The sequence below is a fragment of the Phalacrocorax carbo genome, chromosome Z (genome assembly GCF_963921805.1).
Source record: "Phalacrocorax carbo chromosome Z, bPhaCar2.1, whole genome shotgun sequence".
Lineage (NCBI taxonomy): Eukaryota > Metazoa > Chordata > Aves > Suliformes > Phalacrocoracidae > Phalacrocorax > Phalacrocorax carbo.
This window is the reverse complement of record NC_087548.1, coordinates 14,644,651-15,181,134: the sequence shown is the minus strand read 5'-3', so window position 1 is coordinate 15,181,134 and position 536,484 is coordinate 14,644,651. Positions and strand designations below refer to the sequence as shown.

The window sequence follows — 536,484 nt, the reverse complement described above, 5'->3', positions numbered from 1 at the left end:
CTGTTTTTCATAAAATCATAAAATACATGTTCCAGTATTTAAAGAGTGGCTACAAAGAAGTTGGAGGCTGCCTTCTTACAAGGAGTCACACGGAAAAGACGAGGGGTAATGGCTACAAGTTACTCCTGGGGAGATTCTGACTAGGGTGCAAGAGGAAAATTTTTCACAATGAGAACAATCAGCCATTGAATAATCTCCCCAGAGAAATGGTGGATCCCTCAACACTGGACACTTTTAAGATTCAGCTGGACAGGGTGCTGGGCCAGCTTGTCTAGACCGTGCTTTTGCTGAGAAAGGTTGGACCAGATGATCCTTGAGGTCCCTTCCAACCTGGGATTCTGTGATTCTGTGAAATTCTCTGGAAAAAATTTTGGAGCAAGATGTATTGGTCAAGGAAGGCTCAATTTTTTTTCTTTTCCAGGATTATATGCAGATAAATGATTTTAGCATTGTAAATAGTTGAAATTTAGTAAGGACCAGAGTTTCACTGTCATATGACCATATGTGCAATAGCAAGAAAACATTATCGAAGATATGAGGTCTGGTTAAGATTTTTACAGTTATAATGGTTAAAAATGTTGGCACACTAATGTTTTTTTAACCGTAAAAGAAATATAATGTGAAAATTGAGTTAAAGGCTGAAACATTATAATTTGCAAACACCTCAGGCACGGCTTCAAATTGTGGAGTATTTCTTTAAAAGGTGGGAAACACATAGCATGACTAGATAATGGTAAACACTTTCAACATCCCAAATGCCCTGGTTGCATTATGTATCTGTTTTTAAGGTGCCTGTATTTTACAGTAAGTTGTTGCAAAAAGAATAATGCTTATTCATTTGAATGCTGTTCAAAAATGCCAATTATTAACAGTGTAAAAAAGCTTCACATTAATTTGATCAGTGTATATATATTTTTAAACTGTAGTTAGTTGAATGAATTTTCAAATGTAATCATAAGGTAAAAGACGTGGTCAAATTCATGATATCTTTGGAAATCTAATTAATTTAAAATGTTGCTTTACTGCAGTTTGTCTTAAGTCTTTACCACTTGTAAGTTTTCTTATGTGCTTATTGCAAAGTTATGTTGAAAACTGAAAGAGACCATGTTTCTATCATAAATTCTTTATCATGCTTAAAAGACTGACATCCCTTAAAGCAGCTAGGAATGAGTTATTCTGGAAACTAAAGTTTAATGAATGAGTTGTTCTACTAATTTTTAAAAATAGTCTTTGTTTTCTTAAGTAATTGTTTCTGGGAATCTAACTACCTCCTGTGATTTAGTACATCATGCGTTCTGACAGTAGTGGTATTTGTAATATATTGATACGCTGAATTGTTACTATGAAGGAGAAAAAATACTCTATTTGTATAGAAATATATTAATAAATTGGCAGACATAAAATAATCGTCAGTTCTGTTCTTAGGTGAATACACTGAAAACAACAGCTGTGCCCACATGTATTCAAGCTCACAGAATTTCCAGATTAGCTCTAAGAGGGCTTTTAGTTTGGGTAGTTTGTGTATTGTAAAAGCTTAATCGAAATCTTGTGGTTGTATCAGGGGCTGGAAGTTAGGAAAACAAGACTCTCTTTATTCAGATTGTTCTTTAGCAACTTTATGTTAGCACCTGTTTAATTTGGATCTACTTAGAAATGCTATCCTGAATTCAGCCTTATATAAAAGACATTGTATATGTTCTTGGACATCCATCCACATAGATATCAAGTTCTTAGACTTGGTATTTCTATTTTTAAAATTTGTATCTCATTTAATTGCCCAAAAGTTTATTTGTAAAAATTTTGGGGTGAAACAAGGTTCACTTTCTTTGTTTAAAACTCTTTAAAATGTCACCCCAAAGGGATCTTATTCAGTGCTAATAGAAAAATTATGGAAGGAGCACTTATTTTTCTGAATGCTTGTGAAGTATCCTTACCTCATCCCTGCTGACTTCAGAGAGTTGGACTGAGCCTTCTTGGGACCTGTTTTTTCCCCTCCCAGAAATCAGTGGAATGGCTGCAAATATAATTTTCAGTGGAAACTTGGTCAGGATTTCATATACAAAAGCTAACTAGTCCATGGTGTAAGCCCTCTGTACAGTTTTCTTTGGGGTACAGTAACGTCAGGAGTTGACTGTATAAATAATATGGCTGCGGGATTTCAGTTGCTAACGTAGAAATTCTGAGCTCATTGAGGTGGGAATCCACTGACCTTTTTTTGATGTTGTAGTGGAGTAATGGAGTGACTAGTGGCTGCTTTTTGAAAGCATGGGAATTAGAGCTCTGAAAATATCTCAAGAGTTCTCTGGATTGCACTTGGAGATCCCTGGTATCACATGCTCTTAAAACTTAAACCCTGCATGCTGGGTGTTTAATGAGTTGATAACTGAAGGCAGGTTTCATCCACAGTGTTCATTGCTGACCAACAGCTACTCTTGGTCTAATTACATGAAATTTGCAGGCCAATTAGTCTGGAGTGTGTTTTGAAAAGTAATTATGAGTTCATATGACGGCATCTGGAAGACTTTCAACAAAGAAATACATAGTACCACTGTAAAAAACATTGTAGAAATAAGGGATACGCCTGCACAGCATTTGCTGTGTACTTGAGCTAGTTTTAAACTAGTTTGGTTACTGCTAGTACAACTAATGCAGACCTTGGCTGGGGGCTGAGTGCCTAAGGATATACCCCACTCCAGAGAGGTGGTCGATGCCCCATCCCTAGAAACATCCAAAGCCAGGCGGGTTGGGGCTCTGAGCGACCTGATATAGTTGAAGATGTCCCTGCTCACTGCAGGGGGGTTGGACCAGATGACCTCTAAAGGCCCCTTCCAACCTAAACCATTCTGTGGTTCTGTAGCGATTCCCAGCTGGATTGCAGCAACTCTTGATGAGTTCTTTGCTACTGTAGTAGTCCTAGTCCTAACAGTACTATAGCTAAAAAAAGTTAAAACTAGCTTTGATATGTTTAAGCAGTGACTGTATGTACTGTAGGCTAAGGGTGTTCTTGCATCATATTTGATGCTCCAGGTTAGGTGTTTTAAAACATAACTGCCTTGCAAACTGTACTTTTGGGAACTGATTGGTGGCATATTTATTCTGTCAGTGCGTAATCATATTTATTTGCAGCTAAAGAACATGTTATTTCTTTTATTTCACGTTCTGAATTGCTGAGCAGTTAGGGTACACTTCCATTTCATTATCATTTCTGCAGTTTCCTCTTCATCTGTGAACACCAAAAAACGCCCAAAACACAAAAAAAATTCACCCAAGTTAAGTACAAATGTTTAAATATTCTCATGTCAAAGATTTAAACAAGTGAAAATTGTCCGTGCAAGTTGTAGTGAACTTCAAAAAGCAGGATTGAAAACAGTAGCTCCTTTAATACTGTGTCAGTGGTGGATTTCTTAAAAAGTATGTATAGCAAAAAGCTCTAGGCAAACTTACTACTCCTACTGGATTTCTAGTTCTGTTTTTTCAGGCATTTAAAAATATACACATTCTGGTACCCATATTGGGAAATGAGTCCTCTGCCTTCCGCTTAAGAAAGGTGCATTGCTAATAGCAGTGAAGTGAGGGAGTCTTTTTATGAGGGAAGGTAAAGGATACGCAGCTTCTGGTCTGTGCCAGTAGTGATACTTGGGGCAAACTATGATTCATTTTATTAGTTAGGTACAATAACATGTTAAGAAGCAACAAACATTATACTACTGTAACTTATACTAATGGAAAGATCATGGTATATAATCTGCCTTTATTTTGCAATCAAGCACTTATAAAATGGTCATTAACAGTATTAATGGGTATGGTAGAAAGCTGCTATCTTTTCAGTATTTATTCATGCTATTTTGAAACATAACCATGACAATGATTTTTACATATACAGTATTAGAAGTGATTACTGTGATATTCTCTAATGATGACAATTTGTATTTTATTAGATTTATCTTGGAATACTGTAAATGTTATTTGAAAATTACAGTATTTTATTCCAGTTTTCAATATTGCTGTAATCACTTGCAATCTGAGGGGCATTTACAATACCAAATGGAGATCACTTTATGAGGGAAAACTTTTTATGAGGCTTCTGAAAGAAATCTGGCCTATTCATTAGAGACAAGTATGTGTATCTTAATTATTAACAAAAACACTATTTAGGGTATATATTCTCTCCTAGCTTTTGACTTTTTCATTAAAATTCAGAGAACGGTTATTTTTTTCAGAGTGACTTATTTGTGAATCTTTTTGACTTTCTGAAGCTTTTACATTCCTTTTCCCTAATGGGCTCTGCAGGAATATGTACTGCTTCATGGCAGTTCTCTAATGCTAGCTGTGCCTCAAAATAAGTAGTCTAGTCTGAAGCTGTGACACTCCTACACCATTTGGTTATGTTAACAGAAACTCAGCATTCCTAGCAAAAAAGCATCTTGAACTAGATCCCTTTCCAATACATTAATTGCTGTCATGGAGTATGTTGCATTATGTTTGTTATCTTCTGTTTCAGTCATATGGTGAGCCCACTCAGGTTTGTTCTTTGTTTCTGTTAAAATGCACTGGAATGTATTCCTCAGCATGCTTTTGTGTGCCTGTCTGTGTTTCAGCTGTAATTGACAGGCAGTAACAGTATGCGTCTTCAGTTATCTTTTCAGGATAGTGTTGTTATATTTGGCATATTCCTGTGAATTACAGTAGTTTCAGAGTGATAGCTTAGCTATCACTGTAGAAATTAATTATTTTCTATAGAAGTTCCTTATATTTGTGTAGAGGTCTCTGGAAGATAAGGGAATTAATTTGTAAGTATGGATTAGTAGTAGAAGCTCTTCATTCTCCAGTGTTCATCAAGATAGGCTGTAGGAGTGCTGCTTATGGATAGACTATCTTCTTTTGCCTTATGATACAAGTATGTATGCATAATACCTTGTTTTGAAATTCACTGAGTTACAAATTTTTCTCTGTAGTGTTCTAAATTATTGTTGTACTGGATATATTTTTGAAATGTGTGTTAAAATATTTAGTCAAAGAGTTAAGTTGGCATGAAATAAATAATTTCTGCAATACATTTTCCCTGGTGTATTTTAGATATTCATACTTCTCTGAATTGTTTTTGATAGTGATCTTTTAGAGAAATTTGACCTATTTCTTTTTTCCAGATAGCAATTAAGTTTACTTTAGAAGGCAATCCAACCTTGTTTTGGCCATCTTTTTACATCTTCTTTCAAGCAGATTGAAAAGGGAAATTGAGAAAAAGCTTGCATACCTGGAGGTGGTGTTGTGAGAGTTCGGGGATGAGACTTGGACCCACACTTCGGGCTGGTGCCTTTACTGACAGCTCACCCCAACCTCGGAAGCACAAGCAGCTTCTGCAGATGCAGGGTGATGGAGAAGTATAGCCAGGCCAGCTGAAGTTGTAAGCTTCCTGCAGCGCCTGTGAGGATCCTGTGTATTCCTGGGGCTGACCAGGCACTCGGTATTTTTGGGGCATAAAATGGGTTGGAAGGTGGGGCTCCTACACCTCTCCCTCCTTTCCATAAGCGAACTAGGACATGATTCCTCCTAGATGTCCCCAGCCATTGGTGAAAATAGAGGCAAGAGACTGTTTCCACTACAGCTGTGAGGAGACAAGCAAAATGAAGGAGTTCACACTCATCTTTTTTTTCACTGCTTGTATAGTTACCACTTTTGTCTTCCCTACCTAAGAAAAAAAAAAGTCAAATATTAGGTGAAGGAAGAGGAGAGGTTTCTTTTAAATGTAAATATTTTATTGTCTCTATACAGCTACAATGGTAGAATATGTTTTTAGGTGTCTTTTTTCATTCTGATAAAGTGGCATTTTTCTTGAGAGGTTCAGCAGTATCTCATTGTTTTAAATCAAACAGCCATGCCCTGGAGCAAGTAATAATTAATCTTTCTAGCATATCAGAATATTTATAACAACTAAGGCTGGTTGATTCCTGTATCTGATTATTTGTTGTCTCCTATAGTTAATCTACATCTGCTGTTTTAAGTGAGTTTCAGGAAACATTTTGCACGCTCAAGAGCAGTCTGTGCCATCACTGCAGTAGGAATGTTGTGTCACTGCTAGTAAAGATGTCTTCTGTCACACCCCTCTGGGACTGTCACCCTTCCCTGATCTGCTGCACTGCCAACTGTCTTTTCTGGATCTCTTTGTTAGGCATTTTTAATATGTGTATGTTCAGGATAATGTAGTAAATGAACGATGCATGCAGATGTTAAGAAGGATTAGTAACAGGAAGTTCAGTGGACCAAACTGAGCCATCTGTCATCATCCAGTGAATGGCATTTTCTCTGTTCGTGGGAGAAGAGGTAGGAGTAACAGAATGATCTTCTGTGTGTTTTTAATTTTTTTCCAGAGACAGTTTGGATGTGGAAATGAATCACTCTCAGCATAGTTAACTAGCCACACTCTTCTTCCAGACTTACTGTGTTAAGTAGCTACTATAAGCCTAGCACTAGCACTGTATAGTTTGGAGAATAGGAGTTGTCCTGTATTAAATACTAACTTTCCATTATTCATCATCAGATTTTCATTTGCTCAGAGAGCAATATAAATTGTTTAATTGTCAGCAGTTGCTAATGAAACTACCTTGCATGCTCAGTGAATTTTAAGTCTTCTGAAATAGCATTTGACTGACTGAATTTTCAGGGTTGTGAATTAACCTTGCTCTGTGCTTCTCACTTCACCTCTGCCTTCACCGTGCCATGGTGTGCCTGCCACAGTGTGTTGCTTGTTTGTCCTAGTGTCTGCTATGCATACTGTGATAAAGATCTTAACCCTTTCTCTTCATAAGCGCTCTATCTTTTGCATCATCTTGTTATGCGTTGATTCATTACACACCGTTGCCTTCAGGATTTTTTGAGAGCTTTATCAAGAGGCCAAAATTGGTTGGGGCCCAACTTGGACAGAAGACCCTATTTTTCTTCCCATCTCAGGGAATGTGACCTGAGCTGCAAAGAAAGATTCAGCTTACAATAGAGTTCAGGTATTGGGGTGGTTTATGAATGTGTTATGCACAAACACAAGAAAAGCTTTCAAGTTCCTTCCACAGAAACAGCTTATCTGGTTAAAGGTGTGTGTTTTGAGTTGCTCAGTCAACATCAAAGCAAAGGCGTAACTGAGGCAGTGCCTAGACATGCTCTATGGGCATCTGCTAAGCCTTAGAAATCCAAGTGAACACTTAGAGTTAAACAATTCACTATTAAACAAAATTGTTTCCAAAGTTTAGGAAAGGTCACCTATTCTGAGTAAACTTCACAAAGGCCAGATCCTGGTGGGAATTCTTGTGTGTTCTGTGTTCCTCTTGTCCCCCAGGGGCTCCTTCCGTAAGCACTACTACTCCTGTAAAACCATCACGGTTTTTATTTTTGAAGATTTTGCAGCTTTTAAATCTATGGGAACTGAGAAGAAGATGCAAAAGTGACATGTTTCAATGAAGCAATAGCTTTCAAGCCCAGGATTCACAGACAACTAGCAAGTCTATTGCAAGAGCCTGGCACTCATGGCAGCCAGTGTGACACAGCATCATCTCCTTCAGAGTGCACATAGGTGGCTTCCGTGTGTCGCACAGCGTGTGGAAAGGAATGAGGCAAAGTGAACCCAGGGCAGAGAGAGACGGGACAAAGGAAGTGGGTTGAGAGGCAAAGCAAAGCGTGGGAGAGTATTTGAGTGGTGGTAACAAGGAAGGTGTGAGCTCTGCCTTCTCCTGGGCTAAATTTACACCTTTTGCTGCTCTCAGCCTCACCTCAAATTTTCTGTAGGAAATCTGATAGCAACATGCTGATGGCTGGCCCCCAAGGTCTAAGAATATGTAGCTTTGACTGCAGAGCAACGATAAAAGCCTGTGTTGGGCTCAGTGCTGTGCAAACACCCTGTAGCTTGTGCCTCTCCTGTTTCAGGTATCTAATCTGAGCACAGCTCATGGATTGAAGTTAAGAGTACCCTGACAGGGAAAAGGAAGTGAGTTGGAGAGATTGAGAGAGTGAGCAAGCATGGTGCAACTCAGAGCACCAAAACAAAATACTCATCCTGTGTTACTGCCTCTCAGGGACAGTTCAGTGTTGGGTTGGGAAGACAGAGAGAGTTGGAGTCAGGCTTTCCAGAATAATGCTTAGAACATCTTCACAAATCAGCCGAAACTTGTCAGCTCTGAGTGATACACATTGTTGAGAAATAAACATTGTAGAGACTGTGGCTGCAGTTCTGAATGCTGATGTGTTGTGAAGCAATGGCCAAGCCGGTGCAGAGCAACAGGACTGGGATCTGCAGGCTTGGGAGCAGGTGGGTAGGCAGGGTCTGTCCCAGGTATCCACAGAGGTGGGACCCCCCTGCTAAAGGTGGCAACAGCAGGAATTTTAGTGAGTATGCCCCTCTTGTCAGTTCTGAGTGATTTGGAACAAAATTAGAGCTAGAAATAAATAAAACCTTAAAAACACTTCCAGAAAATAGGATGGACTTGCTTCCTGTTTAAGCAGACATCTGTTGAAATGTTGCAGCAATATAATTCAGTCACTGTTTACCAGGAAGAGTAATTACTATCAAACCTTAGGATTTACAAGCTTGATTCAGCTCTGGTTGAAATGAAGATGACCTTTGTCACTAGCAATGCCAGACTGTGTCTTACGTGATTGTGTCTCTGGGAACCGTGTCACAGATGGAGTGAGAGTGCACTTCACTTATGAGAGGAGCAACAATATTGATATAAAACAGTGAGTTAGCAAAGTTAAACAATAAATGTGACAGTGGTTTAACAGGATTTGATGGCAAAGTACACTTGATTATTTACTGCAGAGAGGACAGGGTCAGACAAAAACTGTCAGGGAGACCCTTCTGTTGAGTCATGAGGTTCAGAAAGGATGCCGTTGCTTTTTAAACTCCTCCTCAAAGAGGAGTCTAGGTGTGGCTGGATGCAATCCTAGTCCCAGACTTGGTGAAAGGTTTATGCCTAAAGGATTACATAGGCAATCAATCCTTTATATCACTTAGCTAAGATTTCAGAGTTTAGCATACTATTATCACAATAATAAAAAAGTTGCAGCAAGGAATCTCCCAACCTCGAGAGTAACCTTTAGAGACATCCCTACTCAAGGGGAGGTCCTGGCACGCAGCCCGCTGCTTTGCAGAGGAACTCAATGGGCCCTGGGCTGTCCAATATTTATAGAGTAAGATGGTTGACTAACAGTCATATTTGCATACCAGCAAGATGTGTGGCTCACTGCTCCAGACAGCCCTTCGCTCCTGGGTTGCCATCTGTCCCCAAAGTCCAGCATAAGCTTGATGCAGCCATCACAGCCCTGGCTGGTGGTTCTTATTTTTGCAGGGGGGGAAAGAAGAGGCACACCACTGCAAACCATTACTGAGATTGTCTGAATGCACTACTATATTTGAATAAAGAACAAATATGAAACCAGTCTTTAGATCAGCTATATATTCTGGCTATTGGAGTCCATAGCTAGTTGATCCTCCTGAGGGATCCAAGCTGCAATGTTCACAGTGTGGCAAATTTGAGCTTATCAATCATATGGCAATGTGACACTTCCATTTACTTTGGGATAGATAGGCCAAATCACAAGAACACGTTCAGCAGCAAGGCTGAGAGTAGCTGGCCTAATGTCACAATGGAAAAAAAGGAGCTTTTGAGTTTTGCTATGAAGTGTTTTAGCATTTGCAAAGAACAATAAAACATGACACTCTGTGAAACAATTCTTTCGTTCTAACAGTAGTAATGTTGGATTCCAGCAGTTATTTCTTTGGATGCTTACACTCTTAAGATTTTTTTTTTTTCATCTCTCTATTACTTTAAAATCAAGAACTCCAGAAATCTCTGCTATCTGCCACCTTGGCTTCTGGCACACAGTCAGGAAGGACAGGGTAGCAACTATTACCCCATGTAGATGGAGATTCTAGGTAGAAGTCAGATTTGTGTTAGATTTGATTTTTCCTTATTTGCAGCTATTTTCAAGTTTGGTCTGTTCTCGACTTCCTGGTAATTAGTGATCAGACAGACACAAAATTCTTCTTCACATGGCTCCAAAAGTCCACAGGTAAGTGGGGATGAAACACCAAGCCACAAGGCATAGGACTGTCCAACCCGGTTTGTGGCCTGCTAGCAGTAGGGAAGTCTGCTACAGAGCACACCTTAATTTTTCTACAGCAGAGCCAGAAAGATTGAAAGCATCAACAATGTTATGTGAAACTTCTCCTTCAAGGAACTGAGGTCTTTGAGTATAATACTGGTATGCCAGTTGATTCATAAAACTCAGGTAAGTGCTGAACATCTGTTTGTATGGGAAGAAAAGCAAGACTTTTTTACTGGGTGCTATTGGTTTTGAGAATTTTAATTGCTACTTCCTCATCAAATCTATAAATTATGAATTCTTTAATGGTTTACAAGTTAACAAATTTGGTTAACTTTTCAATTAATCATGTTGAAAAGAATAACAGTGTATTAAAAGACGTATACACTAATACTTCTGGATTAAAAAAATATCCGTGATGCTTGTTGCCACCAACATCCATACTTGTGAGATTAACTTAGTTTTGGAGTGTGTCTGCTTGAACAGGTACGTGTACCTTGTTTCAGCAGCCTTCTAGTCAGCTACATGTGTGAAAGTCCCACTCAAAAGGTGCTGCTTCCGATCCCACACCGCAGCACACTCTTCTGGACTGTTTGCTGCTTTGTGTGTCATGACAGGAAACCATGGGTTGCTTTTTAAGAGGCCAGAGTTAAGATAAGCATAGTGGTGCCTGAAATAGCCTGAGCATTCAAGTGAGGCAAAGTCATGCCTCCCAAGGAAGCATGGATAGTCTTGAAAAATTCTAGACAACAGATTATGCTGGTAGGCAAAATCTATTTGTCTATCTATGTATGTAGCTTGCTAGCTGTCCACAGCCACTACTTAATGAGAAGCTTGTTCTTCATCATAGTTCCAAACTCATCAAATCCCTGAACTCTGAGATCCTTTCATGTTCCTTGACAATGAAGAGCCTGTCCCCAGAGTTGTCTCCCAGGTTTTACACTGACTCTGTAACAAGATTTGCATAAGACTAGAGCAGAATTAATCGAGAGGATCCCCACCCCCACCTCCTGTTACCCTGCAACAGTGAAGGACTGGACGGAGCTCTTGGCATGGGCAGAAGTAGTTCAGTGTTTGTTCCGGTTTAGATCCAAGTTGTGACACTTCAGAAGAGCTATATGTCAGGAACCCCTAACTCAACACCTCTCTTTCCAGGGAACTTCTCTACTGGGAAAGTTCCTGGGCTAGAGAGTTGATGAATTTAAGTGCTTTGTAAAGTTTGCAAAAGAAACCTCATACCACCCAAGAGTTCTTCCAGTGCACTCCCTGACTTCTGAGTTAAATATTAAGATAGGCAACAGATGCCTTACCCATGCCACCCAAAGAAGATTTCTGACACTGGTGAGTAGGGATGTCCCAGCCAAAAACCCAAAACCTTGAGAGAAAATGTCACAGCACCTGAATAAGAGATGCATTGCATTTTGTTTTTCCTTTTGTTTCCACATGCATCACTTTGGGTAACAGGCCTATGTTGAAGTGTTGGTGATAGAAAATTACATTGATGTAAATTTCATGCCTAGAAATGTTTTGTATTTTATTCAAAGCACAAGATCCACCAGGGAAATCCCTGGACTTGAAACTGCAGGACTTAGTTCTATAAGTTTATCTGAAGTCTGTTTTATCTTGCACCATTAGCTTTGCCTAGGAATAATGCAGTAAAGAACTGTACCCTCATGTGGAAGGGAAAGAGAACTTCCACTGAATGACTTTTGCAGCCTTACATACTGCCTTTAATTCAGACTCTGTTTCTTTTTCCTTTGGACTCTTTGGGTGCTAAAGTTGTCCTTTTCTTCAAAACTGAGGAATGAGTAACACTTGCTTTTTCACAACTCTGGGGCAAAAGGAGGCAAGAAGTTCACAGTTTATTCTGATTTGCATGCCAGTTGTGAAAATGACAGTCAGAGAACAGCTAGAGGTCAGGCACCAAACCTCTCAGAAAGATCCACTGGCCGCAGGTAAGTTTCTGTGTTCTTATCCTGCCAGTTTTCCCACTTTGTCCCTAACTAAGAAATGGGGACTGATTTGTGCCATGAGATGACAAATCCTCCAAGATAAGCTCAGAGTCCCAAACATTCCAAGGGTCCAGGGCCATCTGTTTTTGTTTTGCCTAGAGGAGGTCTGGTTCCTTATAGGCAACCAGGCAATGGGGTGATAGAGCAGTTAGGAATGTTTACTTCACATTTGTGTCAAAATGTTGGTGGAGCAGTCTCAGGACTCTTTTCCCACCTTATTTCTTGATGCTGTGTGCCAAGTTGGCGATGGCTGTACAGGGCTGTGCCAGATCAGGCAGTGTGGCAGTGAGTGACACCAGGCAACGTCAGACGAAGAGCTGGACTTGCACACAGAAGGTGCTGCTCAGCAGAGCCTCTTACAGTCAAGGAACCTGCGATGGGTAACACACCATGGACTGCAGGGTAGCACTGCAGCCTCTGTCCTTGGCAGAGGCAACTGATGGTGGACTAAAGCACTGTTATTAGAGCTTACATAATATTTAAAATAGTGGTATAATTAGGATTCACATTATTCTCATAATATTCTTTTCTGGGAAATGTTTTCTTACTTTTTGGTACTATGTGAGCTGGGGGTTTTTTTGGGGGTGGGGGGTGGGGGTGGGGGTTTGTTTTGTTTTGTTTTTGTTTGGCATCATCAGGACAACCATCTTTTGTGACATCCGGGTCGTATGACTGTTTGTACAAAAACTTGTGAGGTTTCATCCATCGAAAGATAATGACTTCCTCCTGTAGATAACAAACATGCCAGATTATGCAATTTCTGGGTAGATAACATTAACAAATTCTTTTTAGCACTATCTGGCCTCAAATGCAGGAATGATGTATCAGAAACATGGCAGTATTTGTAGTCTGGTTGCTTGTTCATATGGCTGAGCGACATTTTTCACTAGCATAAAACAATTTGAGACAATTTGACCAACTTGGTTTTAAAAAGGACAAGTCTTCAGGCAGAAAAACTAGTTTACAAACCTTCAAATGCTGACTCGTGCCTGTACCCTAGCCTTGGTGCTGTGTAAATGACTACTTACTGGTTCCTGCTAGTGGTTTGTACTGTGGCATGGTCCCCATCAACATCAGTGTCTGTAGTGGAGCTACACAGTGAGACACAGAGCATAAACGTTAGCAAGTGTAAATGGTCATGGCCCAGGTGACTAACTTCAGGGAGAAGTATGGATACTGGATGCTTCATCTCTATTGTATCAGGTGCAACCGCTTGTGTTGGATGCAGTTCTAAAATCAGCAGGAACTTTGCTAGGGAGTGAAATTATGTCTTGACTAGTGGAGAAGGTCTCAAAAAAAGACAGTGTCTGTAACAGGTTGTAATTTGGCCTGTGGAGCTAAATAAATTTTGGCCATTGTGTTGGCCTACTTCTCTGCATTTCTCTGTTATATGTCCTCTACAGCATGTGCCCGCAAAACTGTGCCACCATACAATGCTCCTTGGTCTCTTCCTACACAAGCCATGTAGATCTCTACTGCACTGTGCGAGGTGGGTCGTAAAGGATTGCCTGGGAGCTCTGGCCTCCTGGTGGCACTCCCATCTAACCTGCAGCTCAACAAGAGCACCTGGGTTATGGAAGCAAAGCTTGTGTGCATTTTGAGGGAGGTTAACATTGATATTTTTTTTCTTGGGAGTTTTTAAACTAGAGGGCAGACAGGAGAACAAAGCTTGCTGGTGGGTAGGAAAGAGCATGTCACAGCTGGGGCATATTTCCTCACAAGCTGGACAGGAGGATCTTTGCTGGAAGATCTGAATAACTGATGCTGAATCTGCTGGTCATAACCAACACATGCTTTCACTTCTATTTAAAATTGTTCTTGATTATATGCTAGACAGGGCTCAAGGGTCAAGTAAGCGACATACACAAAGACAAAGACAACATCACCATGTAGCCCATAAACAGAAAGACATCACCTGACTTAATGTCCCAGCTAAGAAAAAAACCACTATCCCATTACAAGGCAAATACTCAGAAAGGGGCAAAGCAATCTCACTGCTGGACAGACCTCAACTCTGTGGATGTGAAAGTAACCACAGAGAATATAACATTAAAACTTCCTATTAGTGCAGTTTGCAGCTGGCAATGTGCATAACATACCTTGGAAAGAGCAGGAGTGATGTTACAAAGTGTTTTTTGGCCCCTTGCTAGGAGCTGAATTTGAAGAAGCCCCCATGCTCATCTTTCCTCCCTTCTGTTATGCTCAAGGTCTTGTTTATGGGCAAAATGAAAGAAAGTGTTTACTTTACATGGAAGTAAAGCCAAGAATTTATTGCTAATTGAAATCTGAAGAGTGTAGTTCAAATCTAAATATTAGGGAAAGTAAAGAATAAGAATAATGCAGCTAAAATACTTCAATACAGGAAAAAGTATCAATAATAATACAATTAAAATTATAACACAAACCTCCTAGTTTCTCTCAATTTTCTGGGGTTTATGTTGTTCCTTTCTGTTGTTACTCTCGGCCTTAAAGTCAGTACGTTCAGCCCGCAGAATAACTTAACTCTGTAAATCTTCAGCTTCTGGTGTCCTTTGTTTGGAATATTATTATGCTGATTCTCTAGGATCTACCTGAGGTCATTTGTCTGTGTTTCCTAACATGCATTTACACTTTTCTCTTTTTTCACTGTTCTGCTGCTCCATGTTGCAGCTGAATTTACTCTGTGTAGTGTATTTCACATACGTTAGGGGCTATTTCTTTGTTCCCTTTGCTACCACTAAATCCAGTTTTGTCCAGCTCCAGGGCTGCAGTTCTCTAACTGACCATTGATGAGGAGCTGTGGGGGCTCCAATGCCAAGCCTGTGCCCCAGCTTTTATAATTTCATGCCTGTACTGCTCTGTGCTGCATCCTGTGTCTCCATTGCTCCAGGCGTCTGCAGTTATACCAATATTTCTCAACCCTGTATTGTGTTAGTCCTAAACATCTCGTTATACATTGATTTACTACTTCTTACTGCTATCTATATAAAACTGCACCATAAAAAGATCATAGAATGGTTTGGGTTGGAAGGGACCTTAAATATCATCTAGTTCCAACCCTCCTGCCATGGGCAGGGTCACCTTCCGTTAGGTCAGATTGCTCAAAGCCCCACCCAAACTGGCCTTGAACACTTCCAGGGATGGAGCATCCACAATTTCTCTGAGCAACTGCTTCCAGTGTCTCAGCACCCTCATAGTAAAAAGTATCTTCCTTATGTCTAATGCTAATCTACCTTCTTTCTCTTTCAAGCCTTGTCCTATCACTACATGCCCTTGTGAAAATCTCTCTCCAGCTTTCTTGTAGGCCCCCTTCAGCTACTGGAATGTTGCAATAAGGTGTCCCTGTAGCCTTCTCTTCTCCAGGCTGAACAACCCCAACTCTGTCAGACTCCCTTCATAGGAGAGGTACTCCAACCCCCTGATCATCTTCATGGCCTCTGGACCCGCTCCAACAGCTCCATGTCCTTCTGATGCTGGGGGCCCCAGAGCTGGACGCAGCACTGCAGGTGGGGTCTCATGAGAGCAGAGTAGAGGGGCAGAATCACCTCCCTCGGCCTGCTGGCCGCACTGCTTTTGAATCACCCCAGGATACAGTTGGCTCTCTGGGCTGCAAGCGCACATTGTTGGCTCATGTCCAGCTTTTCACCCACCAGTACCCCCAAGTCCTTCTCTGCAGGGCTGCTCTCAATCCCTTCATCCCCCAGCCTGTATTGATATCAGGGGTTGCCCCAAGCCATGTGCAGGACCTTGCAGCTAGCCTTGTTGAACCTTATGAGGTTTACACAGGCCCATCTCTCAGGCCTTTTGAGGTCCCTCTGGATGGCATCCCTTCCCTCCAGTGAGTTGACCACGCCACACAGCTTGGTGCATCAGCAAACTTGCTGAGGGTGCACTCAGTCCCCCTGTCAATGTCATCAACAAAGATGTCAAACAGCGCTGGTCCCAGTACTGACCCCTGTGGAATGCCACTTATCCCTGGTCTTCACCTGGACATCAAGCCATTGACTACAACTCTTTGCATGCAACCATCCAGCCAATTCCTTATCCACCAAGTAGCCCATCCATCAAATCCATGTCTCTCCAACTTAGAGACCAGAGTGCTGTACAGGACAGTGTCAAATGCTTTGCACAAGTCCAGGTAGATGACATCAGTTGCTTTTCCCTTATCCACCAACGCTGTAACCCCATCATACAAGGCCACCAGATTTGTCAGGCACGATTTGGCCTTAGTGAAGCCACGTTGGTTGCCACCCGTCACCTCCTTATTTTCCATGTGCCTTAGCATAGTTTCCAGGAGCTGAGATAAACTGATAAACAAGATAAACAAATTTAAAACAAATTACTATAGGCAGCTGGGCGGTTAGAGAAATTGCTGTTACAGGAAGAAACAAAAGAGAGCTACAGGTACATCAAGAAAAGTTCAGACAAAGCAAGCCTGGCAAGCCCTCATCCTGAAACTCTGCAAACCTACTACAAAGCTGGTGGCCTGTTGATAGCCATGCAATGCCACGTAACGGGGCTACACTGCTGCACTTCCCAGCATTTCTTGCCTGCCTTTCAGGGAATAAGGCATGCTATTGTGTTGAGTCCTTCTTTAAGTTATTATGATGGAGTGTATCTTCTGCAAGTCCATACCTCTCTAGTTGCACGCTCACTGATGAAAGAGGTTATGCAGATTTTTGAAGGTTTAGAGACCAGGAACTGCTCATGGGTTTTTTTTAACCTCCCATATCATCCTATGCCAAATTAAGCTTCCAGTGCACAAACACGTATTTCAGGACCTTTCTCCTACCACTAGTACTATGCTGCCAAACTGAATTATTTGTGTCAAAGGCATGAGAAAATCTTGCTTGTAAGACAATTCTCTTGGATTTTTTTCATTTCAGTGGTTTGTAATACACAGGAGGTAGTTAGCAGATAGAACTTGTTTTACATGCACTCCTTCATGTGAATTCTTTTGAATAAAAGGACTTTTAAAGCAAGATCTGTTGGCTGAAGCCTTTTGTGCCATCATAACAGAAAGAGACAGAACAGTATAGCAAGTTAACTCTAACATGATTTCCAGAACTGCCATGTGGAAGAAAGGAACCTGTGTGATTAAGACAGTGTGCAGCCACTGAAAGGAATTCTTTGTATTTTGTTCCATGTTAAGAAGCATGAAAAAAGCCCAGAATTAAAAAATACGGTAGATGTTTCGTTTCGGTTTTAATTTTGCATATCAAAAGCTAAAGGGGAGGGAGGAGTGTCTTTGTGTTTCATTGTTTCAGTGATGGTTGGCTGGCAATGTGCAGTAACATCCATGCCAGAGCCAAAGCACTTAGGGTTTATCAGAACCGAACATTATGATTTACCCAATGCTGTGCTGCAGAAAGCTTTTTCACCAGAAATTTCTAATGTGTTTGTGCCTTAATTTACAGTGAAAAGCAAACACAGGATTGGCTTTGAAAGAGGAAGTCCATTATATGCTTCTCCTTCTCACCTGCCAGGAGACTTGCTCCCCACCTTCACCTCAAAGTGAGAGTCATAAGGATGTGATCTTTGCTAAAATGGAAATAAGCTCTGAGTTCCAAGGGGTGCAGCATCTGAGCCTGTTATTTAAGTCTCACTGATATCTGAAAAGCACTAGTTTTGCTGCCAAACCCCAGAGAAAGTGAGATTTGGCGGTTTCTCCTAGTCAGCATTTAATAAACCACTGAAGTTCACAAGCTGTACCTGGAGTCTCCTACGTCAGTGGTCTGCTTCCTCCACTAATGAAGAGCATGCCCAGACTGGATGCTGGAGGATGACACTGGAAAAAAACAATCCAAAAGTCAAACTATAGGGAGCCAGAAGATAGTGGAGAAGGAATCTGTCTTCATCTTTATCCCATATATGAGCCCTGTGAGAACTGTGGGCTCAGATCAGGACTCCTGGCTGTGATGGCAGAGCCCCAGTATCTCTGCTAAGTGTTATGAAAGTATGTGAGAGCCTCACTCTCTTGGAAGCTTTGAGGGAAATGGACACTAAAGTCCCTTGGACTTGCTTGGAGGGTGTCAAAGGCACCTACGCATGTCCATTGTTTAGGAAGGGGATGCATGCACTTATTTAAGAGATACACTTTCCCAGGGACCTAAAATTTAGACTTGTGAAGGTGCATCAGGTGTTAAGCAGATTTAATTCCACCAAGACTAAAAGGTAGCATTGTCAGAAAGCCACGTCTGATTATATAGCCTGGAATTACAAACCTGTAAATCTGGCTCCTACACCAGGTAAACAGGAAGAAACTAGTAAAGGAGGAATATGCTTAGATTTTTAATTGCTTCTGTTCTTGTGCACGTGCATCTGTGCTATGCAGGCACACGAGTTGGTTGCCAGCAGCGTTGCTTTCTGCTGGAAAGTGTTATGGCAACCCCACGCCTGTACGTCTCCCCAGGCTTTGGTCACAAGTCCCAGCAAACGTGGGTTAAAGCCCTCATCACAAGATTGGCAAGCCTGTTGGCAGAGACACTCTTGCCAGACTTTACCAACCACATTACCTCTTGCCTCCCAGTCCTCATCCGTCAGTGAGGATGCCCCAAAATCTGAATGGCTGCTTGCAACACCAGATGTGACCTGCGGGATATGCCAACTCAGTGCACGTGGCATTTGTTACGCTGAGGTTTTCACAAAGGCCAAAAATCTTAATAGGTTCAAAGAGGGGCTAGAGAAACTCATGGATAATAGCTCTATAGGTGTGACTTCCAGCTCAGGAAGCTGGGAAATGGCTGGTTGCTAGCGGGTGGATGGGGAAGGAGAAGTCTAGAGGCATGCCTAGTGCTTATACCCCAACAGTGGTTGCTGGCCACTGTCGGAATTAAGAGATTGGTCCAGCAGACCTTTGGGCTGACCCAGACAAACTGGTTTTTAACTTCAAATGTCCTTATGATGCTGTAATTCTAGAACAGAGGTAGCTAGAGGGTGATTTCATTGCCTAAATGCCAGCATCTGGTACCACTGAGTGTTCTGCCAACCCTTCAGCTCCTCTCCCAGGAGAGTTCATGTAAGTCCTCTATGCATATATGTAGCTCTATGCAGATACCTTAGGTGTCCTTGGTGGCTAAAATGGCCCAAGTACATATGGATGGGCTCTCATGGTTTCTGGGACCAGGTCAAAATTGTGGGAGGAGCTCTTTGGACTGTGGTACTTTTGAAGTAGTTGAATGGTCGGATTCTGGTGGTGACAAGGCATAGGGTTTTGGGCAGCATTGGGAGGGGGTAAATGCCAGTACTTGGTATTAACCTGTTTTGAGATCTGGCCCTGGGTCTTTAGTCTGCTGACTCATCCCTGTATGAATCTGGTTTTTGTAGCCAGAGAAACAAGATCTTTGTTGAGGCAACAGCAGCTCCTATGCCAAAGTGGTACCACCTCAGGACTCAACATGTGCAGAGGAGCCTGACAATAGCTAATCCTTCTGGGTGACAAAAGTCACTTCTGAAGTAAGCAGGCCATGGGGAGAAGGGACATCACTAAGCTTTCTAGACTGACAGTGTATCACCAGTGTGTTGATGAGAAGAGCAAACAAGAAGGTGGCTGTTGGGGTAGGTAGGCCTGTTCTGAATTGTGCTGCCATGTCAAGCATGCATGCCCTGGTAGGGAAAAGCTTCTGACTCACATGCCACCAGCAAGCCTCTGGAGATGGGAAACAAAACAGTCCCTGGTAATTTGAAAGAGAATAACAACGAAAAACACATCCTATCTGTCGTTATTTTAGAAATGGTACCACGCAGACTGAAGTAATAGCTGCAGTCAGGTAGGTTCCAGGGGCTGACAAGTGAACCAGTCCTCTCACTGGCAGCTAACACGGCTTCTGCTCCCTCCACCGTCCAGCTACTCCTGCAGGCAATGCTTTGCCTATGTCCAAGAAGAAAAAGCCTCTGCCCTCTCCTGTACAACTACCGGCATTACTTCCTTAGAACCTTTTCCCCTCTTATTAAATTGTGCCTGCATGATCCAATATATCTGTAAAAATCCACATTTCAGAGGACCGGAACATCAAAATATGATCAGGACTTCACCTCTTGGCATGTGCCTGTGCCAAGAACGGAGACGTCACAAACACTTTTCTTTCCCCCAGCCTGTTCCACCACTTTGTTATGATAGTCTTCAGAAGGCCTCTTTCAAGAGCAGCTAACCGAAATCTTCTCCTTTCTGGTTTTGACTCCCTTCTGTTTGCCCTCTTCACTGAGGACACACTGTTCTGGTTTTTGTTGCAGCAAGCTGCAGACAGCTTTTGTGTTCTTCCTTACCTCCTCATCTCTGCAGTGATCCAGCACAGCTATTCAGCCTCAAAAAGTATTTGATACTACTAAATGCTGGGTCCATTTAACTGTTTTCTTCTCTGGAGGAAAGAGAGAGAGAGGATGTGAGTATAGAAGTTTCTCATGCGTGTCAGACCTCCATGACATTGTTTGACTGCGGCTGACAGTAGCCCATCAATATTTTTGAAAAATTTGAGAGAATAAAAATTTTTTTAAAACCCTACATTAAATTTTTCCACTTTGCATAAAATCTTTTAAACTCAAAGTTTTATTATTTCAAGGTTCAGGATAAAAGTAATTGATTTTTGGTAAACATTTGTTGCTGAACTTCTTAAAAAGGTGAAGTATCTAGTGTTTTCATTTTTCATTCTCCAATTGAAAATGGATTTGTGGTAGATTTTCAGGAAAAAAATATTTCAAAATAACTACATCTTTTTCTGGAATGCTTCCGATCTCAAATCACTGTAAAAAACTTATCAAGTGACACATGCCTTTAACAGCAAACATAGTGTTAAAAAAACTAAATCTGTGATTCTGCAGAGTGAGGGAAAAAGGTAAGGTAAGGCAAGGAAAAGGTAAGGAATCCTGAAGGTGCGTAGCGAAGCAGAGCGATCCATTGGGCAGGTGATGCCGGCACTGTGCACTTTCTGGGCTGGAAAAGCTCCTTGGCCCAGAGGGATGAGCGGAGGGTCACTGCTGTGGGGTCAGACCCATGTGGAGAGACCATGCCGCATCTCTGTTATGAGCAGGACAGGGGACTGTCCCCAGCAGGCAGGCGGGATGTGACCACCCACCTTGGAAGGAGTTCAGTAACATGGGCATGGTTTGCCCTATGCTAGCTGGTCTCAGCTCCAGAGAACAATAATGACCATGATTGATTTCAGCTGGATTACTACAAACCACAGAGGGAGAGAACATTTTTTGATGTAAAAGCATTTTATTAGCATTGGGAGTTGAATTTATTTGGATTATAGCTTGATTTAAAATGGGAATACTTTTCCCTTGACAATATTACTTACTATGGGTGTTTCTTTTTTTGGTGTATGTGAAACATTATCAAGTTCAATGGCAGGAAAGCCCCCACACGTTTATCCTGTAAAATTAGTCTTCTTTGATGTATAGTGTTCTGATACTTCATGCTTTTATATATATATTTTTTAAACCTGCTAATTTAATTGTATTGAAAGTTAAACACCATGCTGATTGCCCTACCAGTTGTGAGTGGTCGTGTTCATACCTGCACTTGTCACTGCTGGAGAACTTCTCAACAGTCATGGTCATATGTTGCACATTAAGAAACCAGTGCATGTAAACCATGACAAAATATCCAGTGGCATCTCTCTTTTCTTTGAGGCACTGTGTATTTCTTATACCCTCCCTCCTGCCTGAACTCACAAGAAATCCAAACTTTTAGAAACTGAAATAGATGAGATCCCCATCTCTGTCATGAGTGTATAGAACATGTTAAATCTCATAGACTTTTTTTTCTTTGTAGATTCACTCCAGTGCTGAACAACAAACTGAACAGACAGTTTAGGCTGTTCAGACTGAGCAAAAGCAAAGATCAAATAGGTATGTATTCAGAGCTAGTTAGAAAATGAGGAGGAAAAATTCCAGAGTTCTGTTGAACTCTCTATCTCCTTTCTGATAAATCCGGAATTCACTGAGCTCTGCTTACAGCTTTGTGCACAGTAACAGAGCAGGTACAATCAAATAAACTTAATCACAGCCTGATGCAACCTGAGACAGCAGAAAGAACATTAATAATTGTTTAGATTTATAACTCATTAACCAGCTCAGACCTGGCACAGTCTGTTTTTCAGAGGAGGTTGCTAAAGGTGGACTGAACAGCCACATGTGTAGGTGTTAAATTAACTTATTCTTTTGCTTTCATAAGTCTGTCTTGGTGTTCTGATCTACAAGCACCCCTCCAAAAGTCAATGCAAAATCTGCACCTGAAGAATTGCTTTACTCAGATGGATGCTGAATTTCAAGGAGCAGGTTGTTTCTTAGTGATAATTGTTCCTCCATTTTCAGTGTCTCTGTTTTGCTTTTGCAGTGTGTGCTGGCAGCCGGCAGGGGCTGCTTCTCCTGCGCCTACAGCCTAGGTCATATTCGGAGCCCCTTGTCTCTTCTGTATTCCCAGAAGGTCTCCAGGGATCAATTCACAAAACAAAGACAGCAGATGGGGGCATGTTACATTGTCACAAAGTCAATATTTTTGAATGACTGGATGATTAGATAAGCATTGTTTCCTGCTTGTGCATTAATGTACAATCAGTTGCCAAATGGGAGATATAAACCATATACGAAGCCTTGCACAAGCTACTGTTCAGTACCAGGAAGTACCTGTCGATGAAAGATAAGCACCCCGCCAGGATGCAAATGTTATTACTCTAGTAATTGCCTAAAATAATTTTCTGCTCTTGTCAGGAAATGATGCACTTATTCATTCTTGCTCGGTGTTCATCTGTGGGCAGAACTGGGCTCTTGCCATTTCCCATGCGCTCCCATGTCGACTTGTACAGGCTGCCATTTCTGTCAGCCCTGATGCTGTGCTTTCAGCCTGCTGCTGCCAAAGAGTGCCAGGGAGCATAACACAGGCTACATTTTACCCCTAAGGAGGCTGTCAATACACCCATTCCTCCTCCACGTGTTATATGATGTCAGTGATAAAATTTGTGACCTTCTGCAGTCAGGGTTGTTAATAGCTGTGTCCAGATGGGGAGCAATTTTTCCTCATCATAGGGGTGTTTAACCTTTTCAGTTCTCTCCTTGCTGCAAATGAACTCAATCACAGCATCTCCCCAGAGGTTTTCACCACCAGCAGGTCTTCAAAATGGCAATTAATCAGCAGGAAAAAAAAAAAAAAAAAAAGCAGCAACTTGTTTTTTGTGAAACACCATTGACAGGCTTTTACTTATTTTCTCCTACTGTATTTTGAGTAAACGATTGAACCAGCAAGTTTTTTCAACCCTATCAGCTGCAGAGCAGAGAAACATCTTATCAAAACACAGTGATGCCCAACGCTGGCTATGCTGCACGCTCCTGTAGGCATCCCCAGGCATCTTGATAAGGCGCAGCACAAGGTGCCTCCCTCTCTCCCACCCAACCCTTGTGGACTGAGACAAGAAGGAAGGCATTGATTTAAAAAAAGGTTAAAAAGACTCTTGCAATGCAGTGCAATTGCCTAGGGAAGAAGTGTAATTGCAGGTTGGGCCAGCCACAGCCACCAGTGTCACCTTGGAGACCGGCTGGTAAACTCCAGGCCTCCCAAAGAAGGGGGGGAGCAAGGCAGGCGGGAGTGTAAACAAGTAAAACGAGATGGACAAGGAAACTCTGCAGTTAGCTGGAGGCCCTGCATCCCCTCCACCTCCTGCCTGAGCTGTGTGAGAGCCCTGGAAAGAGGACGGAAGTGGGGCACGACACCATTCCAGCCCCACGACACCTCCCAGGTCCTCACCCTGGGTGCAGGATAGCATTGCAGGTAAAGGATTTTTCTGTCTTGCTTGCTAGTTCTCATTGAGCTTCTCTGGTCAGTTGAACTTGTGGTTCAGCCAAGAGTAGTTTTTTTAATATACATATAGAATTATACTTATTTTTTAAGTATATATATACAAACAAAATAGCAAGAGCAGTAATGCACCACCTGGCAGAAGACGGGAGCTGGATGATGCTGGCAATGGTGGAGAGGGAGAGGGGAGGCTGCTACAGAGGGGTCGGGGGCAAGGAAGCCAGATTTATGAGAAGGTGTTTAGATAGTTGCCAAATACACAGTTGCTGAACAGCTTAAAGATCTTCTGGAAAAAGCCAACCCAAAATTTCAGGTTTTGTATTTGTTAAAAGAGATGCAATCATTTCTGTTCAGCCTGCGTAACACAACATTGCCCATAGAAACAAACAATGGGGTATTGTGATTGCTCATAGCCCAGGCTGTTACACAAAACAAAACTTTCTAGCGTTCAGAATTAAATTATCCAGCCCCTTTTTCATTTCACCGTGGAAGACATTTGATGATCTTGGAAGAGATATAAAATTAAAAACATATAATATTATGGTTATGACCTTTTCTTGTTTTAGTGATAGTTATTAATACATAACACATTTGTAAGGTATAAAGACAACTGTTACATTCAGCAAATCCTGACTGTATCTTTAATTAGTTCACTTTATCCAAAAAGGCGCAAAAGCAAAATGAAAGGAGAGAGTGTGTGAATTACTGTGATTCCTCCATCTTTGCTCTGATTCTGAATCTGTTTTCTTACAATGCAGTATAGTCTTTTAACAGCCTAGGAAGGGTTTATCTCCTGCTTAAACCAGGAGCCAACAGAAATAGAGAAGTGGTAGATGTGTTACTATGGGCCAGGCTTGCATGTTATAGGGTTTATATTTACCTGGTTTTCTGTATTTATTGCATGTATAGAAAGGATTCTCAAACACATACTGCTGTGTGGCACAGGAAGCCAGGTCATGTTTAAGAGGCTTTAGTGTAATATGTAAGTGCAATCACTTCACAGACAGATTTTAATTGCTGAGTTGTATATAACAACATGGCATTGGTGATTTTGTTATTGAACATTACAGAGAATGGAGATTTACAAAAAGAAATATTTACTGTGGTTTTAACTGTGATACATGTAGAAAAAAATGAGAATATCTCTGTCTATGGCATCAGTGAGATTATTGGAGTCCTCTGTCCCACTTCAGAAGGAACACTGGAAAAAACTGGAAAAGTTCAGTAACAACAGCAGCATTATATAACATCTGGAAACTCATTTTGTAGCAAGAGTCCTGAGCTCTGTCTATATACTTAACCAAGAAGGGTTTAAAAGGGACTTTCAAGTGTTTGCATCTGGACAAATTTTTAATAAGTAGCTCTTTAAACTAGTAACAGAAAGTGAAAGAAGCATCTAATGATGGGGGAAATCAGACTAGAAACAAATATCTTTTAAAAGGAAAATCGTTCAATGCTGGAACAATTTAGCCTAGAGATAATGAGTTCTCAGCTAGAATGCTTGTAGGTGTAGAAGCAAACTTTGAACTTACTGCAGAGATAAGAGGATTGGCCAGTTTCAGTGGCTTTTATTGAGGTACGGGAGATCATAATAGATATCATATCAGATGGTCCCTCCCTAGCCTCAATTCATGAATCTTGCTGCAATGACTATTTGATGTGCTTGGCAGTGTACTGGAAATGCCTCCACTGATCCCAAGGCAAAGAGCTACTACTTTCTTTGCATAGTGTGTGTTTGTAGATTTTTGCGGTACGCAGTGGAGATGAATTGCGTCATCATTGGTCTCAGTATTTGTAGATCTATATAAATATATAACATAGTATAGAGGCATACTGCACAGTGCTATGCACGTGTTATGTACTTTATATAAATGCATATACATTATGTATACATAAGCTATAATACATAATTAAATACAGTAAATAAAGTTTGCACTGTGTTTATGTAGACTCACTGTATTTTATATTCTTGCCAGCTAAACATTTCCCCTTAAGGACAGGTCATTGTTTGCAGAAAACATTTTTGACTGCTGATCTCACACAGTTGTAAGGTCTTTATTCTGGTCACTCTTAATGAGTTCCTAGAAGATCTTTGTTCATTTTGGCTGAAGCAAAACCTGAAATTGTCTCTTTCCTGCAATGCTAGACTTCTGCAATAAGCTAATACTGAAACCATTTAGGGGGAACAAAAACATCTTTTTTTTCTGTTTCTCCAAGTCCAGCTGGTGTTGTCTGAAGGTGTTGCAAAAGTCAGTACATGTGACATTACCAACTGCAGTAGCCAATGCTCTGTAGACAGGGGTGGAGTAGTTAAGATGAAACAGTTCAATTCCTTGTTTCTCAGAAGTTTTCTCTGACCATTTCAATTCACACTTCTGCATGTTCAATGACAACAAGATTGGAAGTGCAACGTACACTGATGATACCTCACACAGGACCACCCATCTTCGTCTCCCCATCCCAGCGCACCAAGTGCCCTCTAAGTGAAGACCTCTGCTGTAACTCAGCCCAGTCCTGTGATGTTTTAAAGGCTGGAAAATATTTTGGGGGCCTTTATGATCTTCAGACCCAGCAGCCAGGCTAGGGAGCAGCATTTCTGTCCCTGAGCATGTGCCAAGAGGCCAGGACTCAACGTGCCCCTAAAATGTCAGTATGGGCATGGCCAGCCCTGGTGCTCTTAGCACTAGGCACAAATAATCCCTGTGGGAGAAGGAGCAACTCTGCCAGCCTGGGTGTGCTGCTCTTGGTAGTGCTGTTGCAGTGCTGCAAGCCCATGGGCCAGTTTTCCCATTTTGTTGTTCTGCTCTCTTCCTCTGAGGGAAGCTGGAAGGCTTATGTGGCTGTTGGCAGACACCTGAAATCTTGGGGTGCTAAATGCCGTGCAAGTTTAAGGTGTTAATCTGTTCTGCAGTTGTGTTAAAATAGCACAAGGTGTCATCTGTAGGCAAGGTCAGCTCTTGGGGTGATTGACATTGTACAGATGAGCAATGGAAGAAAGCTCTGCTCTGGAGAACTAGGGTGAGAGAGGAACAAAAGCAAACATAAGGAAAAGGTCCTTACCCAGGACAATTTTTGCTCTAACAGCTCTACTTGTGGGCAAATGCTACCTGCAATCCTGGCCAGGCTGAGGTGGCTCAGCAGGGCTGCTAGGGATGTGGGGGCAGCAGTGCTCTCTTGGCTGCATCCACAGTTTTCACTGTGTTCTTACACTGGAGGCTGCAAATTCTTACCCACCCTTTCATATTTATGTCTGGGTTAATCACAGGGTGGTTGGCTGAGCTCTTCTTTCAGGGTTGGTGGCCCATATTGGCAATTTCCCCTTCTGATAGAAGGATATAAAGAAAAGGAAATAGAGGGTCAAAATGAGTCCTCATGAGAGACTTGCCAACACCTTGTAAGTCAGGATTTTGGGATGGTTCATATACTAAGGCAGGTTTCAGCACTCTGCCTTGTGTATGTGAATCCATGCCCCATGAGTGCTTTGGTCTTCCAGATGCCGGGCACAGCAAGGCATGACCGAGAGATGGCAATCCAGGCCAAAAGAAATCTGTCCAAAACCACTGACCCTGTAGAAAGACTTCGCCTGCAGTGTTTAGCACGTGGATCTGCAGGCATCAAAGGACTTAGCAGGTAAGTCTAAGAAGCCAAATCCATTATTCAGCCTAATAGTTTTAGCTGCAAGAGGTTCATGATCTAAGCAGGGACCAAAACTCGGGTTTCCTGGTTCTGATGCAAATGCCACAACCCACAGAGCCTGGGCTTGGGGATGTTGTGTTTTGAGAGGCAGGACTGACTTGCTTGCCTATTAAAGGACTGAGGACTGTGAGTGTCTCAGAGCAAGGTGCTTTCTTGAGACCCAGAACAACGCCTTCCATGGAGAAAGGGGGAACATAAAACCTATCTCTCTCTTTGGTATTTTCTATAATGAAATATCCCAATAGTGGAGATTTTGTGCTTCCTTTCCTTTGGGGCATGATTCCTCTGTGTGTAACAGTCTATTAGCTGTCTAGTTCATGGGAAGCATCTAAACTTCTGCAGCCACCCTGATTGTGCGGGTCACCTCTCCCCTAGGAAAGGGGAGCTGCATCACACCCTGAAACCTCTCCCAGGCCCCATAAATCACAGAGGGATCCTAGGTGACCAGCTGGAACTTTATCTACATGCCCAGCTTTTAGATGGCACAATGTGTAACAAATAGCAAGACTCCTTCAGTTGAGGCAGTCTTCATTTCATTTAAATTCAGCTGTGTAAAATTCACGCACTCAATCTAAGCAAGACTTCTCTGCTGTTAATAAGTGTGGGGGCTTTCTGTTTTTTGGGGATTTTTTTCCTCCCTGTTTCATGTTTGGTTTTTTTTTTTCTCAGAAGACTGTACAAGGGGGTAATGTTACCTCAGTAAGGTGTCCCTGTGCTCTGGCACTGTGCTAATCTGCTGCGGCATTCTCCAAGTTTTCCTATGCATTCTCCTCAAATTGCACATTTTCCACAGAGTATTTCGTATTATGGATGATGACAACAGCAGGACCCTTGATTTCAAAGAGTTTGTGAAAGGATTAAATGATTATGCTATGATGATAGACAAGGAAGAAGCACAAGAGATTTTCCGGATATTTGATAAAGATGGCAGTGGAACAATTGATTTTGATGAATTTCTTGTTACACTGAGAGTAAGTTTGGGATTTTATGTTATTACTGCATTAAATGGAGAAAAAACCTTGATTTGTCATTAGCTGAGCATGAAACACAGCACTATTGTTCATCTTAGTAATTAACAAAGTCTACAGTTCTATTTAAAAAGTCAGTAACTCTTGAGAAGCTAAAATATTCTATTTCCATCTAAATATGCTAAAGGAGAAAAATCACTCTGAACACCTCTGTGGATGAGAGGGCTCAGAAGCCAACACACCTCTGCAATTTACAGTCAAGGAATAAGGCTCCTTGCAAATCGAGTAGGATAGAATAGTTGGGAGTAAATGCGTGTGATTTTTTTAATAAATTGCTGCCTTCATTTAGGTACCTAAATTCCTATATTGCAGTCTGGGTGCCTATGTGGTTCAGCCCATTAATCTCACTTCTTTGTCTGTCATTTTATGAGGCATCTCCTTATAACATGAACTAATCCTGTGGTGGCTTTCTCTAGTCAACCACGGTGTGACTGAATTTGGTTGGAGCCTCTTTGCTCTGCTGAAATCTAAACAATTAAGACAGAAAATAATCAGTGCTTAAAGTGATTAGTAATGTCTTCTTAGAAATATTTTAAATGGTTATAATAGAAAAGTGTTCTAGGTAACATTTTCTCTCTTACTGTTCGTTCATTTACTATCATATTGTTAGACGCTGAATAGTCCCAGTCACATCCTTGTTTGGTAATCTATTGCCCTTCCTAGCTCATGGACAGTTTAGACTGTCAGAAGTTTATTATTATTATTATTGTTGTTTATTATTAACAGCAGCTACTTGAATTTGGATCTGGGCAAGTAGTCAGCAGAAATAAAATTATTCTGTTAATATTTATTTACAGCCTCCCATGTCAAATGCAAGAAAAGAGATCATCATGCAGGCATTTAGGAAGTTAGATAAGACTGGAGATGGTGTCATAACAATTGAAGACTTAAGGGGGGTGTATAATGCAAAGCATCATCCCAAATACCAAAATGGAGACTGGACAGAAGATCAAGTTTTTAGGGCCTTTCTGGATAATTTTGATTCACCCTATGACAAAGATGGTAAGGTAAGTGAAACACTTAATATCAAGCCATGAAATCACCATCTGACTCAACATTTGACTTCAATTATTACCTGTGAGAGTGATTACAGTACGAAACATGCATTTGTGTTACATTTATGGGGGACCGTAAAATGGATGCATCACCTCTGTGTAGGCCTGTTGGCGCAGTTTACTAACACCTTCAGAGGCAAAGGGGCTCTGCAGGAGGTGGAAGGATAGATGTGAGATTGCATTTACAGGCTTGGAGCTTCAATGCTCTACTTTCATAGGTTACTCTATGTTTATCTTCAGACTAACCCAATTGCTGATTTTCAAGATCTGCATAAATTGGAGGATTTTTCACTTAGGAGAAAAAATACCAGGATCCTCTTCAAAAGCAGGTTCCGTAATATGTGAAATACTTTACTGTTAGTATTTCTCCAGTGTGTGTAATTACTGAGACATCAGTCCATAATAAAGATAGATTTATCCACAGAGAGTTGGAAGGAGGGCGGGGACTGGGCAAGCTGCCGCCAGCCATGTGCCCTGAGGACCCACTAGCTGTGGCAGGGCTAGGAGCCCTTCCTGCCTTCTACCTCAGTTCTCCAGTGCAGGTGCAAAGCCTGGGCACCTTCTGTGATGGACTTCTTATGCATCCACATTGTAATCATCTCCAAGCCAAGCATGCTTTTTTTTTTCCCCTTGTGATGTGTCTGCGTACTTCTTTGGTCTGAACTTACACATCTGACCAACTCAGAGCAATTGTGGATCTCCGTTGTTCACATGGTGATATTCTCAGTCTAAGCTGTTCATAATAACAATCTAGATAAGGTTTCATCAATGCTTTGTGGAATGTCTTTAACACGTCACACTTCTGAGGTGCACCTGGGTTTTCATGGCTGCACTACCCTGGTGACTCCTACCTGTCTAATGGCTGGCTACGACACCCAAATCCTCCATTAGCTTTGTTTCCAACAGGCAGGCTCTCAGTTTGTAGAGACATGATGGTTTTTATTTCCCTTGGGCATGACTTTGCACTTGGTAGAGCTGAACTTCATTCCTTTTTCTGTTGTGTCATCCTCAGAGGTACCAGTTGCATATAAAATGTTACTCTGAACACTCACCTCTTGTTCAGCAACCCTGACATTAGCCCATCTGATTGCAGTTTCTTCTCTGAACTGCCTGTGACTTTCCTGTGCCTGAATGAGAGATTACTAATGACACTGGTATGAGCTCAACACCTAAAATGTTTTTAACAGAAATGCCTGAAACCTAAGTATCTGCTAGAAAGGTCCTCTTCACTGTGAACTTGCCAGGTGCCTCTGAAATAGTGAGGGTCAGCCAAGCTTGCAATCAGTTCCTGATGGTCAGAGAGTCTACAGTGTTCGCTTCTCCCCATTGTCACATTTTACCTAGCTCTCAAATGCACAACACAGTAGGAACAAATATTTTTCTATGTAATGTTTATTCAAAAAATGACCTATATGGTTCAAGAGTTAAGGCATCACAAGAGATATGCACTGTTTGTGTCTGTTAATCTGATGGTTTTTTTTTAAATGGGCACTTCAAAACCAATTCAACCTCAAAATACTCATGGAAGATACTCAAAACTCTTAGGTATTCGAAAGAATGTTTGCTTCTTTAAGTGAGACCTGTTTAGAGCAATGATATCTTCTCTCTAGTGAATGGACATAAAGCTCCTAGCTGTCTCTGGGTTTCATCAGAAACCCCATCCACTTTTATTAATAATAATGCAAAAATACAGATTATAGCATCCCTGGAAAAAAATGCATTAACATATTTGTCTCTTGGGTAGCACTGATTTTAACTTCATTTCCTGGTAGAGTTAGTTTAACTCCTCATGTTTCATTTCCATCCAAGTGTTTCTGGAGGACAAGAGCTCTTACTTCTAGCAAAGAAGTGAACCTATGCAAATTTTCAGTGTCTTAATTCTTCTTGTTGGATTCTTTTTCACTAGCAACAACATGAAATAGCAGGTGTTAAGTTCCACTTAGAGTTCTTCTCAATGTTTGGTTATGACTTACAGCATTAAAAAAAAAAAAAAAAGTTTCATTTTCCTATTTTAAATCCTTCTGTCTCAGGTCACAACAGAAGAATTCATGAACTACTATGCAGGAGTCAGCGCTTCAATAGACACAGATGTCTATTTTATCATCATGATGAAGAACGCTTGGAAACTCTGATCATATGATTAAAGGAGCAAGACTTTACTTCCACCTTTTGTAGGTTCCCATGGTTAAGTGTATGCACAACACCATGCTCATTTTCCTTAATAGCAGCTTCCAGTAACTGTGCCAATTACAGTCAACCTGCAGAAATAATTCCCAGATGCTTCAGTAGGCTCAGCCTCAGGGGATCAGAGCTTAATCAGAGAGCAGATCTGGCATCCAGCCACTCCGCAGATCTGTCCCTTTTCTCCCCACAGCCCTGACATGTCTTACCTTTTCTGAGACGAGCTGCTGCTTTCTTCTCAGACATCCACAGTAGGTCCCTGTGGCTCCTGAATGTAATCCCTCCTCCGGTGTTAGATACAGCTCTGTTCAACAGAGGATACAAAAGGAGGAGACTGAAATACTCTGGAAGGGTGGTGATCTGGGGCAGACTGTTATAATTGTGGGGAAGGCTGTCCCAGGATGGCCATATAGCCCTCTTGTCTGTAGCACTGCAGCATTCCTTGGCTTCTTGGGTCTTATCTGTGGGATGGAGCAACTGCTCAGCTCGCTGCTGGGAACATGTGAGTTCCCCATGCCTGGAGGCTCAAAATCAAGAAGGGGACACACAGACCAGAGTAAATGCAAAATGCACTTTGAAGCCCTGTTTTCTCCCCAGCTTACAACTCGGCATACAGGCATCTTTCCTGTGCATACTATGTTTCAAACCTCTGTGGGCCTGCTTATAGCTTTTTTCCCCTGCCTTTACTTATTTCTTTTGTACTGCGAGATCATCTCACTAATATTTTTCTTTAAAGGGCATACATATGTTACAGTATTTTCTTCCTAGTGTTCCAGGAACATTTACTGGTCTGGTAGCTGTTGTCTGTACACACCTACACTGAAAGTTACTTACTACTTTTTGTATTTATAGTTGTTTATGACCAAGCTATGACTTCAGGCAGCTTTCTGGGAACTCAAGAACTTGTAACTTTCTTGTCATCTTCTGTTTCTGATGCTGAAAAAAGGATGGGACCTACCCTCTGGGTCACAGAATTTTCATCAGTCATAAAAGGAGCCTTTACTTACTGTGATGCTACTGAAGTGCAAGCATACCTTATATGAAAAACAGATTTACTATCCAATAGAGGCTGTACATGTCCTGGCAGCTTGAGTAGAATCCATTTATTTCTTACGTATTAATTGGCTCCACAACAGGGTGTCAAGTAATCTGTCTTCTGTGTTTCAAATAAAAAGAAAGTAATGTGAATGGACTGTGGGAATCACAAAATGAAAAAACCTATTTCCTTCTAACATGCTATCTCATGTCTTCAGACCCACAGTGATCTGTTGTGTTGACATTTAATCAAGTGCAGTGGATCTGAGTAACTGCAATCAGTTTGTCTTTTCAGTGCTAATACTTTCCAATTTTACTTAACCCCAAATGCAATATACCTTTTCAGAAGGGTGGAGTGGTACTGGAAGGAACTATGCTTTTTTAAAACCAGCAGAAGCTTTGTCACTGGCCTGCAGGAACCGTAGCCAGAGACTGTGATGGCTGGGGAAATCTGAGTGCTCCAGGGGGAGATTTCTGCACTGAGCTTGACTAACAAGGTTTTGTGTGAGGATTTGAAGGACATGAGCCAGGAGAGCTCATACCCTCATGCTGGCAGGAGGTCTCATCACCCACCCTGCAGGTGAGAGCTACAGCAGATGCACCCCTGGTACCCTCATAGCAGCTCCAAGCTCCTTGGGTCTGTCTGTGTGTGGACCTCATCCCTTGCTGGATATGTTTCTCAGCATCAGGAGGACATTTTTCACAATGTAGTAATTTTGACATTTGTACCGAGCATGTTTCCAAGGGCTCATTTCAGATTCCTTCAAAGTTGGTGACAAAATTTCCTTTCACTTCTGTTGGAAAAGACTTGCTTCTGGAGCAATCTGAGTGAAAACTTGTAACTGCAGAAAAGGTATAGTGCTTACAGGAAAAATAAATAATCTGGGAAAAAATAATATGTGTTTTTTTCACTTGTAATCAGATCCTGTAGAACACAGATTGGAATTTGTGCTGTAAGAAATGTCATTTAATTAATATGTGTGCAAATTCATGGAACAAACACAGGCATTGCATTGACTGCTAAGTATGAAAATCTCTACTAGGAGATGTGCAGCCATAACGTACACTGGGCACACACACCTAAGATTCAGTGGAAGCACTTTGCAGAGGTTAAAGGCAAGTTAAAGGGATTTGAACCAGACATGAAGGAGTATCAGGGCTAACAGCAGTTGCCCAGAGCTGCCCTGCAGCACTTCACTGTCCCTGACTGCTGGGGCAGCTGCACTGTGATCCAGGAGAGCCAAAAGCAAAGCTCAAGCATCCATGCTCGGCTGCAGGCTACTGTGTGCTGGTTACAGACCTAGCAGATGCTGAGATAAATGGTGATGCATGCTGTCCTGCCAGTCTGTGGTTGCACAGTGCACACTGCAGATACAGGGAGATAGGTGGCAATGTACACGATCATATCTGGCACTAGCATCAAAATTGTCAGATCTTGGTCGGTGCTTCATGTTCAAAGCACTATTTCTTCTTTCTGATTGTGCGACAGATGCTAAACAGGATGGCATATACCATAGGAACATCTGAGTCTGCAGGGCTGTGGGCCAATACCAGAGGTAAAGGTTTCACCTGCATCTTGAGCTCCAGCCTGACTGGTAGCACAGCACCTTGTAAGGGCTGGGTTCTGCCCTTCCCGCCAGGCAGCGCCAGGAGCATGCTCCAAAAATGCTGGCAGAGCCCTGTGGTCCCTCATAGAGGGAAAAGCTCCCTTATACCTCCCCCAAACTGTACTCTGACCTCTATCTGAGCTATCAGAGCATCTCTGTGGCCCCCTCCTGAAAAAGCACAAGGCACGGGGGTGGAAAGGCAAGGGACAGCCTCTCCCTCCAGCATAGCCCCTGGGGAAAGGCAGCACTCCTGCGGCATCCTTTACTGCCTTTTGGTTTGGCCCCTCGTGTGCTTTTGTGGTTTCATGTTTTTGTTCCAGAGGGGAAACTTTTGGCTTGTTATGGTCCAGAACTGTTTTGCTCATGTTCTCTCCCACAGCATAAACTTCTGGTTCAAGCAACTGAGTTTTAATGCAAGCCCCACTCACTGACATATATTCTTGAAATTAGACCACAAGGTATATTCACTGATCTGAATAACTTTTTTGGTCTCCTGGCACAAAGCTGTCTTGGCAGAGGCAGATGGAAGCAGCTGAGGTTTTTGCAGATGAAACCACCTGCGCACATTGCTGTATGAAAGCCTACTTGCCTTTACGTAACAGCTTTTACACAGTACTTCCTCAAACCTCTGCAGTCGCATGGGCAGAGCAGAGCTTTGCCAGCCCAGAGCTGGGCTCGTGGGCCCCGCTGTCACCAGCTGGCAGTGGGAGCAGGCCTGGTCATTTCGGTTATTTTTGCCTCCCAGCTCCTGTCCTCCACACCGGGAGCAGCAGCAGCAGCACACTCAGCTTTCCCTGGTAAAACAGATAAAGCCAAAAGCAACCTGCTGCTGTCGGCAGCTGCCCACTTTCTATGACTTTTGCTATGATTATAGCCTGACCCATTTCTCTAGAATTCCTTTCTCATAGCCAGCTCAGGAGGAAGGGATGAGCAGAAAGCTTGTTTCCTAGTAGGTCGTACTTAACACCAAGTCCTTCAGTGGCTGAAAGCAACTTTGGTATTTGAAGCAGTCCCCAGCCATACTGGTTTACCCCAGCTGAGTTTGAAGTCCCTATAATTTCAAAGCAAGCATTAGTTTTGTCTCTAGCACCTCTTCAGCTCTCACACCAGCAGAGGCTGCAGGAGGTGGGAGCACTGTAGGATGCAAAAGCTTCAGCTTGGTCATTTGCAGCCGAGGCCAGGTATTGCAGCCCTGTCTTTGCCAAAACCCAGGCCCAGCCTCCCTCGCAGTTTACAGTGTTGCTGTTGATCCCAACAGGAGCTGCACCTGAAGAATTGGGATGGGATCCAGATTTTGTTGAATGTCTTGGGAAGTTGGATAATGAGAAAGAAGGGAAGTGCAATGTTTTGTGAAAGTTAAATTAAGCCTGGTTTTCTGTGGAAAAGCAGATTGTGGTAAAACATAATGATGATTGTTTATTTTCCAGAGATAAATCTGTTCTTTTTTCATTGAAAACATGATATTTTTGCCAAATCTGCAATTTATTTTTTTTTAACTTTCAAATGACACTTTAGCATTCAAAATTTACTGATTTTTTTTAGCTTAGGTACATTTTCTGGGAAAAAAATATAGCAGGTTGCTTTAGAGAAACTCTGTCTTTGTGGCATAGATTTATTCCTTTAGACATTTCCACCAACATACTTCTGCTTTGTTTAGCATTTTTTTTATTGCTTGACTAAGCTTTGGAGCTTTTCACATTCATTTGGTGATGGTGCTAATGTTAGACTGATCTAATTTCATTGTGACATCTAAGTTATGCAGTCTATATTTACCAATAAGTGGGATAACTTTAATTAATTTTTCAAGGACATAGCAACAGCTCTGTCTCCCAATGCAAGAAGCTCAATCCATTGACCTCAGTGTCATTGGACCAAATGCTTGCTGAAGCAACACATCCTCATGTCAGATCTAGGTCATGTCTGACCTAAAAATCAGACTTCTCTGGAAGATGCAAAACCATTATCTGCAAAATATGGGATGTGTTACATAAACATCTTGCTCTGGGACATAATATGTAGCTATCACACATTGTAAACACTGTTTTTCTCATTCTTAGGTTACAAAAGATGAGTTTTTGAACTACTACTCTGGAGTCAGTGCTTCTGTGGACAGTGATGCTTACTTCATTTTAATGATGAAGAAATCCTGGAAACTCTGATTTTTGCTTTCATTTGCCCCAACTTCTTTGGGACCAGAGACTATGAAGAAGTGAAACACTGTTTAGTTTGTTGTGGGTTTGATTTTTTTTCCAGTTCCCCTCTGAGTGATGTTTTCAGAGCTGCATGATTTGATGACACCGAGTGTTCCAGTGTGGGACTCTGACGTGTGGCTTCATGTTTCAACAGGTGGCGCTTAAAAGCCAAGGAATAGACAGCCTTACTCTAACCTAGAGCTGCCGAGTTAGCAAAGGGATGGGATGGTCGGTATAAATTAGCAATTGCATTTCCTGGCATCATCAGCTGTTTTCTTGTGTGTCTGTACATTAGATTTGTTTTGCCAATGTCCTGTTACACTCATATTGCTGACTTGGGAGGCTTCATGATCACAGTAATAAGGAACTATTTGAGCCTAAAATAATTCTTCACAGAGGTGGTAAGCTTCCTTCACATTACATTTTAGCTGGTTTTGAAGGATAGCTTCAAAAACCCACAGCCAAAGAGATAACTAGCTTGAGCCAAAAGCATATTTACTAAAAACCTGCTGCTGTTCTCCTCAGGGATGCAGCACTCCAGCACTGCTGTGTAAGTACAGGCCTTCAAGTCAATAACAACTTTTCCTCGGAAGCCTAGAAGGGGCTGAACTACTGCCCTACAGAAATAACCTGCCAGCATCACCATGTCCCTTGCTGCCAGAAGGGGTGGCTTCATGGTCAGCTTGTGCCTGCCTAACACTGCCCTGAATCCAGCCATGTGTCCCTGCGGCAGTGGTGTCCGGGCCACTCCTTCATTGGCCCAGATCTCACTGCTTTTAACCATCCCTTCTCCCTGGCAGGAACAGTTCCCCTGCCTGCCCACGCTTAGCTGGTCTTCTACCACCCCACTGACACACACAACATTTTTGTCTGTTTTATCAGCCTGTCTAATGAACATGCACAAGAGGAGCAGATTTGGTAAACAAACTAATAAATTCAGCAGGGGACAAGTATTGCCTTGGGAGGTAATTAACATTTTTCAGCATCATTAAAATTAGACTGTGACTCAGTGTTATAACCGACAAAAGACTTATTTTACTTCATGGGTTAGCATCTGTGTGCCTCTAGGAGATGTTTGCATAGTGCAAATGAGCTGCGCATAGATGAGGGGAGCAACGAAGACCGGAGAGTGGCTGTGATATACCACGAGCACAGAAGAGGCAGTGGAGCCTGATGGTCAGAGGGGTAGAGGAGCAGGCAGCTCCAGGCACAGAGTCATAAAGCAGCTACATAGAAACCAGGGTCACCAAGCTCTCTTTGCATGTGCAGCTGCGTGAGCACAGGAGGCAGAAAGTGAGGAGGAGGGAGGAGGAAGGTTATGCTGAAGTAAAGAAGGTACATGGAGTATGTGAAAGCTGAGATATACCCCTGTGCGGATGTTGAGTCAGATGGGGATTTGTGAACAGCTTTGGGGGAAATACTGTCATGTACAATAAGGAAACTACTTGGTCCTGACCTGCTGACATGTTGTTAAGACATAGCTGTGGCTGTATCTTCATATACGTACTACGCATCTAAAAGCTGGCTATTGACCAGAAGTGCTTGTGGTACTTCTTGCTTTGGTGCATCTTTGGATTTATTTCTTTCTGAAGGGAGGCTGGAAGTTTTTATATCTGTATACACCAATCAAATTTATGTTCATGGTTATAAAATTGCATATGATATTCGGGGATGGTGATACTAGAGCTCTCAGAGGAGCGTAGTGCTTGTGAAAGTTCAGCCTGGCAGAACTTGACTGAACACCACTAATGACCCAATTGTTGTCATTGACTTGGTAGCAGTTGGATGTGTTTCAATGAAGAGGTTTCATGGCTGTTTCTGGGAACCAGGGTCCTTTACAAACCTTAATGCTAATCTTTAATCCACCTCTATTTGGCTGTGGTCACCCCACTGTTCTCCTGGAAAGATACTTTTCTGGATAGGCTTCATCATATGCCCAGGTGCATGCCTGGAATAAGAGTAACCCCCCTGCCTGGCATGAGTTAGTCTATATCCTCCACAAAGAAGAGCTGAAGTGGGATGAATGTAATTAACAGAATGCTGCTCTGTTTTCTATCAGTTGCATATTTGTCAGCATTTAGCGGCGTATTAACAAAGTACCATCTCTGAGGACACAGCCTATACGGGACTTTGCCTTACTTATGCATACCTATGCTATTGCAAGCCTGAAGGCTTTTTTTCTTCCCTGGTGCTCATGGTGTGGACTCACAGCTGCACACAGGGTCTTGGGCAAATCTTCTGTATTGCCTGAGAGAGTACTAGCCATTGGCAGGGGATCAGCTTCACCCGATTGATTCCCAGAGCTGTTACCTCTCTGTATTCTGAGGCCTGGATGGCGATAGGCGTCAGGATGAACAAAGGCATGACCAGTCCAAAACAAAGGGACTGAAGTTGCAGAGAGGCTTCCCTGGCTGGCAAGGTGGTGGCAATGGAGAGAAGGTGATGACTGCTGTTATCCTACAGTGCGTTCAGGCCTCTGAGCTGTCTGGATTTATTTGGGTTTTATCCTGCCTAAAGCTAGGTAGGGCCCATGAAGTTATCCAAACTTCAGTGAGGACAGAGTAAGTCCTATCGTGATATATATATTAGAAGACTGAATGGCAGCAACATAAATAGGTCATGCAAATAACCACGTTCTTTTAATATAATAAAAACATTGTAAAACCAAGGTTACATGTTATATAATTAAATAAGACCTAGAAAATAGAATGAATGTTTAAACATTAGCAGCTATGCGAAAATATGAGTTCTACATAAGAAAAATATAACTATTTGAGTGATTAAAGTAAATGAACGTCACATTTCTGCTACTTTTCCTGTACTAAAAAGCAAACAAGATTCTACTACTTTTCCCTTATCAAAGAGCAGTATCCCTTTCTAGACAAATAGAAAGACTTTTTGCACATGGGTACCTTACTGCTTAAATAGTGCAAATAGATATTTGTGATGGACCTTTTAATCCTTAAAATGTATGTATGAGTTCGAAACAAGCATAGCATACAGTATTTTTCTGATGCGCTTTTGCTTCTTCCTCTATCCCCTTTTTATTTGTCACTGTGTTACTGGAAGAGGATCTCTTTCCAGCGCAGTCTGTCTGCATTGACAATCACACTGTGCAAGTCAGCACAGCATGAGCATTACCAGCAGCTGTTTTTAAAAAGAAATATAAGCATTATAAAGCAAATAAGTGTCCAGGGTTTTCATCTTTTTCTACTGCATTAACCAATGTTTCATTCAGTGAGAAACACCAATAAAAACTGTAAAACGCACTGGAATTCCTTGAGCCAGATACTCAGCCCCTTTACACGCAGGGGCCATAAGGTTGTCCCCATTTGAAGGTTTCCCTGGCATCAGGTGGAGGTGGAGAGGGTGGATATCTGTCTTGAGAGAGCTCTTTTCCTTCAGCAGGGTACATCAAATACAGCGAGATCTCAAAGACTATTACCAGTCAGAAAAAAAATTGAGCAGCTCTGAGTATGAGAGATGACACCTTTTAGCCTTAGATTCTAGGAATGTGAACACATTTCAGTAAAGTAGAATTTCAAACAGTTAGAGGAACTGAGACTGCACAGTGGGGTGAACCCCAGTCCCACAGCACAGCAAAGTGGCTTGGATTTCTCATGACCAAACTGCTTGGCAGTTATGGAACCATGTGGCTGCAACAGCTTTATCTGCAAGCGTGTGCTCCTCGATGCGCAGCATCCCAGATGGACTGTGAAGCAGCTCAGCCATCTCTGCGTAGCAGCGTGTAGGGCAAGTTGCAAGGTACTTTTAAAAAAAAATAAAATGTCTTCTAATCACTGGCAGGATCCATGATGTTCCATCCATTTTCCTAGAACAGATGTTGCATGAAAACATGGCCTGACCAAATTAAAAGAATTCTCAAGCAGCCACAGCCATTGGGAATAATGCTAATAAAAAAACATGGTCCGCTCAGCCTTTCTGTCCTGGAAAGTACTAACAGGCTGCACTAATGGTTGCATGACAGCTGCAGGGAAAGACAGCATCATGCATTTTACAGCCCAAATTCAGTTTATAGGAAGAGATGGGACTTCGCTTTTCATTTATTTTTGGTTTGTTTTCTTAGGTAAGCGTTGCTAGTACATGAAATACTGAAGATCTTTAATATATAGCACTAGCAGAATTACCTATGGATCCTAAAATTGGCTCCAGGGCAGATCTTTACCAACAGCAAAAGTAATGGCATGTAGAGTTTCACTTTGTTTTAATCTCTCTTTCTCTGTCTCTCTCAAAAAAAATCAGTCTGAGAAAACATTTTTTTAAAGTGAGTCCATGTGCCTTTTTTCCTGCGGGGTCAGCAAACTCCTTTTGAGGTGACCAAGCTCCTGAATCCCCAGGCAACTAATGCTTAATAGCAATTCTCATCCACTGGCATTCTGCAAACTCACGGACTTCCACTGATGGCAGAGGAGTTACTCTTGACTTATCACTGTTTAAAAGAGATTGGATTCTATTTAACTTCAATTTGTTTCTGTATTTCTTACTTAGGCATTAATAAGAGCTTAACTCTGCACCCAAGAGTTTGACAGAAGAGTTCATTAACTTCTACGAGACATGCTGTGATCTCCAGATAGGACTGCAGTGTCATTGTGCTGGATTAATCAGATCTGAAGATTAAAGTCAGGTTGAATTAAATTTAACTTCTGCTGCAGTGGAGATTGCTACCGGCATATTGAGAGCTGAGGTTAGGCGTTTTATCATTGAAATGTGGAGGAACCCACTTTCTTGCAGGTATAGCATTGCACTGTGAGCAGGGTGTGTTGCAGAGATGGGAACTCACGGGATGCAGGAAAAAAAACCCAAAAGCTTCAGTGTCCTGCTTGTGTTAGAGAAAAAAGCAGTACACTTTCATTCCTGTAAGGTTTACTGAATTTTGTAGAAGCTGGACATTGTGACATAGGCTTCCTCGTTGTTTGGTGACCTCATTTCACTGGTAGGCAGCATCTGGGATATGGTGTCACCATTTAGGGGCTCTGATCCCGGCTGGCCAGAGGGATCTGGTGGCGGAGTGGAGGAAACATTGAAGCCATCATCGCACAGGGGCACTCCATTGCTGTGGCACACCTCGTATGTGCTGGAGCCACAGTTTCCTTCAGTGGCTGCAGACTGGTGGGTACCCAGGAGTCTGTGTAGAGCTTCAGCTGGCCAGATTCCTCCGTAAGTCACAGACAGATTTAGGTTGCTTTTGTCTGTCATCACAGGGATCATCTTCAGGTCTGATCCGCTTCTAAATTTTCCTGGAAGGGTGGTCTCTGGAGTAGTTGATGGTTGCAGAAAATTTTCCAGTTCAGCTTTTGCTCGAATGCCATCCACTTTATGGATATGAACGTAACCAAAACTCTCTGGGTTAAAGCTTATATCAAAATTCTGCATGGCAAAAGGAACAGCACAGTTAACAGTTGGTATTAGTTTAAGAGAAAAGGTACTTTGATAATTAATTTGATTTTAGGAGGGTATTTATTATTTCTTTAATTCCGAAATCCAGAGCTGGCTGAACAATAGGTTAGCAAGAGTAAACCATCACGTGTCTTAAAATCCTTTTCCATATTAATCTGAATCAATCCAGTGGCGTCCTGCAGGCAGCACCACTGGGAGCTTTTTATGCTCTATGCAATGTGGTGGCAACTGGTCTTTCAGAGACTTTTCTGAGCTACGCATCTATTGCATGCCTGTCATTTCACAGGAATGAGTGTGCCAACCCAGGCAGTTCCTTTCAGTTTTACCTTCCTAATTTAGCAGTGAGGGAGGTAAAGTTTGCCATGACTTCCTGAAACATATTAGGAATCCCTGCACTGGGGAGCATGGGGGTGGGAGAGTTGTCTTAAATCTCTTATTAAATTAAGAACACTCTAATAATGTACCAACTGGAGACAACAGTGCTGATGAGTTTCTTAGTGAAAAAGTGCACTAGACACATAGTTTTAAGGCAGTGGGTTAATCCCACACCTTATGGTTTGTAACATTTATCGATCTGGCTTGTGTCTGGCATCATGTGCTGCATGGTGTATGAGCAACTCTGCTGCCTGTGCAAGGGTACATGGGCATCACCAGGGATGTTTGCAAAGGGTCCCCATCCAGCCCCATGGTCACAGTTTCATAGAATCATTGAAGTGTCTCATTTGGAAAAGACCTCTGGAGTCCAACTGGTCCAACCTTCTGCCAGAAGCAGGACCTGGATTGGGTTATCCTGAGCTCTATCAAGCCAAGCCTTGAACATCTCCAACAAGGGAGAACCTACCTCTTCTCTGGGCAACCTACACAATGTTCAATTATTCTCATGGAGAAAGATCTTTTTCTTCTAACCAGGTGAAGTTGGCCCTGAAGCAACACATGCCTGTTGCCTCTGGCCCTGTCACCATGCAACCTTGTGGTGAGAGCACCTCCACCATCTCTCTACCTACACTTCACATATTGGAAGGTTGTGATTAGTAGTCCCCACTCTGAGCTTCCTCTTTTCTATAAACGAAGTCAATTCCTTCAACCTTTCTTCATATAGCAAGTTCTCTAGCCCTCTGTAGTTACTTTGCACAAGTCAAAGCTCAGGCACTAGTTGAATTGTCTCTAATTTCCATACCCTTGACTCGCATCTGCCTCTGCAGATGTGGGCTTTCTTCAGTGGAATATAGAATATCTGAAAGATGTCCCAGTTCATGCAGCAAATGCATGTACTCTCTGTCCTGAGTGTTAGTTTTGTTCCCAATAGTCTACACTCAGGGGAAAACAACAGTAGAAGTACATACATTTTTTGGCTTCTTGCATAGTTGCTCCAGCGTTTTTTTATGATCAGGAAGGTTTGGCCACACAGCAGGCTTGATCCTGAAACAGCAACAGTAGACAAAAAGGTGTTCAACAGCAGCAGAAGAGGTACACGTTGAGATATCAGAGGTTCATATTGCATCATTTGTACTAATTCTCACAAAGCCTTAGGGCTGCCTTGCATTACCCAGAAAAATGACAGAGAAGTCTCAGAATAAAACAAAGACAGCAGGATTTATAAAGGTCACTGAATAGTCATTGTACTTCTGCATGCACAAAGCATCACAGTTAAAGGAAAACACCAAGTGTTGGGAAGGCAGCAAATTATGCTGGCGAAGAGCTTATTTGCATCTAGCTGTGTTAACAGGGTTTTGCATGGGGAAACCAATTTCTGCAAGTGAAAAAAGATGCTGTGGTTAAAGTGCAAATTCGCTGCTATTTGCCTCTGCATGTTTACATAAGTCAAAGAACTGCACATTATCCCACTCCTTGGCTGGCTATCTGTGCTTCAGATATCTGTATTGTAGCTTTGTCCCACAAGTCTCATTTTTATGCCTTGATTAGCAAAATTCTCATGTTGTGCTGCTGGAAGCCCTCATCTATGATGCACCTGGAGAATACTGCCTGACAGACATTCAGTGTTGCAGTGATATAAATATAGCTATAGATATATATGAATATATATTTTGTTTTGTATACGTGTCCATATACTTGCATATATATACACAAATGTATAAAACCCTCTTCTTTTTAGAAGGGAAATCTCTGTGTTCAGAAAGTCTCACCATCTAAAAGCCTGTTTTTTCAGCAGTTTTACATAGGCAGAACTTCTAGAAAATTTAAAGAACTGCAGGTGCTCAGCAACAGTAAAAAGCAAGAGTTAGAAATCTCAGGCCACATCTATACTTGCAAGTAAAACAGCACCAGGGAATATCCCCTGGCAGATAACTCCAGTGTCTAAATCATTTAATTATTAAAATTGTTCTTGGCATGGCTTGTCTGGGGTGAACTAGCACACTCCCAGACAATCCCCATGTGTAATTCAGGAGTTAGCACAGCCCAAGTGTTGTCCCCAAAACACAGCTCACATGCAGCCACCTCTTTGGATGTGAGTGGAGCTGGCTGTCATGGATGGGCTGTTCTGAATGCCACTGAACAGCCCTGGGCTTTCTGCCTTGCAAAGGGTTAATCTTCTATGGTTAAACTTGGGACTTTTACACTTCAAATTCTGGTTTCACCCGATTATCTACATATCTGTTCATTTTCTTAAATTTGTCAACCATCTATTCTATATAAGCATTTATATATTCATGTGTTAAAAGATTTATTTACAGCTATCTATCTACTGCTGGGTAGCCAATATATGAGAAAAAAACCCTATGCAGACAAAGGACTGCCTGTGTAATGAATGTATCTCCAGTCCCACTTCTGCTGTGACTGCTTTGGTGAGGGATGTAGAACCTGGTTTCACCACATGGCTGGCTAGATGTGGACCTGGCTGGGCTTGTGACTGATGCCATCCCGCTGTTGTTGCAGAGAGGTCTGCCCTGTTGCTTCTGAAAACACTTTAGAGCAAACACCCTGCTGACTCAGCCTATGAAAGGGAAAGAGGCAATCTCCCCAGTATACTGTTTCCACACCTCTTGGGACTTTACTAAAAGCCACAGGTTGCTTTTTTTTCTGGATCTTGCTTGAAGCTTTTAAGTCAAATTTACCTCCAGTGAGACACCAGCACTGTGTTTTGTGGTCACTTCAGCTCCCCAAAGGTCCCAGTGTTTCAAGCCCAAGACTGAAGCCTGCTCAAAGTGGCAGGTCATCTTCTGCCTGCCAACACCCTGTCTTGTGTTGCCCACTTCTACTCTTTGCTTGCCTTCAGCTTGATATAGATGTTCACAAATATACAGGGAAAGCAATAACACTGTCAGAACAGGATTGGCTTCCAACACTTTTTCTAATACAAAGAGATTTAGATTACCTGTTTTCCCAGAAAGTTACGATCAGGACAATCATGACAATGAATAGCATGAATCCCACGATGGAGACTATAATGACGACCATGCTGCTATCTAAAGAAAAACAAAGAACATCAACAAATGCACGTAGAGATCTCACTATTATGCTACCATAACTGTAATGTCTTTTCAGACAATAAATTAGGAATTGATGCTAAGCATTGCACTTTCCTATCATTGGACTGGTGCAGTGGTGCATTTGTCCTGCCTCCCTGAAGGAGGAAAGAGGTAGGCTGCCAGAGCATCAGCACTTGGCTGAGCTCCAAGCTGGGTTCCCAGGTTGGATTAAAGCAGCTTGAAGTCTGCTGTCGCTTCCAGAATGTTGAAACCACCACTTGCTGCCTCCTTACAGCGGCACTGAAGTGACTTTGAATACAAGTAATGCCAAGGTATCCCTGGGGACTGAAGGGACCCAATGGACCATAAGAATTATTCATGTTTGCAAGTGCAATGTTGAGATTTTTATCCCTTATTGTATTTGTGATTAAAGTGCCATGTTTGCACACAAATCCAGGGCCCTGGAATGGGCCATGTTTCACTGCTCTTTGTTCTTTTTCTAAAACACTCAGTGCGAACTGGACCTTCTCCCTGCATGCCAGCAGGCAGCAAGCAGGAGTAAGTCAGCCCTCACCTCCCTTTGCATCCCCCTCATGCCCTTACAGTAGCTCTTCATCTGATCTTATCACCCTTGAGTGAGATTTAACTTCACATAGAGAGTCAGCCCCAGGCCAGACCAATAAAGCATTCTTTCTGGGTCATCTCCTCTGGGGTGCCTGGTGCCTGCGAGTGCTGACCCTGCTGTGGCCAGAGGCTTTTCCCTCCCCACGATCTCATCACTGCTGCTGCCAAGACTGGCCAGGGAACCAAGGTCCCGGATCTGCTTTCTTTCAGGTGGACCAAAGTGCTTTCTGCCCTTACAGCTCTCTGCAGAATGTGGCTCCTTTGCGGTCCTGAAGCTCTTGGAAGTGCTCCATTCACTCCACGTGCCCTTAAAATAATCTCCATTGGGCTGTGAACGTACTTTCACTTCATATGATACATCATTTTTGAGGTTTTTCCCCAGTAGTTTTACCTGAAGGTATGGTGACTCTATTGTCTAAACACACACAAAAAAATCCAGTTATTTTTCTAGAAGACACAGGAACTGTATCTTTCAGTTTCAGCAAAATGTGTGAGATGCAGTGCATCTCTGAGGTACTGTGTTGTTTGGTCTGTGTCTCAGTCTAGTTTAACAGCAAGGTAGTCCAGACAGTATTGAGAAGAGAAACTAAAACCAGGTAAAAGTTCTTTGGAAAACAGCTGGAAGTATTACCTGTGCTTTGCTACTGCTGACACTGCAGTGGGAAATACACGCTTCCCTGGGAAGGCTCAGAAGAGAGAGGGGAAACAATACATTTGTGTAGTATAAAAGACAACTGAAAGGGGAGCTACAGGAAAGAAGCAGAAATCCCATAGTGCAGCTCTGGTGCTCTTCATTTCAAGGTATTTCATTGCCTAAATCCTTTTCTTTTTCTGGTTACAGTTCCTCTGTGTTCCCTCTGTAAAAATCAGGTATAGCCCAAGCTTTCAAACACTCCCATCTGAACCAGTGTTTGCATGGCTGTTCTTGTGACAGGGGACACAGAGGTCCCAGCAGCCAAACCAGATCCAGTTCACAGGCAGCTGCAGCCTGAAACATGGTCTGAGGGTGGGAGACCTGCAGGGCTGCGCCCTAAGCCTGGAGAGATCATTGAAAAAGGGACATGAAGAAACTGTCACTAAACAAGAAAAGGGGTCAAACGATTTACTGACTGATGAGCGCAGAAAATAAGAGCAAAGCCACCACAGCAAAGAGCAAGCCATCTGAACAATTAGGGTGGTTTGTTACATTATATCTTCTCTTCCCACTGTAAAGCCCAAAGAAATTAAACTTTGTAAGCCCAGAGAAGTGTCTAACAGACATGGGTGCTGTCAGTATGGAATTGTTTTGACTAGTGAGCTTTCCAAATGCCAAATATTGCACCTTTCCAAGTTTTCTTCTAGAGAACTGTAGAAATGCAGATTTAATTTTGTTTAATTTTAATTTAATTTTGGTTTTTGTTTAATTTTGGAAATTAGTGTAAACTCACATCACTTACCTTCCAAGTACCTTCTTCCTGCCGATAGGCTGTTTGGTGTATTAATTTGTCCTTTAAGTATTTCTTCCACGAGTGTGGTGTACTATAATGAATAAGATACTCATTTGCCTCTTTTTGGTATGTGATGTTTATATCAAATGGTACTTCAGGCTTAACTGCAAATGATAACAAACAAGGATATAGCAGGAGTAGAATAATGTTACTACAAAATAAACAGGTTTTGAAAAGGAGAAACACGACCACTTCAAGTTACACTCCCTGCAGAGAGACTTGAGCGAGGGCTGGCTGAGCTGGGTGACCCTCATGCTGAGCCCCAGCTCATCCTTACATCTTGGTCCTGAGAGGGGCTTGGTTTTGATGTGCTGGAGCAGCAGCACGACCAGCAGGGATAGTCCTTCCTAGGGATGTGACATTTAGTCTTCCAAAGCAATTCCTGAGCATGCTCACCCCTGCAGTGACACTGCTGGAAGACCTGAAATTCAGTTTCTCTAACCAGTGGTCTGAGATGGAGAGACCATGACAAAACCTGTTGCTGCTCTGAGAGGAAGTCACTGAGGAGCAAACTGGGTACAGGTACAACTGCCGGTGGCCATCAGGGTGGTGGGACACAGGAAGGGACAAAATACGACAGTGTTAGATATAGCATAGGGGGCTGTGGCTTCAGGCCCTTGCTATGAACCCACGCCTGACCTGGTCTGCAGGAGACTCTGTCAAATGACCATCTGTGCAAATATATCAAGTTCAAAATGAACTTGGATCCATTCAAGTTCAAGCCCTCAGGACTCTCCCCAAGCTGTGCCTGAGCTGGATGTTCCTGAGGTCTGCAGAGGCTTGTGTCTGTGCCACTAGGCTTCCAGAATGCACCATGTGAAGTACATCAGTCTCATTGGAACACAGAACCCACACCTCTCTCCTCTCAGGAAAATGCATGTAGCCAGAAATTATGTCCACTCCTTCTGCAGCCCCAAATACATAACACTTCCATGTAGAACCTGCAGTTTCTAGAGGAGAGACTACCAGAGATGGTCCAGGCTGATCCATAAACTGAGAGGTAATGTAAGGTTATTACAAAACTGTTGGACTGGGCAGAAATGTTTCATAGTAAAGGGATGTTGTAGTGCCTACTGCCAAAGGAAGGCAAAACAATCTGTCACCAGAGCAGAACAGAGTTGCCCTGCATGGGAGTCTCTGCAGCCCTTGAATGAGACCAGCTTCCATGAGGGATAATTCCTAATGACCCCTCTTCCCCTGGGTTCCCTGTTTCTTGGCTCAGGAATGTCACCAATGTGGCTTTGACGAGCCCATTCATGGGTTTTTGGTGTCCCTTCTGCGCTGTGGGATGGCTAAGCATGTCAGACAACAGGTTCCACTAAGAAGCAAGGTGTAAAAAAAGTGAGATCTTGCAACCTTGCTACCAAGCACACACTAGCTCTGGGGTGGTCAGTCCTGAAACTGCACAATCCCTTCTAAGAGATGAACAAAATGTCCCTGCTTTGCCCATGCACGTGGTTCAGTCTGGGCAGAATGTTACAATAAGCCAGAATTCAGCTGCACATTTTAAATGGAAGATAATAATGTTTGGCGTTGAAGCATGGGGAACACTACACTCTGCAAACACCCCATTCCAGGCTCCCTGCCCTGCTAGGACACTATTTTATACTGCCTCTTTGTCATCCAGGTTGACGCTTAGGCTTTGCACTGGGCTAGTTTTTCCCCCAGTAACCCCTAGATCTTAAAAACGTCCAAAATGTTAAGTGTCTTACCAATGTCAGTTACAATCAGACTCCTGCAGACCCTTCTCTTCGTCTCAGAGTTCATGCAAATGTCTTTATTTGAGAGTATATCAGTGAACTGTAAGAAATACCCATCTTCCTGTTTCTTCATATTGAAACACACATAATTGCTGTCTTCCTTGGTACTGTTGACCAAAGTGACACCATGTTAATTTCTTCTCAGTCTTAGTATAACATAGTAAGGGGTGAATCCTGTTTGCTCATTTCACGTTAACTGAAGTGAGACTCCATGTGAAATAAGAAAAAATGCTATGCAAATAAGGAGTTTAAAAGATTGGTAATGTTTTTTCATGTGGTCTTTGAGGACAATAATCAAGTGATGTGAGTCACAGTAAGAGTCCTGGAGCTCTCCAAGAAAAAAATGCAATTATTAAATTGGAGACATAAGTGCTAAAACCTTTGTATTTTTAGAAATTATCTCATGGCTGCTATTTTTAAATATAGGGGAATAGATTTGAGTGCTTACAGAAGATAAATTGCTTATTGACTGAAGTGCTAGCAAATACAGGGTCAGCATCAGCCAGGCCATGAAGGAGTCATATGGCACAGTTTCAGAGATGGAAATATATCTGTGTGTTCCTCCATCTGTGTGACTGCCATGTTTGAGGACTGTCATAAAATTTCAGTCAAAATCCAGAATAAATCCCATGCAAATAGAAAAATTCTAGTAAACTGGGTGGGAAAAAATAGTAATTATTAGAATAGCAAGAAAGGAAAAAAAATCCACTTCTTTTGCTGGCTTCTGCAGAACTTTCAGTTTCAGGAAAAACAGGCTAAGGGAAAAGCAGAAGTATGCTAAAGAACCAAAATCTGAGCTGCTTCAACTAGGTGCATCAGTTAAGAAAAAGGTGGAAAAGAGTTTCAAGGCCTTGATGAGAAGTGGAGATGATTGATGTGCTTGGAAACTGTTGGGTTTTCGTATACTCATCCTAGCAGTTTTTTGGCATGTCTGTGTGTGTGAAGACAATTGCTCAATTTCTGTCTTGACCTAGATAAAGGCATTTTCCCAGCAGTGGAAAATTAGCTTTCTTGGCAAAGAATTTTCTGTGGAAAGAATTTGCCTCTTCAAAAACATTTTTATTTTTCACTTGAAAAAGGCTAGGTTAGGTTTTTTTAAAATACCATTTAATTTAAAGGAAAAATTGCTCCCAGTTCATGCTGGGCTACATCCCTAATTACAGATGTTCCAGAGCAACAGAGGCAAGATCAGGACTATCTGAGACATTATAATGCCCTTTATGGACCCTCCCAGCTCATTTTTTTTTCTTATTAGGGAGTTATGTTCTGTTTCTGTTCTCTTCTTCTTTGCTGAATATAGTATTCAAACTTGGTAAAACTCTGAAACAGAATTTTGTCTGGATTTGCTGCCTTTATTTCCCAGTGTATGGCAACGTGACTCACTAGTGCTTGGCATTTTGCTTCCCAGAAATTTACCAAAGGATGGAATGACAGCACTTACCACAGGGACAGGGTATAGTTAGTGTTGTGAGGAGGCAGATCAGTAAAATTGCAGGTCAGGCTGCTATAGGAATCCTTAAATTCCAGCTGGCTGAAGCAGTCAATGTCAAAATTGTCTGGTTCGTCATCTCCAAAAGTTCCTAAGGAGAGATTCACAGGAAGTTACTGAAGCAAACCCATGCGCGTATTTGATTTGCAGCTCCACTGTATAGGAGATGGTTTCTTTATGTGGTTGCCTGAAATGAAAAGGATCAACCCACCTGTTTTGTCAGAAGCAAAGAAAGCTTGTTCAAAATTAAATTAAAAGACATTTGGACCTTTCAAGATTTCTCTCCCTGCATGCCAGTGAAGCCCACCCACTTACCATGCACGAAGGTACATTCTGCATCATCGGTCTGTGAACTATGAAAAGACAGTGTCACAGATGATTTGGTCAGATGAGACACCCTGTGTCTGTTCTTTTCTGTTAATCATGGGCAAAGAGGACACTGATGGTGACCTGGAAACCTCTTGAAAAATTCCTGGTGTCAAGTGCAAAACAGAGACAATATATTGTCTGCCCTACAGTTGAATTCCTCCTAAGTTTGACCCAGAGATAGGGGAATTACCTTTTTAAAAGCTAATGATAAACTTTATACCAAGATAAAAGCAGGACTACTCCATCTGAAAATCATCTCAAAACTCTCTCACACAGGTTTTCATATTAGGAACCACAAAATGCTGTTTGTTATCCTTGGGCATGCGGAGGGGAGCAAGACATGTTCATGATGCCTGTTGAAAAGCAGAATATTTAGGTTCAGGACCAAAACACTCTTGGAAATAAACAGAACAGAAACATTCACTACGGGATATACTCCACATGGTTACTGCCACAGGTGTCTGGGGCTCATGCTCAAGGCTAACATCTGCTCAAGAGCAAGGGCTAGTTTCAGTGGGAACTACTTGTATGGGAATTTCAGCTCAGGACAGCCTGAAACTAGCTCTGAAGTGGCAGGCCCACAGCTGAGAACGCATGTCCTTGCTGCACCTACATCAGGACAAGCAGCATTGCAGACAGCCGAGAGCACCCAAGCAGCATCCTCCTGCCCTGGCTCTGCCCCTGCCCATGCTGTCAAGGTCTGGCCTGTCAGCAGGTTCCTGAGAAGACTGGAAAATTATATGGGTGGTTTTAGGAAAGCAAGAGTATTTTGGTGTCATGAGGCAAGTAAGCCCCATTTTGATGTACTGCAAAATTTTCTGAAATGTCACAAATTTGGGCTTAGGAGGGAAAGCTCAGACTTTCTGCCAGAATGAGTGGCTTCCTGCAAATTTGCTTCGATGACTAATAAAACAATTGCGATTTGACTAAGATCGTATGTCTCAAGTCCTACACTTGGCAGGTATGAGGTCAATGAAGCAAAAACTGATGCTTCTGAGAGGAGTCCTCTCCAGCGGAAACTGCCAGTTCAGCCTCATTTTATGAAATCTCACCCACCATAGCTGAGCGGACAGGGAAAGGGTTATTGCCATGATCCCTTGAGTGAATCCTCAGGGCAGGAATGCCTCTGTCTCCTTTTACTGGAGGTTAAGAGTAGCTGTGATGATACACACCCTCTTCCTTGTGTCCAGGGACTATTCCTTGTCCCCTTGGTCCTCTGCTACGCACTCCTCAGACGTGTTCTTGCCAAGCGGGGCACCTGCCACAGCGAGAACAAGAACTTGGCTGCTCCAGGAATATCAGTGACTCACACTCACAAACAGTGTGGGGAAATGCCTGTGGAAACATTTCCAGTGGAAAATCCCTCCCAGAGAAAATGACGGTCATCTCTGATGTCACCCACCTGGGTGAACCGGATCACTGAGGAGTGACCAGCTACCTGGATTCTGTAATTCATACTCCTGCCAGTGATGTTGTGTGATCCCTGGCTAATCCTGCCAGCATACAGGGAGACCCAGACCTCATCTACTGTGGAAGCACATCTGAAGATTGAAAATGGTCATGGTTTGACAGCAGGGAGAAAGCAGGGGAGAGTTTTTTGATTGCTTTAAAAATGTAAGTAAAGACCATCACCCCACAGGGTCACTATCTGCTGTGTTTCCTCCTGACCTTGGAGCTGAGGTGCATCTGGAGTCAGGTTTTGAATAAGAAGAAATTCAGAAGTCAGTCAGGAATGCTGTAAAAATTGCAAAAGCAGTACAAGCAGGGGCTAGGATGGGGGCTGCTGCCACCAGCACCCATGGAGGGCAACAGGAGGGACAGCAGCATCTGCTGCTGCACTAGTCCAGAACCCAGAAGCAGATCTATCCCCCATGTTAAGATTTAATGGTCATTTGCTACTGTGAGCAACCAGCACTAAAAAGAAGCTATCGGTCTTCCCTTCTCACTGCACCTCTGCTGTGCTCTGTCCCAGCTCTCCCTGAAAGACAGTGAAATGCCATGTCTTCCACCAGCACTGCTGCTTTGAGGGAATAACCTGTGCAGCACATACATGGACAAAGCAGGTACTCTACAAAGCCATTTGACCATCACGTTCAAGAGAGACACACAGAGGCCAGTACAACCCTAGAACAAGCCCTGCAGCTGTTTCACACAGGTGAGAGTCTTGACCAATGCAGCCCTGAGCCCTCTGTACAGAAATGTGTATTACATAAAGCTACATATTTGTGAGTAAAAGCGTGTGCATACAGATATACATATATTCAAAATTCAGGGGATAACAAGTAAGCTGAAATGGATCTGCATAAAATGGAAAAAACCCATATTTTATATAGATGGATGCACCCAAAGCTCACAGGCAGACATATGTGACATTTTATGGCTCTCTGAGACTTTACCTGCAACTACCAGGAGACTGGCTTATTTATACTCATAGCTACCTCAAGACAACATTAAAACTTATGAATTAGGATAACCGATTATCCTTTATATAAGAGAGAGACTGCTTGGTGCCCTCCGTAGATGCAAACTACATATACTGGATTTTGCATAAACACACAAAACTAGTAATCATCATATTAATAAATGGCATATCAGAAAAAAAAATCTTTCAGCTGTCCACTACTGCTTTGCTGAAAAGTGACAGAAATTTTAATTAATTCTCTATCAGGCTGACAGCAGAATGAAAAGGAAGAAAAAGGTTTTGTCTTGCAGTTCAAACAGCTGTTTAATGTTTAACTGGCATAGTGGACCTTTCGTGCTGCACTAGGAGGAAAGCTGACTGGTAAAGCTGACTGTCCTTTGACACTAAACTTTCATTTATGTGGTTCCTTATTCATGGGCCATAGAACACATGATAAATAAAATGCATGAATGGTGTTAAGTAAGAAACTTGAAACACTTTTTCTGGTATGGTTCCTCCATGATCTGACAGCAATTTATTTATCTGACATAAGTAGGCATGTAGCCTCAGTTACACTTCTTCCCTAAACCTCAGAACCACCATGCACAAATGCGTTTGCTACACAAATGGTTTTGATGACACCAGCATGACTTACACTGCTAGGGACTCTTTACACAATTAAAAGTTTACAAGATTATAATTTTTCCCTTGAGAAGCCCAGACCAGACAGAGCCCTGAGCCTGGCTGTGCTGAAATCAAGGCAGGGCTTGAGATGGAATGATTCTAGTTGGAGAAAAACTGCTCTTGTAGCTACAGCCATGGCAGGGCCTTCACAGAAATGGTTGTACCTTGGGTTTGGACAACACCCAGCAGGATGGTTCAAATCACAGCAGGAATCTCATGAGCCTTTACCAAGAGAAGAATGTTAGCTATGGTCATGCTTCAGCTTTAAGCTCTGAAGCCGCCAGGACTAACAACAACATGTGAAACCAAAGGCACTGCTAAGCACCTGCATGATCAGTTACCAAAATTCCAAAGTCAGTGAACTGACTGCCTCCATGGACAGAGTAGTGTGAAATCTCTAGCACTGATCTGATTCAGGAGGAACTCATTTTAATCACAACAGTTTTGGTGTGGGATGGACAAACCATACAAGCCTGGGTAGGAGGACCACTGAAGCTAGCTGTCCTGCGCATGTGACCCCACAGCCTGCTGTTTCCTGCTCGCCTTGTCCATGCCCTCCTGTGCCTCCATGGCTGCCCCTTCTTAGCTCTGCTTGTAGCTCTCAGGGCTTTTGGGGATGCCCACAACCTCCACCAGGCTGAGGGACATCATCTGGGAGGTAGCCTACCACTCAGAAAGAAGAAGGAGATGAAGGCAAATTCTGCAGTGAGCGTTTCCCTCCTCTGCCCATAAAAAGGAGTGAGCTCGTACCTGCATTGGCTGGCAGCACTTTGCCAGGACATAGGGCAAGTCAGAATGACAAAGAGTGAAAGACAAACATCCATTATGGGTGATTTCACCCTGGATTGTTTAGTTCATTGGCCAAACCCACAAGACTCATAAAGAAATCATAAAGGCTGCTAATTGCTCAGTGGGGATTTTCTGAATCTGTTTGTCTTTAATCCTAAGCAAACTATGGTTTACTGGAAGTTAGTGACAAAACAAGGAAAGGTCCAGTCATATCTGCTTTTGGGAAGCCCTGAAGATTTCAGCAACACCAGTGATAAAGCACTAGCTCTGGCCATTCACCACCATATCTGCCTGACAAAGCTAGCTCTAAACAGCTGCAGGTTGTATAAATAAAAGGCAAATAACAAAAACAAGGTTGCTAGATGCAGTTCTGAGCCACCCACTGTTTTCTTCTAACTAAAAAACTTATCATGTATATCCTATTTATGTATGTATGTCCCTATGTACACACACATACATGTTACATGACACACAAGGGAAAATGAGATTCCCTATCTGTGAAAAAGCATAGCAAAACAGCCATTTTCTTCCTAAAAACCCCAAACTGTTTTGCTCCTAAACAGTGAAGCCCTAAAACTACCAGTACTGAGCCACTGCCCATGTCCTTCAGTCACAGTGCAACAAGCTCTGCCGCTGCTGTTTGTTTGATGTTAGACAATTAAAAGTTTAACAGATTTGGGACTGAATCTGTAAATCATATTTTTCAGTTCCCTTTTGAGAAAAGGGACAGCAGACTGAAACAGTGGTTTTATTGCTGCTCTTTACATTTTGATGCTCCTAAATAATTTTCACTTCTCTAAATGACATAATGAAATTTGCAATAAGCCTAAATTTAAACTGTTAAATTAATTTATAATTATTTACTGTGTAAGGGATGAATGGTCTTAGTGATGGGCTGTGAGAACCCCCTGGCTGAGCTGTTACTATGAGGGAGACTGGGACTATCACCCAGATATACCTGATGCAATTGCTTAAAGAGGAAAAGTTTGGCTTTTGAAGTGGAACAGTTTCGGCCAAGTTTGAGGTACATTGAAGTATTTCTTTTGGGAAAACTGCAAAGAGCAAGAGAAGCCAGAACTTCACCCCTCTCTGATGGCAGCTCAGAGTGACCATGGACTGCAAAAGAGCAAAGCAGTTCCCCGCTCCCAGCCATAGATCCTCATACGAACACTAGATACAATGAGAGAGGATTAACAGGTCTGATCCTGTATGGCCTCTGCATACAGGTATGGTCTCCCTCATTTCATACAAATTTGGATGTTACAAGGGCAGCAGAATTGGGAATTGAATAGGTATCCCCCAGCTCCACATCCACCGTAGGTACTGGCACTAAAACAAAGATACTGGAGGCTAAAACCCTAACACACTTAACCCAAAAGTTGCATTTTGGAGCTCTTAACTCAGGTTTTTCAAGATCATACATGAGTGGAAAGATGAAATGACTCACCATCACCATCTGCTGAGGTGCAACCACTTTCCCCAAAAGTGGTGTGAAGAAACAAGACGAAAATGCTCAACACTGTACTCATCTGTGTCATCCTGAGCATGCTGCATGTGTGCAGTATGTGTGTGTGCGAAACCTGTGCTCACTTACTTTATACTAAACGCAGAACAAACCCATTGCCTGATAAAGAGACCGCAGGCAAGGGGAAATGTAAACATGCCGACAAGGATGACTAGTGGCAGAAAGCAGGAAGCCAGCATGAAGATATTTGCAGAGCTTTTACTTTGAAATATGCTTCCCACTTCAAAACTAAGGACCTTCTGGATCAGGCCCATTGACCCACTAAGCCAAATCTGGTCAAGTCCAGTGAGTCAGGAGCACATTTCAGGGACAGTGCTCCTGGCTTGTGTAGTGGGATTTTTGCTGCTGATTTTCCTGAGAGCATGGTTTAGCCCTCTCATCCACTTTCCTCTCAATGAAGGTACACAGGTCCAAGGGAGAAAAATATTCCAGCTATGAAACACTGTGATTGCTGTTATTTATTCTTTAAGTGTTAGCATCAAAAGGACTGCAGCCAGCAGGTTGACAGAGATGATTGTCCCCCTCTACTCCACTATCAATGAGACCCCACCTGGAGTACAGCATCCAGTTCTGGAGTCCTCAGCACAAGCAAGACATGGACTTGTTGGAGCCGGCCCAGAGAAGGACCATAAAAATATTCAGAGGGATGGAACACCTCATCTACGAGGACAGGCTGAGAGAGTTGGGGTTGTTCAACCTGGAGAAGAGAAGGCTCCAGGAAGACCTTACTGTGGCCTTTCGATGTATAAAGGGCACTTATGAGAAAGATGGAGAGAGACGTTTTACCAGGGCCTGTAGTGACAGGACAAGGGGCAATAGTTTTAAACTGAAAGAGGGTAGATTAAGATTGGACATAGGGAAAGAAGTTTTTATGATGAGGGTGGTGAGACACTAGAACAGGTTGCGCAGGGAAACTGTGGATACCCCATCACTGGAAACATTCAAGGTGAGACTGGAAGGGGCTTTAAGCAACCTGACCTAGTGCAAGATGTCCCTGCCCACAGCAGGGGGGTTGGACTAGATGATCTTCAAAGCTCCCTTCCAACCCAAACTATTCTGTGATTCTATGAAGTCCCACATAAGGCAATGCTGACCCAGAAAAGCTGTGATTTAAAAAACTAATCCTGCAAAACCTAGCTCCTGAGAACAAAGTGGTACATCTCACATTTTTTCAGGCTTTGGACAAAGCAGACACAGAAAGCGGAAGATAAAGAGGTGTTAAATATTTCCTTCACACACTTTCTGTGGCTGTATACACCAACGCACAGTAGAGCGTAATGCACGGCCATGTACACGGCTGACTGATGTGGCTAACTACGAGTGAGCTGAAGACCTGAAAGAGAAGAGCAAGCTCTGGCACAGCCCCGGCTGCACAAAAAATGCTTTATGTTGGAGGCATAAAGGGAGCCAAGGGCAAAGTTGGTAACAATGCCCAAGCAAACAGAAAAATGATGACACTATAATAAGGAGACTTAATAGGGAAGCCACAGCAGCTTTTACATTTGCAAGGAAATAATTTAAACCACTCACCCAAATGATGAAATCTCATTCCTCGTATCTAGAAAAGTGTCCTTCTGCCAGTACATCAGGGAGTGTCCTCTGGTGTCACTTGCTGCCCTGAGCAGGGGCAATGGGTAGCCAAGGGTGTGCTTCTGGGCTCCTCTGGCCTGCTTTAATGGGAAGAAACAGCCTCCTTTCCCTGAATGCTTAGCAAGGCTGCCTGGAAATGGACAACTCCCATGCCTTTGTCAAGTCCCTCCTTGTAATAGGACCCTGAGGCTCCCCACCAAAGCATTCCATGAAGGTGCACTAAGACTAGGTAGATACAGAAAAATGGGTTTGGATTCATTGGTCGATATGTAGGTATTTACAGTGTATAGTCCTATGTCAGAATCTTTCTTGCTTTGCTCCCATCTAGCCAGCGGAGAGCATGATTCATCTCATCCTAACATAGACTTTCAAAAGATGAAGTCTAAACTCCTAAATACATTTACATCTCTTATTGAATCAAAAAAGAGCCCAAGGTGAGGCAGGAAGTGGATGTCTGCCTAGCAGACCTGTACGATACCTCACACCCACAAACAGGAGAGGGACCTGCCAGGCCACAGCAGCCACTCATACAAAGCAGAGCAGGAGCTGGACGTGGCGCCGGGGCCAAGGAGCCACTGAAGGCAGCAGCATCATGGCCTGACTGACCCTCGATCAAGCGCTTGACTTCACTTACGGAATTATTCAGGTCAAAGCCCTGTTCACATGACTTCCCTTCAAGAAGCAGCCTCTTTCAGTGGTCTGAGTCAGCTGGTCAGATTTTAGGAGTAGTTAGCACTCATCTCTCCCTTCTGAATTTCCTAGGCTTGACCCAAGCTATCGAAGCCAAATGAATCAATGAGATTGGGTCCTGGTGACTTCACATCCCTAAGGCCTAACCCTGGCTTGCTTTAGAAAGGTTTATTTAAGGATTTCAGCACCTGGCTTAATAATATTCAATATCATATTATTGTAGAAACCCTCAGGCTAATTTCTACCTCATTTTCAGCCAGAAATATAATTAAAGGAGGGCTCTCCTGTGCAAACTGATTGCTATCCGGAAATGACACCTTCTCACTTTAAATTTGTCTTGTTTATAATTGAGTGGGCTATCACTTTGATCTTTTTTTTTTGCTTTTTTCCTGTCTCAGCTGGAGCAAACTAAAAGAAAAAGACCTTTCAGACATAATATTTTGGTTGAACCTGAACAATCTTATTATCAGAGCTGTGCTGCTCAGGGGATTTCCATGTTGTCATAGCTGCATTTTGTCTGGGTGGGGAAATGAGGGACCACAATGAAAAGAAAAAAAAAACTTATAGAGAAAAACTCTGAACCAAAAGTACATTTTGTTTTACTTTTGGGTCTCTGCTTCAAAAGTTGTTTGATTTCTAAAAGATATTTGAGTCCATCAGTCTCAGCTTGTTGCCTTCATCTAATACCCTGGAGATAGGAAATCAAATTTGTGACAGTCTGAATCTTAGGGTGGCTGAAGAGTTGGTACCTAGGAAAGACTGAAAGAAGACTAGATTATTTCTCATTTGCAATAAATTTACACTGCTCCTGCCTCCTAATTCAGGTAACAAAGAAAAAAAAAAAACAAACCCCAAAAAACCCAAGGGTTTTGATGGTCCAGAAAAAATGTTCCTGTGCTTCATCAGTCTGCCAGCCCTCTTTGGGCCCTAGCACTCTGCTTTAGAGCTTCCGAGTCACCCTAGATGCTCTTATAATTTTGGCCATCATCAAAGTCCAGGTTACAACCCCTATGACTGGGGAAAGCAATTTTTTCAGTGCCCTGTGATTCACAAGTGTGTGCCATCCATGCAGCATATCAGCTCCTCAGCATGCCCTGCTGACCGCTCTACACAATCCAGTGCCGCCTTAGATTATTGCTTGTGTTGCAGCTATTGAAAATGGCTAACCAAGCAAGTAATCTACAAGTTAGCATTTCTATTTGTTTCTTATACTGTTTGTTTGCTTGTTTTTTACTCTCCTAAAGACTCAAAAGTCTGTTTTGATTCTCTTTTGACCCCCAAAAATGCAAAAGGCTTCTGCACATATGCTAGATTTAAGGTTGCTATCAGCACCTGCTTAGAAAGATGAAGTTAGTAGATCCTATCCTTCTACCAGCTACACTTTTCAAACATTTCAGCTCAGGGAGGTTACAGAGCATACGAGGGAGCCAAATTAAGTTGGTACTTCAGACATCCTAGTGTGCAGTACTGGAGACAGGTCATGTAGACACTGATGGTTGGAGGATACAGGCATCCTTGTGTTGTGAGGAGCTCAGCTGGTGTCTTGGTCAGACACCCATGGATAAACCCGTGGCCCAGCTTGGGACTAGGAGGGAACTTTTCTTATGTTGATCAGATTTGGCAGGAGCTCTTGGGCTTCTTGGACCACTCCTTGGCATGGGGGTTCCTCTGTTTCTTGGGCTATTAATAAATTATCTCATTATATCACAGAACGAGGGTGCCAGTCCCTCTGCCTGACCTGACCTGACCTGCTCTGTACTGGTCCTCAAAGATGTGGGGAGCTGGAGGACAGGATAACACAATTTCCCTTCCCTTCTGTGGACCATGGGTGCTGACTCAAGATGGCTTTTTAACACCTATTTAATCTGTGCATAACTTTAACATGTTTCTGAATCTCATTAAATTAAAACTTCAAGGAAAACTACCCTAAACACCCTTTAAAAAAAATCTTCCACAGGGTGTTTCTTTAGACTATTGCCAGAAAGACAAACTGGGGGATTCATGAAGCTCATAAACAGAATTTATGAAATTCAATAAACACTTAAAACTGAGATGTTAATACCCATATTTGTAAGTTACATATTGGTGCCTAAGACTAAAAAATATGGTTATTACCATGGTTATTATTACTTTTTACTGTTGTTGTTAGCAAAGAGTTTGGTAAAGTTAAAGCAAGTAATAAATCAGAATCTCCTTAGAACACATATTACATAAATACTTCAACAGACTTTGTACTTAGATATTCTGAGGGACAGAAATCTTCTGGCCAGCTTCAGCTGTGAAGAGGACTTCTGCATAAAAAAAAAGATACAGAATCTTCTTTTTGTTCCTTCCTGACATTTTTTATTCTGACCTGCTTTGAAAACTTCGTTCCATGTATCTTCTCCCTGGTGGAGACACCCCTTGTCATCTCCTCAGCTGAAGGACTTCATGTTAGCCTCAGGCTGCTCTAAGAAATGTTTTGCTGGCCCAAGAGTAGGAGCACGTAGGAGTCAGTATTGCTTAAGGCAACATTGCCATGGACAACATAACTTGAAGCCTTGGGTGGAGAGAGAGAGCAAGCACAAGAGTAGATGCTGCTGTTACTCAGCTAAGAAACCATCTGTAGTAAGAATCTTGGAAAGAATTAAACCCTGAGATTAAACAAAGTTACTGTGGAAGATATTGTACTTCCCTCATCACCATATTACTTTGGTCTGCAGAATATGGCAGCAATGCGGTGTGGAAGATACAGAGTTTATCACCACATTGTCCTGAAGAAAGGAGCCATGTGTGACAGAAAGCAGAAATTTTTAACTGTTTCTTTGAACTGTCCTTGTCTTTGACACTTAAAGTTACTGCTTTGAACTTCCTCCCCCAGGACAGTATTAACAAGGAGACCTGTTATACTGAGGGAAGAATATAGAAAAGTTAGAAAAACATTGCTGGGTGAAGGGTAAAGTAGGAGGGACTAGTGTGCACTTTGGTCAGGCATTCAAATAGTACGAGATCAGACTCCAAAACTACAGGACATGCTAGAAAAGGTGATGTTTTTCTTTTCCCCCTCAGTCACAAATACAACAGCAGCAGTAACAAGAATAGTCATAATAATGCTTCTGGGCTTATTTTATTTGCTTGCTAGTTTCTAAGTCTTTAGGGTGCTCAGGATAATATTTTCAGCTATTCTCTACAAACAACCAGTGTTAAAGCATGGTTAAAGAAATGAAGGCTTAGATAGTGTTCACATTATTTTTTTAGGTCTTAAAGAAACATGTAAACTACTGCAAGACATATTACTTATTTATGAGATCTAGCAGGACAACACCTGCCATAAGACCAGTGTACTTGCTCCACAACATTTTTCAAACAGTGCTTGGCCAAAACCCTGCCATTTTGGTGACAATGAAGCATTCTGTGAACGTATTTTAATTCTGTAAAATACTCCAATCTGACTCCTGCAACATTTAAATTAAATATGTTTGCATTGTCTTTTTAATGAATTTGGTTTTAGAATTTCCTTTAGTTTAAAAATTTGCATTACTAAAACCGGATTTGTTTTCAGTGAATACATTCACTAATTATCTGTCCACAACAGCTGTGGCTGCTTTTGCATATTTAATATTTAGCCATAGTGTTCCTGCATGTAGACCCTATTCCAGAAATAAAAGCCAAGAGGACGTAGGAGGCTCCATTCCAGTGTATGACTAGGCAATGACACAGACCTGGACTCTTTTGTAAGCCCCAGGCGAAAATCAAGCGTAGATCTCAGCAAACAGGACAAAGGGAAGGAGTGAACACAGGCAACGTGAAGACACATCCCTGTAAAATGGAACAGATGGACAAAAATACCTGAAATAGCTTTTGTAAATATTTATGTTTAATGTGCTTTAAATGTGGGGCTTCATCACCATCAGGTAAGCTGGAGGGAGGAAGGGAGGGTGTGCACCCAGCAGGCAGTGCTAGGCTGAGGGTAGCAGCACTCCCTTACTTCTGCCCTTCCCTGACACTCGGGCAGGCACAGGATCCCCATCTACCTGGACACGGTACTGAATGCAAGTATTGCCAGTACTTTTGGTAACAGCTTCTCCAGTTATGAAAGTGGACAAAAGCAGAAGCTGACAGGGAAAAAAGCTGCTGTCAAGTGCAGGTGGTGTGGCAAAGCTGGGGGGCTTGTGGCCTCAAGGGAGCTGCAGTAAGGTGGGATGGGAAGGGCCATGGCCACTGTGGTGAGTGACCTGCCATGGGGCTGTCCCTTCCAATGTTTGTCCCCCATGCCATTTCTGTTTGTTTTGTGCTGAACACTGGCCAGGTGGTCAGGTCCTCACCCCTGCACTCAGAGAGAGGGACAGGGCCTCAGGGAGAGGCAAGTCCTCCAGAGGTGGGCTTTTAGGAGGATGATGGTTTCCTAAACCAGGGTTTGTGCTGTTTAGATGGATGCAAAGTGGACTTGGGTGGCAGCTTGGATGGATCAGGCTGCTGAAGGCAACTTGGAATAACAGCATAGGTTCCCTTATCTTCTCCTTGCACATCTAAGTACGTATCAGTCTTCCAGTGGCTTAATGAGCTGCATTGAAAAGCCAGCTACAGCTATACAGACTGTCGGCCGTAGGGATAACAGAATTTATTGGTTAAAATTAGTGTGGTTGAATGTAGCTTCATCAGTAAGACTGAACTCATTAAAATATTTTTAAAGACTGGGTTTTGAAAATTCAGAATGCTTAAGTGGATGAGGACTAGATAAACATTAGATAACAAAAGGTCACAACAGAGAGTAATAATTTAAATATATTTCCACTTAAATAGTTTTTAAACTCTCTTTCCTGGTATGAAACCTACTTAGAAGTAAAGGAGCTGAGAACACACGGAAAATGAAAAGAAAATGCAACTGAAAAACCCATGTTGTGAACACACATTATCAAAGCTAACAAAAAGATATATAATCAATGTGATTTGTTTTGGCACAAATTTTATGCACTGAGATGTTTATCTCTTCAATTATATCTATGTCATATCAATTAAATAGGAGTAATGTTTAAGATATCATTAAATTGAGACTCTTCATGCCAGAAAATTACAGGAAAATATATGTGATCAACCTGAAAGATTATCCTCCATTGTAAATACAAATACAGGGATGAGGAAATCTCTCTAACAGGGAAAAATAATTACATGCTTTCTCCACATTCATTATGCCTGATTATCCAGGAGAAAAAGAAATAGGCAGATAAGGCACTGATTGCAGAGGGACATATGCAAGCTGTGATGGGACACCAGGTTGCAGGGCTGGCATACAGATTTGTCATCATGCTACGGTGACCATTTAAAAACCACCCAAAGACAGTTTCACATTTTTCACATTTGGAAGTGGAGAAACTCCATCAGATTTCAAATACTGTCCAGTGTAACACAAGACCCATTCTCCAGGCGTGCTCTCAGCCCAGCTACCAGCAACAGGCTCCACTTTTCCCTCCATGTCCTTCTGAAAGTCTCTTTCTTCTAATCTCTGTTAAGGCCTGCTGCTGTTTGCTTTCACTGTCTATATTCCTGCTGCAAAGTCCCTGTTTGCTGGTTCACTCCCATTCCTGCCATGCCTCCCTGCTCCTCATGCTCCAGGTTTCTTTTTGGCCATGCGTAGCTGCTCCTGGGCAGAGCTGCTCTTGCCTTCCGGCTCCCCCACAACCATCACTGCAAGGCAAACATGTGGTGCTTCGCCCTGCTCCTGCCAGGGCAGAGCACGAAGAACACTCTTCAGCCACAGAGATAAGAGATGAGCTACTGAGATAATGCAGACCTGCTGGCCACCTCCTTCACCCCAATGGACAGGTTCTTATCTGCTTCATATTTCTTGTTTCATTTTCAAATGGCTCCTTATCCATGCTGATCAAAGCAGTCTAAAACCCCAACTGAATACCTTTTTTCCTCTAGATGATTGAATTGGTCTGTGTCAATGATATAAAAAAAGAGAAAGGTGACATAGGACTGAAATCTAGAGTATGGTGTCTGCTCAATAAAAAGCTTCAGCTGTGCTGTCCAGCAGGCCTACAGAGTGCAGCAGAAGACTATTTGACCCATTATTATTATTATTATTATTATTATTTTTATTTTTATTATTATTATTATTATAATATTTTCTACATGGCAATTCTTTTTGAGGGATTGCTGTGCCAGTGTAGTGCCTAATGTGTAGCAATATGGGACTAACAAGCCTTTCCACCTCTTCTTTGCTACTCACTGAGGCATATCATCAAAAAGACCAAAGAAAGGGAATTTCATTTTAGCAATAAGTGGAAAATGTAGGAAAGAAGATAATCTGATTCAGTGAGAATTTCATCCTAGCTGAAGTGGAGAACTGGGTGAAGGTTACAGCCAAAAAAATTGCTCCCAAACATACTGAGCTTTCAATGTAATGTATAAACTGAATCCTCTGGCCCAGCAATATTCTCAGTTCAGACTCCAATGAAGATTAGAGGTACAGGCAACGCCTCCAATGCTATAAAGCTCTAATTATGAAACTGGATGCTATATAACATTGTTAGGGTACAGTTCTGATTCACCTTATTTATTGTAATGGGAGGTAAGCTTAGATGGACTCTGTCAGCACAGCTGGATAAACACCACGGTTCACTTCTAGATCCAGATGAGGTATCTCTAGCCCATGCTACACTGTGCGCTGTGAATGTAACTTGAGGTTTTATAAGTCAGAACAGACTGTCATGATGATGTGGTCTGCCCTGCAGCACAACACTGTCCAAAGACCATCACTTTCTCATCTCTTCATCCATTTTATTTGTGATGCCTGAGGTACTACATTTGGTCTTCTCAAGGTTTGAAGTAGAGGAGGAACTACTGCACCCCTGAAATTAGCTGTCCTTATCGTTCAAGTTGTACATGTTAATTTGCCTAAATCCAACTTCCAGTGAGCAGATCTTGTCTATGTTTGTTTACAAAAATGAATTATCAGAAATCCTTTCCCATGCAGATAATCGTAATCAAAGATGAAATTATCATTTTATCATGTTTTTGAACAAGCAAACCAAGCCTAGGGCTTTGAAATTCTTACTCAGTAAGACAGGTCTTCCACACACTAAATTTGTCTTCAGTTTTTTCCTGAAGTTCTCAGAACCAGGACAAAATAGCCTCAAAAAAAGTCTAATTAATCTGTGTGTGCAGGGATATTATCATCATTGCAGTTCTCCACATTCTTGTATTTATACATTCTGGATCAGAATTATTGTTTTAACTGCTGCATCTACTGGTATTGCCTGCTGAATTACGTGGCCACAATCTTACCTAACTTCATTTTGGATCCATTACATCCCTGAGCTCAGACCTTTATCCAATAAAAGTGTTGAGAGAGTGCAAACATTGACCAGACAAAAGCTAACTTGTGGGAATGTGAGGCTGCTGTTGAGAACTCCTATTTCAGTCAGGTCCACCTGGGACTCTGATTGCTTAATTTAACGGGGTTGTTATTTGTCTTGCTCACATGCCTTCCCTAGAAGCTGCAGTCAGCCTCCCAGCTTCTTGATCTGCCTAGCTGGGCTGCCCACCATGGGCTGAACCGATGTCATCACAGTTAAAAAGAGGCCAGTTTCATTGGGGAATACATTACCCAAAGTAATTTTTCCCAGTGTCAGCACTATCGTTTAAGAGGGGTGTTGCCTACATGGGGGAAGTAGAAGTACAAAAATGAAAGGAGGGGTGGAAATCTTACTGCATGGGGAGAGGTAGAAAGACAGTTTTTGGTGCCTGCAGGGCCAGCACAAGCAGGACAAGGTGAGCTGCAGTCAGAAGGCTCACCCCTCTTATGCTCTCCTGAATGACCAGCAGTGCTTGTGGAGAAGTTTGGCAGGATCTGTGCAATGTCAGCATCACATGAACAGGAGCCAGTGTCCCAGAAAGAAGGAGGACAAAAGGTCTTACTGGTTTTTGGGTCTCTGCACATGGGCACTGTGAAGAACATACTGCCCTGAAATTATGCTGTCTTGTAATTTAGGGGGTGACCTCACCTACAGTATTACAGGGCTTTTTCCTTGATATGTGTGCAGAGTAGGCCAAGAAGGATATTTTTGTTTGCTATTCACCTCACTGAACAGTATAAACTCCACTGGCAAGAGCTCTTTGCAGTCAGCAGGGGTGCATGCACTGCAGGAGGAGCCAGCCACCTGCAGCCCCTCAGAGGGGCTCCCTTCTTGCACTCTGTCTTGCACAGCATAAGCCAGCATTTCCTATCATTACATAAAGCTGATTCCTCTCCACTAAAATGTGTACAGGAAAGTTAGGTATATGCTGGCTTTTATTGTCTACCATGTGTATGGATTAACATTACATACTACTGTTGGACTTGTGGGGATGGCACTGAGTTTTGTACATAAGACACAATTTTTATCTTAGCTTCCACTACACTGTGGGTTATATGCAAGGAGAGTTGCTTTAAAAGTCAAGGAAAATGTTAAAGCGAAGTCAGAAATTAACCACAATCATATGAACTTGTGCCAAGGTCTTATACGAAAGTGAAGCAATGCTGGTGAAAAACAATAAACATGGATTGCTTGCAGGTTACAGAGGCTACCCAACCTTCCAGTGACCTTGGCCTGAGGTGGAGTTTGTAACAAAACATGAAAACAGGCATACCTCCCCTGGTTTCACTTTTCAAGGCAAACACTGTGAGCCCAGCCTCAGCGCCCACGGGAGCCATCGGCATAAAGGTGTTTGTGTTCACAACCAGAATGTTCTGTAAACCTGCACTGAATCACCTCAGCTTGGAAAAGAAAAAAGAAAAAAAGAAACAGGGAGGGAAACAAAAATTTGAATATCGAGCAGCCAAAGAGAGAAACCAAACCACAACAGACATCAGCTGCTGAGATGCACACTTGTTACAAGATTCAGCTAGGCAAGTCATCAGTAAGATGCTAAGTGCAAGTACAGCAGAAAACAAAAGAATGGCTCTGACTATGGACTTCTGGATGGGACAGTGATACTTTTAGTGTCCACTATTTCTCCCTGTGACCAAGTAGAAAGGGGACTTATGAAGCGCCTACTTCTTTTGTCAAGGAGACAGAGGTGAAAACCAGGGGAGAGTTGATGGGCTGGGACCTCTGCTGTCCACTTGCCACAACACAGCTGGCTAGAGGCACAAAGACAGCGTAGTGAGGGAAGCCATCTGCATCTGGGCATAGAAGAGCAGGTTTCTGCCCCTGCTAGGAGTAGGAAAGGCCAGGGACTGAAGTGAGACACAAGGGACACTGAGACAACAGGACTTTCCACCATCTATCATTGCTGCCTGGCCCAAGGCTAGCCAGAAAACCTGTGCATCTGAGTCTCTCACAGCTTGCAACCTGCTCTAGTAAAGTTATTACTATGCTATAAATGACACACTAAACTCACTAATGAGCAACATCAGCACACAAACTTTCCCCATGTCATCACATATGCCACCGCTCATTCCTAGAAACCGTGTTGTATGGCCAGTCCTTCACTTGGGCAAACTGAGTTCATCTTTAGCATTTGCATTTCCTTCCTTAAATGTTTCATTCCCTGAATGTTTCATTTCCCTTCAAGTCTCAGATCCAGTAGATTTTACTAAACTTTCCTCCACAGACTCAGCCACACTCAAAGGAAAGCCAGAAGTTTTAACTGCTGAATGCTATAACCACTGAGAAATAGGAGCATGTGGTGCGATCTTCTACAATCACAGATATGCTGCTTAGTGGTTCAAGGTCATTATGTTAATGTGTACAGTGTAACGAATAACTCCCTATGCAAACTTCATCACACTCATAACATCAGTGAAAATTTTTAGTGCTTGCTGATGCTCCACATATTTGCTTCTCATACCAGCAGCATTTTTTGCATGCCAAAACACCCAGTGTACGTGTATGTGAAGTAAACTGTGCAGGGACCAGTGAGTTGTATTGCAAATGGTACTCAAATGATAGCTTTGCAGTTCCACAGCTGTTATATTTAAATTTCTCAGCTTTCTGATTATTGTAGAGAAAAACATTTTGAAGTGGAGTCTTCCAGTTTAGTTCCCATTCTAGGAAAAGATTTCCAAAGTAATAAAGTAAAAGAGAGAGGAAAAAAATAATTTCAGTGGATTTGTGCTTCTCAGTCACTGGAAAGCTTTTGAAAATTCCATGATTAACCTTTTGTTACCTAATATTTGTCTTGATTTTCACAGCTGCTTGACACCCTACATTGATCTGTTAGAAGTTGGTCATTACCTCTAAATATTTGACTATATATTTCAGTAACTAAAAATGGATTTCTGCACCTGACTTTAAGGAACTGTTTTGGAAAGGACTGTCCATAGTTTCTTCTGCAGGATAGTATTTACAAGGCTGTTGCTCCAGAAAATCAGTCCCTTTGCCTAACTATGGGGCTGCATGAGAGAGTTTTATTGATTACTGTGGACTGTGATACAACAGTTACAGGAAGATGAATGTGTAACATTCTGGAAAATGCCCAGAACTGGGAGTGGCTTTATATTGACTCATTCAGGACTTAGACTATGTATGAGGAGCACTGATTTCCTTCTACGAAGAAGTCAGAAAAGGATTTGCAATAGATAGAAATGGACATTCTTTTGAAGTGCTAGTATTGCTAAGTACAGTTTTAAAGGCATACAGAAGCTGCAGTCATATCCCCTTCCCAGGGCAGGTTGGCTGCACAGGCACCCTGTCTGTTGCAGTTACTTTCAGCCCCACAGCAAAGAGGATGTAGACACCATCACAAACATACTTTGTAAAAGCGAAGTGGAATTAAGCTATTTAGAGCACACTGATTTGGGGCTATTGATAACAAAACCCACAAAACCTTCATTTTTAAGGTAAGTAAATACTAGCTTCATGTCACAGAGAGGAAACTCACTTTACAATGTGAACTATGAATCGTGCCAGCATCCCAATCTTTTAGCAGTCTTTTTTGTCCACTCATCCATCAAAATCAAATACCTGAAAATGATCAGAAATTTGGCAGAGGAATCGAACTCTGAACACTGTAGGTTAGGAAAGCAGATTGGAAAGAGCACCAACATTTTAACAGAACTGCATGGTTTGGAGTACTTTGTACTTCTGCTCTACTGGAGACTTAATGAAGGCAAACTCCTTAGCAGTAATTAGTAGCTGTATGCACTGGATGAATGAATGTACATTTCCAGTGAAGTCATGGTAGCCATCAAACTGACTTTGGCAAAGACAGGATTTTAACCAACTACAATGTTACATCATGAACGATTATTTTATACTTAAAGAGTAATAACAATACCTTTAATTTCTGCTCCTTTCTGAAACCACAGAAAGGCCATACCAAAATGTGACTTCTTAATCTTAAGAAATTTTGATTTGCACTTTTATGACAGCTTCATTTTATTTTCTCTAAAATTTTTCACTCATTTAAAACCATGATGTGAACTCTGGATTTAACTAAGTACCTGAGCACAGCATCAAGGGATGTAGGGTGGGAAATGCACCGTGAATCATATCAGGACACTAGCACGTTCCGTCTCTGCTACAAATATGCAGCTTTGGGACCTGTATAGGTATGATGAATCTGTCCCAGGCACCTTTGCTACCTAACAGTGGTTTATGCTGTCACAGAAGTGATATTTTAACAAACATATGCAGAATCTTGAAGTTCCCTGACAATTGGCTCATATGCACATACAAACAAGAAAATGCTGTTCAGATAGGAAGCTATCAAACAACAGTTTTCCTGTTTACATAGCAGAGCCAATACTTATAGCTTGAAAAGTTTGTTATAGCCTGAATACTATTAAAATGTTTTTACTAATATAAAAATTACCAAACACCTGCAACTTTCTGTTCCAAGGTAAGAATACATAGCTGATGAAGCAGAGGGTTCAACAATAGCTAGCAGCAGAGAAGATACCAGCACTGGGGACTATGAAGAGTTAGACCACTTTAACTGGTTTGAACTGGTTATTTAGTTGGGGAGAAAGACTCAGAACAGACATTTTGGAAAGAGAAGCAGATTTGATAACTGATCTTTTGTTGGTGATTAAGGTCCATAAATGTTGCTTCCTATGTTCAGAGGTAGTGGAACACAGCAGCGGGCAGGGAGCTTCCTGTGCCAGTGGCATTTTGTTGTAGATGTCAGTGAGGCAAAGATAGCTCCCAGCAGCTGTTCCATATAGCTTTCTACCTCTCTTCATGTATTATTAACAAATAGTTGTAGGAGTAAAATTAGTTTTATATAACCATTCAAAAATTGCTTTTTAGTTTAGTTGCTCCAAACATCTGTATTTGGATGTGAAGGTGACAATTATTATTAATGTATGAATCAGGATACCTGTTTCTCATTTCCCTACTGTTTTATGACTTCATGTAAACAGGAATGTTATAGTAATTTGCATTATCCATGCAAATTACTAAAAATGCATAGGACTGATAACTGAAAATTCTTAATAAAAAATTTGTATGAAGTTTATTAATTACAAGTACTTTGCCACACTTTGGATAAGTTTGTGAATGCCTGGCAAAGATGTAAGGGGCTAAGTTTTTTTTTTAATTATTTGAAAATAATAATTTCAATAACTATATATAGGGATGGACTTGCCAGCTCTGCTAATGATGTTGGTCATGTTATTTACTCTGAAAGCCTTTCATCTGCTTTAAAGCCACAAAAATCTAGTGCCTTCAAATCAGCTGCAAGTATTTACTACACCTGAAAAGACAGTGTATGACAGTTACTTCAGATGACACACTCCAGCTGATTATCTTAATTAAAACTCAGCTCTTATACCAGGTTTACCACCTTCAAAGAGATACAGAAATTTATGTTACCATGTTTTGTTCCATGTTTCCTTTTAAACTCATTACCTGATAGACTGTTTTGTTGTGTAAAAATAAACAAAAGGTACTTCTGAAAAAATATTGACCAATGTAGATTTTTTTATTTACCTTAAAGATGCACAAGTGGTTCATTTAGGTGTGGGTGCGACGTGACACTTTTGCCTGTGGTTTATGTGCTAGAACTGTTTTATCTAATGAGCCACTAGCATGCAGGCAGCCTACTGCTGATTGTACGTGTTGGGAATGAATGATTGTGGTCTGTATGTTTCTCATAGATCAGCACTCTACAGTTACTCAATTGCATAAGAGAAATCTCTGTCTTTTGAAGAAGTTTCACTTCTCACAGGTGAAAATGGAAAAACCTAATGCTTGGCAAGATGCAAAGTCTTCCCTTCCCTTCCCTTCCCTTCCCTCATAGTGTGGATGCAACCATTACAACCACTATGCTCTTGAGAGGTTAATCCTACACAGCTTGGATGACAGCCAGCCTGGGCTTAGCATCAGGGCAGGGTAGTCTTTGATCACTTTTTATTTAGCAATATAGACATAGCCTGGGCATCTTTCTACTGCCTGAGAGTAGGTCTCAGTGTCTGTTAAATATCTCAAGTGAGGTCCTTAATAATCTCCTTCTTTCTTCCTTTCTGTCACTCCCTGCTTTCTCTTCCACCTCCTTCAATGCAGTCTCTGGGATCTGTCAGCTTCTGCTTCTGTCCTTCCACCTCCTTTCTGTTTCAGTGATGCCCCTCAGGAGCACTACTGATTAGTTTTGTCCAAAATGCTAGATGAACCATAAAACAACTGAACAGCACACCTGAAGAGAAAAAAAAAAAATCAGAGCTTCCTACTACAATGTCTCCACCACTTTTAAAATAATATTTTTAACAGTAGAGGTTAGCTGGCCTAACTTCATGTCCATTCTAGTCCTCCAGAGTCAGTTACAGACCCTCTGAAGAGATAGATAGATACTTGCCCTTTCTGACTGCATGAAGGCAAGAATTAGTGCAGAAAAAAAAAAAGTTCTTAATTAATGCTATTGACTTTGCATTTAAAAACCACACAATATCATGTAAAAGAGGCTGAAGATGTCATCCAGCACTGAAACACACTGACAAAGGATGCCAAAAGGTATTTTCAGGTAGTAGGCAAAAACCTGACCTGATACTGAATTTCCTGAGGATATTTCAAATGTTTAACATGAGTTAAACTCAAATATATAAATTACTATATCTGAGTCACTGCTGCTACAGCAATTACTGAGACATTAATTTGTTTTGGCTGTCTGAAAAGTTTCCAAAGCCCTTCACTTTTACATAAGCATGAACATAAATTTAATGCAAGGACCTTTTAACCACAGTAGCGCATGATGGTCTAAATTGGGTCAGCTTGTATTTTTGTCTGTGTTAGAAGTGTAACCTACCCAGATCAAATTAGGTCAGCTCACAGCGTCCTGCTTATTGAAGTATGCCTCTAGAACAGGCGATACAAAATCTGTTGAAACATTAACTGAGAAGGCCAGAACAACTTCAGAGTACACCACCTTCTATTTCGGATCAGTGTACCTACATATGGCCCTTATAAATGGAAGTGAGGAAACATGCCGGCAGCTTACCTTCCCTTAGAGAGTGTAGTTAAGTATCTCCTCCTCCAATACCATTTGCCTATTTATTTCCATTGTATGTATGGTTGAATATAATTGCTTAATCATAATTGCTTAAGAACTTTCATGAGCCAGATGAAAAGCATCAAGGGAATTCTATTATATATTCTCTGCTTGCAGAGAAAATCCAGCAATATAAAACTCACGGTTTCTTAATCTTTAGTTTTACAAAAGTATTGCAGTTTTTCTAGGTGTTAATTTGTCATGTTCATGCACTGTTTGGCTGAAGAAAAGCAATATGATAAAATACATTGTGCTTTCCTTTTGGATATACAGCTTCTTCCCTCACTAATCCCTTAAACATGATGCTTTTGTTTCCCTAAATCACCTGTGTGTAAGCTACACTTATTGGGTATTGATGTTACACCATATGTTCCTTTCTTGATCAACATCTCTCTAGTAATACAATGCTACTAGAATAAGATTGATTTAGTATCTGCAGCTGCAGCTTAACTTCACTAATTCCCTACAAAGACTTTCAATGCTGACACATGTAAGTCTTTTAGCTTATAAATACATGAATGCACTATGAGATCGGTATTCTTAGCACTTCACTACAGACAACATGTGGCATTCCTTACATGAAGCCAAACTATTTAATGTGCAAAATCTTTTATGGCTGTAATAGAAATTAATAAAACTTTTAGCCAGCCTTCCCAAAAGCCTGCCTGGTGTCTGTTTTGTGTTTGCTACACCCATCTGAGCTAAAAGGCTTTTTGAGAGCAATAGTTTAACACAGCCAGCTCCATTAACACACCATCATAACAATGTTATCTTGAAAATCTCTAGTATAATATTTTTCAAAATACTATGCAGCTCCCGCTGAACAAATCTATTTCAACTTGATCTAGTGTAAGAACCTGCAAACCCATGTAACATGAGATTGAGTTTGCATTTCTCAGGAGCACGTGAGTAACTTAACTGTTCAGTTCTGGTATCAACACTCGTCGCAGATTAAAAAGGATAAATGAGTAATACTGATCTGAAAACCTGATTTACAACACCTAAGTCCATTTAACAGCTTTAACTCTGAGAGTGCTTAGAGCACCAATGTGCATATATAAAACTAAAACAGAAGTGAGCTCAGTGTTCTGTAACTAAGCCTCCAAGAGCATTGATGTGATCAAGAGCAGCTGTAATGCTCACCAGCAATGAATTAAACTGCTTTTGTACATTAAATAGTTTGCCTTCATGTAAGGAATGCTACATTTTCTATAGTGAAGTGCTAAGAATACCGATCTCATAGTGCATTCATGTATTTATAAGCTAAAAGACTTACATGTGTCAGCATTGAAAGTCTTTGTAGGGAATTAGTGACGTTAAGCTGCAGATACTAAATCAATCTTATTCTAGTAGCATTGTATTACTAGAGAGATGTTGATCAAGAAAGGAACATACGGTGTAATATAAACACCCAAAACAGCACACCTCCCAAATTCTCCCCAGGTTCAAGAATACCAAAGCTGCTGTCAATAGCACATTTTAAAGAAAACTGCATTCATATTCTGCAGTAATATGGGCTCACTAATTTTCTAAGGGGGTGTTAAGTTTTAAACCTTTGTAACTTTCTTTTTTTAATATTTGGCCTTTTCTACTTTAAAAACTTATCAGAAAGCTTTGTTAGTAATTTATTGAGAAGATAGAAGGTGGGAGAAGAGCTGTGAATATTAAAATAATACCTGATATATAGATAGGCTTAACATAAGCTAAATTGTAAAGTCTGACCAAATACTTGGAGCGTTTCATTCCATAAGGTGAACTCAGTAATACAGAGGAAAGTCCATAAAGACTTATGGGGGGAGACATCAGAAGCTGACTTTCTTTTTTCTCTATAAATAAAAGATTAAGAAAATATTTGGTCATTGTACATAGCTTCCAAAAGAACAAAGGGTTTTCAGCTTAGAACAAAAAGTGTAACAAAGTCCAGGCACTAGAGTGTGAAGTTAGAATTCAGAGGTGCACATTTTTAAAAATTAGAGTAATTGTTAGAATAAATTGGTGTCTGATGCTCCACACTCTCTTTCTCCTAATCTCTTGCAATCATATATGGACACTTTTCTAAAAACCATCAAGAAGTATTACTAGACTTTTTGTTGGGATCTTTAGGATGAAGTTTCTTGCAATCAAAGGTAAAATCTCTTGATGAAAACTTGGTTTAGTTTGAAATCAGTAACAAACAGTCCACTGATTTTAGTAGAGAACAAAAAATTCACCCTATGAATATAAATGCTCCAAAACAAACTGAGAGTAGGAAACAATCTTTGATTTTATCTGAGTATCAGCTCTTTTTTCTTTTTTTTTTTTTTTGAGTTTGTCCTCATTTTGTTCCTTACCTTACCGTTGTTTTTGTTGTTTGTATGTTCAGATGTGGGTAGTGGTAGAGAAGAGGAAACCTGTTTCTTACTTCTAATTCATCTGTTTCTGAGAAGTCACCCTAGTCCTTCCTTTGCTCAGCTTTGGATCTTTTAAGGAGTCTTGCATTTTAACCATTTGGGCTTACAATTAAGCATAAGAAGTAACATCAAGTAACAGAGTTATTTTTCTCTTTTTCCTTAGTACCAGATTGAAGAAAGATCAACTCAGACTAGGATAGTTTGCTTTGAGAAAAGCTACAGCTCTGCTGATTATAGAGTAGCCTATGTAATTCAGGTAATGAAAGGTGCAAATATGCCATGGGCTAAGCTTCAGAGAGCTCATCTAATTCAACAAATTTTAAAGGAAGTGGTGGGGGAGAAAAAAAGCCAAGTGGGCTGAGGTACTGAAAACATATTTATTTTAAAGTAAAAGCTAATTGTTGGTAAAAGCGTTAAGCGGAAAACCTGATGATATTAATGTTCATCTCAATTATTTTTTGAGAAAAAAAGCTTCTATGGACTCTCTGAGATCCCACTGACACAGAACAAAACCAAAACTACCTATTTCCTGCTCTGTTTGCCAATGGAAGAATGGAAAAGATAAGAGGTGTTTTTCAGAAAACTGACTTTTGTCTCCTGAGGATGTGCGCATGCTGCAGAATGTAGTATGAAGTTCAGGTGCTCTAAGTTTAGCCATGGCACTGCAATTACCAGCCTCTGTTGTGTTTTAGCAGGACTCCAGTACCTGAACTAGCCAATTAACTTACTTGCAGGCAGCTTTGACACCTCTATATTACATTTCACTTGACAGAGACATATCCTTATTGCAGAACCCTAACCACAAGACCATCCTTCTTCCCTTTTAAGCTTCCTCCCAGAAACAATGTGAATGACATGCCCAGTTTAAAAAAACTGCTGGTTTCATTGTGTCACTATTAATCATTAAGAGGCTAAAAAGGAAAACATGATGCTAAATCAATTGCAACATGTACTATCTGAACTACAGCTGCCATGGTACTGAAGAGTTTTGTTGTGTGTTTAATCTACCTCTGAGTACACAGGACCTTGAATTCCAGGTGATTCCAACACATCCAGTTTTTAAAATACTGGCAACATTTGATTTTTTGTATGTACTGTTATTTCTACTAACAAATGAAAAATGCCCAGTAAAAATGCTACACTGACATAATGAAATGTTATTTCTCTAGAAGTATCAACATTTTCACAGGACCAATTATGATCAAGCCCTGCTCCTAAACCTACCTTATGATAGCTATAATATCCATATAGTTCTGCAGTGGATCAGATTATGAGCTCAACAGTTACAATGATGTAAAAAAAAAAACCAACAAACCCAAAACCCAAACATAACCCAAACAAAAATCAATTTAAAAAACCCAACAACAACAAAAACCAAGCAGAGAATTGCTGGAAAGGCAGCACTTCACAGTTAACCAGGATGTAACTAAACTTCTTCAGATGAAAATGTACTCCTGCCTATAATTAGGCTAGAAAAAGTTTCATGTCCTCTATGTGTATATGTATGTACATATGTGTACTGGAAACAAAGGAAGATGAAGCACTGTTATGACTAAAAGAAGAGAGGAAAAACAAAGTTTTTGACTAAGCTGAACTTCAAGAAGTGGGCGTGGGCACATTCTTTGTTAGTGACAGGTACTGCTGCTACTTTTTAATTAACTAGTGTCATATTCATAGTGTAAGATAAGTACAGGTTTTTCTCAAAGTACAGACAACCACTTGTGTTAATGTAGTAGCGAGGCCATGAGCTAGAAGCTTGTCAAGCCTTGAGCTACTAAGTCAAAGCTCTGCTATTCTGAAGCGTAAGGATGTCTAAAGAGGTTGCTACTGAAGCCATGTGAGAAATCTTGAATGTAAAGTGACTACAGAAGACAAAGGAAATGAAATTCAAAACGTTTCAAAGAATCTTTAAATGAAGAATAGAATATTCAAAGGTCAGGAAATTCCCTCTACAATTACCTCTACAATATGAATGCCTCCAAACTAAATGAAGGTAGTGATGTTTTATTTCTACTTTGCTATAACTCTATTGAATCAATTTCTGTATATAAATTAATGATAAAGTGCATAATGCATTTAGGGCAAGCCAAGGGTGAAATCTAGCACACATTTAAAAGTGACAGTGGAAAATGTCATTTCTGCATAACAATGCTACCTGGAGACAGACAAAGCCATACCTTTTGATCTCAGAAATGAAAGGATTTTCACTTTTTCATTCCTCTCATCATGGTGCTCAAAAGATAAGCAAAGATACTGGATAGCGTCCTCGTCCATTTTCATCTTCAGGAGAACTAGTTATTAAGACCCATTTAGTTATCCTTGTGTTAACATCAATGAAGTCAAAGATTTTGCATTGTACAACTGAAAATAATAAATGTAAGATCATGCAATAATTCAGGAAGGAATCTCCAGAGGTCATCTATTTCAACCTCCTGCTTAAGCAGCATCAGCATGAGGTCAGAATGCTTTGCTCAGGGCTTTATGCAGTCAGGTCTTGAAAACCTCTAAGGACCAGATGGCACAGTCTGACTGGGTAACCTGTTCCACTGCTGGATTCTTCTCATGGGCAAAAAGGTTTCTCTTACATCTTCTCAGCATCAGACATGCTTCAAACAGTGCCCTTTGTCTCTTGTCCTCCTGCCATGCACCACAGTAAAGAACCTGACTCCATCTTTTTGATAACTGTGTCACAGGTATTGTAAACCTAGTGTTAGATTCCCCCAAATTCTGCTCTTGTCAGGCTGAACAAGCCCAGTTCCTTCACTGTCTCCTCTCTTGCAAGTGCTCAAGCCCCCAACCCTCTTGGTGGCCCTCCACTGAACACTCTGCCATTTGTCAATGTTTTTCTGGTATTGGGAGGCCTAAAACTGGACACACATTCTAGACTTAATTAGCGTTGATTGCTGGAGGATAATGACTTTTCTCAATCTACTACCTATGTTCCTATTAACACATGCCAAGATGTTGTCACCCTTTGCTGCTAGGGCACACTGCTGGCTCATGTTCAGCTTGCTGTTCACCAAGATCCCCAGGTCCCTTTCAGCAGAGCTGCTCCTCAGTGGAAAACACCCAGCATTTATCATTGTTAGATGTTACCCCTTCCAAAGGGGCAGCCTTTTACACCTGTCCTTCTTGAATTTGCAGGGATGTTCTGTGATGAGATGTCAAACTGCAGAATATTCATTACATGTAATCCTTAAAAAAAAAAATTTCTTTCCCTTTCACTGTCAAGGAAATTCTATAAAATCAGGAATGAAATGAAATTGCTCTTCTATTTACAAACAAGTATATTTGTTATAGAATCCGTTGGAGGTTAGAAAAGCAGTACCAAAGCAAGCAATCTGGTACTGATAAAGTGACAATATTAAATCTTTTGGAATTTTCTGATTGTTGTTTTAGTATCATAACAGCAACTAAGTTTGTGTAGTATGCTTGATTTTCAGATTGCATCTATCATTCTGTGCTTCTTTCAACAATTTGGAGAACTTCTCTTTAGCAGTCTTCATGCATTAAGAAAATTCAGCATAGCTAAGAGGCTTTTAACAAAACAGCTTGCTTCAGTTATGAAGAATACAAAAAGAAACCATGGCTGAACCTCATGCTCAGTGGAAATTTTGAGGTATGGACCACAGAGCAGATTGAGGAACTTTTCTTGCTATTATGGCAACAATGTGACATCACATAGCCACATTTCAAAGCAAAAAAAACAAACCAAAACAAAAAAAACAACCAACCAACCAAACAACTGTCTTTAAAACTGTTCTGGATACTTGTAAATTTTTGAATCTTCCTGTATCAGATGCTGCTTCCTGAGGGATGTGCCTGGACAGATGCTACTTAGGTAAAAGAATGGATCAGAGCCCTGAAACTGGCTAGTATGGAACCTGAATTTTTTACAGAATGAAATGTTGAGCTTGATTTATGCAGAGAGATTTAAGGTGAATCAAAAAAAGTGTAGGAGACATCCTAATTCAGCAGTACTTTTTTGCTTGTTGGGTTTTGAAAGAATGTTTTTGCATGGATCGAATACAAATAATTTTAATTATTGTAAGAATATTATTAATATAAACTCCCTTGCATCTTTTCTAAGGCAAACTATTCAAGGCATTTTCTATGCAGCATACACAAGAATACCTGAAATAAGAGAAGCTAAGGAGTAGAGGAAATATAATGTTAAAAGCACGCTGTGAAAACAGGACTAAATACATTGCATAATATTAACTGAAAGCCAAACTAATTTTTCAAGTTTTGTTTTTAATTATGTGTTGTAATATCAAAAGTGCAGTTATTTCTTGTTTCAGTTCCCAACACAGAATCGATTTAGAAGAATTATCTATTTTGATTTTACAACTCTGTGATGAGAAAATTGCCGCAACATTTAGCAAGTTGCCTCAATAGTTAATCTTCCCCGTTAAAAATCTGCATGCTTCTTTGAAGCCTAAGCTTCCAGACGTTGATTCTTGCTTGTCTTTGACTACCAGAATGAAGATGCCTTACATGGATTTTTGTAAACTGGTATATGAACCCCCATTAAGTTTTTCTTTAATAAGTAAGAAGATGGAGTTCCCTGAATTTTCTGGTACAAGACAGTATTTCCCATCATTCTTGTGGTTCTTCTCTGAACACTTTCCAGTTTTCAACATCCTGCTTGAAGTGTATATATGAAAACTGAACATGATATGACTCCACCACCAAACCTGAATGCAAGCATTCCCTCTTCATAAATACAAGGACCTCTTTCATATCATTAGGCAGGGAATTCCAAGTCTATTGAACAACTACTGTGATGCTCAGTTATGCTCGTGGTAACTGTTATTTAACAAAAATAAGTTGCTATTGTCAGGGCATACATTATTTTTAAGTTGTGCCTTTACTTTTACCATGGGGAAGTATGTACTTTTGACACTTCACCATGCAATCCAGCTTACTTTTTGTTGTTTGACATTAATCCACAATTTGCACTTATTTTCAAACTTTATCAGTAATAATTTTATGTTCCATCCTAGGACATAGGTAAAATACATAAACAGTGTACGACAAAGGAGTAACATTTCAAGAACCTTACCTCAATAGCAATTTATGATTTCCAGTAGCTGAAGTTCTCTTTTACCTCATTCAGATTTACGGACTGTAGGCAAGCCTTTTAGAAATTTATATCTTTTTATTTTCACATGGAGAACTCCAGTATGCAAAGTCAGAATTTAACACTTTGGAATTAAAGCTGGGTTTTATTAAAGAAACTACATATGGAATAAAAGCAAAAATTTAAATATTCAAAAACATGCAAAAGTCAGAGAACTGCATTGTATCTTTTTTTCTGTTCATGTAATATTTTCACATGAGAAGAAAAAGCCAAGGTCTGGTATGAATATATATATGTAATGTTTCAAGAATATTGGGGATGAAGTTTTGACGAAGTTGTATGTGCTATGTGAAGAAACAATTCTGGTAACAAAGCATATTAATTTGTATGCATCATAAAGTCTGTTGTCATAAGTTAAATGAGGATGTTGAGGTTTTAGCATGGTTTGCGGGGGCACAACAAAGTTACATCTGTTTCTAAGATAGTACTTAGCTACAATGTGCTGGTGTGGTTAGCACAAAATATGTAGAGTGAAGAGACACAACATTATTTGCCTGAAGTGATAAGCTTACTGGGTTCTATTCTAAGCTTCATATATCACATATAGATGCTTTGATCTGCTACTGCCAGACTACCAACTTTCCTTTCAAAATTTGACTCTCTTTAATCAACAAAGAAACAAACGTGCCATTATTGACATCAGCAAGTTCTAAGAATCTGACAAAATGATAATTATTTTATCACAACAGAAAGCAGCATGTGTTTTACAGGTAGGTCTGCTAGTCGTTGTCTAACTATAACTATTCCAGTTTCTCTTTTTTGTAGGCTGCTATTGCTATTTTGCTATATAATTGTTTTATACCTCATGCAGGCAATTTAGAAACCTCATTAGGAACATTAGCAAATATTATTAAAGTACTATACTATGTCATGCATACTTAGCTAAAAAGTAATAAAAATACATTAAAACTGTAGAAGTAGTCTGTGCAGATGGCACTTCTCAACAAAGGGCAAAGGTTTGTGGTTCCCTATGAGTTAGCTGACTTCAGTGGGACTATTTGTATTCTTAGAGAGCATCATATGTTTGAGTACTTTGCTGAATCAAACGAGGGAAAGGAAGCTTTAAATGTTTTGTGTAATTTTTACCAGGGTACTGCAAATACAGAAAAAAATAGCCCAGAATGACAGAGCAGTGTTCAGCTATGAGTAGGCATCTTGGAAGTATTTATTTAATAATTATGTTTCTAAGCTACTAAGACATGTAGAATGCAAAAGGTTTGCTAACATCTTGGGCAGCTGACAGATTGCAAATCAGGAGATATAGTAAGTTCAGACAACCACAGTTACCTACGTGCTATGTTCAGCCTTCAGAAAACTTGAAACTGTAGGAGAGAAGAATGAGTAGCACTGAAAAATGAGGATTTATTAGACAACTCCATGTTGAATTCCAGAGGAGTACACAAAGAGTGTTCTAAAATTTATGTTAAAAAGTTCAATGAAAAAGTAGTTCCTGACATCTTTAGCCATCGTTAGCCACAAGAGAATGGAAAAGCCAAATAAAGCTGCAAGGAAGCACAGACATCCTATTAACAAGAAAATTTCTACAAAAACTCTTCCAGAACAACTTCCAGGAAAGCCAGTAAGAGTCAGACTGCATATAGAAAAAGAAACAACCATTTCAGTAGTAAATAAGGAGAGTATTTCACCAAGACTCTGCTTACCAAGATGTGTAGTGTGATCAACACACTGGAGGGAAGGGATGCCATCCTGAGAGACCCTGACAGGCTCAGGAAGTCAGCCCATGTGAACCTAATGAAGTTCAACGAGGCCAAGTGCAAGGTCCTGCACATGGGTTGGGGCAATCCCAAGCACAAACACAGGCTGGGCAGATAATGGATTGAGAGCACCCCTGCAGAGAAGGACTTGTGGGTACTGGTGGACAAAAAGCTGTACAGGAGTCAATGATGTGTGCTTGCAGCCTAGAAATCCAACTGTATCCTGGGCTCCATCAAAAGAAGAATGGCCAGCAGGTTGAAGGAGGTGATTCTGCCCCTCTGCTCTGCTCCTGTGATATCCCACCTGGAGTGCTGTGTCCAGCTCTGGGGCTTCCAACACAAGAAGGACATGAAACTGTGGGAGTGGGTCTGGAGGAGGCCACAAAATGACCCGAGGGCTGGAGCACTTCTCCTATGAGGACAGGCTGAGAAAGCTGAGGTTGTTCAGCCTGGCTGCAGGGACACCTTATTGTGGCCTTTCAGTACTAAAGGGGGCCTGCAGGAAAGCTGGAGAGGGACTTTTTACAAGGGCATGTAGTGATAGGACAAGGGGTAAAGGCTGAAAATGGGTAGATTTAGATTAGATATAGGGAGGAAACTCTTCACTATGAGGGTGGGGAGACACTGGAACAGGTTGCCCAGCAAAGTTGTGGATGCCCCATCCCTGGAAGTATTCAAGGCCAGGTTGGATGGGGCTTTGAGCAACTTGGTCTAGTGGAAGGTGTCCCTGCTCATGGCAGGGGGGTTGGACTGGATATCTTTAAGGTCCCTTCAAACCTAAACCATTCTAGGGTTCTATGAGTCTATGATTAATCTGCTACAGAAGGCAACATCCTTTAGGTGTCATTGCATGCCACAGAGATTTTTAGACAAACACCTAGCATATATGAAAACCTGCAACATGGTCTGGAGTATATGGTGCCCTTGAATACACTGTGCTTATAAAAAAGGGACTTTTGGTTGATTACTGAAAACAGTTGTGTGGAACCCCACTGTAAATTCTATTGACTACCAAATGAATTAGCAGTGGAACCACAAATGGTGTAGCACCTACCTTACTGTTTCATTTGGGGCCTGCTTAGTGCAACATGACAGGAGGGAAGGTTACTGGGGAGCAGCACCCTGTGCCACCCACACCTGTGGGCTGTGTGGCGTGCTACACTGCAGAAACAGCCTGCTGATTTTTAGTGAGCGGTAGCAGATTTGAGCTGTAAAGGAAGGTTAGAAGTAGAAAGGTTGGATAACAAAAGTTCATCATCTCTGCTGTCAACAAGCACTGCATTTTCATGTACATGATGTCCTTTTGGCAGTTTATCCTGATCTTAAAGAAACCAGTGTTTTCATTTACTTATTTTATTAGCTATGAGTTGCAACAAGTTTTTAAAAAGTAATTGATTACATTTAATTCCTTAAAAATTAATGAATTAATAAATTATACACATATCAAAAGGTGACCAGATATCTTAGCTCTCTTACAAGAATTGGACATACTCTGTTCCTATAGCATTTATTAATGAACACACTGTCAGCTCTATTTAAGTTCAGGAACTGGTTTAATTTTATTCAGAAGTATTGCAAGATTACTTAATATGAACTAACCATAAATTTCCCTGCTTGGATTTTTTTATTTTTAATTTGAATAACAGAAAATGTGTAATTGCAATGGGATTTTTCTATTGCATCAATAAACAAACTTTTCCCATGGAAGGGAGGACTGGAGATCTAAGACATTTCTTACAAACTTAAAAAAAGAGATTTCTTAATGTTTGTGAACAAAAATTTTTCATACATTGATGTCTTTACATGTGGTGTTTTATCCATCAGTTGACTGTGCTTGTTCGAATCTTTGGAGAAAGATTTTAATATCCTATGAAAAGGAAAATGAAACATTAAAAGGCCATTTCATGTCACAGCTTGATCGACCTTAAAACTTGTAATAATAATGCCTATATTTCCATGGGGTGAGATATTGAACTACTGACTAGAAGATTATGATTAAAAACTAGCTTCAGTGGAGATACATTACCATAAATTGCACTTTCCCTAGGTTACCTAAGATGTCTTCGAAAACGGCGCTAAAAACAATGCTGTCATTCAGCTTAAGCACTATGTATGTTCAGTGCACTAATGAAAACATAAACATATAGTGACAACTGTAGAAATAACATCCTTCATGGCAAATTCTAAAAGAGTTCCTGATTTATCACTAATATCACTGAGATGATGTTTTCATGTTATCCACAAAACATCATTACCTTCAGTGGTTTTACAAAACTACAGTGTGTTAAAATGCAATTCTTACAGTAAGCAGAGATTTAAAGCATTGCTTAAATTTTTCAGTAAAGAGAGGAATTAAGACTGTTGTTTAAACCAGAAATATTATCTGGAATATACAGAAACAAATTCTTCAATAAAGTTTCTTTTTTTTAATATGTCATATTTCAGTCTGAACTTAAACAACACTTCAATGAAATGGAAATAAAAGAATATAAGTAACTAACATTTGGAGTAATACATAACTGCATTTAGTTAATTTTTTTGTGCAGTTCTGCATTCTTTATAACACGTTGTTTGATTTGTTAATTTTCAATAATTTTGTATTAACAAAAATTTCTCTATTTCCAATTTCATTGATACTATCCATGGTGTAAGTAGGATGAACAAGGAATTTTTTATTTAAAAAAAGAATGTGCTGGATGTTTAATACAAAGATAAATAGTAACTTAACTTTCTAACATTTTCTGCTATTGTCAGTAAACACATTTTTCCTTTAGGAGAATAATTAACTGTCCAAATTTTTATAAAATAAGTTAGTTTAAATTCAAATAAATACTCCAGTATGTATTTTGTGCATATTTTGAAGACACAGCCTTTTTCCAAAGCAGAAACTGCCTGTCTGTAATGATGCTTCACATGCCTTGCAAAATATCAGAAGCAATTCAGTGAATACAGAAGATCCATGTTAAAAGATAAATTTACCAGTCCTTTGTTTTAGAAGGTGGTACCAACATTTATCTTTGACTTTCAGAAATACTTCAGTTTAAAGAGGCCTTTTTCAGTACACTAAGTCAGAAAAAGGAGTTTCAATTCCGGTTTGACAAAAGTAAATGTTAGCAAATGGAAGCTTCAGCAAGTTCATTATCAGTATTTATCATTACCACACAAAGCAGATGAGGATCTCAGTACACTGTAGTGCTTCTGGAGTGATAGAATGTCAACTTTATTATAAGAGTTCTAAATATAAAGTACAAGTCTATGTTCCTGTAAAAAATAAGTTTGAGAATGCTACTGCTGATCGTCGTGTAGCAAATGATATATAGCGACATATCCAATGCTGTCACTGTGTTCATGTGTGTGGGAAGTGGAAATTTTATGCTCTAGCAATGCCACAGAAATATATGTTAAATATCAGTCTAAAAATAAGAATGGCATGATTGAAAATTATAGCATGATGCAGAAAAGAGAGTGACAGAACAGCATTTAAGAATATGTTAAGAATGAAAAGAAGCTTCCTCTGGACAGATTTTATTTATGTAACTACCAGTTTTGCAGAGGAAACCAAAACTAAACAACCTCAAAACACTGGAGAAATAGTAGTCCAACAGATTTACTATGTCTGTGTTTAATGAAGAAAACTTAATGTTTCTGTTACATGAATAGATGTCTTTATCATTTTTTAAAGTAAGAAACAATATGTTTCATGTATATTTGCATTTCCTAAGGGTTTTTTTTTATGGAATACATGATAAAAAGAAGCATAACAGAGGTCTTTTTTTTAAACTAGGCATTTAAACACTGAGTTAAATTTTCCTTCTCTTGCACACTGGGACATTTAAAACACCACATGAAAAAGGCTTCTCAAGTTTCATAAGTATTACCACTACTGCCTATGAGTAGATGGTGATTCAGCAGTGCTTTTTTTCTGTCAAAGCATTAAGTATTGACTATGAACTATGTGGTCCACCTCATAAGCCTTATTGAATATAATCTGTATGAGTTCTCCCTCGACAGTAAGCATTATTATGTTGTTAAAAGACACGTGGAGTTCTGAATGTTGAGTTGTGTAATATTAAATGGCTGTTGTGAGTATAAATAGATTTTGTAGTAATTGTTCAACATAATAAAACTTTTTTTGATAAAGACTTGTTAACTATACATTATTAGAAATCCTCTCTCAGTGGAACTCCATGTGAATAAATATCTGAGTAAAGTTACTTAAACGATTAAGAAAACCAATAACAGCAGTAATAATATGACAACTAATTTAGAATAAGCAAGCTTGATGCAAGGGCCTATGCTAAATGTATTCAAAACACAGACCCACAGAAATACAACATGATATCCCTATATTCAAAGCTAGAGATTTTTAAAAAGTATTCTTCAGGATTTGAAAGCAGGATAAAAATGTAACATAACATTATCAAATGCATAATAGTTCTATTATCAACAAACTGAATGCTAATTAACAAACTACCTTGTTATCCTCAGGAATTATAAAATTGTAGTCCACTCAAAATAACAGATTAATACAGGCATTAAGAATTGTAGAAGTAGACTATATGCCAGACTCTTTATTTAAATTTATCACAATCAAAATGCAGAGTTACTGAAACATGTGGTTGTTTCTGTATTACAGTATCTGACAGTCTCAGGATAGAAGGCAAAATTTGCAACAAAAAATAACACCAGGCCTGAAGAAGAATACTTAATAGATCAACCTTAACAGACAAACAAATGCAGTGGAAAAAGCAGAACTGCTTGCTTCTTCCATGTGAATCAGCTGGTCTAAGAAAAATATTCTGTCATTCATTATTAAATTTATTTAAAGAAAATTTCATTCAGAGTGTAGTGAATTGCATTCATAAACACACAGACTCACATATAGGTGTGGTCTAACTATTCTGAAGGAATAAATTTCATCTGATAAGTGAAAAAAAATGTGTTGATAATGGCAAACCACTTGAAAGTTCTAGTCAGGACCAGAAAAACTTCTAATCAGGACAGAAAAGACCAGATGAAAACGTAATAAAATTTCCAAGCTTATTCATTTGTTGGCATTTGTACTGAGGCTATAGAAAGGTCATCATCACATAGGACGTTGTCCACCCACTGATATATGAACTGAGAAAACAAACTCCCTTCAAAAGACAAGAATATATCTCACCTGGAGAAAATATTGTTATCAGATTAGTATTGGTTAAAACTGAACAGGTCATCAAGGAGCCAAAGGAATCAGGTGCCCTAACTCAAATTTTAAAAATTGTAAGTAGATATCCCATTTAGAGTTTTCAGCAAAACATTTTATTTTCCACTGTTTATGACTGCATGAGTAGAAACATTCTAACCTTAGAAACCACACCCTAACTTGCTATATTTATCTTGCAAAAGATCTCAAAATAACAGCACTGTGGTTGAATTTCATTTTTATAGAGATTTTTATAGTCTCAGGAGAATTTCTGAAAAAGTAATTGATGATAAAAATATTGTTTACTTACTTTGGAAATATTTTGGGAATAAAAAAAGTTCACCTCTTCAACAAATATAGTACTTTAAAGAACTGTGAGAGGAAAACTGTTCCTGAAGTATGTATGTTTTTGACCAGAATCCTAACCCATATAAAACAATGGCCACTGGGTCTCTATGCCTGTTTGCTGGCGAATGTAATAATTTGCTGTAAAACTGAGTAAGAACTTGTGGTCTTAGCTCTTGCCAGTTAGTCAGAATTTGAAAGTAAGACTGTGAAGTGTTGACTTCATGCATAAAACAGCAGTCTGTATTTACCAGTACAGTCAAGGAATATAATCTTCTAAGTATAGAAACCATAAAGCACTGCATTTGAGATACAGTCAGTATAAGCCCTTTAAGGAGGAAATTCTAAGTATTACAAACTGAAACTGAAGCCCTGCATCATCTAACTGTCAAGTCAGGAGATATTGGCATCAAATGAATCTGCCAGATAAGTAGAAATATGTATTACTTAAATGCAATTATACCAATATGCCTTTGGTAGACAAGCTGTGGAAACTTCTTTGGGTTAGAGCATGTGCACTGAAACCCTCAGCTGCTGCCAAGGTTCATATACAATTGTTTCTCACCTATACCTTTTCTCATAGACTGACAATTTTTATAACTGTACTGCCCTAATCACAACCTACCAGCGACAAATAACATAGGTGATTGACGGTAGCCAATAAATGTTAAATGTATACTACAATCTATTCCTTAAGCTATATAACATAGCTCCTCCTGAAAGTGGAACAGGAGGATGAGATATTTTGATAAAGAATAGATGCTGTGCTCTTGATATTCAGCTATCAGCTAGCGTGAAAGGTTTTAAGAAGTTGTTTCCTTCCCTGTAAATAGCAGAGTTATTCATCTGGCATTTCTCAGTTTACCCCTGGTTAAATGTGGCTTCAGGTTGCATCACATTTGGTCTTCTTGGGGAGCTTGCATTATGTTAAATGTTGCAAAGTCAGTGAGGAGTTTGTGTAAAGAACAGCTCTTGAGATGGATCATGTGTAGATCAGAAAGCTACTTTAAGAAATGCTTTGGTCTACAAGAAATTCAATGAAGTTGGAAAAAAACATTCAAATTAGGAAATGCAGTACTCAAATAAAAAGGGTCAGGAATAAGGAATGGGGAAGGGAGGAATGACCTAACATTCCATGGTGTCTATCTTTCCAAATTGGCTGAGACATTAACATAAGCAGGATAGATACAGTTGTGTTGTCTTTGTCTTACCTTTTCCTTTTGTATCTCTTCCTACTAGAGCAAATAAATTTTTCACCATTACTTTGACAGAGTAAATATATTCTTTTATTCTTATATCTTGTCTTTTACTAACAATGTTTATTAGTGACATAATAAATGCTGGGCATTTCACTTCTTACAAGTGATGAATATAATTGAGAAATAGCAAGTTATTCCTGGAGAATGATGTATCTTATTCAGATCTACAGTTCGTGGGACGCTATGTGCCCCTGGTGGTGATCATCTCGAACTTGTGAGAATTGTTTTATGTTTGATCCTTTCATTTTGTCTCACACTATTTTCTTACACCCATGTATCATGTATTTTTGCCATAGTTTGACATATTTAATAGGCTGATACTTTGGCGCAAACTTCCCTCATGTGCAACGGTTTTAATGCACATTTAAACATAGGTGCAGGTAACTGGGAAGCTCCAGAGTATGGCAGGGAAAAATGTTTGAACATGTAGTACCTCTGCATGACCTCTTCTGCAGCCTGGTTGGCCTGAAATGGAATGTGCTCTATCATATAACCCATAGTGTCTTGCAGTAAGATGGCATTTGGAAGATAATTCAACCAGACTCCTTCCTATGGGTGGGTGGAAAGGCAATGCCACATGTGACAAGGCAGTAGAAAACCTGCTGGCAACTATAGGCCAGCAAGACAGGTATAAAAAAATAGGTCAGCAGTGCAGTCTTTGATGGTCAGAGTTTTCTTGGAAAGCAAAACAACTGATCTAACCTACAACCTGCTATGCTGTATATGTGGTCTACTCTGCAAATTGGCAGTATCTAAATTAATTACATTTACACTTTTTGGATAATACAAATCTTAATATGTGTACTTACAAAATTCTTGGTCCCAGAAAGCAATACTTACAGGAAGTGTGTATTCCTGATATCTGTTGATCAAGTCTTTAATGAAAGGATGCTTCAAAAGGAGTGCAACTGGAATGGGTGTCAGATCTTCATTGCCTAATTCTTTGTATATTTTGATGAAATGCTTTAAGAAAAAATAATATGTGGTCAATTTATTAAGTGTTTAAAATTTTGTTTGGAAAAGCAAACATTACAGCAGGTATTTAACATATAATGCAAGGTACCGAACCTTTGAATCAACCAACCTACCTTATCATAGCTGCCCTCCTTCTCCAGATTACTATATCTATGATTATCTTCATCTCTACTTCCTCCAGTATGAAACACTTTGAGTAGTGTTGCCACTGAAATTATTCCTTCACCCATGTAACTCAAGAGTTCTTTTTCATCTTCTATTAAAGTTTTCTCATTTGGCACTATGTTGGTGTAAGGAAAAGCCTAAGAAAATAAAGCATAGGTGATAAATAGTTTGTCAGTAGGTCATCTGTTTCAGTTAGACATTCGTTAAGGATCAGTGGCTTATACTTCCAAACTTCAGTTCTTCCAAAACAAAAATCATCAACTCACACAAAATTATATACTAAATTACTGGATGAAGGAATAGATCCTGAGAGTCCAGAAATATGTTGGTGTTAGCAGAAATTCAGTAAACAGTTTTTTCCAGGAAAGTGGCCAACATTCCACTGAGAAATTAATATTCTTCAGAGCAACAAAACATAAAAATATTTAATAGTTACAAATTACAATACTCTACCAAGAACTTTGTGTTTCTATAAAGAGTAAACTTGGTAATTCTGGATGTTCATATGAAAAAAGCAGCATAAATTTTCTAGTCCAAATCAATGAGTCACTTTATTATGCAACAACTTTATTTTGGCTAACAGTTAGCATAGGCTCATCGGCTCTCCACAGAAAAAGATGAGAAAGGCTTTATGCAGAAAAATTAGAAGTTTACTATGAACAAGCAATGAAGTATCTTTGTGGTGATACTAGAGACAACAAAAGGAAAAAAAACAAACCCCACTGTAGAGATTTGTGAGCACAAATCTGAGAAAGGACCTCACATAGGTGAACAATGCTTTGATTAGGTTAGGCCACTGTGTAGACTAACCACTAACAACAGGAAATTGCATTTAATGGATGAAGCCACTGTATAGGCAAACCATTAGCAACAACAGGAAACTGCATTTAATTGAACATACCATTTCTTTCCTCATTAGCAGGGAGAGACTGCAGAGATTCAGTCACACTTGTGCTACATATCTTAGGCCTTAATACAAGTTCAGCACAGCAGGAGCAGAGTCATTGATACAGTCTTTTTAACACTGAACGGTGGAGATTACACAAACATCAGCACTTGGGTTTTTCTGTTTCCCGCCGTACTGTTTACATTTAGCTATAAGATCTACACAACCAATAACAAAATTACTGAGACCCAAAAGCTAAGCATTTTAAGGTAAAGGGTCTTTGCTATGAAGTTAGTAAAGGTAAAAAAAAAAGTCTCTAGAATATGTTTGTCTGATCTTCTACTATTAACATCATTAAAGTTTCAGATGTATTTCCGTAGGCTGCTCCTAACAAGAAGTCATTACAATCATCAGCATAGGACAAGAAAAAGAGAAGAGACAACTTAAATTAGGTGCTGCTGTATAAGTGCCTACTTATAAGCTGGCTATCTAAGGTGTATTACAAAACTTGAGATGAGCTGGATAGGTCTTTATATTCTACTGATGAATGTTTGATTGATAATATTTACTAGATTTCCAGTACCTGTAGTGAGAACTAGGATATTTAGATCACATGTAAAGAGCCACAGGTAAAAAAAGGTTTAGGTTCTTAATTTGGTGCTGAAAACCACTTTGGATGTCTGCAGGGATCTATATCTTTTTATTTTATGGAGCCTTACTCAGACATGACACGATACTAACTCCTAATTTACTTTTTGCCCCCTTGTGGTTGTTGAATGCCCTGCATGAAATGCTGGCCTTGCTGAAGCCAATGGTGAAAACTCATTCACTTCAGTGGAATAGGATTTTATTTGTTCTCTTTTTTTTTTCTGTATTCAACATAACTGTTAAACCGTACACATATGGAACACAAGGCATAAGAAGAAAGAAAAGATAATAATTATGTTCTATCAGCCCTGCAATTCTAAGCAGCAACCTACAAAAGAAGACTATAGAGTCAAAGAGAATCCATGCATGCAAGAAATTATTTTAGCATCTAATTCTTAGATATATCTAGGTTTCTAAGGAACTCCCTAAGATGAATTAGGCATCTAAACTGTCTGTATAATACATGGTCGGACATACTTCAGACATAGCAGATTCACAGAGCCAATATATTGAGTGGAAAACTAAGCATGTGGAAATTCTCGGGTTGGATGGGATATAACCCTTGCTCTTCAGAGATACGTTGTTAATTCTAGATTGAAGGGAAATGCTTCCCTTCCCCTGTGACTCACAGCCTTAAGAAGTCATTGACACATAGGTGATAAAGCCAGTGCAGTTACAACCTTACAGAAGTCCCAACCAAACAGATCAAACCAAGCAGAAAACAGTAAGGAGGAGAACAGGTTCTGTTTCTTTATGTCCAATTACAGGAGAGTTAGAACTTTCAACTGAAATATGGGAAACTAAGTTCAGATCTACTGTATCTAATTGGGAGCATTCTGTGGTCTTCTTCTTCCTATGAATTCCTCGGAATTATTTAATATGAAACTAATTATTAATCCTTCTGATTTACAGGTAAAACGAAACACTGGAAAATAGCAACAAAGGTGTATATACTTCCAAATACACCAAAGAAACATAGTGGAAAAGAAAGTAACACCAGCAATAATAGCAGGTTTTATAACTTTAGATAACAATACCATAAGTCACACTACAGTCTAATTCTTGGAGATTGATAGCTGGACTTAATTGTCCAAGATTCAGTCAAAGAATGTCCTCCATTCATCTGTAAAAGGACTAGTTACCAGTTAATATCTTAAACTTCCATTATTATCTGGCAAGCAAATTTCCAGGCTTTCGGAAGAATACTTGTAAGTATTCTTACCAGGCAGTGGAACTATTTGCAGAGTTCCCATGAAGTCAGTGGGACTACTTGTAAGTACTGGAGCTACCCAGGATAAGAAAATACATAGAGATCTAGCTAATTTATAATTTGCAAGCACCACTAATATTTGCTAATATTTTACTGTAATATTTTACTGTAATATTTTACCGCATATGGAAGGGAAGCTTCTTCCTGTCTATGAATATATGTTTTAGTAGCAATGCTAAGTGCTCTGTAAAGACCTTCAACTGGATCAGAGTGGGAAGCAAAATACAGCAGCATCTCCGTATAGTTGAGCAGAGCAGGATCTTTCCTGGTATCGGCAAATAAACTGAAGAAAAACTGTAAAAGGACAAAAATACCAAATTAATTTCTACAAGTGGAATTTAATCAAATACAAATCAAAGACTGTAGAGAAAAGGATGAAATAAAGTAATGACTGCTGATAAGTGATATTATCTTTAAAAATGTGTTTGAGGCTGTGTAAATCAAGATAAATCAGAAATGTGTCTGAGCCATTCAAGGAAACAAAAATTGTAGTATTTTCTTTTCTAGGTTGAGGACTTTCACAGAACCAGGAGAGATTAATAAAATTTTGTATCAAGACAAATACATCCAAAATATTTTCTTATAGTCAGATCACACTAATACCTCCCTCTTCTATGGAGACTTCCATGAGCATATATGCAGGGATCATTCTTTACAAAGCTGGTTATTGTGTAGCAAAGTTAATGTGGTTCCAAGGGGAACAGGTATAATTAAGTCTTTCTGAGTAGACTATGATTTAAAATACTGAAGGATAATTCCTAGATTTCTTTCTGCATTATTTATAACTCTGAGTTTTTAATGCATGGAAATTGTGTTCTGAAGCATCACCTGACCTCAAAAACCATTGAAACATTGCAGCAGTTATGGAAAAAAAGAGACTCAATAAACTTTTGAATGAGACCTCTTGCATTAGAATAGTGAGTGGTCTCTTCAAAATAGTTATGTTTCTAAAGTTACCTTTATGAGATGTCTTAGCCTGTTTAAAGGCAAAGGTTCTGTGCAACTTTTCGTTATGCTTAGATCTTCATTTCCATTAAACCATAAGCCAACCTGATTAAAAAAAAATATTTTTACACATTAATAGAAAGTGTTCTTTATGCTCTATAATTCTTCAACAGACAGATTACTTAAGAGCTTAATTCCTGGACTTAATAAAGCTGAATTTGTTATTAATATAGAACAATATCATAATAATTATGTAGCTGTTTGTACTTTGTAACAGATACTTTGGGAATTCATGAAAATGGAGCAAGATAGAAGTGACTCTATGCTCTTGAAAAAAGTGAAAATTAACCAGGTAATTGTAAACCTACACTGACCAAGAAGCAGAATAAGATGCAGAGTTTCTATGTGTGTTCTGGTTTCTTCTTTTTAGGGTATCTTTGCTACCCCATAGATTTTGTCTTCACTGTACTTTTGGAAGAAACTGTCCACACACTTCAGTATAATGAAGGACAGAGGCATGGTTCTTCCCATGCTTGCCTGCCTGCAACAAGACTAAGTGTCTTGTAATGCCTACAGAGCTATACCTAAAACTGGAAATCAGAGTGCCCGGAACCAATTCTCCAATGCTATGCCCAACACACAGGAAATATCAGCTAGTTTTTACCTTCTAAAACAGGATGGCCAGGAACAGACTGCCTACAGAAAAGCTCACTTGCTTGGAAGCAGCCATGTTAAACCATGCCAGATTGTGCAAACAACATCACAGTATGGACAAGTGAGTTCCATTAACTGGGGATGTTCCCTAGCATTATGTAGTTTGCTAGTACAGGTGCAGATAGAGGGCCCAGCTGGGGCACCTCAAATTCACAGTGGAAGGCTCTTCCTGTTACTTTCAACGAATATTGCTTGTCATTGTTTCTTGGTAAGGCAGTAAAATAAATAAAGTTTCATGACATTTTGAATGCATGTAAGTCACAGTATTAAACAGAGAAGAAAGTTTGTTTCCAGTTTTATTGAAAGATTTTAACATTTGAAAAAATCTGGATAGATTCCCTATGAGATTAATAGACTAATATGGAAGATTTCAAATAGTTGGAAATCTTGATGAATCTCAGTGGTTAATGAGAGATGCAACAGTCTTTCAGTGTAGGCATTAATTTAAAATATTTTTACAAAGCTATAAGTTTCATTAGCAACATCCTTTTCCATATTTCCGGTGAATTACTACATTCTTGATTGCTTAAAATATTGCGTTTTTATTATTATGTGTTTTCTTTACCAAGCAAGATAGTTATATAGGACAAAACAGGAAGTTCCAAGAGGTTTTCAGGAAGGAAAAGAAATTAGTAAAGCCAGTTTTCTGCTTTTTCGCCATGTGAGTTAGCTGGAAAAACTGAGCAAATTAATAACAAGAAAATAGATTTCATGTTGTCTTTGAGATCTTTGACAGAAATATATCAGATGGTTTGCTGTAGATGATATAATTATAATATTAATGATAACAATGGATGAACAATTATTTTACTAATTCTCTGCTATTGATCTTTCTTTAATTTTATGGACTGCACTTGACTCATTAATTCTCTATTGCACCATGTTCCACAAAACACGAATAATTTTTGAAGAAATGAAACAAGTATTGACCTCATAAAATTTGCCATAAATTGCTTCAAAAGGATACAACATATATTGCAATAAAACCAGTTCAGATGTTCCTCATCAATTCATTTGAAATTAGAGGACTAAATTTTACTTAAGTTTGAAATATTCTGCTCCTGTTCTTCTCACACCTCTATATGCAAAAATTCCAAACCACAGTACTGTCAGTGGCATGAACTGTAGGACCTCACATACAGCAGATATACAGGGTTTTCGTGAGGTTTTTAAGTGAATAAAGTTTTGGTCGTATTTTCAAGCATGGAATAGGAGTGACAGAGATTACAACTTTTACTTGCTATATGAATCAGTTGCAAAGCAAAATCTTGAAAGCAATGCAGACTGTTGAACTGAGTTGCTTTGGATAGTCTCTGAAGGTTCCCGTAACATTCTCTTCAGCACCTAAGTTATGTGCCTACCTACATAGTTCTCTTCTGAAAAAGGACCTTCAGCTGTGCAGTTACTTGTGTGTTTATGAACTTTTTAGTCTTTTTTAGTCTTTAACGAACTGTAGTTTCAGAGTCATCACTCACATGGAAGTATGGAAGAACCAACAGGGGGGAGGCCTATAAACAAATCAGTATACGCCATTGCATACTTATTATCATTGATTGCATGTAAGCCAGTTCCGATCCTGAAACAAGTAAATTAATTGCTCATTTAATATTATATTTGAACTGGGATCCTGTATTAAAAATGTACATTCACAATCTGCCTGTCTTGTAACTGTTAGCTTATTTTTAAATTCTCACACTTTAGCAAAAATTACCACATCAATAGACAAATAGATGTAGATAGACCTGCACATTTTGTGGGTTTTCTAGCTTTGCAGAATTTGTTTCTTTGCAAGTCTGGAGTGAGCAGGGGTTGGCAGGCACTCCTGGAAGTTTTAGATTAATTGAAGTACTTCTGAAACTGACATAGACTTTATTTAATTTTTGAAGAAAACTAATACTAAGTGGAAAACAAACTGCAATAATTGTTCTATGGCATTTATTTAAAACAGTTAAAAAATTATTTCAGTATCACCAAACAAATAGAAACCAACAACTGTAGAACTTTTTTGTATACATGCACACATATATATGTCTACTTATATAAACTATACATATATATGTATAGATAAGCATATATACATATATATGATATATATGGCTACTACACATTAAAAGAGTGAAACAGCAATCATCCTAAGTATGATTAAGAATCCAAAGTAAAAGAAAGTGAAAATTAATGAGCAGGATTTTGCTAAAAGAAGAAAAATGTATTCTTGATTTTCTTTCATGAAACTTGCTTCCTGAAAAACCTTGCTGGCCTATGTGACAGTTCAAATAGAAGTTGCCTTTAGAGAAAATAATAGATCAAAGAATTTTATAATTTTCTATGTGTTCAAGGTCTGAAAAACAATCTTAATTTACAAAATTTCCATACTGGAAGAATTCTAGAAATATTTAATTAAAGTAGAGCTGGTGGGCCTAAACTAAACTACTTATTTCTGCTTGGAGCAAGTTTTTTGTCTCATAGATACAGTGTCAAACAAGTTAATAGTGGTCAAAGTGCTTACAGAATAGTTTCTTTAGAACAGGGTTTTTACTTGAAATTAATTAATGGGAAAAGTAGGAAATGGAAGTAAAAAGTAAGACTAATTAGCCTGAGTTATGGAACTATGGATACGGCCTTCAAATTTAGGCCTTCAATTTTCAGGCCTTCAATTTCCTGAAGGCAATGTTCACTAGAAAGCACCCTCAAAAACCAAAACATTTAAAATTCAGACTGAATTTTGGATTGCGAATAAACCCGATAACACATCATTCTATTCTCAGAGTTTAACAAAAGAATATTATTCAAAAGAGAAAAAAAATATAACCTGCATATAATATTCCTCTGTAACAAAACCTGCTCCAGCTTCATCAACAGACTTGAAGTTATGTAGTGTTTCGAGAAGCTGCTTCACAGATGGCACTGGCCAAGGTTGTGCTGCTGCTAGCAAGAACCGGCGCCAGTCAGTAAGTTCTGAGTTCACTGTGAATGCAGATGCCAGATTTTGTAACTATAAAACAAAATAATAAATATCATCAGATATGTGTTCATAAACATACACTTCCTATATACCATGTATTCTTAGGTTCTTTTCCAGGTTAGGGTGGACAAGGTTCTGCAGTGAGATTTCAAAGATGTATAAAGGACACATATCACTAAAAAATCAGGCCACAGACCACTGTCTGTCACAGAAGCCATCCATCTAAATAAATACTCTGACTCCCTAAATAGGGTCTGTATCTAAACTGTGAGATAATGGCCCTTAGTACATGCTAACCCCTGAACCATGCTCTGTCTGGGAGAGCACTAAGAACTGAACTGACAATTCATCAGCACAAGGACAAAAATCTAGTAAATGCTTGGGCCTGTACCTTGGCCCTATTTTGCTTACTCTTACAGGTGTCCACCATGTGGCTTCTCTCTAATCCAGTATTATGTTAAGTTAGAAAAAAAAGTAGTAGTAGAAAACCAGCTTTGGAGATTGCTGCACGTGTCTTTTTATCACTGAAGATGCACGTTGATAGCAGAGTGGTATACAAAACACAAATAGGAGAATACATGTAAAATCTCCTGACACAGCATTGTGAATGCTGTATCTGATAGAGGGAACAAAATCGGCACAGTTAATTTTTGCACTACTCTTGTGGTGAGACCCTACTATGGAAGATTATCTTCTGCCCCACACCCAGATTTCCTCATCAAGGGAAGTGTCTGGTTTGCTCCAGACTGGAGTTCAAGAAAGCAATACATTTACAAGAATAGGGGTCTGGGGCAAGTCAGAGTGAGACAATTTGGCAATGTTGTAGATGTCATCTGTATTAACATTGGCAGGTACAGTACCGCTTGTTATGATTTCAAAACTTATTTGAAATTCTGTTAAGTCACACAATGATGAAATGGTGAGTTCATTAAGAATAGTTTCTGCAGAATAAAAATATACCTTAACTTATGTTTCATGCATTTCCTTTTGTATGTAAGTTCTTGCTTTCACCATATATTTAAAAGTCTTATTTTAAAACTGTGCTTTTAAGGAAAGGAAATTCTATTATTAAAATAAAAATAAAACTTATAAGCACTAAAAGTTCTCAGGGGATAAAGGACATGGGATACATGCACATGTGGTTTATTAATAAACAATATTTGACTCATAGTTTTCCCAATATAATTAATATCCTGTGCTAAGATTAGGCTTTTATATACTGATGATGACAGCTGTGCCTATTTTTCACTAAACTCCGTGGAAATCTACCACTCAGAAACTTTAAAATGGTTTACTCACACAGTTCATCTGTGTGAGGAGTATTTGAATAAAGCTGTTTCCCTCATGTAAAATCCAATTAAAATCTTAATGTGAATCATGGCTTACTGCCAGAAATTAGTATAAAAATGTGCTAAAACAAGTAAACCTTTTTATCCCTTAGGTTTACCAGCAATATCTAAAACTAAAATTAATCAGAGAATTCAGTGGTGGAAGATTTGGAAAGACTAAATCGTAATTTTGCATGTTCCTAAATCTGAAATCTGAAAATAAGCTTAAGATCATACATTCCAGCTGTTATTCTCCTGTCTGGGAATGAAGAACATAAACAGTCTTATTTTAACTCCTGGATATGAATTTTCAATGGTGTCTAAAGAACTGATATAATTTGAAAATTGTAAATAAATACCATGCTGACCAAACATTTTATATCTGGCATGGTGGCTTCCAGAATCTCTCTTCTTAAGGGAGAACAGATAATGCCCCATAGTGGTTATACTCTTTAAGTTTATTATAGTAAGGAAAATGCTGTACCTTCTACACAAACCAATACTTCAGTTGAAATGAAAATAGGGTTTAACTTACATCTGGAAGCGTTAAGTTCATCCATGCATCAGGAAGGCAATTTGTTCCAAGATTCAAATTAATCAAGTCAATAAAAATGTCAATAAATACTTTCTTTTGTATAAAACCTAATAAAAGAAAGTAAATATTTTTAAAATTATATTTAATATTTTAAATAGACTTCTTTTGTTAAAGGAAATCTATTTTTTTTATTTTAATGCCCATATGGGAAAATTCAAATCAAACATAAAATTTTCTCATTTAAAACAAATCATGTGTGACCTCTCTAATAGCAAAATATCAAATACTCCAGTACACTTCAATGCTTTTGATACTTGTCCTAATCTGTACTGTGATCAGTAACCCATCCTCACACAGTCTACACTGTTAATGAGCAGGTTACAAGTACCAATCATACATATATTCTGTGTATTGAACACATACCAACCTTTTATTTCACTGTGTTCTATTTTAATCAACCATGAATCTATCTCTGCTTTTGAAAGCAAGCATGTGTTAGAGAACAGGATGGAAAACACGGACCATTGTTAATTAAAGTTTGAGACAAAATTAAACTGCTTAAAATGCTTCTCGGAATCGGCTTATGGAAGTTATAAATAGCTCTGTCAATTTTATTTTGAAGAAATTATGAGATAAAAATAAATAAATGCATAAATAAGTGTTTGTTTTTTAAAATAGGCATGGATTTGCTTAAAAGCAAATAGAAACTTCAAACTTCATGCACAGTATTAAAACACAAAATTATGTATACCAAAATTTAACAGGCAGATAAGAGTCTTTTCTTTCAGAAATGGACTTTGCTGGCTCAGTGAGGATTCATTGCAAAGTAACAACAAAAAATGTAAAATAAGTTTCAAATTATCTACATTTTGAGAGACAAAGCTGATTTGGTAAGGTTATGATCACTTCCATAGTGTCAAAATAGTAAGTTTTCCGATTGCGTTTAAAAGCAAACACAATTGGTGAAATACCAGAAGGATTTAGTTTTCTTCCTTTTTACTGCCAAGCTTCTTGTCCTTTTAGAAAGCACAGCTCTGCACATTCTATGGCTAAGAAGATTTTTTTCTTTTAAATGCTACAGTGAAGTGGAATTTGTTAAGTTTATGAAGAATCATTTAAGTGGTAGGAATAGTAAGAATGTGTTTGAATATTAATTTCATAATGTCAGTATTCAAAATCATGGTGCCAATTTGAATTAATAGTGTGCAATCTCTGTAGACTTGTTTGCCTCCAATCAGAAAAAACAGGAGTAATACCTTCAGCATGTCTTAATACAGCAGTGAAATTCTATACGTATATAAGCTTGGAGAGAAGAGACAAAAAGTAGATTTGGGAAGCTTAAAGTCTGCAGGGACAGGAAGATGAAAGGGAAAAACACCTGGACTTGAAGCCTTATGTGCTACCATAGATTTCAGCATGAAAGCAAAATCTGGGAAGAAGCATTGGCAGACTGCTAACCGTGCTCAAAAACCTCTTTATGGTTTTTGAGTTATGTACCTTGAGAAAAACATATGTTAAAAATCATGTGAGTTAGGCTATTTACTGAAGCACCTTGGATTGCTGATTAAATAATTTTAAGGTAACCAAAAACTTGTATTTTGATGGAAACTTCAAGCCACAAGAATATGATGATTTCCATGACACACAATAATGCCTACATCACAGAATTATCATTACTGGGAGACTTTATAGAAGATTCAATAAACCACGTAACTTTTTAGTGGTTCTTGGGGAGAATAGGCCTTTGTCCACTACAGAGCCATTGAAAAATTGATATTGAAATAACAGGAAAAATTTTTACATCTTGTTTGCAGTTCCAAATTATCTAGTGCTTTACCATGAAAGGCCCAGCTATCATAATTTTTATTTCATGTTTTACTAAACATTTCCCTTTCCACATCCGATCCCTAGTACTCTGGCAATCTAACTTCTCTTCTGACATCACCTTATCTTTTAAACTGTTCAATTTCCACTATGATTTCCCTGTATGAAAATAAAAAATGCTCTTCCTTAATTTCCTGTGAGTTTCTGGCTTCCTAAAATGAAATTTAATTTTGGTTTTCGCACAAAATTCTGAAAGGATACTAACGTGCTCTTGCCACCTTTTGTGAGGCTGCATGACTTCAGAAATATACCTAAATATTTGAGGGGCAAGGAAATTAAAGAACTTGAATCAAGAGAAAATATCTGAAATGGGGTTAAAGGATTGGAGTCTAAAACAGTAACCACAATTTATATAACTTTGATTGGATTGTAGAATACACTAGAACGGAGCTTTCAGGCAAATTTGACAATAGTTGATGTAAGTCTATGGCAAACATGAATTACTGTGAGATATTTAACCACTGTCAGGTGGTCCACAGTGTCTACCCATTTTTCTTCCTCTGTGGTAATTGCGAAGCAGTAACCCTCTCTTTCATGCAGAGCTAAGTTACTTTCTATGTATTAATTATAAAATTGCTGATATGTTGTAGGGTAACTTCTTTTACTTTACTACCTCCCCCCGAAACATCTGATGGGGGACAATTCCAAAGTGTCTTCAGAAAGTTATAATAGTTCAAAAACTTCAAATGGAGTGTGACCTAGTTCCTCCTCATGACCTATCTAGGAGGAATACGGAAGTCTCAAAGAGAGACAGGAAATCCCTCATAAGCATATAAAAAAGATATCAAATAACTTTCCACAATGTATTTTTAGACATTCTGTCTGTATTTAATGTGTTTGTTTTGATATTACGGAGAATGTAACTGTTTTCGAATATCTGGTTATATTACAAGGCAAAAGGTGATTCATGAGTTTAATTCAGGGATTGGCAGTGCTTTGTAATGATGGAGAGATGCTCTGAGTGGGCAGCTACACAGATGGTGCTGAGAAAAGAATACCGGTGTCTGCAAATGATAGTCTACAAGTGGCAAAAGGAAATAATTCCCTCTGGGAAAGAATGGGAAAAAAACTCCCAGAATCCTTTGTCTGCCTAACAGGACTGGTTTCAAAACAGGTATACTCTTTACAAAATCTTTTTGTTAAGTGCAAATAAAAAAGTAACCAAAGCCAACAGGTTTTTGTTGAATGATGTAAGAGACTGAATAGAAAGTGACCTTATTAAACGTGTAGAAACACTTTTAATTAGAAGGGATAGCAAGCATTTTGGAAAAATAATCAGAATTCAAAAAGACTTTGAAAAACTGTAGAGATGGTTAAGATCAGTAAGTAAATTTCACTGGAAACAGATCAAAGTACTCTGAGGAAACAGACTGCACAAATTAATACACTTATTACATTGCAGATTAATCAGGAAAGGGCTTCAGTAACATTGGGGAACAGGATTAGAATTCAAAGTGAACTTTACAAATTGGAGATATAGACTAGGGTAAAAAGGACACTATCCAATAAGAATAAATGTCAAGTGCCATACTGGGTTGAAATAATGAACTGCATAAATGTCACAATGGGATCTTACTGCCAAAGTAAAATTTCTGTAGAAAAGGCTTTAGGTATTATGGCAGATTACAGTATAACCAGAAAGTACATGGGAAAACACTGGAAATAATCCTTGCATTATTTTCAGTTGGTAAGGCTTCTGCTGGAATACAATGTTGCTACATGCAAACCTAGAAGGATGTATGGAAACTAAAGAGTGCCCAGAAGAATGCAGCAGGAATAATCACAGGCTTAGAAAACATCTTGGGAGGCAAGGTTGAATGAATTCTGCTAACTTCATCTACGAAAGGAAGATTGAGAAAACATAGCAGTAGTTTACCAGTTAAAACCAAATGTTCCGAAGAGGATAGGGATAACACCCTCACCATAGCTGCAGTTAGGAAGAATGATAGGAAATAAAATGTATTTGCAGCAAAATCACACAATCACAGAACAGCAGGGGTTGGAAGGGACCTCTGGAGATCATCTTGTCCAACCCCCCTGCTTGAGCAGGCACACCCAGAGCAGGGGGCACAGGAACGCATCCAGGCAGGTTTTGAATGTCTCCAGGGAAGGGACTCCACAGCCTCCCTGGGCAGCCTGTTCCACTGCTCTGACACCCGCACAGGAAAGAAGTTTTTCGTCATGTTTAAGTGTTTAATTTTAATGTTTAAAATACTTCAATAGTAGTAAAACCCCATATAATCAGAAGGATACCAAAGCACTAAGGAAAACAAACCACACAGTCTACAGTGGACTATTTTAGAAGCTTATCAAGAAAGAACAAGGGGCAAATACTGGGTACAGATTGCCTGCCCAAACTTGATCCCATTTTTAGACATGGATGACTTCTTGATATCCCTTTCCAACTGCTTGTTACGATACCAAGATTTTGCTAGTATTTTTCCACGGGAAATGTATCCATTATCTTAAATCTAATACTAAAAATGGGATGCTGCCCCTGTGCATCATGGAGTGACTTCAGTGTTATAGATTCTAAACATACTTTTTTTCACGACTTTCTTTTTTGTCCTCTGCTGTTGGACATTCTGGGGACACACTTTCAAACTTCTTCTTATACCATCATAGTTAAAATCTTCCCATTTGAAAACTTCATGGAGAAAAGCTTGGTATTATGTGACTTAAGAGAAAATCCTTAGAATTAGCAATGCCACATATCTAATAAGGTGTCCTGCTTAATATATATCCTGTTGCTTATTGGGTAAAGTGTAACTAAACATTCTTGTTACCTGAGAAATCACAAATGATGGTTTTTCAATAACGGATCTTTTATTATCACCATATAACACACAGTACTGATCTCTTTTTCTGATCCCTACAGATTAAATATACTGAGTGGACTAATATCCCTTAATGAGGCATGCATTCAAAACCTACTTTATTTCTGACATACTGTTTAGACCTTGAAGTAGCACGAATATGTATGAAAGACACACACACAAGACTATATATATGGGTATGTGTATATATATATCTTCTGCAATTACTAGATGTGTTTTTGATTGAAAGTAGAAAGTTGATCTTGATTTAGAAAAGGGTTGATTTAAAGGTGAATGACCTCACATTCATTTCTCCCAGATCATTTCTATTTCATCTTCACTGTTGGAAGAACTAAGAAGGGTCATAAATTATTTCGCTTTAGCAATCTTCTGATACAAATCATTGTTTTTTCCTTGATGGTAGAAATATATTCTGCTGGTGTGATTTATCTTGATTGGAAATTATCAAGTAGAAAGCTGCATTTAAAACATGTAGAATTATGAAATTATGAAATCAGATACTTCTCTGAACAATTCTCATTCTCAGCTCCTAGATTAAAAATCAAGATATAGCATTCTTATTGCAACCTCCACAAACATTTTTACAGGAAAAAAAAAAGTGGTTCAAGCTGTGAAGTATACTAGTCATATCCTGGCTGTAAGAGTGTTTCCTAAGGAAAAACTCATTTGTGCAATTAATAATCAGCGATGGAAAATGGATCTGTTATGCCTCTGTAGGAAAGACTTCTGAAGGACAAATCTGACAAAAACCTGTGCAAGGTCATGTTAAACCCTATCCACAAGAGAGTAAAAAGTAGCAATACATACAGATATGGAGAGAAGGTATGACCCAAAATTCATAGGCTAGAGAGGTCAAGCAATCATTTGACAGAAATAATGCACTGATATTCCATATATTTATCAAAAGAAAACCAGAGGTTTCAGAATCAATGAAGCTTCTTGAACTACTAAAGTCTGATAATAAGATGACCGTTAATCCCAGTGACTATAATGTATCTTGATTTAGCTAAATGCAAAAAACAGTCAGATTGAAGTTATGAGTCATCTCTCTGTTCACATGTTGTCAAGGTAAGAATGTACTTCATTATTTTGGTTCATTGTCTTCAGGTCTATCAAAGTCAGGTATAAAAGGGCAAATGTAAACATCTCCTGGTGCTTCAGCAGTGAACAAAAAGAAAAAGCCATATTTTAACATTATAATACATTACGAACAAAATATAACTTTTACACCCATTAACCCTGCCAAATATTCTATTAAGTGTCCATGTTACAAGAAGATTGTGAAATAAAACCCAGCAACTTGATCTAGTCACTTCCACTCTCCAAATCAAACTCAGACATGTAATCTGGTCTTTCATTTGTCATCACATCAACTTCCTGTAGTCTTCTATTTCTCTGCCAAGAAGCATTCCACAGATTTATAGCTTTCTGGGGGTCAAATTTTTTGATATCAGGAGAATTCATCTGAATTATCATAAGATCTGTCACACTTTCAGACCTTAGTTTAGACAGTAAATGCATCATGGTGAGTTTCATTTGACTGAAGCCTCGCTCTGTTTCAGCTGAGCTTGCCGGCAGAGTTAGGATCAAATCTACCAGTGTCAGGATGTTAGGATACTTCTTTGAATAATCTGAGTTCACTGAATCCCATGTCAAGGTCTGGATGTTGTGAAATCTAAACAGCATGATGAGAAGTATAATTATAAGTATCACTAAATATATTTCCATAATGCTTTTGAGTAAATCAATAAACAGACACAAATGCACTTTTCTTATTACCTGTTATACAGCTCTAATTTCAGCATGCTCCATTCAGTTTCTACTTCACTACTTCTACTATTTTCACACTAGCAGCTTCTAGTACAACTTTATAATGTTTAGTCAAGACAGACACTTCCTTTTCACCAAATTCTACAACAGAGGCAACAAGAACCAAAATATTTTTATGCTTTCAAAAAATGTATAAGGTGCGCTTCAGATTGCCACTGACACAGTTGTATACCTTGTTTCATTTTGTCAGGCCATAATTTAAAACTTCCAATAGTAGTTGCTCTCAAAACATCTTCACTTGCATCACAAAAACAATCACGTAGCCTCTTCACCAAATTACTTAGTACTTTGGTTCGTATTGCAGAAATATTTCCATTTCCAACAAGCTGGTAACCGTGAAAGTGCTCAATGGTCTCCATAAGGCGTTCCTTTGGACCAGCTCTGAAAGATACAGAATACAAAACAATATATAATACTCTTTTTTTATGTAACCGTGGTTCAGTTGTTAGAAATTCCAGACCTTGTTTGATACATGTGGAGTGTTTCCAGCGTTGACTGCACGGTTGCAAATATGTCTGCAATGGAGGAGTTGTGATCCAGAGTAACACGTGACAGAATGTTGAGGACATTGATGACATCCAACAAGAAGTGAGCAAACTTGACTATCTCCATTCTCAAAAGAAGGTGTAAAAGGTCTTTAACTTTCTGCTGGGTTGAGGCTCCAGAATCTCTTTCAATCTGGTAATAAATATAGAAAAGAAAGCATCAGGTATGTGGACTAAAATTAGCCATAACAATTAATATCTCCTGAAGTTCATCTGAATTTTAAATCATTTACCTTACTCAGATGCAGAACAATTGCAGGATAACCTTTAAGGAGAATTTGTAGAGCTGTTTGTAGACGAGGAAGCCACTGGGAGCCTCCAATGCGAGAAGGAATAGCTGGGCGTAACTTAATGGCTTCATATGTTGCTTTGAGATTATTCTTATTTAGAGGTGAATTATGATAAAAGCAATATATATTTCTCAAGACTTCGCTTAACATGTTGAATAGCTGAATACTTTTCAGTGCCCCTTTGTAAGCCAGCTTTAGGCCATGAGCAGAAAAATGCACAGACTGTACACAAGGCTGAATTTCCTTTACAATTTTAGCCACCCCATTGTTTTCTCCTAACATGACATCTGTACCATCGCTTCCAAACCCAACTAATTTTCTTGACCAGTCTTGGCTTGCCAGACTGAGCTGAAGATTTATTTGTAATGTTTCCTCAATTACATTTTTTATAGTTGAAGCACCAGTTTTGTGAATAGGTTGAACCCCAACAATCTGGCAATGGACTTTTCCTTCATTTGCAAAGCGTACATAGACAACTGCAGCTGCTTTGAGTATACTGTCTGTGACTCCATCACTAATAACAGAAAAGAATTTACATTTCTCCAGTTTCTCCTTCAAATCTCTTCTTTCTACTTCAGCAAAAAAATGTATAAACATTTTTGCTGACTTTTCATTTCTAAATACAGACCCAATATCCACACCTTTCATATCATCTAGTTTGCACATCCAGTCAAGGTCTGTAAAGGGATGACCAAATTTAGCAATAGCATGGCATGTTCTAAAAATATTTTCTACTCTACCTAATGTTATGGAGTTCATGCTCTTCAACATCTGCTCAGCAGATGCTATATCTGGTGAAGCAGTACTGGCAGCTTCCACACAGGTAGCCCAGGCATGGGCTTCACTACTCTGGTGTGTATTTATAAATTCAAGTTTGAAGTCATCAGTGCCGGAACAAAAATTATGAATATTTTCCCCCAAATCCACACTATGTTTACGACATGGTGCACAAAACATTATTCCCCTTTCGTCATCATATTTTAGCCAAGGGTATTTTGTTAGCCATATTTTTGGAAACTGGCGATTCCTCTTTGATCTCTGTTGTTCCAAATCTTTCTTCTCTTTCCCTCTGTCACCAACTTCTCTCTTGCTAGAAGAATTACTCTTGCTTTTGAATTGCTTCAGTGCTCTTATAGCTATAATTTAAAAAGAAACAACTGAATATAAAATAGTTTTTATTTCACAAATTATCAATTGTGGTTTTTGTTTTTTTCCACCCACATTTATTTTGTTATTTTTGAACTAGACTGTGACTTGAAATAAAGATCCATAAAAGAGAACAAGGAAAATGAGATCTACTCTTAAATCACTTAGATGTTACCCAGGACCCATTTAAGAAATGATCAGTTTTGTCTACCAGAAGCTTGTCAGAGTATGCAACCAGTAAAGTCCAGCAGCATCAATACCACTTTTGAAACAGAGAAAAACAGAGGTAAAGAGTGGAATTCAGAATGGTTTTTCAGGCAAAATATCTCCAGAAGATACTACTGAAGTCACAAACCTCTTATGATGCCCATTACAACTGACATTAACAGAAAAGTTAACTTGGAGCAAGTCCATAAATACACAATCAAATACCTGTCACAGAATGCATAAGTTGTTCTACAGCATATGTAGATGACCTGACCGTTTAAAAATATTTATCTGCAGAATGATTTTATTACAGATTTGACACATAGGAACTATATAAGCTTCACATTTTGTTCCCAAAATGGAAACATTCTTAAAGCATTGAGATGGTTCTCAATATTATTTTCCCAAATTTTTCTCAAGATGGTAATTCTTGTATTTTGTAGGAGCAAATTCCAGGAGCTGACATTTTTGAAAGTTCTATATCTACAGCTCACGAATGCCCTATTTTTGGCAAGTTATTTAATGATTCTTTTAGTACACTGTTGCCATAAGGTCATGACTTTGAAATGAAAGCAGTCAAATAATGAAGACAAATTCCATGCAGAACTGCAGCAATAAAACTAGAAATCTATTAATTGGGAAATAGCAGAAGTAAAGCACTGAGGAAATTACCTAAGAACAGTCTGACTCCCCACCCTCCTTATCATGATGTGTACATCAAGAGTCAAAATTAATGATTACATTAAGTTAATCATAGAAAGAAATGCCATTTCTGGTGCTGGTCTTAAGAAACAGGGTCTTTATACCCTACTCTTCACTATTTTACAAGAAGGGGCAAATTTTCATATATGTGTTATACAATTTGTGAGAACTGTTTGTTCCCATTGTCATAAAAATGACAGTTTGTCTGCTCCATTCTATTCTGAGCATCCTCAAAGGTCATAATATTAAAAAATGTCAGGAACATGCAGTTTAAATACATTTCCATTATGAGTGATTCTTTTAAATTACTTTAAATCTGAGGTATCAGCTGTGGTCCACATGGACAGCAAAACCAACTAGACCACAGAAACTTTTTCTGACTTGTGCCCAAGTACAACACCCAGGACCAAAAAGAGAGGAGGAGAGGCATTCTTAACATACAGCCAAGATTAAAAACCTTCCCTAATATTAGGCAGCCACAAAACCGCAAGAAAAGGTGAAGAAGAGATGGGGGCAGGATTAATGGATCTGCAACTGCAGGAGTCAGAGGGTGGAAGGAACAAAGATGGTTATAAGACCTCTATAGTGCCTACTGTTTCTTGAGGTGCGTGGGCACCTGTCCTGGTGTAGAAATTTGCTGTTGATTAGAAAAATGGGGATCAGAGTAGATTCTGTGAGCCGATGTCAGGGATAAAATTCCTGGTAAGATGGACCTTCAATGTTACCAACATTTTTCAAGTTTTGAAGTTTTTTTTTATTTCAAAACACCAGGGTTTAAACTCTCAGAAACTCTCAGAAAAAATATGTTTGGGATATCGTGTTCTTATAAGTGAACACTGTATGTGCCTTTAGAAAGACAGCATATCCTACAGTGTGTGAGAACAGTAGATATATACCTAAGAGGCAGGAATCATCAGATCAGCTATATAACACAGCTAAACTATGATTATACTCATTACAAATCCTCCCTCTAGTATATTCTTAGCATGCTCACCTAAGGAAATGAAGGTTATGCAGTTGTGTTGCCTATATATTTCTACAACAATTTGTCTGTCTGCCAGTTCTCCCTCACTGCTAATTTTCGAATGGCCAGTTTGAACCAAGTTTGTCAGTAAGGTAGAGTTATGAAGGTCCTACAAATTTCTTTCAGATCTGTTCCAAGGTACAGGAGAAAGACCCTCAATAACACTCTCACCAAGGAAAAAGCAGGAAGATGACTAGCTTTTATCCACTCTGTGGCCAAGAGGTGTAAGTCAGCCTAAACTCAGTTCCAGACCACACACAGCATCCAGAGCATCTTGGCCATAGCTGTGCAAGCAAAACATGTAGGTAAGATCACATGAAAGAAAAACAATTTGGTTTTTTTTATTTTAAATGAGGTTAACACATGGAAAGGAACAGGAGATGGACTACTGGGAGGAAACTGGGAACATGGGAAAAAGTGGGATTTGTTACAGTGGTACTACAGAAAGAACACAGGACACAGAAGGAAGCCAGCCTGTACTACTTATGAAGCAACCTCTTTTTCATATAAAACTTTGTCATCAATGAAATCAAAAGAAAAACTAATGTAGAAAAAGCTACACAAGGTAGAATTGTTTTTCATTCAAGTCTATTTAAAAGTGAGTATCATTCACTGATACACAACGTGAATTGACAAGCATTTATATATGTTTCAATCAGCAATACAGAAATATAATAAACAAATGCAAAAAATTAATTAGTGAAGAAATTAAGATTACAACCACAAGTCAAACTGAAAACAGAAAAATAAGCATTCAGAAAGGAGCATTAAGAATGACAGCAGCATAACTGTACACTATATGTGTACCCTGTGAACCAGGACTGTGACATTTTAAAGGAACTTAAAAAATAGAGAGCAAACACCACTCCTCGGTTGTAAGGCACAGACATACAAAAATGACTATTTCTTAATCATAGACTAGTAAGCAGAATATTTTCATACAGGCACTGTATGAAAATATTTCCCTAAACTGAGAAACTGTAGTAAAGATTCAGGTTATATATTTACACAGGCAACAAAATATGAAGAGATTGTAAACCTATACTAAAGATGAGAATTCTGTTAACATTTTATTCCCTTTTAATAAAATTTTACCAAAATATTTAAACAGATTCCTATTCCCCTCCATTTTCACTAAGAAAAATGTTTCCATAGCAATTTCTGACTAGAAGTTTGGATTATGATCTATGCAAGTTATGTACCAGAGTCTGTAGCAATGCTATAAGGGATGAATAAGTGAAATAAACCCTGAGGCTGAATTATATTCATCTAACTTTAGCAGTCTAAAAGCTAGTAATATGAGATACTTCTATCCTTAGATGAAAAAGACTGGAGTCTCAAAAATATGATTAATTCCCTCCAAGATAATGAGATACTCATCACGCCCTGTAGGTGATTTTCACTGTAAATATTTACTTCATTTATTTACTAATTAATACTGATTCTGCTATGTTGTATGTCCAATCTTCACTAATTTGCAAGAATTTGGGTTTTAAATTTAGAATCACAAAGAGTAAGGTACACCTGTTGCTACACAGATGCAGTAAGTGGAGAGTTCCTCTGTCATGCTGACTGAAATCTTAATATTTGGATATATATATTTATATGCACAGAACATGCACAGACACATTAGATATGTTTCATAAAAGTAATTGGATACGCAGATTTTTAAATACCATAGGCAAACAGTCACAGATTTCTGAACTTAAATAACATACATGACTTAATAAGAAACATAACAGGAGGTATAAGTGAAACTAAGTCAGTAGAATGATAAAATTTTCCATTATCTGTAGGGAGACGTATTGTATCTATTTTAGACCTCTGATTAAGGGCTTCATATCCCCAAAGTTTAGGCATTTTCCATCTATATAGTTTGTCTAGTAAAAGATATTTCCTCTGTCTATAAACTTAACCTTTCTTATTTTCAAGTTCTGAAAAAAGCACACTGAAAAGACATATCTTCTTAGGAAAGGTAACTTAGAGATGATGAATTATTTTTATGCTCACATATGGTCTTCACTCTCTATTCACATCAAAGTCAGATTGTGAGGATTACTATTGTAAGCTCTTGAATTGTTTCTACAAAAGTGCTTGGGAAGAGAAAACATAATGTATAGACATTACTGAGGGTCAGCATATAATTCTGACTGTTCCACTCAACAAAATATTCTATTAAAAAGATAAAATTTCAGCTAAACTAGATGCATACTTTAATATGCCTATCTGTTCCAAATCTAGCAACACAGTAAAACTCAACTGACAAGTCTGCAATCTGAAAAGAAACAGCAATACAATTTGGTCATAGGCTGTCCTCTATGTTTTACTAGTTCACACCTTAGCAGATTATTTTATAGTTTTATAAATAAGCATTTTAAACATTTTTTGGACATTGGATATAGAAGTTTTTTAAACCTGACTGAATTTTATTTCTGATGAATAATAGTTCTATAAATCAAACCGGAATGGTTCATGAGGACCATGACTGTGATAAAACTAATAAAATTTAAAATTCCCTTGTGTAATTCAGTCATAAGATGGAGAACAAAAGTCCGGGATATAATCTATTTTGATCTGTCTGGTAATGCAAAACATTATGAAAATTGCATTCTCTGAAGCACCTTTAGAAAAAAATTGAGACATTCCAGATATGTGTTAATTGAATTGCCAATAGATGTGGTCATAGCAAGAATATAGTGATAAAGGGAATTAAAGGGGATGAGATTTAATAGATGGTTAGTTTAATTTTGTTGATAAGGACAGAACACATCCAAAGAGACTGTAGAAGAGAAAAGAAAAAAAAGTGAGTGTTAGTAGCTCCATTTAAGGCGTGCCACAGTTTTTCCTATAAAAAATCATGTTCCTGAGGCAAAATAATAAAGTACTGTTAACAAATTGATCAAAGGAGTTAGTGGAATTAACATATACTGCAAAGCCACCTTGAGTTTGGGGAATGGCACTTGGAATTATTTAAAAAAAATTTAAATATTTCCTTTTGAAATGAAAGACTGTATAAGTAAGTAGGAAGGTCCAGCATAGGCTGTATTTTTTTGTCCATTGGTGCTTACAACGTTGAGTAATGTGCTTCCATGGAGAACCAAGTGTGCAGGGTAGAACAAAGTTGTCTGTGATGAACCAGCAGTTCTTAAATACTTTAAATTCCTAGGAAACACAAAACTGTTTACAATTTTATAAGATTTCTTTTGTAAATACCAAACAATTTTTAAGTATATTGGCACTCCCACTTTTTGCTTTCATTTTGGCAATTTGTTAAACATATCTTGAAAAGACATCCTTTTGACATGTATAAAATAACCTGTGGGAAAACTGTTTACATGTTTATGTCTTCCAACGTAATTATTTCTCCTTTGCTTTGCTTGGATTTCTAGGTAAAATTCTTCTTCATGTAACCTCCATAATGCTATAGAAAATAAGCTTAATATTCCATTTGCATAACAACTTTAGGAATTTTGTTGTTACATAGTACAGAAGATTGGTAGATCTATTCTATTTAGACTTGCCCTATAGTCTATGCCTTGTGTGCTCGTTTGGTTGGATTTCCATTACAAATGCTCAGACTGCTCAGATGAGTAAGTATTAGAAGGCTAAGATGCTTGGCAAAAAATCCTGATGTGTTTAGAGGTTCTCCAAGACAGGGATTAGTTTGTTACTTTTTTGTATTTCCTTTATAGCTGCTGTCCAACAGTTTCACTGCCAGTGTGCTGGATGCTATGGTGTTTTTTCCCTTCTTTGTATGGTAAGAGATGAACTAGTAAGGAGGCATGTATTTTCTCTTGAGCCTTCTATTCAACAAGGGAAGATAGAAGGATGTGAAAAATTTCCCTGATGTTTCAGGAGAGCAAGGACTTGACTCTTCCTGTGGAGTCTCTGTAATGAAGGGCAGTGGTTGCCTTAGGAAATCTGGGATATGATTTACAGGGTCTTAAAGTATGTAAGAGAATGGAGGAAGTATTTTAAAGATGACTTGCACACCTTGTGCTTCCCATCCTAATTCAGATACCTGAAAAGGTAAAGATCTTGACTTAATAGTCACCACAGAGTAAAAGAACGGTGTTGCTTGTTCTTTGGGACCTTATTTTAAACAATAATTCCTTAGCATTGTCCCAGAGAACATGCAACAGCATTCTTTTACTGTCTGGTGACTATTAGGTCAAGATATTTACCTCTTTGGATAACTATGCAAGTCAGTTTGGGTCATTTTAGTGACTATATTATCAAAAGGACAATATTGTACAAAGATAAAGATTCCATTTTTCTTCCTGCTAGTTAGTACAAAGGTACAAGGAAAATAGTTGTTCTGTCTTAAACATGACAAGAATATTAGAGTTTGTATTAGCAAACATTTGTAAGTTTTAAATCTTAATGAATAAATTATTTAAAACCAAAAGAAAACCTTTTAAGTGGAATGACCAGTCAAACTGGTATCTGTGTTTCACCTCTATGGCACTAATGATTACAAACACACAGATTTTTAGATTCATATGGCATTATACATGCAATACTATCTGCTAAATTAAATTCCAAAGAAGAGTTTCCAATGCTTACGCACACCTCCACGCTCCCACACTATAGACAAGATGATATGCATCTAAGTGAAAACTGTAAACATCTTTGTGCCTAAAATGGGTCCATGCTCAAAAGGTAACTGGAATTTCTCCATAATTATATATGAAAAGCATTTCTGAATAAAGAATTAAATTCAACTTCTTTGTGCCTCTGCGGCCTTATTACCTTGGAAGAGTTGGATCCAAAATTATAAGTACATGTTTACACATTGTATTTCATGCTCTTAGTGACAATCATACTAGAATTATAATATGGAACACTGGTAGTAATGATACCCTCTTTCAAAATGTGTTTAACTACTTTCCATCTCAGTTTAAAACTGCCTTACCTAACTTATATTGTAACATATATAGAGCAGTGGGAAGTTTTGCAAGAAAGTCTTTTCAAGAATCCTAAGCCTAAGGTTCCCATAAATAGAGGACAGGCACACTATATATGCATGTACAAATGAAAAAAAATACACATCTGAGTTAACACTTGCAAATCACCCAAAACAAGTGGCACACACTGACTTAAAGAACATAATGGTTAATAATTTTAATAGAACCTGTATAACAGTTTCATGAAAATACTGAATTCTTTAAAAATGTGTTTTAAAATAATATCACTGCAGTGTTCACTGAGCTATGAATTTTTAAACAAGTTAAAGACTTGTACCTTTAAGCAAAGTAAGCATGATACGTACCACTTTTAAAAACATATCACAGAGACTACCTGTTAGAGGAATACTAAGTATGCGCTCTTGAGGATATAAAGCCCATAGGAAAGACATTACAAGCTTACAAGTGGTCTGGCATTTCACATTTTCAATATTCTGCACTATGACTTTACTTTTATATGTAGCAGGATCTTTAATTGTAGTATAATCTTTAACAATATAGGTAACTAACGTTTAGTAGCTTCCAGCAGTTACGTTAAATTTTAGGTAGGTAACTAATAGTCCTTTAGGACTGAAAAGGAAAAATTTTCTTACCTTTAGGTGCCACCTGTAGAAACTGTTTATGAAGTGCAGTAAGTTGTGAAATAGTTAGAGCACTGCTCCCAGAGGTCTCTATGTGTGGAGCGTGTGGTTTAGGAACACAGTCAGGAATCACTTTTATGTCACTGCTGATGAAGAAATCTGTTTCTTCTAAAGTAATTTCATATTGGATTTTGCTAGAACTCTCAATATGATGTCGTGCAACTTCAGTCAGCTTTTCAACACTGTGAAAGTGTAAATGCAGAAAACAATGAGTACTTTTAATACACAATATTAATAACTTAAGTTCAATTTTTAATGTGTTGACACTCAGAGAGCTTTCCTGAAGTAAGAATCACAATTCCTCTGTGTGAATTCTGTACTCAGAAAAACTATTATGAAGTGTACTCCTCCTCTGGCAACATGAAATCTTTTGACTGTGGTAAGAAATTTATATAAAGGCAGATCTAAGCCACAGAAGAAACCTGATGGAAAAATACGAAAGAATGAGACTTCCTTTATTCCATAAATTTTATAGGGGTGGAGTATACATGTTCCATCTGTAATCACTCTTCAGCCTATTTCAATGCCTTGTCTTCTGCTCTGCCCCTAAATCCCAGATGTACACAGCACTTTCTAGAGTCGCATTGTGGAGGGGCATATGAACTCCTGTTTCAAGTGTAACAAGTACAACCCTTACAGGGAAAGATATCAGCTGTCTGTAACATTCAGCTAGCCATAGATTTTGCCTGGACTGTCAGGTCAAAGGACATGATGTTTTGTAAATATTGTGTCTCTGGTAGTCCTTGTTGTCAGATGGGCAAATAAAATGGGCTGGAAGGCAGAGACTCAGCTTCTTGGAGCTATTGTCTGTTAAAGCCTTCACATCCCACATTCATGACTCTTGTCTTAGGCTTGCCCTGACATGGATCAGCTAGCACTGTCCCAGGTATGCTTCAGTTAGTAGAGGCCAGAAACATTTTCTAAAAGGCAAAGTGACCCCTTTCTGTTGGAGAGTAAAACCCTTTAACGACATGAACATAGGCCATTCTATGCCAGATGGCCTAAGTGTCACAGAGTGGTCCTAAGCACATTTTATTTACTAGGACAGAAAAACTGTGAAGAAGAACATTTTTTCTAATGGACCTTGAAATTATTTTGGGAAATATTATACATGGTGGTAGTAACAGTAGGTGGAGTTTTCCAGGATGTGTAAAGCACAGGAAAGAAAATAACCCCACAATCCAAAGTGACAGAAGCCACTGAAATAATATAGAGACTTCTACTAAATGGGATAACTGGTTGTCTGCTGGTGCTCATAAATCTGCTAAATCTGTAGTCTAGAAAAACAGCAGAACTGATAATTACCTCTACTGCTGTCAACACAACCTTCTAAGCACCCAATAAATGAGTTACTACCATTCAGTTATTTAAGATAAAATTAAATTCCAGTTCATGAAATGAAATTATAAGTTTCTACATATTTTTTCAAATTATTTGCTCCTATATAAACAACTATCTTTATTAGCATAGTTTAGTCCTTATCTAAAAATGGTTATACATTACCTAGACATTTCTGCCAAGAACCTGGATCCAAGCCACTTTTCCAGGTCTTTATAAGCCTCTTCTGTTTTCACTGTTAGCTCTTCAACAAATGCTAAAGCTTTTTCTTTTATGAGTTCTAGTCGAGATTTTGTGGCTATCTCTGTTCAAACAGTAATGCCATAATAATTAATATTTGCAAAATTTGAGGAAAATTCTCAGTCTTAAGCACATAAAGTTTAAAATGTTAACATTGTTTTAGGCAGCAAAATATTGATTTAATTCCTTGTATTTTTGAACAAGTTATTTTTCAGAATCATCCCTATTGCACCCTGTGTTGTACAAAAGCATGTCTTCTATAGGCATCAGAATTCACAAGGTAACAAATATCTTGATAAAACTAATATAGAGGTGCAAGAGATGTTTAAGTAGACAGTGACATTGACCTAAATTGACACTATACAGCAACAGACCTAGAAGCTTAATGATGCAAGTGTGAGAACACCGATATGGATAAATTTTAAAGAAGACACACCTAAACCATTATGTATGTTAATCACAATAAAAGTTTGCTTTTCTCTTTCTAACCTCCACCCCTTTAAAATTAAACTTACTGGTTTTGCTACAAGCTTCCTACATACGACTATTTTATACGCTAAAACTCAGGTTGCATTAGAAAAGAGTTTGATTAGTGAGTACTAAGGAAATAATTCACCTCTACCAAAATTGTGTAGAGTATTTACATGAAAGTTTCAAAAATATTGGGAATTTAATGATTTTTAGTTTTCAGAATGGGAAGAACTGTGAAAAAAAAGATCGGTCTCTCACTGACAGGCTAATACTTAAAAAAAAGGAGCTAAAAGGACAAGAAATGGGAACAAATCAGCAACGCAAAATAGTGAAAAGGATGCCAACTGGATGAAAAGACAGCTAAAGTAATGTATTGAGAGACACACGGAACAGGCACTGAAAGACATTCAAAACCTTACAAAGTAATAAGAAAGAGGACCAGTAGCTAGAGATTATTTTCAATCCTGAAAACAAATTCAATATTCACCTTTCTCTTCATATTTAACCTTCTGTAAACAATATTATATAATAATTGGTACTGTGACTTCAAAGTTAGAGGCTATAAAATTATTTACACTACAATCCTTATTCTATATGCTACTAAGTTTTCAAAATACTTAGGTTTGAGGTTGAAACTTTCTTTACCCAACCAATGTAGAAAGACGGACCCTGAAAAATATAAGGCATGTCCTTTTACTGTTATTTCTCAGACACACTAGAATGCAACTCAGCCAAAACCAGCACACACACTTTCTGTTTTGAGCAAAAAACTGCTAATGCTGAAAATTTTAAAAATAGAATGGATTTGGGTTTCACAGAAGGTTATTTTATTTCACAGCAAAGATATAAGAGTAAAGGTTCTAAGCAACTGAAAGTACGTTAAAGGATGGTTTGTGATTGTCCAGTCACCTTCCTTTTAAGTGAAAGTTCAGTTTAAGGCTGCCTTATTTGTGACTTCTCTGCATTTTCTTTGAGTAGCTGCTATCAGTATTTTACAAAGACAAGTGTACGACAATTTCTGTCTCCCTGCATTTTCAGAAGTAGGTACTGCAGAGTCCACTGATAAAGCTGTTCTCTTAACAGTAGCAGAGTAAAAGACAAGGCACATAGATGAAACGGAGAAACAGAATATGAAATCAACATTAAAAACTTAGCAACTGTCCACAACTAGTGACTAGTGACTTGCTAGTCTCTATGTATCTGTAAAATAAAAGCACAAGCATCTAGTTACTATAGCTGCAAATGAAACTATGATCCTCAAATATACCAGCTATGTGCCTGTGCAATTACGAAATATAGCCCAACATGTTTAGTGTTCCTTAGATTGTTGTCTTGGCTTTTTTGTTAAATATAAGATGAAAATGAAGGAACCTCAACAAAACAAAACACATCAATGAAAAATTAAATTTCATCTTCATTCTCTTAATATCTTCAAAGTTACTACGAAGGCTCTCCTTATTATCCCAGAATCTTATAATATTTATTCATAGACTGCTTTTGGATTAAACTGTGCTGAAAGTGGTAGGTGTACAAGCATTTGGTCTGGTGCGGACCTAAAGAAGCCTTATGAATTGTTGTTTTGTTCATTAACTGCTCTTGGCCCTCTACTTTCCGTAATAAATCCTATGCAAAAGGTAGCCTGCCAAGGAGTTAGCATACATGATGATGGGCTTGCCAACTGTTACTAAACAGAATCTCTAACAGCTAGGTTCTATCTTCCCTATAGTGCGAAAGAGGTCTTTTTCTCCTAGTCCAAACATGTCTTAAGAAAAAATTTCAACCCATTTCAGTTTGGGACTTCTGTTTCTCAGGCATCTATTTTTGGCTGAAATTGATCAGTTGGCTTTGAAGACATTGGGTAAGACAGACAAAGAGACAGAGTGACTGAACAATATGCAGTTTTTGGAAGGGTCTATCTGGAAAGGAGTTCGGAAGAATAAACAAAATCTGTGTCTTGCTGCTTGAATCCCATGTGGCTTGAGGAAGAGGGAACCAGAGAGAGGAGCATCAATGAAATATATAATTGCCAACAAATTGTTTCCCAGATCAAAACATTTCAAATGCTGAACTCAATTCAATTGAATACTGAGGAGTGGCTAACCACCTATGTGAAACTTATTCTTTCTTGATGAATACTTTCTTAGTCATGGAAAATGAAATTAAATGAAACAAAACAGAAGAGAACAAAAAGAAGAATAGAAACCACATTTCTATTTTAAATATATTTACCACAAAATCAATTATGACTACCACCCTAAAAAAAATTCCTGATTTCCCAGACACTCCTGTGTCTCCTCTCCTTTTTCTTATTTATCCATCCATTTTCCCCAGTTTCTGGCTAGTTTTGACTATTACATTACCTAAATAATGATCACCCCCCAATATAAGTAACCAAATAATAACATACCCTCATGTTTCAAGGCAGTGAAATATTCTTGCTTTATTTTAAGTGCCAGTTCTCGTTTCTTTAATTCTTCTGGGGTTGTAGGAATTGGACTGGCTTCAACTACAGATGCAGTAGAAGGTGGTCCTGCAGGAAAATAGACCTCTTTTGGTCTTTGGACTTTGCTGGTAAGTTAGAGTATCTGTACACAGGACTTCACAAGAGTAAAAATGGCACTTTCCACCTTACTTGATGTGACCATTTATACGAATACAAACACTCATGTGTTTTATGTCAACATGTTTATGTTCAGATTTCTTCATATGTGATTTACATCTGTAAGACATGCTAAGATTAACACGGCATAAAATTACTCCAGAATATAAAATTGTATTAAAATTGGTTAAATAATATCCTAAAATGTATTTCTGAATGGAAAATCATGAATGAGTATGTGTGCCTCTGTTGTGATCCTAGATGGTTAAAATTTATCACAACAAGCATATAAACAAACCTTTTTTGAATGATAGCTGTTTCTTTTGGAGCAAATTCAAGTTTAGCAAACTGCAGTAAAAATGCTGTGTTAGTACATATCATCAGTTACCACCAAAGCAGTGAAATGAACAATATTATTTTAAAAAAATCATAATATATCAGAAGAAAATAAAAAAGTTATGTTATTTCATGCCTTTCTAAACCATTCTGTTAACTACTTTTGCAGCCTGTTTTAACATACATATCTACGAACAGACATTGTAAAGGTATTTTATCATGGTTTTAAAGATTGTATGAAATTCTGAAGTCACAACACTTTGACTATTACTGAGAGATATTTGTAACTGCTTTGTCCTAGAAGAAAGGCAGATGAAGCTGTTATATATATAAAAAAAATCTGTTTGATATATAGGGTGAACATAAAGCAAATGGCCAATTCTAGAAGTGATAGAATTACATGTGATAAGTTGCATCACTCAGTTACTAGCCGACAGCTGTTTCCTAGGAAATTCTTCTGTTACAGGAACACTACAGCAACACTGTATGTGGCATGAATTCAAAGTTGATACTTGAGTTATAGATACATCAGTTGATACTTTATCTTCTACCATGAGGAATGCACAGCTGAGGTGCAGTTCTGCACTTTATAATTTTGTGATTTCAGGTAAGTCATCTAGTACTAGATCTGAACAAAAATTAATTTCCACATACACATACACAAACCCCAACCTAGCCACTTAGCATACAATAGGTGATAGCTGCTGATGTTTTACTGCAAAGCTTTTCTAGATATCTGAAAATCTGCTACTCTCTTGGCTGGATTGAGAGGGTAAGCACGCACCTAAGGCTCCCTGGGGCTCACAAATTAGGTACCCATGTGGCTAAGTATTTGCAGGGCTATAATTATACTGTTCTATGAGCAAAATCAACCAGAGAGAGAGCACTCAGTACAGTGCAAATAAAATGTCTGTCAAAGCAAAAAAGTCAGCTGTTTCATGAGTAATAACTCTGCAGTTACATCTTTCTCACTTGGAAATGGACTACCTGAATTTCAGACTACCCTCACAGCTGCAGAGCTTGAGTCCCTCTTTTGCTATACAAAAGATCTTTGCTTTACAAAAGAAAAAGGTTTAGGCTACTAGCCTTTCTTCCTGTTGGAGCTATGACATTTTGCAGAAAGAAGCAGAAGTTACTTGAACCACTACCTGCTCAAGGAAGTATTTATGAAAAAAAAAAATGTATAAACAGCATTGCACGCCAGGATTCCTTCCAGCAGACTGCCTGAATTACTAGGCTGAAGAGATACAGGTTTTTACGTCTATTTCTCTTTTGCAATAAAAATTTTGTATTCTCACCTGGTTGGACAGATTCTTGCCAGGACTATAACCAAGATCTTCCTCAAAGAGAGTCTGCTCTTTTTTAGGACTACATATGCCAGCAGATTTTATGTTCTTTCTTTACACCATATTACAGTTATACATAAAAATGATGAACCTTGATAGATCCATGCTACTATATACATAACAAATTCCTTCCAAAATATCTTGGGGTATCAGATAATTTATCAATTCTATTCCAGTACTTCTGTTTTAATATCTGAAATATTTCAACTTATGGCTGAAAAGTAGACAGAATTTAGGGGAACTGTATTTAGTTTGATAAACCAGTTCTAACTATTAAATTCCAAAACAGTACAGGGAGAAAAACTAATACTTACTTTCTAGGTTCTATTTAGAATATTTATTCCCACATAATAGTAACTGTGCTGGGTTTGGCTGGGATAGGGTTAATTTTCTCCATAGTAGGTAACATGGGGCTATGTTTTGGATTTGTGCTGGAAACAGTGTTGATAATACAGGGATGTTTTAGTTACTGCTGAGCAGGGCTTACACAGAGTTAAGGAGCCAGGAGGGAAGGGGACACGGCTGGGACAGCTGACCCCAACTGACCAAAGGGATATACCATACCATATGAAATCATGCTCAGCATATAAAGCTGGGGGAAGAAGAAGGAAAGGGGGGGGAACGTTCAGAGTGATAGCATTTGTCTTCTGAAGTATCTGTTACACATGATGGAGCTCTGCTTTCCTGGAGATGGCTGAGCACCTGCCTGCCCATGGGAAGTAGTGAATAAATTCCTTGTTTTGCTTTGCTTGTGTGCGCAGCTTTTGATTTTGCTTTACCTGTTAAACTAGTTTTATCTCAGCCCATGAGTTTTCTCATTTTTACCCTTCCAATTCTCTCCCCCGTCCCACTGTGGGGGAGTAGCTGACTCGGGCTAAACCATGACAGTCCTTCTTGGAGCCCAATGTGGGGTTCAAAGGGTTCAAGATAACAATGGATTTGACTGGAATATGCTAGATCAAATTTATAGCTGTTATTGCTGTTTAGCTATTAATCAGCAGGCTCCTGTGCTTGCCATGGGGCTTGCTCGCCTTACTGTATATTAGAGTCTAGTGCTCATTAGTGGCTGCTTTTTGCTTTTGATGCTTGCTGTACTGCTGTGCTGCTGATCATCTTACTTTGCTGTGCCTGGGAGCATTTTGATAACAGCAACAGCAATGCGTCTGGGCTGGCAAATGGCCAGGGCATCACTGCCGTCTCTGTGCTGCTGTGCTGCACAGGCTGGACTCCAGTGTGAACATGAGTCAAAGGGACTGTGACCTATGGACGAGTCCATGTGGTAGCAGGGCACCTCAAAGTGTCTGTGGCCATGGATAAGTCCACGCCAGAGCAGGTAAATCTCGAAGCGTCTGCGGCCTTGGTTATGTCTGTGTCGCAGCAGGTATGCTTCTGAAGGGAGTGTGGCCCAAGCATAAACCCATGTTGCAGCAGATACACCTTGAAGCATCAGTGGCTATGCATGTGGCCATGCTGGAGCGCCTCAGAGAATGGGGTCACAGATAAGCCCACAACAGAGCAGGTACACCCCTGGAGAGACTGCAGCCATGGGCAAGGCCATGTTGGAGCAATTGGGTGCACAAGAAGTTGGGAGGGGATACAGCCAGGACAGCTGACCCCAACTGACCCAAGGGATATTCCATACCATATGACTATTCTACCCTTCTGATTCTCTTCCCCATCCCATTGCAGGGGAGTAGGCAATTGTTGTTGGCCAAGGTTAAACCACAACAGATCTTTTTGACACTCAATGTAGGGCTCAAACCATGACAACAACAGATATGATTAAAGAAATGTAACTGCCATTCAAAAGCCTCTGCACTCCATTATCACTACCAGCTTTTCACATTTATATGTCATATTTGACATTTCAAAAGCCAAATTAAATGAAATTAAATGTCTTAGTTTAATCTTTTTTGTATTACTGACATATTTACATTTCAGTAATTTCAAGCACTGCTAAAACAAAGTCTGCATTTCAAATACCTTTCTTTTTAGAAGATGATTTGGGACAAAGCTTTTTGGCATCTTTGACATCTTTCCCAGTAGCTTTGCCTGACAGCGTCTGTGAAAATTTCAGATCTTCTTTCACTTCTAGCTGCTGATGTTCTTTTTCTTCCTCCATTTCTTTAGACTGTATTTCAGCTGTTACCTTGACACCATAGTCACACATAGTAAAGTACATAGTATCAACTCTGTGCAATTACTCTTTTAGATACCTTATACTTGCTGAAGCATACACACATAAATAAAACAAATTAGATATTTTAACTAATAAAATGGATTAAATTTTGATTATTTATCAAAAATAAAATTCTACAGCAAAAATGCAAGATAGAGAGATAGTAGTTTTAATTCTTGAAACCCATTACCTGTACTCTAGGAAAAAGTGAGAGATGTAAGAATCAACACTATGCAAAACAAGACTACAGTTTCACTGTAAGGGTGCAGAAATTCACTTATTTTTAAATTATCAAAGAGAAAAGAAAAAGCAAACCTAGAAACCAACCATTTGAAAAGCCACCTAATTTGCTTTTAGCTTTTGAAGTTGTGAAAGCTTTGTGCAAATGTTGCATCACAGGATAAATCTTGTCCCTTTTCTCATGATTCTATTGAGGGACATGGAGAGAGTTTATCATCAAGAAGTAGATATATAGAGTCAACATTCAAAGCATTTCCCTCTGTAATGAACTGAAAGGGTCAGTAATAAATACAGAGGTGCTGATAATACACAGATCCCAACATTTTCCTCATAGAAACACAAACATATTCAAAGGAAATATCAGTGGTAGAGAAAGGGCATGAAATTGACATACACAGCGGGAAAGCTGTATGCTTAGGCTGCCTGCTGAATAGGAGGCTTTGACTGTCCAAACCAGAAATGTTTAGAGTAAATTAAATTCCTTACCATATTTGATACTGCTGTTACTGCTGCTTGCCATGTATCAGTAATAGGATTTTCATCTTTCCTGGAAGTGGCCGCTCCATTTTCAGAATTCTCATCCTTAGCACTCTTCTGTAGAGTTCCCTTGATTTTTGGCTTGGTAATACTTAGTTCTGGTGAAGGCAGTTTCCATGAAACAAGAGGAATCCTCAAAAATAAAATACAAGGCATAATTCACACACATCCCTTTATAAAAAGTGTTAATTTATAATTACATTGGAGAATATGCTAAGAGAATGAGAATGCTATTTTCAAAATTTGCGACAGCAACAGAAAAGGGATGAACTTTCCTTATGACCAGAAGTCATGAAATGTGTGGATGACAAGAAATCTGTCTAGTTTAACACCAGAAGCTAAGGAATAGTAGTAGATGGGTAAAACTGTCAAATGACTGCATGATCTGCTTATATATTCCACAATGGCTACAAGCACAGCCTCATTACTCAGATGAACTGTAAGTATTTTAAAAAGCAGGAGTCATTACTGACAGCACTTCTGATAATGTGAAATTATTTGATGGTATCTCTTACCTTTTAATATGGCATTCAGTTCTATGCATCTTTGTAGGCTGCTCTGATTTATATTTGTCATTACATAACCCATTTAATTATGCTTGTTGGTGCAAATTTTAAAACTTAATGTTCTGTAATAATATTTAACTTAGTTTTATGAGGATTATGTAGAAACTATCAGCAACACGGGGAAGTAGGAAACATTTCTATAGCAGATTTCTATGACAACTTTTAGCATGTTTTATAATCCAGAGATGTATTAGTGAAAATTGTAAAGGTAAATCAGTAAAAAATCAGATATAAATTAAATGCAAAAGATGATTCAAGATTCATCATTTGACTATAATGAGTTAAAAATTCTTATTTCCCCATCCTTTCAAAAATACACATTTCTATTCCCACATACACCCACATAGTTTTCAGTGCATTGTATTTGTTGATATTTGTATAATTTAATAATGCATTTCTACCTTCTTGATTTGTTTTTATCTTCTTTCTGCTCTACATCATTAATATCTAACAAAGGGATTCTAGTAAAATCTTGACCATCACCCGTTGGGATTTTTCCTTCCATTGCCCTATAATAATCATGAAGAAGTCTTTTTGTATCTTGGAAACGATCCACTTCAACCTCAAGAAGAAAGGACAGAAAGATTACAATTCAAAAAAGGACAGAACAAGTTTCTGTTACATAACATGATAGCAGAAGTAATTCTAAATCCTAAGAGTTTGAGGGCGAGCAACAAATATAAACATTTGTTTGAAAATTTACAGCGAATTCAATGCATACTTCTACTTGCATCTATTATGTCTTCACACTGGTATTTCTATGGATTAATAAAAATCTTAGTTGTTAGAACAGGAGAAATTATTTACATTAAATACAGTTTCACGCATTAAATTTAATTACAATATATTATGATGTATATGCATTTCTACAGTAGGAAGTATACTAGTACCAAGAAATTATAGGGATCTTTTTGTTCAAAAGAAATAAAATCCTTAATAGCATAAAATAAAAAGGGTTAAGTGATGGAGAAAATTTTAAAAGCCTTACAGTTTTTCTGGACCAAAGAAAGCAACAGACTTTACACACCTATCTTGAAGATTTTTTTGTGTGAATCATCTTGGAAGAAATCAAGTAAGATTCAAAAAACATTTAACACCTGTCATGTTTTGATTTATTGATACAGTATGGTGTTAGTTTCTAACTGACAAAACAGTACTAAATATTCATGGGAAAATGCACAAAACCACATTCACAAAACGAAGGATAAAACCTTTGTGGTGTAAACCAGCACTTATCCATAAGTTAAGGAGAAAATATCTTCTAGTATAACAATGTGTACACAGAAAGGTGGAAAGAAATCTGATAAACGGCATTTATACATATCTATGTGTTTACACAGTACCAGAGCCACCTGGAGAATATATGTAACTTCCCACAGAAAAACCCACAGACAGAGAGCTCAAGACCAAAGAAGCCTATTTTTGTCTGCTTCTCATATAAAGCCATAACATAAAGATATAGTTATTATATTTTTAGTTCTGTAGTTTTAGCATTAATAATTTGTTTATTTTGGGGAGTATATACTAAGTACAGAAAGTAAAAATTGTTTCCTTTGCATTTTTTGTTAGGAAAAATAAAAGCTTATATGCATTTGTAATTTTAAATGGCTATCCTGCATATCCACCCAAGAGAGATCAAATTAGATTCACAGTGAATCTCCTCTGGACTTCATGTCCATGAAATTCTGCCAGAAGAGAATTAGGATTGCAAAGTTATACATGAATATAAAAGGAGAAAAATAAAAGAATGAAGATCAGCAATATTTCGTTGATTTCACTCCCTTATGCATATAATTCCAAAGAAATTTTTAAATACTCAGTCCTATAAATATCCTAATTACAGGATGAATGTGGTTTAGTTAGCCAGCAGTTATTTGACATTTTGACCTCTCTGTTTAGTCAGTGGCCTTAAGTCTTATTTGGGGCATTATTTTGGCTCTTTGAAAACAGAGTTAATAATTTCCTTACGATAGCAGCTGACTACTTCACAAACTTTACTTAAATTACCAAAACACCCGTATGAGATATGAGAATGGTTGCATATCTTATTAAACATATTAAAAATAACAGAGAATTAAAGAGAGGAAGCCCACCTTAAGCTGCTTAAGCTGCCCTAAGCCTGACTTTTCAGCCAAATTAGCATTACATGGCACGTGATTAAGGCACTGTTTTCATTGTCTTCTTTAAAGTTGCCAAAACTTTCACAGAATGGTCACTCAGTTTACAGAAAAGCCTCTCTAGTCTAGTCTAGTCTATTCCAGTCCAGTCCAGCCCTAAACCAAATTTATGTATCTAGAACAGCAGTCATAGGGAAATCTTACTTTACTTCAGGAACTGAAGTAGTCGATGGTCACGCTGAATTATTGAAAAGGCTTAATGTGGGAGAGGGGAGAGCCAATTAATGGAAAATGGGCTCTCGAAAACTTTAGTTAGGTGTGTGAAAGCTGAGTCATACCTGAATGGATTTTCTCAAGAGCAACAAATCACATCAAATTCTCAAAAACACTTCTTGCAATTTTTTTCAGTCTGTATGTAAAATTTCAAGCCACATTGGTGGAGTTACAACTGAAATAATTTTTGTGACATGGGAAATACAGGACACCTTAATAGCAAGTGGGTCTACAACAATAGCGAATTATGTAATTTTTAAATTAAACCCAGATGTCAATGTGATCACAAAAGGATAAACAGCTTTAACATTTCTGTTACAAAAGTCAGGTGACTCACTGGACTGATAAAATTGCAAAAAGTAGCACTATAAACTACAGATGGAAAGTTTGGGGAGGTTGGACAATAGTAATGTTTTAATCTCAAACTTTCTGCCTGCCAAACAGTTAAATGTATGGAATGCCATCTCCTTTTTGTCTCTTTCTAGATAAATTCAGAAGAGGCATGAACATTTGCTTATCTAATTCTCAATCCCTCAGTTATTTTGAGCCAACCATATGAAATGCCTCTGAGGCTTACTGTCCTCCAAATCTAATTCATTGTCCCCTTCCATTGGAGACTCTGTATTAGATCCATACCTGCATAAGTGAAAAGAAATGGTTCATTGCAATCCCCCTATGATCTGGTAACCAGCCATCATTCATGATATCCATACGTTCCTGCTCTGCTTCTTCCCTTCTGTTATCACAGATATCCCAGAGAAGATCTCTTAGGTCCTGAAAATCAAAATGAGAAATAACTATGAAAGAAAACTTAAATACCATTTTTATATTATTATTAAAAATTATATCTTTTTCCTTGCATAGGGCATCTTCCCATTTGGGGCTTTTTCTTATTGTTATAAATGTCAAAGCCTGGTCAACAAGTCATGTGCTTACAGAGAGCTGACAGAAATTAGCTTTACAAATGTGCCAGAAAGAAGAATACAAAAGTATGAGACGAATATGTAGGCTGCTTTGCTTTTGTCACGCAGAGACTACCTAAGCTAAAAAAAGGCGTGAGAATATGAATAGCTGAGCTCGCAACTGCACCAACAACTTTCCACTTCAGTGGTTTGCTAACTAATACACTTAGAAGAAGAGTACTCTAAGGGGATGTGCAATATGAAAAATTCTGAGAAAATTACGTCAGAGTTCAGGTATTCTTCCAATTTGGATAGCTCCATACCATTTTTCTTTAACATTGTTTACAACGAAGGGCTCTTCAACTAGTGACTATATCTAATAGAAGCACTATGTGGCTCACTGACAGCACTCAAGACTTACTATGCATACAACATGCACCCAAACCCTCTCTTCCCCATTGACATTGTGTGACAGATCTGTATGTAATAAGAGGCAATGGGAAGAGTGCTGTTAAATGCGGTGCTAAGGAAGGCTAAGATGAGCTGCCTCTCACGCTTCAAGCCATTCTACTCCACCTGACCTGTTTCAGCATAAAGAGAAAAGGTGTTGCCAACTACGTGCCCTGCAAAGCGGAGTTTAGGCTTCAGGTTATAGGTGATTCCATATTCACCAGGTCTTGGTCTCAGCCTAATATGCCAGGTCCTGTTTCTCTACTCTCGTCCAAAGACTACAGACAAATCCAGTTGTCCTCTGTTGTACAAAAGCCATAGAGAAGCAGACAAATAAATAGCCCTTGGGCTACCTGAAACATCAGCAATGGCATAGGTGGAAGGTAGCCAAGGTGAAGGCTATCAGATATTCATGGTTATCCACATTGTAGGATATACATGTAAGGATATGCTACTGAATAAAAAAGATATAAACATACAACTTCCCTGTTTTGCAGTGGTGGATTGACCTTGGTTGGCTGCCAGGTGTCCACCAAGCTGCTCTATCACTCCCCCTCCTCACAGGACAGGGGGAAAAAATACAATGGAAAAGCCTGTGAGTCAAGATAATGATGGGGGGATCACTCACCCATTACTGTCACATGCAAAACAGACTCGACTTAGGGAAATTAATTTAATTTATTGCCAATTAATAATAGAGCAGAATAGTGAGAAATAGAACAAAACTAAAAACACCTTCCTCCCACCCCTTCTTCTTCTCAGGCTCAACTTCTCCCCTGACTCTGCCATAGGGAGGATGGGGAATGGGGGGTTGCACTGAGCTCTTTATGCATTGTCTCTGCCACTTCTTCCTCCTCACATCTTCCCTTGCTCCAGAGTGGGATCTCTCTCATGGGATACAGTCCTTCATGAACTCCTCCAATGTGGGTCCTTCCCATGGGCTGTGGTTCTTCAAGAACTGCTCCAGTGTGGGTCCTTTCTATATGTGCAGTCCTTCAGGAACGTACAGCTCCAGTGTGGGTCCCCCATGAGCTACAGGTCCTGCCAGAACACCTGCTCCTGCGTGGGCTCCTCTCTGCTGGCTGCAGTTCCTGCCATGAGCCTGCTCTGGTGTGGATTCTTCACAGGCTGCTGCTCCCTTCAGGGCACATCCACCTGCTCCAGCATGGGGTCCTCCATGGGCTGCAGGAGAATCTCTATTCCAGCGCCTGGAACACCTCCTCCTCCTTCTTTACTGACCTTGGTGACTGCATAGTTGTTTCTCTCACATTTTCTCACTCCTCTCTCACATCTGCCATGCAGAGTTTTTTACCCTTTCTTAAATATGCTATCACACAGGCACCACCACCATTGCTGATTAGCTCAGCTTTGGTCAGCAGCAAGTCTATCTTGGAGCTGGCTAACAGTGGCTCTGTTTGACATGGGAGCAGCCCCATATCTTCCCAGAGAAGCCACCTCTGCAGATTCTCTGCTACCAAATCCTTGCCACATTAATCTAATACTACACAAACAAAACAAACTGGTGATTTGTAAAACTGATGTACAGCTCTTTCCAGTACCTTCCTGAGACATGTCAGGGGGAGCATTTTATTCTTTTTCCTCATGTTATTCAAGTCAAGTTTTGATTTACTGCAAGCAGTGGAGATAACTGGAGAGGGAGACAGTGAGGTATCTTCCTCTGGGAGAAGTTAAAAGCACATTTTATGTGTCTCTCTGCCACCGCTCTTCCTCTCTTAAAAGTGAAGCAGCTTCTCTCTCCTTTCCTTGTACTCAGGTGGGTGAAAAAGGGAAAAAAAATGGATGCAGGTGCTAAGTCCTCTCCTATCTGGAATAAAAGAAGTAGTGGGCCCAAGTGACTGACTGTGTTTGATGATAGCAATGGAGTGAGAGGAAGTTGAAATTGCTGAAGGACAGTGTAACAGAGATGGGCTGCTGAAGTGTATTTCATCCGCAGTGATTCTGAGTTTGGATCTGTAGGATACCAAAACCTTGGCTGCCCTTTGGGCTTTAGTTCTTCAAGAAGTTTTTTACACATCACAAAATGGGGTGGATTTTTACATTTTCCAGGTGATATCAGAGAAATTTGGTTTTCAGGTTTCACAGCTGGCAGCTTCCAGTGTGGATAGTGTTTCAGAAATGTCGATGTGAGGTGACAGAGTTGAGCAGTCTGGGAGAGCTGAAAATATTTGAGGAAAGACATTCCACAGATTATCAGTCTTAATTTCCTCTCTTTCTTCTTCTAGCATCAAGGAAGGATGGATGACAGAATTTTTATATTCAGGGCTTAAAAGCACAGAGGAATTATCATCTTCACATTTACCCACAGGTTTGGGATCCACAAAGACTAGAATGGGTCATTCAGAAACAGTAATTGTGGAAATTATATATTTACTCCAAACTGCCTTACTTACTGTGCTTAGCGTTATAGACAATGGACAAACAGGGACAATGTCAAACATGGATTTCTGTTACGAGTGAAAGGCCAAATACCTTAAATTTTTGCTCTCTAAAGTATAGGACAATGGGATTCCAGTTTTTTAATAATTACATTTAGCAGGAATTAGGAATATGGATGATGATTTTTAAGTTCTTTACTTCATTCTCTTGAAATAATGTTATAGAAAAGGAGGTCCAATGCTTTTCCCATCTCAGTGAATTCATCCATGATTCCACCAATGTTCCATTCAACTAACAATGTTGTCAGCATTTTTTCCGTTTTCTGGGGTCACTTCATGATATGATTTAAACTAAAAATCATATCTCTTCTGAAATGGGAATCTGGTAAATTCCAAGATAGCTCTACTTCCTGCCGATGTTAAATCTGGCTCTGAACTTGTTAGAACCTTTACTTTTATGAATTTTTGTGAAGAAGAACTCTCAGGACATGTATGACCTAGAAAAGATTACCTGAGTCAAAACATTTCAAAGAAATTCTCTGTATTCTGTATGAATCTTTTTTAGAAACATCTATTACCATATACCATTTATTGAAAAACTAAATCACTGCTAAGATTTGTTAGAATGTGAGTGTCCAAACTTGTGAGTAAAATCTCTGAAAACCACAAAAGATAAAGACAGAAATATTTATTTTACAATATGCCAGAATGCCACAGTATAACCTAAAAAAAGAAGAAAGACATAAGAAAGATATGGCCAAAACCCAGAAGAATAATTATGAAGAACACTTTATGTAAAAGAGGAAGTGAAATAGTTTAAGAGGAGCAGTAGTAAAGAAAAAATGTAAATAATAGTATCATTCATGTTACATCGAGCTTGTAAACAATGAAATAATACTTTAGGGTATATTATAACTTTTGCCATTTACTCACAGTAACTCTTTGGTGTAGTTCTGCTTTTGTTTCCTCATCTTCTCGCAGGTCATCAGCAACTGAATTAAAATCTGATTGCCACTGAGATACAAACTCCTGTTTATGGTCTGGACACTTCAGATAATCTTGGAATTTTTTTCTGTAAATGATGGTAAAAATAATTTTGGTGTTAAAATACATATAGAATACCACAGAGTAAATACAAAATACTACTAATAATGTAATAAGCTACTATTTCTACTCACCTAACGTCTGCTAAGTAACAAATCACAGAGTGCTGTTCATCCCTTAGACACCTAAGTATAGTTTTGATGGTATTCATATATGTACTTTCTACCATTTCCCAGTAAGGTACTAAAAAAGCAGGTATCTCCTGTGAATTTATTAAAAGCATGAAAATTAAATGTTACATTACTTAGTAACCCATTTAGATGAAGCATTAGCAAATATAAGAAAGATTATTTCATGAAATATTACTGATTTTTTTCAGTATGTATTTCTTTTGATTTACAACTATTTACAACTGATTATATACACTGCATCAACATTCAGTTTATCCTGTGCATTTATTTGGAAAAAAAGTGGCAGTACTCAAAATGAATAGGAAATTCCAGCAGAATAATCCAATCTCTGTGAGTTTGGATATACTTATAAAGCAAATGAAGATACTGAGTACTTAAGTATCAAAATTTGGTGGTACACAGCTGTTCAAGCTGGTAAAAATCTAAGCTGTCTAGTGTTACAAAAGTGACATTTGACTGACTCATGAAATTCAAAATAAAGCCCATGGCCACACAAAACCCAGCATATGTGAGCTCATTGCAGCATGAAGGCAAAACTGGTAAGTATTAGGAAAGGAATTACAGAACAAAATACAAGGCATCATTATCCACCCTTCAAATCTACATCTCAAATACTGCATGCTGTCCCAGATCCCCACCTCAAAAAATTTACAGTAGAACTAGAACAGATAGACAGAAGGGCAAGAATTATGACTGAACATATGAAGTGCTCCACATGAGGAGAGTTAAACAGATTACAAGTGTATTGGAGAAGGAAAGCAATATTGAGCAAAATGAAGATGTAATAGATGCCTGCACACCTTAAATACCTTCAGAGGGTGATTATAGAATTATTATTCATTGTATCTCACAATACAAGACCTAGGGTCATCAAATGACCTAAGCAAACAACAGGTTTAAAGCAAAGAGGCAGAAATATTTTTTCAGAATGAGCATAATTATACAGGCTTTATCATGGAGACCAAAAAGTAAATTTCTTCAAAAAAAGCAACTAGATATCATCGCAGAAGAAAAGTCTATTGAGACTAAAGCCACCTCAGGAAACCCCCGTGTTCACTGGAAACTATGAAGATGTCCTTGGGGGAAACATGTTAGAAAAAAGTATCCTAGGAGAAAGATCTGTGCACCCCAAGCTTACATTCTATCTACAAGACCCACAACAAGCCCTTCTCAGAGGCAGGAAACCTAGTAAGTCTATGCTAGTATTTCACAATATTTAAAAGTATTATTATTTTGGCATCCATGTGCTATTCTTCATCATCATGGTGAAGAATTTAGAAAAAAACAACGATCAAGATTTTAAAATGTATTTCCTTATTTTACAGATTTTAGTAGAAACTGTTATTTGTGCTTTTAGATATCTATAATATAGTACTAGTGAAAAATATTGAAAATAATGTGCAATGACACAAAAAGGTTTAGGTAGAATATACATAAAATACTGAGAAAATATATGCTTTGATATCTAAGACTTTTAATCACAAAAGAATGTACTTTGGGAAGTGGTTCATCTACATAAATCCATTCACGTGATCCTGGTTCAACTGGTGGTGGTGCCACAGGAATGGGAGGAAGCAGATCTTGATGTGTAACTGGTAGAAGGCTTTTTCCTGGTGAGATTTCTTGAGCAGACCCTTGTATATGAATGTACAATTAGTACCTTCAAATGTATTTTAAGTATCAATAAGCAGAATTAGACATCTATGCTACCCTGACATGTACAAAATAATGGAACAGATTAAAAATTTCATTACTTAGGTGTTATTCATTAAAAAATATATTCATCAAATCAGTGTTGCCATAGTTATTAAATCACTTTCCAGTTAAGCTTGTATTTTGCAGGACTGACACTTTTCTAAAACCATCACTGTGAAGGAAACAGGAAGATAATGAATTAGTATGTATCCATATGAAACGAATTCTTTACCAGGTAACCCAAGGCCATTGGTGTTGATACAATTCTGAGATACATTATAACTATCACAACTTCAAGGACTCTTGTTTAATTAAAGAATAGTTGTAAACACTTAGAAATTGCATGCTAGACTTGGGAAAGAGTGAATCAAGAAAAACAAAAGAAGAAGAAACAAACATATAAATTGAGCTAGATCTGGACTAATATGGAAAATATACCTTATTCCAAGTAAAAGCTGAGAAGTATGAAAGGTGATGGATGGGAAAAAAGAAAGAGACAGAAAAGATCCTTTGGTAGAGAAAGAAACAAATGAAAAACTAACCCTGCTAACCTACAGTATAGCAAAATAATCTTGAATGTATTTAGCAGCTTCAGAGCACGATTCAACCCTAGAATCTGAAGTGACCTCTGGGAAGATATCAGCATCTCCTCAGTGACCATAGAGGGATTCCAGGACTAGATTTTTTAAGTTAATATTAATCAACTGCTCAGAATCATGCACAGGAATTCTGGCCAGCTTTGCTGTGGATTTGAAAATATTGGAAGAAAATGAATAGTCTTGCATTAAACCACTGTTGTAAGAGTCTTATCTTTTTGTTTGAAAGAAGCTTAACATTTAAAGAATAGCTGTGTTTTGTTTTACTTGAAGTGTGACAAATCTACCTCTGAAAAACACTGTCTTGCTGGGTGCTTCAATAGAAAAACTGCTATCATTCTCCTGATTTAAGTTTATAAAAGGAGCAAAACTGTTGGCCACATAAAATATCTCAACTACTTCAGCTTCTGCTTAATATTTTGAGAACCAATCTCTGGATTTTGCTTTATCATGTCACTCTCAGAATGCTACTGATGTCTGACTAATTCTTATATATTCTCATAGCTGTGTTCTGCTTATATAAACCTGATAGTGAAGGCCAGCTTGGAGACTATCAACATAAATAGAAAATCAGACATTATTAATTGACCACAGGGATTATTTCTCCACAGGAAGTAAATAGTCCTTACAGTACTTCTGCAAGATAGCTGGATTCTAACCAGAAAATTTAAACTCCATTTGAATTAATGGGAATTTTGCCATTGATTCCAGCAGTGCTGTGAATTATATCAAGCACATAAAAAAAACAATTCCAAGCAGGTAGTCCTTTGAAAATGCTCCATCCAGTTTTCTGTCAGGTGTGGTATTTCCAAGAATTTTTCATGAAGTGGAAACCTTGTGCATATGCAGCAGTAGTGGTCTAAACTTTCACTGTTAAGACTGCTTTTCAAGCTAATACTTTTTTTAACTTTTTTTTTTTTTTTTTTTTTGGTCGTAGAAGACATATCAAGACTTTCTTGTAAAATTTATGAAGAAAACCCCTGGTTATTCAGAGGTCTACTAATCCTGGTTTACTTAATGCATCTTTTTCCCTTGATACTTCATCTTTAGTCCATTTCTATTTTTAAATTATTCTTTCCTTTTAAGTGATTAAGAGGAAAAATGGAATAAAGATGCACCAAAACTCATGTCAAAAAATGTCAAAACTACTCCAAGTTATGCATGTTTTTAAGCTGCTGCTGATAAATAATAGAATCATAGAATGTCCTGAGTTGGAAGGGACCCACATGAATCATCAAGTCCAACTCCTGTCCCTGAATAAGTGTGCTGGTTTTGGCTGGGACAGAGTTAATTTTCTTCACTGTAGCTGGTATGGTGTGTTTTAGATTTGGTATGAGAATAGTGCTGATGGCAAATTGAGGTTTTAGTTTTTGTTAAGTAGTGGCTAAGTGTCCCTAGGTAGTGCCTATACTAGTCAAGGACTTTTTCAGCTTCCCATTCTCTGCCAGGGGCACAGGATGTAGGAGGGGAGGGGGCACAGCCAAGGCATCTGATCCAAAACTGACCAAAGGAGTATTCCATATCATATGACATCATGCCCAGTATATAAAGCTGGGGGAAGAAGAAGGAAGAGGGGGACATTTGGAGTTATGGTGTTTCCCTTCCCAAGTCACCGTTACATGTGATGGAGCCCTGCTCTCCTGGAGATGGCTGAGCACCTGCCTGCCCATGGGAAGGAGTGAACGAATTCTTTGTTTTGTTTTGCTTGTGCGTACAGCTTTTGCTTCTCCTCTTCATTATATTATAATTGTTATTATTATTATTACTATTACTATTTTGCTTTACCTGTCTTTACCTCAACCCATGAGTTTTCTCACTTTTACCCTTCTGATTCTCACCCCCATCCCACCAGGCGGGGAGTGAGCGAGCAGCTGGGTAGGCCTTAGTTGCCAGCTGGGGCTAAACCATGACAATAGAACAACCCCAAAATTCACACCATGTCTCTGAGGGCGTTGTCCAAGTGCTTCTTGAATATTGTCAGTCTTGGTGCCGTGACTGCCTCCCTGGGCAGCCTGTTCCAGGGCTCCACCACCCTCTGGGGGAAGAACCTTTTCCTAATATCCAACCTAAACCTCCCCTGGCACATCTTCCTGCCATCCCCTTAGGTCCTATCATTGGTCACAAGCAAGAAGAGATCAGCACCTGCCCCTCCTCCTCCCCTTGTGAGGAAGCTGCAGACTGTGATGAGGTCTGCCCTCAGCCTCCTCTTCTCCAGGCTGAACAAACCAAGTGACTTTAGCCACTCTTCATACAGCTTCCCCTCTAAACTCTTCACCAACTTCGTGGCCCTCCTCTGGACACTCCCTGGTAGCGTTGTATCCTTAAGATACTGTGGTGCCCAGAACTGCACACAGTGCTCAAGGTGAGGCCGCATCAGTGCAGAACAGAGCAGGACAATCCCCTCCCTTGACCGGCTGCAATGCAGGGCTTGATGCACCCCAGGACACGGTTGGCCCTCTTGGCTGCCAGGGCACGCTGTTGGCTCATGTTCAACTTGCTGTCAGCCAGAACCCCCAGGTCCCTCTCCATGAGGCTGCTCTCCAGCCTCTCGTTCACCAGTCTGTCTGTACATCCAGGGTTGCTGGGCCCCAGGTGCAAAATACAGCACTTGCCCTTGTTAAACTTCATATGGTTGGTGATTGCCCAGCTCTGTAATTTGCCTAGATCTCTCTGCAGGGCCTCTCTGCCCTTGAGAGTCTCAACAGCTCCTCCTGGTTTTGTGTCATCAGCAAACTTAATTAGTATTCCTTCCAGACCTGCATGCAAGTCATTGATGAAGGCATTAAAGAGTACTGGTCCTAAGATGGATCCCTGTGGAACCCCACAGGTTGCCTGGCCACTAGCCTGATGTAACTCTTTATCATAAAACCTTTTAGCCCAACCCATTAGCCAATTGCTCACCCACTGCATTATGTGTTTATCCAGCTGTATGCTGGACATTTTGTCCAGGAGGATACTATGACAGACAGTATCAAAGTCTTTACTGAATTCCAAAAAGGTTCCCTTGGTCAACTAGGTGGGTAACCTTGTCATAGAAAGAAATTAATTTTGTTAAGCAAATTAATATATGCTGATAATAACAAATTAGTATTTCTTAGACCTTTATGCTATCCCATACAGTGAAGATGCTAGCTGTAATACTAGTAGCTGTAATAATAAACCCAGAAAGAAAGGACTGAATTTAGTAATCCTTTACTTCATGAAATATATATAAATCCAATTGACACTTTCTTTTAAATATTTTAAGACTTTTTCTCAAATGATCTTTACAATTTTCTGAAATTGGGCCATAACTTCTGAAAAGGTAAAAACACAACAGAAAAGTTTAAAGTTCTGGTGCAGTTGTCACCAACTCTCACTTCCCCAAAGTCTTGCAGGGGCAGTGAAAATGTGTGTTTCCATATAGTTTTATATATTAATTATTAGTACAAATTATAGAGAACAAAGTCTTTTCTTACTGAATTGTAAAACATAAGAACAGGAAAACTTACTTCTATTCTGGTTTTTTTCAATTTCTTCCATTATAATTTCCTTCACTGTTTCACACATGACACTTTCTTCTGTCTCTGCATTGACCTTCACTAGAACATTTTGATGGACTGAAAACCATTTCTCTAATTTTGGCCACGTGTCTAAAAAGCCTGAAAGTCTTCAAAAGTATTAAGGTATAAAATTAAAATCTAACTAATGGAAATAAAACATTTTCCCAAATTAAGAAGCAGAAGAAAAAGCAGACAATCTAACTCAATACTAAAACAATTCCAGGCAATATTTTTTGCAAAATAATACTCCATCCACATAAACCCCTTCATTTTCAACATAGGAATTTTTTTTAAAATCCTACTGTTAACTAGTCTTATATATTCCTTACTCTTTCTTGTAAGAGAAAAGCTAAACCTACTGTCTTGTATCACAAATAAAACATTAATAATAATGTAATAATCAGAAGTAGTTAATAGTATCAACTATTTAGAAACAAAACTTGTTCTTGATTTTGCTCTTTATGTAAAGTTAAACATTTAATGATTCAATAAAAAATAAAAAGCTAATTATTTCTTATAAATGTAAAAGTGGAAGATACCAGTTTAGCAAATCTCTAACTCAAATCAAACGCATTTCACTCAAGGGCTGTCACATGATGTATGACATACCTCAGATATATATATGCATAGATACATATATACACATGTATGTATGGTTCATGCAGTATATACCTGAAAAATAAATTCTTCTTGGAAGAATATCTTGGAAAAGCAAAACACGTGAATTCTTACCTTTTAGGATTTTTTTAATATTGTGCCAAAAATGAAAGTACTCTTCAGGCTCCATGCTAGATAAACTTCAAAGTAAATTCTTAACATTAGGCATGTCAGTACAATAATGAATTACGTATGAGATTCAGATTAATTACATACCTAAACATCTGGCTGAAGTAACTTTTTTGTATTTCATATAACATACCTATGTAGCACCTGGTCCCTGGCTAAGTCGATCTTCTCTTCTAGGATTTCAGCATCTGAATTCTGATTGTTGTTCTCCTGTTCAGTTTGAGATGGCTTTGATTTATCTGCTGTGTTGAAAACAGCATATATGAGCATATATTGAAAAGGCAATTATGCACGTAGTTATTTGCCCAAAGCAAAATAATTATTAAAAGAAAAATTTCAGTGTTTCTTGATCTTACATTTCTTCATTTAAAAATTGGGTACCAAACTTCCTAAAAGAAAAGAAAAATCAGAGAAAATCATAGAAATAGAAAATTAAGGTAGAAAGGACCTGAAGACAGTGTTTCTCCTGTTCTGCTGAAATGTATATCCATTATAGCACTAACATTTCCTGATGGATACTTTGCAATCATAGAAATCTCCAGTTTTAGAGAGGGAGCATTCCTGCCAGTGAGCTATTTCAGGCTTTTCTGTTCCAACAGTTAGAAGGTATTTTCCCAGTCTAATGTGAATCTTCCTTGAAGTAACTACTCCTTTTCACAACAATAGGCAGATACTCCATTGCATTGGAAGACACGGTATTCTCTTCCTCTGAGTCTTCTCTAAATTTAAAAAACCCTTTCACTGATTAGAAATAAGCCTTTTTTAAAAAATAGATTTCTGAATTTTTTATTGTTCTTCTGGCTCTTTCTATCATTATATTATATCTTATGAAATAAATTCTGTTTGGATTTCTGAGGTTATATCATGTATCATTACATTTTCAAAGTGTTTTGGCAACACAAGCTGTTTAAATTAATAAGAATTTCAAGCATCTCTACATTAATCTTCACCACATTGTTAGAAGAAGCATTAATGATTTTGCCTTATCTTCATTCCTACCTATACATAACAGATAAAGGTAACGGTGCTTTAATTCAAGCCATGTGCCATGTATGAGCTGCAGTAAAAACGGTAGGAATCTCCTTATAATTTGGATAATATGGGACATATTCATGAAAAGAACTTATATTTTGCCAAGGTGACTAAATGCAATTAAAAATGTGTGGTCTGGAAGTGAAACAGCCCTCAAGAAGCCTTTGATGTCTTTGCTGTTGTTGGCCAGAACTGACAATTTCTGACTATTTGTTTGCTAACTAACTGAAGACAAGGGCAGTAATGAATAGGGAATGAATGTCGGCACATACCTCTGTTTATCATTTTTCCTTCAACCCTTTCCAAATGTGTCTCGTGGAGAAAAATACTATTTACCTATACTTATTTGTTAGCGGCATATTTCTGCATCTGTTGTAACTTGTGTTTTTTCCAGCTGTTGTTTTATGTGAAATCTAACACCAGTGACTGTGCTATCTCAGCTCCAGCGAGAATTCAGTACAAAAACAAAGCATATACATATGTACTTGCACACTTCTAATTTGCCTTTGACTGAAACAAATAAAAGTATTTCAAATAATCTGGAAGGATTCAAGGTGATAATGCACAATTAATAAAACTAATAATGTGAGATGTAGCGAAATTGTGCAGTAATGCTGTTTTGCTCTAATAAGTACAATTTACAGGTATGTATGGTAAATAATGTTCGGGATTAAAGTGTCACATCTAGTCATGTACTTTTAGATAGGTAAAGTTAAATGGAGAATGAAGGTGTAAAGAATAGAAAAAATTTCTAATTTAATAATTGTCAAAGGAAAAGATAGATATTATATAACAGTGTTTTAAATTAAAATATGCAACTTGCTATTATGTTGCAAAGGACTCACAATCTAGTCATTTCAGTATTATAACAATCTTTACATTCCCCATACATCAGAATCTTCTTGTCATTTTACTTTTTTAAAAGTAGTTGGGAACTTACAATTCAAGTTAGCCACACGTTTCAGTACCACAGTGTCTGAAATATCCAATAATACAGAAATATCAAATGCAGGTGAAACAACAGGAGGCTTTTTAGGGGCTCTGGGATCTGTAACAAGTGAGAGCTTTCCAGGATTTGCATCTTCTGCTCCTGGATCAATCCCTGTATAGGCTTTTTCAAACAGCTTTGCCTGATTAATTGTCATTGGAAACCCATCCACAATCCACCCCTTCTCTGGTGGTGTTTGGCTAAAAGTAAATGAAGAACCAGAATTACACAATTAATTGATAGCATGAGCATAAAACCTAAAGAAGACCTTGCCCTAGCAGTCTTTCATCCTGAATTCAGGATATTAAATATCCTGATGAATACAGAATATGACAGACATAATTAAAACTTAAACTGTAAAACAATGGTTTTTAAATCAGAAGAATAACATCAACCCTAACTAAAAGTGAAAAAAGGCAAAACCAAAACTTTTTTTGCTGTTTTGATGAAAAAAGTTTTCAAAAACCCTCTCTATACAGACTATCATCAGAGGTGTAATTTCAGTATTTTCTCTACTAACTTTTGCACTGAAGTAACAAACAGGAAAGTACGTTCCATAACAAATATACCAATGGGAGAAATATAACTGAAATTATATTCACGTGGGAACTTAAGTGCTATTTGCACACCAGGGTAGTTGATATAATTTGCTGTCAAACAAAAGTAAACAAAAATAAGTAACCTTACTGCTGAAGAATGAGTATTTGGATTATGCATTTCACAAAATCTAAAAGGAAAAATACTAGCATGCACTGAATAGTTTCCAACTAATAAACAAAACAGACATTAGTTTATTTAACGACTATGTGATAGCCATGTATATTTTTGCTTACCTTCAGTAGCGTACAATAATGTCTGAATAATTTGGTGCTACACTCTACTCCTAGCATCGTAGTGATAGCATAAAATGAGCATTAACTAACTTCACTAATTAGCTCCACTTCCAAGTGTATGACTCTGGTGTTCAAATGCTTTGATAAAGAAAAATAGCTGAATCTGGACTACAAGCTGGATAATTACATTCTAAATAACTGAGGGGAAAAAAGTTATACATTTTCATACTTAATGGCTTCCAACAGGATTTCAATTAGTAATTCATCAGGAATACTTCTTCCATTCTTCAACAATTTCTGTGATGATGCGCCAAGCTGGGCACGTACAGATAGCTGTGGAAAAGTGCAGCGTAAGACAAATATGCTCAGAATGTTCACAACACTCAGTGTTAAAAAGAGTATAATTCTACTTTATATAGCATATATTATTTATTTCTTTGTTTAAATTGAATGTTTACTGTGTTAATTATTTATATTTAATATTTATTATCCATTAAGGAGAAATAGATTCAACTGATGTAAAAAAGGCCTAATTTAATTGAAATATCCAAGTGACTTCCCTTATCCACCCATGAAAATGCCAGAGAGGAAGAAGGTTGAGAAACAAAGGATATGAAAGCCAAGAAATAAAAACCTAAGTGTCCTGGTTCTAAGCTTATTTTGATTTTCACTATCATAAATAAACTTACAGTTTCCTACAGCAGCATTTTACTTCATTAGCTCTACAGGGATTCTTTTATATCTTAGCTTTCTAAGTATCTTTTGCAGAGAGCAATAAAATGAAAGAGACTATTGTAGAATTAAGTATTTTTGAACACAAGAAAAGAAACCTTGTGTCATGGTTTTAGCTGGGATAGAGTTAATTTTCTTCACTGCAGCTGGCACAGTGCTGTGCTGTGGACTTAGTATGAAAATAATGTGGTACCACACCAATGTTTTAGATGTTGTTGGGTAGTGCTTGTACTAGTCAAGGACTTTTCTAGCTTCCCATGCTCTACCAGGTACACAAGAAGCCGGGAGGGGATGCAGCTAAGAGAGTGGATTCAAACTGGCCAAAGGGATATTCCTTATCATCTAATGTCATGACCAGTATGTCAACTGGGAGGAGCTGGCTGGGGGAGGGAGGCAGCAGTCGCAGCTCAGGGACCGGCAGCATCGATCGGCGGGTGGTGAGTGGTTGTATTGTTTGTGGTTTTAGTTTTTTCCCTCTTTCCCTTTTCCTTTTTATTTTATTATAATTACTGTTATTATCATAATAATAATTATTATTATTTTATTTTAATTATTAAAGTGTTCTTTTCTCAACCCACAAGTTTTTCTTCTTTTGCTTTTGCTCTTCCGATTCTCTCCTCCATCCCACAGGGGTGGGGGGAGTGAGCGAGCAGCTGCGTGATGTTTAGTTGCCAACTGGGGCTGAACCACGACAGTTCTTTTTGGCTCTCAATGTGGGGCTTGAAGGGTTGAGATAATAACAGTTGCCGGTCACAGCCTAGACTCTGTTCCAATATTAGTTTATCCGATCTGCACCATGCTCTTGTATTTGCTGTGTCTGTTAAACATTGGTGTCGGGTTTTGTGGTCTGCTGTCCTCTGCAGTGATGTTTTGCCTGGGAGAGCTGTTTTTAAAACATTGGCCTTGAGTTTTATTTGGTATTTGAAGTTTATATTGAAGCCATTACTGTACATTGGGTACCACCTCATGGATAGAGTTAACAATTATAGCTCCTCCTTTCAGAGGTTTTTTATGGAGGAAATACAGCATATCAGCTTAGCTACAACTTTTCAGTATCTTGAACATCCTTGGATAGTTAAGATGTATCTGTTGATATTGCTTTGGCAGACCATTTCAGTTCTGTCTAAGGTTAATAAGCAATTTAAGAATATCATCCAGAGATCTGCCCCAAGGCTCAATAGCTATGCGTGGCAGGGTATGTGGGATAGTATGGGCAAATGCCCAAGACGATGGGCACCCCCAGTGTATTGGGACTTCACCCCTGAACAAGTGCAGAATCCTGAAAAATTAGTAGAATATTTGGAGGAAGTATGTTGTCACCCAGGCAATTCTAGAGAGATACAAATCACTGCAATGTGCTGGGGCCTGGCCATGCCTACCGAGTCCTGTTTAACAGTATTCAGTACCCCCAAGGGGAAGAGAAGGCCTCTGGATCTAAAAAAAGACAAGGACAAGGAAAGTGACAAGCACTGTGGCCACTCAAACCCCCTCAATAAAAGCTACGGCTACTCCAACCTCGGTGGCAAGTGTTGCAGCTGAACCAGAGGATCAAGCGGTGCCAGTATCAGTCACCCCTATACACAAGAAGAAATCCTGGAACAGAAAGTCAACCCATTTAGAAAGACATGATGGAAAAGCAGGGCTATCATGAGGAGAGGAGGAGGAAGAGGAAGAACTCATACAAGAAATCGAAAGTACCCGATCCCTGTCCTTGAGTGAGTTGCGGGATATGTGAAAAGATTTCAGCTGTCGTTCAGGTGAGCACATTGTCACCTGCCTGTTCCGATGCTGGGATAATGGGGCCAGCAGTCTGGAATTAGACAGAAAAGGAGCCAAACAACTTTCCGGGGAAGGAGGCATTGACAAAGCGATTGGAAAAGGAACACAAGCCCTCAGCCTCTGGAGGCGACTCCTGTCTGGAGTGAGAGAAAGGTACACCTTCATGAAAGATATTGTATATTGCCTAGGAAAATGGATGACCATGGAGAAAGGTATCCAGTACCTGAGGGAACTAGCTGTGCTTGAGGAAATTTATGGTGACCTGGACGATCAACAGTCATCCAAAGATCCAGACGAAGCCCAGTGCACATGACCCATGTGGCGGAAGTTTGTACAGAGTGCACCATTGACGCATGGGAACTCATTGGCAGTAGTGTCCTGGAAAGATGATGAGGCACCAACGGTGGCAGAGGTGATTGATAGACTCTGGGATTACAAAGCAAAACTCTCTTCCTCCATTGTCTTGGCTGTGGAAAAACTGTCCTAGGAAGTCCAGCAACTCAAAGAAGGTATGTCCTACTCCCCACTGGTACGGACCAGTATCTCAGCTGTTAGGAGTAAGTGTCCCTTTGCTCAAGAGAGATGATACACACCACGGGATACCCTATGGTTTTACCTGCATGACCACGGAGAGGACATAAGGAAGTGGGATGGAAAACCTACCTCGACCCTAGATGCATGGGTACATGAGCTGCAAGGAAAAACAATCACTCAGGGGGGTTCTTCCAGGAAAGCTGCTGCTCCAGTTTCCAATAAGCACTTCCCCAGACAGAGGAGTAGAAGGGCTGATTTTATTTCTGATCCTAATAGACACTTGTGATTCATATTTACATGAAGTGAGTAATGAATACTATGATCAGGAATAGAGGGGCCCTGCCTCCAGCCAGGTGGAGGAAAGGGATAACCAGGTTTACTGGACTGTGTGGATCCAATGGCCGGGAACATCAGCCCCACAGGATTATGAAGCTTTAGTGGATACCGGCGCACAGCGCACCTTAATGCCATCAAACTATACAGGGGCAGAACGCATCAGCATTGCTGGAGCAACTGGGGGATCCCAAGACCTAACTGTATTGGAGGCCAAAGTGAGCCTAACTGGGAATGAGTGGCAAAAGCATCAAATTGTCACTGGCCCAGAGGCTCTGTGCATCCTTGGCACAGACTACCTCAGGAGAGGGTATTTCAAGGACCCGAAAGGGTACAGGTGGGCTTTTGGTGTAGCTGCCTTGGAGACAGAGGAAATTAAACAGCTGTCTACCTTGCCTGGCCTCTCGAAGGACCCTTCTGTTGTGGGGTTGCTGAAGGACGAAGAACAATGGGTGCCGATCACCACCACAACAGTGCACCGGCGGCAATATCTCATCAACCGAGACTCCCTGATTCCCATCCATGAGCTCATTCATCGACTGGAGAGCCAAGGAGTCATCAGTAAGACCCACTCACCCTGTAACAGTCCTGTATGGCCACTGTGGAAGTCTGATGGAGAGTGGAGGCTAACAGTAGACTATCGTGGCCTGAATGAAGTCACTCCACTGTTGAGTGCTGCTGTGCCAGATATGCTAGAACTTCAATACGAACTGGAGTCCAAGGCAGCCAAGTGGTATGCCACCATTGACATTGCTAATGCATTCTTCTCAATCCCTCCAGCAGCAGAGTGCAGGCCACAGTTCACTTTCACTTGGAGGGGTGTCCAGTACACCTGGAATCGACTGCCCCAGGGGTAGAAACACAGTCCTACCGTTTGCCATGGACTGATTCAGACTGTACTGGAACAGGGAGAAGCTCCAGAACACCTTCAATACATTGATGACATCATCGTGTGGGGCAACACAGCAGCAGAAATTTTTGAGAAAGGAAAGAAAATAGTCCAAATCCTTCTGAAAGCTGGTTTTGCCATAAAACAAAGTACAGTTAAGGGACCCGCTGAAGAGATCCAGTTCTTAGGAATCAAATGGCAAGATGGATGTTGTCAGATCCCAATGGATGTGATCAACAAAATAGCAGCCATGTCTCCACCAACTAGCAAAGAGGAAACACAAGCTTTTTTGAGAGTTGTGGGGTTTTGGAGAATGCATATTCCAGATTATAGTCTGATTGTAAGCCCTCTCTATCAAGTGACCTGGAAGAAGAATGATTTCAAATGGGGCCCTGAGCAACAAAAGGCCTTTGAACAAATTAAACAGGAGCTCTTGGGCCAGTCTGGGCAGGACAAGATGTAAAGAATGTGCTCTACACCGCAGCCGGGGAGAATGGCCCTACCTGGAGCCTCTGGCAGAAAGTACCAGGGGAGACCCGAGGTCGACCCCTGGGGTTTTGGAGTTGTGGATACAGAGGGTCCGAAGCCCGCTATACTCCAACTAAAAAAGAGATATTGGCAGCATATGAAGGGGTTCGAGCTGCTTCGGAAGTGGTTGGTACTGAAGCACAGCTCCTCCTGGCACCCCGACCGCCGGTGCTGGGTTGGATGTTCAAAGGAAACGTCCCCTCTACAGACGATGCAACCAATGTTACATGGAGTAAATGGGTTGCACTGATCACCCAGTGGGCTCAAGTAGGAAACCCCAGTCGCCCAGGAATCTTGGAAGTGATCATGGACTGGCCAGAAGGCAAAGACTTTGGAATATTGCCAAACTGTTCTTATCTCAACCCACAAGTTTGGGGTTTTTTTTTGCTTTTGCTCTTCCAATTCTCTCCCCCATCCCACAAAGGTGGGGCAGTGAGCAAGCGGCTGCGTGGTGTTTAGTTGCCAACTGGGGCTGAACCATGACACCTTGCCATGGGATGAATGATATGCTTCACAGCAGCAAGATCAGAAATACATTTTTGCTAACTCAGAAATTACATGGAAAGTACCATATCCTATATAAATATGAGATTTCACAAGAAGATATAGAAATTCAACAATATGTACAACTCCAACCAACACACACAAGAATAGATTTTCATAATAAACTTTTTGTATTTCATATAGAAAATGCTTGCAGTGAGGTCAGTAAATTAATTCAGAATGATGAAAGGGTGTCACCACTTAAGTAATTTAACCATTTTAACAAATGCATGTTTAGAAAGTAGAAGCTAAAATTGCATTACAAACCTTGGATAGACCATCCTGACTGTTTTCTGTTTTAAATTCTTGCCCAGATGGATCCTTTCTGACAGGAAAATTGCCTAAAATAAGTACATTATAAAGTCTCACAATTCTAATACTATAATATTTATTACTATAGATAAATAATAAGTCTATGTCTCATTATTGTTCTTTGAACAAATCAATATAGAAGTTATACACAATTGTTAGAATCATAGGATCATTGATTATTTCAGGTTGGAAGCAACTTCTGGAGGTCACTTAGTTCAAGTTTAACCTTCTGCTCAAAGTGGCATAAGTTAAAAGGTCAGACCAGGTTGCTAGTAGTTTACCCAGTGTGATCATGAAAACCTCCAAGGCTGGAGACACACTACCTCGCCAGGCAGTTTATTTCAATGCTTGATGATTCTCATGGGGAAAATGCCTTCTCTCATGTCTAGTCAGAAGGAAAACAAGAAGGGCTTTTACAGGTATCTCCACAGCAAAAGGAAAGCTAGGGAAATGTGGGCCTGCTGAGAGAGACATGCAAAAGACTGAAGTATCCCAAGCCCCTGAGACTAGCAGGAAAGTCTGCAGCAAGAAAGATTTACCCTTGGTGAAGGAGGATCATCTTAGGAAACATTCAAATAAACTGGAAATACACAAGCCCATGGGACCTTAATGCATATATCCAGACATGCTGAGGAACCTGGCCGATGTCATTGCTAGGCCACTCTCAATAATCTTTGAAAGGTCCTCGTGATTAGGGAGATTCCTAGGACTAGAAAAATGCAACCGCCACTCCTTTCTTCAAGGAAACCATGAAGGGGGAACTGAGGATGTATAAGCCAGTCAGCCTTACCTCAGTCCCTAGGAACTGATGGAGCAAATAAGCACGGAAACCATTTCCAAGTATATTAAGAAAGACAACTGGGGAAACTGCAATCACCTAAATAAGCCCACTACCATTACCTAAAACCCGCCAATCCCCCCGAGTCTCAGGAAATGGGCCAGCAGCCAAAGACACAATATACAAAAACCACCACATACCACCCAAATGAACCATAAACAGCACTAAGGCCACAAAAGAAGCCCCCAAACTCAACAACCACCTGCACCCTACAACAGAAGCTAACACTAGCCCCACCACCCCATAATATGGAGAAGGATTAGACACAACTGCTAACCCCCCAAAACAAAGCACAACCCCCAGAAAAGCACAAAATAGGTCATAGCAATTCCTGCTTGGCCTTTCTCCAAGCTCTGTGGCCCAAAAAGCCGCCGTTGTAAGCCTCAACCACAGGAACCTCATAACAGACCCCCCCCACCCCCTGCCACAGCCCAAACCTCTCCTTATCTAAGTATTTATATAACTCTATGTATTATTGTACATTCATTTATATCCCCCATTGTACATTATATGAAGTTCTAGAGATTCATTTAATGCATGTTTTTCACACATCAGGATTTACTTGGGTATAAATTGTTTTCTTCCCTGGTTGCAGAAGGGAAAATCATGCCCAACTAACCTCATAACTTTCTACAATAAGGCAGCGGGCTCAGTGGTTGAGAGATCAGCATACAGTGTTTACATTGGCTTTTGACACTGACTTCCTTAACATTCTCATAGACAAACTCATGAAGTATGGACTAGATAAGCGGACAGTGAGACAGACTGAAAACTGGCTGAACTGCCAGGCTCAAGGGGTTGTGATCAGCAGTGTGAAGTGCAGCTGATGGTCAGTGATCAGTGGTGTAGTCCAAGCACTGATTCTGAGACCAATACTGTTTAACATCTCCATTAATGACTTGCACAATGACACAGAGTGCACCCTCAGCAAGTTTTCAGATGATACAAAACTAAAAGGAGTGGTTGATACCACAGATGGTTATGCTGCCCTTCAGAGGGACCTTGATGGGCTGGAGAAAAGGGCTGACAGGAAGCTCAGAAGTTCAGCAACCGGAAATCCTTCTGGTGAGGAAATCCCCATGCCTTCAGTATCAGCTGTGGGCCTGAAAGCAGCTTTGCAGATATGGGCCTGGAGACCCTGGAGGAGAACAAGTTGACCATGAGCCAGCAATGTGCCCTTGCAGCAAAGAAGACCAACAGCACCCTGGACCTCATTAAGAAGATATGGCACTGGTGAGACCACATCTGGAGTGCTGTGTCCAGTGCAAGAAAGACATGGATGTATTGGAGCAGGTCCAGACAAAGGCCCTGATGATTACCAAGGTCTGGGAGTATCTGATATATGAGCAGAGTCTGAAAGCTGGGACTGTTCAGCCTGGAGAATGAAGGCCTGAGGGGAATCTTATCAATGTGTAGAAATATCTGGGGTGGGGAGGGGAGTAAAGAAAACAGAGACAGACTCTTCTTAGTGGAGCAAAGTAAAATGTCAAAAGGCAACAAACTGAAACACAGGAAATTCCATCAAAACATACAAACATTAACTGTAAGGGTTACATAATATTGGAACATACTGCTCAGTGAGGTTGTGGAGTCTCCATCCTTAGAGATGTTCAGCATCAATCTGAACGTAGTCCTGAACAACCTGCAGTATGACCCTGCTTAGAGGAGGAGGACTGGACTAGATGATCTCCAGAGGTCCCTTCCACCCTCAAACATTCTGTGATTCTGAGTTTAGGTGGCTGAGCCCAGTGTCAGTTCCTTTGTTGATAAGATCTGATGTAAAGAAAGGTAAAGTGAGGGGACGTGAGGGCTTGCCCTTCCTTCCTTTGGAAGCTGCTTTTAAGCTGAAGCTCTCGTCCTGAACTGACTGTGCTACATTACAGCTGTGTAGCAGCCATGTCTGCACTCTGTATCCTGTCTCCTTGATTCTGACCCTGATCCACGTCTGCTGACTTGAGTTCCCAGCTTGACCTCAGACTTGCTTCATAGGCAGAATTGCTGCGTTATCACCAGAGGCTCACACTGATCAATGTCTCTGGTCCTGATAGCGACCCTGACTTCAGTCAATATTCTCACTCTTTGTCGGTGAATGTTGGTGCTTCCTGCTTTGCTATTGCCCTCATCACCTAGCTCACCTTCCTTCATGGAGCAGCCTGCACTTGCTTCTCCAAGACAGTAAGATTGGGTGGAAACAGGAAACAGGAAATAATGGAAACTACTGTGAAAACTCAGATGTCATGGATACTACCTCCAATGTACACAAGAAATGGGAACTGCCATTTAAATCTAATACAATAGGAATTAAAGTTAAATTTTATAAATATATACACACATATAATTAAAGTATATACACACCTTTAGCTCCATTGATAGGTGTTTCTGTTTGGAGTTTCTTTAGAACTTTCAGTGGTGATTCTGACAAGTTCTTCTGGACCTTGTATGAATTACAAAAGGAAATGTCTTAGAAAGGAAACTACATATTACAGGAAAAACAAGCCTGTCAATTCAAGCTGACTCTTGAAGTCTTGCAAGTCAAAACTTAGAATTAAGTTTGAAATTGCGTAAAAAATTGAAACAATATGCTTTATTCCTTATATATTTTATTCCAATCTCCCTGTGGGAACCAAACCCAAAATTAACAAAAATGCTTACTTCATTTTGTTCTCCAGAACCCTCTGCTTCTTGTGGAATCACATTGTGTTCACTTTCCATTTCATTTTTAAGAAAAGCTTGGATAGCCTCCTGAACCAGAGCATCAACAGATAGTACCTGAATATTGCAAGCTAATACACAAAAAAATTAGATAACTTTACAGTTTGAGTTGAGAATACATACAGAGAGACTATTACTGGCAATTAAATTAATTACTTTGGGCTTTTGATGTAAGTTGTTTCCACTGTCTCTTCACTGTAACCACCCCAGTATGCACCTACAATCATATAGCTATCTTGCTAGTGTCTTCTATAACAAACATCCCCAGAGAAGTCTCAATCAAATCCTCAATGCAGAACTGATACTATATTAACACTGCATTCAAGTTCAGGTGTTTTTAATCTTATTTTGGAAGATAAAGAATGAATGACTTGCAACCAATCTCTGAATAATATGGATGCATTTGAGGTTCAAGGATTAGTAATGCAAAGATTTGCCCATAAAATTTTCATTTTAGGAGTGGGATTTTAGTGCAAATAAACATTTTTAAAACTTCTAGGAAAAAAGAAATTCTCTACCTTTTTCAATATACTTTACACAGGTAGTTTTTCCACTTAAAACTTTTCCCAAAATGCATCCCTTGATAACAAATGGAGGAAATACACATGGTGAAGATTTGGGTTCTGGAGGATAGAAAATCTCCCTCAGTCTACGAAGCACATGACCCAATATGTTATTAAGAGGAGGTTTGTTTTCACTGTTCTCTTCAGCTGGGCACCATTCCCCTGTCATACTCTGTATAAATGACAAATTACCAAATAATTTGTAAATATGCCTTCTCCTTCATCTTTCCAGATATATGTATTCATAGACAAACACAATACATACAATCACCAAATCTGAATAGTACTAAATAATAAAATATTTTTAGACTAGGCACTTGTTAAAAGCTATAATTATTTCATAATCATCAAGCATTTATTGATATTCACTAATACCTAGTTGAAAGACGCAAGTGCTCCTACAACCATTTTCATAGATTCCTAGAATCATTTCTTTTGTTCCATAAACACCAAAAATCACTTCACCAATACCACAGGATGAATCAGTAGCAGATATTTGGAATAGAAGCCTAGTATCCTAACATTCAGCATTCTAAAAAATGGACAACATTATTGCCCAGTATCATTTACAAGTCTTCAAAAATTTTTATGGACAAAGATTTAATATATATTTTTATTTATATATATATATATATATTTGCCTAACACACAATCGATAGAGAGAAAAAAAAACAAAACAAACAGTCCAAAACAAACCCAAAACAAACAAAACACCTAATAATTCAAACAATTCTACGGGAAAGAAATACTGAGTAGAATACCAGTTCATCTACTCTGAGACCAATATAAATTTATCAGTGTTATGAGTTACCCGCATACAGCTTAAAGAGGTTTTGCTGGTAAAGATACTCTTAGTGGCAATCAAATTGGAAGAAAGATAAGAATGAAGGATGTAGTCAAAAGAATTGAACACAGAATTGTGCTTTTGCCACTCTAATATATACTCTACCGGTATTGGATCTTATAACACTATGAAAGTCCTGATGTGCAGTTTGTGCTATTAGAAGCTAAAAGAGAACATCTTAGTATGCAGGAAATCCTAGTCCTGTATTAATTATTTGATTGCAGGCTACCAAACAGCTGTTTGGAAGATATGTGGATTAATAATATTCCCAATTAGATTCTAGCTTGTCACCTCATTTGGGGTGCACAATAAAGGGTTGAGAGGCAAAGTCAAATGTTTCAGCAAGAGAAATTCCAACTAGGAAAAAAAATGAAGAAAAAAAATTTTCAAAGTGAAGGTGGTAAAGCACAAGAACAGGTTGCACAAAAAGTCTGTGGAATATCTATCCTTGGGAATACTTGGAAGCTGACCAGAGAAGCTGCTGAGCAACCTTATCCAATTCAGAAGTTGGCCCTGCTTTGAGCAAAGAGGCTCAACTAAATGACCTCCACACCCCTTTCAATCAAAGCAATTGTATCATTCTATAAACTAAATATTTAATAATCTTCAACAGAATCAACCAGTTTTGAAGTCTACTGAAAGATAATTATTTGAATTCATGTTCCAGGTAGAATATGCAACCTTTTCCTGAAGTTAATACCGTGAATGATATATTGCCACAACATATATTCTACTAACAGAACTTGATCAGTGTTGACTTTCAACAAATGTGCATTAGACAGACTAACAGAATGTAACTTATTATTACTCTAAATGAAAATATCACCTATTTTTAATCAGTAAAAACAAACAAAATCTTTTCGAGTTGCATAATATCCCTCTCTAATATATCTCAGAAAACATACTTCTTGAAATGTAATTAAAAAGACATGCTTAAAAAACCCAAATCCTTGTCTTATCTGAACCATTCTTCCTTAAACATATAAGTAGAGATAGAACAGTTGTTTAAAATTCTATCAGACTTGTAGGAAAAATGAATGCCATACAGAATGGGCTCCCCATTCAAAGTAGTCACCTTTCAGATTTCTTGCCCTTTTAACCAGAATATTGCTAGACTGTACCTCTCTTGAGCTAAAGTAGCTTACCTGTTAGAAATAAGTTTTCAGGTATCCAGGTAAGAGTTATATAACTCCTGGTGAACACTCCTGATCGAAACTGGAAATTATTTGATATTTTGAGCAGTGCCTACTGTTACAATTGTTTTAGCTGATTCCATTAATGTATTAAGTGATTGGCCACAACTGATGATGTGGTAGTTTCCAAATATTTTCAAGCTCAATCTAGTGTGGACTGTGCAACTGACTGATTGCACTGTGTTTTGTTTTTGTATTTTATCAAACATATTTGACACTTTTAGTCAGTATTCCTAAAGTAAGCTTAGTATTCTTGAGAGATGCCAAATTGCTTGTGCTGGGCTTTTTTCTCAAGGGTTAAGAAAATCAGCAAACTTTGCCAGAATGCCCTGTCAATACACTTTTATCTAGAAGCAATATTCTGAAGGTATTAGCTGTTCACTTAGGTTTTTGGAATATGTAAGTATGATTTGGTGCTAACAATTTCACATGTCATATGATACCAGCTTTTGATTAATACTGGTTCAGAAAGGCAGACGACTAACAACATCTGGAAAAAAAATGGTTATGTGAATGTGCATTTGAAAGAGACTGGTAGCAAAAAAGAGGCTTTAAAAGACTCATTAAATGTTTGTGACCTTCACTGCCCTTACATTTAGAGAAGACTACTGAGACATTGTAATATAAACAACAATATGACTGAAAAACTTAATTTTTCATTACTGCTCCCCACTGTTTCCTGCCTGTCTGTCCTGTATGTCCTCCCTGCGGGCCTTTTTTCACCTAAAGAAAGTGATCATGAAATTCATTACATGATTTTATATGGTCTGATCAAGGATCTTATATAGAGATAAATCAGAGAAATGTATGTTAAGATTGAAACCAAGGTAAATTGAGCTCTCAGGCATTCACCACAAAAACTCATAACTAACATTTATACTTGTTGCAAAAGAAAATGTACCAATTGTTTCAATATGTGGATAGAAGTACATACATACGGTAGTTACAATTTCTCAACAAGTCAAACACAGGTTATTTGCCATGATTTTGCCATATTCTAGTTAAACAGATTATTTGAGAAGGCTAAATATGTGGCAGTTTTTGGTTTTTTTTTCAAAGAAAAGTATCATTAATGTAATTTGGAAAAAAATTGTACAACACATTCCAGCAGGGAAACATTCATCCTTCATCTTTCACCTGTGAAATTACATTAACATATCAAAAAGCTGAAGAAAAGTTTTAAGGCACCCTGAAAAATAGTTACTTGTATTCTAACAGAAGGCTAACAAAAATGTCAGGCATTTTTAACAATTTTCACAAACATTAGCATCTTAAAATAAATAGATCATTCAAACCAATAAATATTGTTAGAAAGCTTTCACTCAAAATTGCTGAAATTGACTATCAGGTTTTGTAACAGATACAGCAATTTTACTTGCTTTTGCTGGCTCATGTCTGTTGCATTTTCAAATGTGGCAGCATTACCCACATTTTCAAATTCCAATTAGCTAAAAATTAATTGCATTGCAATTGTCATGTTGGTCATATGAACTCAAGAGAGAAATATAATCGTTATTATGTAGAAGAATGAAATTATAACAGTGTTTTAAAATTGCATGAGTTCTCCAGTGCTACTAATATAAAATATAGCCATATCTTTCATATAGAACCTCAGACAATGAAAATACATGTCAATATCTGATATCAGAAATAAGAAAACAAACAAAATGAAATATCACAAGAAAATGTTCATGGTTATGAAAAATCAAGGTGTATTATCTTCCATTGTCTCATCAGTTTGATTTACCTTGTATTCACCATAATCTTTTTCGTCTAACAGATTCATTTTATTCAGCTCTATAAGTTGTTCTGGGCTTGGTTCATTTGGCAATGGTTGAATTGAGGCTTGTTCATACATTGGTTTCCCATTAAAAAAGAATTCCTTCCAATCAAGCATCAGTTTTAATGGAATTCTGCTGCAGAAATAATAATTTAAAAAAAAGTAGAACGAGTTCCAAAACAAAAATTAACGGGGTTAGATATTTGAGAACAGTGGACCCAAATGTAAAAGAATCACAATCATGAAACAAGCATATGCTAAACTAGATATAGTTTGTAATACTTTAATTATTAGAGCTTTTTATAAGTGCTTCGTTACTTATATGACAGCCATAGGCACTTGTAGGCTTCATTATTTTCACAAATGTGTCATCGCACATTATTTGGCTAGCAGAGCTGTGTAGTTTTCCTATAGCTGTTTTTCCCTGCTCCAAAATATTCTTCTCTTTTGTGGGGTAAAGCTTCCTCTCACCAAAAATCTAAAGAATTTTTTCCTGGAACCTAAAATTAATTTATAATTATATGAGTAATTAAACTCTTTTTTTTCTTTTAGAAAGGAAAAATATTAATATGAAACATCATGACAGAATGCATATAGTAGCAAGATATATGCAAACAGGATGCTGACATACGTCACATTGGAATTCTATGGCTGTTAAAGCAACAATATAAATAACAGCTTAAAATTAACTGATGGTCAAAATGAAATTTTCTACTATTTCCTAAGGTTACATCAATTTTTACTGTCTTGGGTTTTTAGTAATGACTGTAGAGAGCTGAGTGTTACAGCTTTAAATAGACTCTGCAAGTGCTGTTCGAAAATAATTGAATACTTACTGTTTGTATTCTGCACAATGACATACACAGAAGGACAGATAAAGCATACCTTCAGTGGCAGTAAATGCAGATACAACCTTGATATACATACTTTGGAAAGATATTTCAAGTATCTGTACATATTGTGCACCACTCGGTACAAGCAAATGTGACACTAGCTTACACTGGAACCATGACTGTGTCAGACAATGAAATCATCAAATCACTACTAAACCGTGTCTAGGCTGACTATTTTATCATGTACTTACTGGACCTAAAGTTATGTAATTTCCATAAAACATAATCATATGTATTTCATATGGTTACAGCTTTATTATTTTAACATACAGTTATACTCAAAGGCAATGAAGATTTTCCATACTTTCTAATGCTGTAAGCCTTACCCCATAGTCTAATCACTGAATAGTAATAAAAGAACAACAGCAGCAACACCCCAACCTGTGGTTTTGGAAACAAACCTACAGCGCAGGCACTTGGAGGTTACTGCCTTTTTAGGACCTTCTCAGAAACTCTGTGCAATGAGGGCACATCAGAAGAGGGAATCAGAGCATGTAGGGCTTGGAAAATTTTGGACTGAGTTGCTATGTTTAGGACAGTCCAGCAGTTTGGTATAGGAAGTTCATTCTATTCTATTTATACTACACTTCAGCTAGTGTTCAGCAAGTGGTACAATCTAGAATGAGATGAACAACACTTAGTTTTTAACTTTTAAACCAAGGAATTTGTTCATATAAAGGGAAATCAGTAGTTCCACAAGCTGTAGAACTAGTGGATCTTGGTCTCCTAAGGCTTCAAGTTAGTTGAGTTTTCAAGAAATTATGCTAAGGCTTTACCATTAGTAAACCCCGTATTACACAACAGTGAATCCTCACACAAAAGTAATACCATAATCTCCCACCCAAAGTAATTGGAGCTGTTCTGTAAGATATCTGAGAGTCTCCGTGCTTAAACCAGTCTGAATAATGAAGCCTAACAGCTACCTACCAGCTGTTATTTTTGCCTAACAGATACCATACTCACTTGTTTGTCAGTAGATGATATTCTCCTACTTTTGTCGACAAATCAATTATTTGGTTGATCACTTCCCAACATATAGAATAATGCTTTTTATAACGTGCTTGAGCTCTTTCAATGGCAATTTTCTCATTACGTTCTCTTTCTTTGATAATTTCTTCTTCATTATCAATTTTTTCTTGTTTTGCAAGAGCCTAGAATTTATTTTTAAAGAGTGAATATGAGACAGCAAAGAAAATGAAAGCACAGAAGTGTGCAGTCCTGGAGAAGAAAATGAGCTTACTCATTTAAGTCAAGAAATGAAAACATCTAGATTCTCACCAGAGTTGGATAGCCAACCAGCAGAATAACACACAGACAAATCTAAACATTTTTATTCTTTCTATAAATTCCAGTTTGTTTGCTTTTTACTGCTAAAAAATAATGAAATAAAGGAGAAATATATTACTTCTTTCATGACAAACAAATTTAGAACATATTTAGTGCTTAGGGAGCACGGATACATGAAATGATGCTGTCTACTCCTCCTAAGGAACAACTATGCAGATGCATTGGTAAAGGCTTAGTTCCACTGAAACCCACAATGGAATACTCAGTTTAGAATATGTGATAAGTAATTTAAATTACAAGATTCTGATCTGCAAATAATTTCCTATTTTTGATGCTGTTCAATCTTTGAGAAAGATTTCTTATCATGGTAGAAATTTATCAGCAGCTCCTGTGATAGTGTGCTCTTTTTGGCCAAAAGCATGTTGTAATCAATACCTATAGCTGCTGATTACATAGGACTCCAGCTGCATTGGAGGATTTGGAGCTGCTTATCATTTTTGGCAGGAGCAAAATAAGATTTCTAACATCACATTATGTCCTACTATAAGCATAGCACTTGGCAGTTTGCCACAGGATTATGAGTCCTTTTAATTTATTAATCAACTCCAAGCTCCAAGGTAGAAATTAGCACTCATGAATGAAACTCCTCCAGCATTTGTCACAAAAGGATGTTAACAGATTATATCTAAAGGAAATTAAAAACACGATTCTTGAAAAAATTTTTTATTAATTGTCTTTGCCACTTTGCCTCTGCAAGATTATGTCTTTTAAATTCATCATAGGGTTGTTTTCCTACAAAGTTAAAATTAGTTTGGAAGAAAAGATCAAAATTAGACTTTAAATTGTTTGGCTTTATCCCTTTTTAACTTAGCTGTAACTTTGAACATAGAAGAATATATTCATCATTAAATCACCCTGTCCCTAGAAAAGTCCTAAGTTCTACCAGCTGGCAATACAAATTCCAGTTTATAATGAGAAGGCACTGTAACAGTCCTGCAGCACTTAAGCTAGCAAATAATCTTTTACCGCTTCTCTATCAAGAGCTTCCTGGAACTCTTTCAGTCGTCTTTCTTCATATTGTTTTTCCCTGAAAATTCTGTTTTGCCTTAACACCTCTTTTTCATGTCGAACATGCATGAGCTGAACAGCAATTCTCCGCTCCTGCTGAGATTGTCTCATTAGCCTGTAAATAAGTTGCTCCTCACGGTAAGCCTCCTGAAACATAAAAATTAATAATATTAAGCACAGATTATATATTATTTCATAGACAAGTCATCAGTGTCTCATATGAGAAATACAAATGGAATCATACAACAGCATTTACCTGCTCATTTGATACATAAATCCAGAATAACTGATAAGTACTATTTCTGTAAATTATGTAAGAATTGTAGAAGTATAGAAATAAATTCTAAACATGTCTTAACTGAGGTACTCAGTAAAAATACATTTGTTCAGATTAACTCAATTTTAACATGGATATTTCCTGCGTGCAAAGAAACAGCAGCATATTTCTAATAAATGCTTCTGCATATAAAGATACACCTTTTCCTCAAATCATTAACTCATCCCTGCTCTTCACCAGTCCTCATTCTCAGCCGTACTCTGCTGGATCCTTGATCAGTCTATTCTTCTACAGGTTTGAACTTTTTCCTTTTTTCTTGGGATTTGGGTAATCCCCAGGAGACTGGGAATATGAGGAAACGTTCAGAACAGAGGAAAATACAAGACTTCTAGGTAACCATTTCAGTGTTCTTACTGAGAAATGAACAGAATCCCCTACTTGGTACTCTAAGAACTCATTCTGAACCATTGCTTGAAGCATTGTAGATGTGCACAGACACTTTGAAGGCTGTGGACTGTTACTTTTCAAAGTACTTGTCAAAACATAATAGTATATTCTCACTACTACACTTCTGTGGGTTGTTCTTGGTATCTAAACTAATGCTTAACCTAACCTAAAGTTTTGCCTCACTGCTTTCACAGTTCAGAACTACTACTGAGTTCTAAGCAAAAGCATCAGCTTGTCTTTCAAACCCCATTGCCAAATGCCACTCCTACAGCAGATTTTAGAGGAAAATTCTAATTCCTTGGACATTTCTTTCAGATGCAGCAAAACTCCTGTGAAATGTATTCAAATTTAAGGACCTAAATTGGGAACTGATCTGAAGATTTAAAATTCATTTTTCTAAGAAAGGAGGAAGAGGTAAATCCAGTTAGTAGGAGTATGGAAAATGAACCAAAACAGAGTTATCAATTCTCTTTTCTTCTAATCTCATTCATTTTCCATCAGCTGTTTCTGACAGAGAGGACAGAACACATTACATAAATTCACCTATAAATGAAAAATCAAACTTTATTACATATTATTGTACTATTTATGAAAGAACTCTACAAAGTGCTTTAAATCTGTGCTACACAATACAATCGGGACATCTGTAATAGATTTCTAACACAAAGCTGCAAAACATGGCTATTTGAACTGCAGTAATAAGAGCAGCAGCTTTCTAATTAATTTAGACCTTCAATGTTGATGTTAGGAAGAAGCCAATGTTTTTCAAAAAAACTCTTCCCATATTTTTAAGTTCCTTTCTTTTTACAATTGCTGGCAATAAAGTACATTCCAGTTAAATACTGGTGACTGGAAAACACTAAGGTGATATAAAAATCCCTCAACATTTTGCTTATTTTAGCCACTGCATAATAGTTCTATTATGCAGGCAAAGGTGTGGTCATCCCAGGCTTTAATCCCAGAGTGCTTCACCCGTACACAATATTGTCTCTCTACAAAGGTTATCACAAAATGAGGATCTAATTTTGAATGTGTTCTGTTTTGTACTCTATTTGTAGTGTACTGTTTGTACGCTATTTTTCTACACACAGAATTATCATCATGCATGCAACTGAAATGGAAAACAATGCAATAGTAACAACTCTATATGTACTTTATATTTTCATATTCATGCTATGTGTCATTTGATATAGTTCAGGTGACAAAATTTTCCAATAGCACTGCCTAATGAGGAGTTAATCTGTCCTTTTGTTTCTTACATTCATGAAGCCAAGGCATTAAAAGAGATATGATGTCCTTTGCTGCCTCAGTTCTATCCACTGCTTCTTGGGACTTAGCATTTCATTAAGATTTCAAAGAACAGTAGAGGATGCACAGACTTTGCTTCCTATTACAAGTAAATATCATTCATTGTTTTCTTCAGTTGCAACTGCTTATCCTCAACCACAGATTAGTACAGCAATAAGTGCTCCACCAAAGGAATACAGATCTTTAAATCCTAAATCACAAGGGATTGAAGGAGCCACCCTAACAGAGTGGTCATTTGTGATACTCAAACCATCAACCCTATGGTGCAAATAGTTGGCCCAGTGAGAAATCAAAGCACCTCATCTAGGTGAATGCACTCTTCATATAAAGGAAATGGGAAGATGCTCCTTCAGAACACTTCAGAGCAGCGAAAAGAGACCATTTCTTGTTTAACTGAAGGGTAGAGAATGTCAATTTTCTAAGTGATCAGACATTTTGACATGCTGAGTTGCCTAAAAAAAGCCAGAAGGAACTTTCTGAGGAACAAGAATATAAGAAAAGACAACTAACTCAGAGCTACATGATAAATTAGGATTCAGAACACCAAACTCATAATTTCAAAAAGGATGCTTATTGGTTAGGGGAGTGAAGCATTGGTTGCTGTTTTTCATACAAACAGGAATGGACAAAGTACTAAAACATAAGGTTGAAAAGTTTTGAAACTTCTGGGCATGCTAGGAGACAAAATAAAAATGGTAGCACAATTTTTTGACGTAACAATTTACATCAACTTCTTCACAGAGGTCTGTAAAGTGTCTGAAGAAAACATAAATACTGTAAATGGGACATCTTAGTAATCATTTGAAAAATTACTACTGAGAAAGCATAATAGAGACTTTTTCAGTTTACCTACTTGAGACAACAGTGGCATCCAGTGGCCAAACATTAATGTGGTTATGTTTCATGTTGTTCATACACAATTACTGTATCACATTTTTCTATCTTTCTATTTCCTTATTTAATTTACATACAAATGAAACAATTCTGTCCTGTGCTGTAGTCATAAAATTTATGAACAAAACTTATGGCTTAGCATACATAGATCTATTTGGTTGACAAGCAATAATCTAGTAACTATTCATTCCCCCTCCCATTTTCATCTTCTCAATTCATGGCTGATGGTAACCTCTTCCTGACAACTTTTTAAATTCAGAGAGATAAAATCTGAACAGAGCATTTAAAAATGGGAAAAAGCCTGGCAGGTCAGCCAGAGAGCTGTGGTGAGTGGAGTTAAATCCAGTTGGTGGCCGATCACAAGCTGTGTTCCCAGGGCTCAGTATTGGGGACAGTTCTCTTTAAGATCCTTATCAATGATCTGGATGAGGTGATCGAGTGCACCCTCAGTCAGTTTGCAGGCAACACCAAATTGGACGGGAGTGTTGATCTGCTTGAGAGTATGAAGGCTCTGCAGAGGGATCTGGACAGGCTGGATCGATGGATTGAGGTCAACTGTATGAGGCCAAGTGCTGGCTCTTGCACTTGGGTCACAACAAGCCCATGCAGCACTACAGGGTTGGGCAAGAGCAGCTGGAAAGCTGCCCAGTGGAAAAGGACCTGGGGGTGTTGGTTGACAGCCAGCTGAACGTGAGCCAGCAGTGTGCCCAGGTGGCCGAGAAGCCCAACAGCATCCTGCCTTGTATCCGGAATTGTGTTGCCAACAGGAGTACCTGTACTCGGCACTGGTGAGGCCGCATATTGAATACTGTGTTTAGTTTTGGTCCCTCACTACGAGGGACATTGAGGTTCTGAGCATGTCCAGAGAAGGGCAACGAAGCTGGAAAAGGGTCTGGAGTCTTATGATGAGTGGCTGCGGGAACCGGGGTTGTTTAGTCTGGAGAAGAGCAGGCTGAGGGGAGACCTTATCACTCTCTACAACTACCTGAAAGGAGGTTATAGTGAGGTGGGTGTTGGTCTCTTCTCCCAAGCAACTGGCAATAGGGCAAGAGGAAATGGCCTCAAGCTGTGTCAGGGGAGGTTTGGATCGAATATTACGAAAAATTTCTTTACTGAAAGAGTGGTCAGGCATTGGAACCAGCTGCCCAGAGGGGTGGTGGTCGCCATCTCCGGAGGTCTTAAAAAACCATGTAAACATGACACTTCAGGGCATGGTTTAGTAGACATAGTAGTGTTGGGTTGACGGTTGGACTTGATGATCCTAGAGGACTTTTCCAACTTTAAAGATTCTATGATTCTATGAAATAATGAGTACTTATGAAAAATACTTTGTTGAAAGGGTGGAGATCAAGGATTCAGTTGGGATGAAGCTATGTTACTGTCAAACACTTTCAACTCCTGCCTATGAAAATCTGACTGGCATCACCCTGTGCTCCACACAGAGGAGCGTCATGTAATTGTAAAGCATTTCTTCTCCCAGGCTCCAACTTCTAGGTTGCCAAAACTCAGAAATTTCAACAAGATTCTTTTAGTAGACATTTATACGTATGGACATGAAACACACTAAAGCACTCTGAAGGGATGAAATTAATTTGACTTTAAATGATCCTGTGCCCTCCTTTCAAGCTTTATGCAGTGTAAGTAAAAATCTGACCCTAATATCTACAAGAAAGCTATAGAGTCAGCCTGCAAATCCTTTCTTGTGCAATGTCTAATGGAAGGAGAAAGCAATTTTCAAGTAGTTGGGTTTTTTTTAAAGAAAATATGTCACTTGGCATCACACTTCTCTTAAGTCAAGCAACATATAATTATATAATTTCATACTTTTGCTTTTCAGAGATGCCACACATCTGAAGTGCTATTACTACACAACAGCAGTGGTTACAGGCTCAGCTGTACTGGGTTCAACACATATGATCTAAGCTAACGACTCACAGTGCAATACTAACAAGAAAGATAACTAGAAATCAGAGAAACCCAGTAAGCTACAAGGTTCTGCTTTGATATAATCATTACGAAAGAAGATCTGTGAAGTCAGTAATCTAAGAGCTGCTTTCTGAATCAGGATGTCTGAGGAGGAATGTGAAAAGCCTTGTGCTTTATGGGAAAGGATTCAAATGGAAAAACCTGCAACATCCATTTTTAGACACAACACAGACATCCTCCAGAGACACACCTTCTATTCCATAATACATCAAAAATCAAAGCTCTAATCTGCAAAATAAGTGTTTTCTGTCTTCATATCAACCAGCACAACTATTTCAAAATTCATCCAGTCCAGATCAAAAATTTCACGACATATTTGTAAATACAGGTTTTCAGACAGGGAATGCCATGTTTGTTGTTCCTTAATATGTGTCTTCTTCAGAACCAGTATACATTTTGATAATTTAAAGTTCAATTTTGGGGAGGGGTTGGGAGGGTGGGAAATAGAAGGCAGGTCTTCAATGGATTTTTAGTAATCTTAGCTCTGCTGCCTTCATTTGATCCTTTATGATTTATAAGGATGAAGGTGGTGAGAAAGGATGGACAACCTTCCATATTTCTCAAGGAAAGACAAAGGTTGGCATAGAAGTTATTTTCAGAGATAAGTGTATATACCTCCCTTTATCCCCTCCAAATTTTATTCAACCCTCCTAAAAATACTTTTCTTTTATATTTGCAAGGAAATTTTTAGATTACTAATTGAGCATGGGTTATACACTTCAGCATACTTTTTCCTCACCTCTTCAGCTTCATGTGTTGTTAACTGTTCCATTAGCATTTTTCGTCGTCTCTTTTCTCTTTGTTCTCTAGCAATTGTATCTTCCTCTAACTGTTTTTGAATTTTCCTTATATATTCATCATCTGAATAAATATTTAACAGCTCTGTTGCTGTCTGTGCTGTAGTTTCTAGAGTTGTTTCTTGCAACTTCTGTGTTTGCAATGATTCCTGTATATTGCTGATTGAAAGGATTAAAAAGGTTACTGACTTTATAGGAATCATGGTTCTTAGAGGTGTTTTCATGCAGATCCCTATATAGTTACATGCAAGCCTGACAAATGCAGAATAACACTTTTTGTGGACGCTGTGGCTACTTCTTGATGCTTTTGCGCCCCACAATGACCACTAAGTCTAGAGGAGGGCTCAAGCACTGACTTGAGCCAACTGTCAATTTGCCAAGTTCTGCAGAAACAAGAAATTAGGATGGCTCACAGAATACCACAGAAAGATGGGTAACTCTTCAATATATCCATACACTCTGAGTGCAGTTTTTCAGAGTTATTAATCACAGGTTGTTCACACACAGAAGTATCCACAGCAGTATGCATGAGTGCCACCTCTTCTGAGTGTGGTATACATATCACTAAAGGTGACAGAATGACTACTACTTAAAATTATTCATAAATAAATCAATGTACAAACAAGCCTAAGGAGGAAGGTTACTCCTCTGTATTTTCTTTGAAATGTGTTACTGTGTATGTACATCCACAACCATTCTCATCTCTCTGCAAGTAACTGACCTTACTAACTCAATGACCAAATGAACAGAGAAAAAGAGATGCACTTTGTGTCCTTTGTTGCTGCATACATGGCAAAAAGGAGAGAAGGAAGCTTGAGCCATCTCTACTACAACTAAAGGTAAGGTAAAAACACTGTGACGGTGCTGGAGCTGGAATATTTGCTGTGCTGGTGGGACAATCACTCAAAGGACAATCATGGTGTAAACTAAACAAGCCATTACATTTTCATCAAGTATCTGTCTACACAGATAGTAGGCACCTGAGGTAGGGTCCTGTCTAATATTAACAATCTAATATCGTTAACAATCTAGTTACCTGTCAGTGACTTGGCTGTGTACTGCAGAGGCATTTCCTGCCACAGACTCCTCAAACTTTTTAATCTCCTTGTATGTGTCCTGAAGAAACAGCACAAAATTTAATGTTTTTCTTTTCTCTTCACAAAGCGTCATAAGCAATGTTCAACAGACTAAGTATTAGGCAATTTTTATGTTAAGTTAGTACAGTGGAAATATTTACACTGAAAATATTTTAAGCATCAGCTAGATCAAGAAAAATGGTAAGACTACTTCCTTCTTCTACCTTTCATTTCCTTCCTCCCTCCCCTGTTCCTAGCTATACCTATGTGCACCAGCCAGAAAATCCTATGATTTTGCAGCTGTTCATTCTGCAGGATAATTCTGATTTTACATAGGACTCTAGTAGTTTATATAATTCCCACTATTCAGGGGTATGAAACAAGATATTCAGGGCTATGATCTGCTTTAGATTTAGTAGCTTGAATTCATCCCTGACAGTTACTCAAGCAACTATGTTCCTACACTCTACATTTAAATGCATCTGTCACAGTTGCACACTTGTAAAAACTGGTAATATTTGTACTCCTGATAACAATACAATCCATGAACTGTAAGATTACAATCCAAGTACTCTTCAGCACTATATGATACAGATTTTTTTTTTATTGCTGCGTTGCCATCACCTCCTGAATCGATCTAAGACTATTGTCAGTTTCAGCTGTTACTAACATTTTTGATCGAGCAGACAGTTTTATAGTGTGTTACAGAAGAGTTCATACATTATGGTGCAAAATATCATGCAGAAATGAGAAGGAAACATTACAGCTTTTATTTCACATATTCTACTCAGTAGACTAGAAGCTAAAATACTGTCAGCAATTAAATCAGCATCTTCTTATGGTATTTATTTAACTTTCTCTCATATCCAACAGATTTTTACTAAGTAACAAATGCAGAATCTTGATCATATTAATATTTAGCCCAGTTTTCACTGGTTAGGTCTACTATAGCATTTTAGCAGTTACATCCGCAGCTTTTGAATGGTGCAAGTACAGTATTTGTACATGTAAATGCTCACAGATATCATATGTTTTGCAAGTTCATATAATTAACATTAAAAGAATATAGATGATAGTTACCTCTGCTTCTCTTTTCTTCTTTAAGAATTTTTTTGCTTCATTAGCTTTTATGGTGTGGCTTGGTGTTGGCTTTGGAATCTGTATAATGGCTGCATGAATCTTGGCCATTATTTCATTTTGTCTCCTTCTTCCCATGCGATGCTGAAGATTCAACATCTTTTGTTCAGACACTTGAGTTCAAACAAAATACACCATATGGCCCTAATACACTACCAATATATCTATGAAGTAAGTGTAATTAAGCTGTAAGGAAAAAAATCTTCCACGAAGAAAGTAGGAAAGTTTATCAGGCTCCAGGCTTGAGCAAATGACTTTTTCTTTCTTTCTTTCTTTTTATTTTTATTGCCATGAAAACAAAAAATTCCTTATCTGTTGTCCACAGTTAAATCTTGTCTTAAGAATATTCTCAGCTACTGTACTACTCATAAACCACCATTTTTAAATCCAGAAGTACATGCTGTAAAGTGCATTTTAAAGTAGTATTCTACATTCTGAATAATTTATCAGCTTAGGAATATTCTAATATATGTTCCTAATATTTGAGGATGAAGATACATTTTTAAGTGCCATTATCAAAAAATGGTACACCTATATATGCTATGTCTGCATTAGCAAATAGTATGGTGCAATAGAAACACATCTCTAAAGAACAGTTTGTGCTCAGTGCCTAATAGGCATTTAAGAGCTTGTATTAAATTCTAGCTCTAGTATGGTACCTGTTTCAGGTCAGAATTCAGCACAGGAACTGAGAATAGCAGTTTCCTGGTACAGTAACTGAGAATACTATTAGGTAATATTACTGCTGGGCAACGAATTTCAGATGATCAAGAAGTAACAAACATTTAAACTACACTAGTTAAAAGTACACTACAGATACATGTATTTAGAGGTAGAATTGAGTGGGGGAAAAAAGTTTTACAAAGGGTGAAAGATTGTTAAAAAGTAAATATGTAATATATCAAATAAGATATTGACTTTCTTTTAAATTTTTATTTTAAGTATTTTGGATATTGCTTGTATTTTCTTTTCTAGATATATGAAGGGACTTCTTTTTCATTCCTGTTCATGCAGCAGCAATAGAACAGCTAAATAACCACAGCAAGACCCTCTTCCTCTAATTAGCCACATAAAACACATCTCAAATTAGTCAACTTCGTTTTCATTTTGGTTCAACACACCTTGGATAGCTGGCCAGTTACTCTATATAAACTAAAGGCTTCACTTTGAATGAGTGTTCCCATATCTTAAGAAATTAGTTTCTCTTTTTTATGTTAGCAGAACAGCTACACAGAGCTACAAGGTGTTTTGAGGCCATACCCACTACAGGTCCCCTTCCCTGTGTCTTTTTGCTACTTTTGAACAATGCTTCATCTTTTCTTCACAAAAGAAGAATGTCACAAACCTCTTTTACAAGAACTCCTTAAACACATATGGTTGTGGAATCCACACTTTGTCTTCAAATGTGTAAATATTTTCCATGCAGGAAAAATACGCAAATACTTTCAATTTAACATTAAATTATTTTAAAATATTAATTAAATGTTAATGATTGCCATGCATACTCCTTTTCTTTGTTTTTGTATAAACATGACAGCATAGCACAGAATTAACAGGCGTTCACACTGTCATTAACTAACTCATTACATACATGACCTTAAGAAAAGATTTCTTCAGAAGTCTACAAAAAGTAAGTAGTCACCTTTTCCATGTCATGGGATCTTTGTTCCTCTCGGAGCTTCTGAACTTTCTGTTCTTCTGCAATACGTATACGAGCTATTTTATCTTCTATTGCTTTAGCTTTTATTTCAAAATTCTCTGAAATCTGGTGTAGCTGTAAATCAGCCTGACGTGGTGTTAAAGTTTTCAAACGCTAAAATTACACATCAAGCAATGAAGAGTCAGAAAAAGAAGAAACATATTTAAATATGATAATTTTGTAATAGTCATTTCACATTGTGCTTTCCTGTGTTAATGTACACAGAACAACATCTAAACATGGTTAAATATTTTTCAAAAAAACCGGACTAAATCCATGGAAAAGAACATGCAGATTTGAGCTTTTACAATGCCAAACTTTGTTTAGTTTAGAGAAAAGGAGGCTGAGGGGTGACCTCATCACACTCTCCACAGCTTCCTGAGGAGGGGAAGTGGAGAGGCAGGTGCTCTTCTCTTTTCCCTGGTATCCACTGATAGGATGTGTGGGAATGGTTCAAAGCTGCACCAGAGGAGATTTAGACTGGACATTAGGAAACATTTCTTTACCAAGAGAGTAGTCAAACTCTGGAATAGGCTTTCCGAGAGTGGTGGTCGATGCCCCAGGCCTGTCAGTATAAGATGCATTTGGACAATGCCCTTCATAACATATTTTAACTTTTGGTCAGCCCTGATGTGGTGGCAGTTGGACTAGTGGATCATTGTAGGTCCCTTCCAAATGAAACTAATCTATTCAGACTGAAATACAGAAAATTCAACTTAAAAATAAGGAAAAAAATACTGAAAGGGTGATAAACAATTTGCCCAGACAGGCTGTGAAGTCTCCATCTTTCGAAATATTCAAGACTCAACTGAACAAGGTCCTCAGCAATCTGCTATAGTTTGCTTTGCTTAGAGCAGGGGGAATGGATTAAGTGACCTTCAGAGGCCCCTTCCAACCTCAACTATTCTATGATTGAAATGCCATTCTGAACCTATCAACTGACAGGAGATACCCTCAGTTGCTTTACATTCTTTAAAATATCCCTCTGTAAGCGAAGGGATGTTTCTACTGTTTGGTACTATCCTTGCACTTGTTGGTAAACTTGCTGCTTGTAGACTATTTTTCAGGAAATGTGCCAGAAGAAAAAAGTGAAATTTCACCCAGATGAATTTGATTCACGGTATATAGCTTCATAGAGGTTGCTCATCCCGATAACAAATTATGGTCTGCACATGCTGAACATTACTGTTGAAGATAAGAAGTATGTCCTTAACAGAATCTACTACATTGATACTGACTTCCTCTTAGATACTTTCTTTACCCCCTTTTTTTTCCTTTTTCTATTACTCGGCAGATGCTTATGGCAGGCTGGAGTGTAGTATAAATATATGGAGAGGTGTGCAGCAGAAGGAACCAAACCACTGTGGGATGAAGCTTAACACAGTTATAAATAGGTTTCCTGGAGGGGAAATTAGTCTAAGTTGATACTCAGACCGCTATGCAGCCTGCAATCTGTACTCCTCAAATGAGTACAACAGCAGCTGCTGAACAACTACTAGCCTTTGTTGCTATACGGATTTTAAGTCTGGAGAAAGCTTAAAAACAGAGCAGGTAACACAGAATGAGCCAAAACACAGCAACACAAAACACAGATGATCAATGTAGTCATGGGTCACAGATAAACCATGTAATCCTACTGTCTATGTATAACACATAGCAAAGGACTGCTTCTTTTCCATAAAAGTATTGGGTTTTGAATAGGAGATTTTAAAAGTTGGGAGGGGAAGGATGCATCGTGCTTAAGAGGTACATGTAAATATGCTACCTTTTCCCCCTATATATTTATACAAAATAGGCATAGTTACCTCTTGATACAAAACACTTTCAAAAGACTTAAGCTTTGCAGTTGCTGCAGGTCTCATTGCTTCCATGGCTACTCCAGTGAGCTTTGCCTTTCTCTTTTTTTCTAAAGCAATATACAATTCATATAAAAGCTTTGTTGCAGCCCCACGCTGTCCTGTCATGACGTCTTGGGCCACATTCTCATTAAACTGTACCCCAAGGAGGTGAAGCGTGGGTTCCAGGCGCAAAAAATTGTTAAGTTTTGCATTTGCAACCCTATACGATTAAAAACAACAACAACAATCAGAACATAAACTTATTTTCAACTTCAACTTGCTGCAAAAAGGATGGTTGTGACGTTTCTCTCATACCAAGATAGGAGTGGAAAAAAAACACTGAGGATTTCCTTAAAGTAATGTGATACACACTTCGGCTTAGGCTTTATACTGCAGTTCATGTAACTGCATTGATCTACTAGGCATAACTTTTGGAAAAAATAGAGAACACATTGGGTTATATAATTCTCAATATATGCATACATGAAGTGTATGTGACAGCAAAAGCTTACCCCCAATTGCAGCTATTTTATACCATCCACAAAAAGTACAGAGTTAGAATGAAGTTTCTATATTAACTGTATCAATCCACTTGAGCTCTTACCAAGAAAAATATAGGAAATTGTAAAAAAAGTCTATATAATCTGGTAACCCTCAGAACACTTTGTCATATTTCTTCTCCAATAAAAAGAAATGGATTGGAGTAGTTCTGAAAACAATGACTACGGTCTCAATGAGCAATTTGCATTCAAATCTGAAATAGTGGATTGCAGACTAATGTTTCTCTTGATATGCAGATTCTCCTGTGGAAGCACTTAAGATCAATAAACATACAGGCCAAACCCCAATAACAATAAATTATCACTGTATCACAACTAACACATCAAATTTCATTCAACAAATCCATAACTTCAACCTGAGTCAGAACATCATGCTTTCTATACTACTCTGTCACTTAAGTTCACAATAGCTCCTTTGTGTGAACGAACAATCTTTTGAGGTCAGCTGAGCTACAGCATAATTCTACAAAAATGTCAAGTTTTAACTTAAGACCTTCTAGTAACACAGTATTCACCTTAATCCTAGATGAAACAGTCCAGGAGCTCATTGTCACTATAATAGTCCAAGCCTTGTTTCTTACACAATTATATATAACTGCAGCTTACAACTATTTAACATTTTTTTGCCATTGAGTCAAGGTTAACGTGAGGCCTATTGTCAGAAATCACCTCATGTGCATTGACAAGCTGTGGTGATATCACCTCTTAACTTGTTGTTCTGTAATCAGATCAGATGGAATTGCTTAATCTTGCCTCATAATACAGAAATATTGTAAATCTTATTCCAAGATAATTTTAAGAGTTCAGGGAAAATGACAGTATTTTATTTTTCAAATAGGGACAGCCAAACTGGATAGAGTTTTCCAGTAGTATTCCTTTTAAAAAAAGTTATATCACTTAATTATTATTCCCTTGCTTATATGTCCAAGAACTGTGCAACATAAACAGCTAAAATAGTTAAGTAGACCTTGACTAGTTAGTCACAATGACCCCACATTCTTTTCTGTCAGTGCCTTCTAGATTACAGTTGCCTATCCTAAAAAAGGAATCTACATTTCTCCCAAAAGCTGTGATTTTGCCTTGGGCCAGGCTAAAACATATTCAAGTGATACCAGGTTACTAAATGATCCATGAACAATATCCTTTTCCTTAATAGCACACTCCAAATTTTAAAAGTATTACATTATAGGTACTAAGATTAGGCAGGTACAGGTTCTTGCAAGATTTCAGGACCATACAATGACTATTACACAGTAAAAATTGATTTAATGTGCAGAAGAAACATCATTAAATTGAGAAAACATTGCCTCAGTTCTCAAAAGTTGTCAAAAGAATAATGTCAGTAATGTTTAGAAAAGAAAATAATGAAGAAAGATGAAAACATCAAATTATCTTTAGAAAGTCATGGAGTACCATGGTACAGAACATCACATGCAGTCCTCCTCCCTCTCATATGCCAGATACTCCCAGACCTTGGTGATCTCCATTACATCCATGTCTTTCTTGCACTGGAGTCCCAAAGTGGACACAGCACTCCAGATGTGGTCTCATCAGTGCCATATCTTCTTAATGTGGTCCAGGGTGCTGTTGGCCTTCTTTGATGCACATTGCTGGCTCATGGTCAACTTGTTCTCCTCCAGGACCTCCAGGCCTGTATCTGCAAAGCTGCTTTCAGGCCCCCAACAGACACTGAAGGCATGGGGATTTCCTCACCAGAAGGATTTCCCTCATAACAAAATCTGCATTAAGACCAGTGCCGAAAAGAAACAACAGTGAGTTATGGTCATTGGTGATTCCCTCCTGTGCAGAACAGAAGCACCCATTTGCAGACTGGACCGTCTTTTCAGGGAAGTTTGCAGCCTCCCTGGGGCCTGAATTAGGGATGTCAGCACAAGACTAGAGAGTTTAGTACAACCCTCAGACTATTCCTGCTCTTTCACATGGGTACAAATGATGTCACAACAAAAGGTCTAAGGTGAGTCAAAAGAGATTTCAGAGCCCTGGGAAGAATGCTAAAAAATTCAGAAGCACAAGTAGTGTTTTCCTCAATGTAAGTGCTGATTTTTTTTTCACTGGGTCCTGTGTCCCTAGGCTCATGTTTTCTTTAGCCTTCCTTTTGCTGTGGAGATACCTGTGAAAGCCTTTCCATTTGCCTTCCATGTCCCTCACCAGTTTTGATTCCTAATGTGCACTGGCTTTCCTACAGCCATCCCTGCACACTCAGACAGTGTCTCTGTGTTCCTCCTGGGCCACCTGGCCCTGCTGTCACATCTTGTATTCTTCCTTTTTATGCTTGAGTTTTGTCAGTAGCACCTTCTTCTCCCATTCATTCATTCCTGTTGCCTTTGTTCAGTTTTATTCACATTGAGATATATTATTCTTGGAGGAGATGATCCTTGGAAGAAAAAAAAAGACTTTAAAAAAAAAAAAAAATCAATCAGCTGCCTTGGACCCCTCTTCTGTCCAGGACCATTTTACGTAGGATGCTTCCAATAAGATCCCTGAACAAGCCGAAGTCTACTCTTCTGAAGTCTAGAGTTGTGATGCTGCTATTTAGCTTGTTCACTCCTCTCAAGATCATGAACTCTGCCATCTCATGGTCACTTCAGTCAATGCTGTGCCTGAGCTCCTTTCTTCATACATAGTAGGCCTGGTAGAACATCACCCCTCTTCAGCTCCTCAATGACATTTCTCAGGAAGTTATCACCAATGTACTTCAGTAACCTCCTGGATTGCTTGTGCCTGGTGGTGTTTCTCTTCCAGCAGATCCAGCTTGGTTGGTTTCCTATTCAGACCAAGGTCTGTGAAAATGATAATTCTTCCTGTTGTCCCAAGAAAACCTTATGCACTTCTTCCTGCCCAAGTGACCTATGGCAGCCAGTCACCACAGCATCACCCAGTTTGGTCTTTCCTCTAATCCTAACCCATAAGACCTTAACAGGTCATCACCCACCCCAAGGCAGAGCTCTGTGCATTTTCTCTGCCCTCTCACATAATGGGCAACATTCCTCCTCGCCTTCCCAGCCTGTCCATCCTAAAGGGCCTGTATCCAGCCATGGCAGCACTCCAGTTGTGTACACTATCCCACCACCTCTCTGTGGTGGGATTCAAATGTACCATAGACCTGCAACTGCACACAGGCCTCTAATTCCTCCTGTTTGTTCCCTGTGCTGCAGGCATTAGCATACAGGCATTTCAGAGAGGCAGCCAGTTGTACTGATTTACCAGAAAAAGACTGAATGCTTCTCCCATAATGCTGTCTCCTCAGCACTTCCTTAACTGCATACATACATTTGGGATCGATAGCCTTCTGTACTGTTTTGCCCCCCTTACTCTTATCACCCTCCTGCTCTTGATTGCCAGTCTCGGTCATCACTTCCTCACTTGTTTGAAAGTAATCATCTCCTTTCCCCCTCTATTCCTAATTTAAAGCTATCCTCACCAGGTTTGCCAGCCTGTTGCCAAATATGCTTTTGCCCACCTAGTCAGGGCGACCCCATCACTTCCTACCTGTGCTCCATCTTCAGAGAGGATCCCATGACCACAAAATACAAATCCCTGCTGTTGACCAGCAACTACACAACCACTTGTTGACCTGCAGAATCTATCTGCTCCACATCAAGCCCTTCCACCTCATCAGCAGAATGAGGAAAAAACCACCTGGGCCCCATGCCTTTGACTTGCCTGCAGAGCCACTCTTGATATGCTCCAGGTCTCTCTGGCAGTATCCGTGGTGACCACATAGAAGAGCAGCAATTTGACTTCGTGACTCGGATCCTCCATGTGCACACACCTCTGCAGGTAAAGCCACCACCTCCTCCTGCTCAAGGCTAATTAAAGACTCTGCGCATTCCCTACAGCCTGAAACACAGAGAATTGCCTCCTTTCTCTGGAGAACAATCTGAGTTGAGACCTCTGACATTCTGAATAGTTGCTCCAGTGGGTACTGAGGTTCATGCCCTGTCATGCATCACCACCTTTGCTGAACATGCATTACACTAAGTAGTTTCTAAACTCTTCTTGCACCTGCCAAAGTACCTCTTTACTAACTGCACCTTTCTAATCAGAAGAGTTGACAGAACTTGTTAGAAGCTGCTAGAGCTTGCTAGAAGTAAAAGCCTCCTGAAGCTATCCTTTCCCAGCAGCAGCAGGCAATCTAAAGTTCCTCAAAGAGTTACCAGGAATTCTCCAATGACGCTAGAAGTTCCTGAGAGACCTAGAAGCCCTAGAAGCAAAGCCACAAAACTGCTGTGTTTTTTGGCTGCTTTTTTTACCTGTGCTCAAGCTGCTCTCTACAAGTTGGTGGGACTTGGATAGGAAAGGGTATAAATAAATGAGAAGTGCAAAGAACATAAAATAGAGCTTCAGAGAACTTCAAGAGGATGTACAGCCTGGCATACTTGATATACCTGTACACCACGGTCTGCCAAAATGGAGCATAAGCCAAAGAATCCCATGAACTGCATCATCAACATACCAAGGCTCAAAGATCTGCACAAGATTTTTCAACTCCCTGTTTTTCCATTCTTCTTCATTGTGGATATTACATCAGTTTACTTGTAAACTTATGAATTCTTATATGATCTTCCACCAGGGCTTCTCTCAGAGCCTGAGAGTACATCTCCACCATTTTCATTTTAGTGGTGATATAATGGTCACTACCACACCACTCCTCTGGATTCCTGCCTCTACACAGCTCAGGGGGACAGTGTCAGTATCTCCATTCTTAGAGACATCCTTGAATGGCTTGTTGAACTTTTGGTCTAACCTGATACTATCGCAGTTACAATCAAAACACATTATTTTCTTGAAGCAGTATGAACAATCTCTCTTGAAATATGAAACTAATCCATGTGTCATATACAAGTAGCTTTTGACCTACTGATAAATTCTAGATGTCTTTCCCACTCTGCATTAGCAAACCTAACTGAAAAAGAAATATTTTGTCTAATTTCTATATGAGACATGTTATCCATATGTACTAACCTGCTCTGTGAAAATTGATTAAAGTCATCCTGAAGACCGTATTTGTGTAGAAGTTCTCCTAGGAGGTAGCCAGTAGAAAATTCTTCTGAAAAGGATCCTGGAACTAAGTTTGGGTTTTTGTTGTTTGTTTTAAAAAAATGAAAATAATGCATACATTAATGTTAATACAACTCATTATTATTTTTATAACAAAATTAAGTCCAAACTTTATTGAATAATTCAGAGGAATTTTAGGAGCTTGATCTAGCATTAACTAGTGTTCAAGTCACAAATCTGCTTTCAGTGTAGTTATTTTGCAACATAAGCTGTAGGAAATAATTTAATTCTCCTTTTCAATGTTAAAAAGTAAACATTGTCATAATTGTCATTAGGATTGTGGCAATATCTGTAAATGATAATTACTAAATTTGCTGTAAAAAATGCAAACAGAAACAAAGCTAGATCTAATATGCTTCTCTTCCATGGAAAGTTGCTCCCTCCTCATGGAACAAATGCTTCTCCAAAGCCATCACAACACCTGCCATTCAAAACAAAGCACTGCTTTGCAAACATATTAAAATATTTTTATCCTCTGGAGTCCTTATTAGCAGTTGAAGCTTGAGCTCCTCATGCCTCCTGAGAGCACTTGCCCCTCGAGGAAAATTAACTTCAAAAACTTTACTTAAGCTTAACCAAACTTCACCTCAAAAATCACTGTCTTGCACATGAAGATTAAAAACGTGCCTGGGGCGGTACCGGGACGCGGGGAAGCGAGGGAGGCTGGGGGCTCAGCGGAAGTTGGCCGTGGGGAACCCCCTAAATGCCTCAAGGGGACGAAGGCCTGACCCTGCGCCAGCCCCTTGCGCTGGCAGGGGAGCCAGCTGCCCCCCGGCCCCTCGAGCCCTCGGCCCCTCACATCGCACCGGGCACCCCACCAGAGCCCCCGGCCCCTCACACCGCACCGGGCACCCCCCGAGCCCCCGCCCTTTCCCATCGCACCGGCCTCCCCCCCCCCTCGCCGAGCCCCCGCCCTTTCCCATCGCACCGGCCTCCCCCCCCCTTCCCGAGCCCCCGCCCTTTCCCATCGCACCGGCCTCCCCCCCCCTCCCCGAGCCCCCGCCCTTTCCCACCGCACCGGCCTCCCCCCCCTCCCCAAGCCCCCGTCCCCTCTCACAGCACCGGGACGGGCCCCACTCACCCACGCTCCGGGAGAGCTTCACATCCTCGTTCAGCCACTCGCACAGAATCTCCGACATGACAGGCAACAGGCGGCCCCCGGCCCCCAGCCCTCACACAGCCTGGCACCGCGTCCCGTTGCCACGACGACCGGCCACGGCGCACGCGCACTGCGGGAGGGGAAGGCACGGCCGCCCGCCGCAGCCGCCACCACCCACCGCGAGTGCGGGCGGACTGGGGGGAGGCTGCGGGGGGGAAGCTGCGCATGCGCCTCAGGTGGGGCGGGGCCGCGGGTGTGGCCAGGGCGGGGAGACGAGGAGGAAGGTGAGGTCGCCTTGAGGAGGAGGAGGAGGAGGAGCGCGTGCCCGCCTCACCGGTGGGGTGGCGCGCGCCGGGCCGTTCTCTGGCCCAACCGCCCCTCCGGCGGAGCCGTCAGGCGTCGAGTGGGCGGGGCGTCCGTCCGTCCCCCTGTCCGTCCGTCCGTCCCCGTGTGGAGTGGGCTGAGGAGGGGGCGGCTGAGCACCCGGGGCTCGTGACTGGGTGCGGCAGGATCCCTCTAGTTCCGGGTGGGCGATGGCCCCCTGTCATTCAGTGGCCCGTTCGATCGTCCTCTGCCATTTCTCGTGAGGCCTGTCAGCGTCGGCGGGCGGCTGGCCCCTCAGCCGTGTCGCCTGCCTGCCCCGGCCGCCTCCCCTGGATCCCTGCCTGCGTGTCTAGCTGCGTGTTCAGTTTGTGTTCAAGTCAATACTTCCCCATTCCACCCCAACCTTAGGCTGCTTGTTCCTGAATTTGCTCTTTGTGCTAGTGCAGATGGTGTAGAGCAGGGCACTCTTAGGCTGAAAAAACAATCTGGCAGGAAAAAGAAAAAAAAAATTAATCTGGTGTAATTTTACCAAATCAGGTTACATAACAGCACAAATTACTATGTCTGCCCTGTATGAAAGAGGGAGGGAGAGCAAAAACTGCTGAAAAAAGCTCTGCCAGTTTAAATGTGCACTACACATTTACGAGGATGCTTTTCAGCACTAGTGTTTGTGTAAGAAGTCTCGGAAGCATTCCTGTGCCAATACAGCTGCCCGTGGCTCTGCTGTATGCCAGTGTGGAGATGCGAGTTTGGTTTGAAATAAAGCTCGCTGATGCTGTTTTTTGCTCTGCTTTTGTTTGTATTAGGTCATCTTCATTTTAGAATCGCACTGAAATATCATGTGTAGTTTTGGTGCCCCTGTTTTGAAGACTGTCTTACAAAAATGTGGACCGTAAAGGAGATAACTACATGTGGAAAATACAGTGTATGCCGTTGGAATTTAAATTGGCCGGTTTTTTTCTCTGGAAAAGATCTATGGTTGACTTAATTAAGTTTTCAGGTACCTTTCAGTGCAAAACAGAATCCTAAAGGATTAATCTAGAAATGACAGGAACGAGAAGATCTAGTTAATGACCGGCAGAGAACAAACTGAACCTAATTTTCAAAAGTGACAATGATTAACAGTTGAGATAGACAACTTAGAATATTATGCATTCTGTTCCTCTAGAAGTCTTCCGATTAAATCTCTGCTTTTACAGGGGCTGTGCTTTCAAAATAAATTCCTGAGTTTTGTAAGAGTAGATGTGTAACTGACCAGTCATTTCTACCTTGAGAAGGTCATTGTAGAATTAGGGGCACATGAATGAATCAAGTAACGGGAAACTTAAGGGAATTACTTTCAGGGCAGCTGTTTAAATTCATATGTATGTCCTTTTAAAGATTTAAAGTTTTGTGTATATGTTAAGTTATAAAAATACCCACATTTTAGGGGGAAAAAAAACTGATATTTTTTTTTCATGATAATGTTTGCAGTGAGAGTATCTACTGTCAGAGCATGTTTCTGATATGTCAGTGGAAAGAACAAATCTGTTCTAGCTTCCTCATGGAATTTTTTCCTCAGCTCCAGAAATCAATGCACACGTATTTATATTTATATATAGTTAAATTTTGCTGTAAGTAGTCATTAACAGAAGTATATGTTGCAAAATGCAAAAAATGCAAACCAGAACTGATTTATATAAAGTGTAGAACGTCTTTCCCTATTGCTTCTGATTTTGAAAAGCTGGTATGTCCTGTATATTTAACAATTTTTTATGGAATATATTCCTTCCAGTTCATTATCATATGCAATGGATATCTAAACAGCTAATGTTGTTTAAAAATAACATTGATTGTTCTGTCTGTTGAGAGGACATAATAAAATCTTAGTCAAATAAGCTGGAATTTTAGAGAAAGATGTTGAATTTATCTCATTTAAATTCAGTAGTGATTTGCTGTTTCATCTAAGTCTGTCTTAGCTCGTAAGAAATTAATGTAGCTTTCTTACAGAATTCTGAGTAGTGACGGAATAATGTAGTAATAAATCTTACTTTGTTCTTTCCCTGAATTTAAGAATTTGGAAAGATGTCTGTGTTCTGCGCTGTGAAAGCTAAGTCCAGAGAGTGTTTAAAGGAAAGTACTGTAAACAACAAGTAAGTTAACTGTTTCCCTAATTCTACCCTTGCTGAAAACACATTTTTAAAATAATAAGATTATTTATTCTGTGTTCTGTTAATTTCTTACTTCTCTGCTAGGAACACCAGTGGGACTGTTCTGGAAATTCCAAACTGATCTTCCTCAGGACACTGCACTTTGGATAATGTAGCTTTTAGGCAGGAATACTGGGCTATGAAATCCATCCGAATTTTTCACCTAAAACTCTGTATTTTAAACTTCAAGCATCTTCCTGTGGACTTCCTCTGAAAGAGGAGAGAATTGTCCATAGGTTGTATTTATAATGGTCAAAGGAATAGAAGATATCAAACAGCAATCTGTTGAGCACAGAAATTGAAGTGCCAGGGATTATCTGTTGTGTTTCATTCCTTTTGCCCTCCTGAAAGAAACTGCTTGTATGAAGAAAAAAAAAGCCTAGAGCTTTTGTGAGTATTAGTTTTGAATCACCTGGATGTAATAGTAGTATGCATGGAGAATAGAAGGGCAAAAAAAAAAGTTATTATCAATAAACTTAAGATTTAATCACAAAAGGGCAATCAAAATATTTTTAAAAGTTCAAGATTCTAAACTGAAGGGGGAGTTGATTAGGAGGAATGATTTCATCTTAATGCAACAAAGATTAAGCAAAGTCAGATGGAGAAGTGTCTGAATTTTTAAATTAAATTGCATTTGTATTGAAACTATGGAGACTGTAGTATCACTAAGCTGATACAGAGTAATTAAAGAACGTGTGGGTTCGGGAGTTTGCTTTTTGCACCAGAATTTTTTGCTGCATCACTAAGATTGTTTATAAGCTTACTTAAGTCTGATTTTTTTTGTGTGTGTGTACTTTTATGTTCTTTATTGTCTGCTTGTCTTGTCTCTTTCTTGCAAAGTTACAGAGAGGCTAAATAGCCTCCACTTCTGATAGGGCTTTTTTTTCCCACCTTTATCTCCCCGGTATGATTATTCATTTTACTTAACATTATTTATTCCATCTGGCAGGATAAAATTATCATGTCCTCTTTGAAATTTAGTTACAACTATACTCATCCTGCACATATACTTTCCTCCTGTCACCTCTGGATCCTTGTAAGTGTCAGTACTGAGGACGTAAGAGGATCAAGCCCTAAACAAAAAGCCACAATCTAGAGGTTTGAGCTCACCGCACGTTTCCAAAGCTGCTAGCTACATCTCTCGGTTCCATTGGCCATACTGACATTTAGAACACCACAACTCTGGAACTCTGTCCTGTCTCTTACCTTGGTTTTCTTTGTTGCCACAACAGCTATATTAATTCAGACCAGATGTTTGTCTGGTCCAGTTTCCTGTCTCTGACAATGATCAGTAACAAAATCTGGGGAAGAAGTTAGGGTAAAGCATATACTAAGACCTGTTAGCATATAGTAAGATGCTATAGTACAGAACATTCTCCCAGCCAACAGTGATTGTGGTGAAGGACTTTCTGCATCCACAATTAAATTTTCCTTCCATGAAAACATGCAGAGAGTTTTGAATCTGTGTAAATGTTTAACATTGACAGTGGTCTGTGGTAAGGACTTCCATAGCTTGACCAGGCTTTATATGAACAAATTATATTACCTTTTGTTATGTGAAGTACATTGTTTATTGTATTTTGAAGCTGCATTCTCTGCTCATTGCTTTCAGTGCTCTAGTAGTTCTGTTATTTTTAAATAAGAATATTAGACACCTGTCTTGCAGGTTGAACTGATATTTCAAGTGCTGTCTTGCTTCCACTGGCTGTATAATAGATGTATTTTATATATACATTTACCTGTCGGTCTTTATTCTCTCTCCTTCCCTGTTTTGGGCTTGAGGAATGGTGTCTCTGGAGAGGAACTGTGGTTCCTATGGCATATTCTGCTCTTTTTACTATATGCATGAATAATGCTAAGATTTGAGTGTGCTGTACAAATACTGTAAAAAAAAGTCCCCTGCTTTAAGCAGTTGTAGAACAAACACTTGGCAGTGCTAATGTGGCTACGTACAATATATATCCAAGAACTGCAGTTACTGCTTAAGTAGCCACTTTATATTTTGAACAAGTGTGTCACCTGTGTTCAAATACTGATGAGAACCTATGATGCAGTCTGGAAAATTCCAGGTACACTGTGTGCAGGAAAATATGGTAACTGGGTGGATTGTTTACTGTACTGCAAAGTGGATTATTAGTATGTAGGTTCAACTTCAATAAATCTTAGTAAATTACTGGGCAAGATTAACGCAAGAGAACTGCAGAGAAATTCTGACATTATGAAGAAGAAATGGCAAAATGCTTCCAATATGAGGAGCAAGTGTAGTGTTATGGCTGAGTGATGTTTTGTTTATTTTCCATATTGGTAACCAAGTAAGGAGGAACATAATGTAACCTATTGCACAGAACTGTAACTTGCTTGTTGTACTAAGACAATATGGTTCCTTTTAGTTCAATTATAGCAATTCCACATTTAAGCCAAGGTCTGAAGAATTTTTCAGCTTCAAGTGAGAATTCAGTATCACCAGTGTGATCTGTTTGTCAGAAATCACTACCCACTACAGTGGTAGTGGCATATAATGCTGAATAATGTTTGAAATATTGATGCTGTTTGATTTCATTTGTAAGAATACTTAGAGATTTAATAAGGGACTTTTTTTTTTTTAAGTGTATAGAGTTACTGCCTTTTGTTGAAAGTTCTTGAAGAGATTCTGTGGCTTTAAGATAGACAGTGTTTCTCAACCATTTCAAAAGCTTCGGAACACTTTATACAGAAAGTAGTAAAACAGTAAAAGCTGAACATAAGTGATGGAAATAAGGAGCCAAACTGCCTGACAGAATCAAAATTCACATAAGCAAAAGAAATGGAAGTGGAAGCTTACTAAAATGTCTCTAAATAATGAGTATGTACATGTCTTAAGGACACAGTAAATTACAGGGAAATTAAAGACTGGCATGTAGATAAAGTCTTAAGTGTATGAAACAAAGGAATGGAAATTAAAAACATTTCTGTTTTAAAGAAGTCACTGCAATTCCACTGAATCGATTACCTATTTTTGAGCACGTCATTCTTCTTAATAGTTTATTTTCCTTTTTATTACTGATTTCTTTAATACCTGTATGGTCAATTTTTTCCATCAGAAAGGTGGAGATTCCGGGATGCAGACTGTGATCCCTTAGTGGGATGCTAGGGGTAAAAAAAGTTTAGATACTGGAATTTGATAAAGATTCATAAAGGATATGACTGGCACAGATAGCTACCCAAGAAGAAGGTTCCATTAGGGATGGAACAAAGGGCATCGAGGTACACAAGTTGCCTTAGTTCCATCGCTTGAACAGAACCTTGAAATTCTGACTCACTAATTCTCTACCATAGGAAATTGAAAAACATACTGGCAAAGGATGTCTTCGGTCAAACCCATTAATTACCCACATCCACGTAAACATCTATGTCATAATACAGTTAGAAATTAACTTACGTATGTGAAGACTTTTCTTGTAGTCATTTTTAAATGCACAGAATGGTTATGCAGTTGGTGTAGATGAATGAAAGTTCTCTCCAGATAGGTGAGTTTTTGCCATGCACAGCTGAATTCAGTCTCTGGTGCAGTGTTTTTGTAAGATACAAATCACATTAATGAAACCAGACTTTCCCAGAAGCTACAAAATATATCATTTCATGGATGCATTACTTTTTATAAAATTGCCTGACATATTATTGAATAGTATTTGGAATACTCACAAGACTGCATCAGTTAGTATGGAAATGGAATTCAGGAGAAAAAAAGGAGAGTTTATGAACTTTGAAAGAAGGGTAAGGCAACTCAGGAGGACTACAAAGGTGTAGTTAGGTTATGCAGGTAGAAAATTAGAAGGGCCAAAGCCCAGCTAGAGCTTAATCTGGCTGCTGCCATAAAAGACAACACAAAATACTTCTATAAATACATTAGCAGCAAAATGAAGGCTAAGGAGAATCTGCAGCCTTTATTAGATGTGGAAGGAAACATAGTGACAAAGGAAGAGGAACAGGCTGAGGTGCTTAATGCCTTCTTTGCCTCAGCCTTTAACAGTAAGACCAGTTGTTCTCTGGGTACCCACCCAGCCCCCTGAGCTGGAAGACAGGGACGGGGAGCGGGATGGAGACACCATAATCCAAGGGGAAATGTTTAGCGACCTGCTACACTACTTAAGAAACACACAAGCCTCTGGGGCCCGATCGGATCCACCCAAGGGTACTGAGGGAGCTGGTGAAAATGCTCGCCAAGCCACTTTCCATCCTTTATCAGCAGTCCTGGCCAAGTGGGGAGGTCCCGGCTGACTAGAGGTTAGCAAATGTGACACCCATCTACAAGACAGGTCAGAAGGAGGGTCCAGAGGACTACAGGCCTGTCAGTCTAACCTCAGTACTGTGCAAGGTTATGGAGCAGATCATCCTGAGTGCCATCACATGGCATGTGCAGGGCAACCGGGAGATCAGGCCCAGACAGCATGGGTTTATGGAGGGCAGGTCCTGCTTGACTAACCTCATCTCCTTCTGTGTCGAGGCGACCCACTTAGTGGATGAGAGAAAGGCTGTGGATGTTGTTTACCTGGACTATAGTAAAGACTTTGACACTATTTCCCCCAGCATTCTCCCGGAGTAACTGGCTGCTCATGGCTTGGACATGTGCACTCTTTGCTGGGATAAAAACTGGCGGGATGGCTGAGCCCAGAGAGCTGTGGTGAGTGGAGTTAAACCCAGTTGGTGGCCGATCACAAGCTGTGTTCCCCAGGGCTCAGTGCTGGGGCCAGTTCTCTTTAAGATCCCTATCAATGATCTGGATGAGGGGATCAAGTGCACCCTCAGTCAGTTTGCAGGCGACACCAAGTTGAGCAGGAGTGTTGATCTGCTTGAGAGTACAAAGGCCCTACAGAGGGATCTGGACAGACTGGACTGATAGGTTGAGGCCAACCACGTAGGGTTCAACAAGACTCAGTGTTGGGTCCTGCACTTGGGTCACAACAAGCCCATGCAGCGCCACAGGCTTGGGGAAGAGTGGCTGGGGAAGCTGCCCTGCAGAAAAGGACCTGGGGGCACTGGCTGACAGCCGCTGAACGTGAGCCAGCAGTGTGCCCAGGTGGCCGTGAGGGCCAACAGCATCCTGCCTTGTATCCAGAATTGTGTTGCCAACAGGAGTAGGGAAGTGATTATGCCCCTGTACTTGGCACTGGTGAGGCTGCACCTTGAGTGCAGTGTTTAGTTTTGGGCCCCTCACTACAGCAAGGTCACTGAGTTGCTGGAGTGTATCCAAAGAAGGGCAACAAAGCTGGTGAAGGGTCTGGAGCGCAAGTCTTATGATGAGTGGCTGAAGGAACTGAGCTTGGAGAAAAGGAGGCTGAGGGGAGACCTTATCGCTCTCTACTGCTATGAGAAAGGAGGTTGTAGTGAGGTGCATGTCAGCCTCTTCTTGGAAATGGTCTCAAGGTGCACCAGGGGAGGTTTAGATCAGATATTAGGAAATATTACTTCACTGTAAAGGTTGTCAAAAATTGGACTAGGCTGCCTAAGGAAATAGTTGAATCGCTATCCATAGAGGTATTGAAAAGACATGTAGATGGGGTGCTTAGGGTCATGTTTTAGTGATTACCTGTTACTCTTAGGTTTACCGTTGGACTCAATGATTTTAAAGGCCTTTTACAACCTACTTGTTTCTGTGTGTTATGTGTATTTTATCTTCATCCTTTAATATATGGTAATTAACTGTGTACCATATTATGTTCTTTCACTGTACCATTTGTCTAGCATTATTAAAGAATGCATGCAATGTAACTAGAATCCTTTTGGTTATTATTGAAATGCAACAGCTTTTTCTTTCAGTAGGACAGCTATTGTGCACTAACAATTCTGTTCAATTATATTTTTTTTAGGTATAAAGTGAAGAATATTGTGTCTGTTCTGGGGTGGAGTGGGAATGCAAGCAAGCACAATGTAACTAAATGATCTGGAATTTGGCTAGCATCCTTGCAACTAATGCCAGCACTTAAAAGCCTTGGATACTTATTCTTTCTCATTATGTTGAATAAGAACATTGGTCAAGCATACAGTACATTGGAAGTGTTCTTGGTAGAACATTAGGCTTCCACAGTTGTTCTTTAACCCACTGCAGTTGTTAGGGTAAAACTGATGACGTAAATAGTCGAAAAAACATTAAAGTGATGTTAATGTAGCTAGACAAAGGAGAGACCATGGGCTAGCATGCCCAGTTGCTCCTTTTAAAAATAAAACAATGGTAAATCATGATATAATAACATGCTAGTACACATAATTTAATTTTATAAGAAGATATGTGTAGACTTTCTTTTCTGCAATAATGATTTATCTTACAAGTTGCACATTTTTCTCATCTTATGCCAGAATAAATTTGTTCTCGGGCTATTTCCCATAAGATTTTTTTTCCTTCTTCGACATCAGAGTTGCTGATAATAGCAGGGATAATGTTGTGCTTGTGCTTAATGGCTACCGAAATACAATTTTGTTTAACAATATCTTTGTCTTATTCATAAATAGTTTCTTTTTTGACCATATGCAGTCTGAATAGAAGACTTAAATGGGAATAAACAGTCTGCCTTAAAATAAGTGAAATTCTGTAAAGAAGTTTAATGTAGAATGCCTGAACACAGGCACTAATGAAAGATGAAAAAAGCCATCCAACTCTGCATGCTTTAAGATGTGGCACAAATAAGCACTTCAAACAAATGGCAGGAATTATAACTGTTAAAGACTTGTGTGGTGGAGCAATGACTGCCTTACTATTACTGATGGATCACTTCAAATCATATAACAATGCTCTATGGTCAAACCAATAGCAAGAATCTAAAATAGTGAGCTACTCTGCCTCTGATTTTCTCCAGCTGTCCTACTCTTTATTCCCATTTCCAGTTCTTTCTGCTCCATTGATTCTTATTCTCTCCCACAGTCAGAATTATTCTTACCCATATTTTTTCCATTTATTTCCTTCTTCATGTCTGATGATGTGTCTTCTTATATTCATCTACTGCCCTAATCCTTCTTTCCTATAAAGGTTCATGTGTGCATTTCATTTTCAAAGCAGTTTATACACATTTTGAATTATGTGTTTTGTCAGATTTTTACTGTAGCAACTCTGATCATTCTTTTGTCTCCTCATTCTCCAGAGTGATGGTAGAAGTTGTTGGAAATGCTTTTGAGCTTAAATGGCAAGAGCTTGTCCCTTTTGGCCATTTGAGTCATGTGTAGAGTAGTAGGCCAAAAAACCCTTCAGCTGTTCCTTTTGTAAAAGTACTTTGTAAGCTATTTGGCATATGGATGTTTGGCACATGCTTATCTGGATAGCTTAGTGTTTTTGCATATTACAGGTTTGAAATTCCTTTCCCAGAGGGAAGGTAGATGTCCTGCTCCACCCCAGAAAAATGTTATATGAATGAGATTTAAAATTAAAACCAAGCAAAATGATGGTTGGACTATCAGGTATGCACAAAACCACATGGTCAATATAGCAGCATTAAAAAAAAACTCACTGAGTTTGAAGTAGCATTAGTCTAGATATATACTAAGGTAGACCTGTCTTAAGTGTCAGTAAAGAGCTGGTATACCACATCACTATTTCTCTTTCTTCTTTTCACCGATGACTTCTGACAGTAAAGCTCATTCTGCCCTGTCTCTTGTTTTACCTCTCACCATACTGTTACTTCTCTCTTACAATACCAGATACAGATGCTCAGGCTGCACCATTCGAAACAGCTATTTCAACAGCAATTATAATAGCGGGTACTTACTGATATAAAATGCTTTCTTATACAAGTACTAGTAACTCACTGGTAGAGCATTTGAAATTCAGTAAAGGATTTGAAGTTTTAGTATAACCTTGAATGAAATTCTTGATGCTCGTAACAATTTAATAAATTATTTTCTCATTTCCATTTTTAAAATGAAAATTATCACATTTTCTGTGATAAGAATTCTCCTGCATGGTAGATAATAAAATATGTAAATGAAACTAACTTATTCCATCTTTTGGTCAGTTTACCATTGGATGGTAGCAGAAAATTCTTTCACTAAAGGTCATACCTGTTGCAGACACATAATCCATACATTCTGCACACATCAGAAGAATCTTACGGAGACAGAGAAGTCCTTGTCCTCCATTTAGAGAAAGGTGCCTTTCTAAGATATAGGTATAAATTTTCGGTTTCTTCATCATATTTGGAAGAACAAAAGGCCCAAGCCTTTAAAAGGCAAGTACAGCATATTTTTAATTAAGATATTTTAAATCAAATAAATTCTATGCTTTGGTTTGAATTTTTTTCTTTTTAAAAGATTAATGCATTATATTACATGAATAGGCCAGGTGAAGTGCAGAAAATTAGTTTTAATTTTGAAACAAGAAATAAGTGTACCTGACAGACTTTACTGCTTATATAGCATCAAATTAACTGCATTTATATGTATAGGCCATGCAAATAAAATTTAATATTTTGCTGCATAATATGATACATGGAGCCTAAGATTCATATAATTCTGTTTCTTGAATTATGCAGCTGCTTCCTGTGATCAGCTGCCTTCAGAAGCTCTCTTCAACAATCCCTTTCAAGGAATGTTTTTAACAGTTTGTTCCATGGTGAGAGAGGAACCCGATATGGAAAGCCCAGGAATGGCAAACATAACCAAAAAGCAAATAAATGAAATTTCAATTGTTATTGACTTTTTACATACCTAGGCATTCATGCAAACAAAATTGGACAGTGCAGCAGCTAAATTCCTATGAATTTTTGTTCAATTGTTTCAAGATTTGATCACCTTATCATTTGTGTCTAAAGGTAAGGAATCAAGTTTCCTTGCTTTGGCATGTTAACGTGGAAAACCCTTTATTTGTGGGAATGGATCTTGGTGATTGCAACCACCCAAAGCAACTCAGGAAGAAAATTAAAGGACATTTTAGGAAGTCAAACTCTATCCCATCTGTCTCATGGCACCAGCTTTACAGAAGCCTGTAAGAAAAATCATGTATATATTATATATGGGTGTGCAAGCACATGTGTGTATGCTTTAAAATATTTTTTTTAATATCCAATGATTTTGAAAGCTCTTTTGCAAACACAGTTCAGTGCTTCAAATCACTACAAAGGAAAAAAATAGCAATTGCTTTCTTACTGCTGCAATGTAGTTTCTTTCCCATAAAGTTACTTATCTGAATGAAAATAAAATAATTACATGGTTTTTTTCTGAATTCTAAATGTAATTAATGGAATTAATAATATTTTATTCCTTCATGACATGTTTTTGAAATTTGGATTATATAAGTAGAACTTCATCAAACATTTGTTTTTGAATTTATCATCCATCAACTGCTTTGTGCACAGAGAAGAAAATTAATATAGCAGTTTTTTATAGATATCTGTGGCTCACTTTTTGAAATAAAGCAAGTAACTTTGCTTTCCTTATGATAGTTTTTGATATTTAGCTAATTTATTTCTATTGTCCCCTTCACATGGGGACATGTGTTTCTGAGTTACTACTTACTTACAACCTTCTTGTAAGATTAAAAGTAGTTATTTCCATCCTGTGTATAACATGTCAGAGGTGTAGTTTTCAATAATTGTAACATTTTGGTTTTTTCAGCTTTGTGATTTTTTATACTCTATGTCTGTATTACGCAACAGAGACTTTTAAACATGGTTAGTCTTTTCCCTTCATCTTTGAGCTGAATATGATGATCCATTTTTATTTTACTGCTTGTTTTTTGTGTATAATGAAGTTATTCTCACTGGTGAAGAGGACTTAATTGTTGATCATTCATTTTCAGGGAGGATCACTGGCAGTGATCAGAGTATGCAGGCATGGTTCAGCCATGGTTCATAAGACAAGTCTAATGTGGAAATTTAACAAGCAGGAAAACCCCATGTTTTGCAAGGTAATAGTCTGCAAGAATTTCAGGACAAATGATGGAGCATAAATGATGTAATTATTAAATAATGGAGATGTAAAACTGTGTAAAAAGTTTGTAATTACCATTTGCTGTAGCAAGGGCTACTTAGTGGGGTGAATGTTACTTAAAGGAAAAACACTTTGGAAGTGAAAGGCATTTTGGTTTTAATCTAAATGTGTCTTCAGTCATCATCAGTAAAACACATGTTAGAAAAGTGACAGACAGTGATAATGCAGAGCAGAAATTCTCAGAGAATTCTGTAAATCTGTTGGTAGTTCACCTGCCCGCTCACTACCTAGCAGTCTGGGTTAAATGGGGAGGCAGTTTAGGTCACAACTTTTAAGCGTACCGTTAAGAAATATATGCTGACTTCTAATGGTGATCCATCTTTGACTTTTTTCAGAAATTAATTGTGTCACAAGGCATTGCTGCTTACCAGTTACCCTGATGAGAAAGTTACAGTTGCCCTCTTTATCACACTGTTACACAGAACCTGTCCTACTGGTGTCACGTCACAGAACTGACTCTGCACTAGTTTCATGTAGTTGAAAGACCTGTCTCAGTGTCTAAGGTAGTATTCAGAGTTAAAGCATAAAAAGGGAGAAATTGAGACAGGGCAAAATTCTAAATTATTTACTTTCTTCTTTTGCATGCATTGTCCTTGTATGTATCAAAAATTCTTATGACAGCTGTAGATACTATGCCATAATATTCCTATTGCAAAACTTATTTAACCTAATATTCTAGATACTCAGGCATAGTAAGTTTTCCATATATATATTATGTTTACATTCTTAACACTGTAATTGTGATTCTCTGGAATAGTGTTGGGGGAAAAAATGTAGTAACAGTTCAAACTCTGTTGTGTGAAATGTCAAAATTCCTAAAAATAAAAATAATAAGAGAAAATACTTCTCACTCCATTTCAGTCCCTAGCTGAATCTTATTAATATTTTTCCAACTTCTGCTTTCTGGAATGTTCCTTACTTCCTCCTCCATATTCAGCTGATTAGTATAATTTTTACTGACAGCTGTTTGGCCAGTTTGTGAGTACTCAGGAAGCATACTATCTTTAAATCTATCGGCTTTTGTTTTCTCCTGTGCAAGACCTGCTCATTGTCCTTCACACTTTTTTCTGCTATGCCTCTTCCTCCTATGTTGTCATATTTCTTCACTGATGAGAGGATTTTTTTCTGCTTTACTCAGTTCAGATTCCATTTCTTTTCATATTACATAATTCAGAAATACTAGAAGGCCTAAAATTCTTCTATATTTTAACCTATCTGTAGAACTCATTCTTTTTCCACAAAGTTTTCATATTATAATGACTTTTACATCAGGTCTTGGCAATGTAAGTAAAACTCCTGGTCTAAATATATTGGGTACCTCCACAAAAGAAAGAAAAGAATGAGTGAGTTTAAGAAAAATAATTTTGCCCTCGTGTTATGAAGTTCAGCAAGTTCTGTCAGCAGCTCTTTAACAATGTGATCATTTACAGCAGCCAGAAGAAAATAACATATTTACGCAGAAAAAACATGTGTAAGATTTAACTTTGTGACCCAAGAAGTTAAGCTTGAGGCCTTAAAATGTCATCCTTATCATAGGTGATCTTATGAAGTATTGCCATTACTGAGCAAGATGTAATTTAAAGCTTAAAAAGGCATGTATATCACAGTAAATAACAGTTGACCATGTTCTTTGCAAATATATAGTTTTGTTAAGACAAACAGAAATTTGCTAGCAAATGGTTTACTAAACCTGGATTCATCACAGGTTTCTCATAAACTACTCATGTATGACAAGCACTGTCTCTTTCATTATGTAGTATGAAACACATGCATGCTGTATTGCTACCACATTGAAAGCCTGGAAATATTTCAATACTTTTCAGCTAGCAAGTGTGTAAAGCAGTAAGATAAAATCATTAATAATAAGGTTCTGGATAGAGATTACACAACTGTTATTGAAACAATTGTCATTAAAACCCCAGTTTTTCTGGGTAGGACATGCTGTGTAGAATAAGAATGCCAATTTCTCAAAGAAAGCTAGCAATGACTAGGAAACTTGAGTGTGCAAAACATTAGAGGAAGAAGTTCTGGTTGATTTAAAAAAAATCAGTGTTCTGTCTAGAATCTTAAGTGTGAAGCTGAAGAACAAACTAATCAGTAGAACGGTAAAACAGATGAAGCAAAGGCCTGTTAGTTCAGAGTCTATTCATAAGTAATAAGAAAATAAGGTGTTCTGAGAGAGAAAAGAGAAGCAAAGTAATGAGTGGGGGCTATTAGCTGGGAAATGTTAGTATGTTTCCTTGCTCAAGCCGTAAAACTTTGGTAATCTATAAATCTAAGAAAAAGTATGATGGTGAGTAATTTTTGATGAAAAGATGGCTAAGTTTAACTTAAATATGTCCCAGTCACATGTAGAAGGTTAACTTGGTTGTGTTTTTTATGCCCCAGTAAGACATTTGCACATCCTGCTCTAGCTCCTGGCCAGAACAGGTCAGGCCAGAACATAGTAATTTTGTAATATAAGAGAAACATAGATTCATTTAGATTGGAAAAGACCTTTAAATTCAAGTCCAACCATTAACCTAGCACTGCCAAGTCCACCACTAAACCATCTTCCTAAGTCCCCATCTACATGTCTTTTCAATACCTCTAGGGATAGTAATTCAACTATTTCCTTAGGCAGCCTAGTCCAATTTTTGACAACCTTTACAGCCTCCCTTTCTCCAAGCTCAGTTCCTTCAGCCACTCATCATAAGACTTGCGCTCCAGACCCTTCACCAGCTTTGTTGCCCTTCTTTGGATACACTCCAGCAACTCAGTGACCTTGCTGTAGTGAGGGGCCCAAAACTAAACACTGCACTCAAGGTGCAGCCTCACCAGTGCCAAGTACAGGGGCATAATCACTTCCCTACTCCTGTTGGCAACACAATTCTGGATACAAGGCAGGATGCTGTTGGCCCTCACGGCCACCTGGGCACACTGCTGGCTCACGTTCAGCGGCTGTCAGCCAGTGCCCCCAGGTCCTTTTCTGCAGGGCAGCTCTCCAGCCACTCTTCCCCAAGCCTGTGGCGCTGCATGGGCTTGTTGTGACCCAAGTGCAGGACCCAACACTGAGTCTTGTTGAACCCTACGTGGTTGGCCTCAACCTATCAGTCCAGTCTGTCCAGATCCCTCTGTAGGGCCTTTGTACTCTCAAGCAGATCAACACTCCTGCTCAACTTGGTGTCGCCTGCAAACTGACTGAGGGTGCACTTGATCCCCTCATCCAGATCATTGATAGGGATCTTAAAGAGAACTGGCCCCAGTACTGAGCCCTGGGGAACACAGCTTGTGATCGGCCACCAACTGGGTTTAACTCCACTCACCACAGCTCTCTGGGCTCAGCCATCCCGCCAGTTTTTATCCCAGCAAAGAATACACATGTTCAAGCCATGAGCAGCCAGTTACTCCGGGAGAATGCTGGGGGAAATAGTGTAAAACTCACGTCATCATCTTCTATTTCCTAAGTTCAAGACAAAGCGTTCTGTTCAACCAGGCATGTCTTCTTCCCCTCTGGCTCATCTTTTGGGAATGGGGACTGCCTGCTATTGTGTCCTTAGGTTTCCTTGTTGAACAATGTCCAGCCTTCCTGGATTCCTTTTCCCTTCAGGGCTGCCTCCCAGGGGACTCTGTCAATCAGTCTCCTGAACAGGCCAAAGTCCAAGGTAACAGTTCTGCTAACCCTGCTCCTTCTCCAAGAATTGTAAATTCTATCATTTTGTGATCCCTGTGTCCACGACAACCTCCAACCATCATGTCACCCACAATTCCTTCTCTGTTCACAAACAACAGGTCCAGTGGGGCATCCTTCCCTTTTGGCTCCTTAACCTGTTGTGTCAGGGGGTTACCTTCCACACATACAGGAATCTCCTTGACTGTTTCCTCTCTGCTGTGTTGTATTTCCAGCAGACATCTGGTATGTTATAGTCCCTCAAGAAAAGAAGGGCTAACAATTGTGAGACTTCTGCCAGCCACTTAGGGAATATTTCCTCTTCCTTTTCATCCTGGTTGGATGGCCTATAACAGACTCCTAGCATGATATCTGCCTTGTTGGCCTTCTGCCCAATTCTTACCCATAAAACTCAACAATATCATCACCATCATTAAGCTCTAGACAATCAGAACACTCGGTAATGTACAAGGTTCTCCCTCTGCCTCTCATTCCTTGCCTATCCCTTCTGAAGAGTTTATATCCATCTATTGCAGCACTCCAGTTCTGAGTCATCCCACCTTGTTTTTGTGATGACAACTATCTCATAGTTTTGCCACTGCATGATGGCTTCCAACTCCATTGTTGAGATACAATGCAATCTACTTAAAGGATTTAGGATTATCTTTTCTTTTAATATATTGTCTAGGGTACTGTACCCATGGTTTTTTTTATTTGAAGATTTACTTTCAATCAAGTTTTAAACTTGGAAATTTTTTTCATACATATGAATGGTTATATTTCTGTTCTTACACAATTTACTATTTTTTATTTACAATTTTAAATTAGGTATAGTATGAAATTTTTTTTTTTTCTAATTTGGGGACTTGATTGTAATTTAATTCGCTTTATGGTAGATCCATTTTATGCTTATTTTTTAAAGAAAATAAAATCAAATTCTGGGACACAAGACACTAGTCCTTGCAGCAAAATGCTAGCCTGCTAAGTCATTAGGAACAAGTCTGACTTGACATTATGGTCAATATACTGGGTCTGATTTGTCACAGGTGTGGTCCACTGATATATAGGCAGACTATATGTTGGAATGGAGTAGAAAATTATACATTTTAATTTCTAGTTATTGCTAGTAATTACTGTTTATTGTGTCTCCATGACTCAATTTCATTTATGATAGCATTTAAATACAAGACATAATGATGCTGGAGAAAATGTAAGAAGTGAAGATTTAAAACACACTTTCTAGTTTGGGATTTTTCTTTCTTTCTTTCTTTCTTACTTTAACATTTGACTTTAAACATGTTTTATCTGTGGCAGCTCATCAGTTAGATAACTTGGGACTAATTCTCAGTGTGCTATCCACAGCCGGATACTGAGCTATCCACTTACTTTATTGCCCCTACAATGATATGGTGTAGTCTCTTATTTAACTGAGGGACAGTCTCTGGAAATCACCACAGTTTAAACTAGCAGATGTAGACCATATTTCTTGCTACCAAAACTGTGCTGCATTGCTAGTTTTAATGCTGCCCAGCAACCTTTTCCTTAGTCTTTAATATGTTTTCTAAGGTTTCATCAAAATTCTTTGTCTTTTCTACTAGATACAGTGAATGCCAAGTTTTTCTTAATTCAGGCATGTTTTCTGAATTTTTTATATTAAATTGGCTTACATCATTGAAAGTTAATCTGGTGTTACAGTCTTTTAAAGCAATATTCTGTAATTCTACATTAGTCTGGAAGATGTTTTTTGATAAATTAAACTAGAAGAGGAATTATCAGTCTAGTGCTCTCTTGTTCTGTCCCTTCTTGTGTATTATCTGTTTCTCATTTTGATCCCAGAGCAGTCAGTGTAAAGGAGGATTTTTTCATTAATGTATTACTGGTACTTCTGCTGTTAAATTAGTTATTGTATGTACTTTAGGTTCCTGAATTTCCTTTGAATGTTTTTAGATGAAGTGCTGAATTGTTATTATGAAGGGACTTGTTTTTACATATTCTCTGTATGGGTTTTTTGGTTGGTTGGTTAGGTTTTTTACATTTCTATCATGAAAAGTACATTGTTTCTTCAAGAATACGGGCTTTTTTGAACACGTAACTTTAAATTTCAGAAGCAGGTGATATGATTGTAAAGGAAATGTGTGTTTGCATTTGGTGAGGGTTTTTTAAACATTGATAGAATATGTATATAAATTTTTTCTTATATTATGTAACAGTTTATTGAATATATCTATTTTATGTGTATATGTATATATGTGTATGTAAACATACATACCCAATGTAAATACATGTAAAGTATTAGCCCTTCTATATGAAGCTATCTCTTTATAAATCTGTATCCTAGACTTGTTAGAAATTATTCATCATCATCACTAGCTAACTTAATGGCTTTTGCTTATTGCATAAGAAAAACATACCTCAAGATACATTTAAAAAAATTAAAAAGGGAGTGACATGATGTAAATTGGAATTGCTTTTCTTGGCCCTAGAAGAAGATCCTTACTTTATCTTCACTTTAACAGTAGTCACTGTCAAAACAGGAAAAACCAATGATATTGGAGAGAGAAAACTAATTTTGAACTGGCAAAAAAGTGTGTGCATTTTCCAACTTTATTTTTTTTAATAATATTGTACTGATATTAGGAAAGAAATAATGTCCTCTACTGTCTTTGAAATATTTTAACTTAAGTTAGTAAGCTGGTGTGACAAATTACTTGATACTGTGTAATTTAACTGTGTATGAGGAACAGTAACCTGTAAACCTGTGAACAGTAACAGTGTACCTCGTAACAATTGATGCTGTCTGCTGATTTGGGTTTTTTCTGAAGACAGGAACATGATTTTGAAATCAAGGGAAGTCTTGTTGCAGACACACCAATAAAAAATGAGCCTTTTCTAAATTCATAAAGAATAGTATACTTGTAAGACTATTGGGTTACCTTCTCATGAGCCTGAGGGGCAGAATTATTACTCCTTACACACTAACTATAGTGTATATTTTCTGCTATCCATGCCCACCCTCCCAGTCATTGCAAGGAATATTCCTGTTAGGCATACAAAGCCATGCAGTCCCAGAATGTAAAGATAAATAACTGGATACAGAAATACAAGTCAATACAAGGAATTTGTATTGGCTCTCCTCAGTCATACTTATCCACATGAACAAAGTAGATGGTGATGTTGATACTCTTTGTCAGGTCTAAACAGCTTTGAGTCAAGTTTTGTTTATAAAGCACTTGGTGGCCTATGATGTGAGTTGAAGTACAGATTCTGATCAGGATTAAGACTGGCTTTTCTATGACTGGTATATATAGAGAGCATCAATAGCCAGGTCTGAGTGTGTGAATAAAGTGCAGACCGGTAAGAGGAGTTTTGCTGCTGCCCTTCAGACCGTTCACTGTATGTGATGAGTCAGAATTTGTTCTCAGAATAGGCTGAGATTCAGTGCGCTGAAGAGTCATCTTTGCAATTGTGGAGTTAAAAACAAACTTGAAAATAGGAAAGCATCATGATGATGATCTCAATCCCTGAAGTATTTGATCTGGATCTTAAAGACCTGTCAAAATATGGGTACACTATGTCTTGAACAGCTGCCTCTGGAGTCTTACAAAACATGATGGAGTGTCATCTAGATGATGAACTGAATGTACCAAGAAAGAGTTGTTTTATAAACAATGAACGCCTGAAGAGATCTTTGTAAAACCAACAGTGATTTTGGTATATATGATGCACATTCTATGTAACACATACAGTTTATTTTGTGTAACCATAACTTTTTTCCTAAATTCAACTCCTTCATTTTGCCCTCTGTAAGACACTTATTGTTTGTCTTTTTTTCAGTCTGCTTGGAGTAACAATAGAACCAAAAATGGAACATGGAGCAACTGTATTACTTAACTAATCCTCTCCAGCAATTTTAGTACAAATTATTGATATGCTGATCACATCAGTAGTGATCTTTAGATAATGCCAATTGCTCTTCAGATATTAATTGGGCTAAAACTTTGTAGCAGTTAGAATGGACTCATGTTAGTTTAAATCCTTAATTGCATTTAATTATAGATTTGCTTATGAAACAGCTGCACCTTTTCCATCAGGTCTGTTAGTCTGCCATTTGAAAGGGTTAAGCTTCTCTGCATCTCTGCAAAGTATTTTTTAACTTAACTTGTCTTGGCTGTATTTTACATCTTACCTTCCAGCTGGCCTATTTTTTCCAGAGCTCTTTGTTCATCTAGTGCAGGATTTCATCTAACCTCATTAATGACATTACTCTTTTCATTACTTTTTGCAGTTACCCATTTGGCTTGCCTGTCTTGGCTCAAGATGGTGGAAATTAATTGTAACATCTCAAACAAGACAACACATAAATTTGCAAGCAGAATTCTTAAAAATGTTACAACAAATGAGTTAAATGAAGTTGAGTACAATTGAAACTTCTCTAACCAGTTGCTGATAAATACAATCTGGACAATATTTTGCAAGAATATTTATTGAGACTACTCAACATCAGCTTTTGAGAGCTTATAAAGTTGACTATAAGTACAGGATAAGCATAGAGAGCTAAAAAGGAAGCTTGAGTAAGAAAACAAGATTTTCACGGAAATTTACATTTACCTCCTCTTTTTTTTGTGGAGAAGTTACTGAGGACCAAACTGCAAGGCAGCAGGATTGCTTAAGATTTTGTTGTTGTTTGGCCATGAATGCAGTTAAGTTGTTCACCTACCAAATTAGTGAATAGGATTGGTTGGAAGTCGATATCATAAATTGTGGAAAGCACAATTACTGTGAAGTATAGTTGAGTGGATATGCTTCAAATATCTGTATAATTTTTCCAGAGGACTGATGATACTGTTTTATGGTTCAAAGAAGAGAAACTACTTTAGCTGTGCCCACAGCTGAATATTGAGTTGCAGCAAAGGTTTTCTGCACCAGCCAGAGTAACCAAGTTTTGCACGTGTAACAATGAAATCTTTGGTTATTTGTTGTCCATTGAATTCTGCTTAAGCTTGTATTTTCTGAGACAGGAATGAGAAAAGCTATGCATCTTTGTGTTTGCAGACAGTATGATTTGCATTAATAATTATGTCACAGATAAACCAAATAGTGCCAATTTGTCCAGTGCCGGTGAATTACACAGCAGATAGGTCATCATTACACTTCCAAGTGTATAACTGGGATAGAAATTTGGGTGACAGCTGTCAGAATGACACGGCTTAACTAATGTGATCAATTCTGAAGCAGACTGAGTCAAAATTTTCTTTCACAGGGGAATAGAAGCCCCAAGGTATGCTCTAGCCGGTTGAGAAAACAAATTATTAAAAACTTTTTGCAGCAGTCAGGAATGGCAAATACACTATTTTGTACCCTTCACAAAGAAGGGATCTGGGGAGCATCTTGTTCCTTTCTTATTCTTTGGGTTTTTCAATTAATGTATCCTTTTTGTTAACACTTTTCATCCCTCCTCTGATATAGTCAGTGCTAATTCCAGCAAAATGATCCCCATGACAGGGATGCCACCTCTTTGCGTACTTGTGGAAGTGCATTTTGGTTGACTTGGACATTGCTTCAAAATTTCGCAGTGCTGCAAAATTCAGGCGTGCTAAAAGCTTAACTTCTTCACTTCTTATATTAAATGAAGAAGAAAAACTATGAAAAGGACCTATACTGAAACTAGGTCGTACTAAAGTTAATGTACAAGGCAGGAGGTATCCTGCCACTTTATATTTAAAAAGTGAAAGTTAAGCCACTTTCCATTAGAAGCATAGCATTTCTGTCTTGCAGAAAAAGGTTCCATGCAACTGGGAAGATGATTTTATAGCCGAGAACAGAGGGAGTGAGGAGAGTACGATTGCATATGATGCTACATTCCTGGGCTTCCCAAACATTGGTACCACTTAACTAATAATCTCAAGATAACCTATTTCTATTTTAAGTTAACAGCACTGAAATTGCTATAAGGAATGGAATGGCATGGGATTTCTTTGTGGTTTAACTGCACCATTAATTCTGAGAAAGAAAAAGTGTACAAAATATTTAATACTGTTGAAACGTTCTCATTTCTTAATAAGAAATTGTAATAGATTTGCTGCATTATGTTGAAATGTGTTTATTGTACAAAGAATATTTTGTTGTAAATTGGTTGAATTATTTTAAGTTAGTAATGTTTTCTAAAACAATTCATTCCATCAAAACCAGAGATAATCACTAGTTCTGTAGCTCTTTATAGACTATATAAGTCTTTTTGTTATTTCTACACTTGCATCAAGAAGGATGCTGAAATTTACAATTTTTACATGACTTATGCCATCACTGAAGAGTTTGAGATTCTGCTGGCGCTGTTTTTAGAAGACTTACTTTACTGGAAGATAAGGTGAGGTCAAAAGACCAGATGTCTGTGTTTTCTTGTATGATGTGCTGGCCACATCTTAAAACTTCATTCTTTTAATGAAAAGGGCAAATCATGCAGTGTCTTTATAACTATGCAATGCAAAAACTATTTTCATGTAGGAAAAGTATAAACAAGGAATATAGAGAGAAGCAGGTAGTTAAACATGAATTACTACTGTAAGACAATTAAGAATAGTGGAAATTAGTTTCATGTCTTAACACATTGCTGTAATGAAAGCTAATTACAATACAGAAATTGAAATTGAAGCTGCAGTGATTAAAATCTTGTATGACAGATGCGTGGAGATGCTGACAATTTGAGTTGTTTCATTTTGCTATTAGACTTCTGGTAATTACCTGAACACACTTCACAAGGCATCCTTAAGTATAAGAAAAAGAAAGATCTATCACCATCACATTAAAAAATACATTCTGTAATGCTGAAAGCTACATCAGTTTTCAGGAAATGGAATCTTCTGTCTGATTTTAGTACCTGTATTACTGGTCCTTTTTTAACCTGTGCTTAACTCTGCTTTCAGATACTGGAGGCTTGAAGAATCCACAGAGTTTTTGAAACAAGAAGTGTGAAGTTTTTCTCCTGTCCAAGCTGCTGACTGTGTGACATGATGTAAGTCATTTAACCATTTTATCTCTATTTTTTCCTTTGTAAATTATGAAAATTTACTATTTTCTGTATTTTTAGGAATGCTTTGTTTTGATTAAATACTCTACCCATCATGATGAAAATTTTAGTATTATTTAAAAATTAAAGTTAATTTATACAGAAAATTTGTTTTGAAAAAATTATAAAATGAAACCTTACTTCATTACTTTTCCAACTACAACTATTAATTCGATTTCTAACATTTTCACAAGTGATGTCAGCTGACCTAAGCCTGATGTATGTGAGACTGCTTGTTACTTTTTTCACACTGTTACTTAATGGTTTCACAATGTTTTGAGCATTTAATAATATGCCCGTTTAACAAGTAAATGTTATTGGCTGCAGTTTTATAATCTTGTTATGTGCCTAATTGTGTTTTAAATCATTTAATTCTTTTGGAGCTGTTGAATTATGATTTCAGTGTTTAAGTCCTAATTATCTGGAAGGCTAGTGGGTCCAGCAAAAGGAGTGACCTAACAGAAAAGAAATCAACAGGTTCCGAGATACGAGACGCAGGTAGTATAGGGAAATACCAACTAGAGAGTTCTTAGGAGAAAAGAAACATTTGATTCTCTGTGTGAATCAGAAAAGACTGTCAAGTTTCAGTTCAGTGTCCATGTTAACAGAGTATTAACAGAGAAACTGCCTTGTGAGTAGAGTATTAGCATCTTTCAACTGATCTGTGTTATAATCCGATGAACACACATTCAGAATAAGTTAAGGAAATAGGTAATAGAATTTACTGAGGAATTTCTTGGTGAGATAGGATGGTAGAGCTCACTCTGCAGTAGAGAAGATGTAACTAAATTGTTTAAAGACAGTATGAGGGGAATGGATTGGAAATCCTGAATATCATATTTAAATCCAGGGAATTGTGTTTAAAAGTGGTGTTCATAGCTCAATGACTCCTTCAATTAGCTGACAAGATGTATATTACCACCATATGTGCTAAGAAAGCCATTCACTTAAGGTCCTGACTGTAATGATAGCAACTGTGATGAACATGGTATTTTATTTGTAACTTGGTTTTTAGCATTGTTTTCCATACGTTAACATTAGTATAAATATATTTTAACAAAGCTTGTATCTTCATTCTTACGTGACTATTATTGTAAGAACTTAGGGATTTGGGGTTCTTCTAGAGTGGGTGTAAACATGATCTACCATGTAAGAATCTTGTAGTTAAACATGAACTAACCCTGAGTATGTTTGTATTCTTTTCTGTAAATTGGTGTCTTTTCCTCTTTCTTATTCCTTCTTCTGTTGCAGAAAGCCTTATACCCATTTAACTTTGATTTTGCTTTTATTTTGACCGATGCATGCTAGCCTCCAAAAGGATTGAACTTGAAATATTTGTTGTTTGTTCACTAGTCATTCTTTTTAAAGAATTTTAAAAATCAGATTTCTCACATTGGTCATTATTATTTTTCAAGCATTTGTAGTTATTAACTTCTGTTTTCCAGCTGATGATTTTTAAGGTAGTTATGAAAATTTTGATCCTTTCCTAACTATAGATTTTTTTAATCTGATATGGATCTAATATATGTGATGCAAATATGACTGTGTTTTTAGTTATCTAAATTGTTGTTTCAGAATTTCTAGTAATTAACTCTGGGGCTTTCCTCTAGGCACATTTTTGTGTAATAAACATTAGCTGTCAGTCTAAATGTAGTTCTATTTCTTATAAAAGTCTCAATCCTAAATGGCACTTCTGCTTCTGCATCATTAAGGTTTGAGATGGCTAATTAATGGCTTGGTTGTGTATTAACATTTTTTAAATTTTGTGAAATATTTTAAACAGTGATTTCACAGAGTATTGATAATGCAAGGTGCTCATAGTCTTTACAGACTGAACACTCTTTTTAGCAGTACTTTAAACAGCCTGTCACTTTCTAAAAGCCACTTATTCTCTCCTCAATGTCTTACAACTGCAATATGCAAAGTTTGTGTGGTTCAATCACCTGTGTAAATGCTTTCTCAGAATTGAAATGAGCAAATAATTAATTCTTACTAGTTTTGCATAGGCAATATTTTATTCAAAAATGTTTTCACAATTTTACATAAAATTTTGGTTTTTAGAATTTTTCTAACTTATGAAACATGAGACTGAAGCACAAACAGTATTCACCAATGGCTCTTAGTCTGATTAACTGCGGTTATTTTCCTAGACCCACTATATCTTGCTTATCACTGTACTATCTTAACATCTTCAATAATTGGTATTGACTTTCTTACTGCATTCTTTCAAAGGGCCCAATTTTCATTATGAGGTATTTATTTATTATGTAGTCCATAGGAAAATAAGTCAGATTATACATTTTACATTTTCTTCCTAAAACAATAGAATTCGTAGTTTTTCTGGCTCCCAGAAATTGATAAATATGGGCAAGACAGATGGAGAATACTTTCTATTGGATGTTGGATGTTTAAAAAGAAAACAAAACAAAACAAAAGCCCCCACCCAAACCCTCAAACCCCACAATATTCTTTAAGCTTACAGCTCCACTGTTCCTGAAGGTGGAAAGTCATTGTCAAGGGAGCTTGTGTTCACAGTTGTGCTAACCAGATCTTTTCTGTCACACTTGAGGTATTTGGAAAGAAAAATGGAAAACTTAAATTTAACAGTATTCAATAGGAAAACAATTATATTAGTGGAGTGATGGATTCTGGGTGGCCTATGTTGCTAAGAAACAAACCCCTGCATTCTCAATTGATTAAATCCTTCTCTTCTAAGTGTTTTTTATGACGAGGTACATTGCAGTGCCTTATTCAGGCTTGGACATCTCAAATGCATCAACTATGAGGTCAAGTTATTATCTGCTTCTTCACTTACTTCAGTCTTGCTCCATCTGAACTAAAATCACTCAGACACCTCTCCATGAACATCTCTTATAAAGTTCCAGTTCAACAGGGAACAAGAGAAAACTCTTTCTGTTTCTCCAGACTCACTCCTCCTGTTCCTTGGCCTGATCCTCATAATCCATCTGTCATGTCGTACTGGAGCCCGGGTGCCATCTTCAGCTCATTCTTGTTCCACCAACATTAGTACTGAATTTGCCCGGTACAAGTTAGGTTAAAACATGTGGCACATAGTGCATTTCTGTTGAATTATCACACAAGAAAAGATTTTTAACAGCTTTTTGTTTTTATATTAAATGTGGGATGAGAGTTGGTATGTTGTCAGATATAAAGTCTGCCAATACAAAGTTACTGTCAGCATTGTTTGAATAAATTTAAAACAGTAAATTAATTTTGTCTGCCTAATGCATTGTAGTACTGCATAACTTTGATGTAGTGCAAGGAATTATCTGGCTAGGTATACTGTATAATTTTTTGCCTATACTTACTAAAGAGTATTTCTAGAATAGCACCTTCCTTATTCAGCCACAGAACTGATATGTTTTATTCTTGCTTCACAGTTTATCTTAATTATTGTGAAATCCTTTTTCTGAAGTTTGAAAAACATAGCCTTGCTCCGTGTGTATTTATCTAAAATACTGCTTCAGTGTGTAGTTTGTCACCATCTAATTTCTATATCCACCTTTAAACCCACTTCTAAACCTTTCACTTTGGACTTCCAATGCTCCCTCCCTCCCTGCCTCCCTCTCTCCATTTCTATGCCAGCTATTATCACCCACTTGTTAAATTTTCAAATGGTTTTTTTGCTTTCTCTCATGTTAGCTTTCCCACTTGATAGGAATTTGTGTAAGCATTCACTAATCCACTTATATCCCATGGCTTTTTATTATCACTTTTGCTGTGCTAGCTGCACAAAGTTCATAATGGTCAGATCATGGTTTTGCTGAAAATACAGCCTGTAATACTGATCACTGTATTCACTGCTTCCTTCTTCCCCACCTATTTCCACTTCTAGTCTTTCACTGTATTTTTGCTCTTGATTTATGTGAAACTGGAATTTTAATCCAAATATATAAATCTAACCATTCAGAATAAATCATGTAGCCAGAGAAGATCTGAAATTTATTAAGTCAATTGAAACTGGTAGAACATTAAAAACTACAGCCTGCAACATCTTGGGCTTATCAATTAGTGTTGTATGATGGTGCCTCGTCAGGCATGAACCATTATCTTTCTACCTTTCCATGTTTTTCTTAATATTTCATTTATTATTCCCAGTGTATATTTTCAGGTAACACAAATAACCTTATTGATAATTTGTCACACAGCCTCAGCTACTCTTTGCTGACCTTCACTTGATAGTCATTCTGAAATATTTTTAGGACAAATATCAGAGGCTCGGTAGCTCTACTGATTTACAGTAGCAATAATGCTCCTCCTCCTCTGAAAAAAAAAAATATTCCTGTGAAATCTTTGTATTCCAGGCTAATTTGGAATTCTCAACTTGTTTTATTAGAGATGATTCAATCATGACTTAGAACACTAATTTGGACATATGGCTTATGAAAAATGGAGGATTTCTGGCTTCTGCTTGCACAAATCAAGCATTTCTGGGTTTAAATTTTTATTTTGTTTCTCAATTTTAAATTTTATCAGACTCATTTTGTTCTGGGGTTACCAGATGGAACTAAACACCGTAGTCCACTATTATTGTTATTTCCAGTGCTTGAAAGAGGCTAGATTTCATATTTGTTCTAAATTCAGTAGAATTTGGTTGGTCCTGCTGTTCACAATGATAAGATATTGTTCCATTGACAGTTAAAAGCAGGATCACGACAACCTCACAAGCTCTGAGGTCAGAAGGTTTTTGCCACATTAGTTCTCATCTCCTTAGTTATGGAAAAGTTAGTAAGTTACACAGTGCTAGAGAATTTCCCCCCTTGCTGGAAGTCAGTTTTCAATACTTGGTTTTTATTTGCACAAGGGAGTAGAGTTTTGCCCAGGACATGGCTAAATATTTCCAAAGTTTGGGAGTTTGTACAGGCTGCAGGTCATTCCCCATTGGCAGTTTACTGGCAGACAACATGTTTTGGAAGATAGTAGGGTTTAATAGTATTGTTCTGTTCCAGGGCAGTTAGTCTGAGTGCCAGAGAGTGGTACTGGGCACAGTTATGAGTAGAGCTGTAACCTCTGAGTACCAAGTTTTATATCTTACTATGCTCAGACTCAGTGGAAGACAGATTTTTAGTGTTCTTGCATTTCACAGAGACAAAGTACATATATATTAGCTGATCACTGGAATCTTGTTCTTGGGGGATTCTGCTCTGTTTCTATGAAACTCAAGAATACATGCATCCTTAAAATTGCTAGTGTAATGGATTTGTGGAATTCATTAACCAAAACCACAAGTGAGGCAAGGTTACTGTGTTATGTAACTGATAAACACTGTAAGCATTTATAAATCAGATAACCTCTCTGAAACAGTTGAAAGGAACATCTCTGGGTGACTTTTCCCAATGGTTTAGCCATTTCAGCAGAGAAAGCCCATAAGTGATTTTAATACCAAGTCATTATAGTGATACTGTTAGGTGACAAATCTTTTGTTAGCATGGACAGGATAAACAGTTGACTACCTTGGCTAAGATGTGAGGTGATGCTTAAAAAATAGGGTAAGTTTTGCATGGTCTTGCATGATTCTCAACTTCAAAACTAGTTCACTGGGTATAATGTATGCCAGTCACTGTTTGAAAAAAAAAATAATCAAAAAGTAAAAAAAGGTAAATCATCTCCCTGCTTCCGATGTCATTAGTCATATTTCCACTTTCCAGATTATTACTGTATTTTTAAATATGTTTCCTAATTCTGCCTGCTGCCTTATAACACAAGCTGATGATTAATTCTTACTTGTGTATCGCATGCCAATGACATGCCTTAAATAAAGAATGCCCTTAGACTGTGTGCTCACCAAGAATTCTCATGGCTCCTGAGTTTCAGAAGTGTCCATCCCATAGAGGAAATGTTTTTGTAAGTAATAGCAAAGGGCTTAATATTAACAGAAGAAATAGAATGTAAGGAATATTTCACTGATTTTATTTTTAGTCTAAAATGACTTGTAGAAAATAGCATTGAATAATAGATTTTCAGCTGGGCCATACCCTAAACCTGGGCATCACATGTGGCTCTGGATGCTGTGGCAACTGCAGCTGTGTTGTCAAGGAAACAGCCTTGTGCTCAGTAGGCAAAACCAATGAGGATTAAGCAAGGCTATATTATAGCTAAGCCTCGGTGACCTTATCAGGGAGCAACAAGATCTGTCAGTTCTTCACTGTGCAGGTGTCCCTCAGGAGTGAGGGAGATATGCACAGGCAAAAACATATATGCAATATATCTGATTTAAATGTCAGACCTGGATTATTCAAACAAGTGAATGAATTTCCCAGTTAGATGGATTAAAAGACTCCATTTCTGTAAGTAAAACGTTTATATAAAATAAAATTAAATAATAGAGAAGAAAGTAATGTGATATGTTTTTCTTTAAGCTATGAAATGAAAAGATAACTGGAGTCTCATGAACTCTGGAAATCTTTTGGATTTTTGTTGTAGCTTTATAATCAGGCTAAAATTCACACACAATTGTGCCACTATAAAAATGTGTTAATTTCCCAATGGTAAGAAACAAAGTTTATAGAAGACTGAAATGCAGAGCAGTTGTCAACAGTTTCAAGCACAGTGTTCTTTAGTAAAAATTAATGCATGTGTCACTGAAGTACACATGTTATTTCATCCCAGTTTTTTATATCTAAAAGAATGAAAATCCAAATGCAACTGAAGTAAATAAGTGCAAGAAAAAATGCCTAATAGTTTTTTGCTGGGTGGGGAAGGAAGTTGAAAAAGTTTTGTAAATTGCTGTCCAAAGTTAATTGTTTTCTGCTTCCACTTTAAAATATTATTCCTTTTTATTTCTAAAGCAAAATAGAATGTTACACTTTAGTTGAAGCTTCATAATAAATAAGAATGAGTGAACAAGCAACTATATTTTACATGCTTTGGGAGAATCTCTGGAGTTTATTGTGCTTTTCTTTTTTACATTGTCACATAACATCAAAGGTGATTAAATGTCTTTCTTAATTAACCCTATGCTTTAATTGTTAATCTGGATTTATTTGTATTAACCGTTGTATTTTTTCTTATTTCAGTATCTCTTGTGGTATTACAGGTCCATTTAAATAAAAAAAAAACCCTGGGTTAGTTTATCTGCAGATAATGCCAGATGAACCTTTTTCAATAGTGAAACTGTCCAGTGTCTTGTACAGAGAAGGGAGCAACTGAAGCAAACTATGAAATGAGACACAGCTGATTATCATAGTGATTTTGCTTCCAACATTATCTTGTGATTTATTTTCTTTCTTAGCATTTATTTTTCCTACAGAGATTAATCTAAACTTGCCAAAGCCAATGGATTTTGTCAGATTTTGATTATTCTTTTCTTGCATCCCACTTCTGCATTTCTTTCTTTTTTGTATCTGATTATTTAAAATATCTGATTTTTTCCAGAGTTGCTGTTTTTACCATTTCAACTATGCTACAGAAAAATTCTGTGTATAAGATATTTCATATTAAAAAGAGAAATTCAGACATTTTGCAGCACACTTAAGGCCATTATAGAAAACCTGAAATAGACCTGATTTCATGGCTTCATTCCTGAGAGTCGCCACTCTCCTGATAAGATTTTTTATCAGAACATCAGAGGAAGAAATGAAACAAAGAGAACAGGGAAGACTTGGCCACTTCTGTGAGCTGAACATGATGTCAGTCTTCTTAACTACGTAAAATGCATAGTAGAAAAGTTAGAGGTGAGAGCATCTTTAATGCTTAAATATTTAAGAGCATAACAACATTAAGGTTGTTAGAAATCATGCAGCAGTTATCTTAAAAAAACTGTGACTTAATTCCTTGGGGAAAAGTCCACTGCAATCCAAATATGCACAGAGAGACAGAATATTAATATTCAAAATAAAAAGAATAGGAAATGTGTTGTGCTTCCCCAAAAGTTTCTCATTCCCATGCCTTCTTATTAATTTTTTACTTCCAATTTTCAAGTAGTTTTGTACTACTCTCATTTTTAGTCCCTTAGTATTACATGTGATTTAATCCTCTAGTCCTTCTGTTTATTCATTATGTGTCTAATAGTTATTTTGAAGGTCAGGTACAGAGCTGGATACTTTACCTAATTTGTTGTTTGTGTCTTGACCTTTTCCCTTCCTTATATTTTTTGTAATTTTGTACAAATAAATCTGTCTTTATTTTCTCTGGGTCCATCTTCTATCTGTAGCTTTACGGTCATTTTTCTTTGCTCTTCAATCACTAAAATCTATGCTTTTGTTAAATAGTCTGGCTTCTATAAGGAGTTTAATGTGAATTAAATTTATTTTTTAATATAAAGCTCACTAATATGAATTAGCCTGACCAGTTATCACTAATTTAGGGAACAAAAAGTAGAATACAACTTCTTTTTCTTTAAGCCAACTAACTGCTTTAACAGTGAGCCAGTAAATTACTGCAAGTTTTCTACTACCCTGCAACTTTCTGGGATAATCTGCAATCCTGAACAATAGGCAGAGCAGTAGCAGTCTCTCCAGTTAGGTTATTTGTGGACAAACAGGCAGATCAGCCTTTCCCTGCTTATGGAATGAGTTAGATGTATACAGGACATGCCACACCTCCTGTACATGTGCTGTGCATCTGATCTGTGTGTGCATAAGAAGTCTAAGATATTTCTAATGCTGTGGATTTAAAACAGGTCATCTGTGCATGTCCCAAAACCATGTGTCTAGTTGTTCCAACTTGTCTAGAGATATCTTTTCTTCCATGTGAAATGCTAGCAAATATAATTTTCTCATTCCATTTATATCATTGGCATAACTTTGGTCCATCCATTCTAAGTGCCTTGTACCAAGGAGATTTAACTTATTTGATCAAATTCAGACAAGAATTCAGAAGCAGTCATTGGAAACATATTACTGTGAATTCAGATTAATTCTGTAATATCAGTATGGAGAAAATCATAACTAGACCTACAGTACTCATGTCTAATTCTTCTTCATCTTTCATCTTACTTAGCTATTTACAGTGCTGTAAAATGGAAGAACAGTTTTATCAACTCAAAGTACTCACATTTGGCATATATTTAACATTGCCATCAAAACCCCAGAAAAAAAGAGGCTGTGGAAGACCTCCAGTGTTTAGGCCACTATTGCCAAAAGGCTGAACAGAGAACTGTAGTTTTAGCTAAAATAAAGAGAAGTGTACTATGTGTAAATCAAATTAATTTAGTCACATGTTCTTCTCAAATCTTTTACATGTACATTATATTCTCGTAGATTATGGCACATTAATTCCAGTGCTATTAAGAAATTATATATAGGAATAAACTGTGTTGTATTATTTTTGCACTGTATTGTAATATTTTGAATATTCTGATTTTGGTTCATAAAACATATACACAGATGTGTTCCTCAGATGCTTTATTTTTCTTAACTTACGTTTAGACTTCTGATCTTATTTACCAGAGTGGAGTAGAGGAGCAGAATCACCTCTCTTGACCTGCTGGCCATGCTCCTTTTGATGCAGACCAGGATACAGTTGGCTTTCTGGGCTGCAAGTGCACGTTGCCATCTCACGCCCAGCTTTTTGTCCACCAGTACCCCCAAGTCCTCCTCAGCAGGGCTGCTCCCAATCCTTTCATCCCCCAGACTGTATTGACACCAGAGGTTGCCCCAACCCGGGTGCAGGACCTTGCACTTTGCCCTGTTGAACCTCACGGGCTTCACATGTGCCCACTTCTCAAGCTTGTCCAGGTCCCTCTGGATGGCATTGCATCCCTCAAGCGTGTCAATGGAACTGCTCAGTTTGTTGTTGTCTGCAAACTTGCTGAGGGTGGACTTGATCCCACTGTCTGTGTCACTGATGACGATATGAACAGCACTGGCCCAATACGGACCCCTGAGGGACACCACTTGTCACTGGTCTCCATCTGGACAACGAGCCATTGACCGCTGCCCGCTGGACACAACCATCCAAATGAACAGTCCACCCATCAAATCCATATCTTCCAATTTAGAGAGAAGGATGTTGTGGGGGACTGTGTCAAAGGCATTACAGAAGTCCATATAGATGACATCTGTAGCTCTTCTCTTGTCCAGTGAGTACTCACTCCACCACAGAAGGCTGCTAGATTGGTAAGGCAAGACTTGCCCTTCATGAAGCCATGCATAGCTTTTAGGAGGAGCTGTTCCATGATCTTCCCAGGCACAAAGGCATGGCTGACAGGTCAGTAGTTCCCAGGGTGATCCTTTCTACCCTTTTTAAAAGTGGGTGCAATGTTTCCCTTTTTCCTGTCTCTGGAGCCTTCACCTGACTGCCATGACTTTTCAAATATGGAGAGTGGCCTGGCAGCTACAGCAGCCAGTTCCCTCAGGGTGCTGGGATGCGTCTCGGCAGGTTACATAGACTTGTGTGTGTTCGGGTTCCTCAGGTGGTCACGAACCTGACCTCTTGTACAATGGGACTTTGCTCCCCCAGCCCCTGCCTTGTGGTCCATCCACTTGAGAGGTGTGGGAAGAGAGGTTGCCAGTGAAGACTGAGGCAAAAAAGCTGTTGAGTACCTCTGCCTTCTCCTCATCTCTTGTTAACAGTTTATGAGTTGTGTCATCAGGGGACTACAGTTTCTTTGACTTTCCTTTTCTGGCTGACATACCTGTAGGAGCTCTTATTATCCTTTGTATCTCTTGTGAAGTTCAGCTCCAGCTGTGCCTTGGCCCTCCTGACCCCATCCCTACACAATAGGGCAGTGTCACTATACTCTTCCCAGGACACCTGTCCCTGCTTCCACTGCCTGTGCAGTCCCTTCTTGCCCATTAGTTTGACCAGCAAACTAAACTCATCCATGCCAATCTCTTCCCTTGCTTGCCTGATTTCTTTCACCTGGGGATCAAGAGCTCTTGCATTCCATGGAAAACATCCTTAAAGATCTGCCAGCTTTTTTCTGCTCCCTTTTCCCTGAGAGCAATTTCCCAGGGAGCCCTATTGACTAACTCATTGAACAGCTGGAATTTTGCTTTCTTAAAATTCAGGGTCCTGACTTTACTCTTCACCTGACCCATCTCCCTCAGGCCTGCAAACTCCACCAGTGCATGATCACTGCATCCCACACTGTCTCCAATCTTGACATCACCGATTAGCTCACTTGAGTTGGTGACCAATAGGCCAAGTATCGCATCCCCTCAGGTAGGTCTGTCTATTACCTGGCATAAGAAATTATCCTCAATGCATTCCAGGAGTCTCCTGGATTGCCTACAGCTTGTCATGCTGCTTTTCCATCAGATATTGGGGTCCAGATGTCACGACACAAGCAATACTTACTTGCCTTACTTCTACAACTTAAACAAATGCTTTTCCTAAAACTCCTTTCAAATATCAGACTTCAGTTTTGGCTAAGACTTTCACTGGTTAGGACAGGTACTAGGTCTGCAGGAATGACAGCTATCAGATATGTAGTTCCTGGTTTGCTGACAATGTGAGCTTCACATAAATGTTTAATATAATTCGGCATATCTACATGACTCTGCTGCATAACACTTCTTAACAAGGTTCTGTTCAAATAGCCCATCACCTCACTGGCATTTTGCAACTCCAGAAACAGGTATTGCAAGGTTTTTTAAAATAAATATTCTAATATTTTTAATAATAGTTTTCAACTCTGCTTGCCCATGCAGGGGTTTGAATGTGTCTGATTATTTTATTCCAGCTAAAAATTCCCTTTCATTGATGTCTACATTTTCCTCTCATTGGCATGTCTGCAGTAAGCTTACCCTATGCAGTACCCTAATGAAGGGAATTGGGTAGGACATTAATCCCATGTTGGGCTGCAAATCTTTGTCAATCCATGGGCAGAAATGTTAATAAGATTGGTTTTCAGGATCTGTAATTCTTTGGTAGCATAGAATAGAATAGTTCAGTTGGAAGGGACCTACAATGGTCATATAGTCCAACTTTTGATGGTACTCTAGAATGATTCCTGTTCTTATGACACTTCCACACCACCTGTGTCCCCAAGAAATCTCTTCATTGGGTTTTGGTGATTTTTTTCTTTAAGCAAGAACCATTTACTGATCATACTGATTTGCTTACCCTTTATAATTGGATTCTTTAGTGATAATTTGCAGTTCTCATGCAGTCTAATAATATATAACCTCTTTGTACTGAACATTATTTAAAATCAGAGCAAATTTTATTTTAACTGAAGAAATGAAATTAGAAAAACATCTGGTTTGTGGTCCTACTTTTAAATAACTCCATGGGTCTTGATTAAAACCTCTGCTATTAAGGGAAGAATGAGTATACCAGGATCACTGAGTATAGAATTTGCAGTTGTGTTTAATTTTGGCCCTTCAGTGTATTGACTTTCACTGCTTTTTTCTGAGAGTATTATTAGAAGATAGTTTAAATTTATTGGTCTGGACTGTTTTAACTGTTTTAAATTGGCATAAATCACTTTGAGTCAGTGCAACCAAACTGTTCTGTTGGGTTTAAAGGAAGAACTTAGGAAAAGCATGTCTATTTTGGGGAAATATTTAAATGGAAAATATTCTGCTTCCTCAGGTATGAAAAACAAATAAAATAACCTTTTGTTACAAATTTAGTATTTATTTTTGTGACTTCTTGTTAGCTTCTTCAAAGAATAATTCTGTATTCTTTGTCCAAGTATATTTATCATATTTTTCCCATTCTTTCGCTTGATTAAAAATTGTATTTTGAACTTTTCAATTTTTGTGACCTAGAATACTCTCCATTATGCAGTTTTGAAGTTTAATTGACTAAAGATGGCACTTAATTTTTTTAATCTTTTCTCAAGCATCCAGTAACAATACACAAGATCTTTGTGACAGTTCGTTTCCCGCCTGTATCTTATTTTATTTCTACTTTCTTTCATTCTTGTTTATCTTCCTAATCTCTCTTCACTTCCTTGTGTTCCTATGTTACTTGTGAAGCTGCCTAAGCTCCCTCTTTGAAATCTAGTGATGGGTGATATAATTAAAATCTTGGTATTAATGCAAAAAGGAAATACAATGCTATTAAACTGATTTTAATAGTTAAGTAAGATGCACAATATTAATTCAGTCTGAACCAAGAGGAAAAGCAATAGCTTTGAGAGAATGGGATAAGTAAATCTCAGGATGCCATTGATTCTGTGTGTTTCTTTTCTTATATGATTTGTTATTTTTCTAAGATAACTGCAAGAATAATTATTTTAATAAAATTGTCTGTTTTGTTGGCATTTGTTGTTCACTTATTTTTTTGTTGCTGTGGCCATTCTATTCTGCAGCTTTTCCCACAGAGAACTGAATTCATTTGCAGTGTTGTCAGACTGCAAAGGCATGGGAAACAGAACTAGTACTTAGCTTACATTCAGGGCATAAGGAAGGGAACCTAGACATGTACACTAGCAACCTGCTTTGGAAAACACTGGAATCAAGACAGTTTACACATCTACAGTAATAATTTAGTTGCTTTGGTGGCTTCACAGCTAGTGAGCGTTTTTAATTTTATTTTGGCAATTTGTGACAGTTGATTTTGTTATTCTGTTCCAAATCTTCTACTGTACATATATTTGAAACAGATTTACCAGTATTTCCCCTGCAAGGAAAACTACTTCTATTTTTTTCTGAAACCCTCTCGTGGTGCAACTGAAAAGCCTTCACGGCACTTCCAAGCAGATAAGATATAAAATTTCCTTTTTTAATTTCCTTTTGACAAGGCTACTCATTTAAAAATAATTTCCTTTTTTTGAAATTAAACAGTAACAGATTAGTGCCTTAATAATATCATTTTGTATCATGTCCTGTACTTAATGGAGGACTAACTCAAGAGTTATTTCTCCTCTTGTAGATGTCCTGATGGGATTCACTGAAATAATCCATTACAGTATTATAAACTTTTCAATTAACAATGCAGCCCTGTGGCATTTACCTGTTTTGCCTTATTATTTGCTTATTGCTTTCAGGTTTCCTGGTTTCCCACATTATCTCACAGTCCCTGTCATCATCCTAGCCCCACTGTTGTTATGATGGTCTTAAAAATCCGCTGCTTTCCTACTGAAGTGTGGAATCCCAATCCATACTGATCCTATTTTGCTTATCAATGCAATAAACTTGTTTATCAGATTTGATTCAGTTATTTTAGCGTTTTACACTACTCCTCTGTTAGATTGACAACAGTTTTTGCTATATTTTGTGTACTGAACTACAGCATTCCACTTACTATTTTTCTTCCACCATGTTCTCATATGTGTACAATGCAATTAAACTGACTTAAAACCAGTTATTCTGTTTCCCCCATTTTACTTCTTAATTTTTTTTGTGCTTGTGTGTTTTCATATATTTGATAGTATTTTTTGAGTTACCATACCTTGAATAAATGGGACTTTATTTTTAATTAATCAATAAACTGTGTTCTCTCATATCTACAAAACATACCAGGTAAATATTTTCTTTTACTCGTAACTTCTTTACTTGCCCTTGACATCCACCAGCATGATATAAACTGTGATATTCCTTTCTTAAAACTGAGTATGTCTAAGACAAAATTAGCCCATATTTGTTTGCTGCAAGACTAAAAAGAAAAGCAAATGCAAAAATTGGAGGGAAACAATTAGATCAGAATTGTAAAGTTTGAGTGGAGAGCCAGATATGTATGAATATGAAATGTTTATGAATTGACGTATGTTTTATGGGAGGAGGCTGCAAATCTCATCATGCATGGGGGGAACAAATTAATATTATTTTTGTAGGTCGACTAAGAAATTTAATTATGCAATAGATCATACATGTTTCTACATTTTTTTCCTGGTGTCTTGACACTTCTACACTTTCACAAAACTGAGGAGTCTATGAAAGAATTGAATTTCCAATATTTAATAATAAAAGGTCTGCACAAAAAGTTAGAGGGAAATGCAAGATTTTTTTTGTTAAATATTTATTAATTTCCTACTTTAATCCTCCTCTGATTTTCTAGATATAGTGGCAGCCATTTCCTCTGAAAGTGGGAGACTATTTGCATTAAATGACACAGTGATTTTCATGCTCAGTATTATTTAGCATGCTTGGCAGTACTTTAGATCTGAAGTAATGATGAACCATGCAGCCACTATTTTGTTATTTAAAACTCAGACTGTCTGGGAAAGGCAGCTTAGCTTTTAGGCTGGTGCTGGATGCATGAAACTCCCCTTTCCCATTGCATTAATGAGGAAAGTTTTGTTCTATATAGAACTCTTTGGCATGATTACAGCCCTCTGGAAATTATTTTGCTTTGTTTTCTTTATTCAGTGGAAATATAAGGGCATCAAGAGAAGGATTTTTGGTTGTGTTTGTTGGTCTGTTGCGTAACAAAAGAAAACATAAATAAAGGCATCTTGGCAGATAGAAAAAATTAAATTACATGAATTTTCATTATAAATAGATACCCAATTACAATGCAATAGCCCTTGCTTGTGTCAAAACCAGAATTTACGTAGTTACACATATTCAAAAAATCTATATGTCATTACCATAATGAAAAAGCCGTCATTTCTGTTCTAAAGCACTTTAGGGAACAAAATTAAGAGAGCCTGCCAGCACATTCAATTCATCCATCTTTCACATAAAAGTGTACCCTATGTTTAGTAAGGAAATTGTGATTTTTTTAAGTGTCCACATCCAGATTTCATAATAGAAAGTGAAAATTAGTGTTCTTGTCTAAAGCAAAATAATTTTAAGAATTTCTCAAAAACCAGAGCATTGTTCCAGCTACTCCTTAGAATTAAAACTGTAAACGTTTTTCCCCCCCCTTGGGTCCCACATCTGTTTCTTTTCACAGGTCCATGTCCTTGGCCTCACTGACAAAGAAAGTTAAACTGCAAGCTTTTAGCATTTTCTTCCACACATCAGTGAGATGATGTTAGGAATATTAAATGGACTAATATAGCTTAATGAGTATTTAATTTATAAAAGTTATCAGGTATGCCATTTTACAGTAAACAATTCAATAATATGAAATTTTTTTTTCTGTTAGTAAAAATCTTAAATACTATGATTAAAGGAAAAAATATTTTGATTGTTTTTACAGAATACAAAAGGAAGTGTTGGTGCATTGTGTGCCTGCTGTTAGGATTTGTTTTATTTGGTTACAGTTAGTAAATAATAGTAAACATGAACTTTCAGACTGCTTCTGCCCTCCATGCTCACTGAGCTGCTCCTTCTAAACCCGATTTTTCTGTTTCATCTTTTCCCAGCCTCCAAATCATAAAGAACAGGCCTGCCATTTCACCCTCAGGTACATTCCATATACCAGGTTGTGAACTTGATTAGAGAAGCCAAATAGAACAGAATATGACGGTTGCAAAAAATTATTAATAAAAATTGGCAGTAAAAATAAGATTGTTTTCAAATTGGTCATGTAGGGTAGGTGTTCTGTAGAGACACTCACAATATATTTCTCTTAGAGACTTTAATATTCATCCTAAGATCCCAGTGAGTATAATCAACAATCAAATGTGATGTAACAGGGAGACAGAAGGATAAATAATTTATTTTATCAGGCAATATTGCCTAACAGTGATTTCTTTAATTTTCATTTGAACTTCCTTTTTATCTTCTGTGTTCTTTGAAGGCTCCCTACATAAGCCATAAAAAGTGTGTTGGCCTTACTACTTCTATTTATTTCCTACTGCAATTTATACTGTTTTCATCCATCCTCAATCTTTCATTACTGTTTTATTGAAAGAAAGTGTAACCCCATGTCTTAATCAGACTTTAGGTCTATGTTCTAAGTTCATCAAGGTGAACAAGGTTCTCCCATTATTTTTATGCTAGTCCAGGGGAAGGGTGAAAACAGGCTGGGTATCATACTTGGACATGGGTGAAATCTTAAGTCTCCAAAGATATGCCCCTAGAGGGTGTTTGCAGTTGTCTGTGATGAAGAGGCTTAGTTACTATCTCTCTATGGGTTTTTTTCTGATTTTTTGCTCTTTGTCTCTCAGCTCCATCCTACTTATTACGGTGATTGCAATTCTTCCGACTAAGTGCGGATACTTAAAACAGCCTGCGTAGACTCTTCGTTCATAGTCAGTGAAGAAATAGGCACTTCTCAGAGATATTATCTCTGAGATTATTATTATCTCTGAGATATTATCCTTTATCTAAAACAGGTAAGATAAGGCACATTTTGTAGGAGCCTGTTTCTCTCTAATGACCATACAGGGACCCTTATATAGCTAAGCTACTAGGTCAGCTATAGGCATCTGGTTAGGAGAGATGAATCCTGATTTGTTGTTCTGAAAGTAGTATCTCTTAGGGAGCACACAATCTACTCAAAGGTCAGCTCAGCCAAACTCATTAAAGAGGGAGCATTACTTCTTTGTTCCAAGATAGGCAAGTTACAATAACCTTTTACTTGACATAGTTGACTGTGTTATGCTGTCCTCTAGTTGCCTGTAGTACTTTCAGGATTGCTTCATCCAACTACAGATCTCTCTAAATCTTCAGATTCACCTTTTTTATGTTTATTAAGCAGAAAACCTTTTGCCTTCATTTCTCTTTCCCCACAGATACTAATAGATCCTGAAACTTTGATACAGGATACAGTGTATTTCCTCTTTAAAATACACTAGTAAAACATGGTTATGTGGAATAGATGTATCCACATTAACAACTTCCAGGGCAGGATGGGAAATCTCCATTTGCTTCTCTTTCCCCAGTTCTGGCCACAGATGTCTGTTGCTTACCTTGCATGTCAATAGATCCAGCTCACTAAAGTATCAGCTAACTAGCCTCGGAAAAGCAGAACCAGCTTAATTCATTAAATCTTTAATCTTGAGATCATATGGATAATGTATCCTGGACAGTGAGGCAGGGTGGGGAAACTGCATTACTGAGGATGGGATGAAAGGAACTGAATCAAAAGCAAAAGGAGCAGGGAAAAAGTGAGGAAGCGAGACCTCTTCCTTTCAGCACTAACAAACTAAACTGCTCATTTTTTCCACTCATAAAGTGAGCTGTCATCTCCAGCTTTAATACAGCTGCACTTCAATAAATAGAGTAACTGACGTTCATTTTGCTGTAATTTACAGTTCCTTATTCTGCTGTCAGGTTGCATACCTGTGTGTTAGCTCACCTGGGTTCATACTTCAGGTTTGATTTTTGAGATTTGGTATTCATTCTAAAAGATTACATTACTATCCCCTGTTTTTAGGTAATTTAAATTAATTCTAATTAGGTCTCAATATCAAAGGACACTGACAATATATCTGGAATAATAATATGTATATAAATATTGATCTTTATCAATAGCGTGAACTTAATTCAGTAGTTTTCAGTTATGTCAATATAGTGAGAAATTAACTATAATTAAGAATTATCTCATACATTTGCTTTTATTCACCTCTTGGTAACTATTGCTGTAAACTGGCTAAAGAATCCTGTGAGAAATTAAAGAATAGATGTGGAAATATACACAAAACCTAACTATCCCTAGTAGGTTTAAATATATTTCAAGGAAAATACAAATTTTTCCTATTGAATAAAGCATAATATATGGTGATTTTATTCTACATATAGAATTTGTAGGTCTCAGGTAGAATCACTGTGCCTTAAGTTGCTGCAGTTACATGGACTTCTTAACCCCTGACCTATTTCTCAAAATTCTTGTTGAAATATTACAGATTTGCATAGATTAAGGAAACACGAGATAACGATTTTTTATGCTTAGTATTCATCTAGATAGGCTTATAGTACTTTGTTGAGCACTTTGGTTTAATTTATTTTCAGGTATTTCTTCCAAATTATTTGGCGCTTCCAGAAAAAGCAAATGTAGAAAATCTTTCCTCAATGATGCCAGCTTTTTGTGTATTTTACAGATAAGTAGGAGATATCAGACTCCAAGCTGATGAGTAAAACTACGAAAACTGTAAGAGATAACTAAAAATCAATGGAAATACTTTTCCTGTGATTATAATGACTTATAATGCATTTTGTTTCTGAAGGGATATGACTGTGAAACTGTTTCCATTGCTTTTTGGAGGATTTTTATGTTTGCATATTAAACTCTGTAAACGTCAACAAATTAATAAGTATTTCTGGTCACAACCATGGTAAAATAAAAACTGTTCTTTCCCACACACTGGTCAGTTGACATGGAAAATTCCTTCCTCAATGGAATCCTTAAATGATAAGGTATTCTTTTATATACTAGTCCAGTTGTTTCTTCTTTGGCCTGACTTCAGTAGCTTAACAGTAATTCAGAAATGTTTGTTTCCAGTGCAAAGAAATGTGTTTTTTTCTACATTTGGTGGAGATTACACAATTTGTATTTGGCTCTAGGTCTGTGCATAAGCTTTTGGTTGAGCAAGCTTTTTTAGTGCATCTGATTTGGTTAAAGTTGTACATTTGTAACTTCTGATTCCAGTTTCACTGCTGTGGTAGCAAAATAGAGAATACTATCAAGTTAGGTAGCAGTGACTACATGTAATAAAATATTTCTATACAATTTCCTTCAGGTATCAAAGACAACATAAGTCTTTTACTTCTGGTATTATCTCTGGGCCCTATTGAAGGTCATAGACATTGTGCAAATACAATGTGTTTTTTACAGTTACAAATTTTTAGACTAGCTGAGGCTTTGGTCTGAAAAAAAAAGAAAAAATAGTGTTCATTTTGCTATAGTCTTTTGTACTGTAATTTCTGGAATCAGTAGTGGTCTGGCTCTGAGACTCAAACAGGAAATTCGACTGCAATGTTACTAGTGAGGTAGAGCTGGTTCCAGTTGACTCTACTTCTTATCTACCCAGAAACTGCATGCAAGTTACTTAATTCATGGAGAACATATGTATTATAGCTAGTTGCAAGAGAAACATGATGAGTCAGTTAACCAGAACCAAAAAAAATAGGGATGGTGGGGGACTGCAGCAGAGGAGGGGACAAAAGAGGATAGTCCTTTCCTAGGAGTGAAAAGAAACTCCAAGGTGTAAGAGTCAGGTCTTTCTGCTTCATTTAAACTCTTTTGATTGATTTTTATTTTCCTTTTTTTTTCTGAAAATAAGTACACTTTGAGTTTGGAACTAAACAACACAAAGAAATGAATCTTTTAAAGATATATGTGGATACAGTGTCAATTTCTTTGCATAATCAGAAATACATACAACAGTATTAAAGAGGCGGTTGAGATATGCTGTGGCAGGATGTATTCCTGCTGAGAATCCTTTCTGCTCTCACATGTTTGTTGTGCAGAGACTGTAGTTATGAATGCAGAGAAGAGATTTTCCACTCTGTTTCTCTCATCATGGATTGCAGGGCTATTGTACATCCAACAGATAAAATGAGGATTTTAACATTACATCCTCCCAGTCTTTTCTGTCCCTGAGATTTTTCCTTGCAAGTCTTTCTTTTTTGCTCTTAGACCTTTCATCTATACCCATAGTTTTTATGGTCTCATACTTCCGGCTCAAGGTCTGACTGATTACTGGGAGATACTTTTATACTCCTATTAGCTGTACCAGCCGTTTGAGCCTGCCTGCTCAAAAGTTGAAAGGAACTCAATGAAAGTTCCTGTTTTGACAGAGGTTTTAGAAAACCTGGCCAAGCTGCACCTTCTCTGTCTTCATAGGAATGCTGAAACAGAAAAATATGACAAAACTTAAAATGAAATTGATATATAGTAGCCCAGGAGCCTCTCCACAAGCTTTTCCTTGCAGAAGCACATTCTCTGCAAAACAGGCTTTACAGAGAGCACTGACTTGTCTTCATCTTGTTTCTGGCATGACAGAAAGAAGAAAGTGCCAGAAAAGCTTGCCTGTTAGAGCGGCTGACTGTCTCTAATGCATAGCAGCTATGCTGGGTGGCAATTCCTGTACTTTGGACCCACTTACAGTGTTTGCAAGGAGTGAGATTGCCCAGTGGGCTCAAATAACAGAAGTTGTGAGGGGGGGTATATAGCAGCAGGAGAGGAAAAGAAGCAAGCTTGAAAAGTCTTCAGTGTACAGTCTGGCACATAAAGGGTATACATATTCTTACAAGCAAAGTTGTGCTCAGAGAAGTAAGGTCATCATATGGAAAGTTAAGTAGATAGGAAGGGACTCTAAGTTTAAGCTGAACACAAGAGTTCAACATTTCATTTTAATTAAATAATTTAATGATTGATTGGAATTAAAAACCAAGCTGCTGTGCATGTTGATGAGACCATGATTGCATGTATCATCGTGCTTTAGAGATGTTATCAGTAACTGCTAATGGTTTACTAATGTCTGAGAAAGGCTGGATGATAGTAGCTGTCTTCTTTTTCTTTTATGGATCAGGAACGTAACTCGATTTCCTTTTTCAAAAAAGCATTTCATCTAATCAATTTTGAATGACAACCATTGTATACAGAAAGTTCTGAAGTCAGAATTCATGTAAATTGGTGTTTCTGCGTCATTTCTTCCTAAATGAAGCGAGTTATTTTTGAAAGACATAGCATATTAACCACACAGAATTGCTTTACAGGCCCCATTAGATAGGGGTTTTGACATCAGGAAGAGCTGGAAGGTCACAGTGTTTCAATCCAAAAAGCTTACTTTAGTTCACTCAACCTTTGAACCCACCCATGGATGTCAAATCCATTGTCCAAACTGTCATTCTGGGGATTGGGTAGTTAAGCAGTCAGTGACCTAAAGACCGTCCATAACATAATGGGCAAAGTTTACTGGCTGTATATATAACTATGCAAAGCTCACCAGTGATGTGTAATCCCTGTTAATGAGATTTTACATCTGTTCTCTAAATACCCTGGCAGTCTGGAGAACTTGGAAATTATGTAACTCAGAACTACTCAGCTTTTCTTTGTTCTGAGTGTTCAGAGGTTGGTATTTTTGGTCACTTTCTGTATTTTTCCCAGTTCCTTGTTTGTTGTGTTTTCACTTAATTCAGCAGTTGTTTTACTTCTCTGAGCTGTTACGCTATTTTCTTTATCTCTTTCAATCTTGTTTAAGAAGACATAAATCACTGTGGCAGCTACTCATTGTCTTGTTACATTTTGGGTTCAGTTTAGGTTACTTTTACTAACTGCCAACTGCTTGGCCTACAACAGGAGAGGTGGCAAAATCAGCTTTTGCTTTGGACTAAATTATCTATAAGTAATTATCTTTTAGTGATAGTTGTTCACTAAGGTAGAAACTGTCATCTAACTTCCTCCAATTTCCATGTGCATATACAACTAATTTCTTGGTTTTGTTATTCTTTTTCTTTTGATAGTGCTGTATATTTAATGTGCAATATTATTCTTATTTTGGCTATATTAGAGTATCTGAATTTTAGGAACCATTGAACACCCTAATAAAAGTATAAAAATAGACTACAAATGAAGAAAGTATAATGAATAGCCAAAATCAGAACTTCCCTTTTTACTTCTTTATTTGGCATTTGGGTTGAATGTATCTCAGGATCTTGGATCTATAATCTTTCTACATGGTTTTCTATTTCAACAAGCTAAACCAGTTAAGAATTCTAATCCACAAACTGGATTAGACTTTGCATTAGTAATTTGAAAGGTATTTTTCTATTTCTGTGCTTTCCAGCTGAAATAAGAAGTTACTTTAATAAAATGTAAATCAGTCTCAGACAACTATTTAAATTCTGTTTGAACTGAGGGGAGAGGTGTTATCCATACAAAGATGGCTTTATTGAAAATTTTGGCTCTGCTGAAAAAGACTTTAACCTTTTAAGTAATCTTATTGAAGCCAAAGCCGCCTTGTATTTATCTTAATTAGTTAATACATGTTAAATCACACATTGTCTAGCATACATCAGCTAATATGTGGTGTTGGGATTCTTGAAATATCACCAGCTCACATAATTTCAAAAGGCAAGCAATATTTCTTTCAATTCCCTGACTTTCATTGCCTTGTCTCCTGTGATATAACCATTTCCAAGTGTAATTTGAAACTGCCTGTGATTTTACCTTTAATGTTAAGCTGGAAAAACTTCTAAATTATAAAGAGCTAGAACAAAATCCAATCCCAAATCTTTTGCCCTTTGCAAAATACCATAAAATTTAGCCCTTAGAGACACAATGATGTAGGTAAAGAAGTCCAGGTACAAATTATATCAACACTGCAGCTGTTAATAGGCTGACCAACACCTTTGCTTATATTATACATGTAGCATTTGCCACAGTCATTCCCATTATTTTATTTAATACCCTAACAGGGTGCATGCTTAATTAGTAGGCTATTCAGGAAAGTAAGTTTTTCTTAGAGAAATTAATCAGATTTTCTTTAAATAGCTATAAGTAATCAAGTATTTCCTAGAACATTGTTTTAGTGCTTGGAATTATTTTAAAGGAAACTGAGGATGGCTCAGCTCTTTTCAATATTTTGCCAACTTTACTGTTGAAAAACATATGTTTATAATCTATACGTCTGTGATACATTACTAAAATTAGATGGGATTAATCACAGTCTTGCTTTTCTTTATCCAATGAACAGTGTGGTATGTTCGTCAGACACAAAGAATTTTTAGGGGGTAATCAGGATGTAGTAGTAATAGATTAAGTGGACAGTAATCCTTAAATTGTAAATGAGATCAGAAGTACCATGATTCAGAGTTTTTCTTATGATGATACACAAGTATGTGCATGTTTGCATGCATACTGTATTCACTGTGTGCATCTTGAGCTTTGCGCAGCTCTTTCTGTAATCAGATTATTATTTCAATCGTATTAGAATACTTTGTACTCTGAGGGTATGCCCTTAATCCCATTCCTTTAGCATGCAGAAAATATGGCAAATAGCAGTAAGGAATATTAGGCTCAAGGAATAGTCCCTTCTTCCCCACCCCAACCTCTGCAGCTTTAGAACTGAAAAGATTTTGCCTGAGCTTACAGAGGGAAAAAAACAAGCCCAAACCCAAACCCATACATTTTTCTATGCTGCCGTCTTAATTGCTTAGCTCCTTTTCATCCCCCAGACTGTATTGACACCAGAGGTTGCCCCAACCCGGGTGCAGGACCTTGCACTTTGCCCTGTTGAACCTCACGGGCTTCACATGTGCCCACTTCTCAAGCTTGTCCAGGTCCCTCTGGATGGCATTGCGTCCCTCAAGCGTGTCAATGGAACTGCTCAGTTTGTTGTTGTCTGCAAACTTGCTGAGGGTGGACTTGATCCCACTGTCTGTGTCACTGATGAAGATATGAACAGCACTGGCCCAATACGGACCCCTGAGGGACACCACTTGTCACTGGTCTCCATCTGGACAACGAGCCATTGACCGCTGCCCGCTGGACACAACCATCCAAATGAACAGTCCACCCATCAAATCCATATCTTCCAATTTAGAGAGAAGGATGTTGTGGGGGACTGTGTCAAAGGCATTACAGAAGTCCATATAGATGACATCTGTAGCTCTTCTCTTGTCCAGTGAGTACTCACTCCACCACAGAAGGCTGCTAGATTGGTAAGGCAAGACTCACCAGTGGGGAACCCATACTGGCTTCTTTCGTAGACATACTTCAAGTACAATATCTGTAGTCTTCCTATGCATATTAAAAAGCTTCATCATTCCTTTCTGCAAGGCAGTCATTAGAGCTGCATCTTTTTTAGTAAATTAAATGTACCTAGTTGGCTTGGAGGCCAAGTGACATGAAATACTCTATGTCCATATTTTTAAATTGTCTTGCCCTCCGAAACACTGCAGTTGCATCCAGATTGCCTGCTGGGACTGGTCCCTTGTGCAAGCACCTGACTTTTATCCAGATCTGCAGTTGTTTGGGAGACTATTAGACGACTTGGACCAAATCTGTGTCAGGGACCATCCCAACAATTTAACTATATAGGCGATCAGGTTCCAATGCCCAGGAATGTTCGAAATAGTTTGATTCACAAGCACGGATGTAAGTACTACTATATGTAGTAGTTTCAGACTGTAAAATTCCAGTGACCTTGTTAGCATCTGAGTAATATGTAGTGTGGTTTTAAATCACACTAATGTGCACTTTTTGAATGCTGCTGCCATCTTTAATGAATTATCCAATAACTTCAGGTTCGAGGAAAAAAGCAATGCATGTATTCCATTTGCTACCTTCAACGTGGATCCGATTGAGTACTTCTACTGGGACATTTAGGAAAAAAATATGGCACCTATAATTTTTTATATATGCTCTTTTACATTTTAATGGTTATGAATTATTTTACCTATCCATTACGTTTTATTATACCTTAGTAAATATACTATGAAATTTTTTGTTTTCATCATCATGTCAGTAGTTGAGCACTGTGTCACAGTCTCTGCTGAATATTGACTGAGAAAATACGTCCTCTGAGCTTCAGCAGTACTTATTGTGGAAGATTTGTACATTAACAAAGTTAATATTAAGAAATGTTATAACTAATACCAGTCAGCATGTAGAGAAGGATAGATATTTCAATTCTACGCCAGTCATTTTGGCAGATCTGTACTGGAAAATAACTACATCTTTGGAAGTAGTAATTTTTCCAGTTCAGGAGCTGCAGGATTCCATCACAGCATCGGCAAACACTTTAAAAACAGGAAAGTGTAATTTAGTGGTGTAAGTTATGAATGTTTTAGACATGCAGAGACAGAAATCTCTGTGCTGAAGAGATAGTGTTGTAAGCAGGCAACATACAGTTAATTGAGAGGTTGACTGGGAGATATGGATCAGAGTCCTTTTCATGTTTTTGTTATTCTAGCTTTTTGCTGCTTATGGTTTTGAAACTACTTTTTCTTTAGGGTAATTCTCCTCCAACTGTATACATTCTTAAATAATGTGCTTTTATGTTTCTTTTTGACTAAAAATATTTTAAAACCATCTGGATTTTGCTGCATTGCTTACTTAGGCCTGCTCTTTTACCACAATGGAAACTTCTTGAGTTGTCTCTGATCCTTGCCTTCTTTGCTCTTTTGCATTTAGATAATTTCTTTTTAGCACCTACACCAATTTAATTTTAATTTATTTTTCTTTCATCCAGGGCTGTAGCCTCTGTCTTACAGCTTTCTGTTACACTGAGGTTCAGGGCATGAGAATGTTCTGTCACAAGCTACTGAAAGCTTTCAGTAAGTTGGATTTAGAATGAACAGAACTCATTAGTTCTTGCATGCTGAGGCTGCCTTCCTTTCTATTTCTTCAGAAAGTGTTTTATATCTCTTGGTGCATTCCAAACTAATGTGCTCCTGTTTCACTGTCATTCACGTGTAAAATTCTTGTTTCCTAAGAATGCTTTTCCAACTTTTATTTCAGATCATTTCCTCCAAATGTATATAGCTGATGGTTGCATTGTTTCCAGTGTCCACGCAAACACCACCACCTTTTTACCCTTCTTTGTCCTTCACAATGACCTACACTGTTTTATAGTAACACACATTAATTATCCTACTGATTCTCTGCTATATCAATTCATAACAGGCTGATTGTACTTTCAGTACTGACTATATGAATAGATCTAGGAGGGGCTTGGTGACGTTTGCTTGGACCCTTGGTCTGGAGTCTGTAATACAGTGTCAGATAAGTGTACTGAAAAGTACTGGATAGTTCTTAGAAGGGGACAAGAACATAGACAGTTATCATGATGAGGGCCTAGTAAACACAATTAACCTAGAAATATTAAGAAAACAAAACTAATGAGCCACTAGTAGAATCACCTGCTATCAATAGTGATAGTGAAGGATTTTGACTACTCAGGTATCTTTTGATGAAAGGAATACAGCAAAATAAAACAATCAGATTCCAAATTTGTAGACTTCAGCTCTGAAAATTAATTTGTAATATTTCACAGGAGGTAAAACAGGTATCGCCTTAAATACAGTATACTATTATACTAACCATATGCTCCTCCAATGCAGAGGGTATACACTGTAGAAAGCAACAGCCCTAATAAATCATAACTTCTTGTTTGACCTCAAATATAATAAGTAAGCACAAATAAAGCAGAAGCTAGGTGAAATGGCAACAGATGAGTAGAAGAGAATTGTATAAAGCAGGGACAAACTCAGACAAATGCAGAACACTTGCACTCAGAATAAAGGAAAATCCTGATTAATGAGAGAAGTTAGTGGCTGTATCTATACTGATATATAAAATGAGCCAGGGATAATTCTGTAGCCCTGGGAACATGTGGCACCACACATCCCATACCCATATCGTTAAAACTGTCTTTCCTCCAAAAAAGAACAGCCTTGTCCCATACTCCCCATACGGAACAGTAACTAGTCCATGCTACTTCCCAAATGCTCTGTGCACCTTCTGGAAGAGCGCCGATTTGAACAGGCTAAAACTGTAACAGGAGTGTGCTAACTGTTAAATACTATAGACAGATGCATACTAGTGCTTGAGCTTGTGCTATGATCTTATTTTGTTCACTATAGTAAATATTGCTGGTGAGTCCTTTTCACATTTTACTGTAGAATATAATTATTTTCCTTACAGAGATCCATATATACCTCCATATATACCCTCCAGAGAGCATTTTAATACAGCACATTTATCTTCCTGGGTTTAGTCCCTGTTTAAAGCCATTGAACAGGGATGAATCTTCCTCAATTTATTAACAGCATAAGCTCTTCATTTTCTTATAATTCAGGATTATCAGCTTTCCTAAGCATAAGGCATGAAATGAGATATGAATAAAGAGAGACAATTTGGCAAATGTGAAATATCTCTCTAGTACAGCAAAAGAAGAGAAAGACCAGAAGAATTTTAGTTTTCTAAAACATGGAAAGGCCAAAGATTTTAATTAGCTTTCACTGAAGAAGTCAAGTCTCAATGAGCTGCTGAATGCAGTTAATACCGAAAGGGAGAGTTAGTGGAATCTGTTGAATTTTGAAGGAGACAAATAGAACAATATAATCAAACTACTTACCTACAACCATCAAGATGGGAACAAGCAGATGAGTAACTCAACAGCTCTGTCATGAACAAATTATGTCAAAGCAGATTGATCTCTTTCTCTGAGAGAATAGCAGACCTCGTAGATAGACAAAAGGTAAATATTAGGCGTCTGGATTTTAATAAGTTTTTCAATGTTGTATCACATGACATTCTCATAAGCTAACAGGGAAACACGGTCAAGGTTAATTTATGTTAGGGTGAAAACAAAACTAGTTGGAAAATCAAACCAGAGGCAGTTATCAATGGTTCAGCATCAAAAGTCTGTATCAAGTGGGGTTCTATATGCATCTGTCCTGTATCCAGTACAGACAGGATTTTTATTGACATCCTTAAACATCAACTTAGCAAGTAAAAAAATGAAAGAAAATTGGTGTGGTGGAGCTGCAATGTCAGATAATCTAAAATAGCCTTTAAAAATTGAAATCATGTTACAAAAATGTAGGAGACAAGACAACAAGAAAGGATGGGAACTTATTAACTTAGGTAGCAAAAATTAAGGACACAGCAATAGGATGGGGAACAGCTAAATACTAATTCTGCAAAAATGAAAGCATCCATAGAATACAGCAGATCACACATTGAGTGTGAGCTAAACCTGGTGAATACTTTTTGATGTGTTTCATTTCAAGTATCTGAATATGAAATTTATTTGAACATTGGGACTATGCTTTGTTTGCAAAAGGAAGACTTTCTGTTTTGCCGTATGTTTCAGTTATTCTTTGCAGATAATTGTATTTCATCTGACTTAGACATATGGCTACTTCCTGTTGTACTCATTCATGAGAAGGGCAAGTATTATGTTGGATATAAAGGAGTACATTTCATAAGATATGTATTTTTCCTTCTACTCTTCAGCAATGGTGGCAACTAAATTGAAGTACTTAGTTCATTTTTCGGATAGAAGGGTTTCAGAGAATCTAAGGGAATGCAGAAAGCTTTCTCAGAAATCCAGAGAAACCTATGACAAGGGAAAAACTTGAAGTCTTTGATCTTGACAAGATAAGATAGGAGGACAAGAGTAGAGGGATATGATAACATTTTTCAAATACTTGAAAGCCACTGCAAAAAGAAACTGGTTAATCTGTTCTCTGTGGTACACAGAACAAACGTTAATTGTTCCAAAACACAGAACAGGTTATTCAGGTGAGAGATTAGGAAGACTTTCAGGTAAGAGTTTAGGAAAGGCTATGGAAAAGGCAGATTTTTTTTTTAAGATTTCTAGGTTTCTTGGCAGATTGTGGAAATCCATCACTGAATCATTAACAGTAGGTTACAAAACTGTCTTCCAGGAATGAGAAAGCACTTTGGTATTGGAGATAGAGCAGATGCTGTCTTAGGGCTGTTTTTGACCCTGTTCTGCAGTGATTCTTAGGGTAAAGTTCTACATTCTACAGCAGCACTGGCATAAGACCTTTCTACTTTTCAATATTGATGGTGTATAATCTTTTTATTCAGTCTTCATTTCCCTACATTAAATTACACTTTATTCAGTCATCCTTCATAGACTAAGAAAAGCTCCCCTAATTTTTTCCTGCTCATTTCAAGTCTGAGTGCATTGCCTCTCTTCTGTTTTGACAAAATTGACTGTGGAGCGAGACTGTGAACTGAATTGAGCAACTAACAACCTCTTATTTTGTGGAAGGTCTGATCAAATTTACAAGTTGTTTTCAGGTGGACCCGTTCCTCGATCCAGTTGACAATAGATCCTGCAAAATAAACAAACAAGTGTAACTAAAGAGGCATCAGAGGGGAAGAAACAAGCAGTGTAGGTTGTGATGAAGGGTGTTAAAATGAGCATTGTCAACATGAAAATGTACATGGATCAGTGAGGTCAGGGTCATAACAGGTCTCCTTCCAAGCCATTTGAAAAATTTTGTCTATATGTTTCCATATACTAGTTTTCATGTATCTGTCATTGCCATTCTGAGAAGGCATAGGTTATTTTTTGTTGTCCTAAGGATGTCGCAAACATCAATGCCTTTGAACCACACAATAACAATGGGATTGACATTCCAGCAGTGGGCAACTTTGAAGAATTAGCTGCTTATATTTTTTGAATAGAATAGAATAGAATAGAATAGAATAGAATAGAATAGAATAGAATAGAATAGAATAGAATAGAATAGAATAGAATAGAATAGAATAGAAAATAATTTCAGTTGGAATGAGCCTATAACGATCCTCTAGCCCAACTGCCTGAACAATTCAGGGCTGACCAAAAGTTAAAGCATGTTGTTAAGGGCACTGCCCAAATGTCCTCAAATACTGACAGGCTTGGGGCATTGACCACCTCTCTGGAAAGCCTGTTCCCATGTTTGGCAACCCCCTTGGTAAGGAAATGCTTCCTAATGTCCAGTCTAAACCTCCCCAGTGCAGCTTTGAACCATTCCCACACATTCTGTCACTGGATCCCAGGGACATGAGCTCAGCACCTCCCTCTCCACTTCCCCTCCTCAGGAAGCTGTAGAGAGCGTGATGAGGTCACCCCTCAGCCTCCTTTTCCCCAAACTAGACAAGCCCAAATTCCTCAGCCCCTCCTCATAGGCCATGTCCTCCAGCCCCTTCATCAGCTTTGTTGCCCTCTGGATGCATTCAGGGACCTTCACACCCTTCTTAAATTGTGGAGCCCAGAACTGCCCACAACACTCAAGGTGAGGCCACACCAACGCTGGATCACCTCTTCTGACCGGCTGGTTACGCTGTGTTTGGTGCACCCCAGGTTGCAGTTTGCCCTCTTGGCTGCCAGGGCACACTGCTGACTCACACTGAGCCTGCTCTGGACCAGCACCCCCAGATCCCTGTCTGCAGGGCTGCTCCCCAGCCACTCCTCTCCCAATATATACTTGTGCATGGCATTACTCCACCCGAGGTGCAAAATCTGGCATCGTGTAAAATGTCATTCCATTGGTGATTGCCCAATGCTCCAATCTATCTAGATTTCTCTGTCTTTATAAAGAAATGCATCTTTGCATCCTAATTGCTTCAGCAGCCATTAACTTCAGCTAGTCTCCCTCTGGATGAGAATAGTTTTTTATGTTTGAAAAAAATAGAAGGCATATATTCATATACTCACCTTAAGTGTTAGAATATTATTACGACTAATCTTCACTTCATTAAAATACCAGCCTAGAAATGGTCATCTGTCTGACTGAGATAAACTACAGTTATCTGTTAACAGTAACTGAAGCATATGGAGGGTGGGGGAAAGAAAAACAATCTATACTTACTGAATACAAAGCATGTTTTTGTAACAGAAATATAATCTTGATTCAGATATTTGAGATAAAACACTCCAAACAATATTGAGGACATTGGCCTTTTTTACCATTTCAAAGCTACAGCCTGCAAAGACAATGCAGATATATAACATAGAGATCAATCATACTGAAGTTTTAATTGCCATGAAACTAGGCCTAGTAAAACAGAACTGTCCTATGTTATCTTGATGGTAGATAAGGAAATAACATGCTTGGAGGCGTTGACTAGATATGTATCTTATTCCTTCATATTTTGAGAGATGAGTTGTTACAGCGTGATTCACATCTTATATTATACTTATGGCATATTTTTATTGTAATTAAATAAGCATTTTGTAATAAAATAAATTGATAGGTCATATTCTTAAACCCTGCTCACATATACTGCAATATTTCTATGTTTTAATCTCAGAGTACTATGGTACAATCAGCTACTTTTTGCAATTCTGATTAATAACTAGACAATATTTCTCCTCTTAGAACCACTTTCAGTAGCAGATTAATTTTTCCAGTTACATTCATTAGAGAATTCCAGAAAGAGATGTAATTCCTAAATGTAGCAAAATGCTTTGTTTTAAAATACAAATTTTGTTAATTCCAACTTTCTTTTTTATTAAGTGATAGCCAAACATAGAGCTGTAGATGGTGTTTGAGAGCCAGAACTTGTGGTAGAAAGAGGTGCTAGAAGAACTGAATCTTTAGAAATTAACCAAAAGGAGAAAATCCTACAAAGTCCAATGAAGACAAGAGTCCTAAAAAGCAATGGGATAAGAATAGAGTTGAATATGAGAACAGAGGTAAAAAAAATCTCCTTGCCAAAGAAGGACATATCAGAGCACAATAATCAGACAAGAAACAGAAATTGGAAATTTCGCCATGGAAATGAGACACTATTGATTAAGAATACTGCAGAATAAAACTTAGCACCAGCAAAGGTATTTAGGTGGAATAAGGGGAGTTATCATTGGAACTGGCCAGTAAAGGATAGCAAACATCAAAACTGAAAGCATCATCCTGAGCTCAAGTTAACAGGCCATGCAGAGAGATGGGGCCTATTAATTCAGACTCGGTTTCACCACACTGCTTTTTGCTCATGTGTGGTCCATCCACTTTCTAGGTCAGCTGGACATGTGATAGTCTGCATCTAGTATTGTAGACACGCCTTTGCTTGGTTGTCTGACTGTATGAGAAAAAACTACTTTGCTTTAATGATAGTGTTTCTCTTCCACACTTGGTTTAACACTGTTTCTCTTCTTTACTTGGGTTCTTTAACTAAAAGAGCCATCTGCCCTAGTGGCTTACTAGCATCTGCTTTGAAACAACTTTAAACTGCTTTTCTTTACAAAAATTAGAATTTTGGCAGCACATCTCTTTAAAGAAATTATATCTTTGTATTTCATTTCCTTGCTAAAGCTTTTTAGAAAGGATTCTCAGTTACATACAGGTATATACCTTATCTTAGAGGTTATCTGTTTTACAGCTCTAAAATTTCATGTCTTAAAACCTACTTTTCTTTACAGGTATTTTCTGTAATAATTTTGTGGAAAGGTACTGTACCAGTATTTGAATGAGAGCTTCCACCAATTATTTTCCTTGCAGAATGCTGAAGGACCAGACAGGCTATTACTTTGTTTTCACGTTTAGACAGAAGCATCAGCAACTAAAGCAAGTCGGCAGTTTCTTAAAAGAACAATATGAAGGGCATCCACACAAATTACTCTCTACCAAACGAAAGATAGGTGATTCAATACACGACGAACTTGGCTAAATCATGAGCTCTTCAATGATGGCAGAACCTGAAGACTGACCCAAGAAACAGAGTCATGTAAAAGCGAACTACATCAAATTACAAAGGCCGAATAGAAAATAAATAGCATATATATGTAGAGGTCAAATTCAACATATCAAGGTGCAGAATGATAAACAACTAGTGTTTTTTTTCTCTGCTTCATTTTCTAAGAGGGCAATATTTTTTCACTAAGTTATTTCTATTAACATGGATGCTATTTTTGAAAGTTGGGTTTTTTCTTGAAAACCACATGGGATGCATTAGAAGTATATAATAATTCTCATCTAGAACACGTCAAGGAAAGTCAAATTCTGATACTAACATCCTGAGGGAGAAATTTTTTTTCTTGTTTTTTTAAAGTATTTCCCCGTTAATAATGATCTGATGTGTTTCACAAATAAGTATTTTTACTGTAATAAAAATTAAATAGTATTAAACAGAATCCATGTAGAACAAAGCCTCTACATGGAACCTACTAAATTATTCTAAATGATGGACTGAAAAAAGGTATACTAAATACTCACTTTAGACAACTGGTGAAGGAAATGAAAAAACAATGAGTAGAATTTATGGGAGAAAATACAGCTTCTCTCAAAATTTCCAATAGACATTCTACATTCTTGCAGAAAAAAAGATACTGTATTTTAAAAAGCATATCCAGAAGAAAGGAGGACATGTATATGTCTTTGTATGGTTTTTAAATACTTAGAACAATGTACCTTCTATCACTTTGCTCTGTGCTTAATTGTGTAAAACTGAAATTTTTAGCCCATTCCACAGGTTGTTTCTTTGCTTTAAAAAGCAAGAAACAAATTGAGCATTCTCCAGAAGCTTGGTAGCTCCTAAATTTCTCCCACAAGGTGACTTGGCCTATACCTTAGATCTTCCATTTCAAAAGCATTTCCTGTCTCTAGTAGTGAAATACTACGTAGAACTGGAAAAGCAACATAATCTACCACAGAGAGGCATTTAAGAGTGAAACCTGAGACGCCAAACTATATTTGAAAACGAGAGTGTGTCCTACATAATTATAATTCTTCTGCCATTTTGACATTCATAGGAAGAAAATCTCTTCTCTTGTCTGTGCAGCAGACCTACTGAAATGGACACCAGGGTATTATACTGTTAGCTTTGCCATCCTGAAGTAAGAAGCTATGAAAAGAGTTTTAAAACACGAAACATTCTCAAGGAAAGAATCATTATAGGAGAGGAGAGGAGAGGAGAGGAGAGGAGAGGAGAGGAGAGGAGAGGAGAGGAGAGGAGAGGAGAGGAGAGGAGAGGAGAGGAGAGGAGAGGAGAGGAGAGGAGAGGAGAGGAGAGGAGAGGAGAGGAGAGGAGAGGAGAGGAGAGGAGAGGAGAGGAGAGGAGAGGAGAGGAGAGGAGAGGAGAGGAGAGGAGAGGAGAGGAGAGGAGGGGAGAGGAGAGGAGGGGAGGGGAGAGGAGAGGAGGGGAGAGGAGGGGAGGGGAGGGGAGGGGAGGGGAGGGGAGGGGAGGGGAGGGGAGGGGAGGGGAGGGGAGGGGAGGGGAGGGGAGGGAAGGGAAGGGAAGGGAAGGGAAGGGAAGGGAAGGGAAGGGAAGGGAAGGGAAGGGAAGGGAAGGGAAGGGAAGGGAAGGGAAGGGAAGGGAAGGGAAGGGAAGGGAAGGGAAGGGAAGGGAAGGGAAGGGAAGGGAAGGGAAGGGAAGGGAAGGGAAGGGAAGGGAAGGGAAGGGAAGGGAAGGGAAGGGAGGGGAGGGGAGGGGAGGGGGAGGGGAGGGGAGGGGGAGGGGAGGGGAGGGGAGGGGAGGGGAAGGGGAAGGGGAGGGGAGGGGAGGGGAGGGGAAGGGGAGGGGAGGGGAGGGGAGGGGAGGGGAAGGGGAGGGGAGGGGGGAGGGGAGGAGGGGAAGGGGGAAGGGGGAAGGGGGAAGGGGGAAAGGGGAGGGGGAAGGGAAAGGGATCTTGCTTTGTAACAATAAACTACAGTTCTAAAAACCTAAACTTTGTGCATAATAATAACACACAGTTTTGAACTATTTCCATAGAAATTCCATAGTATTTGTATGTATATTCTATGAGGTATTGAGCACCTAAACCCTCTTCAGGTCACTTGAGCTGGCCTTATATGCTACCAGTTACTGTCCCTCAGCACTTGGGGAGAGGTGCTCCTCATACCCATTGAGTGCAATACTGTCAGCTGGCTTCTTGCCTAAAATAGGACATTAGCTCCTGAAGCTCATCTACATCCAGACAGGGAGTGTGGCCATCTATCTATGCCCATTATCCTAATGTGTAGGTGCTTACCCTCTGCACATGGAGGAGTTCCCTCAGCACGTGGCTGTGCACACTTAAACACTTTTAGGAGTGTTTGTTCTGCAGAGGTGACTTTTTCTTCTGTTAGGAACATCTAATATCTATAGCTCAGGTGGCACTGGTAGACAGACAGTCTATTGCTCTTGCCCCTATTTCCAGAGCTAGTTTTACTTTCTGACAATCTAGTGGTGGTCTAATGTAAATACCTACATCAGTGACCTGGATGATGACCCATCAGCATTAGCAAATTTTAGAAGTTAGTAAATTAGGGGGTGAGGTCAGGCTGAGAGGACAATTGGCAGACATTCAACCCAGAGGATCAGATGCTCGAGGAGTGGACCAAAAGAAGGCTCATGCAGTTCTGCATTTAAGAGGGAGTATAACTGAAACCTGGCAAAAGTGAAACCTGGTGGGGTGTGTCCTGTGACTGGTATGCCATGATGGATGGCTACAGGCTCTTCAGGTGGGATAGGCAGGGCAGGCGAGGTGCTGGGGGTGGCACTGTAGATAGTGGAGGAGCTGGAATGCACGGAGCTTGCAGTTGGAGATGGCACAGTTGAAAGCTTCTGGGTAAGGATTAAGGGACAGACAAATAATTGGATGTTGTCCTGGGGGTCTACTATAGACCACCCAGCCCGGATGATGGCACTGATGAGTTATTCTGTAAGAAACAAAAGAATGCCTCTTAGTCATCTGTCCTTGTCCTTATGGGGGACTTCAACTTGCCAGATGTCAACTGGGAATACCACACAGCTGGTATGAACAGGTCCAGAAGATTCCTAAACCATCTGAATGATAACTTCTTGGTATAGATACAAAGGGAAACAACCAGGAAAAGTGCCTTGCTCAATTTGCTGCTTATTAACAGAGAGGGTCTCATGGTTGAAGTGGTGATTGGTGGCTGCCTAGGCCACAGCAACCATGAAGCAGTCAAATTTAAAATCTATGGTAACAGGAGGAAAACTGCCAGGAAGAACTCAACTCTGGATATGAGGAGAGCAGACTTCAGGTTGCTCAGGAACTGCTTGGTAAGGTCCCCTGGGGAAAAGCTTTTGCAGGTGTGGGGTTCCATCAGTGCTGGCCACTTTTTACCTACCACCTCCTAAGAGCACAGGAGCAGCCAATTCCAAAGCATAGGAAGTCAGGCAGGAGAGGCAGAAGGCCAGCTTGGCTGACCAGGGATCTTCTTCTAGAAATAAGGTGAAAAAAAGAAAGTATATGGCCAGTGGAAGCAAGGTCGGGCAACATGGGAGGACTGCAGGGATGGTGTTCGCCACTGTAGGGAGGAAATTTGTGTGGCCAAAGCTCAATTAGAGTTGAAGCTGTCCTGTACTGTGAGGGACAATAAAAAGGGCTTCTTAAAATATGTTAACAGCAAAAGGCAGGCCATAAATAACATTGGCCCCTTGCTTGATGAGCATGGTCACCTCACAGAGACATAGGCAAAGCAGAGACGTTTAATGGTTTCTTCACCTTGGTCTTCACTGATTGAGCCCTGGGCTAGAGAACCACAACTGTGGGAATGATAAACTCCCAATCAACTGTGAACTTGTGCAGGACTTGCAGCTCCAGCTGGATTCCTATAAGTTGATGGGGCCTGATGGTATTCATCTGAGGGTACTTAAAGAGCTGGTTGATGTCATAGCAAGACCTCTCTCAATGACTTTTCAATGTTCTTGGGAATCTGGAGAAGTCCCTGTTGACTGGAAGCTGGCAAACATCGTCCCAGTCTTCAAGAAGGGCAACAGAGATGACCCCAGTAACTACAGGCCTCTCATTCTCACTTCTGTGCCTGCACAAGTATGGAGAAGGTTATTCTGGGAGTTATTGAAAAACACCTAAAGACAACATAGTCATTGGTCCCAGACAGCACGGGTTCATAAGGGTAAAGTCCTGCTTAACAAACTTAATTTCTTTCCATGACAGGGTTACCCACCTAATTAACAAAGGGAAGCGCCAGTTGATATAATCTTTTTGGATTTCAGTTAAGCTTTTGGCAGCATCCTCCTAGACAAAATGTCCAGCATACAGCTGGATAGACACATAATGCAGCGGGTGAGCAATTGGCTGATGGGTTGGGCTAAAAGGTTTTATGATAAATAGAGTTACATCAGGCTAGTGGCCAGGCAACCTGTGGGGTTCCACAGGGATCCATCTTAGGACCAGTACTCTTTAATACCTTCATCAATGACTTACATGCAGGACTGGAAGGAATACTAATTAAGTTTGCTGATGACACAAAACCAGGAGGAGCTGTTGAGACTCTCAAGGGCAGAGAGACCCTGCAGAGAGATCTAGACAAATTACAGAGCTGGGCAATCACCAACCATATGAAGTTTAACAAGGGCAAGTGCTGTATTTTGCACCTGGGGCCCAGCAACCCTGGATGTACAGACAGACTGGTGAACGAGAGGCTGGAGAGCAGCCTCATGGAGAGGGACCTGGGGGTTCTGGCTGACAGCAAGTTGAACATGAGCCAACAGCGTGCCCTGGCAGCCAAGAGGGCCAACCGTGTCCTGGGGTGCATCAAGCCCTGCATTGCAGCCGGTCAAGGGAGGGGATTGTCCTGCTCTGCTCTGCACTGATGCGGCCTCACCTTGAGCACTGTGTGCAGTTCTGGGCACCACAGTATCTTAAGGATACAACGCTACCAGGGAGTGTCCAGAGGAGGGCCACGAAGTTGGTGAAGAGTTTAGAGGGGAAGCTGTATGAAGAGTGGCTAAAGTCACTTGGTTTGTTCAGCCTGGAGAAGAGGAGGCTGAGGGCAGACCTCATCACAGTCTGCAGCTTCCTCACAAGGGGAGGAGGAGGGGCAGGCGCTGATCTCTCCTCTCTGGTGACCCATGACAGGACCCGAAGGAATGGCAGGAAGATGTGCCAGGGGAGGTTTAGCTTGGATATTAGGAGAAAGTTCTTCCCCCAGAGGGTGGTGGAGCCCTGGAACAGGCTGCCCAGGGAGGCAGTCATGGAATGAAGCCTGACAATATTCAGGAACCGTTTGGCCAACACTTTCAAGCACATGGTGTGAATTTTGGAGTTGTCCTGTGTAGGGACAGGAGTTGGACTTGATGATCCTTGTGGGTCTCTTCCAACTCAGGACGTTCTGTGATTCTATGAGTAACCTCATGCACCAGTACAGGCTAGGAACCAGCTGGCAGGGTAGCAGCCCTGTTGAAAAGGACCTGAGATTTGCAATGGATGCCAGGTTGAATGTGAACCAACAGTGCGTTCTTACTGTGAAACAGGCAACTGTAGACTGCCCTGTTTTAGGGGGTGGGTAGCTGCATCTGTAGTGCTGTGCTCCCCAAACTGGAGCAGAGGGCCCCTAGGATGGTTAGTGGATTAGATTTTATAACGCACAGGCAGAGGCTGAGGGAACAGGGTTTGTTTTGCCTGAAGAAGAGAAAGTTAATGGAGGATCTAGATATATGCTTCAACTACTTGAAAGGCCAGACTCTTCTAAAAAGTATATAGTGTGAGAAGGCAGTGGTCAGATGTTGCAACAAAAGAAATTTGTATTGGACATAAGCAAAAATAGTCAGGGTGGTAAAACATTGGATTGGGTTAGCTAAAAGGGCTGTTCAAATCACCATCTTTGCAATTCTCAAAGGTGCCTCTCTTCAGTGACTCATGAGAAATTAGGGACATATCCCCTATCATTCCCCTCTAAGGTCAGAAGGTTGATTTTAGATTTTATTCATTAGAGAAGCCATACCTCAAATTGAGAAGAGTGTGCTTGGCCTTAATGGAGTATAGCAGTAATTTGATACGAAGAAATTGCTTTTGTTGCATTTACACTTTGTTTTCTGTGCATGACATTTTCTGTAATTTTGTGATGGTAGTTCCTTACTCTTTGCTAGGAACAATTCCGTGAGAAGCAACATAAGTAGACAAAATTAGCATTATTTTTTTTCTATTTGCTTCTAACTGAGAGTGATTCATAAATAATGTTACAAGGCTTTGTATTTTTAATGATTTTGCCCAGAATTTTTAAAGTATTTATAGAGGTTTTTTCAAATATGTAGTTCCATTGAAAAAGCCATTTATTGTTATGCACAAAGAGCAAGGCATGTACATTCAATAAAAATTCTTATTTTAGATTAAAGAAAGCAATAAAATATAAAAAACAGCTGCTGTCCCTGCAGATAGGCAGTCTTACTGGGATATTAAAGCTCAAGTACCAAGAAAGCAAACATAATTCATATCCAAGCTCTACTTGTCAGAGTGCTTTGAGTCTACATTATATTGTTTATTTGCCATATGTTTTATTTTTTATTTTGCTTTCCATGGAAGTCCTTCTGATTAGTGTGTTGTGTCCCATGAATAGCTTGAGCAAACTGTGTGAAGTTGCAGTTCTTCCAGGTCATCTACAGTCTCTTCAGGTCGTATTATTGTAAAGTTACATGTGTTGATTCCTTCTTTTCAGCCTGTGGTTTGTAAGAAATTGTCACAACCATTTTCATTGCTAGTTTTGTACTGCCTGCCTGTCTGTCTGCTCTTCATATAAATATGCAGAAAAAAGCTCAAAATTGAAGTAGGAATACCACAGTAATGAAACATTCTCCCTTTTTGAACTACTATGTTAGAACAGCAAAAGCACAAATTAGACATTATAATTATTTGGGGTTTTTTGTTAACAAACTATCACATTCAAAATGTGATTGAATCTTATGATGAAAAGTTAGTAATTACCAAGGAAAGAGTCAGCTATCAGAAGGGACAAGTTGTTTTTTCTTGCAGTTATGCCCAACATGCTGGGGGCGGGGGCGGGGGCGAAAAACCACAACAACAAAGAAAAGGATAGCTAAGAGTTATCCTCAGTAATTATATCAGTATTAATCTGATCAGCTAGAATGCTTTTAGTGTGCTGATTTCTTCTAACCAAAAAGTATGATTCTGCTCAAAAGGCAAATCAGTCCCCGCATATAATCCTTAATAACAAATTATTTTGGCTGACAATAATGAAGTGGAAAATTGGATAGCCTTGATACGAGGGAACTATTTCCAAATTTCCTATTTGGAGTCCAGGTATTTTTTTCACTGGTTTCTGAAAGATCAGGTGGTTAATGATGGCAGAGACATCTTCCTTCAGGCTCACTGAATGGAGGAGGTTTGAGAATGTCCATTTATGGGAAGAAAAGATGCAGCATACATCCTGTTGTCATTCTTGATTTAAACTCTGCTAAGTACTGTTAGGAGAACAGTCACACTGGATCAGATGAAAGGTCCATCTAGTTCACTATCTCTCCTCCAACTACGGCCAATAAATGTTTAGTTGGGAAAGAGAATAATCTCAAGCAAACATATATTTCTGTTTTATAAAGTAGCACCTTAATCATCCAACCTAAGGCAAAATATAGCTGCTTTCTTGTTAAGATAAAGAATACTCAATAAGCAATGACATACTGCTCACCAACATTTTTCTGCACAGTGATTATTCATATGTTAAGTAAGACAGCATTATAATTCTTAATGATCATATAACGTGATTTTGAATAGCAATATATTTTTTGAAGTGAGCATTGTTTGATATCATAATGGATTTAATACATTTATTGGAAATTATTAAGGGAGAGTTTTCTTATAATATAGATACATATCATCATATGATACATTATATCATATTATATGTCGTATATGATATGACTTGGAAAACTCCAAATATGAAAAGGCAAAATATTTTTCAGCTTTGTTGGAGAGTACAGCTGTCAGGCCCAGAAGTTAGAGCAGATACACAAGATTGTTCTGGAGCAAGGAACACTAATTCATTCAGGCGCACTTCAGAGAAGATCTTTGAGTAGCCATTCTACTGCAGTCAGGGTTGAATTTAAACATCACTCAGGAGGCACTGCTCTTGGCCATAGGGCTTACGGCCATCAGCAGAACAGCATGGACAAGTACATTAGGGCAAGCTCATAAATGAACAGATTACACAGTCAGAAGGAATCTCATCATCATTACATTGTTCTGCCTCCTACGTATGACATACTTTATTGATTTCACATAAACCTCCTCATCTACTTAAGCAATTTCTGATGGATTGGAATTTTGGATTGATTGACTGAGAAGTGGGGCAATACATAAAACATTTCTACAGTTCCTGCTCATAAGACAATCATAAATTAGAAATTAAGCATATTTGTGTTCAGTGTGTCTTAAAAAGCTGCATCTGCCCGACAATAATGGATAGGGCCATTCCTTACAGTATTTTAAGTGCGAATGAATTTAAGAGAGATTCTAAATAACTAGGACACAAGTCCTTTGAAAGCTTTTTATTACCACCTCTTCTTCTATTAATCTTTTCAGACACATAAGATTCTGTTGGTTACACTGTGTAATTAGATGTAATACATTCTGGTTTAGAAATATAAGTAGGCTTTTTGTAACAGTAAAAATATCCAATAGGAAATGACTCATTATACCATAGTGTGACTTTAGTTGTAGATCACAGAGATGAAAACAGTTAAACTCTGAAAGAGTTGCCTAGTCTGTCACTTACTAGCAGTAAGAGAGACCGTGTTATTAGGTAAATGCTACTTTGTGTTCACAGGGTCTTAGTTACATCTTACGTTGTTAACCCAGTATTTGTGTATGTGCATCTCACACCAGCCAAGCTGTTGTGATACAGAAATACTTTTGTTTATAATTTAATTAAAGAAAAAAAATCAGTCAGGATGAATTACGTCTTTATTTCATGATGTTCCCATGAGAAGAAAGCATATTTGTAGAAAACAGGTATGTTTTTCCCGTTTTCTGCATGATTAAATTAGAGAGAATGAGAGAAGTTTTGCACAGAAATATAAGAAATTATGAGCTGAAATACAGATAGTGGATGTGATCTCCACTTCTTCAACTGTGTTCCAGTTCTGTTTTAATAATAACCATAAACTATGTGCCAACTGCAAAGGAATGAGATACTCATTGAAGGCATCGATGAAAGCTACGGGTTTGTTGCAAGTCACAATTAAAAGAGATATAGGAACATTTCATTAATTTTTTTAGGAAGTAGTCAAGTGATCAGCGTGGCTTAATGAAGTAGGAAGCTGCTACATTGTACAATGATCCCATCCAAGAAAAAAGAACAATTTCATCTGTATCAACAAGTAAATTCAGCTGAATGTAGCACTGAATGTGAATTTACAGTGCTTTAAAAGGGAAGTGATAAAACGCTGAATTAGATAATGTTACACTTAGAATTCAGGCTGTATTAAAAATATATCAAATTATTTTGTATGTATATTGGACATCATGAGACATGGATGATTCCTGAAGAACAGGTGTCAGTGATGACAGGAATATTCCTTACATTTATGTAAATACCAAAGATGTGTTTAGAATTTCAAACCAAAAATAAACCTGTGGAAACAACTTATGTAAAACTAGAAGGACTGGTTAATTTGTTTGTTCATTGATTCATTCAGGCCTTATAAGATTTTCAATATCCTTCAGCATGGTGGGAGCTAGTTAAGTCTTCACATTATACCTCATTTAGTAGAAGCCCATTTTTCTCTAATATAGCAACAGAGATGAGGAGTTGCACTGGCTGCAGGCATGAGCAAGTGTGGTAGATGCACTATTTGGTCACTAGTTAAAGGACAACTTTCACACAGGATAAGAAGTGACTTACTTCTGGCAGAAGTCCTGCCTGCTACAGTCACATAGCAAGCTCACTCCAGAGAAGTGTCAGGTCCCACAGGACCACGAAGTCCTCCCTTCCTTTGCCCATGCCAGCTCCCACTGTGCCACTGCCAGTCACACCCACGCGATCTCCAGACTCCCTGCAACCTCCTGGATCCTGAAGCCTTGCCTGCTTGCCAGCACAGTCTATGCACACAGAGGTCATGCTCAGTGAGGTCCCACTTCGTGGCCATCCACTACAGGTTAATGCAAAGATCATCAGCATGTCTGAGGGGGAAAAAGACTGGGGATTTCTTTGGCGAGTGGCAGTCTCACACATCCCAGTACAGGAGTGCAAGAATAAGGTGCCCTAAGTGCAGAGTGCTGCAGACATCTGGGGAATGGTTACAGTGGCATGAGGCCCTGGCTGTTAAAATGATTCTGGTTTTGTTTGAGAGGTGAAAAAGAATATGTGGAAAAGACTCACAAATGTGAAGGCTGGAAATGTGGTATGTGTTATGAACAGATCTTGAAAGTAAACCAGCACCAGTGCTTTTGTCCATGACCAAAAATGCAGAAACAAGGACAGGCTGTATTTTTGATGACGGGGTGTATGCAGAATGTCCAGTACTTGCTGGCCTTGGGGTGCTTCTTGGTAAATGAGAAGGCACAGCTTCAGCTGCCAGCCTGTCATAGGCCATTCTCAGATAGCATGGGCTACAGCTCTGTCAAAATGGTAGCCACCATGGGCTAGGGACGTCCTTGCTGTACTTCTGTGGTGAACCTGCTGTGTGACAAGGAAAGGGACAGGACTTCTGAGGTACAGGGGTGAGTGAGCAGCTGTGGAACCAGCTGCTTTCATGTAAGTACCTTTTGTCCATCTCTAAAGAGACTCACATCAGAGAGTTTTGACTGCTGCTTCTTTAGAAAAGGTCATGGTAAAGAAAGAAGACAGCAGCAGAAGAAAATATCATTCTTTCTGTAGCTCTTGGCATTCTTATTTTATTCTTATACTCTTTCCTCTTCCTGATTGTTTTCCTCTGGGGTTTTGTTTGGTTGGTTGGTTTTTTTGGAGGGAGGTGGTGGTGGAGAAAAGGCAGCCACAGCCCCTATACAAACTGTTACTCTCTGAGAAAGGCTGGAGGTTTTTTGTAGATAAGGGCTGTGGGAAAGGGAAAGATGGACTGCAGTATCCTCCTGTATGCTTTTTCAGTCTCACTGCCTGACATGCTCCTTTTAGCATTTTCTCACTTGTAAAGCCGTTTCCTGAAATCTTATTGCATCCTTTGATTCATTCTTCTAACCTGTGTCTTCTTTCCTGCCTTCTTCCCAGTCCTACGTGCTTCCTGTTGTGACACTATTTTGCCCTTTTTGAGGGCAGTGAAATTCTGTTCTGCCTGAACGTCAGAATTCTGATGGAGGTCCAAGGCAGAATAACTTCACTGAGGTTGGTGAGGTTATTCTGATATAAATGTCCTTATAGTGAAGATAAAGTTAGGCTCCTGCGTTCTTAATTTGCTAAACCTTCCTTTCCATAAATGAGCTGTTGATGCCTGTAAAGACTGCTGTTTGGAATTTATTGGCTTATTTTAAGTTTCCAAGCCTACAAACTTTTCTAAATAAATCAGTCTTTGGAAATGAAATTGTTATGCTTCTAGAGCAGCCACAGAAGAATCTTCTCTGCTGACTGTAGGAGCAGCTTACAATCCTGACCTAAACTAAATTTCTAAAGTGGATGCACCAGTTACATGACATGAGATGAGTCAGGATGACAGTCCCTTTCAAAGACTGGCCAAGCTGTATTTTAGAAGTAGCTATGTCTTTTTTTACCCTACTGAAAATCTCCTCCATTTTTTTATACTCCGATGGTTAGTGTCCTATTAGTTTACTGCCTGATTTTATTTGTGTTCTGTTTCTACCTGTTGTTTTTGCTCCAACATTGTTCGTTAGCTTGAAGAACAGCTACTGGACTTTTCCAGTGCTTACTCTCTTTTGTATTCATAGACATACATTGTATTTATAGGGACATGTAAGTGCCTGTTCCATTTTCTGCCTCAACGTTTACTTTGTCACATTGAACCAGCCAAGTTCTGTCAGTCACTCTTTAATAGATAGGCTTTAGAGCCTTTACCTCATCTTGGTGACCCTTTGTTTCATCTGTCCTTATTTGAAAGAATCTTTCTTGAATGTGGGTGACCTGTGTTCTGTGCATATGCAATCTTACTGCTACCTTAAAAAATTCTCCTTAATCCAGTGCTCTTAGGATCACAGTTGTCTTTTCTTGGCAGTATTCCACCAGAGGCTGAATGTGCTTGTACAGACTTGTCTGACTGGCTAGTAGTGTAGCCACAGGCACACAGTGCTCATAAAAAGATGAAAAAACTAACTCAAAATCCTGGGGAGATATTTAGTCCTATCACACTGCACTGCCTGCTGCCACAGTTACCAAGGTCGCGTTACGCCAGCTAGCTATAAACTGGATAGCACAGATATAAATGTCTAAAGTTATCCTTGTTAGAGATCTCAATGATAGTCCTTAACTCTCATCCCTCATCTTGTCTTTCACTAAATCATTAGTGATATAGTTTTTGTTCTCTTTTCCCACCAACAAGATTCCAGGAGTATAAACCCTATTTTGGTTAGGGGAAAAATGTACATGCAGATGCTCCTCTTACAGAAATTGAGATAGTGATGCTGTGGAGAGACTTCTTGATTCACCTTCAATTTTAAAATCTCTTGCCTAGGTCTTATGTTTCTGTTTTCCACCGCCCTGTTTTGATCTCTCTCTGTTTGGCAGAGACAAGCAGATGCAGAAATAAAACAACCAGCCACAGCCTGCCACATCTTTTCTGGCTGGTGAAATACCTTTTAGGCTCTACCTTCTGTTCCTTTTCTCATTTCTGAGGTGATACAAATTTTCAAGCACATGCTCCCTAATTACCAGGAGCAGTTTCATCCCTTTCAACACAGGGAGTCACTAGTGGAAATTGCTCAGAGCTGGCTGAATGCTGTGAACCTGTGATCAATTTTAGGGCATAGTTTTATGATACAATCAACTGAGTTTTTACTGCCAGCTATGCGTTCTGTTCCCCTACTTCTAGCATTTGTTTGACCCCAGAGTGAGCCTATTCAGAAATTTACAATAGGAGGAAACAAAAGTAAAGGTCTTCCACTGGTTTAGCTCCCTAAACTGTCTTAACATGGAGCCAAACGGGTAACACAGCATACATGATGGATGGAAGGGACCAATGCAGGTGGAGGTGCAGAGTGAAACTGTTCCTTTCAGCAGTAGCTGGTAGTTAGCATAGCCCAAACCATACTGAAGAAACACACCTGAAGTCTTATAATCTCTGTGTGGATAGATCACAAGGTATGTGTTCCTTACTTGAAAATGTTTGCCTGTCTTGCCAAGAAACTGTTCATACAATTACTGATTGCTTGAAATAGTCTGCAGAATGTCCATTTGGTCACAAGATGTGAACAATTCTGACCTTGATTGGAGAGACTTAACCCTAATAACAACATCCACACCACAGAAATCTCTCTTCGTTATGAAAAAGAATGTTCTTGCTCAACCTTCTTGCTTAAAAGAATTTTCACTACACATGCATGCATTTTATTTTCTATTCAGTTCACTGGCGTGAATACAGACAAGATAAAAATGTGATTCAATGAAAGCATTAATAAGAATATGTAAAAATATTTTCAGTTAAATAGAGGTAGATGACTAGTGAATAATTGAGTATGTCAGTAGAATACAAAGCCCTATTGCATAATCTGAAACCATTTTCTAATCATGGGAAATTAGAAATTTAATTAGAAAATTAGAAAAAAAATTCCTTTTTTTTCTGTTTAGTCAGCTTTTTGATGTAAAACCAACACCTTTCATTCTGTTTCAAAAAGAAATTTTTTTTCTGATATTCTAGAATATAAAACATGGACTACTGGTCCACAAAAGTATTGTGGGTGCAATTTATGTTGAAGGGGTATTAGTTTTCCCTTAAAAAATATTCTAGGCAATAAACATTAAAAAGGAGCCACAACAACCTGTAGAGTATGTAGCTGATGCTTAAAAATATTCTTTTTCTGCTGATGCATTCCTACACTTAAGAGCACACCTCTCACCTTTAAAGCTGTCACACTCCAAACAGTGCTTGCACTGAAGAGAATCACTGTTTTGCCTCAAGCAAGGAACATAAGTGTTGCAAAACTGACTCCTCCTCTAATGGGGAGAGCATGTACGAGTACACAGAGTTGTATTTCTCCTAGAGCTGCCAGACTGAATATTTTGCAGTCAGAGCTGTAAACCTTACAGGCTTTTTCTTTGTTTATATTTCTACTTTAGGGTCTTTTTTCCTCTCTTTCTTTCTGGATTTTTTTTTAATATATGTGAAACTCTCTCAAATGCTGGATTTTCATGTCCTTGTTCAGGAAGACTTCATGAATTGACATGGGTCAACATACTTTTTGTTTCCAGGCAAAAGTAAGTACTGCAGTTAAACCTGTTCCTACTTTATGCTTACCTGACTGTAAATGTTTTCTGTGTCATTGTATACAGGACAGAATAGACTGTAGCTCTATTAGCAGAAATTTAAGACTTAAAAAAAAAAAAGTAAAATCAGTTCAACTTAATATGGTATGCTAAATATTGTGTGGCTCACATTCTGAAAAAGCCCCATTTTTACTTGTCAGTCAATGGTCTCTCTTTTAAAATACAGAAATAATCCAGACACAGAGATGCCACTCCTTCTATATGTTTTTTTTTTAATTACATTCAGGATTGCATTTATTTTTTAAAAGCATTTTTAATGCCCTTGGTAGTACTAATCTCATTATATTACCACTTTGTGTAATTTATGTTCACTAAATTCACCTTATTTTTGTAATTCATTAATGAAAATATGCTGGTTGAGGAAATAAACCTCTTGGAGTTCCCATTACTGCCATTATACCTTCCACTATCTAATGTTCCCTTGCTATTTTATGATTCTGTGATTCTATTTTATTCTTCTTGTGTTACCCTTTCCTGCATTTGTGTATACATTCAGTAGTTATCAGATCCCATTGTGTGTTATTATCTTCAAAATCCTTTGGTATTGGCATAAACTGACAGTCAAAGGCTGAAGGGAAACAGAGATCTCGGAGAGAAGGGAAAGAAAAGCTGGTAACTGAGCTGGGAAGAGTAAAGAAAACTGATTTGATCCTGAGAGCATCTTTTTAGCCAATTCTCCCTGCATTCTATTGAAACACTGTACCATCATAATCCATAATATTTTCACTATCCAACAGTCACCTGGGAATTCATTAATAGTCTGGGAATGAATACAGTTTCCTTTGCTATGAGTTCCCTCTAGAGAGCGCAGCAGCCTGCGAGACAGTATATGGCTTCTGTGTCCGTATTGCCAGCGTAAGCTTTCTGCTGCAGAAAGCCTATACTGCAGCTATCAGTCTTTTCTTCTTTTGAGAGTTGGCTTCCTATTATTGAGCTGAAGTAGACACTCCCTTCCCCAAGGCAGTCAGATAGATTGCCCAGGCAGTGAACAAGTTTAAGCAACAAGTAATGCTTGAATGTTTGTGTAATTAATGTAGCCATTTGCCATACGTACTTTTCATGGCACCGAGTGTCTATAGAAAGTCTGTGGTGTGAGTGCACATCAGTCTTCTGTGATGAAGTACAGACTACTTAAAGTCTGACACAAGGATTAATATAGACCCTCATTTGGTATGGAGCTTGCAGATCCTGAAGGAAAACAAATTCTAGATAAATGCAGTTAGTATAAAGGCAATGAGGAGCAAAAACTGATAGGTAATCCTAGCATTTTTTGTGTTGATAAACTGAACTGGAAACCTGCTAGACTAAATTTTTATGTGAAAAAAAGTGATGCTTTGACAGGGCAATGTTTTCCAGTGGACTGAGCTCAGAGAATAGTTCAGGTATCAGAATTTTAATCTGTATTTTTGAGAAGGTCTTTATAAATTTTTAAGCTATTTCCATTGGATTGTCATCTATTTTGTTTCCCAGCTAAAGATCCTTTTTTAATATGTCAAGTTTTCACAGCTCCAGCTGAATTAACACCTGTAGCAAATGAAGCTTTGCCATGAAAAACAGGGCACACAGGAACAAAGGTGGCTTTTGAAAGCACTGGCCTTCATTTAGAGATTGTGGAAGTTTGACATTTATACATTCCTGACTGCAGTGAAGCAAATGGAGTTCAGCCACTTCCTTCAGCTGCATCAGTATTTCAATCCAAAATTCTAGTCTCCCAGGCTTGTATTCTTCACTGAATTAGATACAAGTTAATTATGGACTCAAAAAAAACAATAGAAATACTTTATTCCTACTACCTCTAGGTTTTGTCCTGTTGAAGCTAATATTCTGGTACTTCCAGACACTCACTTTTCAACAACTTCAACTTGTTTTCTACATATTTTTGTACCCCCATACACACACAGAATTGTATAGGTTGGGAAAGACCTTTAAGATCATTGAGTCCAACTGTAAACCTAACAATACCAACTCACCACTAAACCATGTCCCTAAGCACCACATCTAAATGTCTTTTCAATAACTAAAAGGATGGTGGGTCAACCACTTCCTTGTGTAGCCTAGTCCAACCCTAACAACTGTTTTGGTGAAGAAATTTTTCCCAATATCTGATCTAAACTTCCCCTGATGCAGCTTGAGGCCATTTCCTCTTGTCCTATCGCTTGTTACTTGGGAGAAAAGACCAATACCCACCTCACCACAACCCCCTTTCTCGTAGTTGTAGAGAGCAATAAGGTCTCCCCTCAGACTCCATTTGTCCAGACTAAACAACCTCAGTTCCCACAGCAGCTCCTCGTAAGACTTGTTCTCCAGGCCCTTCACCAATTTCATTGTTCTTTGGACACGCTCCAGCACCTCGATGTCCTTGTAGTGAGGGGCCCAAAACTCAAAACAATATTTGTGGTGCAACCTAACCATCCTCGAGTACAGGGGCACAATCACTTTCCTACTCCTGTTGGCAACACTACTGCTGATTCAAGCCAGGATGCTGTGTTCAGCGGCTGTCAGCCAGTGCCCCCAGGTCCTTTTCTGCAGGGCAGCTTCCCCAGCCACTCTTCCCCAAGCCTGTGGTGCTGCATGGGCTTGTTGTGACCCAAGTGCAGGACCCAACACTGAGTCTTGTTGAACCCTACGTGGTTGGCCTCAACCTATCAGTCCAGTCTGTCCAGATCCCTCTGTAGGGCCTTTGTACTCTCAAGCAGATCAACACTCCTGCTCAACTTGGTGTCGCCTGCAAACTGACTGAGGGTGCACTTGATCCCCTCATCCAGATCATTGATAGGGATCTTAAAGAGAACTGGCCCCAGCACTGAGCCCTGGGGAACACAGCTTGTGATCGGCCACCAACTGGGTTTAACTCCACTCACCACAGCTCTCTGGGCTCAGCCATCCCGCCAGTTTTTATCCCAGCAAAGAGTGCACATGTCCAAGCCATGAGCAGCCAGTTACTCCGGGAGAATGCTGGGGGAAATAGTGTCAAAGTCTTTACTATAGTCCAGGTAAACAACATCCACAGCCTTTTTCTCATCCACTAAGTGGGTCGCCTCGTCACAGAAGGAGATGAGGTTAGTCAAGCAGGACCTGCCCTCCATAAACCCATGCTGTCTGGGCCTGATCTCCTGGTTGCCCTGCACATGCCATGTGATGGCACTCAGGATGATCTGCTCCATAACCTTGCACAGTACTGAGGTTAGACTGACAGGCCTGTAGTCCTCTGGACCCTCCTTCTGACCTGTCTTGTAGATGGGTGTCACATTTGCTAACCTCTAGTCAGCCGGGACCTCCCCACTTGGCCAGGACTGCTGATAAAGGATGGAAAGTGGCTTGGCGAGCATTTTCACCAGCTCCCTCAGTACCCTTGGGTGGATCCGATCGGGCCCCAGAGGCTTGTGTGTTTCTTAAGTAGTGTAGCAGGTCGCTAAACATTTCCCCTTGGATTATGGTGTCTCCATCCCGCTCCCCGTCCCTGTCTTCCAGCTCAGGGGGCTGGGTGGGTACCCAGAGAACAACTGGTCTTACTGTTAAAGGCTGAGGCAAAGAAGGCATTAAGCACCTCAGCCTGTTCCTCTTCCTTTGTCACTATGTTTCCTTCCACATCTAATAAAGGCTGGAGATTCTCCTTAGCCTTCATTTTGCTGCTAATGTATTTATAGAAGTATTTTGTGTTGTCTTTTATGGCAGCAGCCAGATTAAGCTCTAGCTGGGCTTTGGCCCTTCTAATTTTCTACCTGCATAACCTCACTACACCTTTGTAGTCCTCTGAGTTGCCTGACCCTTCTTAAAAGTTCATAAACTCTCCTTTTTATTTCTGAGTTCCAGCCAAATCTCTCTGTTCAGCCAGGCCAGTCTTCTTTCTCTCTGTCTTGTTGTTTGACATATGGGGACAGCCTGCCCTTGCACCTTTAAGACTTCCTTGAAGAATGTCCAGCCTTCCTGGACATTCCTGGTCCTTCAGGCCCTTCAGGGCTGCCTCCCAAGGGACCCTGTCAATCAGTCTCCTAAACAGGCCAAAGTCTGCCCTCCAGAAGTCATATATATATATATATATATGTATTAATACACTTTTTATCTTCAGGCAGGATTTTGTTAGGGTTTTGTCCCAAAGCCTTTCTACGCAATATCCTTCTGTCACAGATCTACTCCACCTTGAAAACCTTTATGCTGCATTCCAGAGAGGCTGTAGGACTTCACGAGGTTTGGGTTGGAAGGGACCTGTAGAGGCCATCTAGTGCAACCCCCCTGCAGTGAGCAGGGACATCTTCAACGAGATCAGGTTGCTCAGAGCCCCGTCCAACCTGACCCTGAATGTTTCTAGGAATGGGGCATTGACCACCTCTCTGGGGAACCTCTTCCATTGTCTCACTTCCCTCACCATATTTCTTCCTTGTATCTAGTCTAAATCTACCCTGATTTAGTTTAAAACCCTTACCCCTTGCCCTGTCACAACAGGCCCTGCTAAAAAGTCTGTCCCCATCTTTCCTATAGTCCCCCTTTAAGTACTGAAAGGCCGCAATAAGGTCTCCCCGCAGCCTTCTCTTCTCCAGACTGAACAACCCCAACTCTCTCAGTGTCTCTTCGTAGGAGAGGTGCGCCAGCCCTCAGATCATTTTTGTGGCCTCCTCTGGACCCGCTCCAACAGCTCCATGTCCTTCCTGTGCTGAGGGCTCCGGAGCTGGACGCAGTATTTGCATCTTTGCAGACAATCTGATTGGACTTCTATATAACTGATTTTCCAGTTCATTGCCAATACTGAAAACTATTTTTAAAGAAATTGAAATTATAATTTTTTTTCTAACTGTGTTTTGGCAAACTTAAAAGTCAAAACCTCAGGCTGAACAAAGCATTCAGTTAATGCTGTCCAATCTGAAAGAAAACTGTTAAAATTTAAAGCTTTTTTTTAAAGAAATAAAATTATGAATTATGAAACTGTCATTTCAAAAATGTAAGTTTTCTTCATAAAAATCTGTGCTGACTGATTTAAGTGTTTCAGAATATTGTTTAGTTTTTCCTTCTCTTCTGAAACACTTTATTAAAATTGATCTACATTATTTAAATGTTGCAACTCACTTTATGTTGTGTGTCTGGATAAAAGTTCTAACCAAAAATTTCACTCGGTGTAAATTAAATCTCTGCTTTTCATTTTCTAAGATTTTCTATCAGTTTTGGTATGGTCTGAACTAGTACAAACTTTATTCTAAGAATCTTCTGACTACTTTTCAAATTGTTGCTTGTCTGTTATGAGTAAGAAGGAATACCTTCTAATGATGCAAGTACACGGACTTTGTGAGACTGGCAGCTGTTGCACCTACCATCAAAATCTTACTCCCACTTTTTCAAGTGTGAATATTGATAAACACCAAAATGATCTAGTCATCTCATATTACTTGGAACATTGCACCCTACTTATTTTTGGTTTAGGGATTATAAACTGTTACTATCCTTGGGAATTCAGTAAATTGCATGGCAGTTTTCTAGAGCTGAACAGAAGTTTTTTTAAGTAATAATTCAGTTGATAGTGTATAGCAAGTAACTTCATATTCCCGGAAGAAGCCTGTGCTTAGTAGAATTCTGCACCGATAGTGATGTTTTCTACATGTGCTGTATTCTTCTGAAGTTTTGTCTTGCAGTAAAAAATTTTAATTTTTTGAGATCTGCAGTAGTTCAGACTTTGACCATCCTTTGCAGGACTGCAGATTCATTTTTGCAAACTGCTTTATTATGCATGTCTTGCCTTATTTCACTGAAAATTGTGAAATTGGCAGATAAGAAAAAAAAATATTTAACAAAAATCATCGCAAAGATACAAACAAGTGTAAATTTCAAAGCTCTAATTCATTTCCATAGTCCACGCTTCTTGTCTTATATCACGGGCTTTGGAAGGGACAGAGTATTCCAGAAGTCTTTGCAACCTGTGAGCTTTTCAGAATAGTACTTAGAAGCTTCTTCAGTATGTACACTCACAATCCAGATATTGTACCTGTGGAGAATGTGTGAGGTGCCTGTGAGGAGCTCTGGTGCCGTTGGATGAACTCTGCAGCACGCTCTGTGGGGCAGCTTGAATCCCTTAACACAGGAACCCTTACTCCCCTATCTGCAGCATGTACCTGCCAAGTTCAGCTGTGGCTCTGCCTGATGACCTTTTGTCTACCACATATAGCCCCGTACCTTGCAGCAGCATGTGATCAACCAAGCAGAGTCCGTTTAGACTCATTTTAGGGCAGGCTGACATAATGCACCAAAAAGGAGCTAGGGGATTGTTTACATTTCTAAGAAACCACTATATTATTTTTTTCCTCTTGAAGAACCAAGGACACTTCACTTTATTTTTGTTGTTTTCTCTTCCTGCCCCACTCTAGGTTGCCGAATTGAAAATATGAAAGATGAACATTTAAAATAAATGTTAAAAATACAGTTTTCTGAGAGATCTCTGCTGTTCAGGATTGCATTTAGGTGAGTCTTTTCACCCTTGTATATAGGTTAGATTATCATTATGATCCCTTTAGCTTTACAGTTAATGATCTTTGAAAAGATCTCATTCAGTGCGTTTGTTACATCTGATATAATTTGTTTTCCTTGTCCTGAGGTATTTTCTGATCTCCTGGATTTCAACCCCCTGACAGCTTGAGGTAACCAGAGTTTTTCAGCATGGCAAGTCTCTTAGCATGTTCATTGTTCCCCCAGGGTGAAGTCATTCCATATTAATAGTACTTCTAATTTGTCACATTTCCACTTCTGGTGAACTTGTGGTACATGACATTCCCTGTGAGCAAGTATGCACTGGTTCATGAAACCAGTCAATAAACTTAGCACTGAATTTCTGAACACTTTCAGACCTCTAACTGGAGTAAGAACAATCAGGAGCAATCATGATATAGAAATGAAAAATTTATAATTCAGGACAGAATAATCTGATGAATAGCATGTGTTGGTTGCTTCCATATGGTGTGACACTTCTTCCTTGCAAGAAACAACACATAGCCTTTGGAAAAGCAAATATGACTTGTAGCCAAATCTACATCTGCTCACAGCTTGATCCAAAAATTGGATTGCTGCTGTTGCTACTTCTTCACTCCTAAACATCAGCTGGGAAATCATCAGAGTTCAAGGAAGCCAATCCAAAGAGAGTAGACTTTTCCTTTAGAAGTTTGATTTTACTTAAGTAATGCATGATGCAAAGAGAAAATAAAGAACAATACACTTCAGTTATGATAGGGCAAAGTCATGCGCTATGGGGATATGAAAGAGAGGTAGATCATGATTGTGTGAATACAGGATAAAAATAGGAAAATTATCTAAAAATACACAAATAGAAGGTACATACTTTAAGTTAAGAGTAAAGATTAGGTTTTAAAACTTTAATAGAGAAATTACTTATTAAGATGGAATTTCTAACTAAACCAGGTTTAATTAAACTACTAAACTACCATGTCTGGGCATCTGAAGGTAGGGTCCTCATGTGGCCCCTTTGTTTTAAGTAATAGCATAAAGTATCTTTGTCTATATAAAGTAACTGATTATGATCATTTTGCCTTAATGTAAGGAAGATAAAAAATAGTTTGTTGGCTATCTGACATTCAAAATATTTCTTCTAATCTTCTCTCCAGGAAAAGCCCAACTTCACGTGTCTTGTATCATCTCTATATCCTTATCATATATCTGTTTAGCCTAAGTAATGCCAAATTAACCCAACCTGCCTGTAACAATTACTTATATGTTAAAATACTACTCATATGACAATCATCTCTCTAATGATTATTATATACTGTTTCCTAGAGTATCTTATGCCAAATACCTCACTTTATTCCTTGTTTGAGTGGTAGCAACATAGATCTCTATTGTGATTCAGAAAGACAAGGAGAGGGTGAAGAAAGGCTACAATCGAGGGAAATGTCATTAGTATCAGTTAAAGAACTTTGATACGAGATGGTGCAGACCTCATTCCCCCAACTTTTTCTGGAAGGTCTGCCCTTCAAAAGCCTAATGACCATTGTCCCCAGAAGCCCTTCCACCTTTTCCAGCCATATGACCCACTTAGCCCAGAAGTGTTTCAGTTCCCTCAGGCCTGGGATCTGTCCATTAGAGTTACCACTTTGTCAAGGTCATGGACACACCCCATGTGATCTCAGAACCTTCTGTAATTGCTGACAGCTGAAACTCTGCCTTTTTCTTTAACCCAGAAGTATGTCAAAGGCCCTCATATATACACATATATACACACACGTATGCATACATATATTTGTGTTTGTTTATAAAGATACACATGAGATTGTGCAAAGTGTGTAAATTTATGTTTATACATAGTTACACTTCTTTATAAATATATAAGGAATATATTTATAAAGTGTGTGGATAAATGTTTAATAAGAGATGAAATAGAGTAAAAATTTAATGTAAATAGAAAATTAAACAAAAGAAAAGTACACTTGAAGTGTGTGGGAGTGTGTCAGAGAGAGAGAGAGAGCAGGCAGGCATAAAAAATTTGGAAATGCATTGGGCAAAGGGCTAAGCCTGTGACACTACCCAAAAGACTTTCACCCAGCCCCAGCTCATCTGAAGAACAGACCAGACCTGTGAATCTGACCAAGATCCCTTCACCTACCTTCAATCCAACCAGGTCACCACACACTGGGTGATGTGGGGGGCAGTCCTTCGACATTGTCTTATGCTAGAAAATACAGGTAACATTGCTTACTAATGTAGAAAGTCAGAACAAAAAAAACAACTTCACAGGAACATGTGTGTAGGGACACATACACCCCAAAGGGTTTCCTAAAAAGACTGTGTGCATTGGAAAGAAGATGGTTGGGCTGGGATTTGAAAACAAAAATTTATTGGAGAGGGTGAGGGGCAACTTTTGCCTACATGAGAGTGTGCTAACAGCTACTTCTAATACCATGATAGGGACGGTGCTGCATGTGTTCCCTTATCCTTATGCTGACATGGATTTTATAGCATTTTTTGAAAATATAATTCTGGCTGATTACATAGAAGACAGAATTGTTCTGTTACCTGGTTTTGTTCCTGCTTAGGACCACAGGGTTAAAAAAAAATGACAATGCTTAAAAAAAAAAACAACAGCTTTGAAAGAAAAGTGACAATAAGAGACAGCTCACCATCACCCCAGTCATCAATTAATAAATAAAGTTTCATTGAACATGACCTAAATCAGTTGTCTGTTTTGTTTTCCTATGTGGATGTAGTAGCGGCATGTTACTAGACTGCAGCATCTGTTAAAAGATACTTATTATGCTCCTGGGTAAGCAGGAACCTTTAGGGGTATAAGTCCCATTTCTGAAACAGCCAGGAGTACTGTTGATCTGAAGAGAAACCAGGTGGCCACATGGCTTGTAAACCAAGACACTTACAACATATATAAGGCAATGAGAAAGTGCTTTAGAAGTAGCAGGTATTTGTGGCACATTCTAAACACAACAGTGTTAAGCTCATTTTAATGGTGACAAACATATTATCCAAATGTGCCTGGACTGTGTGTCTAGAAGACAGAATGGGTTCTGAAATAGCTGAGGCTTTTAAACTGTTTTTGCTGCCTCATTAATTACAGGACAAGCAGGGAATAGATGTTTTTAAACCAGCCTTTAGACAAGCTGATAAAGTAGAATAATCTTCACTACTTTGTTACTAATAATGAAGTAGAGGCCTCTGTCACAGATTGCTTCAATGTGATGCTAGAAACCGAGACATGGGGATGTTTTACAGCACGCAGTTAACATTTGCTACATCAATGTATTACTGGAGTTTGTAATAAAGAGCTATAACCACAGCTTCCACAGTACTGTAAGAGTCAGACCTGTGGATGTGAAACCTGTAAGCTTTGCAAGGATTTGGAAAACCGTGTCTGGGAATTGGTGTAAAATTAGATTAAATATGCCTCCACTCAGAAAGCAAGACCATGTGAGGATGTCTAGAACAAAAGAGAGATCTGACGACGGTCATGAGCAGATGTTCACAGAAAGTAGTTGAAACTGAAACTGTGAGAAAAGGTCAGATATCCATGTACTGCTTAATACACTACAGTCACCAAGCTACCAAGGGGATGTTTAATTCTGATGAACTTTAAAAAGTGAACACTGCTGAGGACAGAGTCTGCAAAATTGAAAAGTTTCTAGCAGTAAGAGGCAAGGAAGGAAGAAGCAGTTGTTTTTAAAGTCGTGTTGCTGGCCCTAGAAATTTAATGGCTGGATAAAAGCCCCTCAAATCCATCATGTTTAGCGGTTGGAGCTACAGTGGGAGAAAAAGAAGGATGGTAAACTGCAGTTTTTACATCATGCTCCCCAGCAATGCTTGCACCAGAATTTCCCCACAAAACACCAGTTTGAACTTTACCAAACAGCTACTCAAAGCCCATGGGAACTGTCAGGCCAGTGGGAGGTGGGGTTTGCAGAAATACAATACCCAGACAGCTGGAATAATATTAATAGTGCTGCTGGATAAGACATGGCATTATTCTTTGCATATGCATATTGCTGAAATGTATAAACACTTAACTAGTTTCAACAGCAGAATTTTAACTGTTGACTAGCCATAGGCCTGGTCTTCAATCCTGCAATTATGAAAACAAAGCTTAAAACAGGTGAAAACTCTTGTACTTTTTGTACAGCTGGGAAACTAGAAATTTTTCTGGAAGCTTCTCCTGGGGTTGTCAGTGACAGCTTCCCTTTTCAGCTGACATGCCTGGGAGGTTTATCTTGATCTACCTCTACACAAAACCTTGTTGAGTACCGGCTGGTTGGAGATTCATTGGTCCATTATCATGCTGTGTTCTTGCCAATGGTACTAGCAGTGAGATCATTACAGCAGTACAGTACAAGCTGCATTATGTGCCAGTGAATCAATCCTGTATCAATACAGGCAGCACTGAAATAACTACAAATGAAAACAAGTGCATCTTATTTCACAGTGCAAAGGAGGCTGTGAAGTTGCATCTGCTGCCCTGGAAGGTTCTGATATTTTAAGAAAGCATACTACTATGTAGTAACGAATAAGTAGTAAAGGGAGTAGTAAAAGAATTAAAAGGACCCCTCCTTGTACATGAATTATTAAGAACCCAGGTGGTGTATAAGGCATATTCTACAGCTTCTTTTCAAAAGCTATATAATTTTTAATGGAGTTTGGAAATTATTAAGCCACATGTTAAAAGCGTGACTGAAAACATGGCCAAAGATGTGATCAGATGTGTCTCACAGGCTGTTGTGGCCAAGCTGCAAACGCTGGCAAAGCAGGAGGTCTCAGGGGTTGTGGAGAGACACGTCACAGCCCTGAAGGGACAGCCTTCCTCAAACCCTTAAAAGGAAAATGGTGGGAAGTGCCAGGCTGCATGCCAGCCACAACAAGAAGTAAAAGAATAAGAAACCCTACTGAACAGTGGAAAAAGAAACAAAAAATCCAGAGGAAGACAGCCCATTCTACCACTAGAAAAGGAGATATATTTTAACAAGGCTGATTTTTGTTCATGGCTGCTCAGAAAAGCGTACCAAACCCAAACTGGATTCATTTGAATTGTCCCCATTGCAGACAAGCATCAAGAACTTGTTCATTGTGATGCCGTTACTTTCAGCTATAACAAAACTTGCCCCCCCCCCCACTTGAATCGGAAAAATTGTGTAGGTCTGAACAACTATGCTGATCTTTTCTGCAGAACTGTTGAAGAAAAGAGTGAGTCTGATTAATTACTTGTTAGCACCTACTTCCAGCTGGCTGGATGTTATGTTACGAGACATCCTCAGTCTGAGTTTGTAAGGCATACTCTGCTATGTAGGGTGTACATGATCTGGAAGTTGCCTTCAGGAGTTCATCTCCTGTCCTAACAGGAGACATGTTCACTGCTGCATCAGGTTCATGAGAGCCATTCATAGTAGAGAGGCCTTTTAGTAAGTATAATCCCCTGCCCTTGTCACACTGCACAATTTGACTTTGTTTCAGAAATTGCAACCCAACTGTCATTTGTCCAATGGATGTGGTCTTTTCAGGAAAACCCACTGGGAACATTTCTTAGTGCCCTTACACATATTCCTGTAAAGCTGAATTTTTGTTCTCATTTTCCAGTTTAGTAGGCAGTGTTCCCATATCAAGTAGCACAGCACTGAGTCCCAGAATCTAAACGAGTACAGGGGAAAAGGGAGGTGAAATCTTCTCTTTAGACAACAGAACACCCAGCCAGCAGTCTCTGTAGTCTGTTCCCAGTCAGTACCTCTGTGCTTCTGTTGTGTGAAGATTTTTAACTGTTGGATCTGCTTAGTCACAAGAAGGAAAAAAAATATAACAAAGATAATTTAAATTTAACAGATGCGATTTAGGGGCAGGAGTGTGAAGAATAGCTTTATGATCATTATGCAAATCTCTTTTAATCATCCATTCTTAGACAATTAAGACTGAGACACCTGTACCCTCTGTGTGTTGATCACTTGATTATAAACTGCTGGAAGAGACTGAAATGAATATATGAGAGAATATGGAGATAAGTAACAGCAACATAGGTTCCCAATGAAAAGAAAAAATCTTCTCAAAGCACTTCATTTTCCTTCTAAAGAAGGCTGACAAGTCTCAAGGACAGAAGAGCAGCAGTAATATCAAACATCTGCACTGTGGTCAGGCTTTCAATATAGTTTCATGAAATTTTCATAAATTAACTAGAAACACATAGTCTAGATGAAACTAATGTGCTGGATGCACAGGTTCTTGGAAAACCACTTACAAGTGGATATTGGTGGGTCACTGTCAGAGCAGAAGGACAGTTTGAAACCAACTGCACAAGACTTAAGTCGTTGGTGTGACAACAATCAGTATTTCATTAGTGACATGGATAACTTTATACCAAGTGTATTTACTAGATGACAGTGAAAGGAGAGGGGCTTCCAGTTCATTGAAGAAAAGAGAAAGGAGCTATTTTGATAGGTTGTCATGTTGTTTCTGATGTAAAAGAAGTTACTCAGTTACAAGACCAAGGTGCTGCTCTTAAACATGGATACTCAATTTCATAAATACATGAAAGAGGTAACAAGGATTCAAGAAGGTATTTTGTATAAATAATGGTTATAATGGTACATAAGAGGAACAGGAGTCAGTAATGTCATCCTGCTCTGCAAAAAGGAAATATCATGCCAGGATTTATAAATAGAGTCTGGTTTGAGGTGTGTAAAGTGATTATTTTACTCCATTCAGTATTTTCAAGGCCTCAGCTAAAATACTTTGTCATTCTGAACCACAGTGCTTCATGAAAGATAGTCAGAGAGTCTACAGGAGAGTAAAAAGAATATTTAGAGGTCTGGAGGATGTGGCATATGAGAAAATTAATCAAGACTGATAAATCTAAAGAAGAGAAGATATGGATGGTACATTTAAAGTGTTCAAAGTAGTGTTTCTTAGCTCAGCAGAGAGACAGGAGTAGTCTTGTTTTGTTGCTTTTAGACCACAAAAAAAAAAGTACTTGGAATAAGTTGCATCAAGGAAGACACAGATCAGATATTAATAACATTTTAATATTAAAGATAATAAAGTGGTAGCCTACATTGCCTAAGAAGATTGTGAAGTTCCCCTGATTGGTGAGCTTTAAGAACAGATTAAGCAAATCTCAGGAATAAAACTGGCATTGTTAATCCCTTTGTGGGGCGTTTAGGTCGTCTAGGTGACTTCTTAAGACCTCTTCTAGTCTATGATTTGTTGAGCAACTTTTATGCATTAAATTATTTGTTTTCACGCTCTTTGAAACAGGAACCATATCTTTCATATTTGTACAGCAAAGCAATCCAAGCCTAGAGACTGTAGTCATTATAGAAACTGTCTAGTAATAATGATAACTAACCAGCATGTTGTTTTGGAACATAACTCTGAAACTGTGAGTCACTGTGAAATCAGTGATGTGGTGGGTTATAGCCTTGGCTGGCTGCCAGGTGCCCACCAAGTTGCTCTATCACTCCATCCTCTCAGCTGGACAGAGAAGAGAAAATAGGACAAAAAGTCTCATGGGTTGGGATAAGGACAGGGAGATCCCTCAGCAATTACTATCACAGCAATTACTAACTCAGCAATTACTAACTCAGCTTGGGGAAATTAATTTTATTTGTTGCCTATTAACACCAGAGTAAGACAATGAGAAATAAGAACAAATCTGAAAAACACCCTTGTCCCCACCCCTCCCTTCTCCTCAGGCTCAACTTCACTCCCGATTTTAACACATCCTCCCCACATGCAGTGCAGAGGGATGGAGTTTGGAGGTTGTGGTCCCTGCTAATCCTTCCTCCTCACACTCTTCTCCTGCTCCAGCATGGGGTCCCTCCCATGGGAGACAGTCCTCCATGAACTTCTCTAACATGGGTCCTTCCCACGGACTACAGTTCTTCACAAACTGCTCCAGTGTGGGTCCCTCCCACAGGGTGCAGTCATTCAGGAACAGACTGCTCCAGCGTGGGTCTCCCGCGGGTTCACAAGTCCTGCCATCAAACCTGTGCCACCATGGGGTCCTCTCTCCACAGGTTCACAGGTCCTGCCAGGAGCCTGCTCCAGCATGGGCTTCCCATGGGGTCACAGCCTCCTTTGGGCATCCACCTTCTCCAGTGTGGGGTCCCCCACGGGCTGCAGGTGGATATCTGCTCCACCGCTAACCTCCATGGGCTGCAGGGGGATACCTGCCTCACCATGGTCTTCACCACAGGCTGCAGGGGAATCTCTGCTCTGGCACCTGGAGCATCTCCTCCTTCTTCACTGACCTTTGTGTCTGCAGAGTTGTTTCTTTCACACATTCTCAATCCTCTCTCCCAGCCGCTGTTGTGCAGCAGTTTTTACCTCTTCTTAAATATGTTTTCACAGAGGTGCTACCACTGATTGGCTCAGTTTTGGCCAGCGATGGGTCTGTCATGGAGCTGGCTGGCACTAGCTCTGTCAGACACGGGGGGAAGCTTCTAGCACCTTCTCAGAGAAATCACCCCTGTAGCCCCTCTGCTACCAAAACCTTGCCATGCAAACACAATACGGCCATATTTCAGAATTACCTAGCATAATTCAAATTATCTTGGCTAACTTGAACTTTATTGGAAAGTGTGGCAGTGACTGGTATAGGTAAAAATCATGTTTTGATATGATCTGTAATAGAAATCAGCCATGACAAGCTCTAATTTATCACTTTAGTATGTTTTTGTCAGTATAGTCACAAACCCAATTTAAGTCAAGAGTTATTGTTTTCCATATCATATTTGTGGATCCTTTAGAGTTTGTTTTCTCCCAGAGCACTGAGCAAGAGGTATTCAGATCAGAGGGCTCTTCGACTTCTTACTGTTTTTCTCCATTCATCAATTGCTATACAATAATAAAAAGTGTAGCGGATATTAATAGGGCCATGCTGCTAAGCCCCTTGATAAAGCCAAATACTCCCTAAATGAATGGTGTCCAATCTGTTGTGAAATGTCTTCATTAAAATGATTTTTTTCTGTCCTCTTTTAGACTCTATTTAACCAGTAAGAATATATTTGTGTTAACAGTATAGCATTTGTGTGCCACTGCCTGATGTTTATTGGCAGCTATAGTCTACAAGAGGTGATATGACAAGGTTAACAAATGCTTTATCCTTAAGAACTACAAAGAAAACACTTTACAAACCAAAGCATTTTAAAGAAGGCATTTCAAGTCCTCTGGTTCAATTAATAATTAGTAACTATATAAAGCGGAATAGTTCAGGCAGGCTGAGTTGAGATACAGAAGTTGAGACTTGTCCATAACCCAGTGGTGATGGCATTGGTTGGGGTTTGAGAGATTTTAATGGAATAAAAGAATGGGTTGGGTTGGAAGGGACCTTTAGAGGCCATCTAGTGCAACCCCCCTGCAGTGAGCAGGGACATCTTCAACGAGATCAGTTGAACGAGATCCCGTCCAACCTGACCTTGGATGTTTCTAGGGATGGGGCATTGACCACCTCTCTGGGGAACCTCTTCCAGTGTTTCACTACCCTCATTGTAAAAAATTTTTTACTTATATCCAGTCTAAATCTACCCTGTTTTAGTTTAAAGCCCTTACCCCTTGTCCTGTCACAACAGGCCTTGCTAAAGAGATTTCCCCCTTCTTTCCTATAGTCCCCCTTTAAGTACTGAAAGGCCGCAATAAGGTCTCCCCGCAGCCTTCTCTTCTCCAGACTGAACAACCCCAACTCTCTCAGTGTCTCTTCGTAGGAGAGGTGCGCCAGCCCTCAGATCATTTTTGTGGCCTCCTCTGGGCCCGCTCAAGAGCTCCATGTCCTTCTTGTGCTGAGGGCTCCGGAGCTGGACGCAGCACTGCAGGGGGGGGTCTCACCAGAGGGGAGTAGAGGGGCAGAATTACCTCCCTCAACCTGCTGGCCACGCTGCTTCTGATGCAGCCAAGGATACAGTTGGCCTCCTGGGCTGCAAGCGCACTTTGTTGGTTCATGTGCAGCTTTTCATCCACCAGTGCCCCAAGTCCTTCTTGGCAGGGCTGCCTTCAATCCCTTCATCCTTCAGCCTGTGTTGATAGTGGGGGTTGTCCCAACCCAGGTGCAGGACATTGCACTTGGCCTTCTTGAACCTCATGAGGTTCTCACAGGCCCATGTCTCCAGCTTGTCCAGGTCTCTTTGGATGACATCCCATCCTTCTGGCATGTCAATGGCACTGCTTAGTTTGGTGTCATCTGCAAACTTGCTGAGGGTGCACTTAATCCCACTGTCTATGTCATTGATGACCCTCACATCTGAGGGTCCCTGGACTTTTTAAGGGCCAGTCCTAATCTAATCATGTATAGTCTTGATGGAGGCCATGAGAGGGTATTATAAAGAAAGGTAAAGAACGGACATACTGAATTATCTGTGTCTGAATTAATTTCTTCAGGTACATCCTGTGGTAGACGGGGAGTGGTATAAGGAGGAAAATTTAACTAACTTAGGAAGGGAAGCTTGGTTTGCTGCTATATTGTAGAAAATGAACTGTGACAGGCTCTGTAAGTCTCAAGAAGGGCATGATTCCTGTGTAAGGTTGCTAGAAATGAGATAAACTACTGTTGGGTTCTAGAGATGCATTAAAATGATAGAGTATTAGGGAAGTAGGACAAGCACTGTGTGAACCTTTGTGAGGAACAGAGAAGAAAGTAGGAAAAGATGTTTTTTAAAATTGCATTCATGTAGGATTTAGGAACTGCTACAAAAGAAAGCAGTCCAGAAAGCCTGGGACATAGAAATGGACGTGGCTGGGAGATTTTATGCCTGATAGAAACAGGTCAGTCTAAGTCTTGGAGTATGGAAGCTAAGAGGCACCCCAGGTTTCTGAAAGTCTTTATTCTGGGAAAAGATTACTAATGCACAGTGAGAAGTGTTTTCATTTTTCTTACTGTTGTGGAAGGAAGGGATAGTACAAAAGGATTGTGTCAGGGCAATACAGCATTGTTGGAGGTGATTGTTTGAGAGAGAAATGTACCTCGATTGTGACCAAAGAAACAGGGACAAGTCATTCCAGGGGGCCTCATGTTCCAGTCTTCACATAGATAAAGTAAGGCACCATCAGAACAAGATGGAATTACTAATAAAAAGATGGAGACAACTATTTCATCAAAGCTAGGAGGTCTGTAGCTGAGGCACTCACTGTAGCAAGGAAATTTGCATTCAAATTCTGGATCTGAATCAAGGAACAGAAGGTCTTGAGCCTGTGTTTTCTATAACCTACTATTGTACTGTTTGAATATTTGGGAAAATGTATTTTCATTAACAGGACAAACTTGTAATGATCTTTGTTTTCCTCTTTCTTCAATGCTGAATCTATCAAAGAGCAATGAAAGCTCTGTTTCAAGATGCAGCCATGCCTAAGAATCTCACTTCTCCACATATGTTACTCTGCTCATCCTGTGTCAGAACTCAGGTTTGAGTTCCATTCCCCAGCATCCCAAGATCCAACCCTGAATGCTCCAGCACCAAATTCTTGAAACATGGTCCTTTGTGCTATTCAAACTGGCAGGTCAATGTGCAACAAAACACACCATTCACTGTCACTGCTGAGTAGATCCTGGAAACAAAGGAGTGGTTAACATGATTGCTGTTTTCTGGCTCCAGTAATATTTAATTAGCAAATTCAGACCAGAAGGAAGGCTCTAGAAGGAGAAGAAAAATAGCTTTTCTCCTCCTTTTTCCTGTTCCTGCAGTACAGGCTCAGCTGAGCAGCAGCACCCTGAACTGAGTTACCAGCTAATGCCAGAAACTAGGAATAGTGGAGGAAAGCATTATTCTGGAGTATAGGCACCAATCTCAGGTGGAAGGGTTGCCTGTCCCTTTTCAACTGAAAAATATGGTTTCTTTTGGATGCAAAAGATGGTGTTGGGTTGATTCAACATCAATGCCTAGTACTGGAGATTTAAGACACAGTATGATCACAAGCATAATAACTTTAGGATAAATGACTTTAAGGCACCTACCACTTTCTTTGTTGTGGTTTGGTCTGACATTTGGTGTCAAGTAAGAAAGAATATTAACCTTGAATATGTGTCAACTAAAGAGTATTTCCATTATGCATTACTTGTAATAGCAAAGATAAAGAAATTCCAGGTTTTATTTCCTACCGCTGTCCTCCAATGCACTATCACTCTGTCATGCCAATACAGTTGTTTGTTTAGTGATAGTATAAACTGAATCACTGAGATGACTCAGGCTTTAAGAAAAATTGTAGGTTATTTTTTAGTGCAAACTCTTTCTGTGATTGCCTCACAGACCCATAAGCAGCTGTATGAACCCAACTGAATAAGTAAGAAACTGCAGTACGAGAAAAGCAGTATAGTTAGGAAAGCTTCCTGAGATAGCTGTATTGGTAGACATCAGTGTGCTGTAGAATTACACCTATAGCATTTGGAAGAGGTCAGTGTAACTTACAGTCCTTGTATAAATGGTGTCTGAGCTGAGGACTGTGGCCTTCTTAGCTGGGGAACTGCTGCCTTTGTTCTGACCACTGAAAACAGATTAAGCTTGACCTAAACCTGAAATGTCAAGTTTCTTTATACAAGAAATCACAACTTTATATGTACTACACATCCAACACCAGGTAGATACAGTCTAGAGTGTATGGACTGGACTCCTTAAATAGGAGATAATTTTCACTGGATCTATAGGACTTTGTGTCCCCACACACACCCATTACCATTTTTTTCCACCAGACCTTAAAGCTTTCTTTTTCTGACTGTGGGAAGACTGGTAGTCACAGCTTAATCACCAATATCACATTCCCAAATTTTTTACTTCTCAGTCTTCTCAGATAGATCATTCTATCCCACCACATGGGGATCCTACTGCTACTTAGTTGTAACAAATATACTTGAGAAAATTGCTGTTTATGTATTTAGCTGATTTTAATCCTCTCAGGAAAGACAGTGTGTGCTCATTCCTACAAATGACAACTAACTTTTCCCAGCTCACAGAGGTGTGTGTGGCTGTTTTCTGTGCTTCTGGAGACAGGTAGCTGTGTCACAGGTCACCCGGGCTTGGAAGGTCTTCTTAAGTTGTGTGATGGACTCTTTTTACGACTCTTGCCTAGTAACTCCATGAAAGTCTAGGTATGTCATGATTTGTAGTGTGAGCTGTCTTCATTCAAACAGAAATGAGGGAAACTTGTTGCAGGTAATGAACAATACTCATGAGTTCCTGAAAAATGTCTTTACTGTATTTCCACTCTTGTGTTTTGCTTTTCAGCTAAATGCTGTTAACAGACTGCTTACTAGGTTCAACAGGTCAGTGACTATGTAGGGCCAGCCTTAATGGCTACAAAGAACCGCTAGGCATATTTTAATAATCCTTTGATGGCAGTAAGTAAAGAACTAGTTTTTCATTGGCTTTTACATTGTCACCTTGATGTTAACTTTTAGCTACATCCTCATACCTGAATCAAAACTCCACAGGGATTACTCTCAGTGTTTGCCTGAAGCTAAGGTACTTTAAACAGATTGGGTTTAAGTGTGACTGCATAAGAGTTTAAACCATCTCCACCTACTCTCTTGTTGTCTGAGTGATATTCTTCTGATTTGTTCAAGGAGTTAAGATAACCAAAAAACAGCTCTACAAAAATAAAAGTGATTGGATTTAGTTCCTTGAACTGATTCATTGCAGGTTCAGGTGAATACTGGAAATGATACTACAGAGAAGGTAGGAATATCCAGAGTTTTTTGGGCAGGACTGCTGAAATGAGTTCAAGTACAGAACTATACCATATAACTTAACTGCTCAGCATCACCCAAAAAGACTAGAAGAAAATTATACCTTACTACAAAATGTGAACTTTATTTTTTCGTAGGTTGACATCTGTAATTTATCAGTAGTTTGGAGAATCTCTCCAAATAGAGAGAGAACAATCTCTCTCTATTTATAGAAATCTATTTTCAAGATAGATGTCCATTAGACATGCAGACACCCATTTCTGTTTTACAGTTGGAGTAGCTCTGCATGTTAAAATCATAGAATCATAGAATCATTAAGGTTGGAAAAATCCCTTAAGATCATCAAGTCCAACCGCCAACCTATCACTGCCAAGTCCACCACTAAACCATATCCTCAAGCACCACGTCTACCCTTCTTTTAAATACCTCCAGGGATGGAGACTCAACCACCTCCCTGGGCAGCCCGTTCAATGTTTGACAACCCTTTCGGTGAAGAAGTTTTTCCTAATGTCCAACCTAAACTTCCCCTGGCGCAGCTGGAGGCCATTTCCTCTCGTCCTGTCACTTGTACTAGGAAGAAGAGACCAACTCCCACCTCGCTACAACCTCCTCTCAGGTAGTTGTAGAGAGAGATAAGGTCTCCCCTCAGCCTCCTCTTCTCCAGGCTAAACAACCCCAGCTCCCTCAGCTCTTCCCCGTAAGACTTGTTCTCTAGACTCTTCACCAACTTCATTGCCCTTCTCTGGACACACTCCAGCACCTCAGTGACCTTCTTGTACTGAGGGGCCCAAAACTGCACACAGTACTCGAGGTGCGGCCTCACCAGCGCCCAGTACAGGGGCACGATCACCTCCCTGCTCCTGCTGGCCACACTATTGCTGATACAAGCCAGGATGCCATTGGCCTTCTTGGCGGCCTGAGCACACTGCTGGCTCATGTTCAGCCTGCTGCCAGCCAACACCCCCAGGTCCTTTTCCTCCAGGCAGCTCTCCAGCCACTCCTCCCCAAGCCTGTAGTGCTGCATGGGGTTGTTGTGATCCAAGTGCAGGACCCGGCACTTGGCCTTGTTGAATCTCATACCATTGGCTCAGCCCAACAATCCAGCCTCTCCAGGTCCCTCTGTTAGGGCCTTTGTACCCTCCAGCAGATCGACACTTCCACCCAGCTTGGTGTCATCTGCAAACTTACTGAGGGTGCACTCAATCCCCTCATCCAGATCATCAATGAAGATATTGAACAGGACCGGCCCCAACACTGAGCCCTGGAGAACACCGCTCGTGACCGGCCACCAGCTGGGTGTGACTCCATTCACCACCACTCTCTGGGCTCGGCCGTCCAGCCAGTTTTTAACCCAGCACAGAGTGCACTCGTCCAAGCCGTGAGCAGCCAGCTTCTCCAGGAGAATGCTGTGGGAGACAGTGTCAAAGACCTTACTGAAGTCCAAGTAGACAACGTCTACAGCCTTCCCCTCATCCACTAAGCAGGTCACCTTATTATAGAGGGAGACCAGGTTAGTGAGGCAGGACCTCCCTTTCATAAACCCGTGCTGGCTGAGCCCGATCCCCTGGGTGTCCCGCATGTGCTGCTAAATGTCGTTCAAGATGATCTGCTCCATGACCTTTCCCGGCACCGAGGTCAGGCTGACAGGCCTGTAGTTCCCTGGATCCTCCTTCCAGACCTTCTTGTAGAGGGGCATCTCATTTGCTAGTTTCCAGTCATCTGGGACCTCCCCGCTTGACCAGGACTGCTGATAAATGATGGAGAGTGGCTTTGCAAGCCTCTCTGCCAGCTCCCTCAGTACCCTCGGGTGGATCCCATCCGGCCCCATGCACTTGTGAACATCCAGGTGAAGGAGCAGGTTGGTGACTGCCACCTCTTCAATAACTGGGACTTCATTCTGCATACTATCTCCATCTCCCAGCCCAGGGGCCTGACAACCCCGAGGATGACCAGTCTATTAAAGACTGAGGCAAAGAAAGCATTAAGTACCTCAGCTTTCTCCTCATCTTTCCTGGCAAGGTTACCTTCCGTATCCAACAAAGGAGGGAGATTCTCCCTGGCCCTCCTTTTGTCACTGATGCATTTATAAAAACATTTTGTGTTATTTTTAACAGCAGCGGCCAGTTTAAGTTCCAGCTGGGCCTTCACCTTCCTAATCTTTTCCCTGCATAACCTCACAACACCCTTGTAGTCGTCCTGAGTCACCTGCCCCTTCCTCCAAAGGTGGTAAGCTCTCCTTTTTTTCCTGAGTTCCAGCCAAAGCTCCCTATTCAGCCAAGCCGGTCTTCTCACCCGCCTGCTCGACTTATGGCACATGGGGACGGCCTGCTCCTGCGCCTTTGAGACTTCCTTCTTTAATAACACCCAGCCTTCCTGGACTCCTTTGCCCTTCAGGACTGCCTCCCAAGGGACTCTGTTAACCAGACGCCTTAACAATCCAAAGCCTGCCCTTCTGAAGTTCAGGGTAGCGGTTTTGCTGACCCTTTTCTTACTTCTCCAAGAATCGAGAACTCTATCATGTCATGGTCACTGAGCCCAAGACAGCCTCAACCACCACATCACCCACCAGGCCTTCTCTGTTCGCAAAGAGCAGGTCCAGCGGGGCACCTCCCCTGCTTGGCTCGCTTACCAGCTGCGTCAGGAAGTTATCTCCCACACACTCCGGGAACCTCCCAGACTGCTTTCTCTCTGCTGCGTTGTCTTTCCAGCAGATATCTGGTAAGTTGAAGTCTCCCACAAGAACAAGGGCTAGAGATTGTGAGACTTCAGCCAACTGCTTGTAGAGTACTTCATCTGTCTCCTCAACCTGGTTGGGTGGTCCATAACAGACTCCCACCAGGATATCTGCCTTATTGGCCTTCCCCCTGACCCTTACCCATAAGCACTCAACCTTACCATTACCGTTGTTGAGTTCTAGACAGTAAAAACATTCTCTAACATACAAGGCTACCCTTCCACCTCTCCTTCCTTGCCTGTCCCTTCTAAAGCGCTTGTAGCCATCCATTGCAGTGCTCCAGTTGTGTGAGTCATCCCACCATGTTTCTGTGATGGCGACCACATCATAGTTTCCCTGACGCACGATGGCTTCCAGATCCTCCTGTTTATTTCCCTATGCCTTATTTCAGTTTATATATCATACCATGCTTTAGGTATTTTCCTCTGTTCTAATCTGTTTAAGGAAAAAGCTAATATTATAGTGAGTTTTATGAGAATAATTTCAGACTGGTATAACTAGAATGATTGCCTCTCCCTTGCTGAAAATGTCCGGTCTGTTTCCTAACTAATAATCTCAATCCTGTTATGCTGCCAGAATGAAATAAACACCCTTATTGTTTAATCAGCCTCTTGAATGTTGAGCAGTCAGTGTCCAATAACTGATGACTGGCAGCTCATTAACTCCCATATAAACTGCCTCATGGGAAAAATTGAAGCAATTAAATCAATGAATTAATGAGTTTGTTACCATCTATTCATTTTTTTCAGCTGCGTAATTTTAACAGAGTTAGTTAAATTTATTTGCTTTTCTTTACTAATCCAGGTCACAGCCTGCTAGCGTAGGTACTAGTGAGGGTTAAGCTGAAGCAAGAAACCTTTTTGTAAATCAGTGCCATGTAAAAACAGTTTAGTCAGGTTTGATATAGCACTAGTCATTAAACACTGCCTTCAGTCTCCTTGCTTCTGCTGCTTTCCCCATGGGCAGCCTCCCACATTTAGCTTGGTGGGAGGCTAATTTTCTATCCAGCCTGAAACTCAGGTCCAGGAGTCCTTGTCTGCAGAATGGGTTGTTAGCACAATCCTGCTAAGCTACAGAGTAGCTTAAGAGTTAGCTCTTTACTGCTCTAGCCCAAAGGCTTCATGAGCACTTCCTGGTACGTGGGATACAAACACAATGCAAAGCAGCAACATGTGTGTCACTGCAGCTGCTGGCTTGCCAAGTGCAGCATTCCACGTGGGGCAGATGATGTGCATGCCCTTCTCCACCCTTTGTTTCCCATTGCCTTGGTCCCCAGCTGTGCTGAAGAGATTTGCCTCAAGAAATTGGTAAAATTTTTCTTTAAAATATCTACTAATGCAAATGTCTGGAGCATTTTACAAAGCAGGTATCTTACCATGTAAAACATAAACTGAAATCAAATTACATGACTTGCACTGAAGCTGTCTTCTGTGTTGCCTAAAATAGACCACTGAAGTTAAAAATACATAGGGGAGATTCTGTGTTAATTTTACACTCACGCAAAGACTCTGTTTCTTTGCTTAGCTTGTTGGAGAATTCCACAGGCAAGGCACATGATAGAGTAAACCACAGCATGGCACCAAACTATGAAGATTGCAGGTGCACAGAAAGTGCAGTTTGTTCAAAGATACAGTTAAAGCTGAACATAGAGATCCCCTGGAGACATACCAAAATAATACTGATTTACAGGTATGCTTTCTGCTAGAAAACTATTAACTAATGTAATCTTCAGTTGATGTCTAAATCTTAAAAAGAGCCTGACCCTATTACAACTGACCAGAAGTCAACAAGGATGAATTTGGTCAGAAGAATGTATATTTAAACAACTACCTTGTTCTTTAAAAAAATATAGCATGGTGACTCCTAAAGGCCAACTCTAAGGGTTGATCTTGTTGTGCTAGTTCTTTAGAAAAAACAAAATTAAAAATAATTCTATCCTGAAGATTTTTGTTTCGTCTTAGAATCACAGAATCATAGAACGGATTAGGTTGGAAGGGACTTTTAGAGGTCATCTAGTCCAACCCCCCTGCAGTGAGCAGGGACATCTTCAACTACATCAGGTTGCTTACAATTTTTCACCAAATATTTTCACAAGAAAAGACTGCTTTACTTCTGAATGTCAATATATTTCAGATATTTTTAATAGAAAAAGGGCTTTTCACACACTTTTTAAAAGGGCCCAGTACTATTTCATCTTGTCCCTGTCCTTCAGTGTTTTACTTTGTTTCAAATATGTGTTGATGTTTGTAGGTAAGAATTATGTCCTCTAATCCTCTCAGCTCCCACAGAAAATGGACACGGTCTAGCAGGAAGAAGGTATTAGGTATAGATGTAGTTCTGTTGAGTTCAGTGTAAGAACACAGACAAGCCAAATATTCTGTTGGCAGAATTGGGCTTTGCTGGATCAGAATAGGCCACAGGATCTAACACAGAACAGCTGAAATTTAGATTACATCAGTTGGTTCTGAATTTGATTTTGTTAACCACAGCAAATCCAAAAGTGGAAAAGAACCCTAAAGCTGGAGCTCTAGGGACCACTTTCAATCCCCAAGCAAGACTTCTTTGTAAGGGTTCTTGAAGGTCTGAGTTACATTAATGATGTGACGTTCAGGAAAATATTTTCTTTGAAAAACATCTTAATTTTCTCCTCAGAGTTCTGTTCAAAACAGTAAGTGCTTCAAAAAATGATTAAAATACACACTAAATCTCCATGTTAATAGTGTTTCTTTAGAGGTGTTTCCAGAAGACCTCTGGAGAAAGCAATACTATATTTGCTTCTGCTTGATTAATTCTTGATGATGAAAGAAATAATGAAATCACTCCTGAGTAAAGTGGCCAGCAATTGCCATGGAGGTAAATAGGATGAGAGGAATGTAATCATGTACGGCAGTTTGGGTCACACAATAGCTTAGAGCTAGGCATACAGTGCGTTAAGCATAGTTAGGTACAAAACAGTAGATAGCAAGTAGTGAGTAAGGCAGATAATTTTTACAGACTGGAGCCTGTATCACTAATTCTGAGAACTGCTGAGGCTTCATGGAGTATGAGCAACTCGAGTATTGTCACTTTAATGCTGTAGGCTAACATGAGATCTCAACAAGCTAGCCTCCAAAACAGGACAATTTTGCTTACAATCTCTCTATGCACCATTACAAAATGCATTCTCATGTACTCAGTATGTTCATACATTTTATGAATGCTGCAGAAATAGAAGGGTGCAGAGATCTGCAGTATTTATGGGGGAGTTGAAGTTGGTGTCTTAGTGTGAGGAGAATGTAAGGGACTCAGTCTGGTTATTCAGAAAGAATAGCTGACTTAATTTTTAGGTAATCGTATAAAAAGAAAAATTATTAAAAGCCTTTTCATCTGGGGTTATAGTCATTGGAAAAGATCACCAGAAGCTACAACCAGAAAACTTAAAATTTAACGATATCCTTTCAGTTCTGAGCATGATTCTCCCCATCCCCACCCCCAAGGTAAGTTATCAGGGTTAATGTCCAAATAAGGACTTTATGGTAGGCATCCATATGGAGAAGTGAAGCATAAGCTGAGAACTGACACACATATTTTTTGTGTCGATTGACAGGGGAAAAGCCACAACGCTGCACTTCAGCCAGGAGATTTGGAGTCAAAGAAGGTTTCTGAAATCAGTGGAGGCTGCTTGAGAACAGAGCCTGGTAAGATCACACTGTTCCTTCTGCCCTTTTTCTGGATGATACATATTATCTTGAATTACTTGGTTAAAAGAATGAAATGTATTAGCCTCAGATGCTCAAACGGTACTAGATGTTCTTAGTTTTCCTTTTGTCCCTGAACTCTGTGTTTCCAAACATCTTGGGAATTACTCTAGTAACAAGAAGTAGGCTATGCTAGAGCTGGGACAGAGCCCCACTGCAAGTATCCCATTAGAAACTTAAGACATGGGCAAACTGCTGCTGATGTAAAATTCCTATTAGTCTAGGTTTATAGAGTATTTCTGTATCATGTTATTACCAAAAATGTATATAAACTTTAAATTTCAGTTTTAAAGGCAACATTACTCAAAGAAAAGTAATTCCAATTATTTAATTTAATGAATTCTATTTTATTTTATTTTATTTAATAATGTACCTGCCCCACAGTTTAAGTAATGGAATAAACAACTTACATGTTAGAAAATATCCACTAGGTTTTGTGTTTAATGAAAAGAGACACAGAGTTGAAAGGAAAGGCTTTGGAGGATACACTTGCAAAAACACTTCAGACTTTGTTAAGAAGGACATTTAGGATCAAGTCCACTTAAAAAGAATATTTGCAGGTCAATTTTATTTAATATAATGAAACACCCTGTGGCTTTGACCTAGATCTGTTATTTCACTCTTCAGGTTTTTTTCTTTCAACTAGATAGAGTGCTACGTCTATGTATGTAGGTAATTTCTTTTCAAGTATTTTCCTCGGGTTTATGGAACGAAGGTGGACAAGCAAACCCTGGAAGGCTATCTGAGGACTTTGTATTTCTTTAGAAACTAGTATCACCAGAAAAAAAAAGGTTATTTTTTTTACAATAATTTGTTCTTCAAAGAGATGTGTTTGTTTGCTTGCCATTTTCATTTTCATGTGAATGTGTGTAACTGTGTTTTTTTTGTAAGAATTTTATTCCTTGACTAGAAGAAGTAAACCTATATAGATTGAAACCCTATATATGAGAAATAAAATATTTCATTTAAAAAAAAAAAAAAGCACTTGCTTTTAAAATTGCGGAATACTTTTGGAGCAGTTGAAATGATGAATTGACAAACATCTGGGCTAAAGCCAATCTTTGTAAGACAATACCAGAATATGATTTTAAAGATCTGAGAACCACAAAAACAAGGGTGTTTTAGAAACAGTGACAGAAAGCCAGGCTGCTAATACAAAACATACTACCTACGGATCTGAGAACAGTGCCCCAAATTGCTAACACACAGCAACACACAGCGTCGGGTTTCAGCATTGTTCTTAATTTCATAAACTCATACAGATTTCAGTAAATATTTAACTTTTCTCCGGCATTGATTTGTACAGTTATAAATCACTTGGTATTTTTGTTTTTTCAAGGATTCACACAAAATTTCTATTTAGAAATGATTTGTTGAGTTCCCAAGTCATCTCCTAATGTCGGGGAATGGAGAATCTCCATGACATAGCTGTGTGGAAGCAGTATAAGAAAGCAGAGTATGTAATTATAAAGTCTGTTCATTCTTGGATATTACGAGATGATGACTCAAGAATGTTGTGTATAAAGAATCTATATTAAAAGGCAGGTTGGGAGAAAAAGATGCAGGCAGCTATGCACTGCTCAGACTAGAAAATATGCAGAACTTTAGAACAGTTCTTTTAAGGTAAAGACAAATACAGAAACAAAGAGGAAGTAGAATGAAATGCTGAAGAGTTTGAGCTAGACTAATCGGGTACCTGGCTGTGTAGAAGTGCAGTAAATCTCATCTAACTTCAGTAAAGCATAGCTTTTGTTGACACATAAGAAACTATGGGATTGAAAATTTGGATTTAGAAAAGGATTTGTAGGGCTGTACCTCAGTAGATAATAACGCTAGCAGTGAAAGGAAAGTTCTTCTGTAGAAGAGGCTTAGTTTTGAAATTCCTTAGGGTGAGTGTTGGATCTGAATCTTTAATACTTGTTTTAATCACTTGGACACAAAATCTAGGAATATAGTGACATTTCCTGGTTATGCGAAGTGCACTCTCAGTATCAAAATGCTATATGGGAAGAACTAGGTGACCCTGAGAACTACAGTAATGTAAACAGGACGAAATTCAGTAGTACAAAGTGCAAGTCCAGTGGAATGGAATGCAAGGACTGAGAGTGGACTAATAACAAAAATTACTGTTTCAGCCAGAAGCTCATTAGTTGGAAGCAAAGGCAAATTATTTTGGCAAGTACAATGCTAGGAGGTTTGGGCTGCCTTAGCTGAATTAGAGGACTGTTAATGATGTTATGTAGAGATCTAGTGAACACATCAAAATAATTTGTGACGGTCTACTCATTCATATTCAAGAAATATGAATTAAAATTGGAGCAGATTCAAATAAAGGCTCTATTTTTACTATTCTAGTAGCCTTTCTTACAAGAAAATACCTAAAAAAAAATCCATTTACCTAGCAAAAAATCCAAGAAGGAATAAAATAATAGAATCATAGAATGGGTTGGGTTGGAAGGGACCCTTAAAGATCAACAAGTTCCAATCCCCACTACCATAGGCAGGGACATCAAAGCCTCATCCAGCTGTCTGCTCTCTGAGGAGCAATATTGTATTATAGAATCATGGAATGTTTTGTGTTAGAAGGGACCTGTAGAGGCCATCTAGTCCAAGCCCCCTGCAGTGATCAGGGACATCTTCCACTAGATAAGGTTGCTCAGAGCCCTGCCCTGCCTGCCCTTGGATTTTTCTAGGATCATTCCATAACATGTTGTACAAGAATGCCAAGGGGACGCTGTAACACTGAGGACAGCAAGGAAATGAAAATGCAAAACCCTTCAAATTGTCTGAGCCGCAAGAACAAATAGATGTAAAATAGAGAATAAACTTTAGTGGGAAATTGGAAGATGAATCCTTTCCATTAAAACAATTAAAGGCTGGATCACTTCCCAGTAAAACCAGTCACAGCCAAAGGAATAGCTACTTTTAAAATGTGTCTTGATTCATTCATTAACAGGTTTATGCAATACGGTTATTCATAATAGCAGGTGGCTTTGCTGAATCAGGTGGTTTCTTCCAGTCTTTGCTCCCAGTTGTTGCCTCTGTGAGGGTGAATCTGTAGAGAAGGCTGTGGATGACACATCACTGATATACTACAGATCTACCTTGACCCAAAAATTATTTTTTGAAGACTGAACCATGATACTAGTGTCAGCTCTTTGGAATTGTCTGGTTCAGCTATTATTTCGATTGCCTGCAGCACATTATTTTCATTGCAGGTCTAGGCAGGGGTCAGAGCTGGTTCATTTATGCAGGGGCATTAGATTTGCTCACTGTAGAGCTTTTGACATATCGGTGAAGAATATGAAAGGCTTAATTATGCATTTGTGAAGCTAAGGTGCTGCCTGTGCTAGGAAGGAAGTGTTTCATGGCATCTGGAGAGGCCGTGATCCCCTCAAGCACTGGGGTTACGATGGTTGGGCAGCACTGGCAGGACAGGTCTAGCCAGTGTTCCCACAGCTTACTTGACTGTCTTTCCCAACACTGAGCTTATTAAAAAAGGTTTTGTTGACCTCTTGCTTAGGTTAGTACTTTTAGCATTATTATACTACTAATAGTAGATTAGTACAGGTTACCACATTAGTGAGTGGGGAGATAGCCTTGAACTTGTGCTTTTCTTTCTGAGTGCATAACACCTACAAAAGGTTTTGGGAGCCTTGCTTAGGGAATATACATGTTTAACTGCCAAACTAAATAGAGGCCTATGAAGGGCAAGTGCTATATGTGTTTCTGTAGTCCAGCTCTGTGCAACGGAGATAAGCTTTTCACATAGTTTTCTTAGTTTCTTACTCCATTTTTTTTTATCAGGCATCCAATAACATTCCTGACTGTGTCCAGCACCATGGAAACCTGCAAGGTGCACTCGAGTGGGAGTACTCATTACATAAACACTTCTGGTGCTTATGCACTTCCCACAGAACTTTTGGAGCCCTTGTGTAACAGTTTTCTTCAATAAAGGAAACTGTATAAGCATTAATCATCAAAATATAGCAAGATCCTGTAGTTTGATGGGTCAAGCAGCTTGCCTGGGTTCTGCAGAGTGCAGTTTGACATTTTTTGGCGTTGGCAAGTTCAGGAGGGTTGGGCTGGGTGAATGCATTGGGTTTGGCTGGGATGGAGTTAACTTGCCCTATAGCAGCCCTAATAGTGCTGTCCTTTGTATTTGTAACTAGAAGGTTGTTGATAACAGAACAGTGTTTTGGCTACTGCTGAGCAGTCCTTGCACAGCATCAAGGCTGTCTCTCCAACATCCCCCTTCCAAAGACCAGTAGGAGTGGGCATAGCCAAAACAGTTGAACCAAGCTGACCAAAGGGATGTTCCATACCATATGATGCCTGCTCAGCAATAAAAGCTAAGAGAAAGGAGGAGAGGAGGGGGCAGTAATTATTAAGGCATTTGTCTTCTGTACAACCTCTATGCATACTGACGTCCGGCTTCCCAGGAGGTGGCTGAACATCGCCTGTTGATGGGTAGTAGATAATTGATCTTTTTGTTTTCCTTTGCTTCTGTGTGCAGCCTTTGCTTTTTCTTTACCAAACTACCAAAGCTATCAGCTTATTTATCTAGAAAGCCTGGTGTGAACATATACATTTATGCATACTGCTCAAGGACCTGAACTATTCTCTCTACTCTCTTTTGTCTCCTTTCATAAAGTCTTAGAGAAATGTAGAATAGCACAATTTGATTATACAGTGATCAGTCATGCAACTGGTTATAACTTTTTAGGACTGGCCTTGACGCTACAGCTGCAAGCTAGAGAAGCTTCTGCTACAGAAGGTAGCAAATGCTTCTGTAAAAGCGGAGGTCCTGTTCACCCACTTCTCCCTCTGCTCCTTTATTCTTATCTACCAGTGAGCACTACCTCCTTTGCACTGTCTTTGGTGCTCAGTGGACCTCTTATGAAGCTGATTTCTCTTGCTAACCTGACAGAATTTTTTCTTCAAGGTAGTTTTTTGTCAGTTTGGAGCTCAGCTGGCACATGGAAGTAGGAGCACATGTCCAGCAGTGAGGAGGGCAAGGGAAGTGAGACCTCCCCATTTAACTGATCTACTCAGCCACATTGTGAAAATGCCCCAGCTGCAGTCTCAAACATGATATGCTGCTCAGCAAGAAACTAGGTAGAGACAGAAGTCTATGGTGGTGTCAGAGGTATGTGTATTCATAATTTGTGTAAGCACTCAGCCCTGCAGTGCCCAAATAAGCCTAGTGACAGTAGCCAGGTTCAGCCATGAGCCCCTATGGCCAGAGAAGTCCAGAGACATAAGGCAGGTTGGGTATCCAGCCAGGAGCTCAAGGTTAAGGCTCCGAGTCAGCGTCCCAATCAGCGGGGCGCCTGGCCCAGCACAGTCATGGCTGCAACACTGCATAGCTCAGGTGGGGGCCAAGTATGAGGCCCTCAGCCTAAATGCCACTGCAGGGCAAAATGAGGGATTGCACCCACTCAAGATTCTCAGCAGAGCTTTCTGGAAGAGATGTCTTCAGAGCTAGACCCTTGCACCATTACTGAAGCTGACCCTGAGCCCAGGCAACCAAACCCCCAGCCTGGGGTATGGTAGAACAGGTGTGCTCAGAGCTCTGGCAGCTTTATAAAAGCATTTATTAGTTCAGAGCTAGAGCTGCAGTGAACTAATAAATGCTTTGGTTGGGGGAGGGAGGGAGTGTGCAAAACTTTTTCTCTTCCGGTGCCTACAGTATCTGATTTTTATGTTCTCCATACTGTAGATAGAGAATCAAATAGTACAATAACTCTAAATACAATTTGCTTTCTCCAGAAACAAGAAAATGGTGTGTTTGGAGAAGGATAGACATTTTCTTACAGTAGGAAGTCTTGTGCTCTGCTTTGTATCAGCTATGAATGGGAAAGCTAGATTATAGGATGCTGGATCTTCCCTTTCACATATTTGTTAACTAGCCGTAAACAGACACAACAGAATTTATAGCAGTTCATCGTTCTAATTCAGACTCAAAAAGCCTTTAAAAAATCACATATATAAAACAAGAAAATAGATATCTTTAATAAATTCTGGTTCTGTCCTTTACTCAGCATATACAGGACAATGACATGGTTAATGAATAATGACTAATTCATTATGACATTTAAAGAAAAATCTTGTCTAAAACCAGCTTACATTTAAAATGTTCTGGTCTTACAAGAAAAATATACTTGTCATCATAATACAGTGGAATTACTCTCTCAAGTAAATTAAAATAATATACTTGGTTTTTTGAAATGTCTTTGGGTGATCAGAGCTCTCTGCCAACTTAATTTTACAGACCATTTTCTTACATTTATTTTGCTTTAACATATTAAAACAGTATTTGGTCCTAATTAAAGAACAGTTTTTAAATCCTGCTGTCATCACTTAGTCAATAATTATGTGGCTGCCCATCAGCAGTTTTGACCTAGTCTTACAGACTGTCACAGATGTAATTCTTCCCTCATGCTGCCTGCTGCCCTGAGTCCAGTAAGATGTTTTGCAGAACAACGTTCTGTTCCAGTATCCTGCAAGTCAGTCAAGGCTAGATTATGATGGGAGAATAGAAATGTTGTACTTGAGTCATTCTTAGGAGTCTACATGTGTAGGTGATTAATATTTTTTCACTACAGTTAGGAAACACTTGATGTTTCTGTTACATGAGAATAAAATCACAACATGTCTATAAGGAAGGAATATTCTGGAGGTTTCACAATTTTTTAAAAGTTTGTAAAATATGTGTCTCTTTTAAAGGTATATTTAAGGAGAAATAATAGGTAAATGTGTGTAGTTCGAAGGAATTCCCTTTTCTTTATATTCTGCTGTACAAACTGGGATCTTCTTGCCTTAGTCACTCAGTTCTGTTTTAAGATTATAACACCTGCTAGATTAGTAGTTGCTGCTTTAACTTGATCAGACAGTTAAAATGAAATTATAACAGAGATCCACTTTTCTGTTATGCTTCTAAAGATGAAAACATATTTATCTCTTCAAAATCACTGTCCTGTGCATGAGATTTGAATGTATGGGCAAAAGTATCATTTGATATTCTGAGTTTTGTAAGACTTCTGTTTATGCAAAACTTAAATTTACAAGACCTCCTGAGCGTGGTGAAGATGCCTGCCCTGATTTCCATAGGAAAACCTCTAATTAGAGGTACGCTAACCTGTGTTTTTCTACAGTCTTCTCTCTGTTCCTATTATCCCTCATGTAAATAACAGAATTTTTTTATCGTTGTCTTTCATTGTCTAACTCAACTCACTCCAGTCTACAGGGATGAAATAACTTGTTTTCACTGTGAAGTACAAAATCTTTGATTTTGCTTTTTTCAGTTAGGATAGAAAACTTCAAAGTCTGAAAAACCTTTCATAATCTTGATAAACTCTTTCAGACAAAGCTAATTTCTGTGAGAATCTGGAACAGCACGATCAAGATCAGATTTATTCTGTATTACAGTAGTAGCAACGAGGACCCTTTCTAAAGAAAAAAAAAAAAAAGACCCTCTCTAAAGCAATTGCAAACCTACTGATTGCTGCCATCCTCTAAATTCACAATCAGATTTGACATGAGCTTATCAGCAGCAACCCTTGCCCCGTCTGCAACTGTTACTCTTTTCTGTGTGTAAGCATGAGGTGTTCCAGTTTCCAGTTTTATTGTGTCAGGAAAAAAGGGTGATACATAAAGGACTGCTAAACAATGATCTGAGAAGGATTATATGACTTTAGGAATACTTCATAGATTTAGCCAGTGAAGTGCAATTATTACAGATTGGGCTTTAAGAATTTATTTTAAGTGTGCATTCATCAATCTTTACAGAAAATGTGAGAAGAATAAACCTGAAGACAATTAAGTGTCTTCTGAAATTAATATTTTCCAACCTTTTAGTAATGCACTTCCAGGATTCTGTGAGAGTGACATAGTTGTATATTCAAGTCTGGGGGGAAAAAATAATTTTAAAAGAGCACTAAATAAAAATAATAATTTTGATTAAGAAATGGGGAGGGTGTACTTGTCAGGTGGTGTTCTCACTCGAACAGTCTCAGGTCCTGGGGGCGTATCTGAAAACAGCTGAGGCCTTCCCTGGCTCCCAGGGAATGATGGAGCTTAGAGAAAGCAAGTGTGTAAATGGACTTTTTAGGATGGGGCAATCCGAGAGATAATGAATGCATTGCTGTAAAGAAGCTGTCTAGTAACAGCTTACCAGAACCATCACTTTTAGAGGATGCAGATGCTGTCTGAGTATCTAAGAGGAAGATCTGAAGCCATGGAAAGACTTATTTACCTAGAAATCGTGGTCTTCTCCTGTGCTTGAGCACACAGTTTTTGTTAACCCGATAACACAGTTTTTGGTTTTGTTTTTGTTTGGTTAACGCTCTTTTGGTTTTGTTAACCCAGGCTGCTATTTACCAGTTTTACCAGTTTAAATATATTTGCATCATTTTGATACATATTCTTTTTGGAGGAATGCCTTGATAACTGCATTTGCTATTTGCTATCCCAGTAGCTCAGGATTTTAATTTGTTGATTAAATCCTTCTTTATGAAAAAAATCTTTTTAGTGATCACTACTGCACATCTTTGCACAATGTTACGCCTAGGTTGATTACTCCAGAAAGTAAATTAGGCACCAATTCCCCTAAGGAGATCATCATTCCACTGGGCCTAGAACCTGATCCTTTTATTTGGTAACAAATATGTTGGTTCCAAACTCCCCAGGCCAGGACTTACATATGCCTCTCTCTGCTGCCTGACCTCCCAGTGCTGATGCTGATGGTTATGCTGATCATTTGGGATCAAAGCTGTTTAGAGGTGCTTAGGCACCTCCAGAGTTCATCAGCTATGTCCAAACAGGATGGGGACCTTTAGGCATGTCATGGTTTAACCCCAGCCAGCAACTCAGCACCATGCAGCCACTCACTCACTCCCCTGCAGTGGGAAGGGGGAGGGAATCAGAAGGGTAAAAGTGAGGAAACTCCTGGGTTGAAATAAAGACAGTTTACCAGGTAAAGCAAAAAGCTGGTCTAGAAATCTTGCATTACTGCTAGCAAGGTCCACCTAGCACTTGCCTCCCTTGTACAAGATGTGCCTGATAATCTCAGGACATAAGCCTGTTATATCGGGTGCCCTACTTACTCTCTTAAATGTCCACATTTGATTTTGTTGTGTCAGCTTGCTGTCAACAAGCCGATATATGTGAAATGGGAAATGATCAGATGCAGGCTGGCTGAATGCAAGGTCAGGCGGTTTACATATTTCTGTGGCTCTGAGACAGTATTGCTCAGCAATGCAAAAATCGCTCCCTGTCCATTTCACAGAGGACACACCAGAACTGTGGAATGATGGCAACACTAGCATCTGTGGCTAGACCACATGATTCTTCAGGTGTTGGATTATTAGTAATGGGATACTAATTTCAAGATGTGGAAGGCCCTTCTGGGCCTTATTTCATGAATCCATAATTAGCTCTTCTGCCTTTTCAGAGCTGTTCCTTTGTGTCCATACTGATCCAGAAGTGGGTAGGCGTCATTTGGCCGCATCGTAGTCATTAAAGGTTTAGGGCTACCTTACCATTGGCAAGCTCTGTTCCTGTAAATGTTCCTGTAGCAAACATGCTCAAGACCATCCACTAACTGTTCATGGCTTTGGTCACTGCTGTCCTGACATCACTGCTGGTTTCCGCGGAGGCAACATGAACAGCTGGGCCAGAGGTTTTGTTGAGAAATAGATACCTATAGCTGCTCTCTGGAGAAGTCCTGATAACATTGCATTGTACTCTGGTAACTTACAAGCTACTCTAAGCAATTCATGTTCACCTTTACTTTATTCTTTGTGAAACATTGTGATTCACATATTTCAGGACTTCAGAGTCTCTCTGTAAGCTGTGATGTGAATTTGTTCCCATGCAGAGATTTACAGTCAATACATGAATGTTCTGACCTTGATTCTTACTACTCATGCTTAGCTCTGCTGTCATATGATATGTTCCCCTATTCTGATGACAAGCTTCTTATCAGATATTTAGTGGGTGGGCTGTCAGGTGGTTTAAGGCCTACTAGTATTGTCCATAAAATTGACAGTCGTGGTTTAGCCCCAGTCAGCAGCCAAGCACCACGCAGCCACTCGCTCACTCCCCCCTGGTGGGATGGGGGAGAGAATTGGAAGAGTAAAAGTGAGGAAACTCGTACGTTGAGATAAAGACAGTTCAACAGGTAAAGCAAAAGCCATGCACACCAGCAAAGCAAACCAAGGATTTCATTCACCAGTTCCCATGGGCAGGCAGGTGCTCAGGTGTGTCCAGGAAAGCAGGGCTCCATCATGCGTAGCGGTTACTTGGGAAGACAAAATGCCGTTACTCCAAATGTCCCCCCTTTTCATCTTCTTCCCCCAGCTTTATATGCTGATGTTATATGGTATGAGATATCCCTTTGGTCAGTTGGGGTCAGCTGTCCCTGCTGTGTCCCCTCCCAGCTCCTTGCACACTCAGCAGAGCATGGGGAGCTGAAAAAGTCCTTGACTAGTGTAAGCACTACTTAACAACTACTAAACATAGCCCCATATGGGCTACTATGAAGAAAATTAACTTTATCCCAGCTGAAACCAGGACATCTACTTAATGCAATACTGGATAAAACTATTGGAAGGCAGCTGAATACTTTGCAGTCCATGAAAGGAGAGTAAAGAGCAATGGCCATCGCTGTTTGTGTCTCCAGGTCCACATCTAAGCTGTTGCCAATCCTGAAACCGACTATGGTTACAAAGGCAGGATTCTATGAGGAAAAGATCTTGCTTAAGTTTCGCAGCACCGTGACTATTGTTGCCTTTTCTTTTACCTAGTCTTGAGACTCTAAATCTACTCCCTTGACCCCTTGCAAACTCTTCTTTCATCTTCCTCCTCATCCCCATATTTTCTTAGCCACAGACAGCAAACAGGTTGAGGCAGCCAGCCAGAACAGACTTTGCTGCCCTCACATCAGTTAGTGGATATATTGGGTGTAGGCCTCAAGGTGTTGGCACTGGGGGGCTGCAGGGGTTGCCTCTGTGAGAAGAGGTCAGGGGCTGCCCCGTGCCATATGCAGCTGGCTCCAGCTGGCTCCAAAATGGACCCTCCATAGAACACAACTAAGCCCACCAGCAAAGCTGGTGGCACCTCTGTGAAAGCATATCTAACAAAGGGCAAAATGATGCATGGCAATGTGAGGAGTGAGGGGAAAAAAAGTGAGAAACAACAGTGTGAGCACCAGGGTTGGAGAAGAAGGGAGGAGGTGCTCCAGGCATCAGAGCAGGTATTCTCTTGCAGCTCACGGAAGAGACCATGGTGGGGCAGATACCCACACTACAGCCAATGGAGAACCCCATGCTGGAGCAGGTTGCTATTTCCTGAAGGAGTTGCAGCCTGTGGAGGAGCCAAGACAGGAGCAGGTTCTCCTGACAGGAACTGTGGCACTTGGAGGAGCAAATTTTTTCCTGAAGGACTGCAGCCTGTGGAGGGGACCCACACTGGAGCAGTTCTTGAGGGACTGCAGCCCAAGGGAAAGGCCCATGCTGGAATAGGGGAGTAGTACAGGGGGAAAGCGTGAGGAGGAAGGAATGGCAGTGGTGAACAAGTGCATACTGACTATAATCCCCCACTCCCCAGTACCCCCTGGGCTGCTTTGGTGGTGGGGAGTAGAGGAGTCAGGAATGAAGGATTGAAGTTGAGCCTGGGAAAAAGGGGTGTGGGTAAAAGGTATAGTTTTCATTTTGTCTTTGCTTTTTCTCACCATCCAAATCTATTTAATTGGCAATAAATTAAATTAATTTTCCCCACGTTGAATCTGTTTTGCCTGAGGTGGTAATTGGTAGATGATATCCCTTATCTCAAACTACAAGGTTTTTTCGTCCTATTTTGCCTCCTGTCTTCTTGTAGAGGGAAGTAAGAGTGGCTGGGTGGACATTTGGCAGCTGACCAAGATCTACCCACCACAGTAAAAAAAAAAAAAAAAAGGCTTTTTCCTGGGTTTTATTTTATTTCAGCCTTCTTATGATAAGCAAGAGGATTTCCTTGGATTTGACACTCATGCTTAGATAGCCTTAATTTGTGTAGGAGCTCAGAAAATGCTTTTCCCAAGGTGCAGTTTAATGGGACACACAGGACCTTTGGCTGTACCTGAATGAGATTTTGCCTCCAATAGATGATGCCAGCAGGGGTTTTCCTCTTTTTTTCTTTTTTCCTATAAGTCTTTTTTATTGCTGTCCAGACTTTTCCTGCTTGCAGGTTGCTTTTCTGTCAAGGGCAAATGAGCCGCTTCCCAACAATGGCATCCATATTTCCATTTTTCCAGTTCTTATGTTGTGTAACCCAGTTCTGCTGCCCTGTACTTTCTTCCTCTGCTATTTCTAGCATATAAAATTGGTGCTGCCCTATCTTCTATAGGACACTGCAGGCCTGCCTTTAATTCAGCTCATGATGCACTCACCCAAAGCCAGGACTCCCTTTGCCAGCCAATATGATAACAGTGTTTGAGTGAAGAGATTACACCAGCAGCCTGGAATGCCTTACAAGAACAGATGGCATGATATCACAGGGTCCTGGCCTCGTATCTGAAATAATTCTTTGGAAAAAGCATGGGGCAAGGCTGCCAGTCCTGGATGATCTAATCAGCCTCCACCATTTGGCCAGAGCATCTCTGACAGCCTTGCATGTGTCTGCTTGCTGGCATGCATGGCTTTCCTTAGCAGCTTAAAGCATATTCAGCAAGCATTTCTGTAAGAGCATGACTAGGCATAGCATTGAGCTTCTGTCCTGATTCAGGACTGTGCCCCATCCTTTGTGGCATCCTTAGGTACTCCTTCTACAGCCATGATCTACTGCACTGCCTTGGGATCTTTGTCCACTGTATTAGGTGATAATGAAACAGACTCACGGGGGCTCTGCTCCTTTTTGCGGTTGCCTAAATTTTGTCAGACAGATCCTCCCAGACGGAAGGGGATCTCTTTGTAAGTGGGCCAACTAACAGGCTGGGTGGAGGCCAGTAAGCTCAATAACATTGATATTCCCTGCCAGAAGGAGGAAGGGGTGTCCCAGCTGGATGGATTTAGCTGGTAATCTTATCTCACAGTTTCTGAACTGTAAACCTAGATGAGTTGATGGATGAAGGAAGATTTTGCTGGAACAATGGTGTATCATGGTAAAAGGATACCAACAGCTGAGTGAATAGAATTTTTGCCACTACCCTTTGAGGAGATATCTACAGTGTACGTTGAAGGCTCTTTTTATTCTTGTCCATCATGTTATGGTGATTAATTCATACATAGTTACAGGCTCTGTAGTTCTCCCTAAAGCGAGGACAAGAGCTCTTCTTCCCTATTCCTCTTCCAATTGTCCCTGTCCTCAGATTTGTGATAGTCATAGTTCCTCTACTTTTGTCTTGCAGCCATGTCCAGTACATTTGTGGCAAATAGGCAGTGATGTCCATGTAGTAGGTGGCATTTTCAAAAACTTTATCCTATCTGAACAAACATAAGTAAGGAAGGTGCTATACTCCACCCGGATTCATGTTACCTTTGCCTCCAGCCCTGAAAAAATGTATTGTAGTACATTCTCCAGTGTGCAGGAAGATGCTGTGGTAAGAATATTAAGCATTGGGCACTCAAGAGGTTTCACTGGTGCTCTCAGGGAGTGCCTTGAATGTGCAGAAACTTGTCTCTCTTCTGAATGTGACTGCCAGAAACCCTCTGGTACTTCAGATGTAGAAAAAGACTGGGCATCCTCCATTGCTTACAGAATTTCCTCTCTTGCTGGCAGTACAAAATGTTCCCTTTTTACATAATTATGAAACTCTCTTGTGTTTATACATAAGCAAAGAATTATATCCTTTTTGACAATGAGCAGTGGGCCTATCCACTCTATAGATTGGTTGACTGATCTTTTCTTCTTTTTTTCTTAAATCAAAACTTTATCCAGTCCCTCTGTAAGCTTCCATTTTAGCCTGACAAACTTAGGTCATTAATCTTTCTGCTGTGGTCTGGAAAACATCCCCAGACTTGTTCCCAAATATTTTGTTCACTCTCTTATCCAAAATGTGCACCCTGCTGGTGAACCTAAAATTTTAACCCAATCATGGGTTCTATTTTTTTACAGTGCCATTATAAACTGCATGTTTTCCAGATCACTTGCAAACTCATTGGATAATAGCTTCACTAAATCACTAAATTTACCAATAGGACTTCTCTCAATTTGTTTAACAAATTTGTCCATCACCACCACTACAACCACAAAAACACATAGTGATTTTGTTTTCATATTCGTTTGTGTATCTGCAGGGAGTAGGAGAGGCAATTAGCTTGTATTGGAGGACCAACACTACTTTTAATGAAGGCAAATGTATTTGCTGAGGTCAGCTGGAGCAAGGTCATAGCCCCCATTTTGAAAATCTCTCAACCCTTCATTCAGACACTAACTGTTTTGCTATGCACAACATGGGGTTTACAAGATTTCTGCATGCCATGGTGTGGGCCATAAACATTTACTTCTTAGAAGCCAGAAGTAAAAAGTCCAGGTTGTTTTTCCATGATGTAAAAGCATGTTCTTCTGGCAACTGGACCCTGAGAAATGCTGATATTTTGTTAAAGAAGGAAGACTCTTTTTTAAAAAAAATACTTAACTCTTATTTGTGCTCGTTATTATTTTGATTTACTTCCCTGGACCTTCAGAACAATGGAAAGTATTTTAGAATGCTTTAAGATATCCTCATCTCCTCCATCACAGCACCTCTGCTTCATTAATGGCTTTTAGAAAGCTCTATGTTCCAAGTAATGTGTAAATGATATATGACATGCTAGTCCATCTTTTTGGTTGCTGTAGCAACTTCACACTAAACTACACATTGGTCAGTAGTCCAGGCCAGCAACTGTCTTGTTTCTAAACCATGGTTTACACATTATGAAGACTATTAGAAACAAAAGCTAAAATGGATAATTCGCTATATAAGCAGTTCCAGCAGAATAATATGCATGAGAAAACATTACATTGATTGGGTTTAGAACTGAATCTGTATATTAAGCTTCATATATAAATGTTTCAAATTTCCCTCACCTCCTCCTTGTCTGTGCAAGTACATATGCCATTTTTTATATGCATGAAATGAGGAAAAAAAAACCCCCGTGTTTCAAAGGTAAGTAAAAACTGAGAACTAGAAGTTCTTTGTGATGACCTAGGTACCTCTGTCCCCTATCTGCGATACTCAGTCATATGATGTTGCTGTATTTGCCATGGTCTTTTTGGTTTTGTATATGATATGATAACACAGATTTTAGGAAAATCAAGTAAAGAGGTTATATCTGAAAAACAGCTATCAAAACATCCTTCCCATAAGAAATAACATAAGCTATTAAGAAGCCCTAGTCAGGAAATTGAAAATTAAATTTGAAAATTTAAAGAAGTCCTAGATAAGGGATAAAGTGTTTTAAATTCTGGTATGAGCAAAAAAGAAACGCATCTTATATGTAATGCTGTGAATTTATTTTTATTATGATAGAAAAGTCTAATCAAAGAATTCTTACTAGCCCAGATCTAGTTGTTACAGAAAAAGAAAATAAAGAATACAATTTCAGAAAAAATCTCAAAAATAATAATACTATGAAGATTGTTGTGCACACAATTCCTAGCACCTACATCTGTTTCTCTGCTCATCCTTTCGTTGCCTCTGCCTGCTAAGGTCAACAATGCTAGTCGGCCTCGAGCAGAAAGGAAGGGGGATGCAGAAAACCACCAGTGCCCCAAGTCTTTCACTGAGAGGAGTGAAATGTTGATGCTGGGGTTACTTGCTCTTCTTCACTAGGAGGAATATGATATTGGTGTTCTTGGTTTCTTCATCCACTTAAGGATACACTTTGAGCCATTTTTATGTATTTGTTAATGTTCTGCACCTTGGTGTTTATTCATTGTTTTGCCAGCATACATTACATCCAAATTTACTCAACCTGGTGCATTTTACGTATTTTAGATATTGTTCTTCATTACCTTCATTTTGCTCAGCTCAGTGTAGGCATTCTTTAACTGGCAATTGGTGAGTTGTTTATAGCCCTTGGGTTTCTAGTGTCAACTCGTCCCCCTTTTCTTGTCGACCCATGCCTGAATTCTGCACTGCCTCATTCTCAAGGCTTCTGCTATCAGACCAGCCTTGTATTCCTCTACACTGTAGCCTCTACACTGATACACTGTATCATTATGCCATTATTTAATATTTCATCATATCAGAATAACCTTGTGTTACTATCATATATAAAAGTTACGGTTATAACGAACGAAAAAGAGAAGCAAAAGTAAAATAAATCAGAAAAATTATTGTTACACCTAAACAAGCCCCCCAGAAGGGTGCAGACAGGCCAAGAAAATTCAAACTAAGCCTGACAAGCCTTGGTCCTGTGGACTTGCAAAGCAAGTCTGCAGTCTGCAGCCTGTGCCTAGGAATGGCAACAGTGTGTTTACAGAGCCACAAAGCTACAGTAGGAGCCAGCTATAGCTCTAGAGAAAAAAGGAATTAAGTTTGAGATACAGTCTGATCCTGGACCACAGTATGACAACTGTCCAGGGCTGTGATTTAAAGTACTAGGGAAATGGGAAGTTTCACATTAAATCAATATCTGGAAAATGAAATACTGATAATTTAAACTGACACTAATTTTTCAGTTTGCTTGTCAAGTAAATGCAAGATAGCTGTGGCAATATTCAAAGTATTGCCATTCTTAAAAGGAAAGAATTAAAGCTGCTGTTCAGTCGGTAAAGCTTTACATAAATAATCCCTCCATAGTTAACTTCTGTGAATTACAGTTCATCAGAATGAGAAAGAGGTTGATGATTTGACCATAAAATAGAGAAATTTATTAGCTTGAAAAGTTGCTTGAAATTCCACACTAATTAACAAATACTTAGAGTTATACTTTCAAGAATGACCCTGAATTTGTTGATACAGGGTGCAGCCTTCACATGGTTTGTTTCTGAGTAATCGTTCTCTTTTCTTGCATCACATTTTTTCTTTTGTTTGAAAATGTGCCCCTACTTACTATGCTAGAATTATTCCAATTAAAGTTGGCACAAGTGGCAGTGAGATTGGGGGATATTCTTGGTCTTCTGTCAAACACTGATTTTGTTTTTCTTTAATCATGCAAGTTTTCCATGCATTCCATTTCATGGAAAGCCTGCTAAGTGTTGTGGTGTTTTTATATTTTGCCTAATGAAGCAGAAAGCTACTGGCTGGAAGTCAGATGTACTATGTGTATCTTCAGCTAATGTTAACTTCAGTGAGATTTCTCTGTATATATTTGTCTGAATGTGGACAATGCAGAGTGAAAGAAGAGGTTAAAGTGTATTTGGGGTTGGTACAGCAGGTAAAATAACTCATTATTTAACTTAGAGGACTGCTTGCCATATTTTTATTACTGGTTATTGTTAGAGATAATGGCTCAGACGAGCTTTTGTCTAACCAGTTGGAGAAAGTGCAGTGATTTACAGAAGAAAAAAGTATGTGAATTTTTTTTCCCCACATAGTATTCTTAAGAGACTGATTAAAACCAGAGTAAGTTCAGTCTTGCAGATTCTTTACACGTTAATTACAAAGTTTAGTTGACTTAATTGCCTATGCTTACCAACCACTGGTGTCATTTCTGTATCCTACTTCTCCCAGTGGAAAAATCATGAGCTAGCATTCACAGACACTGAAAATATTGAACTAAAAAATGAGAAATAAATCAAACCAATGCTCTGCGCTATAAAAGGGAAAAATGAATACATCAAAGTCTTTTCTTTTGGCATTTGTTTTATTTTCTATTTCAAGCTGGCTGTCTTCTCAGGATTTATGGAATATTTTAGTACTGAATTTGGTGTTCAGCATTAGAAGTGGATCCTGGCAATGTTATGGAAGGAATATTTCTGTAATTAATAAGAATTTTATCTTGGGTCTGAAGAAATTGAAATTACATGTTCACTGTATATATTCCTAGTAAATTCTTTTTCCAATTTCATCTTAAGTTGCCCTTTTTTATTATCAGTAACACTGATTTTGACATCGAGAGTTACTGTAGACAGCTTTGCAAGTTATATAAGTGGTCTTACAGGCAACTCGAGCTCCTTGCAATGTCACTCTTAGAGTATGTCTGAGCTCCATTTGGTGCAGCCACTATTCTGGTGTAGCAACTCTTCAAAGCCAACACTTCTTTTGTCAGAATCACTTGTAATATTTAGCTTAATTGAAAAGAGAGTGGGCAAGAAGGACAATCTGTATTCTTAATACAGAACTAGGAAATAAATGGTATTCACTGTTTAAATGTACTATTAATAAATAACTGTTGTTTTCTTGGAAAAACAGGTGTTAGACGAATAGTAAGACGTTTTAAGGATGTGCGTATTTCAACCAAGCAATATCATAGTGATACATTTCCTCCTTCAAATCTTCATCTTAATCTAAGATCAGATATGCTGATCTTGCATCACACCAATTTAATTATAAGTATTTTAGATAGGATCCATATTTTTCCTGGTAATCTCATTATAAAGTATCAGTATAATCAAGCAGAATAAAAGAGGATAACTATTTAAATTATGATTTGGAATGTTGCAGCATTATCTCGGGCCAATTCATTTGCCCTAGGCAAGATAATAATGCATTTTCACTAGATTTCATAATCAATATGCTACTGAAATTAAAAATAAGATCCAGCAAGTAGGAGATGATTGCAAGCTTGCAAAAGGTACTCAGAAGAAGCAGGTATAAGTTACAGTGCAAAGTACTGTATGTGTCTAGTAGGGTGTGTTACCTTCAGATATGAAAATCTTCTGAACTACCTGCCATAAGATTTCCAGATATCTATAGGTGCCTAGTGTGGCACTTAGGCAAAATCAAAGCATATACATCCATCATTTGCAAAATCTGTCAGATGCTGGTATTTCGAGTCCGAAAGTTCCTTAGGTGTTTAAGCTTAGGCATCTGTATGTGTGCCATTGGTGTATCTAGAAAGACGGGCTCTATTCAGCATGCTGAAAACATGCCTAATTCATACCAACAGTACAGCTTCTCTTTGCCCAGTTATAAAATACATTATTTATTTAGGAGTGCTCCTGACCCAAATCAATTTCTTATCATATCCTCAAAGTTTGCAGATCAAACCTTGGGTCCTGTAATAGAGCACAATTCTTGTTCCCCACATACCAGACTCTTCGGGCTTTTCCAGTGGCAGCCCCAGCTGCCTCCCTAGACTGTCTTTGGACATCTCTTCTTTCTGGGCAGCGTTAAGAACAGCTGCAGGATGAGCTTGATCCGTATCTGTATCCATCTGCTGAGTCTCTGTTGCCCTGCCTTTGCTGCATCGCTTCCTCTACTATGCGCAACCTGTAATACAGTGGAACAATATTAACACTTGGGATCTAAAGTCCACAGAACTTTTGGACAAGAGGAAATTTATTATGCAGACCCAAACCTAATCAATATCTCTTCCTCTTCAAGAGTGTGAGATTTGCTTTGTCAGCCAACAAAAGCTCTTTCTTTAATTGGTATTTAATAAATGGTTGTTATTTTAATTGAAGCTCAGTTACATATCCTGTATCAGTAGGTCCTAGTTCATCTCATATTTATAACCTTGTTTAAATAAAAGCAAGGTTAACAGAATGCTGATGGAGATTTTCCAAGGATTTTAGGAAGATAAGGCATCCAATGACTCAAGTATTTTGTCTCTAATAATGCCTCCTTTATTTTTAAGTAACTTTTTTTCTCTTGGCAGCTTGCTCACGCCTTTTGTTCTTTTCTGTAGGCCAGCTGTCCATATAGAAAACAAAAATGGTTGAAAGTTGGTATGTCATGATAATGAAATGTTATTGCAATCTCATTTGTTCATAGGTATTTTATGTGGTATCATGTTCACCTGTTTGGTGAACGTCTAGATTCAGAGCTGAAAGAGTTCCTGCATTAAAACATATTCCTCTGCAATAAAATAGTCTTCAGTGATTTTCTGAGAAAAAATAGGTGTAGCTGAATGGATCAATGCATTTCTGACTGAGTCACAGATTGTAGCATAAAACTTAGAGGAAATCTTTTGGAAATTAAAAAAAGACCCAACAATTACTACCCATAATAATACATTCCACTTTTATGACAGAACATTTTTCAGCCCTGCGCAGCAGTCTTTTCTGTTTGGGAAAGGTTGAAGGTTTGCACTTACAGCACAGAATTCTCTGCTGCTGAGATTCACTTTTTCATGGCATTTTTATGCTATGATCAGTCTCAGTTCTAAGTTTCAAGTATACTTTTATCTACATCTGCTTTCTAGCAGACTTTCCCAACTTTCTTGCTAGTTTTCCTCATAGCTTCCTTAATTTGATCTGCAGTTTTGTTTCAGCTTTGTGTTTGTCTACAATGGTCTTTCTCAGCCAATAGGGCATTAGAATCACCAAGACAACCTGGTAGTTTCTTCTCGTTCTTACCTTGTTGATTTGCATTATCCTGTTACAGAGCAGAGGTGCTTGCTTTACTCTGAAGGAGCTCAGACTGGTGAAAGCACATGGCCAAATGTTTTGTGACTGAGCAGGGTTCTGGTGCTTTTGTAGAGTCACAGCAGTAAAACAAAATACTTTCTCTGTTACCTCATGGCTGCAGAATTTTTTGTAAATGTGCTTTACAAAACATAAATCTAAGGGCTTCTTTTCCTGGGTGTGTAAATCATTAACAGAACAGTATGTGTGGTCAGTGGTCAGCTTACGTTTTAAGTAAATAGTGCTTATTTTAATCTAGGGCACGTGGTTACAGCAAAGCATAAAACTGGTAAACGTTCAAATTCAGCAATATCTCATCTCTAGCTGCAAAAGTCACATCTGGAATTTTATATTTTATATGTACAGTAATTTTTCAAAATACGAATACTCCTTTTCCTTATAGACAAGTCTAGCTACTGAAAAGCAGCTCATGTATAGAATCTGCTTAAACTAATCTTTTCCTGCTTCACCCTCTTCTCCTGGAGTCCGTGCACTAGGGACCTTTATTTCCTTAAAGAGAATTTAAGCAGTTTGTCCTTCACCCTTGAAGACTATACAGTCTTGCTGCAGTTACTCATACAACCCCTCCCTTACCTGTGGCTCCATGCTCCCTGTCTTTTGTGCTACCATTTGTCAAGGTTATTGTTCTGTGACTATTTCTATCAAATGCATTTAGATTAATGCAAACTTTGTTTTGCCTCTTTCCTTTCTCAGTACAAAAATATTTGAGGGACAAGTTAATACTTGATCTGGCTGGGACAGGCAGTGAAAGCTTGATCTTATAATCTGAGTTTTGTGATATTCAGGTTTACTTCTTTCACAGAGGATTTTATGGAAGAATCAGTCTCCCTGTTCTTGGCTTCCAAGAATACTTTTATTGCTACTTATTACTTCTAGAAAGTATTCCAAACTCCTTCCTAATTAATTTGTGATTTTCTGCTTGATCCTTTTAGCTTGTCAAGCATTAGCCATAGAAATTTTAATCTGAAATTTGAAAAATAGCATGTAAAAATGCAACGTTATGCAAATTATTTTTATCAGTAGCTTGTTTAATAATATTATGTAGTGCAAAAATTGTTCGCATTAGTTCATTTTAATCCTTAAAAATCATGTGACTATACATCATCTTAAAAATAGACTGGGAAAAAAGGTAGTAAAGCAAATTTTTTTTTAAAGAAAGGTTATGCTTTTACTTCATCATTTCTGGTTTTTTTTATGCAGGAAGCAACATACAATATTTGCTATGCAAGCTTTGATGATGAAATAACATTCCAAGTTTTATTTTCAACTCTATTCAATATATTTCACTCACTGTGCCCTCATAGAAAATTGAAATAACAGTAATTTCTGTACAGTTTATGAAGTGTGACAGAAATTATTAAGCTATTATGAAATTTGGCACGGAAATTATAACTTGTTCTAAGTATTTTTTTTAATTGGAATTACCTTAGTGGAGTTGAAATCAGCTGTTTACTATAAGGGATGTACAATGTCTCAACTTACTTATATAAATAGTTCCTTATTTTCCTGAATAAGGGGAAGAACCTGAAAAATTATACCAGCTGATGCTACAAGCTTTTCTAGAGTCTTTTCAGAAAACGTAGAGTACACAAATGCAACCAGAGAATGGAAAAATCAAATATATAGACACTGGCATTCAAACATGGAGCAGGTAGATGTGTCAAGACAGGAATCCAAAGGACCTACAAGGAGTAAAAGGAATGATTTACATGAAGTTTGAGCTTGTTAAGCTGTGGGACAAACCCTATAGCTAGCTAAGGTGAAACAGTCCTGGGACAAAATGTTGTGAATTATACTAAAGGGTCTGATATTTTCTTTTAGTTCTATTCTTTTCATGCCATCTGAGTACAGAAGATGTGTTTAGACTTCCTGTGCGAAACTGAAATAGTTTTTGTTTGCTTTTGCATCTGTTCAAAAAAAGGGTCTGTTCCACCTGTTGGGATGCTTTGGAGGTCAACAGTTTTCCCAGGAACATACAGCTGGAGGGCTTGATTTTATAGAAGCATAGAATTATTAAGGATGGAAAAGACCTCTAGTACCATCAAGTCTAACCGTCAATGCAACACCACCATGTCTCCTAAACCATGCCCGCAAGTGCCACATCTACCTGTTTATTGAACACCCCCAGGGATGGAGACTCCACCACCTCCCTGGGCAGCCCGTTCAATGTTTGACAACCCTTTCGGTGAAGAAGTTTTTCCTAATACCCAACCTAAACTTCTCCTGGCGCAGCTTGAGGCCATTTCCTTTCATCCTATCACCAGTTACTTGGGAGAAGACACCAACACGTGTCTCACTACAACCTCCTTTCTCATAGTCGTAGAGCATGATAAGGTCTCCCGTCAGCCTCCATTTGGCCAGACTAAACAACCTCAGTTCCCACAGCAGCTCCTTGTAAGACTTGTTCTCCAGACACTTCACGAGCTTCGTTGCTCTTATTTGGACACACTCCAGCAACTCAATGTCCTTCTTGTAGTGAGGGGCCCAAAACTCAAAACAATATTCAAGGTGTAGCCTCACCAGTGCCAAGTACAGGGGCACAATCACTGCCCTGCTCCTGCTGGCCACACTATTGCTGATACAAGGCAGGATGCTGTTGGCCCTCACGGCCACCTGGGCACACTGCTGGCTCATGTTCAGCCAGCTGTCAACCAGTGCCCCCAGGTCCTTTTCTGCAGGGCAGCTCTCCAGCCACTCTTCCCCAAGCCTGTGGTGCTGCATGGGCTTGTTGTGACCCAAGTGCAGGACCCAACACTGAGTCTTGTTGAACCCTACGTGGTTGGCCTCAACCTATCAGTCCAGTCTGTCCAGATCCCTCTGTAGGGCCTTCGTACTCTCAAGCAGATCAACACTCCTGCTCAACTTGGTGTCGCCTGCAAACTGACTGAGGGTGCACTTGATCCCCTCATCCAGATCATCAAAAAAGGTATTAAACAAGAATGTCCCCAACACTGAGCCCTGGGGACCACAGCTTGTGATCGGCCACCAACTGGATTTAGCTCCGTTCACTACAACTTTCTGGGCTCGGCCATCCAGCCAGTTTTTTACCCAATGAAGAGTACACCTGTCCAAGCCATAAGCCACGAGGCAACCAAAGCTGGCTGTATTGGTTCAGGACAGACAGAGGTGAAGAATGCAAATGTCCAGTGTGCTGGGACCCAGCTCAGCAGTCAGTTGAAGGGAGGACTCAGCCAGCACCAAGACACCCACTTTGTACAGAATATTTTGAATTGTTACATAGGGACTGCTGTGTGAGTGTGCAAGGTGCCAGGGATTATCTTTCAGTTGCATTGAACAGACTGTCTTACAAACCAGAAAAGACTAAGTCTGATTTAGATTACTTATTTGTTCAAGTGAGATTCTAATCTCACCAATTTTAGCTTCAGGAGAGTTTTCTGTTTCATTTGAATTAGCTCTGGCATCATAATGGTTTCTTTATTAAGACAATGAGGAAACACTAATAATTTGCATTTGGTTTTAATTTCAGATGTTTATACACAAAAAAGGGATTTATCTTCAAATCAGTTTAATAACTGAACGTACTACTGGAGCCTTGCTGCACTATCATAGTAGAATCTTTCTGAGTCCATTTCCATGCTGTTTCCACACAAACAATATGGGTTTACTTAAAATAAAGGTGTTACATTTCCTGTGATCTAGAACATGTTCTGAGTCATAGTGCAACTTATGTAGTTTTTCTCAAGTATTGACAAGCTACTTATATTGTATATGCATGTTGCATGAGAAAAAGGGCATTGCAATCCCCCTTATAAGTAAAAGAATCCATCAACATCAGCAAAACTTTCAAGATTTATACCACATTAACACAAGCAAAAAAAAAAATTAAAAAGTGGGAAATCATACAAGAATCTCAAAACCTTATTGTATTTTCTGTTGCTAAGTAAAGGCAAGATACTGCCTTTTCTCTACACATAAACTTTATTGTATCCCTCCTTGAGGAAGTAGCTTCTGTCTCCGGTCATGGTAAAGGGAATAGTGTATGTGGTCCCAGGGCCATGGTTAGGTATCTTGAGCCTTAGGATCTTAGGGACGAAGAACAATTAACTGATAGTTAATGATATAACTTCATTCACTTTCAACAGTTTTAAACCTAAACATTTGCTGTCTAGTGATCTTATTTAACAGGCAAACACTCTTTCTCTAATAAGCTCTGTTCTCCCAGTGCCAGTCAGCATAGTGAAATGCTAATGCTACCCAACAAATTGCCTTTTATTCTGCAGCTGTAAGTTTAAATGAGCACCTGCAGAATATATCTGTGGGGAAGGGGACAGTGGTGTTAAAAGGGATGGACTAGACCTGGGCGCATGCAGCTGTTACAAAAATAACAATGAAAATAAATTCCCACCTATACTAATCTTTTTCATCTGAACAACAGGCAGCTGCATCAAGCTAAGCTCTTTCTAATCTTGCCAATTTCAAGAAGTACTTTTTCCATAAGTATGAAATGTTCTTGAACCATTTCTTTCACACACGAAGTTTGAATAGGTTTTGTTTTAGCAGTGAGTTGGCATTTTTTTGTGCCTGCTTATTCTTGTGTAGTTTTTGGAGTGTTCACCCCAAACTGGCTAGAAGGCTGATAAATTGTACCAGTCAAAATGTAAAAGCCTTTTCTGAGCCTATAATGAAATCCCTCATTTCAAGACTATTCAATTAGCAGCCATTTGTCCTGAGGGTATGAGAGCCCACAGGCTGGTTCACATTCTTTGCTGAACACCTGGTACTGTTTACCCTACCTCCCTGTTGAGATCACCTAGTTTATTTGCAGCAAAGTAGGTTTCTAACTGCATCCATGCACAAAAGATAGGAATAGAGGGATGATCTAAATGCACAGTGTAACAAGGCTAATAGTTAAGTGTCAAAATATGACTTGGTAATTGTTTCACATTTTTAACATTTTGATGGGGTTTTAGATCTGTTCATTGTCACAGTTGACAGTTCTATGGGAGCTGATGAGGTTTCTTTTATTCTATATAACTCATTCCAGAAAAATTAATCAAAATTATTGTTTCAAGTTGAGAATGCTATGAAGAAACAGCAGTAGCTCACTAGGGTTCATTTTCACAATCTATTTGAACTTTGTTTTCTTTTGTAAAAATATATGTTTGTATTAAGTTACTGCTGACATATCCTTTTTTATGTAGGTCTGGTGCATTTTTCTGTTTCCTTGATTGTTGGTACTTACCCAATGTGACTGAAAGAACTGCAGTTTTTGTTTTACACTGTCTTTGCTTATAAGAGAGAGAAAGGGCTACAGGCATCATAGAATGAATATGCAGTTACTGCATCAGAGGGTCAGCCTAAAATTCAAATAAGTGCTCCAAGAGAGTCAAAGTTCTGGTGCACAACCAGAGAATGACAATAGGGCAGTAGAGCTATAAACAGAAAGGAAAATATGGGCCTTCATTTTCTTGATGGCAGTATTCCAGTACCTGCAGGGAAGTTATTGGGAAGATGAGGGCAGGCTTTTGCAGCAGTGCGTGGCAGGAGGACAAAAGACGACAAGCATGTATTGAAACAAGAGAGGTTCTAACCGAATATAGGGTAGTATTTGTTCACCCTAAGGACAGTGAAGCAGTGGAACATGTTGCCCCAGAGAGGTCATGCAGTATCCATCCTTGGAGATTTTCCAGCTATGAATGGATAAACGCTGGGCAACCCGGTCGGGTCTCCTAGGTGACTGCTTTCAGCAGAGGATGGATTAGAGGTCCCCCAAGTTCCCTTCCAACCTCAATTATTCTTTGATTCTTTGGTTCTGTGCTGTTCTATTTAACCTTAATAGGTTCCATGAAATTTAGGTGACCCTGCTGGGTCTTCCTACTTCTTTTGTTTTCCATTTTTAGTGTGTTTCTTACAATCTGCTTCCATACAGACACATTGTCTCTTTCTGTGTGCAGCATTTCCAAATCTAATGATTCCTGTATACATGTCCCACACAGTTACTTCTACTTTTCAAATTCTTCACTATCAATGCCCCCAGTAAGAAGTAAAACTTCAGTAGCTTGTACTTAACTGGTCTTTTTAGTCTTGGCAATAAGATTTACCTGCCATATCTAGTTCAGTGTAATTAACACATGCAGAGGAATAGGTGGACACAGTGGTTCCTAACCATAAACCTTGTGGATTAGTTTAATACATACTAGGTAGCTCCAAATGTTCACAGCATTTCATGAAGTTCTAAACAAACACGTTGTATTTGGTTTTCCACTTTTCTAACTTAAACAGCAGTTGTACGTCTAGAGTTAAGGTCAACTAGCTTTTTTTGGCTTTCTTACTTGTACTCAGGCAAATACCATTGATTTGTTCTTCAAGACTGTTTTTAGAACATTTCTTTTGAATAGAAAGTTAAATAAATATATGCCTCTGTATGTCTAATTTGACAGACAGATAGTTAGCTAATTTCGGTCTCCAAAGATGGTGACTCCACAAGCTCTTCTATGCAAACTTTCACTATTTAATATGTAGCTTGTGAAATATCGATTGAATTGCTGAGTAACTGATTTCTCTCTTTAAAAAATTGCAAAAGACAAGTTGCTTTGTCCCTTTCCCCTACAACTGTCTTTTCTTCTTCCTCATCCTCCCCTCCCTTCTGCATGCATACGTGTACAGACACACCAACAACAGGAGAAAGAAGGTTTCCTTTTATCTCTGTCTTCCATAATTCTCCTGACTACTATAGCATGTTTTCTCTCTTGTTTCTCTGCAGGGGTCTACTTTTGATGCTCTTTCATTCTTCCTCCACATCTTACTCTGCATCTCATCTGAATCGACAACTCCATCTATCTTCTCTGTGGTGATAACCCACGAAGCTACATCTCCAAACCTTTCCTTTTGCTTTTGTCCAAACAAAAATATTGGCCTTTGTCTCTGACATATCTTTGCATTTGTCACCAGCAAAGCAAGCTAGACAGGTCTTGAAGATGCTTCCTGATGAGTCACACAAATCCTTTGTTTCTCAAGTTCTTCCTTAACTACTATAGGAGACTAACCACCCTGCCAGTTAAGCAGCAAATCACTTTTCACATCTGTGTGCAGTTCCAGGCTGTCTTGCACATTCCTTTGTGTTGCTATTTTAAAATATTGTGTTTCCTGCCCACCAGATCTCTTCATGTATTTTGCATTAAGCAGCCACCGTACAATAAACAGAAAATTTGGGCAAGGAGCAAGCAAACCTCATTCTTTCCAGCTAAGAACCCTAAACACTAAGCTATAGTCACATTTTGTCCTTGTTATGTTTTCTGTCCCTGTAATTCTTGCATTCAGAGCCAGGATGGAAACAAGAGGGGTAAAGAACAATTCTAGCCCATATTACTCTGTGCCATAAGAAATAAGAGATTTGGGACTGAATTTCCAGATGAGATGATAATTTAACTTATGCCTCCTTGTTTCTAGTCAAACGATCAAACAGGTGTATTTTTATCAAAGTAAGGTAATAATTTGTAGTCCACGTTTTTTAAAAGCCTATGCCCTGTTTGCTCAGGTGGCAACCTGTAAGAGAACTGCATGCTTAGAGTGAACAGAAACACTGTACAGACTTACCACAAAAATAAAACTAAAATTGCTCTAAAATTACAAAATAATCATTGGAAATTTTGATATGTGAACCTGCTCCTTGTTTACTAAGGAAGTAAGGCTAAATGATCTCACAATCTATAGGCCCATTACTTCCAAAATTGTGTTATGCTTTTGCCCAGCATTAATCATGGAATCACAGAATCACAGAATGGCAGAGGTTGGAAGGAACCTCTTCAGATCATCTCGTCCAACTCCCCTGCTTCAGCAGGCACACCTACAGCAGGGGGCACAGGAACATGTCCAGGTGGGTTTTGAATGTCTTCAGGGAAGGAGACTCCACAACCTCTCTGGTCAGCCTGTTCCACGGCTCTGTCATGCTCACAGGAAAGTTTTTTCTCATGTTTAGCTGCAACTGCCTATGTTCCAATTTGTGCCCCCTGTCCTGCCATTGGGCACCAGTGAAAACAGACTGGCCCCATCCTCCTGGCACCCACCCTTTAGATATTTATAGGCATTGATAAGATCCCCACTCAGTCTTCTCTTCTCCAGGCTGAACAAACCCAGGTCTCTCAGCCTTTCCTCATAAGGGAGATGCTGCAGTCCCCTGATCATCTTGGCAGCTCTCTGCTGGAGTTGCTCCAGCAGTTCCGTGTCCTTCTTGAACTGGGGGGCCCAAAACAGGACACAGTACTCCAAATGTGGCCTCATTAGGGCAGAGTAGAGAGGGAGGATAACCTCCCTCGACCTGATGGCCACAATCCTTTTAATGCACCCAAGGACGCTGTTGGCCTTCTTGCCCACAAGGGCACGGTGCTGGCTCATGGTCACCTTGTTGTCCACCAGCACTCCGAGGTCCTTCTCAGCAGAGCCACTTTCCAGCAGGTCAGACCCCAACCTGTGCTGGTGCATGGGGTTGTTCCTCCCCAGATGCCGGACCTTGCACTTGCTTTTGATGAATTTCATGAGGTTGCCCTGGGCCCAGCTCTCCAGCCCGTCCAGGTCTCACTGGATGGCAGCACAGCCTTCTGGTGTATCAGCCACTCCTCCCAGCTTGGTATCATCAGTGAACTTGCTGAGGCTACACTGTCCCTTTGCGCAGGTCATTGAGGAATATAATCATATTTAAAAGAGGGTCAAATTACCAAAAATAGTAGAAACATACAATCTTTCTGAAAATTTTCAAATGAATGGAGAAGAGAGTCCCTAATTTGTGTTGCTTCTCATGTGGAAGGAAGACTGTGCAGAATTTACTTCACGTTGTTTTCCATTTGGCAAAAGCCCATTAGAGCATCAACATACACATGCTGGCCATTTAAGCCAACACCTGTAGAAGCCACCCCATTGGCATAACTTTATCTCCAGTCCAGCCATAGCCTTTCAGTCTCTTGGCCAATGGAGTATCACAGAGGATGTCAGAAAGGAGTAAGCTGGTATTACAGTGACAAGTTGAAATAAATTCTTAGAAAATCAGGCCTTATTAGTTCCACTGCTCATGGAAAAAGATGGGTTTTTTCTAGGCTGGTCTCAGCTTTAATCATGTGTTATTGCTGTTTTAGAACTTAACTCTGTTGTTGACTCGGTATTGCAAAACTGTTCCTGAAAGAGCTTTTGTTCTCACAGATCATAGACTTGCTATATTCAAGGGCACAAAGTGTTAGCAGTGGCCACGAAATGTTTGATGCAGCTGAGGGTATAAGGGATAAGCAATGTCTCTAAGCCACTCATCGCACTCTGGCACCGTCAATGTAGGTCAATACCACTATGTACAATGGAACTATTTGAAAATAATTTTGTTTCATATAAGCTGTCTGTGATTCAAACCTCATCTCTTGGCTTGAGAAGAAGGATGGTTGTCCTGGTTTCAGCTGGGATAATTTTCTTCCTAGTATCTGGTACAGTGCTGTGTTTTGGATTTAGGATGAGAATAATGTTATTAACACAATGTTTTTAGTTGTTGCTGAGCAGTGCTTATGCTGAAAAAAAGTCAAGGCCATTTCAGCTTCCCATGCTCTGCCAGGTGCACAAGAAGCTGGGAGGGAGCACAGTCGGGACAGCTGACCCACACTGGCCAAAGGGACATTCCATACCACATGACATATATAAACTGGGGGGAGTTGGCCGGGAGGCAGCAATCGCGGCTTGGGAACTGGCTGGGCCTCGGTCAGTGGGTGGTGAGCAATGGCATTGCACATCACTTGTTTTGTATATTCTTTTATCATCATCATCATTACTAGTAGTAATAGTAGTAGTAGTAGTAGTAGTAGTAGTAGTAGTAGTAGTAGTATCATCATTATTATTTTCTCTTCCTTTGCTGTCCTATTAAACTGTCTTTATTTCAACCCACAGGTTTTACTTTTTTTTTTTTCCAATTATCTCCCCTATCCCACTGCAGCAAGGAGGGTGAGTGAGCAGCTGTGTGGTACTTAGTTGTTGTCTGGGATTAAACCATGACAATGGTTCATCAATTACTAAAAAAATCGGGACAACTATTCCCTTCCTCTCTGCTACCATAGCCATAGCTGGCACAGATCCCTTCTCCTCAATTCACAATGTCCTTAGTCAGGTACTCCACCCAGACTTCATAACCTAGTACTACTTTCACCATATAAGTAGGGGGCTTTGGTGGGTCTTAATGTCAGACATACTTGTATAAGTCAAGCTGCAGGAAAAACAAAGACCTGCATATTTTGTAGATGCTAAAAAGAACAAAGACTCATGTTCCTCAGTAATGATAAGTGTGCCATCACTCTGAGGTTTTTGTAAAGTGATAATCATTAAAATGGTCTGGGATATAATTTCAGTGCAATCACTGAAAATGTCACTGAAATAGAAATGCCAGGCATATAATTCTTGTGAGGGACTAGCAACCTGAGTGCTAATGGAGGGAGAGAAAAAAATATCAAGAAGTGACAAAGCTTTTATTTTCCATGCAGTTAGCCAAACACAAACAGATGAACTTTTTGAAGAACGGCAGTTCGTTCCCAGGTTGAGAAATTGTATGACTTATTTAATGATTTGGCTGTAATGTCAAAAATAAAGTGGTTTGTAAAGGAATTCGGTCATTGGCTGTTGCTTCTGTTCTGAACAGAGTTCCTCTAAAAAGGAGTCAGATTTTGACTAATGGAAAACTATCATATAAAAGAAAATAAAAAGATTCAGGATTAAAACCAGAATTTCCTGAATCTCAGTGCCAGTTCTTATACATATTCACCAGTGGAAAATGAGCATAGCGGAGCCCTAACACGAAGTTCTTCTCAGAGATGGCCTTATAATCTCTCTCTTTCTCAAAGAACAGAAATGGTTGTATATTTTAGCTTTGTTTTCCAAGTGTTTTTCTGAAGGGTTAGGCAGTCTTCAGTTTAAAGCACCTGGACTGCTGTGTCCAGTTCAGGGCTCCCTAGTAGAAAAAAGACATGGGTGCACTGGAGTGAATCCAGCAAAGGATCATTAAGACAATTAATGGACTGGAGCATCTGTCCTACAAGGAAAGGCTGAGAGATTTGGGACTGTTCAGCCAGAAGAAGAGAAGGCTCAGGGGAATCTCATCAATGCGTGTAAAATGGGGAAGTAGAGGAGATGGAGCCAGCCTTTTCTCAGTGGCATCAAGGGAAAGGACAAGAAGCAGTGAGCATAAACTGAAGTATAGGAAAGTTGTGGTTTAACCCGGTGGGCCTGTAAACCCCACACAGCCGTTTGCTCACTCCCCTTTACAGTGGGATGGGGGAGAGAATCAGAAAAAAAGTTAAAACTCATGGGTTGAGTTAAAGACAATTTAATAGGATAGAAAAGGAAGGAAAATAATAATGATAAAAGAATATACAAAACAAGTGATGCACAATGCAATTGCTTACCACCTGCGATCGATGCCCAGCCAGCTCCCCAGCAGCTGTCCTGCCCCACCCCAAGCCAACTCCCCCAGGATTTTTTGTTCAGCATGATGTCATACAGTATGGAATATCCCTTTGGGTAGTTGGGGTCAGCTGTCCTGGCTGTGTCCCCTCCCAGCCGCTTGTGCACCTCCAGCCTCCTCACTGACAGGGCAGCATGAGAAGCTGGAAAGTCCTTGACACAGTGTAAGCACTGCTTGGCAACAACTAAAGCATCAGTGAGTTATCAACATTATTCTCATCCTGAATCCAAAACACAGCACTATACCAGCTACTAGGAAGAAAATTAACTCTATCCCAGCTAAAACCAGGACAGCATCCACCCCTTCTTCTATACTATCTATGTCATACCCAGGTCCCACACTTTCCAATACATCTCAACTCATCACCACCACTCTTCCTGCCTTTTGATACATACACACAGATATCATTCCCTTAGTCTATGGGCCATCCCTCGAATATGTCTGCTGAGTTCATTTAATCCATGACTTTGGGCTCCATGTGTCATAACAGTCCTTCAGAGCTGGAGAGATGGTGTGTGGTGTTGGACTGTTGAACAGTGAAGCTAGTTCTGGTTCCATCACCAATGTGCTTGCCTGGTTCTATCACCACTGCATTTTGCTTGGTTTCATCAAAATTTATTCTTCATGTATCTGGGTAAGTATTACTGTGATACCATTGATATGGCACATAGCAACCATAGTAGTGACAATATACAGTATTATATAGAAATTAACATCATACAATTCAAATAATTGTCTATTCTCACCCAAAATCGAATCCCCTTGATGTACACAATAGAATTCCCCATCAAGTGCACCCACATCCTTAAGCAAAAGCAATCCCATGAATGGGTTTGCCTTTGCCTGAGGCAGGAATAACCCAGACTGTCTTCCCCAGCATATTTATCCCCTTCTACAGCACATAAATATTTTGACTGGACAGGGCCATCTGAATTGGCAGATCCCGTAGTGTTGACTAACCAGGTGGCTTTTGCTAAACGTTTATCGAAGTGTTTAAAAGTCCCACCCCTGCAATGCTCTCAGTGTAGCGGGTTTCTGGGAGTGTGGTACAGTCAATTTGCCATGCCTCCCCGTATTTGTATTTCAGCCATCGTCCCCCATGCCACAGAGGCTTTACCCGCTTCGCTTGCTTGATTGTAGCACATGTTTCACATTTGTGGATAACCTGTGCAATAACATCCATGGTCAAGTCCACCCCTCGATCACGAGCCCACCTCTATGTTGCATCACTCCCTTGATGGCCTGAGGTGTCAGTGGCCCACCGAGCTAGAAATAGTTCACTCTTTTGCTGCCAGTCCAGATCCGCCTGAGCCACTTCAATCTCAGCAGCCTGATCCACCTGCTGGTTTTTTCCATGTTCTTCAGTGGCCCAACTCTTGGGGACATGAGCATCCACATGACGTACCTTTACAACCAGGTTCTCTACCCGGGCAGCAGTATCTTGCCACAATGCGGCAGCCCAGATGGGTTTGCCTCTGCGCTGCCAGTTGTTCTGCTTCCACTGCTGTAACCACCCCCACAGGGCATTTGCCACCACCCAGGAGTCAGTATAGAGACAGAGCACTGGCCACTTTTCCCATTCAGCAACGTCTAAGGCCAGCTGGATGGCCTTTACCTCTGCACACTGGCTCGATTCACCTTCTCCTTCAGCTGTTTCTACTATTTGTCTTGTAGGAGTCCATACAGCAGCCTTCCATCTCTGGTGCTCTCCCACAAGGCGACAGGACCCATCAGTGAACAGGGCATACTGCTTCTCATCTTCTGGCAGTTTGTTATACAGTGGGGCTTCTTCAGCACGGGTCACCTCCTCCTCTGGTGATATTCCAAAATCTTTGCTTTCTGGCCAGTCCATTATCACTTCCAAGACTTCTGGGCAACTGGGGTTTCCTCCTCGAACCCATTTACTCCACATAGCATCGGTTGCATGGTGTGTAGAGGGGATGTTTCCTTTGAACATCCAGCCCAGCACCGGCAGTCGGGGTGCCAGGAGGAGCTGTGCTTCAGTACCAACCACTTCTGAAGCAGCTCGAACCCCTTCATATGCTGCCAATATCTCTTTTTCAGCTGGGGTATAGTGGGCTTCGGACCCTCTGTATCCCCGACTCCAAAACCCCAGGGGCCGACCTCGGGCCTCCCCTGGTACTTTCTGCCAGAGGCTCCAGGTAGGGCCATTCTCCCCGGCTGCGGTGTAGAGCACATTTTTTACATCTTGTCCTGCCTGGACTGGCCCAAGGGCTACTGCATGGTCTATCTCCTGTTTAATCTGTTCAAAGGCCTGTTGTTGCTCAGGGCCCCATTTGAAATCATTCCTCTTCCAGGTCACTTGATAGAGAGGGCTTACAATCAGACTATAATCTGGAATAGGCATTCTCCAAAAACCCACAACTCACTTCGGCCTCCAGTACAGTTAGTTCTTGGGATCCCCCTGTCATTCCAGCAGTACAGATGGGTTCTGCCCCTGTATAGCTTGATGGCATTAGGGTGCAGAAGACTGAGAAATCGCAAAAAGTAAGTTCAGATCAGTCAGTCTCTCAAAGGAGTATAGAGATTCATACATACTGCATATTAAAGAGCTAAGGGCATGTGCTTGATAGCTGAGCCTTGTGAAATTACACTTGGTAATAACACCAAAAACTAGATCTGTCTGGCCTGTGAAATTCTCATGAGAGTGAGTGAGTTTTAATAGGTGAAATTATCAGAGGTGGAGCAGGCAAAGTAAATTTAGTATTAACAATATGAAGATCCCTCACATGGAAAAATAGGATAACAAATGATTCCTGAAACACCGGTGGTCTTATTAGCTTTTTCCTCAGTACAAGAGCCTTGCCTTTGCAACCTAGAGGATTCTCAGATTGCTTTCTTCTGGCATCTGCTATTTGCAGTTGTCCCATGAATACATCATTGACATATAACAGAGCTTTAATACTACATTCAAAGAAAATATTCACATATATCTAGTCTCACAAATGTATCTGCTCAGAATGTGATCCTGTAAACAGAATCACAGCATTTGTTTACATTTTTTAATATTGTAAGTTATTTGAAGGTCAAGGTGATTCAAGATTGAGTATTAAAATTAAAAGGAGTAAGCATAAGCTAATAAAAAATAAGCTAAGAATAAATGGTCATATGTTGTATAGCAACATGGTTGTTATTGTGCAGTTGTTACTTTGGAGATTTTCTGTTTGTGTACACTGTTGTATACACATAATTGTGAAACTAGTCCAGGTATACACAGGTATAAAATGTAAGCACTTTTGCTTAAATCAGAGTTCTTAAGACCTAAAAAAGAGCCCGTGACCTTTCCCTTTCATATCCTTCTACATATAAGTCACTGTTTTCAAGTACTAGTTTCACTTTTCAAAGAATTATTTTTGTTTAAGCAGTTAAAGAGTTGAGCAATTAAATTAGAGTTGGAAACTGAAATAGTGGAGCAGAGTTTGAAATGCAATGCATCAACAACTTGTAGAACCAGTGTTCTTTTGCACCACTGGAGGAGGAATGTACCAGAAATCTCTATTAAAAAGCCTGACTTCTTGGATTTCATATCAAAGACAAAATTGGCTGCAAGAAATGGCTAAACATTACTGTTTAGTATTGTTTCTTCCAACAACTTCCAACAACTGAGGGATTGCCTATCTCTTACCTGTATAGGATAACACAGCATTCTGACTGCACTTACAGCTTCTGTTGAAGGGCAGTAACAGATCCATACACAAGGTTAGTAGTTGTGTGTTTAGACCTGTACACCTGTGACTCTCAGTCTGTGTGCTTCTGGATGCCTGTTCAGAGTAGCTCACACTATAGTCCAGACTGGAGAAATTAGGTTTGCATTAGCATGCTGCTTCCTTTGCAGTAGGCAGGTGAAGCAGTTTAGGAAAATTGCAAAGGTTGTGAACTGAGTGTGTCTTTAGTGTATGTTATTCAGCAGCATTTAACTATGAAGAAGAATTGCTCTTATTATTGAACAGCTAGTAATTTTTGTACCAGTCAGTGTACTTCACAGATGGTAGCTATGTAAACAAAAAGTAAGACAGCGAATGTTTAAATGTAGCTAGGGCCCTGAAAATGATGTAAAAAGGAGTTTGAGGAAATCTGAGAAAAAAAAAAAAGCAGAGAAACAGTACTGATAGCCCAATGGACTTCTATGACTCACTTGGTCTACTTATTTCTAAAATGTATGTTTACATCTTAAGATTTCAAAATGCCTCAATTACCTGTCCATATTGTCTGCAAGTAATTTGCCCCCTTAAGGTCCTTGAGGCCCTGCTATTTATGCTGTCTTGAAAAACCACTTCGAGGCAACCCTCAAAAGGTGTTCTTCATCCAGAGAGCAACATTGCAAGCTGAGTCCCCTACACGCTTTGAGCTGCACCTGGGACAAAACTCTAGGGAGGAGGAAGGAAAGGTGCCTCTTTTACCCTCTTTTGTGGCTGATTCTTAGATCCCTGATAGTTTCTGTACGCTTAAGCTGCTTCACAGCTGCATTGTTCTGTACGCTGGTCATAGCCACCCAAGACTGTAATATTGGCAGTCTTATCAGAGGTGTAACCATCTTTTTCTCATGCACTCTGAAGGATGCACAAATTTCAAGTGGAAGAAGACCTTAAGGGAGACAATGATCTGACTGTTCTGGCTCAAGGTTCCCACTGTGCTCCATTAAACAGTCTGAAATGGATGTGGAATTCTGGTGCCAGTTCTATTAAACAGTGTCGGATCATATATTCAATTAAATCAAAAAAGTAATGTAAAACATGGTTGTGTTATTCTTCAATGATTTTTCAATTTAAATTATATAAAATATGCTGCTACCTAGGGCATGCAGCCAAGGTGATGCAGGCATATGACCATAAAATGCATCACTGAAAAGGCAACTTGAAAAGAGGCAGGTAACAATAATGACTGAAGGTGTGGATCCAAGTTTCAATAAAAATGACTTTTATATCAATGGAAAAGGTCAGGCTTTATGTAAGCAAGGATTTAAAAGCCTGTGTTGTTATTACCTAAAGTAAAACCCACAGTTACGGCATTTTTCCACCTGCCATTTCATAAATGTCAGCATAAGGTTTTTATTTCAGGGACTGTAGAAGAAATATTGTAGATTAAATGCAAAATTAATGTTTTTACCATTTGAAATATGATTAGGGAAATGGGTGCCTACAGAAAATTACTAATTAAAGTTGAGTGCCATGGGATATAAAACAAAATGGGTTTATGTCAATGATAGAGATTGGTAGTTGACTTCTAGTGATCTAAATTCCCATGCTTAAAATTATTTCAGCTTTTAGGAAAATTTACTAGTTTGCTGCAATTTACCATGAAGTCCACCATACAGAAGGCATGCATGAAGGTTCCTGATGTTTACGGCTTTTCTTTGACTCCTTGTAAATATCAAATATTTCTAAAAGAAACGTCACTGACATTTCAGATTTATTATCTTCATTATCTTCATTTTTTTCCTTTTTTTTTTTTTTGTCATTTTTGTGAGATAGCCTTTGTCCAATTAAAACATGTAGATCTGACATTTCAGATGCTTAGGCATAAAAAGTCATCTTTGTCTACCCGCAGTTATTGAAACTTCTGATTTTTCATCAGCGTTTTCTTTCAGGTGAAAATCAGATGGTTTTGCTTGCAAGCCGTTCTGAATTGACCACTCCAACACCCCTCTTTCATACCTTCCCCTTTGGCCCCTAAACTGGACGGAAATTTGATAACCTTGAAGCAGTGTGCCATTTCAAAGGCAGAGGACTCCAGTGTTGACTCCATTGTCCCAAGATGAAGTCATCACCCAGTATAATAAGGTTTATAAAAATTGATAATTTTTGTACACAGCCTAGGTCCCATCTGAGACTGAGTGCAGAGAAGGAAAAATTTCACAGCCACAGAAGCTATACAGTAAACAGTGAATCAAGACATTTACTGAAACAACAGGTGTAGCCAGATGCATCGACACATGCTATAACCAAAAGTCCTTAATTTCATTCTGCATCTTTTTTCACCAAATAACAGGAACATATTGAAGAAAAGTGTTAAAATAGATTTTGCTCTAGTACAGAACTTATTTTTTATTCTTTGAAATCTTTTCTCCTCCAAATTCTGTTTAGTAGTTATTTTTTCATTATTTAACCAAGAGGTGTCCAAACTCCACATAGGAGCAGGGTGAACTGAAACATTCATGTTAAATCTAATTGGACATATTTGGTGTTACACAGAGGTAAGGGAGAGGCATTCTTATGTCCTTAGTTTGTTAAAACTAAACAATATCTATAGTCCAAAACCTAATACCCTATATTTAGTAATCTTTATTCATGAAGGCATTTGTTTGCCTTTGAGGCATAATGACGATTTCTCTCTTTGCAAAATGAATCTCTTCAAGTAGTTCCTTCACACATTTTATTTACTCTGTCAGAAATGCAAATATTACCTGTTAGAAACACATTCATTGGTAAGAGACACAATACTGTTCTTGCAGTTTCTAAGGAACAGAGCAAGTGAGTTAATGGATGAGTGGGTTAATGAATGAATACATTAATAAATTTACCTTTAACCTCCAGAGACTGCAGTGTAAGTCTTTATTCTGTAAACAAGTACATTAAAGTCTCACAGTCTGCAACCTCAGGGTCATTTCCTTATACTGCAAAACAAATGAAAAATACGAAACACAGTCCACCATGACTGAGAATCTCCAAGGAATAGTAGCCTGTGATGAAGAAGGGGAGTAAATCAGGTTAGTGCTACACTCATTCAGTTTATGTATTCATTGTGAAGAAATTAGAAGGGAAATTCATACTCCTGATCAAAGGGTGAATTCAGATCCTTCAGAATGCATATTGCAGCTTTTAGGAGCTTCAGTATTCCTCCACTGCAAAACTGTAATTAAATAAATTTATTTTTTGCTGGAAGATAAGCATCTATGTGGAACTTAACAGGGTTGTGATACAGCAGTATTGATACTGTTACTGGTTTGGCATGAAGAAAGCTCAGAGTCGTTTTAACATTTGACTTTCTGTAATTAGATGCTCCTCATAAGGAAGCTGTGGGTTTTTTATTGACATTAGAGATTAATGCCACCTATATAAACACTTGTAGAAAATAATCTGTTTATAAAATGCGTTCAATACTAGTCTATTCAGGAATTCAATACCAGAGGAGATGTACAAAATCCCACCAAGATTAGAGCTATGCGGGATAAAGATACTTCTGTGCATACCCACGTACTTCTGTATTAAAGGGAGTATTAACGCTTTAGGTTAGAGGTGCCAGAAGATTAATTATTTTAAGCTCAGGGAAGAGAAGGTTGAAGGTTAAATATTGTTTTATTCCTATTATTGTTAGCAATTTCTCTCAAATAATTCTGAGAAAATATTTTCCCCTCAGTTTTAGATTACCAGGATAACATTGTTTCACTCCTTTAGCTAACCAGTGTGAAGCTGCATCTGCATATGGCATTAGTGGTAGCCTTTAGCATGCAACCATAAAGCTCTTTTATCAACAGGTTTGAAGCTCAGGGAATATCTTTGAGAAAGGTTCATGTTCACAAATAATAGGACATTGAGTGTTTATACCAGTTTGATCACAGTAGTAATTTTTGGAAATTGTGTTCTTTTACAGAGTAAATCTACAGTCAGTTAAGCAATTCAAGTGTAGATGTACATGTACTCAGAAGAAAAAAAAAAACAAACACAAAGAAACTGCTACTTTTACAACCTCATACTGAGGACCTCCTGAAAAAGAAAACACTGAAACAGGAAACAATTATTTGTCCAATAGCTTGCTCCCACTGACATTATTAGTGAGCATATTTGTGAAGGAACAAGAACATTTATTCCTCTGCAGCCAGGTTCTTTCTGTTACAGTCATAAAGCTTTGAAGAGACACTCCTGACAGAGACTCAGCCACAATGGACTGTCTCCGTGACAGGGAATAAAGAAACTGTGCTAGAGCTAATGTCACAGCTTTCTTCAGCATTACCCCACTGATGCTTGCAGGCACTAGGATCCAGAAGATGCCTCTCGTCCAGCCAACCCTGTGCTCACCAGGAAAAGGCTACTTGGGGATTGCATCCAGTGGATGGAGCTTTGAAACTCAAAGGGGATACTGTAATGCATTCAAAATGAGAACTTTACCCTACCTTTTACTGCCCAGTGCCAACAGATTATTTGTTCTATCCCCCTTCTGTGTCCTTCCTCATTGTCTTTTCCCTCAGGTTCACTCCTTAAACCTCTCACAGTTCTCTCCATTACTGTGTTCCCTTCACTATTTTCAAAGTCCTGTTCCTTTGCTTCCTGTAATTATAGTCATTTTGGTCTCTTTCAATAAAATTCCTCATCTCTACACCAGCATCTTCCCCCAGAAATGTCAAAACAGCAACACATACTGTGCCATTGCATTGTTCATTGAAATTCTGTGTCTAATTAAAGATTATCAGAACTTTTTCATCACAACATGTTTTCATTGGCAAAAAAAAAAGTTATAAAATTGCAATTATTTGCTTATATTTCAGAAAATGTTCTACTCAAAAAATTCAAAACGAAATGCTTTATGTGGATGCCTGGTGATATTCATTTTGGAATTCTGAAAATTTGCATGCATTGGCTTTGGTTGAAAAAGAATTTGTGACATTCTGAAAAGACGTTCTGAAGTGTATTTTCTGAAACTGGTTCTTCGTAGGCAGTTTCCACTTTATGGGATATTTTGAAAATATTCTGCGATGAAAATAATCTTTAGTTTCAAACAAAAAATATTAAAGTTTTGACCTGCTTGTTATATTCCTTTCCTCCACTCTGTATTACTGATTGGTTATTTACATTTTCAGTTCTTAGGAGCAGAAACCCTTCTTTGTACAGTACCTAAGACAGTGGGATTCTATTACTCAGGACTATCATAATAAATGTTATTTGAATAATGATTATTTGATATAGAAATACTTGGGTGAGGTCATTGTCCTGGCTGATGCAGGAGATAATGTCAATTCTATCGTGATCATTTCCAGTCACTGATACTACAAGCCAGTGCTTATGACACTATTGTAGCTTTGATAAAAAACATGTTTCATGTCAGTCAGATTATTCAGTCAGTCATCCCTACATATCATGCAGGAATGTGTCATCAGTTCATGATATCACTTCCTGATGAAAGCAGTCATGAAAGCAGAATAAAATTTGCCAATAGGATGGAACTGTAACTTTTGGTGTAGCACGAAGTAATAGAAATCAGAGAAAGTAGAGGAAAATTTATTTTTATTTACTGATCATAACCATACATTTTCCTTTAGAACTAAACTTAATTTTATATGTGGAACAATTGCATAATTTTTAAAATGTCTTTGTGAAATGATCTAGATCTACAAGGCAGCTTGTATTTTGTGAGAGTTCATCTCTTTAGCCAATCTTGAGTCAAACTGAGTTCCCAGCATGCACACTGACAACTAGATTTCTGTTCTTTCTCAAACAGGGAGCACTTTTTGAGCTTGATCTTTAACCTACGTTTCACCTTATGTCATAGTTGAGTAACTTTGCTGCAAGCATTATTTCTGCCATATTCAGTTGTATGTTACCCATGCCATTTTATAAATGCACATAAAAAAAGAAACTGTTTATCACCCTCAATTAAATCTGATCCTCTGTATCAGCATGCTGTCTAGCTACGAAAAAACTTCATGGTATTTTTATTGTTCTCATTAGCTTTAATGAAATGGAGCAAAACAAAATACCTTGGTAACTGCGTAATAAGGCTTCTCACCTGGTCTTCAGGTGATACAGACCATTCTTAATGTTAGCTGTGAAAATATTCTACTTTGTTTAAAATTGTTTAAAGAGAGAAGAATTTGCACAAAATATTATGAAGTTAGTAATTTCAAAGCTAGTAATTTAATATATAAATCATTTTTCTTGCTCTGGCAGATAATTTGCCCATTGAAGCTCATCTAAATTATTTCTTCACAGCATAGTGTATTCAGATGGGATTGACAAAGAACAGTTAGTTAAACATAGTGGCTTTTTTTTGGTAAAAGATTTAACTCTGGTCTATTAGGGGCAGCTGAATCAAGTAGCCCCGTAGATGTGAGGCTGCTGTAGGTCCATATCCACAGGTTCTGCCAGTAGCAAAGCTGGGCAGCTGCCTCTGATGGGTGGGCACACAGACAAAATAAACACCCATAGAGGCCACACACATCAACAAATGTGTAATATATACATGTACATGTATATGTGTGTATTTGCACAAAAAAAAAAAAAAAAGGTTGCTCTAGAAGCTGGTCTTGGATGCTCAGTTGACCCAGTAGCTGGCCCCAGATCCTCTGGTCTTCCCAGTTGTGGGGGAGTTGCACATGAGCCTGGAGGTTTACAGCCCCACTCCTTACTGGCTAATCCAGCTGAAAGTTCACTAACATCCAAATGTACCCACTCAAACCAGAGAACACCCAGACTACAAGGATCAGGCACACACCTCAGTCAAACAAGCCACCAGTTTACACTTAACTAACCCCTTTATTCCCCTTTTCACCTGATTTTCCCATGCTTGTTTCTCCCCAGTCCACTTTCATTCCTTCCTTTCCTCCCCAAATTCTTTCCCCCTTGCATCCCTTAGCAAGTGCTATACCTTCAGGCTGTGAAGCATATGGGGAAGGGAATTTGTTTGGTTGGCTCTTCCTGGTGAGTTCCACATGAGGGACAATGGTCTGACTTGCTTTGGTAGTCTCAGGTATAGTTGATTTTCACTGATTAGGCTGCTAGGGTTCCTCCCCTGACCCCATCAATTTTTATCTGATTCTGTCACGGCCTTTGTGCAGGTGGTGATTAGCCTTAAATTGCATAGCCTAGCACAGCTTACTGGTAAATCTAAACTGCATCCTAAATTGCTACAAAATTTTGTGCTTTTATTGAAAGAGATAAAAGAAAGAGTGTATAGTAACATGGTATTTTAACATAGTTGCTATTGCTCTTGATGTTTAAATGTATTGACTTAGAGTGTCAATATCTGAATCAGCTAATACAGAGAGTGATGGTTTTTTGTTCTTATGTTTTAGGAATAAAGTAGTGATACTTCCAATAATATGATAACCCTATATTTTTTTTTTCTCTTGCAGATTATCAAGTGATCTGACGTCCATGAAAGAGAGGAACAGAAATCTTCCTTGAACACATGAATTCTTTAGGTAGGAAACCAGACTTTATGTTTTATGACTTGCTATATATAAAGATTTTAAATTACTATAGCAAGACAACGACTGTGGAATTGGGCTTTGTAGTTGATAGAGATGAACTCATATTTCAAGAGCAACTTTCAAGTTCTAATGTAAATTCTAACTTTCAAACTCTAAACTCTTTCTTTTTACAGCTTATGCTTTTCTTGTGTGTGAAAGACTGCTGTAAAAATAATAATCCTGAAATTATGGATAAACCTACAGACCACCAGGGAAGAAAACAGAGTATTCAGGAGCCATGAGACTGGTAGAGGAAGATTGCTACTGTTAGCTAAATCATGTTTTGTTGGGAAAACAAAAGCTGTAGAGGTGGTATTCAGAAAAGAAAAGAAAAAAAACTAGTAGCAAAGGATCAGTTTTTAGCTTTTTTTTAATTTCTAGAATGGGTCTGAGGAAAGTACTTCATCGTTCTCTGTCTTGGTTCCCCATCTGTAAAGTAGGGATAATGGTGCTTTCTTCTTGTTGTCTTGGCTTTTCTTGTCAGTTTAGATGTTGTGAGTTTTAAAAAGAGTTCCAGGCTCAATTCTCTAAAATAGATAGGAGTTAAGTGCATAAATACTTTGATGGAGAACTAAGTGTCTGAACTATTTTCAAGAATCTGGGGTTTCATTATTTTTCTTTTTCAAAAATTACTTAAGTCTTTCAGACTGAGGAGTACATCTCCATGGGTGAGAGAATGATTTTCCATTCATCATCACATGTTGACTGCTAATCAAAGGAAGGACTACAAAGGGTCATTAGGGGAAGGATTGTTTAAGAGATAATTTTAGGTAAACTATATTGAAAACTATATAGGATTTTCAGGTGGAATCTAAAGGAAAATGTAGATGCTTCCAGTTTATGCAACATAGAAATATGAAGTCCTTGCTCCCCATAAATTAACTGGATATCTAGGTTCCCTTATGTAGCCAACAGCAGGAGCTAAGCATGCTCACAAAGCACTCCACAAAACCTACATACGACAAGTAGCCACCTGGAGTCAGTCACAAGAAATTCAGATTAGAGACATGTCTGAACTCCCTATCTTCTCTGGAGCCAATACATCTCCATAAAGGCTGTACCGGGTACCTGAGGGATTCAGAATTTGGAGACTTCCAACTAGGGCTCATTCAGAGAGGGAAAGCAGAGCTCTGGACAGAGTGCACACCCACAGCTTTTAATTTGAAGTATAATCCCACCCATCACTGTAATTCAGAAACACATCCAGTGATAATGATGCCCAAGTCTCGGCTAAGGACATGTATCAGTGTTGGCGTTTGAGAATTCTGCATGGGAAGGCAGATGTGTGTAATGTCCACAGTATAGTTGAATGTATGGCCAGTAGGATTCTGGATGGTCTAACAGACTGTCACATTCTTGCTTTAATCTGTTCTTTATTTGGCCTTGGTTTCATATGGCCTTTAAAATGGTAATGAACTGAAGTGTTCTGAGACTTGTTAAACTGCCTTCCCCCAGGCCTGGAAAACAAATATTATTTATCTTCATAACTAGTTGGAATGTGAATTTTGTTCAGTATAGATTGGTAAAGTACTTTTGGCTTTAGATTTCTTTAGCAGCACAAGCAAAGCTTGTGATGGACATAATGTCATTGCCAGTGGATGCTATATGATTGTTCCCTCTCCTGCATGCCTGAAAACATTACAGATAGAAATTTTTTCCACCTGTGTAGAACTGAGTCTGAGTAAAGATTTCTCTGTCAATCTCAAGAAATTTTTCCATTAGCATAGCCAAGAAAGAGTTAGAAAAGAATGTTAAAAACTAGAATTCAGTTAGGACAAGGACATTTTTCTCTCAACACTGATTCACATCACCTGATTTCAGTATTGGTATTTAACTTTCATCTTCACCTAGTAGCATTGTAAGCACAGTTTTCAATGCTACAGTTCCATAATATTATTAATTGCAGAGTAGGATTATTTTACCAGAATATCTAGCACTTCTGTGCATTCTAAAGCCCCAGTAGTCATTTCCATCGAGGCTCACTGTTTTCTGGGTGCCATGTGCAGCTGTTGGATACTATATAACAGCTGTGTTAAAAGGGAGAAATTCAACTATAATGTCAGAATGGAATAACTTTGTTGGAGTTAAACCAAAACCTTCAAAAAGAGGCATATGATCTTTCAATTATCAGTTACTCAACCCTTGGTTTTGCATGACGTTCTGGCAAATCAATGTCCACTGTGTCCCTTATGAAAGAATGCATTCAGTCCTAAAAGTGAGGCATTCCCTCACAGCATCTTCAGTAATGCTAGTTACCCTTTCATAAAGTTCAAGTCATAGATAGGGGAGATGCACTTTTGATATAGTTATGACAAAGTGGGCATTATTTTTTCTATTAAAGCAAGTATTTTTAAAAAACAAGATGTTTCTGCAGAAGCCTTATAAATGATGTTTGAACTACAAATGCCAAATACCAAGCAACCATGGAAACATAGGCACTGGAACAAATGAAATATGTTAATAAGCCTGGACTCTCCTGGCCACTGCTATGCTGCTGCTTACATTCCTTCAGAAAGCAATACAGGTATCAGAATGAAGCTTTTCTAAGATGCTTTTAAGCATGCTCTTCTAATAAACCGAGGTTCTGATAATTCTTTAGTAGAAAATACTTCAAAAGCATTAAATTCTGAACGTAAAATAGGACATCCAGCCATCTCGTACTTCTGCACAGGTTTCTAACTGTCAATAATTCAAGTGATTTAACCTGAATTAAAACACTGGCCCAGAAAAGCGTATATTGGATCATGAAGTCAAGCCATCAGCTATTGCAAACAGCAGGCCATATATATTTCATAATAGATCAGACTACCTGAGAAAACTAAACAGGTTTTCTGTGTATGGAAGACTAATCCAGAAACTCACAGCTGTGATAGTAACAATTTTCTTTAGTTTTTGGAGCTAATTATGGCCATCTATTCTTGTTCCAACATTTGCTAGACACATTCTTATTTTCCTTCTTTTGATGCCAATCTCGTGCTATGTTTATAGAAGACAACCATCCTTGTGTGAAGTAGAAAGCCAATTCTTTAAATCACCATTGTGAGACAGCGTCTGTGACCCCAGCTCATGTTTTCTAGCTGTGTTCTCAATAGGTTAACCTGTTTGATTTTTTTTCTTTTTCACAAGTATGGGTGACCAAAATTGTACAGAGTTTATTCTGTGGCACGAATAGGTCCATATTCCTCCCCTGTATCTCTCCTGTTCATTTTCACAGCCACATTACAGAAGTGGTTCACCATCTTCTCATTTTAAAAAAAACCAAATGTTCCCAAGGAAAAATACTTGGGTTTAAGTGCATTAATTTCATTCTATTTCTAATAATTTAGTTCCTTAGGTCTTCAGTATGCAAAATTATCCCATTTTCCTTGCAGAGTGCTGTAATACAGCTCTTTCTTGATGATGCCTCTCTTGTCATCCTGACAAATTTCAATCTTTTACTCACTGTAATCAGTTTCTCTTATCTGTCAGTTCTTCACACAGAAAGATATGTCTGTAAAAGTAAAAAAAAAAAATCATTGTAACAGTTCCCTATAGGGAAACACAGTATAAGTCTCATTTTGAAAGTGGTGTATTTTCCAAATGTCCCAACTATTTTTAGAAATAACAAAATGTTTTAAGTGGTATCATCTGCACATGAAATAGTTACTGTTTATAGTTCATTATTTCATGTGCCTTGTTCTTGCATAAGCTCAATGGTCTGTGCTCTGCATTATATAACACCAAGTTTTCAGCTCATTTATGAAGTTAAACACTAACGTTTGTGCCTGCTGTTTGTTTACAGTTATAAAATTTGTATGTGCTTACACAAAACTGGAATTCATGTTCAAATGGTTTTCTCTCCACTGACTGTATACGCACAGATTGCTCTAAGTGAGTTTAAAACTAACCCAGATGCGATTTTGCAGCCTGTAGCTCAGTTACTTGCGTGAAACGTGCCTGGATATTCAGAAGTGGTATATGGAAATGTAGCCAACTGTTTTTCTTCTCCACATTGTCCACAGTAAACATGTTTTAGACTCAGTTAAATTAACCGATACTTCATTTGCCTTTGTGTTTGAAAAACATTTATATGCTGATTGATTATAGTTTCTTGATACAGAAAAAAGAATTGCATAATGAAAACTGAGTCATCTGATAAACCATAAAAAATTTTTCCTCAGCAGACAGACAGATTGTTCCCACGCTGTGCTACACAGATTGGGTTTCAAAAATACCAATACCTGCCAGATGTGTTTGGTAGGAGTGGAAAGCTGAGGTGAGGAGTTTCCTATTTAGATAGTAAATTGTTCTACTTTCTTTTCGAAGAGCGAGGTTGGCTACCAAGAATCTAGTAGCTGACTCCAGTCACCATCTCCAAGGAAGAATCATATCGGTGGGAGAAGCATGAGGTTTGCTTTAAGTATTTTACCTTTTCTTCAGGCTAAGCAAACAGATGTAGCAGTAACAGGGACTTCTCATCACCCTGAGCTGTAACCTGAATTCTGAGGACATCTAGTGGTACCAGCCCACTGCAAAGACCGGGTCTTCACAGCTAGTGGCTTCCCAATTGCACCTCTGTATTTCAGCCAAGTCCTGCAACACTTCCTCTGGCCTTTACAGGCAGAAGGAAAAGGGATAATTGCATCCCATCTTGCATTTTCAGCTGGTAAATTAACTGTGAAGTTATGCTGCTTTTTCCTTGGTTTCTTTTCTCTGATCTTGGCATTTCCACTTTACTGAAAAATCAAATGCAGTAAAAACAATTAGTTGCATGCACAGAAAAAGCAGCATTTTTCAGCTCAAGTGATCCTGAATTCAGCATTGCCATTACCAAATATTCAGAAGTCATGAGATTGGCTCAAAAATCATAAACTCCTGAATAAATTTTGGATATTTTCTATTTGCCTTCTATTACAAGGACTCTCAGAGTTCAAATATTTTCAAATACAATTTGTTTGATTTTGATCAAGCCAGGTGATACATAGTTAATGTTAATCATTGTTACTGACTATTGCATGATGGCCTGTTTTTTCAGTGAGCTCTTGATCTGATATTTCCTCCTGAGAAGAAGCAGACATGATGAAGCAGAAATTGACATCAACAGTTCAAATTATTTTGCTACTCGCTCTGACAGCAGTGGGTCTGACTGGTAAGTACACCACTTCCTGAAACACTTGTTTTTCCTTAAAACACTTTCTTCGGTCGGCGAGGCATGGGGCGGCAGCAACGGTACGTCCTGCGACTGGGCGCTAGATTGGGGTAGACAAGGGGGTTTCCTGTGCCAGGGAACCCGATAACGAGCCCGGTGGGGCCCTCGCGCCAAAACCAACCGGCTGCTCTCGCGAGCGCGGCAGACGGGGCTTGAGCGTTGCTGGGGCAACGGCAGGAGATTTAAACGGGCCCCATGGGAGCGCGAGCGACCAGGCGCGTGGTGACCCGGCCGGGCAGGCAGGGCGTGGCGCGCCAGGCAGGGCGCGGCGCGGCGCGGCAGTTCGCGCAGGCAGGGCGAGCAGGCAGCGGGCGAGCTCTCCTCGTGGTCTGCGCTCTCCCGGAACAGACTTAGCCGTGGTCTCTGCTCGGACGAGAGCCATCGCCAGGAGGTATGTGGCGATGCAGACAGAACTCCCGCTAAAGCATGCAGCCACCCAGGTCTCTGGCTGCGGGGAGTGCCAAAGCCTTGCTCCAGTCATGGAGGGCTCCCGAGACAGGACCTGTGTGAGGTGCGAGCAGGTGGAGGATCTGCTCAGCATGGTGGCAGAGCTGAAAGAAGTTGCAAGACTAAGGAGTATCAGGGAATGCGAGAGGGAGATAGGCTGGTGGAGCCATTCCCTACCATCCCAGAGACGAACGCACCAGATAGAAGCATCAAGAGAAGGAGTGGCTTCCCTGCCCTTGTGCCGCCAGGCAGAGGGAGGGGACCCAAGAGACGGAAGATGGATGCAGATCCCTGCTCGGTGCAGTAAGCGAATCCTTTCCCGGCTGACTTCGCCCCCCTGCCCCAGGTGCCCTTACACAATAGGTATGAGGCTCTCGAACCCCAGAGCCAGGAGGATGAAGATACAGACAGTGATCCACCCAAGGGGCTGACTAGGGGGAACCAGTCAGCCCCACGCATTACAACGGCCACTGGTAAGAAAAAAAGAAGGGGAATTGTCGTAGGGGACTCTCTTCTGAGGGGAACAGAGAGCCTGCTATGCCAACCAGACCCATCCCATAGGGAGGTCTGCTGCTTCCCTGGGGCAAGGATAAGAGCATTACCAGGAAGCACCCTAGGCTAGTAAAAGGATCTGATTATTATCTGCTAGTGGTTGTTCAGGTCAGCAGTGATGAGGTAGCTGAGAGAGGTGCAAAAACAGTCAAAAGGGACTTCAGAGAGCTGGGGCGATTGCTTGAAGGGTCACGAGCACAGGTAGAGTTTTCCTCTGTTCCATTGGTAGCTGGGAGACATATGGAAAGGAACAGGAATTCCCATCTCATTAACACGTGGCTCAGAGGCTGGTGCCAGCGGTGGAATTCTGGGTTTATTGATCAAGGGGCAGTTTACATGGCACCAGGCCTGCTGGAGACAGATGGGGTTCACCTGTCGCAAATGGGGAAAAGGATTCTGGCTCAGGAGTCAGCCGGCCTCACTGAGAGAGCATTAAACTAGAGAGGAAGGGGGAAGGGGATAAAACCAGGCTTGCTAGGAATGAGCCTAGGGGTGGCATGCCTGTGTTGGAGAAGAGACCCATAGATCAACTGAAGTGCATTTATACCAACACATGCAGCATGGGCAATCAACAGGAGGAGCTGGAAGCCACTGCGTGCTAGGGAAACTATGATGTGGTCACCATCACAGAAACATGGTGGGATGACTCGCACAACTGGAGCACTGCAATGGATGGCTACAAGCGCTTTAGAAGGGACAGGCAAGGAAGGAGAGGTGGAGGGGTAGCCTTGTATGTTAGAGTGTCTCCCACAGCATTCTCCTGGAGAAGCTGGCTGCTCACGGCTTGGACGAGTGCACTCTGCACTGGGTTAAAAACTGGCTGGACAGCTGAGCCCAGAGAGTGGTGGTGAATGGAGTCGCACCCAGCTGGTGGCCGGTCACGAGCGGTGTTCCCCAGGGCTCAGTGTTGGGGCCAGTCCTGTTCAATATCTTCATTGATGATCTGGATGAGGGGATTGAGTGCACCCTCAGTAAGTTTGCAGATGACACCAAGCTGGGTGGAAATGTTGATCTGCTGGAGGGTACAAAGGCCCTACAGAGGGACCTGGAGAGGCTGGATTGTTGGGCTGAGCCAATGGTGTGAGATTCAACAAGGCCAAGTGCCGGGTCCTGCACTTTGATCACAATAACCCCATGCAGCACTACAGGCTTGGGGAGGAGTGGCTGGAGAGCTGCCTGGAGGAAAAGGACCTGGGGGTGTTGGCTGGCAGCAGGCTGAACATGAGCCAGCAGTGTGCCCAGGTGGCCAAGAAGGCCAATGGCATCCCGGCTTGTATCAGCAATAGTGTGGCCAGCAGGAGCAGGGAGGTGGTCGTGCCCCTGTACTGGGCGCTGGTGAGGCCGCACCTCGAGTACTGTGTGCAGTTTTGGGCCCCTCAGTACAAGAAGGTCACTGAGGTGCTGGAGCGTGTCCAGAGGAGGGCAATGAAGTTGGTGAAGGGTCTAGAAAACAAGTCTTACGAGGAGCAGCTGAGGGAGCTGGGGTTGTTTAGTCTGGAGAAGAGGAGGCTGAGGGGAGACCTTATCTCTCTCTACAACTACCTGAGAGGAGGTTGTAGCGAGGTGGGAGTTGGTCTCTTCTCCCTAGTACAAGCGATAGGACGAGAGGAAATGGCCTCCAGCTGCGCCAGGGGAAGTTTAGGTTGGATATTAGGAAAAACTTCTTCACCGAAAGGGTTGGCAAACATTGAACGGGCTGCCCAGGGAGGTGGTTGAGTCTCCATCCCTGGAGGTATTTAAAAGAAGGGTAGACGTGGTGCTTGAGGATATGGTTTAGTGGTGGACTTGGCAGTGATAGGTTAGCGGTTGGACTTGATGATCTTAAGGGAATTTTCCAACCTTAATGATTCTGTGATTCTTTAGAGAAGTCTGAGGCTTTACCTGATCTATCCTGACCGCCACTGGAGCCTGTACGTATTTACATTACTTTCTTCTACGGTTTTGTATGGAGATTTTGAAAATGGCTTGAGTCTTCTTTTCTTTTTATAGTATTTATTTAATGGTTATATGGTGGTGATGATAAAAGACACTCAATGCATCCCTACACTCCATGCTTGTCACCTTCTTGGGGATTGGCATCATATGAATAGTAACACCATTAGAGATAATGGTATAGGACGTCAGTGAAAGAGATGTAAGCTTAGGTTGAAAAGCCACATGCTTTTCATGTCAAAATGTATGTAAATTTATGGTCTATGTTCTTGATAGAAGTTAATGACAAGTATAGAATCACAGAATACCAGGTTGGAAGGGACCACAAAGATCATCTCGTCCAAGCTTTCTTGGTCTAGACAAGACTGCCCAGCACCCTGTCCAGCTGAATCTTAAGTGTCCAATGTTGGGGAAGTAGTCTTAGCAGGAAATATTCTGAAATGTATTGGGATTGTAAAGGAATATTCAAACAATTAATACATTCATGTTGCCAATACACAAAATACTCCATCCAGCCCATTGATTCCTTCTTTTTATTACTTGTCCTACCTATAATTTACCCCAAATATGTGCAAATAGTGGAATTTTGGTTCTGTTGCAAAGTTGAAGGTGAAATTTAATTTTAAGATTAAGATAAAAATTTTTGATATTTTAGGAACAAACAAAAAGTCATATGTTTATTTCCAAGCTTTTGAATTTAATTTGGAGATAACTGTACACATTTAAGTTTGGGTAAACATGACATTTTCATTTGAGAAAGAGAAGTAAACTAGTTTTAGGAACTATTTTAGAAGTTTGAGGTAAAATACATTTATGTTTCTGAAAGTTTTGACAAGCAGATTTATTTGCTAAATTCATTCCATATTTTCAAATCATTTTATTGTCTTCAAAAAAGCATTTCTTTATAAATTTAATCATTCAATAATAACAACAAAAACCATTGTCCAACTCTAATATAACTAGCTGTTATATTTCTGTACTTCCCTAGGTCAATCATACCCGAGAAAACCTAAGATAATAAGATGTCGTTCTGTAGAAAAGGAAACCTTTTCTTGTTGGTGGAAGCCTGGCTCAGATGGAGGACTTCTTACCAATTACACCCTGTTCTACAGCAAGGACAGGTAACAAACGTTGCATATGTATTCTGTAAGTGATCAAGTGATGATTATGACAGAATGAGGGAATGATAACATTGATTTATAATGGTGTTCTTATTAACCCGTGTTAAACCTCAGATAGCCAAAAAGGGCTACGTGAGATGAATAGCTTTCCCTTGTTGGAAGAAAGCATGAATACTACCAGTCTTAAACCTTCAGCCTGTCCCTACTGAAACTCATCTGACCTAAAATCACACTGGTCTAAAGACATGCTAGGAAGGGTGCTGTTTGTCCATCTTATCAGGACACACACAGCTTTTAGCACTCCCTTCAGCTTCTCTGAGGAGGGGAGCATCAAGGCACCATGGGGACTGCCCCAGGGCAGCAGGGTAGAACACACTGCCCCAGCCAGGGAGCAGGGCAGGCTCGGGGCAACCCAGCCCTGGGCACTGGGCACCTCATTGGGTACAGGGGCAGGCTGAGGCTGGGCTGGGCCAGGATGCCAGCCTGCAGGTCAGGGCTGGCTTGGCAGCTGGAGAAGGGCTGTGTAGAGCTGAAGACCAGCCCTGCTGCAATGGGCTGAAATGGGGACCTGGGCCCCAGGCAGTGCATGGGGAGGCCCTGGGGAGGCTGGGCAGGGGCACTGAGGGCTGGTGGTGCCCTTGGGGCCCTGCTGAGGAGCATTTCCATTATCCTGCACAGCAAATCCCCATCTGGAGAAAATCTGTATAGAGTCTTTGCTTCCCCTTCTGGATTTGTAGCCAACCTCATCGTTCCCAAAACGGATTAAAATCAGATGTGGGTATCGCATCTCAGAAGTTACTGTTTTGGTAAAGTCTGTGGCTCCCTCATCCTCTTTAGGAATAAAATGAGTATATGTTTAGCAACTTTGCTTAACCTGTGCTGCTTTGTATAACTGTCCTTTTTCTCTGAAAACAAGAGCTCTCAGAGCAGGGGCAAGTAAGCAGGGAGTCTCAGAGGTTAAATGTCTTTGAATGAATCCAGTGAGGTTCAGAATAGATAAAGTAAAGCCTCAGAGTTCCCTCCTTCAATTAAATAAACTCCAAATCATTTGTTATTAATTGATCAGGAAAGATGCAGCCTTTAATGAAGTTACCACACTCAACAATGATCTGTTGGCTTTTATTTTATGAAAGTTCAAATGTTTCAAAATGAACATTTTAAGTCATACCTATCACAGTCCAGAACAGTCCTGCTTAGGGATGGATAGGAGTGCTTCTCTGTTTCATTAAATCAGCTGAACACCAGGCACAGCCAAGCACACCAGATCTGGGCCATGGTTGCCTTTCTTAGCATATTGTCTCTCAGGTCAGTCCCCTTACTCCCATCTCTTATTTGTGAACTGGGACAAAACTGCCTGGGAACTAAGAGACCTTGTTATTAGCAGTGCATAGAGCATAAGAATGGGACTAAAGTGCATCCTTGAACCATCTTAGCTGGTGCTCTGGGTTTGTGCAGATCTTCACACCTGAGATAGGCTTTGAATACATCACCCCGTTCAGCTTTAATTGAGTACAAAACAGTTCCTCTCCTAAAAAAGCCAAAGACTGATATAAATGTAATAGGTAAAAGATCATGAATTAATCGAATATTTTTTGTTGAGACCATTGTGATCACGATCATTTCAAAAAGCAGATAAATTAACATGTTGCTGAAAACAAAATAATCAATAAAGCACTCCTCTGTCATAGGGCCTGTGAGGTTACTTTCCAGGGGAAATATGTACAGAACGTATTTACAAACTTTACTTCATTAGTCAAAGTGCATGTGTTTAATTTTCCTTTTAACTTGTTTTTAAACATTTTTAAAAATTGCCTTGTGCTGTCTCTGGAAATTTCTCTTTTCATTCTTTTGTCAACATATTCCTATGTATAAAAAAGGGGATGAAAGCGTTCATCCTGAACAACTGCAGTAAAAGTAGCAATGAAGCATTTATGGTAATAGCATTTGACACTCACCAACATGTTTCCCAGAGGTTGGATTATATATAGGTTTAAAGTTAAACATTTCAAATTTCTTTGCTAAACCTAGACCATTACTACCATATTATCTACTGTTTCATTTCCTAAACTTCTAACTTTTTAAATCATTTTATTTCAGTGAAGAAAAAATCTATGAATGTCCAGACTATCGAACATCAGGTCCCAATTCCTGCTACTTTGATAAAAACCACACTAATCCTTGGACAACATATAATATCACTGTAATGGCAACAAATGCGATTGGAAGTAACAGCTCAGATCCTCAGTATGTGGATGTGACCTCCATAGGTAAAAAGAATGAAATAGAAATTAATAGAATAGAATGAAATGGAAAACAAACTAGTTTGAGATGTATGTGGCTTTTTAATCCTAGAATAACTAGTGGTGGAAGATCTCTTTCCTCATGATGTGAAAGTTGCTATGGAGGAGTGCTTATCTACAGATGACCTAAAATACACATCTTTAATTCAAGTGAAAACTGCATTTTACTTAATTTATAAGTAACTACATATTTTATTGTCATTTTAACTTTGGCTGAAAAATTGGCTCCAGCTTCTTATCTCCAGTATTTCAGTTAGACTCAATCACTGTTTTGTAGGTTCCTAGCACTGCAGGGTACAAAACTTTCAAATTTGGTTAAGCTACCTACATTTTTCAAATGTAAACATTCTTCTGGCTACTGGCATTGCAGTCCGGGGCAGGTAAAAATAACTGCGTAAGCACTCTGTGGGCTTTTTTAGCATTTTACATTCCTAATTCCATTCTGCTTTCTTCATACACATTATCTACACTTTCTAATGATAAATGTACGTAGTCTTTTTAGCTATGAAATAGCTGACATTTTAATTTTGCAAGAGTGGCCTAATGAAATTATGATTTCTATTTACTTAGCCTGACAAAATCAGAGTAAAATTTAAGATTTGCTGATACTGTGGTAAATCAGTAGCCAGTTAAACACTATTAGGGAGAAAGGAAAGAAAGGTTATTGTACTATTACCTTAAAGAAGTGCTGAATGATCTGAAATTAATGTGATGAAATACAAAACCACAAAGGAGGTGCCTTTTCTGACAGAAAATTAAATCATTAATGGCAAACTTTTCATTTATACAGTTCAGCCAGATGCTCCTGTGAACCTCTCTCTAGAAACAAAAACATCTGCTAGCATAAGGTACCTTTGGGCAAAATGGTCTCCACCTCCATTAGCTGATGTCAGCTCTAATTCACATGTATATCACTATGAGCTACGACTAAAACCTGAGGAAAAGAAAGAGTGGGAGGTAATGGAAAAAATGTATTTCTTGTATAAATGCTCTTTTCAGTGAGTCCTTTTGTCTGAATTTAACTGGTATTATAAACATTTTAGCATTTTAGTTTTGGTAAGGATTGAAAATTAATGTAACCAAATCTGATTAAAGAAAGAAAAATACAGTAGTGGTTTGGAGAGACAGTGAAATTCAAGGTATTTGTGTAACTGTCCTAATGCCATATAATAAGAAAACCTATTTGGTCCACTAATATAATATTTAATTGTAATTTTCTTCAATGTGTCTGTTCCCAAGTATCACAGTAAGAGACTGTGCAGTTCATATAGTTTAAACCAAATCAGGATCAAGGCAATTTATTGATTCATTAGGATGTAATTAACAAGCAATCAGTTAACCGTGCAGTCAAGATCAGTATCAGCAATATGACAGGTAAATCACAATACTGGGCACTTAAGAATGTTAGTAGACCCATACAAATTTATAAATACACTTTCATAACTAGTCCCAGAAATATGCTATATACAGAAATTCCCCTCTCCCAGGAAGGGTGGGTTACAAGCACACCCCACCCTTCTGGGAGTATAAATCCCCCTATTTACATCCACTTCTGTAAGGGACATGGATGCTTTAACTTGATGTGAACCCATGTCCTTTCTTAGTCTACTAAGACACACGTCAGTGAGAAAGAACCTATGCAGTCACATGCATACCCCAGGTGTGGGTTCCTCCCTGCTGCAGGCTACACTGCCCACAGTGCAGCTAGTCACAGCATTGGAGAGGGAGGCTGCTCTCTCTGGCCCAGGTATAGGTCATGATGCTAGCAGAGCAACTTCTGATAGCATCAAACTAACTTTCCAGTCTACCCCAACAATTACAAGTGCTTCTTTAATACTGCTTTCAAGCTGACCCTTTTTGTTTCAGAAGCCTCTTAGTTATTCCCTAATTACTATATAATTGGGCTGAGAGTCATCATCATCATCCTCTTCAACATCATCAGTTGGGGGCAACCACCCTCTCAGAAAGTTTTGGGGTGTCCTAACTCACACACACTATTTCCATTGATATTTCCAACTGTTGCCATTTTGCAAGGAGTGGGCCACAGTACTCCCACAGCTGAGGTACCAGGGTAAAATATCATTCTTAAAGTCATAATCAGATGGCCTCAGTGCTGCCTAAATTGTTGAAGCCTTAATGAAGGAGAAAGCTATGTGTCTTTCAAGACACATAGTGTTCTGAAGAGAGATTTAAAGGGCCTGAGGAAGGTACTTGATAATAAGCACTAAAACTAGCCACTAAGAAGCATTACACAGAGAGTTTATCTGTGAGCTGGACTACCTATAGTGTTCCTTGCACTGTGGATCTGATGGAATACCAACTTATAGGAAGTCTACAATTAAATATGTTCTCGAGTATCAGAATCTCAGTGTCACTGAAGTGAGTTTTTCTTTGCTTTGTAGTACACATCTTTAAAATACCCAACTGAAACACTTGCCTTTCAGAAGTCAGTGATACAAGCCTACTCCTTTATGGTTTATTTGTTAATGTGGCCCATTTCTTTATTATTTTTCCAGTCTATTTTCTTTTCCAGACAATATCTGTTGGAGTGCAGACACAGTACAAAGTGATCAGGTTACAAGCTGGGGTAAAGTATGCTGTTCAGGTCCGTTGCATGTTAAACCTTGGAGAATGGAGTGAGTGGAGCTCTGAAAGACTCATTCAGATCCCTAATGGTGAGTGGATGATTGCTTTCTTTTAACTGTTATTAAATTCTAGTGGGTTCAGCATTGTGAAAGATGCCTAATTGGCAGCTGTGAAAAACGCGGTTCCTTACACAGATACTGCATGGAACTGGAGGAACACCTTAGTGCATCTTACTGTACTTTGTGCATAATTGCATATTTAGTCTTGTTGATCCTCTCCTGAAACTGGCTATGACACACAGTCTTGGATTTACTAGGAAGGCACTTCTGATGCAGGTGTCCCTAAATAATTTATTGTTTTTTTCCATCTATTTAAAAATCATGTTGATTGCATCTGTAGCTATAGATATCAGGTAATAGTACTTGTGTAAGAATTATTCAGTTGTTCATCAGTAACCGGACTGAAAGCACTGCCACGTCTAACAGAGCCTAACACTTGCAGCTACTCTCACATGGAAATAATTATCTGTGTTCTATTGCATTTGAGTGGACACATTAAATATGCATGACATCTTATCTTGTCAGACGCTTTAGCCAGGTTGTCTCAAGTCATCTTCTTCTGTCACTAATAATATTATTCATTATTTGACATGGAGATTACTGAAGTACTGTTAAGAGAAAAAATCTTTTTTAATGTCCCATTTTCAGATCTGCCTTAGGCAATTAGAAATTTGGAAAATCAATGTCCCTACCCTAAATAGTAGAAAATATTTATTATTGATGTAATAGGACCATACTTTGCCACAAATAATAAATGCAAAAGTTTCAATCACATCAGGGTTTTGACTAGCATCATCCTTTTCAAAATTTAAGCATTTTCCTCTGCCTGACTCTAAGTACTTTGCTTGAGTCTATAAAAATATCATTAGAAATCCAAATAATTATAAATTGCTTGGCAGCAATCAGGCAAGTAGCCTGAGTACAGAGCATAACATCACTTTACAAGAAAATATGAGAGCTGCTTCTTTATATCTTTGGGGTCAGCTCAGCATAGGTACTTCAGAAGAGAATTACTGGCAAGGACATAAATAAATGGGCAAACACATTCTTAATTTTTTTCCTGTAAAAGCCAAAAGAAATGACAGATATTTTTTAAACAGTCAGAGGCATCTTAAAACATATTTTTGAAGAAAAAATGCAGAAAATAGATTAGATGGCAAAGTGTATATTAAATAATTTTAGAGAACCTGCTACAATAGTATTTGAGCACGCCTTAACAGATCTAGGGGCAGAGAAGAGCCACAGCCAGGGAACTGAAACATAGCTCCTCAGCATAGCTGCAGTGGGAAAGGATTTTCAATCCAGGTCAAAGCAGCTGGCTGCTGCCCTAACCACTGAACCGTCCTTCCTTTCCTATGCTAATATGAAGCAAAACTTTCTTTCCTTGTAGAAAAAAAAAAAGTATTTTCCTATGCTCTGCTTGACATTGCTTTAAGAATTCAGGGTTGACCTACTGCATTAAACTTACTAATTAGTCCATTTCTTTATCTCTCACAGGAGAGTCACCTCCTGAAAAGCCTACAATAATAAAATGTCGTTCTCCAGAAAAGGAAACATTTACTTGTTGGTGGAAACCTGGTTCAGATGGAGGACATCCTACTAACTACACTTTGCTTTACAGCAAAGAAGGGTAATAAACTATGTATAATTATTCATTGTCTTATTGGAAGGACCTGGAAAATCAGCCCTGATTGGTTTTGCATTTGGGAGATGTCATTTTCCATAGCACATGGCTTTGTCCAGTGTCATATTCTGGAATAGCACTAGCAGCAACATGTTTAAGGTTGAAATAGGATGTCTTTATAATGTCAGGTTTTCACATTTCTGTGAATTCTTCTGCATTGAAAGTTGCCATGGCACAGCAACTGCATAATAGCGTGTAATACAAATGCACAGTCCTGTAGCTCTTTGGCCAAACAGCCCCAGAAATAAAGCTTTCCAAAATTACCAGATACTAAAACTTTCATCTTCTGATAATACTTCCTTTGCACAAGTATTCATAGGCCATGAATGCCTTCTGGCTTGTGCAGTAATCTTGGTCCTGAAACTTAGATCAAGTGCTAAACTTTCATTTTAAAGGAGTAGTCAATATCTTGTTTGGGTCCTGTGAAATATTTTTGGTTCACATGGAACTGCTCAGCCTTGCACTGGCCTAAGTGGATGCTAAACTCTGTCCTTGTCAGCTGAGAGCCAGGTTTTAGTGGAGAAAGACAGATACTGGTCCAGCCAGCCAGCGTGTTATCCTGAAAAGTGGGTTCATTAGCCTGGTGTGCAAAATGTGAAACTACACACAGAGTGGAGGTATTTTATTAATTTCATTTTTGCGCAAAGATTGGTGCTAGGTGGTAACCCACAAAGCTAGCACACCACGCCAACAAACTACAAGGCATTTATACAGTTAAATGTGTCAGTGATAGCTAATATTCACATGCCTCAGCTAATAATTAGTTAATTTCTTTCTCATTTCACCTTAAAGATACAGCTCCCTTTAAATTTACTATGCATGCTCAGAGAGTAAGGGGCTTATTTGAGTAGAGGCTTTTCTGGCCTATGGGTGTGATGTATTTACTCAGTGTTTAATGGGTGTGTTAGAACACTTCAGCAATCGCTTTTGGCTCTCTGGAACCTGTAAGGGCTATGCAGTGGACAATGGCATTCAGACAAGTAAGAGCTGTGCTCTACTAGCCCACTGCTGCATCTACAACAGCCTAAGTTCTTACCATGGTTTAACTCCAGCTGGTAACTCAGCCCCACGCATCTGCTCGCTCACTCCCCTCAGTGGGATGGGGGAAAGAATCAGAAGAGTAAAAGTGGGGAAACTCATGGGGTGAGATAAAGACAGTTTAACAGGTAAAGCAAAACACAAACACAGAAACAAAGCAAAACAAGGAATTAATTCACTACTTCCCATGGGCAGGCAGGTGCTCAGCCACCTCCAGGAAAGCAGGGCTCCATCATGTGTAAACCATTACTGGGGAAGACAAATGCTATCACTCCAAATGTCCCCTCTTTTTGTCTTCTTCCCTCAGCTCTGTATGCTGAGCATGATGTCATATGGTATGGAATGTCCCTTTGGTCAGTTGGGGTCAGCTGTCTCAGCTGCGTCCCCTCCCCTCCCGGCTTCTTGTGCACCCCCAGCCACTTGATGGTGGGGTGGGGTGAGGGGCAGAAGAGGCCTTGACTCTGTGTAAGCACTGCTCAGCAATAACTATTACTGTATTATCAGCACTGTTTCCAGCACAAATTCAAAACACAGCCCCATACTAGCTACTATGAAGAAAATTAACTCTATCCCAGTCAAAACCAGCACAATTCTTCAGGCTTTGTAGTCTTTATTTTGGGGGGAAATCATGTACTATGGTCTCTGGAATTGTGCAATTGCTCTTTAGTCTGAAAGCAGTTTCCTGTTTTTCTTTATATTGCCAGGCATGAAAAATTTCATCCATCCCTAAATAATGCTAAACATATAGTAATCAAGTGTTGTTTTAGTCTGTGTAACTAACCTAATCACTGTGATTCTTTCATTTCAGAGAAGAAAAAGTTTATGAATGTCCAGATTACAGAACTTCAGGCCCCAATTCATGCTACTTCAATAAAAAACACACCTCTTTCTGGACCATATACAATATTACTGTGAGGGCAACTAATGAAATGGGAAGTACCATCTCTGATCCTCATTATGTGGATGTGACTTACATAGGTAAGAGATTGTCCTGGTTTTGGCTGGGATAGATTTAATTTTCTTCCTAGTAGCTGGTATAGTGCTGTGTTTTGGATTCAAGACGAGAATAATGTTGATAACACGCTGATGTTTTAGCTGTTGCTGAGCAGTGCTTACGCTTTGTGAAGGACTTTCCAGCTTCTCACACTTCCCTGCCAGTGAGGAGGCTGGAGGTGCACAAGCAGCTGGGAGGGGACACAGCCAGGACAGCTGACCCAAAATGGCCAAAGGGTTATTACATACCGTATTATGTCATGCTGAACAAAATCCTGGGGGAGGTTAGCTGGGGAGGCAGAACCACTGCTGGGGAGCTGGCTGGGCATTGGTCACCAGGCTGTGAGCAATTACATTGTGCATCACTTGTTTTGTATGTTGTTTTATTGTTGTTATTATTATTTCCTTCCTTTTCTCTCCTATTAAATAGTCATCTCAATCCACGAGTCTTAACTTTTTTCTGATTCTCTCACAAATCCCACTGTGGGGGGAGTGAGGGAATTGCTGTGTGGTGTTTAGCTGCCTGCCGGGTTAAACCATGACAGAGATAAAAAGTATTTTCTGTGGAACCAACTAATTCAAAATTATGGGTTTTGATCCAAGAATTTTAATTCCAGCTCTTCTCATATATAGTATCATACACAAGGTAAAAACCTGTAAGACAAGTAAGATCTTATATGGTGTAATAATAAATCAATATTCATCCATTCACCATTTTATTTTCAAAGGAAGCCTAAAAATGCTAAAAGCTTTAAAACTGCATTCAGGTAGCCATTTATTGGTTTCCCATATTTCTTTCAGTCAAGCCCTAAGAAACATCATCTAGTTAAAATCTTCTTCCAGTCTACCAGCAACTCAAACCAAATTGCTCTTTTAACTAATAATACCTAAATTTGCTTACCTAAAAGCAGTTTCCAGACCCAAGAGAAGCTGTATTAGTGCTTTTTTTTTATAGCAGTGTACTAATAATCTCTTTTCTCTGACTTTTTCCACAGAGTGACTGTGGACAAGTATTTAGTTTGGTTTTTTTTCTAAGGGAATGGAACATTATCACTGATAACCATTTTGTTATCAGAGATCTGGCTGCCAGGAGACTGGCAACTGGAAAGGTGTTGCTGGAGAAAAGGCTTTACATTTTACCTCCATGCCCTGACTAACTTACTTGATGAAGATTTGCATCAGAGAGTGGTAAAATATGTGCACAATATGCAGAAGCTCTACCTCTGAACTGAGGAAGCTGCAAGCCTGGCTCTAGCAGAAGCCTGCATTCCATTTTGTTTTATTTCTGAGATACAGACAGGGCTTTAATATTACTGGTTCACTTTTTAAAAACATCCTTATGTATGCATATAGGGATTATGCTGTTGTGTTTTCTGAATATAAAAGGTGGCAGGTGGAGGGGGGAACAAGTTTCATCAGCTACATCTGTGTTTTTAGCATGCCTAAATATATATGCCAACTTTGGTAAGATTTTGATAAAACAACTTTCATAACAAAGCATTGAAGATATTAACTTTGAAATGCAGTTGTGGGGAAAAGCAGCAAATGATAATGTAAGAAAAAATTATTTCTGGTGATAATTGATTAAGGTAAACCTCAACATGAACTCAACTTATTTACTGTTATTCAGTTTTTTCTTCAGATACATAAATCCATGCTTGCTTTACCAGGAAACTCTTGATCCCTGTATTCCAGCATCAGTTCCAAATTACTAGACACTACAAAGGTGGCAACTCACCACTCACACCATTTTACATTTCTTCCTAAGATGAAAGGAAAAATCGTTTAGACTCTTATTGTCAGTTCTTTTATTTTAACAGTACAGCCAGATCCTCCTGTGAATGTAACTCTGGAATTAAAAAAGCCAATAAATAGAAAACCATATCTGGTCTTAACATGGTCTCCACCACCACTGGCAGATGTCAGGTCTGGATGGCTTACCCTTGAATATGAGTTGCGACTAAAGCCTGAAGAAGGAGAGGAGTGGGAGGTAAAGGCATTGCAAGTTTTTACTAGGTGATGTTTTCTGATCAATTAGATTTTTTTAACCAGGTCCCTTGCCTGAAGTAATGAAGCAGGCACACTGAATAGTTATAATTTTTCAAAAGTGCTTGTGCGATCTACAAATTCCTACTGAGAATACTGGTGTGTCAGATGCTGTTATGTGACAGCAGGTGATAAAGTACTTATTTTTAATTGTGGCCATTATATAGTAATCATATTGGCATTACAGTTTAAATTGTTTGTTCTCATTTAGTCAGTTTTCTTTTGTGATAATTTGTTTTTAACCGCAAGCACTTTTGGGGTAACAGAAAGCTCAGTGACATTATGTAAAATCATTTAAGTTTGTACAAATAGACATTAGGTGGTTGTTGTCATGACCACATAATAATTGTGTACAGCCACAATCTGCAACTCAAACATCCGGTCTATGAATTAAAGCCCCCATTTATTGTTATTTGGCTGCATCCCCTTCTTTTCTGCTGCAACGCTTCCCAGCCATCTCTGTATCTCCTACTTCCTTACCCCTGTCACTGCACTTTCCAGCCCCCTGGCCATTGCAAGATCCACTTCTTACTACCATGTGCAGTTCCACCAAATCCACATTCCTTCTTTTCTCTCTGTATTTTCTTCTCCCATCTCTGTTTCTTGACTCCTTCTCCTACTTTAATCATTGCAGTTCCTGCCATTACTACAGCTCCCCCCATCTGCCATTTGCTCATAATGTGTCTTTTTAATAGTTTAATTTGCCCAGTATATCAGAGCCAGATCTCATTCCCACTGAATTATGTTAGAAAGCTGAACAATAGAAATAAAAGAAATGTACCGTTATTCCATACCTGCATAACAATTATTAGGAAGTTATCCAGATTTTTTTCTATATTCCCAATGTGGTTATCAAGCCATAAACCTAGCTGTGATTTTCATAGAAAAATATCTTGATTTTTTAATGCATTTTATGATTTTTGTTTAATTTCCAGACTATTTTTGTTGGTCAGCAAACACAATATAAAATGTTTAGCTTAAATCCCGGAAAGAAATATATTGTACAGATTCACTGCAAACCAGACCACCATGGATCATGGAGTGAGTGGAGCTCAGAAAAATATATTCAGATCCCTACTGGTGAGTGGCCAGGCATTCCTTCAGTAATTGTTATTACATGGAAGTTCATGTAAAACTTTTGTTAGCTGTTTGTGGCACCCATCCAGATTGACATCCCACAGTTTCCCTAGGTAAGAACATCATTGCTAAGGTAACTGAACTTTCAACGTCCCTGCACCATATCCAGTTAACTTTCACCTTCATTACTTTTTGGAGTTAAGAAAGCTAATCTGTTTCTTTACTTTTTTAAACCACATCCTTTCTATTTATTGCCTCATTTGTTCTCATTATGGTAGTTTTTAATTAAAGGAGTACTGGTAACTGCATTAAAACTGCTACATAGACAACAGTAAAAATTCTACCTTACTCTCTATCGTGAATGAATTTGAAATAAATACCTGTCATGGTTTTAGCTGGGATAGAGTTAATTTTCTTCACTGCAGCTGGCACAGTGCTGTGCTGTGGACTTAGTATGACAACAATGTTGATAACACACAGATGTTTTAGTTGTTGCTAGGTAGTGCTTCTACTAGTCAAGGACTTTTCTAGCTTCCCATGCTCTGCCAGGTGCACAAGAAGCCGGGAGGGGACGGGACGCAGCTAAGAGAGCAGATTCAAACTGGCCAAAGAGATATTCCATAGCATGTAACATCCCGCCCAGTATCTTAACTGGGAGGAGCTGGCTGGGGGAGGGAGACAGCAGTCGCGGCTCGGGGACCGGCAGCATCGGTCGGCGGGTAGTGAGCAGTTGTATCGTTCGTGTTTCTGGTTTTTCCCTTTTTTTTTCCCTTTACTATATTACCATTACTGTTATAGTTATCATTATAATTTTATTCCAATTATTGAAGTGTTCTTATCTCAACCCACAGGTTTCTTTTTCTGCTTTTGCTCTTCCGATTCTCTCCCCCATCCCACAGGGGTGGGGGGAGTGAGCGAGCAGCTGCGTGGTGTTTAGTTGCCAACTGGGGCTGAACCACGACAGTTCTTTTTGGCTCCCAACGTGGGGCTTGAAGGGTTGAGATAATAACAGTTGCCGGTCACAGCCTAGACTCTGTTCCAATATTAGTTTATCCGATCTGCACCATGCTCTTGTATTTGCTGTGTCTGTTAAACATTGGTGTTGATTTTTGTGGTCTGCTGTGCTCTGCAGTGATTAGTGATGTTTTGCCTGGGAGACTTCTCTTTAAAACATTGGCCTTGAGTTTTATTTGGTATTTGAAGTTTATACTGAAGCCGTTACTGTATGTCGGGTACAACCTCATGGATAGAGTTAACAATTATAGGCTCTGCTCTGAGAGTTTTTTTATGGAGGAAATACAGCATAGCAGCTTAGCTACTATCTTCTATAATGCCTCCTCCTTCATTACAACAACTTTTCAGTATCTTGAACATCCTTGGATAGTTAAGATATATCTGTTGATATTGCTTTGGCAGACCATTTCTGTTCTGTCTAAGGTTAATAAGCAATTTAAGAATATCATCCAAAGATCTGCCCCAAGGCTCAATAGCTATGCGTGGCAGGGTATGTGGGGTAATATGGGCAAATGCCTAAGGCGATGGGCACCCCCAGTGTATTGGGAGTTCACCCCTGAACAAGTGCAGAATCCTGAAAAATTAGTAGAATATTTGGAGGAAGTATGTTGTCACCCAGGCAATTCTAGAGAGACACAAATCACTGCAATGTGCTGGGGCCTGGCCCATGCCTACCGAGTCCTGTTTAACAGTATTCAGTACCCCCAAGGGGAAGAGAAGGCCTCTGAATCTAAAACGACCAGCACAAGGACAGTTAGAAGCACTGCAGCCACTCAAACCCCCATGACAGACCCTGCGGCTACTCCAACCCCGGTGACAAGCCCTGCGGCCACTCAAACCACCACGACAGGCGCTGAGGCTACTTCAACCTCGGTGACAAGCCCTGTGACCACTCCAAACCCCACGACAGGTGCTGAGGCAACTCCAACCCCGGTGACAAGCCCTCCCACCACTCCAAACCCCACGACAGGCGCTGAGGCAACTCCAACCCCGGTGACAAGCCCTGCGGCCACTCAAACCACCACGACAGGCGCTGCGGCTACTCCAACCGTGGTGACAACCACTGCAGCCACTCAAACCACCTCAATGTGCGCTGCAGCTACTCCAACCCCGGTGACAACCACTGCAGCCACTCAAACCACCATGACAGGCGCTGCGGCTACTCCAACCCTGGTGACAAGCACTGCTGCCATTCAAACCACCATGACAGGCGCTGCGGCTACTCCAACACCGGTAACAACCACTGCAGCTACTCCAAACCCCACAACAGGTGCTGCGGCTACTCCAACACCAGTGACAAGCCCTGCCGCCACTCAAACCACCATGACAGGCGCTGCGGCTACTCCAACACCGGTAACAACCACTGCAGCTACTCCAACCCCCACAACAGGTGCTGCGGCTACTCCAACACCAGTGACAAGCCCTGCCGCCACTCAAACCACCACGACAGGGGCTGAGGCTACTCCAACCGCAGTGACAACCACTGCGGCCACTCCAAACACCACAACAAGCACTGCGGCCACTCCAACCCCAGTGACAACCACTGCAGCCACTCAAACTACCACAACAGGCGCTGCGGCTACTCCAACACCGGTGACAAGCCCTGCCACCACTCAAACCACCACGGCAGGGGCTGTGGCTACTCCAACCCCGGTGAGAAGCCCTGCAGCCACTCAAACCGACCAAACAGGCGCTGTGGCTACTCCAACACCGGTGACAAGCCCTCCGGCCATTCCAACCCCCATGACAGGTGCTGTGGCTACTCAAATCCCCACGACAGGTGCTGCGGCTACTCCAACCGCAGTGACAAGCACTGCGGCCGCTCAGACCACCACGACAGGCGCTGTGGCTGCTCAAACTCCGACCTTGGTGACAAGCCCTGCGGCTGCTCAAACTCCAACCTTGGTGACAAGCCCTGCGGCTGCTCCAAACCCATTGAGAAGCGTTGCAGCTGAATCAGATAACCAACCCCTGCCAATATCAGTTGCTCCTGTACACAGGAAGAAATCCTGGAAGAGAAAGTCAACTTGTTTAGAAACAGATGATAAAAAAGCATGGCCATCGCCAAGAGAGCTGTTGGAAAGCGATAACCGGGTTTATTGGACTGTGTTGATCCAATGGCCGGGAACATCAGCCCCACAGGAGTATGAAGCTTTAGTGGACACTGGTGCACAGTGCACCTTAATGCCATCAAACTATATAGGGTCAGAACACATCATGATTTTTGGAGTGACAGGGGGATACCAAGAGCTAACTATATTGGAGGCCGAAGTGAGCCTAAATGGGAATGAGTGGCAAAAGCATCAAATTGTCACTGGCCCAGGGGCTCCGTGCATCCTTGGCATAGACTATCTCAGGAGAGGGTATTTCAAGGACCCAAAAGGGTACAAGTGGGCTTTTGGTGTAGCTGCCTTGGAGACACAGGAAATTAAACAGCTGTCTATCTTGCCTGGTCTCTCGAAGGACCCTTCTGTTGTGGGGTTGCCGGAGGACAAAGAACAACAGGTGCCAATCACCACCACAACAGTGCACCGGCGGCGATATCGCACCAACCGAGACTCCCTGATTCGCATCCATGAGGTTACTCATCAACTGGAGAGCCAAGGAGTGATCAGCAAGACTCGCTCACCCTGTAACAGTCCTGTATGGCCAGTGCAGAAGTCTAATGGAGAGTGGAAACTAACAGTAGACTATCGTGGCCTGAACGAAGTCACTCTGCCACTGAGTGCTGCCGTGCCAGACATGCTAGAACTTCAATACGAACTGGAGTCCAAGGCAGCCAAGTGGTATGCCACCATTGACATTGCTAATGCATTCTTCTCAGTCTCTCTGGCAGCAGAGTGCAGGCCACAGTTTGCTTTCACTTGGAGGGGTGTCCAGTACACCTGGAATCGACTGTCCCAGGGGTGGAAACACAGTCCTACCATTTGCCATGGACTGATTCAGACTGTACTGGAACAGGGAGAAGCTCCAGAACACCTTCAAAACATCAATGACATTATCGTGTGGGGCAACACAGCAGAAGACATTTTTGAGAAAGGAGAGAAAATACTCCAAATCCTTGTGAAGGCCTGTTTTACCATAAAACAAAGTACAGTTAAGGGACCCGCTGAAGAGATCCAGTTCTTAGGAATCAAATGGCAAGATGGATGTTGTCAGATCCCAATGGATGTGATCAACAAAATAGCAGCCATGTCTCCACCAACTAGCAAAGAGGAAACACAAGCTTTTTTGAGAGTTGTGGGTTTTTGGAGAATGCCTATTCCAGATTATAGTCTGATTGTAAGCCCTCTCTATCAAGTGACCTGGAAGAGGAATGATTTCAAATGGGGCCCTGAGCAACAACAGGCCTTTGAACAGATTAAACAGGAGATAGACCATGCAGTAGCCCTTGGGCCAGTCCAGGCAGGACAAGATGTAAAAAATGTGCTCTACACCGCAGCCGGGGAGAATGGCCCTACCTGGAGCCTCTGGCAGAAAGTACCAGGGGAGGCCCGAGGTCGGCCCCTGGGGTTTTGGAGTCGGGGATACAGAGGGTCCGAAGCCCACTACACTCCAACTGAAAAAGAGATATTGGCAGCATATGAAGGGGTTCGAGCTGCTTCAGAAGTGGTCGGTACTGAAGCACAGCTCCTCCTGGCACCCCGACTGCCGGTGCTGGGATGGATGTTCAAAGGAAACATCCCTTCTACACACCATGCATCCAATGCTATGTGGAGTAAATGGGTTGCACTGATCACCCAGCGGGCTCGAGGAGGAAACCCCAGTTGCCCAGAAGTCTTGGAAGTGATCATGGACTGGCCAGAAGGCAAAGATTTTGGAATATCACCAGAGGAGGAGGTGACCCGTGCTGAAGAAGCCCCACTGTATAACAAACTGCCAGAAGATGAGAAGCAATATGCCCTGTTCACTAATGGGTCCTGTCGCCTTGTGGGAGAGCACCAGAGATGGAAGGCTGCTGTATGGACTCCTACAAGACAAATAGTAGAAACAGCTGAAGGAGAAGGTGAATCGAGCCAGTGTGCAGAGGTAAAGGCCATCCAGCTGGCCTTAGACGTTGCTGAATGGGAAAAGTGGCCAGTGCTCTGTCTCTATACTGACTCCTGGGTGGTGGCAAATGCCCTGTGGGGGTGGTTACAGCAGTGGAAGCAGAACAACTGGCAGCGCAGAGGCAAACCTATCTGGGCCGTTGGATTGTGGCAAGATACTGCTGCCCGGGTAGAGAACCTGGTTGTAAAGGTACGTCATGTGGATGCTCACGTCCCCAAGAGTTGGGCCACTGAAGAACATGGAAAAAACCAGCGGGTGGATCAGGCTGCTGAGATTGAAGTGGCTCAGGCGGATCTGGACTGGCAGCAAAAGAGTGAACTATTTCTAGCTCGGTGGGCCACTGACACCTCAGGCCATCAAGGGGGTGATGCAACATACAGATGGGCTTGTGATCAAGGGGTGGACTTGACCATGGACGCTATTGCACAGGCTATCTACGAATGTGAAACATGTGCTACAATCAAGCAAGCGAAGCGGGTAAAGCCTCTGTGGTATGGGGGACGATGGCTGAAATACAAATACGGGGAGGCATGGCAAATTGACTGTACCACACTCCCACAAACATGTCAAGGCAAGCGCCGTGTGCTTACAATGGTGGAAGCAACCACCAGCTGGCTGGAAACATACCCTGTCCCCCACGCCACTGCCCGGAACACTATCCTGGACCTGGAAAAACAAGTCCTGTGGCGACATGGCACCCCAGAGAGAATTGAGTCAGACAATGGGACACATTTCCAAAACAACCTCATAGCCACCTGGGCCAAAGAGCCTGATATTGATTGGGTGTATCACATCCCCTATCATTCACCAGCCTCTGGGAAAACCGAAAGATACAATGGACCATTAAAAACTATGCTAAGAGCAATGGGGGGTGGAACATTCAGGCACTGGGATACATATTTAGCAAAAGCCATGTGGTTAGTCAACACGAGGGGGTCTACCAATCGAGCTGGCCCTGCCCAGTCAGAAATCCTACATACTGTGGAAGGGAACAGAGTCCCTGTAGTGCACGGAGAAAATATGCTGGGCAAAACTGTCTGGGTTCTTCCTGCCTCAGGCAAAGGCAAACCCATTCGTGGGATTGCTTTTGCTCAAGGCCCTGGGTGCACTTGGTGGGTGATGTGAGAAGGTGGAGGAGTCTGGTATGTACATCAAGGGGATTTGATTTTGGTGAAAACAGCCAATGAACTGAATAGTATGCTTTTAATTGCTATATAATGTTGTATGTTATCACTACTATGTTGCTATATGCCAATATATCAATGGTATCATGGTGGGAATCTCTCAAATTAATGAAAAAAATTAACTTTAATTGAACCAAGAAAAGTACAGCAGTGATAGAACAAGGACTAACAGTGCAGCAGTGATGGAACAAGGACTGACTTCGGCATGCAGCAATCCAACACCACACACAGCACCTCTCTGAAAGACTCGTACAATAGATGGAACCCAAAGTCACAGACTAAATTAACTCAATGGACATTTCACAGACATTTTACAGGGTGGTCCATAGTCTAGGGGAATGATAAATGAAATCTGTATATTCTATTAAAGGATAAGAAAACAGGTAGGGGTGTTGTGTTAATAGTAGGAGTCTAAGGAGTGGCTAGGGGGAGATCCTACCATTGAGTCATGAGGTTCATACAGCACCCCCTTGCTTTATAAACTCCTTCTCAGAGGAGAGTCTAGGTGCGGCTAAGTCCAGTCTTAGTCTCAGACTTGGTCAACAGTTTGTTTTCTAATGATTGTAGATGTAACCACCCATCAGAGTATTTGTTGTTAGTAACTAATTTGGCAGCTGCCCAGGCTGGTCACATTCAATGAGAATGATCATGGCTATATTAATGTATAGTATGATTTATTAAAGCAACAGACACATAGGTTCTTTGGATTACCAGTGATAGAATTGCTGGTTACAAGACACAGACAAATACTAGGAAAATTAGTAACACTGCTAGGCTACAAGTGTGTTAAGCAAATACTAAGCAACTCTAATGTATTGGAGATTTAAAGTGAAGCTATAGAGAGATTTCTAAGTTTTCCTGGGGAAACACTTCATATAGCCAAGTGCTCAAATCTTACCCAAAGGCATCCCAATGGGGGTGGAAGAGAGGCTCAGCCTGTCAACTGGTCCCAGGAGTCAGTGTGGTACGCAATGGTCTCTTCCCCAACATCCCTTTTCTCTTAACCTAATTTATACTACTTTTTACCTTTCAGGTGGAGCTTGAGTGACTCTAGTCATACATACCTTTATTATGATTGGTGTAAAATTTCCTTGCTTTTCCCAGTAAGGGGTGGTTGCACCTTAGAGGCAGGTAGCTTTTAGGATGGAGGTGTGTTTTAGTATTATAATGGTAAAAAGGAAAGCATTTTATCAAAAGCATGACAGACTGTTGGCTCAGGGTAGCAAATGTGCAGTGTACCAGCTCCATGATACCACAAGTTCCCATTTAATACCGAGCCTAGCCAAGTGTGCAGTGTACCATCTCCATGGTCACAGAGCCTGGCCATGGTGTCTCCACACCATTCCACCCTCCAGACAAATCCTCTTAGAGTCAGTACACCAAGTTCTCCTGGCATTGCTGACATCTGAGGTTATAAGCCTAGGGAACTTCCATGTTCCATGGAATAGATTTCTCAACTGTCAGCTGCACCCTACCCTGCAAGCTTCTTCAATGCTGTACCTTTTCTAAAAACATAAGTTTAATTTCTAAGTCACCCCCAGCGATTATTCCACAAGTGTTTATTGAAATTTTATTGGATAGTATGGGACCTGAGCATGATGTAAATTATATGGAATAAGGGGTGGATACTGTCATGGTTTTAGCTGGGATAGAGTTAATTTTCTTCACTGCAGCTGGCACAGTGCTGTGCTGTGGACTTAGTATGAAAATAGTGTTGGTAACACACAGAAGTTTTAGTTGTTGCTAGGTAGTGCTTATACTGGTCGAGGACTTGTCTAGCTTCCCGTGCTCTGCCTGGTGCACAAGAAGCCGGGAGGGGACGGGACGCAGCTAAGAGAGCAGATTCAAACTGGCCAAAGGGTTATTCCATAGCATGTAACATCATGCCCAGTATGTTACCTGGGAGGAGCTGGCTGGGGGAGGGAGGTAGCAATTGCGGCTCAGGGACCGGCAGCATCGGTCAGAGGGTGGTAAGCGGTTGTATCATTTGTCTTTCTGGTTTTTCCCCTTTTTTTTTCTGGTTTTTCCCTTTCATGATATTATCATTATTGTTATTGTTATCATTATCATCTTATTCCAATTATTAAAGTGTTCTTATCTCAACCCACAGGTTTTTTTTTGTTTTTGCTCTTCCGATTCTCTCCCCCATCCCACGGGGTGGGGGGAGTGAGTGAGCAGCTGCGTGGTGTTTAGTTGCCAACTGGGGCTGAACCACGACAACACCTCAATGTACAAAGTGTTACAATAGAAATGCCTAAAAATATCTAATCCTAGATCATTTAACCCACCATTTAATTAATTGTATGATATGTATTATAATTAAATGACTAGCATATTGGCATAATTGGATTTGAACTCAAAAATTTGAACTGGCTGTGGCAAATTTTCACTTTTTATACATTTTTGTATAATTTTTAAAATACAACACAGTATGGTAAGTATTAGTAAAACCACTACAGGGTGAAGCATCTTGTTGAAGATTCCTGTTGCAGCTGGTGACCATCCAAATAAAGTGTCCCACCAGTGGTGGTCTCCATCCTTCTTCACTCTTTCTGAGACAGGGTGTCTCTCCGCTGCACCATGATGGGCAGTAATTAGAGTTCCTTTTCCATTGTTCTGAATTCTTTGCAGCAACTGGTTCAGATCATCATGTTGCAATAGTTTTCTCACCAATGTGAGATTGATTCCAATGGGGGTAGGTAACAAATCTTGATATGATATGTAGTTTGATTGTAGCAATTGGTAGGATGTGACAGGAGCTGAATAATTAATTATGTTAGTTAATTAATATTCTGTTAATAATAATAATTATATAATTATATATAATTATATATTATGTTTTTATATATTATAATTATATGATAATAATTATTATTATAATAATTAATTATGTTAGTTAATTAATATTAACATTATGTTAGTGAAGTTACAAACACAAATATTAGAGTGATTATGAGTATCTACAGTGGTGCTTCTACAAGTATAGAATCACAAAGGGTTCTCACACAAGTGCATCCTTTCCCAATACATATAAGTACAGTTTTAGGGGTTTAATCAGGTGGTATTTCAAAATGACAAATATTTTGATCAGTGTCAAGACAAATGTCTTGGGTTTGGTGGTGTTCCTCTCACAAATAAATCCTTGTTGCTCCTGCACAACATATGCGGTAACATCAAGGGTTACCCATTTGTCTTCTCTTAGTCAGGCCCTTGCTCGATGTTCCAATGTGTAGAGTGCGGCCCCATTGTGATTTAATCCTAGTGCAGTGATTGGGTATATGGTATATTGCATTGCACATTGTCAACACAAAAGCTGTGGATTTGCCATCAGTAGGGTTATAGGTGAAATTAACTGGATACCACTAGGACTGGAATTCTTTCTCAAATTTAGTTGCATTATCCCAAATTATCTTTCGAATTTCAGTGGGCAGGGTCCCTCCCTCACCTTCTCATACAACTGCAGCGACTATAGATTGTATCCACAGTTGAGCTTGGATACAACTAAGAGCTAGAGAAGCATTATTTTGGGTGGCACCAAGTGCATCCATATTCAGCTCATGGTCTTTCTCATTTACCTTTCCCCAGTGAGGCAATATATCTGATAAAAGCCATTTGTTATCTCCCAGAGCTGAAAGAGAAGATTGTAAAGGGTGCTTCCAGTCCCGTTCCTAAGGCACCAGTCACATCTCTCTTTGGTCGTTTTTGAGAGGTGGGGGTCCATCTGTGCAACCATGCTGACCATCCTGGGTAAGGTGTACCCAGGAATGGTGAGCAGGTAGGTTTAATTGCAGAGATATTGGTCTGCATTGCTAATTCCACCCGTTTGAGGGAGTACAAAGGATTAAACAGCACTTGTTGCTGACCTGTATTTTTAATTATGTAAGGGCCTGCATGGAAAATGAAAGGAGTTAGACTAATGGGAGGCTGAGTCAGTACACTTTCAGGCATTATGGGGGGCAGAGGTTCCTTGTCTTTTGCAACTGGTGCAATCATAAATTCAAAGAGCAATTCAGTGCCTCTGTGAGCCCAAAGACAGGTTTGGTATTTCATATAATTATAGATTTGGTAAAGGTAAAATTGTGCCAGCAATCTAAAGTTGGTTCACTTACTTTGTAACACTCAGTATCATAATTTTTCGGTTTCACTGTTCTAATTTCTGTCAGCCTATGATGAGTGGACCCATTAGTTGCTTGACAGCCAATTTGTATGGCTTGTCCTGGAATGGCTTGAAGCCTAGCCATCCGAAGAGAGTCATTCCAACTCCATTCATCCCTTGAATACACTACATTCCCATGTGTAACTACAATGTAGTTCCACTTGTGTCATGAGAACAGCTCGGCTCCATACATAACTACAGTAGCTAAGTTTACATTTTTCCTGATGGTTCCTGTGATCCCATTATATTTAATATGGGCTTGGGACCACGGCCATTCTGGATCTTCCTCGCTATACACCAAAGGAGTGGTATTAGGATCAAAATACAAATCAAAATGCATGCTAAATGTAGCAGCAATTCGAAGACATCTACTTCAAGTGGAGTCCTCTTTTCTCAGAGTTCCTGTGAACATATAAAAGGAAACAAACATGCTCAGTCATTATTCAACCGGCAGGGTTAAAAAGAAGGTGAAATCCACTGGGTGCTAATCCGGTGTACCTTTCCTGAGGAATCTTTGGCTTCCCATGCATGGGGAATTCTGGGGGTAGTTAGTACCATTGGTACTACACCAGTCTGAGCCATTTTCATCTGCACAGGTTGTCCAGTGTAGAATCCTATAGAATATTCTCCTGGTTTAGTATGAACCCTTGGAGTAATTGTATTAGGAGATGCACAAAAGGCTTTCATTTTGGGGCAGCCATCTCCACTCCATCGATTATTTGATTGATGGATGGTGTCATACAATCGCAAATGCTACCCAGATTTGTGAGTGTTTGCGAAATGCTTAACCAACCCATTGGTGCGTTCAACAATGCCGTTCACCTGTGGGTAGTAGGGGGTGTGAAATACCCACCAAATCCCTTCCTTTTAGCCCAGTTTTGTACCACTGCAGCTGTGTAGTGTGAGCCATTATCACTTTGAATCTCATCTGGCAAGGGAAGTGTGCTGAACTATCCCTTAAGGCCTTTTACTGTGTTTTCACCAGTGGCCGACGTAAGGTCAGCAGCTATGGTGAGACCAGATATAACCTCTACTCCCACCAGGATGTATCTTTTCCCACCTGAGGGTCGTAGTGGGCTGATGTAATCAATCTGCCAAGAGTGCCACAATGTTTTCTTGTCCCAAATGTGCAGGGAGGTGCCTTACTCGCATGGTCTTTGTTAAGTCGTAGCCGACATTGTGAATAGGCAATCACTACTTGTTCCCACGGCTTAACTGATACAGGCCATCCTCGGGCTATACCTTCCTGATATAAATCAGCCTGTCCAGTCTGGCCACACTTGACATGCAACCATTCGAGTTAGCGTTCCCATTCTTGATCGTCGTTCCCAACATCAATTTGTCCCAGCTGCGTAAGGCTGTCTACTTCTTTGTTAAACTGAGCGGGGAATAGAGCTTGGTTGATCATGTCCTTTTACCCAACAAATATGCAGCATTCTTTATTCTCCTATATTTAGCCATTGTTTCCAACTGTCAGTCTGCCAAACTGGGGCTTTATTTACTTGCAGGCTGTTGGCTGCCCAGTAGCCTACCTATTCGATGGCTCCTTTAAAAACAGCATATGAGTCAGTGTAGATACGGCTAGTGCCATGTTGTGCAGCTAGTAGTACTGCCCTAAGTTCCCCTACCTGTGCGCTACCTTCACCTGTTTTGATGAGTTTTTCTCCTGTTGCCACTTCCAGTACTACAGCTTTTTATTTCCGTTTACTGTTCTCCCTATGGGATGATGCATCCATGAACCATATTCCAGTAAGATCACTGTCTTCCTTCAGGGAAGGTGCTTCTTGAATCGGAGATGGTTTGTTTGGTGGAGACTGGAGTAAGAGGGTACCATCTATATCCTTTTGTAATTTAGATATTTTTATATTGCCCTCAGTAATTGGCATAATTTCATTAATGCCTTCTAGATAGGCATACCACTTATGAACCGTGGGCTTCTGGGTGATACCAGCAGGCAATATCATTCCTTTATGGACTATGTCCAAAAGACAAAAACGTTCCCATATAACCACATTCTGTTTTCTCCTTATTTGTTCTGTTTGTTTCACTGCTCCCACCAGGGAGAGCAAACCCTTTTCAAGATCCAAGTATCTCTTTTCGGTATCACTGAAGTTGTGACAGCTAAATTCCAATGGTCTTTCTGGTTCTTCTGGGCCCCTTTGCCATAGGTTGCAATGAGAACCATAGTCACCGAACCCGCATTCACCTAGGATAGGGTCAGTGCGGTGTATAAGACCAAGTTGCTGGAATAATCTCAATTCTTTTATTAGCAGCTCTAATGCACTTGTATGCTGTTCAGTCCATTCCCATGATTCTCCCTTTCTGAGCAAATTCTATAAGGGATGCACAATAATAGCAAAAGCAGGAATGTGTTTGTACCAATAACCTAAAGCTCCCCAAACTTTTCTGTAGTTCCTTCACACTACATGGTGTCTGTCCATGTTCTATTTTTCCCAGGGTATCCTGAGGAACAGAAGCAGCTCCTTCAATCCACCAGACCCCCAGAAACTTAACCTCCTGTGCAGGTCCCTGACACTTAGATGGAGGAAAGTCTAATCCCAAAGTTATCGATTTTTCTCATACGCTTTCTGCAGTACACCTGACTTCCTCTGAGTTTTCTCCTCCTATCAGAATGTCACTGATATATTGATATATTGTGACACTTGGTGGGCTGGAAATCTCTGTTAAAACCTTTTCCAAGGCATTGCAAGCAATGGCGGGGGAGTGTTTATATCCCTGTGGCAGCCTGTTAAAAGTATACTGTATCCCCTTCCAAGTAAAAGCCAATTGAGCATTATGATGTTCCTGGAGTGGGATCATAAAGAACATGTCCTTAACATCTAAAATCACCATCCATGGATGTGATGCTTCCTGGATTTGTGTTACTAACTCTGCAATGTTTGGTACAGCTGCCACTACAGGTGCAGTATTGGCGTTCAATTGTCTATAATTGATGTGAGTCTCCACTGTCCATTTGGCTTTTTTACAGGCCATACAAGAGAATTACAGGGAGAGTGCGTGCAAGCAATGATATCTCTTTTTTCCAGGTCTGTTACCACCCCGTCAATACCCAACTGCACAGCTGCTGCCAAAGGGTATTGTGAACATTAATGATTTTAGAGGGGGGCAAGGGTATAGATGTTTGTAAAAGACTCAATTTCACTACACCTGATTTCTTTTCATTTCTTGCGAAACTCCACACAGTTCCATCTGGGTGTTTCCACATCTGCCCATGGAGTATATCAAATCCTAGGACATTGGTATATGCAGCACCAACTAACGCCTCTACTCTGGTTAGCCTTTGTTCTCCTGGCAGCCAGAGTGAAACTTTCGTGGTAGCACATTCCTTTTCTACACCATTGATTACAGTGAATTTAACCCTGTGTCAGCGAGGTTTATGCCCAGGTTTTGTGCTGTTTCTTGTGTAATTACTGACATATGAGCGCCGGTATCAGTGCGAAAATTTACCAATATTTTTGGGGGTCCAGCAGGAATGGCAACGATAGGGTCGGAGTATTCAGTAGAGAGCCATTGAATCGCTAATACCTGCCAAGCAGGGTGGCTCACGGCCCTCCCTGGGGGTGGAAGTTTTTTTGCTGAGATCCCACCTCATCTGTTTGTCTCAGTGCAGGAGGAGTACTTTCCTTATGAGCTGGGGGTTTTGCAGCTAGGCAGCTCTCTCCAGCTAGGTTATTCTTTTTACTCAATACTTGGACCAATGTATGGAGATCCTCAACAGGCATGCCACGCAAGAGTGGTTGGTGTATCCCAAAACTAGAGTCTTGTGCTACAGCTTGGTCCACTCCCTATTGGGCTCAAATCTCCCACAGAATTTAGGGTTTGGAGTGTGGACATGGCGGACCTGCCAGGTGCGATCTGGGGGCTTTACACTAGGCAAACTAACCAAACCCAACCTATACATGTCTTGTAAAAATTAATTCCAGGTAGGTATGGGGCACGTTGACCTCGTCTATGACTGCAATCAGTATCTCTGCCATTATTTTGTATACAATCTTGGGCATTTGCCACATACATCTTAAGACAATCAGGGAGGCCTCAAATAAGAGAAGTCAATCATGACAGATCGATGGGGACTAACACTGGAGATTTTCTTTACTCATGTCTTTCATATATTGCATGTATGCAGGCTGCTTTCTGTACTGCTGCAGCTAGATCAGAATAGCCTGTGGCTCTAATCTCCAGTGGTTCCCCTCCCTCCCGAGGATCTATACCGCCTGCCCAGTATGCAGCTCGTGCAGTTAAGGAGTAATTATGGGTTCCTGGGGTGGTACTTTAAAATACTCCTGGTCCCTAAAAGCCTCCTGCTTCTTCCTCACTTAACATAATTCGGTCTCCTCCTTGGAGAGAAACTCGCCACACGTACTCAACTTCTGATTCTCCTGGCCGCCTTGAGAATTTCTCCTGTATTTTCAGTAACTCCACGGGTGACCACGGAATTGTTTGCATGGTAGTGCAGATTTTGTCATCGTCATCCACAGCAGTCTCAGTTTTAATCAAAGGCCTTAAGGAAGTAGACTGAGGCTCAGGATCAGCAATCCCCTTGACATCATCATTATTATTGTTAAAGCAAACATCACCATTCCAAATTCCAGGGTCTGCTCTATGCATTAATCTACGAATCTGCTTAACTGGAGCAGAAGGTGGAACTGTATTTATTAGCTGATTAACCCTTTCCAGTATTTGTTTAAGATGATGATTCTGACTCAGAAGTTGATTATTTTCATTCACAAGTTCATCAGCTCGGATTCCTAGTTTTTTGCCTGTCTCCCTCTCAAAGGCCAATGATGATGTCAGTCCTTCAATTTCTGATTTTAAAGCTGTATATTCCACATTTGAAATTTGTTGGGGGGCAGGGGATTCCTTTGCTTCTTTCTGAGTACAAGACAAACAGTCTCCTAACACCGCACAAATTACACCTTTACTGTTTACATTTTTCCAAGGAAGTTTATTTCCTGCACAGTGCCATTAATAAAAGTGTGTTTCTTATCATCTATTACAATGATTGTTATTGTTGAGATCCATCTATGCTAGTAAAGGCCTCTAGATTCAATGCCAAATTTGGCAGTTTAGACCAATTTTTAAAATAAAAGTAATTTGAAATTTTTTGTGCATGCTAACTATGCATATACTAGATGTGTGTCCTTAAATAATTGTTTGTTTCCTAGACTTTAGAGTAAAAGATCTGGTTGTGTGGATCGTCGTTGGTGTCTTGTCATCTCTTATATGCTTAATCATGAGCTGGACAATGGTTTTAAAAGGGTACAGGTATGTCACCGATTTCACAATTGCATGGAGTTGAAAATCTCGGCAAACTTTTCAAAAATAGAATTCTAACATTTGATTCCATTTCCTGTGGGTTTTGTATTCTCTTACGAACTCTAAGTTACAGGTATTTGACTTTAAATTTGCAACTGATAAAGAGGTATTTCTTTAGGGAAACCAAGCTAAATTCTCACTTAGTAACGATATGTCTCTATTAAATCTGACCATCTTGGTGAGCCAGGTAAGTATTCAGAAATCATATTTTGCAGCATCCCTGCTTCTGTAGAAGACATGCCTTTTGTTTTTACCCTAACTTCCTAAAGGAAACAAGGTTATATTATGAGATTGTCTTTCTGCCCACCTGTCTGTCAGTTCCCCAAGTAATGTATTAGAATGCTGGCTAATTTCAATCAAATCTGAAAGAGGGATGTTGCAAAGATTATCACTTTTGTACAAGTCTTGCAAAAAATACTGGCTGAATAGAAGAGACAGAAACTGTTGATGGAAAGGCCATTAGAAGTCATTCATCATAAATCCTGTTTAGTAGTAGTCAGCTGACTGTCAAGTATGTACATACAGGCCTGCTAGTCCTCCTGAACTGTGCCCCACATAGCTGTTTCTTTGCCAGTGATGAAGTTATAGTGATATTAGAGAACTGGAGGTTAAAGGGACAAAGGACAATAAAAGGTCATCAGCAGTGTTGCTTATCCACTTGAATAACTTTTGTGCTGTTCTCTTTCTTATAAATACATCTAAGGGTAACTTATGAACCATTACTGCATTTGTAAACTATCTGGCCTGAGAGGTAGGCAGGAAACAGAGGTCCAACAGAGAGGCATCAGATATGGGAGAAGTGTATAAAAAGTCAGACACATTCTGAGGAAATGGGAGAACAAATAGAGAGACAGGGCCTATACTTAAACACCTGTATGTTTGTTGTTTTTTCAGAATGATAGCCTTTATCCTACCGCCAGTTCCGGGACCGAAGATAAAAGGCATAGATACACACCTGTTAGAGGTGAGTACCACTGATAACAACAAAAGAATTAACCATTACTTACTTTTCGTAATTACATAGTTACAAACACAGTTACCATAATGAAGTATAAAACAGCTTCAATTAATGTAAACAATGTTAAAAATAAGTGACACTTTTCAGGCTGATTGTGTGGAGGGTATGTGTGAGACAGACCCTTGCCTTGCACTAGTACTAGGAGGGCTTTTGAAAACAGGGTTTGTGATGACAGCTGTTCCCTGGGACACCATAAGAGCCAGTGCCTCTGTGATCTTCCTAGCAGTTCTTATGGAAGTTGCTCTCCACGGTCTCTTGCCATGCTGAGGAGACAGGACATGGCTGCTCTTTCATTCTCCTCCATTTCTACCTTGTTAAACCCATGAGACCCATACCTGCCAGAAGTTCCCTAATCCTCCCATTTTAGAAATATGAATTCTGGGATAATGTCTCCCCACTGAAAGAACTCAAGAATTTTCTTCTGTTCTTCCACTATTTTCTGCAGCAGTAGAAATCCAGTTTAGGTCTAGTGATATAACTATTAAAGTATTTGTTTATTAAATATGTAGATTGTTCACAATTTTCTAGTCAGAAAAACCCTAAAGGTTAAGACTGAAAAAATGTATCTATTTATTATGTCCTTAGACAGGAAAATCTGAAGAATTATTGAGTGCTCTTGGTTGCCACGGTTTCCCTCCAACATCAGACTGTGAGGAACTACTGATAGAATATCTGGAGGTAGAGGACAGTGAGGATCAGCAGCTTATGCCAAGCCATGACAATGGTCATCCCAGTAAAAATGCAAAAATGATAACAAAGGAAACAGACAGTGACTCAGGCCGAGGGAGCTGCGATAGCCCTTCTCTGCTTCCTGAGAAGTGCAGGGAGTCCAGTGCCCTTCCATCAACAGTTCAAGCACAAGACGTAAGAGGTGTTCAAGAAAACAAAGAAGGACAAAGGAGCTGGGAAATTCAGCGTATAGCCTCAGAACAGAAAACACTCCTTTTTAACATCGAGAGTACAAAATCATCCACATGGCCTGCAGCTCAGTTACCTAATAATCAGCCTCCTATGTTTGCCTACCACAGTACTGTAGATGCAAATAAGATAACGATGACTACCACAAATGTGAACATTGCACCAGTTTTTATGGAAAATGAAGAAAAGCATCAGCCACAATATCCTTTCACTGAAACTGTCCACAATGACATGGAAAAGAGAAGAGAGATGCAGAATTTGCATTCTAAAACTGACCAAGCCACAGTACAGGTCAAACAAAATAGACCTAATGACAAGTCACCTTTTTTGAATCCTAAACTAATGGATTATGTAGAAGTTCACAAAGTCAGACAGGATGAGGAGCCAGCATTATTACTGAAACATAAAGAAAATAGTGGAAAGAACGAAAAATACACTGTTCCAGGAAGCAGCAAAGAATATACCAAGGTCTCAACAGTTGTGGACCATAATATTCTGGTATTAATGCCAGATTCACGCATCCAGCACACATTTGTGTCTCAAGAACCTGCAATGGAAATGTCTCAAAACCTTCAGCAAGGTCAAACTGAGAAAAATGTAAGCTACTGTCTGACAGTTCCAAGCGAGTGCAAAAGAGAGACGAGTGGATCAGAGTACATGGACCCATCTTCCTTTATGCCCTCCTTTAAATAACTAGTAGTTAGTACAGTACATACTTAGTAGTTATGTAGAGTAAAATAAAACCACACAGCAAGTAGTTCCTTTAAAAAGCCTAGCATCCTATGTGTGTTATACAGAGAATAAAATAAACTGTGGCTTGAGGTAATAATCATGGAAGGAAACCTTGGATCATTAACACATTTCTAACAAAGGGAAATGAGGAAATGGATATTATCTGCCATGAAAAATACATAGTAAACTAATTATTCAGCTCTGCAGATCTTCTATTAGTTGATTAAATCTGAGGGAATACCGCAGATTCAACAAAGATGTAAATTATTACAGGTCAGTCAGAACATCCTAGTGATCTGAGCAGTTCCTGAATCAGATAAATCATTGTACAACAGTATTCTGATCTACAACATATTTTCTTCTGAATGCATTGTGACACTAGATTGGATTTTCTTTATATTTTTTCTCAATCCTTAAGAAAAAAGGAGCTCTTATATATGACAAATCATATACAAAAGAGAATCTGTTCAACAAATTACAGTAAAATATTAAAGTCTAAATATGTATTTTCTCTTTTTCAATGTGACAGAAAACTTTGCAGCCCAATCATATCCTAGTCCAATCAAACCAAACATGCAAAAAATAGCAGGACAATGTTTGATACACTGCCTTACTGTATATAATATACAATTCTACTTTAGTACAAGCCCATATGTTTAACAATGTATTTTTAAAACCTATTTTTCTATTACCAAAGAGAAAGCAAAATAAAATATTTTTTAATTTCCCAATGCTATTTAGCAACTTTGGAACTTTTCTGTTTCCTTCTGCTGACACAGCAGTAACAAGTAAAGCTACCATTTCTATACAAAGCATAAAATTAAACTTTATACCAATTAAGAATATGAAGTAATTTTTAAACTATATTTCTAATATATTACAGATATATTCTATTTGAATTGTAAATTGATTCACATGTTTTTTATCACCTGTAATTATAAAATTTAAATAGAATCTAGGTTTTGACAGCAAAGCTTCTTTCCCACTGAATTTGCACTCTGATGCCAGTCATGAAAGGAATGGTGTTCTCCTGCGTTCTTAGACATTGCACTTTTCTTTGAGCCTGGAGGAAAGTTTGAAGTCAGATTTTTCATAATGAACTTAGCAACATTAATTTTGTGATCCAGCCTCCAAAGTCAAAGATGTGAAGCATAAAGGCTGAGTCAGAGCTCTGCTGAAATAGCAGCGGGAATGAGGAAAGGAGTCCATGTACTCCAGCTGGTCAGATGCCCACGAACAGTAGTGGGAACAGTGAGGATTCCTCATATCCCATTAAATCAAAGGCAGAATCGAAATGATACTGGAAAGGCTCTGAACTTACTGTGGTCCTTCCTTCTTGAAACGTAAGTTTAATTTACTCCAGGAGAGTACGACCAAGTGATGACTGATTAATACTGGATGAAGTGCTTAGCCAGTATCAGTAGCTTCAGGGGAAACTGGAAACATAAGATAAGGGAAATTGTACTGTATGAGTGAAGGAAAGTGTATTTACTATAGAATAGCTCTCTTCTGTGCTTGTACTTCCTGAACAGCTTCACATTTCTCCAGCTTTTCATGATTTTATGCACTGAGCCAGCCTTCCTGCAGTATCAGGTAAGCTGCTGCAGAGCTAGTCAAAAGAGACTTTCAGATTTTGAAGGTCCCAGAAGGCCACATCTAATTTGTCAAATCAGATTCTCACCTTCTACCTTCACGCCACAGAACTGCTCAAGTACAGATCAGTCGAGCTGTTCTAGCCCTTCCACTGGCAGGTCTTTAAAATGTGACTAATTATCTGTGTGTCTGTAAACATATGTGTTCGTGTACACTGTAACATTTACTTTAGGCATCAGATTTAGAGGCTCTGTTCTCTATACAGGCAATGTACTGCCCACTTCCAGAGGTTCATCAGAGCAGTCTGGAACTTAGACTCTTAACTCAGCCACTTATTTAACACTTGAAGACATGAAGTGGCTACTTCAGAGAGCAGCCAAACATAAAATTTTTGTTATAGTTAACAGGACAATTCTACTGTAGCATTTGTAGTATATCTTGCAAATTTTCTAGAGCTGCTAAAAGTATTGCAGAGAAACTATCAACTTATCAGTCAAAACTGGAATATTTTGCAGGGCAGTAAGTTGTGCATGTGCATGTATGTAAGCTGATAATGCTTTCTTTCTGATAGCGCTTCATTTATGCTTCAGTTTTCTGACTGAATATGAGGTGACCCAGATCAGAAACATTCTTTACACAGATAGCCATATCTGAGCCAAACTGGTGTTCTCTACCCCTAATGCCATTCATAAAGACATGCTGCTACAGCCCTTCTGTGATGCATCTGGTGATGCATAGAGGCTATAGAATCTTATCAAGCCACAGCCTAAAGATTTTCTTTATGTAATGGATTTCTTAGGGTGAAACACAGGTGACTACACAGGTGTTATACTCCAAAGGAAGCAGGGGATAAGGTGTCAGCAGCAGGTTGCTGCTGTCCTATTGGTTACTTTGGACCTGAGGCAAACAGACACAACTTTTAGCAGATTTTAAGTGTATGATTCATCCTGCCTAACTCTAAGTATCTATACGTATACCTCCAGTAATCCACACAGAAAGAACACTGAGTGGAAGAGTTTCTATACTTTGCCATAAATTGGTACTGAAGCTGCAAAGTAGCTGTGGCCTAAATTACATTGTGAGACATAGTTTCTCTCCCACCTTTGCTGATGAATGTCTCAATATGCCAAATCATCACGTCTTTCTGTGAAAAGGGAGGTTCAGCCAGAGTGGAAAAGGTGCATTTGCTCATTGCTCTGAAATAGTTAAGCTTTTTGAGGGATTTGCTAGCTAAATACAATTTGAACACAGTTTTCATAAACATGTTTCATTCTTTAAGCTGAACAAATTATTATTGATTATTTTTCCCTTGGATTTGCTTTTATTTTCCAAAAATCCTTGTTACTTCCAGGGTGGGAGCAACACCTGCTGAAATTGGCCTTTCACATCTGAAAGTACATTAAGAAGATAATAAATCAGTGTTCTGTAAAATCAGAATAACCTTCAGCTAAGTGTGTGGGCCTTTGGATATTCAGATATTTCATTCTTTCTGTTTGCAGCAGTATTTCTGCTTGCATCTCTTTAAGGAATACCTTTTTATCAGGAAATTGAGACATTGCAGCAGTTGCACACAGTCAATTGTTGTAAAATTATGACACACCAGTGGGGAATAACAGGCTCTTGACACCTATATACAGAGGGATGAAGGATGTAACAGAATTTACCCCAGGAACAGGGATTAGCCCTCTAGCTCTTGTACCACTAATGAAATTTCTCACTTGGAATAATTATTTGAAAAGTTTGAATGATGCTTTCAAGTCAAATTATGCATGTGTCACTTGAAGTGTGAATTAATTTTTAGCAGCATAAAAGCCCTAAAATGAAGCTCTTCAGAAGAAATTATTTTTATAAAATTCATAAAATTTAATACATAGATTTTTGACTAATTACCTTTCTTTTGGAGTCAGACTAATTTTATTAACAGGTTTTCTTCAGTATTGACAAAAATTACTCATTATCATAGATTTTCTAATTAGGTTTTTTCTTTAGCAAAGACATATTTGATGTACAATTTTAGCATTTCAGTATAATATTCCTGACTTTTAAAGATATACAGTTTACTGAAGTGGGACATGTGCTCCCAAAACTCACTGTCACATAAAATGCAGGCTTGAAGAATGGTCTTGATGATACTATGTAACTACAAAGATTATTTAATAAAAATGCAGTAAACTGACATTATATAATACTACTAAGAGGATATATGTGTTCATGGAACAAACTGTAAAACAAATATGTAATGATGATTTGTGTTAAAGCAGTGAATTCTGTGGTATATCTGTTTATGTGTCTGTGTTTAAATGGCTGGAAAATACAGAGTTGCTTTAAACGTCATTTAAGTATTTGAAGTGTAGTAACAGCAGGTGTTCAAAATGAATAAGCAGAATTTCTTTGTGATCTCTGAAGCACTGTGTGATGTATATTCACATCATATTCCACTGTATATGTGGAGTTCACATCATGTAGCCTGTAAATCTATTTCATATTTTCATTAACTGTAAACAATTTGAAGGTGTTGCACAAGGAAACCAAAGTCATCTAAGCCACTTGATGGATATTAGACATCTTCTACAAAGCCATAAAGACCAATGAAATGAAAATGTGACACGGCATCAGGCACCATATGCTCAAAGAATTGCTACCTCAGATTATTTTTTTGCTCTCTTTAAAAAGGCAGACAAAAGCATTTTACTTTGTGTCAAATTGTAAATCCTTCTATCAAGAGTAGAAAAATCTTACTAGTAATGTTCAAATTATGTTTGTCAACAGCTTGGCATGGAATCATCACTTGTGTTCTCTGGTAGTACTGGGATGGGATATTTGAGATGCGTAGCAAAATGACATGTTTTTAATATGAAAAAATAACAGAAAAATTTCCATCTTGTAGGGAAAACCATACTGATCAGTTGGCAGCCAAGCAACGGTCCCTTTCCTGGGCTGAAAAGTTTTTTGCTGCTGCCTATGTACTCAGCTCGCTAGGTTAGAATAAGCTGTGTTGTCAGAGATGCTCTCATTCTGGATCTCAGCAGTGGAACTAAGCATTTATCAACACTTATATTTAGAAAGACCTGAATAGATGAGTTCCCGAGAAGTAAATCTTCAAACTCTGTCCCTAAATGAGTGAAAATGGAGACTAGCCCGCATCTCAAATCCTCATAGTAAATTCAGAGTCCATTTCCTGTAGGCATGGAAAGATGGACTGAATTACATTAATTTGAACTTGTGGCCATGCCTTGAAAACCATTTTGAAACAAATAAGGGAATTTCTTCATCTTTCCTGTGTATGTCAAGCAGGAGATTAAAGATAAATGGAATACAGAAATACTTAATAAATGGGGATAGAAAGAGGGCTTAATGATGGGAAGAAGGACATGGCTGCTGAATGTGGCAGAATGGAACAGGAGTACCATCACTATAGGACGGCACATAGGTACACATAGATACAGATAGATAATCAGAGGAATCAGAGGGGGTAAAAAAGAATTTTGACTACAGCTGAGAAGAGAGTGAGGGAGAACAGAAAATGGAAGCAAAGGAATCTAATGTAAGAATAGATAGGAAAAAATTAGAACTAGTAGAACTGAGATGAGTGATAAATGAGTTTGTGAGAAAAAAAGGAAGAGAAGAAAACACTTTTATATCAAAAGTGGATTACGCATAGCTACCTGAGATAGTTCACAAAAGTAGTAAAGCCTTACTAAATGCTAAACAGTTGGCAAAATGATTAAATCGGCTATGGATGAGTTATTATACGCAAGCAGAAAAAGTCCTGTATGAGAAGTGGTCATTCACTCTCTGTCAGTTAAAGGATTTTGTTCCATGTGTCTGACATTGGTGCCAGCAAACAGAATACCTGAAGAGGCAGAGCCTTCATCTGATCTGTTGTTGCATTTCCTACATTCCTAAGTAAAATATCAAGAGAAATAAAGTGTACCACACTGTTTTTAAAAGCAACCTTCAATTTTTCAGACAGATCTACAGATGAGGTATATTTATCTGTTTACATTGTCTCACACATACAACTATCATTCTTAAGCGTTCTTCTATTTTTCATTTATTAAAGATAATGTAACGACCTAGAAGCTCCAAGAGAAAAAGGACTTTGTGGATACTAGGAAATGGTCTCTTGGCATTTCTGGGCATTATTTAGTTTGTACCTGTGACAATGTATCTGTTATCATTTTCCTTAATCAGAAAGTCCCTGTCTTGGTGATAAATTTGGAAAATTACCAAGTCAGGCTTAAAATACACCTCTCCCAATTAAGCTATGTTTTTAAGAAAAACTATTGTATCTATTGAAATTAATTTAAAAAAAAACACCTGGATTAGTCGTGTGGCCTCTTGCAGCACTGATATGCTAAAAGCCGGGATTATACTCGAGACATTGGTGCGTAGAGAAGTTAGATATAAGGAAGTCTTTTTTTCACATCTTCCGCTTTTATTTTTGGAAAGTTTTAATGTCCTGTTCTACTTTGTGATGCTGCTTGTCTTGGACCTTGTCTTTATTTGACTTTTTGGGGTTTTTTTTTACAATGCTGCTTCTGGGTCTGTTTTTGTAAGCTGCTGAGTACCTTCACCTCATTTTGACATCAGTAAAATAAGGGGGATTTCACTTCTTTTCCTACAAAGACTGCAATGGTCAGTTTTACAGACTGTAGCACTGAGTAGAATTTTTACAGGATGCTGGAAATCTTTGTAGAAGTCACTTATAGAAAATATCCCTGCAGTAGGACAGAAACTCATAGATGTCTATGAAAAGGCAGGTTTTTCTACATGTGGAATACATGCAGAAATGTAATGATGTCAAATAATATTTTTTAATATTCATAATGCTGTAACCACACTTAAGTATCATCCCTGTGTCCTTCATTCCAAAAGGAAGAGTAAACAAACTAGTGCTCACATATACTCAGGAAAAGCTCCTGGGCTGCTTTAGTGTTGTTTATTTTTCATCTTGGAAAGCAATTTTTTAAATCCGACTACAAATACCATTCATCATCCAGAATAACATAACTATCAGTTCCATGTATGCATTATATTGCTCAGAGATACTCAGCACTATCTGGGCTTCTGAAAACTTTATATTGTGCTTTGTATTTTTTTTAGTCATTGTGTAAAACATAGCAATACTGAGGGTGCTGCTCTGAAAAAGTATTGGCCAGGAAAAACATGTCAGCAGTTGTTAAATAATTGTATTTGTTCAAATTTCTGCCATGCTGTTAACTGCAGGTAGAAGTCTCTGGAACTTCCTTGCCTTTAACTGCACCAGCAGGTCTTTTAAAGAAACTTATTTTTAAATTAAATTGTATGTTTTGAATAATATGCACAATAAACAATATACTTGCCAGCAGAGATGATCCAATATTTAAAGCAAACTTATTTCCATTTGTATAAACCATTTCATTGTTAGCCTTGCAATACAAGTTAGGCATTTTTTTCCATTAATTTCAGAATTTGTATGCAATCTGGAACATCCAAGTTATCGTAGTGTCATTACTGTACCAACAGAATGACTTAAAGCACAATTATTCTATGAACCAGATCCAAATGTTTTGTAAATTTCCAAAATCTAAGAAATTTTAGAAAGTAGATTTCATATACAGTATGTACATTGGTTGCAGAATACTGGTATAAAAATAGTTGCTCAGGAATTCTTCATTGTTTCTAAGTGTATTTGAAGGAAAATGCTTTAAAATGTATTTTTAAAGTTCTTAATATCTAAAATACTGGCTTTAATAAAATCTGTTAGCGATTGCACTCATAAGATCAATATTGATACTAAAGTTTAGCTTTCTGATGGACTCTTCCATCTTTTGTCATTGTAAAATATCTTTGCAATGGTGTTCACATTTCAATTTAATAAAAGTTCTTGAATAAAATTCACAAAATCTTGCTTTCTTCATGGAATGTAACAAATCCACCATACAATATATAAAAAGGAAAAGCCAGACATCCAGCACAGTCTGTAGGATAGGTTCCCACTGTTCTGCGTGTAGAAGGACCCGTGACAGACGTGTTTAACCCTCTTTGCATGCACTGAGCAACTAAAACAGTTAACACAGATGGCTCATGCACCACGACACAACTTTTATACTCTGTGGCTCTTTTTGTTGGTGAAAATTATCTTTATCACTGAAATTCAGGGATTTCAAACTAGTAAAGTTTGAGAAAGGTTGAGCGTTTGGGAGTCCTAAGGTATGTAAGCACTGCCCTGGTTAGTGGAAGGTACAAATCTATGACCTGTTGCAGCAAGATCAGGCAGTTTTCCTGCAAAACTGGAGCTGCACCACATGGTAGGTGAAGGAAGTAGTCAGCCTCCTGCCTTAGGAACAGCCAAGGTCACCAACGTCGTTGGTGCCAGTGAAATACCTTTCACTGGCAATTGTGTCAGGTTACAGTGTATGACAATTACCACTAAGCAACACCATCAAAAATCATACTACTTTTAGTATTACGAGGAACTGGAAGGTAATGGAGGAAGGCAACAGAGAGCTTCCTGCTTTTCCCATCCTTGTAGGCTGTGCTAGGTTGTACTCTTCACCGATGAAGCAAAAAAAAATAGGAAGAAATGGCTGGTCGATTATCCCTCTAACATCTTCCACTTTCTCCTTACCACTCGGCTGCATTTACAGAGAACACCTCCTTCTGCCTTTCTTCCTGATGTGACGGTTTCGCCGGTCTGCCCCACGCCCGCGGGTGCCTCGGCTGAGCACAGCCTGCCCCGGCCAGCCCTGGGAGCCCCCTGAAGGGTGGCCAGCGCTCCCCCGAATTACCGCTGCTCTGTAAGGACAAAACACACACCCTCACGACCACTTCTTCAACTAACGCACAGAAAACCACTCTAGGTGGGACTGACTTAGGCACGGTGTGCCTCGACAGCCCCTCACGGCCGCTCCCGTGGGCGGGGCGAGGGGCGGCTTCGCGCCACCTCCCCCCGGCGCTGCCCCGATACCAGCCGAGATGGCGGGGGGGCTCAGCCGCCGGCTCGGGAGCGGTAAGGCGCCGTGAGGGGAGGTGGCTCGGCTCTGCCGCGGCCTGAACGGAGCGGCCTTCCGAGTCCCGGCGGGACGGGGGCAGCCCGGGGCGGGCACTCCCGCCCCGGGGCCGTGAGGGGCTGAGGTGTCTCGTCCCGCCGCGGGGGCTCGCTTCGGCGGGCTCTGCTGAGGCAGCTGCTGTGCGCCGAGCCCGGGGCCCCGCAGGCCTGGGATGGCCGCCTTGGAGGGGGCGGGGGAGGCCGGGGGGGGGGGCAGCCTGTCCCCCCACAGCCCGCGCCATGGGGACTGTTGGTTGCAGCGTTACGTTTGTACGCGGCGAGGAAAGAAGCGCTCTCAGAGTCGCTGTAGATCCCCTCGAAAGAGGTCCGGGGCAGAACGCCCCCAACTTCGAGTTTTTAATTAATATTTTTTGAATCTCGGCTCTTGTAGATGATGACTTCGTTAGTGCTCGTAAGTGGTTGTAAGGGAAGTGACAGTGTAGTTTATTTCAGGAGACTATTCTCTGTTCATTTACATTTTAATGTGTTTTGGTTGTTTAAAACCTTAGACACTTAAAAATAAATGTGTCGTTCTTAGCAGATAACATTAGGGATGTGGAAAGAGAATGTATTCAAATGATAACTTTTTCTGATAACTGCTGAACTACACCTCCAGCAAGCAAGGTGCGATGTTTTGTGGGTGTCGGGAGGAGGACAGAAGGTGCAGGGAGAGTTGTCGGGGCCCTGCGCAGCCTCACCTGGGGCCTCTGCCCATGCCATGTCTCACCTCAGCCCTGAGCCTTCAGTCCCCGCCGCCAGTCCAGCCTCTGGCCCTGCCTCCTGGACGGACCTTGGACCGATGTAGCCTTGTCTCTAACCCTGTCTCTGGCCTCATCTGCGGCTGCTCCTGGCTGGGCTCCCTGGGTGGACCCTGGACCCGATTCATCTCCTCCACCCATGTGGGGCATTGTCAGCGGACTCTGCCTTGCCCGCCTTGTTCGGGTCCGTTGGGACTGTACACCGGTCCCTGAGAGGGCCGCCTGCGCTGCGGTCACCCTGGGCTCCTGGCTCATGCCCTTGAAGAGGATTCCTGCTCTCGCAGTTCCAGATAAGAATTTGTATTAGAAACCGATTTTTTTTTTAAGTCTTCTGTCAAAATAAAAGTCCATGTGAAACTGAAAGCTGAGTTTCAGCTGATAAGAGAGAAGGGTGCTTTTTTTTTTTTTTTACATATATTTTGCCTTTACAAAGATATGCTACTTAATTACTTTTTCCCCCCAAGGAATTCTCTCAGACAAAAAAAAAAAAAAAACCCTTGCTTTGACCATAGCTTTGTAGTGTGTGAACAAGCTTCCTGACAAACTCTTTCAGATGTGTGCTTGGGTAAGTGTTTGATAATTCTCTTATTATCTTGTAGTTGCCTTTAGGCAGCAGAAATGGAAAAGCTCTGTCTCCACACAAGCAAAAATGCCTCCTTGTGATTTTGTACCTGAAAAATATGAAGTAAGTCATACATGTTACACTGAATTTAAGTGAGACTGCATTACTAGATCTGAGTGATAGGCTCATCTGCTGTAGCCAGTGTATTAAATATGATTATAAAATTTGCTTGTTTGGGCAAAACCCGATTATGTTACAACCAGGATATAACCTATAGATATACCTGTGTGACAATTCTATAACTTATGGCTAATTGTTGACTTGAAAAACCTTAAGGAAGAGGTAAGTGCAGAACAGCAGTCTTATTTCAAAAACTGCATTTCAGAGGTTTGTAGAACCCTCTATGTGCCAGAATTTGTTAAAATCTTAGTTCTGTGAGTAACTGCGGTACAGCTGTGTAATCTGTGTGATCTACTACAGCTCCGTTAGTATGGTTCTCTAGAAAGCATAAATGGATCCTGACTTTTTTTATTCCGCTCAGTCCTATCCATATGAACGTATGAAGAAGATCCGTGAACAAAATGTTTCTCCTTCACTGCGAATGTATTACAAGAAGCCCTTGCTGCTGCACCAAGGACATATGCAGTGGTTGTTTGATTATAAAGGACAAAGATACCTTGATCTCTTTGCTGGAATCGTCACTGTCAGTGTTGGTCACTGTCACCCGTAAGTTTGATTTATACTATAAAATCAGGAAGAGATACCAATGTTGGTTTGGTTCTTTGTTAATCTGTGGCACTGTGATATTAAAACCAGAATATAATTCACTAAATGGTCGTGTATGTCTTATATTAAGGTCAATTTCCACTAAATTTTTAATAGTTCGTTTTTCTATTTGTTTATCCCTCTGACAAATAGTACAGTGACTGCATTTTCAGAATTAGTTGCAGGTAGGTGTGTGCATGTATGTGTGCACATGTGTCCTGAATTGAGTCCCTTTGTCCCTTGTGCTACATGCAGGAAGGTGACTATGGCTACCCAGAAACAGCTTGCTCGCCTGTGGCATACCACTAATATCTACATGCACCCGTCAATCCAAGAGTACGCTGAAAAGCTGACTTCTCTTCTTCCAGATCCACTTAAGGTACTTTGCCTCTGACAGGAGCAGAGGCTGGTGAAAGGGGTGTCTGTTTATAAGAAATATTTAGTATAAAAATATTTATTAAATAAATGAGAGCCACAACACCTGTGGAGAAAACACCTGTACAGGGATGACAGACTGTCAGATAAATAGAGCATGATGACGGTCAAGGCCTTTTCTTTAGCCTCAGATGCAGACAATCATAATATCCCAAACTCCTGTTCTGTTTGTTCTCTCCTTCCAGTTGTCACTGGGAAGGGGCATTGCCAGCTTGAAAATTACTGAAGGAACCAAGATGTTGTTGACTATTCTTATACATTGCCAGCCTTAATTTGCTTGATCCTAGTGAAAATTAGCACTGAAAAGTATTTGGTAGTACTTTGCGTAGTGAGCTTTACTGACATTTAGATTTAAAAAATCACATAAATGTCATCTTTCATATTCCCAGAAAGAGTACAAAAATTATTGTGTTTGCTTTCAGGTAAAATAAACTGGTCATAAAATGAAATTAGGTTAGCAGAAGAGTGTGAAGCTATCGCAATCTTAAAAAAAAAAAAAAAAAAAGAAATATGTAAGTTATCTGCATAGTTTAAGCAGTGGAGTATCTCAGTCACTTCTGAAAATTAACTTTAACAGTGGTGACACTAGAATTTGAGCTGTTTTCAAATATCAGAACTTCTATTCAGGATATCCCTGTAATTCTCGTTTGCTCCTGATAAGCAAGCTCTGCTTACCTCTTCTATTCCACAGTTGTCTCTGTGTACATCACTCCTAGTAACTAACATGCAGGGACACCATACAGCCCTTTTTACCTATGTGAAGGTTATTTCTGTTCCGTCATGCTCACTTTGACCTAGACACTTTCATTTTTCTTTGAATCACTGTTTTATCTTAGGAAAACCTGAAGACTCCAACTCTTAAAGATTTTCTGCACTTCCCCTGGGTAGATCAGCTTGATCTCAGTTCTCATCTGTAGCATACGGGCAACGTTGAGTTTATTATGGTGAAGTCACCTTGTGGTAGTGATAGGTTATAGTTCATAATCTTACTAAGTGAAGTGGTCTGATATGGAACAAGAAGGTGGTGGTTGTGCTCTGTCCTGATCCTAAGCATTCTCCCATAGGTGGTTTATCTAACCAACAGTGGGTCAGAAGCCAACGATTTGGCTATGTTCATGGCAAGGCTATATACTCGGAACTTTGACATCATCTCTTTCAGGTAATGGTGAAAGATCTTTACAAAACTCATTTGTGTTTGTGATCAGTCTCTATGCCTAAACCAGGAAATAGAGAACTCTTTAACCCCAGATCTGCTGAGGAGAATGCTATAAAATTATTTTATTTGACAAAGAGGAGTAAACCAGGAGTTGATGATTTGATACAGTATATTAAGACTAGTTTGCATACAAAACACAACTTGCAACTTTTGCTTTTGTTTCTTGGAAAAGGGTCTAGTCTCTGGTTCAGGGTCTGTGTTGGTTGATCTTCGTTCAGGGTCAGCAATTGCTACTTTCTTCCCTCATTCCACCCCTGCAGTGCCCCGCTGCGTGGCCATACAAAGGTACCTCTGGAACAGCAGTGCAGTGAACCACCGCAGGGAGCTGCTCTGGCTGAAAGCTAACCTGGCAGAAGGGCTTTTTGGTTTGTTTGTTTGTTTGTCTTGCAGCCTTATTCTTCTGCCAGATCTATGAACCATAGTTCACTGCACAGGTACACAAACAGCTCTTCTGGCTTAACGACAGTGGTGGTGCAGGGGTGAGTGCTATGTAAGCACCAGTTTAAGCAGTTCTCTTTACCATGCATCCCAGGTGGCCTCAAGTATTAGGATAAAAGGCCTTGTTGTGAAGAGTTGTATTTTTCTGTTATTCTCTTCAGCAGAACATTGGGTACCCACCTAGCTTGTATATTCTTATTAATGAACTTTTGATTTATGTATAAAACTGGCAGCAAACCACCACATAGTTTAATGATTAGCAGCATCTGTTGGAGAGAGGAACAGTTCCCAAGATTCAAAGAACAGAGATATTTGCTCTTTAGGGCTCAGGTGCTACAGGAGAACTCACCAGGCACTGCCTGAATTGCTGTTGGTTCCAATCATCATTCTCTTCTTGCAAACATTACCTCACAATTGTAACATTTGAAATTTCAGGAAACCAATGCAGATGGGTGGTCATGGATCTTCCAAAACCAGAGTGAAAAAGGGCAATAGGGATCTTCTTGTTTTAAGTGTAACAATGTATATTTCCCGCAGCAACTTGTAGCTCAGAAGCATGCCTTCTCAGAATTGGTATCACTACAGCCTCTTCTTGGAAATGAGTGACGTCCATGTGCTTTGTTTGTTTGCACAGAGGAGCGTACCATGGAGGCAGCCCTTACGCACTAGGATTGACATCTATTGGTCTTTATAAGCATGGTGTTGCCAATGGCTTTGGCTGTTCAACAGTGAGATTTTTATTTTTTTTTAAATAATCTGGGTAACTAACAGTTTATTTGAATATTTCAATAACTGGTATGTTTTCTATCCTCAAAGTACTTTATGGTCACTAACTAAACTGCAGTGTAGCTGTTCCTGCTCTGTAAGCACAAGAGCCAGAGTTCCCTTTTATTCTGTTACTTATGCTAATTTGGAGTCGGGGCAGCCATAACATGAGTGGTCATCATTTACAATGCTTTAGTCGTGCTTTGTGCTTGCATGGAAGTCTATGTAACGTGCAAAATGATAATGCTCAGAACCACTTTTCTCAAGTTTGTTTTGGCAAATCTGTGCAAAGCTGCTTTCAGCTGGTCTGAAGTAGATCCTCCCCTGGAATGACAAAAACCTGTGTCCCTCATCTCAGTGGAACAGGAGACACAGTTGTTAAGGAGATCCACAGGAAATAAACGGCAATATGTTATCTCCCTGCCCTTGAGCAGGTGGGAATGACACTCTGTCTGCTAGAAGTTGTCATTGTTTACTCTGAGCTGTAGTGGTGATAGCTCAACCACAGCACTGGCTGTAGGAAGGCTCCTTTATAGCAGCCTCCCAACCTGGCTCAATAAATGAGTTGCCTGGAGTCATGAGGTGTTTCATTAGCAGTCAGGATGAGAAGGCTGGAGTTCCCAATTTCCAGCCTGTAATTACTCTACTAGATCTGGCTGCCTACATGTATTTTGCAGATTTTTATCATACTTCGGATTACTAAAGTACTACCGGGAACTTTAAAAATGTTACTATTACACTTAGATAACCAAAACTGCTGACTAACTTAAAGGACAAAACAAAGGAAATCATCAGTTGAGTGACTATTGCTGGAATAGTCTAAACTTCTTGCTTCCAAAACTCTGTTCTACCATTCCTCGAGGAGGAAGTTCAGTATTCTTGCACAAGTGTACTTCAGACGAGTTGCTTGAATTAAGTATGCCCTTTGACTGTAACAGACTTTTTTTAGTTTTTTTCATTAGTCATCCCCAACTATGATCAAAACATCTCTTAGGAAGGTGTCATCAAATCTGTAGCTATTTCTCTTATCCTTGACAGACAATGTTACCAGATGTTTTTCGTGGTCCGTGGGGAGGCAGCTATTGTAGAGATTCTCCAGTGCAAACTGTTCGAAAATGCAGCTGTTTGGAAGGTTGGTCAATGACAAAAAGTATTTGGCTTTTAGATTTGAGAACACTAGAGGGTTGTGGAAATAGGTTATATTTACCTCCTCAAGAAAGGTAGATCACTGGTTAGGATTTGCAAGGGCAATAAAAGAAAATATTGCAGAAAAGCTCAGGCACCTGCTTCCCACGGAGAAAAATTTTGGGCAGGCTGACACCTCGTGTTCTCAGATTTCTTCTTAAAATCCCAGCCTTTGTTTCCAGCATTTGTCACGATCAACTCTGGAAGGTGTGGAACTTGGTTTAGTGCTTCTGGAAGAACAGAAATGCGATTGGTGTTTTCTGTTGTTTCTGAAGTTTTGACAGCCCTCCAGCTTTTGTTATGGAATAATATGGATAGTAAGGACAACCTGAAGCCAGTGATATGCAAAAAGTCTTATAAGAGGCAAAACATTCCATACGCATCACAGTGGGAAAGTTCCTCTACTGCTCCCCTGTTAACAGCAATTACAATAACTTTTTGCCACTGTTTCAACAGGCACTCTTTAGTATTTTTATTGACTAACATAACAACATTTTCTTTTTAGCTCTGCCCTCCCTAGTGAATGGGGAGTGAATGCCCTCCCTAGTAAAACATTAGCTATACTAATTGTTCTGTTCTTTATTTCAGTGTAGACTGATATGAAGCTGTATTCTCCAGAATCCTCATACCTGCACTAACCTAACGATTCCTTATGTCTTATGCTGGTGTTATTAACCACTGAGAAAGTGTCTGCTTATTCCTTCTGCTGATGTAGGTGATTCACAAACACTTTCTCTAACCTACAGCTTTGTATACAGATTTGTATAGTGTGCAACATCTTATTGTCTGGCAGCTTTGCCTTGCTGTTTTGGAGTTGGCATTTCTTAGAGTATAAATGGTTTAAGAAAAAACAAGGGACTCTCCTCTTTAATGTTTAGCCTTTTATTGTGTATTTGAGAGGTGATACTTACCATGCAGTCAGATAATACTTGTTGCTTAGATGTGTAATTTCATGCTTTGAAGCTAGTTTTGTGTCATTTTAAGGAAAATCCCTTTAAACTATTTCCCCTATAAACAGGTGTATGTCATGCAAATGACCAGTACGTTGAACAGTTCAAAGATACTCTGAATACCTCGGTGCCAAAGACATTAGCTGGATTTATCGCTGAGCCAATTCAAGTAAGTAGCTTGCCATTTCTCAGGTGTAATAGCATAAATAGTGTGAAACACCCAAACCTGATATTCTTTAGCTACATCCTAAACATAGATTTCTTCTGATTTTTATTATTTTTAATGCCTTAAACACCTTAAATATTTAAAAGAATGGATGCAATGTCTTAAAATTTCAGCTTTTGTCACCGATTCAATGGAGCTGGAATTTTGCTCATGAAGAAATATGATTAAACATACGCACTTCTTCTGTATTTAAATAAGGAGTATGGAGCATGCCATTGTTCAGTTTCTAATATCTCCTTCCAAACTGCATGTTGCTTTTCTCTTTACTATTTCTGTAAACTTTAACGTAATCCCTCTTCCACTTTTTCCCGGCCACATTGTCCACGACATTTTTAGCAGCTGGCCAGCAAGTGGTGGCCACAAGATTCATTCTCTTGATGCTTCACCCAAGTTTCAGAACTGCTGTATATGTGGTTCTTAAATAGGAAGAATGGAGAATATAGTCTGGGAACAGTAGAGGGAAGAAAAAATACGTGCGAATTTGTGACCACAGAGGAAACGGGAGCTGTCCTCCTCTGATGCTGTTTTCTAAGCCTTTATATGCTTTAGTCTTAAGAAGCTGTTGCAGTTCAGGTGCAGAGTGGAATTTGCGACTCAAATGAAAAATGGCAAGGTGAGCAGAAATTGAGAAACAGGTTTTTTAAACAAATTAACCAAAGAAAGGACACGAATTCTTTGGTTAATTTTGTCATTGAACATAGTTTCTGGGTTTCTCAGTGTTTAGGCTTTCAAGGTACTTGTTTTGGCAGTTTATCTTTAATCGATCCTTACACTGATACAGTTTACAGTATGGAATCATAAACGTTTACACCAGCACAACTAACGGAAGAGCAAACTGCCCTTGGAATGGGAGTGGGTGACCTGAGCAGGAACTTTCTGGAGCAGTTTCATTGCTGAAGCCAGAAACTTGAGACAATTGTCTTGCTATTACCTGAGGGTTGCTGGCATTTTTTCCTTATTGTAGGATAGTCATACAGTGGAACTCCTGTTTCCTTGTCTGTTCCTGAAGACATTGTCTGTTTTGTCTTGGCAGGGTGTTAATGGAGCTGTTCAGTACCCAAGAAGTTTCTTAAAGGAAGCTTATCGGCTAGTACGGGAAAGAGGGGGCGTTTGCATTTCAGATGAAGTGAGTTTTTTTGGTTTGGTTTTTTTTTTTTTTTTTACAAAAAAGCTCTGGAGTTTGGGGTACCTCTGAAAGAGTCTTAAAGGAGTCCAAGTGAACACAAGCTGGAAGCCTGGAAATAATCTAAATGAAATGCTATATATTTTGTAGCTTAAATTTAACACACTGCATATTTCCCTCCCATTTTTTACTGTCTTTATTCTGCTATGTGGTATTCTGATTTTAGACACAGGTAATGTTTGTAGGAGACTTCAGTCCTTACCTTTTGAGAGCAGTACGTTTTTGCAAATAAGCAGCTAATAAATGCCAGATCTTTTGGCAGTGTTTTGGCATACATAAACTCTAGAAGGTAATACCTTCATCACTGTACCTCTGCAAATACATTTTATAAATAGAATTTGCTTAGCTAAAGCTATTTTGGAATAGTGGCAAATGCTTCAAAGTGATGGTGATACATATCTCGAGCATTCCAGTAGTTGAAATCAGCAATCATGGGCTGCAGTTTTGAAATGCAATAACCAGCCGTATTTCCTCTCCATTTTGAGATGGAAGCTGCAGCTTATTTGTGCATCTCACCATGCCTAAGATGTGGTGACATGTTCTCTCTTGTATATGCAAAAGAAAAACGCAGTTATTGTAGTAATAATAATAATAATAATATTTTATGCAAAGCCATATGAATAAGGATCCTAATACAAATTGACTCCAGATGTAGTTGCAGTTTAATGCAAATCCGTAACAGTAGACAAGAAAAAAAAACATATTGTACAACGTGGGAAGGTGATGGGGATTTCTCTTGATTTTTCTTTTGAAAGGTACAGACAGGATTTGGACGGACGGGGAGCCATTTCTGGGGATTTCAAACACATGATATAGTCCCGGACATTGTTACTTTGGCAAAAGGAATTGGAAATGGCTTTCCAATGGCAGCTGTTGTTACAACAAAAGGTATGTGTTCTGTTCTGCTAAGGATTAAATAGAAGAATTGCAAAATCCACTCTACAATAACTACTTACTGGAGAGATGTGTGTTCAAGCAGCTGAGCTTTATTAATAATCTTTGTCTCAAATCTTTTGACAAATTAATTGGATTCTTATTACTCACTTGTTTTACTAAGTTCTGTGCTATACCAGTGCAAAGCTTTATTTAAAAGGGGTTAGTTGTATAACTGAAGCAGGGATCTTCTTGTAAGTCAGTGGTAGAGCTGGTTGTAGATCCTGGAAATCCTCACTGAATTCACCAGTTTACTGATCAATGTACTCTGAGTACCTAAGGCAGCATGTTAGCCAGCTGCTTGATTCACACGAATGACTGGCTGAATCTAGTGAAGAAAATTTGTAGATGTCAGTTTAAGGGGACAACGGACAGCATATGTTAGAAGTGTGACTTCTTTTAAAAAGTCTGTTTTTCACATCTGCTAGACACTATAGTTTTGGGAAATGTTTTGCCCAGACTACTTGGTGGAAAAAGTTACATCTTCTTATTTTTTTGTCTCCTGTAGAATCAGTGCTGAAGCACAGCAGATTTAACAGTTAAGTTAAAGCAGATAAGTACTGTTACCAAACATAATGCAACAGTTAGAGTAATCAATGTTGTTCTTTTTCTTTTAGAGATTGCAAGTTCCTTGGCTCAAAACCTTCATTTTAACACATTTGGAGGAAGCCCTTTGGCTTGCGTAGTTGGAGCTGCAGTTCTTGATGTAGGGAGAATGTTTTATAAATTTACATATTCCACACTCTTTCATGTAGCAAAATAAGAAAAATATTTATGTTTATTCTAACTATAAAGTTATATGTGGGCAATTTTTTAAGTAACTGTATGAAATGCATAAACATACACATGTATTAAGCATACATGGCCAGTGTGCCCATGTGTAGGAAAAAACAGATTCCTGGTTAGTTCCATTGCAAAATTTTCATCCCTCTAGTAAGACTGAGTCCTCTAATTATGTTTTCAGAATCATCTGTCTCTGTCTCCTTTACGTTCTTTACCTTGTTGATAAAAATGTAGGAAAGCTCTTTCTCAAAAGCCTTAGCTAAGTCTTTCATAGGACCACACAAATGTTCAGCTAAAGCAAATTCATTCTCTAGCACACATGCTTAACAAAATTGTTTTAACTCCTCAGCTTTTACCTTATGCCTAAAAAGCCTTAATGACCAGAAAGTTTAAAATGTTTAAGGTCAGAACTCCTTGGGGGGGGGGGGAGGGGGAGGGGGGAAATCCCTCATGAAAAAAACAATAGGAAAATTTGCATTTGTTCATTTATTATCCAGCAAAAAAGCAGTCACTAGGCAACAGGTCACTATTTAATTTGTCTTGAACACATACAGACCATTTTTCCTCTAATCTCACCTCATTACAGCACTGTTTCTAGTCATGTTGTTTTTGTGAGTATTTTGGGTTTTTTAAAGCTATTTTATAAGATGGCTGATCATATACATAAAAACATGTTGCAAAAACAGTTTACAAAGAAGAAAGTCTGAACCCATGTTTAGGGTTTCTTTTGGCTCTGGGGTAACTTGGAGCATGGATCTGAAGTAAGTGCTAAGAGGTTGTAAAAGTCAGGAAGAATAAAATGGAGTTGAAATAAAAGAAAAAAAGAGAAAAAAAAAAAAGGAGAAGCACCCACTTCAACTTCTGTCATTGTATTTTTTGGTTTTGCATGTGAGTTTGCTTAATGCAAATTTTAAGTTCATAAAACAGTTTGTGCATGTCCGTGCTGATAGCTGGCTGCATGTCAGAACTTCTCAATTAAGGAGAGCAGAGTAAAGAACAAAAAAAAGATTGTCATTAGAAATCATGATGTTGATGAATCTAATTAAAACAAGTTGTTTCCTAAAAGGTTGCCTAGTACACATAGGTATGCCTTGTCAAATTATACTCTTCTCATGATACTGGAGAAAGAATTAAAATACTTCTGGTAGGGTTTTGAAAATAATCCAGCTGGCCAGGAATTTTTCAGTTATGATTACATGTAAGCATGAACTACTGGATCATGCTTATGGAATAATAAGTAAAATGTGAAAAATGACACAGCAACATCAAAATACTATGTTCATTTGTAATGTGATGCCATGAGAGGATTGTAAGAGAAGAAAAATACAAGGACTGTAGTAGTGAAGGGACATAGTCTGCAAGGAAGTGAGATAAACATAAACTTGTTATCAAGCTACAAGGGGATTAACTGACTGTGCAAAACTGTTGTATATAATTTTAACTAGGCTATTGAAGAAGATGGTCTACAAAAAAACAGTGAGGATGTGGGAACATACATGCTACTGGAGTTGGCTAAACTGCGGGATAAATTCGAGATTGTTGGAGATGTCCGTGGCAAGGGACTTATGATTGGAGTAGAAATGGTAACAGATAAGGTTAGTGATTTACTTTATTCCTTTTAATTTACAGTGTCATTGAAAGTTTTGTCACATTTCAGTTGAAAGAATAGGAAGATTTTCTATTCAAAAACAGCTAGTGAAGTGAGAAATCATTCCTCTGGCTAAAAATGAGCCAGAACATTCCAGCATTTCAAATATTTCACAAGCTTTGAGTAAACAGTGAAGTGGCTTGTGTACCTTAATGGCATAAACTCATCTTAGAAAGCAGATAATTTATGAATCTAATGTTTTCAGTCAGAGATGGGAGTGGCATTTATTGGAGAGACTGGAATATACATCTTTTTCATAGAACTAATTTAGGATATCTAAATGAAGTTTAATGTTCACTTTCCTTAGGACAGTCGCCACCCTCTTCCAGCTGAAGAAATCAATCAGATCTGGGAGGACTGTAAAGACATGGGGGTTTTGATTGGCAGAGGAGGACTTTACAGTCAGGTACTGAACCTCTGGTTATATAAAAAGCTTCTTTTCTACCCTCGTGAACTACACTGCATTTCCCTTAAGCTAAATTAACTTTAGTTTTGCAAATAAACTAGAAAGTGCATACTTCTAGGAACCAGCTCTGTTTAATTTTACATAATTTACAAGTTGGGCAGAAGCTGTTTGTTTCTTTTCAAGTATTCTGAACTAGCTCTAAGCTTGCAATTTTCCTTTAGAGGGGCAACCTCCCCTAGAAAAGCAATGTACTGTAATGTGTGTAAATTAGAAGAAATCAGTAATATTCAGGTCTGCTAAGTCTTTGCTACTGTTCAGGTTATCGCTTGACCTGTCGGCACAGACCAAGTTTGGTTTTGCTAGTTCTTTCTTTCTGGAGAGCTGGTAGGTAGCATTCCACCTGGATGGTGGTAACAACAATAATAGTCAATAGCAAGTTTAGCAGTGTAGCACAAAAGTGAAAATTGCACGTGAACGGGCATCAGGCCCCACCAGCTGTACCCAGGGCACTACGTCACCAGCTTCTTACCGCATACGAGTTAATAGTGGGGAACTGCCTCAGTGCTGGTGAGGTGAGTGAAGCCCTCTGACACAGAGGAAGCAGCTTCTGTATGAGATACATCATGGTTTAGCCCCAGTCAGCAACTCAGCACCACACAGCCACTCGCTCACTCCCCCATCCCACTGGGGTGGGGGAGAGAATGGGAAGGGCAAAAATAAGAAAACTCATGGGTGGAAATAAGAGCATTTTAATAATTAAAATAAAACAGTAACAGTAATAATAATATAATGAAAAGGAAAATAACAGGGGGTGGGGGGCAAAACCTTGGGAGAGGGGGAAAAAACAACTAAACAAGTGATGCAACCTCTCACTGACTGATGCTGCTGGATCTGAGCCGTGATTGCTGCCCCCCAAGCCAACTCCCCCCAGTTAATATACTGGACATGGTAATGACAGCACATGGTATGGAATATCCTTTTGGCCAGTTTGGATCAGCTGTCCTGGCTGTGCCGCCTCCTGGCTTCTTGTGCACCCGGCAGAGCATGAGAGGCTGGAAAAGTTCTTGACTAGTACGAGCACTCTCTAGCAACAACTAAAACATCAGCATGTTATCAACATTATTCAACTAAGTCCAAAACACAGCACTGTACAAGCTACAATGAAGAAAATTAACTCTATCCCAGCCAAAACCATGACAGATAGATAAAGGATGGCTAAAATAAATAGTATGCGGCATCTGTCACCTCATCAGTTCTTCCACAAGTCACAGACTAACAGCCTGCAGCTTAGAGTGTAAAAAAATGTGATTCTGTCTCACGAGAGTGCTGTTTATCTGTGAGTTTATCTGTTTATATGTTGGGTGCTGTGAGTGGGAAAGACCATTATTCCACTCTTGTTGCATAAAGTCCTGGGATGAAATGACAGAAAAATTTAAAGTTTAAGATTGTTATGGACATTAAATACTCTTGGAGTCATTATAATACAGAGCAAACAGCTGGATTTAAGAATCTAAGTTCTTGACAAGTTAAATTGTGCATATACCCCCTCCTGATCAACATGCATGCAAACTACAGCACCCTAACTGAAAGTTAGCATTTAGTGATTCTTTGATAATACATTCTCTCAGAAGCCTTAAAAAAGCCTGCAACAGCAACTCAGCTGACATGATACGAGAGGCTGCCACTCCCAATAGTTATTAATTTTCCCTGTGGCAAAGCTGCCAGAACAGAAAATACACTCAGATCTCTGTTCTTTCTTAGTACAAACCCATCTAAGGTTTTGTACTAGCTGTCTGGAATAACAGAGCTGTAGATATTATCTGCTCTGGTCAGGTCTCTTTTAGACGCAGTTGCTTTGTTGCTAGAGTGGAGTGGGGAGTTGGACGCAGTCAAGTCCAAAATTGCCCCACTTCAGGGTGCATTTATCAGAAGCCTCGGTTCTTGCTCTGATCTTCTCCTATAATATTCTTTTCCACACTTTTGGATAAATCATTCTGGGCAGAAGGTGAGTGCTGACCTAGATGGGCTGCTAGAAACTCTATTCTTTCCATACGATTTCAAAGATTGATTTTTTTCTTTCTCTCTTCTCAGACATTTAGGATTAAACCTCCTATGTGCATTACTAAAAAGGATGTCGACTTTGCTGTGGAAGTATTTCATTCTGCTTTACAGAGACACATGGAAAGAGCAGCTGCAAAATAAGTTGATTTGTTTCCTTACATTAGATACACACAGAACCCCTCCTACTTGCCACCCAGACTCTGCACTAATTACACTGGGTAGGAAAATCAGAGGCTAAAGATGAAATGCTTGTTCAGTATCATAAAAGCAGTCTGACAGATCCAGTGTCTAATAAGGAATATGCTCTAATCTGTTTTGTAGACATACAGTTCAGTTCTCCCATGGTGTTGTGTATTAGCTGCACACTTATTCTAGTATTAGCATAAATACACCCTGACTGGATTAATGTCTGTCTGCATCTTCATCTGATACCCAATTCATCTTTCATCTATGAACATCATAACAAAATTGGTAATTTTTAGAAAGAGGGTAGCAAATTAATAAAGTTGTTTTGGGGAAGTACATACTGTGTGGAGTTTGTAGCATCCGTAGTCCCCTTGGGGGTGGTTCTGGCACTGCCATGGAGTGCCTCCTGCTGCTCCAGCTGTGTCCCTTTGTACCACAGCATTGACAGATGGGTCTTAAATATGTTTTCACAGAAGCACCACATGCTCCTGAATGGCTGAGCGATGGTGTGCTGTGGGTCTGGTGCAGAGCTGGCTGGGACCAATGATCCCTGACTGCCTTCCACAGCAGTCACCACAGCTGCAACCCCACCCCTGCTACCAAACCTTGCCATTTATACACAAAACATACGAGCATTTGTAAAACACACAAGTGATAAAACCAAATACTTTATTTAAATAAGAAAAAAAATTAAGCCAAGAAGTAATACTGCAGGGTTAAGTCTGTGAGATTTTACTTGCATAAACCTAGTTAATCTCTGGCTGAGAAGGACCCTGAGCAGAACATAACTGGAGGTTTTGAACAGAGTTAAAACCCTTTCTCCTTATTAGAAGGATATACTGTAATTAAAGCATGAAAAAAACTGTGCCCACAGAGTTGAAAAGTTTCTGACTACAGTAATTATTTTTATCATGGAGCTCTAATATCAGTCTCCCCAAAATGTGCTTTTTCTTTTCCTCCTGCTGCTTTTGGGATTGCATGGCTCACCTATTAGTCACAGAGTGGTAGGGGTTGGAAGAGACCTCTGGAGATAATCTCATCCAACTCCCCTGCTTGAGCAGGCACACCCAGAGCAGGGGGCACAGGAACGCATCCAGGCAGGGTTTGAATGTCTCCAGGGAAGGGACTCCACAACCTCCCCGGGCAGCCTGTGCCACTGCTCTGGCACCCGCACAGGAATGGAGCTTCTTCTCATGTTTAACTGGAACTTCCTGTGTTCCAACTGGTGCCCATTGCCCCTGGTCCTGTTGTTGGGCACCACTGAGAAGGGTCCAGTCCCATTGCCCTGACACCCTCCTTTCAGGTATTTATAAGCATTGATAAGATCCCCCTCAGTCTTCTCATTTAGCAAAGATGCAAACTCTAGCTGGTGAAATAAGATGCCATGTTTCTTTGTTAAATAATAAGTTTTTTAGATGGTTTAGTTCATTACCTCCTTCAGTTTCCAACAGCCTGCAAGAGCTGCACATTTGTCATTTTACTTTCATTCTAATTTTAACATTTGAAAAAATTCCTTGACCCAGTAAAGGTACTGTGTCAACTTGTCACACAAAACAGCAGGATGCTTTCATTCCTCCACGAGTTGAAACTTTATAGAGGAACCTAGGGAACACAGTATCAGTGCTTCTGGAAAATTATACTCTAGGGGTCTCCTAAACAAAAAAACTACAGCCCTTGCTGAGCACTGCCTTCTCCAGCTGCATTGACAATTCCTGTGTAGAATCCACTTGCACTCCAAAATCAGGTGTTTTTAAAACTTTTTTTTTTAAGTGGTACTCAAGATCAGGTAGATTATGCGTTCAAACAGAGGTGCAATACCAATTCCCACAATGCTTTTCATTAAAAGTCAGAAGAAATTATGTCACTCATTTATTTCTCCCTTCACTTATTTCAGTAAGGCTTTTCCACAGCACTTTTGTCCAACATCTGGCATGCAGGTAGATGTACAAAACTAACAGGAATTGTCAAAACTGATTTGTCATTTTACTTTTGTCATTTTACTCTTTCCCTTCTGTCTCCTGTTTAATGTAATTAATTACTTTGAAACGGCCCTTGGGGATGGCAGAAAAGGCTGTGTTTTCCATGTCTTAGTGATTATTCATCTTTGATAGACTATCAAAGCAGCACAGGTCCCTCTACTGGCTACACTCACACTGAGCCAAGCCCTCTCAAAAGCAAAGTAGCAACACAAGTTTCAAAATAATAAATTATCTCCTCTGTGTAGGTACTATATCCATGCAAGTTTCAACAGGAATGCAAGGTGAGTAGCTTTGAATTACTATTTCCCCACCCGTAACGTCAAAGCTGTGGAGATGGTATGTCAAATCCAGTCATTAAAGAAAGGCTGATAAAACCAAAACAAAGCACAGGTCCGTTCACAAGATAATTTTCCTTTTGTTGCATCTTTTTTCCCAAAATTAGGACTTGCCTTCTCTATTTAACTCCAAACACAGGGAGTGTGTACCTTTCAGTTTTGGGAAGGTTTTCAACGTATGCTTCTGAAGACTGTCACCATAACAAAGTTCTATCTGTTTTTACGTTTCTCTCTTTTGCTTCTGGTGTTCACAGCTCCATTTACAACTGGTGCTTGTGTTGCTTTTGCGTGTCCTGTGGCTTTTAGGTGTTCAAACAGTTTATTCCGGGATGGAAACACACAGTTGCAAGTTACACAGTGGATGGGAACTTCATTCTGCAATGAGGGAAAACCCAAAATGCTTCATATTCATATGGAATATGTAATAAATGTAATCCACTGATTCGTTGCATGCAGTTTCTCTTAGGCAATGAAATGTAAATAAGCTGTTTGTTTCTATCACAGATATTCCATTACTGATTAAAATTTCAAGATGTTGTCTTTCTGATTTTTATGTATCTATATATATAAAATTGTTAAAGAGTACCAAGTAGGACCAAGGACAAGAACAGAAGCCTTGCAAATCTAATTCAAGATAAAGAATACTTTTGATCTCACATGAATAAGAAAAGCTATACACTTGCTACTTCAGGTTCTGAGATTTAGTGAATTTAATGTGTCTTCACTGTAGTTATTATAAGATTTTGCTCTTTCTGGGAAGCATCAATATTGGGAAAGCTACAAATGGTACTGCCTGTCACCTGCTTGACAACAGCAGCTGTCTTCAGGTGTTTGATTTATTTGGTTTGAACTGCCTTAGATAGAGAGCTTTAGCAACTCTCTTAGAACTGAAATTTAGTCCTGCTCTTCTCTGCAAGGACAAGAGCTGATGTTCCAGTCTCCTAGCTTATAATAAAATCACAGGGACAGAAATACCTGCATTGTAAAAAAATACACAGAAAACCGGAACAGAATTTGTGGACTGGAGGTGATCAAACCACCAACCAGCTTTTTAATAACATGACCACCAGCTTTTAAATAGCATAACTAATTTGACTTACCATTGTTGGCTGCTCTGAAGATGCCTTAGCAGACTTTTTTGCCTCCTTGGCTTTTTTCCCTTTAGGCTTAGTACTGCTGATAAACAAAGAGAAACCAAGATCAGGGCACAGGAACATAGAACATTTAAGAGCTTCCAATGGCTTTCAATCATCAATGTCTCTGCTGCTTCCCCCTGTTCTTCCTTCACACAACACAAATGCTTCCAGCAATAAAATAAAGCAATTTAATTTATACAATCAACTGTTGATCTTAAGATTCAGCTAGATGACAAATCTGCCATTGGTATGTGATGTGGCAGGGATCTGCAAACACCATCTCCAAAGCAGATCCTAACTCTCCTTGTTTGTATTGTATTTATTCAGCTCTGATTTGGTAGAGTAGCCCCCACTCTACACTAGTGAGTAAATCTAGGTGTGTGTGACAGTATCAGACATGACACAGTAACTGCAACATTGCACGTTAGCGCACCTTTTTGCTTCAGTTTTTGCTTCATCCACTTGGCCAACATCTTCTGTATTGCTTGTGTCCTCTGACACAGCAGATCTTTGGCCCTCATTCACCAGCTCCTCTGCTGAGCCACTGTCCTTGTCCACACAGGGCACCTCCTTTTGTTCAACTGTTTCTTCGTCAGCACTTTTATCAAAAGAGTCCTCATAAGTCTGTCCAAACAGAAGAAATGCAAGTTAACTACTTTAAGTTCATTAGTGATTACAGTATTATACATCATTTACCTCCTATCTGGGTGGGTGGGGAGAACACAAAGCCATGGACCCTCTTAATGTGTGTTTTCAGTGAGATTGTAACAGGTAAAACCTTAGTTCTGTTTTCAAAGTTGAAGATACCTATGATGAAGGGAAGAAACACCAATAAAACAGCATCTAAAACTATAGAACAGGAGAACGAAGGTAGCTTTTATTACACAGAGGCCTCATTCTGTTCTGGCTACCATATAACATTTTGAGATAGTGGATTTGCTTATAACTTTGCAAAACATCACTTATTTTAAGTTTTCTGTGCCAAACACCTGCATTAGGACACTAAAGGCAAAACAACTGAGCTGACTGAAGCCACATAGACACACTGTATTTTCCCCCCCTAACATGCGAAACGCTGGCAGCCTTTCCCATGTACCACAAGACAGAGTAGGCTCAATACACGCAGTCTGGCTAAAGATCAACTCCTGAGCACATCTGAGGCAAAACAGCTCTGCTCCCAGAAGCTGAATAGTGAATTTGACCTGACACTATATTAATGCAACTCCATCACCTCCAGTATCTTTTGCAGAGTCTCAGCTACCTGAAAAACCTTGGCTAATCTACCTACCTTCAGGAAAAGAAAACAAAAACCATAGCATTTCCTTGCACTCTGTAAAGCTTGGTAGAGGATGGAGGTTGTGTTTCCAAAGAATCCCTCTGCACAAGACTCCAGCTCAATCTGTGCAAGAGTGGCACCTACTGCCTGGACTGCAGAAGACCTCATGACCAAACTGCTGGGAGAGAGACACAGTGCCTATATGCAACCTACAGAGTGAGAACAAGACCTGAATTCAAACTGAGGAGGCAAGAGCTGAACTGGAGTCTGATGGCCTGCATGGAAACAAGGAAGTCAAGCCAATGCTGACTTGGACTATGCAATAGCAGCCAAGCAGAAGCAAGAAAAATTCTGAAGTCTCAGGGAAGATTCTTGAGGATGGGAGATAATGACAGTATGGGAGAGGGTGAACACATAATAGGAGACTAGAGTTAGGGTTAGGCTTGGGGAAGACACAAGACCGTCTTGGGAAAGGAGAAGAGGCAGGACCTGGTACAGACAGCTCACTGGGACAAGGCTAGAATTGGGGCACAAAGCGGAGAAGAGGTAAGACTTGAAAAGGATCAAGCTTGAAGAAGGCGGACAGAAGAGTTTGCTCACTATGGCACTCCTTCCATTCAAGCCTGAAACATCTTACAGTTCTGTCATACCACGCACAGACTCAGGTCCTGGAGTACAACAGGTTGGTGTTACTCATGTTTACAATTCAAGTGAAAGGTGGAATGGATGTGTCTGTTCCAACAACTACAATGTCAGCAGGGTACCAATAAAGTACAAACAAACTTTTTTTCCTCACCCCAAGTTAGAGATTAACAAACAATACATTATACCACCTCTAGCAACCAAAGAAGAAAATGACGATCAAACAATCAAGCTGCTAATGCACTAAGGCCATTGCTGGTCTGTCTGATCAAGTCCACGCATTCTCCCTATCTGCCCGTTGCCATCTGTTTTCCTTACACTTCAGACTGTAGCCTATTTAGAGCCAGCACCACACTTCTTAGAATCATACACACAGAACCAAATGAGGTCTATGAGATTATTATCACAAAATATGATCATAAGTGTAATAAAAATTACTTTGAAGTCAAAGAAGAATTAAAAATATCTGAAAACAGTCTTCAAGTTCTGTAGAGTTTCAAGTATTTTTGGGGACAAAAAAAAGTTAAGAGATAACAAAACTGAGTTGTAAAGTTCCCTGCATATCATATGACTACACACCATCATTGCTTTCTGTTTCTTCCTCTGCTTCTTCGAGAGTCTGTAAAGATAAGGATTTAAAATTACCTCTTTCAAATAAAAAAAAAACAACCAAAACCAAGTACAACTTTTCAAAAGGTACTAAGCTATATTTTTGCTTATCTTCTTAACATGATATTAGAGAGACAGCAGCCACAAAAAGAAAATTATTCATGCCTGAAATGAAAACAGCAGTTCTCTTAAACTATTCAATGCATTTTTTAAAACATTTATTGTGCTCAGACTGAAGATACTAGTGAGATAGTTAGTATTATGGTTTGGCCACTCAAAAAATGAAGTTGTGCAACTTACTTCGTCAATTCTGATTTTAAGCAAGCCCATTTTCTATGTATGTCAGCATTCAACTGACAGAAAGTACCAAGTCAATAAACACTGGCCCTGTGCATGTTCCCGTTTGAAAAAAAAAAACATCACTACTTTTCCTTAATGTATAACTAAGAAGCAGAGAAAATGCAGGACTACCACCCTACAACATTTGAATCCAGTCATACTAAGGCATGAATTTTACTGGAACTCTGATGCTAAGAAATATTTTAAATTGCACAACACTGAGTTCCAACACACTATATATCATCAGAAGCTCCCTTTGAGGACCTCCAAGACACACTAAATCAATAGTCACAATAAAATTAAAACAAATTCAAAGTACTTCTGCTTGGGGATGTCTTCTGTTTCTTCCCCCTCTTTAGTATGTATTCCATTGGCATCATCCAAAGACACAGGAAATTTCCCTTCTTCTTCTTCCAGTTGCTGACGTAACAGTGCTACCATCTCCCGATGCTTCTTTGATCTTTCATGATTCTTCATGCTGTGAAGACCAGCAATTGTTACTGCAGGTAGCTCTGAACAAACACTGCTACACTTACATAAAATTAAAACAGGCCCATTATCCATCACTACTAAGTATGGAAAATTCTGCCGTGACAATGTCTTTATCAGAAAGACAACACTGACTGTTCTGTGAAGTTAAAAAGACTTTAAAATGCATTTTTAAAGAAGTTAAAAACCCAACACCCAACCCCAAATCCCCAACCACAAGCACTTACGCTTTCTCAGTTTTTAATGATTTGTCACAAGCAGGGCAGTACAGACCATCCACAAATTCAGCTTCTTCAGTCTCATCATCCAGTTTGTCTGAAGAGATCAGTGGGGATCAGAGAGACAAAGTTAGACGAGCGATTTTTGAGTAAGCTGCTCTTAAAGCCCCAGCTAACAGTCATAACACTGACATTCAACTTTAGTATGATTGACATGCAGACAGATCAAGACCATTTCACCAAATCATACATTAGCACAAATTAACAGCTGTAGCTTGATGTCTTCTCATGTTCAATGAAAAACACCGGACAGGACCAGACTCTAGCCTGGGATGCCTCAGCTGGAGGTAACCAGTTGCACCAGAGTCAGAACTGTGAATATGGGGCTTTAAGTGCAGTAAGGCAATACTCAGGCAGACGACTCACTATAGATCACCCCCCCACACCCCATACCTTCCATACCTTTTGTCTCCTGTTCTTCTAATTCACCTTCATCATCTGACCCATCTCCAAATTCCTTTTCATATTGTGCCTCCATCTCTTGCAACTCTCTCTCCAGATCTGACATAGTTATCCAGCTCTGCTCTTTGTACTGCTCAGCAAGCCTTCAAGCAGAATAATACGGTAACTTCTACACTGCGTCCATGAGATGGGAATTACAGAAAGAGTATTATTTAAAAGTTAACTTATTCTTCTCTGGTATTTTAGAGGGACAGCCCTGAATATATTATGATGGAGCAAACAGTTATCTGTAGGGCCAGGAAACCCGAGCAGTCAGTTTGTGGTGCAGCACAGGTATGCCCATTGACAAGTAAAGAGGTATTAATAGAGATGGGTCCTGCCTGAATTTCAGGCAGGAAATGCTATGCAGCATGGTCAATATCAAGCTGACAGCAGGAAAGTCAGCTCAACCCTCAAAGCAGTACAGCTGCTTTTACCTGCTGCAAGTTCCAAACTCACAAACAGTACCGGACCACAAAAGCCACAAGCACGTTACTCCTTGGCTTTGTGCTGTGGGCACGTACCAGCTCAGTTTAACAAATCTAGGTGTGGCCCAAGTTATCAATCAGTGCACCACAGTACAGCTGAATTTTGCTCCAGCTGGCTCCTGGACTCAGAATTACCAAGTCATTTGTCAATAAATGCATAACTCTGCTTCATTCTCTGTTTAGGGAAAAAAGATATATAAGCAACAAAAATAATTTGTACATAATATATTCCATATATATTTTAATATTTATGATAGAATTTCAATCAATATGCAATTATTTTGCAGGTGCACTCTTATTTAGAACTTAAGCTCCTTCTTCCCATTGCAGGCAAAAAACTCACCTAGCTGGAACAATAAATTGTGCTTCTTCTTAATTTTAGGAAAAATAAAAGCATCAAAAAATGCATTTAGTTCAATGAAAGGGTCCTTTCTGAATAGTTAAAAGGAAAAGCAAAACTAAGTTCATTTTTACCCCTTTCTTTTTAGCAGGTACAGTTCCAGGGCAGACGAAGGTGATCTGCATCCAGGTTGTCATAGTCCTGTTCTCCCTCATTCCAAAACATACATTCTTTTTTCTTTAAAGGAACAATGATAACTATTAAATCTTACTTCCCCAGGCAAGTAAAAGCACACTGGATTCTGTGCTACTACAGCCAGTCACCTGCAGCATACAGCTAACTATTTCCTGGTTATCTTATATCTCCACGTGCCAGTACAATGTAGAAACACTCAAGTTTTAAAAAGCTCAGACTTAAGACCAAAGCTAACACATAAAATTTTCCAAGATGTTTAAAAGAGCAAGTGAGGCTACTATTAGAATCTAACTCTATATGGTATCCTCATGGATAGTTTCTCCAAGTTTAAAAGAAAAGATATGTTCCACATTTACATACTTTGCTTGTTTGAGCTGCTGCTGTCTCCGAAATTCCTCTGCTTTCCTAGTTTTTTCTGCATTTTGTTCTTCTACAAGTTTTCTGTGAGCCTGTACTCTTTTATCCCTTTTACGAATAAAGGCTACTAGTTGACGGACCAGTTCATTCCTCTCTTTCCTTGCTTTATCTCTCGTTTTCTTGTTCTCTTTTTCCATAGCTCGTTTCTCCCAGCGGTTTGAGGCTTGTCGTGTGTCATATTCTTCTTTCCAAGCAAAGCTTTTCTGAGTACAGAAACTCTGCCAATATGCATAGAAAGGGTGCACTACCTGTAGAAAAGAAAAGAAATGTAATAATTGTTAACTTCGGGGGGGGGAATGACAAAAAATATACCAAGTAGTTCAGGACTTTTGCAGCTGTTTTGTGTCTTCTACACAGGCCACAGTTTTCTCTGAGTAAAAATGAGTAACAGGAAGGTTTAAAGAAACCTCTAGCATTATCCTTAAAATTTCAAACCACCATGTCAAATCAACAACCTTGTCTAAACTATTCCAAACTGCAACTTCTAAAAAATACCCCCTTGCAGGATTGGATCACAGTGACAGTAGTGCCCAGTTACTGAGCTGTGCTGTACTCTTCCTGTCAAACTGAAAAGCACAATCAGAATCAGATATGCTGTCTGCCAGCAGGCATATGCACGTATTGCCTAAGAACCACCATACTAAATTACACCAAAGGTCAGCCATAGACATTCAACAGCAGCCAATGACCAGCACAAGAGCAGTGATAAAACAAACACATGTACATAATGCTATCTCTTCCCTGTATATTCTTTCTTCTTGCAGGCCAAGACAGAAATCAATAGAGCTTCATGGGTTTTTCTTTCATGGATTTGTTTAATATTTCTTTTATTAACGCATGTAAATTAGCACAGAGCCGTGACTTGCACAGTTTAACAATAGGGTATGTGAAGATGCACTAACTCCTGTTTTGTTATCAAATTACTCGACTGCAGGTTAAAATGACATCCTCTAGCTCTCACATTAAAAGAAACAGTAAATTATCTTTTCTTATTCTCCTTGCTTTTGCTATTCATGAGTAAATGCTGGATTAATAAAATGGCACAATAATTACTATTTTATTCTATTTTTCTATTCCTCTCCAAATAATTATTAACCTTCTGCATTTTGTATATGCAGGAAACAAGATATGCCTGAACCCCCACATTACTTGCCCCATTAAGCTGCCTTTTTGGTACTTCTACACACACTACTGTGTATATTTTGGAATACCTCATAGAAGTATCTAACCCAACAGTCTAATATCTCTTCTTCTGGGATGTCGTCTTCTCCTTCTGTCATTGGTATTCACATCTATGGACTATAACTATCAACACCTCAACATTAATTTGTAATGCCCTATCTACATTCAAAGGTTCATAGCTGTGACCTCTGGCAGGTAAGTCACTACATTTTTTCTCTATCACAAAAACCCAGCTGCTTCTCAGCACAAGAAGGACATGGAGCTGTTGGAGCGGGTCCAGAGGAGGACACAAAAATGATCTGAGGGCTGGAGCACCTCTCCTACGACGACAGGCTGAGAGAGTTGGGGTTGTTCAGCCTGGAGAAGAGAAGGCTGCGGGGAGACCTTATTGAGGCCTTCAGTACTTAAAGGGGATGATAGGAAAGATGGGGACAGACCTTTTAGCAAGGCCTGTTGTGACACGGCAAGGGGTAAGGGTTTTAAACTAAAGGAAGGTAAATTTAGACTGGATATAAGGAAAAAATTTTTTACTGTGAGGGTGGTGAAACACTGGAATGGGTTGCCCAGAGAAGTCATAGATGCCCCATCCCTAGAGGCATTCAAGGTCAGGCTGGATGGGGCTCTGAGCAACCTAATGTAGCTGAAGATGTCCCTGCTCACTGCAGGGGGTTGGACTAGATGACCTCCAAAGGTCCTTCCAACCTAAACCATTCTATGAATCTATAATAACCAATAAATATTCATATTTAATCCAAAAACCTGAGATTAACCTCCCTATCTCAGATTTCTGCTTCAGAAGGCGTTATCTTACATGCAAAAGAATGCAGGGCCATCAACTGATGACAGTGATCGTCCTCCCCTTCACTAGCTGTATGGGCCAAGACTTTCCTCCTCCTCAGCAGCTACCTGAAATACCAGCCCATCTCTGACATTCTCCAGAAGTCCATACAGCAGCTCTTGCTGAACTCCCAGGTGGATTTGTTGCCTGCTACTTATACTTGGAGCCAATCGCTTTTGTTTCTGCATCTCATTGACCTACAAGTCTTCTCTTCCCATGAAGTCTTGTGAAGTCTCAGACTTAAGAATATCTTCCCTGGCTGCCTGGCGTTGATCGAGCTGCCTCTCCAGCTTCTTGTGAATTAACTCACTAGACTGAGCCAGACAGCGTTAACATCACAGATTTTGAAGCCTCTGCCGAGTTTTTGTAGCTCCCTTCTAACACTCTTTTCCCTTTTCCCACAATATTGCCACTGAGTAAAGAAGTGGGCACTGCAATGCTGGAATCCTCTGACGGCGTAATCTCTTTGTCTGAATATAAGGTAACAGTGATAATAACTTTAACTGAGGCTATTTCCCAGTCACGATGAAACACTGGAGTTAATCAGAAGTTAAGCCCAGCTACCCCCAACCTCCCAGAATCTGAGGTCAGTTCGAAAGCAAGGGGGTTCAGCCCCAGTCAGCAACTAAATAATTAAATATAATTTCAGTTTAATGATTAAAATAAAATAATAATAATAATGAATGTGATAGTAACAATAAAGATAATATAATAAAAAGGAAAAGGAAAAAGGATAAAAAACAAAAGTACAAACAATATAACCGCTCACCACCCGCTGACCAACACTGCCGGTCCCCGAGCCACGATTGCTGCCTGTCTCCCCCAGCCAGCTCCCCCCAGTTAACATACTGGGCGGGATGTTACATGCCATGGAATATCCCTCTGGCCAGTTTGAATCTGCTCTCTTAGCTGCGTCCCATCCCCTCCCAGCTTCTTGTGCACCCTGCAGAGCATGGGAAGCTAGAAAAGTCCTTGACTAGTATAAGCACTACCTAGCAACAACTAAAACATCGGTGTGTTATCAACACTGTTTTCATACTCCACAGCACAGCACTGTGCCAGCTGCAGTGAAGAAAATTAACTCTATCCCAGCTAAAACCATGACACACTGACAAATTGTTCAACCCAACAGTAGATCATGTCATTCCCATAAAATACTAAAATAAAATTATTCCCATAAAATAATAAAATAAAAAAGGTGAGCATTCTGCTTCCAGAACACCACGAACAAGGCAGATGTCAGAGCATGCTGGTGCTAGAATTCCAGCCATTTTTGCAGTTATTAATTGACAGCACAAAAGCTATTTTAGGTCTATAATCCTACCTATCCCATGGCCTCAAAACAAGCAGTTTCCAAAAGATGTTTCAAGATAACTCTATTAAAAGATGGATTTTAGCAGTTTCAGAGACACTAAATATTCTCTCTCTGGGAAAGATTCCCATTTGTTAAGCCACCCTGTAATTTTAACTGACATTCAAACAACTATTCTGACACTTTTTAGTTTGATTTGTAACTTTGTCTCCAACTCCAGCCAAGTTTTGTGCCACTGAAGTTACTCAATTTTAAGGTATGTATCGGTTTAAATTTCAAAAATAATTAGTCATACAGTGCAATTCTACTAGAAGTGACAGGGAGAAGTAGCAGACTAGGAGGAACACTTGAGTATGCTGATAATGTGCAGTTATCCCCTGGGGAAAGTGCTATTACTTCTACTATTTAATTTCAACACAGGAATACTGGTAACCTTAAAAAAAAAATTTAAGTCTGATAGAACACAACAAATAGTTGGCAAGAAGTGGAGTGTCCCCCACACATTTTCTTTTCTTGCTTCCCACAGGAAAGCATGCAGTATTTTGGAAACTAAATCTTATTCAGAATAACTGTAGATAACAACAGTGTTAAAGTGGGAGCTCATGCTGCAGCTCGGCCACCACATCTCCCATTTCATAAAGGCTGTGTTATGCAGTAAGCGCTACGCAGTCTTCCTAAATGAGGCAAGACACTACATGTTATTTTAAAAAAAATATTACCTCAATATCCCTTTATGGCATGTAAGTTGTATTAAAACACTGGTAAATCAGGAGACAAAGAAAACATCTGTTCATTTTATAGGCCTTAAGTTTCATTGGCATAACTGATGGTTAGCCCTGTGAAGTGTTTGTCTGACAACTTACCTGAAAGCCTAGCTAATAATATGGTCCAACAGGAAATACCAATTTTAATTCACCTAAATATTATGAATCAGAACACAAGCACTTCCTTCATAGAAATGGTCTACAGTAGTAGAAAAGACAACAGATACATGGTTTTGTGTTCACCTCAGGGATCAGCAGGAGCCTTTCCTTTGATTTCTGTGTGCGACAAATTAATGACTTAACTGTGTTTCTTTACACTTGCCCTTACCGTATCATAGTCACTTTGAGAATATCCAAACGTAGGGAATTCTTCAGCATGTTCCTCGGTCATATATTCCATCTCTTCTTTTGCAATCTTTTCAAAAACTTGTCGATATACTGTAAAGAATCCCTGAAATTAAAAAAAAAAAAATTACTCATATTGCATGGCTCAATAATAGATGTACTAATGTTCAGTTACAGTAGTGTATTTTAGAGAAATATTACAATTCTGCAAGAGCAACTCAAGATAAGGGCAAAGGTCTTGTAAGCGCTTGCTCCGGATCGCAAGACCCTTCTGTTTAACAAAGTTCCCATTCTATTGCATTCCTTTTGTTTCCTTCTCCTTTGTGTAGCCTCTGTCTCTCCCACACATCAAGCACCTGTATTCAAACCTAAACAAAAAAAAAAGTTCCAGAATGCTGGGGATGTTGATAAGTTTCTGGTTACAGAGGATCAAGTTTTAAGGAAGTTCCAAATATAAAATTCACTATTAAGTATCCTATCTCTTTTTAAATGAAGGCGTTACTAACTAGCTCACTCCTAGTACAGTAACACAAAGACAGACAAATATTTTCTCTGGCAGAGGTTTTTCTAATCACCTGGAGCTTTTTAAATCATGATATCTTAAAATCCAACAGAAAATTCAATTACAGGAAGCACACTTGCCCCAACAACTGTTGTTACATTGCCTTTTTTGTTTGTTTGTTCGAAGCATTCTTGCTTGGTAAAGATATTTCTGAATAAACAGATGGTATTGCAAAGCATTGGAATGCTTCACTATATAATGTAAATAATACACACACAATCTGTAGTTGTATGGTATAGTTGGAAATCATGATTAGTAATTGTTGGACAATAAGCAGGAATTAAAGCTTCCCTAAGCATCCAGCGTAAGTTTTGTCTTAGAAAGATATGTGTAAGCATTATTATTACCTGTGCTCAACAATTCCACACGTAGCTTTTCAACATGAAGCAAATGCCAACACTCTTGAAATTTACATTGATTCATTAAAGATTAATTAATTCATTACCTTTTCATCATTTCCATATCCAGAGTAACAGCTAACAGTGAAGTAGTGCAGCAGATCTAAACTATCATCTTGATAGTCCCCATCAACTCCGCCTTTCAGCAGAGCTTCCCGGTGAGTATCATACCTAGCGAAAAATCACAGTATCAAGGATGTAAAGACACAGAATGTTCTCCAGTGCTGGTAAGCTAACACAGTACACATATCACTTCAATGCACAGCTTAGCCCAGTGTCTGGGATTCATGTCTCATATCCAAGGCCTTCAGAGAGAAAAAAAGATGGGCTCAATAAGTGTTCTCTCTTGACCTTTAGTCTACTTACGACTACTTTATCTACAATATATATAGAGCAGCAATTTCTTAACAGGCAGCTAGCAAACATATTTGAGCAAGTTGCTTCAATGAGCCTTCAGAAATGGGTAGGACATTATTTAAATCATTCAATACACACACATAACCCCCCCAGTCATACATTAACATATGAAAATTGAAAAATGGTACTTTCCTTTCAAGGAGGACAAAGAGTACTAGCGTTTTTGGCCGCGTAATCTGGTAGAATCTTCAACCCATTTGAAAACGAAGCTACATAGAACTTTTAAAGTAGCAATTGCTTAAAAAGAGGTGTGTGCGCCTGTATTCAAATTAGGACTGTTACAGAAACACGACGCTGTATGCCATTAAGGCTCACCATCCGCAGCAACCAACAGCTTACTAAAAACACCTATGTGCGCTCAGTGCGGTGCCGGCTCTTCCCCGCCACGGCAGGGAGGACCGTGACTGGAGGGATACCTGTACTAAGGTGCAAGCTGCCTCCCACCCTGGGAAGAAGGGCCAGAGACCGATGCCGGCGTGCGCCCAGGGCACCCCTCAGCCAGCGCCCGGCCCCGCGCCACCTGCCGAAGCACGGCGAGGAAGGTGTGGGTGCGCGGCTGTGCCTCCTCTGCACGTCGCACGGCTCCCAGCCCTCTCCGAGCCTGAAGCCAAGCGGCTGCTGTTGCCACAGAGGCCCGCGCTAACTCGCAGCGAGGCCCAGGGAGAAGCAAATTCAAAGCCCCAGCTGAGACGGAATTAAAGAAAGTCTCCTCCGGGCCGCTGCCAGATCAACACCGCTCACCAGGCTCTTTCCTGGGGGTCACTGAGGACGTCATATGCTGCCTGGATTAATTTGAACTGCTCTGCCGCTTCCTCGGCGTTCTCTAGGTTTTTATCTATAAAACAATTTAATGGAATTGTAAAGGATGCAACGCGCGACGGCGGTGCCCGCCACGACCGCTTCAGACACCCGAGCCGGGCGCGCTGCCTCAGGGCACCGCCGCGCCGCCCGCCCGCCCGCCCGCCCGCCGCCTCCCGGCCCCGCTCCCCGCAGGCCCCGCCGCGGACCCGGGGCACCGGCACCGCCGGCCCAAGGCCGGCCGCGGCTGCCTGGGAGGAAACAGGGCTTCTCCCCCGACACCAGGCCACCCCACCCCGCACCCCACCCCACCCCGCGTCCCCTTCGGGGCCGGGCGGGCGAGGCGGGCCGGGCCCTCTCCTCAGGCCTGCGGCCGGCCCGGCGGGAGGGCATGGCGGCCGTACCCGGGTGCCAGCGCAGCGCCAGCCGGCGGTACGCCCGCTTCAGCTCTTCCTCGGCGGCGTCACGCTTCACCCCCAGCACCTCGTAGTGGCACTTCATGGCGGCGGGTTGGACTGCTCCGTGCGGGGTGAAGCGCCGGCAGGGCGGTGGGCGGAGGCGGGGCGGGGCGGGACCGGCCGGGGCGGTGTAGCCATCGGGAGCTCGGGCCGCCACCGCCCCGCCCCGCGGCGGGAGGAGCCAGGCGGGAGGCGGGCGGGTCCCGCCTGGGCCGGGGCGGGCCGGGCCGGGGGACAGGTGGCCGTCCCCAAACGTACCGCCGGGTGATGGTCATGCAGTCACCCGGCGTCAAATAACGAAATGCTTAACTTTTTTTTTTTTTTTTTTGGCGCCTCTGCTCTTCAGCGACCTCTGGTTCGACCCAGGCCATCTTTTTCTCTAGAGCAGACCTGCGTCAGGCAGCACTGCACGAACTGGGTTTTTGCATTAGAGAAGGAGATCTGGGGCTTTGGGCTGGTGGCAAGTTGGATACAAGCGCTGTGCCCTGGCAGCCGAAAGGTCCAGCCATGCCCTGGGGTGCATTGAGCACGGCACAGCTAGCCAGGCGAGGGGGTGACTGTCCCACTCTACACAGCACTGCTGCGGCCCCACCTCGAGCACTGTGTGCAGTTCTGGGCGCCTCAGTGTCAGGAGGGCATCAAACCATTCGAGTGTGCCCAGAGGAGGGTGACCAAGGTGGCGAAAGGCCTCGAGGGCAAGACTGAGGCAGAGCGGCTGAGGTCACTTGGCTCGTTCAGCTTGGAGGAGAGAAGGCGAGGGGTGCCCTCGTCACAGCCTGCACCTTCCTCGGAGGGGAAGGTGCTGGTCTCCTCTCTCTGGGGACCAGCGACAGGACGTGAAGGAGGTGGAGTGAAGCTGCATCAGGGGAAGTTCAGGTTGGACATTAGGGAAAGGTTCTTCACTGAGAGGGTGGTCAGTCCCTGGAGCAGGGTCCCAGGGAGGTGGCCAGGGCACCAAGCTGTCAGAGTTCAAGGAGTGTCTGGATGACATTCTTTGTCATAGGGATTACTTTAAGGCGGCCCCGTGAGGTGCAGGGAGCTGGACTCGATGATCCTGATGGGTCACTTCCAACTCAAGATATTTTGTGATTCTATGTCTTAGACTACACAAACTAAGCAGATCCCTGTATTCACCAGTCTTTCCAATCAGACCATGCACAGGCAGGCTACCTTGTTACAAGGTAACACTGACTTTCTCTTGCCCTACCAAGCTGGATAAAATTTAAGCTAAACAGGTCAGCATCTTCTCTAGTAGCCCGTACGGGGCTATGTTTTGGATTTGTGCTGAGAAGAATGTTGATAACACAGGGATGTTTTAGCTGTTGCTGAGCAGGGCTTACACAGTCAAGGCCTTTTCTGCCTCTCACCCCACCCCACCAGTAAGCAGGATTGGGGTGCACAAGGAGCTGGGAGGGGACACGGCTGGGACAGCTGACCCCAACTGACCGAAGGGATATCCTATGCCATATGGCGTCATGCTCAGTATATAAAGCTGGGGGAAGAAGAAGGAAGAGAGGGTGTTCGGACTGATGTGTAACAGTTATTTGGGAAGACAAACACCGTGATGGAGCCCTGCTTTCCTGGAGACAGCTGAACGCCTGCCTGCCCATGGGAAGGAGTGAATGGATTCCTTGTTTTGCTTTGCCTGTGTGCACAGCTTTTGCTTTACCTGTTAAACTGTCTTTATCTCAACCCACGAATTCTCTTTTACTCTTCCAGTCCTCTTCCTCATCCCACTGTGGGGAGCGAGCAAGCGGCTGGGTGGAGCTGAGTTGCTGGCTGGGGTTAAACCACAACAGTCCAGGAACCACCACAGGCAAAAGTAGCAGCTTTTTTACTATTAATAAAAAAGAGCAGTTAAGAGGCCATAACTCTTTGCATTCCCAAGGGATTATGAGGTGAAAAAATCAACACCTCCCCCCAACAGACAATTCCTATAAAGTTAAAAGTTACAAAGTTAAATTAATTATAGTAACCCTTTAAACATTAAAACTTTTAAAAGGATTTTCTACTGGTGTTCGACTAGGAAAGCTGATTTTTGAATTGCAATTTGTGATGACCATCAGTGACTACCCAGTTCTTTTACTCCTTTTTACATGTTACAGTGAGCTGTCTCCCTGAGGTATTGAAGCGTAAGAGACCAGTTCTCAAAAGCAGGAATATTTGGAGTGTCTTATTCCCCCTTCTGTGCTGCCATGAGTTTTTCAAAACTCACAATCCTCTCAAAGAGAGGAAGACAATAAAAGAGTGCAAACTCAATTCTAACAAAGAAATTGGTATTTTGTTTACTGAAGTCCAGTTAGTTTTGCCTGGAAGAAGTATTTACAATGTTATGTCAATATAGCTAGTTTCATCACTTGTAACATTTATGCTGATGTTTCAGTTCTGAAAAGCTTCTTTTGCTTCTTCCTCTGAATTTTGCGTGGCTTCTTTTTGTCTTTAACAATTGGCTTTGACTCTGGTTTCACGAGCTGTATTTCCACTGGCTTTTCTTCCACTGGAGTTTCAAAGACCACTTCAGTGGGATCTTCTTCCATAAGCATCTTACTCCCTTTTTTCTTAATCTTTTGTACTTCCTTCACTTGCTGTTTCTCTCTAAACTTAGCTGCCACTGACAATCTTAGCAGCCGTCGATGCTATAAAAATAATTTAAATTACATCAGGTTTCAAATAAGCAAGATGGAAGAAATCAGGTATTGAAGAAACAGATGGTAATTTCTCTGCTTAATTGTAAGAATTTTCAGTGTAATGCCATCTTTTCAGTGACATGAATTTTGCATTCATTCCATTTTTACAGAATTACTCTGTTCTCAAACTGTGATCAGTCAGGGCACTCTTTTCTACAAAGGGTCCCAGGGAAAGGCATATGTGATTCTCCCGCACAGACAGACTGTGAGATCGGTTTTCAGATTAGTTGCTAAATGAAAGAGAAGGCAAAGACAAACCTGCTTACCATATTAGGGGACCGGTAATGGGGATTTTCATACAGAGTTGGTCCCCCAAAACTACCTTGGAAGATTTTTATCAGGTTCAGGACAAAACGAGGCCCAATTTCTACTAGAGATGCATCTTCTTCTATTATCTGCAATAGAAAGAATACTCTCTTCATTTCTTACGGATTGAATCAGAGTATATGACCTTGTAGGCACCTTGCATACAGCGATGCACAACTGAATTTAAATCCAAGATGTGATGCCACCGAAGGTGATAAGCTAGACTTGTACAAACACAATTCTATATTTAAAGCAGCTCTTTTAGGTTCAGGCAAGCACTAAAAAGGTTTTAGGTGTTTGTGAATTCCTCCTTCAGAAAATAAGCTCCAGCACACTTTGGGTCAAAGCAGCAAGATTAGAAGGCAAGCAAAGCTTAGGCTTTGGCTAGTACTTCCCATTACCGAGACAACCCTCACAGAATCACAACTAACAGAACACAAGCTAAAGTACACAGAACATCAACCAGCTCCCTCCAGGGACACAGGAGAAAATAAGTCATTTTAGGACACTGAAATTACTTTGCGCAAGCTCTAGATGTTGGTATATTCTTATAATAATGGTTTTTCTCATTGTAATTAATGGATTTGATATGAAATTACTCCACTGAGATCCTCTTGAAGAGCTGGAAGAGACCACTAACCTGGTAATTCCGAAACCAGATCCTCTCATCTGTAACGGTGAAGGTGAAAACATGATCTACAAAAGGCTGGCTTTTGGGGTGATACTGTGGTGTACTAAATATCTGTAATAAAAGGCAGTACTTCTAAATGTCTGTTGTTTAAGGGGACAAACATAAATGGCATTAATTTATAATTAATTTTAATTTACTAAGATCCTGATCCCAGGTCACATTTCAAAACTCAAAGCTTAAGAACAAGTCTCCCAGTGGTTTTAAGCACACGACCCTAATCCTTTGAAGATTTTTTTGCAGTTTCAGAAGCGTACAACTACTACTTTAAAAAAACTAAAAGATTTTAAATATGTTGCCAAAAAACATTTCCAATGTGGAAAAAACACTGGATAGCAGAACTACAGACTGACCTGAATAAACAATTCTTTTAGCAGGGCATAGTGTGGCTCCTTATCAAATGTCTACGAAGAAAAAACACAATTTCATATACAAAGCTAAATGCAATAGTCGTGCAAAGAAAACAGAAGCACAGTCATGAAATAAAACCTTTACTTACTGGATCAAAGGACAAAAGGGGCCGTGAGCCCCTTAGGCAGTTTCCTGTCATCTTCAATTCAGCCAGTGTGTGAACTACAGTGATTTAAAAAAAAGATTATTTTAGTACTTAGAGAAAACTGTACAGGCAAGAATGTAAATGTCCAAACACAGCAATGTCAAGCAACTTACCGTTCTGCACTAGGAATTTAGCTGATGGTCCCTGTGGTGTATTTGAAAGCCTGCACAGGACAGGTAGTGGGGAAAAAAAAAAAGAAAGAATGTTAGCAGCAGCCAGAAGGTATACTGGATTTCCACAGTACACTCCAACCAGTTATTTCTGTAGTGAAGTAATTTCAGATGACTTTATAGCATTACTGAGTTCCTTTAACATACTTTTAAATACTCACTTTGTAAACAATTTTGTAAAATGCTTCTGTTAACAGCCTACAGAAGCTGATCATGCACTACCCAGAGAAATGCAGGATTAGTACAAATTTAACTAAGCAACACCATAACACTACTTCATGCATCTTCATTATTACAGTAAAAAACTTTAGATAGAATGGAAGCATCACCAGCTATATATGGAAATGTAAGAAAACGTAGCATTTCCTTACCACATATAGAGATCCTGTTTCTTTTTGGCTTCAAAAAAGATGCACTTATTGCAGTTTTTCATTTCACACACCTACACAACAAAAGCCAATTTTTTTACAAAATTCTGAAGCCATCTTCAAAAACATTCCACATTAATCTCTAATATCTTCCCCTCCAAAAACAAATCCAAGCTCAAAAGCAAGGGTCTTGTCTTAATAAACTCCACCTACTGATCGCCAAACTGAAGTTGAAGCACTTCTTTATTTGAAAAATCTCACACATGTAACCAGGAGTAATAGCTTCACTAAACCTACGAGCAATCTGATGAGGTTTCCAGGATATAAACATCACAGCAGGAGCTGTGACATTAGGTGCTAGTTTCAGAACTACCACTGTCCCACTACATTGTTTGGCCTGGCTGCATATTTGTTCCCTGCTTACTTCCAAGTATAAACCGTAATACCCTTTTCACCTATACAGAAAGGCACATTCTGTTTCATTTCTTCACAACAAAAGCCTATGTTTAATTAAGATTTCATTCTGGTTTTATTAATCAAAAGTCAGCTTGCTGTTTTACCACGAGCACTTTTTAAATATCAGTAATTTTCATCTGTGAAGTTATACAATTCCTCTAACTAGTATGAGATCTTTTGAATTTTGTTGCCCTTGTCTCTTGCACATTGAGTTTCCAGAGAAAATAAAAAAGCAACACTAATTAGATCCTGGATTACCTCATTAATTACAAACAACTGGTCTTTGCGGTCCATTTTAGTATCTGGAAGACAAGAACAATATTTAGGAGGCTGCAAAACTAATTTAGCACAAGAAGTTCTTTTAGCAGTCAGTCCTTTTGCAAAAAAGGTCTAGATTATAAATGAAAGATTATGAAGAACTAGCAAGTTGTTTCGGTCATGTTGTGCAATAAATAAACATAGCAACAAAACTAGCTGGGCACCTACAGGACTGAGGCCACAGCAGTAGTGTCCCAGAAGATATTAAGATACAATAATAGTCCCTGTATTTGTTGACTCAAAAGGGGTTTGGTGTTTAGGATATAAGTTTAATCAAAACAGTTATGTACCACATTTTTAAAAAGCACAGGTTGCTAGAAGTTCTTGGTTTAAAACTATTCTGAAAAGGTAAGTTAAGGACGATGCCTAATCCTACCTGCTTTAGAGTGAGGCATCAACGTTCGTAAGTCTTGCATGAGGTGCCTTGTTCTGAAATTAATTCCACGAGAAGAGAAAATAAGCACTCGCTCCTTGTTTTTCCATTTACCCTAGGAAAAAAGACACAAAAGTTAAGGGTGAAAACAAAGTTTCTACCCTTAAAACTACTACAACACAACAACACTACATGTTTGAACTGTAATTACTGAAGAACACAGCAAGAACATTTGTTATTATCTCCCCATCTGCACAGACTCACTGTCAACAACAGTGCTCACTTTCCTACAGAACACAGGGGCATAAGTTTTTACATGATGACGCATCATCCATCCTGCTTCCGTGTGTTCTGACATAAAGCCTTTCACTCATGCAAGTATTAAGAAAGCCATATGCGATACTTATTTGCAATAGGCATCCCTCCTTCCCTGTGAAATGACCTGAGCTACACCCTCTGAGCAATTTAGCTTTTCCTACAGATGAGCATGGGGTGAGATCTGACTTCAACGTGCTGCTTTTCATGTCTTCTTTTAATCAAACTACAAGACAATTACTGAAGCCTTCTCAGGCTGATTCCTAAATGAAAGAGGTGTGACTTCCGTATATCATAGAATCATAGAATGGTTTAGGTTGGAAGGGACCTTTAGAGGTCACCTAGTCCAACCCCCACTACAGTGAGCAGGGACATCTTCAGCTAGATCAGGTTGCTCAGAGCCCCGTCCAACCTGACCCTGAATGTTTCCAGGGATGGGGATATCCTTTGTATATAACAGAATTACCCAACTCTCTAAGATTCTTTTGAAATTAAGGTAGTGCAATTTATCTACGTTGACCTGAATAACGCTCTTCGCATGTTTCCACAGAAATAACATACCACCGCACATTACTTTTATTTGTGCTGGGATTATAATAAAAAGGTTTGGTAATCAGCCTCCCTGCCCTCGCTCAGCGGCCGGGCTCCCCCAAGCCCCGGGGCCCGGGGCCCTGCCCCGGCCCGGCGCACTCCACTCCGGCAGCGGGGCCGGGCGGTACCTGGGACACCGGCGGCGGGATTCTGTACTCCTCCGGTCCCGCTCCCTCGGGGCACGCCTCGGGGCCCGCCTGAGCCGCGCCGGGGGCCCTCTTGGCCCGCTTCGTAGGCCGCACAGCTGGTGCCTCACGCTTCCTCTTGGCCACCGCCATCTTGTGCGCACCACGCCGTGCCCGCCGCCGCTTCCTCTTCCGCCCGCCTGCCCGCGAGAACTTCCGGCCTGTCCCGGAAGCGGTGTGTCCGCCATGCCGCTCTCCACGCAGCCGCCGGGCAGCGGCGAGCCTTATGTGCTGGCCGCCAGCCTGGACAACGCCCGCCACCTCTCCAGCCTCCTCAGGGCCGTGCACTTCCAGGACCACGCCACCTGCTTCGCCACGGCCAATGGCCTCCGGGTGACAGTGGAGAACGCCAAATGCATCCAGGCCAACGCCTTCATTCAGGTAGGGGCGGCGGGCCCCGGGTCCGGCTGCTGCTAGTGGGGCCGCCCCCGCCGCCATAGGGGGCTGCTCCCCCTCGTGGGGACCCCAGGAGGGCCCCCATTGCGTGGCAGGGGAGGTGCATGGCGAGTTTCCCCTTCTTTGGAAGGGGAAGCGTTGCTGGCGTCACGGCAGAGCTGCGGGAGCTGACGTGAAGGGGTTCTGTGATGGGGCTGAGGTCATCTGTGAGATGTCCGTGCTGTTGAAAGGCCGAGCTCGGTGCCTGGTACATGCACACCTGCTCGTGTGATGAGCTTCCTGCATTGTGTAACGTTTTGGCACCTGATACCGTAAAAGCCGGTTAAAAGAATTCTCTAAGACTCACTCTTGGAGTTTAGCAAGCAGGCATTCTTTTATCACATTGCTGGGCGCACGGGGGATAATTCCTCCTAGCGTGCACACCTACTGGAGTTCATTTTTGATAATTATAAGTGACATCACACCATGCCTATCTAATACATAATAAATTACCTGACTGAGCATTCTCTTCTTCCACTGGTCTCTATCCTCTTCGCTTAAATTTAAAGCTACAGTGTGATTTTATTTCACTGCACATGCTCAAGAGGAGGTTGTGGGCAGGTAGTCCATTCGTTGCTCAGTTGAGTCTGTGTTCATGATCTGCCTTCCGCCGGAATTACTTGGCCCCCAGTTTCCTGCTTTGGCACTTTCTGGGCCAAGTTGTTCCCCTTTATCACCGCTGACTGATTTGTGGCCTTCCCTTACCTTCACATCCTTCTTTTTAGCAGGATGTTTCCACTGTTCATCCTTGAAGTTCTACTGATCTGTATTCTTTTAGGAGGTTCTTGTCAATGAGGCATTCATTGCTAATACCCTCCCATCTGTCCCAAGCATTATTAAAATTCTCAGGTGTTAGTTTCCACTCCTAACTGTGATCCTTTCTTAACTATTAACAACTCCTGTGCTGTTCCATTTCATCCTAGAATAATATATCTATATATACATCTGAGGCAACAATTCAGGTGCATTGGCTGAGCATAAATTAAGCACATCCTGTCCACCAAAGAAGGCACAGTGGAACTTTCTATTTTTCAGCCTTAGTTCAAGGTGTCCCACTTGCTCAGCCCACTGCTCCTTCTGACCATACTGTTCTTAGATGCCTGAGCAAGTTCATAAAGTATCTATCTTTAACTATTTTTATTATGTTTCATCCCAAAGCCAAAAAGGTAAGTTTAAGCCAACTCTGAAAGAGAGTACAAATTCACAGACACTCATGTGCTTTGTCAGAAGCCTGGAGCCATGGTCTGCCCCTTTCGCGCTCCAATTCTGCCTGTTGCTGAACTGTGTCCCCAAAGGGTGCTTGAGAGGTTACACATGGGCGGTGGATCTCAGCGATGCTGAACTGTCCATACAGGCAGCTTTAAATAACAGTCTAAATTACTTCTTCCTAACTTGCATTTAATATAAGATCAAAAGCAGTCTTCCTCAGTTTTCTGCTACCTCTTTTGTAGCTGTGACTGGTGGCTTAGCTTCAGTTTAATTTTTTAAGGTGTGCTTTTAATTTTTTCTTTTAACAATGGTTTACTTTCTGAGTGGGTTTTTGTTGTTTGTTTATTTTTATTTAATGCATACCCAACTTCTGAATGCTTTGTTCATAAGAACAGATGTGCTGGTTCTTCTTTTTGAAAGCATGTATGATTCTGGGGCAAGGAATATTTTATGGTAGTATCTCAAACGCAACTAAGCCTTTCTTCTGTCCTTTAGGGTCTGTGCCTTTGCTATCTGTGAAACTGCAGCCCGAGCTGGGTGTGTGAAAGGGGAGAAGGCTGACTCTCCCTGTTCCTGCATCTCCCCTTGCTTTCTCCTGCTCCTTGCTGCACTGTTCTTCTTTACACTAGTGCTGTATTTGGTTAGCTCTCTGCTATCTGAGTGAGTAAGCTGGCTCATGAAGTAGCCAGGATATGCTACTGGAAGTTAAGCAGTGGGCACGTGTGGCAGGAGCAGAGGAGCAGTGACTGAAGGTTCCTTTGAGAGTGTTGGGCTCTTAAGTAAAGAATAGAATAGTTCTAGTTGGAAGGGACCTACAACGATCCTCTAGCCCAACTGCCTGAACAATTCAGGGCTGACCGAAAGTCAAAGCATGTTATTAAGGGCACTGTCCAAATGCCCCTTAAACACTGACAGGCTTGGGGCATCGACCACCTCTAGGAAGCCTGTTCCAGTGTTTCACTACCCCCTCGGTAAATAAATGCTTTCTAACGTCCAGTCTAAACCTCCCCTGGTGCAGCTTTGAACCATTCCCATGTGTCCTGTCACTGGATCCCAGGGACATGAGCTCAGCACCTCCCTCTCCACTTCCCCTCCTCAGGAAGCTGTAGAGAGCGCTGCAGTCACCCCTCAGCCTCCTTTTCCCCAAACTGGACAAGCCCAAAGTCCTCAGCTGCTCCACATAGGACATGTTCTCCAGCCCCTTCACCAGCTTTGTTGCCCTCTTCTGGGTGCATTCAAGGATCTTCACGTCCTTCTCAAATTGTGGGGCCCAGAACTGCCCAAAGTGCTCAAGGTGAGGCCACACCAACGCTGGATACAGCAGGATAATCGCCTCTCTTGACTGACTGGTTACGCTGTGCTTGATGCACCCCAGGATGCAGTTTGCCCTCTTGGCTTCCAATAAAAATACGTAACTGCTTTTTCAAAAGCATCTCACTTCACCCTACTTCATTTCTCAGGTATTTTGTTCCTGCAGTTACTAAAAGCAGCTAGTGCCCAGTGGCAAGCAGGGTAACCTGGAGTTGTTTACCCTCATCAGACTTGTCAAAGGCAAGTTTCAGCACATATTTCAATGCGGTGAACGCACTATTCTATGCTGTTCTGTTCTTACATATTTTTATTATTTGAAATGTTTATTCATGCTCTGAGTGAAGAAAAGTAAGCATGTATTGTTTTTGGAGAACAGTGACACTTAATGTATAGTCCCCCAAATGTTTCCAGCTTCTGAAGTTGGCAGCTTTAGGCTTTAACATTTATAGCTTGTTTTTAAGCTACAAAAGACAAGTGTTAAGGTTTTTATGCTTATGCCATGCTACTTTGCTTCAGCTGTGGCCTAATTTTGTTCTACTAGTTTTGAGGATGAAGACCCATTTTTCTTTAATCGATTTTGTGTTATATGTAGAAATCACTTTGTATTGCGCTGATGTCTGAAAGTAAAAACACTGAGGAAATAAGTAAAAACCATAAAATAAGTGCAGAAACTCTCCTCTCTTCATCTGTTTTCTTTCTCCTTCAGGCAGAAATTTTTCAGGAATTCACTGTTCAGGAGGAATCGGTGACGTTCCGGATCAATTTGTCTGTTCTTCTTGACTGCTTGACCATTTTTGGTACCAGTTCTCTGCCAGGTATGGTGCATATTTACTGTGACAGTGTATGTGTATCACCTGTAATCACATACTGAAAGCTGCGTGGTGTATGATGGACATGGACTGCATAGGGTGTAGGCACAGAATCACTTTATTATAAAATTCTCTAATTATATATAGCATTTCTATAAAGGGGACGCTCCTTTACTCCCCAGTAACCACCTGATTCATGTTCCCAGTATAGCTCGATGCTTATATTTTCTGTTCCTTCTGGCAGGTGCGTGACTCTTGTTTCTCAGCTCCTTATCTCCGGAATTTAGCCAGCCACCTGTTGTTTTCAAACCACTGGAACATGCAGAGCTTGCTTTGTACATGCCCTTTCTTTGATCCATCGTCCTTGGCTGTTTCAGCAAACAGGCTGAAGCCGCATACTTCTCATGCTGTTTTTATTAAACAAGATGTTGCTCTCCACAAACCTTTACATAGCTATAGGGAGAATTTCCAGTATTGGCAAAACTTGTGACTTCCTCACCATAAGTCCATCTGAGCAGCTGTTGCTGTTAAGCAGGATCCATCCTGTTTACTTCAGCTAATACAAGCCTGTGCTGTGATAACAGTCAATGGAGAGAAGAAAGGAGCTAGTAGATGTGAGCCTAGCCAGTGTGTCTGGGAGCACTGCAGCAGGAGGGGCTAAAAGAGGCTGATACAGTTTGGAAGATGGAATAAAGGTATATGTGTGATGCTATTGGGGTAACTGAGAAGCAGAGGAGTCTTCCTGTGAAGGTAAGGTTTTCTGGATCTGTGTAGGGTACAAAAGAACCACTTGTTTCGGTAAAGAACCCTTTTGTGGCATGAGGTCCAACAAACAGTCCCAGCTTGTACCTTTTCTCTGGTCTGGGGCTGAAGATCTGAAATGGTTTTGGTAATCTTGATAAGAAAACATGTCAGGTAATTTGTTTAGGCATCTCTGGCAAGTTGTGTGATGTTTAGGCTGGAGTTCTGACTCTGAGGGCAGGGCTGTACCCTAGCACTGACATGTGCTGTCTTCCCTGTCGATCCATTTTCAGTCCAGGGCCCAGATCATCCACATCACACAAACGCTAGTTTGTTCCCAAGCACCCTTTGCTTAAGGGGAAAACCTGGGCACAGCTGGCAGAGTAGTTTCTCTGCAGCCCATTCAGGATTGTCAGTACAGATGTAGAGAGTGCCAGGGCTCCCTCTACTAGGGACAGTGCTTCACACTGTCACATGCTTTTAAGTGGCCAGCAGGGCAGGCTGCGCATACCCTCAGCACTGGAGCTGTCACTGTGAGCTGAAAAAGCATGAAAGCTGTCAGTACCTCTTAAGGTCATAGGGGATCCACATTAGGCTTACAGGAGACTTGGGCTGGTTAATTTCTGTGAACTGTAGCAGACCTCAGCACACTGAAAGACAGTATAGACATAGTATGGAATTTGTCTTGCTAACAAAAAAATTTGTATCCAGTCAATAATAAATTTGATCTCTTTTCCAATGTATCTGTGGTATGTGCCACCCTGGAACATCCAGCTACCTCAGAGACATTAGCAAGCGTATGTGTGCATTAGGAAACACTCTGGTGCAGATTTACGGGGCTTGAAGAAGTCTGCAGGGCTACCAGGTAGCACCGTCAGTGCACTGTGCTCCTGCTCCCAATGCAGCAGCTGTTCTGTGGCACCTTCTGTTCCTTCCCTTCTTCAGGCTATGCCTACATCTGATTTGTATTACCTCCAGCTTGCAGGTAAGGTGCTGAGGAATGATACTTACCTAAGGCCTCACAAGAAATCTGCAGCTGGATTGGGTAGCAATTCAGGTGCTGTAAGGGCACTTTAGATCTTGCTTATCAAGTGCGTGAATCACAAAAACCAAGTAGACTGTGTTATTGATCCTGTTTGTAATCTTCTCAGTGACAGAGGTGCATGGGAAGCTGCCTTCACAATTATGTATACAAGGATTGAATTACGTGAACCCATTTGTTTAAACAAAAAACACCAGGTCTTAACAAATTTTATTTCCTATAAATTTATTTTTTTTTACTTGATAGTAGTTCAAAAATATTTTCACAAGCAAAACCAACTACAAGCTGGCATGACTGTATGGGCGCTACAGGATGCACTGTGTACTCACGTGGAGTAGGGTGATACCATGACAGGTTTTTGGGCAGTTCTACCATTGCAGCTGCGTGTTGAACTCCACATTTTTCTGCTGTTTCTGTTGTGACTCTGACCTAAAGACCTAAATCAAATGTAGTAGACAGCAGTCTGGTTTTGGCAAACCAAACATTCAGATTATGATTACCTGGCAAAAGGGGGATGTGACCATAATGCAAGCTAAGCTGTGCTAACATCAATTTGGGTAGCACAGGTAAAAAGTGTAGTGATGAAAGATGATGTGAGCCAGGGAGAGCCTCAGGGCTGTGGAGGATTTTCCAGTTACACTGAAGTATTTGTAGCATATCCAGCTCCATTGTCACAGCTAGTTTTTAATGTTACCCGTTAGGTACATGACACAAGTTGGATATGAAGTGGTGTCTACATACAAATCATTTCATTTTGCTGTGTAACCATTAGCACTTCATAGGGTGCCGAGGAAGCTGCACTAAGCATGCTACACCAGTGTACCAGGTGCTAGACCCAACATACAAAATGAGGTTGATCTGTGCCCCATATGCCAGTAAAATGTGGATCTTCTAAAGTGATTGATGTGCTAGCTAGCTCTCTGAAGAATGTATACTTAATTCTCTTTTTCAGGAGCATCAACAGCCCTTAGGATGTGTTATCGTGGTTATGGTTATCCCTTGATGTTGTTTTTGGAAGAAGGAGGAGTAGTGACAGTGTGCAAAATTAATACTCAAGAACCTGATGAGTTGTTAGACTTTGATTTCTGCAGCACGAAGGTGGTTAATAAAATTATCCTGCAGTCGGAGGGGCTACGAGAAGCATTTGCCGAACTGGATATGACCAGTGAAGTTCTGCAGATCACCATGTCTCCAGATAAACCCTACTTCAGGTATGGGAAAATGTGCTTTCAACTCAAATATTCATGCTTGGCCTCCATTGGTAAGGACTGGAAGTTTTCAGGGTGAAGAGCAGGGAGCTCTTCTAGACACTGTTTTATTTCAAGAACAACTGTAATGAGTATAGCAAATCACTATATGTAGTGTAATTGCCATAGCAATGAATATATTGACAGCCTGGTAAATGTGCCACTGATGTGGGCAGTTTAGCATTTTTAGTTAAATAAACAAAACAAACAATAGTGTTATGTGAAACAACCATTGAGATATGCAAGACGACTGATTCTGATGAGTTTTTTGGGAGCTGTGATCAGGTATTTTGACATGGTGCCTGTTGTCTTCCAGGTTATCCACTTTTGGAAATGCAGGAAGTGCACATCTGGACTACCCTAGGGACTCTGATTTGATGGAAGCATTCCACTGTAGCCAGACCCAGACAAACAGGTTAGGAAGTCTGTGATCAGTGCCTGCTGTGGCAGGTCATGTGTTCTTGCGGGGAAGTTTAAAGAACTGCTTTTGCACCACTGTAACAATTATTTCACTAGTATGGGGGGAAAAGAAACACTTCCATCTGATAAAAGTCCATGTCTCTGATCAAAATCTAAGTGATAACAATGTCTGTCCGATGTCACCAGGGAAGGATCAAACTAGCATGTTGCCAATTGTTTTTTAGTTATTCTGTGGCTTTAATTGGGAGTAATGTTTCAGCTCCTCTCCGCACAATGTATTTTTTCAGATTACTTTTTTTATATCCCTGCACAGGTACAAGATTTCTTTGCTTAAACCATCTACAAAAGCACTGGCTTTGTCTTGTAAAGTGTCCATTCGAACAGATGCTCAAGGATTTCTTTCACTGCAGTATATGATCAGGAACGAAGATGGACAAATCTGTTTTGTGGAATACTATTGTTGCCCTGATGAGGATATTACTGAAGCAGAACTGTAGGTGTATGTTTTGGTGTCTGTATTATATTTATGGATATGTAAAATACTATATTTTTGTATAAAACTAAATGAAAGCTGTAAAGATTGGTAGACTTGATATTGTCATTTTTTTTAACTTTGTAATTAGAAATATAAATATTTCCTTTTTGTTCCCTTGCAAGCATTTCTGAGCCTTGACAGAAAAAAAAGAGGCTGAAAAGGCAAAATGGGAGCAGATCTCCTGTAGCCACTGATTCTAGGACAGATGCTGAAGTGGTGTTCATGTAATACGTTGCTGCTTTTTACAGTGTTCTCCAAGACTTTTTGTTTGTGTTTTGTTTTTTGTCTTTGGCTTGTTCTAAGCAATTATACAAGAGAAAATCTGAATACTAGCTGTACGTTAGCCAGTTAACTTTCAATGACTTAAAAATAAAACCAAATGACATTTTCAAACTGATTTCTTAGTAGCAGCAGGTGGTTTCTTTCTGGCAAATGCTGACATGTTTTGCTGGTGAAGCCACTAGGCTTCTCCTCATCTTGATTAATTCTTAATATAATTCAATTCCTTTGAGTTTCATGTGATACCAGATTTACCCTTTTGCCTGCAGTACTGGTGTCGAATTGGCAAATTGAGACAGTACCCAGGATTTACTTACTCATTATTCGTAACTGTTATGGCAACATTTTTGTTTTGTATCTAGTAATTTGTTACATGTCCACAAGAATCCTGCTGCTGAAATGTTTCTGTACGTACATGTCCCCATTCCTACACTGCTACTCTGTACTAACACTTAACAATCATAAGGAGAAGAATTTCATACTTGAAATTATTTTTAAGTTCATCTAGTTTCTCGATAGACCTTTTTAGCACAGGAGGGACTCCTAAACTGAAGTAAAGGAACATCTGCCTGTGTCCCATGGAGTGGTGTATGCATATCACTCCTAAAAATGGGCCTAGTCTCTTACTGAAAGGGGAGTGTAGTTTCTGGGGAGTTTTCTGTAGTGGCCAGCTTTGCAGAACAGTGAGGTGGGCTGTACTGAGATCAAAAGTTGCACTTCTTTCACACCTCTTTTTTGCAAACAACCTGCTCAAAAAGGACGTCCACCAAACCAGCTGGGCACTGAATCAGACACAGAGACTGCAGATCACACTGCAGGAGACTGAAGTTGTCCTGCCTCGCTGCCATGGGATGCCATCCAAGAACCAGCGATCTGTGGGTAGTTTTTACAGCTTTAGACCCTAGTGGAGTTTTGCAGTTTGTCCGAAGGTGAGGTCCTGCTTTGCACATGTGAATGTTCATACGTTACCAAGTTGATTGTTCCACAATTCAACAGAATCCAAGTCCTTTGGGTTTATTTTCAGTTTACAATGCTTTTGTTGACCATTTTTCATCTCCTGCTTAATGCCAGCGAGAGTGTACTTTCAGAGTACACAGTGTCAACAGTTGACTTGTCTTTCATGCAGGTCATCCATTTATTGCAATAAATCTTACTAAGTCTGAAAAATACTGCAAATCTTTGACATACACAACTGACAAAGATGCCTAACAATATTCCAAATTGCTCTTACTTACTGTCTTTTTTTTTTTTTTTTTGTCAAGCTTAAGTATTCAGTATAGGTGAATTTCCTTTTGGCTTACTCTCCCAATTTCTTCAGTGAAAAAAAATTACTATGGTCTCAGGGATTAATATTAATAATTCCCAACGACTACTGAGTGTTAAGAACTATTTACATGATCTCTGGGTGGCAGGATAAAAATGATACTCTAAAATAAATCACACTAAGAAAGTGATGTGTTCTGTTTCAAAGTTCCTTGTATTGTGTTCAAGCACATTACTGTGGCTTAACATTCATACTTTTACATAATTGCCTACAGATGTACTATATTCCATCTTAAAATAGTACTTTTAACAGTTTTGTCTATAATCTACCAACAGTGATCATGGAAATAATATCCTAGGAAGTTAGAACACCACAAAATACCAGAAAGTAACTGTTTCGTTTCATAAATAACAGCTATTACAGACACGCACGGTTTGTGCAAGGCCAATGCCTGTGCCCCACTAGACCGAGTCAGGGCCTAGGCTCAAAAAGGCGGTGAGGCGCTCATGCACATTGTGCCTTTGCGGATGTGGTTCTAGGTGAACAAAACCACAAAGTCCAGGCTGCAGACTGCCTGAGTGCAGCAGGGAGCGGGTTCAGGGTCCTCCAGTAATGGATTCCATTACAACTCTGCCTTCAAACACAGTAAAATAAAAACGGTGAAGAGGAGAATGGCTGGAAGGCCACTGTGCATCTATTTGTCCTGAGAAGCTACTTAAACGGTGCAAACCTCCACTGTTGGACTAGATTTCATTTCCTGCCACACTTTGCACGAGACCCAGAACTCAGGTGGCTGTACCTTTCATACGTTTTATCCCTTCTACCTGACACGTCTTTTCCCCTTGGAGGCAATGGGAAAGCTGCAGTAGGAGAAACGTTTGGTTTGTAGTTTTTTTTCTTTAGTAGCATCACAGAACAGGCTTGTCGTGACTCAGATTTTGCCCACCTGCTCGCTTATAAAATGGTACATTTTATAATTTTATATTTGGGTACTCAGAATTATTGGTGGTGTATACTAAAAGCAGCTCCTGGTGTGGGAACTGGAACCAGCGGTTCCCGCCCAGGCTCAGTATAGCTGCAGTAGGTGCTCTCCGATTCACCCAGACCCAGAGGCCACAAAACTGACAAGTGACTTTACCCCCAGTTATTTTGATTTGTGCTTTTCAGAGTGAGAACTGATGTCAGGTCTTCAGGAAGGCACCTGTTTTATTCTACCTGAAAACCACTGCCAATAGGCCCCGGCTCCCATCGATCTGCTAAGATACTGGAAGCCAAAACAGTGACTTTGGCTCCTAGTCCTGGCAACCTTTATGCAAACACAGACAATGCCGGTGCTAGTGTTAGCTCTTCTCTCTCAACATGTTGAGAAGGTCTCGTGTCCCTCTGGCTTTCACATGTTGAGACCCATCCACAACTGTTCGGATCTGTAAAGACTGTTGAGCACAGAATTCCCAGAATGAATTAAATTCTATGGGAAAGAATCAGTTGTTTAATTACAAATGGATTTCAAAGGAAATATATTTTTGTGTTCTTGACTAGATGGGTCTTTAGTGAGGTTAGCAGAGTAGGTGGAAAAGAGAGAAGCAACATGCTGTTTCCTAGAGGTGTCTGGTTTGGACTTCATTTCACAGCAGCCTGTAAACCGCTAAGAATCCAGTAGGTGGGTCTGACCAAAACAAATATATAGAAATTTTGTAAATAATTATAGTAACACTAAACAGTGCTTTTGCTGATAGAACACTAACATTAGACTGAAAAAATACAGAATTATTTTAAAAATTGAGCTATTACAGACTAAAGGCTTGATGCCTTCTTCTTAAGACAGAAACTCATTTTTATATGAATCTGTCTTTGAGCGGGGCCAGGGCTGCTTAGGTCTAAATGCAAGCTAAGGGCCACAACAGGCTGCTTCAGCCTCTTCTGCCCTGTCTCCCCTCAGTGGGCTCTAACAAACAGGGTGGTGGATTAGCATTGCTACATCTAATGGTAAGGGGCCAGCAAGGGAGCGAGGCGGTGGGAACGTCACTGCCTCCGGAGCAATGGCACATAGCAGCGCTGGGTGAGCTCGGGTCAGCACTTTGGGAATCCCCTGAGCCCCATCATTTATTCTGCATATCAAAACCCCAGTAAGCCACTGGACAAAAACTAGCTGTTAAACTTGCTTTGTTGGTGGCTCTTGCAGATGAGCCTGGAACAGGTGTTGGGTTTTCTAGTGTCCTGGCATGAGGCTGAGGGAAGGGATGATGAAAACTCTCCATAGAGGATTTAGCAGCCTTCCAGCTCAGATGGGGCCATGGGGCTGACCAAAAATGAGCAAGCAATCACAAAGCTGGAGCCTCAATGTATTTCCTGTATTTATCTAATTAGATAACAAATCGGTCAGTACATATGTGTGGATTTTACCCCATAAATGCCAGCAGAGTGCAGCCATCGATTTGCAGCACTAAGGGAGGCGTGAAGCCACTCCACCCAGTAAGGGGGAAATGGCAGGTGGTTTGCAGCAACACCAAACTGCAGTGCCTCTGTCTGCTTGAAAACCAGACAGCTGTCCAAGGAGACAGACTCCTCTTCAGATTTCCCTTCATACACAGCTCACCACAGTCCAGCAATCAGAGGAGAAAGCATTCCGGTACAAAGCTGCTCCCATGAACCTCAGCCGTGTGGGCTGAGAGCCTTAGGGCAGGCTCCCAGGCTACACCTGCCCACACAGAGGCTGCATGAGACGCCCCTGAGCACAGGGGGGGCTGGGGGCACTGCACAGCTGGGGTTTGCACAACGGAAACCTCACCTCCCAAGGTGCAAGGCACCTGCAAAGAGCGGTGGGCTGATTGAAAGCCATGCTGGGCAGTTAGTTGCAAAAAACTGGTGGTTGGCCTGGGCCAACCCCATAGCGGGACCTGTCCAAAGCAGTGTAATGGTGAGGGTGATCTTGTTCTAGCATCTGAGACTATTCCCAGCCACTTCTATAGGCATAGCCTGATGACTCACCAAGAAGGCATTTCTTCTCCCTATAGTTTTACAATAAGCTGTTTGCCTCAACACAAACCGCTCTGTCTCTCTTAAACGCTACCATGGGATAGTTGGCAACATTCGCCCTTCCAAGAACCTAAACAGAGGCATGAAACAGGTCCCAGAGGTGCCGGGGTAAGACCAGGCTGCTACCTGCCCGCAGCACAGGAGCGTGTCCCCTGCAAGCAACCACTCTGCAGAGGTGAGCAATAGGTCCCAGAAAGTCTCCCAGAGAGGCTTGAGCTGCACAGAGCTGCTCGAGGGCAGCCAGCATAGCTGCATGCCTTCCTCTTCCATGATACAGCCCAGACTGGGTGGTCAAGCACAGCTTTTATTAAGCAGCTATTTGCAAGGGAACATACTGCAAATGACATCAGCCGAAGCGTCTGTGGTAGAAGCTCTGCCAGCCGTCAGGCAGTGACATGATTTCTTTACGTGGCAGCAAGGGCAGGAATTTTAGACCCGTGGGTGCCACCAGCCACCCTGAGGCAGCGCAGGGCTTCTGGGCAGTCCTACCGATGCCATCTGCCCCCAAGCCCTTGCGCACATGGCTGCGGGGGACGGGGCAGGAGGAGCACTGTGGGGAGCATGCTGCCCTCCCCACGGGCACCTCCACTTCGACCTTCCAGCAGGCACCCACTCTGCAACATCTGCACAGGCATGTCTGCACCTGGCTTTGCAACATCTGGGCAGCTGTGTTCACACCCAGCTGTGGGCCCCAGCAGCTGCTGAATGCCGTGCTGGTTTTTTGGGAACTGCCCTCTGAATAGCAAGGCAGTGCAGACCTTTGTGCTTTACTCCCCACGCTGTTTTCCAACTGCAAGGGAAGCTCAGAGGGGAAGGAACAACACGTTTAGTTCTCTGACCCTCCCCTAATTTATTTTTTTTTTCCTGTGTCTGGAAAATGCAGCCGATCCAGCTCCCGCCTCGTTCCCCAGCCTCTTCTTTGGGGAATGCCTCCTGGTGGGCAGCAAAGCACTTGCAGACAAGACAATTTATCCGGACGTTTTTGGACAGGGCTTCCGCGCGTGCGGGTCTCTTGCTGCTTCAGGACAGGGGATGCAAGAAGGGTGCTGCAGCTCTGAGCCCAGCCATCGCCGGGGAGCGGTTTGGCTAATCCCGAAGGGAGGAGCGACCGCACAGGAGGGACAGCTTCCCACACAAGCACATCTGTATTTTGATGCCGGTGATGCTTGCCTCCGGAGAGCTGCCGGGGGCAGGACACCAGCTGCGGCATCACGCCCCGGCAGGGTGCGGGCCCGGCCAGGCAGTCCGGAGCAGGCGGCCGCCCACCCGGACGAGGGAAGGCGGGCTCCAGCCGCGAACTCCTTGTGTGGGGATGGCGTCACTGAGATGTGCCTGTTTCCAATCTCCATCTGCTGGTAGGAGGCCCCATTACGAACCGTCTGAGCATTTCAGGCTGTTGGAAAATGTATGAGGAGGGCCAACACTGCAAATCTGGACAGATCAGCATGCAAACAGGCTTTTAAAATAATATACTGAAAAACTGATGATTGTGTAAATACCTGTCTTACACTCATCAAGTAAGAGTCTGTCAGGACAGCCAAAGGTTTGTAAACAGCAACAGATGCGTTGCTATAAAATGCCTCAGGAATACAAGCTGTCTCACAAAACAGACCCTCCTGAAGCCACCAGTGGGACTGGGGCCTGGCATCTGCAGGACTGAACGCACAAACCTCTACTGCTCTTGCAAAGGGGCAAAAACAACCATCATAGGAGCCTTACGTTGGTGACACACTACCCCAGGAGCCCGTCACCCGGCCCCAAGGGGACAGAGGCCGTTTTTTCTCCTGGAAGACATTTTATCACACGTAAATGTATGGGAACTCAATGCTTGTAGGTATCAACCAAACCACGTGGCTTTTTTGCCAGCAGCAGGGTCTGCTGGTAGCACTGTTTTGTAGCTACAAAAATTCTACCTCAGGCTTCCTCAAATAAGCAGAAACTTATTAAATCACAAATTTTAATTTGCTTCAGCTGCAGTTCATCACTGTATATGATTCTAAGACAGAGGGTTTATAGAAATTACTGTTATCGTGAGGAGAATTAATTTGTTACTGCCCCAGGAACATGGACATAAAACCAGAATGAAGTGTGGTTCTAGTCTGTACTTAGTATCTCTGTTACTTATTTTCAAAAGAGTAAGAGAAGGATCCAAATGGAGAAGGAGGAGGCGGCGGCAGGGATGAAGAAAAGCATTTGGAAACTTTACTTCTATGAAATGTTTTTCTGAGGGTTGGCCTGCACACACAAGCACCCCCAGTGACCCATGTTTGCAGAACTAACCCGTGTTGCTATAGATGAAGGTTTCAAGGTACTGACACACTCTTGAACTGTGGCTTGACACTGAGTTCGGAACACTTTTAGCACTCCCTGTGGCAGACCAAAACCACAGTGAACAGAGGATTTAAACCACCGATCTGTCCTAAAAGCCTTGCACCCAGTCCTATTTGAAAAAATCTGCTGGGTTATGCTTGTGCCTGCAGAATTCATGCTGGGTTACATCACATCTGTCTGTGCTGCTACTCTGAAACCTCAACACCTAATGCCTCCAGGAGCTTTTCCGTGAGTTTATCTGACGTGCGGCACCATGACCCGCTGCGCAGCTGCGTTGCAGCCTGGATCCTGAGACCTCCCGCAGTGGCAGGCTGAGGCCGTGGCCCCACAGACAGCCGAAGCCACAGAGGCTGCCTCTGCTCCAGGACCTGCCCCGTACTGGGAGGCCTGACCACAATGCTCGTGCCAGCGATTCTTCCCTGCAGCACATGGGTCTCTGCCATGCTTAAGGGCAGATCGCTTCAGCCTTTTGTGTCCACCTTTTGCTCAGACGAGGGCTGGCATCAGCACAGAGAAAGCCCCAGGACGCTCTGGCTGGCCCAGCGTGAGCCCGAGCCTCCCTGGGGGCAGGTCAGATGGGCAGAGGCTCATGCGGATGTCCCCACTCCACCGCCATGATGGCTGCTCTCCCACCATGGCCCACAAAGGCCTCCAGCCTCCTTGCTTATCCTGGCATCCCACACTGCACAGCCCCCTAGAAAGCAGCTTTTATGGTCTAAACACAACATACGTATAGCAACAGTAATTTATTTAGCTCTCAAACATTCAGAGCAGTGAAACCATACACCACCAACCTCCTTCCCCAGCCAGCCAGCACACAGGAAAACTCACATAATGTAAGCGGGCTTTAGAACTAAATCACAGCTCCACACAGGGATGCAGCACCTGCCAGGTGGTCTCCACCCAGCTTTTCCACTGGCCTGCTCTTGGCTGCTTCTCCTAAGACCCTGTGCTCTGGTTTACTGCAGCACACAGCAGCTCGGCCTTCCCTTGGCTTTTGCTGTCTTGTGCTGACATGCAGCACATCGTCACTTAGTTGACCAGAGCAGTGGAAGGAAGACCAGCAGGGCCTTTCTGCCTGTTCAGCCAGCACAGGGAAATATCAGCTTCCTACCTTGCACCTCTACCCATGAGGTACCTGAAAAAACTATCTAACAAGTGTTTCTTTTACTCCCCATCTCCTATTCCTCTGAAAAGCCAGCCTCAAGGGAATGACACTGATGCTCTCTGTCCTCCAGAAGTACGACTGTGCAGAAAAAACCCAAAACGTACCAACCCCAGATACAGGAGGACCAATGACCACTTTTCTCATACTGCAAAGGGGACCTGTGAGCAGGAAGTAGCCACAAGCCACAGTGGGAGCATACACACTCTTCCGTGAGGGACCGAGCAAGAGGACGCTGCTGTCCTGCTGGTGTGCGGCATGCCCTGAAGAGTGTCAGCCACCCCTGAGCTCACGCATCAGCCACGTGCCACCATGTGTTGCTGAAGGCACAAGATCTGTCCATCAGGAAGGCACAGTGGAAGAAGCCTCCTGATGGTGGCTGAAATCTCCTGGATCACTTCATTCTCCATCACCTCCTCATGCCCACCTAGGCTGGCAGAAGGGGGAGCCTAGGACAGCCAGATGCCAAGTAACGAGGGACTCACACTTCCCTTCTCTAGCAAGAGGTGGAGGGGGTGGTGGGGATAATCTTCACACAGACCTAAATAGATGCCTCTTCCCAAATTTCAACATACTCACAGTCTTCTGAAGCCTCTGCCACCATTTGTCACCATTCGCTAGGCACAGGGCATGGGACAGCTGAGAAGAGCCAGTATGCTCAAGCTGAGGAGCCTAACCAAATTACCTCTGTTGTATGCAACCTGCTGTCTGTGAGTTTGGCAAGAGGATTGTTCATCCCCAGTACTCATGCACTTAGTGTGTGTGTGAAGGAATCAGCTATAAAAACATTGCCCAGGAGCACAGCCATGCTGTCATGACTGTCCACGCAGGAGACCAGAAATAAAGAACCACCAGACCAGTGATGCACAGGAAGCACTTCTACTTGAATGTGGCAGCAACTAACTTTGAAGGTGAAATGGAAGATTGCCACAGATCTGCCCCTAATAAAAAAAGAAAAAAAATCTGTTATGCAACAGAGCTGGCATCTTGCCAAATGGTAAAACCAACGGCAATTCAGATGGGTTACACTAGGCAGCAGGCCCATTGCTTGTGGTGGCGCAAAAGCCATCAAAGCAGGTGTGATCTGCCCTCCCAGGTGATCTCACCATGAACAGACCATTTCATCAGCAGCCTTCTTCAAAGGAAACCCAGTACTGAAGAGCCTACAGAAATTTTCTACAAGAGGTTGAGGAGCTACGTGACCCCTGGGATGTAACTGAACAAGGTACAGTTCCTGCTGCTTGGGTGTTCCGCCCCCAGACAGGAAGATACTATTAGCAAATAAGTTACTGAAAAACTAGTTTCTCAAATAAAACTCAGGACAAGGAGAGATGATAAATGGCAACGGGGCTGACTGTGTAACTATTGCTAATTTTAAAGAGAAGTATACATACCCATGTATCCATATGCACATGCATATATATATACTCTCACTGTAGTTCTGTGCGTGAAGTGCTAACTGATAGAGAACCACAGTTCTGAGAAATCGTGGGACCTCACCAATCTGTGCTACTGCTGAAAAGGGAGTTTTAAACTTAATTGGAATGCATCCAGTGGCGAATGGGATAACTGATTTCCCTCTAGCCCGATGACCATGTGAGAAACGGCTCCAAAGTTCGCAACTGGATAGAAGGTGTGTAATCTGCCAAACTGCACAGGGCTTGGGGTAGATTCTATTCTACCTGACAGATCAAGAAAGTTAATAAGCAAGTTGCAATTTCAGGGAGCAAAACCCAGTACATCTGACAGCTCTCTAAATATGAGATACAGAACAGATTTGCACTATGTTAAAACAGTGTAGTGAGGCTTCCCACAATACAAAAAGTAAATGAATGCACAAAAAGAACAAAGGTGAAAAAATCAGAAATAGTTTATTTGCTGCATAAGGAAACTTCTTGTAAATTACATATAAAGAAACTTGCTATGCTGTAGTATATAATTTTCAATATCCCACAAAGATAATTGTAATAAATATACAAACCAAAACAAAGTAGAAGACTAAATCCATCAGGCAACCTACAAAATGGTTCATCAAGTTTTATAGTTTGCAACATTAGCATGCTTAAAATCTTGTTGGTCATTCTGAAGTGCTGCAGCAAAATTCTTTTCACATTTCTTTGGAGCATTTTCAAAACCACCTAACTAGAAAATACTGTTCAAAATTAGCAGGCATTAGTTAAACCACCCAAGAAAAGTTAACACCAAGGTCTAACTGATGCAAAGGTGTGATTTTTCTTTTTCCTTTTAAAATCCATTTTAATTTTTCCAGGGTTAGGAATTACCAGATATAAGTGCACTATGAGTCCAGTCAGCCTAAGGGACTGCTGACTCTTGTCATATTATGACTCTATATAAACTTAATAGATTATATAGCTCTGGAAGATTTCTCTATTAGAGACACATCCGCTAACAGGAATAAAGCAAATACCATAGTGAAGCTGCAAGCTAGTTAGAATGGGTCTACCCTCAAGTGCAGTGTGTGCTTAAAAACGTTTTTCCATAGTTTCATACTATACCATACCAGGCATTTTTACTTGACTTCAAATTTAAAAGTGCTGAAGAAGGCTGTACTGATGCCCCTGGCCTCCAGAAACAACATGTAGAAATTTTTGACACCTTTTGCTGTCCTCTACCTATCATTTCTACATTTTTTGAAACAGCAGGCTGAGTTGCACGTTACACTTCACTGCTCTGGACCAACCGACACACAGGTCTATTATTCCATACAGATCTTTTACAAACTGAAAACACGTCACTGTGCTTCACTATTACTGAATACTTGGGGGTATATAAAAAAAAACTCTCTAAAACACGATTACCTAAAAATATTTGTTAATAAGCTTAATGCAAACATTATGTAGAAAAAATGGTTTAGTTACAAAAAAATTCATTAGAGGGCCAATAAAAATATACTGACGAGAAGATCTTTACAAAAGTGAGGTTAGGAAGTATGAGGCATTGACATTCACTGTAAACATCCTGCGTTCACTAGAATCCCCTGTCTAAAGTATATGTTCTGGTTTTGTTCCTGAGCTTCAGGGCTGACACTTGCATAGATAGCTAAACATATCCTAAAGGGTTGTTTACACAGATGTTTCTGTACTGCTTTGTACAGAACTTCAATAAACTAATGATTTTACCTCTTGAAATAGTTTCACTCCACTACCAGGCAGTTCAAGGAAACTATGAAGCATGGTATGACGTTTGTGTACTCAGTGCATTGGATGGGTTGGGACAGCTACCTCACGGTGTGTTAATCTTAAATAATATTATACTGAGAAATGTAGCTGTTTTGATGTTCTGGCTTACCATAAACACCTGCTTCTACTCACTGCTGCAAGGCTCACCCCTGCCCTGCCAAGGACTGCATATGGCAAAATGTCAGGAACCCGAGTGCTACAACATCAAGCAACTAAATTAATCCCCATTAATAAGATGCAGCTTATAAACTGTACAGAAAACCTTATGGAGAATTTCACCTTTACCCAGGAAACATGAGTGCTTTCCTCTATATTAGCCTCCCTCTACTGGAGAAAGCTAGAAAGTACTTTCAGGGTAAACATGACATGGAGTGGCCTAAGTAAAAGGTCTGAAGAACATACTTGGTGTTTCGGATATGAAAAGCAGGCATGTGTTTAGTTACTGCATATGTAAATGCACATGGGAAGTGGTAGAGACAGACAAACAAATCCACCTCACAAACAGCACAATAACACAAAAGCAGCAAATTGCCAATTTTAAATCTTATATTAAGGCAAATCTAGATAAACACCAACAACAGGATTAATAAAAAATGGGGAGCTTTCCTTGGCTTCTTTGTTTACTTTTTCTGTGATTGGCTTTTACACATTGATAAAATTTGTTTAAGTACTTTCTGGACATCTTCATCCATTTGACCCTAGAGAAGGGGAGACAGAAGAAAAGATGATTGAATTCAAGCATATCTCTACTCTTTAAGAAGATTTACAAACTATTTCTGAGGTACAATAATCAGATCAGTTTTCCAAAAGGAAGCTTAAACAGTCATACCTTTTGGGTAGGATGTCTTAGATAAAACATGCAAAGTTATTACCAGGTCTGCAGAAGAAATACCTTTCAAAAAAATACCAACACTGTGTAACACTGACAAAATGCAACCATACCTGCACAGCATAGAGAAGGTGCATCCTGTAAACTGAGACAATTTCCTGATGTTGTTTCTTTGTTTCCTAGAAAATAGTTAAGCAGAGAGTCACAGAGCATTCAGAACTGTGGAATTCAGAACTTCCCAACTAGATTCAGAGGGCTGTGGGGAGTTACAAACCACAGTCTCATGCACACATGGAAAACCAGCTCAGACAGTACTGTGCCACTAGCCATCAAAAACAATTTGCTTTTAAGTGTGGTCCACAGACACACTGTAATTCTACCTATGCCTGCTAAAAAGCAGGTGAGATGACATCAGTTTTAAGAAGCACTGAGGTGCAAAGATGTGGAATGACCACATATGCTACTTCTGAGCTTATCAGCAACTGGAGTTGAGGAAAGCCAACAATATTCTGAAAAAGCAGCCCTTGACTGCAACTGAGCTCTTCCCTCAAGTCAGTGACCCATCTGTCAGCTAATGCCTTCCCAGGGAGGAGGAGGTTCTTATGCTTACAAAGGTCTTAACCCATTAAATCTCAGTTAATTACTATACATTCAAACAAGGAAAGCCAACCTCATTTTTTGTGATCACAGACTGCCACATCCCAGAAGCCATCTTTCCAAATAAACATGAAGCTGTTAGGAAAGCTAGTCTACAAGAAGGAAAGAATGCTTCTGTACTGTTTTAAATCCTGCCCATTTTCCTTACACATTACCTTACATTACTTTGCTTGTCCTTGCACAGTGAGAGATGAAGGGTCCTTTCGGACTTGGCAGACTGGGATAAGAAACAGTCTGAGCCTCCACCCTGACAGAATGCAGTATTTAGCTGTCTGCCTACTTATTTCTCCCCACTGCAAGGGAAATTTTTTGGTCCATATATATATTGCCCCTTCTTTCTGTCTGCTAGGGAAGGTGGGCAAGCAGACACCAGGTAAGCCAGTTAGCACATCCGGCTGGAAATTCTCCCTTCAGAGTTACTCAAGAGCTCTCAACAAAGGCCTCTGGTGGCAAGTACCTTCCTTTCACTCCCACCAGTGAATTAAAGTGCTCTTTTGGACAGACAGCACTTGGAAATAGCAATTGTGACTGAACCCAGCTTAGAAGACTGGACCTTTCATGTACAAGTACAATCTCTAAGCAGTTCAGAATTTCAGAGAATAAACTCTGCTCCCTATAAATAGATGGATTTGCTTGATTTGAAACTTCATGCCTACAGTGACTATTCTATCCAGAAAATCAAACTGATCTTAGCTTAATAAAAACAAAAAATACTTCAGCTGATGAATGTTCTTGAGAAAACACACAAATCCACTGCACACTGGCCCTATCTGTCACAAATCAGGGTCTCAGCAGCAGGTCTGGTCACTACATTCCACTATAAGTACAGGAACTTTGCTCCACTATTGATCTCAGGAAATATCTTGAGGAAAACAGCTTTCTCCAGTTACACTGTTTCTAATGAGCAATTCATGGCTTGCAGATTCAGATTACAGATTCTGTTTCAGAGAAACAGAGAAATTATAGACTTTCTGGATGAAAATTCCATTCCTTGTACTCATGACTGTGCTCCATTTTAAATAAGGCAGAGTGAAGAATGGCACATGTACTTTCAGAGAACTGAGAATAATGGTGGGTTTACAAATTACCACACTTACAGTCAGTTGGTTTTGCAACTGCTTCACTTGTTGTTGTAATGCCTCCAGTTGCTGGCTTTGTCTTTTGGGGGCACTGGTTGAGTAGGAAAGCTGAGAAAGGCTGTTCAATGCTTCTTTTAATTTGCTAACTTCCTTGGACATTTCATTGATCTAGGGAGGCAAAAAATAGGTTTTCATGAAGAGGTGAGAGACATACCGTATTCTTGTGGGTCTCATCTTGGGGTTATTTGTCACTTAAATTTAAGAAGTAGGGAAAACCAAGATGTAAACTCAATGGACAAAAAGAAACATCATGTAAGCAAAGGGGTACAATGCTTTTCTATCCCGCCTCCCAGCCCAGTCAATTCAAAATGCATTCCCTGTTCTGAAAGACAGCACTATTTACAAACAAGGATTGCATTTACCAGCTTTACAACCATTGATGCTGGGCACAGGATGGAAACCTACCAAACACAGGCCAGCTATTCACAGCTAGCAAAATACATAGCGCTTTATAAAGAAATTTTTAGCGACATATTATAGTTGCACAGGAAACAGTCAAGTCATGCTAAGATTGAGATGATACAGTAAAATCAGAGTAGTGAATTCCTGCTCATTTCTGATTGTTTCCTTGTCTCCTCTGGAATCTCTTCCTGCTATAAAACCACTACTTTGGCTTCAGTTGCCTGAACAGTGTGAACCCAACCTAAACAGAACTTAAGAGGTAAATTGAAAGATCATGCGCGTCTCCACAGGGGAGGAAATCAACTGTAAAGTCAAATATATTGAAAACTTTTTTCACTTTGATATCTGAATTTTTAGATGGGCAAAAGCACTGAAAAGTTACTCCACACTGTGACACTTGACCCAGCATCATCTATTAGATCACCCATGCATGATCCAACATGTTTTGCAGTCTGAATTCATGTACTACCCCTCCACTGTAGTGAATCACTAACCTTTTTATCTTTATCCTCTTCTAGTTTTGATGAGCTTTCAGAATATCTTTTCATTTCAAGAAGATCTTCTTGAGCTTGGTGGTACTTTTGGTGAAGACCAGTCACCTCCCGTTCCTTTGCTTCAAGCAGAGTATGCATACCTTCTTTCTCTTCTTTCAAGTGCAAAACTTCATTTCGCAGTTGCATAGCATCTAAGGACATATTTTCCTTCTCTTGGATTACATCCTTCAGTTTGGATGACAAAATGCTAACTTCACCCTCTAGTGATAACTGGAGCTTTTCATATGTAGCCTTGGGTACCATTGCTTCATTAATTGCAGCTTTTTCTTCCAGTAATTCCTTCTGTAGGTTTCTTACCTCGCTTTCCTTGTTAGTAAGCAGTTCTTTGAGACCATTTATTTCTTCCTCCATTTCCTTTACAGTATTTCTGAGTGCATTCATCACCTGATGGTGTTCAGTAATTGGCAGAGAGTTTTGTTTCTGAGCATCTAACAGTTGCTTTAGTTGTTCTGCTTCATCCAGTACTTTCGTGTACTGAGATTTCATTTCTGATAACTCATTCTCTGCTTTGTATTTCAAAGAATTTGTTACCTGCATCAGTTTCTCATGTTCATCCCTAGGAACGTAGTCCAAAGCTATATCATCTAGAGTTTTTCTCTTTCTGTAGTCTTCAAGTTCTGTTTGTGCTTCTTTGTACAACTGAGACAATTCACTAAGTTGTCTGTTGAGCTCATCTGTCGTTTTGTGCATCTCATCTTTCATTTCTCCAGCTTCAGCACTAGATTCCAACTGTGCCTGATTTCTCAGCTTGTCCTGTAGCCTTTTGATTTCCTCTTGCCCTTCTTTATACCTCTCAATCAACAATGCTTTCTCTTGATTAATGTTATCAATAACTGAACAATATGAATTCTTCATTTCCTCACACTCTTCCACTGACAATTTGCTTGCCACATTCTGCTCTCTTTCTTCAAACTGTTTCTGTAGCTCTCTCACTTTCTCTTTTTGTCTTTCACTTTCCTCCAATGCTGTCTTCAATTCTTGCTTAAGCATTTCAACTTCTCTGCATGTAACCTTCAACCTACTCAGATCAGAACTGGTTTCTTCACTTTCAGAGGAAACAGGACGCAGCTTCATTTGCCTTTGTACACTCAAAACCTCTTTCACAGCTTCCTCACACCTGTTTTGAGTTTCTGGGAACTTCAGGTTACGATCAGAACCATTTTCTGAAATATTTGTGCTATTTAAATTATCTGTTTCTGGGACTCTAGTCTGGACCTGAGCTTCTATGTGCTTTCTTTTGGCTTCAGAATTATCTAGTTTCCCCTGCACATCCTTTAAGTCTTCCTGGAGATACTTTGTTTTTACTTCACTGGGCCTTGTCAACTTTTCTTGAATTTGGGTGGCATTTGATGTAGACTTCAGCTCCTGAGCCAAGAACTCATTTTGTCTATCTGCTGTTTGCTCAAACTCTGTTTGGGTTGAATGATAAGATTCTACACTTGAATCCACTTCTTTAGGTGTTCTTTCCTGTGCAAAAAGAAATGCGGACAACTGCACAATAAAAACAAGTACGTGATTATATTTTTTACAATAGAGTACGCAAGGAAATCTTGCCACATCCTACAGAAAAAGACAATTAAAGCACCATGGAAGAAAATTTTAGAAAAATTCAAAACCTAGCTGCTTCCGTTTAGTCATTTACAGCAAGAGAAGGCAGTAAGTGCCAAGCTCCTCTGAAAGTCTGGGCTAATCTCCATAAACTAATAATCAAAGCTATGCAAATTAAAATTCTGCTAACACAACTGTTAACGACATCTTTAGAATGTGTTTATCATAATAAACAAAGTTATTCAGTAACTTATGGGAAAAGAGAGAAGATCAAAACACTGACTTAATCCTTTGGGGCAGAGTGTTTCCATGATCTTACCACCAACAAGCTTGTTAAATTATCTTCACAGTACGTGTCTTTAAAAAGGTAAGCAGTTCTTTGTTCTGCTAGCAGATTAAGAGAGCGTTAGAACAGCACAAAAATATGCCACCTGTAATTTGTCCTGCAGCTCCTTATTGTGCAATGTCAATGAAGCAATTTTTGCTTGCATCAACAGAAGTAGATCTTGTTGGTCAGCTTCAGAACTCACATCCAATAAACTATCAGCACCTTTGGAGAAAAAAAAAGATTCAAAAGCTTTAAAAAAGCTGAAATGCTAGTTAGTTAGTTACTCTAACCTTTCAAATTAAAGTTTGTTCCCATGACCACTAAGTGTAGTGAGCAAGCAAACTGTTCCTAGAAACACTTGCCCCAAAAATTTTTTCGACTGCCCAACAGAGGCAGGTTTTGATGGGGAGCTGCTAGTGAAATTACAAAACATTACTCCCAATACTTACTGTGTCTCACATTTTAACCACAAAAGCACAGAGGACTTCTGATGAGATTTCAACATTTTACACCACCTAAAACACCTAACCAAATAGGAAAATAAGGATAAAGTGTTATTGTATACCTGTTGTGCTGTCACTCAGTCTGTCTTTATTATCTCGATGCAAGGAGCTGAATTCCTCCTGCTGAGACACCAAAAGAAAATGCTTTCACAGAAAGCAGATATAAAGAAGGAGAGTTCACAAAAAAGAAGTACAGACAGTATAGATCTTGCTGGATAAAGCCTGGCAAAGTGGGTTTCTTTTATTTGGGGTCTTATTTAATTGTAGTATTTCAAAGTCTGCTAAAGCCATTCGAGTTCCATTCCCCAATTCTCATTAAATATTAATGAAATATGGGCAACTACCTCATAGATAGTTTGGAAGGCTGCAGCCCCTGTGATAAATAATAGCAATATATTGTCATGTATTTTAAAAAAAATCTTCAATACTTTAAGGTGAAGATCAGACAGAACACACTCAACCATTTCCCTGATGACTTTTGGTGAAAGGGTGTCTACTTTTTGCATTGCAGAATGCCATGCACTTCACTGGTATTGGGTAATGAGCTCCTACAGCATTAATGCTTACTTTCATAACCATATTCCTAAATTCTAACTAACTTATGACTAATTCTATTTAGATATTCAGTAAACATTAAAGTAATCCACACTTGCTGTATAAATTACATTGAAATAGATTTGGACTCCTTTTTGTTCCTAAAACTCAGCTAATTAATTCACAGGGGACTTTGCAGTCAGCAAAATAGATTATTAAGCAAAATAGATTATTCAGATACTATACTTTTCTTTCCTAAGCTTCTAAGAACAGAAAACTGATACCTTGCATGCTTGGTCAGCAAAGAAAGCTTGCCCTTTTCCAGTCATGGGAGTTGAAGCTGATGAGTGTGGAGAGGACAAATCACTAAGCTGTAAAAGATGTTATATAAATATGTATGTATACATACATGTACAACCTCTCTAACAAATGCCCATATATATTCACACACACATTAAAGAGTACTTTTCCCCGCACTAACATAAGTCACAACTCTAGGTCAGTTTCAAAGAGTAGACCTAATTATTCAGTGCTCTTCTGAGTCAGTACTACATATGCAGTGTAGCTGTTTATACAGGTGACATTCCAGTTTAACATTAAATCTAACTGTTAAACTGCATTTTGATACTATACTTTATATAAGTATTTTACTTTCATATGTATATATGCATATAATAATGTGTACTTACATATGTATAATTAAAATATACATAATTATTACTTATGTAAGTTTGCAAAACTTCAACTTTATATGGAAGAAGCAATTGTACAATAAAATTTATACAGTTTTATCTTAGACCATGCTGTATTTCAAGCAATTTTGGTTAGTTAACCTAACCAACATGTGCTTTCATAGTGTCATCCTAATGTCAGGAAAAGCACTCATGGTAAGCCAGGCATGTAAAATAACAGTGATAGAGCAAATCCAGCCCACATTATTCACATAATGTACAAAATGCTTTTCACCCCCTAAAAGCATCTCAAAATCGGTCTTTTCTTTACCTGAGTAGGACTGATAGGAGGAGGTGGGGCTTTGCGTTTTTTTGGAGTTCCACTTCTTTCTGAACTTAATTTAGAGCCTTGATCATGCTGAAAGTTTCACCAGCCAGAAAAGGTAGGTTTGTTAGTTTGGTTAGTAAAGTCTGAGCAATTTGTTTTATTAAAAAAAAAAAAATAATCCCACATTAATATCAACTTTAGCAGTTCATGCAGTGCCTTATTCTTTTTTTTCTATGTAAAGAGGTCTCTACCAACACAAAGGTATTAAACATGCCTGACAATAAGAATCTGATCCCATGTAATCCATGCTTCAGTGAAAACAAACAAGATTTAGTGAAAAAGCAGAAGCTGACAACAGGTTTAGCACTAGTGATCTTAAATATGTCCATTCATACAGAGTCCAGTCATGCCATTCTTAATGGCTACCAACTTTCCTCTCCACCACCTCTGCCTGAACTCCCTGAAAAACCCACCTCTCCACTCAGAGAAGAAATGAACCAATGCATTGCACCCTCGTCCACTTTCCAGCCACCAGCAGGTCTACAAGGCCTACTTGCACTCCAAGATATGATACTAAATAAAAAATGTAAGAAACTAATTTAATTGCCTAACTCTGTTGGGATTCTCACAGGTGGGGGTCTCTAGTCAGACGTAACTGGGATAACCTTCAATTTTGTGTTTCAGAAAGAGAGAACTTTTCTATATCATCTTCTCTACAGTTTAAAGGGATAAGGAGTCCAAAAGCCAAACCCCTGCAATACACATGAGAAAAGTGCATCTTCCTGGAACACATGTGCACATACACACACATCCTCCCTTTTCTTACTGAGGGTGCTGGCTGCTGTTACAGAGAGAAGCGAAGTCTAAAAGCTATGTTCCTGAAACACATTCCTTAAATAAGCAACAAAAACCTTTCACATTACAGATTAGTCAGTGGCAACGCATCTCACAGTGACATTTACTAGTGCTTCTAGTCTTGTCAATTACTGTTTTTTTCCGGAGTTACAAGCCTTTTTAGCCAAAGTATTTTCAAAACTAAAAGGACAAATACCTGCTTTGTTTTTGTTGGTGACTTTGTATCTGTGAAGCAGAAAATAAGCAGAATTAAGAACAGCTATTAGAGAAAAAGTTATTTGCCATTCCTAACCCATCTCTCAGCTTTACTTCCCACACCATAAATACTTTGTCTGGTTTTTGAATTCCTGTCTGAAATCTGAGAAATATACTTACATTTCCAAATTCCATTTGAACCATGTTCTTTCTCTGCTGCTTTTTACATTTCATACTGAGATAAAATTAAAAGGATTGTGACAATTCTTGTTCTACTACAGTCTTGCACCATTCTTGCACATAGCTTCCTACTTCAGAAATCCATCTTAGTTTGACCATAAAACTATCTGCATTTGTTCCTTCTCCAACCCTTCTATTGAGGAGCTATGTGTTCCACTTTTTCACATAATAAAAAAGGATCTATTCATAGAATCATAGAATCACTGAGGTTGGAAAAGACCTCTAGGATCATCAAGTCCAACCATCAACCCATACACAATACATATTCCAAATACAATACATGTTCCAAATTGTATGCAAGATTTCACAATGCTGCTACAGCAGCTTACCTTTTCTTTCTCCAAAACAGCTCTTTTGGCCCTGCTCAGTGCTTTATCCCATGCTGAATATTACAGTCTATTGCAAAAAGCACATTTTCCTGCTTTTGGGAAACCTCAGCCCGACCATCTTAAAGATGGCTTTTGAAATTTTTCAGGCTACCTTATGAAGAAAATTTGTTCATTGCTAAACATACATGTAGCCAGTTCAAGAAGTGACAAACTACAGATTGGCATCTCTTACATACCCACATCCTGAGACAACTTTGATGACAGGAGATTCTGGATCCCTGTGTTCTCTGAGAGCTTGGAGTAATGCAGGGCATTGTGTCCAAAGACATCTACTAAACTGACATCTGCACCTTTCCTAAGGAAGGCTTCCACCATGTTAAGGATACCAGCTTCACAAGCCATCATCAAAGCAGTTCTGGACAAAACAAACACAGAGTGAGTGTCAAGACTGTACTCTTTAAGCAGCAGCTCATTTTTTTTCAGATATTGAACAATGAAGTCCAAAATTTTATCAACATGTGTATTGACACATACCTCCTGTAACTGTTGTTTCTCCTTACAAACACCTGCCTACCCCTCCTCCTCTTTCCCATACTACCCAGCTGGACTTTCTGCAAAGACCTGGCACACTTTGCACACATCTCCAAACATTTCTAAAAATGGATTCCTGAGGCTAAGAGGAGAGTAATAGCTAGAAATGGCTGCAGGATAGTCAGACTATCAAATCTCACTGCCACACTCCAATTACAGCTTTGCAAGTGGTGCTACAACATGAAAACATCTATTTCATTGCTGCTTTCCTTCATGTGTTGCTTTTAAGAAGAAAAGACAAGCAGATTTCTACCAAAAAGCCAAATAAATCTCAAAGCTCTTCAGTAAGAATCAGAGATGGGTTTCACGTCAAATCCCAAGCGACAATCAGCCTTTTTTAAAAAAAAAAAAAAAAAGGAATTCATCATCGAACCACAATCAACTCCCTCTCCAACACAGGGCAGCTAGACAGTGCCAGGTCCTAGAGTAAGGGCAGCATGCAGGAGGAGTGTTTTCCTAACAGTTTTCATCTGTTTCTCTGAATTACTTGAAGGGCTTGTAAGAGACATACAGAATAATCACAAACACACAGAAAACCCCACCTTTCAAGCATGCTCTAATATTGCTTTGCTGCTTGGGTATAATTCTCTCTTTTCAACATGAAAACATACCTAACAGGGTGGCCAAGGTCACTGGCAAACTTGCAAATTTTGCCAAATTGCACTGGCAATTCCTCAGGGCAGATATGAAAATGAAAAGTTACTACAGTGATAATATTTGCTAGGTTTCAAGGCAATCACTTCACAAATGAATTAAATATACTCCCCATAACAGGTGAGCCCTGGAGAAGTGATGGCTGTTGCAGTGGTATGCTAAAAAGCAGTGCTGGGTGGTAACTTGGATAGCACTTCCAGTTACAGGGATGGCTTTAGATTACCAAAATAATTTGCTTAGTCTGGACAAGATAGGAAATTGGAGATGCCATTTTCAAAGGTTATCCCTTTCCTCTCCCAATAAGGCTTCTCCTTTTTCAGTAAAAACTTAACCACTTTTGTGAACAGGAGATGCAAGGGTAGTCACTCTCTTTACCAGACGGGAAACGAGAATTAAAATGGTATATTCCATGTTATATCATTTTCTTCCTCTAGGCACAGTACTTAAAAAAGAAAATACAAAAATGCAAGTCTGCCCTATCTATGACAGATACACCTTCATCCAACTAAAATAGAGACTCTTAACATTGTTAACTAAACAGTAGGGGAGTGAAGGGAAGGCAGAAGTCCCAGAGCAGGCAGAACCTCAGGTTCAAAGCACTGATGAGGCCATTCAAACCTACTAAGATGACAAAGCATTTTTCTTCAGACAACTTAAAACAAGAGTGAACTAAGAAACTTTGGACTGATAAGAAACAAGTTAGGGCCCAGTCTTATCCACCCAGGTGTTGCCAAAGAACAATATGGGAATTGTATCACATACCCCTGACAGTAATCTTGATTATTTTAAGTGCCAAGTCTTCTCAGCATCCTGCTTTATCTTCACAGTTTAACCAACCTTTTATAGAACAGTCCATGATTTTCAAAGACTCTTGAATGTCATCAGTATGATAAAAACAAGTGTGGTTTTTTCACTACTAGGATGTTGCTTAAAAAAAAAAACAAAACAGTTTTCTAACACACTAGATATCTATTAATGCAACAAAATGGACCTTTTAAGTTGACAATATCTCCACTATACAGCTCTACTGTATTCTTCCCTTGCTGCTGTGACTGCATTATGGTAGAAAAAAGAACCCTCCACAGATGTCACTTCCAAGTATATAGGTTTAGGATTTAAGTTGGAGAAGCTAACTCATGCCAGGAACAGAGCAGCGTTTGAAACTGGGACACGTAAGAAGTGGTGTGTGGGTAAGTACTGTCAATCAGATTCTTGTAGGAATTATTGAAAGATGGTATTTACTGTTCTGGTAGCCCAAGGAAAATCTTACAGGCACATCTAATTTTATCATTGCATAGTTTCTGTTTCACTTTTCTGTTTAGGCAGAATTCTGTAACCCTTCTGAACAATCAGGTTATGCTGTCTAGTACAGAAGGCATAATTTCACATAACAACAACTATTTTGAGAAGGACTTGAGACAAGAGCTTCAGCTGACAGTCAACCTTGGGAAAGAATGAACATGTTAACCTGCTGTACCTTCCATTTTTATCCCTGGTGTTGATGTCTGCTCCATGATCTAGAAGGTATTTGCAGACTTCCGTGTGACCATTTTGTACTGCAAGCAGCAGAGGTATGTTCCCATCCTAGGAATGCATTTAAAGAAACTATGAACAATAATCCATCCACTTACAAATATCACTCTGAGAATTAAAGGCCATTAGGTTTCCTTCTATATAGCAAACAAGGTGCTATTGATACATTTGTCTTGTGTACCATCAATGTAGCTGGGTTTATTTTAATTCCTTCCTTGACCACTGGGGATGCAAGGCATTAAGAGTAGGAATGTTTTTTGCTCTCTGTGTCCCCCTTTCCTGTTTCCTTAATGCTAAACATGATGATTTTGGAACTACACAATACCTTTAAGTTGCTCCACAACAAAAATGGTAATTTTAACTAAATACAAGATAAAAATACAGCATTTCAGATAATGACAGAATAACTTAGTTGGAAGACACTTTTAGAGGTCATCTGGGGTTTTCCCCCTCTGCTCTCAATCCACAGCTAGGCAAACTTCCAAGTCATTGTACATTGTTCAGGGACTTGTCCAGCCAAGTTTTAAGCATCTCCAAAGGCAGAGATAACATGACGTCTCTGCGTTCCAGTGTTTGACAGCTTTCATGGCAAGATTTCCGCCCCCCCCGTACCTAACTGGAATTCCCTGATTAGGTCCACTGTCCAAATTCTGACCATTTGTCATCATTTTGTCATGCATCTCTGAGGTGGGTCTGGCTCCCTCTTCCCCACAATGAACCATGATGTAGCTCAGGACATTTTAAGATACTCCTACAGCCTTCTTGTCTTAAGGTTGAACAAACCTTTTTTGCCTTTAAAATGCATCCACTTAAATTTTAGTTCTAACTTCTATGACAGATGTTTTTATCAGAAAGATCAGGTGAAAAGGACATAGATCCAAGTCAAAAACAAAGAAACAAGTTTAATGTTTTTATGCCTTTTTTCTTCTCTTTCGTGCCTGATTTTTGTAGGGTCACCACCCTTTATCATCTGGGGGTTTTCTAGCAGGCAATTGTAGCATTTTGTGGACATTTCATAATAGCAAACATACTGTCCCTGAGCCTTCAGACTACACCAAGTATAATTTTTCCCCTCAGGCTTATCATACTCTGGTTGGGCTTTGTGAGCATTCACAGCACTTGGCCACATAACAGGCCTTTTCCAAAACCTACTGGAGTCAAAGGAAAGACTTTTAATCATGTGTTGAATATATCAGAATTGATTCTAGCTACTTGTACCAATGTCTCAGTTTAACAAGCAACAAATCCTGCCACTGTTGTATGTATTGCTATGGCAAGTGGCAAAATTAACTTCCTGCCAGAGAAATCCAGAAAGACAGATAAGCATAGTATTGCTTTGAACTGTTGCACCTGAGACTGACTGGGTGGAGGGTGGTAAAAGCTCTGCATGGCAGAGAAGTTACGTACCAAATCTTTGACGTTAATTGGACACTTGTGTTCACACAGAAGCTGAACTGCCTGAAGACAACCACATGCAGCTTAAAACAAACAAACAAACGAACAAACAAAAAGATAAGCATGAAAGTCCAGTAAACCTCGTTTTCAAAATTTGTGTTTTGCACTTCCACTTAGTGGAGTCTAAGTAAAACATATTGACCTGTATTTCTCTGTTTTAAGAAGGAAGGAGGGAAAGACTAAAAGGATGAACAGCAAGCTGTATACAGAAATACAACCAATATTTATAGTCCAAATTAGCATGAGAAGATATAATCTTTGAAGGACTGAAATCAGCATCAACCTAATCTTAAGTATTCCAATGGCTCTGCACCTGCAAAGGTGAAGTTGTTATTTATAATTAACTGAAATTCAGTATTCACAGTATTCATCTAAACAAATACCTGAATTTTGTAAACCATCAGGTGGAGTCGCTAGATTTATGCAATTAGAACCTAAAAACCTCCACCAGGCTGAAGAGCTAGGAATATCAAGGACAACAAAACAGATAGTACAAGCCTTCAGCAAAGAAGTTACCTGCATAATGTAAAGCTGTTTTCCCAGAATTGTCAGTGCTATCTGCTGGACATTTACTCTGCAGAGTTGAAAGAGAAAAATTAAAAAAAGGCAATTAGAGAAACAACAAGAAAATAAAACCTAGAACAGGGTGCTTAACATCTCTGAGAAAAGTTTTGTGAGCTACTCCAAAAAGCTCAGTCGATATAATAAAAAAGGAATACTAAAGAAAGTCACACCTCTCCTCTCTACCAATCTTGTCTCTCCTTTCTTGGTACCAGCTTATACTGAAGCCAAAGAAAACATTCACGGTGAGGGAGATATCCCTAAAAATAGTTTTGGAACAATCAGGAAATAAAAAAGGAAATAAACTCTCTCCCCAGCCTCAGAAAGCTTCGTATTTTACATTACAGTAAGAGCTAAAGTAAACACACTCTAAGGCAGTTAGTCTTGAGTTATTTCTGTTGAAGGCAATAATGCTTCATTTTCATTTGTAAAAACAAAAGCTTCAACAATGCAGTTATATTTTGTAGTATTATAAGCCACCAGCCACTGCTGGTCAATCTAGACTTTGAAGTAATAAATACAAAAATATCACATTATGAATCTTTATCAAGATTTGTTTTGGTACAGAAGATTTTAGTTTCAGTTTATAGCAAAGAAATAAAAAATATCACCCTGAAACATTAGAGCTTTTGACTTTCATATACAGCCCTGACTCCAACTTCTATGATTTCCTAGGAAAACAGGTTCAGAGAGATTCTGTAACAAAAATACCAAAATTCTGCCTGCATATAATACTTATTTAGCCTGTTTTAATTCAACTCCAGCATGTTAAGATTAGATGTTCCTCACACATACAGTTTATACCACAAAGCTGGTCCACAGAAGAAAAAAAGCAATGCAAACACCATGAATTATCAGAGAATATTACCAATGGGTTTGCACTTACAAACATATTTAGAAATCTGCATATTGTAATAAAATTAGCAAAATACCAATAAAAGCACTCTCTGTGGTTATAGCTGGTACGTGAATGGGTAGCAGATACTTGGTACTAAGCACACACCTAACTGCTGAGTTGATCGTGCTGCTGCATGTGATACCATCAGTGACAGCTTGATGGCACTGTTTATGCTGGAAATGGGTTTGCGTTAGGTGTAGTGGATATTTGCCATGAAATCCCGAAGTGGGAGCCTTAGTGGCTAATGATAATTGCTTCCCGGTGTGCAGGAACAGGGGAGTCTGCCTGCAAGGAGTCTTGAGGCAGGAATCAGTGAAATTGGACCCAATATTGTGAGATACATTGACAGGTGTCAGTCACAGGACAATTGGATAGCCCTGAGGTAACTGGGGAAGAGGAGTTTGGAGGTTGGGATATGGGATCCATTATCTTTCTGTATCACTGTGCTCCAGCAGGGTTATTATTCATTATTTAATCTGTAGGCTGAGCCACAGTCTTACTGATAACTCCAAGCTCCTAAAAATCTGTCCCATTTCTCTGATCACCTCCACGAAAACTCACCTGGCTTTCTGAAATGGAGCAGGTACGGAAAATGTCTCTCCTTGCTTACTAACGCAAATATTCAGCCTCAACACCATGAGAATCTTATCTTCATCTTCATCTTTTGTTTTTCTTATTTTCTTTCCCCATTCTTTCTACTCCCTTTCTAACACCTCACTGTCCTTTGCCTCATTTCACTGAAGATTTGAGTATTTCCACAATTTAGCATCTGAACCACTTTAGTTTCTTCTCCCTTTGACTTTAAACTTGACAGAGATTTCTATGATCAAAAACAGACAGAAAGCATTCCAGTGGGACAATATCAAAATCCCCCCAAAAGTGAAAAACCCTTTTTCCCTATACATCTTAAGCCATCTACTACCAAGCCATCCAACTACACAGACAAAACGTAAGAAGTTAGACAGAAGCTACAACACGCTTGAAACCCAACCCTACTATGTCAGATCAGTTGTACATTGAAAACTGGATTTGCGAACCGCTTAGGAAGATACCACACTGCTTTCTATCATCCATCCACAGTGCCTAAAAGATCTTTAAACTCAAGCACCTCTCCTGAGTGCAAGGAGATAGGACAACAGTATAGCAGTGTGATGCAGATTATTAGCAGGAAATGTGTCAATATCTAGTGGAACCAATCTAGAGGAACAAAAGGAAAACTTAAAAAATCAAAAATAATCTCATTTTTACTTTACCTGAAGTAACCTCTTAATGCAATCAGGGTGGCTGTTCTTTGCTGCAAGATGTAAAGCACTGTGCCCTAAATGAATAAAAGCAAAGCAAATTAAGTATTCAATCACACCAAAGCACTGAAATAAACTCTTCCATGACAAAGGCAAAATTGTGAATTATCCACTTTGCTCCTGCCACAGCACGTGAAAATTAAGAACAGAGAAAATAAAATAAAAACCTATGTCAAGCAGAGTGTATTTTCGACAGACTGTTGTTCAGGCAAGTAACAGAATGATCTGCATGTCTAACTTCATATAAAGGAATGACACAAACATTGTGTCAGACTATACCTTTGCAGAACTTAAGTCTAAGATTGCACAGCTGTGTTTTGTTTCATAAAAAACAATTTTCCTATATTACTCAGCCTCCCTTGCAGACAGATGTCTGTCAAGTGTCTTCACAACTTATTCCATTTGTCAATGAAAAAGGAACTTAGCACCAAGAGCAAAACCAGCCAAATTCACCAGCTACAACTACAACGACTTTGTATCGTCCATGGAGTGCACACAGAAGGCAACTCAGAACACAGACCTACTTTGGTTTGCATCTCATAGACTCTCTTTTCTCCTAATTTATTTAGGATCTGTGAGCTCATATTAGCTATGCAACACAGTGATTTATTGACTATGGATTTATGATGAGACACTGCAGTCTCTCCTCTAGCTTCATCTTACGGAGCACCTGAAAAATTGAAGAGGCCAAGACAGCAAAAGAATAAATTATCCATGTAATTAAGAAAAGAAGGAGCCAGTATTTAGTACTCAGTACAGACAGAGTCACTTATGATGGTAGAATCTCACTGTAAATAACTGACTATTACAGACAAGGCTAATGACTTCTGGGTCAACATCCTCAGGTGGGAGCAGACAACCACCTATTATACAAACAACTAATAAATCCTGAGGCAAGATGAAGTATGAATTCTGAATAATAAATAGTCTGTATCAGGTACATGTATTCTCTTATCATTATGTATAATCTGAATGCTTCTTCCAGTATCACAGACACTACCTTATAGAGGCAAATAATTTCCATGTATGACAGAAATTCCCTCAGGCTGCAATTGGTGGCCAAAACAGAACCTGTGAGCCCAACATTTACAGAACATTACTGGAGATACAGAATGTTGGCAGCTCATTCAGGTGACACGGCTAGCCAGAGAAAATTCTGGGCACCGATTCCACAAATATGTCAACTGAAATCTATTAAGAAGGGTTTGCCAGTTTCAAATTCAGCTCCCACCATTCTCCTAGTGGAGTAGCAATTACGGCATAGGACTTTTGAGGGCTGAAACAGCATACTTAATAGCCCTAAGCTCTGTTTTGGACTGTATCAGCTCTTTTCACTATGTCATAATCCTGAGGAAATCTCTTTCTGCAACTCCTGTACAGTTAATGGGGTTAATAGCTTGGATACACATAAAAGCAACACCGAAGATCATGATTTAACTTATAAAAAGCCTCAAATGAGGTTAACAAAAGGAGCTGGAGACTTTTTTTTTTATTTTAAAAATAAATAAGATTTTAAAAATAAAAATCAAGCAACTATTTTGCATCTGAGTCCTACATGGTGTGTGGGTTGTCAAATCTGTAGCTGCACTCCACACATCAAGAACTATATAAACAAATTGAGTTCATTATGCTACATGTGTAGGTTCATAGGGGCATACCTGCGCCATCTTGGGCTGTCACATCTGCACCATGTGTCACCATGATCCTGAGGCACTCTGCATGCCCTTTTGTGGCTGCCAGGTGAAAACTGGAAGAGAGCGTTTACAGGTCACTTTTAATAAGACATCCTCTCTCTTTCATTCACAAACCAAGTATTGGCAAGTTGTCCCCTCCCTGTCCTTAGATCTTTTGGCATCCCTCCACTGCCTCCCAAGAAGATAATAGCTCTGACAGTGAGAAGGCACATCAAAAAGCTCTTGTAGTCATACTTTTACACAAGCTGCTGTCTCATTAACTCATGCCATACACCTTATGTGCATCTATTCTCACCCAATTTCTAAACTAACATCCCTACCAATGTAATACATCCTGACAGAATGCCTGGGCTTAGGGAATTAATGAAGAAATCATTCACAATGACTGACTTTGCTCTAGTCATTCTAGGCAATGCTGATTTCCCCCTTTCCGTGGACAAAAGTTAGTCCCTCTAAAAGGTGATTCAGCTCCTAAATTGAACTAAATTAAGTTGTGCTTCTGCACTGCCCTTTACAGAAGTCATCTTTCTTCCATGTAGAGGGGGAAAAAAACCCTTGGTGTTTGTGAATATCACCTGGAGGGATCAAAGCTACTGGGTATTTGTGGGACTGTGCTAGAGATGTATTTTTTCAACTTTTGGTTTTGCTTCTCACCTCAAGCACCTGCTTGTTTGAACAGTGGAAAATTGCAGAGGTTACCAACCACACCATGGCAGGACACACTTAACAGCATCAGTTACCCAAGGTATAATTACAGAAAAAACTCAAAGAAGTTATACTGAATTAAAGCCCTTTTACAGCTAAAGGTACATATTTGACACCCTTGGTACCTCAAGATTCACAGATGCAATCCTATACACATGCTGCTGACAATTTTGTAAAAACAAAGGAAAAATTTCTGAAAACAGAAGTTTATATCCTCCTGATGCATATCATGCCAACATTGATAAGCCTCAAAATATGGGGACAGTAAAGGCAGACATACTGCTTCCCCCCAGGTCTTACTAATATCAGCTTGACAGACAGAGCTGTTTTCCAGTAGGAGTAATGTAAAAAACAGATTCAAGATAAAACACTTCCAATTAATATTAAATTGTGTCTGAAAAGTTGGGACCTTCATCTTGCCCAAACTCAAAAAGCCAGGATGTTTCCTAATGTCTTTTAAAGACATTCGTTTTTAATATCATGCACCCTTGTGTTAAGGGGATTTTCCCCTGGAAGCTAAAGGGAACGTCACAAATTATGTGGCCACATGAACCACTTTATTTAAGAGTTTACATTTTGAACAACTGCTTCCTTTAAATGCTAAAACTAACACTGAAAGTTCAGCTTGCTAACCAGGGAAACTGGGAATAACAGGCAGGAATGAAACAGATATTTCTGGCACATAGTACTACTGTGTTTCTCTAAGCCATAGACTTCTTTGTAGCCTTCCTGAAAACTCAGCAGAGAAGACAACCTACAGACAAGATGTAGCAAAGGGTGGAGAATTAATCAAAACAGGAGAGCTCCTGACACAGTGTCCTCTATCAAGAACAGCAACTACCTCACTTCCTACAAGGCGTCCTTCCACACTGGCTGCTGCTGATTGCAAATGGCAGACAGGCAGCACTTACTTAAGCTTTGAACCATTCTTATATAAAATATAAATATAAAAATATAATATAAAATATATAAATTTATAAATATATAAATTTATATTTATATTAAAATATCCTGTGTGCTCATCCTTATGCTTACTACTGCCATAAACCAATGGAAGAGTTAACACTTCCAAGAGCATGAAAAAGCACTGGTGGCTGTTCTCTAGTCATTCAAAATCAAAACTCCATGTGCTTGGTGACCAATGCAAAGTTGTGTAAACATTCTTCTTTAGAAGAAGATGTTTCTCAGGCTCTGGGAAAATGGCTGGGGGAGGGCCACAAAAGGAATCTGACAAATTCCAACACCTCTGATTTAGCGAGCACAACATACTAGCAAACACCAAGACACTTTCAGACACATTTGTGGAGTCACACAATACAATCAAAGTAATTTAAATATTAGGAATGTTGTGAAGCAGGCATTTGCCTTACACTTGAGAATATTCATAAAAATAATAAATACCTGAATAATAATAACTTGGCTAAATCTGGGACACTGAGGTTTTATGGACAGACAGTGTAGGATGGTGCCAAATGCAGCACGAATACACAAGTGCAAAAGAAGTTTTATTTAGGTAATATCAGACTGCAAAGAAAGTATCAAAGAGAGGAGAAAACCTAACCCCTTTCAGGCTATGCAACTACGAACACATCAGTCCCACCAAGGCAAACAATTCCCATGGCAATTCTCAACAAGTCGTCACACATGCAGATGCTTTGTTTCACGCAGCCAAAAATGTTTTCAAGTAAGAAAGACCTGATTAAAAAACTTGTTTCTTCCAAATTGATGGGATGAAAGAAACATCATCTGTAAGAAATACAGGTGGCATGAAAGATGGCAGGACATGTATGGAGGATGTAAAGATCTAATGAGAGCAAAAATACAGAAGCTATGTGGAGAGTCCCATGAAAAGAGAGGATGACAAGGTTTAACTCCCAGTACAGTGACCTAAGCCAAATAGCACTGGGCTGCTGCAGCTCCCCCCAATTTCTTGCTGTGTCCTCCCTCCCTACGTCCTTGTACTGCTACCATTTCTCACATAACCCTGTAGTGAGATATTTTTTCTTAATAACCAAAAAGCAATTGAGAGAGGAGTGGGGGTGTGGTTAGTTAGCTACTAGTTTAGTAAACTGAACTGGCTTATCAGGAAATCAGCCCTGCTCAATATAGGGAGGAGAATTACTTCAGACTGGGATGAAGCTATTACAGTCATATTTAAGTCAGAGCATTTACAGAATGCTGGGCAAAAACTTCTCTTTGGGGAGTAATTCTAACTAATTTTGAAGTTAATAGCCCTGCTTTTTTTTTAACTTAAAAAAAAAACCACAACAAACAAAACAAAAAAATCAAACCAACCTCACCCCCACCAACACTTCAGTAGTAGATACTGAGTTCTCCTGTGTAGCAAGGTAGACTCAAGAGCAAGGCTCTTGAAACAAAGCCTGTAGACGTTCACGTCAGTACAGAGTAATTCTTTACAACCTACATAAACTTTCATAACGTATTTGACGCAAAAGCTGCAGGTTTCCAAACACTGGAGTTCTTACCATCTGGAAGCCTTAAGAAGTGGTACATTTTACTTGCATCCTCACGAATATACATCCCTTGATATGAAAGCAAACAACTTTTCCTCCTACTTCCTGATTGCGCAGTGACTTAGGCAAACAGAAACAAACATGTAAGGCTTGATTTGGTGCATGGGTCACTCTGAGGGTTAGATTCTCATTCAGCCTAAAATCCCATTACAACATAGCTCATTTTCCCTTCACAATAGATATGTCTCTTACTACCACTTACAGTCACACCTTGACATCCCAGCCTGAATTGAGATATATTTCTTTTATTGCTGTAAGACATTTCTATTCTTCCTGAGTGGCTGGGGTGGTCTTTTATTATTGCCTCCAGGCCTTTCAGTGAAACAGAGGAGCAGCTACTCTTCTAAGTGGTTTTCTCATTGGATCCAGAAATGAAGCAAGTCAGCATTTGAGACCCACCTCTGTAACAGCTGATAAAGATCAGTTGGTTGACACTGCTTTTCCCTACTGTGAATTTATAGGTCTCATAACTACTCAGACCTTAACAAAGTAAAGTAAAAAATTATGATCTTTAGGAGGCACACAAAGCCCAGTTAGAGTAAACAGGTCTTGAGTGTATGAGTGAACACACAGCAAAATTTCATCAGATTTGAGGTCAACTGGAGAACAGCTACAAGATGATTACCTCAAAGCCCTGTCAGGACCTCAAATTTCCTGATCAGAAATGTTACTCAAATAACATTTTCAAATGCACTGATAGAGATATGCTTTTTATGAATGCTTGGTGACTGGTCACAGTGGACAGCTGTGTACGACATCCCTAAACTTGTTTTAAACAAATTTCTTACAGATAGGACATGTCAACTGGAGAAGCACTTCCAACTATCCTAAACAAGCCCTTCCCTCATTCAGGGTAAAGGACCTTTTCCATGTTCTGGTTATAAAGCCAAGCTAGCAAGGGAATGGAGAGTTCTTCAAGTATCTGACAGAGCACAAGAGTTCAAATAAAGCTGGTGTTTGCTAAAAGGCCGAGAATGAGTGTTTCCAGGAATTATTTAAATGCCAGTCTAACTCAAACAGAAAAGGCTGTAATTTTTACTACTTCATTCACATAAAACATTTCTTTACAAATCATTTCACCACAGGTAGAAGAACAGAATTAATTCACATTTAGAGGTTAGACTTGTAAAAATTGAGCTAATTGAGATTGCTAAAGTGGTGTTAGTAATAAGACGTAGGTCTGCCATATCCAGGTTCTCTGCTTAACCATTTGCCCAGCTACATCCTGCAAAACCAAGCACAATCCTCTTACTGAATGTTATTTTGACAGCTGGCTTAAAACAGCTGGGTGGTCCATATATCTAGGGAAAATGCCACAAAAGTAGAATGGAACGTGATAAAATAAGAAAAAAAATGAAGGCTTAGTTTAAGACAGTAACCTTCTAACTAGGAAATTTTCATCTATGAAAAGCAAAACAGAAAAAAAAAAGGGAGAAAATTAAACCCAATAACGGGGCTCCATCTCTGTTTTGCAAGGTCATGCTCCAGAGGTTTTTTTTTTGAGGCAGAATTAGCATTCTCTGTAACACAGATATTCTCCAGGGCCTGAAAGTGGTCTGACACATTGCTTACCAAAATCCAAAGCAAATAAAGAACCTGGCTGAACTATAGATGCTAAGCGAGTATTGTATTTGCTATTTTCTTTTATGACAAACGTGGAATAAAGTCAAACTTATATGCAAGCATATAATACTATTGTTCTCTGCCATTTTAATCTGAGTGCTCTGAAAATATTTTAAGTGCAAGAATGTTTGAAATACACTATGAACTCACATACACTCATTGCCAAGGTTTATTTTGAGTAAAAACATCCCTCCCCAAGGCAGATCATTCTTCTTCATTTTCTAATGTACGTCAACTCTTTGTTGACTTTTAAAAAGTCTCACTTGTCTGCCAACAGTTTGATGATTTATAGTTTCCCGACTGACCAATACCTTCACACAAACAAACAAGACTGATAAAATAAAGATACAGAGCTGCCTGGAGTCTTTGTAATGCTAACTTAAAAAAAAAAAAAAAAAAAAGAAATGGAAGATATTCAAGCTTTGCTGCTACCAGATCATACAGGCAAGCAATCTGCTAGTTATCTCAGTCAGAAAAAGACCCACTGATAACCTGGCTGATTTTCTGCACTGACTTGAGCTTTTTCACGTTTTAGAGGCAGCACCTAGCTTACAGTGTCTATTACCCCTCAAAGCCTCAATCTCCACTTCAATAACAGCAGCAAAAATAAATAGATGAGAAGATATCTGGCTTTTGTTTGTTCTGCACGACAGGCTGAGTGGCAGAAGTGCTAGAGTGCCCGAGACCTGACCTGGAGGAGAAAAGGCCGTGAGTACCACCAAAGCAGCACATCCTGCGCATGAAGGAGGTGCCTGCTGTCATTGAGGAGGAATTCCTGTGTGGTCTACTGTAGCATGTAGCACGATGACCAGTAATGAGAGAAGAATACAGTTTACTTTTCTGTGAATCGTTTGAGAGTTTATCAGCATAAAAACAATGATGAAAGTTAGCCTTTTAAATAAAATTTTTTTGACACATACTGAATCTAAGTCATGGAAAAACTGTCACCTTTAGACTTAAAGATTGGGAAAAGCCCAGAATGATCTTGAAACTAGAGGTGTGTTCTGCCTTTGCCAACCCTGACAGGGCTCTGAGCAAAGCAGTAACTGTCTGTTCTAGCAAGGATTACGCTTCTATGAGCAGTGCCTGCCTGGTTCTGCTTCTTCCTCGCCTTACAGCAGCACATGAAGGTAGGTACCTGTGTGGCTGGTGAGCTGATACAGGGACCACCACCAGCTGAAAACCAAAGCTGCCTTCCACTGTTTCATCACACAGTCACAGATGCATCCACCCTGTCAGTGCAAAGGAAGGAATGGGAACAGAATTTCACCTTAAACCTAAAATAAAACCATTAATGTTTCCCCATGAAAGCCACGTGTCACGATCCTGTCACACACATGCATGCAGCCACAAGAGTGCAAAAATCAGATTCTGTAAAACAGTTACAGGAAATACATCTTGTTTTCAAGCCAGAGTTGGCACCATTACAAACTGAGAAAATTAAGTATTCTGAGTTTTAAGATATTCAGTGAATGAGTTGCTGCTGACACCTTCTGGAGTGCAGGCAGGTTAAGATTTTAAGAAGTTGACAAAGGCAGGCATGGATTTACTATAGGAGCTGTGGGAGATTTTTCCCCTCTCCCCCTTATCACCAGCCAATGTAGAGTGAAGTGATGCACACAGCCTGTGTTCTCCTATCTTCGATTTAAACATGAGATGGCATCTGCCCTCCCCCAATACACACCAAACCCTCTGGCAAAAACCCTACATACCACTTCTGCATTAGCAGATATTCTGGAACAGTTTAAAAAAAAAAAAAAAAAAGAAATCCCAAACAAACCAAAAACCCAAACACACACAGTTTTCATATAAAGTTTCCAGCTTTGCCTCATAGCATAAAAAGTCTTGTTTCAATCATACACACCTCGAGGTATAGGACATTAATAAAAGGCAAGCCTGCTGAATGGCTGTTTTCTTAATAGGAAAGAAGCAATTGCATCATGCAACACAGGAGCTGGCAAGCTACAGGCTCCTGATTTTAGCCTTCAAACTCAGCAAAAATATCCACCCAGCTGCTCTTCAGAGAGATTTCTGGGATCCCCAGAAGCTTTATAGTTTTCATTCTCAGGTTGTGTTCCAGCAGTTCCATTTTCATACACAGTTTTCTTTGGCAAACTCTATTACCACATTACCACAAACTCCCACTTCAAGTCTGAAATGTATAGACTTTTCTTCCATGTACCATTAATTGTAAACATAAGTGCTCACAATTTAGATTTATCATATGAAGTTTCCTGCAGAGTGTCCATTTTTAAAGTCCTTCAATAACTAATGTCAGCAAATTGCAACAGAGATTCTGCCAAGGGCAAGCTTCAGGGCGCTCCTAGGTGTTGACAGAAAACTCTGAAGTTTTGAAATACTACTTTTATTTTTGGTGTTGTAGAGTAGGAAAATGGACAAAGTGCAATGAACAATGAAAGTCTCAAGAAGCTTTAAAGAGCCTAGAAATGCCAGCAGCGGCAGCGTGCTTGCGCCTCTACAGCCAAGTTCAGAAGGACGAAGGAAGGCAGAGGAGTAAGTAAAATTCCTTCTGATAGTTTCTTTAAACACACATCCCACATCTAAAGCCCAAAGGGGTGCACAGTTAGCTTCTCCATATATATGTCTGCTAACAAAACATCTTTTTAGAATAGGGTGAGATCCCTGAGGATGCCATGGATGTGCCCAGGTCAACATAACTTCCTTCTCGAGTTCAGTAAAACCAGCTAGCCGTCTGCTGTGCTTTCTTGCAAGGCTGGAAGAGAGTTCAAACTTAAAATTAAGCCCAACAACAAGGGCAAAGACTAGCATCTCCCTTGAAGTTCATCCTCCAACACAACCCACTTGGTACTGCTGCCTATGGGCCTGCAAATGCTAATAACCACCTTAGTACATGAAAAACCATGAAATTAGAGCAAGGAAATCCAAAACCATGTTAGCATAACAAGAGGCCAGGAAAATGCTGGCAAGGCTGAGAACAACGGAGTAAAAGTTAATCTAAAGAAAATAGTTTTGTTGCAATGAAGTTCAGCAAAGCTTAAGAACCGCATATAGTGCTCCAAGAACCAAAGAGCATGGATATCCTTATGTGACATGAGGGGCACTGACAAAGAATAGCTCAGGGTTATGTGCTGTGTTTGAAATTTCTGCACCTTTTACATTTATAATACTTTAGACCTCTTCATATTTGAAGCAACAGAACTATTTGTTTTGGGTTTTTTATTAAACTTTATAAAGTGAACTTCTCTTACTTCATAAAGGATTTATGAACCAAATGCAATAATATGTACTTAGAGTAATTAATCTACTAGTAACACATTCTTTGGGGACCACTGGTTAAAATTACCTCAACTTTTTTTTTTATAAACTCTTTAAATTATTAAGGTAATTTATTTTTATTTTGCATTTCAGAATAACTCTCCTATTAAAACGTTTAAGATTCCACATATCTGAAATGGAGTAAGGACTGGAACATAGACATGTGCAGGAAAAGGCAGCTTCAGAGCTTTCCTACATTTTCCAGTCAGTACTTTCCTAACACAGAATGCGCCTGTAAAGCAGGCAGCAGAAAATGCAGAGTGATATATGACCAATAAATAAACAACCATTGGCATAGTCTATTGCCTGAGACCTCATTTTGAAGCTGAAAAAAAGAGAAATAAATCCAACATTTGCACACTGCTCTGTTTTGGCTGCCTGTTCCTTTTCCCTTTCTAGATTAGAGTACATTTGTAAGCCAGTAGCAGCCAGTTGGTGCAATTAAAATCCACGCATACAGCTCATTTGGTTGCCTGAATCTTTGAAAAATATGTAAAACAACTGCAGTCCATTATGTAGCTATAAATCTGAAAAAAAAAAAACCAAAAAACCAAACCCTGCAGCCTTAGCCCTGTCCCCTCCAGCCTTAGAGAGCCTGGTTCTGGCCTGACCCAGGAGGGGCACGCTTCCCTTATGCTCCCCTACCAGCTCAGGTAAGAGTGCAAGGAACAGCCACAGCGTTCCTCACATGGAAGTGGAACACCGGGTTCTGCCTCCACGCGAGCCAAGCTGCAGCTGTTTCTAGCCAGGCATACAAAAACTTCCATCCATCTAGGCTATGCTCTGACCCAAACAACTGACAGACTTCTTGAAACCTGGCCAGGTCTGGTAAAATCTGGGTATTTGGCAACTCTGAATAGAGCTGCTTTACAGGGAATTCCAGCAGCTGCCTAATGCTGCATTACAGGTTTGGCAGATCCTACCCATAAGCAGGAGTGGAACGGGCAGCTCACAGGCTATCCGAGCATGTGTACAGGGGCCCTTCAGAAGATTACTTGCTTTCTTCTGAGATGACAGCCCTACTAATAGAAAACGAAACACAACAGTTTATTAAGAATAGCCATCCTATCAGTCTGTGTGAAAAGGCAAGTATAAAACAGAAGACACAAGCTGGCTCCTAGAAGAAATTACAGACATTGTTTCCCCTTTAAACTCTAGCTGTCATCTGCAGGAAGTCCTGTGCATGCAAGATGCAAAACTCATTGGGATGCTACTCAATGCTCAAAGAACTTTATATGACAGGGGGAGTCTGTTCTTTAAGTAAGTGGCACTTGTGTTTTACAATATAGAAAATCACTAACAAGAGAAAGTAAAAAGCTTCAGTTTTTCTGAAGTGAAGTCTAGGCTATTTGTAATTGAAATCAAACTAAAGAGCATTAATTTCTGTCTCTTCAGAAGAGGGCCTCTTCACTTTTTTTTTTATAACATGGAGATATAAAAATACCAAAATGTCTTATAAAAATTGCTTCAAAAATGCAGATGATAGAACCTGAACGTTGTTGATTTCAAGTCCTGTCAAAAGTATAGCTAAGAACTAAAACTTGGATCATCATGTTTCTAAGACTAAGTGAGGGGTTACGTACTCAAAACCATCAGAAATGGCCTACAGTTTTAGTCAAGAGCCAGGAACAAACCACTAACATTAATTCCACTCCATGTATCTCATTTAAAAGCCTGCATGATTGTCAATACAGTAATGTTTGTATGAAATGTGGATTTTTTTTATGTATTGCCAAATTGTAAAATCAAAGTTAAGTATTGCTCCTCTGCTATGGAGCTAGGAACATTTCCTCTCACTATATGTTAACAATTGGCTTATACTGAATGTAGTAGAAAGTTAATTAGCCCAATTTAGTATCCTGGCAAAGGATGGCTTCAACAAACCATGGCCAGATGTTTCATTAACATGTCTAAATTCAGTCTAAAGTAGAAAGCAATTTTTCAGGAAACTTAATATCAACATCTTAATTGAATCGTATTTATAACAATGTTGCAGGGGAGAGTGGGACAAAAAAATAACAATCAGGATTTGAACCTGAAAAGAACTTCAGGGAAGTTCTGGAGAGACAAAAGCTTTTACACCCAAATCTCTCTCAGAAATAAACTTCACAAGAAATTCTGGAATAAGAACCAGATTTCAGACATCTGTTGACTAGAGATAAAGCACAGGTAGAGATTGCTGTGGTCTTTCTTATTTTGTCCATGCTCTGAAACCTAGACATTATTTTGACCATATGGACCATCACAAATTAAATACCAAGATAAAAGTAAATTAAAAAATATTTTCTGTCAGGGCTCATATCAGGTGACTGGAACATCAATGAACTCCATTCCTGGAGAGGTGATAATCCTCAGGCACTAGACCTTTCTTGCAGCTCCTACCCTGGTACAAATTTCAAATGACAGTATGCTAGTATGCTTTTCTGCTTATGCATTTAGGCAATTTTACGACATGACACAGAGTCTCTAAAAAAGAAACATCTTCTAGAGCATGGTTTTAGGACTGAGGACCCCAACACATGCACAAGAAAATAATGTAGAGACTGCCTGAATTTCAAAGGTCCCCTAGAGGATTTATAGCAATTTGTTATTAAGAAAGGGAGGATAATACAATTCTTCTTCCATTTCATAGGCACAGGGCTCCCCTGACTTCTCGGATTTGGAAGATGGGCTGTCTAAACCATTTTCTATGTTTTTCTTTCTCAACTATAACAGTGTTAACAACAGAAGTAAGTGCGTATTCTTGAAATAGCTTCCTTTAAGATAATTATTATTTTGTACAAGGAAAGACTCTCAAAGGTAATTAAAACCTGATTTACTTTTTGAACATTGATGTCCTTCACATGCCACTTGCCCCACCTCCTTATACTATAAGATCCAAAAAGAAAAATGAGTCCTACGTACATGATATATACATGTGATCTGGGGTTGGAATATGCTCCAAAATTTATTTTTGCTTCAGTCTCCTAGCCATGAACATTCTGGTTCAAATGAAAATATATCATTTCTACTAACTGCTATTGAGTAGTTTTGTGAAAGAGTGCATTTGTTAAAAGACTGCATTTGTGGAGGTTTGTAAAGCTGTTTTATACCATTGTCAGACTCATTTTATTAAACAACTACTGATTCAATTGCAGTTAAAAAAATTTACAGAGACCTACTGTTTCATTTAATAGCCATAAGTATTTAATTCTAGTTCAGTACCTTGCAGAAACATGCAAACATGGCAGTGGCGGACTGGCACACAGAAAAAATAACTTTAGGACAAGGAAGTGCTGCCATTCATACATTGTGAATCCTTTCCAAAATTCTCCCCACCACGCTCCCCTTCAGTAATAGCAGCAGCTTCTTTAAATAACAGCCCACTTGAACACTTGCTCTTGTGGAAAGTGTAGTACATGAATGAATCCTACCCACTCCTGAAAACGCTCTCTTTGAAAACCTTATTTTGTTAACTTAAGTGTGATTTAAATGATCAAATTCCAAACTGGAAAGCACTGTTTTGTTGTTTAAGGAAGCTGGACACGAAAGAAAATTTTAAAAAAACGGAAAAACCCCCTATCTGGCAGAATAAGACTACAATGGCAGAGTCAGATTTCCAGATAGGTTCTATTACCAGTGTGCTTGGCAATAGTCTGTGCTGTGTAAGTGGGAACAACAATGGGGCTGTGTCAACTTATGCCAAAGGTGGATTTGCTCCATGGCCTCAGAACTGATTTATTGTTTACAGAAAGGACTGAGTCAGAGGCAGGGCGGTGGTGTGGAAAACAGGCAAGTCTTAAAAAACTCATTTCATTATCTAATGATATTTTTTATTACTTTAAGAGGTACTGCTGGAGAGTTAAACCTCCTGATGAAAATCTGTAAATACTAGCTAAGAAATTTAGTTGTACATAGACCTCATTAATTTAAGCATCTCTATTTTATTACTTGTGGGAAAGCCAGAAAGAAAAGGACCTATAGGACAGGGACAAAAGAGTACAGAGGCGACATTTAGGTCGTTATGTCAAAAACTGAGCCAGAGCTGGAGTGCATTGTAAGAGGACTCATTGGAATGATGCATACGGTAGTCAACAAAAATGAGAAAATCCTGGGTTCTTGTCTCTGTTCCTCTCAGTTCAAGCACTTTATATTAAGAAGCCATTTGATTTTAAAATAAGCACTTAGAATTACCCCTCCACCTTCTGTTTAGAGTAACGTATTATATTACTATACTTCAAATAAAGATCTCGGCAGTATGAGAATTTTGTTTGTAGGGTAATTAACAAAAAAAATGAAAGTGAAAAGATCTTAAAAGAAACATGTCACACCTTAATGGAACAGACAATGACAGGCCTAACAAACCTGTATGCCAACATGTAATTGTTTCTCCTTTTTTGCTCTCAGGCATATTGCAAAGTCTTTAATCACATTACGCATGTTGTTATATAATTGAATCCATCACATTCTCCTGGTTAGTCACCTTCAGCCTAATTATGTAAACAAATGCATCAATATATACTCACACGGATCAACATCCCTCTCATCCAAAGAGCTCCCTTCCCACATGGCACTGCAGACCACTTTCTAAAACGTAACCAGTGAAACCTGAGCATGATGGTGGCCAGCTGTCTCAAAAAGACCTCTCCAGATGGCGCTTTCCCAGCATAAGAGTCTCCCATGTTACATATAACGTAGCTGACAAACTAGTACCATACTTCTGTAGGACACTATCAGACCTCAGTACTGGACTGCAGTAGGGTCTATGCCTCTAAGCAGAGCTTCTGAGACAGGGGAAACCAGTTACGTTAGGCATCCAGAATCACTGTGCAGGAATGAAGCCCTGGCATCACACTGCAAACATAGAGAAATAAGCCTACCTGTACGGAAATGATAGCTGTACTTCGTTTTGCACACACTAAAAAGAGACTGTGAAGTGGGAAGAACGCAAACAAGACACTGCCATTATTAATAAGCCACACTGGGGAAAAATTCTGGGTCATGATATTCTTTGGTAGCTATGTCTCTCCAAATCAGTGTCATTGTTTCTACTCCTGTCAGTCTCTATTTTTCAAAACTGAGACAGAAATAACCTGATCAGATCTGCTAAGTTTCCCAAAGCATGGGAAACAGTATGAGAATTGACACACTGTATTTCTGTATCATGGCAATACTGTTTTTCTTCATGCTCTCTCAAGCTTTCTTTGAAACCACTGCACAGGAATAATGAAACGAGTAAACAACAATTGAGCATACGGAACAAGAAGAAGCAGAGATCTTCATAGCACTAATTCACATTTGTTCCAAGCAATTAATAGAAGTACTTGTATCTGCATTATCAGTGACAGCATCACCGATACAAATATATGGTCATCGATTTCTTTGTAGTTGCAAATGGAGAGGAAAAAAGGGAAATTTTGTAGTGTATCCCTGTAAAGTGTATCACCTGTAAAGGTGAAAATCACTGCGCCAGATACCTAGAGTTAGAACAATCCTACTTCTTAGAATTAGGAGGTTTCTACAAACTCACTGACAACTTCAGTCTTGGTTGGTTCCCTAGAAAAATTCATAGTATCAAGTTATATATGAAACTTGCAAACTAGGTGTTACACTGGATACAGGGCAGCTTAAGAATCCATCTCTGAAGTTATGTTGACTGTAAAAACATGAGATGCTAAACATAGCTGTAATTCAGAAGATTCAATGGAATCATGCTTTGATTGTGTTCAAAAGAAAAAAACGGGAATGCAACCTTCTAAAATTAAAAACATATTAAAGTGTGGAGAAAGCCTGCTTGAAGTAATTAGGGGACTTGGACTTCTGCAGAAGTTGCAGGTTACTATGAGTCACTGCCATCACTGAGTTTCCTCAGATGCAGAACAGAAATGGATCAGACTTAGGAGACTGAAACAGACCAAGCAAGAAGCAGAGCATGACTCAAGAAATGTAACTCAGAGGTAATTCATTAGAACTTTGGTACTTGGTATTAACTGCCTTGTGCTGTGCCTCTCCCAAGACTAGAAACTGTTTTCCTTTCTCCCCATGTATCCAGAACTTTATGAAGGCTTCGGTTCTGTCACAGGATGCCTATTTCTCATTTACCCATTTAATTGATTTCCTATGCCATAAGAAAGAAAGTTTAAGTGTAGAAATCTTTTTGGCTGTAATTTTCTTACTGGACTCTTTACCTTCCAATATTCAGAACATTCACAGGAGAACAAGAACAGAAGAGAAAATGCTATATATGAAATATACAGAGACTGCAAAAGCAACCTCTTTCACACAAAACTTTCATTGCCAAACTTCAATCAAAACGAGGAACAGTTGCACAAATCATTAGCATCTACAAGGTTTTAAAACTCAGTCACCATAGTGTCAATTCAAACCAACCCATTAGCAAGAAAATTTATCTCAATTTCTATGTCATTAAACTAATGTCCATGGGAAAAAAATAGCCCCAAAGATTAATGCCTTTTGGAGCGTGCAGTCTGCAGTGTGCCATGAAATACCCAATTCCCAAAATACTTTTTCCTAAAATGGCCCCAGTCTACCCAGCAATCCAGCTTCAAGTTACCTCAATGGGTTTGTGATTCTGAAATGGCATTTTAAATGTTGAATTACAAATATAGACTACCAGAAAGGAGCTTTCCAGAACGTACTGTGCTTCAGATTAAAAAGAAAACAGAAAACTTCACTTTCAGGATGGTCTCTGGTTCTTAACTTATGTAAGTGGCATACACATCTAAAGCTGTTTTTTACCCCCCTCCCTTGTGCTTAAATCACAAGTTTAAGTTGGACTTACGCGGTTTTGCCCTCACTATCTTGTTTGGTGGCACTGGCTCCCTTTTTACCCAGCAATGAAGCCACTTTCTCAGGATCACCATTCTCCACCGCCTGCAACAGCCGATCATCGTTCTTATTCCACTCGTTGGTCTGGAGTTTAAAAAAAAAAAAAAAAAAAGGGAGAAATATTATTAGTACCCTTACTGTGTCCAGGCTCTCCTGAATGATTCTGCACATGGTTATCACCATTGAAAGCTGGAAGAAAAGGCCAATCCAAAGAAATGGCACATAGAAAGCCTCATAAAGGTAATTTGCAAGCTGTGCAGCACAGGTTCCCAAGGACTTAATGGCTCCAGCCAGAGCCTAAGTGATCACTGGAGGTGGCCTCTAACATGGAAGCTCTGTAGAAGAGTAGCACAAGAAAAAAACCCATTTGTTGTCATTGTATTTTAAAAAGTTCTCCTTCATTTGTCTAGTCCTGGTTTCTATTTTGGAGCTGCACTGGCCCTATCGGACCTCCATCGCATACATCATGTGGATAAGCAATGAGGTGCCTCAGCTGATTTACACCCCACCCTATCACACAGGCCAGACCAAACTTTCCATATTTAAGGCTCTTCCCAGCTCACACTTTGTAGAGATAACAGGCTAAGAGACTGCCCTTTGCAGACTACAGCTAGCTTTACTGACCTTTTATCCCCCATCTTTGCCTTTAAAAAAAAAACCCAGATCAACCACTCAGGTAGATGGCACATCCCTAGTGCTGCTGAAAGAAAAGACAACCACCCTACATTTATATCTTTCAAAACTTAATCCACCATGTCTTTTTGTTCTTTCTCTTCAGCTGAATCAGGGAAAGGACACTAATTCCTAACATGATGATTCTCCCTCCCCCTCTGAACTCTCAGGACATGACCTATTTCCTCTACCAGACCTCCAAGCTGGATCTAGCAAGATACTAAGAAAACAGAGGACGGTTAACCTTCTGTAACCCATGTGATCACAGCAAAACAAACTCTGGAAAAGGACTGAAAATTGCATTCATGCCTTCTGGTCTGGACCAACAACAGGGTTCAGTCCTCAGGAAGAGCAATGTGGTACAATTAAAAGCTGCATTTGGATTAGTGGTAGCACCCTGCAACACTCAGGCAAGTTATCTTCAACAGACTGTGGCTTTCTCTTTGACATCAGTCAGCTCATCTACAGCACGACTGCCTATTCATCAGCACTCAATTTCTACACAGCTTTTGGAATGACTAAATTCATATTAATACACTCCTTGAGAAATACTTAACTTAAAAAACCCACTTTGTCCTGATGCTCTACACAGACGTGTTTGCCCCCAGCTGAACAAAAAGTTCAATGTTTCTGTCTGGACTTGTGCGGAAAAGTGTATGAGGTGCACGCTGGAATGAACTAACTTCATGGGCTGTGCACACCCTGAAAGCCAGAGCAGGAGGAAAGGGTTCCTGACTACTAGCTATTTAAAAAAAAAAATAAAAAAAAAAACCATTAGGGAGCATGAACTCTGAGCGGGAGAGCAGACAGGAGTTGAAACACCACCACCTGGAACCAGGGGTCTGAATGGCAGCTCTGCCAAAGAAAGTAACACTCAGAAGACAAAGAGCAACTGCAGTCTGTTATGGCACTGGTGTGACGGGTAGGTAAATGCACATCCAGCAGGTTATATTCTTTATTCTTATAGCACTGGAATAAACCTCTGTAGCCTCTAGTGCATTAATTACATCAGCAAAGAAAACTCTTTCCCCTAGCAATATTTATACTCCATGACAATGAGGGGCCAGTGAAGCAGCAGGCTCCACCTAAAATGAAACTGGTTGCGTATTCTTCATTTGGGGAATTTCATGCTTTCAAGGGAGCCTAGTATTAAAAACAGATGTTAAAAAATCGTATCTTACTTGTAAATAATATCCTTCAAAAGTTAACACTGTTTGTCTGACCAGCATATTGTGCCTTTTGTTTTTGAGTTTGTCCTGTTTCTGTGTTTTTTCTTATTTGGTTGTATAAGGTATTTAAATATAGGATATTTGATGAATCACCCTTACCCACAAATCACCGAGATTGTAAAGCATTGGTAGCACTTAACTCTTGCCTCTTCTTTTTTTTCTTTCGTGTGTATTTTAAATCTTGGAAAAGAAGGAAGGAGATGGCAGTAACTTGACAATTTATACTCTCCCACCATGTATAACCCAATATTAACCTGTACTGTGGAAAAGGACTACAACACCTAATTTAAGATTTTCTCATGACCTGAAACATTTTACTTCTGAAACATGAATCAGAATAAGCTACAGGAAAATGTTAAGACTAAGGCCTGCTGAAAATCCTTGGCAGAACCGCTTTCAGAAGAACATTCAGTGTTTTAGTACAAAAATGGCCATGTCTTCAAGAAGCAGTTTAATGGCTATTCCTTCAATATTCAGCTATCAAAACATTATTGACATATAATCCAAAACCCACTATTATGGAACAAGCAAGTAAGCACAGTAATGCCAACTCCCAAATTTAAGAAAGAACTGAATCAAGAGTCAATTTCCCCTTTGACAAGCTGCTGTGACAACTATATCCCAGCTCATAATTACACTATTATTAACAGCCCAGTTCCAAGACAAAGTAACACATCTGGGTCCCAAATTACCCCTCAGTATTTATCTAGTGTGGAAGCTGCACCTAGGAGATCTATAGATATTGAATGGGGAAGTCTGGAGTGTCCTGAAAGTGACCCCAATGTTGCAGAATGAGGCCATGTTCATGTTAACAGTAAAACATTTTATGACATACGGTATTAGCCTCTTATATGACAGATTTTAATTCATCTTTACTGTAGTTTTCAACCATGCCCTTTTGGTAACAAAAAATACACACTCACACAGAAACACAATTGAAGAAAGATGTGATGATGCCTCATTTAAAAAATGCCTTCCTACCTATCACAGATTCATAGAATCATAGAATCATTAAAGTTGGAAAAGACCCTTAAGAACATCGAGTCCAACTGCCAACCTATCACTGCCAAGTCCACCACTAAACCATATCCTCAAGCACCACGTCTACCCTTCTTTTAAATACCTCCAGGGATGGAAACTCAACCACCTCCCTGGGGAGCCTGTTCCAATGCCTGACAACCCTTTAGGTGAAGAATTTTTTCCTAATACCCAACCTGGCGCAGCTTGAGGCCATTTCCTCTCATTCTATTGCTTGTTACTAGGGAGAAGAGACTGACCCCCGCCTTGCTACAACCTCCTTTCAAGTAGTTGCAGAGAGCAATAAGGTCTCCCCTCAGCCTCCTCTTCTCCAGACTAAACAACCCCAGCTCCCTCAGCCGCTCCTCATAAGGCTTGTTCTCCAGACCCTTCACCAACTTCATTGCCCTTCTCTGGACACGCTCCAGCACCTCAGTGTTCTTCTTGTAGTGAGGGGCCCAAAACTGCACACAGTACTCGAGGTACGGCCTCACCAGTGCTCAGTACAGGGGCACGATCACCTCCCTGCTCCTGCTGGCCACACTATTGCTGATACAAGCCAGGATGCCATTGGCCTTCTTGGCGGCCTGAGCACACTGCCGGCTCATGTTCATCTGTGCAGCTAAAGAGATTCCCTCTTATTTAAGAACAAAACAAAACCAAAGTTGGACAAACCATTAAGTAGCACAATTTCTCACAGGGACCCTGAAACCAGTTCTATCAGCTTCATCTCAGTGTCAAGGAAAGGCTATCAGTGTACATTTCCTTATTTTTCATGTCAAGCTGGTAATTCTTTTTCCTGCTTAGAGCAAAGTGGTAGGGGCTGAAGGCTAGGATAGGAAGATCTGTACTTGGTAGTCATTTTAGACCCCTGCTTTGAGTTCCATATGTAATTGGTGTCTCCTCTTCTACACACTGTGACTCAGAGTTGTTAAAGGAATGAATAATTTTAAAGACTGCCACATACCTAATCCACTTATATTAGTTCTACCAATTGCATGTTTTCAGATTTCCTTACTGATGGTATAACAACTTTAACACGACTGTATCAGCAATTTTGTTTTGAACCTGGAAAACAAAGGCATACAAGCAGTTACCCTTCATCTTTGTGCAGCATTATGCTCATTAAGGAACTAAAACAGTTGTGGTCTACGTAATACGTTTAAAAGCCATCATGCTGTATTGCCCACATAAAATTTATGCATCTTTTCATTAAAGCTATAAAGATGCCATTCTATGCCATCAATAAATGTGTCATTATTGTAGATGAAATGCCAATTTTATATCGAAGGTCTCTCAAAATTATACATATATAACTATAATGCAAGTTATATAAACCTAATTACAGACCTCATTTTATTTTCAAAATGAAATTAGGGATAAATCTGTCCACACAGAAGAAACAACTACGCAGGCATCAACTGTTGCTCAAGTATTCTTCTGATAGGATTGAACAGGTTTTTCCTTCCCCACTGTGTTCAAAACACCAGCGTTGTACAATGCATTCCAGAAGTTAAAGGTACAGCTAATAAAGTAAATGGCATGCAGTGGACTCTCTAAAACATCCATTCCAATAGAGAACTATAGCCCTACTACCCATCCACTACAGGAAAAAAAAAAAACCTAGAAGGAAGGAAAATATATATGACACCCAGAAAGACACTACCCAGGACTTGCAAGCAAGTAGGAAGCATTTAAGTCAGTAGGGCTCTCACAGTGCCTCATGTAATCAAAAATTGTATAGCCTCTGCTGCCCAGAGCAGATCAGAAAATACAGATCTCTGAACAGAGGCAGTGACTGTTGCATTACATATGTTTTCTGAATCTCTTGTAATATTAGCCCAGTTTTGACCCCACAGGTCACACTCATCATCCACCAAAGACTTGGCAGATAACTTCTGCTGGGATGATGCAAAACATGGGTACTCACAGCCATGGTTAATATAGGTCAGTGCAGAAACCAACTTGATGTGCCATTCATCATGTACTATCAGCATCTGTTTCTCCTGGAAAACATGCACGTGAGAGATGCTCTGTTCTGCCAAGTGTACTGGAAAGTCTGAGGTAGAGGACTGGAGACCTTAACTTCATAAACCCACTGCATCAAGCTTTCTCTACTGCAACCCCACAAACTACCCCATTCCACTTACCCAGGCAGCCCAAATATTTCTGCACAGCCCCTTCTTCAGCTGCCCCATGCCACATCCTGCACCTTCTATCACAAGGCTCCTCAGCACTGACTCCTTGCTTTTATCTACAACCACTGGTTCAACTTTCACATTTCATCCAAGTAGCACGGCACTATCCACCAAATAGCCTTTGGGAAGTGTTGGTCCTGTTACTACCACTATTTCAGGTGATACAAATGAATGTTTCCTCTTATGTCAGAGATGCCTAGACATGCATCATTCTGAGCAAACCCATGCAGGGGCACATCAAACTGAAGGTTAACACAGAGAAGCACTATGGTCTTCAGGAAAATCTCTTTAGTACAGCACCTGAGCAACAAAAATAACAGACTCGTGTAGCTGAGCAGTTACTTTTCATTAGCAATAAAGCTAAGGTTTTGGGGTTTCCGCTTGTTTTGATTCAGAGTGTTGCAAATATGCAAGATAGCCAACTGAGTAGTATAGCATGACACATGGTGCTATACATGTAGCATGCAAATAAAAAACCTGAGCAGCTCAGTGTAAAAGTAAACACATGCATGTAATTAATTCTGAAGAATCTGATCCTGGAACAGACTGCACATGTGGGGTCTCTTTATCTCCACTCCACCGCCATTCTGTAGGTGACATGCCAAACAGTTATCAACAGCCTTCCTTCAAACAATTAACATTCTGTAATAACAATGGTTTGTGAACACATGCAAAGCTCAGCAGATGAAATACACATTTCAGCTTCATGTAACAGAATCAGTACTCCACTCAGTATTTCTTCAGGTTTGGGGTGATTTTTTTTTTTTTTTTGGCAGGGCGGTAGGGTGGGGTTGGTTTGTTGTCGTTTCTTTTTTTTAAACATATGTATACCATTCAGTTTAGGTAGCAATGATGGGCATTACGTATGAAGAGATAAAGTAAAACCAATCAAAGCTCAAGAAGTGAAAATTTTTTGATAAAATAAGAAATTTTCAGTCATGCCTGGAACGAGCCAGTCTCTTTGTATTAACAGTAGTATAATTATGCAGGGGATCAGATAATTCATCATCCCTAATATACCCAAACTGCAACAATTACCTGCCATGCTGAAGCAAGGAAACTAAATACAACAGTGACAGCTGAAGGAGTGGTAAGCCAAAATCCAAACATCAAGTGGCTTAGCAGAGCTGGGTTGAAATTTCTGACTGAAATTTAACACCCGTCTCAAGCATATTCTTTAGTCTTAATTTTTGGTTGGGTGTTTTGGTTTTTTTTTTCAGATAGGAAACTGTGCTGTATGGCCTCACTCAGAAGCATCTCTCTGGTAACAGTTAAGCATTTTCCAGATTTAAACATTTAGGAACCTGAGAAAGAAGTTGGCAGGAAAGAGCTAGCCATGCTTGGGATGGAAAGCCACTACTGCCCAGGGCACTGCCTGTTCAAGGTTAAAGGAGTGAGGCAAAGGGCAGGAGAGAACCAATTTTACTTGATTTACACTATCAGTTTATGATTAGTGATTAAAAAGGGCACAAATGCAGACAACCTTTGTGCTCACAACACCTTCAATGATCACCATCCAGTCAGGCTGAACTCTCAGAACTGCACTTCCATCAGCCACACACACACACACATTTTGGCAGCTGTTACTGATGCTAATTGTACTGACAGTTGCCCACCGTGTGTCTCCCCTAAGCTTCTTCTATGCACAGGTTATTTCCTCTGCAAACCCCAAGATTATTCTGTGGTTACAAGATACTAATAAAACAGTTAACCATACCCTTGGGCCTGAATCTGCCCAGTAAAAATCCTTCATCATTGGGATCACAGTGTGTTGAGAAGTTGACAGATTGTTTTTGAGTCCAAAGCGAAACCTTCATCTCAAAGCCAATTTTTTAACATTAAAGCTTGCCCTACCTATTTTTACACATTGTTTTCTCTGTCACAAAATGAACATTTTCCTTTCCAGAAGAGAAGCTCAAGAATTAAAAGATATCTTTAATAAAAGGTACCCATTCTTTTTTCATCAACACTGCATCAGGATATTAAGCCTCAGTTGCCTTTGAGATTACCAGTAAACATCATGCAAGAAATAATAACATATAACAAGAGGTGATAGCGCTACTTAGCACTGGTACACTGTTTTCCATGTGCAAAGACCTGATCAAACATTAACCGGACAACAACTTTGTTTCTTTATCTTTGGCATGCAGGCTACAGGAGATGATTTAAGTGACCTTGCATTGTTGCAAACCTACTGGAGACAGAGTTATGTTATCTCCACTGAAATCAGAACTGCAGGAAAGCTGAGTAGCAAATTGAAATTCCTGATAATTTCAAACTCAGCAACTCACTGTCTGAAAAGGAAAGGAATACTTCAAGACTGGCGTCACAAACAATTGCATGGCAAAGATACTGAACACTGCTGCATCACAAGGTAATCCATGAAAAGTCCGCATGTGCTGGACTTCCCAAGAGAGTCTTAAAAACCAGAACAATCCTATATAAGGGAATGCATTCTCCAGACAAAACAACCCTCAAAGTTAAAACAACAGATGATGGCTTTTCTCAAAAGAATGGCTGATCTGAAAACATTATAACCTAGGAGTCAGTGGTATGTGGGTAAGTAGCCTATACCTCTCACTGCCTCCCATCCTCAATTTAGAGATTGTTTTTGCCAGTAGCAAACTTGTGTGGTGGAAGTGGAAATCTCCCTCACAGAGGGGCGGGATGTTGTTGAGATTATCAGCAACAGCTTATCCAACTCTGAGGCAGCATTTCCTAGGACATTCAAGGCTTAGCAGATGCCAGGAGCTGCTGCCTCCTAGGACCCTTTCAATTGCTGTGGCTACAGCTCTCTCCTGGACCTTTTGAAGTCTGCCCGTGGTGCATATGTAGCACCAGTGGCATTGCACACTGACCTCTGCTGCACCACGGTCCACTGAGGCAGCACTCTGAAGGCCATGCCAAAAGTTCATTAACTTCACCACAAGTAAGGTCTTAACCTCTAATTAAGTTGTCAAAGAGGAAAGTGTGACAATGGCTTTGAAAGTAATTCATAATGATATTATCTAAATATCACTAATTGCTACAACAGAAATAGTCTTTTCCAGCTTTGCTTGGCCATCCATGTTCCCTGTCTTAGATGACTGATGGCTAATAATATTATTTATATTTACATAAGAAGACAAAACATTTTCAGCTCACAGACCTTACACATGCATTTCTTTAGAGGTGGAAACAAGTGGCAATGCAAGTAACCAGTGAACATTTTACAACCAGAAGTGTTAACCCATTGCCCTCCTCTTGCTTCTTGAGCAACTGTGCCTAGTTGGGGTAACTGGCCCCACAAAGTGCATGATGTCTCTTGGACACTGGAGACTATTTGTGTCAGACCATGAATTCCATTTGAACTGGAGATAAAAAGCGCCATGGGGAAGGCAGGAAGCAGTTGCAGTGAAAGAACAAGGAATGGTAACAAAAGACTAACGGTAGATTGTCAGTAAACACTGATAATTACCCATTTATTGGGTAGCTTCTGTAGATAAAGAAGCTATTATTATCCAAGCAAACCATTTTTTCATGCTGAACCCCAGAATAATGCCACTGAACAGCAAGTCACTCAGCAGGGCGCTTCTATCAATCAGTGGGGCTGCCCGGAAACTTTCCTGGCAAAAGGGGACTACATGCTGAGAAATGAAAGGGTCTTTCACCAGCAGAGAAGGGGAAAGATGACCTGACTGAAATAGTCATCTGAGACTGCGAGTTTGTGTCTGTCAGGGAGAAAGTTGTAGAAAAAGGTTAGTGTGGTCTTTGCTTAAATCATGACTGGAATTTGCAGCAGGCTGTGAGCTGTGCTTCAAGAACACTCAAGAAGGAAATGAAAACGGAAAGAAATGCATTTAAGAGGTTGCTGTTTTGCTGAGTTATTTCTGTTTCTTGTTAGTAAGTTGCTTGGTTTTGTTTTTTTGTTGGGTTTGGGGGTTTTTTGGTTGGCTTTTTTTTTGTTTATTTTTACAAACCTGTGCTTGGTTTCACAATTTCAATCAGGCTTTAAATGCAGAGTAACCATACGATCAGCATAGGGAATCTGCACAGTTAAGAAAGCATAGATAAGCGACCTTTTCATAACTCAGCTGTAAGATTTCATTTCTGTAAGGGTAAGAAAGTGAAGTCTGCACGGGAGGCCAAGAGAGCATGACACAGTCCACCAAGGAAAATGGTTGGCCCACATCTAGTGAGCTTAGGGGCACATGTTGGAATTCTGTGGGGGTTGGGAGGCACACAGCTCATGCAAGCTGCTGCTCGTTTCACTTCCTAGTAAAGGCCACGACGTATTTCTCCTTCAGATGCTGCTTTTAAGCCTTTTAACAAGATAAAGAAATCAAATCTTCGCATTTGAGGAACAGTGAGATTGCCTGTTAACATCACAGCTAGGTATGCCAGAGCTTCTATTTTCTTCTAAGCAATTACTGATGTTTTCACGTAATGAATTTCATTCCAAAGGAGATAAAGGAAAAGTGATAAGCAAAAAGCTCATAACATGCAAGGCGTTAGACCAAAATAAGAAAAACTACATCTAAATCATTAGTAACATACACCCAGAGCATTGGCAATGAGTCCAGCTACTGCCCATTGTTTATCACCTCACACATCACCAACACAGCAAATGGAGATTTATCTTTACTTTGAGATAGCAAAGGACATAGCAGTAACCACACCACATGCAACCGATCATTCTCAATAAGACAGATTAAAGTATAGCCAAGAATTAATTATGTATATTTGTATAAATGAAACAAAGTTTATCTTAACACAGGAAAAAACCACAAGGGACTTTTTAAAAATAAAAAAGCTAAGTCAATCCTGTTTGAAGTGACCATCTCCCATTGTTCTACCTTTTCTCATAGTTCTAAAGATTTGAGCTACAATGAATTCAGATGACTGTTCTAATAATGAAATTACCCAGTAAATGTTACTGAAACTAGGATACATCTAATGGACTACTGTTTACTGCTGGACACACGGCAGCTCCTTCCTTCAAAAAAATCCATGGGGTGTCAAAACACAGCCTTAAAAAAAAAAACAATCCCATGCTTGTCAAATGGTTAACCAAGGACCACTAAGAATCCTCAGGTTTTCCTTACACTTAAAAATATGTAAACAAGAAACTGATCATCAGCACGAGATGCACCAAAAAGACTGCTTTCTAACAAAGTTTTAGGACTGAAGAACTACTGAATCTACATATTTTAGCTATGTATCAAGGTCAAATAGCAACTAACATAAGGTCTTTCAAGTTTGCAGTATTTCTGCTGCACAACTGCTTCACAGTCAGTTGGGAAAAGGAAATAATGAGATTTAAAGTTAAACTGGCTGGACAATCTAATCGCACCTTTCATCTGGTAAGTATATGTCAGTGGTAAGCAGGCTGTAAGGTACAAGGACAATGCCAACTATGCAAGCAAAGTTTGTTTATTCAGCTATTGTGTTGACTATCTTGTATTCCTCAATACTGTGTTAGACACAATGGTCTGGGAATATCAGAGTGTGCCTAATGACCTGAGTGTACATCTGAACTCTCTGGTTAGAGATAGTGACAGGAACAGCCTGTTAGCTTTCAATATTCAATGCCATACACATACCACTTCCTTAGTGGACTGCTTATAAATTCATCAACGCTTATTTCTTGGTATGAGTACCTGAGCTGACTGCATCTACCTAGATTTTTAGTAACACCCTCCAGTTTCTGTTAACTAGTAAATTTAGTCAGAGAACACAGGCACTTGATGGATCTTCTTGCTTCCAGATGGGCAAATGAACACGCATTGTGCTGGAACCCACTCAGTTGCAACATTACCTCACTTACTAGGACTGGCACTTTAGACCCATGGCTCCATCCGTCTTTCCTCCTGTCTACTGCTAAACCTCTCCAAACATTGCTTATCTTGCCACTTCTGCATAGTAAGCTGGTTTTCATTAAGTTTAGAGCCCCTGCCCTTTTTCCTCCCCATTATTCTGCAGACGGGAACTGACACACAAAGGCTAATTATGAAGACTGCAGACAAGAAAAAAAAATTCAACACCAAGCAGAATTGCACACTCCAGGATTACATTAAGTGATCAGCACATCTACTGCTGTAAGATGTATTCATAAGGTACCAGCCAGCACGGCACCTTATTTTTGTATTACAAATGTCTACATGATATCATAGCTCATAATGAAAGCTGTTCCCTATTTTCCCTCTACTAGCAAGACTGAAGTAGATTACTTGACAAAGTTCCACCATCTTAATATCCTCTACAAGCGCCAGAAAACATCTTAGATGGTTTTTCTTAAAACCACTTCAAATTATTTTTACACCTACTAGAAGGGCATTGTAGGAAGCAATAGAATTTCAAAATTTGTAACAAAATAGGTATTAAAATATCAAAATTATTCAGAGCAGAAAAAGTCTATTTATAGTTTAATTTGTCATTCTTGTAAAGGACATATCCACTGTTAGAGGGTTATAGCCCTCTATTCTGAAACCCATGGCAAAGCCAAAAAAAACATGGTGCATACACAGAGACAAATCCTGATTCCAAGAAATTATTTTGTTTGGAGTCTTGAAGGGCTCAACTCAATCTCCAAAAGTACTTCATGACTACAAAAGAAGGCAAAAAAGTTTCACTATCTGTCTGATCTTCATGAGGCCACTGATTTGTGCCATGGTTTGACCTCTGTATCTAATATTTGTCAGTCTCCAAAATCAAATATTAAAGCAGCAAGCTAAGCTTAGCTGCTTTTACTTCCATGGGTGCAGTGAAGGATAATCCAAGAGTCATAGGAAAGTTATACCTAAGATACATTCCCAATTGGACTTAAGAAATTGGGAAAGTAAGCAATTGTTTTTCATGAAAATAAAATCCGCTTCAGCAGCCAGAGAAGAGCATGTGAGATTTCACACAACCACATCTTCCCACATTGTTTATCCTCCACATCACATGCACTAAGAATCAGACAAGTCTTTTACGCATCAGACTCTCTGTATGTGGAACATAACTGCCAACACATGGCAGGCCTTAAGTAAAAGAAAATAAAGAGCAAGCAGGTGCTCACCCTGAGTCTTTCCCTTAGGCCTCATGTGCAGAAGGAGCCCTGTTTCTCTACAGGGATTAAAAATAACATGCACAGCCCTTATGCAGATTTTCTCTTTAGCAGGCATGAATGGCCTCACCTTTCATCTGATCAGGGCCACAGCTGGCACACCATCCCTCCAGGCAGCCTGTGGAAAATCAGTTTTGGCTGCCTCAGGTTAGTGCTGGGATTTACCTTTTGCCTGTTTGAATAGTGATTGAGCTATCTGCTGCCTGGTACAACTACTCCAACTCAGTATCAATGGACAGTCTACACATGAATAACCCTCCCATTCTCATCTGAATATTCTTATCCATGTGGGATTTCCTAGAGCACTAAGTGCTATTGCTACAGTGCTCTTGCTGATTTGGATACCCTGCACCTCAACAAACATGCTAGGATTATTCACAGAAGATGACAGAAGTCACAAACAGACCTTGTTTGTTTGTTGCTGTTTGGGGTTTTTTTTAATTAAAGATTCACTTGGCTCCTATTAATTACTTCTAGGCTGGATTATATTTGCATGCCACTACCATCAAGTCACTATTCTCTTATCAGAGATGACTGCTGCCAACCGTTTGCCTGTTGTAGTCTTGACCCCAACCCCACCCCTGCATAAGGAATACCGTTGCTGCTACATCAAGATCAAGAAACCCTACTTCAGGTTGCCTTGCTTATATTCTGATTTCTTCACAAGATCCACACAAGTTTTCTACAATACGAAAGCCCAGCAGCTCAACAACATCGAGATTTTCACCTTCCTAGAACAAAGCCGCTGCAAATTAAAAATCTACCATGGAAATATGCACAAAGCGTAAAACCCTGAAGGGCAGAACAGTGCCCAGAGTCTCTTTGGTGTCAGAGCGCACAATCCCATGTAAAGTAAGTGGGTCTGCTGGGCTACCAGCCCCTTTCCCATCATCAAAAAACATCCCTGGTTCAGCCATAACCTCTTTGCCAGGGTCCATGGAGGGGCTGACATGACAGAGAAATACCTAGTAATAATATAAATCTTACAAAATGTTTCCCTAAAGCCACCCTACCCCTTTGCTACTTACAAGTAGGGCAGCCTGACAAATATGCCTAATCACACTTCCCATCACGTTCTCTTTACATATAATTCAAACATTGAGACTGCACACCAAGGCTACGCTGGATTCTCTGGAGTGCATCTAATGCCACAACTATGAATGAATAACTACTGAATTCAGACTGTTCCCAGGAGCAAATGGCCAGTCAGCAGCAGGGTAGTTCTCATCCTTTTCAAAACACACTTTTCAATAATTTATGTGAAAGGGTGGAGTGAGAGAGGGAGAGGAAGGATTTGTAACAGGTTTTAAGTCTTCAAGAAGACAGAGATAACGCCTAAAAGCTTTGTGAGTCACGACAAAAATAAAGAATGTGTGTTCCATGGTATTTTTGTTTCTTTTAGGAATCCACATCACATAGCTTTGGGGTTCCCTTCCGTCTCATGAGATAGGAAACCCAAAATAACAAACAAGCATCATTTTTGCATCCTGTAACAGCATCTTTAACAGACTTAGTTAATAACTGCAAAAGATTATATAAATAATAAGCTGAAAATTTTTCTGGCAGTTTTCATTGCCAGAGACAGAAGAAGATTTCCAAATTTTATGGGTTAAAAAATCCAATAAATTTAACAGTCTTTTGAAGATGCTAGCATAATCCTTCCAAAACTGAAGAGAACAGATGACTCAACCATATGGCCAAGTTCCACTAAAATTCTGTCTTGTAATCATAAAATATGATGTAACGTAGTTTGGTCCCAGGAGAAGGAAAGGCGTTAGACATATGTGACATGCATAAGCATTCCCTGGATCCATCTGGCTAGCTATTTTAAAAAGGTATTACACGAATAAGCAGGGTTTTTTAAATAAGTCTCCAAGACATATTCTTAAGCCTTTTCTTGGGAAAGAAATAGGTATTGCTCTTAAAATCTACATTAATGCATCAACCATTATTGTTACAAACAGTGACCAACTAAATAGATACAATTAACTACTTACTTGTTACATCTTTCTGCAGCAATGCAGCTTTGAAAAAGTTTGCCTTAAAAACTTTTAATGCACTTGGGTTTATTACTATTTGACACTAAATTAACATGAAAGTGCCTGAAAGAAAGAGTTAAAAGGACTATTTGCAAATCGGAAGAAACTTCCCTTTTAAAAATACCTAGGGAAGAGAAAAGAATGCAGGTCAACTAAGAATACACACACACTAAGTGGCAAAGAATATTACTTTGTGCGTTATGTAAAGGGTGAATGAAAAAAAAATGCTGAGAAGGAAGTAGAGCCATCAGCTGTGACAGGGAGTATAGCTGTCAATTCATTAATTACCCAAATATGCACAACAGAAGTCATCAATAACTCAGTTATTAAAATGTTTCATATAATCACTTGGAACTACTGGTAACCATTCAGTACCCTGTTATCACTCTGGTCCTCATTATATTCAGGGCAACATTTAAGAAGGTATGCACAGATGCCTTAACTAAGCATGTAAATGTGTAACAGTTGTATATAAAAGCTCCACTTTTAATTTAACTCCACCCACAACTCAAGTCAGGCTACCAGGAAAACAGACTGATTCCAGCAAGAAAATTGTCATTTTTATGACAAGCAGCAATAGTTTCACTTCTCATAGTGACTAAACTAGCAAGGGAAAATTACAGGGGACTGACTGAGATGTAATTACTCCAAAGCTTTTTTAAACCACCATGTTACAATGCCCCCCTATGTAATAATACCTTGCTCTGCAACAGAGACAGGGCCCTGGCAGCTACTAAAAGAGGACAGAGTATCCTTCTCCATAAGAGCGTGCACACTTAACCACATCAATAAAAATGTTTAGAGAAGCAGCAAGAAACAAGAAGCCAAGTGACTACACAAGTGAGCCAGGAAAAGCATCCATGTTTCCCCACTCCCAGTCCAATCCCTATGAAATCCAAGTGTTAGGAATCATCAGGTAAGGCATAAAGAAGAAAACGTAATAACTATGGACTGTACACCAACTGTACATTCAACCTGTTCACCAATGTGCAGTATTGGTCTCTTTCTCTGAAATGGCATTAGAGCTGGAAAAGCTTCAAAAGTACAAAGATGATCCAAAATAGCAACATCATCTTCATATAAACGCATAGGCTAGGGTGCCTCAGCCTCAAAGAAGAGGGAAGTTAAGTGGGATACACAGTCAATAAAAATCAAGAATATGGGGGAGATGGATGAGGATCAACAAGTACCATGGAGAAGTGTCATATACACTTGGTCAGTGCTTGCTCTTCCCTGGATACGCACTGACAGCTGCTACTGGAACCAAAAGACTAGGGACCCTCAACCTGAACCAGTACTCCATGTTCTGTTCTCAACAGAAATCTGTTCAGTCCTGTTGCTTTTTGCACCACAGCTTCTATTCCCTCTCCTGCTCTGCAGAACAAAAATCAATGACATACTGGTGTCTGTACAGCCTGATGGGTACGAGGACCAGGTCACGCTACAAACACTGGCCTAAAGAAGCACTTAACCACACAGGATGACGCTGCTTTTCTTCAGTAGTGAGGTGGTAAGTAGAAGGGAAAAAAATAGCATTGCTAAACCTCCTCCGTTCTTCACCTCACCAACAAGCATATTCCTAAGAAAGGAACCCCTGTGCTCAAGTAACCTGTAAGCTATAAGTTCCTAGTGATCTCTTTGCTCCTTCTCCAGTATCCACAGATAATTAAGAAAAGCAAGGCAGTAATCTTGAACCCAGCAGGCCAGCTATACATCACCAGGCCAACATTTTTTAATTGACTGCAGAACAAAAATGGTTTAAAGCCACCAGATTTGGCTATGCTGCCTTAACCACTCAGCAGAGAGCTGGAATGCTTTTGATTGCATGGTCTTCTCATACCCTAGCCAATTCCTATAATCTTCTGGCAAGTGCTTTTAATAACTTGAATCAAGGATTGATTCAAACAGAGGACAGGCTACAGCCACACTTAAATTCAGGGTTTGAATAAAAACCTAAGGATGGATAAAAGAGTCACTCAGACAGAGGCTGAGGACACATCTTTACTATGAATGGATATGACTTCAGCAGACTATCATCTCTTAAGTATATTTTATGCCATGCACAGCTAAATATAAAAATATTGAACTATTTGTTGAACCAGCCACTTTGAAAGTTAAATATCTTGTTTACGTACCTAAATATGGATTTGGAAAGGAAGCTCTCAAGAACTTGGCCTTCATGTTAGCAAAAAAACACTTTTTTTAATCTCTGAAGATTCAATTATCATGTATCAGTTTTGTTTTATCCTTCTAAAAAACTTCACTGCATTAAAAAAAAAAATCAAGGACTTCTTTTTGGAAAACTCCGCAGTATTTCACAACAGCCCTGCAATTACTTCCAAGAAATCAAGTTTTACAGTTTTTGGTCCAATATGCAGTTTGAATGGGAAGAGATTGACAAAGCTAAGACTGAAGTCAACCTCTAAAAACCTTACTTTTCAAAAAAAGGTTACAGTGAAGATACTGCTATTAGCAAAACATGGGAGTACCGTTACTCCAACTACAGAAATTATAGTGAAGTGTGAACAGACAATTCCTCCATAATCTCACCACCAAACATCGCTATCTGTTTGAGAAAAAAACCTAAGTGCTCTTCAGCATCTCCAAAGAGCTTCCACAAGGCTGAATGATTATGCACTGGAAAGTGTCTGCTTAGGAGTGAGGAAAGTTTTGGCACACACTCTGCAACGTCACTATAAATTAAACCTCTGTGCTGCAGCTGTCCAAGGCTTTGTACTTGGTCTCTGACACAACACATTGCCTCAGGCTGCTTGCTGAATGCCTGCCCAGCCGCTGAACTGGTTTTACTATGCTCCCCTTTGTAAAACTGGGCTGCTATGCTCGCTACAGGCTGGCCACCTCCAATGCCACTTTCTTTTAGCACAGATACTGTCGAGGACAGAAGACACCGAACACTGGGCCAAGGCTCCACAGCTGCTGGAAGGTTACCTGCAGCGCCCACGGTGTGTCAGGAAGAGCTGGGAGGCTTTTATGCACTAGTTTTTAATAGTGGAAATTAAAACAAAGAATCAACATCAGGTATTAATGAGGCGAAGCAGAATTCCACCATTCCAATTCAGTTTTGTTTCAGGGTGGATTATTTGTTTTGTTTCAGTGTGATTTTTTTGGGGTGGTTTCTTTGTTTGTTTGATGGGGTTTGGTTTTTGTTGTTTGGTTTGATTGGTTTGGTTTGGTGTTGGTTTTTTTAATGAAGGCAACAAACATTTTGGCAAATGAAAATATTTTTAGAATACTACATTATTTGGAAATAAATTAGAAGTTTTAGATTAATATTGAGCTTCATGAGTAGCTAGCCGCTTCCTTAGCTTTGTTTTATTTTAGAATGCATCATTCTTTTATTTCTATGCCTATGCAAAAAGTTTCCCAAACATTTAATTTCAAACAGGAAAACTGAAGTGGAAAGTGGATGACAGCCAGTCTAACTGAGCTTTATCAACACGCTCCATACATCCTGACACACCATACATGCTCCGAGTTACCGTAAGCACTATAACAGTCATGCCACTGCTATTTTAAGAGACGTCATATTTTGCAAACAGAAACAATAGAATTTCAATGTAAAGTTCAAAATAACATACTGTGTTGTTTATGATCCATCTGTTGTTTGCATAAGACTGCAACACAAAATAAAAGGGCAATAAAAAAATCCATGCATGTCAGCAGACCTAGAAAAATTAGGTGTTGTAGTGCAACACTCTAATTATTTTTAAGCCATTAAAAATTATTATGTTTAAGAAGTATTTATCTAGTCTGACAAAAAAAAAGCATGTAAGACTTCAGGTTTCATTATATATTTCACTGGCTGCATATGCACCTCCCACCAGAGTAAGTCAATACTGTTTTGTGGTTGGCTGAAGGAGAAATCACTGGGGAGACAAGCACAAAAAGATTTATTCTCAAACCCAGAAGCTGAGCATGCTTCGACACGTGGTCTCCCCACCCTGGGACCTTGGGACTGAACTCTGAACCCTTTCAGAAAGGTGACAGAGCCTGGCTCACATTGATGATCTCTAAATAAAACACCAGTCCATAACCACAGAGCTAATTACTTGTATCTAATAAAAAATAATGCATTTCTTGCTATTGCACCAAAGCAGTCACTACCAGCACTTATTTTAGACAGAGCTATTGAGTTATGCCAGCAAAAGCCTGGTTACCTTGGAGACCACTCCCAGACAGCTCTGGCAGAACTCACAAGATGTATTTTACCAAAACATGTATCTCTGTTGGATACAGTCAGTCAATTCCTATGTGCTTAAGCAGAATGCAGGCACAGAAAACAACCATTAAAGTAGTTAGTACTTGAACTTCCCTCCCAGAACAGCTAGCATTTCAACATGAAGGAGAAATCCAGAGCTCAGAGAGAGAGAGAGAGAGAGAGAGAGAGAGAGAGAGAGAGAGAGCGTGTGTGTATATATATGGGAGTATTAACACCATGGTGTGATAGGAGCCTGCTACACATAAAGGCTTTTTTTTTTGTTCATTTGCTTTTGTTAGGGATTGTACAGATAGCAAGTATATATCATATTGAAAACATTCATTTAAGCAGGCTTCCTCCTCACCAAATATAGAAAATATACCATTTCATTGGTTTAATACAATCTCTGGGACAGGGAGTGCTGGTATTTAGGACACATGCTGGAACAAATACTCATGTTTATTTTTGAAAGAGTAGTACAGCAAACTCATCTTGAAATTGCTCCTTCTAAACTGAGCCTGAAATCACTTATATCTGGGAAATACACTGTGGAGCCCTGCAATAAACACAGTCACATGAGAACTGGAAAGAACTATGAAAAAGGAGCTCAACACATCTACAATGATGCACAGTACTCAAGAATACTTTTGTTCTGTTTCTGAAGACAGCAACAAAAGGGCATTTCTTGCACCAACAGCTGGAAAAAAGGCAATGAATCCATTCAAAAAGCACAATTATATCTGAGTTGCATGGTTAAAGCATTCCAGCGTGCTTAATTGTTTAAGTGGGAGGATGGAGCATGTTATCATGGCAACCTGTTCCACAATCAGCTAGACTTAGCTGTATTACCTGTATTCCATAGAGCTGGGTCAGCCACAGATAGTCTTAAAAAAGGTAAAAAGATAAACAATTTTCAAATCAGTCACCTCATAGTCACTCTATGAACACAGATAGGAAAAATTTATAACCACTCAATCAAAAAGAAAACGCACACACTTCCACATACGGTATTTTGAAACTGCCACAGAGAGACTGAGCACAGATTTCACCCAGTAAGGTACATGCATGCATCCCTGTACATCTCAGGGATGATCAATAAACTGGAATAACAAGGTCAATGGAGGCTACAGGCTGATCAGGACAGGGAAAGCGTTATTTGTTTCAAATTCATTGCATTCATTTTACAACCTCCTCCTATTTCAGCATTTCTGCTGAACAGACACAAACACTGATCCAAATTCAAGTTTCTGCCATTTCTTACTGCATCTGCGCTGCTCACCTACTCTGAAATCAAAACCAATTAGGTACTTGCACCTTTTTTTTCTTTTAAAGCAAAAGAATCTTTACCACCAAATTCTATCAGAAGTGAATTCCTGCATAAATCAGGTTTTAGGAAAACAGGCAGCTCCAGTCTCACTTTAATTCTGTACATAGCATTGTCAAACAGGACTTCTAGATCCTTTCAACAGAGTCATGTTTGCTGTTATGTTAGTATATATAATAACCTCCTGCTTCATAAGACTGTCTGAGGATGTACAAGAAGCGGCACATGCCATTTCTACTGCCCTAATGACACATGGCATTATTCCAGTAACATGTAGGTCAAGGTAGGTATGTTTTCGCAAAAAAGAACACAAATGGATGCTCATCTTCAGGGAAGTCAAGTTGAGATTTCTAGCACTCTGCAAGACTCAATCCATCACCACAATTTAAGTCCTTCAGCTACTTGCACATGACTTCCCCCTCAAACTCTCCACCCTTGTGTTTTTTTCAAAGTACATCACAATTTGTACCTTTATTACTACTGCAGCTACCTCGTAGGCTGCTCAGCCCGAGCTACAGAAAGCTGCAACCAGAAAGCACCAGCAAGAACTTCATATCTCATTAGCTAAACAGCTCAGCTTCTGCTTGGAATGGAGCCAGATGAGTAGTGAGCAACAGATAACAGCAGGAGCTGAAATTAACCAGCTCAACAACACGCACACAACTTGCAGACAACACGCTTTACAAGGTGTGAAGAACTTCAATGTTTTCACTAGAAAGGCTTCCCTTCCTCTAGACCAAAATGCCACGGCTAAGCAAGACAGTCACTTATCTTCGCCTATTGCACATAATTACAGGCCTATTTTTAGCCCTTAGACAAAGGTGTATTTTTCCCCACTGTCTAAATACAGTGAAATTTTACACAAACGTAAGATGGCTTTTAATTCATTACTTACATTCCAAAACCTCAAACAGGCATCAAGTTCTACTCAAGATAAAAATCGTTTTAAAATTCCTTCTGGTTTTAATTTATTTTTGTGAGAATGCTCTAAAGAACAGAGGCTTGAGAAAGGAGCATATTTCTGTTCATGTTTTGTGAGTTAGTCTCCCCCCTCCCCCCGAACTTTCACCCCCTTGCAGAAGTTCATGCCTGTTGAAAATTAAAATGTCTGCATTGCAGGATGGGCCATTATAATTCAACACATGCTGCTTTGGTCGAGAAAAAGCATGTTTTTGGAATAGCTCTGTTACGGGTCAGGAATGTAAAGCAGAGTTCATATTTCAGATGAAAATGGGAAACAGGGCTTTTTCTTGCAAACCCAACTCAGCCTTCCAGCAATGAAGGAAAAAGAAGTCTGTGCAGTAAGGTCTTTGTAGTGCCCTGCATCAGGCATTTAAGTATACTAATGAAGAGGTCACTGACTGCTTGTGTTTTACAAATTGCAGCATTGCCAAGTTCTGTTTTTACCACTAAATGCAAGTTTTCAACATTTGCTTTAGAAAATACTTTACTGCTCCAGCTTTTGCACTGCCACACATGACTCAATGGGCAATCACGTGCTCTAGTTCATTCCAGAGAGCATCCCAGGCTCACAAAACAACTGCACTATTGAAACACCACAAGTAGAAACAGTACAGCTCAAATGAGATGGTATTACAACTATGTTTTCTATTCCTCAAAGCTATGCAGACTGTGGTTTGATGCATTTTGCTACAAGTCCCAACACCTCCCCACAGAAGAGTACAAAATCTCTTTGCACCTAGTCCCATAACTGTTTTGGTTTGTCTAAACAATCCCCTTTTTTGCATTTAGATTCATCTGGGTGCTTAAGAGAGGTAGATTATGAAAGTCACTACATCTGTACAATATCAATGCCAATACCCTATAGTGGAACATCTTGCTTGTTGGTTTTCTCAGAATATGGATGGCGAGCCAAGGGAAAGGAAACAAGACCAAGAAGAGTTCATTCTTACAGAAAGAGCATCTCCCAAGCTATCCACCAGAATCTGTGTTGCAGAATTTGTCTGCCCCTCACTTGTACATTTCTAAGATGCAGGAATTACTCTGATAGACTTGCTAATGGACTAGCACATCCTGACTGTTTATGAGATTACTGTATCTTGTTGATGTAACAGGCTCATGGGTAAAGCTCCTGAGGAACCCAGCAAGAATGCTATAGATATCTCCCATACAGAACACATGAGCTATTTAATCACTGCCTGTTCTTAGGCAAAGTCTCCCAGACAAGATACCTGAATACATTTTCCCCCTAAAACCTCTGCAGCTCTGACAGGCTAGAAGAGGCAGCAACCCAGACAGAGTAAACACCAGACAGCCAGCATTCCTGAAAGTTGACCAGACTGATGCGTATGTGAGACACCTGCATCTTCAGATGTAAGACAGTCAATGATCTCCATCTCAGAAGGGTGGAGCAGGAAAATGTACAACATAAAATGAACCAGGATTACGATGTGACAAAACACCCTATTCTCTTTCATTTCTTGTATGCATCAACGGTGTAAATGTAGCAAGAGATAGGATGCAAAATGTACCATTTAAGTTCTCAAAACAATGACAGTGACAGAATATGACTATACCCTTTGGGCAGAGGTTACACCCATCAACATAATATGTGCGATGTCGGGAAGAAACAAAAAAAGTAATACTGCAATGTGGCAAAAGGTTGAGATCTACATATTTTACAAGGAACTGTGCAGTTAGATGCATATGTCTTTTCCCAAGTAACTAGTGATAGGATGACAGGAAATAGCCTCAAGTTGTGCCAGGGGAGGTTTAGATTGGGTATTATTAAAAATTTCTTCTCCAAAAGGGCTAGCAAACATTGGAACAGGCTGCCCAGCAAAGTGGTGGATCACCATCCTTGGAGGTATTGAAAAGTTGTGTAGGTGTGGTGCTTAGGGACATGGTTTAGTGGGTCTTGGCAGTGTTAGGTTTGTGGTTGGACTTGATGATCGTAAAGGTCTTTTCCAACCTGTATCAGCAATAGTGTGGCCAGCAGGAGCAGGGAGGTGGTCATGCCCCTGTACTGAGCACTGGTGAGGCCGTACCTCAAGTACTGTGTGCAGTTTTGGGCCCCTCACTACAAGAAGAACACTGAGGTGCTGGAGCGTGTCCAAAGAAGGGCAATGAAATTGGTGAAGGGTCTGGAGAACAAGCCTTATGAGGAACGGCTGAGGGAGCTGGGGTTGTTTAGTCTGGAGAAGAGGAGGCTGAGGGGAGACCTTATCGCTCTCTGCAACTACTTGAAAGGAGGTTGTAGCGAGGTGGGGGTCAGTCTCTTCTCCCTAGTAACAAGCAATAGAATGAGAGGAAATGGCCTCAAGCTGCGCCAGGTTGGGTATTAGGAAAAAATTCTTCACCTAAAGGGTTGTCAGGCATTGGAACAGGCTCCCCAGGGAGGTGGTTGAGTTTCCATCCCTGGAGGTATTTAAAAGAAGGGTAGACGTGGTACTTGAGGATATGGTTTAGTGGTGGACTTGGCAGTGATAGGTTGGCAGTTGGACTCGATGTTCTTAAGGGTCTTTTCCAACTTTAATGATTCTATGATTCTGTGAGTCTATGTCAGAGTTCAAATTATCCTCACATTTCAGGTCCCCAGTCATGTTTGAAAGTGCCATTGCACAAAGCACTAGAGAAAACAATCTACCCTTAATTATTCTCAAATTGCAAGCGTGGCCAGATGCTTTCTGAAACATAGTCTCCAGAACAGCCATATTAAGTAGCTTTATTAAACAAGTTCAACACAACATTAGAGTTCCATCTATTTTGGAGTTAAATCAGATCTCCTAACAGGTCTATCTAGCATGGGCAGAAACCACATTCTCTATTCTTGAATATAAATTGTCAGCTTTAAAAAGTAGTCCCAGCTGGTACCTTTCTGTTAGCACACTGCTGGTACTCGCTACCAGGTCTTAGAGAAACCTACATCCCTTGGTAATGCTAGTTTTAGCAAACTCAGCAATACAGGTTTGAGGGTCCTGTACTGGTTCCAGAACTATGTGTTTTGAAATAGCTTTTAATTTTGTGTCAGTTCCTCCCACACACCCACACCCCACCAAGAGGTTTATGCAATCATTCTATACCAGTACACCTACTCCAAGATTACCATAAGCTAAGAAGCAGTCTCCAAGATAAATAAGCGCATGCAAGTTTCATGAAAAAGAGCTTCACGATTATGTTGACAAGAATAATACAGTGCTTCCACCAAAGGCTGTGGCATGAGCTTAGCTGTTGTGTTTGATTTGTCAAATGCCAAACAGCTAACTGTACTACCTGCTTTAGCAATTTGGAACAGCCCCAGCAGACATTGCCTTATGCCCAGCAGGCACGCAGGGGTCGTGAGAGCTGACTCTACACGTATGTCAGAGAAAGAGCACAAAGGGCAGACAGAAGGCCAGAGTGTGGAAAACCACAGGTACTGTGATGAGCAGGGAGGCCAGGCTTCGCTAGTTCTGCTGCTCACAAAGGACCTTGTGAAACCTAACAAAATAAATAAGGAAGAATTTTTATTAGGAAAGGAGGTTTAAATTGGGGGATTAAAGAGGAAGGTAAGGGAGATCTCAAAAGGAGTGTGTTTGAGAATTTTAACACCAACAGCAGCAACTCCACCCCATCATCCTGCATGAAAAAAATCAGTTGATTAACTCCCTAAAAACACTTTTGAGTCACTGAAAATGGAGAACTGCATGAACACTACAGAGTTAACCACATTGCTTTCCACTACTGGAAATAAGATTCTCTCCCTGTCATTCTCATCAGCTGAAATTATGTTCTCCCCAGCAACTGCAGTGCATGGCAGGTCTGGCAAGCTTGCATACTAGAAGACTGAGACAGTTAAGCATTAAGTTAGAGAACACAAATTAACATCAACTGCTGATTTTCCCCACCACTAGGCTTTCTTGTAACAAAGACTAAGAACACTGTAATTAACTTTGCTCTTGAAATGCTATGTTCTAAAGTTGGGCCTAATTAGATGCAATATAATTCTTGCCAGAAACAGATAATGTGTGTCTTTCATCAGCTTGGGTGATTGGAATGTATTAATGTTCAGCAAGTCTGCATAGCACAAATTATGTTTACCTGCTGCTCCACAAACTAGCACAGCATCCCTTTTAGGTATGATCAGCTGTATTTAGTATTTTAAGAAAGAAATGTGGCTTTCATTTTGAATGAAACATTGTAAAAGAAAAACCCCTCAAACTGCAAGGGCAAGAAGAGGGAATAAAAATTAACAGCAGTAAGCATAGCAAGATCCTGGGCCAGCACAGGCTTTCTGTGGTACAGATACATAATAAGCTTGCAGGTTTCAGCAAAGGGCTATGGAAAGAGGGAAGAAGGCACAGCTTAGCAATGATGCTCTTCACTATACCAGCAACAACTTCTAAGATCTATTGCCGCCTCAAGGGCGGTGTGAAAAAGCCACATGAAGAAATGCCAAAAACATCCTCAAAGCTGCAGTAGAACAATGGAGACCCAGCCTGATGGTAACTCTCTCCCAAGTTAGTGTCTTCTGAAGTTAGTTTAGCTTGAAATACTTCAGAACTCCACCCACTATCAGCTAAAAAGAAAACAATGAACAGAACATGGATGATGATTCATGTCAGTGCAAGCTCCTATTTTTCTATTTCAAATAAAACTCAGGCTTTATGTCAATAGACATATTGTCTTTTCCTTTGGTTGTTTTGTTTGTTTTGCTTCCAACCAAGAACTTTTCTCCAGGGCTCAGCAGCAGCAGACGATCTCAAATGTCCCAACGCTTTTCCCACAAAGAGAGACTGAAGTGACCTCTCCACCTCTGCAGGAGGCAAGCAGTGTTAAGGTTCCAGCTACTGTCTCAAGCAGACTTGGCCAGAGTAGTCCTCAAGTAGAAAGCAAAATGGTAGGCTCTAGTCTCTTCTCTTAATGTCTTCCCATACCAAAACAGCCCAGGAACAAACAGAAAACTAAACAGAAATGCAGAGGGAGGGAGGGGTGTAACATCAGAAATTCTATACTTTTGAGTCTCCCCATACAATCCAAAGCTGCTACAAATCACACATGTGATAAGGATTAATTGCATGGAAATCTGATCAAGTCTAAAATGACCAGCGTCAGAAAGACTGGAGAACACCCTCTAATTTCAATATAAGGTCCTGACCACATGTCTAATAAGTTGCAGTATGCAACAACCAAGGTTTTGATGTCCTGTTGTAGGCACTCAGTCCTAACTGAGATTCTTAGCATACTACATGCCTTCCACCCAACCACTCAGTGTTAATTATTGTTATAGGTGTTGGATTTCATAACCAGAGCTCCTAGTCCTTTTTAATAATTACTGTTGTGCAAATATTTCTGACATCTGTATACAGTTAGAGATCATCAGACAGCAAAACTGCTGAACTCTGGAAAACCAAATTGTTGTGTTCAAAAGCTGCAGAAGAAGTTACAACTGCGTCTTCTGAATAAGACAGGAGGCGAACATTAGTAAGTTTAAACTCCTGAATGTATACCAACCACTGCTAATCAGCTTAACCAGTTTTGTCATACTTTAGACATCTCAGGTTGATATCCAGATTTGAGAGCACAGGTTAACGTCAAAATATCCTTAAATAGTCATATTAAAGATAAACAGTAGGTTAATTTTGGAACTTACACTTATGTGTATGTGTTTGAAATCACCTTTGAAGGGACAAGACTATAAAAAGTTCACATCACACATGCTCTGTGAAGGAATTTAGTACATTTCTGGTTTAGGCTTGCATGTTCAGTGTGGCAGCACTCTCACCAAGATAGTGAATATTTGCAAGATCTGCTCTATTGACCAGCCAATACGTACAACCATGACATACACCACTAATAACAGACACACTGAGTATGAAAAGATCTATGAGCTTTTAGACTAGAAGCTGGGTGTTAAGACAGTGTTCATTACATCTGTTCAAAGCCTCAGAAAGAGATGACTTGCTCTAGCAAGTAACCTTCCCCATCAAGGAGGGGACTTGCCTCACCTATGAATACCAGGAAGTCCAAGATCATGCTGTGTACAGGTCACTGCATCTCCAGAAAGCAAGCTATTCCCCCTGCAGCTTTTTGGAATACCTACTTCCAATTTCCATTTTCTACAATGAGATGTTGCTTTGTGTTTCTTAACTGGATATTCAAGGTGACAAGCAAAACCAGCAAGAAGATATAAACATAGTCTTAAATATTTCTGTGAGTGTACTATACAGAAACACTTAACAGAAATCCAGGTTTGGGTTTTTTCTTCATTTTTATTTGTTTTTAACAGTTTGTAGGACCATGGATTTTGCAATATTTGAGTTGTTTCTTTCAATTTTCTGGACTTACTTTCTTTTGCAGCAGGAGGAGACTTGAGGAAAAGTAAGAAAAACACTGCTTTGAAGCCAAATCTAGCTAGACACAGAAAATTAGAATTCATGGAATGAAGTGAATAAATGGGGATTGTACTGCAAAAATTCAAATTGTAAATTCTTGAAAACAGTGGTAATGATTGGAAATCACAATGAATATTATTGTCACACTAAACTATCACCATTTCTAGTGTTTACAAGGTAGCACTCCCACCACTTCTAACAGATCAGTGATGCATCTATCAAAACCTCAAGTTTACCCACACCTGGTCTCTATATAGTTACATTTAAAATCAGACAGTTTCTTCCTTAAATTGCAGCAAAGGAACTTGGATGATGTAACTTAAGAACACACTAAAACCCGCCCCTATTCTCAACCCAGAAATGCTCACAGCAGCTGAAGCATACAATTTGAAATAAAGCTGGTTAAAAGAAGACAAGGGAATTGGTTAGGGAATAGGGGCTTCTTGGCATTCCTTTAGACCATTTCCTGTTCACCCTTGTGAATGTAATATAGCCCTAAGAAAATATATCTGACCTCACTTTTTTCAGCTGCATTAAAAAGGTTCTAAAAGCAATTTAAATATCAGATTGCACATTCATAAACGAAAAAAACCCCACAACGAAAAAAAACCACCCAAACCAAAGAGGTTATACATGTTATTGCCTTTGTCTTCACTAAGACACGTCCTTTTTTATTTTTTTTATTTTTATTTTAATGAGAGCTTTGATTTTCCTTGGGAGACGAGGTCAACAGACTAGGGCACTTCCTGTCTGCAGCAATGCTGTGTGCTTATGCAGACATCAGTCTTCTGACAAACAACTGATTTATTTCAAAGAGGGGGTCATTACAATCATGGCATATAGCAAGATCACATTCTTTCCTACTTGTTTTGCTTAATCGCTATAGATTACTCAAACATACTTGAAAAGAAGATGCATTTCAGCTGTGTGTGAAAACTGACAATTCATCCAAAATCCCACACACACACTGAAAACAGAGGAGGAGGAAGAGGCATGTTCTAGGTCAGAATGTGATCATGCATTGACAAAAACTGGGAGCAATCCTACCGAAAATAACTGAGCTATTAAAATGTGAAAGATCTGGTCTTACAAGGTCCTAAGCACCTTGTCACCAGGAGGATAGGCCTCTACTTTTCAGAAAAGACCATTAAAGGAGACTATCATCAGGGCCATTTATGGCCTCCATATTTAAAATCACCCCTCTTGAATCTTACTGATGGAAGTGTCCATGCAAACCTCACACATTCCTATTACACATATTTGGGACAAACTCAAGTGCCCTGCAAGGGAGGTCAGATCTCCAGCAGCATGCAACAGCAGCACCTCTGCAAACTACCCACAGATTTTAAACAGCAGGAAACTCAAGACACAGAAGTTTACAACAACAGCCAGCAGACATACCAAGGTCAGAACAGTCTGAGGATTCTCAAGCCATGTAAGAGCTGAGAAAGAAGTTAAGCTGGGCATGGTAGAAGCTGATTGTCTCTCCTTAAGGAAATTTACACAGTTCCCATGTTTCCACAATATTCAAGCACTGCAGAATTACATTTTTATCCACCACAATTACCCCATATATTCTTACACACCTCCCCCTTAAAGATGTGAAAGTGGGATAACAAGCCTCTGAACAAGTTTACAGAAAGCTACATTGAAAGATGAGGGGTTGAGCCCTTCTTCCAATCTTCTAATCTTTTCTTCCTTTACTACGCTAGCTTGGCAGTTCTCATGCTGTTCAACTAGGAGCTTAAGTCAATTCCAATGGCAGGATTTATGGTATTTGTTCCCCTCCCTCTAAATGAGGCTGTACTAAGTTTGTTTACAGCCAGCATCAGTGCATGTACAAGCTACCTAAAAACGACTAATTTGTTTTTCTTATGTCAAAGAATGTAATTTCATAATTGTGTTTGCTGTATGTAAAGAGAGCTGAAACAACCCTACATTCATAAAACTGAAGCTCCTAAGCACTATATAGGTAATTTACATACCAATGAAAAAACAGAAAAACTATTAGTGTTAGAAACATAAATCTAAGAAAATCAAAATGCTGCCTTGAACAGTCATTAAACCTATGAGAGTTATCCAGGAGATGGGAATGAGTGCAAGAATTGCTACTGCAGAAGAGCAGAAAGAAATCTGTCACTAAGTAATATTTATGTATCATTTCCAGGTATCAGGCTTTTTCCTGTTCGCTTATGGACAGACACAACACAAATGACCATTGCAGGAAATGGGCAACTTAGCATTTCAAGAATAAATTATAAAGTGACTTGACCTTAAGTAAAAGTATCAGGATACATTATTAAAAAAAAAAAAAAGACAGATTATGAATCTAAACTCCAGGCATGGCAACTCCCTCATCGGGATTGGGAAAAATACACCATGGCAGAACAATTACATTCTTATGCTACCAGAAGAAAAACACTAAAAAATGCCAAGTACATTTCAGCTACATGTTAACTTACTAACTCGCCTTCCTGGTTGCTGAAGAACACTTACCTAATGTTCTTCCATTTCATATCAGAAAATCTCAGATTGGACTTGGTGCCTTCCCTTCAGAAACACTGTACAGCTACACTAAGCAGACAGTATGTATTTTAGAGGCTGAAACAGCAGCCATAGTCATGCATTTGCCCAAAAGTGTGCATTGAATTCATGAATGAGAAGAGCCTAAAACCAAGCTTTTATAGACATACGACAGTACCATGTTCCCCCAGCTAGACTAAATTGAAAGAAAAAAAAAAAATCATAAAATGAGTTTGGTGGTTACCACCTAATGTGTAATGACCAAGTAAGCATCCACATTTAAAAGTGAGAAAAAAAACCATACCATACATTATCCCAAACTCCTAGTTAATGAAAGAGAAATTGATGGCCACCCTCCAACAGGCCTGAAGAAACTTACCTGTAGCTGTTTTGCCACATGCTGCTCATGTTTGCCATGTCCCATTCGCTATATCAGTTTGGCAGGCAATATATAAATGACTTTCTACTTCAAGTGATCCTCGAAGAAAGCAACGTTACTCACAAACAGAAAAAAATCCAGCCTTCATCTGACCTCATGCATCTTACCATCATCTGTGTAAACGGAGATAGCTGAACGGAGATAGCACCACAACAGGAAAATTTCAAGGATTTTTTACTGTGACATTAATCTGAGCTGATGGTCCTCACAAACACATGGATAACACAACCTTCCTCTTGAGAGCACGACATGCTAAATAACCATGACAGCAATCCAGCTAAAGCGAGACCTGGCTTGTAAACAGGGAACCTACGCTAAGAATAACAAAACCAAAACACCCTGAGCAACTCCAAGTTTACAAGCAAACAACATATGCATTAAGAAGTGGTATTCACTACTGGAGAAAAAATTGCTGCCCAACACCAAGCCTAGGGCAGCTTCTTGCCATACAGCGCTTCACACACAGCCCTGTCTGCAACACCTATACCAACATAACTGCAAGGATGCACACCCGCTGCTTGTTGTACTTATCCCACTTTGACACACAATGGGAGACAGTTGTGAGACAAATACAGCAAGAGCAGAGAGCAACAGGCTGTTTGTACCAAGAGAAGTGGGACAGGAATATAATTGGGTGGGCAAAAAGAAATCCACAAAAATCCCACCCTTAGGTATACTATTACTCTGCCAGTAAATGCAGTTAACACACTCCAAGATAGCTGAAACTTGCAGTCCTTCTTGAACAACTAACTGAGGCATAAGCACATGATATGCTGTCCAGGTTCCCTTAGCCACGGTCAGAAGAATTAAAGAAAAGTGTCCAGCTTTCTTCCCTGATAAATACATAGAAATAACACGGTCAGCACACAGTCCCCCACAACAACCTGCTCTCTAAACTTGAGAGATATGGATTTGATAGATGGACTGTTCCGTGGATAAGGAATTGGTTGGATTGTAACATCTTGAGGGTACTGGTCAATGGCTTGATGTCTGGATGCAGATCGGTGATGAGTGGTATCCCTCAAGGGTCCGTACTGGGACCAGTGCTGTTCAATATCTTCATCAATGACATAGACAGTGAGATCAAGTGCACCCTCAGCAAGTTTGCAGACAACACCAAGCTGAGGGGTGCCACTGACACGCCTGAAGAATGCGATGCCATCCAGAGAGACCTGGACAAGCTCAAGAAGTAGACCCACATGAACCTCATGAGGTTCAAGAAGGCCAAGTGCAATGTCCTGCATGTGGGTCGGGACAACCCCCACTATCAATACAGGCTGGGGGATGAAGGGATTGAGAGCAGCCCTGCCGAGAAGGACTTGGGGGTACTGGCAAATGAAAGGCTGCACATGAGCCAATAAAATATGCACTTGCAGCCCAGAAGGCCAACTGTATCCTGGGCTGCATCAAAAAAGGCATGGCCAGCAGGTTGAGGGAGGTGATTCTGCCCCTCTACTCCCGTCTGGTGAGACCCCACCTGCAGTGCTGTGTCCAGCTCTGGAGCCCTCAGCACAAGAAGGACATGGAGCTCTTGAGCGGGTCCAGAGGAGGCCACAAAAATGATCTGAGGACTGGAGCACCTCTCCTATGAGGACAGGCTGAGAGAGGTGGGGTTATTCAGCCTGGAGAAGAGAAGGCTGCGGGGAGACCTTATTGTGGCTTTTCAGTACTTAAAGAAAATTTGGGACAGACTTTTTAGCAAGGCCTGTTGCAATAGGACATGGAGTAATGGTTTTAAAGATGATACATTCAGACTATATACAAGGAAGACTTTTTTACTGTGAGGGTGGTGAGACACTGGAACAGGCTGCCCAGAGAGGTGGTCGATGCCCCATCCCTGGCAACATTCAAGGTCAGGCTGGACTGGGCTCTGAGCAACCTGATGTAGTTGAAGATGTCCCTTCTCACTGCAAGGGGGTTAGACTAGACAACCTTTCAAGGCCCCCTCCAACCCAAGCTATTCTATGTTTCTATGATTCTATGACATTACAAAGGCCTTTAAGAATCAACCTCCAAATCAAGTACACGTTTATATAAAACAGCTTATATATGTCTATCCACAAACCACCATCTTCAAACAAATCCCCTCATCTCCCAGTAAAAGGGTTGTATAGAGATTTATAGAAATCTGATTACATTACGACACAATGTCTTTCCCCATTTTATGCATGTTGAAAAGAAGCAACGAAGGCAAAACAACAGAAGACATGAATCTGACAGTGCACTGGCTTCTCCTCACTGAGCTACTACATAGCTTTTCTTCATTATCAATAAGGTGCTTGTGCATGATGCAACTTCCCGTACCATGAAAATGCAGCAATCTCTCTGAAACTGGGGTGTGCAATAAAACTGCTTACAAGCAATGCATTGACTGATACTCCACCAGCTCATGCTGTGGTTTACTTCCTGGAAGATCCCGGAGTTCACCTACATCTCAAGCGGTGCACTGCACTTAGATTTCCTATATATCTATAAATTATACATCTGAAACACACATCAAAACAGCAAGGTCACTGAGGGGTAGTGATTCTTCCTATTAAACGGAATCATGTCATATCATAAGCAAGCACCTCCCAAAGCAAAAAGGGGGCGGGCAGGGGAAGCCACAACAAAAACCCAACATACTCTCAAAAGAAGCCACTGTTGGATAACCTGCCAATCTGAGCATCCTCAATAGCCACATGTATTTCTGTGCTAGATTCAGGGTAAATTCATGCCTCAGTGAAGCCCCACCATATGCTTCCATGGAGCAAGCATTTTTGTTTTGGTTCTTGATTCAAAGCTCAGTCAAGCAGACTTTCTTCTGACTTCAAAGGGCACTGTTTCAGTCTCTGGATAAGCAGAGAGGTTACCCAAATTTACAAGATTCCTAAGAGGTTTCCACCACACACAGCAAAGAAGCAAAGATGAAAGAAAAGAGGTATGCACCTGTGAACAGAGCAGAATGTCAGACACATACATATGTATTGTTAACCACATTATTTGCAAAGTTATTAAAATACCTTTGCTTCTCTCATCATCATCAAGTCAATGCAACTGTTCTGGACAGTTAACTGTGTATTTCATTTGAGATATGCACATGCAGCATATCTGGGGAATATGACTCCTCAGACAGCTGTAGAGCAGTAAATTTATCTTGAGTTTCAAATTATGTTTTGCTAGTTGTATTATGTCACCTCTCAAAATCCAAATAGTATTAAGTATCACTAGTGTTAGGCATTACACCAAAAAGCACTGAGAGGTTCCTACCTCAGAATACTTCATGGTAAAGTATGAAGTCCATGTAACAAGCAAAATACAGGAAGAGAAGGGTACCTGTGGTAGGAATACATGTGACTACAAGCTGCAAGTCTAAGAGATGGAAGCATCCTGCAGATGTAGTTAAAAGGCATTCAACCACAAAGGCTTTCACTGGCACAAAATCAACAGTATTTTTAAAAGCTTCAGGTTGCAGCTACTTCCAGAGAGTTTCGGTCTAGAAGTAGGAAAAATAGCTCATTAAATAGCTTTTTCACATGTTACAATAACTACACCTGTCCAGGCAGCTATACTACTAAGATATTGGGCAAGGACACCTCAGCTTTTACTGGAGCTAAGCCTCAAGGTTTTTCAGCCTCTTGGCCTAGAATAAGATAACTTCATTATTTTGTAAGAGTGCTTTGTATCTTTCAGCATAATTGCAAGCCTCCTACATGATGTGTTTCAAGATATTAATCTTTATTTAGAGTGGTCAAGTTTGGAAGATAGTCTAGTCCACCTCCCCTGCTCAAAAGGGGAGTCAACTGTAGCAGGTTGCTCAGAGCTTTGCCCAGTCAGGTTTTGACTATTTAGACAACCAAATTACAGTCAAATATGAATGATTATATATTATTAGCCTTGCATTAATTTCCAGTAAAGTGATACATTTAAAAGTCTATAATATTCCACAAGTTCATTAGAGTAGGATCATCTGTTAACAAAACTTGAGCAGCTGTTCATGAAACACTTGTACCACTGAGCTATAGCATACACACAAACTGTCCTAACAATTAGACAGAAACTGAGGTATTATGGCTTCTTCTCACAAGCAAAGAAACTTCTATTCATCCCAGCTTTATGTTTTTCTCTATACACACCCGCAGTTTTTAAACACTCCCTTAATCACTGTAGCTAACACAATGTGGTCAAGCACGAACATCACATGTAAGCCTCGCCTTGCCTAACAAACATGCCTTCAGCCAATAGAAAGCACCTCCTCACAGCTGTGTTGAAAAGAACAGAGCAACTCTCTTATGCAACTGCAATACAGGAAGGCCTCTTCATCCTCATTCCTTTCACTTGCCAGCCCCATTCAGTCAGTGCTTCAGTAACTAGACCCTTGAACAAGAAAAGGTTCCTTCAGTGAGGTGCTGAAAGTTGAACTGTCCCAACTCTCCCTAACCGTCACCTGGTATTTCCTGGGAAGAATGGCCACCGACACCCTCGTTGTCCTCTATGCTTAAGCTTCATGGATCTTCAGAACATGCATGGCATGAACCTCAAAGAGATACAAGTGTGGCAAGCAAAGGAGCAGAAAAGGGCTTTACACGTCCCTAATGCTGGGCATTTGCCTGGACTATATGCAATCAGAACAGCTTCTTCACAAATAGGACTAGAAAATACTGCTGGAATATGGCAAATAATGCAACTCTTTCAGCTTAACTCTAACAACTCCTGTTTTCTCTTGTCATTCATAGGCTCCCAAAATACAAGCAGAGGATGAAAAGTCTCAAGTCTCCAATAAAATGCATGGGTGTTTTATTCTTTAGATAATACTAGAGCACCTATTCACAGCAAATTGTTTTTTCTTTTTAGTAAAGACAACAGTCTTTAAACACAAAGATGAGACTGTTCAGTAAATCATCTTCTTTGTATGAGTTTTTCACTGACAACTTTGATAGCTGGACAGATTTTTTTTTTTTAAACCAGATTAAACATGAGAGCACCAAAAAGGAAGAGAAAGGATATAGTGTACCACAGTAAGAACACACAGACTGCTCATTTATCATATTTTTAATTTATTTTACATTTAAATCTTACTAACGATAAATAAATGTAAAAAATCACAATTGCTTTTTTTCCCAAACTTAGGCCTTTGAACTTTTGTGCTGTTTAAAGGGACACAAAAGACATGTTTCTACACAACAAAGATTCCTTTCTTGTTACCAATATATTTAAAAATACTTTTTCCAGTTTGTATATGCCAATTTGCCTTTCTTCTTCGTACCCACCCCCACTTCATGCTTCTTAATTTTGGTACTTTTAGTAATGAACTGTCAACAAACTGGCTAGCTTCATACTGTGGTTCTTCTCTACTTATCCACTACAATTTTGTATATTGCCACCCGTGACATTACAGGGTTTAGCTCCATTTAGAACAATTTTGTAATGGGAGGGTTCCTCTTCATCTTTGCAAATGTTTTACATATATACCTTTTAATGAGGGATCACATGATGGCTGGTTTGGCTGTCCCCCGGCATGATCAGAACACAGGTGCAAATTGTTCAGCTTGGCAGGCACCACTCAGGCTGGAAGGGCAGACCAATGTTTGTGGACAGCCAGTGACTAATCAATGTTTCTTTTCACACAGCATCCAACCCCTCCTCCAGCTGTAGATGGGTGAGCAAGCACGAAGTCTGGGATAACAGAGTTGACAGGCCTGGGCAGGTAGCACCTGGGAAAAGGAGACACCTTTCCCTAACCTGTATTTACAGAAGAATCATTAGCCCCATGTGCGTCTGTGTTGGTAAGAACATGACTCTAGGGCCAATAATAATGGGACCTAATTTGGGGCACAAGCATAGATGGCGGTGAAAGTCAAGGCGAAAGCTGTGCAGGAGCTGCCTGTCATCTCCTTAGGGCAGTGGCTCTGGGACAAACACAGCTGTGGAAAGCAGAGCCCAGGTGAGCGCAATGTGCTACCAACAGGGCAGAGAAAACACAAGTGTGTGAGTGAGGTCAGCCCTGCAGGTTTTACCTGACACTGATTCTGCCCCAAAGCTTCTTCAGACTTCAAACACAGGGTTTAATAGCCTTGCACTTGCTATGCAACTACACTATAAGACTGGCTGATTAGAACTGCAACTGTCCATGACCAAGCCAATCAGTGGATGAACACTGCACACTTAACAGATATGGTAAGAGCACCAGACAAAGGAATCATTAATTTATAATTGACAATGACATTTTATTACAGACTGACAAAGACTGGCTGAGAATGCAACCAAGGTGTTCTCTGCTGCACTCCAGACTATAATCCTGTTTTAGGAAATAACTATGCCTTTATTCAAAGTAAGCCAGCTCCAAACCAGGTTCCTCTACTATAATTCCAAACATCACAGCACAGTTTTGATTTAACCTATTTGCTTTCATTTCTGTCCCAACCGTTTGGAAATGCTGCAGGTTGTTTCTAGAATATCTGCAAGTTTTCTAGCCTCTAACACTCTGCTAAAGCTATGTACTTTCCCATCCAGAGACAGCCGATCAATAGGCATCCCACAGGAGCCAAATTATTTCTTCTCACAGAACAGCTACCAAAACGGTAACTCTAACCCTACAGCTTCAACTGTCCTCCTCTCCCTTTCAGACCTTTTCTTTTTCCTTTTTTTCCCCTTACTTTTATCTATCAAACTTTACTTGTTTTCTCTGTCACATTTTCCTTCCACCATTAAGAGATGCCACATAACTCAGGCTAATATTGGCTCCCTTACAGAAGGCTCAAGTGCATTAGAATTACAGTTCACCTGTGTGTTGCTTTTGACTGGGATAAAGTTAATTTTCTCCATAGTAGCCCATATGGGGCTATGTTTTGGATTTGTGCTGGAAACAGTGTTGATAACACAGGGATGTTTTAGCTGTTGCTGAGCAGGGCTTACACAGAGTCAAGGCCTTTTCTGCCTCTCACCCCACCCCACCAGTAAGCAGGATTTGGGTACACAAGGAGCTGGGAGGGGGCACAGCCAGGACAGCTGACCACAACTGACCAAAGGGATATTCTATACCATATGATGTCATGCTCAGTATATAAAGCTGGGGGAAGAAGAAGGAAGATGGGGGACATTTGGAGTGATGGTGTTTGCCTTCCCAAGTAAACATTACACATGATGGAGCCCTGCTTTCCTGGAGATGGCTGAATACCTGGCTGCCCATAGGAAGGAGTGAATGAATTCCTTGTGTTGCTTTGCTTGTGCATGTGCAGCTTTTTCTTTACCTGTTAAACTGCCTTTATTTCAAGCCACAAGTTTTCTCACTTTTACTCTTCTGATTCTCCCCCCCTTCGCACCAGGGGCAGAGTGAACGAGCAGCTGCGTGGTTGCTGAGTTCCCAGCTGGGGTTAAACCATGACAACCTGACTAAGGTAATTTTCAAAATACTCTGAGCACATTCCTATTGTCAGTAATGAAGAAAAGACACTACTTGATAGCAAGAGGTTCACATTGAACTGACTGCAACAGGCAGCAGGGCTTACTCTATCTATTGTAGGACTCAGAACATGGTTAACTTCTTTCCTGCACAAACCATTTAAGCTTTGGCTGGAAGAGCAAGCTGACTAGATCAAAGCCTTATGCTGTCCAGAAATGGAGACATGAAGGCAAACAGCTCTAGAGCAGAAAATGGGGTGGAAAGTAGGACACTTGACTCCTGACAGAGGGAGGAAGAAGCAGGAGACAAAGCACTTATTTCAAGAGGGAGAGAAAGCTAAATCCTCATTTCCCGATAAGAGGTGGTTGAGGACAATCTATACATTCCAGAGATCAAGTCTTCCCCTACACACTGTATAGTGGAATCAAAACTTATTACTGAAGAACTCAGTAAACTGAGGGAAAGCTACAATTACGGTGTTGTGTTTCACACTTATTTAATTAAAACACAATAACTGAAAGACACCTAAATAAAAACAAATTTCAGTAGTTCATTTTTAAATAATTGGGTAAAAGTCAGACGACATTGCTAGATCACTTTTTAGCCAGAGCAAACTCTGTATGCATTTTTGTAACAATTACCCTGAAGGGAAGTAGTACATGTACACAGAGTGGATAGCGCAATTTTCAACAATCGCATGCTCCTTTTTAGTTTAATTGTAGCTTTCAGTGGATAAAAGAATTTAAGGGCTGTTTAAAGGAGATCCTACTTTATTATTTTTAAAGTTGCCCCACCCAAGTTCTGTTCTCCCACACATTCAGTCTGGAGCACATGGGAACACAGTGATTTCAATGGAATGTATCCCAGCAGTCTTTCCATTTCAGACCCCCACATTGCATTTTATACTTGAAAAACTGTTGAATAGGAGCCTACTATGTAGAACACTGGGCACAAAAAGAAGTGCCATGCCTGAACTAGCATAGTGTCTAGATTAAGACAGAGATTTTACACTACAACATACCTAACAGCCTCATCATTTTCAGATTTATGGAACAATGACTACACCACAGGCCAAAAAGCAGAAATTTTCATAAGAACTGCAAACTTTTCAACCCCTGCAGGATAGTACAACACATAGGCATTTCCAGAAATACCAGAAGTTAAAGCTGGCAATTAGCATTGGGAAATCCCAGCCTGTGTTGGCTCTGCTTCTGGGAATAGACACTTCTGCTGAACTGCAAAGTCAATTTTGAATTTTGAAAGACACTTTTGTATTTTAATTATTCAGTATTGAAGATATTTGGAAATAAATCCCAATTCTAATCCTCCTGTCCAGTCAACAAGCTAGCAATTAGAAGAAAAACTGGTCCATTGTCAAATTCCAAGAAATGGGTTTTCAGCCGATCTTCAATACCTACAGAAAATGGTCCTAAAACTTTTCAGTTATTTGCCCACAGATTTAAGTCAGAGTGTGAAAAAATCCAACTCAACACAGCCTTCACACAATATGCTTTTCTTAGAGTAATCAAGACCACAGTTCAAAACAAGCATACCTAAACAGACCACCTAGGTTCCTACAACATCTTAGTACCAAAGAGCTAGATATTTAAATGTGTGTAGGTGCCTAAAAATGTTGATAAGCATCTTGTTCTATTTAAGAAGCAGACAAACCATGTTTAGACAGGCTTAATCTCTTTGCACATTTGAAAATCCACTTGCCCCTCATCTGCCTGTTTAAGATTCTGGATGCTTTTGAAGTCAGGCCACAAACTGACTTGTTATTACAGAATCTACTCCAATCTCAAGTAATAATAAGAGGCCTAATTAGACATCAGCAGCACTGTTTTTGTTTTAATTGGATTATTTCAAACTTTGCTTTTTGAAGCAGAAACAGCAAAGAATTTCTGTGTTACCTGGTAGAGGCATTCATTCTCTATCATGTAAATAAACTACTGTCAGTATATAAACCAATTCATGCTCTGAAGTAATAGTTCCTCATATTACCACACCATCTTTTTAAAATGTTACATGTAATAGTCTCTTGCAACAATTAATATGGTCATCCTTTTAGGCTGTCAGCTTTTAGGTGTTACTAATAGAGGTTTTGAGTTTGATAATGAAGAGCAAGAAACGAGGGAAGAGTGGAGAAAATACAGCTTCTCAGGCAGAAGAGACTAGTTGCTTTGTCAAGACAGAAGTGCAATTTCTGTTGTTTTGTCTACAGATTCTTGAAGCGTGCACATCCACTACTTAGCTTCCAGTCTTACCACTTGCTCCCACCTTGGGGTCCTGTTCAGATTTCTAGTCTACATGCATCCTCTTGTAACTATACATCCCACTTTGACAATACTCATTTGTGACAGAGTGGTAAGTCTCATTCCTCCACTGCAAATACACATGTTCACATGGCAACAGTCACCACCAGGGAGGATTTCACAGCGATTAAGTGTGTCAAGGAAAAAATGATTCTCCAGTTAATGGAGCTGCCTGTGCACTTGGAGGGTGAATCAAGTGAGGTACAAGAAGCTGAGAAGCAAAAGTATGAAGTGAAGAGTTATTCTCCCATATAAGAAGAGTCATGCTCCCACCTCTTAGCTGTGGAGTTTATGAATTCTGCTAAATATCAGAAGTAGCAGCCTTATTTATTTGTGTGTTCCTGCAATGCTTTTGCTAGCATGCCTACCCCAGTGCTTTTTAGGCCAATAATCTCAGGGTATGATTTGATACTGCAGCTAAATCAAGCAACAGGTGCAGGAAGGGATGTCCCACTGCTTCTCCTACTTTCACTGTTCCTCTGAAGGCTGACCCTACACAGAATTAAGCAGCTAAAACTCACCCTACAAAATAATTTTCCATTACTTTATGCCCCTGACCTGGATCACTGCAGGATCAGATACACTGAAAACCAGAAGGGCAGAGATGAACTATGAGGGAGCAAGGACATCCCTTTTGCAAGATACAAGACTGGTGTAGCTACAGCACCAAAGTGAAGTCCCACAGCAGGGACATAGAACACATGCATAAATATCAGCAGTTGTGTTCACTTTCAATTCAGCCACTCCAGAACATCCTAGAGAGCTTTAACACATCAGTGAAGTTTCCTATGCAGTCTTCAATCCATCATACAGGTTTATGTTATCAGCCTTACTGCTGGAGAAGTATTCATGTAATTCCTGTTTCTCACACACACCCTGAAAACTTGTTCCTACTCCTTCCCCATCTTCCTATTTTTTTTTATGCTAACAGTGAGGGTAAAGATGAAGGTCCTGTTCCTTCCCCCAAGATACCTTCAGTTCCACAAAATAAGACATTAAAGATTTACTCCAGGAAGAAACACAGGGAGGTCCCTCCATCTCTGATGACTTTACCTTTATCCCCAATCCAAAAAAAGTTACCACATCTTATAAATTGAGATACAAACAAGACTAATTCCAATTAAAACCACCTCCTCTTCCTCCTCCTCACAAATTACAGCTAAGGGCAGCTTCTAGAAACTAAAGAGAAGAGAAGGATAATTTTCCTTGCTTATCTTGCACAAAAATATAGAACAGCTCCTGTTGGCTGTTTGGAATTATGCCCTTAAGGTTTGGCTTCAAAACAGAGGAAACCAGACTGTCATGGATTTAGACTGCTGTGCTCTTAGAGCTGCATATTTAAATTTTTGGTACCTGAAAAATCCTTTGTGGTCAACTTTGTCTCCCGCCAGTAGACAGCAGTAGTATGAAAACACCAATTACTTTCAGATTCCACTTGGTTTTGAGGAGAGGCATGAACGAGTTATCAAGGATATATAAGTAAGGAACAAGTGAACCAGGGCAATTTATAACAGTGGGTGGACTAGCTACAGCAAGATCTAGTTGCATCACGCGTGTCACACAGCCTTTGCTCTAGAGCTGCAGCCCAGCCAACTAGCATAAAAGTGTGAATGAAGTCATCCTAACACACAGGCACACCTAACTTCCGTAATACCAAATGTGTTCATATATTAGCCAAGGGACTGTTCTCATTACCCAGCTTATAAAAAGTTTTACTGGTGTAGGTGAACTCAAAATAGCAATTGCTGCTACTCATTGCAACAGGAGCAACAATGCCTGACCACAAAATTCTAGCAGTTCTAAACTGAATGGCATATTCAGTTAGATGAGACACCAGAGGCTTGTGACATTGTTTTTATTTGTTGTGAAGTAGCACAAGACACTGTGCCACTGGCTGATTCAGTCTGGTGACTAGCAAAAGCCGAACACTGCTTAGGTAGTTAAAAGTGTTTCCCTCTGCTCCCAAAGGTTGGTTGATATATTTAGATAATTTATAGAGGAGGTCTTTTTAGAAAGAGCTCTTGCTAAACTGAAGGGGTAGAGCATCCACCAGTAGTGCTGCTGGGAAGCCAAATACAGCAGCTGCACCAGATGCTAACCTGTAGCTCAAAAGACTTTTTAAGCAAATACCAGCACATCTGCAGATGACACCACAAGTGCATCTCTGCCCTCTTCACAGCTACTTACGTGTGTTACAAACCAGTTAAAGCCTAATGTATCTTTACCAAACATGGCTGCTCAAGGACCCCATGGAAATCTCCATGATCAACAACAATACATCGTTTCTTTCAAAGCAGCACACAAATTTAGGATGACGGATGGAACATTACGTACTTCATAGATCACGGATGTTTGTTACAAATTCCACACAAAATCTGGAAAGTCAATTGAACACAAAGTCGCCTGTTTCACTGACTGCTTACTGCACCATCAAATAGGAATTCACATTAGTGCATGACAAGAAGCTGGAATGAGCAGCGGTAGGAAAAGAAAGACAAGAACAGGACTGGACCACAGCAGCTCCACTGCTCCACATGAACTATGCTTACCGTACATGTTCAGGTTGGGGTCTCCACTGATACACATATTAGCAAGCGGCAAATTATGATACGCAGCCTAATGTCTCTCTAAATGCAGTTCTGATGAGTCACCTGTAGGGCCGCCATATTTATGGCTCATCCTCACTGCTCACATCCACCTGCCCTGTTACACTAGAACTGATAAGCACAGTGGCCCTAATTGCACAGCTGGCTCCTGTATTCTTGCTAACAAAGAAACCTGGCCATGGACTGAGAAGACATTTTGTTAAGTGCTCAAACAGCACACTGATAAGAATGGTATTATGCTTAGACAGAAATATGATTGGGTACTAAAGTCCTTACCAGGCTTAATCCTGCACCTGGAACAAAGTTTCAGTCTGAGCACCACTACAATCTAACAGAAGCTCTGCAGACCCCACACTATGTGCATGATTCAGTTACAGGGAGCAAGGTAGTGAAATCCTATTAATTTGCAGAACAGAGAATAGCACTCCAAATAGAAAGAGTCTACTCCATACTGTACTCAGCTGTTGCCTTTGTGCTTGGAAAAAGGTTTTCTTCTCTGTAATTCATTAACCTACAACCTTATCAAGGTGGGAGCGAAGAACTTGTTTCCAGTGTGGAAACCAGCAGTCAAACTGAGCAGAAATACTTACGTCACTCTTCCTGAACTTTGCTTTTAAGCTCTTCATGCTGATCACATTCAACCTTCCAAACCTTTAAGGAGCTTTTTATCCTTCTTCAATATCTAAACAAAAAAGAAAGAAAAATAAGATTCAGCTTGATACCATTCAGTTCACTGGCAGCTCAGTCTGAATTGAATTTGCATACCTATATCACCCTTTGAGAATTTAGCCCTAAAGCTCTGAAAAAGATTAACAGCCAGCTAAAGGAAACTTTCTGTTGCTACAAACTTAAAAGCCTACCTAAGTCTGACCATGGAAGAACAGGGCAAATCTTTTACAAAAACTCACATGTGTATCATTATATTAGCTACCTCTCCACGTAATTAGATAACCGACATGTTCATACCTGTAGCAGCTTTCTCTGCCCACTGCCTATTTTAACATTTTCATCAGGTCAGCCATTTGTATAGCAGGAAAAGCAGAAGTAAGTATGCTAAGACATTCACTAAAACTTCAATATCCTACAACCTGGCTCTGTGCTGGGTAACAGAGGTACCACCACTACTATATCTACAAGTCTAACCACTAACCAAGTTAAATTTATACTTAAAACTGTGCGTGACACATACTAGTATGGCTCAACACAACATAGCAGAGAGAACCATCGGAGCAAGAACAGAGGTTATCACTGGAAGAATTGTTTTATACTCTTCCCCGTAAGAAATTGTATGTATAGAGTCATAGCCATTTTTAATTTGATGGTGAACTATCACCAACAGTCATGTTCCCCCTTCCTCCCTTTCAAGTGAGGAAAAGCAGCAGTTGCACAACATATATGCAACAACATGTACAACTAACATCACACAGAAGCTGCAAGCTCTCACAGGGGAACAGGGCACTAGGACCTAGGGCAGAGTTTCCTACAGAAAGCTTCAATACACCATATATTACCAATCCAAGACAAAGGTAACAGTGAATAGCATGTTAAAGTAGCATGGCAATGTGTTTTTTGCCCAGCAGAAAAGCTTAATCAAAGAGCAACATATATCTGCACTGGGCAAAGCCATCTATGCAAAAGTGTTCCAAATTTCTCGTTCTACACTATGCTCACTGGAATTGCCAGCCTCTCTCATCTACAAGTTTTAGCTGCTATACAAATTCCTTCTGAAGGAACAGTTTAAATTAAAGGATGTTCAGCTGTATAAACTTCCTCCCTCCACCCTAGAAAAAAGGAGAAAAAATATTACAAGTCTAGCCAGATAAATAAATAACTGAAATGAGGACTGAAGCATAAACTCCAATAGGTCATGCAGGGTCACTAATGTTTCACATCACTCTTCAGAAACAGTCGATCTACAGTTTGATAAGCAAAGTGAGATTCAGTTTCATAAGTCTCTTACTATTATGATCCAAGTTGCTGTTCTACATGATCACTATACTACGAGTTTTAAAATGCAGCTACACAGAATACTCTTGGTAGAATATATATATGAATGCTTCCACAAAACACAACAATAAGTACGATTCAGGAATAGCAATTAGTGCTAAGTAAACATGTCATTTAGCTCAACACCATAGTTATCTGACAGCCATTTAAGATAAACACAAGTATGGTTCATAAAAAAACCCCAAACAAACAAAAAATCCCATACACTACATACACACAAATATGTTTCCCACAGAACAGATACCTACAGTAGGTAATCTGGATGGGGTAATTCTGTAGGCTGTTAAAATATCACTAAATCTAATTAAATGACTCCAAGTCTAATTAGGCAGTAATTCTAAAGTCATTCTGACTGCTTTCAGGTGTATGAACAAGGGGTTTCATTCAAAGTTCTTGCTTTTCATCTAAAGGAGAATGGGCTTGTGGTATTTTGTTTAATTCTTTAGCATGCAAAAGGAAAAGAAAAAAAAATTGCAGAAGCTTTTCACTCCCTGGCTTAAGTGACAATTTCTTAGCTTTTTCCTGGGCTGCACGGAGCATTTGTAAAATAGTAACAAAAAAAAAAAGAGCAAGTTTTGAACAATCAAAAAGAAGGAATTATTCTAGGTTGCTCTAAGAGAAGTATACCACTTTAGTTCTGCTACAGCTACTCAAACTTTGGAGAAAGTATTTAAATTGCACAACAGCTGTCATAACCTGCACTGGAAAGGAGACTGAACTTCAGCAAGAGCCCAATAATCTCCTAAATCATTCTCTAGCAACACCAAGGATGACAAGCACTGCGAAGACCAAAAATGCCAGGCTACAGACAAGACAAATGACGTTACATCTATCTGGCCTTCTTTACATACCACACCAGCAGAAAAAGAAAAAAGAAAAAAAAAAAAGAAAGAAAATGGAGGACAAAACCCCAAACTGTTTCTAATGCTTCACATAGCTGACAAAAAAAAAAAAAGGTAAAGCATTTAATTAGACCCATTAATAGACCATAAAGAAATCCAATGCATGGGGAATTGAAAAGAAGAGATCTTTCCTCACCTACAGATTGCCATAGTCTGCTATAGGCTATCTCTCCCCACCCCCTCAGCGTTTTTGGCTCCCATGAACAAAAGATTTGTAATAACTGCCATGGAAGATAAAGTACTCAACTACAGGGCTATGGGGCAGATGACAACTCCTTGTAGGTATATGCAACAGCTGCAAAGCTGGACCTCTTCTGTGAGAAACCTGTAATACAGTCTAATTAACAAGATTTGCAAGCACTCCTAATACACTACTTTTCCCCCTTTTGAGGAAGGAAGAAGGGAGGTGAGCTGTTTTTCTATTAGAAGCCAACTTATTTTTCCCACAGGACACTTCACCTCTTGCGTAAGTGCATTTTACACATTGAATGTGAAACTCAAGTCCTCAGCATAATTAAAAAAGTATGCACAAGCACACAAAACCAGCATTCCCAAGTTTAGTGTCTGTCACGTCTGTATTTTTTCCACAAGAGATAGTTAAACGCAAATATTAAGATTACTTGTGCATCGTAATGCCCATAATTCTTCAGCTGTAGAGATAAAAACCCCTGAAGCAGTGAGGGATGCCTTTTCTTGGCACTGTTTAAAGGAGGAAGTCACCTCTCAAAGGGTGTAATTATTGGAATTGATGCAAAAAGAGGTCAGCATCCTGATTCAGCAGAGCTTTATGACAACTGTTCTTTTGCCAGAGGGGGAAAAAAGGAAGCACCATTAATACACTCCTGTTTTACAAGATAGGAAATGACTACCAGAAATTCACTAGGGAGCATCAAGACACTTCAAAACAGTATCTTTGCAATGAATCATGCGTGTTAACAAGAAGCACCATCCACTAATAGTGGCGTTTCTCTGCTTTCAGAACAAATGTGACAATAAATACTGAGCACTGTCATTTTCTAGCTGCAGCAAGTTAGAAGTAGAGAAGTGCTTAACTCCAAGGATTCTCAACAGCTAATGCTGATCACATGCTTTAACCATTAGCTCCAAAACTAAATATCTAGTCCTCTATCTCATCTTCCTTCAGCTTAATGTTAAGAAATCGCTTTCAGGAATACAAGGCACAGAAAACATCTTTAGGTTGGTAGTAAACGTACCTAGTTAAAACAAGAGACACTGAAGTGGTGGTAATCTGCCACCTCAATAATTTCATTGAAACTGTGTTTTAATACACAATACAATCTTTAGCTTTAAACATAGGAAACAGATTAGGATAATCTTCTCCACTGATTTACAGTAAGATTCGTGCAAACCACAATAAACAACATACTGTCATATTTTTTTCCTTTCATTAAATAGTATTAAAATCAGAGAAGGCCTTTCAAACAATGTTACAAATAAACCCTATAACAGACCAAGATCCAGTGATGGAACAGTAAAACAGCCTTAGTTTTACTATGTAAAACTACAAGTTTACAGTAAAACTGTACGCTATGCACACTGCTCATGCCAGTGACAGTTACCCTTTACTGACAAGTCCTGCATTCAATTAATTTAAGTGCCAAAAACCTTGCACCTCTTTCAGAACACCCTGAGAAACTTCAATCTCAGACTGTTCTTCGGCAGCAAAGCACAATTCATGTCATCAACTAATTCCCCCCCCCCCCCAAAGAAAAAATACTTCAATTTTTTCTTTGAACTTCGTGAGGTTAGAGAAAAGAAGTAGAGACTCCATGAAAGATCTGGTAACGTAAAAAGGTAACATTGTCACCATACACTTACATCTCCCTTGTGTGCATACACCTATGCTCACAGGGTAAAACAAGGGGCCCTAGAAGTGTCTTCTCCCAAAGCATATCACCACCATTTATTCTCTAGATGATCACTTTCTAAATCAGAAGCCCTGCTCTGACCCAGAAGCACAAGCCTTTGTGGCAGCCAGCACTGCAGAGCAGCCAGAGGCATCCACACTACTAGCATCTCTTCTGCTGCCCACCTTCAGTATGCAACTTCTCAAATGCTTCACATGCCTGGGCTCCCCGGTCTACTATTCAATACCAAGAACATGCCCAAACCAAAGCTTCTCCTTAGCGTTGACAAAGCTACAGGACTACCCAAGGCATTAGCCATTGCCCAGCCTCTTCAGTTGTTCACACATAAATATGCAGCAAGCCCACGCTGTCCTAAAAAAAGTCAGTTCATCCCTGACTACCTTCTTATTTCCATGCAGCTGAGCATATTCTTCTATTTCTCAGGCCAAAGCAGAGAAGAATGTATGATGTGACCAAAAGAATGGGAACATTTCCCCACTCTATCAGCACAGCTCAGTTTTTCCATCTTGAGTAGCCCATCCTCCTATCACAGGAAAAGTCAAACGGAACAGATTTTTTTTAAACTTAATGTCACCTACAAAGACAAATAATTCTTGGCTTGGTTAATCTACTAACAAAAACACACTGAAAAAATGCGCTGAGAAGCCCAAGTACTATACAAGAGTGGGAGCAATTTATATACAGTTAATCCCACTCTAAACAGAATCAGACACCAGAGATAGCAAGGGCCTTCAGTAACTTAGTACAGTCCCTCTATCTGTTCACAAATCACTGGCAAGGATGTGCTGAACTGTACAAATTTAAGCATTTGAGCCCCAAAGTTAGAGCTCCATAGATACTGCATCACTAACAAGTCTACAACTATCGCTTCTCCCTCCAGAACACTTTGCATCAACTCTCAACTCTTACACTTCCTTTTGACATTCAGAATTTGCAAATGTTTAAGTTCATTTTTAATGGTTTCAGCTGAAGCAGTACCAGCCTCTGTGGATGTTATACAACCAACACAAACCCAGGCAAGACTTCATGGGGATATGTGCAGTTTGTTATGTGTTTTCAAAATCAGTTCTACACAGATAGGAGAAACCTTGCATCAAGGAGGCCTCAGACACAGTGAATTACAGATGATCAGCGAAAAATCAAAATGTGATACTGCCCTGTTTTGTTTACTTGGCGTATTAGACAGCACTCCATGCAAAATCCTAGCTCAAGCGAAGTCCAGGCAAATTTGTCATTCACTCGTTACATACAACTTTACTCTGTTCTTACTCCAGTTCTTTTGTCTAGAAGCGTCTGTCAACACACATCCAGCTCACTGAAGAGCACGGTGCAAGAGACAAGACTTGCTGCATGAACTGGGATATACCGCTGTCTTTCTCTGCTTTCAATTTCTCTGCCTCTAAAACAAAGAGACCACCCCCTTGCACGCCCCTCAATTCTGAGACCATACTCTCTAGTTTGAGCATATGTAAGATACATTGCAGTCCTCCTGAAGTTCAATACTTAGTCCAACAGGGCTAGATTGGAATTGAAGCATCCAGCTAAAACTAGAAACAGAGAAAAATGACACAGAGTCCCACTTTTGAAATGCCAGTTCTTAAGAAACCCACATGGATAACAACAGCTAGTACTTTATACTTACTCCCTTCCTAATATTCTGTATCAACCATTCAGCTAGGTGCTCTTCAGAAGCAACAAACATAATCTGTACAGATGCAACATTAAATCTATGAAGAGACATAATCCATTACTTTATGGATGAATATTCTGAAATAGGCTAAGGCAGAACATTAATTTATTACAGCAGGAGTTAGGAAGACGGGAACATCGATCTGATTTACCTAAAACACTTGCCAAGCCCCACTCCCATAAACTCTGCCCTTATATGTTTGAAAGGTTTTGGAAGAGTATCCTACTGAAAACTCCTGTAGTCTAGAAATACCTTCAGAGACTGTGCTCTTAACAAAACTCCCCTATTCAGCATCCAAGTTCTTGGGTAGGGAAAACATTTTAGCTAAAGAAAATGGAGCACCTTTTTAAACATTACCCAGAAATGGAGAGTTGGGTGTGTTTCCACCCCTCAAAAAAAACAGTACTAGGAATTCAAGTATTTTCTATCCTGGAAGACTACCAATGCTATAAACCAGCAGAACATCAACAGCTACATCTTAGTGACAATCAAGTGATTTTTATCTGATTTTATTCAGTTGCTGAAACTTATATTCAACAGCACCAGCACTAGGTGCCGTACAAAGCGAAGAGGAGGCTGAGGGGAGACATGATCGCTCTCTACAACTACCTGAAAGGAGGTTGTAGTGAGGCGGGGGTCAGACTCTTCTCCCTAGTAACAAGCAATAGAATGAGAGGAAATGGCCTCAAACTGCATCAGGGGAAGTTTAGGTTGGATATTAAAAAAAACTTCACTGGAAGGGTTGGCAAACATTGGAACAGGCTCCCCAGGGAGGTGATTGTGTCTCCATCCCTGGAGGTATTTAAAAGGAGGGTAGATGTGGTGCTTGAGGATATGGTTTAGTGATGGACTTGGCAGTGATAGGTTAGTGGTTGGACTTGATGATCTTAAGGGTCTTTTCCAACCGTAACGGTTCTATGATTCTATGATAAATATTGGAGAAGGTCTAGTGTCTAGAGATGCTTCTCCCAGCCTTCAGACAGCTACTGATCTCTAGATCTCTCTTAGAGTTATTGTGCTGGTGTCTCAGGCAAGTCCTTGTAAACACGGTCCTCAGAAAACACTTCAGTGTCAAACTCCCCAGAGACGTTTCAGGGTGTCCCAGTGCCTTTGGGAATCCAGACATCCACAATAACCAACAGTAGCTCCCTGCCTTTCAGCAGTTATAAGGAAAGAAGTGGAACATCCTCAGCTACCAAAGTTAGGGTCTCGGACAGACCAGTGTACAAATTCTTTTTCTATCATAATGACTGAACAAACTTAGCTCTCCACTTTACCCATCCCGCCATAGATTCAGGTGAAAAAAACCATGCATGTTGTTTTACAGTATTTTGAATACCAGCAATGGCTTCCAGGCACAAAACCAAAATGACACTATGGGAGCTTTAGAAAATAAATTTAAGTTATTACAGTATTCATGCAAAATGCAAGATTTGCCTGCACAGGAAGAACTTGAGTCAAGATCTAACCCTAGATCCTAGACAAATGCCCTAACCATCAGGCCAGAGGCTCTATCCTCCCGGGATGGTCTCAAGTTCAGACATGGATTACCACCACATCGTCCAGGTGACACTGGCCATCCTGTTCTGGATCTCAACACAAGGGAAGGATGCTTTCTTTCACTGTTGTGTGCTTCCACTCCAGCAGTCCTCAGCAAGTACCTACACTGGTAGTTAGTCCTAAGTGCCAGTGGAGATCTTCAGTTGCTTCCACACTTCACTGAACTTGCATTTGTCTCTGGCAATATGACAGTGACAAGCTCTGCTCTGATGTATTACCTGAATTACAGATATTTGCACTACTTCCTCTATACCCTGAAAGTGTAGTATTAGATGACCCTCACAATGTAAGGAGCAGCAAGGACTGACAACTCTGAAAACAAGCCCCAAGCTACCTCAAATGCAGAGCTATCACCTGTGTGCATTCAGAGGCACATTCAGAGACAGCAACTCCAAGGAATGTAGGTAAGAAAACAGGCTCCTCAGACATGCAGGAAGTATGCACGCAGCAGGAGAGCCAGTTACTCGAATCTATAACTCCAGAAGATGTTATGGATTGCTACGCTCCCACCTCGGGATTTTCCGTAGTCTAATATCTCAGCCACTAAGCATGGCACTAAAGCTTTGAACTGATGTGTTCTACTTTTGCTTGTTTTTTCTCTGTGGTGATTTCAAGCATTATCCCTGGGCAAAAAGAGCTAGCCCACTATCACCTCTCAAAAAAAAAAAGCAAATAGGGTATTGTTGCAGTAGGATTTGGAAATTGCCAACATCTCACACAATAATCTGGCTTTCATGTTTCTTCACGTACTGCTTCTCCCTCAAAAGAGGCATGAGCGCCTTATCAGGGCAGCGGAGAAGTAACATAGTGGGGAACATACAAAAAGAAAAAAACAGAAAAAGATGAGGAAGTGAGTGAACCCTCTCATAAAGTGCTTAGATCATTTCATGAGACCCACAGCCTCCCACCTAGTCTTTCTCCACTTGATGTTACCCATCTCTTGGTTCAGGGAAGAAAAGGGGAGCAGGTAACATTTTTATTGCTCCACTAGCAGACGCACTCTTGGAAGAGAGGAGAAAATAGCACAAGGCCAGTATTTTTAGAGATTGGAAGGCTGGATGTCAGCTACTGCATATTGACTTATCGGCACTGAGCTTGGCTTCAACTCAAGAGAACCCTGAGCTCATATCAAGCCTCATTCTACTCAAATGCCCTTTCACTCTGGTTCATATGGCTGTTACGCAATTCTTCTATTAGCAAAAACCTCATTGACAGCTTTTAATGAGTGTTCCAAGACAACAGCCAAGCAGGTCACTGACAGATATTTACTACATTTATTTTCTCCTAGTTAATCTAGGACATCAGAAGGCTTTTCTAAAATGATGTATGTGTAGTTTTTGGCAAATGTTTTTTTTTTTAAATAACACACTAATCTGCAACCCCCTGGGATAAGGAAAAAAAAAAACAAAAAGAAGCTTCTACCAAAGTAACACTCACTGACCATGTTTTACATCAGTTCTGTAATAAGTGTGCTCACACTCACTACAGAAACAAACGAGAGAACTTGTTAAGATCCTGCAATGCTGATAAAGCGGAATTTAAGTAGTCTTTTCATAGGGGGAAACTTAAGAATGTCACAAGTGGCAACAGCATGGAAGGCTTGTGCTGCCAAACGCTGTGCAACAGAAAGCAAAATCTTTCCTGTACTCCATCAGAGGTTAGAAGCACAAGTTCCTGGTTAAACTTGATGCGATTCCTAAAGCAGCCTATTTAATTTTCTTTTTAATTTTTTTAACAGTTACAGAAAATCTTGATCCTTTAAGCCCGGGGCTGCCGAGAAAGGCGTAGCCCCCGTGCCCGCCCGCGGGGCTGGCGGAGAGGTGGCGGGCAGCGCTGCAGGGCGGTGCGGGGGACCCGGCAGACAGCCCTCCCTCCCCCAGCGCCCACTAACACCCCGGGGAGAAACCTCCCCACGCGAGCACCGAGACCACGCTGTCCCCAGGGGCCTCCTCTTTTTTACCGAAGCGAGGCAATTTGAGGGTGCCCCCTCCTTCCCCGGGCGGGTTTAACTCCCGCCGGGGCCCTCCGGGAGAGGCGGTGCGGAGGCGGCTCCGCTTCCCCCGGGGTTCAGTCGGACCCGCGCTGTCAGGGACCGGGCGACCCCTTCCCGGAGGCGGCAAGGGGGGTGCGGGGGCGGTGTGGGGGGCGAACCGGCGCCGGCCTGACTGCAGCGAGGTGCTACCGCTCACCCCCGCGGGCAGCTGTCACCCCCCGGCACGCACCCAGGGTAGCTAGATAAAGTCATAAAACTAAAAATAAAGCAAATAAACAGTCAACCGGCAGCGACTCACGGGCTGTGCCCCGCCGGTGCTTCCCACACCGGGGAATCGGGGCTCTCCGGCAGCGCCAGGGGGAGAGAAGGGAGAAGTTTTTTCCTGTTGCGCCGCGCTGAGGGTTTCTCTCCTCAGGCTCCGCCGACCGGCAACGGCGGCAAGTGCCCCCCGCGGCTGGCGGCGGGGGCAGGTGGGCGCCGCACACAAAGCCCCTATTCACAACGCCCGCCGCCGTGCGTGCCGGCAACCTCCCCCTGCTGCCGCCGCCGCCGCCGCCGCCGCCGCCGCCTCCTCCTCCTCCTCCTCCGCCTCCGCCGCCGCCGCCGCCTCCTCCTCCTCCTCACGCCGTCGCCGCCGCGCCACACGGCCGAACCGCACTCACCTCATGAGGGAACCGCGTACCGCTACGATCGTCCCCGCCGCCGGCAGCCGCGCGCTCCGCGCTGCACCGCTGCTAAAGGGCGGAGCGTGACATCACTCCGCGGCCACGTGATCGCGGGGGGCGGGCGGGGGAGCTGCAGCCCCGCGCTCGCGGAGAAGGGTCACGTGGCGGCGCGGGGGTTCACGTCCTGAGGAGCGGGTGGATGAGAGGAAGGAGCTGACGCGGGTGCTGGGAGACACCTCAGGGAGCCCACCCTCCTCGCCCACGGCCGGGTGTGCGTGGGAAGGGTGTGTGGGGAGGTGGGCGTCAAGTCCCTTCTGCCTCTTGACGCCTTCTCACCAGCTCTTGAGAGAGCTGAGGGGGGCCAAAAAACACATCAGGTTCTTCAAGGAGCGCAAGTGCTTCAAATGCAGGAGAGAAGTCCTGCGCTTCAGTTCCCTCCAAAGCTTCCCTGTGTGTCAAATTTCCCTTCGTCTGACCCCTAAGCAGGAAGTACCACTTCAAAAAAATGTAGCGGGGCAGTTCTTGTTTGATATCCCAATTAATGACCAGTGTAGTGTTTGGTTACATGTGAATTTAGAGGTTAGAAAATGACAAGTGGGCTTCATAGCTGTGCCAAGGTACTGCTGCACTGGATGTGCTCCAGAAGGCTTTCTGTGCAGGCCAAACCCCTCTTCTCAAAGTTGAACCTCCAGAGTGCCCTTTCTCCAGTCTTCTGGCAAGCCAATGGCAAACCACCTCAATATTGCCCCAGAAAGATGACAGTTGCCTTCACCTGTGCAAGGAACTCTGGACACTTCATCCATGCGTTGTACTCTTAGGTCATTTGGTAAGCACCTCCCTACTTTCCCATGACAAGAGTCCTGCCAGAGTTGCTAGTCATCTTCCCACTGTGCCGTGCTCATTTGCTGGTCCCACTCACCACAACCATGTTCACTGCCTGAGAAGGTCTCCTTTAATCTCTGTGATCGCTCTTATCTTCTCTGTTCTTAACCATATCCACACCTTCTAAAGTGGCAAACAGTACAGCCAGGAAACGGGCACTTCAGAACTTTAGGTTATTACTGTATAGTGGCAAGTATTGTTATTAAACAAATACACTTGATCATCATGAGAAGCATACTTTCCTCTGCTAATCTGCGGTCCTTACCTTGAACGTTTTGGTTTGCATGTGTTTTATCTTTGAGAACAGTCACCATGCCAGCACTGTTTCCTCTCTTTTTCCTTACAAAAAACACAGACACCAATGTTAATCTAATATGGCTTATTCTGGGAATTTAATTTGCACAAAAAATTATAAAAATAGGAAAATTAAACTTCCCCGGTAATGCTAGCTACAAAACATGTGGCAATTATTATGCAATTATTTTTAATTCCAGTTATTTTTGAAAGCTGAATACATGTGTAAAATATGGTTAGAAAGTGTCCCACCTGTTTCTTCCAACACCAGCAAAATTCCATGTAATCATGTGTGACTAACATGAAAATTATTTAATAAGCGAGTACAATCTCTTACATTTTGAATGGTTCCACCATGATGATTTTTTTACATCCATTCTCAAAGCCAGCAGACGGGTTTTAGGTATGTTTGCATGGGATTATTGCATATAACGTCACATGAATAATAAATATTACATTTTGACTATGGTATTATAGAATATTCAGTGCTTGAGAACTGGGAAATACAGTATTTACTAGTTCCCAGAGAAGTATGGTTCATCATCTCGTAAACTGTGGCCCAGGATAAAGGCACTGGGCTTTGTGGTGGCAGCTAGCTTAAATTCACTAATCCAAACTGATCTGTCTGACAGAACCTGACTGCCCTCTGGGTTAGGCATGGAAGGCTGCTTTCATCTCTTCTTTTCTGAGCCCCTTTTTGGGTCCCTCTCCAAGGGCAGGGCATTGCCTTTCACACAAAGCACTCCAATGTGATTTTGTGGCTGAAGCCTCTGCGGGCAGAGCACAGGACTGGGAGTCAGGAGATCTCAGCTCTATGCCTAATTTTGCCCTCAGTGTGCTGTAGGACTCTGCAATAGTCATGTTTTTTTCCACCTGTGCTTCTACTGTCTATCTACAGGGTAAGAACAACTTTTTCAGAGTTTTGTTTAGTGTTTAGTGTAAGCTAACAGAAGTTGTTAGTAAAACAGAGAGAATCTAATCTGCAAGAGGCAGGAGGTGGAGTACATTTTACACAAGCAGCTTCTCTCAAAATCTAAGTATTAGCACATTGGTAGTGTGACACCCTTCCTATGCCCCCCCATCCCTTCATACAACAGGCACGAGGCGAGGAAGGGGGAGGAAGAGAATACCACCTTCTGCTCAGTCTCCCAGAAAAGCTGGGGGAGGTTACAGCCAGTTTTGACTTTGAGCGGTGATGAAACCGCCCATGCATTCCTAGCTACTTCTCCAGAAGGGAGAGGCCTGGAAGTGGCTGAAGATGTCTTTAATCACATCTTATCACTCTGTTGCACTGTCTTGATAGCATCTGCTAATTAGCTTACTTGGCATTGTTAATTTATTTTCTGCTGCTTCTGGCTAGTTGTTAAAATTTTTTTACTGCTTCTGGCTACTGCCTTCTGCAGAACGCAAAGCGCTGGTCAAATCTCCACTTAGAAATTATTTGCAAAGGAAATCACACTCCTGCACTGGTTGATCACTTCCTTGCTATTCTTCCTGCAGCTTAAACCTGTTCTATGAGCTGTGCGTGTCACATTTTCTCTTCCCTTGTTGGACTTGTTCTAGTCTGATTATTTCCAATCTCAATGTAGTTGGTTTTGCATTAGCTGTTATTTTTTGCTGAAGGATAATTTAAAGAAAGTTTGGGTTTAGATTTTGAGACATGATTTTGTTCCCAGGCTGTTCTTTGCTTATAGTAAAATATTTTTTTTTTCACCTTTTGTGACAGATATCCCCCATAAATGCAGGAATCTCTGTGGTAACAAGTGAGACAGCTAAAAAGTGTAGTTTATATCTGCTCCTACCAAAGCACATTCTTTTTTTAACTTGTTAGCACAGAAATGAGGGGGTACTTATTGCCTCTTCACATTATGGTATGTTTCAGAAAACTTGGCTGGGAGTTTTCCTCTTCTGCTGTTTCTGTGCTGTTCATGTAGCAGCAGCAGTGGGCCTGATGAAGTAAATACAAGAAAACACTAAAGGTTGGAGAAGGTCGTAACTGGAGGTGCTCAAACAGGGTTCTTAGCTGAGACAACATCTTGAGAGAGAGGAAAGCCTATGTAGGGACTTCTTTTCCTTTGAAGTGCTCTTTCAAGGGCTGAAGGAAAAATTCATAAATAGTTGCAGGGAAATGTCTAGCATATTTAATTTTGCACTTGCTGGATGGATATTTCCTCTGGTTTCACCAACCTTCCTTCTTCCTCATGGTTTTTACATCTACACACTCCTGTTTACACCTTTCTGCATGGAGTCTCAGTCTATAATTTCTTTGACGTCTTCACTGTCCCAGGATACATTTCTAGGGAAGCTCCAGAGAAGTTAAGTTGCTTTGCTCTTGTGATTCTTCCTGTGCTGCAGGGCCCTGCTTTGCCATAGCGCAAGAGGCACTGCGAGGCTGGGCTGCCCTCCACTGGGCCCCATAAATCTGAATATTCCTCTTATGCCATAGGAGCAGAAATCAGGACACAGATGGCCCAGCTGTCTGTATCACTGTTGCTAAATCCTTCATGGGTTTCTCAGCAGAGATCAGCTGGACCCTGGGGAGCCTGCCTTAAACAGCAGCCTTACCTTGGTGGAACTGAGTAGATCAGATCCAGTTAGGAGAGAGAACAGTCCTCCAGAAACATAGCTTACTCTTCTCTCCTTATGAGAGGAAGGACATTATCTGCCTCTGGATATATGTTTCATTTTAGTTTGTAGCCAAGGTGTATACAAAAGGAATTAATGCAATCCTTCTTAACTACAGAGTAAAAATGCTCTTTTTTCCTTTCACTTTCTCACGTAATATGGAAACCTGTGCTCACATTAGTGTGTTTGATATGAATGTGCTTTCTGGAGGTTTAACTAGGAGAAGTATATTTTCTTGGCTTTTTCACTAACATCCAGTGTAAAATAAGTTTATCTTGTACATCTTCCCTGTGGGGACCACGGCTTGGAGCTGCAAGGAAGTGGGCTTGATGATCTAATGTAGCTTTCCCACAGAGACTCATCCTCAGAATTATTCCATAACATATTTCATTCTTAAATTATTTCGAAGGCACAAGTCCATGGAAACAACAAAAGAGGATTATGCATTCCTTACACAAACAGATTGTGCCTGAAATGGCAGTGCATCTATGTGAATAATTTGAAAAGGGAAAAGAGCTTCATTTCTTCTTGTAGAAAAGCTCAGCAAGTAGAAAGGCATCTGTCCAAACCTGCAGCAAGACCTTTGCAGGTAAAGAACAAAGCTTTGTTAAAAGGCTGCCCCAGAATCCACAGGGCATAATTCAGGTCTCTATACCATGAATGAACAGGTTTTGTGTAGCATCCTCTGCTTTGTTTTTTCTAACAAGTGTGCTTCATTCTCACCTGCACAGCTGCTCCTGCATGGGGCCATGGGAATTCTGTGCATTTCAGTTTGCTCAACTTTCCTCCATTCTTCTGCAAACGAGAGGAAGATCTTTTCTCTGCTTTGCCCCACAGATGCAGCTGGGGACCAACACTGATCATGAGAAAAATCCCTTGCTTCCCAGACCGTGCACAACCTAGAGGTTTCCATGTAAGCTTGAGGGTTAAGACTTCTTGGAAGCCTGACGGGAACATCTGTGTGAAGCCACCAGACTACCAGAGGCCAGGCAGAGCATACCTTGCAGAGAGCTGGCTTCCACCCCTCCGCAAATATGAAGGGCTCTTTGAAGGCACACCACTGAAAGTCCTGAAAGGCCAGTTGCCCAAGAACAACCAAGAAGATGATTATACTAATCTGAGGATCACTGAAGAATAAAATCCCTTGTATTCAGTCACACCGGAGGGCACCTTGATTATGTTGTAATAGCACAAAAGTCAAAGCAGTTCCCACAGGAAGAGGCAGTTACATGCCATATTTACTCCACACCATGCAGGGAGTTGCTTTGTCTCTACTCTTGCTCTAAGGTTTCTATTCCCTACAGAATCTGTAAATCAATTTCCTCTTCCCATTCAAACTGAAAAAATCCGCATTCCTGCATATTTTATATCACTATTTGCATTACAGAGAAACCAAGCACCTTGCAAATGGCATTTCAAACAGATTAGGTTTTTTTGTCTTTGCTCCTTACAAGATTTCTTAAGGTACTTGGCATCTGCAAGCAGAAACTTCAGTCTGTCCCACACTGTATTCCCATGACACAATTTCTGCTGCTGATTTTGTTGTGAAGGTGCAAAATCCCATATGCATGCTGTCTTCGTTGTCACTGTTCCAGCTTTCAGAAAAGAATTTTCCCTACATCACCAGAAGAACCAAATCTCACTGTGTCAGTCATCTGTTTTGTTTTTTAAAATGCTTCCTCTGATACAGAGACTTTCAGACCATATCTATTCTTCTACGAATCTGCATTTATTCTGAGGCTTTAAGATCGTTCTTTTATATGTATAAAATTTGTTTAAAAAAAAAGAAAGGAAAATCCAAGATTTCTTTCTCCTGTATTACTAAAATCAAACTAACAATTTGGGTCTGATTTGTATTTGCATGCAAAGCCCCCTGCCTCTGCTGAAGTTGGTGTAAATGAGTGTCAGACCTTCCTTTTTACTTCTCAGAGATGGCTATAGCATTTATCCTGGAACACAAGGGAAAATATCAAAAGGTTGGAAAGTGGGATGGGATCCAAGGTTAAGACTCTGTGATTTAGTTTGGAGACCTTGGAGATTTCTGCACTTTGCACAAGGACAGATATAAATCTTATGTAATCCTGCTCCAGCAGAGAGGCTTTGCATAAGGGCTTCTACAAATGAAGCACCTAATTACCACAAAATATGTAGCAAACAAAGGAGTGAGAGTAAATCCTTGATATGCTGTACCAGTTCTTAGGGGTCCTGACAAACCAAAACATCACAGAGGAATGCAGTTGCATGTAGAAGATTGTAAATATGGACTCAAGGGCAGAGTTTCATGAAGTGATGAGATCTGTGTTTGGCATTATCAAGATTAAAAAAAGCTGAAGCCACATTCTCTAGAGGGGTGAACCAGTATAAATTGACTCGACTCAATAGAAATCATTCATACCTTTTTGAAATTGTTTCTTTAAAGTGATTTCTTCTGTCTAGTAGAATTTTTCCCATATGGAGTATCATGTATCTGCACAACTCCATGGCTGAAATGTGCTCCCTTCTCACAGTTTTACGCAGTGCACTTGTTCTTTGCTTGAATGTCAGTCCCAGACATTTTGTTGCCTAATGCCAAAGTAGCCTCAATCCATCTGTTTAGCAGTCTCCTCTGGCCCTGAGGGAAGAAACAATCTTGCTGCCGTGGAACGACTCACAGGATCACATCATCCTGTGTGAGGGTTGTGTCAAGAGGTCAGTGGTCACCATCAGGACGATCCCCCCTTCTTCCCACACACTCATCCATCCCTCAGCTGGGGATTCATGTGTCTATGACTGAGTCTAAGCCAAATCTCACCCTTCTTTCCCAGTCAGAGAAACATATGCAACAGAAGTCCCAACAGGCTCTCACCACAAACTCGTTTGCTGCTTTCCAATTACACCAAGCATACCACGAGTCTTTATTTTCTAGGAACCATCAGGGCTCTCTCCTCTGCCTCTGCTCCCCTTCCAGGCAGAGGGGCAGACAGATAGGTCTGGCTATCACCAGCACAGTCCTGCCAAATAAACTGTATGGTAAGGAGGAGAAAAGGGTTTTTTCTCCTAGGACATGGTATGTGAACCACTTTTATTCTCTTGCTTAGAAGGAGAGCTGGCACCTGGGAGCGAAGACACTCAAGCAGTAACCATTTTCTTCACAATTGGTGAGAACTTGGCAGCTGAAAGAATGCAAAAGGAGTCAAAAAAATGAATGGTCATGACTGTAGGTGGGGGCCAGCAACCCACTGTAGGCTTGGAGCCTTTCCAGAGTGCATTAGCCAGCTAAGTGGATAGTGGAATAGAAGGGACACCCAGCAACGCACACCGTGTGCACATCAGCGTAAACACCATGTGGTGGCTGTGCTGATCTGATGCCAGGTTAGATGTGTTCAGATTTAAGTCAGATCACATATGTGCTGAGAGGTGCCTAGCCATGCACATATCTGCTAATAATTACCTTGGAACCATGGGGTGCTGTAACTGACGGTATGCAGAGTGCCTAGAAGTAAGACCCTTATCTCCAACTTCTATCTGGGATCAGCAACATCTTGGAGTGTCTTACTGCTGCCTTTCAATAAACGGAAAGTACAGATTTCAGTTGGCTTATACCAGTTCTTTCAGTTTCAAACTTTTTCTGAGTTTGAACTGCTGTCCAAGAAATAAGAGCAGAGCACCTTTTTCAGAAGAGTGCTAGCTTTTGCAGAAATGTCTGATCTTACAAAGGTGTCTGGTGGTGATGACCTTGGAGGAAATATGGAGCCTGACTCTGGAACAAGTTAGCTTTTGCCCCGGGCACAGGAGTCTGTTCTTGTAGGCCATAACAGCAAGAGGCTGGCTGATGGTCTAGTGCCGCTTCCATTTCCTTTAGCTTTCAGGTTTAATAAAGATCATTAAATACAAAAAATGAACATTTGTTTCTAGTCAGTTGCTAGTTATTTCCTTCTGTTGCCCTGGAAGGAAGAATACGACTACTGAGAGATATGGATGCACATTATTAATCAACTTTTAAGTGCATTTAAAAATAAAAGCCAAGAAACTATAGCCTCAGGTTGAAATTATTACTGGAAGAATTGGAACCATTTGCAATGAAATGTAATAATAAAGCACAGAAAGTAATTAAGATAGAATTGTTTACTTGGGTGCTTGCCTGCCATTTTATTTTGCTTTGCAATTTTAAAACACAAATCTGTTTTGCAAATAAACAGTACATACGTATTAGCAGTAAGGATGTTGTCAATTCCATTTTAAGTAGTTGAATAACAAAAGCATAGCTGCACTTGGATACTGAAGAGTGGAGACAGATGGATACAGCAAACATTTCTTCTATGAACATCAGATAGTTGGTGCTTGTAGGAATAAAGTAAATACCAAGTACCTTAAAATATTTTTTATTGCCTTTCCTCAGCATTTGTTTCTGCAACCATTTGTGAAACCAAGAGGTTTTTGTTTAGAAAATTCAAAGAAAGGAAGAGTCTTGAGAACATTTGTGCACATGAAGGCTCACAGAGTGGCTTGTAAGCCATAATTTTCTGTCATTTTATCAAAAAGGACTAGGTCATCTTTCCCCATTTATCAAATGAGCCAAATTTTGCCTTCGAAACTCTACAACAGCATAATTTTCTTTATGGAGCTATCCCTGATGATAACCCCATAATTCAACCAGATTGCTAAATGGTATATTAAAATTAATAATTGTAAATATTTTAAATGAGGATGCTAAAACCTTTGCATTTGGATGTATTTGTATTTTCTGTCATTAGTTGGGCCCATATCTGTTCCCTATCCAGAATTTAATTCCTGCTGGGCAAAAGACTCTGCTATTCTGATTTTTGGAAAAAGTTTAATGTACCACTTTTCATCTCATTAAATCTCTATAAAATTTCAATTCAGCTCAAAACACATGACTTACAATTTCATTAAGACACTCGGAGAATCAGCCTTGGTATTTATTCCAGAATACTGCATATGTCTTGCTCTGCTCCTCTGGATGTTCTAAGTCCAATTCATGTATGAATTAATATGAAGAATGAAATTGCAATCCTGTTCACAATGATTGTATCTGGAAAATGTATTCCTCAAACATTGCAATGAGATGGTAGCTAGTGAGGAAGACAGTCTCTGGTACTGACTTCATCCTTCAAGAAGTTCAGTGCTTGGAGATATTTGTTTGCAGCACTGCATTTTCTGAAGAAAGCAAATAGGTCCATTTGCTTTGAGAGTCTTTATTATTGTAACACACAGAATAAGACATTCCCTTGGGAATGGCAATCTTGTCTTTGAATTTCATTTTCATTTTTATTTCTGACAGATCTTTCATGCAGCTTTTGAACTTCCCTTCACCTCTCTTTCTCATTCCTTCCCAAGACACTACTGTCAGTTCCAGGAACCTGACCCTCCCACCTGCCATCCTTCAGAATATATAAAATCAGACCTTTTTTCCTTATTCATTTCCAGTGAGGAATGAATATTATACAAGTGAATAGAAGGGCTCAGTGAGAGACAACTTCCAAGCCAGGATGATAATGGCCTATGGCCATTTGAAGCCATCTGGAGCTTAGCCCCCCACATTTACGTTACAGGCACTTGGAAGTTTTTCCTTCAGATAATGTTCTGTCTTGTCCCCTGAGCAAAGTGTCACCAACACAGGTGCTTCAAACACTTCTGAAGTGCCAGTCGTTGATTTAGACCCATATACTGCCCACCCTCCAAGGAGTTGGAGCAGGTTTAATGGGCATCTGGGATGGAGCTTCTTCTGAATCTAATTCATATGCACCAAAGTTGCTCTGCAAGTCAAACCAACATGATGGGAAATTCACTTTCAAGTCACACCAGACCAAAATGTTAATGTAGACACAGTCAAAGCTTCCTGACTTATTTCAATTTTGTTTACTTTAACTTGATTTAGGAACCAGAACCAGGACAGTCCCTTTGTCTTGCTACGTGATAGCACATGCCTGACCAAATCCCTCTCTGCATGTGAGGAGGTAGGATTGCAGGATAGTTATCTGTGTGTTAAAGCTGTATCAAATTAAACTGAATCCATGCCATGCCAATAGGCCTTTAAGTCTCAGTTCAATTCATGATGGAGTGAGATTGCCATCAGTATTTTGCAGAATTTAATATACAAAGTAGCATGTATTGCCTTATATAACCAGTATTCAAAGAAGCATTTGTCCATCAGGAATGGCTTCATGCTTCACTAACACAGGTTAGCAAAGAATGTGATGTTCCTCGTAAAAGGCATAACTGAGCTAATATGATAATTTACTTTAAAAAATCCTTAACTATGTTTCAATCAATACCTGAAATCAGTAAGAAAAAATGATAGAACTTATCACTCTTTGTGCTTTTGGGTTTGGGTTTTTTTTTTTTCACTTTTTCCTCCTCTGAATGGTTAGAGAATGGTCTCTTCCCTTCAGTTTGTTGTCAGTTTGGGCTCAGTCTCAGGGTAAAAACATTAGCACAGAGTTCTGCTTTGTGGGCCTCATGGTGTAGGTGGGAATTGCCTTTATTAAGGTCAACTTTTTTATTTCATGAGGATGTTTATTAGTCAAGAACTTTGGGAAACATTGCAAATCTTCATTTTGTGCTAACAATCTAATACAATCGTCTTCTCCTTTACACTGATAAGGACAATTTATGTTGTTTATTGCATTGAAGTTCCTGTAAGAGGATCCAATTACATTTTCACAGTTTTACTTGCCTTAGTGTAAATAAGAGCTATCCATATGCTCTACTCTTTCCTTTAGCTAATATTAAGTAGGCATCTGGTCCTGGATCCAGATCTGCTTCCATTTACATGTCTACAGCTCCCAGTAATATTAAACCAGTATAGAGATTGGATCCTTAGGTATTATCTGATTATTAAAACTACTTATGGGAACGTTAAGAAAAGCTGAGTAAGCACTGAATCATAAGATCATGACTATATCCTTTACCAGCATTCCAGTCATACCAATATGGATGGCAGATTGGACTGCTTCTTTTCATTGGTTGCGAGTTTTTAATTCTCCTTACTTACCAACTACAAAATACAGGCTTGGAATTTACAGCCTCTAAAACAAAAAAAAAATTAAGTGGAAATGCTAATAATCCAAAATCAGGACGTACCATTAACACAGAGCTACTTATCTGATTATGTACTTGCTCTTTGGGTTAGGTTGCATCACAGAAGACCAGCGCAAAACTGGTTAAGCACACAGCTTAGCCAGCCACATCTTTGCACAGAAATGTTATAATACTTGTTAGCAAAAGGAAATTATGCTTATAAATTGTATTGTCAAAAAGAATTCTTTTTACTGCATATCCCATCAACTAATAATTGTTTGAGTATTCAGCCTGGAGCTGCAGAGGAGCTTTATTGCTACTTCCTGGTCCTTGAAATTCCCAAAGGGCAAGCATTCATTTATGGTATTAAAATGAAAAAACACAGATGGCCTGTGTTGATAACCATACTAAAAGCAGTTAGGGGCCAATCCTGGAAACATTTACTTACTCAGATAGCTTCTTCTCACGCAAATAGTTCTATTAAAATAAAACAGATTACAGTTATAAGAAAGGGATGAAATGCATAAATGTCAGAAAAATAGCTAAAACCTGTAGCAGTATGTGTATTATGTCTCGTTGAAAACATTCCAATACATAGTCATATTCTTCAATCTAAGATTTGCCTTCCCCTGCTACAAAAGTGATCTGAATATGTGCAAAAGGGAGCAAGTGCTTCTCATCAGATCTCCAGGTAGTGGCAGGTTGAGACTCTATTGATCAGCCAATCAATAAGATCAATTTATGCTTAATTTAAATTTTAATCAGAAGGAACATATCCTAAGGTTTTATTGCTCTGAGATGAGATTAAATCCACAAAAAAAAGAATATATGAAAAATATATAAATGCTTCCATTGAATATTGGGGCAGTGTCTATTAAACTGGAAAATCCGTTTATAAGATTCTTTCATAGACTATCTCCTTGGGGCATTAAATCAAGTGTGCAGGAAAACCTTACTAGTGCCAAGACCATCCATTAAACATCGTTTGTGCTGACAGTTCCCTTCACTGATCAGGGGACAATCTGGGTTTCATAGCCATGCATGTAAAGAAATGACCTGCGTTCAAAACCTTCCAATGCTACATGTGTAAATTTTTGAGAGGACCCTGTATGCATCAGGTTTTAAAAAACATTTCCATTAGTAATGACAACAATTGATGAAATAGATTCCCCTAGTTCCTTCTCTCTCTTCACCCTCCCCCACACCTTCTGTCTTTCAGTCTATAGCCCATTTGCTCTCTTTGGATTTTTTTTCCTTCACATGTCCCCGTCATCCCTTTGCTCCCTTCCATCACCTGTGTTTTCTTTTCCCTGCATGGTTCACTCCCCTCTGTTTGCCTCTGTTTCTCCCACACTTGTTTTAACACTCTGTCTCTCTCCCCCCCCAATCCTCTCTCCTTCCACCCATCCTTTCTTCCCAGGTACTATGTCAGAGAGGGCAGCCTTAGTGATGAGATTAATTTTTTCTAAGGCTGCTGATCATGGATTGATCTTCTTAAATATGATGTTTTAATTAATATACCTAGATTTATACCCAAATCTGAGTACCCCTACAATGAGAATAGTTATATTATAGAGAGGACAACAGAATAAAGAAAGCTTCCACCTAACAATTAATCTGACTAATTATCCAAGCTATCACTGCTCAGAACGTACTACCTTTCCAGAGCATGCTGCCTTTCTGGAGCCCAGATCTCCTTGCTTCACTCCACTAATTACCTAGGGAAGCAGAAGGGCACATGAGCGTGCCCTGAAGGGCAAACGAATGTGAACAAAATCCCAAAGCTGATGATAAATTCCCACTATATATCAGGTGAAAGTGGGCACAATTGTCAGGGCTGAAGAGAACACAGTTTGCCCCTCAGCTTCCCCACCAGCTCCTCAGGTAGCTATAGCTGACCTCATGTATACTTGCAATTTTAGTTATTTATGCATTTGGAACTCAGTTGAATTCATATTAAAGCTTCTTTACGTTGCTCTGCCGATGAAAGGGGACCTCTGAGTAGCTGTAAATTATGTTAATATCTCAGACTGATGCGATAGGGCATTTGAGGAGAGTGGTTGCTGGCCCCTGGAATTCAGCATAAATTCAGGGAAGAATTTTCAGGAGCGGATGGTTACCTTTCCAGGAGATGAACTTTAGCTGTTGCAAGTTACTGGACTGTGTACAAGATTAACTGAGTGAAATTCTGTGATCCAGGCTACACCTGTGATGAGACTGACTGCTCACAGTGATCACTTGTAACCACAAAAATCCATCAATCTTTACATTTTTTCTGTAGATCTTTATATTTTATTTGATTGTTTGCAAATAACTTTAAAATATACAGCATTTTTACAATGGTAGGAGAATAAAGATACAGTAATATTCTTTGCTTGGTTTGCTTGTTACCTTTGAACAGGATTCATATGGAAGATCAATAATAAGCTTTTTAATAGGAAGAAAAAATGTGTGAGGGATGTAAATCTGAGCACGAAAGCCTTGTTTTCTATTTACAAACTCTGGTGTTTCCAAAGCAGATTTTGAACAGAAACTTCATGTTCATACCCAGGTCACTGATAAAAATCATTGCGCTTCAGGTGCTCTGATTAACTTAGTCCTGTGAGGTACAACTCCTGGTCCTTTCCACTTGGCTGAGATCTGCCTCTACCCCTCCACCCCAGCCTCTACCACCTCCACCCTGCCTCTGAGGAGTAATGATCTGGGAGAGGGGAATACTTGATAACTGTGTGATTATAGTCTGAATGCTCTATAGATGTTTTTAAAAGCAATAATAAAAATCTGTGAGTAACAACAGATAACCCTGGAAAACCTCTCGTTCTGCTATAAAGACATCACTCAAATGTGATTTCTTGTTCTGTCAACAACAGAAGTTTCGTAGGAACTTAGGTCTAGACTGGCATTTCCTAAAATTTTCATCCTGGTAGATAAGCAGAATGGGTATGATATTAGCTAGGGACTACATCAGAAAATTCTCTTGCACAGCCTCAAATAAAAGATCCCTCTGTGGCTACTACAAGGTTTTGCAGACTGCTAGTGGCCTGGGAGGAGGAGAAGGGGTTGGCAGAGCATATCTGGAAACCCTTAAGCTAATGATAACCTGGATCAGTTATAAAAACACAGAGGTCATTCTCCAGTAAAATTTCCACGTTGGACTGAAAAGCGTTCTGCCTTTGAAAAGCAGGGACGGTTTTACCTAGGTGATATTCATAAATATGCCAAAGAAATGTGTACAGTGTGTCCTCCCAAGTAATTTTATCTGCTCAGCTGGGGAAGCTGTGAGCTGTAAGCCCATGGCCTGGGGTGGAGTGCGTGATGACGAACCTTTACGCTGGCATTACCACCAAGGAAAAAAAGGAAAAATGTGTAGTTTGGCCCTAAAAATTGAGTTCTGTGTGTATTTTTGAGCTGTGGGTGTGTTTGGTTTATGAACACAGCATAATCAACCTGAACTTTAAATGAAAACTTGTTGCACAAATTTTGGGGCAAAGGAAGGGAGTGAGAGAGAATGTTGAAAATGTATAGCTTGTGTTAATACTTTTTAGCCTCCTTAACATTTAAGTAGTCAGAAAAGTCACAAAATTTCCAGCAAATATTTTTATGCGCATACACGAACAGAAATTTATTGCAGCCTGTTTGTGAGTATAACTGTATCCAGCTAAGACTGATAATATATTATAGAGTGGGTGTGGGAGATTGTTTTCTGGGTGTGAAAAAACAATACACTTTCAAATATAAACAACATCTCAGTTTATGAACGTGCACTGAACACAGCATTTATTATTTATTTTCTTGTTGTTATTCTGTTTTCCAAATGGTCCCTTTCAAATTTTTTTTTCTTTTTCTCACTAACTGTGTTTCATTGTTTTCTTTGTGGCTCCTTGTCCCTTCTTTGTATATTTTTCTTACACACTGTCCAATTTCCTCCCTTTTCTCCTCTGATTTCTCTCATTCCCTCTTGTTAGAGATGTTCATCTTAAAATAATACCACAAGGTTAGAAAGATCCAGAAGGTTAGTGAGATCTACTGAAGCATACATTTCTACCATTTTTACTCATCCTTCACTTTCTTCCATTCCCTTGGGCTGTCTGTGACTTTACAGAGCACCATATAGTCACTGCATGCGTATCAGTGAGCTGTGCCCAGCCAAAACAGCTCGTGGCCAAGCTGCCTGTTGGGAGCGGTAGCTTCTTGGTGCTGACACCTGCGTAAGGGTGAGCACAGTCTGCCATAGGCCTTTGTTAACACAGGCTGAAGCCATGCAAACACGGAAGCAAAACAAAAGGTTTCGGTGCAGGGCTCAGGTCTGTGCTTGACCTGTGGTTAGTATACTAATGCAAATATCCCATGTTGCAGGAGCCCAGAGGGAGTTGTTTTCAAGGTTTGGTTAATGCCCATTACTGTTTGTCCCCACTGACTCATACACCCAGTGTGGATGCAAAGTGAGTGCGTGAGGTTCTCCCAGAAGCTAGATATAAGGGGCACCTCCATCTTTTGGATGGAAATCTGCAGCTGATGCCGCCTCAATCATTAGACTTTTCACAGCAACTAGTTTCTGCCTTGGTTTTGGTTTTTTTTTTCCCTGTAAACATACTCCTGCAATGTATACTCAATGAGGACAAAAGATTTTAGAGTTTTTTACCAAAAAGTGGTAAGAGGTGTTTCTTGGTGTTCAATAATTGCTTGAGCAAATAACATTGGCCATAGCCACTTACTGTACAGATTCCCAAATTACCTGACGAGCTGGAGCTGATATATTACCTATAGTCAGCGTTAAGACAAAGGGGTTGCAGACACAATATGTGTGCAGAATTGACAAATGGAAATGAGAAAATTGATTTTAAAGATTAAATAAAACAGTAGACATGGCATTTCTACTGAACATAGTGCTATAAAATGGGAAAGTATTACCCAGCAAAAGCAGAAAAATAAGGGAAAGTCATTCTTCTGGGTTTTGTGGGTGTCAGTGCACATACCTGGCACCAGCCATCAAGCAGTTTTCACAGGATGGCTTCTAGAGCTCACCTATGAGTGGTTTGCAAAAGACTGAAGACAAATTAGTATATCCTCTTTAAAAGTGCTTCCTTGATGTTCTGGAAAAGCAATTTAGAAAAGCCTCTCTGTCCATTCAATGCAATCACAGGCTCCACAGAGAGAAACTCCTGACACATTGAAATCAATCTGCCTGTGATACACCTCCCCCATCACAGACGGTGAAGTAAATCCTGATTTGGTTCCAGAGACCTGCTGTGGAGAACTGCTTTTAGAGTCCTTACAAGTTCCAGTATCCTCATATTACAAGAAACGTAAAAGGCTGTGACACCAGGAGTCTGCATCTCCTAGCTAACCATGGGGAAGATGGGTGAAAAGAGAGTTCCTGTCTGTAGTTTCTAGCAAAATCAGGTATTTGTGTGTCTGTCTAATTACAGGAGGGAATTGCTGACCTTCAGTTACAGACCTTCCCTTGTCAGTCCCTTTTTGCTTTTCCTAGAGCCCCTGAGGCTCTGTGTCTTGTCACACCTACCCAGAGGGTGATCAATAATGTGTTGGCCTTACATTGATTCATTTCAGCCTCGCCACAGATAACAACAGCATTGATAGAGGAGGAGGCTGCTTTGGGAGCAGAATAACTGTTTTCAGCCCATGACCCTCAGCTGGGAATTACATGTGTTTTTTGCATTATGAAAGCCTGGACTCTGCTGCTAGTGGGTATTTAAAAGCTGCATGTCTTGATACTTGGGAGGAAAACTAGAAGAAGCTAAATGACACGGAGCATCTTCTGATCACTTACAATCAACAGTGTTTGACTTGTGAAAATCATACAATTTTTGCTTCATCTTTATAGTGGACAGACAGACACACCCAGCCCATAAATGGTGTGCTGGAAAACTCCCAAATTCTTAAGGCAATAGGCAAGTTAGTCTCAAGCAATATCAGATTAATCCATCCCAAATAAAATAGAAATGAAAGCCACAGAGCTTGACTGCATTTTCAAAGGGAATTTTAGCTGCCAGCCATCTAATTATGTTTACATGTTTCTTTGCCCAAAATGCAAGTCATGGTACACTGGTGAAATAGGAAACTTTCACATTCCACAGGGTCCAGACATCACAGAAACAACCTTGAAAAGTTCACACGGCAGGTCATCTTGCCCTGCATTGCTTCAGTGAGGCACCATGCATTTGTGAACCGGGAAACTCATCGCCAGTGCAGCCTGGCAGGACGGCAGACATGCCAGAAGGTGTGCCAAAACACCGCTTAGGGCTGTGTGGGTGTGCGAGTGAGTTGCTGTTTAAAACCATTAATTGTCTAACATGAATATACTCACTATTAACTGAGAATATGACAGTTAGATAATCGCTGCTTAAACTGATTTTCAGTCGTCAGATATCCTTTATTAGAGACACAGTACACTTCTCGGCTTGTCCCGTTTCATTGACACATTAGTACTTAAAAATGATAGAAGTCAGTCTAAATAGCTAGTATGATGAATAGAAATTCTTGACAGTAAAAAAACCCTCCTCTTTTGCTTTCCAGGCATGACCACAGGCCCATTTAGCTTTCAGCCTTTGTTATTCTGAGTAAATTCATCAAATAGTGGGTTTAAATTAGAAAGGAGCCAGAATCAGAAACCTGGATCCCCACCAACACTCTGACCTCAGGCGTGTTTCAATTATTTTCAAAGCGTTTTCAGCTGGGCCACTTTCTATAAAAAAGACCAGACCTAAACCCTTGATCTGGACATGCTGAAACTGCAAAGGGATTCAGTTTCAGGTCTGAACAGCTTGTGCTTCTAAAGAGCTGAAACCAAGTTTGTCATTACAAAAGAGTGACTTTGGGTGACTCCATTTCAGGCTGTTGGATACAAGATAAAATTAGGGATCCTGATTTTTTTGATGTGGGTGATTGAAACATTTTGAACATATAGTTATTTTCAACAGATTTGTACCTCAAATCACCTATCACTGTTTAAATTCTTTTTCCTCCATACAACTGTTTAATGGTGGCCAGGACTTGCTTGGAATTCATTGTTTCACAGATGACTAATGGATTTAATAACAGAAGAATGATGGTTCTATATATATTAACTCAGCTGGCACACTTTAAAGTGTATATTTGGAAGTCTAGTTCAATGTGTACAACTCTATGCTTCTGCTTTACAACTTCACCAGCAATACAATCTGTACCATTCACTCAGAGATGTCCACTGAGGTTTTACATGTCAATATGTGCTAAGTAAATCCTGTAAGCATGTAGCTGTCCCCACATTTTGGCACCACAAATATCCTAAACTTGTAATCCAGCAGGTGCCCTGGAAAAACACAAGCCATCTACCATTTTGAGTAAAATGTTCCTTTAGCCCACAACAGCATCTGGCAAGCTGTATAAGGTGAAGGTAATGTCCCCCTGCAGAGCTTGCTGGTCTAACGGAATTGTAACAATTAAGCGTGGCCAAAGACAATTTTTGTTCTGATTTGCACCTTTTGAATTACAGCTCTGATGACAAGGAAATTACCCTTGTGTAAATAGCAACAGAAGTCAAGTCCAAAGTGAAGTCCGTCTTAAAGTTAAATCAGTTCCAGTATTTACTTAATATTGATTATGCTGTCCACTACGTTTCAAGCTAAATGGCTTGTCCATAAAAGTCTGTTACAGTCCTTCAGCATGGCAGTCTATACTTGCTTTCAACTGTCCTTAAAATAGCACTGCACCAATATTTTGCTGTAACACTCTTGCTGTTTACTGGCCTTTCTCTGTTAATGGCTGTGCTTTTTATATGAACACAAAACATACGTTTTTAATTTCCTTAGAATAGTAAGAAATCTTTTTACAGAAACTGCTGCCTAAGCAAATTACAAGTCTATAATATTTCCATTAAAAGATCTTACTTTCCCAATGTTGAGTGCTTTTGGTAGTGTGTTATGAAGTCCAGAAACACGGAGTGAAAATTGTTCTTGTGGCCACAGAAGCATTTTAGATTTTTCTGGTGAGGCCCATATCCAGGTCATTTAAATGTATGTTTGCTTTATGCTTCCTTTTTCCCTTCTGAAGTTATAGGGATTTAGAAGAGATACAGATTTCTTTCTGAAGATTGTTGTCTAAATGAGAGCAGAATAGCTTTCACAGGACTTATGTTACACTTTGCCTTTCTGGGGAGAAATAGGCACATCTGGATGGTAGATGCATCATCAGTGCACAAATACCTCAATGTCTTTATGGGGGTCACTGCTGGCCAGTACAGGTTAAAGCTGTCCTTGGCTTCTGAGGACCTGGTGGGGTAAGAGACAGGGGAGGTGAAGAAAGATGCAAACCCTCTTTCACCAAAGTGATTCATCTCACTTCTCCACCCAAAGCTCCTTCTTTTGGGAATGAAATAACTCTGCTGGGCCCAACATTGTGGAGTAAAGTGTCAAAAGGTTAAAACTGTCTATAGTCAAACCTGTATTACAGATGCAAATACGTGGCCTGAGAGCCCAATTTACTTATGCGTGCAGGTTTGGAAGTGTTTGGCTTTTTTATAAACAACTGTAGATCTACATCAAGCTGAACTTCACATTTACTAGTCAGGTTTTCAGTAGCTACAAGTGCAATTTCACATAGTCATGTAATCATGAAACGGCTTTTGCAGGTATTGCAGTTGTGTGCCTATGTCCTAGAAAATTTGCAGACTACCTGGTTGTGTGCCCATGGACTGATAAGGACCAGCTCCCCATGTATGAGGCTTCATAACTGAGTATGTCTGTGTATATACAGTCACGATTTTCTCTAACTTGTTTGCCATGACATCTACTTCCCATTTCACTCAGCTTGAAGGAGCCAAGGGAGGGTCCTGGTATTTTATGAAGCTAAACAGATGTCACAGTGCAAACACCGAAAACAGGGATCGTACACAGCACTTTATTTGCATTAGTTAAACAAAAAAGTGCCACGGAATCCAAGAGTCCCACTTGGACCACCTCCAACTGAGGAGGAGTAAGGATAAAGACAGCATAAGAGTTTTCATAGGAATAAACAGGATCTTGCTTTGCATTACAAGGCTGGAAACACGGTTACAATAAGTAAACAAAAGAGAAAATCTTCACTGCTTTGCTAGCTTGTCCCTTACCTGTAATTCCTCTGGCCTAATCTGTTCTGCAGATGCTGGGGCATGTGTGCCTGGCATCCCCTGCCTCAGCAACCAAATGATCTGACGAGACACAGGTTTCCCTTCTGTCCCTGCAGTTACAGCTCTTCAACTATGCTGACCTTTTCATGCCCATGGAAAACTCCATGGCTTAATCAGGACCGTGATATTCAAGTCCTATGGGGATCCTGGCTCCCGTCCTACCTGTCCTTCCAAGTTACAAAGGCTTACAATTACATTTTTTCTCCAACTTCTCCTTCTCCAGGCAGCATAATATACATGGGAAAACCCCTCTCAGCTCCACTGCGTTTGCACTCTGCTATGTATTCAGTGTAAAACACTTCTATTTTGTTTAGTGGTTTTGGTTTGCTACTGGAGATCTCACACCCATCAGGTAGGTCAGGCCATTAGGTGTGTTGACTAAGCAGCCTCTGTCCCAGCTTGCTGTGAGCTGCAGGATTTTCCTGTGTCACAGGCGAAGAGTTCACTGTAAAGGACTCAGGTTCAAGCTGACTGAGTTCCTTACCTAGTTAGCACTGGGTCTGGAAGGAGAAAATAGGAAAGGACTAAGGACTGCTTAGACTTGGGGGGAAGGCATCTGCATTAAGGTCTGGAAAGGCTAATGAATAAAGGTTAGTCATGGTAGAGCTAGGAAATTCAAGCTCTTAGACCTTGATTGGATTTGACACTGGTTGGGAAGGGAAGGGGAAAGTCTGATCAAGGTGATTAGGCTGGGATGGAACTCATCCCAAGGGACTGCAAAGGCTTAGGGCTGATGCTAGCAGGGACGGGCAGGGTGGCCATATACTGACACTGCAGCAGGGCTTGGATTAATCCCAGGAGCATTCAGAGATAGTATTTTGGTTGTCAGGAGCTGATGAATTGGGTGGTGGTTCAGAGGTGGTGCTGAGCTAGGGGAAGCGAGTAACTCAGCTGTATTTCAGTCTGACTCTGCACAAGCGGCCTGTGAACCCATTTGTTTGACCTTCTCACTTGCAAGGGTCAGTAGGCCGCTGGTAAGTCAGACTTCCTATACCTTTTGGTCTCCTGGCTTGCTGGGATTGCCTCTTTATACAGACCACCAGTCAAAGGAAAAGAGGGGATTTGGAGGGGAAAGGGGAAGGTGGAAATATTGTATGTACAGGAAGCAAGGGTGCAAGCAGACTTTACTTGAGCATCTGTAAAGATTTTGAGCCAGTGTTGGATTTTTTACCAGTGCATCTATTCAAGTATGTTGGGCACAACTGCTCAGTGTATTTAACTATGTCTTCTGGATCTGGTCCTTGAAAATGCTTTAATCATGCTGAGACAGCAAAAAACCTTTCATTTGGTAGGCTGGATAAAAGTAATGGTGATGCACAAATCAATCACTTCTGCCTCAGAAGCAGAATCCTTAACTTCTGTTTGTCTCTTCCAGAGCCATCTGACATGCCATCAATCTGGATTCTGCTCCTTCCACTCCACTCATCAGGCACAGTCCTCAAAATGCTGTTTTCTGTCAGTTTCACTGCTCTGTCCTCTCCTGGTGCTCCTCAGACCTCCCTGATTTTCCACTCTTGTTCTGTCTTCGTTCACTCCACTATATTGGGCTGATCTTCATATTATTACCCCTTTTGTCATTCCCCCACTTATTCACAGATCAACCTCTCCATTTCTGAGCCAAACTTTGTAGATGCCCTTCCTATCAGCTACACCTGCCTAACCAGTTCCTACCCACGCTCCTAGTTGTGTCATCCTCCCACCCCCCTGTTACTCATGCTAAAACAACTGTTTATGGTGCCACATGTGATGTTACATGTTGGAGCGGGTCAATGAACTCCTCTATATTAAAAGTGTATATGGAGAAGGAGAAAAAGGCATTGCCCGTTGCGATTTGTTTCAGCGCTCCTCAGGCTGCTGCATGGGAATAACATGGGGGTGGTGATGGGAGAGGAACAAGCGCTGGAAGCGCTCGAAAACCACAGGCTTAACTTGGCTTCCTTCAGACAAGCCTATTGCTCTGGGCATCTGCCTGTGCAGTGTATGGTGAGTGGGAACAGTCTTTCCTTGCCTGTACTCAGGGCTGCCTGGAAGCTGTGTGACTATGTTTGTGTGGCCCAAACTAATGAGCTCCGTTAAAGACAGGCTATACTGAACCAGCCTCAAACCACCCTCCCTGCGCTTCATCTGTTTCTCTCACCGCTGACATGGACAGAACTGAATTCCTCTCTCTCCGTCTCTCTTCCTCACACAGCACACAGCACCACAGGGGCTCCAAATCAACTGTGTCCAGCATATTTTTCCTGTGATTTTGTGTGCATTCCTTGGATGTCAGCCTCTTGGACTTAATGTAGTTCGTGTGTGCTGATGCCTACATCAGTATTACCTAGCAGATCCTGCTAGCCACTGTACTTCTTCTATGGAAAAGTATTTAGCATTTAATAGGGATGAAAATAGTAGTATGTAGTAACAAACCTGGAAATGTCTGGGATATACCCAACAAATGAAACTTCAATACTGAATGAGATCCTTCCAAGCGAACTTTTAGCCCCACTTAAGGAATTTAATAGAAAATTCTACCCATATAAATTGCTATAGACTGGTTTAAATATTTTGCATGAAGGCACTAACCTTCTGTGAAATTCACTTGGCCCTTTCCATAATGTTTCTCAGCTGCATCTGTTTAATATTCTCATTCTGATGAACAGCGTTTTCTGAAGTTGCTTATTCTAGATTATACTTTCTCTCCACTGGTCTAATGGCAAAATTAATTAAAAATCTTAAAAATATCAACTGATTGGCATGTTGATGAGAAAATGTGCAGAGTTAAAGACTAAAAGGTTGCTTTCCTATGAGGACTGGAATTCTTTGGCGTCCCAACAAAGTTGCCAGCTGGCTATAATAGAAGAAAAATGAGCAGAGCATCTGCAAGATATTTACAGTAAGGGCAGAGGGAGGAGGGGAGCAATATTCAGAGTTTATCAGTGGTATGCAGAGGTCAAAACGTTTATCAAACCAATTTGATGTGAAAACCCTAATGAGAAAGGGACTTTTGAGTATTCTGAGCTAGTCCCAGGCTGATGAGTTGCGTCTTCCTAAGTGCACTTTGGTTCCCTTGGGAACCAGATGGAGGGGAATGGAAGGGGCAGTGGGAGGAAGGGGGAGGAGGCTGAAGGAAGCCAATTCCTGTGCGTATCGGTGTACAGCAATGGTGTGGAACTGCTGGGCTGTTGCCTGTGCACAGCCAAGCCCTTGACCTGGGCTGCCTGTGCTGCCGTACCCGCCATCCCCATTCCCCCTGCCCTGAATGGATTTCATTATCCCTGTCTGGAATGTAGAAGACATTTCTCCCAGACAGTAATATACGTATATAAACAAAGTTAAAATGCGGAGGAAGCAGATGCTGGTCCCCCCCAGTCTCACTTGACCCCTGGTAGCTCCTGTCCCACATGTGAGGCTGGGGGAAGAAGGAAATATCACCTCAGTCATCCTAATTTTCCTGGATTATTGCCTGCTGAAAAAGCCCAGGCTCCTCTCCGCCACCATCTCCTGTCCTTCACCATCATGCAGCTCTTGGTCCTGTTGTTTTGCAGCACATGCTGCTTTGCCCTGCTGACTGCAATGCTCTCCCAGTCCCTGCCCGGCTCTGCAACCTGGTTGGGCTTTCCAGGAGTGTAATGTTGGTCATTTCTGACTAACTCTCCCAGCCCAGGGCTGCTGTAGCTGCCAGGGGATTTCCAGGAAAGGCGAAGTTTTCCAGCCTTTGCTGTCCCTGCTGGAGCACAAGGGGCTTTCCAATATGCAGACTGATTTCCGACACTGACTCGGAAGGAAGGCTAAAGCGGGTGGGTGTTTTAGCATGACTGTCCCTCAAGAGGTGAAACGTGAGCTTTAAAACCCCAGTTTTAAATTAATTCAGGTCTCAGTTATGAAGGGTATCAAAGATGGTATGAAGCAAGTTTTGTCTTCCCACTTTTCTGCTCTCATTTCTCATACATTAAAGCAGGTCAGTTCAGGGTCTTCTCAGCTCTCCCCACCACAGAAAATGTGCCACTCCTGAAGGCTGCTTTTTCCCCAGGACAGAGAGTGTTAGGGCTCTCTTGGAGAGGAAATTTCAAATTTCATTGCCAGGATAGTTCACTCCGTCCTTTACCCTGTCGTGTCTCTGAACACTTTCCATCCAGACCTCAGTGGTACTAATCATTTTAGTCAGAGGCAAGGTGCTCAGGCTGGCAAGGACGCATGAGAAGGACCAGCGTGAGAAGTAGTGATGTTTGCACAGTTACTGGACAATACAAAGAAGTATGCTTATTGTAGAGCTCCTCGGCTGTTCCTCAGAGCCTTGTTCAGCCCACCATCGGTGTGAGCTGTGAGGCAGCAGGATAGTGCAGCAGCAATCTCCCACCACAACCATTCCTGGGGGATTAGTCACTGACTTCCCAGGAAACAGGATCCAGTCCTGAGGGTCTAAAACTTTGTTCTCTGATTTGTGCACAACGGTTGGTGTGACTCCTCAGAAGCAAACAACTGGTTTAAGCAACAGCCTGTGGGTTTTTGTCCTCCACACCCTGCCTGAAGACATTTCTTACCCTGGTGGTAGTTGTTCAGAGGGAGATGAGTGAAAGCACACTCTAGACATTAGCCATGAGTAATGGCAACTGGTTTCAGACATTTGACTACCAAGGAGTAGTGGCAACTCCTTGGTCCTCACATTGTGCCTACACTGCTTGCAGCTGCAGTGTACATTAAAGCTGTATTCTGGCTGCTCTCAATGAGGTTAATTAATCCTATGAGACCAAAACCATAGCAGGACTAGACTGTGTACAGTCTAGTTTCCCTCCTCTCCCTCCACTCTTCTCCTTGACAAACTGCCTCTCCGTGAGGCTGACCTGAAGCTCATGTAGATGAGACTCCCCTGACGCCCCTGCCTTCAGCTGTTTGAAAACACCTATATAAAAACCTGTAGTAAAGTGCTTGAGTTAAATGCATATGATCAAATTTGTCAAACCTACTAGGCTACATACCTGACCTCTGGTAAAAATTACATTAGCTTATTCACAGCATCCTGCTGGTAATTTCAGTCCTGCAAAACTGAAAACAAATAGAGGTTGTGAGGTGGTTGTTTCGATTAAAAAGCTGCCATCTGCTCAGTGAGTGGCAAGCCTGGCTAAGCAACAGGCAGAGAAGAGCAGAACAAAATCCTTTCCTGCTCCTGAAGCACCCCACATTAAGCTTTCTTGGCATTTGCAGGTCACTGTACTGCCCACCTAATACCCCAAGATATATGTTTCAAAAGAGGAGGGAATATGGACAATTTTGGAGTGGGCAGCTGCAGCTGGTCTGTGCAAGGCATTGAGAGAAACCTTGAGGACTGGTACGCAGGATGCTTGCAGCTCCTTTTCTGCACCTCTGGTGAAACAGGTTTTGACGGAGAATTTAGTCTGAGAAAACAGTGACTAAAATGGTTGGTCTGTGGAGAAGGGATTAGGAAGAAGGGGAGAGAAGAGAAAAGAGAAGATAATAAGGAAGGAATGTTGTTCTTGGAAGAGTATTTTAAAGAGGAAGCAGATCATGTAACAGCCATGGGCAATACCACTTGCATCTTTCATAAAAACAAGGGAAGCCAGTGCTATGAATCACTCATAGCATGATACCATCACTTTTGGACAAAAAAGCAACGAGGGCCAGGCCTGGCTGTGCAACTGTGTCTCTTGGACAGTCATGAGTCTTCTGCTCCCCTTGTGATTTAATTTACCTAGGAAATGAAGACATACCCCTGGGACTATCTCTTCACAGCTTACCATGTAAGATGGCTTTTTTCCTAAATGCCTATTGAAATTAGGGCATAAACCCACTCTGAGGCTCCATAGCATGCAAGCAACCTTGCCCTGCTCTGCTTCACTGCTTCACAGGGAAGAGGGATGGATACGTGCTGCCAGCCCAGGGTGCACAGTGGCCAGGCATGACTCCAGCTCTGAGGTAGCAGCAGTGCAATAAGTTGATGAGAAAATGGCTGTCAGGCCATATAATGCCACGGCATGGTGCATAAAGCTGGTATCAGCATAACTTTGATTTTCCTGGGTTTCATTATATTTGGAATTGCAATTACTGTTCCATTACATGTTTCTGCACCTGGAACTCCTGCCTGTGCCCGTAACTTATTTAACTACCCGTTTCATCCTGGGAGAAACCAGATTACCTCCAAAAGCACTGCGCCCTTCAGTGTCTTCTCCTATGACTCTTTTCATACCTATCGTTGTATTGCCATTGATCCCATCCTCGAAAACTTTGCGTGTTCATTAAGAGGAGCCTCAGCTCTGATCTGCAGCAAGCATACATGAGCCATGCAAACCTTTCCACTTCCTTCAAGGTCAGTGCCTCCTGCTCTGTAATGTGGTTCCTCAGGGCACAGTGTTGCTTCAAAGTACAAATTCCATCTGGAAGGGATCTGATAGCTTGTTGTCTGGCAGGAGTAATTTCCTTTAGGTAAAATGCCTTTTTTAACACTTGGCAGGGACAACAGTTTCTGAAACAACTCTCTGCATGGAAGTGTTAGGACAGAGTGTTTTTCTGTTCCTTTGCCCCTGGAGTCTCCCTTGGTAGGAGACATATGGGAGGCTGTTCAGACAGGGACCTCTCCACAGAAAGCACAGTCTCCTGTGAGCAGCTCCATGGGTGCGGCCCTGCCAAGCTCCTCGGTGCCTCCACGTGGAGCAGCAAAGTCTGTGCCATTTGTCCTGATGGTGCGAGAAAAACACTGTCAAATATAAATAGGAAGGCACACCCAGCATTGCTGGAAAGGAAGCTCCAAGAGCTATTAACTCACTCATTTCATTATTCTGCTGTTTTTTTATGGGTCCTGTATTCCCTTTCCATGAGGTTTTTCAGTGACCTATTTTCTCAGGAAGCTGCAGACTACAGGGGCAAGACAGTAAATATAGAATAACCTGGCATGACAAGCCCATCTCCCTCAGATGTGGGCTACTGGTAGCCACCACATCCCAGCATGACCATGACAAAAGCAGGCAGCTGAATGGCCACTGCCAAACTCCAGCAAGAAGCACAGGGTAGGAGGCGGCCCACAACAGTCTCACCACACTAGTCTCTCCCCCCACCACAAAGGGTGGCCTGAATCTCTCCCAGAGGTCCACATACCACAGCCTACTTTTCCTTCAAGGCAACCACAGAAAGATTTATTTGTCTAAAGAAAGGGGAAGCAAGGATTTTAACTCCTTACTGCTGCAACTGGTCAGTGGATTGCTCCCTTATGTAGCTACTCAGCAGGTGGTCTAGGCCTCCCAAATCAGGGAGCTCTGGGACTGTGGGATGCTGTTATTTAACTCTTCCTTTTCTTGGGAGTGATGGAGACCTCCCTCATCACAGGAGGTAACACCTGAAATCATTACAGCTGTTCTACAAATGATTGGACCCTGGCAGCTGTTAGAGATTTTAGCTATATGATCTTCCCAGTTTCAATACAGCTGTGCTGAAATAGCTTTGCTTTCATTTGTGTTCCAGACACTCCCAAGCAACAGCTCACCCTTGTTTCTTGGTGTCTAAGTCAAGCCCACACTGTGTCCCTTGCAGCACTAATCACAGGCCCTTTTGCTTATGGTGGGATGTTTCAATTTCCATCACAGGCTCTAGAGAAACTGCCACTGTCTGTAGGCTTTATCCTTCTGCAGCTCTGCCACCTTGACATATGTCACATGGAAAATGCCACCAAAGCAAACGCTGATGCTGCAGGAAATGTGCTTGGCAGTGCGAAGACGTTGTTCTGCTCTCTGCGTCAGTCCAGGAGCTCTGGTCTCCCCCTCCATCCCCCCACCTCTCTCCTCTCTGGGCCATGATATTTTGCCCTTGTAACCGCCCTGCTCCATACCTTATCCAGCAAAACTGACTTCACTTACTTTTAGCAGCTTTGCCCTGAGCTATGCAATGGGCCATTATTTATTATTCTGTAAAACATGTTGAAACTTTGAGAAGGTACATGGCTACACTTCTACTCTGCTGAGGCAAACCTTGCTCCTCTTCTCTGTCAGGAGGTCAGATTTCTTGACACGTGCACTGTTTACAGGAGAGGAAAGGAGAGGAGAGGGGAGGGAAGGGGAGGGGAGGGTGCAGAATCTACACAAAATGCCTGCAGAAGAAGGCCTGGTTTTAGGCATTTTCCAGCATTTCAGTTAGGTT

The 536,484-nt window shown here is 40.0% G+C and overlaps 9 protein-coding genes and 2 long non-coding RNA genes across 19 annotated transcripts; 4 read left to right on the top strand and 7 right to left on the bottom strand.

Moving 5' to 3' along the window:
* Window positions 1-23,619: 23,619 nt before the first annotated feature.
* On the top strand, window positions 23,620-39,908 carry CAPSL (calcyphosine like). Of its 2 annotated transcripts, none has more exons than XM_064437974.1 (5): window positions 23,620-23,844; window positions 27,365-27,501; window positions 28,361-28,538; window positions 29,393-29,602; window positions 36,531-39,908. In XM_064437974.1, exons 2-5 carry the CDS (start codon window positions 27,365-27,367, stop codon window positions 36,630-36,632), a joined length of 627 nt encoding a protein of 208 aa, XP_064294044.1. In that variant the 5' UTR covers window positions 23,620-23,844; the 3' UTR covers window positions 36,633-39,908. The 2 variants fall into 2 exon arrangements, with proteins under 2 accessions (XP_064294044.1, XP_009511937.1); XM_009513642.2 differs by lacking the exon at window positions 36,531-39,908 and adding an exon at window positions 31,681-33,820.
* Window positions 39,909-40,443: 535 nt separating this feature from the next.
* On the bottom strand, window positions 40,444-56,780 carry IL7R (interleukin 7 receptor). The gene is made up of 8 exons (XM_009513643.2): window positions 56,562-56,780; window positions 50,824-50,962; window positions 49,335-49,489; window positions 47,572-47,726; window positions 46,373-46,550; window positions 45,418-45,508; window positions 43,427-43,502; window positions 40,444-42,053 (listed from the first exon to the last, which is right to left on the bottom strand). Exons 1-8 carry the CDS (start codon window positions 56,659-56,661, stop codon window positions 41,550-41,552), a joined length of 1,398 nt encoding a protein of 465 aa, XP_009511938.1. The 5' UTR covers window positions 56,662-56,780; the 3' UTR covers window positions 40,444-41,549.
* A 46,169-nt stretch (window positions 56,781-102,949) lies between these two features.
* On the bottom strand, window positions 102,950-177,759 carry SPEF2 (sperm flagellar 2). Its single transcript, XM_064438292.1, is given in 35 exon segments — window positions 102,950-106,099; window positions 106,102-106,231; window positions 106,336-106,391; window positions 106,394-106,467; window positions 106,547-106,767; window positions 106,847-107,064; window positions 107,165-108,357; window positions 115,861-116,090; window positions 117,412-117,550; window positions 120,365-120,487; window positions 124,222-124,387; window positions 125,144-125,327; window positions 126,162-126,322; window positions 128,787-128,924; window positions 132,832-132,970; window positions 133,077-133,204; window positions 134,628-134,767; window positions 138,916-139,073; window positions 139,886-139,994; window positions 141,725-141,972; window positions 142,835-142,938; window positions 148,211-148,284; window positions 151,449-151,527; window positions 151,746-151,876; window positions 152,324-152,540; window positions 156,153-156,321; window positions 158,042-158,229; window positions 159,392-159,580; window positions 165,085-165,301; window positions 166,179-166,258; window positions 167,299-167,439; window positions 168,998-169,168; window positions 170,860-171,112; window positions 176,439-176,541; window positions 177,616-177,759. Coding segments are annotated over 35 exon segments (6,168 nt in total). The 5' UTR covers window positions 177,674-177,759; the 3' UTR covers window positions 102,950-106,060.
* A 122-nt stretch (window positions 177,760-177,881) lies between these two features.
* On the top strand, window positions 177,882-364,164 carry PRLR (prolactin receptor). 3 transcript variants are annotated; one of them, XM_064438533.1, is made up of 19 exons: window positions 177,882-177,917; window positions 178,764-178,957; window positions 180,011-180,089; window positions 200,667-200,755; window positions 274,570-274,660; window positions 317,746-317,814; window positions 322,282-322,507; window positions 322,877-322,990; window positions 326,970-327,102; window positions 329,200-329,369; window positions 330,193-330,359; window positions 331,936-332,077; window positions 333,545-333,677; window positions 335,578-335,747; window positions 337,583-337,752; window positions 338,744-338,888; window positions 354,476-354,575; window positions 355,521-355,590; window positions 356,230-364,164. In XM_064438533.1, exons 8-19 carry the CDS (start codon window positions 322,918-322,920, stop codon window positions 357,253-357,255), a joined length of 2,499 nt encoding a protein of 832 aa, XP_064294603.1. In that variant the 5' UTR covers window positions 177,882-177,917; window positions 178,764-178,957; window positions 180,011-180,089; window positions 200,667-200,755; window positions 274,570-274,660; window positions 317,746-317,814; window positions 322,282-322,507; window positions 322,877-322,917; the 3' UTR covers window positions 357,256-364,164. The 3 variants fall into 3 exon arrangements, 2 of the variants coding, with proteins under 2 accessions (XP_064294603.1, XP_064294604.1); XM_064438534.1 differs by lacking the exons at window positions 177,882-177,917; window positions 178,764-178,957; window positions 180,011-180,089; window positions 200,667-200,755; window positions 274,570-274,660 and adding an exon at window positions 313,252-313,386; XR_010370633.1 differs by lacking the exons at window positions 177,882-177,917; window positions 200,667-200,755; window positions 274,570-274,660; ... (12 more) ...; window positions 355,521-355,590; window positions 356,230-364,164 and adding an exon at window positions 180,192-181,878 and having other exon boundaries at window positions 177,939-178,957.
* LOC135310417 (uncharacterized) lies at window positions 290,180-295,364 on the bottom strand. The gene is made up of 2 exons (XR_010370461.1): window positions 295,148-295,364; window positions 290,180-294,059 (listed from the first exon to the last, which is right to left on the bottom strand). It is a non-coding gene; the product is annotated as an uncharacterized LOC135310417 (long non-coding RNA).
* A 561-nt stretch (window positions 364,165-364,725) lies between the features above and the next one.
* LOC135310537 (uncharacterized) lies at window positions 364,726-366,677 on the bottom strand. Its single transcript, XR_010370634.1, has 2 exons — window positions 366,648-366,677; window positions 364,726-365,667 (listed from the first exon to the last, which is right to left on the bottom strand). It is a non-coding gene; the product is annotated as an uncharacterized LOC135310537 (long non-coding RNA).
* On the top strand, window positions 365,775-383,281 carry AGXT2 (alanine--glyoxylate aminotransferase 2). Of its 3 annotated transcripts, none has more exons than XM_064438537.1 (14): window positions 365,775-365,881; window positions 367,278-367,363; window positions 367,782-367,966; window positions 368,261-368,384; window positions 369,505-369,599; window positions 370,729-370,822; window positions 371,898-371,991; window positions 373,063-373,163; window positions 374,254-374,346; window positions 375,159-375,291; window positions 375,954-376,042; window positions 377,565-377,714; window positions 378,075-378,173; window positions 380,265-383,281. In XM_064438537.1, the coding sequence occupies exons 1-14, from the start codon at window positions 365,848-365,850 to the stop codon at window positions 380,373-380,375; spliced, it is 1,488 nt and encodes a 495-aa protein (XP_064294607.1). In that variant the 5' UTR covers window positions 365,775-365,847; the 3' UTR covers window positions 380,376-383,281. The 3 variants fall into 3 exon arrangements, with proteins under 3 accessions (XP_064294607.1, XP_064294609.1, XP_064294610.1); XM_064438539.1 differs by lacking the exon at window positions 365,775-365,881 and adding an exon at window positions 366,674-366,978; XM_064438540.1 differs by lacking the exons at window positions 365,775-365,881; window positions 367,278-367,363 and adding an exon at window positions 367,024-367,243.
* Window positions 381,073-396,586, bottom strand: DNAJC21 (DnaJ heat shock protein family (Hsp40) member C21). Of its 2 annotated transcripts, none has more exons than XM_064438536.1 (12): window positions 396,405-396,586; window positions 395,944-396,037; window positions 394,833-394,956; window positions 393,809-393,931; window positions 389,328-389,632; window positions 387,906-388,048; window positions 387,453-387,540; window positions 387,056-387,214; window positions 386,368-386,407; window positions 384,304-384,494; window positions 383,835-383,907; window positions 381,073-383,109 (listed from the first exon to the last, which is right to left on the bottom strand). In XM_064438536.1, the coding sequence occupies exons 1-12, from the start codon at window positions 396,499-396,501 to the stop codon at window positions 382,945-382,947; spliced, it is 1,602 nt and encodes a 533-aa protein (XP_064294606.1). In that variant the 5' UTR covers window positions 396,502-396,586; the 3' UTR covers window positions 381,073-382,944. The 2 variants fall into 2 exon arrangements, with proteins under 2 accessions (XP_064294606.1, XP_064294605.1); XM_064438535.1 differs by having other exon boundaries at window positions 383,835-383,910; window positions 396,405-396,585.
* Window positions 396,587-398,717: 2,131 nt separating this feature from the next.
* Window positions 398,718-403,924, bottom strand: BRIX1 (biogenesis of ribosomes BRX1). The gene is made up of 10 exons (XM_064439648.1): window positions 403,415-403,924; window positions 402,384-402,495; window positions 401,948-401,991; window positions 401,237-401,307; window positions 400,809-400,858; window positions 400,639-400,712; window positions 400,493-400,543; window positions 400,092-400,193; window positions 399,412-399,540; window positions 398,718-399,094 (listed from the first exon to the last, which is right to left on the bottom strand). The coding sequence occupies exons 1-10, from the start codon at window positions 403,907-403,909 to the stop codon at window positions 398,825-398,827; spliced, it is 1,398 nt and encodes a 465-aa protein (XP_064295718.1). The 5' UTR covers window positions 403,910-403,924; the 3' UTR covers window positions 398,718-398,824.
* Window positions 403,925-407,247: 3,323 nt separating this feature from the next.
* On the top strand, window positions 407,248-411,617 carry RAD1 (RAD1 checkpoint DNA exonuclease). Its single transcript, XM_064439649.1, has 4 exons — window positions 407,248-407,985; window positions 409,971-410,229; window positions 410,582-410,680; window positions 410,999-411,617. Exons 2-4 carry the CDS (start codon window positions 409,991-409,993, stop codon window positions 411,180-411,182), a joined length of 522 nt encoding a protein of 173 aa, XP_064295719.1. The 5' UTR covers window positions 407,248-407,985; window positions 409,971-409,990; the 3' UTR covers window positions 411,183-411,617.
* A 9,530-nt stretch (window positions 411,618-421,147) lies between these two features.
* Window positions 421,148-508,476, bottom strand: RAI14 (retinoic acid induced 14). Of its 3 annotated transcripts, none has more exons than XM_064439650.1 (18): window positions 508,368-508,476; window positions 498,255-498,346; window positions 455,235-455,365; window positions 440,259-440,347; window positions 438,553-438,617; window positions 436,357-436,414; window positions 435,793-435,863; window positions 434,330-434,436; window positions 431,844-432,022; window positions 431,040-431,068; window positions 429,992-430,078; window positions 429,274-429,360; window positions 428,518-428,578; window positions 428,056-428,174; window positions 426,017-427,543; window positions 425,079-425,228; window positions 423,438-423,503; window positions 421,148-423,193 (listed from the first exon to the last, which is right to left on the bottom strand). In XM_064439650.1, exons 2-18 carry the CDS (start codon window positions 498,288-498,290, stop codon window positions 423,116-423,118), a joined length of 2,940 nt encoding a protein of 979 aa, XP_064295720.1. In that variant the 5' UTR covers window positions 498,291-498,346; window positions 508,368-508,476; the 3' UTR covers window positions 421,148-423,115. The 3 variants fall into 3 exon arrangements, with proteins under 3 accessions (XP_064295720.1, XP_064295721.1, XP_064295722.1); XM_064439651.1 differs by lacking the exon at window positions 508,368-508,476 and adding an exon at window positions 508,004-508,223; XM_064439652.1 differs by lacking the exon at window positions 429,992-430,078.
* Between the last annotated feature and the right edge of the window lie 28,008 nt (window positions 508,477-536,484).

Coding starts and splice junctions, on each gene's coding strand:
- CAPSL (XM_064437974.1), top strand. CDS start 27,365: ATGCCGGGCACAGCAAGGCATGACCGAGAGATGGCAATCCAGGCCAAA. Junction 28,539..29,392: donor AATTTCTTGTTACACTGAGA/GTAAGTTTGGGA, acceptor ATTTATTTACAG/CCTCCCATGTCAAATGCAAG. Junction 29,603..36,530: donor CCTATGACAAAGATGGTAAG/GTAAGTGAAACA, acceptor TCTCATTCTTAG/GTTACAAAAGATGAGTTTTT.
- IL7R (XM_009513643.2), bottom strand. CDS start 56,661: ATGCTCAGGATGACACAGATGAGTACAGTGTTGAGCATTTTCGTCTTG. Junction 45,509..46,372: donor GCCACATTCTGCAGAGAGCT/GTAAGGGCAGAA, acceptor GTTTTTCTTTAG/ATAGCAGCATGGTCGTCATT. Junction 42,054..43,426: donor TATGCAAGAAGCCAAAAAAT/GTATGTACTTCT, acceptor TTTGCCATGCAG/AATTTTGATATAAGCTTTAA.
- PRLR (XM_064438533.1), top strand. CDS start 322,918: ATGATGAAGCAGAAATTGACATCAACAGTTCAAATTATTTTGCTACTC. Junction 337,753..338,743: donor AAGAAGGAGAGGAGTGGGAG/GTAAAGGCATTG, acceptor TTTAATTTCCAG/ACTATTTTTGTTGGTCAGCA. Junction 355,591..356,229: donor TAGATACACACCTGTTAGAG/GTGAGTACCACT, acceptor TTATGTCCTTAG/ACAGGAAAATCTGAAGAATT.
- AGXT2 (XM_064438537.1), top strand. CDS start 365,848: ATGGCGGGGGGGCTCAGCCGCCGGCTCGGGAGCG. Junction 367,967..368,260: donor AGTGTTGGTCACTGTCACCC/GTAAGTTTGATT, acceptor TGCTACATGCAG/GAAGGTGACTATGGCTACCC. Junction 369,600..370,728: donor TTTGACATCATCTCTTTCAG/GTAATGGTGAAA, acceptor TTGTTTGCACAG/AGGAGCGTACCATGGAGGCA.
- DNAJC21 (XM_064438535.1), bottom strand. CDS start 396,501: ATGAAGTGCCACTACGAGGTGCTGGGGGTGAAGCGTGACGCCGCCGAG. Junction 383,911..384,303: donor GCAAAAACTGAAGCAAAAAG/GTGCGCTAACGT, acceptor TTTGTTTATCAG/CAGTACTAAGCCTAAAGGGA. Junction 383,110..383,834: donor CTTCAGAGCAGCCAACAATG/GTAAGTCAAATT, acceptor CCCTCATTGCAG/AATGAAGTTCCCATCCACTG.
- BRIX1 (XM_064439648.1), bottom strand. CDS start 403,909: ATGGCGGCGGGGGCGGCCCCACTAGCAGCAGCCGGACCCGGGGCCCGC. Junction 400,544..400,638: donor CCCTTTTGTCCTTTGATCCA/GTAAGTAAAGGT, acceptor TTTTCTTCGTAG/ACATTTGATAAGGAGCCACA. Junction 400,194..400,492: donor TAAAAGAATTGTTTATTCAG/GTCAGTCTGTAG, acceptor CTTTTATTACAG/ATATTTAGTACACCACAGTA.
- RAD1 (XM_064439649.1), top strand. CDS start 409,991: ATGTGTTATCGTGGTTATGGTTATCCCTTGATGTTGTTTTTGGAAGAA. Junction 410,230..410,581: donor CCAGATAAACCCTACTTCAG/GTATGGGAAAAT, acceptor GTTGTCTTCCAG/GTTATCCACTTTTGGAAATG. Junction 410,681..410,998: donor AGCCAGACCCAGACAAACAG/GTTAGGAAGTCT, acceptor ATCCCTGCACAG/GTACAAGATTTCTTTGCTTA.
- RAI14 (XM_064439650.1), bottom strand. CDS start 498,290: ATGAAGAGCTTAAAAGCAAAGTTCAGGAAGAGTGAC. Junction 455,366..498,254: donor CAAAGTTCAGGAAGAGTGAC/GTAAGTATTTCT, acceptor TTTAAACTCCAG/ACCAACGAGTGGAATAAGAA. Junction 434,437..435,792: donor CAATTAACGTCAAAGATTTG/GTACGTAACTTC, acceptor ATGCATTCCTAG/GATGGGAACATACCTCTGCT.